The sequence below is a fragment of the Rhinoderma darwinii genome, chromosome 3 (assembly GCF_050947455.1).
Source record: "Rhinoderma darwinii isolate aRhiDar2 chromosome 3, aRhiDar2.hap1, whole genome shotgun sequence".
In the NCBI taxonomy this organism is placed as follows: Eukaryota; Metazoa; Chordata; class Amphibia; order Anura; family Rhinodermatidae; genus Rhinoderma; species Rhinoderma darwinii.
Genome location: NC_134689.1, coordinates 368,394,449 through 368,971,164, shown reverse-complemented (window position 1 = coordinate 368,971,164; position 576,716 = coordinate 368,394,449). Strand labels below are relative to the sequence as shown.

Genomic DNA, 576,716 nt, shown 5'->3' with positions numbered 1-576,716 from the left:
TACCTATGCTACCTCTGCGGATGCACATGCATAAAGGGCCAGTGCGCGCACATATTTAACATCACTAATTAGCCCATGATCACCCTGGACTTAAGTAGGGCACTGCCCTTTTGCTCATTGCCTGAGCATTGTTCGTATTCCTCTGTTAGTCTTGCAAATGGTCCCGTAAAGTTATCAGGTTCCCGTGCCCTGCTACCTGTATCCCATGTTGTAGTTGTTCCTGTGCCCGCTATAGTGTTGAAGTCGAGTTCTGCCATGTCTGCTGTGTTACACCACGTCTGGTGTCATCTGTCTCGTCTGCATTACCTGCAGTCAAGATCCCATCTGTGCCTAGCCGTTGCTACTTCCTAGACTATCACAGGTACCCTTGTGCTTGGACTATATGTATTAACTTGGTACACTGTAGTCTGGCCACCTGCAATCCCGCTACGGCGGTGCAGCCTAGTGGGTCCACACACCCACAGATAGTGACAGGAGGGCTGAGATATTAAACACATGCTTTTCCTCTGTGTTCACTGATGAGCTGCCAGTGCCAGATATCTATGGTGACCGTGATAAAGGCTCCCCACCCAATATTACCTGCTTAACACAGGAGGAAGTACAGCTGCGTCTGATCAAATTAAATATTGATAAATCCCCTGGCCAAGACTGCATACATCCACGAGTATTAAGGGAATTGAGCTCAGTAATGGACAGACCATTGTATCTCATCTTCTTAGACTCTCTTGTAACAGGATCAGTGCCACAGGACTGGAGAACGGATGATGTTGTACCAATATTTAAGGAGGGTAAGAATGTTGAACAAAGTAACTACCGTTCAGTAAGATTGACATCTGTGGTATGTAAAATATTTGATGGTATTCTAAGAGATGAACTACAAAAGTATATAGCAGAGAAAAGTCTAATTACTGATGACCAGCACGGATTCATGAAAAACCGGTCGTGCCTAACCAACATGCTCGGTTTCTATGAGGAGGTAAGTGCAAATCTGGATGTTGGTCATGTGGCTGATGTGGTTTATTTGGATTTTGCAAAAGCATTTGATACTGTTCCACAAAACAGTCTTGTTCTGAAGCTACAGACACAGGGACTGGGAGACCATATATGCAAGTGGGTAAAGAATTGGTTAAGGGACAGAAAACAAACAAAGAGTTGTTCTCAAAATGGGTTGAAGTTCGCAGCGGGGTACCACAAGGATCCGTGTTAGGCCCACTTCTTTTTAATCTCTTTATTAATGACCTTGCAGATGGGATTGATAGCAAGGTGTCAGTTTTTGCTGATGATACAAAACTTTGTAGGATACTTAAAACTGAGCTTGACTTTAAAATATTACAGAAAGATCTAGATAAGTTGGCAGCATGGGCAAAAACATGGCAGATGAAATATAATGATAAATGTAAAGTAATGTTCAGCTTAGAAAAAAGATGTCTTAGAGGGGATCTTATTAATATGTATAAGTATGTGTCGTCAATACAGAGAACTAGCAAATGATCTGTTCCTTCCAAGGACTCTACAAAGGACCAGGGGACACCCACTGTGTGTGGAATCAAGACGTTTCAGACATCAATATAGAAAAGGGTTCTTTACGGTTAGTGGTCCAGCTATGGAATGCCCTTCCCCAAGAGGTAGTGACGGCAGATACTATGTCAGCATTTAAAAAAAAAAGGCAGATGCTTATTTATTTCCGAATGGCATTGAGGGTTAGAGTTAATCAAGCAATGAATGATGGGTAATTTATTGAGAACGGTTGAACCCGTTGGGCCTGTGTCTTTTTTTCAACCTATGTAATGCCTCATGCACACGACCGTAGTGGTGTCCACCGGCCGTGACTTGCGGAGTGTCACTCGTGGCCGCCCAAAAATCACAGGCAGTGCACATGGCCACGTGCATTCATTTCTATGAGCCTGGACCGCAAAACACGGCCTTAATAAGACATGTCTGTTCTTTTTGTGGTCCAGGCTCCTGGGCAATGCTCGGACCGTGGAAACCACGGTCGTGTGCACGGGCCCATTGAAATGAATGGGGCCGCAATTCACCCATGTGCATGGGGCCTAACTATGTAATAAAGTAGCAGCAGAGTGGATGAGATTTGATCAAATCTCATCTCCACACGGAAACTGTACATAAATTGACCTGTGTTACGTTTTTTTAATCTGCAGCATGTAAATTTATGCTGTGGAATCGCTGCTCTTGTATTGTAAGATTTCCCCATTTGATTTGATTTTTTTCTTATTGCAAATGAATAAAAAAAGTGTATTAGCGGACGTAGTCATAGCAATGCGTATTCTGTTCTGAGGGCAGCCCGGCCTCTTGGGATGACGATTCATCCCATGTGACTACTGCAACCAATCAAAGGCTGCAGCGGTCACATTTACTACAGCGTCATCCCAAGAGGCTGGACTGAGCTCAGAACAGAATACGCATGGCTATGACTATGGCCAGGAGTATTAGCTTTTTTTTCCCGCAGTCTTTCCACAGCGGACATGCCACCTGACAAACTGCACTAAAATTTGGTGCGGTTTTTCAGGTGGAATTCCCTGCATTATCCAGGGCGGATACTCTGTGTAGTTTTACGCAGTGTATCCACCCTGTGTGTCCCTACCCTTATAATCAAGTTGCTCTCCCCACAAAAATTATCTCTAATAGCTCCTCCCCCATACATAACATTTGCAGCCAAGTTCCCCTCCCCCACATATCATTTATAATAAGCTCTTGCACTACAAAATAAACTATACAGAAATACCCCTCCACACAAAATAGATTTATAAATAACCCCCCCCCCCAAACTCCTATCGCATTTAGAGCAATGTCCCCTCCCCCACAAAATCGATTTATAAAGAATCTCCACACACAAAGCACTTATAACCAAGTCTCCCCTTCCCCACAAAACCTCCATCCTTGCATTTCGTCCTGACGGGGCGTTTTTTTACGCGGCCATTTGAAAAAAACCGGTGCGTAAAAAAAAAGCCTCTTAACCCCTTTAGGACGCAGCCTGTTTTGGCCTTGTGGCACAGCCGATTTTTTCAAATCTGACGTGTCACTATATGTGGTAATAACTCAGAATCGCTTGGATAGGTAAAAGCGTTTCGGAGATTGTTTTCTCGTGACATATTGTACTTTATGTTAGTGAAAAAATTTGGTCGATAAATTCAATATTTATTTGTGAAAAACTTCAAATTTGAGCAAAAATTTGCAAAAATTACCTTTTTGCTAAATTTAAATGTGTTTGCTTGTAAAACAGATAGTAATACCACACAAAATAGTTACTAGTTAACATCCCCCATATGTCTACTTTATGTTTGCATCATTTATTTTCACATACTTTTATTTTTCTAGGACGTTACAAGGCTTAGAACTTTAGCAGCAATTTCTGCTATTTTCAAGAAAATGTCAATAGGCCATTTTTTCAGGGACCAGTTCAGTTCTGAAGTGGTTTTGAGGGCCTTATATATTAGAAAAGTCCCCATAAATCACCCCATTTTTAAAACTGCACCCCTCAAAGTATTCAAAACCACATTCAGAAAGTATTTTAACCCTTTAGGCGTTTCACAGGAATTAAGGCAAAGTAGAGGTGAAATTTACAAATTTAATTTTTTTTGGCGCAATTCATTTGTAATAAAAAAAAAAATTGTAACACAGAAGGTTTTACCAGAGAAACGCAACTCCATATTTATTGCCCAGATTCTGCAGATTTTAGAAATACCCCACATGTGGCCCTAGTGTCCTAATGGACTGAAGCACCGGCCTCAGAAGCAAAGGAGCAGCTAGGGGATTTTGGGGCCTCCTTTTTTTAGGAATATATTTTAGGTACCATGTCAGGTTTGAGGAGGTCTTGTGGTACCTAAACAGTCGAAACCCTCCAAAAGTGAACCAATTTTGGAAACTACACCCCTCAAGGCATTTTTCTAGGGGTATAGTTAACATTTTGACCCCGGAGGGAAGGAGCGCCTTTTGGATTTTGGAGCGCAGGTTTTGCTGGATTGGTTTTTAGTGCCATGTCGGGTTTGCAACGCCCCGGAGGGACCAAAACAGTGGAAACCCCCCCCCCCAAAAGTGACCCCATTTTGGAAACTACACCCCTCAAGGAATTTTTCTAGGGGTATAGTGAGCATTTTGACCCCACAGGATCTTTTTTTAGAGCTAAGGTGACCAAAAAACAACGATTTTGGCACTTTCAATTCTTTATTTCTTACAGCGTTCACCGTGCACAATAAATTACGTTTTACTTTACCATATGTGTATAGTATTTTTTTTAAAGTTTTGCAGCGTTTGCACAATAAAATGACGTTTCTATAAAATAATTTATTTTCTGGGACACGCTATTCTGGGCCGTAACTTTTTTTATTTTTCCGTCAAAAAAGCTGTGGGAGGTCTTGTTTTTTGCGGGACGGGTTGTAGTTTTTATTGGTACTATTTTGGGGTAAATGCGACTTTTTGATCACTTTTTATTCTATATCTTGGGAGGGGTGGTGACCAAGAAATAGCGATGCTGACATAGTTTTCCGTTTATTTTGTTTGCGGCGTTCACCGTGCGGAAAAATTAACATTATAGTTTCATAGTTTGGGTCGTTACGAACACGGTGATACCAAATATGTGTACTTTTTTTTAACGGTTTCATTTTTTCCCTATAATAAATTACTTATTATAGGAAAACAAAAACTTATTTTTACACTTTTTCTAAAACCTTTTTATTAACTTTTTACACTTTCTTTTTTTGACCTGCAGCTCTGATAGCTGCTAGAATACATTACACTACCTAGGTAGTGTAACGTATTCCAACTGTCAGTGTGACGTCACCGTCACTCTGACAGTTGGTCTACAAGGATCAGCAGAGGCTGATCCTCATAGGCTGACATACATTGCAGACTTGGGGGCCGTTGTCTGGCCCCCGGGTGCCATCACAAGCATCAGAAGCCCCCACGATTGCATGGGGGCTGCTGATGCGCTACAAACCCGCTACATGCGGAGATCACAATCGAGCCCCGCATGTAACGGGTTAATTGCCGAAATCAGCGGCGATGAGTCACTGATCGGCAACACTGGAGTGTCAGCTGTCGGGGACAGCTGATCTCCAAGTTCCCGATGCACACTGTCGCCGACAGTGTGCCATCGGGAACGACACAGGCTTCCTGTCAGAGTGACAGGAAGTCACTATCAGGACCAGCCGAAGGTTGGTCCTGATGGGCTTCCGTCCATGGCAGACCCGGAAGCCATTGTTTGGCTTCCGTTTGCCATAGTAACTATCGGCAAACCCCGCGATTTCGTACCGGGGTCTGCCGATATGTTAGTAACCCCCAAAATTCGGCAGAACACAAATTAACATGGATTACACTGAAGCTGTTGCTCTTGCCAGACTCCGCAGGTCCGTGGAGGAGTCTTCACTGTGGCAGCAGCAGAGGAGAGAGGAGTTGCGGGAGGCGCTGACTCTGTGTGCAGGACAGGCTGTGCTGATTGGTGGAGCCGACAGAGGCCCCTGAGAGGAAGGAACATTTCTCCTTTCTGATGTGCGGCCCGTACGTAAACCCCCTTTCCCACCCCCTTTTTACTTAGTCTGGTGGGGAGCAAGGGAGGGGGTTGTATAAATGTATTATTTATTTTATTTTTTTTCCAATTCAAAGTTTTTTATTAGTTTTAATCCAAACACATACAAAAACATACATAGAAAATGTGTCCCCAAAACATAAGATGGCAAATAGGGCGCAGCCCAAACAAAAAGGGTAAACATCACAACCCACGAAGAGCCCCCATCACTACAGCCATCTGGGCATCATAATGGGAAGGAGTATGACGGAAAAGGAAATGGTGAGGAGAACTAAACAATGTGCAATAAGTCAAAGTCCTGTATAAACTGAGATGCAATGGCCAAAGCATGGGATCACCATCACAGGGAGCAAGAACCACTCAGAGTAGACACAAGGAAGAGAGGGAAAGAATAGCATAGGAGATAAACAAAGCAGGGAAGAGACCAGGGTGGGTTGTGGCGAGCCTGGGCTCCATCTCCGGATACTCATGAATACCTAAAAGTAAAAGGCCGCTATGCACCTAGTAAATACCTGAGCGAGCCGGGCAAACCAGCAATCTCCTTCACACTCGCACACAGTCCCTTCTCAGATGCAATCACATGAGAAGGGATGGGTGCTGGACCTCAAGCCACCACAGTGTGGTAGGTGGGAGAGGAGAGAAACTGAAGCCATGGGTCCCACGTATTTGTATACCGTTCAGAGGCAGCTGGGGACTGAGCCAAGAGGCGTTCCATACGCTGTCATCCAAGAGTGGAGGAGTTACTGCCTTCCACTTGCGGGGAATGATCGCTTTAGCAGCCTGAAGAAGATGCCTAATGAGAGAGCGCTTATAGATGGGTAGAGGCATAGGGAACATAAATAAAAGGATCGCCTCGGGGGAACTAGGGACCGAAACCCCCGAAACTTCCAATATGATTTTAAGAATTGTGTCCCATAAGCTTCGCAAGGAGGGGCAACTCCACCACATATGAGACATGGATCCGCCCGCAGCGCCAACACGTGTCAGGTACAGACGGGTACCATTTATGCAGCGCAGAAGGGACCCGGTACCACCTAGAAATAATTTTGTAGCTGGTTTCCTGAGCTTGTATGGCAATCAAGGCTTTCTGGGACAGCTGGAAAGATCGCCTCCACTGTGCATCAGTAAATGTCATGTTCAATTCAACCTCCCAAGCCTTGCAAAAGGATGGTAGGTGAGAAGATCGCTGGTCTAAGAGGAACCTATAGAGTCTGGAAATGGCATGTGCAGGGGGGCGGGTGGAAACACACAAACTTTCAAACTCAGTAAGGGGGCGATGAAGGTGAGCCTGGCGTTTAGTAGCATTATAGAAATGTTTTAATTGTGAGTATTGAAATATGTGGCGTGGTGAGGGAGTTTCAGCCGGGCAGATACTAGTTAATGGGAGCAAAGAAGAATCGGATAGGACCTGAGTGAAATACATAGGATTAGTGGAAGACCTGCCCAAGAAGGAGAGACGTGCCTCCCCAGCAGGAAATGCTGGATTGTCGGTAACCGGGGTCAATGGCTCCAGTGGGTCCACGAGCGAACTGCCTTTCCCGGAAGAGCGCAGTGCCATGAGAGTATGGAAAACAACAAAGGATTCGGGTCTCAGTCTGTTCCCAGGCAGGGTCCATGGCAAAGTAGACAGGGTACGGGCACATAGCCATTGGGCTAATTGAACCCAGAGTTTAGAATCAAAATTATGAAAGAAGTCGAGAACATGAGCATCAGTCGACGCCAGATAATAAAGACGACAGTCCGGCAGACCAACCCCACCCGCACCCCTGGAGCGTGTAATAATAGCCCTACTCAAGTGGGGGCGACCCACTGGCCAGATGAAGGATCCAAAACACTGTTGGATACGCAGCCAATAAGAAGAGGGGATGGAGATGGGGACCGTCTGCAGGAGATACAGCAACTTGGGAAGGAGAGACATTTTAATAATGTTAATACGGCCAAACCAGGAAAATTTATTTTTATCCCATGAGGCGAGATTAGTGCGGAATTTGCCTAATAGAGGGCCAAAGTTATTAGTGAAGAGTTGGGAGAGGTTAGAACTTATACGCACTCCCAAATACGTTATACCCGTAAAAGGCCAGGAAAAGGGGAAATTACTTTTGAGGAGTGAGAGTGTCGTGGGCGGAAGAGATACATTCAGGGCCTCGGACTTGGAGAAGTTGATCTTAAAGTTGGACCATGAGCCAAAACGGGACAGCTCGGACATCAACGATGGGAGGGATACATTTGGGTCCGTAAGATAGACCAAAAGGTCGTCAGCAAAGGCGGAGCACTTATACTCCATCCCACGTATGGTAATACCCTTAACATCCGAGCTGTTCCGGATGGAGGCCATGAGGTGCTCCATGACGAGGACGTACAACAATGGGGAGAGAGGACAGCACTGTCTGGTACCGTTATGAATAGTAAAGGGTGCAGAGAGGGAGCCGTTTATTTATATTTGGGCAGATGGGGAATGATAAAGGGCCATAATTTTGCCTATGAAGGAAGGACCAAGGCCTATTTGTTGGAGAGTCTGCAGAGTGGCAGGCCAGGAGATCCTATCGAATGCCTTCTTGGCATCCAGGGACAGGATCATGAGGGGGATATGATGGGACTGGGCATGATGGATAATATCTAGGGTTTTCAGGGTATTATCCCGAGCCTCCCGGCCAGGCACAAAACACACCTGATCCGGATGAATTAAATGGGGAAGGTGCGTATTTAGTCTGTTAGCGAGCAGTTTGGCGTATATTTTCAAATCTCCGTTGAGCAAAGAAATGGGGCGATAGCTGGAGCAGAGCTGCGGGTCCTTACCGGGTTTAGGGATAACTGTAATATGTGCCAAGGGGGAGCCCGTGGGGAACAAAACTGCAGGGGAGATAGAATTAAAGGCGTGGAGAAGAAGTGGCGCCAAACCGTCTGTCAATGTCTTATAGAATTTGGCAGTATATCCATCCGGACCTGGACTCTTCCCCCCCCCGGAGGATCCTTAATAACTGCAAGGAGCTCCGGTAAAGTAAAATCAGCGTCCATCTTCTCAGCCACCGCACTAGATAAAGGCGTGAAGGGAGAGGGGAGAGAGGCTTGCTCCTAGGGAGGAAGAGTCAGCAGTGGGTCGAAGGTTATAGAGATCAGGATAAAAGGTATGAAAACAATCCGCAATCTCAGGGGTCGTGTGGACTACTTGGTCAACAGGGGATTTAATGTGTAGTATATGGGATTGGGCCAACCGGGCCTTTAACGCCCTGGCCAACATGCGTCCGCTTTTGTTACCAAACTCATAGAACTTACTCCTACAAACTTGGAGGGCACGCTGCTGGGCCGAGTCTAACAGATGTCTAGCTTCTTGGCGGGCGCTCTGTAGCTCCCGCAGGAGTGGGATAGAAAGCGCACGTTTGTGGGCCAATTCAAGGGAGCTAATTTTTTGAAGAGCAAGCTTCAGGGAGTGGGCCTGTTCTCTTTTAAGCTGTGCGCCATGTTTAATGAGGACCCTGCGGAGCACACATTTGAGTGCCTCCCACTGCATCATGGGAGAAGTGGTATCACTGGCGTGGTCGGACACAAAATGATCAACCATTTGTAACAGCTCAGTACCACAAACCCCATCAAGAAGCAGGGACTCATTAAGTCTCCAGGACCAGGGACCTTTAGTGAGAAAGGGAAGGTGTAGGGTACAAAACACCGGGGCATGATAGGACCATAAAATATTACCTATGGACGTGGAAACTGCCCAGGGGAGGGCATGATGTTGGAGGAGGATGTAGTCCAAGCGACTGTAGGTGCCATGCGGATTAGAGTAGAAGCTAAAGTCTTTATCAGAGGGATGCTGAAGGCGCCAAGCATCGCATAACTGAAGCTGAAATAGTGCGCGTCTCACCCGTCTGATAGCGCCATAGGCGATACTGGAGCAACCAGTTGAATTATCTAGGGTCGGGTCCAAGGTGAGTTTAAAATCACTGCATAACACTACAGTCCCCCGTACAACTGGTATGGCAGTGTCTATGAGCTCAAGGAGGAAAGGGACCTGGCCAGTATTAGGGGCATAGGCATTGATCACCGTGAACTCACGTCCACCAATGTTCAAGACTGGGATGGCCTATCTAGCGTCTAAGAGCGAGGCCATGAATATATCTTTGTCAGGGGAGGAAGCCGAGCAGGTGCGTAGCAACTATCCCTTTTCATGGCAGACGGGCTCGTTAAAATATCTAGGGTTACGGATACCTGTGGCTCTTGCGGACTCCTACTCTCTTAATTTTCTGCCTATTCTTCAGACTCTTAGAGCTGACTTAGACAAATGGGAGACCAAGGACTTTTCGTGGTTGGGTAGGATAAGCGTGATAAAGATGAACATCCTCCCGCGTTTAATGTATATCTTTCAGACAGTCCCGTATGTTTTGCCCAGGGGGGTTTTTCTCCAGTTAAACAAAGCTCTGGCTCGCGAATAGCGAAAACTACCCTGTTCAAGAGTTAGCGGAGAGGGGGGTTAGGATTGCCTGACTGTTTGGCCTATTACTTTGCAGCGGTGAGTGCTAGGATCTTGGATTGGTTCCATCATGCGGACGCTAAATTGTGGGTGGGACTGGAAAATCTTCTGCCGCCGGTTCCCCTCACTGTCCTTCCATCTCTCCGGGGGAGGTACTTTAAGGGGAGGGAGAACACCATGCTCCCTTTGGTTGCGGGACAGGTGGTACTCACATATAAACGCTATCGAAATCTGGCTATAGGAATCCCTCCCGATGGCCCATTGGTGGCGATATCTCATAATGTGGACTTTCCGCCTGCAGCAGCTAACCTTCTTGGTCTTTTCGTCCAGGCCTTCGCCACTGACGTTTCGTCATGTTCTGACGGGTCAGGGTTTGAAGTCTTTTGAGGCACTTGTCCCGGAGCCAGAGAGATCATCGGTTGGGCGTTGGGATTTTTTACGGCTACAACATTTCTATACTGCTAACAGGGTGAGGCTGTCTTTGAACAGAGATCTAACACCGATAGAACAGCTATGTGTTACGGCTTCCCCTCCGGAGCGGACTATTTCCCTTATCTATAAGTGTTTGCAGGAGTTACATAATGAGGTTCCACCTTCCTATGTGAAAGGGTGGGAGAGAGAGCTCACGTCTCCTCCATCGTCGGCGGATTGGTCAAAAGCTTTTGCCTTGTGTCATAGTTTCTCCATCTCCTGCAAGGCCCAGGAAACAAACTATAAGATCTTGTCACGCTGGTATAGGGTCCCAGCATTGCTCCATTCCTTCTACCCGGCGGTATCAGATGAATGTTGGCGGAGCTGGAGGTACGATGCTGCACATTTGGTGGGAGTGCCCGGAGCTTCAGTCATTCTGGGCAACGGTGGTGGGCCTTATACAAAAAATGCGAGGTGTTGCTTCTTTCCATGCTCCCTGGAGCGATCAAAACATATTCGAAAACCCTGATCAGGTTTCTGTTGATTGCAGCCCGCACAGTTATTCCAAGGTTATGGAAAACTAGTAGCGTGCCAACCATAACTGAATGGTTCCAGGAGATTTTACTTCTGCAGAGAATGGAAGAGGCAACGCAGGCCCAGCGAGTATATCCGAGAGCGAGGAGATTGGTCTGGCAGGGGTTTTGTGAGCCGGACGAATATCTACTCTATGCGTAGGCCTTATAGGATATAGCAGAGGGGGGTATTGGCTTGATCCGCCTTGAGGTTGATAGTGGGAGTCTGGGTCCTCTGGTTCTGTCTGCTTGCCTAATCCTCTATCCGATGTGGAGCAAGCAATTGATGCTTTGTCACATGTTATGGTACCGTTGCCGCCTGCCGTGGTGCCCACTGTCCTGGTTGCTTTTTCAATATCGTTGGTAATGTATTGATATGTGTCTTCGATACCCAGGTATCCTGTCCATTGAATTAACTTCGCCTCTGCTGGTACAGAGGACTGTGTTACATTATCTAGATATGTCATATGCATAATACGGTCTGTTTATTTTTTCTATTCTCTTTGTGTGTTTTTTCTGACTCACTATGTAAGATGGATGCGCATATTTTCTGTATCGCTGTATATTTCTGGCTTGTTATGATTTCTTTGTTGAAAAAATACCCAAAAATAAAGAATGTTAAAAAAATAAATAATTATAAGTGTATTTTAAAACCTAAATACCAAAATTTGAAACCTAAGAAAAATGTAAAAGCGTTTGCTGAATAATAGATTATTCACCTAGGGTAAAGGTGTAATGTAGTAGATGTTTCCTTCAGTCCTATGTAATACCACAGATCACACACAGTGATAACTCTCTAAGTACAGATAATGTAGATGTTACATGCAGTCCCATGTAAGGCTCTATTCACACGAACAGGTCCGAGTGTCGGCCGATAAAAAAAGCCATTTTGGTCCGTTTCTCTTGGCCGTTTGCATCCGTTTTGCATCCGTTCAGGTTCCGAGCCGTGTTTCCATTTTTAACAGCGGATTTTAACCCGTTTTGCATCTGTTCTTTTTCCCTGTCCGTTTAAAAAACTGATTAATTTCATTTGTAAATTTTCTGCCACACACTTCCCTCTGTAGATAAAGCCACACCCTGCCCTCTGTAGATAATGCCACACACTGCCCTCTGTAGATAATGCCACAGCCCCCTGTAAGTAATTTCACACAGCCACCCTTGTAGGTAGTGCCACACAGATCCCCTTGTAGGTAGTGCCGTTTCAGAAGTCCCTGACGTCACTGTCCATATATGGACAGTGACGTCAGGGACTTCTCCTGGAGCCGATCACTGGCCATAGCGCCGGGGATTCCGCTTCAGGAGTAGGGGACCGCTACAGGAGAAGTCCCTGACGTCACTGTCCATATAGTGGCCGAAGCTGTGGCCTAGATTAGGGATTCCGCTCCTACAGGGAGCAACAAAATACCCTCCTCCTCCTCCTCCTCTTCACATGCACTTCGCACTGTGAGGAGGAGAAGAGAGCGAGCGGCAGAATGCACGGCCGTCACTCAGATCACATCTGAGTGACAGCCATGCTTTACACAGCCCCATAGACTTCTTACCGGGCTGTAAAAAAATAGGCTGTGTGAATAGCCCCATTTGGGGTCTATTGTTCCTACTGCAGCCATGTGACGGCCATTCAAAGAACGGCCACTACACGGCCGAGAATCCGTGTCGTGTGAATAGGGCCTAACACCACAGATAACACACAGTGATATCTCTGAGTATAGATAATGTAGTAGATGCACTTTCAGAAATATATACGCATACAGATACATATATAGGCACTTAGACACACATACACACACACAAAGGCACACATACTGGAACTTATACGCACACAAACACAGAGACACACAGCCAAATAGAGGCACAAACAACACAGACTGAGCACTCACATCTCCTTACTCACATGCTTCTTGCAGGTCAGGCTGTGGGCGGATCTAATTGTGCCTCGGACACCACATCCTTGCCAAATATATATATGATATTAAAATATACTGTCACATTTTTTTAAATCTGGCATCTGATAACTCAGAACAATTGATAATCTGTGTAGCGTCCATGGCCGCGGACCACCGGGTTTACTCAACACCAGCGGCCGCAGCCATGGATCGTAGCTCCTAGGAGACGCTAGCGTTCACTTCCGCTCCGGTCCGCTGTGTCATATAGGGTGCACGCGCAAGCTCGTGCCCGGTCTTAAAGGGCCAGCGCACGCACAAATGGAATCATCATCATCATTAACTGCCCATGATTCCCTGGACTATTAAAAAGGGCCCTGCCCTTCTGATCCCTGTTAGTTTGTCCGATGTCAGTCTTGCAAACGGTCCCTTGGTGTTATCCCGTTCCTGTTGCTACCCGTGCTCTGCAATCTGTATCCCGTATCGTGTGCTGTGTTCTTGTTCCTGAGCCTGTTAGTGCTGGAGTCGTATCCCAATGCACCTGCTGTCGTCTGCCATGTCCAGCGTCATCTGCCACGTCCAGTGTGATCCGCCACATCTGGCATAACCTGCTGCACCTGCTGTCATCCGCCACGTCTGGCGTAACCTGCTACATCCACCTCCATCCATGCCAAAGCCTCGGCCTCTGTCTGGACTATTCAGGTAACCTTGTGTGGGACTTTGTATTGCTGGGGTGCTCAGTTGTTTGGCCAGCTGCCTCCCCGATATGGCGGGCGGCCTAGTGGGTCCACATTCCCACAGACCGTGACAACCTAGCAGTTGTTTACAGCAAAGAATTGCAACATAATGTGGAGTTTTAGGGTACAGTCCCACATAGTGGCGTCTGCAAACCATGAGCGCATGCAGTGGGCGGGGTTTTCAAGCAGCTTGTTATTGGCTGCACGATTTTGCAGGTAAACAGCAGTTTTAGTCTTCTTTTACACATCGCATAAAAATTACACTGTGGAATCGGCCTAAAAATCGGTACCAGACTGCAGTCACCTTGGATCTCCTCTGAGTGGGATGTGTAATAGTTAAATAAAAACTGAGAACTTTTGTGGGTAAGTAGGGGCAGGCCACAGCTTTATTAAAATGGTGAAGAAACCTTGTCCGGTAATTCTTTATTGACATGTTATTGCTTATTTAGATGAATAATACCTAGCACGCCACGCCACTGCAGCCGCGGTGGGCATGTCTTTGTTGGTCTGACAGGTGACTTGCATTACAATATCCTTAAACTGAGCGGAACAAGGTCCTTCCCATAACGCCACCGGAGCCGGGTGTAGACTTACACCGAGTTCAGACCCCGACCGAACAGAATAAACAGCGCCTGCTCTGTGGCATCCTACAAACTAACAGAAAAATATCTAAGCCAATGTCGGTCAGGTGGACTGAGGAAACTGTGGCAGTATCTACAGAGGAAACTGTAGCAGTATCTACAGAGGACACTGTGGCAGTATCTAAGAAGGAGCTGCCCAATCTTGACATTCTTGTGTCTGCCAAACACTGCCAACTGAGCAGCCAGACTGCATTTAGCGACAATTAAACTGGAAAACTGGATTGTTAAAATAAGCACATGGAGTAAACTCGCAAATTTCTGGTAAGTTTAAACCTAGTGGTATTATTATAGTAATGTAGTATTGTTATAGTAATGTATTATTATTATTATTATTATTATTATTATTATAGTAATCTAGTGTTATAGTAGTTCAAATAACTAATTAATTAACAATAATTTTGTATTGTATCAAATTTGAATGTGATGAGGCCTGTCAACTTAATTTTTTTTTCTATGTGCGGCCCATTTACCTGGCTGAGTTTGAGACCCCTGTGCTGGAGTATGCAACTCCCTGAATCTAAGCCACTGAAATCGAGACAGAGAATCAGCGACATCATTAAACACACCCGGAACATGACATTTTCTGAAAGATAAATTGACAGATAAACATTTTAATACCATATGCCTGAGCAAGGTTAACACAGGAGGCAAACTAGACGTCAATTTGTTAATTGACATGACTGTACTCTCATTGTCTGACCAAAAAATAATGTTTGTCCTTCATCTCTGCACCCCTTAACTCCACTGCAACCACAATGGAAAACAATTCTAATAGTGTGAGATTCTTTGTTAGCCCTTGATCAATCCAATCTCATGGCCATCGAGCGGCTTACAATTTTTATTTTGGAAATTTGCTTCATACCCATGAGCACTAGCCGAATCCATGTACAATTGCAAGTCTGCATTTTCGAATTCTGGTTCCGGAAAGCAAGATAAACCGTCATAAGAGTACAGAAAAGACCTCCACATTCTCAGATCATATTTCAACGGCTTGGACAATCTAACAAAATTATGTGGCTTTTTACTCCGGCGGTCGCTATTACCAACCTGCGAGAAAATACTCTGACCATGGGAAATATACGACATGCAAAAGCTAACTGGCCCAATAAGGATTGCAGGTCTAGTAGTGTAATTTTTGAAGACTAAATCCCTTTCTGCACAGCCGTACGCAATCCATTTCATTTGTCAGCCGGTAGGCGGAGCACCATATTGCTCGTATTTATTTTGATTCCAAAAAAGGATAAACACAATACCGGGCCCTCCATTTTGTCTTCATCCAAAGATACGCCAAATAAGGTTATAAAAAATCGAAAACTATTTTTTGTGTATTGGCACTTCAATGACACATTCTGGCCAATGAATAGAAAATCATCTAAATAGTGTATGACCAATGCATTGCCCATCCGTCCGAACTACCCATTCTAAAAAACAACTGAACGTCTTAAAGTAGCAACAAGAGATGGAGCAACCCATCAGCAAACACATGTCGACGTAATATGGGCCATTCAATTGGCAACCCAATAGATGAAAACAGTCAGGGTGGACTGGAAGGAGGCGGAAAGCTGATTCATTATCCAATTTCACTAAGAGCAAAAGGGGACCAGCTTTCGTAACTAGTTAAACCGCCCTTTCAAAGGATATATATGACACAGCCGCCTCCTCCTTCAAAATACCGTAGTTGGAGGAAATGACAAGTGATGAATGAGTCTATATTTACCCGACTCTTTTTTTGGGTACAATGCCCAAAGGGGATATTCTAAGGTTTTGCAAGGGAGGTTCTGTGAAAGTGCCGGCCATGCGACCCAAACAAACCTCCTTATCCGGCTGACGGAGTGCCCCTTACTGTACTCAGCTTCCTGTCCCCACTTATTTAAAAGTGATAGGGCGACGCTAGTGGGGGGGGGGGTTAAACTACAAGGGGGGGTCTAAGCATATTTCTGACAGCAGAGGGCTCTGTGGGGTAGAATAATCCCCCCCCCATTGAGCCCTCAGTAGTTACTATGCTGCAGGGGGTCCTGAACATCTGACTGACTGCTGAGGGCTCTGTGGGGTGGGGGGTAATTTGCCCCCATAGAGACCTCAGCAGTCAGTTAGACGCCCAGACAGCCCTCCCTTGCAATACAGTAACTACTGAGGGTTCTATGGAGGGAATATTCTCCCTCACAGAGCCCTCTACTGTCAACAAGATGTTCAGACCCCACCCTTACAGTTTAATGCCCCCCCCCCCCCAATGTCAGCCGATCACTTTTAAATTATTGGGGGCAGGAGGCTGAGCGCATGATAATTCTTCCCTATAGAACCCTCAGCAGTCAGACGCTCAGACCCCCCTTGGAGTATAATTTCCCCTATAGTGCCCTCAGTAGTTACTGCAAGGGGGAAGGTGTGTCTTTCTGCTTCAACTGTAACTAAACTTTTGAAAAACTTCTGAGATGTCATAGTGACATGTCAGAAGTTTTGATCGGAGGGGGTCCGAGCACTGAGACCCCCACTGATCGCTGAAACGAAACCGCATAAGTGCTCGATTGAGTGCTGTGCTGCTTAGTTTCTGATCGGCCTTTCATGGAAAGCCGACCAGTTGGAGTACGGGCTCATAGACTTTCTATTGAGCCCATACACTGCTCTGAGAAAAGCCGATCAGAAACTAAGCAGCTCAATGCTCACCCGAGCACTTCTGCCATTTCGTTTTATCAATCGGTGGGGGTGTCAGCACTCCGATCCCCACCGACCAAAACTTCTGACATGTCACTATGACATCTCAGAAGTTTTTAAAAGATTAGTTACCCTTTAAAGGAAAGCTGTTATCATTTTTATTAGGAGTCCTTGTGTTAGCTTTTTCTGGCACACTAGACCTCCCAGATGCGCCAGAATTATTAATATCTATTAATATTTCTGGAGCATCTCTGGGTCCTGTGCGCCACATTAGAAATTAGAGTTCATTGACGTCTAGTTTCTATTGTGGCGCAGGGGAGGAGACAGAAGACTGCTGTGGGTGTGTATACGGTTTTATTTTTTTCATATTGCTAGTTTTTGTTTTGCAGGTTCCACTGGACCGTTTGGACCACGTCGAAGATTTGTTGGACTATGATGATTTAAACTTGTATTTATTTACTTAAAATAAAATGGTCAAAGAGGATTGTGTGGGGGAGTTTTTATTTCAATAAAAAAAATTTTTTATGCCCCTGTGTTTTTTTTCGTATTTTATTACCACCTTAGTAATGGCAGTTGTCTGTCTGACGATGTCCAGCACCAAGGCAGGGCTTAGCATTAGCCAGCAAAAAGGCTAACACTAACCCCCCATTATTACCCCGGTAACCACCGCCACCAGATGTACCGGGAAGAGCCCGGTACAATTCAGTACCCGACCATCTGTAGTGATGGTCGGGCACTGGTGTATTATCAGGCTGGGAAGGGACAAAAACAGTGGTCCTTCCCATCCTGGTAATGCTAGGCTGTGGGTGCTTTATTGTATCTGGCTGGCTGGGAAAAATGGGGGGGACGACACGTAATATTTTTTTTAAAAACAATAAATAAATTATTTAAAGAAAAGCACAAGGGGTCCCCCCATTTTAAATAACCAGCCAGATACGACACAGCAGCAGCAGGTTAGTATTAGCAGGGTGGGAAGGGATATAGTTTTTGTCCATTCCCAGCCTGATAATACGAGCCTTTGGCCGCCCCGGTGCTCGATCATCGCTACAGATCGTCAGGTTCTGGATCGTACCTGGCTCTTCCTGGTACACCTGGTGGCAATGGGTACTGGGGTATAATGGGGGGGTTTGTGTTAGTCTTTTCACCGGCTAATATTAAGCCCCGCCTTAGTAATGGAACAATGTCAATCAGACATTGGCCATTACTAAGGCGCTAATAAAGTATTAAAAAAACACAGAGACATAAGAAAACATTATAAGATAATCGAAGTAGTCCAACGAATCAAAAATGTAAAAAAATAAAAGTTAGCAGTATGAAATTTTTTTTTTTTTTTTACATAGCTTTAATTTTTTTGTTTCAATTTACATTTGTGAATGATCCAATAGAGGTTGACTACTTGGATTTCTTATGATTTTTTTTGCGGATGGGGAGGTGCCATTTCAATTTTCGCCTCAGGCAGCAGAAAAGCTAGAATCGGCCCTGCACGGACCTGATGGGTTCAGTTTCGGCGGGGTCCTGAGTTTCTCTGTCACACAGGATCCACCTGTAATCTATCACATCTAAGTTCCGCGGGACTGACGGATTCAGTGTAAATCGAACGATACAGCTGTTCCATATAGAGACTACAGAACAGCTGTATCTCAAAAAGTTAAAAGATTTTTTTAATAAAGACTAATTACAAAGTAACGCTAAACACACTTGGCCGTAGCCTTTAAGTTGTATTTATGATGTTGATGCACCTTTAATAAAATCACTTGCAGATTTTGGTTACAGGAAATCTAGAAGGTTCACAATGGAGCATCTCTAAGATGCTTCTGGATGATCTGACGAGAGGAGGCTCTATCAGAAGGAGCTGAGAAAAAGTTTGTGAGGTGAAGATTCCTTGGACGTCACACCTGAGACTAGGTTACTAGGTTACTTGTTTTGATATGTTTTGAATATGTTTTAGAAACTTTTATGACCTTTTGCATTTTTAGGTACTGTCACTTTAAAAAAATGTATGTACATTTTCAATGCACTGTTTTGAAGCCTATTCAGGAGTGGCTTTTTCTAGAAGTTTCCAGAAGGTGGGAGTAGCTTAGCTATAGTGGGCTCTGGCCTAGACAGACAGTCAGTCCGTTATCAGTTTAGTTAACCACAAAGTGGAGTTTCTCCTGGGTCCATCCATCTAGGATCCGGAGACGGGCTGACTAAAACATCATGCTATAGAGACGCTCATAAAAAAGAGAAGAGCCTTGAAAGAAGGAATTAAGCCATTATTTGGACATTGCACAACACCACTATATATGTTGGTGAGTCTCATCCTTTATACATTAACTCTGACTACCCATCAGATTCAGAAGTAGCACAGGCCAGGAGCCATTACAGATAATGTAGAGAATTGCAGAATTGGACAGATATTGTATTATCTCACTTACTATGGGGTCGGCTATGCAGGGCCGTATTTGGAGTTGGTGCTGCCCTAGGCACTTTTACTGCTGACGCCCCCGATAATGTTCAAATCTCATTCACTCTGCTGCTACAGTATTAGGTCTCATGCACACGACCGTAAAAACACCCGTTATTACGGGTCGTAATTACGACCCGTAATAACGGGCTCATAGACTTCTATTGGCCATGGGTACCTTCCCGTTTTCTTATGGGAAGGTGCCCGTGCCGTTGAAAAAGATAGAACATGTCCTATTTCAGGCCGTAATAACGGCCCGGCAGCCCATAGAAGTCTATGGAGCTCCCGTAATGACGGGTGGCTACGTGTGTGCAGCCGTCATTACGGGAGCGTTGCTAGGCGACGTCGGTAAATAGTTACTGTCCAGAGTGCTGAAAGAGTTAACTGATAGGCAGTAACTCTTTCAGCACCCTGGACAGTGAATTCCGATCAGAATATAGAGCAACCTGTAAAAAAAAAAAGACGTTCATACTTACCGAGAACTTCCTGCTTCCTCCAGTCCGGTCTCCCGGCCGTTGCCTTGGTGACGCGTCCCTCTCGACATCCGGCCCGACTTCCCTGGATGACGTTTCAGCCCATGTGACCATCTGTAGCCAATCACAGGCCAATCACAGGCTGCAGCGGTCACATGGACTGCCGCGTCATCCAGGGATGTCGGGCTGGATGTGAAGAGAGGGACGCGTCACCAAGACAACGGCCAAGTAAGTATGAATTACTTTAACTTTTATTACAGAAAGGGCTGTCCCTTCTCTCTATCCTGCACTGATAGAGAGAAGGGCTGCCGATTAGTGCAGTGTAATTTTGCAGCCAAAAACGTGCCCGTAAGTACGGGTGGAATACGGGTGACACCGGGCCCGTATTTACAGGCACGGGCCCGTAAATACTGGTGCAAACGGGTCGAATACGTGTGACACCGGACCCGTATTTACGCCAGTATTTACGGGTGGGAAAAAATACGGTCGTGTGCATTAGATTTTTCACAATAAAATCCATTGCGAAAAATCCACAGTGTTTAAGCAACGTGTGAACTGACCCTAAAAGAAATGCTCAGTCCTACCCTGTTAACATTCCCTCCCCTGCTCACCACATGAACACTGGGGCCCATTTCCCCTATTATTGATTAGGTCACAGTTTATTATTTAATTTAATCTTTTTTTTTATTTTTTTTATTACACCCCGTCTGTTACATCAGTACATTGTCCTACTTTTAAAAGTAGGCCAATGAACTGAGGTAACCTTGGATCACGTGATGTAAACTAACCAATCGACAGCTTAGAGCTGTCACTGCTTAGTTTACTGTCACAGACCCAGGAAGGTAAGTATAATAGTGGTTTTGATTTTTTTAGTTAGGAATGTTACAAATTTTTTTTTGTTTTTTTTACAGATTCGGTCATTGGACTACTTTGGATTCGAGGACTACTTCAATGACAGCGTTTTTATTTTCAATAAAATGGTTCACGAGGGTTGTGGGGGGGGGGTTTATTTCAATAACATATTTTTTCTGTGTTGGTGTCATTTCTAACTCCATTCCTACTGCCTTCGTAATGGCGGCTGTCTGATAGTCAGCGTTCATTACTAAGGCGGGGCTTAGTGTTAGCCGGTGAAGAGGCTAACTCTAACCCCTCCATTATTACCCCGGTACCCACTGCCACCAGGGGTGCTAGGAAGAGCTGGGTACAATCTAGCACCCGACCATCCGAAGTGATGATCGTGCACTGGGGCGGCCGCAGGTTGGTATTATTAAGCTGGGAAAGCCGAAAAACAATGGGCCTTCCCATCCTGGTAATGCTAGGCTGCAGCTGCTTTATTGTATTTAGCTGGTTATGAAAAATGGGGGGACCCCATGTTGTTTGTTTCAATAATTTATTTTGAAAAAAAAAACACGACATAGTGTCCCCCCCACTTTTCATAACCAGCCAGATACAATAAAGCAGCAGCAGGCTAATATTACCAGCGTGGGAAGGCCCATTGGTTTTGGGCGTCCCAGCCTAATAATACCAGCCTGCCTTCGCCCCAGTGCCCGACCATCACTTCAGATGGGCGGGTATATTTTAAGCCTGTGTTTTTTTAAGCCGTTGCAGCTAATGCAAAAGACGCAGGCAAAAAAGCACTTCAAATGAGTGCCGCAGGTTTTTTTCTGCCTCCTATTAATTTAAATTGGAGGTCATAGGTGGAAACCACTTGAAGAACATCAGCCCCCCAATCACAGTAAAATAACCATCAGCCCGCCACTCACAGTAAAATGACCATCAGCCCCCACTCACAGTAAAATGACCATCAGCCCGCTACTCACAGATGCCACCTGTAGATAGTGCCACACAGCCCCCTGTAGGTAGTGCCGCACACAGCCCCCTTGTAGGTAGTGCCACGTTGTCGAAACTGTTACCGGGGACTCCACTCCAGGAGAAGGCCCTGACTGTATATATGGACAGAGACATCAAGCGCTCCATCCAGGAGCGGAATCCCCGGCCACAGGGAGCTACTGTGGCGCTATGTACAGGAAGGTGGGTTGTATCTACAAGGGGGCTGCTAAAAATCTCCTCCTCACAAGCACTTTGTTCTGTGAGGAGGAGAGACAGTACGGTCGTGGCAGATGTTCAGAGGAGTGTCGTGACACCCCTGGATTGTTCTCACGGCACCCCAGGTTTCCATTGCATTAGACAGTACATGATTTATACATACCTGCACTGGACTTGGTGCAGCATCTTCCTGCTCTGCCGTCCGTTCCCCATAGTGCTACTTAGACTATGAGTCTAAGATACGCCCACTGTCCTCGGATTGGCCACAGCAGCTCTGGCCAATCCAATAACAGAGGGCGTTTCTTACAGTCTGAGGAGCGCTGGTGAAGCGCACCACCACCCCCTGCCCTGTGAGTGACCTGACCGCTACAGATGTATCCAATGCTGAAGTAGGGAACCATCAGCTCCATGCTCCAGCATTCAACTATGGAGTCCAGGGCCAGAGCAGCATAAGCTCTCGGGGGAAAGCCCTTGACGTCACTGTCCATATATGTGGGTACCTTATATGTGGGCACTGGCATTTAATATGTGGGCACTGTGGCACTATCTACATGGGCACTATGTGCACACTGGCACTTTATATTTGAGCACTGGCACTTTATATGTGGTCACTATGTGGGCACTGTGGTGGTATGTGGGCACTAGCACCATCTATGTGGGCATTATCTACAATGAGCACTGGCACTATCTACAGGGCATTGTGGCACTATGGTGCATTTTACTGTATGGGGCATCTGTGTGGGCATTACACTGTATGAAGGCAGCTATAGGGGTATTATGCTGTATGGGGGCATTATGCTGTTTGGGGACAGCTATGGGGCATTATACTTTATGGGGGCATCTGTGGTGGCTTTATACTGTAGGGGTGCATTTATGGGGCATTATACTCTATGGGGGCATTATACTGTGGGGAAGGCAGCTATTTGCCATTATACTGTGTGAGGGGAAGCTATTTGTCATTATACTGTGTGGGGTGGTAGCTATAGTGGCATTATACTGTGTGGGGGCAGCTATAGTGGCATTATACTATGTGGGGGTTCTATGGGGGCATTATACTGTGGGGAGGCACTATGGGAGCATGATACTGTGTGGGCTGAACCGGGTGTGTATGGGTGGGGATTGGGCGGGTGTATTATGCTTTATAGGGGCAGCTATGGGGGCAATATGCTGTATGGGGGCATCTGTGTGTGCATTATTCTGTATGGGGGCATCTGTGTTGGTTTTATACTGTAAGGATGCACTTACGCGGGCATTATACTGTATGGGTCATTATACTGTGCGGGGGCAGCTATTTGGCATTATACTATGTGGGGGTTCTATGGGGCATTATACTGTGGGGAGGCACTATGGGAGCATGATTCTGTGTGGGCTGAACTGGGTGTGTATAGGCGGGGATTGGGTGGGTTACAGGCGTGGCTTTAAAGGAAAAAAATGGCTGTGTCAGTTGTTCCTCTTTGCGATACTTGAAAGTTGGGAGGTATGCCTGTGAAACCATTCATCTCTGGGGAAGCAAGGGAGAGGAGAGTTTAAGGGAGCCTAGAAATGAAAAACTTGCCCATAGTGTTTATAAGTCTGCAATATTTACTGTATCTTTCTGAAATAGTCTTGTAAAAATCTTGTAGGGAACATGTGTGACCTGATTTCATTTTCAGATGACAGATGGCTGACTGGTGGAGGCATCACTAATGGACATGGCTCAATTAAGGGGTGTGACTTATCACCCCTAGACAAAGCATTGGGGAAGGGATGCTGCAGCACACAGTTGTCTTACAGCCAGAGACAGATGTGTGAAAAGGTATTTTTCACAGCTTTGCTTGCTTATAAAACCAGATAGTATGGAAGGAGAGGAGGATGTTACGGAATAAACAGGTTTTTCTATATTCAAAGTTCCAATCATTTGTAACCTCGTTATCCCTGATCGCAGACCTATCTTCCAGGCCCCATAGACAGCCTCTGTAACCAGGGGCGTAGCTAAAGGCTCATGGGCCCCGATGCAAGAATTCTTACTGGGCCCCCCCCGCCCGCAAACTTCTCATGGCCGACGGTCCGCAGCTTTCAGCTGCATCGCTGGGTCTCCTAAGTGACCCAACAATGCAGCACTAGCAGCCGGGGCGTCACTATGGCTGGGTTCACACACCCTATTTACGGCCGTAATTCGGGCGTTTTAGCATTGAATTACGTCCGAAAATGCGGCTCAAAAGCGTTGGCACACATCTGCCCATTCATTTGAATGGGTCTTACGATGTTCTGTGCCGACGGTCATTTTTTTTACGCGCCGTTGTCAAAAGGCGGCGCGTAAAAAAGACGCCTGCGTTAAAGAAGTGCCTGTCACTTCTTCAGACGTAAATGGAGCCGTTTTCCATGGACTCCATAGAAAAACAGCTCCAATTACGTCCGTAATGGACGCAGCGAAAAACGCCTGCACATGCCTTTACGTCTGAAATTACGGTGCTGTTTTCTCCTGAAAACAGCACCGTAATTTCAGCCGTAACAGACGCTGCCGTGTGAACATACCCTCAGGACTTAAAATGTCAGGGGAAATAGCCCCAATACATATGTGTCCGCCCAAAAAAAAGTGTGTGTATAAGCATAGCATATCTATAGCACTACGACCCTATAAACTATGGATAGGATTAGATACAGTGGCTCAGCAGACAGTATCACACATGATAGGATTAGATATAGGGCCCAGCAGACAGTATCACACATGATAGGATTAGATAAAGTGGCTCAGAAGGCAGTATCACACATGATAGGATTAGATACAGTGGCTGAGCAGACAGTATCACACATGATAGGATTAGATACACAGCTCAGCAGACAGTATCACACATGATAGGATTAGATACAGTGGCTCTGCAGACAGTACCACACATGATAGGATTAGATACAGTGGCTCAGAAGGCAGTATCACACATGATAGGATTAGATACAGTGGCTCAGCAGACAGTATCACACATGATAGGATTAGATACACAGCTCAGCAGACAGTATCACACATGATAGGATTAGATACAGTGGCTCAGCAGACAGTACCACACATGATAGGATTAGATACAGTGGCTCAGAAGGCAGTATCACACATGATAGGATTAGATACAGTGGCTCAGAAGGCAGTATCACACATGATAGGATTAGATACACAGCTCAGCAGACAGTATCACACATGATAGGATTAGATACAGTGGCTCAGCAGACAGTACCACACATGATAGGATTAGATACAGTGGCTCAGCAGACAGTATCACACATGATAGGATTAGATACACAGCTCAGCAGACAGTATCACACAAGATACGATTAGATACAGGGCCCAGCAGACAGTATCACACATGATTGGATTAGATACACAGCTCAGCTGACAGTATCACACATGATTGGATTAGATACAGGGCCCAGCTCGCTGACATTGCGGCTCCAGCGCTGGACCCAGGACAGGTAAGAATAATAATTTTGCTTCTTTATGTGTTACTGATTATTTTTGTGTGTTTGTGTTTTTTTACAGGTTCGGTTGTTGGACTTCGGATACGAGGACTTCTATGACGGCGTTTTTTTAAATTCTCAATCCCGGGAGTCGGTCCCCGCCAGTCAGGGCTAACCTTACCTTCCTCTTCGGCCACGGCGGGAGTTCTGTCGTCTCGATGCTGTGCGCGGCGCATAGCGCTGTGACGTCATGCGCTGCGCACAGCGCCTGACGTCAGGACCGCCGCTGCCATCCGGAACCAGGAAGGTAAGTAAAGTATGTTACTATAGTAACTTTTTATTGATGTGGTGCGGGGGGCCGTGGGCCCCCCTGGCTTCGGGGCCCGGTCGCAATTGCGACCGCTGCGACCCCTATAGCTACGCCAGTGTCTGTAACGTCTATGGCCCCGGACCTTCGTCCTGACTTACCCTCTGATGGCCACGGCCATGGACGAGCGAGTTCCCGGCGGCATCTCCCTCCAGGGAGATGCCGGCACTCACTTCCTGGTCCGGACACTGTCTCCCGCAGTTTTCCTTCAAAAAAAAACTGTCTATCCTAGACCTACAACTACCTCTTTGATAGGTGAACCAGGGGTGACCTGGGGTATGCCTAATGTGGATATCCACCAGGCAAGCCTCGCTAGCTATGCTATTTAAGGCCACGCTATCATAGCCCAGTCTATCTTTGGAACCTCCTCTATCACGCGGTCTAACGACAGTGTTAAAATCCCCTCCAAAGATGACCTGTCGTCTAGAAAAAAGGAAAGGCTTAATCCTCATAAAGAGACTTTTTCGGTCCCACTTTGTTTGGGGACCATAGATGTTAATTAGCCTTAATTCTTGTCCCTTCATGAGAACATCTAAAATCAGGCACCTCCCCATTTCTAATTCTATCATCCGTCTGCATTTTACCGGTGCGGTGAAAAGAACCGCTACACCGCTATATGGCTCAGCCGCAAGAGACCAGTAGGAGGGTCCACGTTGCCAATCCCTCCTGGCTTTTACGACATCTGCCAAAAGTGATAGTCTGGTCTCTTGCAAAAACAAAACGTCAGCTTCAACTCGGCTGAGAAAATCAAAGGCTGCAAATTTAGCTATATCTGACTTAATGCTGGTGACATTAATGGAAGCCAGCGTCAATGGTGCGGGTACCGCCATCCTGGATGATAAAATTAAACGGCTTTCTTCTTCCCTCCCCTGTCATGATCTGAAGAGGACCCTCCAGACCCTTTCTCTTTTGTTCTATTTTTGGAGGTAGTGGAGTCCATCTCCTCCTGGCGGACCTCCCCCCCTCACTCACACTCCCATCCTCGTCCCCTTGTCCCAGGTTGACCCCTGCCCCAGAGGCCTTTGTACCTCTCGGGGGAAGGGGCCCAGCACCCCCTGAGACCCCTACCTCACCCTCCTCCTCAATTTGCTTTTATTATTGTATCTGCAGATCACTATTTCGGAGTGGGGGTCATTCCAACAATTTGCAGCGTTCCGGATGAATACAGGGAACAGCTGATGACCACAACTCAAAGACATGGTGGCCACCATGTTCATGTCAGTGAATAGGTCTTGTGGTACCAAAACAGTAAAGACCCCCCATTTTGGAAACTATACCCCTCAAGGAATTTATCTATGGGTATAGTTAGCATTTTGAACTCACAGTTTTTTTGCTAAATTTATTTGAATTAGTATGTGAAGATTAAAATTTCTACTTTTTTTCACCCAAAAAGTAGATTTTACATTTTTACAAGGAATAAAAGTAGAAAAACACCCCAACATATGTAAAGCAATTTCTTCCGATTATGGCAATAACTCATATGTGGTAATAAACTGCTGTTTGGACCCACAGCAGTCCTCAGAAGAGAAGGAGCACCATTTGGATTTTGGATTTCTGATTTTGCTGGAATAGTTTTCAGTGCCGTGTCGCGTTTGCAATGCACTGGAGGGATGAAAACCGTGGAAACCCCCCAATAGTGACCCCATTTTGGAAACTACACCCCTGAAGGAATGTTTCTAGGGGTAAAGTTAGAATTTTGACCCCACAGTTGTTTTGCTGTATTCATTGGAATTAGGGTATGTGCATACGCTATCTTCCTTTTACGTCTGAAAAGACAGACTGTTTTCAGGAGAAAACAGCTGCGTCGTTTCAGACGTAAAAGCTCCTCCTCGCATTATGCGAGGCGTCCTTGACGCTCATAAATCTTGAGCTGCTCTTCATTGACTTCAATGAAGAACGGCTCAAATTACGTTGCAAAGAAGTGTCCTGCACTTCTTTGTCGAGGCAGTCAATTTACGCGTCGTCGTTTGACAGCTGTCAAACGACGATGTGTAAATGACAGGTTGTCGGCACAGTACGTCGGCAAACCCATTCAAATGAATGGGCAGATGTTTGCCGACGTATTGTAGCCCTATTTTCAGACGTAAAACGAGGCATAATACGCCTCGTTTACGTCTGAAAATAGGTCGTGTGAACCCAGCCTTAGTCTGTAGAGGTAAAAATCTACTTTTTTTTCTGTAAGAACTTAGACATTTTTAATTTTTACAAGGAATAAAGGAGAAAAAGCACCCCAACATTTGTAAAACAATTTCTCCTGATTACGTAAATACCCCATATGTGGTCATAAACTGCTGTTTGGACCCACACCGGGGCTTAGAAGGGAAGGAGCGCTATTTGGCTTTTGGAGCTCAAATTTAGCTGGAATAGTTTTTGGGTGTCATGTCGAATTTGCAAAGCCACTGAGAGACCGAAACAGTGGAAGCCCCCCAAAAGTAACCCCATTTGGGAAACTACACCACTTAAGGAATCTATCTAGGGGTATAGTGAGCATTTAGGACCCACACGTCTTTTGCAGAATTTATTAGAATTAGGCCGTGAAAATATTATTTCCACTAAAATGTCACAAAGGATAAAGGAGAAAATGCACCCCAACATTCGTAAAGCAATTTCTCCCAAGTACAGCTATACCCCACATGTGGTCATAAATGTTTTTTCATTAGAAAGTAATTAACCCTTTCCGAACTGATCCATGTTTTGCTTTTTCTTTTTAGTTTTTCCTCCCCGCTTTCCGAGAGCCACAACTTTTTTATTTTTCCGTCAATAGAGCGGTGTGAGGGCTTATTTTTTGCGGGACGAGCTGTACTTTTTATTGGTACCATTTTTTGGTACATAAGACTTTTTCAGCACTTTTTATTAAATTTTTTGGTAGAGCCAAGGTGACCAAAAAACAGATTTTGCCGTTTAAAATTCTTTCTTTTTCACGGCGTTCACCGTGCGAGTTCAATAATGGTATATTGTAATAGCTTGGACTTTTACGGACGCAGCGATACCAATTTTGTGTATTTTTTTTTTTTTTTTACATTACTTTAGAGAAAAAATGTGAAAAGGGTTTATTTTTGGACTTAAAATATTTATTTAATTTTTTCCACTAATAATAACTATTTACTTTTGTTTTTACATATTTTATTAGTCCCCCTAGGAGACTTGAACCAGCAATCGTTAGATCGCTGGTAGAATACACTGCAATACTAATGTATTGCAGTATATTGTCATTTTTACAGGCTCCTGTAACAGCGTGATCGCTGTTTCTGTCCGTTAGTCCCGGGTATCAGCTGTAATACACAGCTGACACCCACAGCTGACACGTGAGACGCTCCATATATCACCCCCCACACCACGACATGCTATTAAGTCATGCGCGAAGGGTTTAATGCGCAGTGGATGGTGCAGAGTGAAAATGTAAATTTTCCACTGATGTGCCATTTTAGTGCACTATATGTTGTGCACAGTTTGTGCCACTGAAGAAAAATACCTCATAAAATATTAACCGAGTTCTCCCGGGTATGGCGATGCCATATCGGTGGACGTAAACGGCTGTTTGGGCACGCTGTAGGGCTCAGAAGGGAGGGAGCGGCATTTGGCTTTTGGAGCGTAGCTTTAGCTTGGTAGTAGCTCTGGCGTTTTGCTGGTATTTCAGTTTATAATGTGGGGGCATATGTAGTCTGGGCAGAGTACATCAGGGCATAATAAGAGGGTATAATAATGGGGTAAATAAATAATAATCCGCAGATATGTGGCCAGTGTCGCACTTATAAATGGCACCGATCCTATCCGCTTTTGGAACGCTCACATTTTGCATCGCCATAATCTGGGAGCCGGAACTTTTTTTATTTTTTCACTACCGGAGCTGCGTGAGGGCTTATTTGTTGCGGAACAATCTGTAATTTTCATTGGTACCATTTTGGGGTACATGCGATTTTGTTGATCACTTTTTTTTCCATTTTTCAGCAAGCCAGGTGACCAAAAACCATCAATTCTGACAATGATTTTTACTTATTTTTTGGGCTATAAATGACCATTATATTTTATTCTGCGGGTCGGTACGATTACAGCGATACCATATGTAGATATTTTTTTTTATGTTTTGCAGCGTTTGCGCAATAAAATCACTTATTTCGAAAATATTTTTTTTTTGTTACCATATTCTGAAAGCCATAACTTTTTATTTTTCAGTCAAAAAAGCTGTGTAAGGGCTTGTTTTTTGCAGGACGGGTTGTAGTTTGTATCGGTACTATTTTGGCGTACATGCAACTTTTTGATCACTTTTTATTGTATATTTTTGGAGGGGTGGTGACCAAAAATAGTGATTCTGGCATTGTTTTTCGTTTACCGTGCGGGAAAAATAATATTATAGTTTTATAGTTGGGGTCGTTACGACGCGGTGATACCAAATATGTGTACTTTTTTTTTACGTGTTAATTTTTTTCCTATAATAAAAGACTTATTATAGGAAAAAAAAGCAGTTCTTGTTTTTGTCACTTATAACTTTTATTTTTACACTTTTTTGAAAACATTTTTATTCTTTTTTTAACTTTTTTCACTTGTCCCACTAGGGGACACTTAGACTTGCAGCTTTGATTGCTGCTAGAGTACATTACACTACCTATGTAGTGTAATGTATTCTATCTGTCATTGTGACGTAACAGTCACACTGACAGGAAGCCTACGACGACCAGCCTCCGGCTGGTCCTCATAGGCTTCTGTACATGGCAGCTTGGAAGCCATTGTCTGGCGTCTGGTTGCCATGAGTACCATTGCCAGTCCCCGTGATTTCACGTGGGGGCTGCCGATCGGCGCTAAACACCTTAAATGTGGCGTTCAAAATCGAACGCCGCAATTAAGGGGTTAACTGCCGAAATCAGCGGTGATAGGCCACTGATCGGCAACGGGGAATGCAGAGCACACACCCTGCACAGTTAACCGCCGCTGCGGTGTCGCGCCGCGCAGCGGTTAACTGTCAAAGCACAGACGTAACTGCACGTCAAGGTGCGCAAACTTACTGCACACATCGACGTGCAGTTACGTCAAGGTGCGGGAATGGGTTAAAGGAGTTCCCCAGAACGTTTATATTGATGGCCTATATTTAGGATAGGTCATTAAAGTCAGATCGATCGGGGGTGCAACCCCTGGTACCCCCACTGATCAACTGTATGAAGGGGCCGCAGCAGGGGCGTAGCTAAAGGCTCATGGGCCTGGGTGCAAGAATTCAGCTTGGGCCCCCTGCCCCTCCCCAACACCACCATCATTAGAACCCTGCGCGCGCCTATGCCCAGACGCCTTGCCCAACAGCCCCCATAATATAATGCCCCCACACAGTATAATGCTCCCATAGCTGCCCCCACACAGTATAATGCCCCATAACTGCCCCATACAGTATAATGCCCCACCATAACAGCCCCATACCGTATAATGCTCCCCATATCAGCCCCCACAGTATAATGCCCCACATAGCTGCCCCCATACAGTATAGTGCCCCCATATCAGCCCCTATACAGTATAATGCCCCCCATATCAGCTCCCCATACAGAACAATGCCCCTATTTCAGCTCCCCATACAGTATAATGCCCCCATATCAGCTCCTCATACAGTATAATGCTCCCCAAATGAGCTCCCCATACAGTATGATGCCCCCCATATGAGCTCCCCATACAGTATAATGCCCCTCCATATCAGCTCCCCATAGAGTATAATGCCCCCCATATCAGCTCCCCATACAGAATAATGCCCCCATATCAGTTCCCCATACAGTATAATGCCCCATATCAGCTCCCCATACAGTATAATGCCCCCCATATGAGATTCCCATACAGTATAATGCCCCCCCATATGAGCTCCCCATACAGAATAATGCCCCCATATGAGCTCCCCATACAGTATAGTGCCCTTCCATATCAGCTCCCCATACAATATAATGCCCCACATATCAGCTCACCATACAGTATAATGCCCCCATATGAGCTCCCCATACAGTATAATGCCCCCCATATCAGCCCCCATACAGTATAATGCCCCCATATCAGCCCCTATACAGTATAATGCTGCTGCATATCAGCTCCCATACAGTATAATGCCCCCCCATATGAGCTTCCCATACAGTATAATGCCCCCCATATGAGCTCCCCATACAGTATAATGCCCCCATATGAGCTCTCCATACAGTATAATGCCCTTCCATATGAGCTCCCCATACAGTATAATGCCCCATATCAGCTCCCCATACAGTATAATGCCCCCCATATGAGATTCCCATACAGTATAATGCCCCCCCATATGAGCTCCCCATACAGAATAATGCCCCCATATGAGCTCCCCATACAGTATAGTGCCCTTCCATATCAGCTCCCCATACAGTATAATGCCCCACATATCAGCTCACCATACAGTATAATGCCCCAATATGAGCTCCCCATACAGTATAATGCCCCCCATATCAGCTCCCCATACAGTATAATGCCCCCATATCAGCCCCTATACAGTATAATGCTGCTGCATATCAGCTCCCATACAGTATAATGCCCCCCCATATGAGCTTCCCATACAGTATAATGCCCCCCATATGAGCTCCCCATACAGTATAATGCCCCCATATGAGCTCTCCATACAGTATAATGCCCTTCCATATGAGCTCCCCATACAGTATAACGCCCCCATATGAGCTCTCCACACAGTATAATGCCCCTCCATATCAGCCCCCCTTACAGTATAATGCCCCTCCATATCAGCCCCCCCATACACTATAATGCCCCTCCATATCAGCTCCCATACAGTATAATGCCCGATATCAGCTCCAAATACAGTATAATGCCCCCCATGTGAGCTTCCCATACAGTATAATGCCCCCTATATGAGCTCCCCATACAGTATAATGCCCCCATATAAGCTCCCCATACAGAATAATGCCCCCATATCAGCTCCCCATACAGTATAATGCCCCATATCAGCTACCCATACAGTATAATGCCCCCATATGAGCTTCCCATACAGTATAATGCCCCCAATATGAGCTTCCCATTCAGTATAATGCCCCCATATGAGCTCCCCATACAGTATAATGCCCCCCCATACAGTATAATGCCCCTCCATATCAGCTCCCCATACAGTATAATGCCCCTCCATATCAGCTCCCCATACAGTATTATGCCCCTCCATATCAGCTCCCCATAAAGTATAATGCCCCCCATATCAGCCCCCATACATTATAATGCACCCCATATCAGCTCCCCATACAGTATAATGCCCCCCATATCAGCCCCCATACAGTATAATGCCCCCTTACCAGCACCCCCATACAGTATAATGCCCCCATATGAGCTCCCCATACAGTATAATGCCCCCATATCAGATCACCATACAGTATAATTCCCCTCCATATCAGCTACCCATACAGTATAATGCCCCCATATCAGCTTCCCATACAGTATAATGCACCTCCATATCAGCCCCTTATACAGTATAATGCCCCCCATATCAGCCTCCATACAGTATAATGTCCCCATATCAGCTCCCCATACAGTATAATGCCCCCCATATCAGCTCCCCATACAGTATAATGCCCCCATATGAGCTCCCCATACAGTATAATGCTCCCCATACAGTATAATGCCCCCAATATCAGCTCCCCATACAGTATAATGCCCCCCATATCAGCTCCCCATATCAGCTCCCCCTACAGTATAATTCCCCTCATAGCCCCCATACAGTATAATTCCCCCATATCAGCCCCCCATGCAGTATAATGTCACCACCTTATCAGCCCCCATGCCATATCAACCCCCCATACAGTATGATACCCCCTGCCATATCAGCCCCCCATTCAGTATAATGCCCCCCCCCCACCATATCAGCCCCCCTTTTAGTATAATCCCCAGCCCTATCAGCACCCCATACAGTATAATGCCCCCATATGTGCATAATAGAAAAATAACATAATTACTTACCTATCCCCGTTCCCACGCCGGGTGGAGGATCCTTCGTCTCCTCCGGTGTGTGCTGTAAGTGACTCGGCACAGATAGGCGCAATCATGTCGCTACATCGCGCCTGCCTGCGTCGAGCCGCTCAGGGCACAGTGAATGGTGGAGCAAGGAGTCAGCCATCAGCTCCTTGCTCCAGCATTGAATAGAACAGGGACCTCGGTGAGTGACTCGCGACCCGCCGGGGTTCTTTACGTGACCCACAGTTTGTAATGTATTGTGTTGTATTGTGCAGTTTGCGGTGGAGAGAGGAGGGGGGTTGTAATTTAATGCCCCCCCCCCTCTCCACCGCAAACACAGACAGCACAATACAACACAATACATTACAAGACAACACAAAACAATACATTACATTACAATACAGACCCTGCAGCTCACCTGGAGTCCTCCACACCGGCTCTTCCACGCTGGCTGAAACGCCTCTCACGTGACGTCACGGACACATGGTACACTAAGTGTACTATGTGACCGTAACCAGTAAGTGCAGGCTTCACAGCACAGAAAATGAATTTAATTAGCATGCTGGCAATGGGGGCCCCGTGGGCTTAGGGGCCCGGTCGCAACTGCGACCGCTGCCACCCCTATAGCTACGCCACAGGTAAGAAGGTACAATAGCACACGACTCTACTTAACCAGATCATGTATGCAAGTTTGTTTGTTTAGTCCACCTAGTTTACCTGTCACTTACCCTGTCTAACTGCCATGTATAAATGCAGTGACACTTTGACAATATGACACTTGCACGAGTGCTACAATTAAACTTATAGGGGAGTAGATGCGCAGATCTAGGCCAAATTAAGCTTGTTCAGCTATTAATTAAATAAACTAGACACATGAGGTGAAAAAGCTATGCAGGGATAAACAAACAAACTAGCAGGTCTGGATGATCATAAAAATTTATGACGATCAAACAGAGATAACATTACACCATATAGGGAGACAGGGAAGCAGAGTTATATACCATAAAATAAAACTTTCAGCTTTGGAAATGAAGGTTCAGCAAAGAGATAGTTAATGGCAGGATTGTAATTGATTATGTACCATAAAATAAAACTTTCAGTACATTTTAGTACCTTTTATTGGCCATTTCAAGTGGTAATTTCAGAATTTTCCTGTTTTCCTGTTATTAGAGAACAGTGCATTGTGGGAGTAGGGCCTATATTTACTATTAGGCACTTAAACTTATTTATTTTATAGATTAATGGCAGCTGCCAGACACTTCTCTAGAAATCCGGCAGCAGCTCAAAACTGGCCATGGAACGCAGTGAGGGGGGGGGGGTTGTGGTTAGCGGATGGATTGTCCCTATGCACTCATAGTCTGGCGTAAACGTCCCGAAAAACGGCTGGAAAATCGGAAGCAGGACGCCTACAAACATCTGCCCATTGAGTTCAATGGGAAATACGCCGTTCTGTTCCGATGGGGCGTTATTTTACGCCTCATTTTCAAAAACGGCGCATAAAAAGACGCCCCGTAAAAAGAAGTGAATGTCACTTCTTGAGCCATTTTTGGAGCCGTTTTTCATTGACTCAATAGAAAAACACAGCAAAAAAGGCTAGTTTGATTAAAAAACGTCTGAAAATCAGGAGCTGTTTTCCCTTGAAAACAGCTCCGTATTTTGTTAACCGTGTGAACATACCCTTAGACTCGATTAATAGAAGTTTTTCTTAGAAATATAACGTATCGCTAGGGCTCCTACAAGTGAGGCAAGAATGATGCAGCTGCAGTGCTCAGGGCTTAACCTGCCATGAGGCGAACTGAGCCTCTTGCCTTAGGTGGTGGCCTGCTGCCCCTCTGAGGGGGTGACGTCGGCGCCACTGAAATTAACAGCCGCCACCCCCTCCTACACTACAATAGGAGGCAGGGCTTCATAGGACTACAAAAATTGCGGACTTGGGGGCCTTCATCAGGCCCCAGGCTGCCATGCCAACCAACGGCACCCCCGATCTCGCTGCGTGGGGTGGTCAAGGGAGCGTTATAGCGGGTCGCCCCCCTGTTTTTAGTCATTTAATTGCCATGGTCGCTATTGACCACGGCATTTGGCGGGTTAAACGGGCGGGATCTCGCTCGAGTGTGATTCTGCTCGTTACCCGTAAGTGTCGGCCGTGAGCCTGCTCCATACTCCCCCACGCGACGTGCGACGTATATATATGGCGGATGTCGCGAAGGGGTTAAAATTGTGACCCCCAGGAGAGCATCTTCATTCTGTTTGCAGGAGGGACATAGGTTTTCCATGGAGGAACGTCCTTGATCTGCAGTGGAGTAACAGCTATTATGCGCAAGAGGTCATTGATATGCTGAAGATCCTCTTCATGGTCAGTTGTCCCAAACGAACGGGATAGAGCATCTGCCTTGACATTTTTGTTAGCTGGACACAATTAGAGTAGAAAATTATATCTGGCAAAGAAAATCGACCACCTGGCTTGACGTTGGGTCAGACGTTGTGATGACTGTAAGTAGGTGAGGTTCCTGTGGTTGGTTTAAATGACAACTGGGTGTGCAGAACCTTCCAACAGATGCCTCCACTCTTCTAGGGTAAATTAGATGGCCAGTAGCTCATGATCTACAATGGAATAGTTCCTTTCTGCTGCGGAGAAGAGTTTCGAGAAAAAGCCTCAGGAGACAACTTTGCCCTTTGAGTTTTTTAGGAAGAGAAGTGCTCCAGCACCTACGGAAGTGGCGTCAACCTCCAACGAGAACTGACGGGAGACATCTGGATCGTGTAGAACGGAGGCAGAAGTGAAGCACCTTTTAAGCTCTGTGAATGCAGACTCTGCTTCAGGGGTCCAAGTCTTTGCATTTGCTCTCTTTTTGGTGAGGGTAGAGATGGGAGCAGTAAGCGAAAAAAAAAAATAGGGATAGATTGTCGGCAGAAATTTGCAAAACCCAGAAACCTCTGTATAGCATGGAGACCTAGTAGATGAGACCAATCTAGAACAGACTTTACTTTTTCCGCATCCAACTTGAGTCGATAGACAGAAACAATATAGTCCAGGAAGGGCAAGGATTTCTTTTCGAAAATGCTTTTTTCCAAATTGGCGTAGAGGTTGTTCCCCTTTAACCGTGACAGGACTTGGCGAACATGCTTCAGGTGTGCCGTCAGATCAGATGACTAGATCAAGATGTCGTCCTCATAAACCACCACACAGACATACAACAGATCCCATAATGTATCGGACATGAACTCCTGGAACACAGCTGGAGCATTACATAATCCGAAGTGCATCACAAGATACTCATAGTGACCGTCTCTGGTGTTGAATGAGGTTTTCCACTGATCACCTTCACAAGTACGTATCAAGTTATAAGCCACTAAAGATCAGTTTAGTGAAAATCTTGACTCCCCGATTCTGTCGAAGAGCTCAGAGATCAGAGGTAAGGGGTACTTGTTTTTGACAGTGATTTTGTACAAACCACAATAGTCTGTACACGGCTGCAGTGTTCCACCGTTTTTCTCAACAAAGTAGAATCCGGCTCCTGCTGGAGAAGTTGACTTCCTAAAAAAAAAACCTCTCCTTAACATATTCCGACATGGCTTGGGTTTTGGGCAGAGAAAGAGGATATACCGTCCACGAGGTGAAGTTCTAGGACAATCGTAATGACAATGCCGAGGCAGGGTCTCAGCCTCTTTCTTTGCTGAATACATCTGTATAGCAGGCATACTGCGGAGGTAGACAATCTAAATGCGAACCACAAGGGAACATAGCACCCAAAGAATCATATGCAAAAAATAGAAAATCTTTATAATATACAATGATAAAATACAGAGTAAAAGGATGGACCATACAAGGAGAGTGGACCAGTAAGGTAAGATGTAAAAAACTTAGTGGCCTACAGAAACAGCCGACCATCAGTAGCTAAGGAGCACTCAAATAACCCACAACAATCAAAACATACCCAGTAAGCAATAGCAGTAATAACATGCCCACACATATGAAAATATATATATAGTAGTACTAGCTAAGGGTACAGCAATTATTATATCAACTAAATAGGTAGCATGAATACATTTTTTTAGATGAATAATGATGAAATGCCACGCCAGAGATACAAGCTGAAGAAACACAACAATGTGATCCAGGAATACAGCATAGCAGAAATTTAACACATACCCTGATACATGGTAGGGTGTGGGACAAGCAACACCCTATAGACCGGCTTTGTCAGGAGGCTAACTATGATTAAAACTCTATGGGTTTATATAGGAGTATAAGTGATGATTCTCACCTGAAATGAGTGCAAATCGGCACTCGGCACACATGTTGAGGAACACCCACATACCAGGAAGCGCCACACGTCAGAGTGATGGCATGACGCAACGTGATGATCTCAAACATGAGTCACCAGACTCACCATGGCAACACCAATGCCAAGCGGCACTCCTGGATGTGGGTCCCACATCCCTACTGCGGAGGTAAACAACAAAGCGACTGAGGTACTGCAGGTCAGACAGGAGGTACCAGAGCCAGACAGTTGTGTTGACACTAGGATCCCACTGAAGAATTTCTCTGGAATTCCAGTCAAGAATCGGGGTGTGTTTGCGAAGCCAGCATAGTACCAACAGGATCGGGTTAATAGCTTCAGGAAGAACATAGAAGGCTATCTGTTCCGAGTGTAGGACACCTACTTGAAACCCCAATGGTTCAGTGATGGAGTGAATTGTATCTTGCAATGGATGACCATTCACGGAAGCTGCCGCTAGCGGTTTCTCCGGAGGGATCCTGGGCAAGAGGAGACGGTCTACTAAGGCCTGGTGTATGAAATACCCGGCCGCTCCAGAATCCAGGTAAGCTGAGACTGAATGTGATGTTTCACCAGCCAATATAGACACTGTAATTAAGAGCCTAAGAGAGAATTTGAGAGAATGCCTCAGTTCACCTAGGGTAGTCTCTCCTATCAATTTTAGGTGCTGGAGTTTCCTAGCTTCAGAGGATAGTTACACACAAAATGACCTTTGCGCCTAGAGTACAGGCATAAATTAGCCGAGCGTCTGTGCTGCCACTCTTGGTTCTACAGTCTGACTCTGTCAACCTGCATAGGCTCTTCAGAGGCGTTAGTAGAAGAAGGTAGCAGAGGTCTTTGAAAATTGGGTGCCATTCTAGGAGTCTCTCTCTTCGAGGGCTTCTTGAGAGCGTTCCCGGAATCTCAGGTCAATGCGGGTAGACAACACAATCAGAGCATCCAGAGGGGAGATCACGACCTGCCAGTACATCTTTAATCCTACTGGCTAATACTTGCCACAAGGTTGTCACCAGGGCCTCATTATTCCAGGCAAGCTCCCCTGTGACAGTGCGGAATTGGATGACATATTCTCCAACAGTTGAACTTTCTTGAAGGAGGGACAGAATGAAAGCAGCGGCTGAGTACGTATGGCCGTCTGGCTCTTCAAAGACGGTGCGGAAGGTGTCCAAGAAGAGCTGCAAATTAGTGGACTCTGGTCCTTCACTTCCCCAGAGAGGATTCACCCACACCAAGACATTGTCAGACAACAGGGAGATGATGAACGCTAACTTCGTCTGGTCAGAAGGGAACAGGTGCAGGGGCGTAGTTAGGTGGGGGCAGGCGGAGCATGTGCCCTGGGCACAACTTAGAGGGGGGCGCCAGCGCCACCAACTCCTGCACTATAATTGTACCTGCGTCTATAGGACACAGGTACAATTAGAAGCAATGAATGGCCGGGTACGTTCCGTGCCCGGCCATTCAGCTCTTTTCTACGAGTGAAGCGGTATCGCGCTTCCATCGTTGATAGGCGCTGACTGACAGGGAAAGTCATTCTGCCCAGCCAATCAGCACCTTTCATAGATGCTTCATTCAACCCCAGGAGACCTGCGCAGAAGAGAGCAGGTCTCCATTGCTGCCGGCCGGCGTGGGATTGGGATTAAGGTGAGTTTGAATAGTTTGTTATTTTATTGTAATAAAAAACTGTGTGGCTTTATCTACAGGGGGGGGCTTTATCTACAAGGGGGGCTTTATCTACGGGGTGGCTTTATCTACAGGGGGGCTTTATCTACAGTGGGGGTTTTGTCTATGGGGGGGCTTTATCTACAGAGGGCTATATACTGGGGTGGGCTATCTATGGAGCACCATATACAGGAGTGGGCTATAACTACAGGGGGCTATATACAGGGGTGGGCTATCTATGGAGCACTATATACAGTGGTGGGCTATATCTACAGGGGGGCTATATACAGAGGTGGGCTATCTGTGGAGCAATATATATAGGGATGGACTATATGTGGAGCACTATATACAGGGGTGGACTATATATGGAGCACTATATACAGGGGTGGGCTATATCTACATGGGGGCTATATACAGGGGTGGACTATCTGTGGAGCACTATAGGGGGAGCTATTTGTGGGACACTATATACAGGGGTGGGCTATATGGGGGCAGTATCTACAGGGGGCTCTTTGGCAGGCGCTATCCATAGGGGGCATGTGTGTGTGTGTGTGTGTGTGTGTGTGTGTGTGTGTGTGTGTGTGTGTGTGAGACACAGTGTATGGTGCTATTATAATTAGAGGTGCAGTGTATGGCGCTATTATATTTAGAGGCGTAGTGTGTGGTATAATGAGAAATGTATCTTTATTTATAGGTGTAGAAATGTTGGAAAAGTGAGAAGCTGAAGACATCTGAGCGGCAAACTGCAGAAATGGTCTGTAACTGGGAGTCATCATAGAGGTCTGGACCGGATGGAGAAAAAGAACTAGAATCTGAGACGTCACCGGTGAGTCACTTAATGTAAATGTTTATCCTGCCTCTAATCAGTAATGAAGTCACTGTATGATCTGCAGCGAGATGATGGGTGGTTAAATTATGATATGATTTCTTTTTTGTGAAACAGCATCTACCAGCATATCCTTACCATTGTTCAGGCCATGCTGGGAGCTGTAGTTTTACGCCATTTTATGTTTTATTCTCTGGCCCATTAGAGAGGCACATTATGTAAATTGTGGTAAAGGTAATCTTCTTACCGGTAGATGTATTTTAAATTATCCACTCCTTTCTGGTCCTCTGTTATGTAACCAGCAACATGACTCTCCAACAGCCATAGGCATCTCATGTGTGGACAGGAAGTCGGTTTCTCTATTCATTACTATCACAAGCTCGATGTGAGTCGTAGGAATAAAAGGAGAAACTGACTTCCTGTCCACACATGAAATGCCTATGGAAGTTGGAGAGTCCTATTGCTGGTCACATGATACAGCTGAGTATCAGAAGGGAGTGGATAACTCATAAATACAGCCACCGGTAAGAAAATTGCCTTTACCACAATTTACATAATGTGCATTTCCAATGGGCCAGAGAATAAAAAAAATTCTGGGAGTTCACCTTTAACCCCTCTACATGGATCTGGTCTTCACTTCGGGGAGATTGCTAGGTCACTACCTCTTCAGATAGACCCGGCGGAGTAGCTGCTGGCCAAACAGTAGTTATGCAGACACAGGCAGATGGTACCTTGGTGGTAGCAGGACTCAGGATACAGTAATGTTACAGCATAACACAAGATTTTTGCTCAGGCACCAGGGCAAGCTTACTTATAAAGCTCTGGGTGTGCAGGCATAGGCTGGGGCCTAAGGAATGGCAAGAACACGCTCGCGCACTCTACAGGCACAAAACAGGGGAGGAGGCAGAGTGCACCGGCATCCCTGGAATGGGAGACGCCGGCGAGGATGAACAGCCCGCCAGGTGCCGATCTGCGGCCGCCGACGCTACAGAAAGTATTCACAAAATAGTCAAAATTTAAATCTGAGTGCATATGTATTTACCCCCTTTGCTCTGACACCAATAAATAAAGTCCGGTCACACCAAATAACTTCATAAGTCACATAATTAGTAGAATAAGGTCCCCCTGTGTGCAATCAAAGTGTCACATGACTCATACCTCCTAAACGTCCTGGATTCAGTGGGACAGTCCCGTATTCCGGGTGGTCCTCAGAACACAGATGCAGTTGAATCCAATGCCGAAGCAAGGAACCATCAGCTCCCTGCTCCAGCATTCACTGTACACTAGTAGAGGACTCCCCGCACACAGCACTACTTTAACCCCTTCCCTCTTTGGCCACTTTTGACCTTTAAGACAGAGCCTCATTTTTCAAATCTGGCATGTTTCACTTTATGTGGTAATAACTTCAGAATGCTTTTACCTATCCAAACGATTCTGAGATTGTTTTCTTACTAGCAAAATTTGCTCGATACATTCAGTATTTAATTATGCAATACACCAAAATTTAGCAAAAAAATTGCAAAAATTTGCATTTTTCTAAATTTAAATAAATGTATCTGCTTGTAAGACAGACAGTAATACCCTACAAAATTAGCTGGCATAGTTTTGTCATGTTGCATTTGCAAAGCCCCTGAGGTACCAAAACAGTGGAAACACCCCAAAACTGACCCCATTTGGGAAATTACACCCCTTAAGGAATCTATCTAGGGGTATAGTGCGCATTTAGACCCCACAGGTCTTTTGCAGAATTTATTAGAATTAGGCCGTGAAAATGAATATCAACATTTTTCCACAAAAATGTTGAATTTTTTCATTTTCACAAAGGATAAAGGAGAAAAAGCAACCCAACATTTGTAAAGCAATTTCTCCCAAGTACGGCAATACCCCACGTGGTCATATATGCTTTTTCAGTAGAAATTAATTAACCCTTTCAGGACTGATCCACTTTTTGCTTTTCCATTTTAGTTTTTCCCTCTCGGCTTTCCGAGAGCCATAACTTTTTTATTTTTCCATCGGTAGAGTGGTGTCAGTGCTTACTTTTTTGCGGTAGGAGTTGTAGTTTCTAGTGACACCATTTAAAGTAAGAAATAATGTACTGGGAAACTGAAATAAAATTCTTTGCAGGCTGAAATTGGGAAAAGCTGCGATTCCTCCATTATTTTTTGGGTTTCGTTTTTACGGCTTTCACCGTGCGGTAAAAACAACAACTTAAATTTTTTTCTGAGACTTAATAAGATTACGGTGATACCAAATTTATACCGTTTTTTTTTATATTTCACTACTTTTACAAAGTAAAAACGGTTTGTTAAAAAAACAAAACGTTTTGTTTCACCATATTCCGGGAGGCATCAGTTTTTTTATTTTTTGGTTGATTGAGCGGTGTGAGGGCTTATTTTTTGCGGGACGAGCTGTAGTTTTTATTGGTACCATTTTTTTTTACATACAGCTTTTTGATCACGTTTTATGATTTTTTTTTTAAAAGCTAAGGTGACCAAAAAACAGCGATTTTGGCATTTTAAATTCTTTATTTTTTAGGGCGTTCCCAGTGCGAGTTAAATAATGGTATATTGTAATAGTTCTGACTTTTACGGATGCAGCAATACCAATTTTGTTTTTTTATTTTTTACATTTATTCTGTCCTCATACACGTTAGCACGGTGTGTAATCTGACATGTAGCTAAACCCCCTGTCTTCTTAAGAAAAAGGCTGTGAAACTGTGAAATCTTTCTCTTTATTGCTGGTAGACAGGAAAGGGTGAAACTATAGGATGAAATAACAGCAGTATTCAGAATATATCAACTGTACAGTGCATAGGATACAAATAATCTGCTATACATACACAATATAACATGAGGTAATACTGCAAGCTGACAATGTGATATCTGATACAGCAAAACATACAGTGAACCACAGGATTATAACATATAGATATTGATCTTACCGACTATGCTTAGAACAGGCTGTTGGCACTGAACTTGAGGTAGAATTGGCATGATGAGGAAAATGGCTGCTACTCATACACAAACAGGAACAGGAAATAACCCACAATGCCTCAGGAGCTTTCCCATAATACATAGAGAACTACAATCTAGGAATACACAAAACCACCAGTAGATGGTGCTATAACCATACAATACAATATAGATGGGGTACAAGAATAGGCAATTGCAATATCTGTACTGGTAATCATACACAAAAAAGAGGTATTATTACGTAAATAACTGGACTAGCTGGCGAGGACAGAACACTCCCCGCTTGACGTCAGCCGACGTCACTATTGGGTTCGTTGGATGAAAACAGTAGAACGAGTTCCCCTACTGGTCTGAGGAACAATTTGGTCTCACTCTGCTTCCGTACTTTTACTTCGACCTTACGTATATTTCCGTCTTTACTCGGGAATGTCTTGGTAATAAGACCTAACGGCCACTCATTTCTTCGTGACTGGCAATCTTTCATTAGCACCACATCGCCAGGCTGGAGGTTAGGCTTGCTGATTTGCCACTTTCTCCTTGGTTGCAGAGTGGGAATGTATTTATTTTTCCACTTGTCCCAGAAAGTATTGGAGAGACTCTGTACTTGCCTCCATCGACTTCTGTAGAGGTCTTTAGCATTAAATTCTCCAGGTGGCGTGCAAATAGTGTCAGTCTTCTGAGTAAGCAGCGTGGCAGGGGTGAGAACAGTTGGGTCATCAGGATCACTGGAAATCGGAATCAACGGTCTGGCATTTATGATGGCCGATACTTCCGCCATAAAGGTGGTCAAGCTTTCGTGAGTCAGCTTTGTAGATCCTACTTGTAAGAAGATTGAGTCGAGGATTCTACGTGCGATGCCTATCATTCTCTCCCAAGCACCTCCCATGTGTGAAGAGTGTGGTAGGTTAAGGGTCCAAGTACATCCCTGTCCACTAAGGTATCTTTCTATGTTTTTAGCGTCCAAGTTAGAAGAGAGTTGTAGTTCCGTTGCTGCCCCAACAAAGTTTGTGCCTCTGTCAGAACGAATATGTTTGACAGGTCCTCTGATGGCAATGAAACGCCGGAGAGCATTTATGAAACATGAAGTATCCATAGATTCGATCACTTCTATGTGGAAAGCTCTGATGGACATACAAGTGAACATAACCGCCCAACGTTTCCCGTTCGCACGGCTTCCTCTGGTTTGCCGGACAACCACAGACCAAGGACCGAACACATCTAAGCCGACATTGGAGAAGGGTGGATCTGTGCTAAGTCGATCATATGGGAGATTCGCCATCTTTGGAGTCTGTGACATACCACGAAGTTTCCGACAAGTAACACATTTAAAGATGAATCTGCACACACATCTCTTTGCTCCAACTATCCACAGTCCGGCTGATCGTAAGGCTCCTTCTGTGAACAGACTACCCTGGTGCCTTGTTTGCTCATGGTGATGTTGCACCAGCAGAGTAGCTATATGATGCTGTCCGGGAACTATCAAGGGATGTTTCTCTGCAAAATCTACCTTGGCTTCCTTAAGGCGTCCTCCTATTCTTAAGAGCCCATTTTCATCGATGACTCGGTCAAGTTTCCTCAGAACACTGTCTTTGGGTACGGGTCTCTGACCGATTACACAGTCGATTTCCTTGGCATAGATATCGTGCTGTACAGCTCGGATGATTACATTTTTTGCCTGTTCCAGATCGAGAGCCGTGTAAACATGTTTACAACGATGCCAGCCTTTACAGTCCCTTTTATTTGCTGACGAGGTTGTCTTGTACGACCGAGCCATGTGAGTCAAGCAGGTGATTGCACGGACAAGTGATCTCCAAGTAGAGAATCTACTGAATCGATGAGATTTCAGGTGGCTGTCCAAAGTCTCCGTGTGCAACGCAGATACCAGAGGGCGTATCTCAACATCTGCATGTGGGTCCACTAGTTCAAACATGGCGCTTTCTGCTGTGCTGGGCATCGGTCTATACAAGAACGTAGGGCCTGTAAACCAGATTGTGTCTTTCAGACGGTTAGCGGCAACGGATCTGGTTGCTTGGTCTGCAGGATTGAGATGCGTAGGTACGTAATGCCATTGTTCTGGAGAGGTAGATCTTCTAATCCTTAGCACTCTGTTGCTTACGTAGACATAGAAGCGTCTAGTTAAGTTACAGATGTATCCTAGTACTATCTTGCTGTCAGTGTAAAACTCAGCGTCTTTAATCTCCATGTTCAATTCCGTAGTGATGAGTTCGGCTAACTCCACTGCTAACACCGCGGCGCAAAGTTCCAGGCGTGGTATTGTGTGTTCAAGAAGTGGCGCTAGTTTTGCTCTGCTCATGACGAACCCTACGTGGCATTGTCCGCTGGTATCTATCGTCTTTAAGTAAGCTACAGCAGCAATCGCTTTGACTGAAGCGTCGCAGAAAACACAAAGTCTTTGTGTCTCAACCTTGGTAGTTGGTACAGAAGCATACGGGCGTGGTATGTGAAGACCAGATAAGGCTGTGAGAGAATTTCTCCAAGCCGTCCACGTGGCTCTTTCCTTCATGGGAAGAGGAGCATCCCAGTTCGACACTTCCCTGGTGTAGTCTCTCAACATAGCTTTACCTTCGATGGTTACAGGAGCTGCAAATCCCAGTGGGTCGTATAAACTGCTTATGGCCGACAGTACTCCTCTGCGAGTGAAGGGTTTTTCTTCTCTGCTGGCCTGGAAGGTGAAGGTATCAGCTTTTAGGTCCCAGAGTAGGCCAAGGCTCCAATGCATGGGAGGGGAGTCGATGCCTAGATCTAAATCCTTTAAGTCACTTGAGTGGTCATGAGTAGGAAAGGCTTCCATCACTTTCTGGCTGTTAGAAGCGATCTTGTGTAACCTCAGGTTAGATAGAGCGAGCATTTTCTGGGCTCTCTTCAGAAGACAAATTGCGGTTTCATTTGTGGGCATTGATTTCAAACAGTCGTCCACATAGAAATCCTTTTCTACGAAGCGTCTGACATCCGTTCCGTACTTCGTTTCGACCTCTTGAGCCGCACGCCTCAGCCCATAGATGGCGACTGCAGGGGAAGGACTATTACCGAAGATGTGTACCTTCATTCGATACTCTGTAACATCTTTAGAGGGATCGTTATCCTTGTACCAAAGGAATCTCAAGAAATGTCTGTGTTCTTTTTTGGAACATCTGTTGGATATCAGCCGTGAATGCAACAGAGTTTTTGCGAAAGCGTAGAAGTACTCCCAAGAGCTTGTTGTTTAGATCCGGGCCTGACATCAGGACGTCATTCAACGAGACACCTTCATACTTGGCACTTGAGTCAAAAACTACTCTGATCTGACCTGGTTTCTTCGGGTAATACACTCCAAACAGGTGCAGGTACCAGCGCTCTTCAGAGTCTGGAAGTATAGGTGCTAACTCCGCATGGCCGTTCTGGAATATCTTTTCCATGAAGGTAAAGAAGTGGTCTCTCATCTCTGGTTTTCTTTGCAGGCTGTGTCTGAGAGAGACGAATCGTTTGTAAACCTGTTCTCTGTTGTTAGGTAAGCGTTGTCTTTGAGGCCTAAATGGTAGAGGTGCAACCCAGCTCTTCATTTAGTTCTGCACCATTCCCTGCTCCATTATGTCTAGGAACAGTCTATCTTCGAATGACATCGCCATACGATTGTCCTCCTTCGTCTGGCGGAAGACTGTGCACCCTAGGTGATCTTGGTTGCCATCCCAGATGTAGTCATCGTAGGCAGAACCTACAAGGGTACTTGATGATGAAGTGCTGTGTGGCAGTTCCTTTATGAAGAAATGATTTTCACATGGTCGGAGGAGAGATGGACGTCCATTTTCCAGTGTTCTGGTAAGCATGCTGTTGACAGTTGTCGGTTTGTGTACACCTCCCAAACAGACCTCTCCTACGACGACCCATCCTAGGTCGAGTCTCTGTGCATATGGAGCGTTGTGAGGGCCATTGATCTGTTGCCTAACCTTGTGGACTCGAAGAATATCTCTCCCGAGGAGCAAGACTATCTGAGCCTCTGGATCAAGTTTCGGGATCAAGTGTTCTATACGCTTCAGATGAGGTTGGTGCGCTGCTACTTCCGGCGTAGGTATCTCAGACCTGTTATCAGGAATTTGGTTACACTCCAGTATGGTTGGTAAGGGCAGACACACTTGGCCATTTATAGACTCGACTACATAGCCGCTTGCCCTCCTTCCAGCTGTCTCTACAGTACCGGCACAAGTTTTTAGAGAGTAGGGGGCTCCAGGGCCTCTGACGTTAAAGCTATCAAGGCAGACTTGGCTAACGACTTGTTGCTTTGATCGTCTAGAATAGCATATACTTTGATGGCTTTGTCCCGGTCGTCTGCTGGGTAAATCCTCACTAGGGAGATTTTTGAGCAGGACCTTCCTCCTATGAGGCCTCTACAAACCTCTGTGCATTTAGAAGTAACCGCTGGAGTGTCAGTACTTGTGTCCTTCAGCTCCCCGCTATGCTCTTGGTCTTGGGGCGAAGTCCACGATGATGCTCCAGGGTGTAGAGCTCTGTTATGTTCTGTACTGTCACATTCGATACACTTTGCACGAACCTCGCAATCTCTGGCAAAGTGTGATGTTGAAGAACAGCATTTGAAGCAGATGTTGTTTTCCTTAAGGAAGGCGTTGCGGTCCTCTAAAGAATTTTCCCTGAAGCCTCTGCACCTAAGTAGGGAATGTGGCTTCCTGTGTAAGGGACACTGTCTGCTCGGGTCTTTGGGGTTTTCTCCTTGACGGGAGCTGAACTCTTTATGGACTGAACCTGTGGAGGAAACGTTAATTTTGTGGACCTCCACCATTGCTCTACGAGATTTACTAACAGGGATTGTGGCACATGACAGCGTGAAATCAAAGCTAGGATCATTTCTAATTTTAGCTTGTTCAGAGACAAAATCTACAAACACATTAAATGGAGGAAATCGTACATTGTAAGTCTGTTTATATCTAGAACCATGCATAACCCATTTCTCTTGCAGGTTGTATGGGAGCTTCTGAACTATGGGGTTCACACCTCTTGCAGTGTCAAGGAATGTCAATCCTACCAGATCCCCTTCTGCCTTTGCTACACACAACTCCATTAACAGATCACTTAAAGGAACAGTGTCATCAGAAATTATTTTTTTATATGTTAAAGATGTTAGTGCTTTATTAAAAACTTTTATATTTATTTGTGTGTTTGTGTTTTACTTTTTCTTATTTTTACACTTCTTCTTCCCTATGGGGGCTGCCATTTTTTGTTCCATTTCTGTGTGTGTCGATTAACGACACATACAGACATGGAATACGGCAGCCACAGTCCCATAGGGACTGCGAACGGCTCCCGTCCCATTGACTGCAGTGTACGGCGTCTGTGTGGGAACTGCGCATGCGCCGCTCCCACACAGTCCTATTCGAAATTGGCGCCGTCCGGCGCCATTTTCCTGTGGACCGGAAGTCGCGGCCGGACAGTAATATTACTACTTCCGGTCGCGGCTTCCGGATTTCTGCACTTGCACCAGCGGCAGCAAACGGAGCGGACGGGCCGGAGGGAGCCGCGGCGGCAGGAGCAGGTAAGAGATTTCAATGTATGTTCGTGTTTGTGTGTGTTTACTACTGTATGTAAACCTACTACACTGTGGGTTAGCTCAAAAAATGGCGACACACAGTGTAGGAGGTTACACCGTTCAAACCCCTCGTTTATCCCGGCACTAGCCAGGATAAAGGAGGGGGGGATGCTGAGAGCTCACTAGAGCGAGGGCTGTTAACCCAATGTTGCAATGCTGCAATTTTGGGAACAGCTCCATCTAGTGACCAAAAATGGGTAGTATTATAAATTAGAAATAATTTATAATATTTCCTGGACTCGTGCAAAAAAAAAAAAAATATTTGAACAATGTTTAACCACCCACACACTAAATGTTTAATTTTTAAAAAAAAAACATGTTTTTCTGGCAACACATTCCCTTTAACTCCCTAAGCTTTGTATAGCCTTTGTTTGCTATTTTAGGAAAGTCCTCAATTCTCTTGAATAAGGCACTTTCTATGACTTCGGCCGAGCCATAGCACTCTTCAAGTCTCTCCCAGACCCTTTTAAGACCAACATCTGGATAATTGACATTGATATCTCTGATTCTTTTAGCGTGTTCGGCGGACTCACTTCCTAGCTACTTTACCAGGAGATCCAGTTCCTCACTACATGATAGATCTAAGTCTCTGGTGGCATATTGGAAGGAAGCTCGCCAAGCTCTGTAGTTTTCAGCGCGATCGCTGAACTTTACAAGTCCCTTGGTGACCAGCTCACGTCGAACAAGGAATCTGGCAAAGTCCATTGTGGCTTGATTAACGTTAGATCCGACTACTGGTGTGTGGTCAGAGTGCATGTGTGGTGTGCGACCATACCTGTTGGGAGTCTCTGGTTTAGTACAACCTGCATAGTACCGTTCTGAAGCGAAGGGCGTCTCTCTTAGCTTCAGCGGGTTTTTGATCTTCTGTTCTGAAGAGAAGTTGTTGTAGCCGGTTTCCCTTTGATGTGTATTGTCTTGTTTGCAGTAAGGAGACTGATAGTCAACTTTCTGGCGGTCTGAATAATCAGGGTGGCTTGGCTTGTTAATAAAACCCTTTGTGTTGAGTTGGAAGTCGGTATCGTATTCTGACTTGGAATGTTGATAGACGTATTGTAAGGTACGCTGTTCTGGATCTTGGTGTTCAAGTTCCGGCTGGAGAACGGCGCGACGATTCTCGATTTCTGGAAGTTCTACCGCTTCTAGAAATTCTGCTTCTGCTATGGCAGCCGCTGTCTCTTTCTCAACAGTGAGTTTCTCTAGAGTTGCTTCAAGGCGCGCTTTCTCTAGCTTTATCTGTATTTCCTGTTCTGCGAAGCTGGCTTTCGCTTTTGCCGCTTCAGCTTTTGCGCGGGCAATGGCGGCAACTTCTCTGATCGATGTCCTGTTAGAGCCACTTGTCAGGGACCTTGTCTTGACCGAAGATGCTCGACTTTGAGACATGATGCGACCGTTAGGACGTTGCTGCGATATCCGTATGCAGGCTCTGCGTGGATAATGGCGGGCACCCTATGGTCTGATCTTCTGAGCTTGTTCTCAGTAGTCGTTTCACTATTCTGTCCTCATACACGTTAGCACGGTGTGTAATCTGACATGTAGCTAAACCCCCTGTCTTCTTAAGAAAAAGGCTGTGAAACTGTGAAATCTTTCTCTTTATTGCTGGTAGACAGGAAAGGGTGAAACTATAGGAGGAAAGGGTGAAACTATAGGATGAAATAACAGCAGTATTCAGAATATATCAACTGTACAGTGCATAGGATACAAATAATCTGCTATACATACACAATATAACATGAGGTAATACTGCAAGCTGACAATGTGATATCTGATACAGCAAAACATACAGTGAACCACAGGATTATAACATATAGATATTGATCTTACCGAATATGCTTAGAACAGGCTGTTGGCACTGAACTTGAGGTAGAATTGGCATGATGAGGAAAATGGCTGCTACTCATACACAAACAGGAACAGGAAATAACCTACAATGCCTAAGGAGCTTTCCCATAATACATAGAGAACTACAATCTAGGAATACACAAAACCACCAGTAGATGGTGCTATAACCATACAATACAATATAGATGGGGTACAAGAATAGGCAATTGCAATATCTGTACTGGTAATCATACACAAAAAATAGGTATTATTACGTAAATAACTGGACTAGCTGGCGAGGACAGAACAACATTACTTTAGAGGAAACATGGGAAAGGGGGATTTTTTGGACTTTAAATATATTATATATTTTTTTAACTAATAATAACTTTTTTTACTTTGTTTTTTTTTACATATTTTATTAATCCCCCTAGGGGACTGGAACGAGTGATCATTAGATCGCTGGTACAATACACTGCAATACCAATGTATTGCAGTATAATGTAATTTTTACAGGCTCCTATAACAGCGCGATCACTGTTCCTGTCCGTTAGTCCCGGGTGTCAACTGTAATACACAGCTGACACCTGCAGAATATGGAGCGGGCCCAGCGCATGAGCCCGCTCCATATATAACCCCCGCGCACCACGACATGCTATTAAGTCGTGGTGCGCGAAGTCGTTAATGTGCAGCGCATGGTGCAAAGTGAAAATTAAAATTTTCCACTGATATGCCATTTTAATACAGAATATGTTGTGCCCAGTTTGTGCCACTGAAGACAAATACCTCATACAGTGTTGAGCGGGTTCTCCCGGATATAAAATGTCAAATATATGGATGTAAGCTGGTGTTTGGGCACGCTGCAGGGCTTAGAGGGGAGGGAGCGCCATTTAGCTTTTGGAGCGCAGATTTTGCTTTGTAATAGGTCTGTTTGGGGTTTTGCTGGTATTTCAGTTAATAATGTGGTGGTATATGTAATTTGGGCAGAGTACATCAGGGCATAATAAGGGTGTATAATCATGCGGTAAATAAATAATAATTCATAGATATGTGGCCGGTGTCGCACTGATAAATGGTGCCCGATCTTATCCGCTTTTGGACACTCTGCACAATTTCTGTCGCCATATTCTCAGAGCCAGAACTTTTTTATTTTTTCTCCACCGGAGGTGTGTGAAGGCTTATTTGTTGCGGAATGTTAAAGGGGGCAAATGGTTATCTGTATTATCTCCCTTTTCTCCGTTCCTAGTCCGTTACCTCTGTTTCCTATAAAGTCTGCTTACTTTGTATTGTTCACAATGTGCACACACTCCAGTCCTTCACACACCACAGGAGTAACATACAACCCTCGCAGATACTTAAATATATAAAAATACTTTACTCATAACATAGACGTGACAAACCAATATACACTACATCAAGATACAATACATTACATAGACAACACAACCACACAAAACTGCCTCTGTTCCTACCTTCCCTGAACACTTTGCACATGTGACTAGTAATGTGTATGTATATATAATATAAATCCAGGTCCCAACCTTATACGGTCTCCTGGTACTACAACTATAACCAAAGCCACATACAGCGCCTGACCATTAGTACATGTACATATAGAGACTAATGCATAAACAGCATATATATATATACTCATCTATAATCCACATAAGATTCCTAGAATATCTCTATGTACACATATAAAGTCTGCTGTAATATAATTATACTTCTATACATACACAGAAAGCACACATATAATATAACTTAGCTTGCTCCTGATGTTAAGTGCTGAGCGTCCAGGGCTGGCAGGAAAGAGCCAGAACCAAGAGCTTCCCATGACCTATATGTTCCTATCCCTGGGTTGAACCCACCCATTCCATTGACTCCGCCTTATGACCACCCATACACCTTCCAATGTGCATCTGTACAGTATAGGTAAATCTATTCCCAGTATGCTCAGCTGTCTCTACATCCAGTTTGGAATGGCTCCTTCCTGTACTGAGGTCCATTGTAATGCTAATAAGGCAGTAGATAAGAATCTATGACCAAATGGCTTCTGAGCATACTGCCACCTCAAAGGGTGAACACCACTGAATAATATCAGTATATACTATATCTATTTACCAGGTATATTTTATGTGGTCATAAGACAGAGTGTCTGGATGGGAACAATATTCTCCTGTAACATTCCCCCTGTTGTCGGTATACCGACACAATATGTTGGAAGTCTGGTCGTTTGTGTGTGGGGTGCTTACATTTCATTGCAAAAACAATTAAAGGTGAGAGCTTCTGTCAAACACTTTGGAGGAGGTAGAAAAAAAAACATCTGTGTAATTGGCACACAGCAGGAAAAACACCTAGGAAGTCCACAGTGGAAAAATAAAAATCACTTCTTCTCCCTTGGATGTGAGAAAGAAGATTGTCCACAAGAACATGTATCTTAGAGGCAGTCCATATGTTCTTGCAAGCACATAAGACATAGAATAAGTTTATTCATTTTGCATTTCTGGCCAATCTGTTGGTTCATCTTCTTGGGCATCATCAGTTCTGGTTGTTACCCCATCTTGGAGTCCATCAGAAATGGGTTGTTTGGGCAGATGTTAGGTCACTTTTACCGTCCAAGGCATTCATTGTTTCTTTGTGCATTTCTGTACCTGAAATGATATTAAGAGAACAGTATGCTCCTCGGAGGAGGTCTCCTCAATAGCTGCAGTTAGTACCAAACACAAGGTTCAAGACATTTCATCTCTGCATGTTGTCCATGCTTTCCTTCACCTGTCATTGTTGTCTCAGTTATCTGTCATTTACATGATTAGAATCCATCAGGAGATTTGATGCTCCCCCTGTGGACGGTATCTATAACAGACTACAACGCTTGGCACCCTCAGTAGTTACAGTATGAACAGAGGCTTGGGATCATGACTCCTCTGGAGTTCCCCCTTGGACCGGCTGCGACAAAGACCTGCGTCCGACCGGGCGGTCCTTGTTCCTTCAATGCGCCTCTGTGGTACACAGTGGGGCTATCCACTCCCTCACAGAATCCCCAATAGTGAGAGCTATGCTCCACGGCCTATTGGCTGCGCCGCAGACTTTGTAGGCTTGCGCCCAAATCACACCACACGCCTCCATGGGTCCTAGTGGAAGCTATCCGCTACATTTCTTTGGACCGGTTACACAATTGATCGGCAATTGTCGGCCTGACCAACCGCCTACGTACAGGTTTTACCTTAGTAAGAGACACAGGAGAATAAGCAATAGACCTTGGAAAAAGCGTATTAAGACCCAACACCACCATCTTCAAGACCGCAGCCTGTATCACATGCAGTTCTGCTGCTAGGTGTGTTCTGCATCATACTCTTGTCTTTTAGGTACATTATGCATCTGCCTTACCATTCTTCAATGATCTGGGGGTGTTATTAACATTTTAGCACTCCCAGCATGAACTGAACAGCCCAATTCTACAAGAACTTATTGTGCTTGGAGTTCTGTGCACTACAATAGTTTGAGAACCATCAACACCACTATTGCCATTAGATGCCAAGAGACAAACAAAATAATAAAAATACCTTGCATTTTAACAAGTAAACCAGTTAGGCCTATTTTAACTCACAAAGTTTATAAGCGCATTGCCACCTGTTGTATCTGGGAAATCAAGAGTCACATTGTCTGTGAAAGCTGCATGGCCTTACCCCCTGAGGGGCACACCTGTGAATAGAATGGCTTCTACAGTAAAAACGCCATAAAAGCCAAGGCAACTCTAGATATCTCTTGTGTAGACAACCCCCATCCACTGGGCAAACAACAGGACTGTAGTACATTTACATTCTGCTAAGAAAAACAATACAACAAAGAGGTTCTGTAACAGTAAACCAAATCCCCCCCCCCCCCCTTGTTGGTGATCATGTCTTATCACCACAAACTAAGAGTTATTTTGGTTTACATGAATAATATTAAATTGTGGGCATTATTATATGGGGTATCCCTGAAGATACCATATTAGGGCCAGATGTTTAGGGATCCCCAACCACAAGTCTTACTGTACCAGTATCCCAATATGCGCATCTGTTGTACCAGTGTCTTGTGCCAGCCCAAATTTATCTGTAGCCTGTGTGCTCAGATGTTCTCTCTGTGTCTGTGTTGGAGTACCTGCCCACCTAACATAATTAGATTTAATTGTGAAACCATTATTATCTAAGCTCACATGATTCTTGTGAACTCTTCGTGGACAGAATCGCTTTATGTGCCCAAATTGCAGGCAATGGAAGCATCGGACATTCCCCCACTTCCCAAATTTGGATGCATTAGAATACACAGGTATTTGGCTAGAAGCCGTATCCTGTAGCACATGGTCATCTTGTAGTTTGCTATTAGCTGCTACCTGTCTCCTGATATTTATGGACTTTCTATTCTTCAGCAAATCCTGCCTGAACTGCTCTATCACTAATGCTGCTTCAATGAGTGATGGCGTTTTAGCTGCGTCCAAACGAATTGCGATGTCAAGATATGGAAACTTTTTCACAAACATGCGTACCATTCCTTGTGGGACTCCCATACTAGGATCCTTAGTCACTTTCCTATACATAGCTTCAAACCTCCCACATAGAGACAAGGGCTCATCATGGATGGTTGGCCTGAAATTACTTAGGACTTCCGGGGTGACGTCTAAATGCCCTGTTACCAATTTCATGAGGATGGAAAGTCTGTCTTCCTCATCATGAAATAGGCCATTCCTGGGGGAAGTTTTCCCTATGACCTCATATCTTTGATGAAGATGTGTAGGCAACCATAGTTTAAACAGTTCCATGCGATATTCCTGAGGGACAGAAAATTTCTTACAATGTCCCTCAAAAATGTCACAGGAAGTGAAGGGATCTACGTTTGGATCATATCTAGGAATCAGTTTGTATATCTTCATCAGAAATTGCATCCTCTCCATGTTATGGAAAGATTGCAATTCTCCAGTACTACTGTGGCACATTTGTGAGTTGGAGGTGGCCTGAAAATTCTCCACGTCCCCCCCCAATCCACCAACTGTGTCACCAGCAATACTTGTGGCAGCATTACAAGCAGTCCCCTTTGGGTCAGACATTGTATAGTCTGCAGTAGCCATAGGTGCAGTCTCCTCAGTCCCCCTGTTTGCACTCAAAACACAAATTTGTTTTATGGGCAAATATTGTTGACGTGATAACTGACCTATGGTTTTTTGCAGATCACTGATAGTCTCATCCCTTTTACCTAGCTCGCTTTTCAGGTCAGCAATAGTCACATCAGTAGATGCTGCTTTTTTCTTATATTCAGTTATGTCCATATATAACTGTATAAAAACCTTGTCAACATCTGCATAATATTTCTCTCTTTCAGCTAGTTGATACTGTAGCCTGATTATTTGGCTGTCTTTCTCTACGGTTACCTCACTGTTTTCTTTTAGTTGTGTCTCTAAACTGCAAACCTGTTTAACCCGTTCTGTACAACAATAGCAATGTAAATTTCCAGAGATAACTGTCTCTGACCTATTGTGCTGGTCAACCTCCTCCAGCTTACAAATGCTGTTCTCAAAAACGCACACCAGCTTAGCAAGCATGTGAAGGCGTTTAGAGGTTTGGTTCAACACACTACGCTTGGCAATATGCAACTTATCATAGGAACCAGCCTGTTCTAACAGTGATTCCCATAAAATCTTAGTAGATTCATACGTGTTCAGTATTACAGGGTTAAACGTACTGCATTTACTTAACTTTTCAAAAGTTACATGTCCTGCTTTGACACTCATTGTTACCCTGCGATCCGTGCTACTCCTATGAGTGGTGTCTAGTGGTTGCTGCATGGGAAAGATCCTCTTTTGAACTTCTTTCCCCGACCAGCAAGATTCTACCAAAGGACTGAAAATACAAAACAAAGAAACACAAAAACCAAAAAAAAAAAAAAACAACAAAAAAAAACACAGGAAGTCACCAATATTCTAGGAACTCAACTTAAAGGCATGGTGTTGCCCGAAAAACATGTTTTTTTTTTTTTAATTAAACATTTAGTGTGTGGGTGATTAAAAATTGTTCAAATTTTTTTTATTTTTTTCACGAGTCAGGAAATATTATAAATTATTTCTAATTTATAATACTACCCATTTTTGGTCACTAGATGGAGCTATTTCCCAAAATTGCAGCATTGCAACATTGGGTTAAAAGCTCTCGCTCTAGTGAGCTCTCAGCATCCCCCCCTCCTTTATCCTGGCTAGTGCCGGGATAAACGAGGGGTTTGAACGGTGTAACCTCCTACACTGTGTGTCGCCATTTTTTGAGCTAACACACAGCGTAGTAGGTTTACATACAGTAGTAAACACGAACATACATTGAAATCTCTTACCTGCTCCTGCCGCCGCGGCTCCCTCCGGCCCGTCCGCTCCGTTTGCTGCCGCTGTTCCATGTGCACAAGTCCGGAAGCCGCGACCGGAAGTAGTAATATTACTGTCCGGCCGCGACTTCCGGTCCACAGGAAAATGGCGCCGGACGGCGCCAATTTCGAATAGGACTGTGTGGGAGCGGCGCATGCGCAGTTCCCACACAGACGCCGTACACGGCAGTCAATGGGACGGGAGCCGATCGCAGTCCCTATGGGACTGTGGCTGCCGTATTCCATGTCTGTGTGTGTCGTTAATCGACACACACAGTAATGGAAACAAAAATGGCAGCCCCCATAGAGAAGTAAATCAAGTAAAAACGTAAAAAGTACAACACAGCAACATACATTAATAAAATTTATTGATCTATCACACTAAAACACATAACATATTAAAAAAAAAGTTGGTCGTGACACTGTTCCTTTAACTAGATTCGCTGCAATTAATCGCTCACACTAGGCCTCAGAAGAAACTGTGCTACCTGTCCGAACCTCTCAGGGATAATAACCTAAGTTCACAGTATAACAAAGATTTCCACTTGATATCCTAATAAAGAGTAATTAAAACAGTCCACGTTCGGGCGCCATTGTTAAAGGGGGCAAATGGTTATCTGTATTATCTCCCTTTTCTCCGTTCCTAGTCCGTTACCTCTGTTTCCTATATAGTCCGCTTACTTTGTATTGTTCACAATGTGCACACACTCCAGTCCTTCACACACCACAGGAGTAACATACAACCCTCGCAGATACTTAAATATATAAAAATACTTTACTCATAACATAGACGTGACAAACCAATATACACTACATCAAGATACAATACATTACATAGACAACACAACCACACAAAACTGCCTCTGTTCCTACCTTCCCTGAACACTTTGCACATGTGACTAGTAATGTGTATGTATATATAATATAAATCCAGGTCCCAACCTTATACGGTCTCCTGGTACTACAACTATAACCAAAGCCACATACAGCGCCTGACCATTAGTACATGTACATATAGAGACTAATGCATAAACAGCATATATATATACTCATCTATAATCCACATAAGATTCCTAGAATATCTCTATGTACACATATAAAGTCTGCTGTAATATAATTATACTTATATACATACACAGAAAGCACACATATAATATAACTTAGCTTGCTCCTGATGTTAAGTGATGAGCGTCCAGGGCTGGCAGGAAAGAGCCAGAACCAAGAGCTTCCCATGACCTATATGTTCCTATCCCTGGGTTGAACCCACCCATTCCATTGACTCCGCCTTATGACCACCCATACACCTTCCAATGTGCATCTGTACAGTATAGGTAAATCTATTCCCAGTATGCTCAGCTGTCTCTACATCCAGTTTGGAATGGCTCCTTCCTGTACTGAGGTCCATTGTAATGCTAATAAGGCAGTAGATAAGAATCTATGACCAAATGGCTTCTGAGCATACTGCCACCTCAAAGGGTGAACACCACTGAATAATATCAGTATATCCTATATCTATTTACCAGGTATATTTTATGTGGTCATAAGACAGAGTGTCTGGATGGGAACAATATTCTCCTGTAACACGGAACAATCTGTAGTTTTCACTGGTACCATTTTAGGGTACATACGATTTTATTATCACTTTTTATTAAAAAAAATTTTGGCAAGTAAAGTGACAAAAAAGCATAAATTCTGACAATGTTTTTTTGTCCGTTTTATTTTTACCTTGTTCATGCTTTTTTTATTTTTCAGTCAAAAAAGCTTGTGTAAGGTCCCATGCACACGACCGTAAAAACTCCCGTAATTACGGGCCCATAGACTTCTATTGGCCACGGGTACCTCCCCGTATGCTTACAAGAAGGTGCCCGTGCAGTTGAAAAAGATAGAACATGTCCTATTTCTGGCCGTAATTATGGCACGGGCAGCCCATAGAAGTCTATAGGGCTCCCGTAATTACGGGTGACTACGTGTGTGCACCCGTAATTATGGGAGAGTTGCTAGGCGACGTCAGTAAATAGTCACTGTCCAGGGTGCTGAAAGAGTTAAACCATCGGCAGTAACTGTTTCAGCACCCTGGACAGTGGCTACCGATCACAATATAGATAAAGCTGCAAAAAAAAAAAAAAGACGTTCATACTTACCCAGAACTCCCTGCTTCTTCCTCCAGTCCGGCCTCCAGGGATGACGTTACAGCCCATGTGACCGCTGCAGCCAATCACAGGCCAATCACTGGCTGCAGCGGTCACATGAACTGCCGCGTCATCCAGGGAGGTCGGACTGGATGTCAAGAGAGGGACGCATCACCAAGACAACGGCCGGGTAAGTATGAATTTCTTTTACTTTTATTACGGAAAGGGCTGTGCCTTCTCTCTATCCTGCACTGATAGAGAGAAGGGCTGCCGATTACTGCAGTGCAATTTTGCAGCCAAAAACGTGCCCGTAAATACGGGTGGAATACGGGTGACACCGGACACGTATGTACGGTCACGGGTCCGTAAATACTGGTGCAATACGGGTCGAATACGTGTGACCAAGAACCCGTATTTACGCCAGTATTTACGAGTGGACAAAAATACGGTCGTGTGCATGGGGCCTAAGGGCTTGTTTTTTGCAGGATGGGTTGTAGTTTTTATTGGTACTATTTTATGGTACATGCAACTTTTTGATCACTTTTTATTCTATATTTTAGGAGGGGTGATTACCAAAAAAATAGTGATTCTGACATTGTTTTTCAATTACTTTTTTTGCGGTGTTCATCGTGCGGGAAAAATAATATTATAGTTTTATAGTTCAGATCGTTACGAACGCGGTGATACCAAATACTGTATGTGTAATTTTTTTTTTACTTTTTCATTTTTTTCCTATAATAAAATACTTATCATAGGAAAAACAGCAGTTTTTGTAACTTATAACTTGTTTTTACACTTTTATAAAACATTTTTATTACTTTTTTTTTATTTTTTACTTGAAGACCAGCAGCACTGATAGCTGCTATAATACATTACACTACCTAGGTAGTGTAATGTATTATAAACTGTCAGTGTGACGCTGAGAGTCACACTGACAGGACGCCTATGAGGATCGGCCTCCGGCTGGTACTCATAGGCTGCCGTGCATGGCAGACCCGGAAGCCGTTGTATGGCCTCCGGTTTTGCCATGCAACCGACTGCAGCACCCGCAATCGGTCCCCAGGAAATTTTGTTGTAGCAACAAACTTTCCAGTTTGTTATATTAACAAACTTTCCAGTTTGTTATATTAAAGGGAATGTGTTGCCAGAAAAACATGGTTTTTTTAAAAAAATTAAACATTTAGTGTGTGGGTGATTAAACACTGTTCAAATTTTTTTTATTTTTTTGCACGAGTCCAGGTAATATTATAAATTTTTTCTAATTTATAATACTACCCATTTTTGGTCACTAGATGGAGCTAGTTCCCAAAATTGCAGCATTGCAACATTGGGTTAAAAGCCCTCGCTTTAGTGAGCTCTCAGCATCCCCCCCTCCTTTATCCTGGCTAGTGCCGGGATAAACGAGGGGTTTGAAAGGTTTAACCTCCTACACTGTGTGTCGCCATTTTTTGAGGTAACCCACAGTGTAGTAGGTTTACATACAGTAGTAAACACACACAAACACTAACATACATTGAAATCTCTTACCTGCTCCTGCCGCCGCGGCTCCCTCCGGCCCGTCCGCTCCCTTTGCTGCCGCTGTTCCATGTGCACAAGTCCGGAAGCCGCGACCGGAAGTAGTAATATTACTGTCCGGCCGCGACTTCCGGTCCACAGGAAAATGGCGCCGGACGGCGCCAATTTCGAATAGGACTGTGTGGGAGCGGCGCATGCGCAGTTCCCACACAGACGCCGTACACGGCAGTCAATGGGACGGGAGCCGTTCGCAGTCCCTATGGGACTGTGGCTGCCGTATTCCATGTCTGTGTGTGTCGTTAATCGACACACACAGAAATGGAACAAAAAATGGCAGCCCCCATAGGGAAGAAAACGTGTAAAAATAAGAAACAGTAAAACACAAACACACAAATGAAAATAAACGTTTATATTAAGGCACTAACATCTTTAACATATAAAAAAATTATTTGTGATGACACTGTTCCTTTAACAAACTTTCCAGTTCGTTGCTACAACAAACTTTCCCTGTGATCACATGATCGGGACCTGAACCGATTCGGTCCCGATCATGTCTCCGGGATCAGAGGCAGGGGTTAACAGCACGATCCGGGTGTCAGCGCTACTCTGAGACACCTGGATCGCGCTTTTAACACCCACCGTGAATTTACATTGGTGCTGCACAGAGCCCAGCAAGCGCCGACGTGAATTTACTGTGGGCGGTCGGGAAGCGGTTAAGCGCCGCTGAATTAGTTTCAGCAAGCTAAAAAGTCAGCGCCGTGTGAACTACGGGTATGTTCACACACTAAACTAAAAACGGCTGAAAATACAGAGCCGTTTTCAAGGGAAAACAGACCCTGATTTTCAGCTGTTTTTTAAGTAACTTGCGTTTTTGCAGCGTTTTTTTTAGACTGTTTTTGGAGCTGTTTTTTAATGGAGTCAATTAAAAACGGCTCAAGAAGTCACATGCACTCCATTTTTATGAGGCATCTTTTTACAAGCCGTTTGTAAAAACTGCGCGTAAAAAAAACGTTCCGTGGGAACGGAACGCCCTTTTTCCCATTGAAATCAATGGGCAGATGTTTGGAGGCGTTCAGCCCCCGTATTTTTAGCCATCTTTAGGGGCGTTTACGGCCCGAAAAACGGTTGAAAATAAGCCGTATGAACATACCCTACTGATTCCCGTTGAAATCAATGGGAGGCAAAAGCGAAACGTTTTCAGTGCTGATTCAGATGCTGATTCAGCGTGCAAAATACGCTGTGTGAACACAGCCTTAAAAAGTAAAACAAAATATAAGGTAAACCCAGATTCAAGACACAGCTCAGCAAATTCAATACTAAAGTCCTGGCTTGAATATTGGTTTGAATGGAGCCATCCTGTATTTGGTGATTTGGATCCACACATGGTCTCCATGACAACCCTGCAACTGACAAAAATCACATCAGGAAGTTGGCAGTTTTACTACATGGGCTTTGGGTCTGTGTCTTGAAGCGATCATATCTCCGCACAGAAGTAAGTTATTAATGATCTTTTTCACGTTTTCAGTGTACATTAAGGGTATTTTGTCTTCTGGTGGACATCTCTTTACTATCAGGACAGGTTATTTGTAACATGACTTATGTAAGCCATAACACCTATAGAACAGATCCCTCTTTGGCTAGGGCTACATGACAAAATACAATCGCCCACAAAGCGACTTCAGTGCTTCGCTATAGAAACAAAGTCACGAGGTTCCTTTCAACTATGGCATAAAGTCCGCCATTGGTTGACATTTTTTTTACGGTTGCAAAGTCACTTGCGACTTTTTCTTCCATTGGGAAACATGAAGAGGGAATTGCTAAGCAAAATGCGCCAAAAAAGTGGAGTAAATAGCCTTACACCAAATTAATTATGTTTTAGACACTTTTTGCACCATCTTTGACAATTTAAAAAGTGTCTAGAAAAAGCAGTGTGGTTAAGAGGAGTTGTAAAAGAGGGCAAATTTCTAAACATCTAGCGCCATTTTCTGGTGCAAAATATTGGTTTAAAATACAGAGCCGCCAGGAGGTAACAAAAGAAAGAGAAAAGTGTCTTGCCAGTTGTGCCAAATTTATCATTCTCCATGCACTGTTCTGCCAAATTTGACGTAGTTTCTAATTGTCTAGTTGTATCCTGTCTAAAGTCCCTTTTACACCATCCGACACTCGGCCGGTGAAGCGAGTGCCGATCAACGAGACATCGTTGATCGGCGCTCGCTTGCTCCTGTCTCACGGAGCTATGGATAGGGACGAGCGGTCGTTATTCCGTTTACACAGGGAGATGTGCTGCCGACAACGATAATCTTTTACTTTTTTAAAACGATACGATCAGAAGATGATGGAGCGTTTGCTCATTTCTCTGCTGATCGTTTCCTTCTTTACACAGGGCAATTATGGACAACGAGCGTTATATGAGTGCTCGATAATTGCCCAGTGTGAAACCCCCTTAACATTACAACAGCAAGGTATATGTTCACACGCAAACTCAAAAACGTCTGAAAATACAGAGTTGTTTTCAAGGGAAAAGAGCTCCTGATTTTCAGACGTTTTTTAAGCCACTCATGATTTTCGCTGCGTTTTTCGCTGTGTTTTTTACAGCCGTTTTTGGAGCTGTTTTCTATAGAGTCTATGAAAAACGGCTCCAAAAACGTCCCAAGAAGTGACCAGCACTTTTTCACTGCCGTTTTTTTATGCGGCCATTTTTCAAAGCAACCGCGTAAAAAAACGGCACGTCGGAACAGAACGCAGTTTTGCCCATTAAAATTAATGGGCAGATCTTTGGAGGCATTCTGCTTCCGATTTTTCGGGCATTTACGGACCGAAAAACTGCCAAAAATAGGCCATTTGAACATACCATAAGGGTCCATTCAGACCTTGACACTGTGTTTTTGGATGCAGTTTTTAAAGCACCTCAACCGAAACGTCTCAATGGACCGTAAATCTGCCGCATTAAGTTTGGGATAACTCTATGACTTACAGGCGTCACTGCGGAACTCTAACCCTACACACCCAGGGAAAATAAATGTTCTGTGTTTACTTATAAACTATAGCCCTGGGTGGGTTAACCGCTTCATCACCAGGGTATTTTCATATTAATGGCCAAACACAGTGGAGATAAGGCCCTGTTCCCACTGCGTTTTTTTTAACACTGGTTTTGACGCAGAAGCCCTGTTGAAATCCGCACCAAAAAATGCCCCATATCACCCTCCATTGATTTCAATAGGAGGTAAAGGTAGAATTTTTCCCTAGCGTTTTTTGTCCGCTTCCCCAATCAACTGCTACATGTATATATACCCTTTACATGCTGGTGCGACGGCTATAAAACATTTTTTTGTTAGGTCACCTAAATATTATTTTTATTATGAAAAAGTTCTAAATTTAAAATGCAAACGAAAGCGTATTTTTTAAAATTTTTCTTTCAGTTTTACTTATAAATTGTATATAGTTGTAGTAAACAAAGTTTTATTGTAGGTTACCATTTCTGTTAACCTCTTGGCAACATCCACCGTGCGTGTACGGTGGATGTGCGCCCTCACAATATAGCGCTTTCTATTGAAGTGAATGGGAGAAGGCGGCTGCAATACCTGTGAATCGCCTTTACATCTGTGTCGACGATTCACAGTGAGCAAGTAGAAATGAAGAGTAAGCAGCTATTGATGATGTTTTTTTTTCGTTTTTTTTGTTTTTTTTAGGGACTGGATAACCCCTTTCCGACACCCGCCGTATATATACGGCGCTGCCGGGAAGGTGTTCCGGCAAAGCGCAGTACAGTTACGGCGCAGTGATGGTGCGGGCTCAGGAGCAGAGCCGGCACCATCACCGCGGGGTGACAGCTGTATTATACAGCTGGCACCCTCCTGTAACTGCCAGGACCGGAGCTATTCTCCGATCGGGCAGATTAACCCCCACGGATGCTGCGCTCAATTGACCGGCAACCCAGTGACGCAATCGCTGGGATGCTGTGGCAATCGGACGCCAGAAAATGGCGTCCGAGTCTGCCTTGTACGGGAGCCGATGAGGACCCGCCTGCGGCGTCTCCTCAGGCTTGCTGTCAGTGAATAACTGACAGCTCTAATACACTGCACTACGTATGTAGTGCAGTGTATTAGAGTAGCGATCGGGGCATCAGGCCCTCATGCCCCTAGTGGGACAAGTAAAAAAAGTTAAAAAAAGATACATAATTGGTATCGCCGTGTCCGTAACGACCCAAACTACAAAACTATTATGTAATTTATCCCGCACGGTGAAAGCCGTAAAAAAAAAACATGAAAAACAACGCCAGAATCTTTGTTTTTAGGTCACATCTCCTTCCAAAAAATGCTATAAAAAGTGATCAAAAAGTCACATTTACTCCAAAATGTACTAATAAAAAACGACAATCCGTCCCGCAAAAAATAATCCCTGACACCGCTTTGTGCACGCAAAAATAAAAAAGTTATGGGTCTTAGAATATGTCGACACAGAAAACAAATGATTTTATAAAAAAAGTGATTTTATTGTGCAAAAGCTGCAATACATAAAAAAAACTATATAAATTTGGTATCGCCGTAATCGTATCGACCCGCAGAATAAAGCTAACATGTAATTTAGGGCGCACTGTGGATGCCGAAAAAAAAACAACAAAAAACTATTCCAGAATTGCTTGTTTTTGGTAATTTCCTTTACCAAAAAATGAAATAAAAAGTGATCAAAAAGTCGTATGTGTTCTAAAATGATACCAATAAAATCTACAGTCCGTCTCGCAAAAAACAAGCCCGCACACCGCTCAATCAACTAAAAAATAAAAAAGTTATGGCACTAGTAATGCGGTGATGAAAAAACATCTCAACGCGCATGCCGGAGGGGAACATTCCTTCAGTTTCAGGGCCCTAGTATTTAGGGACTAGGAAAGGGAATGGACATAGCACATCCGCTGGAAGCGAGGGTGCCCGTATTATACCAGCGCAAAACTTTCCCAGCAATATTTCCCAAACTACGAAGGAGAAAAAGTCCCCAAAAGGTGCAGAGCGTTACAAAAGGGGTATAAGAAAGAAAACCGTTTATCAATGTGACACTGGCCTGTGCATAGCGAATTGTTTCACAGCGTAACACACATCTATGGATAATTGTATTATTTACCCCATTATTATACCCTCTTATTATGCCCTGATGTACTCCGCACAGATTATATATGCCCCCACATTATAAACGGAAATACCAGCAAAACCCCAAACAGATTTACTACCAAGCAAAATCCATGCTCAAAATGGCGGTCTTTCCCTTCTTAGCCCTACAGTGTGCCCAAACAGCAATTTATGGCCACAAGTAAGGCATTACCATACCCGGGAGAACCCGCTTAACAATTTATGGGGTAAGATTCTCTAGGGGCACAACATATTGTGCGGTGAATAGGCAGATCAGTGGAAAAATTGCAATTTTCACTTTGCACCATCCACTGCGTATTCATTTCTGAAAAACACCTGTGGAGTCTAAATTCTCACTACACCCCTTGATAAATGCCTTTAGGGTTGTAGTTTCTAAAACGGGGTCACTTTTGTTTGGTACAACAGTGGTTTTGCAAATGCAACATGGCGTCCGCAGACCATTCCAGCAAAATCTACGCTCCAAAAGATAAATACCGCTCCTTTTCTTCTGAATGTTCCCATATATGTAAACAGCCGATTATAACCACATATGGGGTATTACCGTACTCGGGAGAAATTACTTTACAAATGTTGGGGTGCTTTTTCTTCTCTATTCCTTGTAAAAAGGAAAAATGTTGATCTAAAACTACATCTTGTTGGGAAAAAAAAATATTTTTCATTTTCATGGCTTAATTCTAATTAATTCAGCAAAAAACCTTTGGGATCAAAATTTTGACTATACCCCTAGATGATTCGTCAGGGGGTGCAGTTTCCCAAATGGAGTCACTTTTGGGGTGTTTCCACTGTACTAGTACTACAGGGGCTCAACAAATGTGACATGGCGCCCAGAAACCAGTCCAAAATCCAAATGGTGCTAGTTCCATTCTGAGCCCTACAGTGTGTCCAAACAGATGTTTGTGACCACATATGGGGTATTATTTTACTCGGGAGAAGTTGCTTTACAAATGTTATGGTGCTTTTTCTCCTTCAGTCCTTGTGGAAATGAAAAAAAAATACCTAAACCAAAATTTTCTTTGAAAAAATGTAGATTTTCATTTTTACGGCCTATTTCCAATAAGTTCTGTAAAACACCTGTGGGGTCAGACTGCTCACTGTACCCCTAGATAATTTCCTCATGGGGTGTAGTTTCCAAAATGGGGTCACTTGTTAGGGGTTTCCACTGTTTTGTCCCCTCAGGGGCTTTGCAAATGCGACATGGCCTCCGCAAACCATTCCTGCTAAATTTGAGTTCCAAAAGCCAAATGGCGCTCTTTCCCTTCTCAGCCTCGCCGTGTGTCCAAACAACCGTTTATTACCACATGTGGGGTATTGTTTTACTTGGGAGAAATTTCTTTACAAATTTTATGGTGCTTTTTCTCCTTTAGTCCTTGTGGAAATTAAAAAAATTAGCTAAACCTACATTTTATTTGAAAAAATGTAGATTTTCACTTTCACAGCCTATTTCCAAAAATTTCTGCAAAAAACCTGTAGGGTCAAAATGCTCACTATACCCATAGATAATTTCTTCAACGGGTATAATTTCCAAAATGTGGTCACTTGTTGGGGGTTTCCACTGTTTTGTCCCCACAGGGGCTTTGTAATTGTGACATGGCCTCCGCAAACCATTCCTGCTAAATTTGAGCTCCAAGAGCCAAATGGCGCTCTTATTACCACATGTGGGGTATTGTTTTACCCGGGAGAAATTGCTCTATTTTGTGGTGCTTTTTCTACTTTAGTTCTTTTGGAAATGAAAAAAAATTAGCTAAATTATTATTATTTGAAAAAATGTAGATTTTCATTTTCATGGCCTAGTTCCAAAAATGTTTGCAAAAAAATTGGCGGGTCAAAATGCTTGCTACACCCCTAAATAAATTCCTTGAGGGGTGTAGTTTCCCAAATGGGGTCACTTTTGGGGGGTTTCCACTGTTTTAGTTCCACAAGACCTGTTCAAAGCTGACATGGTGCCTAAAATATATTCTAATAAAGAGGAGGCCCAAAATCCACCAGGTGCTCCTTTGCTTCTGAGGCCGGTGCTTCAGTCCAATAGCACACTAGAGCCACATGTGGGATATTTCCTAAAACTGCAGAACCTGGGCAATAAATATTGAGTTGCATTTCTTGGGTAAAACCTTCTGTGGTCCAAAAAAAAATGGATTCAAAATGAATTTCTGGAAAAAAATAATGAACTTTGTAAATGTCACCTCTACTTTGCCTTAATTCCTGCGCAATGTCTAAAGGGTTAAGAAACGTTCTAAATGCTGTTTTGAATACTTTGAGGGGTGCAGTTTTTAAAATGGGGTGACTTATTGGGGGTTTCTAATATCTAAGGACCTCAAAGCCACTTCACAACTGAACTGGCCCCTGTAAAAATAGCATTTTGAAATTGAAAATGTGAGAAATTGCTGCTAAAGTTCTAAGCCTTGTAAAATCCTAGAAAAATAAAATGATGTTCAAAAAACTATGCCAATCTAAAGTAGACATATGGGGATGTTAATTAGCAACAATTTTGTGTGGTATAACTGCCTGTCTTACAAGCAGATACATTTAAAATGCGAAAAATGCTAATTTTTGCAATTTTTTGCAAAATTTTGGTGTTTTTCACAATTAAATACTGAATGTATCGAGCAAATTTTGCCAGTAACATAAAGTCCAATGTGTCACGAGAAAACAATCTCATAATCGCTTGGATAGGTAAAAGCATTCCGGAGTTATTACCACATAAAGTGAAGCATGTCAGATTTGAAAAATGAGGCTCTGTCAGGAAGGTCAAAAGTGGCCAAAGAGGGAAGGGGTTAATTACAAAAAAACAGTATAAGGTCGGATTCACACGTGCGTGTGCGTTTTGCGCATGCAAAAAATGCGGTGTTTTGCGCGCGCAAAAGACACTTAACAGCTCCATGTGTCAGCCCCGTATGATGCGCGGCTGCGTGATTTTCGCATAGCCACCATCATTATGACACTCCGTTTGGATGTTTGTAAACAGAAAAGCACGTGGTGCTTTTCTGTTTTCATTCATAGTTTTACAGCTGTTGCGTGAATCACGCGCGTTCCACGGAAGTGCTTCCACGTGGTGCGCGTGATTTTCACTCACCCATTGACTTTTTAATAAAAAGTGATCAAAATGTTGTTTGTACCCCAAAATGGTACCAATAAAGAATACAACTCACCCCGCAAGAAAACAAACCCCAAGGCCGGGTTCCCACATAGCGTAAAATTCCACAGCATTTACAGTAGAAGCAAAGTGGATGAGATTCCGAAAATCTCATGCCCACGCTGCGGGGAAGAAACGCAGCGTAAACTTTAAGAAATTGATCTGCGGTGCAGAATTTAATTTCGCAGCATGTCAATTTATGCTGCGTTTTTGTTGATTGTCCACCACAATTTGGTGCGGTTTTTGGACGGAATGTACTACGAGTTCCAGGTCAGATACGCTTCGTGGTTTTTACGCAACGTATCCATCCTGTGGGAACCAGGCAAATGCACACGATACTTATTACATGCGGGAAAAACGCAACGTAATACAGTACCAGCATAAACAATGAGATTCCAGGAAATCTACATGCTGCGGTATTTTCCCGCACATAAATTGTCCTGCGGTGCGGATTTTAAAATTACGAATTCTATCTGCCTAGTGCAGAGGAAAATCGCACCAAAACATGCAGCATGAAAACACTGCAATTTACGGTACAGCAAAGCGAATGAGATTTAGCAAATCTTAGCCACATCAATTTAGGCTGTGTATTCTAAACGGAGATGTTGCATTTTTGGCCCATAGACTTTAATGTGGAGCAGGGGTCTCAAGCACGCGGCCCGCGGGCCGCATGCGGCCCCTGGGGCTGTCATCTGCGGCCCGCGGGACACAGAGCCGCTAGTATCGGCTCTGCTCCGAGACTCTGGAATTCCCTGACATCGCTGTTCACATATGAACAGCGATGTCTGGGGCTTCCCCAGAGCCGGAGTCCCGAGCAGAGCGCTGGTGTCGGCTCTGCTCGGGGACTCTGTGGAATTCCCTGACATCGCTGTCCACATATGGACAGTGTGTCAGGGTCTTCCCCAGAGCGGAGTCCCGGGCAGAGCGCTATTATCGGCTCTGCTCCGGGACTCTGGGGAAGCCTCTGACATCGCTGTCCATACATCGACAATGATGTCAGGGGCTTCCCCAGAGCAGGAGTCCCAGTGATGTCAGGAGCACAGCTGGAGTCCCAGGAAGAGCTTACTAGCGCTCTGCCTGGGACTCCAGCTCTGGGCAAGCCCCTGACATCACTGGGGCAGCCTCTACAGAGGGCACTGGGGCAGCCTCTACAGAGGGCACTGGGGCAGCCTCTACAGAGGGCACTGGGGCAGCCTCTACAGAGGGCACTGGGGCAACCTCTACAAGGGGAAATGGGGCAGCCTCTACAGAGGGCATTGTGGCAGCCTCTACAGAGGGCACTGGGGCAGCCTCTACAGAGGGCACTGGGGCAGCCTCTACAGAGGGCACTGGGGCAACCTCTACAGAGGGCACTGGGGCACCCTCTACAGAGGGCACTGGGGCAGCCTCTATAGAGGGCACTGGGGCAGCCTCTACAGAGGGCACTGGGGCAGCCTCTACAGAGGGCACTGGGCAGCCTCTACAGAGGGCACTGGGGCAGCCTCTACAGAGGGCACTGTGGCAGCCTCTACAGAGGGCACTGGGGCAGCCTCTACAGAGGGCACTGGGGCAGCCTCTACAGAGGGCACTGTGGCAGCCTCTACAGAGGGCACTGTGGCAGCCTCTACAGAGGGCACTATGGCGTTATCTACAAGTGGGTGTGTGACAGTATCTGAAGAGGACACTGGCATTATCTAGGGGTGTGTTGCATTATCTACAGAGGGCACTGTGGCCATATCTACAGAGGGCACTGTGGCCTTATCTACAGAGGGCACTGTGGCCTTATCTACAGAGGGCACTGTGGCCTTATCTACAGAGGGCACTGTGGCCTTATCTACAGAGGGCACTGTGGCCTTATCTACAGAGGGCACTGTGGCCTTATCTACAGAGGGCACTGTGGCCTTATCTACAGAGGGCACTGTGGCCTTATCTACAGAGGGCACTGTGGCCTTATCTACAGAGGGCACTGTGGCCTTATCTAGGGGTGTGTTGCATTATCCACAGAGGGCACTGCGGCAGCATCCACAGAGGGCACTGCGGCACTATCTAAAAAGGGGCTGCCCAATCTTGACATGTGTGCTAACTGAGCCGCCGGAATGCATTTAGCGACACTTAAACTGGAAAGCTGGATTGTTGAAATAAGCACGTGGAGAAATATCTCAAATTTTAAACCTAGCGGTATTATTATAGTAATGTAGTATTATTATTCTAGTAATATAGTGTTATAGTAGTTCAAATAACTAATTGATTAACAATAATTTTGTATTGTATCAAATTTGAAAGTAATGCGGCCCGTCAACTTCCCATTTTTTCTATATGCGGCCCACTTACCCGGCCGAGTTTGAGACCCCTGATGTGGAGCATAAATTCCACACTAAAATACCCAAGTTAAGTTTTATACAGCGTTTACACAGCGGAAACACAGTTGAAAACCGCTGAAAATCTGAAGGTGCACATATAGTTTGCTATAATCAATTCTTGACACTAAACTTGCAGGAAAAACCGCAGCGTTTCTGCAGCAATGTGCGCAGCAAAAATGCACTATTTGCTGAGGATTTCTGAGACAGATTTGCAACCATTTTTTTACAGAAAATCTGCAGTGTATCCGGTGTGTGGGAAGATACCCTAAGGCAACAGCTCCGTGTGTCAGCCCCGTATGATGCGCGGCTGCGTAATTTTCGCGCAGCCGCCATCATTATGACACTCCATTTGGATGTTTGTAAACAGAAAAGCACGTGGTGCTTTTCTGTTTTCATTCATCCTTTTCAGTGCTGTTGCGTGAATCACGCTTGTCCCACGGAAGTGCTTCCGTGTGACACGCGTGGTTTTCACGCACCCATTGACGTCAATGGGTGCGTGATGCGCGAACAGAGCACAAATATAGAACAGGTCGTGAGTTTTTCACAGCGGGCTCACGCTGCGTAAAAATCACGCACCTGTCTGCACGGCCCCATAGACTATATAACGTATAACGTATAACACGCTCGTGTAAATGAGCCCTAAGGGTCAGTTCTCACTGCGTTTTTTGGTGCTTATATTGACGTGGTGCGATTTTGACAGCTCTGAATCAGCGCCCTAAATCGTCCCGCATTGATTTTAACCAGTTAGTGACCGGCCCATAGTCTTTTTACGTCGGTCACTAACGGGCCTTATTCCGATGCCATAGACTTTTTACGTCGCGGCATCGGAATAAGTAAACAGAGCAGGGAACTGTCAAATCTCCCTGCTCTCAGCTGCCAGAGGCAGCTGAGGGCTGGGGGCGTCCCTGCTCTGCCGGGTGAGATTGATATAAGTATCGATCTCACCCGTTTAACCCCTCAGATGCGGTGCTCAATAGCGAGCACCGCATCTGAGTGGTTTTGGAGAGAGGGAGGGAGCTCCCTCTCTCTCCCACCGACACCCGGCGATAAGATCACCGAGTGTCTGTGTCTGCGATGGCAGCCGGGGGCCTAATAAAGGCCCCCAGGTCTGCCTGGAGCGACTGCCTGCTAGATCATGCCGCAGGCATGACCCAGCAGATGCCTGTCCGTTTTAAACGGACAGGCATAATACACTGCAATACAAAAGTATTGCAGTGTATTATAATAGCGATCGGAGGATTGCATAGTGAAGTCCCCTAGTGGGACTAGTAAAAAAGTAAAAAAAAAGTTTAATAAAGTTCATTAAAAAAAAATTTGAAAAAAAAATGAAAAACCCACTTTTTCCCCTTACAAATTGCTTTGGTATTAAAAAAACAAAATAAAGTTAAAAAGTTACACATATTTGGTATCGCCGCGTCCGTAACGACCTATAAAGCTATTGCATTACTTAACCCGCACGGTGAACGCCGTAAAAAATGTAATTAAAAACGACGGAAAAATTGCTGTTTTCTGTGAATCCTGACTTTAAAAAAAATGTGATTAAAAAGTGATCAAAAAGTCGCATCTACTCCAAAATGGTACCAATAAAAACTAAAGGTCTTCCCGCAAAAAAAACCCCTCATACAACTGCATCGGCGAAAAAATAAAAACGTTACGGCTCTTCAAATATGGAGACACAAAAACAAATAATTTTGAAAAAAAAGCGTTTTTACTGTGTAAAAGTAGTAAAACATACAAAAACGATACAAATTTGGTATCGTTGCAATCATAACAACCCGCTGAATAAACTTATTGTGTTATTTATACCACACGATTTAGGATGCAAAAATAAGAAGGTTATAGCTCTTGGAATGCGACGATAGAAAAACGTAAAAAATAGCCTGGTCATTAAGGTCTAAAATAGGCTGGTCATTAAGGGGTTAAAGAGAGGCAGATGCAGTGTTTTTCCTGGGCGGCATGCTTTTTCTTTGGAGTGGTTTCCACCTCTGACCATTAAGGGCAATGAGAGGCAGAAAAAAACCCCGCAATGCTCGTTAAAAGTAATTTTTGCCTCTTTTTTTATTTCTTTAAAGAGGCTCTGTCACCACATTATAAGTGCCCTATGTCCTACATAATGAGATCGACGCTATAATGTAGATGACAGCAGTGCTTTTTATTTACAAAAAACGATCTGTTTTCACCACTTTATCAGTGATTTTAGATTTATGCTAATGAGTTGCTTAATGCCCAAGTGGGCGTGTTTTTACTTTAGACCAAGTGGGCGTTGTGCAGAGGAGTGTATGACGCTGACCAATCAGTGACCAATCAGCGTCATGCACTCCTCTCCATTCATTTAGGCAACGCATAGGGATCCTTTTAGATCTCTATGTGCTGTCTTATACTAACACATTAACGATACTGAAGTGTTTAGACAGTGAATAGACATTCCACGGGATGTCTATTCACAATCTATGCACTTCGTTACTGTTTCTGTGGTAGTTACAGCAGAGGAAGCATAATCTCGCATGATTACGCTGTAAATGACAAGTTACAACGAGATTACGCTTCCTCTGCTGTAACTACCACAGACAGAGTAACGAAGTGCGGAGATTGTGAATAGACATCCCGTGGAATGTCTATTCACTGTCTAAACACTTCAGTATCGTTAATGTGTTACTATAAGGCCTGATTAAGACGAACGTGGCGTTTTTGTGCACGCAAAACACGCAGCGTTTTGCCTGCGCAAAAGCCACTTACCTGCTCCGTGAGGCAGCATCATATGATGCGCGGCTGCGTGCTTTTCGTGCAGCCGCCATCATTATGACACGCTATTTGGATGTTTGTAAACAGAAAAGCACGTGGTGCTTTTCTGTTTACATTCATCTTTTTGACAGCTGTTGCGCGAAATACGCCGAGATATTGAACGTGTCGCGCTTTTTACGCAGCGGACAAACGCTGCGCAAAAAGCAAGGACTGTCTGTACTTCCCCATAGACTTCTATTGGTCCATGCGTGCCGCGTGAAAACCACGCGCCCTGCACGGACGCAATTCACGTTCGTGTGAATCCGCCCTAAGGCTTGGTTCACACGAGCGTGTCCATTTTGCGCATGCAAAAAACGCTGCGTTTTGCGTGCGCAAAAGGCAGAGGCGTAGCTAGGTTCTCCAGCACCCGGGGCAAAGATTCAGTTTGGCGCCCCCCCCCCAACCTCTTTCCCGACATCTCCTTCCCCCTCGCCATGTTTGTTTTCTCTACCAATCGACGTGTCATTTCTTTTTATGTAACGCGAGCATAAAATTATTTGTACATTTCACAAGCAATATGGTTCTATACACAACACCAGAACCAAGCTCGGTACATATATACAGCCCCAGAACAAATACAGCTCAATTTAGTGCAACCCCTGCCGTATAGGTTTGTACGGCGTAAAACTACAGCTCCCAGCATAGCCCGAACAATGATAAGGATATGCTGGGAGATGCCGTTTCACAAAAAATAAATCCTATCATAATCATACCACCCATCATCTCGCTGCAGATCATACAGTGACTACATTACTGATTAGAGGCAGAATAAACATTTACATTAAGTGACTCACCGGTGACGTCTCAGATTCTAGTTATTTTTCTCCATCCGGTCCAGACCTCTATGACGACTTCTCCCGGTCACAGTCCATTTCTGCAGTTTGCCGCTCACATGTCTTCAGCTTCTCACTTTTCCAACATTTCTGCACCTATAAATAAATATAAAGTTATCATTATACCACACACTACGCCCCTAAATATAATAGCGATATACACTGCACCTCTAATTATAATAGCACCATACACCGTGTTCCACACACACACTGTGCCCCCTGTAGATAGTGCCTGCCATAGAGCCCCCTGTAGATAGTGCCTGCCATAGAGCCCCCTGTAGATAGTGCCTGCCATAGAGCCCCTGTAGATAGTGCCCCCATATAGACCACCCCTGTATATAGTGTCCCACAAATAACTCCCCCTATAGTGCTCTACAGATAGCCCACCCCTGTATATAGCCCCCTGTAGATATAGCCTACCCCTGTATATAGAGCTCTACAGATAGCCCAACCATGTATGTAGCCCCCCTGTAGATATAGCCCACCCCTGTATATAGTGCTCCACATATAGTCCACCCCTGTATATAGTGTTTCACAGATAGCCCCCCCCCCTTGTACATATAGTCCACCCCTGTATATAGTGCTCCACTAGATAGTCCACCCCTGTATATAGTGCTCCACAGATAGCCCACCCTTGTATATAGTATATACAGGGGTGGGCTATCTGTGGAGCACTATATACAGGGGTGGACTATATGTACAAGGGGGATATACAGGGGTGGGCTTTCTGTGGAGCACTATAGGGGGGAGCTATTTGTGGGATACTATATACAGGGGTGGGCTATATCTACAGAGGGACTATATACAGGGGTGGGCTATATCTACAGGGGGACCATATCTACAGGGCTGGGCTATATACAGGGCTGGGATATACACAGGGGGGCTATATCTACAGGGGTGGGCTATACACAGGGGGGCTATATACAGGGGGAATATATCTACAGGGGGCTATATCTACAGGGCTGGATTATATACAGGGCGACTATATCTACAGGGGGGCTATATACTGGGGTGGGCTATCTATGGGGCACCATATACAGGGGTGGGCTATATCTACAGGGGGCTATATACTATATAGCCCACCCCTGTATATGGTGCTCTATAGACAGCCCACTCCAGTATATAGCCCCCCTGTAGATATAGTCCCCCTGTATATAGCCCCCCTGTAGATATAGTCCCCCTGTATATAGCCCAGCAGATATAGTCCCCCTGTATATAGCCCAGCCCTGTAGATATAGTCCCCCTGTATATATAGTCCCCCTGTATATAGCCCCCTGTAGATATAGTCCCCCTGTATATAGCCCAGCAGATATAGTCCCCCTGTATATAGCCCAGCCCTGTAGATATAGTCCCCCTGTAGATAAACACCCCCCGTAGATAAAGTCCCCCCCTCCCCCCCCCCCCGCAGATACAGCCACACTTCTATTACAATTAAAAAAAACAAAAAAAAACATTTCAAACTCACCTTATTCCCGCTCCCACGCCGTCCGGCAGCCATGGAGACCTGCTCTCTTCTGCGCAGGTCTCCTGGGGGTTGAACGCGGCGTCTATGAAAGGCGCTGATTGGCTGGGCAGGATGACTTTCCCTGCCAGTCAGTCAGCGCCTTTCATCGATGGAAGCGTCACTGGTACAAAAGGTACCAGTCGCTTCATTCGTGGAGAGGCGCTGAATGGCCGGGCACGGAACGTGCCCGGTCATTCATTGCTTCTAATTGTACCTGTGTCCTTGCGACACAGGCACAATTATAGTGCAGGAGGAGGGGGCTCTGGCGCCCCCCTCTGAACTGCGCCCGGGGCACGTGCCCCGCTTGCCCCCCCCTAGCTACGCCCCTGCAAAAGGCACTTAACAGCTCCATGTATCAGCCCCATATGATGGACGGCTGCGTGATTTTCGCGCAGCCGCCATCATTATGACACTCCGTTTGGATGTTTGTAAACAGAAAAGCACGTGGTGCTTTTCTGTTTACATTCATAGTTTGACAGCTGTTGCGCGAGTCACGCTCGTCCCACGGAAGTGCTTCCATGTGGTGCGCGTGATTTTCACGCACCCATTGACTTCAATGGGTGCGTGATGTGCGAAATACGCCCAAAGAACGGACATGTCATTACTTTTTCGCAGCAGACTCACACTGCGTAAAAATCACGCAACTGTCTGCACGGCCCCATTGACTAATATAGGTCCGTGCGACACGCGTGAAAATCACTCGCGTTGCACGGACGTATATCTCGTTTGCCTGAATAAGCCCTAAGACAGCACATACTGATCTAAAAGGATCCCTATGCGCTGCCTCAATGAATGGAGAGGAGTGCATGACGGAGATTGGTCAGCGTCATACACTCCTCTGTACAACGCCCACTTGGTCTAAAGTAAAAACACGCCCACTTGGGCATTAAGTAACTCATTAGCATAAATCTAATAAAGTGGTGAAAACAGATAGTTTTTTTAAATAAAAAGCACTGCTGTCACCTACATTATAGCGCCGATCTCCTTATGTAGGAGATAGGGCACTTATAATGTCGTGACAGAGCCTCTTTAACAGGTTCCCGACCGCTGGCTGTATTTATACGGCCAGCGGTCAGGGTCTTTGAAGTCCGCCGTATAGACTAATTACGGCGGCACTTCAGAGACTGTGCCCGCGCGATCGCGTGCACACAGCTCTATGCCCTGGCTGTTGCTAACAGCCATGGGCACTGGGCAGAATGTCAGGGGCCAATCTTTTGGCCCCTAAACATGTGATCGCTGTGACAACCAATCACAGCGATCACATGCATTTGTATGTATAAAAAAGTGTGCCCACGCTGTTACCTACAGCTCTGGGCACAGGGCAGAGTATCAGGGACCAATCTGATGGTCCTTGAACATGTGGTCGCTGTGAAAACCTATCACAGCGACCACATTTGTTTTATTTTGACTTTTCTGGCAGCAAATCACCTGCCTCTTTTCTTCTCCTCAAACATTGTTTCAGTGTGAGGAGAAGAAGAGACTCGAGAGAATTGCTGCCAGAAGAATACAGTTACAGTTACAAAAAAATACACTATAAAACATTCTCTGTATACAGTGAAGGAAATAAGTATTTGATCCCTTGCTGATTTTGTAAGTTTGCCCACTGTCAAAGTCATGAACAATCTAGAATTTTTAGGCTAGGTTAATTTTACCAGTGAGAGATAGATTATATTTAAAAAAAAACAGAAAATCACATTGTCAAAATTATATATATTTATTTGCATTGTGCATAGAGAAATAAGTATTTGATCCCCTACCAACCATTAAGAGTTCAGCCTCCTCCAGACCAGTTACACGCTCCAAATCAACTTGGTGCCTGCATTAAAGACAGCTGTCTTAAATGGTCACCTGTATAAAAGACTCCTGTCCACAGACTCAATTAATCAGTCTGACTCTAACCTCTACAACATGGGCAAGACCAAAGAGCTTTCTAAGGATGTCAGGGACAAGATCATAGACCTGCACAAGGCTGGAATGGGCTACAAAACCATAAGTAAGACGCTGGGTGAGAAGGAGACAACTGTTGGTGCAATAGTAAGAAAATGGAAGCCATACAAAATGACTGTCAATCGACATCGATCTGGGGCTCCATGCAAAATCTCACCTCGTGGGGTATTCTTGATCCTGAGGAAGGTGAGAGCTCAGCCGAAAACTACACGGGGGGAACTTGTTAATGATCTCAAGGCAGCTGGGACCACAGTCACCAAGAAAACCATTAGTAACACATTACGCCGTAATGGATTAAAATCCTGCAGTGCCCGCAAGGTCCCCCTGCTCAAGAAGGCACGTGTACAGGCCCGTCTGAAGTTTGCAAATGAACATCTGGATGATTCTGAGAGTGATTGGGAGAAGGTGCTGTGGTCAGATGTGACTAAAATTGAGCTCTTTGGCATTAACTCAACTCGCCGTGTTTGGAGGAAGAGAAATGCTGCCTATGACCCAAAGAACACCGTCCCCACTGTCAAGCATGGAGGTGGAAACATTATGTTTTGGGGGTGTTTCTCTGCTAAGGGCACAGGACTACTTCACCGCATCAATGGGAGAATGGATGGAGCCATGTACCGTCAAATCCTGAGTGACAACCTCCTTCCCTCCACCAGGACATTAAAAATGGCTCGTGGCTGGGTCTTCCAGCACGACAATGACCCGAAACATACAGCCAATGCAACAAAGGAGTGGCTCAAAAAGAAGCACATTAAGCTCATGGAGTGGCCTAGCCAGTCTCCAGACCTTAATCGCATCGAAAACTTATGGAGGGAGCTGAAGATCCGAGTTGCCAAGTGACAACCTCAAAATCTTAATGATTTACAGATGATTTGCAAAGAGGAGTGGGCCAAAATTCCATCTAACATGTGTGCAAACCTCATCATCAACTACAAAAAACGTCTGACTGCTGTGCTTGCCAACAAGGGTTTTGCCACCGAGTATTAAGTCTTGTTTGTCAAAGGGATCAAATACTTATTTCTCTGTGCACAATGCAAATAAATATATATAATTTTGACTATGTGATTTTCTGTTTTTTTAAAATAAATAATCTATCTCTCACTGGTAAAATTAACCTAGCCTAAAAATTCTAGACTGTTCATGTCTTTGACAGTGGGCAAACTTACAAAATCAGCAAGGGATCAAATACTTATTTCCTTCACTGCAGATAGATTTCTATTTATCAATACAATGAATCTATCCATCTATCTTTTTTTCTATCTACCTTTCTTTCTTTTATTCTATTAGAATAGGCAGGTAGGGAGTATATAATTATATATATATATATCCACATATATATAATATATATAGCAATAACGGTTTATTTTTTTGTTAGCGGTAGTGTAAATATATATACCAGTTAGTTTGTGTGTTTTATAAAAAAAATAAAAAAATTGTTTATTTAGTGTTAGTGTTAGTGACGTTATGGCGAGGAAGTTGTTTAGCGCCGAGGAGGCATACGCCATGCTGTGGTCTGAGTCGGAGACCGCATCAGAGATGGCGTCAGAGATGGAACCTGTTTTGGGCAGTGACAATGATAGCGTCACTTCAGGTTCATCTTCAGGGGACGTTGTCCCTGATGCAGTTGAAACTGCAGAACATGAAAGCGCAGGGCCAAGTAGCGCTGTAGCACGGGACAGCCTGGTCCCTCCAGTCCAGGCTCTTGTATGGGCACCTGCCCCATCTTTTGGGCCTAGAATCCACGGATTTACTGCCACTCCTGGCATAACCGTGGACAATACAAATTTTGTCCAAATGGATTACTTCCATTTATTTATAACGGACGACATCCTAAATCAGATTGTCCACGAAACTAATTTATATGCCACTCAATATATAAGGCAGAAACCTTCATCCACCCATGCCAGAGTTTGGACGCCCACCAATTTGCAGGAATTAAAAAAAAAATTGGGGCTCACCCTAAATATGGGTATTGTCAAAAAGCCCTCCATTAGGTCTTACTGGTCAACAAGACCCGACCAAGCCACCCCAGTATATTCTGTAGTAATGCCCAGGTCTCGTTATGAGACAATAATGAGGTTCCTCCACTTCAACGACAATGCACAGGCCCCCCCCAAGTACCGATGCAAACCGGGATCGGTTGTTCAAAATTAGACCACTGATAAATTCCCTGAATAATTTATTTCTGCAACTCTACACCCCTGAGCAGAATGTAAGCGTGGACGAATCCCTCCTCAACTTCCATGGAAGACTTAGCTTTCGCCAATATCTACCTTCCAAAAGGGCAAGATATGGCGTTAAGCTTTATAAACTGTGAGAAAGCGGGTCAGGATATACCACCGCCTTCAGGATTTATGAAGGGCGGGACCGCTCAATAAATGTTCCTGGATGCCCCCCTGATCTTTCCACCAGCAGTAAGATCATGTGGGAGATAATGCAGCCTCTGCTTCACAAGGGGTACCACCTGTACTGTGATAATTTTTATTCGAGTGTGCCCCTGTTTAGGCATTTGCATGCTGCAAGGACTGGGGCATGTGGTACCATGCGCAAAAACCGAATTGGTTTTCCACAGCAATTAGTGGGGAAGCGCAAGGTAAAGGGGGACTCCTGTGCTTATGCATCTGAGGAATTGCTGGCGGTCAAGTTCAGGGATCGCAAAAACGTGTATGTGCTAAGCACGATTCATACTGCAGGAACAGTGGCAGTGAGGGAAAGAGGGGCAACATCGGACAAGCACAAACCAGTGAGCGTGTCCGAATATAACAAGTACATGGGGGGGGGGTGGATTTAAGCGACCAGGTTTTACAGCCCTATTTAGTGAAGCGAAAAACAAAAACCTGGTACAAAAAAGTGGCCATTTATTTGTTCCAGGTGGCCATCCACAATTCATTTGTGCTCTACAAAAAAAAACAGAGGCAGAGACACATACCAGGAGAAAATTATTGAAGGCCTCATTTTTGACGTTCAGGACACCAGAGAATGCCCCCAGTCTGAGGATGTCACGCGACTGACTGAAAGACACTTCATCAGTCGGATTCCCCCAACACCAACCAGAAGCAACCCCCAGAAAAAGTGCCGCGTCTGCAGAAAAGACGGGCACCGCAAAGATTCCCGATATTTCTGTCCATCATGTCCCTCGCAAACAGGCCTGTGCATTGAGCCATGTTTTAAAAAATACCACACTGTTCTGCATTATTAGATTTTAGTTAATTCGTTGAAAATATATTTGCCCTACAATACTTTTTAATTTTTCCCCTGATTTTACTCCAAGGGTGAGGGAGGGAATGGGTGGGGGGTGGATGTCATGTTTGCATGTTTTCTAAAGTTCATCTGCTGGAGAGCTCCATTTGCATAAACCTGCAATTTCTTATTTTAGAAAACCCAAAAAAATTGATTCCCATTATACCCCTAGATTAATATTTTGGGATTTCTGCTTCAAGAGCAGATATTTTGGAAGTGTTATAGAAAATCTGTTGAGTTTTGTAAAACCAGCTTTGAAAAAAAGCGATTTGTGAAATAAGCTTCTTCTATCGTCCGCCCTCCTACATCTCTATGTGATAATAAGGCCCACATATTTGGTATCCCCATGCACGGGAGAAGTGGCAGAATGTGACAGGAGATTAATTTTGTCCGTGGCCTATACTGTGTGTGAAAAATGCTGGCATAAACTGACGCATTTGTTAAAAAATTGCTAATTTTATTTTGATCCATCTTATTCAAGAAACTTTCAGAAGACAACTGGACTGTCTAAAAATATGATAACCCCCTTGAAGGAAACCTTGTGGGGTCTACTTGTGTGAGTGAAGTCATTCATGGGGTGTTTCTAATCTTTCAGCAGCATTACACCCCCCAGATAACAGTATGCTGCTATAAAATCAAGTGCAGAATTCCTGGACCGAAAAGGCCAAAAAGCCTCCTTTTATGCCAAGCCCTGGCACATGCCCGTGAATAAAGCACACATATTTGGTATCCCCATGCACGGGAGAAGTGGAAGAATGTGAAATGGGATGAATTTTGTCCGTGGTCCATTCTGTGTGTGAAAAAGCTAGCATAAACTGACACATTTGCTAAAAAAAAGCTAATTTTATTTTGTTCCATCTTATTCAAGAAACTTTCAGAAGAAAACTGGACTGTCTAAAAATATGATAAACCCCTTGAAGGAAACCTTGTGGGGTCTACTTGTGTGAATGAAGTCATTTATGGGGTGTTTCTAATGTTTCAGCAGCATTACGCCCCCCAAGAAAACAGTATGCGGCTATAAAATCAAATGCAAAATTCCTGGACCAAAAAGCCTCCTTTTATGCCAAGCCCTGGCACATGCCCGCACAGTGAATAAAGCACACATATTTGGTATCCCCATGCACGGGAGAAGTGGAAGAATGTGAAAGGAGATGAATTTTGTCCGTGGTCTATACCGTGTGTGAAAAATGCTAGCATAAACTGACGCATTTGCTAAAAAAAAACAGATTTTATTTTGTTCCATCTTACTCAAGAAACTTTCAGAAGACAACTGGACTGTCTAAAAATATGATAACCCCCTTGAAGGAAACCTTGTGGGGTCTACTTGTGTGAGTGAAGTCATTCATGGGGTGTTTCTAATCTTTCAGCATTATTACACCCCCCAGAAAACAGTATGCGGCTATAAAATCAAGTGCAGAATTCCTGGACCGAAAAGGCCAAAAAGCCTCCTTTTATGCCAAGCCCTGGCACATGCCCGTGAATAAAGCACACATATTTGGTATCCCCATGCACGGGAGAAGTGGAAGAATGTGAAATGGGATGAATTTTGTCCGTGGTCCATTCTGTGTGTGAAAAAGCTAGCATAAACTGACGCATTTGCTAAAAAAAAGCTAATTTTATTTTGTTCCATTTTATTCAAGAAACTTTCAGAAGAAAACTGGACTGTCTAAAAATATGATAAACCCCTTGAAGGAAACCTTGTGGGGTCTACTTGTGTGAATGAAGTCATTTATGGGGTGATCCAAATGTGTCAGCAGCATTACGCCCCCAAGAAAACAGTATGCGGCTATAAAATCAAATGCAAAATTCCTGGACCAAAAAGCCTCCTTTTATGCCAAGCCCTGGCACATGCCCGCACAGTGAATAAAGCACACATATTTGGTATCCCCATGCACGGGAGAAGTGGAAGAATGTGAAAGGAGATGAATTTTGTCCGTGGTCTATACCGTGTGTGAAAAATGCTAGCCTAAACTGACGCATTTGCTAAAAAAAGCTGATTTTATTTTGTTCCATCTTATTCAAGAAACTTTCAGAAGAAAACTGGACTTGCTAAAAATATGATAAACCCCTTGAAGGAAACCTTGTGGGGTCTACTTGTGTGAATTAAGTCATTTATGGGGTGATTCTAATCTTTCAGCAGCATTAGGCCCCCCAGAAAACAGTATGCGGCTATAAAATCAAGTGCAGAATTCCTGGGACGAAAAGGCCAAAAAGCCTCCTTTTATGCCAAGCCCTGGCACATGCCCGCACAGTGAATAAGGCACACATATTTGGTATCCCCATGCACGAGAGAAGTGGAAGAATGTGAAAGGAGAGGAATTTTGTCCGTGGTCTATACCGTGTGTGAAAAATGCTAGCCTAAACTGACGCATTTGCTAAAAAAGCGCTGATTTTATTTTGTTCCATGTTATTCAAGAAACTTTCAGAAGAAAACTGGACTTGCTAAAAATATGATAAACCCCTTGAAGGAAACCTTGTGGGGTCTACTTGTGTGCATGAAGTCATTTATGGGGTGTTTCTAATGTTTCAGCAGCATTACGCCCCCAAGAAAACAGTATACTGCTATAAAGTCAAGTGCAGAATTCCTGGACCGAAAAGGCCAAAAAGCCTCCTTTTATGCCAAGCCCTGGCACATGCCCGCACAGTGAATAAGGCACACATATTTGGTATCCCCATGCACAGGAGAAGTGGAAGAATGTGAAATGGGATGAATTTTGTCCGTGGTCCATTCTATGTGTGAAAAATGCTATCATAAACTGACGCATTTGCTAAAAAAAAAAGCTGATTTTATTTTGTTCCATCTTATTCAAGAAAGTTTCAGAAGAAAACTGGACTGTCTAAAAATATGATAAACCCCTTGAAGGAAACCTTGTGGGGTCTAATTGTGTGAATGAAGTCATTTATGGGGTGTTTCTAATGTTTCAGCAGCATTAGGCCCCCAAGAAAACAGTATGCGGCTATAAAATCAAATGCAAAATTCCTGGACCGAAAAGGCCAAAAAGCCTCCTTTTATGCCAAGCCCTGGCACATGCCCGCACAGTGAATATGGCACACATATTTGGTATCCCCATGCACGGGAGAAGTGGAAGAATGTGAAAGGAGATGAATTTTGGCCGTGGTCCATACTGTGTGTGAAAAATGCTAGCATAAACTGACGCAATTGCTAAATTCTGTCATTTTTTTTCCAATTTTGCCCACTTTAGAGAAAAAAATAAAAATGATATATACTGACAAATGCCACTAAAACAAAGCCCTATCTGTCCTTTAAAAAGAGTGTAAAATTCAAAGATGAACTGTATTCACCTGCAGAGTTATAGTCATCTAAAGAAGCGCATAGCAAAATTGTGAAATTTGCTCTGGTCATTTAGCTGTAAAGCAGCCTAGTCCTTAAACGGTTAACCAAAAACCCCACGTGTTGTGGTCGTATCAGGGTTCATAGGTAGACCAAGGCCAGTTTCAGACTAGCGTAACACGTTTTTTTAAAACCAGACTTAGTCATCTTTTATTATATAAAAGCAGAAAGGCTAGATTCACCCGGGCATTGCGCATCTCGGACGTGAAAAACTGAGGTGCATCCGTGCTCTGCACTGCGGGATGCGATATCACGCATCCCCCATAGATTAGAGTCTCTGGAGGGATGCGTGACAGAATAGGACATGTCCTATTTTCTCACAGACCTTTCACATGGTCCGCTGAAACAACGGCCGTGTGAACGACCAGATTGAATTATATAGGTCCGTATGACGGCCGTTGAAACAACAGCCGTCACACGGACATTTATCACATTCGTGTGAATAAGGCCTTAGTCTTATGAACTTTTCGACTATGTACACTTTTTGTAGCCAATTTTCATTTTTATTGCTCCAGTGCATTTAAAATTAAAAATGTATCCACCTTGTCTATCTTGTAAATTCCCTACCGATCCGTGTCTACAGGTCCTATGCAGGTCTTAGGGTCTCCATGGTAACTGACCATAAACAAACCCTTTTACGTGTAGTCTTATTCCGCAGTCATACTCCCTTTCATTTGTCCCATTTTTCTCGCTAACCTACTGAATGTATATTAGAGGATAGATGGAGTGAAGTATAACTGCATAATCAGACTACACGGGATCTATTTGTAGTATAAGGCTGGGTTCACACGACCATGTTACGTCCGTAATGGACGGAACGTAATTGGGCCGCAAGTCCCGGACTGAACACAGTGCAGGGAGCCGGGCTCCTAGCATCATAGTTATGTACGATGCTAGGAGTCCCTGCCTCGCTGCCCGACAGCTGTCCCGTACTGAAAACATGATTACAGTACGGGACAGTTGTCCTGCAGCAAGGCAGGGACTCCTAGCATCGTACATAACTATGATGCTAGGAGCCCGGCTCCCTGCAGTGTGTTCGGTCCGGGACTTCCGGCCGAAATACGTTCCGTCCATTACGGACGTAACATGGTCGTGTGAACCCAGCCTTAGGGTATGTGCACACACAAAATCAAAAATGTCTGAAAATACGGAGCTGTTTTCGAGGGACAACAGCTCCTGATTTTCAGATGTTTTTTTAAGCCACTCGCGTTTTTCGCTGCGTTTTTTACGGCCGCTTTTGGAGCTGACTTTCTATAAAGTCAATGAAAAACGGCTCTGAAAACGGCTCAAGAAGTGATGCACTTCATTTTCGCGGGCATCTTTTTACGTGCCATTTTTTGTAAATGAGGCGTAAAAAAAACGTGCTTCCGGTCTTTCGGCCATTTTTCGCCTGTTTACGGCCCGAAAAATGGCCGAAAATAAGCCATGTGAACATACCCTTAGGCATCATGCATAGGACCGTATTTTTGCGGCCACAATGTTTTCGCATTTTTGCATATAAATTGCAGACTCAATATTTTCTATGGCCACATGAAGATGACTGTGACTTACACGGATTAGTACGAAGGCCGCAAATCCAATCTACAAAAACTCAAGACCAGTGGTGAATCGTTGTGGATCCGTGAGTCCAGATGAAACACGGATTCACAACAAGGGTTTTTTGCGTTCTAACTGACCGCAACCAACACGTGATTTACAAGAACCGCAAAACCAATACGGTCATGTGCATGAGGCATTAGTATTTAGTCACATAGGAGCTGTAGACACAAAGTGGTAGGACATTTTTAATAGCCTATTTGCAAAGTTGCTTAAAGTGGACCTTCGCTTTAAAGAGTAACTATACTTTCATCAAACTTTTGATATATCATAGAGACATGCTGAAACGAGGGTGCAGAAGGTGCTCAGCTGAGCACATTGGACCTTTGGCTGTGATCAGCGCTCTGTCAGAATGTGTATGTTATTCGTCTTCAGTCTGACAGGGAGCACTGATCACAGCCAAAGATGCAATGTGCTCAGCTGAACGTTTCTACACCTTAGTTTCAGCAAAGATGGAGGTCTCAGCACCTGGGCACCCAATGATCCAAATTTTTGATATGTCTCTATGTAATTTTAAAAGTTTGATGAAAGTGTAGTGTAGTTACTCTTTAAAGAGGCTCTGTCACCAGATTCTCAAATCCCTATCTCCTAATACATGTGATCGGCGCTGCAATGTAGATAACAGTAAAGTTTTTTGTTTTTTTTTAAATGTTCATTTTTGGCCAAGTTATGAGCTATTTTATATATATGCAAATTAGGTTTGAAATGGACAAGTCAGCATCATACACTCCTCTACATTCATTTTACACAGCAGCGATGTGCAGCCACATAAACAGAGATTAACGTTAATCAAGTTTCCTGATAATGAATGCACATGATCATCCAGCCTGGACGTCATGTGTATTCAGAATCCTGACACTTCTGACTCTTTTCTTTGAGATTTCTAGCAAGGGAAACGAAATCTCGCGAGATTACGGAGGTAAACGAAATTTCGTTTCCCTTGCTGGAAATCTCACAGAAAAGATTCAGAAGTGTCCTGATAATGAATACACATGATCATCCAGCCTGGACGTCATGTGTATTCAGAATCCTGACACTTCTGAATCTTTTCTGTGAGATTTCCAGCAAGTGAAACGAAATCTCGTTTACCTCCGTAATCTCGCGAGATTTCGTTTCCCTTGATAGAAATCTCAAAGAAAAGATTCAGAAGTGTCAGGATTCTAAATACACATAACGTCCAGGCTGGATGATCATGTGTATTCATTATCAGGACACTTGATTAACGTTAATCTCTGTTTATGTGGCTGCACATCGCTGCTGTGTAAATGAATGTAGAGGAGTGTATGATGCTGACTGGTCACTGATTGGTCAGCATCATACACGTAAACACGCCCAGTTAAAAACACAATACACGCCCAGTTGGACATAACGGAAAATAAAACGCCCAGTTGTCCATTTCAAACCTCATTTGCATATATATGAAATAGCTCATAACTTGGCCAAAAATGAACTTTTTAATTTATTTTTTTTTAACTGTTATCTACATTGCAGCGCCGATCACATGCAATAGGAGATAGGGATTTGAGAATCTGGTGACAGAGCCTCTTTAAATATAACACATTTTGAAGCTGGCATGTACTCAGTAAAGTATCTGATGGCACTTACATAAAAAAGGAAACAAAAAAGGAACGGGTCACATTGTTGGCTAAATAAAAATAGAACTCAACATTTATGTCAAACAGTAAAAGCATGAAAAGTATAAAAGTAAAATGTATTAACCTGTTTGTCATAAGAACCCTACTCTCAATACATTAAAGGAAAACCGTCTAAAAATGAATTAAAAAAACAAAAAAAATAACTTGCACTGCTACTACAAATAATTAGTTTTGGTACAAAAAAAGTGGCCTGGTTGCCCATAACAGCCAATAATTTAGGTTGCTTTATGATTATAGGTAGAATTCTGATTATTGTAACTAACATTGTGACATCATCATGGAGCTTATAATTCCCTACTGTGTACATGCATGATGAAGTAACTAGCAGGAACTCAGCTGTGCCTATGATCCTCGGTATACGTTTTCTTCATGTAAGTACAGTGTTTCTTTTTTAGGCAAAGTTTTTTTTGGCGCTGACTTTGATGCGGAATCCGTATCGGAATCAGGGCTAAAAAAAACAGCCAAAATCGACCCCTTTGATTTCAATGGGAGGCAGAGACGTGTTTTTTTTCCCCCAGCAGCTTATAGCCTCTTGCGGGGAAAAAAAGCGGCATGTCGTGGTTTCCATCACTGACCTCCCATTAAGAGGCAGAAAACCCCACGCCGCTCGTTTCTGAGCATTTTTCACGTTGTTTTTACCTTCAATTGCCCAGGGCAAAAAACGCCACGAAATATGCTGCATAAAACGCAGGGAAAAAAGCGCAGGCAGGTCAAAGTCTGCCTCAAAATTCCTGAAGTCTGCCTGCAAAAAACTCTGTGTCAACAAGGCCTAAGAATGAAATATGATATGAACTGTAACAATGTATTGCCCTGTACCCATTAGTTGAACGCAAACCCTGCTGGGAATGTCCAGGAGACTCATAAAAAGGGGGAGGCCTCCTGGAAGAGTAGGCTCTTCTGGGGGCTATGCTATCAGTGCTGTGCAGGTAGAAGGGAAAAACATATACAAAAATAGGAAAAAAAGGTATCCGCACATACACTTATACTGTACAGCATTCATAGGCTTCTATTGTGCAGACTTATGCAAAATATTTCATTTTGACTGATGATTGACAGTATTGCGTCTGGGTAACTTTTTTCTTAGGATACTGCAAAGTGTATGCCACTATGTTTCATAATGGACATCAATGGACAACAAATCATAGGTATACGTTTGCATACATTTAAACAGTATGGGTGTATTCACTTGTGGTCATATCGCGGTTTTGCTTAAATTTTGATGTGCTGTCATCCCAACATGTGAATGTGCCCTATATGTTTGGATCCTACTGAAGAGACAAAAGATAAAATGTAAAGTGACTGCTGCAAGGGAAATGTATCACTACATACCGGCCGTTCAAACTAATAACTATCCATGTAATGAATGGAAGCGCCGGATTCAGCAGAGCCGGCCAGCTGCCACTATGACGTCCATGTATCCTAATATGCATATGCACAGGCAGTGGCATAATTACTGCTGTAGCAGCCGTAACGTGGCCTGAGGCTCCGCTAGCAGCCGCTATGGCTGCTACAGAACGACGCCACTGAAGGGGTTGTTCCTACTAAAGACATGCATCCCCTATCCACAGGATAGGGGATACATGTGTGATCGCTGGGACGCCCAGCGGTTAGGAGAACGAGGGACCGAAAGTCCCCTGAAATTCTCCATTACAAACCTCAGACTTCCGGGGGTTTGTCGGCAGCTCCATAGAAATTAATTGTGCACTGGTCGCGCTTGTGCGCATGCGTGACCAGCGCTCCTTTCATTTTTATTGAACTGCGCAGACCCCGGAAGTCCGAGGTTTCTCATGGAGAACTTCGGGGGACTTTCGGTCCCCTGTTCTCCTTATCGCTGCCAGCGATCACACATGTATCCCCTATCCTTGTTCTTGATAGAGGTAACCCAGATGACTTAGGGCGTAGTACAGACATGGGCAAACTACGGCCCGCGGGCCACATACGGCCCGTTAGGCTTTTTAATCCGGCCCGCCGAACTTGTCCAAGATATATCCGTCCTCAGCAGCTGCTAGTTCGCGCAGGAGGACGGATATATCCGTCCTGTGATCGCGCGGGTACTGACAGTTTACCCACGCGATCAGCGGCAGGAGCACGGCTGTTATACACAGCCTGGCTCCTGCTGCAACTGCCGGAATCGAAGCACGCGCCGATTCCGGCAGTTTAACCCATTAAATGCCGCTGTCAACAGTGACAGCGGCATTTAATGTGTTTGACAGAGGGGGGAACTCCCTCTGTCTCCCGATCGGCGCCCCCGCAAACAAATCGCGGGTCGCCGTCGGGTTTCCATGACAGCCGGGGGTCTAACAAAGACCCCCAGGTCTGTCTTCAGCATCTGCCTGTTAGGCGATGCCAGAGGCATGACCTAACAGGTTGCCTGTCAGTTTTACACTGACAGGCAATAATGCTTTGGTATACGAAGTATACCAAAGCATTATATATGCGATCGGCATATCGCATAGTGAAGTCCCCTGGTGGGACTAAAAAAAAAAAAGTAAAACCGTTAAATAAAGTTTGTGAAAAAAAAAAAAAAAAAAATTACAGTCAAAGTCAAATAAAACTACTTTTTTGCCCCAAAAAGTGGTTTTATTTAATAAAACGGTCAAAACAAATCACACATACACATATATGGTATCCCCGCGATCGTAACAACTTGACCAATAAAATGAACACATTAATTAAACCGCCGGATGAACGGCGTCCAAAGAAAACGCAAAAAACAACGGCAAAATTCTCTCTTTTCTCCCATTCCCCCCATAAAAAATAAAATAAAAGTTCATCTATAAGTCCTATGTACCCCAAAATAGTACTAATGAAAACTACACATTGTCCCGCAAAAATCAATCCCACGTACGGCCACATCGACGGAAAAATAAAAAAATTACGCCTCTTGGAACGCGGCGATGCAAAAACAAGTAATTTTTTTCTAAAAGGGTTTTTATTGTGCAAACGTAGGAAAAACATATAAAACCTTTACACATTTGGTATCCCTGTAATCGTGCCGACCCATAGAATAAAGTTAACATGTTATTTACGCTGCATAGTAAACGGCGTAAATTTATAACGTGAAAATTAATGCTGGAATAGCTGCTTATTTTCAATTCTCTCCTAAAATAAAGTTAATAAAAGTTAATCAATATGTTATAAGCATCTAAAAATGGTGCAATTACAAAATACAACTCGTCCCGCAAAAAACAAGCCCTTATACGGCTATGTCGACGGAATAAAAAAAGAGTTACGACTCTTGGAATGCGACCGTGGAAAAACAAAAAATAATCCTTGGTCATTAACGTGCAAAATGGCCCGGTCATTAAGGGGTTAATGTGGCGCGTATTTCTCTTTATTTCACTTTAATTTTCACTTCGTTTCACGTCACCATTAAGCCCTTCGGTTTTCAAAGAGTACAATATCAGGCGTCACTTTGCCACGAAGCATGCAAACTATGCTAGCAAGCAGTCAACACAAGAACGGGCGGCTACTGCTCAGAGGTTGGCAGCTAATTTACAGAGTCAACAGAACTTTTTTCTTGATAAATCACAGTGCGTATGTTATTTTAATCTATTTACTTTTCCTTCTCCCAGTATCTGCGAAATAGTATGTAAATGCCATATCTTGCATATTCCTTGAGACAAATTTATTAACTGATAAGGGCTATTTTTCACATTTGAAAGACAGTTAATAAATTGGGTTGTAGTGTTCTTACTGTGCTATGAGGTTTGCACACACTACATTTAATGCTTTAGTATATCCGGCCCAAACACTCCCTCCAAATGCTCCTGGCCCGGCCCCTCTGTCAAATTTTAGAACCCATTGTGGCCCGCGAGTCAAAAAGTTTGCCCACCCCTGGCGTAGTAGCTAGGGGTCCAGAGTTAGCAGTTGCACCTGGGCACTGTAGCCCAAAGACCCATTTGAAACATAGCATACAATTAATATACATGGAACATGGTAGGTGTGGGGGTGGGTCCTGTTACAAATTTTTGCACTTGTGTTGATGACATATGCCACAAAAAATTGACACAGTAAACAACACAGTACACGCATAATACACTCCAAAAAAAACACAAACATAAGAAAAAGAAAGCAAATCAAGGAATATATGAGATTCTCCCACACCAAGTAATTTAACGTTCACTCTTTTTTACAAAGATATAATAGAAAGCACACTCAAAATAGAGCCTTTAAAACACGTAAAGGCTGTATACATGTTTAAAGCTAATTTTCCTTTAATTAATCAATGTTTTATTTGATTTTAAACAACTTTTAAATTTTATTTAAAAAAAATTGACTTTTTGAGATACAGCTTCTATGTATTTTTTTATACATGTTAGCTGTATCCTGCCGTCAAAGCCGATTCTGTCAGGTCAGAAGGTTCATGAATTTAGGTGTAATCATTATGAGCTGGATCCTGCGTGACTTGACCAGCTTTCACGGGACCTGTGAGTGCAGCTGAGCTGTCGGAATGGGCTTTGACGGCAGGATACAGCGTCTATGTATACAGGATACATGGAAGCTGCATCTTAAAAAGTAAAAAAAAAAATGACACTGTCGGTGATGATTCAACAATTTTAGGCCGTATTCAGATGAACGTACGTAGAATATGTGTCCGTGTGACGGCCATTAAAACAACGGCCGTCACACGGACGCATGTATATCAATGAGACCGTTCACATGGTCGTTGTTTCAACAGACCGTGTGAAGGGTCCGTTGACACATAGAACACGTCCTATTTTCTTCAGTTTTCACGGATCTGTCCATAGACCTAAGTCTATGGGGATACGTGAAAACGGGACCGCCACAGGGCTACTCAGACGTGAAAAAATTAGATTTTTCATGTCCGATTTTCCCTACGTTCGTCTGAATAAGGCTTAAGAGTGTAGAGACACAGCCGTTTGACAAGGGGAAAGGCAACACCCAGTTGTCAATTTATATCCAGTAGGAATAACACATACCTCCCAAATGCCCCGGATTCAGAGGGACAGTTCCGGATTCCGGGCGGTGTCCTGCTGTCCCAGGCGGCCAGGGGTATATCTTGCTGTTAACTGTGTCTGCATCCTCAGGACGCAGATACAGTTGAACCCAGTGCTTAAGTAGGGAACCATCAGATCCCTGCTTCAGCATTAGTTCAGAGCGAAGGAGCAGAGGGAGCTCCTCCACTCGCCGAGGACTCCCTGGGCACAGCGTTACTTTAAGCACTGTGCCAGGGGAAGCCCTTGACGTCCCTGTCGGCAACGCTCTGGCAGGGGATTCCGCTCCAGGAGTAGCCCTTGACGTCAGTTTCCATGCATTGAAGTCCTAATGGCGCCATCTACAGTGGGGGGCACTATCTACATGGACACTGTGGTGCTATATATGAACACTATTCTAAAGGGGACACTGTGGCACAGTCTACATCGGCACTGTGGCACTATCAGGGCACTGGCACTTTATATATGGGCACTGGCACTATGGGCAGTTAAGGGGGCATTATAATGTATGGGGAAGCTGTGGGGGCATTATACTGTATGGTGGCAGCAATGGGGGCATTATACTGTATGGGGCAGCTATGGGGGAATTATACTGTATGGGGCATCTATGACAGCTAGGGGGCATTATACTGCATGGGGGCAGCTTTGGGGCCATTATGCTGTATGGGGGCAGCTTTGGGGGCATTATGCTGTATGGGGCCATTATGCTGTATGGGGGCAGCTATGGGGGGCATTATGCTGTATGGGGGCAGCTATGGGGGGCATTATGCTGTATGGGGCAGCTATGGAGGGCAATATGCTGTATGGGGCAGCTATTAGGGCATTATACTGTATGAGGGCATCTGTGAGCATCACACTGTATGGGGCATTATGCAGTTTGGGAGATTTTTTGGGGGCATTATACTTAATGGGGCAATCTGTGTGGGCATTATATTGTATGAGGACATCTGTGTGGGCAATATACTGCATGGGAGAACCTGTGTGGGCATTATAATGTATGGGGACATCTGTGTTGGCTTTATACTGTATGGGGCATCTATGGGGCATTATACTGTATGGTGGCAGCTATGGGGGCATTATACTGTATGGTGGCAGCTATGGGGATATTATACTGTGTGGGAGGCACTATGGGAGCATGATACTGTGTGGGCTGAACCAGGTGTGTATGGGCGGGGATTGGGTGGGATTAGAGGCTGGGCTTAAACGGAAAAAAAATTGCAGCGATGCACTACGAGCACCGCATCAGTTGTCCCTCTTTGTGATACTTGAAAGTTGGGAGGTATGATAACAGAGAAATAGCACATTGTAGGGTCCTAAGAAATTGTGCTCCAGAATTGTTATTTAATGGGTAATACAAGCATTTACTAAAACAGACATGTCAGGAGAGCTGATAGGTCCTCTTCAATTGTTATGTATTCTGCCAGTTACTGCGTCTGATCAGTACTGTATTCTCCTCTATAGTCTGCAGTGTAATAATACTATGCAGGGTGTCAGTATAGAACGGGTATCTGACCAATACATGGTCACTGTATGGCGGTATCATTGGTTATTTTGGTGCTTGTTTAGTGGCAGCATACGCCTGTCCCTGACCATGTGACTAGGTATTTCTATGTTTACTTTTATTTTCCTTCTTGTGTTGATGATGTCATTTACATATTGAAGTGAGTGGCGAGGGGTGTGACCAAAGTAACGCAATAGTCGCTGCTATTTTTCTGCATTATGTGGGTGACGGGGGCCATATTGTATGTGGGCTGGTGGGATTTGTATACAAGGGCAGATTTTTAGTTCTAGTTTGGCCTTGCCTGTGAGCATAATGATTTGACTGCTGAGAAGTGATCTCTACAGAACAGAGTGAAAATCTATTATGGGGTTTAGTGGCCAGAGTGAAAAAAAAATTATCATCATCAAAAATTCTTTAACAATATGTTTAATTAAAAACTTTATTTAAACAATAGGTCATTTTCTGATGAGACATTCCCTCTTAAGGGTTAAAATACTAGTGTAAAGAGTGTAGACATGTCATATAGTGTTATGAAGGGGAGTGGACTCACAGGTAAAATTTGATGACTATGGATAAAGCGTAAAACACTGCGGATTTTCCGCAACGGATTTCATTGTGGAAAATCCGCAGCGTATTACAGTAGCAGCAGAGTGGATGAGATAAAAAAAACAAACTAAGAAATCGTTCTTATATTGACCTGCGGTGCTGTTTTATCATTTCGCAGCCTGTTAATTCACGTTGCGGAATCGCTGCTCTTCTGTTGAGGGTTTTCCCCATCGAATTCAATGGGGAGGTAATAGCCACAACATATAGGCAAATTTGGTGATTTTTGTGGTGGAAATGCTGCAATTCCACTGCAAAAATCGTAAATCCAGAGAAAATAAGAAGCTTTTTTTCGGTTTAAATATAATAAAGAACTTCATACTTACCCCCGGGTGTTGTCATAGCGACGCGATTCTTTATTCTAAGTGCAGCTCGGCCTCCTGAGATGACGTTTCGTCTCATGTGTCTGCTGCAGCCAATCAAAGCCTGCAGCGTCATTTCAGGAGGCCTGGCTGTACCCAGAGCAGAGGGATGCTGGGTCGGACTGTCCCACCAGAGGATTCTCTGGTGTGATCAAACTTTGACACAATGATGGGCCCAAAAGGTCTAGCCGAGGACAAATCCATTTGTATATGACTATATGACTGTATGTGCAAAGATAACCAAGATTATGATACAAATCAAAGTGGACGTGCTCATTTTCTGTGTAGATGGAGAGTGGGCCCTCAGGAGATTTTTTTCTAGTGGGCCCAAGGCATTCCAGTCCAACGCTGGAGGGACACGTCGCTATGATAAAGGATAACGGGATAAGTATTAACTTTTTTTTCTACCAGTATTTTCGCAGCTGAGATTCCGCCCAAAAAACTGCACCACAATTTGGTGCGGTTTTTCTGGCGGTATTCTCTGCAGCTTCCATGACGTATATGCTGTGTGCTTATACGCATTGTATCCCGCTTGTGTGCACTTACCCTATAAGTTACATACATCTACCGTACAGGAGGGGACGCCTCGCAGCAATTCAGCAATATTGTGAGAGGCCAATGTGTGACACCTTCATAAATAGGGAAACCGCCACTTATCTTTGATCAGTCACATTATCTCACCCATCCAGTATGATAAAGGCACTAACATAACACTAAAATGTGGCTATTGGGCAAATCTTCATTTTAACAATGAACTTGCTTACCTTATAAACTGCATAGAAAAATGCAACTGAGCAAATAATTGTATCCTGTGATTTCACACATAAGATCATGGAGTCATGCGAAACATAAGAGCCGCTGTTTGTGCAGAGACCGGATATTGCAGGTGTAATACTACATATATGCAAGAGCACATGTCGTACGTAGTAAATTCTTGTTTTACCTCAGTTATAACTTTTCCTTATAAAGTCAATAGGGAAAAACACCACAGAAATAAAGACTCAAAAAGTGCAGCAGTTTCCAAGAAACTAAATCCGGACACAAATCTGTAATGTCACCATTTTTCTGTTTGAGATAGAATAAATCATTTCCTTTCCACACACATATAAAAGCTTGTTGCTTTATTAAAAGAAACACAAAAGCAGTCATTGGTTAGAACCGAGCCCACCCTTGTCGTTTACTCAGTGGTATAAACCAGTTGGCAGCATCTGATTGGACAGTTTGAATGATACCTTCCTCAGAGTTCCACTGCACCAGCCATCTCCATAGATATGCAGATGTAAGTTGAGCGGATAATAGACAGCGAGAGACACGAGGTCTGTGTAAGAGACGATGTTTATATATATAACTGACCGCAAATATGGCAGGTATACAGTTGCCAACATTTGAATTTTTTTTCCAGGGACACTTAGGGTGTGGTGTCTTTGGTGGGTGTGCGAACAAAATGTCTGCACTAGTTTGGCCGACAATTACTATGGTGGCCGCTATGTCTCTGGTTATCCGGTTGTTTACAGGCAGGTGATGTCTCACTTTATCACTAGGGCTAGGCAAACTGTGCTGACCACTACTGGTAGCGTAAGAACCAGCGTAGATAGTGCCACACTCAGTACCCCTTGTAGATGGTACCCCACACTGCCCCCAGAAGATATTGCCACACACTGCTCCCTGTAAATTGTATCAAAACACTGCTCTTTGTAGATAATGTCACAGTGCCGCCTGTAGATAGTGCCACAATGCCCCAGTGCCCCCTGTAGATAATACCACAATACCCCCTGTAGATGTCACCACACAGACCCCCTGTAGATGGCGCCACACAGACACCCTGTAGATGACACCACACAGACCCCATGTAGATGACGCCACACACCCCCTGTAGATGACGCCACACACATCCCCTGTAGATGACGCCGCACACACACCCTGTAGCCTGTAGATGACGCTGCATATACCCCCTGTAGATGGCACCGCACACACAGCTTATAGATGGTGCCGCGCACACCCCCTGTAGATGGCGCCGCGCATACCCCCTGTGGATGATGCCGCGCACACCCCCTGTGTATGATGATGCCGCGCCGCGCACAGCCCCTGTGGATGATGATGCCACGCACAGCCCCTGTGGATGATGATGCCGCGGACACACCCCAGCATTTTGGCTGTCTTTGGAGCATTGTGGCTGTCATGATTTGTTAATTTAGGAGAGCAAAGAATAAAAATAAATTTTACTCGGAAAGCCGAGAAAGAGTTGTACAGGCTCAATAGAAAGTCCGTACACAGCTCGCTAAGCTTTCCGAGAAAAGCTGATTAGAAACTAAGCGACAAAGCGCTCGCCCGAGTACTTCTTTCGCTTTGTACGTTTTAGCGATCGGTGGGGGTCTGAGTGCTCAGACCACCACTGATCAATAGTTCTGATATGCTACTGAAATGTGTAAAGTTTTTTTACACATTAAATGCTGATAAAATTCCTATAGAATGTATTATCATGAAGTAAATTAGGTGTGACAGAAATAGTTCATTCACTTTTGAGAATAAAATGATTTTGAGTTGGACTTCGCTGGTCAGATGCGGTTTGGTTGAGTTATTCTTTATTTAATAATTCCTTTGTCTAATGACAATGACATTTCCAAGCCCAGTATATTTTGTTTGTCAGTATGTTACACAATCTTTCTGGTTAGCAGCAGTGTTCATGAAACTCTTCCCTAAATTAAAGGGAATGTGTCGCGAATTAAAAAATTGAGTAAGTTACTTATTTGTATTATATTTTTTAAGGCTTTTTTGCTGTATTTTTTTTTCTTCCACAAGGAGGAAAGTATTAACAATACAATTTTAATGTGACATGTTTTCCTATGTTGGCCACCAGGGGGAGCACTTCCCAAAATTACAGCAAGGGGGATCAGGCAATGCAACCTGACTTACAGCTGCTGTAAATGTGGGAGGGAGACTCACCCGCTCTCTATTTTTGGCTACAAGCCAAGAAAAGGTGTCTTCAATTTGCTAAGCAGTGTCCAGCTTCCATTTTGGGAGTATTTTTGGCAGAAGCTACAGGACAGACCAAAAGGCCGCCCCAGTGCCCGACCATAACTACAGATGGTCGGATACTGGATCGTACCCGGCTCTTCCCGATATCCCTGGTGGCGGTGGGTACCGTAGTAATAATGGTGGGTTAGTGCCAGCTTTTTCCGCTGGTTAACACTAAGCCCCGCCTTAGTAATGGACGTCATCAAACAGACAACTGCCATTACTAAGTTGGTAATAAAGTATTAAAAAAAACACAGAGACATAAGACAATCATTTTTTATTGAAATAAAAATTCCCACACAACCCTCTTTCCACATCTTATTTTAAAGAAAAAAAAAAGATCATCGAAGTAGTCCAACTAATCTACGACGAAGTCCAAACGGTCAAGTGGAACCTGCAAAACAAAAAAAATAACAGTTAATAATATGCTGCTGTTTCTTCTTTCCTTGCTTCTACTGTGAATCGCCATGTAGTTACACGGCAGCTCACAGTAGGAGCAAGGAATGACGGAGCAGCAGTGCTCGCCGCTGATCCTTCAAAACAGCCGCCAATCAGCTGTTTTGAAGGAACAGAGGCGAGCACCATTGCTCCATAGAGTGCCCCCCCCCCACACGCACACTAAACCCCCCCCCCCACAAACTTGCAACCGCGCCACACGCAAAACCATGCACGCACACACCTTACATGCATGTTTGGGGTGTGTGTGTGTGTGAATGTGGGGGAGGTGCTCGACGGAGCAGTGGTGCTCGCGGCTGATCCTTCAAAACAGTTGATATGCGGCTGCAAAGGATCAGCGGCGTTGGTGTGCTGCTGATCCTGAATAGACGCCAATCAGCTGTTTTGAAGGAACTGTGGCAAGCACTGCTGCTCCGTCGAGCGCCCCCCCCATACACAAACCCCCCCCAAACATGCAACCGCACCAAACACAGACCCCAACACACACAAAATCCCCCCTCATGCACACACACACAAACTTCCCTGCACGCACATGCACACACATGCACGCACACACACCTTACCTAAATGTTTGGGGGGGGTTTGTGTGTGGGGGGGGGCACTCGACGGAGCAGAGGTACTCACCGCTGATCCTTCAAAACAGCTGATAGGCGACTGTGAAGGATCAGCGACGCTCGGGTGCCGCTGATCTTTCATTGTCGCCAATCAGCTTGTTTGAAGGAACAGCGGCGAGCACAAACAAATCCCCCAAAACATGAAACCGCGCCAGATCCCCACACACACACACACAAACCCTCCCCCCCCACACACACACACACACAAACACACACGAACAATCCCCACGCGCTCACACGTACACACCTTACCGGCAGCTGGTCTTCTCCAAAGTGGCGCCGTCTTTCCCCCTACAAGCCAGCTTCTCTGCTGGGTCGCTCTGAACTGAGCATGCGCATTACTGTGCGAGACGGCAGAAGCACAGTATGTAACAATCGGCTCCCGTTCGTTATGCCCTATAGCTGCCATATTTCATCTGTGTATGTGTCGTTAAGCGACAGGTCAGCGACATATCAGCCCCCAGTGAATTAAAAAAGTGTTAACCCCTTACAGTCGTGAACAATTATCAGATTTTAATTTTCATTTTTTCCTCCCCACATTCCAAAAGCCATAACTTTTTAATTTTTCCGTCGATATAGTCCTATGAGGGCTTGATTTATGTGGGACGAGTTGTAGTTTTTCGTTGCACCATTTATTGTGCCATATAATGTACTAGGAAACAGGAAAAAGATTATTTGTGGGGTAGAAAATGAAAAACACATGGATTCCTCCATTGTTTTTTGCGCTTCATTTTTATGGAATTCACCTTTCAATTAAAATATGTTAACTTTTTTCTGTGGGTCAATACGATTACGGCGATACTAAATATATATAGTTTTTTCTATGCTTTACTAGTTTTACAAGGAAAAAATTAAGCGTAAAACAAATAAAATTTATTTTGTGTTGCCAAATTCTGAGAGCCGTAACTTTTTTATTTTTCCGTCGATTAAGTGGTATGAGGGCTTATTTTTTGCGGGTCTAAGCTGTAGTTTTTAATGCTACAATCTTTGGAGTACATGTAAGATTTTGAACACTTTTCATTAAATTTTTTGTGGGAGATGAGGTGACCAAAAAATATAAATTCTGGCATTTACATTTTTTTGTTTTTTACGGCGTACATCGTACGGGTTAAGTAAGAATATTTTGTAATAGTTCAGACCTTTACGGATGCGGCGATACCAATTATGTTTATTTTTTTATTTTTTTTCCAATGCTTTAGTGGGTAAATGCGAAAAGTGTTTTTTTTTTAACTTATAATATTTTTTTTTTATTACATTAAAAAAAATACTTTTTTTTTTACTAATTTTACTTTTTTTTTTATTAGTCCCCGCTAGGGGACTTCAACTAGCGATCCACTATATACTATAGCCGTCCAAAATTTTGCATGCTCCCTTAGACTTCTATAGGTGAGTCCGTGCCGCAATTGCAGACAGGAATAGGATATGTTCTATATTTTGCTTTTTAGTTCTACGGCCCGGACACACATCCGTAAATATACGGAAAGGTGTCCGTGGCCAATAGAAATTTGTGGGTCACCAGATTATCCTTAATTATGGATTTGTAATTACAGATAGAAGCTTTGGTCATGTGCATGGGGCCTCATTTAGGGGTTTTGCTCAGAGCCAAATACATGCTACTTGTGGCTTCTTGAGGCTTCTGGTCAGGATGGGATGGTCTGTGCATCCTCTTGCATTGTAAGACTTGAGGTGGGATCTCTAGTTTGACTCCTCAGAAGGTATCCCAGAAAGGGTTTGATTGCCCCTTATGAAATAATTTTTGTTTTATCAGAAACTAGGCACAGTAACATCTCTTTACTGATCCAATACATCTATAGCATATACCAGGAACGTATTATCACACCTCTTTCTTTCTTTTTTCTAGGTGTCTATTTGAAAGTGAAGAGAAGCGAGATATGGAATTCTCCAGTCAGTGGCAATAGAGGAATCAGAGGATGGATAATTCATATTATTAATTACTGATAAATATCAGGCTAGTTTCTAGCTGTGGACTTTTAGAGGTGTGGTAATCCCTTCCTGGTATATAAGGATATATGTCTAGTAGTACATATATTGGCTATAGATATGTAAGGGCATTGTAAATGGGAAATTTTTGGCTGGCATGGAGGGTATTGTGGCTGGCATAGGGAGAATTGTGAGCATTGTGGCTGTCCTCGCGGAATTGTAATTAGCATTGAAGGCATTTTTGCTGTCATTAGATGGCATTGTGACTTAGTTGGAGATGTGGTATTAAAATGGGCATTGTGTTTGGGAAAGTGGTAGTTGTCATGAAATCATTTTGTTTGTCGTGGGGCATTATGGTTCTCTTAAGAGGCAATAAGAGAATTGTGGTTGTCATGGTTGTATTCCGAATTGCTAAGGGGGCATTAAGGATAATGTGGCTGGCATTGTGGGACGGCTAAGGGGGCATTAAGGATAATGTGGCTGGCATTGTGGGTCTTGTTGGTGTAATAGAGCTATTGTAGCTGGGATAAGGGACATTGTGGATGTCATGGGGGCATAGTGGCTCTTATGAGTGCATTGTTGCTTGAATGGGAGCCATTGTGGCTGGTATTTGGATAAGATATATAGTGGGTGTTCTGTGGGCATTGCTTCTTCCATTAGGGGCATTGTGCGTAGAATGGGGGCAATCTAGTTGGAATAGGGCTATTAATGGCATTGTGAAAGGCATGGAGGGCATTGTGCCATTTCTTCATTTTCGTTGGCAAAAGGGGAATTGAGAACATTGTGGCTGTAATGGAGATATTGTGGCTGGGCTCAGGGACAGTGTGGCAGACATGTGGGCATAATGGCTCCAGAGGAACACTGTGGCTGGCACGTGGGCATTGTTGCCATAGGAGGAATTGTGGTTGACATAGGGACTTTGTAGTTGTCATGGGAACATTGAGGTATGCAAAAAAGGCATGCAGGCCATTGTGGCTGATATGGAGTGCAATGTGGCGTTTGTGGTGGCATTGATGCTGGCATAGATAGAATTGAGGGCTTTCTGGTTGTTCGATAAATTTGTAATTGGCACTTAGGGCATTGTGGCTCGCATATGAGTAATTTGGGGATAGTGGCTGTCATGGGGGGGCATTGTGGATTTTAGGTAAGCATTGTGTCTGGTAAAGTGGACAATGAGGACATAGTGGTTGTCATGGGGCATTTTAGTTGTCCTGGTTCTATTGATGTTGGCTTAGGGAGCATTGAGGACAATATGGCTGGCATTGAGAGCATTAGATTATCATGGAGCATAGTGGCTGGGATAAGGGACATTGTGGACCTTGCAGATGTCATGGCTGCATTTTGACTGGGAAATGGGACATTGTTGATTTCATGGGGGCAATTTAGCTGGCATTTAGAGCACTGTGGCTGGCATGGAGGACAATTTACGATCATGGGGGCATTGGGGCTGGCATAAGAGGCATTGGCAGCACTGTGTCTGCGCTAAAGTACATTGTGGCTCGCATAGTGGCATTGTGGCTCCTGGCATAATGACTGTCATGGGGCATTGTAGATGTCATAGGGCTATTGAAGCCATTGTGGCTGTCATGGTTGTATTGCAGTTAACTTAGGCGGCATTGAGAGCAATGTGGTTTGGATAAGGGGCATTGTGAAAGGAATAAGGGACACTGGACTTTGTATCTGTCATGGGGACATTTTAGCTGCCATATGGGATATTGGTTAGAAGCATTATGGCTGTCACGTGGTATTGGATGTAATGGGGGCTTTGTGGTTGGTTGGCATTGTGGCTGGCAGGGAAGAAGTTGTGGCTAACATTGAGGATATTATGACTGGGATATGGGACATAGGGAGTGTCATGAGGATATTGTGGCTTGCAGGTGTCATTATGGCTGGCACGGGGACTTGTGTCTGTCATGTCTTGGTTAGCAAAGGGGAAAGTGAGTTCACTGTGGCTTTAATAAAGGCATAGTGGCTTGCAAAGGAGCATTGACATTTGGTGGTTTCTATTTTGGCCTTCGGGCTGGCATAAGGGGCATTGACAGCATTGTTGCATGGATAAAGTACATTGTGGTCGCATGATTGTTGATTTTCTGGTGGCTTTGTGGCTGTCATGGAGGGCATTTGACTGTCATAGTGGCATTGTATCCCTTATAAATTACATTGTGGGTTTCATGAGGGCATAGTTACTCTTATAGGAGCATTATTGCCAGCATTAGGCATTGTAAATGCCTTGGTGTCATTGAGCGCAATGTCATTGTCATTGGCGCATTGTGCCTTACATGGGAGCTTTGTGGCCGTCATCTGGTTAATTGTAGTTTGCATATAGATACTGAGGCCATTGTGTGTTGAATAAAGGACATTTGGGTGGTCATTGTAGCTTGGATAAGGGGTATCACCGGCATTGCTGCTGGGATAAAGTACACTGTAGCTGGCATGGGGACTTTGTGGCTGGCATAGTGGCCACTGACAGCGTTGTTGCTGCCATTAAGGCATTTTTGTGGAGATAACGTAGATTGCGTGTGTCATGGGATCAATGGGGGTGTCATGGGGTTTTAGTGACTTAGGAGACCATGTAAATGACATGGGGCATAATGTGGCTATTATAAGAACCTTGTGGCTGGCATGGCGCATTGTAGCTGGAATAAGGTACATTGTGGGTGTTGTGAGTGCATTGTGGCTAACCTGAATAGCATTGTGGCTTTTTTTAAGGTCTTGTAGCTGGCACGGCAGGCACTACGGTTGTCATGTGGGAAAATTTGGTTGGCTTAGCAGGTATTGAAGGCATGGTGATTTGCATAGGGGGCATTGATGACTTTGTGGTTGTCATGTGGGGGAAATGTGGCTGGCACTGAGGACTTTGTGGCTATCATTGGAGCCATTTAGATGTGGTGGGACAATGTAGCTGTCATAGGTGCATTTTGGCTGTCATTGGAAAATTGTGACTGTCGTGGCTTTTTGATTTAGGGTTTGCGTGGACGATGTTTCTTTTTTTACTATGAGTGGCACAGTATAGTTGATGTGTCTAATTTTCTTTGCCTCTCTAGTGATTTGGCCACAAGTTGCAAGTCAGCATCTAGCTATTTTCACTACTAGTGATATCACTTTGTGTCTTAACCTGCGCATGTGAGGTCTTTGTTGAATGTGTGATATTCTTCATGATGACTGATAATAGCTATATTGTGTCCTCTCTAGGTCACATTTAGGCCCATGTCATATATGAGTTGTAAATGGTCCACTGAATAGATTGTAGAATGGTTTTCTGTTTTATACAGATGTGGAGGAGAGTGCTATTTCTTCTAGACATCTGATCTTTGATGTGATTGGTGACTAATTTTGGGGTTGTCATCAGAGTTGATTATATCCTACTTATAGCTTCTAGTCAAGATGAGGGGGTTTGTGCATACTCTTGGATAGGAAGTCTTGAGGTTGGATCTCTAATTTGGCTCCTCAGAATGTATCACAGAAAGGCTTTAATTGGCCCTTAAAATATTTGGGGGTTTCATTAGAAACTAGGCACACTAAAATCTCTTTACTGTTTCCAATACATCTATAGCATATACCAGGAATGTATTATCACACCTCTTTCTTGATTTTTATTTCTAGGTGTCTATTTGAAAGTGAAGAGAAGCAAGATATGGAATCCTCCAGACAGCGGCAATAGAGGAATCAAATGACTGGTAATTAATTTTATTATTAATTACTGATAATTATGAGGTTAGTTTCTAGCTCTGGACTTTCAGAGGTGTGGTAATACCTTCCCGGTATATAAGGATATATATCTAGTAGTACATATATTGGCTATAGATATTTAAGGGCATTGTAAATGCCTTTGTGTTCTACACATGGGTGCACTGCATTTACATTCCATCATACACATTCATCACCATCTCCACTTCCCCAATGGGAAATTTTTGGCTGGTATGGAGGGTTTTGTGGCTGGCATAGGGAGAATTGAGGGCATAGGGTCTGTCCACGCAGAATTGTAATTAGCATTGAAGACATTGTTGCTGTAATACGATGCATTCCGTGATTGTTGTTGTCAGAGGACATTGTGGCTTTTATGGTAACATCGTGACTGGGAATTAGGGATAGTGTGGCTGTCATGAGGACATTGTGACTTTTTTGGAGGCATTGTGATATTTGTGTTGGGATTGTGACTGGTAAAGTGAACAATGAGGGCATTGTGACTTAGTTGGAGATGTGGTATTAAAATGGGCATTGTGTTTGGGAATGTGGTAGTTGTCATGAGAGCATTTTGTTTGTCTTGGGGCATTATTAAGAGGCAATAAGTGAATCGTGGTTGCCATGGTTGTATTCCGAATGGCTAAGAGGGCATGGAGAGTAATGTGCCTGTCATTGAGGGACTTGTGGCTGTAATAGAGATATTGTGGCTGGGATAAGGGACATTGTGGATGTCATGTGGCATAGTGGCTCGCATGAGTGCATTGTTGCATGAATGGGAGCCATTGTGGCTGGTATTTGGCTATTTGGAAAAGACATATAGCCGGTGTCATGTGGACATTGTAACTATCCTCGCGGAATTGTAATTAGCATTGAAGGCATTGTTGCTGTCATTAGATGGCATTGTGACTTAGTTGGAGATGTGGTATTAAAATGGGCATTATGTTTGGGAAAGTGGCAGTTGTCATGAAATCATTTTGTTTGTCTTGGGGCATTATGGTTCTCTTAAAGGGATCCTGTCATCAACATCTTACCTGTTAAACTCGCCTGACCCCGCAATGGCCGCAGCTGTCCAGAGTTCATTCCTGTTCTCTTCTTTCCTGAAGTCCTCCTCTGTCAGTAAATATAGTCGTTTAAACTTTTCCCGCCTTTTATGGTAATTATTTTTCCCTCTGGGATGCAGCTTCTTAACCACACCCACTGCCACCACCTGTCTGGCCCTGACTGGCTAAGGAGCTGTCAATCAAAAAGAAGTAGGTGGAGTCCACTCTGAGATGCTGGAGGAATGAAAACCTGACTCTTTTCAGATGAAGATTTGACTCTTTTCTGCTCATTTGCATACGGTGTGGGACCACTGAAAAATGGAATACTAAAGCTACAGAGCTTACTTAGAACATATTTATAGCTTAGATGACAATGATTTTTCACCCACTTTCACCAGATATTGCTGGCTTTATAGCTAAAATGCTGGTGACAGGTTCCCTTTAAGAGGCAATAAGTGAATTGTGGTTGTCATGGTTGTATTCCGAATGGCTAAGGGGGCATTAAGGATAATGTGGCTGGCATTGTGGGACGGCTAAGGGGGCATTAAGGATAATGTGGCTGGCATTGTGGGACTTGTGGCTGTAATAGAGCTATTGTAGCTGGGATAAGGGACATTGTGGATGTCATGGGGGCATAGTGGCTCTTATGAGTGCATTGTTGCTTGAATGGGAGCCATTGTAACTGGTATTTGGCTATTTGGATAAGATATATAGTGGGTGTTCTGTGGGCATTGCTTCTTGCATTAGGGGCATTGTGCGTAGAATGGGGGCAATCTAGTTGGAATAGGGCTATTAATGGCATTGTGAAAGGCATGGAGGGCATTGTGCCATTTCTTCATTTTCGTTGGCAAGAGGGGAATTGAGAACATTGTGGCTGTAATGGAGATATTGTGGCTGGGCTCAGGGACAGTGTGGCAGACATGTGGTTATAATGGCTCCAGAGGAACACTGTGGGTGGCACGTGGGCATTGCTGCCATAGGAGGAATTGTGGTTGACATAGGGACTTTGTAGTTGTCATGGGAACATTGAGGTATGCAAAAAAGGCATGCAGGCCATTGTGGCTGATATGGAGTGCAATGTGGCGTTTGTGGTGGCATTGATGCTGGCATAGATAGAATTGAGGGCTTTCTGGTTGTTCGATAAATTTGTAATTGGCACTTAGGGCATTGTGGCTCGCATATGAGTAATTTGGGGATAGTGGCTGTCATGGGGGGCATTGTGGATTTTAGTTAAGCATTGTGTCTGGTAAAGTGGACAATGAGGACATAGTGGTTGTCATGGGGCATTTTAGTTGTCCTGGTTCTATTGATGTTGGCTTAGGGAGCATTGAGGACAATATGGCTGGCATTGAGAGCATTAGATTATCATGGAGCATAGTGGCTGGGATAAGGGACATTGTGGACCTTGCAGATGTCATGGCTGCATTTTGACTGGGAAATGGGACATTGTTGATTTCATGGGGGCAATTTAGCTGGCATTTAGAGCACTGTGGCTGGCATGGAGGACAATTTACGATCATGGGGGCATTGGGGCTGGCATAAGAGGCATTGGCAGCACTGTGTCTGCGCTAAAGTACATTGTGGCTCGCATAGTGGCATTGTGGCTCCTGGCATAATGACTGTCATAGGGCTATTGAAGCCATTGTGGCTGTCATGGTTGTATTGCAGTTAACTTAGGCGGCATTGAGAGCAATGTGGTTTGGATAAGGGGCATTGTGAAAGGAATAAGGGACACTGGACTTTGTATCTGTCATGGGGACATTTTAGCTGCCATATGGGATATTGGTTAGAAGCATTATGGCTGTCACGTGGTATTGGATGTAATGGGGGCTTTGTGGTTGGTTGGCATTGTGGCTTGCAGGGAGGAAGTTGTGGCTAACATTGATGATATTATGACTGGGATATGGGACATAGCGAGTGTCATGAGGATATTGTGGCTTGCAGGTGTCATTATGGCTGGCACGGGGACTTGTGTCTGTCATGTCTTGGTTAGCAAAGGGGAAAGTGAGTTCATTGTGGCTTTAATAAAGGCATAGTGGCTTGCAAAGGAGCATTGACATTTGGTGGTTTCCATTTTGGCCTTCGGGCTGGCATAAGGGGCATTGACAGCATTGTTGCATGGATAAAGTATATTGTGGTCGCATGATTGTTGATTTTCTGGTGGCTTTGTGGCTGTCATGGAGGGCATTTGACTGTCATAGTGGCATTGTGTCCCTTATAAATGACATTGTGGGTTTCATGAGGGCATAGTCACTCTTATAGGAGCATTATTGCCAGCATTGGGCATTGTAAATGCCTTGGTGTCTTTGAGCGCAATGTCATTGTCATTGGAGCATTGTGCCTTACATGGGAGCTTTGTGGCTGTCATGTGGTTAATTGTAGTTTGCATATAGATACTGAGGCCATTGTGTGTTGAATAAAGGACATTTGGGTGGTCATTGTAGCTTGGATAAGGGGTATCACCGGCATTGCTGCTGGGATAAAGTACACTGTAGCTGGCATGGGGACTTTGTGGCTGGCATAGTGGCCACTGACAGCGTGGTTGCTGCCATTAAGGCATTTTTGTGGAGATAACGTAGATTGCGTGTGTCATGGGATCAATGGGGGTGTCATGGGGTTTTATTGACTTAGGAGACCATGTAAATGACATGGGGCATAATGTGGCTATTATAAGAACCTTGTGGCTGGCATGGCGCATTGTAGCTGGAATAAGGTACATTGTGGGTGTTGTGAGTGCATTGTGGCTAACCTGAAAAGCATTGTGGCTTTTTTTAAGGTCTTGTAGCTGGCACGGCAGGCACTACGGTTGTCATGTGGGAATTTTGGTTGGCTTAGCAGGTATTGAGGGCATGGTGATTTGCATAGGGGGCATTGATGACTTTGTGGTTGTCATGTGGGGGAAATGTGGCTGACACTGAGGACTTTGTGGCTGTCATTGGAGCCATTTAGATGTGGTGGGACAATGTAGCTGTCATAGGTGCATTTTGGCTGTCATTGGAAAATTGTGACTGTTGTGGCTTTTTGATTTAGGGTTTGCGTGGACGATGTTTCTTTTTTTACTATGAGTGGCACAGTATAGTTGATGTGTCTAATTTTCTTTGCCTCTCTAGTGATTTGGCCACAAGCTGCAAGTCAGCATCTAGCTATTTTCGCTACTAGTGATATCACTTTGTGTCTTAACCTGGCGCATGTGAGGTCTTTGTTGAATGTGTGATATTCTTCATGATGACTGATAATAGCTGTATTGTGTCCTCTCTAGGTCACATTTAGGCCCATGTCATATATGAGTTGTAAATGGTCCACTGAATAGATTGTAGAATGGTTTTCTGTTTTATACAAATGTGGAGGAGAGTGCTATTTCTTCTAGACATCTGATCTTTGATGTGATTGGTGACTAATTTTGGGGTTGTGATCAGAGTTGATTATATCCTACTTATAGCTTCTAGTCAAGATGGGGTGGTTTGTGCATACTCTTGTATAGGAAGACTTGAGGTTGGATCTCTAATTTGGCTCCTCAGAATGTATCACAGAAAGGGTTTAATTGGCCCTTAAAATATTTGTGGGTTTCATTAGAAACTAGGCACACTAAAATCTCTTTACTGTTTCCAATACATCTATAGCATATACCAGGAATGTATTATCACACCTCTTTCTTGATTTTTTTTCTTCTAGGTGTCTATTTGAAAGTGAAGAGAAGCAAGATATGGAATCCTCCAGACAGCGGCAATAGAGGAATCAAATGACTGGTAATTAATATTATTATTAATTACTGATAATTATCAGGCTAGTTTCTAGCTCTGGACTTTCAGAGGTGTGGTAATACCTTCCCGGTATATAAGGATATATGTCTAGTAGTACATATATGGGCTATAGATATTTAAGGGCATTGTAAATGCCTTTGTGTTCTACACATGGGTGCACTGCATTTACATTCCAACATACACATTCATCACCATCTCCACTTCCCCAATGGGAAATTTTTGGCTGGTATGGAGGGTATTGTGGCTGGCATAGGGAGAATTGAGGGCATAGGGTCTGTCCTCGCGGAATTGTAATTAGCATTGAAGACATTGTTGCTGTAGTACCATGCATTCCGTGATTGTTGTTGTCAGAGGACATTGTGGCTTTTATGGTAACATCGTGACTGGGAATTAGGGATAGTGTGGCTGTCATGAGGACATTGTGACTTTTTTGGAGGCATTGTGATATTTGTGTTGGGATTGTGACTGGTAAAGTGAACAATGAGGGCATTGTGACTTAGTTGGAGATGTGGTATTAAAATGGGCATTGTGCTTGGGAATGTGGTAGTTGTCATGAGAGCATTTTGTTTGTCTTGGGGCATTATTAAGAGGCAATAAGTGAATTGTGGTTGCCATGGTTGTATTCCGAATGGTTAAGAGGGCATGGAGAGTAATGTGGCTGTCATTGAGGGACTTGTGGCTGTAATAGAGATATTGTGGCTGGGATAAGGGACATTGTAGATGTCATGTGGCATAGTGGCTCTCATGAGTGCACTGTTGCATGAATGGGAGCCATTGTGGCTGGTATTTGGCTATTTGGATAAGACATATAGCCGGTGTCATGTGGACATTGTAACTGTTCTCGCGGAATTGTAATTAGCATTGAAGGCATTGTTGCTGTCATTTAGATGGCATTGTGACTTAGTTGGAGATGTGGTATTAAAATGGGCATTGTGTTTGGGAAAGTGGTAGTTGTCATGAAATCATTTTGTTTGTCTTGGGGCATTATGGTTCTCTTAAGAGGCAATAAGTGAATTGTGGTTGTCATGGTTGTATTCCGAATGGCTAAGGGGGCATTAAGGATAATGTGGCTGGCATTGTGGGACTTGTGGCTGTAATAGAGCTATTGTAGCTGGGATAAGGGACATTGTGGATGTCATGGGGGCATCGTGGCTCTTATGAGTGCATTGTTGCTTGAATGGGAGCCATTCTGGCTGGTATTTGGCTATTTGGATAAGATATATAGTGGGTGTTCTGTGGGCATTGCGTCTTGCATTAGGGGAATTGTGCGTAGAATGGGGGCAATCTAGTTGGAAAAGGACTATTAATGGCATTGTGAAAGGCATGGAGGGCATTGTGCCATTTCTTCATTTTCGTTGGCAAAAGGGGAATTGAGAACATTGTGACTGTAATGGAGATATTGTGGCTGGGCTCAGGGACAGTGTGGCAGACATGTGGGCATAATGGCTTCAGAGGAACACTGTGGCTGGCACGTGGGCATTTTTGCCATAGGAGGAATTGTGGTTGACAATGGGACTTTGTAGTTGTCATGGGAGCATTGAGGTATGCAAAAAAAGCATTCAGGCCATTGTGGCTGATATGGAGTGCAATGTGGCGTTTGTGGTGGCATTGATGCTGGCATAGATAGAATTGAGGGCTTTCTGGTTGTTCGATAAATTTGTAATTGGCACTTAGGGCATTGTGGCTCGCATATGAGTAATTTGGGGATAGTGGCTCTTTGTTTTTTTAGGTACCAGTTCAGATATGAAGTGGCTTTGAGCGCCTTATATATTAGAAACCCCATAAAACACCACATTTTAAAAACTAGACCCCATCAATGTATTCAAGACAGCATTTAGAACGTTTCTTAACCCTTTAGGCGCTTCACGGGAATAAAAGCAAAGTAGAGGTGAAATTTGCAAATTTCTTTTTTTTTAAATCCGAAAATTATTTTTATTCTATTTTTCTTTCTGTAAAATAGAAGGTTTTACCTGAGAAATGCAACCCAATATTAATTGCCCAGATTCTGCAGTTTTTAGAAATATCCCTCAAGTGGCCCTAGTGTGCCAATGGAGTGAAGCACAGGTCTCAGAAGCAGAGGAGCACCTAGACGATTTTGAGGCCTCCTTTTTATCAGGATATATTTTAGGTACAATGTCAGGTTTTTTGTTTTTTTTTTAAATCTTAGATTTTTATTGAAAGATTTTTATACATTACAACCAAACAAAAATACACATAAGTAACAGACACACAATACTGTTCGTATTAGAATGACACTCCATATAAGTAAAACACATCTCAAATTAGCCATTTAAGATCATAATTAAGTATAGTGTTTTGAATGAGTCCAAGAATTCCATCTCTTCACATTCCGACCATGAAGAACTAAATCAGAAACTAAATAAGTTTCATGATAACATTGGCTATTAACTCTTCTAATGACCTCCTGGATAGAGGGGGAAATCGGAGAATTCCAAGATTGTGCGATGGCCATTCTAGTGGCTATAAGAATATGATGAATAATTAATCTATCTAGCGGATCTATTTCCTCCAGATTGGTACAATGTCAGGTTTTAAAGAGAACCTTTCACCTGCCCATACATGTGCAGTGGAGTGCAGCATGTAATAGGCAGGGGTTCACAAACCCTGGGGCACTTTAAAAAAATTTCCTATCGTCCTCCGTCATTTACATATCGGTGCTGTTATATTTGCTACGGACAGTGTCAGGGCGGCTTGCGATGTCCTCGGAGACCCTTTATATTATATATGCATTCCTGCTGGGAAAGCTTTTAAGCCATATAGAGGTAAGGCTGAATCAAACCTCTATACCATATCATTAATCCAGCCCACTATGGAGGTAGTTAGGGCGCGATAGCAATGGGAGGGTGTTGATCGAGAAGCTCTGCCTTGCTATTGGATGTCTGATGATGGAGCCGCCGGAAGAGGCTGATTCAATAGACACAAAAAAAGCGCGTCCACGAGCACCCGCTGCCATTGCCATATGATTTATCACGCCGTCATGCTCACTATCTCCCTGGTGAGCCAGAAAACCTGGTGAAACGCGTAGGAGCTGTAGTCAGAATTTGACTGTAGTACAGGGACAGGTTCCAGATACAACGGGGTCGTTCTTTGTAGAATGGTTGCCCGGCACGTTGTCAACAGCTAGGAATATATTAGGCTATTGGGACAGGCAGAATTCCATTGTGAAACTCCACTGATCTTGAGCAATCCTGCTGTATCTAAATTGGAACGGAAATCAATATCTGGCAAATTGAATACTTAACTGTGTATATGCTATACGGTCTGATAGCAATAACTATATCATTGTTATTCCATTTTTACAAGAATTTAAAAATTAAAAAAGTTATATCTTAGAAGTATTCCTTCCTCTATATATATTTGCTTCAAAGTAGGAGGGTATTACGGGAACCAGCCCGTCGTTACATTTCTGGGAATATACAATTTATATTACAAATGGCCAAAACGGCTAGCTTCCTATCATGTGCACCCAGTACAGATAATTGGGTCTCAGAGGCCAAGGAGGTATTTTCAGATAAAGATTACAGTCAAAATTCACCCTCCATGAATGTAAAAGGTATTTTTAAGGAACTCACAAAGGCTTATAAGGACTATAGCTCTTCCTGGTGGGAGATCCAGTCCCTTGAAAATTACATCAGAAATAGTATTGTACCCAGGGGATTGCGTATTACCCTCTCACCTGCAGAAAGAACTAGAACTACCAAACTGATGAGCAGATGGGAACAAGAGGCTACTGCTAGCTCCTTAAGGTTTATGAATATCCTTCTACAGGAAGAAAGGACATCCTGGGAATCAAAAGTTCACAAACTTAATGAATTGAGAGAACAAGCTCCGAACTGATATACATTTTGATAAAAAGGAGGGGATTCTACAAGGAGTGGTAGAGCGCTTCCAGTATCAAATAAGAGAAAGAAAACACTCTCAATTTGTAAAAGACTCACAAGAGTTCAAAGAGAACTGAACGTATTCCTTCCCGAATAGTAAAAACAACCAGAGGGATACAGAAACTGAGCTCTCATCATCAGAAGCAGAGAGATCAGATCTAGAGAGAAAGATATATCACATGGAGATAGAGGCAGTAGGTCAAACAGAATTCCCAGAAACTACTCAAGGGGATACAATAGGAGAGGTGGGAGAGGTAGGAACTATCAGGATAATCAACATGATTTTTTATCCAGACCCCATCAGTGAACCAATATCTACTGCGAAACAGAAAGTAACATCATGTACTTATAAGACCAGTATTCCCAAAAATGATCATTAACTTGTCAAAATACGTGCTCAATGAATCAGAAATGTCTGTCCTTGAGAGGGGTCTGTCGTTTGTGCCGACGAGCAAATTTGATTCGTTCGCCTGGACAAAGGACATAGCCCTCTTTTCAAGAAAACTCCACTGGCACAAGTTCTTCAAAGAAAGAGATAAAAGAACATGTCAGGAATACAATTTAGAACTGGAGGGTCTGGCCACTGCTAGAGACTAGAGATGAGCGAACTTATCAAAAGTTCGGTTCGGCTAGTTCGCCGAATTTCACAAAAAAGTTCGGTTCGGACCGAACTAGTTCTGACCGAACCTGTCACGTCCGTGCGCCGAGCATGCTACTGTCCGGGGTGCTGATAGAGTTAATGGGCTGCACTAACTCTTTCAGCAACCTTGACAGTACATGCTCGGCGCGCGGAAAATACAATTTAAATGTAATAAAAAAATAAAAATTATACGTTCGTACTTACTTTCCTCCTGTCCGGCCTCCAGCGATGACGTTTCATCCCTTTCGCCGCTGCAGCCAATCACAGGCTGTAGTGGCGGTCACGCACGTCAGGATGACGCTTCATCCCACGTGACCGCCTCTGCAGCCAATCACAGGCTGCAGCGGCGACATGGATGAAACGTCATCGCTGGAGGCCGGACAGGAGGAAAGTAAGTATGAACGTATTATTATTTTTTTTTGGCATGTATGTATGTTGGTATGTATGTTGGCATGTATGTATGTATGTATGTATGTATGTATATCTGTGCATGTATGTTGGCATGCATGTATATATGTGCATGTTTGTATGTATATTTGCATGTATATATTTGCATGTCTGTATGTATGTATGTATGTTTGCATGTGTGTATGTTTGCATGTATGTATTTTTGCATGTATGTTGTCATGTATGTATGTATGTATGTTGTCATGTATGTATGTATATATGTGCATGTGTGTATGTATGTATGTATGTTTGCATGAATGTATGTATGTTTGCATGTATGTGTGTGTTTGCATGAATGTATGTTTGCATGTATGTATGCATGTTTGTATGTATATTTGCATGTGTGTATATATATATGTATGTATGTTGTCATGTATGTATGTATGTATGTTGTCATGCATGTATGTATGTATGTATGTATGTTGTCATGTATGTATGTATGTATGTATGTTGTCATGTATGTATATATGTGCATGTATGTTGGCATGTATGTATATATGTGCATGTGTGTATGTATGTATATTTGCATGTATATATTTGCATGTATGTATGTTGTCATGTATGTATGTATGTATATATGTGCATGTATGTTTGCATGTATGTTGACATGTATGTATACATGTGCATGTTTGTATGTATATATGTTTGCATGTGTGTATGTATGTTTGCATGTATGTATGTTTGCATGTATGTATGTTGTCATGTATGTTTGTATGTATGTTGTCATGCATGTATGTATGTATATATGTGCATGTATGTATGTTTGCATGTTTTTATTTTTGCATGTATGTTTGCATGTATGTTTATATATATGTGCATGTATGTAATTATGTTTGCATGTATTTATGTTTGCATGTATATTTGTGCATGCTTGTATATATGTATGTATGTATGTATCTTTGCATGTTTGTTTGTATGTATGTATGTTTTCATGTGTGTGTGTATGCATGTATGTATGATAGTTTGCATGTATATATGTGTGTATGTTTGCATGTATGTATATTTGCATGTATATATGTGCATGCTTGTATGTATGTTTGTATATATGTCTGTATGGCCATGTATGATACTGTCTGCTGGCGCCCTGTATCTAAGTCAACTTCACGGCAGGCTTCTATACATGGTATAACAGTCAGTATCACACATTAAACTGAATCTAAGCCTACGACATGTTTTATTTCATTTTTTTTTTTTACAGGTTTGGTGTTTGGACTACGTCGGTTTCGAGGACTACTTAGATGACGTTTTTTTTCTACAATAAAATGGTTAATGAGGGTTGTGTTGGGGGTGCTTTATTTCAATAAAATATTTTATCTATATCTTTGTCTTTTTATTTTCAAATTTTATTACTACCACTTTAGTAATGGCCGCTGTCTGAGTGACAACATCCATTACTAAGGCGAGGCTTAGTGTTAGCCGGTGCAGAGGCTAACACTAACCACCATTATTACCCCGGTACCCACCACCACCAGGGGTGCCGGGAAGAGCCAGGTACGATCCAGTACCCGACCATCTGTTGTGATGGTCGGGCCCTGGGGCGGCCGCAGGCTGGTATTATGAGGCTGGGAAGGGCCAAAAACAGTGGACCTTCCCACCCTTGTAATGCTAGGCTGCTGCTGCTGTGTTGTATCTGGCTGGTTATAAAAGTGGGGGGGACCCCACGTCATTTTTTTAAATTATTTATTTATTTTAAAAAAATTTTTTAAAAAGGGGGTTCCACCCAATTTATCATAACCAGCCACATACAACACAGTGTTATTAGCCTGGGAATGGACAAAACCAGTGGCCCTTCCCACCAATGTAATGCCAGACTGCTGCGGCCTTGTATATGGCTGGTTATTAAAAATGTGGGGGACCCGTCTATTGCTAAATTTGTTAAATTCAAAAAAAAAAACGACGTGGGGGTCCCCCCCATTTTTATAACCAGCCCGATACAACACAGCAGCAGCAGCCTAGCATTACAAGGGTGGGAAGGTCCACTGATTTTGGCCCTTCCCAGCCTCATAATACCAGCCTACGGCCGCCCCAGTACCCGACCATCACAACAGATGGTCGGGTACTGGATCGTACCAAGCTCTTCCCGGCACCCCTGGTGGTGGTGGGTACCGGGGTAATAATGGGTGGTTAGTGCTAGCCTCTGCACCGGCTAACACTAAGTACCGCCTTAATAATGGATGATGTCAATCAGCCAACTACCATTATCTAGGCACTAATAAAGTTTAAAAAAAAACACAAAGACAATTCTTTTTTATTGAAATAAGAAATCCCCAACAAAACCCTCGTTAACCATTTTATTAAAATTTGAAAAAACGTAGATCTACGCAGTAGTCCAATGAATCGAAGATGTAGTCCAATCGGTACATCAAAATCTGCAACAACATAAAAAAACAGTTATCAATGTGAACAATACCAATACTTCTACTCACCTACACACATATATACACGCACGCACACACGCACACACAAACAACCATACACAGACACACATATATACACAAACACACATATATACACAAACACAACAAGATATACACACACACACAGACAAACACACACACATATACACAAACTCACACATAAACAAACAAAAACACATATCCAAACACACACACACACAGTTAGACACACACATACATGAACACATATACACAAACACACCCATATATACACACACCCATATACACACATATACACAAACACACACACATACAAAAACACAAACATCTACACACAAACATATACACAAATACACCCATATATACACAAACATACACAAACACATATACACAAACACACCCATATATACACACACACACACACACACACACACACACATATATATACACAAACACACATATAAAATCAAAAACAGACAGTCACATACCCAAACACACATATAAACACAAACACACACATACACAAACACGGTTTCTTTTAAATGCTCCTGGGGAACCCGCTCGATCCACTATATAAGGCTGCGCTACAGTGCAGCATTTAAAAGAAACAGGATCCTGACCTGTCCATAGAGTTTAAGGCATAACAGAGTATTTCAGGAGATGAGCGTGCAGATTCAGTGCTGCTGTGAACTCTGCTCTTACCATTACGTAGCTCTCAGTCTGTTACCTCTCCTCCACTCCTGTCCTCAAGAACACCTTCACATGATTGGCAAGTCACCACGTAATGGTAAGAGCAGAGTTCACAGCAGCACAGAGTATTTCAGGAGATGAGCGTGCGGATCTTGTGCGGGGTGGTGACTTGCCAATCATGTGAAGGTGTTATTGAGGACAGGAGTGGAGGAGAGGTAACAGACTGAGCTACGTAATGGTAAGAGCAGAGTTCACAGCAGCACTGAATCTGCACGCTCCTCTCCTGAAATACTCTGTGCTGCTGTGAACTCTGTTCTTACCATTACGTAGCTCAGTCTGTTACATCTCCTCCACTCCTGTCCTCTATAACACGTTCACATGATTGGCAAGTCACCACCACGCACAAGATCCGCACGCTCATCTCCTGAAATACTCTGTGCTGCTGTGAACTCTGCTCTTACCATTACGTGGTGACTTGCCAATCATGTGAAGGTGTTCTTGAGGACAGGAGTGGAGGAGAGGTAACAGACTGAGAGCTACGTAATGGTAAGAGCAGAGTTCACAGCAGCACTGAATCTGCACGCTCATCTCCTGAAATACTCTGTGCTGCCTTAAACTCTGTGGACAGGTCAGGATCCTGTTTCTTTTAAATGCTGCACTGTAGCGTAGCCTTATATAGTGGATCGAGCGGGTTCCCTAGCAGCATTTAAAAGAAACAGGATCCTGACCTGTCCACAGAGTTTAAGGCAGCACAGAGTATTTCAAGAGATGAGCACGGGCAGCCGTTCGTTTTTCCGAGCCGTGCTCCCATTATGCACACGACCGTAAAAACACCCGTTATTGCGGGTCGTAATTACGACCCGCAATAACGGGCTCATAGACTTCTGTTACCCACGGGTACCTTTCCGTTTTCTCACGGGAAGGTGCCCGTGCCGTTAAAAAAATAGAACATGTTCTATTTTTCTATTTTACGGGCCGTGCTGCTATAATTATAATGACAGCACGGTTCGCAAAAGCGGCCGGCTGCCCGTGGCCGGCCGGCCGTGCTCGTAGTTACGAGTCGTAATTACGAGCACGGCCCGTAAAATAAAAAAATAGAACATGTTCTATCTTTTTAACGGCACGGGCACCTTCCCGTGAGAAAACGGGAAGGTACCCGTGGCTAACAGAAGTCTATGGGCCCGCTATTTCGGGTCGTAATTACGACCCGTGATAACGGGTGTTTTTATGGTCGTGTGCATGAGGCCCCGTAATGACGGGTGGCTACATGTGTGCACCCGTCATTACGGCAGCGTTGCTAGGCGACGTCAGTAAGGGTATGTGCACACACACTAATTACGTCCGTAATTGACGGACGTATTTCGGCCGCAAGTACCGGACCGAACACAGTGCAGGGAGCCGGGCTCCTAGCATCATATTTATGTACGATGCTAGGAGTCCCTGCCTCTCCGTGGAACTACTGTCCCGTACTGAAAACATGATTACAGTACGGGACAGTTGTCCTGCAGAGAGGCAGGGACTCCTAGCATCGTACATAACTATGATGCTAGGAGCCCGGCTCCCTGCACTGTGTTCGGTCCGGTACTTGCGGCCGAAATACGTCCGTCAATTACGGACGTAATTAGTGTGTGTGCACATACCCTAAATAGTCACTGTCCAGGGTGCTGAAAGAGTTAACTGATCGGCAGTAACTGTTTCAGTACCCTGGACAGTGACTACCGATCACAGTACCTGTAAAAAAAAAAGACGTTCATACTTACCGGGAACTCCCTGCTTCCTCCAGTCCGGTCTCCTGGCCGTTGCCTTGGTGACGCGTCCCTCTCGACATCCGGCCCGACATTCCTTGATGACGATGCAGCCCATGTGAGCGCTGCAGCCAATCACAGGCTGCCGCGGCCTCTGCAGCCAATCACAGGCTGCAGAGGCCTCTGCAGCCAATCACAGGCTGCCGCGTCAGAAAAGGCCGGACTGGAGGAAGAAGAGGGACTCGTCCGCAAGACAACGACCGGGTACGTATGAAATGCTTTTTATTTTATTTTTAATCAGCAGCCTCTTTTCTCTATCAGTGATTGATAGAGATAAGTGGCTGCCGATTTGTATAATGTTTTTGACCGGGTTCGGTCAAAACGGGTTCGGCCGAACCCGGTGAAGTTCGGATTCGCTGCGAACCGAACTTTTCCGGAAGTTCGGACCGAAACCGGGTTCGGTTGTCCCGGTTCGCTCATCTCTACTAGAGACCAATCAGATCTTATTGAAGACAATAGGGATAGAGCGAGAGGGCCCTTCACAAACCTCAAACCTACCAGCAAACAGATGCCACCAGTTTGCAACAATGCTAATATCGAAATTTAAAAAAAAAACTGGTTGAAAAAGATCTGAGGACACTGGAGAGCCACAAAATACAACCTACTAACCTGTCAAAAGATGACAGACATACTTTACAATCCCTATCCAACAATAGGGAATTTATAATAAAACCGTCTGACAAAGGGGGAAATGTGGTTCTCATGGACACAGAGAACTATTGAGATATGTGCAAAAAAGTATTAGATGATAAGACCATCGCTTGAGAGAAAATCCCACTGAAATATTTAAGAGAATTGAAAGTGATCCTAGATAGGGCTCTATCCAGGGGTCTGATCAATAAAGCGGAATTTAATTTCCTATGGCCAGAATCACCAAAAGTCGCAACCTTTTACACTACACCTAAAATTCACAAAGGGACAAGTCCGGTGAAAGGGAGGCCTATAGTCTCAGGCATAGACAGCCTGAACCAAAATCTAGGGGTGTACATTGACCAAATTCTACGCCCATTTGTTTTAGTCTCCCATCTTACATCAGAGACACAAGTGATCTCCTTCTGAAATTGGAAGGCATTACGATGGAACCAAATATGATATTTGCCTCAATAGACGTTGAAGCGCTTTATCCAGTTCAGGACCAGGGTATTTTGAGCCTTCAGGACCAGACACCGTTTAGCCCTTTTTAGCACGTGTTAGTTAAATGGCTATAACTTTTTTTATTTGTTGGACTAACTACGTGATTTTTGCAAATTTTTTTCCGTCAATTATTTTTAGACAATGCAGGTTTCTTTTTCTTATCATTTTTATACACATCCTTTTTGCGATTTTAGAATATTTATTCATAAAGTTTGAAAATAATAGTAAAAAAAAATAAGCTTTTTTACGTTTCAGCTAATTTTTTTTTTGGTAATAACATAGTTTTACCCTAAAATGGACCTTTTATTTGTGATAGTCATTATCTGCCGTAAATTTTTATATATTACATGTCTATATTAGGGTAATTGGGTCAGTTCTAGCGTTATGATTGGCGGGGGGGTCGGACGTTTTTTTTTGTCGTGGGTATTTTATGTGTATTTACTATAAAAAAAAAATTGCACTTTACTTTACTATTTTTTAATTACTATGGTCTGTCCCTCAAAGGTCAAAAAAGACATTTGGGGAACTTTATATATATTTTTTTCTTTCTTTTACACCATCTTTTCCACTGTACAGCAGCCCCAGTTACAGGGGAAATCAGCCCTCTCATAGTGACGATTGTTACTAATAGGGCTGTGCTGGGTCTAGTTAGACCCAGCAGCAGTCTGTCAGTAACGGCACCCGGCGATCAAGTGACCAGTCACATGAACACCGGGAGGAATAGAGACAGCGGCACGGCCGCTGCCTCTATTCCTATACACAGCGTTCATTGAGCGCTGTGTAAAAAAGATCGGAGAAGACAGAAGCAACGAAAGCTGCTGTAATGACGGGGGTAGGGAAACAGGCAAGTGAGCCCTAATCTACCCGCCACTCAGTCCCTGCCTACTTGCAACGACCCGCCCTAGGCGACGGGGTACAACTGGGCGACGGTCCCTACGCTCAGTAAGTGCACGACAGACAAACAGACAAGGGTACACAAAGCTAAGGGAAACGGGGCAGTTGCCCACGGCAACACCGTGAGCAACAATAGTGGTGAACGAGCCGAGTCAAACCAGGAGTGTACGAGGTACCAAACGCAGAGCAGGAGAGTAGTCAGTAAGCCAGGGTCAGTATGAAGCAGGGTCAAATAGTTAGAAGCTGCAGCAGGTCCAGGAAACCACACGAGAAGACTCACAAGCAAAGGAGGAACAGGAAAGGCAGGTATAAATAGACAGAGGGCGGGAGCTAGCTCCGTCTGGCCAGGCTTCGATAGGCTCTCCCACTCCTAAGCCTGCCATCCTGAGTGGTGGAAGATGGAGTCAGTCTCAGAGACATAGAAGCAGGTGCAGACTGATTACCTATGGGCGTATACACAGAAGTTGTGCCTGGCAGATCCTTTACAGCTGCTTCTATCTTCTCCTCAGGGTCCCCGGCAGTCACTGACAGCCGCAGACCCGACATTCAGCTGCCCGATCGCTCGGGCAGCAAGTTAAAACCCAAGCCGTAAAAAGTCTATGGCTCGGGTTTTAAGGACCCTGACCGCTGGCCGTAAGAACACAGCCAGCGGTCGGGAACCAGTTATAGTTCAATTCAACATCCTATATGACTTACAGCTACATCCCAATTCTTGAAAACAAGAGTTAACGATTTTATTTAGCATAACTCATTTGTCACTGAACTACTGGAGTTCAGTCTTACAAAATAATTCTTCCTGTTTGATGGCCATTACTATCACCAGCTCAGGGGTATAGCTATGTGGAGCCCTTGTGCCCCCTCCTATGCTAATTTACTCCTTACTCCTGGGCTGGTGGGAGGAAAATGTAGTCTTCTCAGACACTAACATCAAATGGCAGGAGTCTATAGGCCTCTGGCTTAGATTCATAGATGATGTATTCATCCTATGGACAGGGACGTAAACTAGTTTTGAACAGTTTGTGTCCGAACGGAACATAAACCAAATTGGTCTCCAATTCACATCAGCCAGTGATCAGGACAGCCTAGCATTTTTTGATGTGAAAGTGTCTAGAGGAATGGGTGGCAAGATTGAAACCAAGGTTTTCAGAAAGACCACTGCAACGAACAGTCTCCTGAGATGGGAGAGTGCCCACCCATATGCCCTGAAAAGAGGCATACCCATGGGGCAATACCTCTGCCTCAGGAGAAACCAACTTTGGCCATAGGGACATATAGATATCTACTATACATCTAAGGGTAGAGTAAATATCAGAATATATAAAACATAGGGGCTCTAAATACTGTCGAGACACACAAATACAAGATGCCTATACGTTTATATATGTCATTGTCTAGTAATGGTGGTATTTCAACATCGTAATGTGCAGTATAGCTATATGGTTTAAATTATATAGCAATATACCATCCATCTCCCATATGGTAAATATAGTGTCTAAATTTATCTTTCTCCTAGCTAAATGTCAGACTATGCGACCTTCTTTATGTCCTCGGAGACCCTTTATATTATATATGCATTCCTGCTGGGAATGCTTTTAAGCCATATAGAGGTAAGGCTGAATCAAACCTCTATACCATATCATTAATCCAGCTCACTATGGAGGTAGTTAGGATGCAATAGCAATGGGAGGGTGTTGATTGAGAAGCGCTCCCTTGCTATTGGATGTCTGATAATCGAGCCTCCGGAAGAGGCGGAGTCAATACCCACACAAAAAGAGCGTGTCCACGAGAGCTCGCTGCCATTGCCATATGATTTAGCACGCCGTCATGCTCACTATCTCCCTGATGAGCCAGCAAACCAGGTGAAACCCGTAGGAGCTGTAGTCAGAATTTGACTGTAGTATAGGAACAGGTTCCAGAGACAACGGGGTCATTCTTTTTAGAACGGTTTCCCGTCACGTTGTCAACAACTAGGAATATATTAGGCTATAAGGACAGGCAGAATTCCATTGTGAAACTCCACTGATCTTGAGCAATCCTGCTGTATCTAAATTGGAACGGAAATCAATACCTGGCAAATTGAATACTTAACCCTTTCAAGACCGAGCTCATTTTGGCCTTCAGGACCAGCCCCATTTTTTCAAATCTGACATGTGTTACTTTATGTGGTAATAACTCTGGAATGTTTTTGCCTATCCAAGCGATTCTGAGATTGTTTTCTCGTGACATATTGTACTTTATATTAGTGGAAAAATTTGGTCAATAAATTCATTGCTTATTTGTGAAAAACACCAAAATTTAGAGAAAATTTGCAAAAATTATGATTTTTCTAATTTTAAATGTATCTGCTTGTAAAACAGATAGTAATACCACACAAAATAGTTACTATTTCACATATTCCATATGGCTACTTTATATTTGCATAGTTTTTTAAACATTATTTTATTTTTCTAGGACGTTACAAGGCTTAGTACTTTACCAGCAATTTCTCACATTTTCAAGAAAATTTCAAAAGGCGATTTTTACAGGGACCAGTTCAGTTCTAAAGCGGCTTTGAGGGCCTTGTATACTAGATAGACCCCATAAATCACCCCATATTAAAAACTGCACCGCTCAAAGTATTCAAAACAGCATTCAGAAAGTTTCTTAACCCTTTAGGCGTTTCACAGAAATTAAAGCAATGTAGAGGGGAAATTGACAAATTGTATTTTTTTTGCTGCAATTCATTTGTAATACATTTTTTTCTGTAACACAGAAGGTTTTACCAGAGAAACGCAACACAATATTTATTGCCCAGATTCTGCGGTTTTTAGAAATATCCCACATGTGGCTCTAGTGCGGTAATGGACTGAAATACCGGACTCAGAAGCAAAGGAGCACCTAATGGATTTTGTGGCCTCCTTTTTTTAGAATATATTTTAGGTACCAAGTAGGGTTTGAAGAGGTCTTGTAGTGCCAAAATAGTGGAAATCCCCCAAAAGTGACACGATTTTGGAAACTGCACCCCTCAAGGACTTTATCTAGGGGTATTCTGCTATATTTATTGGAGTTTGCCTGTGAAAGTGAAAATCTACTTTTTTTCTGAAAAAAATATTTAAAAAAAAGATATTTGCAAAGAATAAAGAATAAAAAGCACCCCAAAACTTGTAAAGCTACTTCTCCCGATTACAGCAATACCCCATATGTGGTACTAAACTGCTGTTTGGACCCACGGCAGAGCTCAGAAGGGATAGAGCGCCATTTGGATTTTGAAGCGCAGATTTTGCTGGATTGGTTTTCAGTGCCATGTCGCGTTTGCAACGCCCTGGAGGGAGCAAAACGGTGGAAACCCCCCAAAAGTGACTCCATTTTGTAGACTACACCCCTCAAGGAATTTTTCTAGGGGTATAGTTAGCATTTTGACCCCACAGTTTTTTTGCTGAATTTAGTGGAATTAGGCCGTGAAAATTAAAATCTACTTTTTTCTGAAAAAACATAGAAATGTTTAATTTTTACAATGAATAAAGGAGAAAAACCACCCCAAAATTTGTAAAGCAATTTGTCCTGATTACAGCAATATGCCATATGTGGTATAAAAACTGCTGTTTGGACCCACGGCAAGACTCAGAAGGGAAGGAACAATATTTGGCTTTTGGAGCTCTATTTAGCTGGAATGGTTTTCGGGTGTCATGTCGCATTTGCAAAGCCCCTGAGGTACCAAAACAGTGGAAACCTCCCAAAAGTCCCTTTAGGGGACTGGAACGAGCGATCATTAGGTCGCTGGTACAATACACTGCAGTACTAATGTATTGCAGTATAATATCATTTTTACAGGCTCCTGTAACAGCACGATCGCTGTTCCTGTCCATTAGTCCCGGGTGTCAGCTGTAATACACAGTGGACACCTGCAGGATATGGCACGGGCGCAGCGCATGAGCCTACTCCATATATAACCCCCGGCACCACGACATGCTATTAAGTCGGGGTGCACGATGGCGTTAATGCGCAGCGGATGGTGCAAAGTGAAAATTTTAATTTTCCGCTGATATGCCATTTTAACGCACAATATGTTGTGCCCAGTTTGTGCCACTGAAGACAAATACCTCATACAATTTTGAGCGGGTTCTCCCGGATATAAAATATCATATATGTGGACGTAAGCTGGTGTTTGGGCACGCTGTGGGGCTCAGAAGGGAGGGAGCGCCATTTGGCTTTTAGAGCGCAGAGTTTGCTTGGTAACTGTTCTGTTTGGGGTTTTGCGGGTATTTCAGTTTATGATGTGGGGGTATGTGTAAATTGGGCAGAGTACATCAGGACATAATAAGAGGGTATAATAATTCGGTAAATAAATAATTCATAGATGTGTGGCCAATGTCGCACTGATAAATGGCACCCGATCTTATCAGCTTTTGGACACTGCACAATTTCTGTCGCTATATTCTGAGAGCCAGAACTTTTTTTATTTTTTCTTCACCGGAGCCGTGTGAGGACTTATTTGTTTGCGGGACAATCTGTAGTTTTCATTTGTACCATTTTAGGGTACATGTGATTTTTGTATCACTTTTTATTAGATTTTTCTTGGCAAGCAAAGTGACAAAAAAACAAATTCTGACAATTTTTTTTGTCTTTTTTTTTTTTTTTACACCTTTCACCGTGTGCTATAAATGACATTTTACTTTATTCTGCGGGTCGATACGATTACGGCGATACCAGATGTATATAGTTTTTTTTATGTTTTGTGGCATTTGCGCAATAAAATCACTTTTCGATAAAATTATTTCTTTTTTGTGTCACCATATTCTGAGAGCCATAACGTTTTTATTTTTCAGTCAAAAAAGCTGTGTAAGGGCTTGTTTTTTGCGGGACGGGTTGTAGTTTTTATTGGTACTATTTTAGGGTACATGCGACTTTTTGATCAGTGATTCTGACATTGTTTTTTAATTATTTTTTTTGCACTGTTCACCATGCGGGAAAAATAATATTATAGTTTTATAGTTTGGGTCGTTACGCACGCGGTAATTCCAAATATGTGTACTTTTTTTAACATTTTCATTTTCTCCCTATAATAAAAGACTTATAGGAAAAAAAAGCATTTTTTGTTTTTGTAACTTTTATAACTTGTTTTTACACTTTTATAAAACATTTTTATTACTTTATATTTTGCTTTTTACTTGTTTTACTTGAAGACCTGCAGCACTGATCGCTGCTATAATACATTACACTACCTAGGTAGTGTAACGTATTATAAACTGTCAGTGTGACGCTGAGAGTCACACTGACAGGAAGCTTATGAGGACCGGCCTCCGGCTGGTTCTCATAGGCTGCCGTGCATGGCAGACCCGGGGGCTGTTATATGGTTTCCGGTTCTGCCTTATAACCGACTGCAGCACCCGCAATCGGTCCCTGGGAAAGTTTGTTGTAGCAACAAACTTTCCAGTTTGTTGTAGCAACAAACTTTCCAGTTCGTTGCTACAACAAGCTTTCCCTGCGATCACATGACCGGGACCTGAACCAATTAGGTCCGGGACCAGAGGCAGGGGTTAACAGAGCGATCCGGGTGTCAGCGCTACTCTGAGACACCCGGATCGTGCTTTTAACACCCACCGTGAATTCACGTCGGTGCTGCACAGAGCCCAGAAAATGCCGACGTGAATATACAGTGGGCGGTCGGGAAGCGGTTAAAGAGGCTCTGTCACCACATTATAAGTTCCCTATCTCCTACATAAGTAGATGGGCGCTGTAATGTAGGTGACAGTAATGCTTTTTATTTTGATAAACGATCTATTTTAAACCACTTTATGAGCGATTTTTAGCTTTATGCTAATTAGTTTCTTAATGCCCAAGTGGGCTTGTTTTTACGTTAGACCAAGTGGGCGTTGTACAGAGGAGTGTATGACGCAGACCAATCAGCTTCATTGCACTTCTCTTCATTCATTTACACTGCACTAGCGATATAGTTATATCGTTATGTGCAGCTACATACACAAACACTAAAATTACTGTAGTGTCCTGATAATGAATATACATCACTACCAGCCTGGACGTGATGTTTATTCAGAATCCTGTCACTTCTGAATCTTTTCTGTGAGATTCCAGCAATGCAAGTGTAATCTCGTTTGAAATGACAGGTTACATTGCGAGATTACGCTTGCCTTGCTGGAATCTCACAGAAAAGATTCAGAAGTGTCAGGATTCTGAATACACATGACGTCCTGGCTCGAGGTAATGTATATTCATTATCAGGACACTACAGTAATGTTAGTGTTTGTGTATGTAGCTGCACATAACGATATAACTATATCGCTAGTGCAGTGTAAATGAATGGAGAGAAGTGCATGACGCTGATTGGTCAGCGTCATACACTCCTCTGTACAACACCCACTTGGTCTAACGTAAAAACACGCCCCACTTGGGCATTAAGAAACTCATTAGCATAAAGCTAAAAATCGCTCATAATGTGGTTTAAAATACAGGGTGGGCCATTTATATGGATACACCTAAATAAAATGGGAAAGGTTGGTGATATTAACTTCCTGTTTGTGGCACATTAATATATGGGAGGGGGGAAACTTTTCAAGCTGGGTGTTGACAATGGCGGCCATTTTGAAGTCAGCCATTTTGTATCCAACTTTAGTTTTTTCAATGGGAAGAGGGTCATGTGACACATCAAACTTATCGAGAATTTCACAAGAAAAACAATGGTGTGCTTGGTTTTAACGTTAATTTATTCTTTCATTAGTTATTTACAAGTTATTGGTGACATTATGGGTGTCAGGTCCGAGCATTCCTAGATGAACGGTTTGCTGGAAAGTGGATTGGTCGTCGTGGGCCAATTGAATGGCCCCCTAGGTCTCCCGATCTGACCCCCTTAGACTTTTATCTTTGGGGTCATCTGAAGGCAATTGTCTATGCTGTGAAGATACGAGATGTGCAGCAACTGAAACTACGGATACTGGAAGCCTGTGCTAGCATTTCTTCTGCGGTGTTGCTATCAGTGTGTGAAGAGTGGGAGAAGAGGGTTGCATTGACAATCCAACACAATGGGCAGCACTTTGAACACATTTTATAAGTGGTCAGAAACTTGTAAATAACTCATGAAAGAATAAAGTAACGTTAAAACCAAGCACACCATTGTTTTTCTTGTGAAATTCTCGATAAGTTTGATGTGTCACATGACCCTCTTCCCATTGAAAAAACTAAAGTTGGATACAAAATGGCCGACTTCAAAATGGCCGCCATGGTCAACACCCAGCTTGAAAAGTTTCCCCCCTCCCATATACTAATGTGCCACAAACAGGAAGTTAATATCACCAACCATTCCCATTTTATTTAGGTGTATCCATATAAATGGCCCACCCTGTAGATAGTTTTTTCTAAATAAAAAGCATTACTGTCACCTACATTATAGCGCCGATCTCCTTATGTAGGAGATAGGGCACTTATAATGTGGTGACAGAGCCTCTTTAACTGTGTATATGCTATAGAGTATGATAGCAATAACTATATCATCATTGTTATTGCATTTTAAAAGAATTTAAAAATTAAAAGTTATATATTATAATTATTTCTTCCTCTATATATATTTGTTCTCTCCCGGGACAACACACACAGACAAAGGGTATGTTCACACGAGGTCATTACGTCCGTAATGGGCGGACGTATTTCGTCCGCAAGTACCGGACCGAACACAGTGCAGGGAGCCGGGCTCCTAGCATCCTAGTTATGTACGACGCTAGGAGTCCCTGCCTCGCTGCCGGACAACTGTCTCGTACTGAAAACATGACTACAGTACGGACGTAATGACCTCGTGTGAACATACCCTCTGCAGAACCACCAATCTGTGTGTGTTCCTGCAGGAGGGAACACAACGCAAGCCACCCTGACACTGTCCGTAGTGGATTGGACAGTGTCAGAGCGAAGACATCATGTCCCCTTGCCATTTAGTTAGAAACGCCCCACTGACGGTTCAGGGGCTTATTTACATATCGGGCGCCAAATATAACGGCACCGATATGTAAATAACGGAGGAAGTTAGAAAAATTATTTCAAGTGAGACAGTGTTTGTGCAGCCCTGCCTAATACATGCTGCACATGTATGGGCAGGTGAAAGGTTCCCTTTAAGAGGTTTTGTGGTGCCAAAACAGTGGAAACCCCCCAAAAGTGACCCCATTTGGCAAACTACACCCCTCAAGGAATTTATTGAGGGGTGTAGTGAGTATTTAGACCATACAGTTTTTTTTCTGCATTTTGTGGAATTTGGCTGTGCAATTGAAATTCACATTTTTCCGATTTAAAAGATACAAATTTTTTAATTTTTACAAGGAATAAAGGAGAAAAAGCACCCCACCGTTTGAAAACCAATTTCTCCCGATCACGACAATACCCCATATGTGGTCAAACACTGCTGGTTGGACAAATGGCAGGAGCGCTATTTAGAATGTCGATTTTGCAGGATTGGTTTCTGGGCGCCATGTCGATTTACAGAGCTTCTGAGGTACCATTACAGGGAAAACCCCTTAAAAGTGACCCCATTTTGGAAACTAGACCTTTTGAGGAATTCATTGTAGTTTTCATGGGGTGCTGCGACTTTTAGATCAGTTTTTATTCTATTTCTTATGAGGCGTGGTAACTAAAAGACAGAAATTCTACTAGTTTTTTTTTTCCTTTTTTTTAATTTTTATTTTATGTTCACCGTGCGCTATAAATGACATATTGACGTTATTGTGCGGGGCGATACGATTATGGCGATACCATATGTTTATAGGTTTTTTAAGCATTTGCACAATAAAATAGTTTTTATAAAAAATCATTTACTTTGTGTTGCCATATTCTAAGAGCCGCAACTTTTTTATTTTTCCATCAAGAAATCAAGAAAGCCGTGTGACGGCCTGTTTTTTTGCGTAACGAACTGTAGTTTCGATCAGTACCATTTTTGGGTACACGCGCCTTTTTGATATCTTTATATTCCATTTTTTGGTGAAGTGACCAAAAAAATTGTGATTCTGGTATGGTTTATTATTATTTTCTTTTACGCCATTTACCGCGCGTGATAAATAATGAAATACTTTTGTAGTTCAGGCCGTTACGGACGTGGCGATACCAATTATGTATCGTTTATTTGTTATTTTTTTTAATAATAAAAGGACTGATAAGGGAAAAAGGGGGATTTTGACTTTTAAACTTTTATTTTTATAAAAAATTTTTGTCCCACTAGGCGACATGAATGCCTGAGGCCCTGATCGCAATTCAAATACACTGATGCGTACTACAAGATGCGTAGTGCAGTGTATTAGAGCTGTCAGCTACTCACTGACAGCAAGCATAGCACTAGGCTTCCATAGATGGCATATCCGGAGGCCATTGTTAGGCCTCCAGTTGCCGCCGCGACCATGTCGTGGGACGTCGATGGTGTTTTAACCTCTAAGAAGCCGCTATCGTTATTGAATGCGGCTTCTAAGGGGATAATCGGCAGGGACCCCCGTGATCGCTCCATGCACACTGAGCTGTGATAGCCTGCTGTCGAAAACAGCAGGTATCACTGCTCAAACACGCTCCGGGGAAAAATGGTACCGTGTTAACTCAGGTCAGTAATATTACTGAGCGCGAACTATGCGCTCAGCCCGACGTAATAGTACTGAGCTGAGCAGGAAGGGGTTAATCAGTTGTGGAAAATCTGCAGTGTTTATGCTACGTGTGTGGACTTACACTTAGGCTACATTCACACGACAGTGAAAAACGGCCGTGCGACGGACGTTTTCAGAACAATGAGGTTCTATTGGTGTTTTAACGACCCGTGAATGTTGGCCGTCAAAAAATAGCACATGTCCTATTTTGGGCCGTTTTTTTAGGAAACAATCCTTGTAACGGCCGGTAAAAACCGATCCTGGCCGAGGACTCCCCGGACACAGTGCTACTTTGAGGGCTGAGCCCAGGGAAGCCCTTGACATTACTGTCCATAAGGACAGTGAAGTCAGGGCTTTCAACAATGGAATCCCCGGTCAGAGCATCGAAAGATCTCTGGCCTGGGACTTTAGTCTTGTAGAAAGCACTCCTCCATGTAGATAGCACCCCCCTACATGAAGATAGCAAACCCCCCCCCCATCCCCCGTAGATAGAGCCACTGTTTTAATGGCATCTTTTTTTACCGGCCATGAAAAACAGATGGCAAACCGTTATTAAAAACATACAGACGGACTGGAAATGGATTAAAATTTATGGACACACGAATGCAAAATGGCCATGAAAAACTGACAATTGATCAGTTTTTAATGCTTATTTTATTTCACTGTCGTGTGAATGTAGCCTTAGTCAACAAGTTTCGTCAGGCAACCTTTGAAAAGGTTTTTTTTTCCTTTCTTTAAATAAAAATACGTATCAGTGTGTTTGGTGCAAATTACTAACACGTTTTTACTAATATTTTTACTTTTTGGAGATACAGCTGCTTTGTATCCTGTATACAGAGCAGCTGTATCATGCACTGAGATGTGAATCCCTCAAGTCAGCAGGACTGACGGGTTCAGTGACAGCGGGTCCTGGGTGTAAGGCCTCATTCACACGAGCGTGGCGTTTTGGCGCACGCAAAAACGCGGCGTTTTGCGAGCGCAAATGCAACTTAACAGCTCCGTCGGGCAGCAGCATATGATGCGTGGCTGCGTGGTTTTCGCGCAGCCGCCATCATTATGACACTCCATTTGAATGTTTGTAAACAGAAAAGCACGTGGTGCTTTTCTGCTTCATTCATCCTTTTGACAGCTGGTGCGTGAATCACGCTTGTCCCACGGAAGTGCCTCCGTGCGACATGCGTGGTTTTCACGCACCCATTGACTTCAATGGGTGCGTGATGCGCGAAAAACGCCCAAAGAACGGACATGTCGTGACTTTTTTTCAGCGGACTCACGCTGCGTAAAAATCACGGACATGTCTGCACGGCCCCATAGACTAATATAGGTCCGTGCAACGCGCGTGCAAATCACGCGCGTTGCACGGACGTAATTCACGTTCGTCTGAATAAAGCCTTATGGACACACAGGTACACAGCTCCAGTTAGGGTATGTTTACACATTCAGACCTTGACACTGTGTTTTTGGATGCAGTTTTTAAAAGCACCTCAACCGAAGCATCTCAATGGACCGTAAATCTGCCGCATTAAGTTTGGGATAATTCTATGATTTACAGGCGAACCCATGTCACTGTGGAACTCTAACTGTATGTTCACACACATAACCAAAGATGTCTGAAAATACGGAGCTGTTTTCAAGGGAAAACAGCTCCTGATTTTCAGGAGTTTTTTGAGCAACTCGCAATTTTCGCAGCATTTTTTACGGCCGTTTTTGGAGCTGTTTTTCTATACTCTATGAAAACCGGCTCAAAAAACGTCTCAATAAGTGACACACACTTTTTTCGGGCCGTTTTCAAAACGGCCGTGTAAAAAAACGACCGGTCGAAACAGAACGCCATCTTTCCCATTGAAATCAATGGGCAGATGTTTGGAGACGTTCTGCTTCAGATTTTTCGGCCGAAAATAGGCCGTGTGAACATACCCTTAGGGTCAGTTCACACGTTGCGTAAATACTGCGGTTTTTCCGCAACGGAATTAGTTGCGGAAAATCTGCAGCAAATACAGCAGCAGCAAAATGGATGAGATAAAACAAATTTCAGCCACACACTGCGTAAATACGGAGCGGAAAAAACGCTCAGAAATTGACTTGCGGTGCAGAGTTTTATTCTGGAGTATGTCAATTGTATTTGCATAAACGCTGCTTATTTGTTGCGGGTTTTCCCCATTGAATTTAATGGGGAAGTAAAACCCACAACAAATAGCAGCAGTTGCATTTTCTTGCGCCGGGTTCACAGCAATCCTGCAGCAAAAAACACAACTTAAAAAAAACCAAACTCATACTTATCCATAAGTCTGTATTTCTCCCTCCAGCACGGCCTCCTGGGATGATGTTTCTTCCCATTTGACCGCTGCAGCCAATCACAAGCTGTAGCGGCGGTCACATGGGATGATACATCATCCCAGGAGGTCGGCCTGTATGACGTCAGAGGGCCGGTCTCCTGGGTTAACGCTTCATCCCATGTGACCCTTGAAACTAATCACAGGCTGTAGCGGTCTCCTGGGATGAAACGTCAGACTGCAAGGACCCATTATCCACTTTACCTGCCCAGGACCTTAACCATCCTTCTTTGAATTAACACACCAACACCTTCTTTATGCAAATGTGGAAGTGGCCACAGCTTTATTATTATTTACAACCATCGGCATGAAGACATATATATATTTATTTATTTCCTCTCCTCCTGAAATGCCGATGCTCCCTGTCTCCATCAGGCATGTAGGGTGCTACCTCCGTCTTCATCTGCCGTACTTTCCGCCAGCTGTGACATCTACGAAAAAACCAGAACGCCAGAACAAGAATATAACCGTAGAAAAATTTTAAAAAACAAAACCAAAACCACCAGGGGAGGGAGGGCGGGTGTTTCTTCCACTGCAGCTTGAAGGTAAGAGGGCTTCCTGCTCCAAACCTCTGCCTTATATCTTCTTAACCACGCCCCTCTTACCCCTTGTTGACCAATCCTGATCCTGGGCATTATTTTAAACCGTTCCATCCTTTCTTAACCCCTTGCAGTCCCTGACACTCTCCCTAGGCGCTTCAGTGTCTACAAGACTGCAAGGACCCATTATCCACTTTACCTGCCCAGGACCTTAACCATCCTTCTTTGAATTAACACACCAACACCTTCTTTATGCAAATGTGGAAGTGGCCACAGCTTTATTATTATTTACAACCATCGGCATGAAGACATATATATATTTATTTATTTCCTCTCCTCCTGAAATGCCGATGCTCCCTGTCTCCATCAGGCATGTAGGGTGCTACCTCCGTCTTCATCTGCCGTACTTTCCGCCAAGAAGGGGGAACTGAGAAACCTACTCAGTCCCCCGACCACCCCCACCAAGCAACGCCAGCCCTCTCTCGGCACCATCCAAGAGATCCAATAAAAAGATATCGAGCCCGATATCATTCAGATGCACTCCATCCGGTGCCAGCAGATCTGCATTATCCCCCTCCAGGGATTGGTGTCGCAACCCGATCCCCCCTATAGAGCGAATGAACCGCGACACCCGCACATTAATTAACCTGCGCACTCTCTCCAAAGCTGCCATATTCCTCGCTCCTCGCCACACCGTGCGCGCCACTATTTCGGACCAAACTATCACGCAACGGGCGAACAGATCCCGAAAACGCGCCAAATCAGTTCGTATAATTGACAATAACTCAGCCATTTTCACTTGGCCGATATCATTTCCACCCGCATGGATGATTAGGACAACAGGTCCGTACGTGTGCCTTGTAACTGCCACTACTTCTGGCAGTAACTGCACCCACCGTAATCCCCGGACACCTCTCCAATGGACGTCGGCCTGTGCGAGGCCCAAATTCGGACCTAATGGCCTTCGACCCGCTCGAACCGCTGCCCAATGCACATACGAATGCCCCAAGATCCACACTTGGGGGCGCCGCAACCCTAACAAAGAAATTAAGCTACATTCCGGTCAAATGAAAATTACAGGCAGGGTTAACATAACACTCCATATAACAGGAAGGAAAAACAGGGGGGGTGGGGGGAAGGGGAGGGGGGGGAAGGGGAGGGGGCGACCTTTCTTATGAAAACTTCCAGCTTACACCATCTTTAAAACCAGATCAGGTCGCACATATGACTTATAGCTATTAGAGCGCCATCTACCCAGACTCATGATAGCCGCTGAATCCAAGCCCAAGGCATCCGCCTCAGTTGCCGCACCTATCCTAAATGAATGTGTACCAAACTCGCCCGGCGGCAAACCTAGATACTTCAAGCCGGCCTTAAAAATCGCCTCAAATTGAAAACGCGACATCGCGGATCCATCCTGATGGATCAAGAATTGCGTCCCGGGCACTCGGACCAACACGAATTCCTGGACCCATTTTACCGGGCAATACTGCCCCCCAATCCTCCCAATCGACAGCCAAGCCCCCTTTCCTACCACATCAGTCTTTGACCTCCGCACACAGACCCTGAGAGAATCTCCCAACGTTACTACATCCGATCCGAGAAGACCACCGCTCGCACTTACTCTGTGCGGAACCAGCTCACTAACCCGCAAAGCGGCAAAGAAAGCCAACGAAAACGCCGCGCCGAACAAGGACACTTCATATTCATCCCGACACACAAAACATAAAACGGCTAGAAGCCGACCCAAAAGTGAAAAAGATACTGGCCGCCTCGTGTCCCTTGAACACGCCTCTTTTTTCCACCCTTTTAAAGACTGCCGAACTACAAATTCTTTTGTAACATCTCTGCATCCCCACAATTTTAACATAAAGGCCACTCCTGCTAAAAACTTGCTCGCCGTGGCCGCACTACCCCCTTCCTGACGTATTTGTACCAAACTTGCTAACGTGACGTCCAGGTGACACCCCTCCTGTGATGGGAAGTCATTCCCCGCAATCTCCAACCACCGATCCCACGCTCTGCAATGACTCTTCCAAGTCGCCGGTACCACCGAACCCCTCAACAGTCTCATAAGTTGTCCTCGACCAGGGCCCATAAGTGAAGGGGGGGGGACACCCCTTCTGCCAAAGCTGCCGGGTGCAATTCCCGAAACCGGGACATCTGTGAACGAGACAAAGCATCAGCCATCACATTACTGACACCCGGAACATGTTTTGCACGAAACCACACATTCAAACGCAAACACTTCAAAACCAACCGTCTTAATAAAGCTAATACCGGCAACGAACTAGACGACAACCCGTTCACCGCATGCACCACCGCCATGTTGTCTGTCCAAAATACAATCCTCTTATTCACCATCACGCTACCCCATAACTCTATTGCAACTATAATAGGAAACAATTCCAATAGCGTTAAATTACGTAAGACTCCCAAATCACTCCAATGCAAGGGCCAAGGGGATCTACACCAACTTCGGCCCAAAATTGCTCCAAAACCATCACTTCCGGCTGCATCCGTAAATAATTCCAAATCTACATTAGACAACTCAGCGTCCTGACACACCGACCTCCCGTTAAACGAACTCAAAAAAGAATGCCAGACAAACAAATCCTTCCTCATACAAGAGGTTACCCTGATAAAATGATTTGGCTTCGAGATACCTCTAGTGGCTAAAGACAAACGCCTAGAAAAAACACGACCCATTGGAATTATACGACAAGCAAACACCAGCAATCCCATTAACGACTGTAACTGTTTTAACGTCACTTTTTTCGACCCCATGACCTGGTCAACCTGCGTCACTAGCCTTGCCAATTTATCATCTGGCAACCGAAAAATCATCCGCTCGCTATCTATTTCGATACCCAAAAATGACAAAACCGTTACAGGACCTTCCGTCTTATCCTCGGAAATAGGTACCCCGAAACGCGACATCACCTGTCGAAACACTCTCAGCAACGTGCTGCACAACCCAGAGCCCCCCGGGCCCACAAAAAGAAAATCATCCAGATAATGAATGACCGAGTCACAACCAGACTCCAAACGAACTACCCACTCTAAAAATGACGCAAACATCTCAAAGTAACTGCATGATATTGAACAACCCATAGGAAGGCACATATCCACGTAAAACCCTTTGTCTAAACAACAACCCAGCAGGTGAAAACACTCCGGATGAACCGGCAGCAAACGAAAGGCCGCTTCAATATCAGATTTGGCTAACAACGCCCCTTGTCCAGCCGCCTGTACCAACCTTACTGCAACATCAAAAGACGTATACGAAACCGCCGCCTCCACCCTAGAAATACCGTCATTAACAGAACCACCGCGAGGAAAAGAAAGGTGATGAATCAGCCTAAACTTTCCTCGTTCCTTCTTTGGAACTAAACCAAGGGGGGAAACTCGCAGATTCGTATACGGCGGCTCGCTGAATGGACCTGCCATTCTTCCTAATTCCACTTCTTTAGCTAATTTTAGCCGCGCAATGCCCACATTCTCATTGATCGACTTCAAATTGTCAGCCAATGACAATGTCGCAGAATATTCAAAAGGAATCTCAAAACCAAACGAAAAACCCATTAGTGAGCACCTCTGCTTCCCGCCTCCTGTGGTACCGCTCTAACCATGGGCCCATCTCGAGCACGTTCACCGGCGTTCTCCGCTGCGCCGGAAGGAGGTGCCTTGACCGGCTGCTTACCTCTCTGGAAACACCGGAGCGCCGAATGAGCGCCCCCACAGATGGAGCATTCATGTCGAAATTTGCACGTGGCAAAGAAACGACAGTGGCCCTCATTGTAGAGCCAACAGGCACCTGTGGGCCTAGCGGCCGCAACTCCAGGGGCGGGGCCCGGTGCTGCGGCCGCACTGGGAAAGGGGCGTTGTTGCCTACTCCCTTGCGCTAAAATAAGCTGCAACCACACGTCCGTTGCCTTCGTCGCCCAACTAATATCAGGCGACAAAGCCAAACGTCGCCGAAATTCTTCATCATATCGCCACCAGGCCGCACCACCGTGCAGCCTGTGGGCGCTGAAAATTGTGTCAAAATAGACAAACAACTCGGCCCCTTTCCCAGGATAGCGTTGGCAAATAACATGAGCCAGTGTAGCGTAACACTGTACCCAGTTGCCAAATGTTTTCGCTACTTTTGCTTTCCTATCCGAACCTCTCTCAAAGCCCCGCTCCTTGTCGACAGTCACCTGCTCCACCGAGACCAAGGACCAAATATCCACAAATTCATTCCTCCAAATCTTGTCCTTGACCTCAGCTGACAAATGAGTCCCGAGAGGAGCGACTCCACAAAACAATGAATCTCTAAACGTCAAACTAGCTAAAGCATTCTCTTTCTCAGACGGGGGCATAGCTCCCTCTGGTGGCACAGAGGGACACGACGTTCCCTCATTCACTTTCAACCCAGCCACCACGGCTTTTAAAACAGAAATCAAATCCGCACCCGCTGCATTAGGTTTATTAAGCCATGCGTCACCGCAGGCCGACTCACCGCTCCCAGAGGTCCCACCGACTCCAGAGGGTCCTTCAGCCACTTGCCGCGGCACTGGAACCACGGCCTGCACCTCCTCCACCGGCCCGGCGGGAGGTACAACCTGGGACAGCTGCTCCTGATCCACCGACAAGCGCTGCACCTCCCGGCGTCGACTGCGTCTCTGCGGCCGTGAGGATCTCCTCGACGACCTCCTCCATGATCCGGATGATGCGGACGTCGTCGCAGACGAGGAGGAGAAACCATCGCTGGAAGACGAGGAATACCGTCGACCACGCCTCTTCCCGTCACCTGACCTGCGACGTCCATGATGGCCGTGCCGGCGATGTCCACCAGCCCGGCGTTTCCTCCCTCGCCTGGAACGCTCCCTTCTTGGACCTGCAGGAGAGAAAGATGACAAGGCAGGAGAAGGGCAAATAGCATCCAAAACACCCTCACTCCTATCTTTCCTAGCACACTCCCCCCCTGCCCCTGATCCGTGCTGACAGGGGCCCGGGGGGGACCGGGGTGGAGAAGCGACAGGCACCGCAGAAGCCCCCGCCCCCTGGCTGGGCTGCTTGCTCACCGTCCGCCTCCCCGCACCCGCCGCCATCTTCTTTTTTCGTGCGCCGCCATCTTGTGTCCTGGCTGCACTGCGCCTGCCAGGACGTCCCGCCCCTGTTCCCCCCGCCGCCAATTCTGGCTGCGTAGAGAACAGCACGGGGAAAGATGGCGCCGACCCCGGCTGCACACAGGCCCCAGAAGCAAGTCCCAGCTCCTGTGAACATGCCGCATGGTAAGCGACCATGTCGGACCAGTCGCCTGAGTCCGCCATATTCACCCCACTGTCACGATAGTCGGCCGCTGCCTCCGCGCCCGCATCAGCAGCTCGAGGCGGGTTGTACCGTGCCCGTGCCGGTTTAACAGCCGCCCTCTTACCGCCATGGGGAAGGACGCCAGCGCGACGAGTGGACGGGGGGGAGGGGGGCACTATGTCGACCGACGAAGCACCCGTCGACATAGGCCTAGGGGACCTGCTGGGACCACCGCATGACTGTGCAGCAGTCACAGCACCCCTCATAGCAACAGGGCTAGGGCTTAGTCTAACCGGAGGGCGTGTAACGCGCTGCGGCCTACCTCGGGTAGCCGCTCCCGACTGTTCCATGCCCCGCTCAGCTCCTCGCCTCTCTCCTTCCTCCAACAGGGATTCCAGCCAGGCAGGCCCCTCTGCCGCTACCCGCTGTGCCACCTTCCGCAACAGTTCTTCTGCCATCTTCTTAACGACCACGCTCTGAATCTCCACAGCAGCAGCAAAGGTGTTTCTTCCACTGCAGCTTGAAGGTAAGAGGGCTTCCTGCTCCAAACCTCTGCCTTATATCTTCTTAACCACGCCCCTCTTACCCCTTGTTGACCAATCCTGATCCTGGGCATTATTTTAAACCGTTCCATCCTTTCTTAACCCCTTGCAGTCCCTGACACTCTCCCTAGGCGCTTCAGTGTCTACAATGACAGCAAGCCCGGCTAAGTGCTGCAGTTTTCCGTAGCAAACATTCCGGGGAAAAAACGGCACCACGGCTTGGTGCGCTTTTTTGCCCAGTATTCCCTGCGGCGCACAGGGCAGATACGCTGCATGCTTTTACACAGCATATCCACCCCGTGTGAACACGGCCTTACGATATCTGTATCAGAGCTGGATTTTCTAATGATTCCAGCACTTGTGTGTCCATCACATGACCATAGACAGAATTATATCCACTGGAAGTAAACAATAAATGTTCCTACTGGATAACAAGAAGCAGAGATTTTGAAAACTGTGAAGAATACAGAAAGTATACTGGAAAATTGTATAATTTAATACAAAAAAACAACATTATTTGCTGAAACCGGACAAATCCTTTAAGGAGATCTCAGAAGACAAGTGGGACACTCAGCCTTAGAGGGACCCCAAAAGACATGAGGGACCCCAAGAGACATGCAGTATTGGACCACAGAAGACAAGTAGGATCCACAGCATTATAGGAGTCCAAAAAGGCAACAAGACTGACAAGAACCTGCCAGACAGTAGAGGACTGCAGCTTGATGGTAACAAGACAAGAGGACAACAGTATGGAAGCGATAACAAACATATGATGAGCCAAGAAAATAGGAGGGGGACAGTCTGGAGGAGGGGGACTCAGAGATCATAGCGAAGCAGTCCATGGCGGCTCAGTGACCCATTTCTCATGTGTAAAACAGAGACGTGCCTGGAGCAATACATAAAGTTCCTCCCAGCTGACAAAAGTATATACAGGGAATATACCAGCGCCTGTATTCTCACACATGACGTATAGCTGATCTCAACTGAAACCAAAACGTCCTCCGCAGATGTTCCGCTATCCTCAGGGTTACACTCCCGCCTGCCAGACCTGCACGATTTCAGCGACTTCCGCTTCCGGTCAGAGTGGAACATGGCGTCGTACATGATACTGTTACCATGGGAACTACACTCTTCAGGCATATAAACATTCACACGAGGGTTACCCTCATGTTATATGACGACACGAGCTCGGATTATTCGTCACGTTACCGTATTTACAAGACCGACTCTGTAATGAAGTGCTGTGGCACAGTGCGCTGTATCGGAGGTAAATTTTTGCCGGGACACCAGAATATGCCGCTTGTGTCCCTGGCTCCAGACGAAGCGGATCAGCTGACTGCTCTAATGCGCATAACTAGTGGCGGGAATTCTGTGCAGACACGATCACACGATACAAGATCTGCTGCATGTGGGAATGTGAGGACACCAGAGCCGAGCTCGCCTGTGTACACACGTATAATACCACATATCACTGGCACCCTCAGGAAAACTCTGAGCTTCTTCCAAGGCAATATATTAGGCAGTGCCTCAGGAGCGGCTTAATAGCTATAAAGATATGGCAGGTCTGGGGGCCTTTGGAAGCCCCCCCAGCTGCCATGACAACTATCAGCACTCCGTGGGCCTTTCAGTCGAGATAGTAAACTGATTTCAGCCGGCCATTTGCGCAAACAGGTGTATTTTTATGCCCTAATTGCAGTCTATTGATCGCAATAGGGCATGATGATACGCCCCATGGATGGAACAAACACGGGCTGTGCCCATGCCGGCTGTAATATACAGCCGTCATCCTGCTTTAATGGCCAGCCGTTTAACTCCTTAGATGCCGTGAGCAATAGCTACCGCGTGATTTAAGGCCCCATGTACACGACCATGGCCGCCATCAGGGCAGTACTACTAGTACTGCCGTCGGCCCTGGCCACATGGCTTAAGAAAAGGGGCCCGCCGAGCTGTCATTGCCCCCCACCCCCAGACTGTCGGCCCCCCTCGCAATGCTCGCTGCCCCCCCTGCATACCTGTTGCTTCACGAACAGGATGGAGAAGATGCAGCATGAGAAGCAGAAGCTCCGTGTGGAGATCCCGCCCCCAGCTCCTCTACACAGCTGACCGGACCTGCAGGCTGTGAGTTTTTCTCCCCTCTCCATCCTGCTTCCCATTCCTCCTGACCCCACTTGTAGAATTTATTAAGTATGTTAAAATGTTTTTTTTGTTTTTTTTTCATTTTCCTAGCGTTTTTTGTGCCGCGATTTTTGCAATCGTGGCAAAAATGGCGCAGTTTTGCCTCGATTATATAAAAAATCACGGCAGAACCATGTGATTTGTGCCATGATTACGAAAATTGCATAAAAAAAGGTACAAAGCATGAAAAAATAGTGCTGTTAGGCTATATTCTCACCGTGCGGTCAAATCACGTTTTTGACGCGATTTTGCAAAAATTGTAGCAAAAAATGTTATTTGACCGCACTGTGTAACTAGACTAAGGCCTCGTTTACACGAGCGTGATATACGTCCGTGCGACGCGCGTGCTTTTCACGCGTGTCGTACGGACCTATGTAAGTCTATGGGTGCATGCAGACAGTCCGTGAGTTTTCTCAGCGTGAGTCCGCTGAGAAAAAATCACGACATGTTCTATATTTGTGCGCTGTTCGCGCATCACGCACCCATTGAAGTCAATGGGTGCGTGAAAATCACGCAGGTCAAACGGAAGCTCTTCCGTGCGAACAGCGTGATTCGCGCAACAGCTGTCAAACTCTGAATGTAAACAGAAAAGCACCACGTGCTTTTCTGTTTACAAACATCCAAACGGAGTGTCATAATGATTGCGGCTGCGGGAAAATCACGCAGCCGCCCATCTTACACTGATGACACACGGAGCTGTTAAGTGCCTTTTGCGCACGCAAAAACGCCGTGTTTTTTGCGTGCATAAAACGCACACGCTCGTGGGCCTAAGGCCTTATTGAGATAGCCGTGTTCGGTCCGTGATATACGAAGCGTGTATCGGCTGTATTTCCCAGGCTGACCACAATGCATGGAGTTGGACTCCTAGCATCATAGTTATCACTGCTGCTAGGAGTCCCTGCCTCTCCGCTGAAATACTGCCCCATACTGTAATGATGCTTTTAGTACGGGACCGGGGACAGTATTCCCACGGGAAGGGAGGGACTCCTGTTATTATAGATAACTGTGATGCTAGAAACCCGGCTCCCTGAACTGTGGTCGGTCCGGGAAATATGGCCGATACACAGTCCGTATATCACAGACCGAACATGGACGTCTGAATAAGGCCACTTACTTGTCTCCTATTTTTGGTGCAGATTGCGCACTGAAAATTCACTACAAATGACAATATAAGGGTATGTGCACACACACTAATTACGTCCGTAATTGACGGACGTATTTCGGCCGCAAGTCCCGGACCGAACACAGTGCAAGGAGCCGGGCTCCTAGCATCATACTTATGTACGACGCTAGGAGTCCCTGCCTTGCTGCAGGACAACTGTCCCGTAGTATAATCATGTTTACAGTACGGGACAGTTGTCCTGCAGCGAGGCAGGGACTTCTAGCATCGTACATAAGTATGATGCTAGGAGCCCGGCTCCTTGCACTGTGTTCGGTCCGGGACTTGCGGCCGAAATACGTCCGTCAATTACGGACGTAATTAGTGTGTGTGCACATACCCTAAGGCTATATTCAGACCAACGTGTGTGAAATTAGCCGTGAATAACGGCCGTTTGTCACGGCCAATTTGCACCCATGGGGGACCCATTTTCAAAGATCCCTCATAGACTTGAGTCAATTGAGGGATTCGTGAAAATGCACAAAAATAGGACACGTCCCATTTTTTTTACAGGCCCTTCACACGGTCCGTTAAAGCAACGACCGTGTGAATAACCCCATAGAAATACATGCAGCCATGTGACGGCCATTAAAAAAACATCCTTCACACGGATGATTAACACGTTAGTCTGAATAAGCCCTAACTCATGTGCATGGGGTTTGTTAAAACCCCATGCACGTGCAGCAGAAAAAAAATCTGCATGGAATTTAGGACGTGCTGCTTATTTATAACCCCTTAATGCAATATCATGTAACTGTACATGATAATGGTTAGGTATGTATGGGAAGCATAGAGTGGGCTCACGGGCTGAGCTCGCTCCATACGCAGCGGGTGACAACGGTGTTACGCAGCCGACACCTCACTGCAATGGGTGGAATCAAAGATAACTTTGATTCCACCCGTTTTACACCTTAAGGCCGGATTTACACGAGCGTGTGCCTTTTGCGCGCGCAAAAGGTACTTAACAGCTCCGTGTGTCATCACCATATGATGCGTGGCTGCGTGATTTTCGCGTAGCCGCCATCATTATGACACTCTGTTTGTATGTTTGTAAACAGAAAAGCACGTGGTGCTTTTCTGTTTTCATTCATACTTTTGACTGCTGTTGCGCGAATCACGCGTGTCACACGGAAGTGTTTCCGTGTGCTGTGCGTGATTTTCACGCACCAATTGACTTCAATGGGTGCGTGATGCTTGAACAAAGCACAAATAACGGACATGTTGTGAGTTTTACACAGTGGACACACGCTGCGTGAAACTTACGGACAGTCTGCACGGCCCCATAGACTAACACAGGTCCGTGCGAGGCGAGTGAAAATCACACGCGTAGCACGGACGTATATCACGTTCGTCTAAATAAGCCCTAAATGCCACAGTCAATCGCGACCGCGCCATTTAAAGTGTCATAATTAGGGGGCGCCTCCTGAAACAAGCCATCGTGCAGGGCTTCAAAGGAGACTGTCAGTATCACAATATACTGCAATACATTAGTATTGCAGTGTATCATGCAGTGGATGATCATTGCTGTGGATCACTGCGTCAAGTCTCTTAGGGGGGACTAATAAAAAAATGTTCCAAAAAAAAAAAAAAAAAAAAAGTAGCAAAGTATTAAAAGTTAAAAAATAAACCCTTTTCACACTTTTTCCCTAAGGGCATGACCACACGTGGCGGATTTCCTCCGCAACTGTCCGCATCAATGCCGCACAGAATCTGCGTTGCAGATTCTGCTGCGGATCTGCACAAAATGTGCAGTAAATTGATGCGGACTAGCTGCTGCGGACTGCGGGAAAAGTGCTTCCCTTCTCCCTATCAGTGCAGGATAGAGAGAAGGGACAGCACTTTCCCTAGTGAAAGTAAACGAATTTCATACTTACCGGCCGTTGTCTTGGTGACGCGTCCCTCTTTCGGCATCCAGCCCGACCTCCCTGGATGACGCGCCAGTCCATGTGACCGCTGCAGCCTGTGCTTGGCCTGTGATTGGCTGCAGCCGTCACTTAGACTGAAACGTCATCCTGGGAGGCCGGACTGGAGACAGAAGCAGGGAGTTCTCGGTAAGTATGAACTTATATTTTTTTACAGGTTGCTGTATATTGTGATCGGTAGTCACTATCCAGGGTGCAGAAACAGTTACTGCCGATCGCTTAACTCTTTCAGCACCCTGGACAGTGACTATTTACAGACGTCTCCTAGCAACGCTCCCGTCATTACGGGAGCCCCATTGACTTCCTCAGTCTGGCTGTAGACCTAGAAATACATAGGTCCAGCCAGAATGAAGAAATGTCAAGTTAATGTCAAGTTAAAAAAGCAAGACGCATCCGCAGCACACATAACATGTGCATGACAGCTGCGGACTTCATTGCGGAAATTAGAATCTCCATTGAAGTCAATGGAGAAATTCCGCCATGAGTCCGCCACTGCTCCGCAACAGACAGAGCATGCTGCGGACACCAAATTCCGCTCCGCAGCCTATGCTCCGCAGCGGAATGTTACGCATCGTCTAAACGAACACTTCTAAATAGAAGTGGAAGTCAATGCAGAAACGGCTCCGCTGCGGATTAACGCTGCGGAGTGTCCGCAGCGGAATTTAAGTGAAATTCCGCCACGTGTGAACCCAGCCTAAATCAATGTTAAAAAAAAACGAAAAGTTATCATAACTAGTATCGCCGCGTCCTTAAAACTCGGAACTATCACAATATAGCGTTGTTTAACCCGCTAGGTGAATGCATTAAAAAAAAAAAGTGAACAAAAAGTCGCATATACCCCAAAATTGTATCGGTGAAAACTACAGCTTGCCCTGCAAAATTTAAGCCCTCAGATCGCTAAATTGATGGAAATATGAAAAAGTTCTGGCTCTCAGAATATGGCGACACAAAACATTTTTTTAATTTTACAAATAGTTTTATTTGTTTTTTAAAGTGGTAAAACATAAAACAAAAAACATATAAATTTGGTATCGCCGTAATCATATCATCCTGTAGAATAAGGTGAATATGTAGTTTTGACCGCCTGATGGATGCCGTAAAAATAAACCCCCCCCCCCAAAAAAAAATTACAGAATCACTGTTTTTTGCCCATTTCACCCCACAAATATTTTTTTTAAGCTTCCCAGTCCATTATGCAGTACAATAAATGGTGCCATGAAAAACTACAACTTGTCCCGCAGAAAACAAGCCCTCATATGGCTATTCAGACGGAAAATGTAAAAAATTATAGCTTTTGGTAGGTGGGGAGGAAAAAACAAAAGTGAAAATCCGAAAAATGGCGGAGGAGGGAAGGGGTTAAAACCGCTACATGACTTATGTTGCAGAATTGTAAAGTATTTCATCCCTTACAATGTAAATGGTTAATTTGCTGTAAATCCCTAGAAAATTCTGTAATGCACACATTGAGGAATTTGGTGCACAAAATCCGCATCAAAATCGCAGGTAAAATCTGCAGCTAATAGTGCGTTTTTTGATAAGTTTATAGGTGCGGTTTTTACATTTTGAAGCGGAAATAGGTGCAAGTTTTATGCAGCAGATTTTTTATTATTTTTTTAACTAGTCAGAAACAATTCGCAAGCGGAAACGCAAGATAAATTGACATGTGTCATATTTTCAAATACGCACTGCAGGTAAATTTTTGTGCAGAAAATGCGACATATAGATGAGATTTCTTGATCTCATTTACTTTGCTGGTACTGTATTACACTGTGGATTTGCCGCAGGAAAATACCTGCGACAAATTTGCACGTAATAAGCATTGTGTGCATTTGGCATAACAGAGTTTTTTTTAAGGTTCACACATGTTGGATTTGATACGGATTCCGATGACATGCCGATGATTCTGCATGGATGCATATGAGGTTTCCGCAACCCAGTTCACATGCTGCGAAAATTTTTCCATATGTATTTTTGTCCGCACCATGAAAAGAAATCCACCACAGCAATAAGTAAAGCATGCTACTTATTTTGCATGGAAAAGCCGAGGAGTGTTTTGACGAGTTTTTGTCAAACCACTGTGCAAAAACCTACTGGAGCAGTTTTTGCAGGAGGAATTTCCTCCTGCAAAAAACTCAGTGTGAACACAGCCTTAGGGTATGTTCAGGCGTTTTTCAGGGCGTTTATGCCTCGAAAAATGCCTGAAAAAACGGAAGCTGAACGCCTACAAACATCTGCCCATTGAAATCAATGGGAAAAACAGCATTTAGTTCATAAAAAAGACGCTCCGTAAAAAGAAGTGCATGTCAGTTCTTGAGGCGTTTTTTGGAGCTGATTTTCCATTGAACACTATGAAAAACGCCTCAAAAGAAGCTCCAAATTTCATTTTCAGCTTCAAAAACGGCTGAAAATCAGAGGCTGTTTTCTCTGAAATCAGCTCCGTATTTTCAGACGTTTTTTGTTAAGCATGTGAACATACCCGAAAATGTAAATATTTTAAAAAAAATAATACACATATATGATATCGCAGCGATCGTAACGACACAATAATAAAGTTAACACATTATTAAACCACACGATGAATGGTGTAAAAAAAACTTGTAAAAAGGCAACGGCAAAATTGCACTTTTTTCCCAATACACCCAATAAAATTAATATGTACCCCAAAATGGTTCTATTAAAAAAAAAGACTCGTCCTGCAAAAAACTAGTAAGTAACTAGTAAAACTGTAAGGGTATGTTCACACGAGGGCGTCCGTAACGGCTGAAATTACGGGGATGTTTCAGCCTGAAAACATCCCCGTAATTTCAGCCGTAACGGCATGTGCAGGCGCTTGAACGCCGCGTCAATTACGGACGTATTTGGCGCTGCTATTGATTGAAGTCAATGAATAACGGCTCCAATTACGGCCAAAGAAGTGACAGGTCACTTCTTTGACACGGGCGTCTATTTACGCGCCGTCATTTGACAGCGGCGCGTAAATTACGCCTCGTGTGAACAGACAAACGTCTGCCCATTGCTTTCAATGGGCAGATGTTTGTCAGCGCTATTGAGGCGCTATTTTCGGACGTAATTCGGGGCAAAAACGCCCGAATTACGTCCGTAAATAGGCCGTGTGAACATACCCTAAGTTCTCATATAGCCACATTGACAAAAAAGTTATTCCTGTTTGAATGCGGCGGCATAAAAACTATTTATTTCCATGAAATTTGCTATTATTGTGGAAAAGTAGTAATACACAAAAAATATATATATACATATTTGGTACCGCCATAATCATACCGACCTATAGAATAAATGCAACATGATATTTATGCCGCACGGTGAACGCGTAAATTTAAAATACAAGCAAATATGGTGGGGTTGATGTTTTTTTTTTACATCCCCCCTCAAAAAAAGTTAATAAAAGTTGATCATTAAAGAGGCTCTGTCACCAGATTTTGCAACCCCTATCTGCTATTGCAGCAGATAGGCGCTGCAATGTAGATTACAGTAACGTTTTTATTTTTAAAAAACGAGCATTTTTGGCCAAGTTATGACCATTTTTGTAGTTATGCAAATTAGGCTTGCAAAAGTCCAAGTGGGTGTGTTTAAAAGTAAAAGTGGGCGTGTATTATGTGCGTACATCGGGGCGTTTTTAATACTTTTACTAGCTGGGCGCTCTGAAGAGAAGTATCATCCACTTCTCTTCAGAACGCCCAGCTTCTGCCAGATCACGCTGTGACGTCACTCACAGGTCCTGCATCGTGTCGGCCACATCGGCACCAGAGGCTTCAGTTGATTCTGCAGCAGCATCGGCGTTAGCAGGTAAGTCGAAGTAGCTACTTACCTGCAAACGCTGATGCTGCTGCAGAATCAACTGTAGCCTCTGGTGCCGACACGATGCAGGACCTGTGAGTGACGTCACAGATCTGCACTGCCAGAAGCTGGGCGTTCTGAAGAGAAGTGGATGATACTTCTCTTCAGAGCGCCCAGCTAGTAAAAGTATTAAAAACGCCCCGATGTACGCACCTAATACACGCCCACTTGGACTTTTACTTTTAAACACACCCACTTGGACTTTTGCAAGCCTCATTTGCATAACTACAAAAATGGTCATAACTTGGCCAAAAATGCTCGTTTTTTAAAAATAAAAACGTTACTGTAATCTACATTGCAGCGCCTATCTGCTGCAATAGCAGATAGGGGTTGCAAAATCTGGTGACAGAGCCTCTTTAAGACAGCTGTCTTTAATGCAGGCACCAAGTTGATTTGGAGCTTGTAACTGGTCTGGAGGAGGCTGAACTGTTAATGGTTGGTAGGGGATCAAATACTTATTTCTCTGTGCACAATGCAAATAAATATATATAATTTTGACTATGTGATTTTCTTTTTTTTTTTTTTATATAATCTATTTCTCACTGGTAAAATTAACCTAGCCTAAAAATTCTAGACTGTTCATGTCTTTGACACTGGGCAAATTTACAAAATCAGCAAGGGATCAAATACTTATTTCCTCCACTGTATGTGGATGTAAGCTGGTGTTTGGGCACGCTGCAGGGCTTAGAGGGGAGGGAGCGCCATTTAGCTTTTGGAGTGCAGATTTTGCTTGGTAATAGTTCTGTTTGGGGTTTTGCTGGTATTTCAGTTTATAATGTGGGGGTATATGTAATCTGGGCAGAGTACATCAGGGCATAATAAGGGGGTATAATCATGCGGTAAATAAATAATAATTCATAGATATGTGGCCGGTGTCGCACTGATCAATGGTGCCCGATCTTATCCGCTTTTGGACACTCTGCACAATTTCTGTCGCCATATTCTCAGAGCCAGAACTTTTTTATTTTTTCTCCACCGGAGGTGTGTGAAGGCTTATTTGTTGCGGAACAATCTGTAGTTTTCACTGGTACCATTTTAGGGTACATACGATTTTATTATCACTTTTTATTAAAAAAAATTTGGCAAGTAAAGTGACAAAAAAGCATAAATTCTGACAATGTTTTTTTGTCCGTTTTATTTTTACATTGTTCATAACTTTTTTATTTTTCAGTCAAAAAAGCTTGTGTAAGGCGACCGTAAAAAGTCCCGTAATTACGGGTGACTACGTGTGTGCACCCGTAATTATGGGAGAGTTGCTTGGCGACGTCAGTAAATAGTCACTGTCCTGGGTGCTGAAAGAGTTAAACGATCGGCAGTAACTATTTCAGCACCCTGGACAGTGGCTACCGATCACAATATAGACAAAGCTGCAAAAAAAAAAAAAAAAAGACGTTCATACTTATGCAGAACTCCCTGCGTCTTCCTCCAGTCCGGCCTCCTGGGATGACGTTACAGCCCATGTGACCGCTGCAGCCAATCACAGGCCAATCACTGGCTGCAGCGGTCACATGGACAGCCTCGTCATCCAGGCAGGTCTGACTGGATGTCAAGAGAGGGACGCATCACCAAGACAACGGCCGGGTAAGTATGAATTTCTTTTAATTTTATTACGGAAAGCGCTGTCCCTTCTCTTTATCCTGCACTGATAGAGAGAAGGGCTGCCGATTACTGCAGTGCAATTTTGCAGCCAAAAACGTTCCCGTAAATACGGGTGGAATACGGGTGACACCGGACCCGTATGTACGGGCACGGGTCCGTAAATACTGGTGCAATACGGGTCGAATACGTGTGACCAAGGACCCGTATTTACGCCAGTATTTACGGGTGGAAAAAAATACGGTCGTGTGCATGGGGCCTAAGGCCACGGGCAGCCGGCCGCTTTTCCGAGCCGTGCTCCCATTATGAAGTATAGCAGCACGGCCCGTAAAATAAAAAAATAGAACATGTTCTATTTTTTTAACGGCACGGGCACCTTCACATGAGAAAACGGGAAGGTACCCGTGGCTAACAAAAGTCTATGGGCCCGTTATTTCGGGTCGTAATTACGACCCGCAATAACGGGTGTTTTTACGGTCGTGTGCATGAGGCCTAAGGGCTTGTTTTTTGCAGGAGGGGTTGTAGTTTTTATTGGTACTATTTTATGGTACATGCGACTTTTTGATCACTTTTTATTCTATATTTTAGGAGGGGTGATTACCAAAAAAATAGTGATTCTGATATTGTTTTTCAATTACTTTTTTTGCGGTGTACATCGTGCGGGAAAAATAATATTATAGTTTTATAGTTCGGATCGTTACGAACGCGGTGATACCAAATACTGTATGTGTAATTTTTTTTTAACATATTCATTTTTTTCCTATAATAAAATACTTATCATAGAAAAAAAAGCAGTTTTTGTAACTTATAACATGTTTTTACACTTTTATAAAACATTTTTATTACTTTTTTTTTATTTTTTACTTGTTTTACTTGCAGACCAGCAGCACTGATATCAATGTTTGGAGGCGTTCAGCCCCCGTATTTTTAGCCATTTTTAAGAGCGTTTATGGCCCGAAAAACGGTTGAAAATAAGCCGTATGAACATACCCTACTGATTCCCGTTGAAATCAATGGGAGGCAAAAGCGAAGCGTTTTCAGTGCTGATTCAGCGTGCAAAATACGCTGTGTGAACACAGCCTTAAAAAGTAAAACAAAATATAAGGTAAACCCAGATTCAAGACACAGCTCAGCAAATTCAATACTAAAGTCCTGGCTTGAATATTGGTTTGAATGGAGCCATGGCCGGCCTTAGCTATGTCGCACAGGGCGCCGGCCACCATGCTGTAATGGGGCGCCAGTGTGTACGAGCAGAAGAGAGGAGAAATGTTCCTCCCTCTGCACTGCTGCGTGAAGTGAGCGCTGATTGGAGGAGCAGCAGCAGGTGCTTCTGTCTGCTCCACCAATCGGCACAGCCTGTACTGCAGTGTCACACACACTCAGCACCTCACCAGCTCCTTCCTGCTGTGCTGCTGCCCCAGTGAAGACTCCTCCACGGAGCTCCAGACTCAGGTAAGAAGAGCAGCAGCTTTAGCTTAATTTATGTTTATTTATGTGCTGTGTGAGGGAGGGGGAGAGAGGGGGCTTTTAGTGATGTGTAACAGGATGTTTTTTTTAAAAGATCGATTTTGTGGGGGAGGGGAGACTAGGTTAGAGGTACTTTGTGTGTATTTTTTACAGATCGATTTTGAAGGTGAGGGGACATTGCCCTAAATGCTATAGGAGTGTGGGGGGATTCTTTATAAATGTATTTTGTGGGGAGGGGGACTTCTGTATAGTTTATTTTGTGGTGTTGGAGCTTATTATGAATCATGGGGGAGGGGAACTTAGCGTTATGTATGGGGAGAAAGGATTCTTTAGGGTACGGCCACACGGAGCGGCCCTCACACTGTCGCAACGCGGCCAACAAACGCGCTGGCACTATGTAGGAGCGGCTGTCCAATACCTCGTTACGGGGTATTCCGGTTACATTCACATGCGCACTGCCGCTCCATTCATTCTCTATGGGAGCGCCGGAGATAGCCGAGTGCAGTGTTCTGCTTTTTCCGGCGCTCCCATAGAAAATGAATAGGAGGTAAGTTGTTGTAATTTGCAAAATCGTGCGGCCATAAAGGGTGTATTCATTCATGGCCGCACATTAACGCGGGTAAACCGTCCCTTTATCTGCAAAATCGTGCGGCCATGAATTAATACACCCTTTATGGCCGCACGATTTTGCAAATTACAACAGCTTACTCCCTGTTCATTCTCTATGGGAGCGCCGGAAAAAGCAGAACACTGCACTCGGCTATCTCCGGCGCTCCCATAGAGAATGAATGGAGCGGCAGTGCGCATGAGCGTGTAACCGGAATACGTGCGGCCATTAACAGGCTGTTTGACAGCCGCACTGAACATGGTGCCGGCGTGGTTGTTAGCTGCGCTGCAACCGTGTCAGGGCCACTCTGTGTGGCCTTACCCTTAGGCTGGATTTACACGAGCGTCTGCCTTTTGCGCACGCAAAAAACGCGGCGTTTTGCCTGCGCAAAATGCATTTGACAGCTCCGTGTGTCAGTACCGTATGATGCGCGGCTGTGCGCTTTTTGCGCAGCCGCCATCATTATGACACTCCATTTGGATGTTTGTAAACAGAAAAGCACGTGGTGCTTTTCTGTTTTCATTCATCCTTTTCACAGCTGTTGCGCGAATCACGCTGTTCGCATGGAAGTGCTTCCGTGTGGCATGCGTGGTTTTCACGCACCCATTGACTTCAATGGGTGCATGATGCGCAAAAAACGCTCAAAGAACGGACATGTCGTGACTTTTACGCAGCGGACTCACGCAGCGTAAAAATCACACACATGTCTGCACGGCCCCATAGACTAATATAGGTCCGTGCAACGCGCATGAAAATCACGCGCGTTGCACGGACGTAATTCCCGTTCGTCTGAATAAGCCATTAGTGATAATATTTGTGGGGGAGAGCAACTTGATTGTAAGGGTAGGAACACACAGGGCGGATACGTAAAACAACACAGTGTATACGTCCTGAGAACCGCAGGGAATTTCGCCTGAAAAACAGCACCAAATTTTGGTGTCGTTTTTTGGGCGGAAAGACTGCAGAAATAAATGTAAAAAAAAGATAATACTCCCAGCCGTAGTCCCTCTCTCTCTGAGCGTAGCCCCGCCTCCTGCGATGACGCTGTCGTCCATGTGACCGCTGCAGCCTTTGATTGGCTGCAGCTGTCACATGGGATGCATCGTCATCCCTGGAGGCCGGGCTACGCTCAGAACAGAATACGCATCGCTATGACTACGGCCGGGTGTACTACCCTTTTTTTTTCTCATTAGAGATTAACGATAAGCAAAGTTTTTATTATTGATCTTCCCCTTTGTTAACACTGACCAAATATCATTATAATTGGTCAGAAACTGGCGAATCATGATAATTGGCTAAACTAAATAGGCCTTTAATGGGGGTATATTCAGGCTTAGTGCCTAGGGCAGCGTGAGTTGTAAATACGGCCCTGCTAAAGACGCAGATACTATTGAACACTATAGCGGAGCAGGGAGGTATCTCCCGCTCTGCGATCTACTAGGCTGGTGGTTCCCAGCATGAGGTTCCCATGAGAACCCTCCAGGGGTGCCGCGACTCTCCTCTGGACAACTGCCACGGACGTGTTTTCTCTCCTCCTCCTCATAGCGCAAAGTGGATGTGAGGAGGAGGAGGAGATTTTTTTGCAGAGCCCCTGTAGATAGCACCCCCAAACCCCCCCCCCCGACTACATGGACAGAGACGTCAGGGGCTTCTCCTGGAGTGGAATCCCCGGTCACAGCGTCGGCAACGCTGAGGACAGGGATTCCGCTTCAGGAGTTAGTTGCCCCTGATGTCATTGTTCACATATGGACAGAGACATCAAGCACTCCGTCAAGGAGCGGAATCCCCAGCCACAGGGAGCTACAGTGGCGCTATCTACAGGAAGGGAGTGCTACCTACACAGGGTGTGTGTGGCACTACCTACAAGGGTGTGTGTGGCACTACAAGGGATCTGTGTGGCACTACTTACAAGAGGGCTGTGCGGCAAGGGGGGGATTTGTGGCACTACTTACAAGGGATGCACAATGCATTGAAACTTCGATACTGTGCATCCCCAAATGGTTCGAGCCACACAGCTAAGTATAGTAATACATGATGAATGAGAGCGGGGCTGCGGCTGTGTAATACAGCCATTGCCCCGCTCCTGAGTCCTGACAAGTGCGCGCCGCGAGGATGATGCGATGCGGCCAGCGCTGCACTAATGAGCGGCGGCACTGAAAACAGAACATGGCGGCCGCAATGCAAAACACCCCCATGTTCTGTCTTCGGTGTCTGCGCCGCCGCTCATTAGTGCAGCGCCAGCCGCATTACCTCATGCTGACCGCGCGCGCACTTGTCAGGAGCGGGGCAATGACTGTATTACACAGCCGCAGCCCCGCTCTATAACGGCGGAGATCAGAGAAACCGCTCATCTCCGCCGCTATTCTCCTGAATGCTGCGATCAAAGCTGACTGCAGCATTCAGGGGAAAGTGAGGAGGGGGGATGCCCCTGGATCGCGTCACAGGGAATTCCTGTGATGCGATCGAGGGCCATACCATATATGGGCAGACAGCCCAGGGTCCATTGAAGGACCCCAGGGCCGTCTTACCATATTTCCTGTTGTTAGGGCATACTTAGGTATGTCCTAACAACTGCCTGTGTACTATACATACACAGGCTAATGTACTGGCTTATATCTGATATATGCCAGTATATTAAAGTTTAAAAATAAAGTAAAAACATAAAGTAATGTTAAATTTTAAAAAATACACATACGCCTTTTTTACAATAAGCATTAAAATAAATCTCAATACATAAAATATACACATTCAGTATTGGCGCGGCCGTAATAACCTGCACAACAACTTTTTTGCGTCATTTATGATGTGTACGCTGTAAAAAATAAATTAAAAAAAACTTCTTTCACTTATTAATGTGGGGCACGAGGTGTGATGAATTTAACCTCCATGTGCCTCAAATTAATAGTAATTAACCCCATCATGTACCTTAGACATTAACCCATTATGACTGAGAAACATGATGGGGTTAATTACTATTAATGTGAGGCACATGGAGGTTAAATTCAGCATCACACCTCGCGCCTCACATCAGAAAATGGAAGAACTTTTTTTTATTACTGTTGGCAAAGTATCGTTTTGGTATCGAAATTGCAATACTACACGAAGTATCGGTATCGAAGTCCAAATTCAGGTATCGTGACATCCCTATTACCTACAAAGGGGCTGTGTTGCACGACCTACAGGGGGCTGTGTGGCACGAACTAAAAGAGGGCTGTGTGGCACGTCCTACAAGGGGGCTGTGCAGCAAGGGGGCTGTGTGGCACGACCTACAAGGGGGCTGTGTGGCACGACCTACAAGGGGGCTGTGTGGCACGACCTACAAGGGGGCTGTGTGGCACGGCCTACAAGGGGGCTATGTGGCACGACCTACAAGGGGGCTGTGTGGCACTACCTACAATGGGCTGTGTGGTACTAGGAAAAATGGGTTTGGATCCAGCACAGAAGATTTGATAAAATGGAAAGAAAATTTCCGAGTTTAATGGGCCAGTCCGTTTGGCAAGTTAAAATCAGGAATGAGGAGCACAGCGTAACATCCTGATAGTGTAAGGAAGAAAGTGATAGTGGTAAATGAAAAGCCTACGCGTTTCAGACGCTGCGAGCGTCCTTAATCATGGCTGAAGCCAAATTTTCTTTCCATTTTAGCAAATCTTCTGTGCTGGATCCAAACCCATTTTTCCTAGTCTCGTCTATCTACTGTGTGCCGACACGAGGATCCGTGCACGACCATCCCAAAAACCACATTTGCAACGAAGGTGAGCTGGAGGTGTGGTACTATCTACATCTGTGAGTGGCGGGCTGATGGTCATTTTACTGTGAGTGGGGGCTGATGGTAGTTTTACTGTGAGTGGGGGGCTGATGGTAGTTTTACTGTGAGTGGGGGCTGATGGTAGTTTTACTTTGAGTGGGGGGCTGATGGTAATTTTACTGTGAGTGGGGGGCTGATAGTCATTTTACTGTGAGTGGGGGGCTAATGGTCGTTTTACTGTGAGTGGGGGCTGATGGTAATTTTACTGTGAGTGGGGGGCTGATGGTAGTTTTACTGTGAGTGGGGGCTGATGGTCATTTTACTGTGAGTGGGGGCTGATGGTAGTTTTACTGTGAGTGGGGGGGGCTGAAAGTCATTTTACTATGAGTGGGGGGCTAATGGTCGTTTTACTGTGAGTGGACGGGCTGATTGTCATTTTAGGGTATGTTCACTCGGCAGCCTCCGTTACGGCTGAAATTCCGGAGCTGTTTTCAGGAGAAAACGGCTCCGGAATTTGAGACGTAATGGCATGTGCAGGCGCTTTTTGCTGCGTCCATTACGGACGTAATTGGAGCTGTTTTTCCATGGAGTCAAGGGAAAACGGCTCCAATTACGTCTCAAGAAGTGACAGGCTTTTCTTTGACGCAGGCGTCTCTTTTACGCGCCGTCTTTTGACAGCGGCGCGTAAAAAAAATGACCGTCGGCACAGAATATCGTAAGACCCATTCAAATGAATGGGCAGATGTTTGCCGACGTTTTTGAGCCGCATTTTCGGACGTAATTCGGGGCTAAAACGCCCGAATTACGTCCGTAAATAGTGTGTGTGAACCCAGCCTTACTGTGAGTGGAGAGGCTGATGGGCATTTTACTGTGAGTGGGGGGCTGATGGTCATTTTACTGTGAGTCCCCCACAGTTGGTTTCCACCTCTGAAGAAAATAGCTGTGGCACTCGTTTGGAGCTTTTTTTGCTGTATCTTTTGCCTTCGCTTCAACGGCTTAAAAAAAACGCTAACAAAACCCCATCAAATAACGCTGTCAATTCAAAATCAGATTTTTTTCTGCCTTACAAAAAACGCTGTGTGAACATACCCTAAGAATGTAGTGCTTATTTTTAGCTATTTTCTGTCTTTCTCGAAACAATTTTTGGTAGGGGGGCCCTGAGGATTTATTTTTTTCCAGGGGTGGCTCAAGTCCGAAAAGGTTGGGAAACTCTGTAGCAGGCTACAGAGGCGCCTGCAGCCTATGAGGCGCAGGGACAGGATCCCTGCGCAGTCGGCGTGATGACATCTCTGGATCAAGCCGGCCTACGCAAGGATCCTGTCAGGTGGAGGTGGGGGGCAGTATGGCACTGTCTACAGGGGGGAGGTGGGGGCTGTATGTCACTTTCTACAATGGGGAGGTGGGTGCTGTATGACACTGTCTACAAGGGGGCGGTGGGGGGCACTGTGTACAAGAGGGAGGTGGGGCTGTATGACACTACAAGGGGCAGGTGGGGGGCTGTATGGCACTACAAGGGGCAGATGGGGGCTGTATGACACTACAAGGGGCAGATGGCGGCTGTATGGCACTGTCTACAAGGAGGAGGTGGGGCATTATGGCACTGTCTACAGGGAGGCTGTACGGCACAATCTACAGGGGGCACTTTCTACTAGGGGGGCTGTGGGGGCATTATACTCTGTGGAGGCCATCATACTGTTTAGGGGCACTACAGGGGGCAATATAATGTGTGTGGCACTTAGGGGGCATAACACTGTGTGGGCACAATTAGAGGACAAAATACTGTGTCCTTGAAGGCGTTATAATATATTACATTATTAAATATTATTATTATACTGTGTGTGGGGCACTAAAGGGGAATTACACTGTGTGGGGCACTAAAGGGGCATTACACTGTGTGGGGGCACTATATAGGGCATTATACTCTGGGGAGGAATTATGCTTTTTTATGGGGCATTTTTTATAATGGCGTGGGGCGCCGAAAGATAATTTCGCACGGGGCGCCATCTACCCTAAGGCCGGCCCTAAATGGAGCCATCCTGTATTTGGTGATTTGGATCCACACATGGTCTCCATGACAACCCTGCAACTGACAAAAATCACAGCAGGAAGTTGGCAGTTTTACTACATGGGCTTTGGGCCTGTGTCTTCAAGCGATCATATCTCCGCACAGAAGTAAGTTATTAATGATCTTTTTCACGTTTTCAGTGTACATTAAGGGTATTTTGTCTTCTGGTGGACATCTCTTTACTATCAGGACAGGTTATTTGTAACATGACTTATGTAAGCCGTAACACCTATAGAACAGATCCCTCTTTGGCTAGGGCTACATGACAAAATACAATCGCCCACAAAGCGACTTCAGTGCTTCGCTATAGAAACAAAGTCAGGAGGTTCCTTGCAACTATGGCATAAAGTCCGCCATTGGTTGACATTTTTTTTACGGTTGCAAAGTCACTTGCGACTTTTTCTTCCATTGGGAAACATGAAGGGAGAATTGCTAAGCAAAATGCGCCAAAAAAGTGGAGTAAATAGCCTTACACCAAATTAATTATGTTTTAGACACTTTTTGCACCATCTTTGACAATTTAAAAAGTGTCTAGAAAAAGCAGTGTGGTTAAGAGGAGTTGTAAAAGAGGGCAAATTTCTAAACATCTAGCGCCATTTTCTGGTGCAAAATATTGGTTTAAAATACAGAGCCGCCAGGAGGTAACAAAAGAAAGGGAAAAGTGTCTTGCCAGTTGTGCCAAATGTATCATTCTCCATGCACTGTTCTGCCAAATTTGGCGCAGTTTCTAATTGTCTAGTTGTATCCTGTCTAAAGTCCCTTTTACACCATCCGACACTCGGCCGGTGAAGCCATTTGCTCATTTCTCTGCTGATCGCTTCCTTCTTTACACAGGGCAATTATGAACAACGAGCGTTATATGAGCGCTCGTCTGCACGATAATTGCCCAGTGTAAAACCCCCTTAACATTACAACAGCAAGGTATATGTTCACACGCAAACTCAAAAACGTCTGAAAATACAGAGTTGTTTTCAAGGGAAAAGAGCTCCTGATTTTCAGATGTTTTTTAAGCCACTCATGATTTTTGCTGCGTTTTTTCGCTGTGTTTTTTACAGCCGTTTTTGGAGCTGTTTCCTATAGAGTCTATGAAAGCGACCGCGTAAAAAAACGGCCCGTCGGAACAGAACGCAGTTTTGCCCATTAAAATGAATGGGCAGATCTTTGGAGGCATTCTGCTTTCGATTTTTCGGGCGTTTACGGACCGAAAAACTGCCAAAAATAAGCCATGTGAACATATCCTAAGGGTCCATTCAGACCTTGACACTGTGTTTTTGGATGCAGTTTGTAAAGCACCTCAACCGAAACGTCTCAATGGACCGTAAATCTGCCGCATTAAGTTTGGGATAACTCTATGATTTACAGGCGAACCCATGTCACTGCGGAACTCTAAGGGTATGTGCACACACACTAATTACGTCCGTAATTGACGGACGTATTTCGGCCGCAAGTCCCGGACTGAACACAGTGCAGGGAGCCGGGCTCCTAGCATCATACTTATGTACGATGCTAGGAGTCCCTGCCTCGCTGCCGGACAACCGTCCCGTACTGTAAACATGATTATACTACGGGACAGTTGTCCTGCAGCGAGGCAGGGACATAAGTATGATGCTAGGAGCCCGGCTCCCTGCACTGTGTTCGGTCCGGGACTTGCGGCCGAAATACGTCCGTCAATTACGGACGTAATTAGTGTGTGTGCACATACCCTAACCCTACACACCCAGGGAAAATAAATGTTCTGTGTTTACTTATAAACTATAGCCCTGGGTGGGTTAACCGCTTTATCACCAGGGTATTTTCATATTAATGACCAAACACAGTGGAGATAAGGCCCTGTTCCCACTGCGTTTTTTTACACTGGTTTTGACGCAAAAGCCCTGTTGAAATCCGCACCAAAAAATGCCCCATATCACCCTCCATTGATTTCAATAGGAAGTAAAGGTGGAATTTTTCCCTAGCGTTTTCTGTCCGCTTCCCCAATCAACTGCTACATGTATATATACCCTTTACATGCTGGTGCGACGGCTATAAAACATTTTTTTGTTAGGTCACCTAAATATTATTTTTATTATGAAAAAGTTCTAAATTTAAAATGCAAACTAAGGCTATGTTCACACGGGGTATTTTGGAGGAGGAATATCTGCCTCAAAATTCAGTTTGGAACTTTGAGGCAGATATTCCTCTCCCTGCACGCCGATTTTCGCGCTGTTTTTCGCCCGCGGCCATTGAGCGCCGCGGGCATAAAACAGCGCGAAATACGGTTTCTCTGCCTCCCATTGAAGTCAATGGGAGGTCCGAGGCGGAAGCGCCCGAAGATAGGGCATGTCGCTTCTTTTTCCTGCGAGGCAGTTTTACTGCTCGCGGGAAAAAGACGCCGACGCCTCCCATTGAGATCAATGGGAGGCGTTCTCGGCCCGTTTTTGCCGAGTTTTGCGACGCTGTTTCCGCGTAAAAAAACTCGGAAAAATACCCCGTGTGAACATAGCCCAAAGCGTCTTTTTTTCAATTTTTTCTTTCAGTTTTAATTATAAATTGCATATAGTTGTAGTAAACAAAGTTTTATTGTAGGTTACAATTTCTGTTAACCTCTTGGCAACATCCATCGTACGTGTATGGTGGATGTGCGCCCTCACAATATAGCGCGTTCTATTGAAGTGAATGGGAGAAGGCGGCTGCAATACCTGTGAATCGCCTTTACATCTGTGTCAACGATTCACAGTGAGCAAGTAGAAATGAAGAGTAAGCAGCTATTGATGATCGTTTTTTTGTTTTTTTTTGTTTTTTTTAGGGACTGGATAACCCCTTTAATTACAAAAAAACAGTATAAGGCCGGATTCACACGAGCGTGTGCGTTTTGCGCGCAAAAGGCACTTAACAGCTCCGTGTGTCAGCCCCGTATGATGCGCGGCTGCGTGATTTTCGAACAGCCGCCATCATTATGACACTCCGTTTGGATGTTTGTAAACAGAAAAGCACGTGGTGCTTTTCTGTTTTCATTCATAGGTTTACAGCTGTTGCGCGAATCACGCGCGTCCCACGGAAGTGCTTCCATGTGGTGCGCGTGATTTTCACGCACCCATTGACTTCAATGGGTGCGTGATGTGCAAAATACGCGCAAAGAACGGACATGTCGTGAGTTTTTCGAGGCGGACTCACGCTGCGTAAAAATCACGCAACTGTCTACACAGCCCGATAGACTAATATAGGTCCGTGCGACACACGTGAAAATCATGCGCGTCGCACGGACGTATATCCCGTTCGTCTGAATAAGCCCTTACTTTAAGAAATAAACCTTTTACCATTTTTCATGTAAAATAATAAAAAAAAAATATGTAATTGGTATTGCCGCATCCGTAAAAATCCAAACTATTAAAATATTACGGAATTTAACGCGCACTGTTATCACCGTAGGAAAAAAAAAATCACTATGTCAGGATTGCTGTTTTTTGGTTACCTTGCTCCTCAAAAAAATGTAATAAAAAGTGATCAAAATGTTGTTTGTACCCCAAAATGGTACCAATAAAGAATACAACTCACCCCGCAAGAAAACAAACCCCAAGGCCGGGTTCCCACATAGCGTAAAATTCCACAGCATTTACAGTAGAAGCAAAGTGGATGAGAAATCGGGGAAGAAACGCAGCGTAAACTTTAAGAAATTGATCTGCGGTGCAGAATTTAATTTCGCAGCATGTCAATTTATGCTGCGTTTTTGTTGATTGTCCACCACAATTTGGTGCGGTTTTTGGACGGAATGTACTACGAGTTCCAGGTCAGATACGCTTCATGGTTTTTACGCAACGTATCCATCCCGTGGGAACCAGGCAAATGCACACGATACTTATTACACGCGGGAAAAACGCAACGTAATACAGTACCAGCATAAACAATGAGATTCCAGGAAATCTACATGCTGCGGTATTTTCCCGCACATAAATTGTCCTGCGGTGCGGATTTTAAAATTACGAATTCTATCTGCCTAGTACAGAGGAAAATCGCACCAAAACATGCAGCATGAATACACTGCAATTTACGGTACAGCAAAGTGAATGAGATTTAGCAAATCTTACCCCCATCAATTTAGGCTGTGTATTCTAAACGGAGATGCTGCATTTTTGGCCCATAGACTTGAATGTGGAGCATAAATTCCACACTAAAATATGCAAGTTAAGTTTTATACAGCGTTTACACAGCGGAAACACAGTTGAAAACCGCTGAAAATCTGAAGGTGCACATATAGTTTGCTATAATCAATTCTTGACACTAAACTGCAGCGTTTCTGCAGCAATGTGCGCAGCAAAAATGCACTATTTGCTGAAGATTTCTGAGAAAGATTTGTAACCATTTTTTGACAGAAAATCTGCAGTGTATCCGGTGTGTGGGAAGATACCCTAAGGCCGGGTTTACACGAGCGTGTGTGTTTTGCGCACGCAAATAATGCGGCGTTTTGCGTGCGCAAATGGCACTTAACAGCTCCGTGTGTCAGCCCCGTATGATGCGCGACTGCGTGATTTTCGCGCACCCGCCTTCATTATGACACGCCGTTTGGATGTTTGTAAACGGAAAAGCACGTGGTGCTTTTCTGTTTTCATTCATCCTTTTCAGTGCTGTTGCGCGAATCATGCTTGTCCCACGGAAGTGCTTCCGGTGACATGCGTGGTTTTCACGCACCCATTGACTTCAATGGGTGCATGATGCGCGAACAGTGCACAAATATAGAGCAGGTCGTGAGTTTTTCGCAGCGGACTCACGCTGCGTAAAAATCATGCACCTGTCTGCACGGCCCCATAGACTATCATAAGTCTGTGCGACGCGCGTGAAAATGTCGCGCGCTGCACGAACGTATAACACGCTCGTGTAAATGAGCCCTAAGGGTCAGTTCACACTGCATTTTTTGGTGCTTATATTGACGTGGTGCGATTTTGACAGCTCTGAATCAGCGCCCTAAATCGCCCCGCATTGATTTTAAAGAGAGGCAGATGCAGTGTTTTTCCTGGGCGGCATGCTTTTTCTTTGGAGTGGTTTCCACCTCTGACCATTAGGGGGGATTCACACGAGCGTGTATTCGGTCCGTGCGGGCCGCGTGGTTTTCACGCGGCACGCATGGACCAATACAAGTCTATGGGGCAGTACAGACAGTCCGTGCTTTTTGCGCAGCGTTTGTCTGCTGCGCAAAAAGCGCGACAGGTTCAATAACTCTGCGTATTTCGCGCATCACGCACCCATTGAAGTCAATGGGTGCGTGAAAATCACGCGCACCACACGGAAGCACTTCCGTGGGACGAGCGTGATTCGCGCAACAGCAGTGAAAAGGATGAATGAAAACCGAAAAGCACCACGTGCTTTTCTGTTTCCGAACATCCAAACGGAGTGTCTTTGCGATGAGCGAAGCCGGACAAGCGTACCGAACTTCACCGGGTTCGGCCAAACTCGTTTTGGCCGATCCCGGCAAAAAAATTATCGGTACGCGACGTCAGGAGATAGTCACTGTCCATGGTGCTGAAAGAGTTAAACTGTTTCAGCACCATGGACAGTGACTTGCGATCCCAATATACATTAACCTGTAAAAAAAAACCGAAGTTCTAACTTACCGATTACTCCTGTCTCCTTCCTGCAGTCCGACCTCCCGGGATGACACTTCAGTTCAAGTGACAGCTCCAGCCAATCACAGGCCAAGCACAGGCTGCAGCCAATCACAGGCTGCAGCGGTCACTTGGACTGCTGCGTCATCCAGGGAGGTGGGGCCCGATGTCAAGAGAGGCGCGTCACCAAGGACGCGTCACCAAGGACGCGTCACCAAGGCAACGGCCGGGAAGTTCTCGGTAAGTAGGAACTTTATCTTTTTTTTTTACAGGTTTTTCGCTGTTGTGTTCGGCATTCACTGTCGAGGGTGCTGAAAGATTTAGCTCTTTCAGCACCTTGGACAGTGACGGGCGTTGACAAGCCTCATCTCTATGATGCCGGCTGCGCGAAAATCACGCAGCCGCGCATCAGACACGCATGACACACGCAGCTGTCAAATGGTTTTTGCGCTCGCAAAACGCTGCGTTGTTTGCGCGCGCAAAAACGCAACGTTCGTGTGAATCTGGCCTTAAGGGCAATGGGAGGCAGAAAAAAAAACCGCAATGCTCGTTAAAAGTTACTTTTGACTCTTCTTTTTTTTTTTTTTTAAAAGAGACCCTGTCACCACATTATAAGTGCCCTGTCTCCTACATAAAGAGATCGACGCTATAATGTAGATGACAGCAGTGCTTTTTATTTACAAAAAACGATCTGTTTTCACCACTTTATCAGTGATTTTAGATTTATGCTAATGAGTTGCTTAATGCCCAAGTGGGCGTGTTTTTACTTTAGACCAAGTGGGCGTTGTGCAGAGGAGTGTATGACGCTGACCAATCAGTGACCAATCAGCGTCATGCACTCCTCTCCATTCATTTAGGCAACGCATAGGGATCCTTTTAGGTTGTGCGGTCTTATACTAACACATTAACGATACTGAAGTGTTTAGGCAGTGAATAGACATTCCGCAGGATGTCTATTCACAATCTATGCATTTCGTTACTGTTTCTGTGGTAGTTACAGCAGAGGAAGTGTAATCTCGCGTGATTACGCCGTAAATGACAGGTTACAACGAGATTACGCTTCCTCTGCTGTAACTACTACAGACAGAGTAACGAAGTGCAGAAATTGTGAATAGACATCCCGTGGAATGTCTATTCACTGTCTAAACACTTCAGTATCGTTAATGTGTTACTATAAGGCCGGATTCTCACGAGCGTGTGCGTTTTGCGCACGCAAAAAACGTGGCGTTTTGCGTGCGCAAAATGCACTTAACAGCTCCATGTGTCAGCCCCATATGATGCGCGGCTGCGTGATTTTCGCGCAGCCGCCATCATTATGACACTCCGTTTGGATGTTTATAAACAGAAAAGCACGTGGTGCTTTTCTGTTTACATTCATAGTTTGACAACTGTTGCCCGAATCACGCTCGTCCCACGGATTTTCACGCGCCCATTAACTTCAATGGGTGAGTGATGCGCGAAATACGCCCAAAGAACGGACATGTCGTGACTTTTTCGCAGCGGACTCACGCTGCATAAAAATCACGCAGCTGTCTGTACGGCCCCATAGACTAATATAGGTCCGTGCGACGCGCGTGAAAATCACTCGCGTTACATGGACGTATATCCCGTTCGTCTGAATAAGCCCTAAGACAGCGCATACTGATCTAAAAGGATCCCTATGCGCTGCCTAAATGAATGGAGAGGAGTGCATGACGCTGATTAATGAATGGAGAGGAGTGCATGACGCTGATTGGTCACTGATTGGTCAGCGTCACACACTCCTCTGTACAACGCCCACTTGGTCTAAAGTAAAAGCACGCCCACTTGGACATTAAGAAACTCATTAGCATAAATCTAATAAAGTGGTGAAAACAGATAGTTTTTTTAACTAAAAAGCACTGCTGTCACCTACATTATAGCGCCGATCTCCTTATGTAGGAGATAGGGCACTTATAATGTCGTGACAGAGCCTCTTTAACCAAAAACCCCACGTGTTGTGGTCGTATCAGGGTTCATAGGTAGACCAAGGCCAGTTTCAGACTAGCGTAACACGTTTTTTAAAACCAGACTTAGTCATCTTTTATTATCTAAAAGCAGTAAGGCTAGATTCACCCGGGCATTGTGCATCTCGGACGTGAAAAACTGAGGTGCATCCGTGCTCTGCACTGCGGGATGCGATATCACGCATCCCCCATAGATTAGAGTCTCTGGATGGATGCGTGACACAATAGGACATGTCCTATTTTCTCACAGACCCTTCACATGGTCCGTTGAAACAACAGCTGTGTGAACGACCAGATTGAATTATATAGGTCCGTATGACGGCCGGTGATACATTCGTGTGAATAAGGCCTTAGTCTTATGAACTTTTCCACTATGTACACTTTTTGTAGCCAATTTTCATTTTTATTGCTCCAGTGCATTTAAAATTAAAAATGAAGCCACCTTGTAAATTCCCTACCGATCCGTGTCTACAGGTCCTATGCAGGTCTTAGGGTCTCCATGGTAACTGACACTAAACAAACCCTTTTACGTGTAGTCTTATTCCGCAGTCATACTCCCTTTCATTTGTCCCATTTTTCTCGCTAACCTACTGAATGTATATTAGGACCAATTAGAGGATAGATGGAGTGAAGTATAACTGCAGAATCAGACTGCACGGGATCTATTTGTAGTATAAGGCTGGGTTCACACGACCATGTTACGTCCGTAATGGACGGAACGTATTTGGGCCGCAAGTCCCGGACCGAACACAATGCAATTTTAAACGTTTGATGATAGTGTAGTGTAGTTACTCTTTAAATATAACACATTTTGAAGCTGGCATGTACTCAGTAAAGTATCTGATGGCACTGACATAAAAAAGGAAACAAAAAAGGAACGGGTCACATTGTTGGCTAAATAAAAATAGAACTCAACATTTATGTCAAACATACAGTAAAAGCATAAAAGTAAAATGTATTAACCTGTTTGTCATAAGAACCCTACTCTCAATACATTAAAGGAAAACCGTCTAAAAATTAATTAAAAAAGAAAAAAATAACTCGCACTGCTACTACAAATAATTAGTTTTGCTACAAAAAAAGTGGCCTGGTTGCCCATAACAACCAATAATTTAGGTTGCTTTATGATTATAGGTAGAATTCTGATTATTGTAACTAACATTGTGACATCATCATGGAGCTTATAATTCCCTACTGTGTACATGCCTGATGAAGTAACTAGCAGGAACTCCGCTGTGACTATGATCCTCGGTATACGTTTTCTTCATGTAAGTACAATGTTTCTTTTTTAGGCCCTGTTCACACAAAGTTTTTTTGGCGCTGACTTTGATGCGGAATCCGTATCGGAATCAGTGCTAAAAAAAAACAGCCAAAATCGACCCCTTTGATTTCAATCGGAGGCAGAGACGTGTTTTTTTCCCCCAAGCAGCTTATAGCCTCTTGCGGGGAAAAAAAGTGGCAAGTCGTGGTTTCCGCCACTGACCTCCCATTAAGAGGCAGAAAAACCCCACGCCGCTCGCTTCTGAGCATTTTTCACGTTGTTTTTACCTTCAATTGCCCATGGCAAAAAACGCCACGAAATATGCTGCATAAAACGCAGGGAAATAAGCGCAGGCAGGTCACAGTCTGCCTCAAAATTCCTGAAGTCTGCCTGCAAAAAACTCTGTGTCAACAAGGCCTAAGAATGAAATATGATATGAACTGTAACAATGTATTGTCCTGTACCCATTAGTTGAACGCAAACTCTGCTGGGAATGTCCAGGAGACTCTTATAAAAAGGGGGAGGCCTCCTGGAAGAGTAGGCTCTTCTGGGGGCTATGCTGTCAGTGCTGTGCAGGTAGAAGGGAAAAACATATACAAAAATAGGAAAAAAAGGTATCTGCACATACACTTATACTGTACAGCATTCATAATCTTCTATTGTGCAGACTTATGCAAAATATTTCCTTTTGACTGATGATTGACAGTATTGCGTCTGGATAACTTTTTTCTTAGGATACTGCAAAGTGTATGCCACTATGTTTCATAATGGACATCAATGGACAACAAATCATAGGTATACGTTTGCATACATTTAAACAGTATGGGTGTATTCACACGTGGTCATATTGTGGTTTTGCTTAAATTTTGATGTGCTGTCATCCTAACATGTGAATGTTCCCTATATGTTTGGATCCTACTGAAGAGACAAAAGATAAAATGTAAAGTCACTGTTGCAAGGGAAATGTATCACTACATACCGGCCGTTCAAACGAATAACTATCCATGTAATGAATGGAAGCGCCGGATTCAGCAGAGCCGGCCAGCTGCCACTATGACGTCCATGTGTCCTAATATGCATATGCACAGGCAATGGCATAATTACCGCTGTAGCAGCCGTAACGGGCACGCATTCCCCCGCTATGGCTGCTACAGCACGACGCCACTGAAGGGGTTGTTCCTACTAAAGACATGCATCCCTTATCCACAGGATAGGGGATACATGTGGGTTCGCTGGGACGCCCAGCGATAAGGAGAACGAGGCAAAGTCCCCCGAAATTCTCCATGACAAACCTCGGACTTCCGGGGGTTTGTCGGCAGCTCCATAGAAATTAATTGTGCACTGGTCGCGCTTGTGCGCATGCGTGACCAGCGCTCCTTTCATTTTTATTGAACTCCGCGGACCCCGGAAGTCCGAGGTTTCTCATGGAGACCTTCGGGGGACTTTCGGTCCCCTGTTCTCCTTATCGCTGCCAGCGATCACACATGTATCCCCTATCCTTGTTCTTGATAGAGGTAACCCAGATGACTTAGGGCGTAATAGCTAGGGGTGCAGAGTTAGCAGTTGCACCCGGGCACTGTAGCCCAAAGACCCATTTGAAACATAGCATACAATTAATATACATGGAACATGGTAGGTGTGGGGGGGTCCTGTTACAAATTTTTGCACTTCTGTTGATGACATATTCCACAAAAAATGTACACAGTAAACAACACAGTACAAGCATAATACACTCCCAAAAAAACACAAACATAAGAAAAAGAAAGCAAACCAAGGAATATGAAATTCTCCCACACCAAGTAATTTAACGTTCACTCTTTTTTACAAAAATATAATAAAAAGCACACTCAAAATAGAGCCTTTAAAACACGTAAAGGCTATGTACATGTTTAAAGCTAATTTTCCTTTAATTAATCAATGTTTTATTTGATTTTAAACAACTTTTAAATTTTATTTTAAAAAAAAATTGACTTTTTGAGATACAGCTTCTATGTATTTTTTATACATGTTAGCCGTATCCTGCCGTCAAAGCCGATTCGGTCAGGTCAGAAGGTTCATGAATTTAGGTGTAATCATTATGAGCTGGATCCTGCGTGACTTGACCAGCTTTCACGGGACCTGTGAGTGCAGCTGAGCTGTCGGAATGGGCTTTGACGGCAGGATAAAGCGTCTATGTTTACAGGATACATGGAAGCTGCATCTCAAAAAGTAAAAAAATAAATAATACTGTCGGTGATGATTCAACAATTTTAGGCCGTATTCAGATGAACGTACGTAGAATACGTGTCCGTGTGACGGCCATTAAAACAACGGCCGTCACACGGACGCATGTATTTCAATGAGACCGTTCACATGGTCGTTGTTTCAACAGACTGTGTGAAGGGTCCGTTGACACATAGAACATGTCCTATTTTCTTCCGTTTTCACGGATCTGTCCATAGACCTAAGTCTATGGGGATACGTGAAAACGGGATCTCCACGGGGCTACTCAGACGTGAAAAAATTTGATTTTTCATGTCCGATTTTCCCTACGTTCGCCTGAATAAGGCTTAAGAGTGTGTAGAGACACAGCCGTTTGACAAGAGGAAAGGCAACACCCAGTTGTCAATTTATATCCAGTAGGAATAACACATACCTCCCAAATGCCCCGGATTCAGAGGGACAGTTCTGGATTCCGGGCGGTGTCCTGCTGTCCCGGGCGGCCAGCGGTATATCTTGCTGTTAACTGTGTCTGCATCCTCAGGACGCAGATACAGTTGAACCCAGTGCTTAAGTAGGGAACCATAACCATCAGATCCATGCTTCAGCATTAGTTCAGAGCGAAGGAGCAGAGGGAGCTACTTTAAGCACTGTGCCAGGGGAAGCCCTTGACGTCCCTGTCCATTTACGGACAGTGACACCAGGGGCTACTCCTGGAGCAGAATCCCCTGACAGAGCGTCGGCAACGCTCTGGCAGGGGATTCCGCTCCAGAAATAGCCCTTGACGTCAGTTTCCATGCATTGAAGTCCCAATGGCGCCATCTACAGTGGGGGGCACTATCTACATGGACACTGTGGTGCTATATATGGGCACTATTCTAAAGGGGACACTGTGGCACGGTCTACATGGGCACTGTGGCACTATCAGGGCACTTTATATGTGGGCACTGGCACTATGGGCAGTTAAGGGGGCATTATAATGTATGGGGAAGCTGTGGGGGCATTATACTGTATTGTGGCAGCAATGGAGGCATTATACTGTATGGGACAGCTATGGGGGAATTATACTGTATGGTGCCAGGTATGGAGGAATTATACTGTATGTGGCATCTATAGCAGCTAGGGGGCATTATACTGCATGGGGGCAGCTTTGGGGGCATTATGCTGTAAGGGGGCAGCTTTGGGGGCATTATGCTGTATGGGGCCATTATGCTGTATGGGGCAGCTATGGGGGGCATTATGCTCTATGGAGCAGCTATGGGGCAGATTATGCTGTATGGGAGATTTTTGGGGGCATTATACTTAATGGGGCAATCTGTGTGGGCATTATATTGTATGAGGGCATCTGTGTGGGCAATATACTGCATGGGAGAACCTGTGTGGGCATTATAATGTATGAGGGCATCTGTGGGCATCCCACCGTATGGGGCATTATGCAGTATGGGAGATTTTTTGGGGCATTATACTTAATGGGGCAATCTGTGTGGGCATTATATTGTATGAGGGCATCTGTGTGGGCAATATACTGCATGGGAGAACCTGTGTGGGCATTATAATGTATTGAGGCATCTGTGTTGGCTTTATACTGTATGGGGCATCTATGGGGCATTATACTGTATGGTGGCAGCTATGGGGGCATTATACTGTATGGTGGCAGCTATGGGGATATTATACTGTGTGGGAGGCACTATGGGAGCATGATACTGTGTGGGCTGAACCAGGTGTGTATGGGCGGGGATTGGGTGGGATTAGAGGCTGGGCTTAAACAGAAAAAAAATTGCCGCGATGCACTACGAGCACCGCATCAGTTGTCCCTCTTTGTGATACTTGAAAGTTGGGAGGTATGATAACAGAGAAATAGCACATTGTAGGTTCCTAAGAAATTGTGCGCCAGAATTGTTATTTAATGGGTAATACAAGCATTTACTAAAACAGACATGTCAGGAGAGCTGATAGGTCCTCTTCAATTGTTATGTATTCTGCCAGTTACTGTGTCTGATCAGTACTGTATTCTCCTCTATAGTCTGCAGTGTAATAATACTATGCAGGGTGTCAGTATAGAACGGGTATCTGACCAATACATGGTCACTGTATGGCGGTATCATTGGTTATTTTGGTGCTTGTTTAGTGGCAGCATACGCCTGTCCCTGACCATGTGACTAGGTATTTCTATGTTTACTTTTATTTTCCTTCTTGTGTTGATGATGTCATTTACATATTGAAGTGAGTGCCGAGGGGTGTGACCAAAGTAACGCAATAGTCGCTGCTATTTCTCTGCATTATGTGGGTGACGGGGGCCATATTGTATGTGGGCTGGTGGGATTTGTATACAGGGGCAGCTTTTTAGTTCTAGTTTGGCCTTGCCTGTGAGCATAATGATTTGACTGCTGAAAAGTGATCTCTACAGAACAGGGTTTATTTAAATAGGTCATTTTCTGAGACTGCAAGGACCCATTATCCACTTTACCTGCCCAGGACCTTAACCATCCTTCTTTGAATCAACACACCAACACCTTCTTTATGGAAATGTGGAAGTGGCCACAGCTTTATTCTTATTTACAAACATCGGCATGAAGACATATATATATATTTATTTCTCTCTCCTCCTGAAATGCCGATGCTCCCTGTCTCCATCAGGCATGTAGGGTGCTACCTCCGTCTTCATCTGCCGTACTTTCCGCCAAGAAGGGGGAACTGAGAAACCTACTCAGTCCCCCGACCACCCCCACCAAGCAACGCCAACCATCTCTCGGCACCATCCAAGAGATCCAATAAAAAGATATCGAGCCCGATATCATTCAGATGCACTCCATCCGACGCCAGCAAATCTGCATTATCCCCCTCCAGGGATTGGTGTCGCAACCCGATCCCCCCTATAGAGCGAATGAACCGCGACACCCGCACATTAATTAGCCTGCGCACTCTCTCCAACGCTGCCATGTTCCTCGCTCCTCGCCACACCGTGCGCGCCACTATCTCGGACCAAACTACCACGCAACGGGCGAACAGGTCCTGAAAACGCGCCAAATCAGTCCGTATAAATGACAATAACTCGGCCATTTTTACTTGGCCGATATCATTTCCACCAGCATGTATGATCAGGACAACAGGTCCGTACGTGTGCCTTGTAACTGCCACTACTTCTGGCAGTAACTGCACCCACCGTAATCCCCGGACACCTCTCCAATGGACGTCGGCCTGTGAGAGGCCCAAATTTGGACCTAACGGCCTCCGTCCCGCTCGAACCGCTGCCCAATGCACATACGAATGCCCCAAGATCCACACTTGGGGGCGCCGCGACCCTAACAAAGAAATTAAGCTACATTCCGGTCAAATGAAGATACAGGCAGGATTAACATAACACTCCATATAACAAGGAAGGAAAACAGGGGTGGGGGGAGGGGGAGGGGGGGAAGGGGGCGACATTTTTACTATGAAAACTTCCAGCTTACACACTCTTTAAAACCAAATCTGGTCGCACATATGACTTATAGCTATTAGAACGCCATCTGCCCAGACTCATGATAGCCGCCGAATCCAAGCCCAAGGCATCCGCCTCAGTTGCCACCCCTATCCTAAACGAATGTGTACCAAACTCGCCCGGTGGCAAACCCAGGTACTTCAAACCGGCCTTAAAAATCGCCTCAAATTGAAAACGCGACATTGCGGATCCATCCTGATGGATCAAGAATTGAGCCCCGGGCACTCGGACCAACACGAATTCCTGGACCCATTTTACCGGGCAATACTGCCCCCCAATCCTCCCAATCGACAGCCAAGCCCCCCCTCCCTACCATGTCAGTCTTTGACCTCCGCACACAGACCCTGAGAGAATCTCCCAACGTCACTACATCCGATCCGAGAAGACCACCGCTTGCACCCACGCTGTGCGGAACCAGCTCACTAACCCGTAATGCGGCAAAGAAAGCCAAAGAAAACGCCGCGCCGAACAAGGACACTTCATATTCATCCCGACACACAAAACATAAAACGGCTAGAAGCCGACCCAAAAGCGAAAAAGATACTGGCCGCCTCGTGTCCCTGGAACACGCCTCTTTTTTCCACCCTTTTAAAGACTGCCGAACTACAAATTCTTTTGTAACATCTCTGCATCCCCACAATTTCAACATAAAGGCCACCCCTGCTAAAAACTTGCTCGCCGTGGCCGCACTACCCCCTTCCTGACGTATTTGTACCAAACTTGCTAACGTGACGTCCAGGTGACACCCATCCTGTGATGGGAAGTTATTCCCCGCAATCTCCAACCACCGATCCCACGCTCTGCAATGACTCTTCCAAGTCGCCGGTACCACCGAACCCCTCAACAGCCTCATAAGTTGTCCTCGACCAGGGCCCATAAGTGAAGGGGGGGGACACCCCTTCTGCCAAAGCTGCCGGGTGCAATTCCCGAAACCGGGACATCTGTGAACGAGACAAAGCATCAGCCATCACATTATGGACTCCCGGAACATGTTTTGCACGAAACCACACATTCAAACGCAAACACTTCAAAACCAACCGTCTTAATAAAGCTAATACCGGCAATGAACTAGACGACAATCCGTTCACCGCATGCACCACCGCCATGTTGTCTGTCCAAAATACAATCCTCTTATTCACCATCACGTTACCCCACAACTCTATTGCAACTATAATAGGAAACAATTCCAGTAGTGTCAAATTACGTAAAACTCCCAAATCACTCCAATGCAAGGGCCAAGGGGGTCTACACCAACTTCGGCCCAAAATTGCTCCAAAACCATCACTTCCGGCTGCATCCGTAAACAATTCCAAGTCTACATTAGACAACTCCGCGTCCTGACACACCGACCTCCCATTAAACGAACTCAAAAACGAATGCCAGACAAACAAATCCTTCTTCATCCAAGAGGTTACCCGGATAAAATGATTTGGCTTCGAGATACCCCTAGTGGCTAAAGACAAACGCCTAGAGAAACACGACCCATTGGAATTATACGACAAGCAAACACCAGCAATCCCATTAACGACTAACTGTTTCAACGTCACTTTTTTCGACCCCATGACCTGGGTCAACTTGCGTCACTAGCCTTGCCAATTTATCATCGGGCAAGCGAAAAATCATCCGCTCGCTATCTATTTCGATACCCAAAAATGACAAAACAGTTAAAGGACCTTCCGTCTTATCTTCGGAAATAGGTACACCGAAACGCGACATCACCTGTCGAAACACTCTCAGCAACGTGCTGCACAACCCAGAGCCCCCCGGGCCTACAAAAAGAAAATAATCCAGATAATGAATGACCGAGTCACAACCTGACTCCAAACGAACTACCCATTCTAAAAATGATGCAAACATCTCAAAGTAACTGCATGATATTGAACAACCCATGGGAAGGCACATATCAACATAAAACCCTTTATCTAAACAACAACCCAGCAGGTGAAAACACTCCGGATGAACCGGCAGCAAACGAAAGGCCGCTTCAATATCAGATTTAGCTAACAACGCCCCCTGTCCAGCCGCCTGTACCAGCCTTACTGCAACGTCGAAAGACGTATACGAAACCGCCGCCTCCGCCCTAGAAATACCGTCGTTAACAGAACCACCACGAGGAAAGGAAAGGTGATGAATCAGCCTAAACTTTCCTCGTTCCTTCTTTGGAACTAAACAAGGGGGGAAACTCGCAGATTCGTATACGGCGGCTCGCTGAATGGACCTGCCATTCTCCCTAATTCCACTTCTTTCGCCAATTTTAGCCGCGCAATGCCCACATTCTCATTGATCGACTTCAAATTGTCAGCCAATGACAATGTCGCAGAATATTCAAAAGGAATCTCAAAACCAAACGAAAACCCGCTAGTGAGCACCTCTGCTTCCCGCCTCCTGTGGTACCGCTCTAACCATGGGCCCATCTCGAGAACGTTCACCGGCGTTCTCCGCTGCGCCGGAAGGAGGTGCCTTAACCGGCTGCTTACCTCTCCGGAAACACCGAAGCGCCGCATGAGCGCCCCCACAGATGGAGCATTCATGTCGGAATTTGCACGTGGCAAAGAAACGACAGTGGCCCTCGTTGTAGAGCCAACAGGCACCCGTGGGCCTAGCGGCCGCAACTCCAGGGGCGGGGCCCGGCGCTGCGGCCGCACTGGGAAAGGGGCGTTGTTGCCTGCTCCCTTGCGCTAAGATAAGCTGCAACCACACGTCCGTTGCCTTCGTCGCCCAACTAATATCAGGCGACAAAGCCAAACGACGCCGAAATTCTTCATCATATCGCCACCAGGCCGCACCACCGTGCAGCCTGTGGGCGCTGAAAATTGTGTCAAAATAGACAAACAACTCGGCCCCTTTCCCAGGATAGCGTTGGCAAATAACATGAGCCAGTGTAGCGTAACACTGTACCCAGTTGCCAAATGTTTTCGCGACTTTCGCTTTCCTATCTGAACCTCTCTCAAAACCCCGCTCCTTGTCGACAGTCACCTGCTCCACCGAGACCAAGGACCAAATATCCACAAATTCATTCCTCCAAATCTTGTCCTTGATCTCAGCTGACAAATGAGTCCCGAGAGGAGCGACTCCACAAAACAATGAATCTCTAAACGTCAAACTAGCTAAAGCATTCTCTCTCAGACGGGGGCATAGCTCCCTCTGGTGGCACCGAGGGACACGACGTTCCCTCATTCACTTTTAACCCAGCCACCACGGCTTTTAAAACAGAAATCAAATCCGCACCCGATGCATTAGATTTATTAAGCCATGCGTCACCGCAGGCCGACTCACCGCTCCCAGAGGTCCCACCGACTCCAGAGGGTCCTTCAGCCACTTGCCGCGGCACTGGAACCACGGCCTGCACCTCCTCCACCGGCCCGGCGGGAGGGACAACCTGGAACAGCTGCTCCTGATCCACCGACAAGCGCTGCACCTCCCGGCGTCGACTGCGTCTCTGCGGCCGTGATGATCTCCGCGACGACCTCCTCCACGATCCTGACGATGCAGACGTCGTCGCCGACGAGGAGAATCCATCGCTGGAAGACGAGGAATACCGCCGACCACGCCTCTTCACGTCACCCGATCTGCGACGTCTATGATGGCCGTGCCGGCGATGTCCTCCAGCCCGGCGTTTCCTCCCTCGCCTGGAACGCTCCCTTCTTGGACCTGCAGGAGAAAAAGATGACAAGGCAGGAGAAGGGCAAATAGAGTCCAAAACACCCTCGACCCTATCTTTCCTAGCACACTCCCCCCCTGGCCTTGACCCATGCTGACAGGGGCCCGGGGGGGACCGGGGTGGAGAAGCGACAGGCACCGCAGAAGCCCCCGCCCCCTGGCTGGGCTGCTTGCTCACCGCCCGCTTCCCCGAACCCGCCGCCATCTTCTTTTTATGTGAGCCGCCATCTTGTTTCCTGGCCGCACTGCGCCTGCCAGGACGTCCCGCCCCTGTTCTCCCCGCCGCCAATTCTGGCTGCGCAGAGAACAGCACGGGGAAAGATGGCGCCGACCCCGGCTGCACACAGGCACCGGAAGCAAGTCCCAGCTCCTGTGAACATGCCGCATGGTAAGCAACCATGTCGGACCAATCACCTGTGTCCGCCATATTCACCCCACTGTCACGAAAATCGACCGCTGCCTCCGCGCCCGCATCAGCAGCTCGAGGCGGGTTGTACCGAGCCCGTGCCGGTTTAACAGCCGCCCTCTTACCGCCATGGGGAAGGACGCCAGCGCGACGAGTGGGCGGGGGGGAGGGGGGCACTATGTCGACCGACGAAGCACCCGTCGACATAGGCCTTGGGGAACTGCTGGGACCACCGCATGACTGTGCAGCAGTCACAGCACCCCTCATAGCAACAGGGCTAGGGCTCAGTCGAACCGGAGGGCGTGTAACGCGCTGCGGCCTACCTCGAGTAGCCGCTCCCGACTGTTCCGTGCCGCGCTCTGCTCCTCGCTTCTCTCCTTCCTCCAACAGGGATTCCAGCCAGGCAGGTCCCTCCGACGCTACCCGCTGTGCCACCTTCCGCAACAGTTCTTCTGCCATCTTCTTGAAAGAACACGCTCTGAATCTCCACAGCAGCAGCAAAGGTGTTTCTTCCACTGCAGCTTGAGGTAAGAGGGGTTTCTGCTCCAAACCCCTGCCTTATATCTTCTTAACCACGCCCCTCTTACTCCTTGTTAACCAATCCTGGTCCTGGGCATTATTTTAAACCGTTCCATCCTTTCTTAACCCCTTGCAGTCCCTGACACTCTCCCTAGGCGCTTCAGTGTCTGCAAGGAGACATTCCCTCTTAAGGGTTAAAATACTAGTGTAAAGAGGAGTGTAGACATGTCATATAGTATTATGAAGGGGAGTGGACTCACATGTGAAATTTGATGACTATGGGTAGGGACACACAGCGTAAAACACTGCTGATTTTCCGCAACGGATTTCATTGTGGAAAATCTGCAGCGTATTACAGTAGCAGCAGAGTGGATGAGATTTAAAAAAAACAAACAAAGAAATCGTTCTTATATTGACCTGCGGTGCTGTTTTATCATTTTGCCGCCTGTTAATTCATGTTGCGGAATTGCTGCTCTTCTGTTGCGGGTTTTCCCCAGCGAATTCAATGGGGAGGTAATAGCCACAACATATAGGCAAATTTGGTGATTTTTGTGGTGGAAATTCTGCAATTCCACTGCAAAAATCGTAAATCCAGAGAAAATAAGAAGCTTTTTTTCGGTTTAAATATAATAAAGAACTTCATACTTACCCCCGGGTGTTGTCATAGCGACGCGATTCTTTATTCTAAGTGCAGCTCGGCCTCCTGAGATGACGTTTCGTCTCATGTGACTGCTGCAGCCAATCAAAGCCTGCAGTGTCATTTCAGGAGGACTGGCTGTACCCAGAGCAGAGGGATGCTGGGTCGGACTGTCCCACCAGAGGATTCTCTGGTGTGAGCAAACTTTGACACAATGATGGGCCCAAAAGGTCTAGCCGAGGACAACCCCATTTGTATATGACTATATATGACTGTATGTGCAAAGATAACCAAGATTATGATACAAATCAAAGTGGACGTGCTCATTTTCTGTGTAGATGGAGAGTGGGCCCTCAGGAGATTTTTTTCTAGTGGGCCCAAGGCATTCCAGTCCGACGCTGGAGGGACACGTCGCTATGACAAAGGATAACGGGATAAGTATTAACTTTTTTTTCTACCAGTATTTCCGCAGCGGAGATTCCGCCCAAAAAACTGCACCACAATTTGGTGCGGTTTTTCTGGCGGTATTCTCTGCAGCTTCCATGACGTATATGCTGTGTGCTTATACGCATTGTATCCCGCTTGTGTGCACTTACCCTATAAGTTACATACATCTACCGTTCAGGAGGGGACGCCTCGCAGCAATTCAGCAATAATGTGAGAGGCCAATGTGTGACACCTCCATAAATAGGGAAACCGCCACTTATCTTTGATCAGTCACATTATCTCACCCATCCAGTATGATAAAGGCACTAACATAACACTAAAATGTGGCTATTGGGCAAATCTTCATTTTAACAATGAACTTGCTTACCTTATAAACTGCATAGAAAAATGCAACTGAGCAAATAATTGTATCCTGTGATTTCACACATAAGATCATGGAGTCATGCGAAACATAAGAGCCGCTGTTTGTGCAGAGACCGGATATTGCAGGTGTAATACTACATATATGCAAGAGCACATGTTGTACGTAGTAAATTCTTGTTTTACCTCAGTTATAACTTTTCCTTATAAAGTCAATAGGGAAAAACACCACAGAAATAAAGACTCAAAAAGTGCAGCAGTTTCCAAGAAACTAAATCCGGACACAAATCTGTAATGTCACCATTTTTCTGTTTGAGATAGAATAAATCATTTCCTTTCCACACACATATAAAAGCTTGTTGCTTTATTAAAAGAAACACAAAAGCAGTCATTGGTTAGAACCGAGCCCACCCTTGTCGTTTACTCAGTGGTATAAACCAGTTGGCAGCATCTGATTGGACAGTTTGAATGATACCTTCCTCAGAGTTCCACTGCACCAGCCATCTCCATAGAAATGCAGATGTAAGTTGAGCGGATAATAGACAGCGAGAGACACGAGGTCTGTGTAAGAGACGATGTTTATATATAACTGACCGCAAATATGGCAGGTACACAGTTGCCAACATTTGAATTTTTTTTCCAGGGACATTTAGGGTGTGGTGTCTTTGGTGGGTGTGCGAACAAAATGTCTGCACTAGTTTGGCCGACAATTACTATGGTGGCCGCTATGTCTCTGGTTATCCGGTTGTTTACAGGCAGGTGATGTCTCACTTTATCACTAGGGCTAGGCAAACTGTGCTGACCACTACTGGTAGCGTAAGAACCAGCGTAGATAGTGCCACACTCAGTACCCCTTGTAGATGGTGCCCCACACTGCCCCCAGAAGATATTGCCACACACTGCTCCCTGTAAATTGTACGAAAACACTGCTCTTTGTAGATGTTACGTCCATGGCCGGGGATCGCCGTTCTAACTCACCCCCTGATGATCCCGGCCATGGACACCTCTCTGCTCGGCGTCCTCCTCCCTCTGGCAGGCGCCGGCACTGTCTTCCGGGTCCTCGCGCCTTCCCCCGCAGGGCGCGCGCGCCCGCGCATGCACGGCCTTAAAGGGCCAGTACGCCTCCAGCTGCCAGTAATCAGCTATTAGCCCAAATGGCTGCTGGACTATAAAAATGAGCTCTGCCCACTGGTTCCTTGCCTGAGCGTTGTTGTATACCCTAGTCTGTCTTGCTAAAGGTCTCCCAGTGTTTTCCAGTTCCCAGTGTTGCCCGTTCCTGCTGCCTGTACCCTGTATCCCGTACTATCGTTACCTGCTGTAAAAGCCAAGTCGTGTCTTCCGCTGCATCCGCGGCGTCACCTGCTGTGAAAGCCAAGTCGTGCCTTCCCGCTGCATCCGCGGCGTCACCTGCTGTGAAAGCCAAGTCGTGATCCTGCCACTGTCTACTATTGCGTCAGGTACCCGTTTTGAACTATAGGCATTGTTTTGTACCTAGTTGGCCAGCTGCTACCCCGCTACGCGGTTCGGCCCAGTGGGTCCACACCCCGCGTCGTGACAGTACGCTCAGGCCCTGGACCCCGCTGGCCAAAGTCAAGAGTCTGTCATCCTCCCAAGCCATGCAGGCAGACCTACAGGATCTGCAAGCGCGACAGGATCAACTCATTGTGGCAGTAGACTCCATGGCGCAGCATCTTGGTGCACTAGTTTCTTCCGTCATCGCTCCTAGTGAGTCTCCTCCGATCAACCCTCCAGCTACACCTCCTGGCAGCTCCAGTTCGGACTCTCGGTTCTCGCTGCCATTGCCACCACGGTTTCATGGAGATGCAAGTTCGTGCAGGGGGTTCCTGAACCAATGCCAAATCCATTTCACTCTGCACGCCCAAGCATTTCCTTCGGACGGAGCCAGGATCGCCTTTATTGTATCCCTACTCGCCAGCAAGGCCCTGGCGTGGGCGAACCCAATCTGGGAACGACAGGGACCCGTGACCAGAGACTTCCTGGGGTTTGTGCGGTTGTTCCGTTCCGTATTTGAGGAGCCTGGACGAGCCTCATCGGCTGCTACTGTTATTTTTAACCTGCGACAGGAGGACGTCTCCGTGGGCGAATACACCATCCAGTTCCGGACTCTGGCAGGAGAATTGTCTTGGAATAATGAGGCCTTGGTAGCATCCTTCTGGCATGGCCTATCGCCTGAGATCAAAGACGAACTGGCTGCTCGAGATCTCCCAGCTGCCCTGGATGATCTGATTCAGCTGGCTAGCCGCGTGGACATAAGGCTCAGAGAGAGATCCCAAGAGATTCTTCAGGAGAGACGGCTTTCTAGACTGGCGCCCAACTTCCAGCAACCCCTCTTGCCCTGTTCTTCTGCTGCGTCCGAGGTCCCGATGCAGGTGGATCGGCTTAAACTGTCTGATCAGGAGAAACAGCGCAGGCGCACCTCTGGACTCTGTCTGTATTGCGGCCTCGCTGGCCATGTCGTGCGTCTGTGTCCCCAGAGGCCTAAGAAACCCCAATGTCTGGGATTGGTTGGAGAGAAAACCCTGGGCGCTACTGCACTTGATAGAGAATTCTCGTCCAAGCTGTTCATTCCTGTAACCATTGTCGCTGGCGGGAGACCTCATCCAGTCTCTGCCTACCTGGACTCTGGCTCCGCAGCCTATTTCATCTGTCGAGACCTTGTGGACCTCCTTCAGTTTCCAACTGTTTTGCTGGAGAGACCATTGATCGTTGCCTCGGTAGATGGACTGCCTTTGCCTGACCCAGTATTGTCTGTGACCAAGCCGTTGAGACTCCAGGTGGGAGCTCTTCATTCCGAGCACATCTCTCTGTATGTCCTGTCCAAGGCCGTCAACCCCGTGCTGCTGGGCTTGCCTTGGCTCCGTCTTCACGCCCCAGTCCTGAATTGGAACTCTGGAGAGGTTCTTCAGTGGGGCCCCAAGTGTCTAGACCGCTGTCTGGGTCATGTCCTTCCATCCCAGCCTTCTTCACCTCAGTCATTGTCTGGGCTACCTCCTTGTTACTCTCAGTTCGCTGATGTCTTCGACAAAAAGGAGGCAGAGATATTGCCACCACATCGAGAATACGACTTTCCTATCGACTTGATTCCTGACTCTTCTCCTCCTCGCGGTAGAGTATACCCTCTTTCCTTGCCAGAGACCCAGTCTATGTCGGCCTACATTAAAGAGAATCTAGAGAGGGGCTTCATACGAAAGTCTTCATCCCCGGCCGGAGCCGGGTTTTTCTTTGTCAAAAAGAAGGATGGATCCCTTCGACCCTGTATTGACTACCGGGGTCTCAATCAGATCACGGTGAAGAACAGGTACCCCTTGCCGTTGATTTCTGAGCTCTTTGATCGTATACGGGGGGCGAAAATTTTTTCCAAGCTTGACCTGCGGGGGGCCTACAATCTAATCCGGATCCGTCAGGGAGACTAGTGGAAGACTGCCTTTAACACACGTGATGGACACTACGAATATTTGGTCATGCCCTTCGGCCTGTGTAACGCTTTTAAGAATTTGTGAATGGCATATTTCGTGACCTCCTCTATGTCTGTGTTGTGGTGTACCTCGATGATATCTTGATATTTTCCCCAGATCTTGTGACTCATCAGGGCCATGTCCGCCAGGTGTTGCTTAGATTAAGAGAGAATCATCTCTACGCCAAGTTGGAGAAGTGTGTGTTCCAAGAAAAGTCTCTTCCCTTCCTGGGCTACATTGTCTCTGATCAGGGTCTCAAGATGGATCCTGAGAAGGTCAAGGCTGTCCTGGAGTGGCCACGTCCCCAAGGCTTAAGGGCCATACAACGCTTCCTGGGATTCGCCAACTTCTACAGACTATTCATCCCCAACTTCTCTTCTCTGACAGCTCCCATCTCCACCCTTACTAAAAAGGGTATGAATGCCAAAGTATGGACTCCAGAGGCGGAGATCGCATTTGAAACCTTAAAGAAAGCCTTCACGTCTGCCTCCATTCTGCACCATCTTGATGTGTCTCTGCAGTTTTCGTTAGAGGTGGACGCCTCCTCTATTGGTGCCGGGGCTCTATTGTACCAGAGGGGTTCGAAAGGCAAGACGGTGGTATGTGGTTACTACTCCAAGCTGTTTTCTTCTGCAGAGCGCAACTACTCGATTGGGGACCGGGAGTTACTGGCCATCAAGATGGCTCTGCAGGAATGGAGACACCTACTGGAAGGCGCAGCTCATCCTATCCTGGTCTTCACGGACCGCAAGAACTTGACCTATCTACAGACGGCTCAACGACTGAATCCTCGTCAAGCCAGATGGTCATTGTTTTTTGCACGGTTCCAGTTCGAACTCCACTACCGACCTGCCGACAAGAATGTGAGGGCCGATGCCTTGTCTAGGTCTTTTGAAACAGAGGACACTGTGGAGCCCACAGAATATTATCGATCCCTCCTGCATCTACCCTGTCAACCCTCTGCAGGTTAGAGGCATTCCCCCAGGAAAAACTTTCGTACGGCTGGCAGACAGAGGAAGAATCCTTCGCTGGGGTCACTGTTCCAAGCTGGCAGGACATGCGGGTGCCCGTAAGACCCGAGACCTGATTGCCCGTCAGTTCTGGTGGCCCGCGCTGCCCAAAGACGTCATAGACTTTGTCTCCTCCTGTACGGTGTGTGCAGCCAACAAGGGTTCCCACTCCAGACCAGCCGGTCTGCTCCAACCACTGCCGGTGCCCGAGGCCCCCTCGCGGCATATTGCTATGGATTTTGTTACGGATCTGCCTCCCTCTGCAGGATGCAGTGTGATCTGGGTGGTGGTGGATCGTTTTTCAAAGATAGCTCATTTTGTTCCCCTGACTGGCCTGCCTTCTGCCGCTCGACTGGCTGACCTCTTCATGCAACACATCTTCCGTCTGCTTGGATTACCTCTGCATATTGTCTCGGATCGAGGGGTCCAGTTCACCTCTAAGTTCTGGAGAGCACTCTGTGGCCTACTCGGGGTAAAGTTGGACTTCTCCTCAGCTTATCACCCTCAGTCCAATGGGCAAGTTGAGAGGATTAATCAAATTATGGAGAACTACCTACGGCACTTTGTTTCCAGAAGACATGATGACTGGGTGCAGCTGCTTCCGTGGGCGGAGTTCTCTTATAATAACCATACCAGTGAGTCCACCACTTCCAGTCCGTTCTTTATAGTCTATGGCCAACATCCTCGAATACCCCTGCCCGGCTCTACTATGTCTCAGGTGCCTGCAGCCGATTCTACCTTCAGGAACTTTTTGCAAATATGGCAGCAGACACGGTCTTCTATTCTGCTGGCGGTGGACCGCATGAAGAGAAAGGCAGACACTAGAAGACGAGAACCTCCCCAGTTTCTTCCAGGTACAAAGGTCTGGCTGTCTTCCAGGAATATCCGGCTGAGGGTGCCATCTTGCAAGTTTGCCCCCAGGTTCCTTGGACCCTTCGAGATTCTGCTGCAGATCAATCCTGTGTCGTACAAGCTTCGACTGCCTCCTACCCTCAAGATCCCTAATTCCTTCCACGTCTCCTTGCTAAAACCCGTGGTTCTAAACCGCTACTCCAGGACTCCTAGTTCCGCAGTGGCTCCTGACAGTTCATCCGGAACTTTTGAAGTGAGGGAGATCCTGGCCACCAAGAAAGTAGGAGGCAGGACATTTTACTTCGTGGATTGGAGGGGATTTGGTCCAGAGGAGAGGTCTTGGGAGCCAGAGGAGAATATCGATGCCCCGGTCCTCGTGAAGAAATTTCTTTCCCGCTCTGGTCCCAAGAGGAGGGGGCGTAAGAGGGGGGATACTGTTACGTCCATGGCCGGGGATCGCCGTTCTAACTCACCCCCTGACGATCCCGGCCATGGACACCTCTCTGCTCGGCGTCCTCCTCCCTCTGGCAGGAGCCGGTACTGTCTTCCGGGTCCTCGCGCCGTTCCCCGCAGGGCGCGCGCGCCCACGCGTGCACGGCCTTAAAGGGCCAGTACGCGTCCAGCTGCCAGTAATCAGCTATTAGCCCAAATGGCTGCTGGACTATAAAAATGAGCTCTGCCCACTGGTTCCTTGCCTGAGCGTTGTTGTATACCCTAGTCTGTCTTGCTAAAGGTCTCCCAGTGTTTTCCAGTTCCCAGTGTTGCCCGTTCCTGCTGCCTGTATCCCGTACTATCGTTACCTGCTGTAAAATCCAAGTCGTGTCTTCTGCCGCATCCGCGGCGTCACCTGCTGTGAAAGCCAAGTCGTGCCTTCCCGCTGCATCCGCGGCGTCACCTGCTGTGAAAGCCAAGTCGTGCCTTCCCGCTGCATCCGCGGCGTCACCAGCTGTGAAAGCCAAGTCGTGATCCTGCCACTGTCTACTATTGCGTCAGGTACCCGTTTTGAACTATAGACATTGTTTTGTACCTAGTTGGCCAGCTGCTACCCCGCTACGCGGTTCGGCCCAGTGGGTCCACAACCCGCGTCGTGACAGTAGATAATTTCACAGTGCCGCCTGTAGATAGTGCCCCAGTGCCCCCTGTAGATAATACCACAATACCCTCTGTAGATAGTGCCACACAGCCCCCCTGTAGATGGCGCCACACAGACCCCATGTAGATGACGCCACACACCCCCTGTAGATGACGCCACACACATCCCCTGTAGATGACGCCGCACACACACCCTGTAGCCTGTACATGACGCTGCATATACCCCCTGTAGATGGCGCCTCACACACCCCCTGTGGATGATGCCGCGCACACCCCCTGTTTATGATGATGCCGCGCACAGCCCCTGTGGATGATGATGCCACGCACAGCCCCTGTGGATAATGCCGCGGACACACCCCAGCATTTTGGCTGTCATTGGAGCATTGTGGCTGTAATGATTTGTTAATTTAGGAGAGCAAAGAATAAAAATAAATTTTACTCGGAAAGCCCAGAAAGAGTTGTACAGGCTCAATAGAAAGTCCGTACACAGCTCGCTAAGCTTTCCGAGAAAAGCTGATCAGAAACTAAGCGACAAAGCCCGCCCGAGTTCTTCTTTCGCTTTGTACGTTTTAGCGATCGGTGGGGGTCTGAGTGCTCAGACCACCACTGATCAATAGTTCTGATATGCTACTGAAATGTGTAAAGTTTTTTTACACATTAAATGCTGATAAAATTCCTATAGAATGTATTATCATGAAGTAAAGTAGGTGTGATAGAAATAGTTCATTCACTTTTGAGAATAAAATGATTTTGAGTTGGACTAAGCTGGTCAGATGCGGTTTGGTTGAGTTATTCTTGATTTAAAGAGGCTCTGTCACCAGATTTTGCAACCCCTATCTGCTATTGCAGCAGATAGGCGCTGCAATGTAGATTACAGTAACGTTTTTATTTTTAAAAAACGAGCATTTTTGGCCAAGTTATGACCATTTTTGTAGTTATGCAAATGAGGCTTGCAAAAGTCCAAGTGGGTGTGTTTAAAAGTAAAAGTCCAAGTGGGCGTGTATTATGTGCGTACATCGGGGCGTTTTTAATACTTTTACTAGCTGGGCGCTCTGATGAGAAGTATCATCCACTTCTCTTCAGAACGCCCAGCTTCTGCCTGATCACTGCTGTGACGTCACTCACAGGTCCTGCATCGTGTCAGACGAGCGAGGACACATTGTCACCTGAGGCTACAGTTGATTCTGCAGCAGCATCAGCGTTTGCAGGTAAGTAGCTACATCGACTTACCTGCTAACGCCGAGGCTGCTGCAGAATCAACTGAAGCCTCTGGTGCCGATGTGTCCGACACGATGCAGGACCAGTGAGTGACGTCACAGATCTGCACTGCCAGAAGCTGGGCGTTCTGAAGAGAAGTGGATGATACTTCTCATCAGAGCGCCCAGCTAGTAAAAGTATTAAAAACGCCCCGATGTACGCACATAATACACGCCCAGTTGGACTTTTACTTTTAAACACACCCACTTGGACTTTTGCAAGCCTCATTTGCATAACTACAAAAATGGTCATAACTTGGCCAAAAATGCTCGTTTTTTAAAAATAAAAACGTTACTGTAATCTACATTGCAGCGCCTATCTGCTGCAATAGCAGATAGGGGTTGCAAAATCTGGTGACAGAGCCTCTTTAATAATTCCTTTGTCGAATGACAATGACATTTCCAAGCCCAGTATATTTTGTTTGTCAGTATGTTACACAATCTTTCTGGTTATCAGCAGTGTTCATGAAACTTCCCTAAATTAAAGGGAATGTGTCGCGAATTAAAAAATTTAGTAAGTTACTTATTTGTATTATATTTTTTAAGGCTTTTTTGCTGTATTTTTTTTTCTTCCACAAGGTGGAAAGTATTAAAAATACAATTTTAATGTGACATGTTTTCCTATGTTGGCCACCAGGGGGAGCACTTCCCAAAATTACAGCAAGGGGGATCAGGCAATGCAACCTGACTTACAGCTGCTGTAAATGTGGGAGGGAGACTCACCCGCTCTCTATTTTTGGCTACAAGCCAAGAAAAGGTGTCTTCAATTTGCTAAGCAGTGTCCAGCTCCCATTTTGGGAGTATTTTTGGCAGAAGCTACAGGACAGACCAAGAGGCCGCCCCAGTGCCCGACCATAACTACAGATGGTCGGATACTGGATCGTACCCGGCTCTTCCCGATATCCCTGGTGGCGGTGGGTACCGTAGTAATAATGGTGGGTTAGTGCCAGCTTTTTCTACTGGTTAACACTAAGCCCTGCCTTAGTAATGGACGTCATCAAACAGACAACTGCCATTACTAAGGTGGTAATAAAGTATTAAAAAAAACAGAGACATAAGAAAATCATTTTTTATTGAAAGAAAAATTCCCACGCAACCCTCTTTCGACATCTTATTTAAAAGAAAAAAAAGAAGATCATCGAAGTAGTCCAACGAATCTACGACGAAGTCCAAACGGTCAAGTGGAACCTGCAAAACAAAAAAATAACAGTTAATAATATGCTGCAGTTTCTTCTTTCCTTGCTTCTACTGTGAATCGCCATGTAGTTACACGGCAGCTCACAGTAGGAGCAAGGAATGACGGAGCAGCAGTGCTCGCCGCTGATCCTTCAAAACAGCCGCCAATCAGCTGTTTTGAAGGAACAGAGGCGAGCACCATTGCTCCATAGAGTGCCCCCCCACACGCACACTAAACCCCCCCCCCCCACAAACTTGCAACCGCGCCACACGCAAAACCATGCACACACACACCTTACCTGCATGTTTGGGGTGTGTGTGAATGTGGGGGAGGTGCTCGACGGAGCAGCGGTGCTCGCGGCTGATCCTTCAAAACAGTTGATATGCGGCTGCGAAGGATCAGCGGCGTTCGTGTGCAGCTGATCCTGAATAGACGCCAATCAGCTGTTTTGAAGGAACTGTGGCAAGCACTGCTGCTCCGTCGAGCGCCCCCCCCCATACACAAACCCCCCCAAACATGCAACCGCACCAAACACAGACCCCAACACACACAAAATCCCCCCCCCCATGCACACACACACAAACTTCCCTGCACGCACATGCACACACATGCACGCGCACACACACCTTACCTAAATGTTTGGGGGGGTTTGTGTGTGGAGGGGGGCACTCGACGGAGCAGAGGTACTCGCCGCTGATCCTTCAAAACAGCTGATAGGCGACTGTGAAGGATCAGCGACGCTCGGGTGCCGCTGATCCTTCATAGTCGCCAATCAGCTTGTTTGAAGGAACAGCGGCGAGCACAAACAAATCCCCCAAAACATGAAACCGCGCCAGATCCCCACACACACACACAAACCTCCCCCCCCCCACACACACACACGAACAATCCCCACGCGCTCACACGTACACACGTTACCGGCAGCTGGTCTTCTCCAAAGTGGCGCCGTCTTTCCCCCTACAAGCCAGCTTCTCTGCTGGGTCGCTCTGAACTGAGCATGCGCATTACAATGCGAGACGGCAGAAGCACAGTATGTAACAATCGGCTCCCGTTCGTTATGCCCTATAGCTGCCATATTTCATCTGTGTATGTGTCGTTAAGCGACAGGTCAGCGACATATCAGCCCCCAGTGAATTAAAAAAGTGTTAACCCCTTACAGTCGTGAACAATTATCAGATTTTAATTTTCATTTTTTCCTCCCCACTTTCCAAAAGCCATAACTTTTTAATTTTTCCGTCGATATAGTCCTATGAGGGCTTGATTTTTGTGGGACGAGTTGTAGTTTTTCGTTGCACCATTTATTGTGCCATATAATGTACTAGGAAACAGGAAAAAGATTATTTGTGGGGTAGAAAATGAAAAACACATGGATTCCTCCATTGTTTTTTGCGCTTCATTTTTATGGAATTCACCTTTCAATTAAAATATGTTAACTTTTTTCTGTGTGTCAATACGATTACGGCGATACTAAATATATATAGTTTTTTCTATGCTTTACTACTTTTACAAGGAAAAAATTAAGCGTAAAAAAAATAAAAATTATTTTGTATTGCCAAATTCTGAGAGCCATAACTTTTTTATTTTTCCGTCTATTAAGTGGTATGAGGGCTTATTTTTTGCGGGTCTAAGCTGTAGTTTTTAATGCTACAATCTTTGGAGTACATGTAAGATTTTGTACACTTTTCATTACATTTTTTGTGGGAGATGAGGTGACCAAAAAATATCAATTCTGGCATTTACATTTTTTGTTTTTTACGGCGTACATCGTACGGGTTAAATAAGAATATATTGTAATAGTTCAGACCTTTACGGATGCGGCGATACCAATTATTTTTATTTTTTTTTCCAATGCTTTAGTGGGTAAATGCGAAAAGTGTTTTTTTTTTTTACTTATAATATTTTTTTTTTATTACATTAAAAAAAATACTTTATTTTACTAATTTTTTTTTTATTAGTCCCCTCTAGGGGACTTCAACTAGCGATCCACTATAAGCTATAGCCGTCCAAAATTTTGCATGCTCCGTTAGACTTCTATGGGTGAGTCCGTGCCGCAATTGCAGACAGGAATAGGATATGTTCTATATTTTGCTTTTTAGTTCTACGGCCCGGACACACATCCGTAAATATACTTAAAGGTGTCCGTGGCCAATAGAAATTTGTGGGTCACCAGATTATCCTTAATTATGGATTTGTAATTACAGATAGAAACTTTGGTCATATGCAAGGGGCCTCATTTAGGGGTTTTGCTCAGAGCCAAATACATGCTACTTGTGGCTTCTTGAGGCTTCTGGTCAGGATGGGGTGGTCTGTGCATCCTCTTGCATTGTAAGACTTGAGGTGGGATCTCTAGTTTGACTCCTCAGAAGGTATCCCAGAAAGGGTTTGATTGCCCCTTATGAAATAATTTTTGTTTTATCAGAAACTAGGCACAGTAACATCTCTTTACTGATCCAATACATCTATAGCATATACCAGGAACGTATTATCACATCTCTTTCTTTCTTTTTTCTAGGTGTCTATTTGAAAGTGAAGATAAGCGAGATATGGAATTCTCCAGTCAGCGGCAATAGGGGAATCAAATGACTGGTAATTAATATTATTATTAATTACTGATAAATATCAGGCTAGTTTCTAGCTCTGGACTTTTAGAGGTGTGGTAATCCCTTCCTGGTATATAAGGATATATGTCTAGTAGTACATATATTGGCTATAGATATGTAAGGGCATTGTAAATGCCTTTGTGTTCTACACATGGTTGGGCTGCATTTGACTTTCCAACATACACATTCATCACCATCTCCACTTCCCCAATGGGAAATTTTTGGCTGGCATGGAGGGTATTGTGGCTGGCATAGGGAGAATTGAGGGCATAGGGTCTGTCCTCGCGGAATTGTAATTAGCATTGCAGACATTGTTGCTGTAATACGATGCATTCCGTGATTGTTGTTGTCAGAGGACATTGTGGCTTTTATGGTAACATCGTGACTGGGAATTAGGGATAGTGTGGCTGTCATGAGGACATTGTGACTTTTTTGGAGGCATTGTGATATTTGTGTTGGGATTGTGACTGGTAAAGTGAACAATGAGAGCATTGTGACTTAGTTGGAGATGTGGTATTAAAATGGGCATTGTGTTTGGGAATGTGGTAGTTGTCATGAGAGCATTTTGTTTGTCTTGGGGCATTATTAAGAGGCAATAAGTGAATTGTGGTTGCCATGGTTGTATTCCGAATGGCTAAGAGGGCATGGAGAGTAATGTGGCTGTCTTTGAGGGACTTGTGGCTGTAATAGAGATATTGTGGCTGGGATAAGGGACATTGTGGATGTCATGTGGCATAGTGGCTCTCATGAGTGCATTGTTGCATGAATGGGAGCCATTGTGGCTGGTATTTGGCTATTTGGAAAAGACATATAGCCGGTGTCATGTGGACATTGTAACTGTCCTCGCGGAATTGTAATTAGCATTGAAGGTATTGTTGCTGTCATTAGATGGCATTGTGACTTAGTTGGAGATGTGGTATTAAAATGGGCATTATGTTTGGGAAAGTGGTAGTTGTCATGAAATCATTTTGTTTGTCTTGGGGCATTATGGTTCTCTTAAGAGGCAATAAGTGAATTGTGGTTGTCTTGGTTGTATTCCGAATGGCTAAGGGGGCATTAAGGATAATGTGGCTGGCATTGTGGGACTTGTGGCTGTAATAGAGCTATTGTAGCTGGGATAAGGGACATTGTAGATGTCATGGGGGGCATAGTGGCTCTTATGAGTGCATTGTTGCTTGAATGGGAGCCATTGTGGCTGGTATTTGGCTATTTGGATAAGATATATAGTGGGTGTTCTGTGGGCATTGCTTCTTGCATTAGGGGCATTGTGCGTAGAATGGGGGCAATCTAGTTGGAATAGGGCTATTAATGGCATTGTGAAAGGCATGGAGGGCATTGTGCCATTTCTTCATTTTCGTTGGCAAAAGGGGAATTGAGAACATTGTGGCTGTAATGGAGATATTGTGCCTGGGCTCAGGGACAGTGTGGCAGACATGTGGGCATAATGGCTCCAGAGGAACACTGTGGCTGGCACGTGGGCATTGCTGCCATAGGAGGAATTGTGGTTGACATAGGGACTTTGTAGTTGTCATGGGAGCATTGAGGTATGCAAAAAAGGCATTCAGGCCATTGTGGCTGATATGGAGTGCAATGTGGCGTTTGTGGTGGCATTGATGCTGACATAGATAGAATTGAGGGATTTCTGGTTGTTCGATAAATTTGTAATTGGCACTTAGGGCATTGTGGCTAGCATATGAGTAATTTGGGGATAGTGGCTGTCATGGGGGGGCATTGTGGATTTTAGGTAAGCATTGTATCTGGTAAAGTAGACAATGAGGACATAGTGGTTGTCATGGGGCATTTTAGTTGTCCTGGTTCTATTGATGTTGGCTTAGGGAGCATTGAGGACAATATGGCTGGCATTGAGAGCATTAGATTATCATTGAGCATAGTGGCTGGGATAAGGGATATTGTGGACCTTTCAGATGTCATGGCTGCATTTTGACTGGGAAATGGGACATTGTTGATTTCATGGGGGCAATTTAGCTGGCATTTAGAGCACAGTGGCTGGCATGGAGGACAATTTACGATCGTGGGGGCATTGGGGCTGGCATAAGAGGCATTGGCAGCACTGTGTCTGCGCTAAAGTACATTGTGGCTCGCATAGTGGCATTGTGGCTCCTGGCATAATGACTGTCATGGGGCATTGTAGTTGTCATAGGGCTATTGAAGCCATTGTGGCTGTCATGGTTGTATTGCAGTTAACTTAGGCGGCATTGAGAGCAATGTGGTTTGGATAAGGGGCATTGTGAAAGGAATAAGGGACACTGGACTTTGTATCTGTCATGGGGACATTTTAGCTGCCATATGGGATATTGGTTAGAAGCATTATGGCTGTCACGTGGTATTGGATGTAATGGGGGCTTTGTGGTTGGTTGGCATTGTGGCTGGCAGGGAGGAAGTTTTGGCTAACATTGAGGATATTATGACTGGGATATGGGACATAGCGAGTGTCATGAGGATATTGTGGCTTGCAGGTATCATTATGGCTGGCACGGGGACTTGTGTCTGTCATGTCTTGGTTAGCAAAGGGGAAAGTGTGTTCATTTTGGCTTTAATAAAGGCATAGTTGCTTGCAAAGGAGCATTGACATTTGGTGGTTTCCATTTTGGCCTTCAGGCTGGCATAAGGGGCATTGACTGCATTGTTGCATGGATAAAGTACATTGTGGTCGCATGATTGTTGATTTTCTGGTGGCTTTGTGGCTGTCATGGAGGGCATTTGACTGTCATAGTGGCATTGTGTCCCTTATAAATTACATTGTGGGTTTCATGAGGGCATAGTCACTCTTATAGGAGCATTATTGCCAGCATTGGGCATTGTAAATGCCTTGGTGTCATTGAGCGCAATGTCATTGTCATTGGCGCAGTGTGCCTTACATGGGAGCTTTGTGGCTGTCATGTGGTTAATTGTAGTTTGCATATAGATACTGAGGCCAGTGTGTTGAATAAAGGACATTTGCGTGGTCATTGTAGCTTGGATAAGGGGTATCACCGGCATTGCTGCTAGGATAAAGTACACAGTAGCTGGCATGGGGACTTTGTGGCTGGCATAGTGGCCACTGACAGCGTGGTTGCTGCCATTAAGGCATTTTTGTGGAGATAACGTAGATTGCGTGTGTCATGGGATCAATGGGGGTGTCATGGGGTTTTAGTGACTTAGGAGACCATGTAAATGACATGGGGCATAATGTGGCTATTATAAGAACCTTGTGGCTGGCATGGCGCATTGTAGCTGGAATAAGGTACATTGTGGGTGTTGTGAGTGCATTGTGGCTAACCTGAAAAGCATTGTGGCTTTTTTTAAGGTCTTGTAGCTGGCACGGCAGGCACTACGGTTGTCATGTGGGAATTTTGGTTGGCTTAGCAGGTATTGAAGGCATGGTGATTTGCATAGGGGGCATTGATGACTTTGTGGTTGTCATGTGCGGGAAATGTGGCTGGCACTGAGGAATTTGTGGCTGTCATTGGAGCCATTTAGATGTGGTGGGACAATGTAGCTGTCGTAGGTGCATTTTGTCTGTCATTGGAAAATTGTGACTGTCGTGACTTTTTGATTTAGGGTTTGCGTGGACGATGTTTCTTTTTTTACTATGAGTGGCACAGTATAGTTGATGTGTCTAATTTTCTTTGCCTCTCTAGTGATTTGGCCACAAGTTGCAAGTTAGCATCTAGCTATTTTCGCTACTGGTGATATCACTTTGTGTCTTAACCTGGCGCATGTGAGGTTTTTGTTGAATGTATGATATTCTTCATGATGACTGATAATAGCTATATTGTGTCCTCTCTAGGTCACATTTAGGCCCATGTCATATATGAGTTGTAAATGGTCCACTGAATAGATTGTAGAATGGTTTTCTGTTTTATACAGATGTGGAGGAGAGTGCTATTTCTTCTAGACATCTGATCTTTGATGTGATTGGTGATTAATTTTGGGATTGTGATCAGAGTTGATTATATCCTACTTATAGCTTCTAGTCAAGATGGGGTGGTTTGTGCATACTCTTGGATAGGAAGACTTGAGGTTGGATCTCTAATTTGGCTCCTCAGAATGTATCACAGAAAGGGTTTAATTGGCCCTTAAAATATTTGGGGGTTTCATTAGAAACTAGGCACACTAAAATCTCTTTACTGTTTCCAATACATCTATAGCATATACCAGGAATGTATTATCACACCTCTTTCTTGATTTTTTTTTTCTAGGTGTCTATTTGAAAGTGAAGAGAAGCAAGATATGGAATCCTCCAGACAGCGGCAATAGGGGAATCAAATGACTGGTAATTAATATTATTATTAATTACTGATAATTATCAGGCTAGTTTCTAGCTCTGGACTTTCAGAGGTGTGGTAATACCTTCCCGGTATATAAGGATATATGTCTAGTAGTACATATATTGGCTATAGATATTTAAGGGCATTGTAAATGCCTTTGTGTTCTACACATGGGTGCACTGCATTTACATTCCAACATACACATTCATCACCAGCTCCACTTCCCCAATGGGAAATTTTTGCCTGGTATGGAGGGTATTGTGGCTGGCATAGGGAGAATTGAGGGCATAGGGTCTGTCCTCGCGGAATTGTAATTAGCATTGAAGACATTGTTGCTGTAATACGATGCATTCCGTGATTGTTGTTGTCAGAGGACATTGTGGCTTTTATGGTAACATCGTGACTGGGAATTAGGGATAGTGTGGCTGTCATGAGGACATTGTGACTTTTTTGGAGGCATTGTGATATTTGTGTTGGGATTGTGACTGGTAAAGTGAACAATGAGGGCATTGTGACTTAGTTGGAGATGTGGTATTAAAATGGGCATTGTGTTTGGGAATGTGGTAGTTGTCATGAGAGCATTTTGTTTGTCTTGGGGCATTATTAAGAGGCAATAAGTGAATTGTGGTTGCCATGGTTGTATTCCGAATGGCTAAGAGGGCATGGAGAGTAATGTGGCTGGGATAAGGGACATTGTGGATGTCATGTGGCATAGTGGCTCTCATGAGTGCATTGTTGCATGAATGGGAGCCATTGTGGCTGGTATTTGGCTATTTGGAAAAGACATATAGCCGGTGTCATGTGGACATTGTAACTGTCCTCACGGAATTGTAATTAGCATTGAAGGTATTGTTGCTGTCATTAGATGGCATTGTGACTTAGTTGGAGATGTGGTATTAAAATGGGCATTATGTTTGGGAAAGTGGTAGTTGTCATGAAATCATTTTGTTTGTCTTGGGGCATTATGGTTCTCTTAAGAGGCAATAAGTGAATTGTGGTTGTCATGGTTGTATTCCGAATGGCTAAGGGGGCATTAAGGATAATGTGGCTGGCATTGTGGGACGGCTAAGGGGGCATTAAGGATAATGTGGCTGGCATTGTGGGACTTGTGGCTGTAATAGAGCTATTGTAGCTGGGATAAGGGACATTGTGGATGTCATGGGGGCATAGTGGCTCTTATGAGTGCATTGTTGCTTGAATGGGAGCCATTGTGGCTGGTATTTGGCTATTTGGATAAGATATATAGTGGGTGTTCTGTGGGCATTGCTTCTTGCATTAGGGGCATTGTGCGTAGAATGGGGGCAATCTAGTTGGAATAGGGCTATTAATTTCATTGTGAAAGGCATGAAGGGCATTGTGCCATTTCTTCATTTTCGTTGGCAAAAGGGGAATTGAGAACATTGTGGCTGTAATGGAGATATTGTGGCTGGGCTCAGGGACAGTGTGGCAGACATGTGGGCATAATGGCTCCAGAGGAACACTGTGGCTGGCACTTGGGCATTGCTGCCATAGGAGGAATTGTGGTTGACATAAGGACTTTGTAGTTGTCATGGGAACATTGAGGTATGCAAAAAAGGCATTCAGGCCATTGTGGCTGATATGGAGTGCAATGTGGCGTTTGTGGTGGCATTGATACTGGCATAGATAGAATTGAGGACTTTCTGGTTGTTCGATAAATTTGTAATTGGCACTTAGGGCATTGTGGCTCGCATATGAGTAATTTGGGGATAGTGGCTGTCATGGGGGGGCATTGTGGATTTTAGGTAAGCATTGTGTCTGGTAAAGTGGACAATGAGGACATAGTGGTTGTCATGGGGCATTTTAGTTGTCCTGGTTCTATTGATGTTGGCTTAGGGAGCATTGAGGACAATATGGCTGGCATTGAGAGCATTAGATTATCATGGAGCATAGTGGCTGGGATAAGGGACATTGTGGACCTTGCAGATGTCATGGCTGCATTTTGACTGGGAAATGGGACATTGTTGATTTCATGGGGGCAATTTAGCTGGCATTTAGAGCACAGTGGCTGGCATGGAGGACAATTTACGATCATGGGGGCATTGGGGCTGGCATAAGAGGCATTGGCAGCACTGTATCTGCGCTAAAGTACATTGTGGCTCGCATAGTGGCATTGTGGCTCCTGGCATAATGACTGTCATGGGGCATTGTAGTTGTCATAGGGCTATTGAAGCCATTGTGGCTGTCATGGTTGTATTTCAGTTAACTTAGGCGGCATTGAGAGCAATGTGGTTTGGATAAGGGGCATTGTGAAAGGAATAAGGGACACTGGACTTTGTATCTGTCATGGGGACATTTTAGCTGCCATATGGGATATTGGTTAGAAGCATTATGGCTGTCACCTGGTATTGGATGTAATGGGGGCTTTGTGGTTGGCTGGCAGGGAGGAAGTTGTGGCTAACATTGAGGATATTATGACTGGGATATGGGACATAGCGAGTGTCATGAGGATATTGTGGCTTTCAGGTGTCATTATGGCTGGCACGGGGACTTGTGTCTGTCATGTCTTGGTTAGCAAAGGGGAAAGTGAGTTCATTGTGGCTTTAATAAAGGCATAGTGGCTTGCAAAGGAGCATTGACATTTGGTGCTTTCCATTTTGGCCTTCAGGCTGGCATAAGGGGCATTGACAGCATTGTTGCATGGATAAAGTACATTGTGGTCGCATGATTGTTGATTTTCTGGTGGCTTTGTGGCTGTCATGGAGGGCATTTGACTGTCATAGTGGCATTGTGTCCCTTATAAATGACATTGTGGGTTTCATGAGGGCATAGTCACTCTTATAGGAGCATTATTGCCAGCATTGGGCATTGTAAATACCTTGGTGTCATTGAGCGCAATGTCATTGTCATTGGCGCATTGTGCCTTACATGGGAGCTTTGTGGCTGTCATGTGGTTAATTGTAGTTTGCATATAGATACTGAGGCCATTGTGTGTTGAATAAAGGACATTTGGGTGGTCATTGTAGCTTGGATAAGGGGTATCACCGGAATTGCTGCTGGGATAAAGTACACTGTAGCTGGCATGGGGACTTTGTGGCTGGCATAGTGGCCACTGCCAGCGTGGTTTCTGCCATTAAGGCATTTTTGTGGAGATAACTTAGATTGCGTGTGTCATGGGATCAATGGGGGTGTCATGGGGTTTTAGTGACTTAGGAGACCATGTAAATGACATGGGGCATAATGTGGCTATTATAAGAACCTTGTGGCTGGCATGGCGCATTGTAACTGGAATAAGGTACATTGTGGGTGTTGTGAGTGCATTGTGGCTAACCTGAAAAGCATTGTGGCTTTTTTTAAGGTCTTGTAGCTGGCACGGCAGGCACTACGGTTGTCATGTGGGAATTTTGGTTGGCTTAGCAGGTATTGAAGGCATGGTGATTTGCATAGGGGGCATTGATGACTTTGTGGTTGTCATGTGCGGGAAATGTGGCTGGCACTGAGGAATTTGTAGCTGTCATTGGAGCCATTTAGATGTGGTGGGACAATGTAGCTGTCGTAGGTGCATTTTGTCTGTCATTGGAAAATTGTGACTGTCGTGGCTTTTTGATTTAGGGTTTGCGTGGACGATGTTTCTTTTTTTACTATGAGTGGCACAGTATAGTTGATGTGTCTAATTTTCTTTGCCTCTCTAGTGATTTGGCCACAAGTTGCAAGTCAGCATCTAGCTATTTTCGCTACTGGTGATATCACTTTGTGTCTTAACCTGGCGCATGTGAGGTTTTTGTTGAATGTGTGATATTCTTCATGATGACTGATAATAGCTATATTGTGTCCTCTCTAGGTCACATTTAGGCCCATGTCATATATGAGTTGTAAATGGTCCACTGAATAGATTGTAGAATGGTTTTCTGTTTTATACAGATGTGGAGGAGAGTGCTATTTCTTCTAGACATCTGATCTTTGATGTGATTGGTGACTAATTTTGGGATTGTGATCAGAGTTGATTATATCCTACTTATAGCTTCTAGTCAAGATGGGGTGGTTTGTGCATACTCTTGGATAGGAAGACTTGAGGTTGGATCTCTAATTTGGCTCCTCAGAATGTATCACAGAAAGGGTTTAATTGGCCCTTAAAATATTTGGGGGTTTCATTAGAAACTAGGCACACTAAAATCTCTTTACTGTTTCCAATACATCTATAGCATATACCAGGTATGTATTATCACACCTCTTTCTTGATTTTTTTTTTTCTAGGTGTCTATTTGAAAGTGAAGAGAAGCAAGATATGGAATCCTCCAGACAGCGGCAATAGAGGAATCAAATGACTGGTAATTAATATTATTATTAATTACTGATAATTATCAGGCTAGTTTCTAGCTCTGGACTTTCAGAGGTGTGGTAATACCTTCCCGGTATATAAGGATATATGTCTAGTAGTACATATATTGGCTATAGATATTTAAGGGCATTGTAAATGCCTTTGTGTTCTACACATGGGTGCACTGCATTTACATTCCAACATACACATTCATCACCATCTCCACTTCCCCAATGGGAAATTTTTGGCTGGTATGGAGGGTATTGTGGCTGGCATAGGGAGAATTGAGGGCATAGGGTCTGTCCTCGCGGAATTGTAATTAGCATTGAAGACATTGTTGCTGTAATACGATGCATTCCGTGATTGTTGTTGTCAGAGGACATTGTGGCTTTTATGGTAACATCGTGACTGGGAATTAGGGATAGTGTGGCTGTCATGAGGACATTGTGACTTTTTTGGAGGCATTGTGATATTTGTGTTGGGATTGTGACTGGTAAAGTGAACAATGAGGGCATTGTGACTTAGTTGGAGATGTGGTATTAAAATGGGCATTGTGTTTGGGAATGTGGTAGTTGTCATGAGAGCATTTTGTTTGTCTTGGGGCATTATTAAGAGGCAATAAATGAATTGTGGTTGCCATGGTTGTATTCCGAATGGCTAAGAGGGCATGGAGAGTAATGTGGCTGTCATTGAGGGACTTGTGGCTGTAATAGAGATATTGTGGCTGGGATAAGGGACATTGTGGATGTCATGTGGCATAGTGGCTCTCATGAGTGCATTGTTGCATGAATGGGAGCCATTGTGGCTGGTATTTGGCTATTTGGAAAAGACATATAGCCGGTGTCATGTGGACATTGTAACTGTCCTCACGGAATTGTAATTAGCATTGAAGGTATTGTTGCTGTCATTAGATGGCATTGTGACTTAGTTGGAGATGTGGTATTAAAATGGGCATTGTGTTTGGGAAAGTGGTAGTTGTCATGAAATCATTTTGTTTGTCTTGGGGCATTATGGTTCTCTTAAGAGGCAATAAGTGAATTGTGGTTGTCATGGTTGTATTCCGAATGGCTAAGGGGGCATTAAGGATAATGTGGCTGGCATTGTGGGACGGCTAAGGGGGCATTAAGGATAATGTGGCTGGCATTGTGGGACTTGTGGCTGTAATAGAGCTATTGTAGCTGGGATAAGGGACATTGTGGATGTCATGGGGGCATAGTGGCTCTTATGAGTGCATTGTTGCTTGAATGGGAGCCATTGTGGCTGGTATTTGGCTATTTGGATAAGATATATAGTGGGTGTTCTGTGGGCATTGCTTCTTGCATTAGGGGCATTGTGCGTAGAATGGGGGCAATCTAGTTGGAATAGGGCTATTAATTTCATTGTGAAAGGCATGGAGGGCATTGTGCCATTTCTTCATTTTCGTTGGCAAAAGGGGAATTGAGAACATTGTGGCTGTAATGGAGATATTGTGGCTGGGCTCAGGGACAGTGTGGCAGACATGTGGGCATAATGGCTCCAGAGGAACACTGTGGCTGGCACTTGGGCATTGCTGCCATAGGAGGAATTGTGGTTGACATAGGGACTTTGTAGTTGTCATGGGAACATTGAGGTATGCAAAAAAGGCATTCAGGCCATTGTGGCTGATATGGAGTGCAATGTGGCGTTTGTGGTGGCATTGATGCTGGCATAGATAGAATTGAGGACTTTCTGGTTGTTCGATAAATTTGTAATTGGCACTTAGGGCATTGTGGCTCGCATATGAGTAATTTGGGGATAGTGGCTGTCATGGGGGGGCATTGTGGATTTTAGGTAAGCATTGTGTCTGGTAAAGTGGACAATGAGGACATAGTGGTTGTCATGGGGCATTTTAGTTGTCCTGGTTCTATTGATGTTGGCTTAGGGAGCATTGAGGACAATATGGCTGGCATTGAGAGCATTAGATTATCATGGAGCATAGTGGCTGGGATAAGGGACATTGTGGACCTTGCAGATGTCATGGCTGCATTTTGACTGGGAAATGGGACATTGTTGATTTCATGGGGGCAATTTAGCTGGCATTTAGAGCACAGTGGCTGGCATGGAGGACAATTTACGATCATGGGGGCATTGGGGCTGGCATAAGAGGCATTGGCAGCACTGTATCTGCGCTAAAGTGCATTGTGGCTCGCATAGTGGCATTGTGGCTCCTGGCATAATGACTGTCATGGGGCATTGTAGTTGTCATAGGGCTATTGAAGCCATTGTGGCTGTCATGGTTGTATTGCAGTTAACTTAGGCGGCATTGAGAGCAATGTGGTTTGGATAAGGGGCATTGTGAAAGGAATAAGGGACACTGGACTTTGTATCTGTCATGGGGACATTTTAGCTGCCATATGGGATATTGGTTAGAAGCATTATGGCTGTCACCTGGTATTGGATGTAATGGGGGCTTTGTGGTTGGCTGGCAGGGAGGAAGTTGTGGCTAACATTGAGGATATTATGACTGGGATATGGGACATAGCGAGTGTCATGAGGATATTGTGGCTTTCAGGTGTCATTATGGCTGGCACGGGGACTTGTGTCTGTCATGTCTTGGTTAGCAAAGGGGAAAGTGAGTTCATTGTGGCTTTAATAAAGGCATAGTGGCTTGCAAAGGAGCATTGACATTTGGTGCTTTCCATTTTGGCCTTCAGGCTGGCATAAGGGGCATTGACAGCATTGTTGCATGGATAAAGTACATTGTGGTCGCATGATTGTTGATTTTCTGGTGGCTTTGTGGCTGTCATGGAGGGCATTTGACTGTCATAGTGGCATTGTGTCCCTTATAAATGACATTGTGGGTTTCATGAGGGCATAGTCACTCTTATAGGAGCATTATTGCCAGCATTGGGCATTGTAAATACCTTGGTGTCATTGAGCGCAATGTCATTGTCATTGGCGCATTGTGCCTTACATGGGAGCTTTGTGGCTGTCATGTGGTTAATTGTAGTTTGCATATAGATACTGAGGCCATTGTGTGTTGAATAAAGGACATTTGGGTGGTCATTGTAGCTTGGATAAGGGGTATCACCGGAATTGCTGCTGGGATAAAGTACACTGTAGCTGGCATGGGGACTTTGTGGCTGGCATAGTGGCCACTGCCAGCGTGGTTTCTGCCATTAAGGCATTTTTGTGGAGATAACGTAGATTGCGTGTGTCATGGGATCAATGGGGGTGTCATGGGGTTTTAGTGACTTAGGAGACCATGTAAATGACATGGGGCATAATGTGGCTATTATAAGAACCTTGTGGCTGGCATGGCGCATTGTAGCTGGAATAAGGTACATTGTGGGTGTTGTGAGTGCATTGTGGCTAACCTGAAAAGCATTGTGGCTTTTTTTAAGGTCTTGTAGCTGGCACGGCAGGCACTACGGTTGTCATGTGGGAATTTTGGTTGGCTTATCAGGTATTGAAGGCATGGTGATTTGCATAGGGGGCATTGATGACTTTGTGGTTGTCATGTGCGGGAAATGTGGCTGGCACTGAGGAATTTGTGGCTGTCATTGGAGCCATTTAGATGTGGTGGGACAATGTAGCTGTCGTAGGTGCATTTTGTCTGTCATTGGAAAATTGTGACTGTCGTGGCTTTTTGATTTAGGGTTTGCGTGGACGATGTTTCTTTTTTTACTAGGAGTGGCACAGTATAGTTGATGTGTCTAATTTTCTTTGCCTCTCTAGTGATTTGGCCACAAGTTGCAAGTCAGCATCTAGCTATTTTCGCTACTGGTGATATCACTTTGTGTCTTAACCTGGCGCATGTGAGGTTTTTGTTGAATGTGTGATATTCTTCATGATGACTGATAATAGCTATATTGTGTCCTCTCTAGGTCACATTTAGGCCCATGTCATATATGAGTTGTAAATGGTCCACTGAATAGATTGTAGAATGGTTTTCTGTTTTATACAGATGTGGAGGAGAGTGCTATTTCTTCTAGACATCTGATCTTTGATGTGATTGGTGATTAATTTTGGGGTTGTGATCAGAGTTGATTATATCCTACTTATAGCTTCTAGTCAAGATGGGGTGGTTTGTGCATACTCTTGGATAGGAAGACTTGAGGTTGGATCTCTAATTTGGCTCCTCAGAATGTATCACAGAAAGGGTTTAATTGGCCCTTAAAATATTTGGGGGTTTCATTAGAAACTAGGCACACTAAAATCTCTTTACTGTTTCCAATACATCTATAGCATATACCAGGAATGTATTATCACACCTCTTTCTTGATTTTTTTTTTCTAGGTGTCTATTTGAAAGTGAAGAGAAGCAAGATATGGAATCCTCCAGACAGCGGCAATAGGGGAATCAGATGACTGGTAATTAATATTATTATTAATTACTGATAATTATCAGGCTAGTTTCTAGCTCTGGACTTTCAGAGGTGTGGTAATACCTTCCCGGTATATAAGGATATATGTCTAGTAGTACATATATTGGCTATAGATATTTAAGGGCATTGTAAATGCCTTTGTGTTCTACACATGGGTGCACTGCATTTACATTCCAACATACACATTCATCACCATCTCCACTTCCCCAATGGGAAATTTTTGGCTGGTATGGAGGGTATTGTGGCTGGCATAGGGAGAATTGAGGGCATAGGGTCTGTCCTCGCGGAATTGTAATTAGCATTGAAGACATTGTTGCTGTAATACGATGCATTCCGTGATTGTTGTTGTCAGAGGACATTGTGGCTTTTATGGTAACATCGTGACTGGGAATTAGGGATAGTGTGGCTGTCATGAGGACATTGTGACTTTTTTGGAGGCATTGTGATATTTGTGTTGGGATTGTGACTGGTAAAGTGAACAATGAGGGCATTGTGACTTAGTTGGAGATGTGGTATTAAAATGGGCATTGTGTTTGGGAATGTGGTAGTTGTCATGAGAGCATTTTGTTTGTCTTGGGGCATTATTAAGAGGCAATAAATGAATTGTGGTTGCCATGGTTGTATTCCGAATGGCTAAGAGGGCATGGAGAGTAATGTGGCTGTCATTGAGGGACTTGTGGCTGTAATAGAGATATTGTGGCTGGGATAAGGGACATTGTGGATGTCATGTGGCATAGTGGCTCTCATGAGTGCATTGTTGCATGAATGGGAGCCATTGTGGCTGGTATTTGGCTATTTGGAAAAGACATATAGCCGGTGTCATGTGGACATTGTAACTGTCCTCACGGAATTGTAATTAGCATTGAAGGTATTGTTGCTGTCATTAGATGGCATTGTGACTTAGTTGGAGATGTGGTATTAAAATGGGCATTATGTTTGGGAAAGTGGTAGTTGTCATGAAATCATTTTGTTTGTCTTGGGGCATTATGGTTCTCTTAAGAGGCAATAAGTGAATTGTGGTTGTCATGGTTGTATTCCGAATGGCTAAGGGGGCATTAAGGATAATGTGGCTGGCATTGTGGGACGGCTAAGGGGGCATTAAGGATAATGTGGCTGGCATTGTGGGACTTGTGGCTGTAATAGAGCTATTGTAGCTGGGATAAGGGACATTGTGGATGTCATGGGGGCATAGTGGCTCTTATGAGTGCATTGTTGCTTGAATGGGAGCCATTGTGGCTGGTATTTGGCTATTTGGATAAGATATATAGTGGGTGTTCTGTGGGCATTGCTTCTTGCATTAGGGGCATTGTGCGTAGAATGGGGGCAATCTAGTTGGAATAGGGCTATTAATTTCATTGTGAAAGGCATGGAGGTCATTGTGCCATTTCTTCATTTTCGTTGGCAAAAGGGGAATTGAGAACATTGTGGCTGTAATGGAGATATTGTGGCTGGGCTCAGGGACAGTGTGGCAGACATGTGGGCATAATGGCTCCAGAGGAACACTGTGGCTGGCACTTGGGCATTGCTGCCATAGGAGGAATTGTGGTTGACATAGGGACTTTGTAGTTGTCATGGGAACATTGAGGTATGCAAAAAAGGCATTCAGGCCATTGTGGCTGATATGGAGTGCAATGTGGCGTTTGTGGTGGCATTGATGCTGGCATAGATAGAATTGAGGACTTTCTGGTTGTTCGATAAATTTGTAATTGGCACTTAGGGCATTGTGGCTCGCATATGAGTAATTTGGGGATAGTGGCTGTCATGGGGGGGCATTGTGGATTTTAGGTAAGCATTGTGTCTGGTAAAGTGGACAATGAGGACATAGTGGTTGTCATGGGGCATTTTAGTTGTCCTGGTTCTATTGATGTTGGCTTAGGGAGCATTGAGGACAATATGGCTGGCATTGAGAGCATTAGATTATCATGGAGCATAGTGGCTGGGATAAGGGACATTGTGGACCTTGCAGATGTCATGGCTGCATTTTGACTGGGAAATGGGACATTGTTGATTTCATGGGGGCAATTTAGCTGGCATTTAGAGCACAGTGGCTGGCATGGAGGACAATTTACGATCATGGGGGCATTGGGGCTGGCATAAGAGGCATTGGCAGCACTGTATCTGCGCTAAAGTGCATTGTGGCTCGCATAGTGGCATTGTGGCTCCTGGCATAATGACTGTCATGGGGCATTGTAGTTGTCATAGGGCTATTGAAGCCATTGTGGCTGTCATGGTTGTATTGCAGTTAACTTAGGCGGCATTGAGAGCAATGTGGTTTGGATAAGGGGCATTGTGAAAGGAATAAGGGACACTGGACTTTGTATCTGTCATGGGGACATTTTAGCTGCCATATGGGATATTGGTTAGAAGCATTATGGCTGTCACCTGGTATTGGATGTAATGGGGGCTTTGTGGTTGGCTGGCAGGGAGGAAGTTGTGGCTAACATTGAGGATATTATGACTGGGATATGGGACATAGCGAGTGTCATGAGGATATTGTGGCTTGCAGGTGTCATTATGGCTGGCACGGGGACTTGTGTCTGTCATGTCTTGGTTAGCAAAGGGGAAAGTGAGTTCATTGTGGCTTTAATAAAGGCATAGTGGCTTGCAAAGGAGCATTGACATTTGGTGCTTTCCATTTTGGCCTTCAGGCTGGCATAAGGGGCATTGACAGCATTGTTGCATGGATAAAGTACATTGTGGTCGCATGATTGTTGATTTTCTGGTGGCTTTGTGGCTGTCATGGAGGGCATTTGACTGTCATAGTGGCATTGTGTCCCTTATAAATGACATTGTGGGTTTCATGAGGGCATAGTCACTCTTATAGGAGCATTATTGCCAGCATTGGGCATTGTAAATACCTTGGTGTCATTGAGCGCAATGTCATTGTCATTGGCGCATTGTGCCTTACATGGGAGCTTTGTGGCTGTCATGTGGTTAATTGTAGTTTGCATATAGATACTGAGGCCATTGTGTGTTGAATAAAGGACATTTGGGTGGTCATTGTAGCTTGGATAAGGGGTATCACCGGAATTGCTGCTGGGATAAAGTACACTGTAGCTGGCATGGGGACTTTGTGGCTGGCATAGTGGCCACTGCCAGCGTGGTTTCTGCCATTAAGGCATTTTTGTGGAGATAACGTAGATTGCGTGTGTCATGGGATCAATGGGGGTGTCATGGGGTTTTAGTGACTTAGGAGACCATGTAAATGACATGGGGCATAATGTGGCTATTATAAGAACCTTGTGGCTGGCATGGCGCATTGTAGCTGGAATAAGGTACATTGTGGGTGTTGTGAGTGCATTGTGGCTAACCTGAAAAGCATTGTGGCTTTTTTTAAGGTCTTGTAGCTGGCACGGCAGGCACTACGGTTGTCATGTGGGAATTTTGGTTGGCTTAGCAGGTATTGAAGGCATGGTGATTTGCATAGGGGGCATTGATGACTTTGTGGTTGTCATGTGCGGGAAATGTGGCTGGCACTGAGGAATTTGTGGCTGTCATTGGAGCCATTTAGATGTGGTGGGACAATGTAGCTGTCGTAGGTGCATTTTGTCTGTCATTGGAAAATTGTGACTGTCGTGGCTTTTTGATTTAGGGTTTGCGTGGACGATGTTTCTTTTTTTACTATGAGTGGCACAGTATAGTTGATGTGTCTAATTTTCTTTGCCTCTCTAGTCATTTGGCCACAAGTTGCAAGTCAGCATCTAGCTATTTTCGCTACTGGTGATATCACTTTGTGTCTTAACCTGGCGCATGTGAGGTTTTTGTTGAATGTGTGATATTCTTCATGATGACTGATAATAGCTATATTGTGTCCTCTCTAGGTCACATTTAGGCCCATGTCATATATGAGTTGTAAATGGTCCACTGAATAGATTGTAGAATGGTTTTCTGTTTTATACAGATGTGGAGGAGAGTGCTATTTCTTCTAGACATCTGATCTTTGATGTGATTGGTGACTAATTTTGGGATTGTGATCAGAGTTGATTATATCCTACTTATAGCTTCTAGTCAAGATGGGGTGGTTTGTGCATACTCTTGGATAGGAAGACTTGAGGTTGGATCTCTAATTTGGCTCCTCAGAATGTATCACAGAAAGGGTTTAATTGGCCCTTAAAATATTTGGGGGTTTCATTAGAAACTAGGCACACTAAAATCTCTTTACTGTTTCCAATACATCTATAGCATATACCTGGAATGTATTATCACACCTCTTTCTTGATTTTTTTTTTCTAGGTGTCTATTTGAAAGTGAAGAGAAGCAAGATATGGAATCCTCCAGACAGAGGCAATAGGGGAATCAAATGACTGGTAATTAATATTATTATTAATTACTGATAATTATCAGGCTAGTTTCTAGCTCTGGACTTTCAGAGGTGTGGTAATACCTTCCCGGTATATAAGGATATATGTCTAGTAGTACATATATTGGCTATAGATATTTAAGGGCATTGTAAATGCCTTTGTGTTCTACACATGGGTGCACTGCATTTACATTCCAACATACACATTCATCACCATCTCCACTTCCCCAATGGGAAATTTTTGGCTGGTATGGAGGGTATTGTGGCTGGCATAGGGAGAATTGAGGGCATAGGGTCTGTCCTCGCGGAATTGTAATTAGCATTGAAGACATTGTTGCTGTAATACGATGCATTCCGTGATTGTTGTTGTCAGAGGACATTGTGGCTTTTATGGTAACATCGTGACTGGGAATTAGGGATAGTGTGGCTGTCATGAGGACATTGTGACTTTTTTGGAGGCATTGTGATATTTGTGTTGGGATTGTGACTGGTAAAGTGAACAATGAGGGCATTGTGACTTAGTTGGAGATGTGGTATTAAAATGGGCATTGTGTTTGGGAATGTGGTAGTTGTCATGAGAGCATTTTGTTTGTCTTGGGGCATTATTAAGAGGCAATAAATGAATTGTGGTTGCCATGGTTGTATTCCGAATGGCTAAGAGGGCATGGAGAGTAATGTGGCTGTCATTGAGGGACTTGTGGCTGTAATAGAGATATTGTGGCTGGGATAAGGGACATTGTGGATGTCATGTGGCATAGTGGCTCTCATGAGTGCATTGTTGCATGAATGGGAGCCATTGTGGCTGGTATTTGGCTATTTGGAAAAGACATATAGCCGGTGTCATGTGGACATTGTAACTGTCCTCACGGAATTGTAATTAGCATTGAAGGTATTGTTGCTGTCATTAGATGGCATTGTGACTTAGTTGGAGATGTGGTATTAAAATGGGCATTATGTTTGGGAAAGTGGTAGTTGTCATGAAATCATTTTGTTTGTCTTGGGGCATTATGGTTCTCTTAAGAGGCAATAAGTGAATTGTGGTTGTCATGGTTGTATTCCGAATGGCTAAGGGGGCATTAAGGATAATGTGGCTGGCATTGTGGGACGGCTAAGGGGGCATTAAGGATAATGTGGCTGGCATTGTGGGACTTGTGGCTGTAATAGAGCTATTGTAGCTGGGATAAGGGACATTGGGGATGTCATGGGGCATAGTGGCTCTTATGAGTGCATTGTTTCTTGAATGGGAGCCATTGTGGCTGGTATTTGGCTATTTGGATAAGATATATAGTGGGTGTTCTGTGGGCATTGCTTCTTGCATTAGGGGCATTGTGCGTAGAATGGGGGCAATCTAGTTGGAATAGGGCTATTAATTTCATTGTGAAAGGCATGGAGGGCATTGTGCCATTTCTTCATTTTCGTTGGCAAAAGGGGAATTGAGAACATTGTGGCTGTAATGGAGATATTGTGGCTGGGCTCAGGGACAGTGTGGCAGACATGTGGGCATAATGGCTCCAGAGGAACACTGTGGCTGGCACTTGGGCATTGCTGCCATAGGAGGAATTGTGGTTGACATAGGGACTTTGTAGTTGTCATGGGAACATTGAGGTATGCAAAAAAGGCATTCAGGCCATTGTGGCTGATATGGAGTGCAATGTGGCGTTTGTGGTGGCATTGATGCTGGCATAGATAGAATTGAGGACTTTCTGGTTGTTCGATAAATTTGTAATTGGCACTTAGGGCATTGTGGCTCGCATATGAGTAATTTGGGGATAGTGGCTGTCATGGGGGGGCATTGTGGATTTTAGGTAAGCATTGTGTCTGGTAAAGTGGACAATGAGGACATAGTGGTTGTCATGGGGCATTTTAGTTGTCCTGGTTCTATTGATGTTGGCTTAGGGAGCATTGAGGACAATATGGCTGGCATTGAGAGCATTAGATTATCATGGAGCATAGTGGCTGGGATAAGGGACATTGTGGACCTTGCAGATGTCATGGCTGCATTTTGACTGGGAAATGGGACATTGTTGATTTCATGGGGGCAATTTAGCTGGCATTTAGAGCACAGTGGCTGGCATGGAGGACAATTTACGATCATGGGGGCATTGGGGCTGGCATAAGAGGCATTGGCAGCACTGTATCTGCGCTAAAGTGCATTGTGGCTCGCATAGTGGCATTGTGGCTCCTGGCATAATGACTGTCATGGGGCATTGTAGTTGTCATAGGGCTATTGAAGCCATTGTGGCTGTCATGGTTGTATTGCAGTTAACTTAGGCGGCATTGAGAGCAATGTGGTTTGGATAAGGGGCATTGTGAAAGGAATAAGGGACACTGGACTTTGTATCTGTCATGGGGACATTTTAGCTGCCATATGGGATATTGGTTAGAAGCATTATGGCTGTCACCTGGTATTGGATGTAATGGGGGCTTTGTGGTTGGCTGGCAGGGAGGAAGTTGTGGCTAACATTGAGGATATTATGACTGGGATATGGGACATAGCGAGTGTCATGAGGATATTGTGGCTTTCAGGTGTCATTATGGCTGGCACGGGGACTTGTGTCTGTCATGTCTTGGTTAGCAAAGGGGAAAGTGAGTTCATTGTGGCTTTAATAAAGGCATAGTGGCTTGCAAAGGAGCATTGACATTTGGTGCTTTCCATTTTGGCCTTCAGGCTGGCATAAGGGGCATTGACAGCATTGTTGCATGGATAAAGTACATTGTGGTCGCATGATTGTTGATTTTCTGGTGGCTTTGTGGCTGTCATGGAGGGCATTTGACTGTCATAGTGGCATTGTGTCCCTTATAAATGACATTGTGGGTTTCATGAGGGCATAGTCACTCTTATAGGAGCATTATTGCCAGCATTGGGCATTGTAAATACCTTGGTGTCATTGAGCGCAATGTCATTGTCATTGGCGCATTGTGCCTTACATGGGAGCTTTGTGGCTGTCATGTGGTTAATTGTAGTTTGCATATAGATACTGAGGCCATTGTGTGTTGAATAAAGGACATTTGGGTGGTCATTGTAGCTTGGATAAGGGGTATCACCGGCATTGCTGCTGGGATAAAGTACACTGTAGCTGGCATGGGGACTTTGTGGCTGGCATAGTGGCCACTGACATCGTGGTTGCTGCCATTAAGGCATTTTTGTGGAGATAACGTAGATTGCGTGTGTCATGGGATCAATGGGGGTGTCATGGGGTTTTATTGACTTAGGCATGGGCATAATGTGGCTATTATAAGAACCTTGTGGCTGGCATGGCGCATTGTAGCTGGAATAAGGTACATTGTGGGTGTTGTGAGTGCATTGTGGCTAACCTGAAAAGCATTGTGGCTTTTTTTAAGGTCTTGTAGCTGGCACGGCAGGCACTACGGTTGTCATGTGGGAATTTTGGTTGGCTTAGCAGGTATTGAAGGCATGGTGATTTGCATAGGGGGCATTGATGACTTTGTGGTTGTCATGTGCGGGAAATGTGGCTGGCACTGAGGACTTTGTGGCTGTCATTGGAGCCATTTAGATGTGGTGGGACAATGTAGCTGTCGTAGGTGCATTTTGTCTGTCATTGGAAAATTGTGACTGTCGTGGCTTTTTGATTTAGGGTTTGCGTGGACGATGTTTCTTTTTTTACTATGAGTGGCACAGTATAGTTGATGTGTCTAATTTTCTTTGCCTCTCTAGTGATTTGGCCACAAGTTGCAAGTCAGCATCTAGCTATTTTCGCTACTGGTGATATCACTTTGTGTCTTAACCTGGCGCATGTGAGGTTTTTGTTGAATGTGTGATATTCTTCATGATGACTGATAATAGCTATATTGTGTACTCTCTAGGTCACATTTAGGCCCATGTCATATATGAGTTGTAAATGGTCCACTGAATAGATTGTAGAATGGTTTTCTGTTTTATACAGATGTGGAGGAGAGTGCTATTTCTTCTAGACATCTGATCTTTGATGTGATTGGTGACTAATTTTGGGATTGTGATCAGAGTTGATTATATCCTACTTATAGCTTCTAGTCAAGATGGGGTGGTTTGTGCATACTCTTGGATAGGAAGACTTGAGGTTGGATCTCTAATTTGGCTCCTCAGAATGTATCACAGAAAGGGTTTAATTGGCCCTTAAAATATTTGGGGGTTTCATTAGAAACTAGGCACACTAAAATCTCTTTACTGTTTCCAATACATCTATAGCATATACCAGGAATGTATTATCACACCTCTTTCTTGATTTTTTTTTTCTAGGTGTCTATTTGAAAGTGAAGAGAAGCAAGATATGGAATCCTCCAGACAGCGGCAATAGGGGAATCAAATGACTGGTAATTAATATTATTATTAATTACTGATAATTATCAGGCTAGTTTCTAGCTCTGGACTTTCAGAGGTGTGGTAATACCTTCCCGGTATATAAGGATATATGTCTAGTAGTACATATATTGGCTATAGATATTTAAGGGCATTGTAAATGCCTTTGTGTTCTACACATGGGTGCACTGCATTTACATTCCAACATACACATTCATCACCATCTCCACTTCCCCAATGGGAAATTTTTGGCTGGTATGGAGGGTATTGTGGCTGGCATAGGGAGAATTGAGGGCATAGGGTCTGTCCTCGCGGAATTGTAATAAGCATTGAAGACATTGTTGCTGTAATACGATGCATTCCGTGATTGTTGTTGTCAGAGGACATTGTGGCTTTTATGGTAACATCGTGACTGGGAATTAGGGATAGTGTGGCTGTCATGAGGACATTGTGACTTTTTTGGAGGCATTGTGATATTTGTGTTGGGATTGTGACTGGTAAAGTGAACAATGAGGGCATTGTGACTTAGTTGGAGATGTGGTATTAAAATGGGCATTGTGTTTGGGAATGTGGTAGTTGTCATGAGAGCATTTTGTTTGTCTTGGGGCATTATTAAGAGGCAATAAATGAATTGTGGTTGCCATGGTTGTATTCCGAATGGCTAAGAGGGCATGGAGAGTAATGTGGCTGTCATTGAGGGACTTGTGGCTGTAATAGAGATATTGTGGCTGGGATAAGGGACATTGTGGATGTCATGTGGCATAGTGGCTCTCATGAGTGCATTGTTGCATGAATGGGAGCCATTGTGGCTGGTATTTGGCTATTTGGAAAAGACATATAGCCGGTGTCATGTGGACATTGTAACTGTCCTCACGGAATTGTAATTAGCATTGAAGGTATTGTTGCTGTCATTAGATGGCATTGTGACTTAGTTGGAGATGTGGTATTAAAATGGGCATTATGTTTGGGAAAGTGGTAGTTGTCATGAAATCATTTTGTTTGTCTTGGGGCATTATGGTTCTCTTAAGAGGCAATAAGTGAATTGTGGTTGTCATGGTTGTATTCCGAATGGCTAAGGGGGCATTAAGGATAATGTGGCTGGCATTGTGGGACGGCTAAGGGGCATTAAGGATAATGTGGCTGGCATTGTGGGACTTGTGGCTGTAATAGAGCTATTGTAGCTGGGATAAGGGACATTGTGGATGTCATGGGGGCATAGTGGCTCTTATGAGTGCATTGTTGCTTGAATGGGAGCCATTGTGGCTGGTATTTGGCTATTTGGATAAGATATATAGTGGGTGTTCTGTGGGCATTGCTTCTTGCATTAGGGGCATTGTGCGTAGAATGGGGGCAATCTAGTTGGAATAGGGCTATTAATTTCATTGTGAAAGGCATGGAGGGCATTGTGCCATTTCTTCATTTTCGTTGGCAAAAGGGGAATTGAGAACATTGTGGCTGTAATGGAGATATTGTGGCTGGGCTCAGGGACAGTGTGGCAGACATGTGGGCATAATGGCTCCAGAGGAACACTGTGGCTGGCACTTGGGCATTGCTGCCATAGGAGGAATTGTGGTTGACATAGGGACTTTGTAGTTGTCATGGGAACATTGAGGTATGCAAAAAAGGCATTCAGGCCATTGTGGCTGATATGGAGTGCAATGTGGCGTTTGTGGTGGCATTGATGCTGGCATAGATAGAATTGAGGACTTTCTGGTTGTTCGATAAATTTGTAATTGGCACTTAGGGCATTGTGGCTCGCATATGAGTAATTTGGGGATAGTGGCTGTCATGGGGGGGCATTGTGGATTTTAGGTAAGCATTGTGTCTGGTAAAGTGGACAATGAGGACATAGTGGTTGTCATGGGGCATTTTAGTTGTCCTGGTTCTATTGATGTTGGCTTAGGGAGCATTGAGGACAATATGGCTGGCATTGAGAGCATTAGATTATCATGGAGCATAGTGGCTGGGATAAGGGACATTGTGGACCTTGCAGATGTCATGGCTGCATTTTGACTGGGAAATGGGACATTGTTGATTTCATGGGGGCAATTTAGCTGGCATTTAGAGCACAGTGGTTGGCATGGAGGACAATTTACGATCATGGGGGCATTGGGGCTGGCATAAGAGGCATTGGCAGCACTGTATCTGCGCTAAAGTACATTGTGGCTCGCATAGTGGCATTGTGGCTCCTGGCATAATGACTGTCATGGGGCATTGTAGTTGTCATAGGGCTATTGAAGCCATTGTGGCTGTCATGGTTGTATTGCAGTTAACTTAGGCGGCATTGAGAGCAATGTGGTTTGGATAAGGGGCATTGTGAAAGGAATAAGGGACACTGGACTTTGTATCTGTCATGGGGACATTTTAGCTGCCATATGGGATATTGGTTAGAAGCATTATGGCTGTCACGTGGTATTGGATGTAATGGGGGCTTTGTGGTTGGCTGGCAGGGAGGAAGTTGTGGCTAACATTGAGGATATTATGACTGGGATATGGGACATAGCGAGTGTCATGAGGATATTGTGGCTTTCAGGTGTCATTATGGCTGGCACGGGGACTTGTGTCTGTCATGTCTTGGTTAGCAAAGGGGAAAGTGAGTTCATTGTGGCTTTAATAAAGGCATAGTGGCTTGCAAAGGAGCATTGACATTTGGTGCTTTCCATTTTGGCCTTCAGGCTGGCATAAGGGGCATTGACAGCATTGTTGCATGGATAAAGTACATTGTGGTCGCATGATTGTTGATTTTCTGGTGGCTTTGTGGCTGTCATGGAGGGCATTTGACTGTCATAGTGGCATTGTGTCCCTTATAAATGACATTGTGGGTTTCATGAGGGCATAGTCACTCTTATAGGAGCATTATTGCCAGCATTGGGCATTGTAAATACCTTGGTGTCATTGAGCGCAATGTCATTGTCATTGGCGCATTGTGCCTTACATGGGAGCTTTGTGGCTGTCATGTGGTTAATTGTAGTTTGCATATAGATACTGAGGCCATTGTGTGTTGAATAAAGGACATTTGGGTGGTCATTGTAGCTTGGATAAGGGGTATCACCGGAATTGCTGCTGGGATAAAGTACACTGTAGCTGGCATGGGGACTTTGTGGCTGGCATAGTGGCCACTGCCAGCGTGGTTTCTGCCATTAAGGCATTTTTGTGGAGATAACGTAGATTGCGTGTGTCATGGGATCAATGGGGGTGTCATGGGGTTTTAGTGACTTAGGAGACCATGTAAATGACATGGGGCATAATGTGGCTATTATAAGAACCTTGTGGCTGGCATGGCGCATTGTAGCTGGAATAAGGTACATTGTGGGTGTTGTGAGTGCATTGTGGCTAACCTGAAAAGCATTGTGGCTTTTTTTAAGGTCTTGTAGCTGGCACGGCAGGCACTACGGTTGTCATGTGGGAATTTTGGTTGGCTTAGCAGGTATTGAAGGCATGGTGATTTGCATAGGGGGCATTGATGACTTTGTGGTTGTCATGTGCGGGAAATGTGGCTGGCACTGAGGAATTTGTGGCTGTCATTGGAGCCATTTAGATGTGGTGGGACAATGTAGCTGTCGTAGGTGCATTTTGTCTGTCATTGGAAAATTGTGACTGTCGTGGCTTTTTGATTTAGCGTTTGCGTGGACGATGTTTCTTTTTTTACTATGAGTGGCACAGTATAGTTGATGTGTCTAATTTTCTTTGCCTCTCTAGTGATTTGGCCACAAGTTGCAAGTCAGCATCTAGCTATTTTCGCTACTAGTTATATCACTTTGTGTCTTAACCTGGCGCATGTGAGGTCTTTGTTGAATGTGTGATATTCTTCATGATGACTGATAATAGCTATATTGTGTCCTCTCTAGGTCACATTTAGGCCCATGTCATATATGAGTTGTAAATGGTCCACTGAATAGATTGTAGAATGGTTTTCTGTTTTATACAGATGTGGAGGAGAGTGCTATTTCTTCTAGACATCTGATCTTTGATGTGATTGGTGACTAATTTTGGGATTGTGATCAGAGTTGATTATATCCTACTTATAGCTTCTAGTCAAGATGGGGTGGTTTGTGCATACTCTTGGATAGGAAGACTTGAGGTTGGATCTCTAATTTGGCTCCTCAGAATGTATCACAGAAAGGGTTTAATTGGCCCTTAAAATATTTGGGGGTTTCATTAGAAACTAGGCACACTAAAATCTCTTTACTGTTTCCAATACATCTATAGCATATATCAGGAATGTATTATCACACCTCTTTCTTGTTTTTTTTTTTCTAGGTGTCTATTTGAAAGTGAAGAGAAGCAAGATATGGAATCCTCCAGACAGCGGCAATAGGGGAATCAAATGACTGGTAATTAATATTATTATTAATTACTGATAATTATCAGGCTAGTTTCTAGCTCTGGACTTTCAGAGGTGTGGTAATACCTTCCCGGTATATAAGGATATATGTCTAGTAGTACATATATTGGCTATAGATATTTAAGGGCATTGTAAATGCCTTTGTGTTCTACACATGGGTGCACTGCATTTACATTCCAACATACACATTCATCACCATCTCCACTTCCCCAATGGGAAATTTTTGGCTGGTATGGAGGGTATTGTGGCTGGCATAGGGAGAATTGAGGGCATAGGGTCTGTCCTCGCGGAATTGTAATTAGCATTGAAGACATTGTTGCTGTAATACGATGCATTCCGTGATTGTTGTTGTCAGAGGACATTGTGGCTTTTATGGTAACATCGTGACTGGGAATTAGGGATAGTGTGGCTGTCATGAGGACATTGTGTCTTTTTTGGAGGCATTGTGATATTTGTGTTGGGATTGTGACTGGTAAAGTGAACAATGAGGGCATTGTGACTTAGTTGGAGATGTGGTATTAAAATGGGCATTGTGTTTGGGAATGTGGTAGTTGTCATGAGAGCATTTTGTTTGTCTTGGGGCATTATTAAGAGGCAATAAATGAATTGTGGTTGCCATGGTTGTATTCCGAATGGCTAAGAGGGCATGGAGAGTAATGTGGCTGTCATTGAGGGACTTGTGGCTGTAATAGAGATATTGTGGCTGGGATAAGGGACATTGTGGATGTCATGTGGCATAGTGGCTCTCATGAGTGCATTGTTGCATGAATGGGAGCCATTGTGGCTGGTATTTGGCTATTTGGAAAAGACATATAGCCGGTGTCATGTGGACATTGTAACTGTCCTCACGGAATTGTAATTAGCATTGAAGGTATTGTTGCTGTCATTAGATGGCATTGTGACTTAGTTGGAGATGTGGTATTAAAATGGGCATTATGTTTGGGAAAGTGGTAGTTGTCATGAAATCATTTTGTTTGTCTTGGGGCATTATGGTTCTCTTAAGAGGCAATAAGTGAATTGTGGTTGTCATGGTTGTATTCCGAATGGCTAAGGGGGCATTAAGGATAATGTGGCTGGCATTGTGGGACGGCTAAGGGGCATTAAGGATAATGTGGCTGGCATTGTGGGACTTGTGGCTGTAATAGAGCTATTGTAGCTGGGATAAGGGACATTGTGGATGTCATGGGGGCATAGTGGCTCTTATGAGTGCATTGTTGCTTGAATGGGAGCCATTGTGGCTGGTATTTGGCTATTTGGATAAGATATATAGTGGGTGTTCTGTGGGCATTGCTTCTTGCATTAGGGGCATTGTGCGTAGAATGGGGGCAATCTAGTTGGAATAGGGCTATTAATTTCATTGTGAAAGGCATGGAGGGCATTGTGCCATTTCTTCATTTTCGTTGGCAAAAGGGGAATTGAGAACATTGTGGCTGTAATGGAGATATTGTGGCTGGGCTCAGGGACAGTGTGGCAGACATGTGGGCATAATGGCTCCAGAGGAACACTGTGGCTGGCACTTGGGCATTGCTGCCATAGGAGGAATTGTGATTGACATAGGGACTTTGTAGTTGTCATGGGAACATTGAGGTATGCAAAAAAGGCATTCAGGCCATTGTGGCTGATATGGAGTGCAATGTGGCGTTTGTGGTGGCATTGATGCTGGCATAGATAGAATTGAGGACTTTCTGGTTGTTCGATAAATTTGTAATTGGCACTTAGGGCATTGTGGCTCGCATATGAGTAATTTGGGGATAGTGGCTGTCATGGGGGGGCATTGTGGATTTTAGGTAAGCATTGTGTCTGGTAAAGTGGACAATGAGGACATAGTGGTTGTCACGGGGCATTTTAGTTGTCCTGGTTCTATTGATGTTGGCTTAGGGAGCATTGAGGACAATATGGCTGGCATTGAGAGCATTAGATTATCATGGAGCATAGTGGCTGGGATAAGGGACATTGTGGACCTTGCAGATGTCATGGCTGCATTTTGACTGGGAAATGGGACATTGTTGATTTCATGGGGGCAATTTAGCTGGCATTTAGAGCACAGTGGTTGGCATGGAGGACAATTTACGATCATGGGGGCATTGGGGCTGGCATAAGAGGCATTGGCAGCACTGTATCTGCGCTAAAGTACATTGTGGCTCGCATGGTGGCATTGTGGCTCCTGGCATAATGACTGTCATGGGGCATTGTAGTTGTCATAGGGCTATTGAAGCCATTGTGGCTGTCATGGTTGTATTGCAGTTAACTTAGGCGGCATTTAGAGCAATGTGGTTTGGATAAGGGGCATTGTGAAAGGAATAAGGGACACTGGACTTTGTATCTGTCATGGGGACATTTTAGCTGCCATATGGGATATTGGTTAGAAGCATTATGGCTGTCACGTGGTATTGGATGTAATGGGGGCTTTGTGGTTGGTTGGCATTGTGGCTTGCAGGGAGGAAGTTGTGGCTAACATTGAGGATATTATGACTGGGATATGGGACATAGCGAGTGTCATGAGGATATTGTGGCTTTCAGGTGTCATTATGGCTGGCACGGGGACTTGTGTCTGTCATGTCTTGGTTAGCAAAGGGGAAAGTGAGTTCATTGTGGCTTTAATAAAGGCATAGTGGCTTGCAAAGGAGCATTGACATTTGGTGCTTTCCATTTTGGCCTTCAGGCTGGCATAAGGGGCATTGACAGCATTGTTGCATGGATAAAGTACATTGTGGTCGCATGATTGTTGATTTTCTGGTGGCTTTGTGGCTGTCATGGAGGGCATTTGACTGTCATAGTGGCATTGTGTCCCTTATAAATGACATTGTGGGTTTCATGAGGGCATAGTCACTCTTATAGGAGCATTATTGCCAGCATTGGGCATTGTAAATACCTTGGTGTCATTGAGCGCAATGTCATTGTCATTGGCGCATTGTGCCTTACATGGGAGCTTTGTGGCTGTCATGTGGTTAATTGTAGTTTGCATATAGATACTGAGGCCATTGTGTGTTGAATAAAGGACATTTGGGTGGTCATTGTAGCTTGGATAAGGGGTATCACCGGAATTGCTGCTGGGATAAAGTACACTGTAGCTGGCATGGGGACTTTGTGGCTGGCATAGTGGCCACTGCCAGCGTGGTTTCTGCCATTAAGGCATTTTTGTGGAGATAACGTAGATTGCGTGTGTCATGGGATCAATGGGGGTGTCATGGGGTTTTAGTGACTTAGGAGACCATGTAAACGACATGGGGCATAATGTGGCTATTATAAGAACCTTGTGGCTGGCATGGCGCATTGTAGCTGGAATAAGGTACATTGTGGGTGTTGTGAGTGCATTGTGGCTAACCTGAAAAGCATTGTGGCTTTTTTTAAGGTCTTGTAGCTGGCACGGCAGGCACTACGGTTGTCATGTGGGAATTTTGGTTGGCTTAGTAGGTATTGAAGGCATGGTGATTTGCATAGGGGGCATTGATGACTTTGTGGTTGTCATGTGCGGGAAATGTGGCTGGCACTGAGGAATTTGTGGCTGTCATTGGAGCCATTTAGATGTGGTGGGACAATGTAGCTGTCGTAGGTGCATTTTGTCTGTCATTGGAAAATTGTGACTGTCGTGGCTTTTTGATTTAGCGTTTGCGTGGACGATGTTTCTTTTTTTACTATGAGTGGCACAGTATAGTTGATGTGTCTAATTTTCTTTGCCTCTCTAGTGATTTGGCCACAAGTTGCAAGTCAGCATCTAGCTATTTTCGCTACTAGTTATATCACTTTGTGTCTTAACCTGGCGCATGTGAGGTCTTTGTTGAATGTGTGATATTCTTCATGATGACTGATAATAGCTATATTGTGTCCTCTCTAGGTCACATTTAGGCCCATGTCATATATGAGTTGTAAATGGTCCACTGAATAGATTGTAGAATGGTTTTCTGTTTTATACAGATGTGGAGGAGAGTGCTATTTCTTCTAGACATCTGATCTTTGATGTGATTGGTGACTAATTTTGGGATTGTGATCAGAGTTGATTATATCCTACTTATAGCTTCTAGTCAAGATGGGGTGGTTTGTGCATACTCTTGGATAGGAAGACTTGAGGTTGGATCTCTAATTTGGCTCCTCAGAATGTATCACAGAAAGGGTTTAATTGGCCCTTAAAATATTTGGGGGTTTCATTAGAAACTAGGCACACTAAAATCTCTTTACTGTTTCCAATACATCTATAGCATATATCAGGAATGTATTATCACACCTCTTTCTTGTTTTTTTTTTTCTAGGTGTCTATTTGAAAGTGAAGAGAAGCAAGATATGGAATCCTCCAGACAGCGGCAATAGGGGAATCAAATGACTGGTAATTAATATTATTATTAATTACTGATAATTATCAGGCTAGTTTCTAGCTCTGGACTTTCAGAGGTGTGGTAATACCTTCCCGGTATATAAGGATATATGTCTAGTAGTACATATATTGGCTATAGATATTTAAGGGCATTGTAAATGCCTTTGTGTTCTACACATGGGTGCACTGCATTTACATTCCAACATACACATTCATCACCATCTCCACTTCCCCAATGGGAAATTTTTGGCTGGTATGGAGGGTATTGTGGCTGGCATAGGGAGAATTGAGGGCATAGGGTCTGTCCTCGCGGAATTGTAATTAGCATTGAAGACATTGTTGCTGTAATACGATGCATTCCGTGATTGTTGTTGTCAGAGGACATTGTGGCTTTTATGGTAACATCGTGACTGGGAATTAGGGATAGTGTGGCTGTCATGAGGACATTGTGTCTTTTTTGGAGGCATTGTGATATTTGTGTTGGGATTGTGACTGGTAAAGTGAACAATGAGGGCATTGTGACTTAGTTGGAGATGTGGTATTAAAATGGGCATTGTGTTTGGGAATGTGGTAGTTGTCATGAGAGCATTTTGTTTGTCTTGGGGCATTATTAAGAGGCAATAAATGAATTGTGGTTGCCATGGTTGTATTCCGAATGGCTAAGAGGGCATGGAGAGTAATGTGGCTGTCATTGAGGGACTTGTGGCTGTAATAGAGATATTGTGGCTGGGATAAGGGACATTGTGGATGTCATGTGGCATAGTGGCTCTCATGAGTGCATTGTTGCATGAATGGGAGCCATTGTGGCTGGTATTTGGCTATTTGGAAAAGACATATAGCCGGTGTCATGTGGACATTGTAACTGTCCTCACGGAATTGTAATTAGCATTGAAGGTATTGTTGCTGTCATTAGATGGCATTGTGACTTAGTTGGAGATGTGGTATTAAAATGGGCATTATGTTTGGGAAAGTGGTAGTTGTCATGAAATCATTTTGTTTGTCTTGGGGCATTATGGTTCTCTTAAGAGGCAATAAGTGAATTGTGGTTGTCATGGTTGTATTCCGAATGGCTAAGGGGGCATTAAGGATAATGTGGCTGGCATTGTGGGACGGCTAAGGGGCATTAAGGATAATGTGGCTGGCATTGTGGGACTTGTGGCTGTAATAGAGCTATTGTAGCTGGGATAAGGGACATTGTGGATGTCATGGGGGCATAGTGGCTCTTATGAGTGCATTGTTGCTTGAATGGGAGCCATTGTGGCTGGTATTTGGCTATTTGGATAAGATATATAGTGGGTGTTCTGTGGGCATTGCTTCTTGCATTAGGGGCATTGTGCGTAGAATGGGGGCAATCTAGTTGGAATAGGGCTATTAATTTCATTGTGAAAGGCATGGAGGGCATTGTGCCATTTCTTCATTTTCGTTGGCAAAAGGGGAATTGAGAACATTGTGGCTGTAATGGAGATATTGTGGCTGGGCTCAGGGACAGTGTGGCAGACATGTGGGCATAATGGCTCCAGAGGAACACTGTGGCTGGCACTTGGGCATTGCTGCCATAGGAGGAATTGTGATTGACATAGGGACTTTGTAGTTGTCATGGGAACATTGAGGTATGCAAAAAAGGCATTCAGGCCATTGTGGCTGATATGGAGTGCAATGTGGCGTTTGTGGTGGCATTGATGCTGGCATAGATAGAATTGAGGACTTTCTGGTTGTTCGATAAATTTGTAATTGGCACTTAGGGCATTGTGGCTCGCATATGAGTAATTTGGGGATAGTGGCTGTCATGGGGGGGCATTGTGGATTTTAGGTAAGCATTGTGTCTGGTAAAGTGGACAATGAGGACATAGTGGTTGTCACGGGGCATTTTAGTTGTCCTGGTTCTATTGATGTTGGCTTAGGGAGCATTGAGGACAATATGGCTGGCATTGAGAGCATTAGATTATCATGGAGCATAGTGGCTGGGATAAGGGACATTGTGGACCTTGCAGATGTCATGGCTGCATTTTGACTGGGAAATGGGACATTGTTGATTTCATGGGGGCAATTTAGCTGGCATTTAGAGCACAGTGGTTGGCATGGAGGACAATTTACGATCATGGGGGCATTGGGGCTGGCATAAGAGGCATTGGCAGCACTGTATCTGCGCTAAAGTACATTGTGGCTCGCATGGTGGCATTGTGGCTCCTGGCATAATGACTGTCATGGGGCATTGTAGTTGTCATAGGGCTATTGAAGCCATTGTGGCTGTCATGGTTGTATTGCAGTTAACTTAGGCGGCATTTAGAGCAATGTGGTTTGGATAAGGGGCATTGTGAAAGGAATAAGGGACACTGGACTTTGTATCTGTCATGGGGACATTTTAGCTGCCATATGGGATATTGGTTAGAAGCATTATGGCTGTCACCTGGTATTGGATGTAATGGGGGCTTTGTGGTTGGCTGGCAGGGAGGAAGTTGTGGCTAACATTGAGGATATTATGACTGGGATATGGGACATAGCGAGTGTCATGAGGATATTGTGGCTTTCAGGTGTCATTATGGCTGGCACGGGGACTTGTGTCTGTCATGTCTTGGTTAGCAAAGGGGAAAGTGAGTTCATTGTGGCTTTAATAAAGGCATAGTGGCTTGCAAAGGAGCATTGACATTTGGTGCTTTCCATTTTGGCCTTCAGGCTGGCATAAGGGGCATTGACAGCATTGTTGCATGGATAAAGTACATTGTGGTCGCATGATTGTTGATTTTCTGGTGGCTTTGTGGCTGTCATGGAGGGCATTTGACTGTCATAGTGGCATTGTGTCCCTTATAAATGACATTGTGGGTTTCATGAGGGCATAGTCACTCTTATAGGAGCATTATTGCCAGCATTGGGCATTGTAAATACCTTGGTGTCATTGAGCGCAATGTCATTGTCATTGGCGCATTGTGCCTTACATGGGAGCTTTGTGGCTGTCATGTGGTTAATTGTAGTTTGCATATAGATACTGAGGCCATTGTGTGTTGAATAAAGGACATTTGGGTGGTCATTGTAGCTTGGATAAGGGGTATCACCGGAATTGCTGCTGGGATAAAGTACACTGTAGCTGGCATGGGGACTTTGTGGCTGGCATAGTGGCCACTGCCAGCGTGGTTTCTGCCATTAAGGCATTTTTGTGGAGATAACGTAGATTGCGTGTGTCATGGGATCAATGGGGGTGTCATGGGGTTTTAGTGACTTAGGAGACCATGTAAACGACATGGGGCATAATGTGGCTATTATAAGAACCTTGTGGCTGGCATGGCGCATTGTAGCTGGAATAAGGTACATTGTGGGTGTTGTGAGTGCATTGTGGCTAACCTGAAAAGCATTGTGGCTTTTTTTAAGGTCTTGTAGCTGGCACGGCAGGCACTACGGTTGTCATGTGGGAATTTTGGTTGGCTTAGTAGGTATTGAAGGCATGGTGATTTGCATAGGGGGCATTGATGACTTTGTGGTTGTCATGTGCGGGAAATGTGGCTGGCACTGAGGAATTTGTGGCTGTCATTGGAGCCATTTAGATGTGGTGGGACAATGTAGCTGTCGTAGGTGCATTTTGTCTGTCATTGGAAAATTGTGACTGTCGTGGCTTTTTGATTTAGGGTTTGCGTGGACGATGTTTCTTTTTTTACTATGAGTGGCACAGTATAGTTGATGTGTCTAATTTTCTTTGCCTCTCTAGTGATTTGGCCACAAGTTGCAAGTCAGCATCTAGCTATTTTCGCTACTGGTGATATCACTTTGTGTCTTAACCTGGTGCATGTGAGGTCTTTGTTGAATGTGTGATATTCTTCATGATGACTGATAATAGCTATATTGTGTCCTCTCTAGGTCACATTTAGTCCCATGTCATATATGAGTTGTAAATGGTCCACTGAATAGATTGTAGAATGGTTTTCTGTTTTATACAGATGTGGAGGAGAGTGCTATTTCTTCTAGACATCTGATCTTTGATGTGATTGGTGAATAATTTTGGGATTGTGATCAGAGTTGATTATATCCTACTTATAGCTTCTAGTCAAGATGGGGTGGTTTGTGCATACTCTTGGATAGGAAGACTTGAGGTTGGATCTCTAATTTGGCTCCTCAGAATGTATCACAGAAAGGGTTTAATTGGCCCTTAAAATATTTGGGGGTTTCATTAGAAACTAGGCACACTAAAATCTCTTTACTGTTTCCAATACATCTATAGCATATACCAGGAATGTATTATCACACCTCTTTCTTGATTTTTTTTTTCTAGGTGTCTATTTGAAAGTGAAGAGAAGCAAGATATGGAATCCTCCAGACAGCGGCAATAGGGGAATCAAATGACTGGTAATTAATATTATTATTAATTACTGATAATTATCAGGCTAGTTTCTAGCTCTGGACTTTCAGAGGTGTGGTAATACCTTCCCGGTATATAAGGATATATGTCTAGTAGTACATATATTGGCTATAGATATTTAAGGGCATTGTAAATGCCTTTGTGTTCTACACATGGGTGCACTGCATTTACATTCCAACATACACATTCATCACCATCTCCACTTCCCCAATGGGAAATTTTTGGCTGGTATGGAGGGTATTGTGGCTGGCATAGGGAGAATTGAGGGCATAGGGTCTGTCCTCGCGGAATTGTAATTAGCATTGAAGACATTGTTGCTGTAATACGATGCATTCCGTGATTGTTGTTGTCAGAGGACATTGTGGCTTTTATGGTAACATCGTGACTGGGAATTAGGGATAGTGTGGCTGTCATGAGGACATTGTGACTTTTTTGGAGGCATTGTGATATTTGTGTTGGGATTGTGACTGGTAAAGTGAACAATGAGGGCATTGTGACTTAGTTGGAGATGTGGTATTAAAATGGGCATTGTGTTTGGGAAAGTGGTAGTTGTCATGAAATCATTTTGTTTGTCTTGGGGCATTATGGTTCTCTTAAGAGGCAATAAGTGAATTGTGGTTGTCATGGTTGTATTCCGAATGGCTAAGGGGGCATTAAGGATAATGTGGCTGGCATTGTGGGACGGCTAAGGGGCATTAAGGATAATGTGGCTGGCATTGTGGGACTTGTGGCTGTAATAGAGCTATTGTAGCTGGGATAAGGGACATTGTGGATGTCATGGGGGCATAGTGGCTCTTATGAGTGCATTGTTGCTTGAATGGGAGCCATTGTGGCTGGTATTTGGCTATTTGGATAAGATATATAGTGGGTGTTCTGTGGGCATTGCTTCTTGCATTAGGGGCATTGTGCGTAGAATGGGGGCAATCTAGTTGGAATAGGGCTATTAATTTCATTGTGAAAGGCATGGAGGGCATTGTGCCATTTCTTCATTTTCGTTGGCAAAAGGGGAATTGAGAACATTGTGGCTGTAATGGAGATATTGTGGCTGGGCTCAGGGACAGTGTGGCAGACATGTGGGCATAATGGCTCCAGAGGAACACTGTGGCTGGCACTTGGGCATTGCTGCCATAGGAGGAATTGTGATTGACATAGGGACTTTGTAGTTGTCATGGGAACATTGAGGTATGCAAAAAAGGCATTCAGGCCATTGTGGCTGATATGGAGTGCAATGTGGCGTTTGTGGTGGCATTGATGCTGGCATAGATAGAATTGAGGACTTTCTGGTTGTTCGATAAATTTGTAATTGGCACTTAGGGCATTGTGGCTCGCATATGAGTAATTTGGGGATAGTGGCTGTCATGGGGGGGCATTGTGGATTTTAGGTAAGCATTGTGTCTGGTAAAGTGGACAATGAGGACATAGTGGTTGTCACGGGGCATTTTAGTTGTCCTGGTTCTATTGATGTTGGCTTAGGGAGCATTGAGGACAATATGGCTGGCATTGAGAGCATTAGATTATCATGGAGCATAGTGGCTGGGATAAGGGACATTGTGGACCTTGCAGATGTCATGGCTGCATTTTGACTGGGAAATGGGACATTGTTGATTTCATGGGGGCAATTTAGCTGGCATTTAGAGCACAGTGGTTGGCATGGAGGACAATTTACGATCATGGGGGCATTGGGGCTGGCATAAGAGGCATTGGCAGCACTGTATCTGCGCTAAAGTACATTGTGGCTCGCATGGTGGCATTGTGGCTCCTGGCATAATGACTGTCATGGGGCATTGTAGTTGTCATAGGGCTATTGAAGCCATTGTGGCTGTCATGGTTGTATTGCAGTTAACTTAGGCGGCATTTAGAGCAATGTGGTTTGGATAAGGGGCATTGTGAAAGGAATAAGGGACACTGGACTTTGTATCTGTCATGGGGACATTTTAGCTGCCATATGGGATATTGGTTAGAAGCATTATGGCTGTCACCTGGTATTGGATGTAATGGGGGCTTTGTGGTTGGCTGGCAGGGAGGAAGTTGTGGCTAACATTGAGGATATTATGACTGGGATATGGGACATAGCGAGTGTCATGAGGATATTGTGGCTTTCAGGTGTCATTATGGCTGGCACGGGGACTTGTGTCTGTCATGTCTTGGTTAGCAAAGGGGAAAGTGAGTTCATTGTGGCTTTAATAAAGGCATAGTGGCTTGCAAAGGAGCATTGACATTTGGTGCTTTCCATTTTGGCCTTCAGGCTGGCATAAGGGGCATTGACAGCATTGTTGCATGGATAAAGTACATTGTGGTCGCATGATTGTTGATTTTCTGGTGGCTTTGTGGCTGTCATGGAGGGCATTTGACTGTCATAGTGGCATTGTGTCCCTTATAAATGACATTGTGGGTTTCATGAGGGCATAGTCACTCTTATAGGAGCATTATTGCCAGCATTGGGCATTGTAAATACCTTGGTGTCATTGAGCGCAATGTCATTGTCATTGGCGCATTGTGCCTTACATGGGAGCTTTGTGGCTGTCATGTGGTTAATTGTAGTTTGCATATAGATACTGAGGCCATTGTGTGTTGAATAAAGGACATTTGGGTGGTCATTGTAGCTTGGATAAGGGGTATCACCGGAATTGCTGCTGGGATAAAGTACACTGTAGCTGGCATGGGGACTTTGTGGCTGGCATAGTGGCCACTGCCAGCGTGGTTTCTGCCATTAAGGCATTTTTGTGGAGATAACGTAGATTGCGTGTGTCATGGGATCAATGGGGGTGTCATGGGGTTTTAGTGACTTAGGAGACCATGTAAACGACATGGGGCATAATGTGGCTATTATAAGAACCTTGTGGCTGGCATGGCGCATTGTAGCTGGAATAAGGTACATTGTGGGTGTTGTGAGTGCATTGTGGCTAACCTGAAAAGCATTGTGGCTTTTTTTAAGGTCTTGTAGCTGGCACGGCAGGCACTACGGTTGTCATGTGGGAATTTTGGTTGGCTTAGTAGGTATTGAAGGCATGGTGATTTGCATAGGGGGCATTGATGACTTTGTGGTTGTCATGTGCGGGAAATGTGGCTGGCACTGAGGAATTTGTGGCTGTCATTGGAGCCATTTAGATGTGGTGGGACAATGTAGCTGTCGTAGGTGCATTTTGTCTGTCATTGGAAAATTGTGACTGTCGTGGCTTTTTGATTTAGGGTTTGCGTGGACGATGTTTCTTTTTTTACTATGAGTGGCACAGTATAGTTGATGTGTCTAATTTTCTTTGCCTCTCTAGTGATTTGGCCACAAGTTGCAAGTCAGCATCTAGCTATTTTCGCTACTGGTGATATCACTTTGTGTCTTAACCTGGTGCATGTGAGGTCTTTGTTGAATGTGTGATATTCTTCATGATGACTGATAATAGCTATATTGTGTCCTCTCTAGGTCACATTTAGTCCCATGTCATATATGAGTTGTAAATGGTCCACTGAATAGATTGTAGAATGGTTTTCTGTTTTATACAGATGTGGAGGAGAGTGCTATTTCTTCTAGACATCTGATCTTTGATGTGATTGGTGAATAATTTTGGGATTGTGATCAGAGTTGATTATATCCTACTTATAGCTTCTAGTCAAGATGGGGTGGTTTGTGCATACTCTTGGATAGGAAGACTTGAGGTTGGATCTCTAATTTGGCTCCTCAGAATGTATCACAGAAAGGGTTTAATTGGCCCTTAAAATATTTGGGGGTTTCATTAGAAACTAGGCACACTAAAATCTCTTTACTGTTTCCAATACATCTATAGCATATACCAGGAATGTATTATCACACCTCTTTCTTGATTTTTTTTTTCTAGGTGTCTATTTGAAAGTGAAGAGAAGCAAGATATGGAATCCTCCAGACAGCGGCAATAGGGGAATCAAATGACTGGTAATTAATATTATTATTAATTACTGATAATTATCAGGCTAGTTTCTAGCTCTGGACTTTCAGAGGTGTGGTAATACCTTCCCGGTATATAAGGATATATGTCTAGTAGTACATATATTGGCTATAGATATTTAAGGGCATTGTAAATGCCTTTGTGTTCTACACATGGGTGCACTGCATTTACATTCCAACATACACATTCATCACCATCTCCACTTCCCCAATGGGAAATTTTTGGCTGGTATGGAGGGTATTGTGGCTGGCATAGGGAGAATTGAGGGCATAGGGTCTGTCCTCGCGGAATTGTAATTAGCATTGAAGACATTGTTGCTGTAATACGATGCATTCCGTGATTGTTGTTGTCAGAGGACATTGTGGCTTTTATGGTAACATCGTGACTGGGAATTAGGGATAGTGTGGCTGTCATGAGGACATTGTGACTTTTTTGGAGGCATTGTGATATTTGTGTTGGGATTGTGACTGGTAAAGTGAACAATGAGGGCATTGTGACTTAGTTGGAGATGTGGTATTAAAATGGGCATTGTGTTTGGGAATGTGGTAGTTGTCATGAGAGCATTTTGTTTGTCTTGGGGCATTATTAAGAGGCAATAAATGAATTGTGGTTGCCATGGTTGTATTCCGAATGGCTAAGAGGGCATGGAGAGTAATGTGGCTGTCATTGAGGGACTTGTGGCTGTAATAGAGATATTGTGGCTGGGATAAGGGACATTGTGGATGGCATGTGGCATAGTGGCTCTCATGAGTGCATTGTTGTATGAATGGGAGCCATTGTGGCTGGTATTTGGCTATTTGGAAAAGACATATAGCCGGTGTCATGTGGACATTGTAACTGTCCTCACGGAATTGTAATTAGCATTGAAGGTATTGTTGCTGTCATTAGATGGCATTGTGACTTAGTTGGAGATGTGGTATTAAAATGGGCATTATGTTTGGGAAAGTGGTAGTTGTCATGAAATCATTTTGTTTGTCTTGGGGCATTATGGTTCTCTTAAGAGGCAATAAGTGAATTGTGGTTGTCATGGTTGTATTCCGAATGGCTAAGGGGGCATTAAGGATAATGTGGCTGGCATTGTGGGACGGCTAAGGGGGCATTAAGGATAATGTGGCTGGCATTGTGGGACTTGTGGCTGTAATAGAGCTATTGTAGCTGGGATAAGGGACATTGTGGATGTCATGGGGGCATAGTGGCTCTTATGAGTGCATTGTTGCTTGAATGGGAGCCATTGTGGCTGGTATTTGGCTATTTGGATAAGATATATAGTGGGTGTTCTGTGGGCATTGCTTCTTGCATTAGGGGCATTGTGCGTAGAATGGGGGCAATCTAGTTGGAATAGTGCTATTAATTTCATTGTGAAAGGCATGGAGGGCATTGTGCCATTTCTTCATTTTTGTTGGCAAAAGGGGAATTGAGAACATTGTGGCTGTAATGGAGATATTGTGGCTGGGCTCAGGGACAGTGTGGCAGACATGTGGGCATAATGGCTCCAGAGGAACACTGTGGCTGGCACTTGGGCATTGCTGCCATAGGAGGAATTGTGGTTGACATAGGGACTTTGTAGTTGTCATGGGAACATTGAGGTATGCAAAAAAGGCATGCAGGCCATTGTGGCTGATATGGAGTGCAATGTGGCGTTTGTGGTGGCATTGATGCTGGCATAGATAGAATTGAGGACTTTCTGGTTGTTCGATAAATTTGTAATTGGCACTTAGGGCATTGTGGCTCGCATATGAGTAATTTGGGGATAGTGGCTGTCATTGGGGGGGCATTGTGGATTTTAGGTAAGCATTGTGTCTGGTAAAGTGGACAATGAGGACATAGTGGTTGTCATGGGGCATTTTAGTTGTCCTGGTTCTATTGATGTTGGCTTAGGGAGCATTGAGGACAATATGGCTGGCATTGAGAGCATTAGATTATCATGGAGCATAGTGGCTGGGATAAGGGACATTGTGGACCTTGCAGATGTCATGGCTGCATTTTGACTGGGAAATGGGACATTGTTGATTTCATGGGGGCAATTTAGCTGGCATTTAGAGCACAGTGGTTGGCATGGAGGACAATTTACGATCATGGGGGCATTGGGGCTGGCATAAGAGGCATTGGCAGCACTGTATCTGCGCTAAAGTACATTGTGGCTCGCATAGTGGCATTGTGGCTCCTGGCATAATGACTGTCATGGGGCATTGTAGTTGTCATAGGGCTATTGAAGCCATTGTGGCTGTCATGGTTGTATTGCAGTTAACTTAGGCGGCATTGAGAGCAATGTGGTTTGGATAAGGGGCATTGTGAAAGGATTAAGGGACACTGGACTTTGTATCTGTCATGGGGACATTTTAGCTGCCATATGGGATATTGGTTAGAAGCATTATGGCTGTCACCTGGTATTGGATGTAATGGGGGCTTTGTGGTTGGCTGGCAGGGAGGAAGTTGTGGCTAACATTGAGGATATTATGACTGGGATATGGGACATAGCGAGTGTCATGAGGATATTGTGGCTTTCAGGTGTCATTATGGCTGGCACGGGGACTTGTGTCTGTCATGTCTTGGTTAGCAAAGGGGAAAGTGAGTTCATTGTGGCTTTAATAAAGGCATAGTGGCTTGCAAAGGAGCATTGACATTTGGTGCTTTCCATTTTGGCCTTCAGGCTGGCATAAGGGGCATTGACAGCATTGTTGCATGGATAAAGTACATTGTGGTCGCATGATTGTTGATTTTCTGGTGGCTTTGTGGCTGTCATGGAGGGCATTTGACTGTCATAGTGGCATTGTGTCCCTTATAAATGACATTGTGGGTTTCATGAGGGCATAGTCACTCTTATAGGAGCATTATTGCCAGCATTGGGCATTGTAAATACCTTGGTGTCATTGAGCGCAATGTCATTGTCATTGGCGCATTGTGCCTTACATGGGAGCTTTGTGGCTGTCATGTGGTTAATTGTAGTTTGCATATAGATACTGAGGCCATTGTGTGTTGAATAAAGGACATTTGGGTGGTCATTGTAGCTTGGATAAGGGGTATCACCGGAATTGCTGCTGGGATAAAGTACACTGTAGCTGGCATGGGGACTTTGTGGCTGGCATAGTGGCCACTGCCAGCGTGGTTTCTGCCATTAAGGCATTTTTGTGGAGATAACGTAGATTGCGTGTGTCATGTGATCAATGGGGGTGTCATGGGGTTTTAGTGACTTAGGAGACCATGTAAACGACATGGGGCATAATGTGGCTATTATAAGAACCTTGTGGATGGCATGGCGCATTGTAGCTGGAATAAGGTACATTGTGGGTGTTGTGAGTGCATTGTGGCTAACCTGAAAAGCATTGTGGCTTTTTTTAAGGTCTTGTAGCTGGCACGGCAGGCACTACGGTTGTCATGTGGGAATTTTGGTTGGCTTAGCAGGTATTGAAGGCATGGTGATTTGCATAGGGGGCATTGATGACTTTGTGGTTGTCATGTGCGGGAAATGTGGCTGGCACTGAGGAATTTGTGGCTGTCATTGGAGCCATTTAGATGTGGTGGGACAATGTAGCTGTCGTAGGTGCATTTTGTCTGTCATTGGAAAATTGTGACTGTCGTGGCTTTTTGATTTAGGGTTTGCGTGGACGATGTTTCTTTTTTTACTATGAGTGGCACAGTATAGTTGATGTGTCTAATTTTCTTTGCCTCTCTAGTGATTTGGCCACAAGTTGCAAGTCAGCATCTAGCTATTTTCGCTACTGGTGATATCACTTTGTGTCTTAACCTGGCGCATGTGAGGTTTTTGTTGAATGTGTGATATTCTTCATGATGACTGATAATAGCTATATTGTGTCCTCTCTAGGTCACATTTAGGCCCATGTCATATATGAGTTGTAAATGGTCCACTGAATAGATTGTAGAATGGTTTTCTGTTTTATACAGATGTGGAGGAGAGTGCTATTTCTTCTAGACATCTGATCTTTGATGTGATTGGTGACTAATTTTGGGATTGTGATCAGAGTTGATTATATCCTACTTATAGCTTCTAGTCAAGATGGGGTGGTTTGTGCATACTCTTGGATAGGAAGACTTGAGGTTGGATCTCTAATTTGGCTCCTCAGAATGTATCACAGAAAGGGTTTAATTGGCCCTTAAAATATTTGGGGGTTTCATTAGAAACTAGGCACACTAAAATCTCTTTACTGTTTCCAATACATCTATAGCATATACCAGGAATGTATTATCACACCTCTTTCTTGATTTTTTTTTTCTAGGTGTCTATTTGAAAGTGAAGAGAAGCAAGATATGGAATCCTCTAGACAGCGGCAATAGGGGAATCAAATGACTGGTAATTAATATTATTATTAATTACTGATAATTATCAGGCTAGTTTCTAGCTCTGGACTTTCAGAGGTGTGGTAATACCTTCCCGGTATATAAGGATATATGTCTAGTAGTACATATATTGGCTATAGATATTTAAGGGCATTGTAAATGCCTTTGTGTTCTACACATGGGTGCACTGCATTTACATTCCAACATACACATTCATCACCATCTCCACTTCCCCAATGGGAAATTTTTGGCTGGTATGGAGGGTATTGTGGCTGGCATAGGGAGAATTGAGGGCATAGGGTCTGTCCTCGCGGAATTGTAATTAGCATTGAAGACATTGTTGCTGTAATACGATGCATTCCGTGATTGTTGTTGTCAGAGGACATTGTGGCTTTTATGGTAACATCGTGACTGGGAATTAGGGATAGTGTGGCTGTCATGAGGACATTGTGACTTTTTTGGAGGCATTGTGATATTTGTGTTGGGATTGTGACTGGTAAAGTGAACAATGAGGGCATTGTGACTTAGTTGGAGATGTGGTATTAAAATGGGCATTGTGTTTGGGAATGTGGTAGTTGTCATGAGAGCATTTTGTTTGTCTTGGGGCATTATTAAGAGGCAATAAATGAATTGTGGTTGCCATGGTTGTATTCCGAATGGCTAAGAGGGCATGGAGAGTAATGTGGCTGTCATTGAGGGACTTGTGGCTGTAATAGAGATATTGTGGCTGGGATAAGGGACATTGTGGATGTCATGTGGCATAGTGGCTCTCATGAGTGCATTGTTGCATGAATGGGAGCCATTGTGGCTGGTATTTGGCTATTTGGAAAAGACATATAGCCGGTGTCATGTGGACATTGTAACTGTCCTCACGGAATTGTAAATATCATTGAAGGTATTGTTGCTGTCATTAGATGGCATTGTGACTTAGTTGGAGATGTGGTATTAAAATGGGCATTATGTTTGGGAAAGTGGTAGTTGTCATGAAATCATTTTGTTTGTCTTGGGGCATTATGGTTCTCTTAAGAGGCAATAAGTGAATCGTGGTTGTCATGGTTGTATTCCGAATGGCTAAGGGGGCATTAAGGATAATGTGGCTGGCATTGTGGGACGGCTAAGGGGGCATTAAGGATAATGTGGCTGGCATTGTGGGACTTGTGGCTGTAATAGAGATATTGTAGCTGGGATAAGGGACATTGTGGATGTCATGGGGGCATAGTGGCTCTTATGAGTGCATTGTTGCTTGAATGGGAGCCATTGTGGCTGGTATTTGGCTATTTGGATAAGATATATAGTGGGTGTTCTGTGGGCATTGCTTCTTGCATTAGGGACATTGTGCGTAGAATGGGGGCAATCTAGTTGGAATAGGGCTATTAATTTCATTGTGAAAGGCATGGAGGGCATTGTGCCATTTCTTCATTTTCGTTGGCAAAAGGGGAATTGAGAACATTGTGGCTGTAATGGAGATATTGTGGCTGGGCTCAGGGACAGTGTGGCAGACATGTGGGCATAATGGCTCCAGAGGAACACTGTGGCTGGCACTTGGGCATTGCTGCCATAGGAGGAATTGTGGTTGACATAGGGACTTTGTAGTTGTCATGGGAACATTGAGGTATGCAAAAAAGGCATTCAGGCCATTGTGGCTGATATGGAGTGCAATGTGGCGTTTGTGGTGGCATTGATGCTGGCATAGATAGAATTGAGGACTTTCTGGTTGTTCGATAAATTTGTAATTGGCACTTAGGGCATTGTGGCTCGCATATGAGTAATTTGGGGATAGTGGCTGTCATGGGGGGGCATTGTGGATTTTAGGTAAGCATTGTGTCTGGTAAAGTGGACAATGAGGACATAGTGGTTGTCATGGGGCATTTTAGTTGTCCTGGTTCTATTGATGTTGGCTTAGGGAGCATTGAGGACAATATGGCTGGCATTGAGAGCATTAGATTATCATGGAGCATAGTGGCTGGGATAAGGGACATTGTGGACCTTGCAGATGTCATGGCTGCATTTTGACTGGGAAATGGGACATTGTTGATTTCATGGGGGCAATTTAGCTGGCATTTAGAGCACAGTGGTTGGCATGGAGGACAATTTACGATCATGGGGGCATTGGGGCTGGCATAAGAGGCATTGGCAGCACTGTATCTGCGCTAAAGTACATTGTGGCTCGCATAGTGGCATTGTGGCTCCTGGCATAATGACTGTCATGGGGCATTGTAGTTGTCATAGGGCTATTGAAGCCATTGTGGCTGTCATGGTTGTATTGCAGTTAACTTAGGCGGCATTGAGAGCAATGTGGTTTGGATAAGGGGCATTGTGAAAGGAATAAGGGACACTGGACTTTGTATCTGTCATGGGGACATTTTAGCTGCCATATGGGATATTGGTTAGAAGCATTATGGCTGTCACCTGGTATTGGATGTAATGGGGGCTTTGTGGTTGGCTGGCAGGGAGGAAGTTGTGGCTAACATTGAGGATATTATGACTGGGATATGGGACATAGCGAGTGTCATGAGGATATTGTGGCTTTCAGGTGTCATTATGGCTGGCACGGGGACTTGTGTCTGTCATGTCTTGGTTAGCAAAGGGGAAAGTGAGTTCATTGTGGCTTTAATAAAGGCATAGTGGCTTGCAAAGGAGCATTGACATTTGGTGCTTTCCATTTTGGCCTTCAGGCTGGCATAAGGGGCATTGACAGCATTGTTGCATGGATAAAGTACATTGTGGTCGCATGATTGTTGATTTTCTGGTGGCTTTGTGGCTGTCATGGAGGGCATTTGACTGTCATAGTGGCATTGTGTCCCTTATAAATGACATTGTGGGTTTCATGAGGGCATAGTCACTCTTATAGGAGCATTATTGCCAGCATTGGGCATTGTAAATACCTTGGTGTCATTGAGCGCAATGTCATTGTCATTGGCGCATTGTGCCTTACATGGGAGCTTTGTGGCTGTCATGTGGTTAATTGTAGTTTGCATATAGATACTGAGGCCATTGTGTGTTGAATAAAGGACATTTGGGTGGTCATTGTAGCTTGGATAAGGGGTATCACCGGAATTGCTGCTGGGATAAAGTACACTGTAGCTGGCATGGGGACTTTGTGGCTGGCATAGTGGCCACTGCCAGCGTGGTTTCTGCCATTAAGGCATTTTTGTGGAGATAACGTAGATTGCGTGTGTCATGTGATCAATGGGGGTGTCATGGGGTTTTAGTGACTTAGGAGACCATGTAAACGACATGGGGCATAATGTGGCTATTATAAGAACCTTGTGGATGGCATGGCGCATTGTAGCTGGAATAAGGTACATTGTGGGTGTTGTGAGTGCATTGTGGCTAACCTGAAAAGCATTGTGGCTTTTTTTAAGGTCTTGTAGCTGGCACGGCAGGCACTACGGTTGTCATGTGGGAATTTTGGTTGGCTTAGCAGGTATTGAAGGCATGGTGATTTGCATAGGGGGCATTGATGACTTTGTGGTTGTCATGTGCGGGAAATGTGGCTGGCACTGAGGAATTTGTGGCTGTCATTGGAGCCATTTAGATGTGGTGGGACAATGTAGCTGTCGTAGGTGCATTTTGTCTGTCATTGGAAAATTGTGACTGTCGTGGCTTTTTGATTTAGGGTTTGCGTGGACGATGTTTCTTTTTTTACTATGAGTGGCACAGTATAGTTGATGTGTCTAATTTTCTTTGCCTCTCTAGTGATTTGGCCACAAGTTGCAAGTCAGCATCTAGCTATTTTCGCTACTGGTGATATCACTTTGTGTCTTAACCTGGCGCATGTGAGGTCTTTGTTGAATGTGTGATATTCTTCATGATGACTGATAATAGCTATATTGTGTCCTCTCTAGGTCACATTTAGGCCCATGTCATATATGAGTTGTAAATGGTCCACTGAATAGATTGTAGAATGGTTTTCTGTTTTATACAGATGTGGAGGAGAGTGCTATTTCTTCTAGACATCTGATCTTTGATGTGATTGGTGACTAATTTTGGGGTTGTGATCAGAGTTGATTATATCCTACTTATAGCTTCTAGTCAAGATGGGGTGGTTTGTGCATACTCTTGGATAGGAAGACTTGAGGTTGGATCTCTAATTTGGCTCCTCAGAATGTATCACAGAAAGGGTTTAATTGGCCCTTAAAATATTTGGGGGTTTCATTAGAAACTAGGCACACTAAAATCTCTTTACTGTTTCCAATACATCTATAGCATATACCAGGAATGTATTATCACACCTCTTTCTTGATTTTTTTTTTTCTAGGTGTCTATTTGAAAGTGAAGAGAAGCAAGATATGGAATCCTCCAGACAGCGGCAATAGAGGAATCAAATGACTGGTAATTAATATTATTATTAATTACTGATAATTATCAGGCTAGTTTCTAGCTCTGGACTTTCAGAGGTGTGGTAATACCTTCCCGGTATATAAGGATATATGTCTAGTAGTACATATATTGGCTATAGATATTTAAGGGCATTGTAAATGCCTTTGTGTTCTACACATGGGTGCACTGCATTTACATTCCAACATACACATTCATCACCATCTCCACTTCCCCAATGGGAAATTTTTGGCTGGTATGGAGGGTATTGTGGCTGGCATAGGGAGAATTGAGGGCATAGGGTCTGTCCTCGCGGAATTGTAATTAGCATTGAAGACATTGTTGCTGTAATACGATGCATTCCGTGATTGTTGTTGTCAGAGGACATTGTGGCTTTTATGGTAACATCGTGACTGGGAATTAGGGATAGTGTGGCTGTCATGAGGACATTGTGACTTTTTTGGAGGCATTGTGATATTTGTGTTGGGATTGTGACTGGTAAAGTGAACAATGAGGGCATTGTGACTTAGTTGGAGATGTGGTATTAAAATGGGCATTGTGTTTGGGAATGTGGTAGTTGTCATGAGAGCATTTTGTTTGTCTTGGGGCATTATTAAGAGGCAATAAATGAATTGTGGTTGCCATGGTTGTATTCCGAATGGCTAAGAGGGCATGGAGAGTAATGTGGCTGTCATTGAGGGACTTGTGGCTGTAATAGAGATATTGTGGCTGGGATAAGGGACATTGTGGATGTCATGTGGCATAGTGGCTCTCATGAGTGCATTGTTGCATGAATGGGAGCCATTGTGGCTGGTATTTGGCTATTTGGAAAAGACATATAGCCGGTGTCATGTGGACATTGTAACTGTCCTCACGGAATTGTAAATAGCATTGAAGGTATTGTTGCTGTCATTAGATGGCATTGTGACTTAGTTGGAGATGTGGTATTAAAATGGGCATTATGTTTGGGAAAGTGGTAGTTGTCATGAAATCATTTTGTTTGTCTTGGGGCATTATGGTTCTCTTAAGAGGCAATAAGTGAATCGTGGTTGTCATGGTTGTATTCCGAATGGCTAAGGGGGCATTAAGGATAATGTGGCTGGCATTGTGGGACGGCTAAGGGGGCATTAAGGATAATGTGGCTGGCATTGTGGGACTTGTGGCTGTAATAGAGATATTGTAGCTGGGATAAGGGACATTGTGGATGTCATGGGGGCATAGTGGCTCTTATGAGTGCATTGTTGCTTGAATGGGAGCCATTGTGGCTGGTATTTGGCTATTTGGATAAGATATATAGTGGGTGTTCTGTGGGCATTGCTTCTTGCATTAGGGACATTGTGCGTAGAATGGGGGCAATCTAGTTGGAATAGGGCTATTAATTTCATTGTGAAAGGCATGGAGGGCATTGTGCCATTTCTTCATTTTCGTTGGCAAAAGGGGAATTGAGAACATTGTGGCTGTAATGGAGATATTGTGGCTGGGCTCAGGGACAGTGTGGCAGACATGTGGGCATAATGGCTCCAGAGGAACACTGTGGCTGGCACTTGGGCATTGCTGCCATAGGAGGAATTGTGGTTGACATAGGGACTTTGTAGTTGTCATGGGAACATTGAGGTATGCAAAAAAGGCATTCAGGCCATTGTGGCTGATATGGAGTGCAATGTGGCGTTTGTGGTGGCATTGATGCTGGCATAGATAGAATTGAGGACTTTCTGGTTGTTCGATAAATTTGTAATTGGCACTTAGGGCATTGTGGCTCGCATATGAGTAATTTGGGGATAGTGGCTGTCATGGGGGGGCATTGTGGATTTTAGGTAAGCATTGTGTCTGGTAAAGTGGACAATGAGGACATAGTGGTTGTCATGGGGCATTTTAGTTGTCCTGGTTCTATTGATGTTGGCTTAGGGAGCATTGAGGACAATATGGCTGGCATTGAGAGCATTAGATTATCATGGAGCATAGTGGCTGGGATAAGGGACATTGTGGACCTTGCAGATGTCATGGCTGCATTTTGACTGGGAAATGGGACATTGTTGATTTCATGGGGGCAATTTAGCTGGCATTTAGAGCACAGTGGTTGGCATGGAGGACAATTTACGATCATGGGGGCATTGGGGCTGGCATAAGAGGCATTGGCAGCACTGTATCTGCGCTAAAGTACATTGTGGCTCGCATAGTGGCATTGTGGCTCCTGGCATAATGACTGTCATGGGGCATTGTAGTTGTCATAGGGCTATTGAAGCCATTGTGGCTGTCATGGTTGTATTGCAGTTAACTTAGGCGGCATTGAGAGCAATGTGGTTTGGATAAGGGGCATTGTGAAAGGAATAAGGGACACTGGACTTTGTATCTGTCATGGGGACATTTTAGCTGCCATATGGGATATTGGTTAGAAGCATTATGGCTGTCACCTGGTATTGGATGTAATGGGGGCTTTGTGGTTGGCTGGCAGGGAGGAAGTTGTGGCTAACATTGAGGATATTATGACTGGGATATGGGACATAGCGAGTGTCATGAGGATATTGTGGCTTTCAGGTGTCATTATGGCTGGCACGGGGACTTGTGTCTGTCATGTCTTGGTTAGCAAAGGGGAAAGTGAGTTCATTGTGGCTTTAATAAAGGCATAGTGGCTTGCAAAGGAGCATTGACATTTGGTGCTTTCCATTTTGGCCTTCAGGCTGGCATAAGGGGCATTGACAGCATTGTTGCATGGATAAAGTACATTGTGGTCGCATGATTGTTGATTTTCTGGTGGCTTTGTGGCTGTCATGGAGGGCATTTGACTGTCATAGTGGCATTGTGTCCCTTATAAATGACATTGTGGGTTTCATGAGGGCATAGTCACTCTTATAGGAGCATTATTGCCAGCATTGGGCATTGTAAATACCTTGGTGTCATTGAGCGCAATGTCATTGTCATTGGCGCATTGTGCCTTACATGGGAGCTTTGTGGCTGTCATGTGGTTAATTGTAGTTTGCATATAGATACTGAGGCCATTGTGTGTTGAATAAAGGACATTTGGGTGGTCATTGTAGCTTGGATAAGGGGTATCACCGGAATTGCTGCTGGGATAAAGTACACTGTAGCTGGCATGGGGACTTTGTGGCTGGCATAGTGGCCACTGCCAGCGTGGTTTCTGCCATTAAGGCATTTTTGTGGAGATAACGTAGATTGCGTGTGTCATGTGATCAATGGGGGTGTCATGGGGTTTTAGTGACTTAGGAGACCATGTAAACGACATGGGGCATAATGTGGCTATTATAAGAACCTTGTGGATGGCATGGCGCATTGTAGCTGGAATAAGGTACATTGTGGGTGTTGTGAGTGCATTGTGGCTAACCTGAAAAGCATTGTGGCTTTTTTTAAGGTCTTGTAGCTGGCACGGCAGGCACTACGGTTGTCATGTGGGAATTTTGGTTGGCTTAGCAGGTATTGAAGGCATGGTGATTTGCATAGGGGGCATTGATGACTTTGTGGTTGTCATGTGCGGGAAATGTGGCTGGCACTGAGGAATTTGTGGCTGTCATTGGAGCCATTTAGATGTGGTGGGACAATGTAGCTGTCGTAGGTGCATTTTGTCTGTCATTGGAAAATTGTGACTGTCGTGGCTTTTTGATTTAGGGTTTGCGTGGACGATGTTTCTTTTTTTACTATGAGTGGCACAGTATAGTTGATGTGTCTAATTTTCTTTGCCTCTCTAGTGATTTGGCCACAAGTTGCAAGTCAGCATCTAGCTATTTTCGCTACTGGTGATATCACTTTGTGTCTTAACCTGGCGCATGTGAGGTCTTTGTTGAATGTGTGATATTCTTCATGATGACTGATAATAGCTATATTGTGTCCTCTCTAGGTCACATTTAGGCCCATGTCATATATGAGTTGTAAATGGTCCACTGAATAGATTGTAGAATGGTTTTCTGTTTTATACAGATGTGGAGGAGAGTGCTATTTCTTCTAGACATCTGATCTTTGATGTGATTGGTGACTAATTTTGGGATTGTGATCAGAGTTGATTATATCCTACTTATAGCTTCTAGTCAAGATGGGGTGGTTTGTGCATACTCTTGGATAGGAAGACTTGAGGTTGGATCTCTAATTTGGCTCCTCAGAATGTATCACAGAAAGGGTTTAATTGGCCCTTAAAATATTTGGGGGTTTCATTAGAAACTAGGCACACTAAAATCTCTTTACTGTTTCCAATACATCTATAGCATATACCAGGAATGTATTATCACACCTCTTTCTTGATTTTTTTTTTTCTAGGTGTCTATTTGAAAGTGAAGAGAAGCAAGATATGGAATCCTCCAGACAGCGGCAATAGAGGAATCAAATGACTGGTAATTAATATTATTATTAATTACTGATAATTATCAGGCTAGTTTCTAGCTCTGGACTTTCAGAGGTGTGGTAATACCTTCCCGGTATATAAGGATATATGTCTAGTAGTACATATATTGGCTATAGATATTTAAGGGCATTGTAAATGCCTTTGTGTTCTACACATGGGTGCACTGCATTTACATTCCAACATACACATTCATCACCATCTCCACTTCCCCAATGGGAAATTTTTGGCTGGTATGGAGGGTATTGTGGCTGGCATAGGGAGAATTGAGGGCATAGGGTCTGTCCTCGCGGAATTGTAATTAGCATTGAAGACATTGTTGCTGTAATACGATGCATTCCGTGATTGTTGTTGTCAGAGGACATTGTGGCTTTTATGGTAACATCGTGACTGGGAATTAGGGATAGTGTGGCTGTCATGAGGACATTGTGACTTTTTTGGAGGCATTGTGATATTTGTGTTGGGATTGTGACTGGTAAAGTGAACAATGAGGGCATTGTGACTTAGTTGGAGATGTGGTATTAAAATGGGCATTGTGTTTGGGAATGTGGTAGTTGTCATGAGAGCATTTTGTTTGTCTTGGGGCATTATTAAGAGGCAATAAATGAATTGTGGTTGCCATGGTTGTATTCCGAATGGCTAAGAGGGCATGGAGAGTAATGTGGCTGTCATTGAGGGACTTGTGGCTGTAATAGAGATATTGTGGCTGGGATAAGGGACATTGTGGATGTCATGTGGCATAGTGGCTCTCATGAGTGCATTGTTGCATGAATGGGAGCCATTGTGGCTGGTATTTGGCTATTTGGAAAAGACATATAGCCGGTGTCATGTGGACATTGTAACTGTCCTCACGGAATTGTAAATAGCATTGAAGGTATTGTTGCTGTCATTAGATGGCATTGTGACTTAGTTGGAGATGTGGTATTAAAATGGGCATTATGTTTGGGAAAGTGGTAGTTGTCATGAAATCATTTTGTTTGTCTTGGGGCATTATGGTTCTCTTAAGAGGCAATAAGTGAATCGTGGTTGTCATGGTTGTATTCCGAATGGCTAAGGGGGCATTAAGGATAATGTGGCTGGCATTGTGGGACGGCTAAGGGGGCATTAAGGATAATGTGGCTGGCATTGTGGGACTTGTGGCTGTAATAGAGATATTGTAGCTGGGATAAGGGACATTGTGGATGTCATGGGGGCATAGTGGCTCTTATGAGTGCATTGTTGCTTGAATGGGAGCCATTGTGGCTGGTATTTGGCTATTTGGATAAGATATATAGTGGGTGTTCTGTGGGCATTGCTTCTTGCATTAGGGACATTGTGCGTAGAATGGGGGCAATCTAGTTGGAATAGGGCTATTAATTTCATTGTGAAAGGCATGGAGGGCATTGTGCCATTTCTTCATTTTCGTTGGCAAAAGGGGAATTGAGAACATTGTGGCTGTAATGGAGATATTGTGGCTGGGCTCAGGGACAGTGTGGCAGACATGTGGGCATAATGGCTCCAGAGGAACACTGTGGCTGGCACTTGGGCATTGCTGCCATAGGAGGAATTGTGGTTGACATAGGGACTTTGTAGTTGTCATGGGAACATTGAGGTATGCAAAAAAGGCATTCAGGCCATTGTGGCTGATATGGAGTGCAATGTGGCGTTTGTGGTGGCATTGATGCTGGCATAGATAGAATTGAGGACTTTCTGGTTGTTCGATAAATTTGTAATTGGCACTTAGGGCATTGTGGCTCGCATATGAGTAATTTGGGGATAGTGGCTGTCATGGGGGGGCATTGTGGATTTTAGGTAAGCATTGTGTCTGGTAAAGTGGACAATGAGGACATAGTGGTTGTCATGGGGCATTTTAGTTGTCCTGGTTCTATTGATGTTGGCTTAGGGAGCATTGAGGACAATATGGCTGGCATTGAGAGCATTAGATTATCATGGAGCATAGTGGCTGGGATAAGGGACATTGTGGACCTTGCAGATGTCATGGCTGCATTTTGACTGGGAAATGGGACATTGTTGATTTCATGGGGGCAATTTAGCTGGCATTTAGAGCACAGTGGTTGGCATGGAGGACAATTTACGATCATGGGGGCATTGGGGCTGGCATAAGAGGCATTGGCAGCACTGTATCTGCGCTAAAGTACATTGTGGCTCGCATAGTGGCATTGTGGCTCCTGGCATAATGACTGTCATGGGGCATTGTAGTTGTCATAGGGCTATTGAAGCCATTGTGGCTGTCATGGTTGTATTGCAGTTAACTTAGGCGGCATTGAGAGCAATGTGGTTTGGATAAGGGGCATTGTGAAAGGAATAAGGGACACTGGACTTTGTATCTGTCATGGGGACATTTTAGCTGCCATATGGGATATTGGTTAGAAGCATTATGGCTGTCACCTGGTATTGGATGTAATGGGGGCTTTGTGGTTGGCTGGCAGGGAGGAAGTTGTGGCTAACATTGAGGATATTATGACTGGGATATGGGACATAGCGAGTGTCATGAGGATATTGTGGCTTTCAGGTGTCATTATGGCTGGCACGGGGACTTGTGTCTGTCATGTCTTGGTTAGCAAAGGGGAAAGTGAGTTCATTGTGGCTTTAATAAAGGCATAGTGGCTTGCAAAGGAGCATTGACATTTGGTGCTTTCCATTTTGGCCTTCAGGCTGGCATAAGGGGCATTGACAGCATTGTTGCATGGATAAAGTACATTGTGGTCGCATGATTGTTGATTTTCTGGTGGCTTTGTGGCTGTCATGGAGGGCATTTGACTGTCATAGTGGCATTGTGTCCCTTATAAATGACATTGTGGGTTTCATGAGGGCATAGTCACTCTTATAGGAGCATTATTGCCAGCATTGGGCATTGTAAATACCTTGGTGTCATTGAGCGCAATGTCATTGTCATTGGCGCATTGTGCCTTACATGGGAGCTTTGTGGCTGTCATGTGGTTAATTGTAGTTTGCATATAGATACTGAGGCCATTGTGTGTTGAATAAAGGACATTTGGGTGGTCATTGTAGCTTGGATAAGGGGTATCACCGGAATTGCTGCTGGGATAAAGTACACTGTAGCTGGCATGGGGACTTTGTGGCTGGCATAGTGGCCACTGCCAGCGTGGTTTCTGCCATTAAGGCATTTTTGTGGAGATAACGTAGATTGCGTGTGTCATGTGATCAATGGGGGTGTCATGGGGTTTTAGTGACTTAGGAGACCATGTAAATGACATGGGGCATAATGTGGCTATTATAAGAACCTTGTGGCTGGCATGGCGCATTGTAGCTGGAATAAGGTACATTGTGGGTGTTGTGAGTGCATTGTGGCTAACCTGAAAAGCATTGTGGCTTTTTTTAAGGTCTTGTAGCTGGCACGGCAGGCACTACGGTTGTCATGTGGGAATTTTGGTTGGCTTAGCAGGTATTGAAGGCATGGTGATTTGCATAGGGGGCATTGATGACTTTGTGGTTGTCATGTGCGGGAAATGTGGCTGGCACTGAGGAATTTGTGGCTGTCATTGGAGCCATTTAGATGTGGTGGGACAATGTAGCTGTCGTAGGTGCATTTTGTCTGTCATTGGAAAATTGTGACTGTCGTGGCTTTTTGATTTAGGGTTTGCGTGGACGATGTTTCTTTTTTTACTATGAGTGGCACAGTATAGTTGATGTGTCTAATTTTCTTTGCCTCTCTAGTGATTTGGCCACAAGTTGCAAGTCAGCATCTAGCTATTTTCGCTACTGGTGATATCACTTTGTGTCTTAACCTGGCGCATGTGAGGTCTTTGTTGAATGTGTGATATTCTTCATGATGACTGATAATAGCTATATTGTGTCCTCTCTAGGTCACATTTAGGCCCATGTCATATATGAGTTGTAAATGGTCCACTGAATAGATTGTAGAATGGTTTTCTGTTTTATACAGATGTGGAGGAGAGTGCTATTTCTTCTAGACATCTGATCTTTGATGTGATTGGTGACTAATTTTGGGATTGTGATCAGAGTTGATTATATCCTACTTATAGCTTCTAGTCAAGATGGGGTGGTTTGTGCATACTCTTGGATAGGAAGACTTGAGGTTGGATCTCTAATTTGGCTCCTCAGAATGTATCACAGAAAGGGTTTAATTGGCCCTTAAAATATTTGGGGGTTTCATTAGAAACTAGGCACACTAAAATCTCTTTACTGTTTCCAATACATCTATAGCATATACCAGGAATGTATTATCACACCTCTTTCTTGATTTTTTTTTTTCTAGGTGTCTATTTGAAAGTGAAGAGAAGCAAGATATGGAATCCTCCAGACAGCGGCAATAGAGGAATCAAATGACTGGTAATTAATATTATTATTAATTACTGATAATTATCAGGCTAGTTTCTAGCTCTGGACTTTCAGAGGTGTGGTAATACCTTCCCGGTATATAAGGATATATGTCTAGTAGTACATATATTGGCTATAGATATTTAAGGGCATTGTAAATGCCTTTGTGTTCTACACATGGGTGCACTGCATTTACATTCCAACATACACATTCATCACCATCTCCACTTCCCCAATGGGAAATTTTTGGCTGGTATGGAGGGTATTGTGGCTGGCATAGGGAGAATTGAGGGCATAGGGTCTGTCCTCGCGGAATTGTAATTAGCATTGAAGACATTGTTGCTGTAATACGATGCATTCCGTGATTGTTGTTGTCAGAGGACATTGTGGCTTTTATGGTAACATCGTGACTGGGAATTAGGGATAGTGTGGCTGTCATGAGGACATTGTGACTTTTTTGGAGGCATTGTGATATTTGTGTTGGGATTGTGACTGGTAAAGTGAACAATGAGGGCATTGTGACTTAGTTGGAGATGTGGTATTAAAATGGGCATTGTGTTTGGGAATGTGGTAGTTGTCATGAGAGCATTTTGTTTGTCTTGGGGCATTATTAAGAGGCAATAAATGAATTGTGGTTGCCATGGTTGTATTCCGAATGGCTAAGAGGGCATGGAGAGTAATGTGGCTGTCATTGAGGGACTTGTGGCTGTAATAGAGATATTGTGGCTGGGATAAGGGACATTGTGGATGTCATGTGGCATAGTGGCTCTCATGAGTGCATTGTTGCATGAATGGGAGCCATTGTGGCTGGTATTTGGCTATTTGGAAAAGACATATAGCCGGTGTCATGTGGACATTGTAACTGTCCTCGCAGAATTGCAATTAGCATTGAAGGCATTGTTGCTGTCATTAGATGGCATTGTGACTTAGTTGGAGATGTGGTATTAAAATGGGCATTATGTTTGGGAAAGTGGTAGTTGTCATGAAATCATTTTGTTTGTCTTGGGGCATTATGGTTCTCTTAAGAGGCAATAAGTGAATTGTGGTTGTCATGGTTGTATTCCGAATGGCTAAGGGGGCATTAAGGATAATGTGGTTGGCATTGTGGGACGGCTAATGGGACATTAAGGATAATGTGGCTGGCATTGTGGGACTTGTGGCTGTAATAGAGCTATTGTAGCTGGGATAAGGGACATTGTGGATGTCATGGGGGCATAGTGGCTCTTATGAGTGCATTGTTGCTTGAATGGGAGCCATTGTGGCTGGTATTTGGCTATTTGGATAAGATATATAGTGGGTGTTCTGTGGGCATTGCTTCTTGCATTAGGGGCATTGTGCGTAGAATGGGGGCAATCTAGTTGGAATAGGGCTATTAATGGCATTGTGAAAGGCATGGAGGGCATTGTGCCATTTCTTCATTTTCGTTGGCAAAAGGGAAATTGAGAACATTGTAGCTGTAATTGAGATATTGTGGCTGGGCTCAGGGACAGTGTGGCAGACATGTGGGCATAATGGCTCCAGAGGAACACTGTGGCTGGCACTTGGGCATTGCTGCCATAGGAGGAATTGTGGTTGACATAGGGACTTTGTAGTTGTCATGGGAACATTGAGGTATGCAAAAAAGGCATGCAGGCCATTGTGGCTGATATGGAGTGCAATGTGGCGTTTGTGGTGGCATTGATGCTGGCATAGATAGAATTGAGGGCTTTCTGGTTGTTCGATAAATTTGTAATTGGCACTTAGGGCATTGTGGCTCGCATATGAGTAATTTGGGGATAGTGGCTGTCATGGGGGGCATTGTGGATTTTAGGTAAGCATTGTGTCTGGTAAAGTGGACAATGAGGACATAGTGGTTGTCATGGGGCATTTTAGTTGTCCTGGTTCTATTGATGTTGGCTTAGGGAGCATTGAGGACAATATGGCTGGCATTGAGAGCATTAGATTATCATGGAGCATAGTGGCTGGGATAAGAGACATTGTGGACCTTGCAGATGTCATGGCTGCATTTTGACTGGGAAATGGGACATTGTTGATTTCATGGGGGCAATTTAGCTGGCATTTAGAGCACAGTGGCTGGCATGGAGGACAATTTACGATCATGGGGGCATTGGGGCTGGCATAAGAGGCATTGGCAGCACTGTGTCTGCGCTAAAGTACATTGTGGCTCGCATAGTGGCATTGTGGCTCCTGGCATAATGACTGTCATGGGGCATTGTAGTTGTCATAGGGCTATTGAAGCCATTGTGGCTGTCATGGTTGTATTGCAGTTAACTTAGGCGGCATTGAGAGCAATGTGGTTTGGATAAGGGGCATTGTGAAAGGAATAAGGGACACTGGACTTTGTATCTGTCATGGGGACATTTTAGCTGCCATATGGGATATTGGTTAGAAGCATTATGGCTGTCACGTCGTATTGGATGTAATGGGGGCTTTGTGGTTGGCTGGCAGGGAGGAAGTTGTGGCTAACATTGAGGATATTATGACTGGGATATGGGACATAGCGAGTGTCATGAGGATATTGTGGCTTGCAGGTGTCATTATGGCTGGCACGGGGACTTGTGTCTGTCATGTCTTGGTTAGCAAAGGGGAAAGTGAGTTCATTGTGGCTTTAATAAAGGCATAGTGGCTTGCAAAGGAGCATTGACATTTGGTGGTTTCCATTTTGGCCTTCGGGCTGGCATAAGGGGCATTGACAGCATTGTTGCATGGATAAAGTACATTGTGGTCGCATGATTGTTGATTTTCTGGTGGCTTTGTGGCTGTCATGGAGGGCATTTGACTGTCATAGTGGCATTGTGTCCCTTATAAATGACATTGTGGGTTTCATGAGGGCATAGTCACTCTTATAGGAGCATTATTGCCAGCATTGGGCATTGTAAATACCTTGGTGTCATTGAGCGCAATGTCATTGTCATTGGCGCATTGTGCCTTACATGGGAGCTTTGTGGCTGTCATGTGGTTAATTGTAGTTTGCATATAGATACTGAGGCCATTGTGTGTTGAATAAAGGACATTTGGGTGGTCATTGTAGCTTGGATAAGGGGTATCACCGGCATTGCTGCTGGGATAAAGTACACTGTAGCTGGCATGGGGACTTTGTGGCTGGCATAGTGGCCACTGCCAGCGTGGTTTCTGCCATTAAGGCATTTTTGTGGAGATAACGTAGATTGCGTGTGTCATGGGATCAATGGGGGTGTCATGGGGTTTTAGTGACTTAGGAAACCATGTAAATGACATGGGGCATAATGTGGCTATTATAAGAACCTTGTGGCTGGCATGGCGCATTGTAGCTGGAATAAGGTACATTGTGGGTGTTGTGAGTGCATTGTGGCTAACCTGAAAAGCATTGTGGCTTTTTTTAAGGTCTTGTAGCTGGCACGGCAGGCACTACGGTTGTCATGTGGGAATTTTGGTTGGCTTAGCAGGTATTGAAGGCATGGTGATTTGCATAGGGGGCATTGATGACTTTGTGGTTGTCATGTGCGGGAAATGTGGCTGGCACTGAGGAATTTGTGGCTGTCATTGGAGCCATTTAGATGTGGTGGGACAATGTAGCTGTCGTAGGTGCATTTTGTCTGTCATTGGAAAATTGTGACTGTCGTGGCTTTTTGATTTAGGGTTTGCGTGGACGATGTTTCTTTTTTTACTATGAGTGGCACAGTATAGTTGATGTGTCTAATTTTCTTTGCCTCTCTAGTGATTTGGCCACAAGTTGCAAGTCAGCATCTAGCTATTTTCGCTACTGGTGATATCACTTTGTGTCTTAACCTGGCGCATGTGAGGTTTTTGTTGAATGTGTGATATTCTTCATGATGACTGATAATAGCTATATTGTGTCCTCTCTAGGTCACATTTAGGCCCATGTCATATATGAGTTGTAAATGGTCCACTGAATAGATTGTAGAATGGTTTTCTGTTTTATACAGATGTGGAGGAGAGTGCTATTTCTTCTAGACATCTGATCTTTGATGTGATTGGTGACTAATTTTGGGGTTGTGATCAGAGTTGATTATATCCTACTTATAGCTTCTAGTCAAGATGGGGTGGTTTGTGCATACTCTTGGATAGGAAGACTTGAGGTTGGATCTCTAATTTGGCTCCTCAGAATGTATCACAGAAAGGGTTTAATTGGCCCTTAAAATATTTGGGGGTTTCATTAGAAACTAGGCACACTAAAATCTCTTTACTGTTTCCAATTCATCTATAGCATATACCAGAAATGTATTATCACACCTCTTTCTTGATTTTTTTTTTCTAGGTGTCTATTTGAAAGTGAAGAGAAGCAAGATATGGAATCCTCCAGACAGCGGCAATAGGGGAATCAAATGACTGGTAATTAATATTATTATTAATTACTGATAATTATCAGGCTAGTTTCTAGCTCTGGACTTTCAGAGGTGTGGTAATACCTTCCCGGTATATAAGGATATATGTCTAGTAGTACATATATTGGCTATAGATATTTAAGGGCATTGTAAATGCCTTTGTGTTCTACACATGGGTGCACTGCATTTACATTCCAACATACACATTCATCACCATCTCCACTTCCCCAATGGGAAATTTTTGGCTGGTATGGAGGGTATTGTGGCTGGCATAGGGAGAATTGAGGGCATAGGGTCTGTCCTCGCGGAATTGTAATTAGCATTGAAGACATTGTTGCTGTAATACGATGCATTCCGTGATTGTTGTTGTCAGAGGACATTGTGGCTTTTATGGTAACATCGTGACTGGGAATTAGGGATAGTGTGGCTGTCATGAGGACATTGTGACTTTTTTGGAGGCATTGTGATATTTGTGTTGGGATTGTGACTGGTAAAGTGAACAATGAGGGCATTGTGACTTAGTTGGAGATGTGGTATTAAAATGGGCATTGTGTTTGGGAATGTGGTAGTTGTCATGAGAGCATTTTGTTTGTCTTGGGGCATTATTAAGAGGCAATAAATGAATTGTGGTTGCCATGGTTGTATTCCGAATGGCTAAGAGGGCATGGAGAGTAATGTGGCTGTCATTGAGGGACTTGTGGCTGTAATAGAGATATTGTGGCTGGGATAAGGGACATTGTGGATGTCATGTGGCATAGTGGCTCTCATGAGTGCATTGTTGCATGAATGGGAGCCATTGTGGCTGGTATTTGGCTATTTGGAAAAGACATATAGCCGGTGTCATGTGGACATTGTAACTGTCCTCACGGAATTGTAATTAGCATTGAAGGTATTGTTGCTGTCATTAGATGGCATTGTGACTTAGTTGGAGATGTGGTATTAAAATGGGCATTATGTTTGGGAAAGTGGTAGTTGTCATGAAATCATTTTGTTTGTCTTGGGGCATTATGGTTCTCTTAAGAGGCAATAAGTGAATTGTGGTTGTCATGGTTGTATTCCGAATAGCTAAGGGGGCATTAAGGATAATGTGGCTGGCATTGTGGGACGGCTAAGGGGGCATTAAGGATAATGTGGCTGGCATTGTGGGACTTGTGGCTGTAATAGAGCTATTGTAGCTGGGATAAGGGACATTGTGGATGTCATGGGGGCATAGTGGCTCTTATGAGTGCATTGTTGCTTGAATGGGAGCCATTGTGGCTGGTATTTGGCTATTTGGATAAGATATATAGTGGGTGTTCTGTGGGCATTGCTTCTTGCATTAGGGGCATTGTGCATAGAATGGGGGCAATCTAGTTGGAATAGGGCTATTAATTTCATTGTGAAAGGCATGGAGGGCATTGTGCCATTTCTTCATTTTCGTTGGCAAAAGGGGAATTGAGAACATTGTGGCTGTAATGGAGATATTGTGGCTGGGCTCAGGGACAGTGTGGCAGACATGTGGGCATAATGGCTCCAGAGGAACACTGTGGCTGGCACTTGGGCATTGCTGCCATAGGAGGAATTGTGGTTGACATAGGGACTTTGTAGTTGTCATGGGAACATTGAGGTATGCAAAAAAGGCATTCAGGCCATTGTGGCTGATATGGAGTGCAATGTGGCGTTTGTGGTGGCATTGATGCTGGCATAGATAGAATTGAGGACTTTCTGGTTGTTCGATAAATTTGTAATTGGCACTTAGGGCATTGTGGCTCGCATATGAGTAATTTGGGGATAGTGGCTGTCATGGGGGGGCATTGTGGATTTTAGGTAAGCATTGTGTCTGGTAAAGTGGACAATGAGGACATAGTGGTTGTCATGGGGCATTTTAGTTGTCCTGGTTCTATTGATGTTGGCTTAGGGAGCATTGAGGACAATATGGCTGGCATTGAGAGCATTAGATTATCATGGAGCATAGTGGCTGGGATAAGGGACATTGTGGACCTTGCAGATGTCATGGCTGCATTTTGACTGGGAAATGGGACATTGTTGATTTCATGGGGGCAATTTAGCTGGCATTTAGAGCACAGTGGTTGGCATGGAGGACAATTTACGATCATGGGGGCATTGGGGCTGGCATAAGAGGCATTGCAGCACTGTATCTGCGCTAAAGTACATTGTGGCTCGCATAGTGGCATTGTGGCTCCTGGCATAATGACTGTCATGGGGCATTGTAGTTGTCATAGGGCTATTGAAGCCATTTTGGCTGTCATGGTTGTATTGCAGTTAACTTAGGCGGCATTGAGAGCAATGTGGTTTGGATAAGGGGCATTGTGAAAGGAATAAGGGACACTGGACTTTGTATCTGTCATGGGGACATTTTAGCTGCCATATGGGATATTGGTTAGAAGCATTATGGCTGTCACCTGGTATTGGATGTAATGGGGGCTTTGTGGTTGGCTGGCAGGGAGGAAGTTGTGGCTAACATTGAGGATATTATGACTGGGATATGGGACATAGCGAGTGTCATGAGGATATTGTGGCTTTCAGGTGTCATTATGGCTGGCACGGGGACTTGTGTCTGTCATGTCTTGGTTAGCAAAGGGGAAAGTGAGTTCATTGTGGCTTTAATAAAGGCATAGTGGCTTGCAAAGGAGCATTGACATTTGGTGCTTTCCATTTTGGCCTTCAGGCTGGCATAAGGGGCATTGACAGCATTGTTGCATGGATAAAGTACATTGTGGTCGCATGATTGTTGATTTTCTGGTGGCTTTGTGGCTGTCATGGAGGGCATTTGACTGTCATAGTGGCATTGTGTCCCTTATAAATGACATTGTGGGTTTCATGAGGTCATAGTCACTCTTATAGGAGCATTATTGCCAGCATTGGGCATTGTAAATACCTTGGTGTCATTGAGCGCAATGTCATTGTCATTGGCGCATTGTGCCTTACATGGGAGCTTTGTGGCTGTCATGTGGTTAATTGTAGTTTGCATATAGATACTGAGGCCATTGTGTGTTGAATAAAGGACATTTGGGTGGTCATTGTAGCTTGGATAAGGGGTATCACCGGAATTGCTGCTGGGATAAAGTACACTGTAGCTGGCATGGGGACTTTGTGGCTGGCATAGTGGCCACTGCCAGCGTGGTTTCTGCCATTAAGGCATTTTTGTGGAGATAACGTAGATTGCGTGTGTCATGGGATCAATGGGGGTGTCATGGGGTTTTAGTGACTTAGGAGACCATGTAAATGACATGGGGCATAATGTGGCTATTATAAGAACCTTGTGGCTGGCATGGCGCATTGTAGCTGGAATAAGGTACATTGTGGGTGTTGTGAGTGCATTGTGGCTAACCTGAAAAGCATTGTGGCTTTTTTTAAGGTCTTGTAGCTGGCACGGCAGGCACTACGGTTGTCATGTGGGAATTTTGGTTGGCTTAGCAGGTATTGAAGGCATGGTGATTTGCATAGGGGGCATTGATGACTTTGTGGTTGTCATGTGCGGGAAATGTGGCTGGCACTGAGGAATTTGTGGCTGTCATTGGAGCCATTTAGATGTGGTGGGACAATGTAGCTGTCGTAGGTGCATTTTGTCTGTCATTGGAAAATTGTGACTGTCGTCGCTTTTTGATTTAGGGTTTGCGTGGACGATGTTTCTTTTTTTACTATGAGTGGCACAGTATAGTTGATGTGTCTAATTTTCTTTGCCTCTCTAGTGATTTGGCCACAAGTTGCAAGTCAGCATCTAGCTATTTTCGCTACTGGTGATATCACTTTGTGTCTTAACCTGGCGCATGTGAGGTTTTTGTTGAATGTGTGATATTCTTCATGATGACTGATAATAGCTATATTGTGTCCTCTCTAGGTCACATTTAGGCCCATGTCATATATGAGTTGTAAATGGTCCACTGAATAGATTGTAGAATGGTTTTCTGTTTTATACAGATGTGGAGGAGAGTGCTATTTCTTCTAGACATCTGATCTTTGATGTGATTGGTGACTAATTTTGGGATTGTGATCAGAGTTGATTATATCCTACTTATAGCTTCTAGTCAAGATGGGGTGGTTTGTGCATACTCTTGGATAGGAAGACTTGAGGTTGGATCTCTAATTTGGCTCCTCAGAATGTATCACAGAAAGGGTTTAATTGGCCCTTAAAATATTTGGGGGTTTCATTAGAAACTAGGCACACTAAAATCTCTTTACTGTTTCCAATACATCTATAGCATATACCAGGAATGTATTATCACACCTCTTTCTTGATTTTTTTTTTCTAGGTGTCTATTTGAAAGTGAAGAGAAGCAAGATATGGAATCCTCCAGACAGCGGCAATAGAGGAATCAAATGACTGGTAATTAATATTATTATTAATTACTGATAATTATCAGGCTAGTTTCTAGCTCTGGACTTTCAGAGGTGTGGTAATACCTTCCCGGTATATAAGGATATATGTCTAGTAGTACATATATTGGCTATAGATATTTAAGGGCATTGTAAATGCCTTTGTGTTCTACACATGGGTGCACTGCATTTACATTCCAACATACACATTCATCACCATCTCCACTTCCCCAATGGGAAATTTTTGGCTGGTATGGAGGGTATTGTGGCTGGCATAGGGAGAATTGAGGGCATAGGGTCTGTCCTCGCGGAATTGTAATTAGCATTGAAGACATTGTTGCTGTAATACGATGCATTCCGTGATTGTTGTTGTCAGAGGACATTGTGGCTTTTATGGTAACATCGTGACTGGGAATTAGGGATAGTGTGGCTGTCATGAGGACATTGTGACTTTTTTGGAGGCATTGTGATATTTGTGTTGGGATTGTGACTGGTAAAGTGAACAATGAGGGCATTGTGACTTAGTTGGAGATGTGGTATTAAAATGGGCATTGTGTTTGGGAATGTGGTAGTTGTCATGAGAGCATTTTGTTTGTCTTGGGGCATTATTAAGAGGCAATAAATGAATTGTGGTTTCCATGGTTGTATTCCGAATGGCTAAGAGGGCATGGAGAGTAATGTGGCTGTCATTGAGGGACTTGTGGCTGGGATAAGGGACATTGTGGATGTCATGTGGCATAGTGGCTCTCATGAGTGCATTGTTGCATGAATGGGAGCCATTGTGGCTGGTATTTGGCTATTTGGAAAAGACATATAGCCGGTGTCATGTGGACATTGTAACTGTCCTCGCAGAATTGCAATTAGCATTGAAGGCATTGTTGCTGTCATTAGATGGCATTGTGACTTAGTTGGAGATGTGGTATTAAAATGGGCATTATGTTTGGGAAAGTGGTAGTTGTCATGAAATCATTTTGTTTGTCTTGGGGCATTATGGTTCTCTTAAGAGGCAGTAAGTGAATTGTGGTTGTCATGGTTGTATTCCGAATGGCTAAGGGGGCATTAAGGATAATGTGGCTGGCATTGTGGGACGGCTAATGGGACATTAAGGATAATGTGGCTGGCATTGTGGGACTTGTGGCTGTAATAGAGCTATTGTAGCTGGGATAAGGGACATTGTGGATGTCATGGGGGCATAGTGGCTCTTATGAGTGCATTGTTGCTTGAATGGGAGCCATTGTGGCTGGTATTTGGCTATTTGGATAAGATATATAGTGGGTGTTCTGTGGGCATTGCTTCTTGCATTAGGGGCATTGTGCGTAGAATGGGGCAATCTAGTTGGAATAGGGCTATTAATGGCATTGTGAAAGGCATGGAGGGCATTGTGCCATTTCTTCATTTTCGTTGGCAAAAGGGAAATTGAGAACATTGTAGCTGTAATTGAGATATTGTGGCTGGGCTCAGGGACAGTGTGGCAGACATGTGGGCATAATGGCTCCAGAGGAACACTGTGGCTGGCACTTGGGCATTGCTGCCATAGGAGGAATTGTGGTTGACATAGGGACTTTGTAGTTGTCATGGGAACATTGAGGTATGCAAAAAAGGCATGCAGGCCATTGTGGCTGATATGGAGTGCAATGTGGCGTTTGTGGTGGCATTGATGCTGGCATAGATAGAATTGAGGGCTTTCTGGTTGTTCGATAAATTTGTAATTGGCACTTAGGGCATTGTGGCTCGCATATGAGTAATTTGGGGATAGTGGCTGTCATGGGGGGGCATTGTGGATTTTAGGTAAGCATTGTGTCTTGTAAAGTGGACAATGAGGACATAGTGGTTGTCATGGGGCATTTTAGTTGTCCTGGTTCTATTGATGTTGGCTTAGGGAGCATTGAGGACAATATGGCTGGCATTGAGAGCATTAGATTATCATGGAGCATAGTGGCTGGGATAAGAGACATTGTGGACCTTGCAGATGTCATGGCTGCATTTTGACTGGGAAATGGGACATTGTTGATTTCATGGGGGCAATTTAGCTGGCATTTAGAGCACAGTGGCTGGCATGGAGGACAATTTACGATCATGGGGGCATTGGGGCTGGCATAAGAGGCATTGGCAGCACTGTGTCTGCGCTAAAGTACATTGTGGCTCGCATAGTGGCATTGTGGCTCCTGGCATAATGACTGTCATGGGGCATTGTAGTTGTCATAGGGCTATTGAAGCCATTGTGGCTGTCATGGTTGTATTGCAGTTAACTTAGGCGGCATTGAGAGCAATGTGGTTTGGATAAGGGGCATTGTGAAAGGAATAAGGGACACTGGACTTTGTATCTGTCATGGGGACATTTTAGCTGCCATATGGGATATTGGTTAGAAGCATTATGGCTGTCACGTCGTATTGGATGTAATGGGGGCTTTGTGGTTGGCTGGCAGGGAGGAAGTTGTGGCTAACATTGAGGATATTATGACTGGGATATGGGACATAGCGAGTGTCATGAGGATATTGTGGCTTGCAGGTGTCATTATGGCTGGCACGGGGACTTGTGTCTGTGATGTCTTGGTTAGCAAAGGGGAAAGTGAGTTCATTGTGGCTTTAATAAAGGCATAGTGGCTTGCAAAGGAGCATTGATATTTAGTGCTTTCCATTTTGGCCTTCAGGCTGGCATAAGGGGCATTGACAGCATTGTTGCATGGATAAAGTACATTGTGGTCGCATGATTGTTGATTTTCTGGTGGCTTTGTGGCTGTCATGGAGGGCATTTGACTGTCATAGTGGCATTGTGTCCCTTATAAATGACATTGTGGGTTTCATGAGGGCATAGTCACTCTTATAGGAGCATTATTGCCAGCATTGGGCATTGTAAATACCTTGGTGTCATTGAGCGCAATGTCATTGTCATTGGCGCATTGTGCCTTACATGGGAGCTTTGTGGCTGTCATGTGGTTAATTGTAGTTTGCATATAGATACTGAGGCCATTGTGTGTTGAATAAAGGACATTTGGGTGGTCATTGTAGCTTGGATAAGGGGTATCACCGGAATTGCTGCTGGGATAAAGTACACTGTAGCTGGCATGGGGACTTTGTGGCTGGCATAGTGGCCACTGCCAGCGTGGTTTCTGCCATTAAGGCATTTTTGTGGAGATAACGTAGATTGCGTGTGTCATGGGATCAATGGGGGTGTCATGGGGTTTTAGTGACTTAGGAGACCATGTAAATGACATGGGGCATAATGTGGCTATTATAAGAACCTTGTGGCTGGCATGGCGCATTGTAGCTGGAATAAGGTACATTGTGGGTGTTGTGAGTGCATTGTGGCTAACCTGAAAAGCATTGTGGCTTTTTTTAAGGTCTTGTAGCTGGCACGTCAGGCACTACGGTTGTCATGTGGGAATTTTTGTTGGCTTAGCAGGTATTGAAGGCATGGTGATTTGCATAGGGGGCATTGATGACTTTGTGGTTGTCATGTGCGGGAAATGTGGCTGGCACTGAGGAATTTGTGGCTGTCATTGGAGCCATTTAGATGTGGTGGGACAATGTAGCTGTCGTAGGTGCATTTTGTCTGTCATTGGAAAATTGTGACTGTCGTGGCTTTTTGATTTAGGGTTTGCGTGGACGATGTTTCTTTTTTTACTATGAGTGGCACAGTATAGTTGATGTGTCTAATTTTCTTTGCCTCTCTAGTGATTTGGCCACAAGTTGCAAGTCAGCATCTAGCTATTTTCGCTACTGGTGATATCACTTTGTGTCTTAACCTGGCGCATGTGAGGTCTTTGTTGAATGTGTGATATTCTTCATGATGACTGATAATAGCTATATTGTGTCCTCTCTAGGTCACATTTAGGCCCATGTCATATATGAGTTGTAAATGGTCCACTGAATAGATTGTAGAATGGTTTTCTGTTTTATACAGATGTGGAGGAGAGTGCTATTTCTTCTAGACATCTGATCTTTGATGTGATTGGTGACTAATTTTGGGATTGTGATCAGAGTTGATTATATCCTACTTATAGCTTCTAGTCAAGATGGGGTGGTTTGTGCATACTCTTGGATAGGAAGACTTGAGGTTGGATCTCTAATTTGGCTCCTCAGAATGTATCACAGAAAGGGTTTAATTGGCCCTTAAAATATTTGGGGGTTTCATTAGAAACTAGGCACACTAAAATCTCTTTACTGTTTCCAATACATCTATAGCATATACCAGGAATGTATTATCACACCTCTTTCTTGATTTTTTTTTCTAGGTGTCTATTTGAAAGTGAAGAGAAGCAAGATATGGAATCCTCCAGACAGCGGCAATAGGGGAATCAAATGACTGGTAATTAATATTATTATTAATTACTGATAATTATCAGGCTAGTTTCTAGCTCTGGACTTTCAGAGGTGTGGTAATACCTTCCCGGTATATAAGGATATATGTCTAGTAGTACATATATTGGCTATAGATATTTAAGGGCATTGTAAATGCCTTTGTGTTCTACACATGGGTGCACTGCATTTACATTCCAACATACACATTCATCACCATCTCCACTTCCCCAATGGGAAATTTTTGGCTGGTATGGAGGGTATTGTGGCTGGCATAGGGAGAATTGAGGGCATAGGGTCTGTCCTCGCGGAATTGTAATTAGCATTGAAGACATTGTTGCTGTAATACGATGCATTCCGTGATTGTTGTTGTCAGAGGACATTGTGGCTTTTATGGTAACATCGTGACTGGGAATTAGGGATAGTGTGGCTGTCATGAGGACATTGTGACTTTTTTGGAGGCATTGTGATATTTGTGTTGGGATTGTGACTGGTAAAGTGAACAATGAGGGCATTGTGACTTAGTTGGAGATGTGGTATTAAAATGGGCATTGTGTTTGGGAATGTGGTAGTTGTCATGAAATCATTTTGTTTGTCTTGGGGCATTATGGTTCTCTTAAGAGGCAATAAGTGAATTGTGGTTGTCATGGTTGTATTCCGAATGGCTAAGGGGGCATTAAGGATAATGTGGCTGGCATTGTGGGACGGCTAAGGGGGCATTAAGGATAATGTGGCTGGCATTGTGGGGCTTGTGGCTGTAATAGAGCTATTGTAGCTGGGATAAGGGACATTGTGGATGTCATGGGGGCATAGTGGCTCTTATGAGTGCATTGTTGCTTGAATGGGAGCCATTGTGGCTGGTATTTGGCTATTTGGATAAGATATATAGTGGGTGTTCTGTGGGCATTGCTTCTTGCATTAGGGGCATTGTGCGTAGAATGGGGGCAATCTAGTTGGAATAGGGCTATTAATTTCATTGTGAAAGGCATGGAGGGCATTGTGCCATTTCTTCATTTTCGTTGGCAAAAGGGGAATTGAGAACATTGTGGCTGTAATGGAGATATTGTGGCTGGGCTCAGGGACAGTGTGGCAGACATGTGGGCATAATGGCTCCAGAGGAACACTGTGGCTGGCACTTGGGCATTCCTGCCATAGGAGGAATTGTGGTTGACATAGGGACTTTGTAGTTGTCATGGGAACATTGAGGTATGCAAAAAAGGCATTCAGGCCATTGTGGCTGATATGGAGTGCAATGTGGCGTTTGTGGTGGCATTGATGCTGGCATAGATAGAATTGAGGACTTTCTGGTTCTTCGATAAATTTGTAATTGGCACTTAGGGCATTGTGGCTCGCATATGAGTAATTTGGGGATAGTGGCTGTCATGGGGGGGCATTGTGGATTTTAGGTAAGCATTGTGTCTGGTAAAGTGGACAATGAGGACATAGTGGTTGTCATGGGGCATTTTAGTTGTCCTGGTTCTATTGATGTTGGCTTAGGGAGCATTGAGGACAATATGGCTGGCATTGAGAGCATTAGATTATCATGGAGCATAGTGGCTGGGATAAGGGACATTGTGGACCTTGCAGATGTCATGGCTGCATTTTGACTGGGAAATGGGACATTGTTGATTTCATGGGGGCAATTTAGCTGGCATTTAGAGCACAGTGGCTGGCATGGAGGACAATTTACGATCATGGGGGCATTGGGGCTGGCATAAGAGGCATTGGCAGCACTGTATCTGCGCTAAAGTACATTGTGGCTCGCATAGTGGCATTGTGGCTCCTGGCATAATGACTGTCATGGGGCATTGTAGTTGTCATAGGGCTGCTATTGAAGCCATTGTGGCTGTCATGGTTGTATTGCAGTTAACTTAGGCGGCATTGAGAGCAATGTGGTTTGGATAAGGGGCATTGTGAAAGGAATAAGGGACACTGGACTTTGTATCTGTCATGGGGACATTTTAGCTGCCATATGGGATATTGGTTAGAAGCATTATGGCTGTCACCTGGTATTGGATGTAATGGGGCTTTGTGGTTGGCTGGCAGGGAGGAAGTTGTGGCTAATATTGAGGATATTATGACTGGGATATGAGACATAGCGAGTGTCATGAGGATATTGTGGCTTTCAGGTGTCATTATGGCTGGCACGGGGACTTGTGTCTGTCATGTCTTGGTTAGCAAAGGGGAAAGTGAGTTCATTGTGGCTTTAATAAAGGCATAGTGGCTTGCAAAGGAGCATTGACATTTGGTGCTTTCCATTTTGGCCTTCAGGCTGGCATAAGGGGCATTGACAGCATTGTTGCATGGATAAAGTACATTGTGGTCGCATGATTGTTGATTTTCTGGTGGCTTTGTGGCTGTCATGGAGGGCATTTGACTGTCATAGTGGCATTGTGTCCCTTATAAATGACATTGTGGGTTTCATGAGGGCATAGTCAGTCTTATAGGAGCATTATTGCCAGCATTGGGCATTGTAAATGCCTTGGTGTCATTGGCGCATTGTGCCTTACATGGGAGCTTTGTGGCTGTCATGTGGTTAATTGTAGTTGGCATATAGATACTGAGGCCATTGTGTGTTGAATAAAGGACATTTGGGTGGTCATTGTAGCTTGGATAAGGGGTATCACCAGCATTGCTGCTGGGATAAAGTACACTGTAGCTGGCATGGGGACTTTGTGGCTGGCATAGTGGCCACTGACAGCGTGGTTGCTGCCATTAAGGCATTTTTGTGGAGATAACGTAGATTGCGTGTGTCATGGGATCAATGGGGGTGTCATGGGGTTTTAGTGACTTAGGAGACCATGTAAATGACATGGGGCATAATGTGGCTATTATAAGAACCTTGTGGCTGGCATGGCGCATTGTAGCTGGAATAAGGTACATTGTGGGTGTTGTGAGTGCATTGTGGCTAACCTGAAAAGCATTGTGGCTTTTTTTAAGGTCTTGTAGCTGGCACGGCAGGCACTACGGTTGTCATGTGGGAATTTTGGTTGGCTTAGCAGGTATTGAAGGCATGGTGATTTGCATAGGGGGCATTGATGACTTTGTGGCTGTCATTGGTGCCATTTAGATGTGGTGGGACAATGTAGCTGTCATAGGTGCATTTTGGCTGTCATTGGAAAATTGTGACTGTCGTGGCTTTTTGATTTAGGGTTTGCGTGGACGATGTTTCTTTTTTTACTATGAGTGGCACAGTATAGTTGATGTGTCTAATTTTCTTTGCCTCTCTAGTGATTTGGCCACAAGTTGCAAGTCAGCATCTAGCTATTTTCGCTACTAGTTATATCACTTTGTGTCTTAACCTGGCGCATGTGAGGTCTTTGTTGAATGTGTGATATTCTTCATGATGACTGATAATAGCTATATTGTGTCCTCTCTAGGTCACATTTAGGCCCATGTCATATATGAGTTGTAAATGGTCCACTGAATAGATTGTAGAATGGTTTTCTGTTTTATACAGATGTGGAGGAGAGTGCTATTTCTTCTAGACATCTGATCTTTGATGTGATTGGTGACTAATTTTGGGGTTGTGATCAGAGTTGATTATATCCTACTTATAGCTTCTAGTCAAGATGGGGTGGTTTGTGCATACTCTTGGATAGGAAGACTTGAGGTTGGATCTCTAATTTGGATCCTCAGAATGTATCACAGAAAGGGTTTAATTGGCCCTTAAAATATTTGGGGGTTTCATTAGAAACTAGGCACACTAAAATCTCTTTACTGTTTCCAATACATCTATAGCATATACCAGGAATGTATTATCACACCTCTTTCTTGATTTTTTTTTCTAGGTTTCTATTTGAAAGTGAAGAGAAGCAAGATATGGAATCCTCCAGGCAGCGGCAATAGAGGAATCAAATGACTGGTAATTAATATTATTATTAATTACTGATAATTATCAGGCTAGTTTCTAGCTCTGGACTTTCAGAAGTGTGGTAATACCTTCCCGGTATATAAGGATATATGTCTAGTAGTACATATATTGGCTATAGATATTTAAGGGCATTGTAAATGCCTTTGTGTTCTACACATGGGTGCACTACATTTACATTCCAACATACACATTCATCACCATCTCCACTTCCCCAATGGGAAATTTTTGGCTGGTATGGAGGGTATTGTGGCTGGCATAGGGAGAATTGAGGGCATAGGGTCTGTCATCGCGGAATTGTAATTAGCATTGAAGACATTGTTGCTGTAATACGATGCATTCCGTGATTGTTGTTGTCAGAGGACATTGTGGCTTTTATGGTAACATTGTGACTAGGAATTAGGGATAGTGTGGCTGTCATGAGGACATTGTGACTTTTTTGGAGGCATTGTGATATTTGTGTTGGGATTGTGACTGGTAAAGTAAACAATGAGGGCATTGTGACTTAGTTGGAGATGTGGTATTAAAATGGGCATTGTGTTTGGGAATGTGGTAGTTGTCATGAGAGCATTTTGTTTGTCTTGGGGCATTATTAAGAGGCAATAAGTGAATTGTGGTTGCCATGGTTGTATTCCGAATGGCTAAGAGGGCATGGAGAGTAATGTGGCTGTCATTGAGGGACTTGTGGCTGTAATAGAGATATTGTGGCTGGCATAAGGGACATTGTGGATGTCATGTGGCATAGTGGCTCCATGAGTGCATTGTTGCATGAATGGGAGCCATTTTGGCTGGTATTTGGCTGTTTGGAAAAGACATATAGCCGGTGTCATGTGGACATTGTAACTGTCCTCGCGGAATTGCAATTAGCATTGAAGGCATTGTTGCTGTCATTAGATGGCATTGTGACTTAGTTGGAGATGTGGTATTAAAATGGGCATTATGTTTGGGAAAGTGGTAGTTGTCATAAAATCATTTTGTTTGTCTTGGGGCATTATGGTTCTCTTAAGAGGCAGTAAGTGAATTGTGGTTGTCATGGTTGTATTCCGAATGGCTAAGGGGGCATTAAGGATAATGTGGCTGGCATTGTGGGACACCTAAGGGGACATTAAGGATAATGTGGCTGGCATTGTGGGACTTGTGGCTGTAATAGAGCTATTGTAGCTGGGATAAGGGACATTGTGGATGTCATGGGGGCATAGTGGCTCTTATGAGTGCATTGTTGCTTGAATGGGAGCCATTGTGGCTGGTATTTGGCTATTTGGATAAGATATATAGTGGGTGTTCTGTGGGCATTGCTTCTTGCATTAGGGGCATTGTGCGTAGAATGGGGGCAATCTAGTTGGAATAGGGCTATTAATGGCATTGTGAAAGGCATGGAGGGCATTGTGCCATTTCTTCATTTTCGTTGGCAAAAGGGAAATTGAGAACATTGTAGCTGTAATTGAGATATTGTGGCTGGGCTCAGGGACAGTGTGGCAGACATGTGGGCATAATGGCTCCAGAGGAACACTGTGGCTGGCACTTGGGCATTGCTGCCATAGGAGGAATTGTGGTTGACATAGGGACTTTGTAGTTGTCATGGGAACATTGAGGTATGCAAAAAAGGCATGCATGCCATTGTGGCTGATATGGAGTGCAATGTGGCGTTTGTGGTGGCATTGATGCTGGCATAGATAGAATTGAGGGCTTTCTGGTTGTTCGATAAATTTGTAATTGGCACTTAGGGCATTGTGGCTCGCATATGAGTAATTTGGGGATAGTGGCTGTCATGGGGGGCATTGTGGATTTTAGGTAAGCATTATGTCTGGTAAAGTGGACAATGAGGACATAGTGGTTGTCATGGGGCATTTTAGTTGTCCTAGTTCTATTGATGTTGGCTTAGGGAGCATTGAGGACAATATGGCTGGCATTGAGAGCATTAGATTATCATGGAGCATAGTGGCTGGGATAAGGGACATTGTGGACCTTGCAGATGTCATGGCTGCATTTTGACTGGGAAATGGGACATTGTTGATTTCATGGGGGCAATTTAGCTGGCATTTAGAGCACAGTGGCTGGCATGGAGGACAATTTACGATCATGGGGGCATTGGGGCTGGCATAAGAGGCATTGGCAGCACTGTGTCTGCGCTAAAGTACATTGTGGCTCGCATAGTGGCATTGTGGCTCCTGGCATAATGACTGTCATGGGGCATTGTAGTTGTCATAGGGCTATTGAAGCCATTGTGGCTGTCATGGTTGTATTGCAGTTAACTTAGGCGGCATTGAGAGCAATGTGGTTTGGATAAGGGGCATTGTGAAAGGAATAAGGGACACTGGACTTTGTATCTGTCATGGGGACATTTTAGCTGCCATATGGGATATTGGTTAGAAGCATTATGGCTGTCACGTGGTATTGGATGTAATGGGGGCTTTGTGGTTGGCTTGCAGGGAGGAAGTTGTGGCTAACATTGAGGATATTATGACTGGGATATGGGACATAGCGAGTGTCATGAGGATATTGTGGCTTGCAGGTGTAATTATGGCTGGCACGGGGACTTGTGTCTGTCATGTCTTGGTTAGCAAAGGGGAAAGTGAGTTCATTGTGGCTTTAATAAAGGCATAGTGGCTTGCAAAGGAGCATTGACATTTGGTGCTTTCCATTTTGGCCTTCAGGCTGGCATAAGGGGCATTGACAGCATTGTTGCATGGATAAAGTACATTGTGGTCGCATGATTGTTGATTTTCTGGTGGCTTTGTGGCTGTCATGGAAGGCATTTGACTGTCATAGTGGCATTGTGTCCCTTATAAATGACATTGTGGGTTTCATGAGGGCATAGTCACTCTTATAGAAGCATTATTGCCAGCATTGGGCATTGTAAATACCTTGGTGTCATTGAGCGCAATGTCATTGTCATTGGGGCATTGTGCCTTACATGGGAGCTTTGTGGCTGTCATGTGGTTAATTGTAGTTTGCATATAGATACTGAGGCCATTGTGTGTTGAATAAAGGACATTTGGGTGGTCATTGTAGCTTGGATAAGGGGTATCACCGGCATTGCTGCTGGGATAAAGTACACTGTAGCTGGCATGGGGACTTTGTGGCTGGCATAGTGGCCACTGCCAGCGCGGTTTCTGCCATTAAGGCATTTTTGTGGAGATAACGTAGATTGCGTGTGTCATGGGATCAATGGGGGTGTCATGGGGTTTTAGTGACTTAGGAGACTATGTAAATGACATGGGGCATAATGTGGCTATTATAAGAACCTTGTGGCTGGCATGGCGCATTGTAGCTGGAATAAGGTACATTGTGGGTGTTGTGAGTGCATTGTGGCTAACCTGAAAAGCATTGTGGCTTTTTTTAAGGTCTTGTAGCTGGCACGGCAGGCACTACGGTTGTCATGTGGGAATTTTGGTTGGCTTAGCAGGTATTGAAGGCATGGTGATTTGCATAGGGGGCATTGATGACTTTGTGGCTGTCATTGGTGCCATTTAGATGTGGTGGGACAATGTAGCTGTCATAGGTGCATTTTGGCTGTCATTGGAAAATTGTGACTGTCGTGGCTTTTTGATTTAGGGTTTGCGTGGACGATGTTTCTTTTTTTACTATGAGTGGCACAGTATAGTTTATGTGTCTAATTTTCTTTGCCTCCTCAAGTGATTTGGCCACAAGTTGCAAGTCAGCATCTAGCTATTTTCGCTACTAGTGATATCACTTTGTGTCTTAACCTGGCGCATGTGAGGTCTTTGTTGAATGTGTGATATTCTTCATGATGACTGATAATAGCTATATTGTGTCCTCTCTAGGTCACATTTAGGCCCATGTCATATATGAGTTGTAAATGGTCCACTGAATAAATTGTAGAATGGTTTTCTGTTTTATACAGATGTGGAGGAGAGTGCTATTTCTTCTAGACATCTGATCTTTGATGTGATTGGTGACTAATTTTGGGGTTGTGATCAGAGTTGATTATATCCTACTTATAGCTTCTAGTCAAGATGGGGTGGTTTGTGCATACTCTTGGATAGGAAGACTTGAGGTTGGATCTCTAATTTGGCTCCTCAGAATGTATCACAGAAAGGGTTTAATTGGCCCTTAAAATATTTGGGGGTTTCATTAGAAACTAGGCACACTAAAATCTCTTTACTGTTTCCAATACATCTATAGCATATACCAGGAATGTATTATCACACCTCTTTCTTGATTTTTTTTACTAGGTGTCTATTTGAAAGTGAAGAGAAGCAAGATATGGAATCCTCCAGATAGTGGCAATAGAGGAATCAGATGACTGGTAATTAATATTATTATTAATTACTGATAATTATCAGGCTAGTTTCTAGCTCTGGACTTTCAGAGGTGTGGTAATACCTTCCCGGTATATAAGGATATATGTCTAGTAGTACATATATTGGCTATAGATATTTAAGGGCATTGTAAATGCCTTTGTGTTCTACACATGGGTGCACTGCATTTACATTACAACATACACATTCATCACCATCTCCACTTCCCCAATGGGAAATTTTTGGCTGGTATGGAGGGTATTGTGGCTGGCATAGGGAGAATTGAGGGCATAGGGACTGTCCTCGCGGAATTGTAATTAGCATTGAAGACATTGTTGCTGTAATACGATGCATTCCGTGATTGTTGTTGTCAGAGGACATTGTGGCTTTTATGGTAACATCGTGACTGGGAATTAGGGATAGTGTGGCTGTCATGAGGACATTGTGACTTTTTTGGAGGCATTGTGATATTTGTGTTGGGATTGTGACTGGTAAAGTGAACAATGAGGGCATTGTGACTTAGTTGGAGATGTGGTATTAAAATGGGCATTGTGTTTGGGAATGTGGTAGTTGTCATGAGAGCATTTTGTTTGTCTTGGGGCATTATTAAGAGGCAATAAGTGAATTGTGGTTGCCATGGTTGTATTCCGAATGGCTAAGAGGGCATGGAGAGTAATGTGGCTGTCATTGAGGGACTTGTGGCTGTAATAGAGATATTGTGGCTGGGATAAGGGACATTGTGGATGTCATGTGGCATAGTGGCTCTCATGAGTGCATTGTTACATGAATGCGAGCCATTTTGGCTGGTATATGGCTATTTGGATAAGACATATAGCCGCTGTTATGTGGACATTGTAACTGTCCTCGCGGAATTGTAATTAGCATTGAAGGCATTGTTGCTGTCATTAGATGGCATTGTGACTTAGTTGGAGATGTGGTATTAAAATGGGCATTCTGTTTGGGAAAGTGGTAGTTGTCATGAAATAATTTTGTTTGTCTTGGGGCATTATTGTTCTCTTAAGAGGCAATAAGTGAATTGTGGTTGTCATGGTTGTATTCCGAATGGCTAAGGGGGCATTAAGGATAATGTGGCTGGCATTGTGGGACGGCTAAGGGGGCATTAAGGATAATGTGGCTGGCATTGTGGGACTTGTGGCTGTAATAGAGCTATTGTAGCTGGGATAAGGGACATTGTGGATGTCATGGGGGCATAGTGGCTCTTATGAGTGCATTGTTGCTTGAATGGGAGCCATTGTGGCTGGTATTTGGCTATTTGGATAAGATATATAGTGGGTGTTCTGTGGGCATTGCTTCTTGCATTAGGGGCATTGTGCGTAGAATGGGGGCAATCTAGTTGGAATAGGGCTATTAATGGCATTGTGAAAGGCATGGAGGGCATTGTGCCATTTCTTCATTTTCGTTGGCAAAAGGGGAATTGAGAACATTGTGGCTGTAATGGAGATATTGTGCCTGGGCTCAGGGACAGTGTGGCAGACATGTGGGCATAATGACTCCAGAGGACTACTGTGGCTGGCACGTGGGCATTGCTGCCATAGGAGGAATTGTGGTTGACATAGGGACTTTGTAGTTGTCATGGGAGCATTGAGGTATGCAAAAAAGGCATTCAGGCCATTGTGGCTGATATGGAGTGCAATGTGGCGTTTGTGGTGGCATTGATGCTGACATAGATAGAATTGAGGGATTTCTGGTTGTTCGATAAATTTGTAATTGGCACTTAGGGCATTGTGGCTCGCATATGAGTAATTTGGGGATAGTGGCTGTCATGGGGGGGCATTGTGGATTTTAGGTAAGCATTGTGTCTGGTAAAGTAGACAATGAGGACATAGTGGTTGTCATGGGGCATTTTAGTTGTCCTGGTTCTATTGATGTTGGCTTAGGGAGCATTGAGGACAATATGGCTGACATTGAGAGCATTAGATTATCATTGAGCATAGTGGCTGGGATAAGGGATATTGTGGACCTTGCAGATGTCATGGCTGCATTTTGACTGGGAAATGGGACATTGTTGATTTCATGGGGGCAATTTAGCTGGCATTTAGAGCACAGTGGCTGGCATGGAGGACAATTTACGATCGTGGGGGCATTGGGGCTGGCATAAGAGGCATTGGCAGCACTGTGTCTGCGCTAAAGTACATTGTGGCTCGCATAGTGGCATTGTGGCTCCTGGCATAATGACTGTCATGGGGCATTGTAGTTGTCATAGGGCTATTGAAGCCATTGTGGCTGTCATGGTTGTATTGCAGTTAACTTAGGCGGCATTGAGAGCAATGTGGTTTGGATAAGGGGCATTGTGAAAGGAATAAGGGACACTGGACTTTGTATCTGTCATGGGGACATTTTAGCTGCCATATGGGATATTGGTTAGAAGCATTATGGCTGTCACGTGGTATTGGATGTAATGGGGGCTTTGTGGTTGGCTGGCAGGGAGGAAGTTGTGGCTAACATTGAGGATATTATGACTGGGATATGGGACATAGCGAGTGTCATGAGGATATTGTGGCTTGCAGGTGTCATTATGGCTGGCACGGGGACTTGTGTCTGTCATGTCTTGGTTAGCAAAGGGGAAAGTGAGTTCATTGTGGCTTTAATAAAGGCATAGTGGCTTGCAAAGGAGCATTGACATTTGGTGGTTTCCATTTTGGCCTTCGGGCTGGCATAAGGGGCATTGACTGCATTGTTGCATGGATAAAGTACATTGTGGTCGCATGATTGTTGATTTTCTGGTGGCTTGTGGCTGTCATGGAGGGCATTTGACTGTCATAGTGGCATTGTGTCCCTTATAAATGACATTGTGGGTTTCATGAGGGCATAGTCAGTCTTATAGGAGCATTATTGCCAGCATTGGGCATTGTAAATGCCTTGGTGTCATTGGCGCATTGTGCCTTACATGGGAGCTTTGTAGCTGTCATGTGGTTAATTGTAGTTTGCATATAGATACTGAGGCCATTGTGTGTTGAATAAAGGACATTTGGGTGGTCATTGTAGCTTGGATAAGGGGTATCACCGGCATTGCTGCTGGGATAAAGTACACTGTAGCTGGCATGGGGACTTTGTGGCTGGCATAGTGGCCACTGACAGCGTGGTTGCTGCCATTAAGGCATTTTTGTGGAGATAACGTAGATTGCGTGTGTCATGGGATCAATGGGGGTGTCATGGGGTTTTAGTGACTTAGGAGACCATGTAAATGACATGGGGCATAATGTGGCTATTATAAGAACCTTGTGGCTGGCATGGCGCATTGTAGCTGGAATAAGGTACATTGTGGGTGTTGTGAGTGCATTGTGGCTAACCTGAAAAGCATTGTGGCTTTTTTTAAGGTCTTGTAGCTGGCACGGCAGGCACTACGGTTGTCATGTGGGAATTTTGGTTGGCTTAGCAGGTATTGAAGGCATGGTGATTTGCATAGGGGGCATTGATGACTTTGTGGCTGTCATTGGTGCCATTTAGATGTGGTGGGACAATGTAGCTGTCATAGGTGCATTTTGGCTGTCATTGGAAAATTGTGACTGTCGTGACTTTTTGATTTAGGGTTTGCGTGGACGATGTTTCTTTTTTTACTATGAGTGGCACAGTATAGTTGATGTGTCTAATTTTCTTTGCCTCTCTAGTGATTTGGCCACAAGTTGCAAGTCAGCATCTAGCTATTTTCGCTACTAGTTATATCACTTTGTGTCTTAACCTGGCGCATGTGAGGTCTTTGTTGAATGTGTGATATTCTTCATGATGACTGATAATAGCTATATTGTGTCCTCTCTAGGTCACATTTAGGCCCATGTCATATATGAGTTGTAAATGGTCCACTGAATAGATTGTAGAATGGTTTTCTGTTTTATACAGATGTGGAGGAGAGTGCTATTTCTTCTAGACATCTGATCTTTGATGTGATTGGTGACTAATTTTGGGATTGTGATCAGAGTTGATTATATCCTACTTATAGCTTCTAGTCAAGATGGGGTGGTTTGTGCATACTCTTGGATAGGAAGACTTGAGGTTGGATCTCTAATTTGGCTCCTCAGAATGTATCACAGAAAGGGTTTAATTGGCCCTTAAAATATTTGGGGGTTTCATTAGAAACTAGGCACACTAAAATCTCTTTACTGTTTCCAATACATCTATAGCATATACCAGGAATGTATTATCACACCTCTTTCTTGATTTTTTTTTTCTAGGTGTCTATTTGAAAGTGAAGAGAAGCAAGATATGGAATCCTCCAGACAGCGGCAATAGGGGAATCAAATGACTGGTAATTAATATTATTATTAATTACTGATAATTATCAGGCTAGTTTCTAGCTCTGGACTTTCAGAGGTGTGGTAATACCTTCCCGGTATATAAGGATATATGTCTAGTAGTACATATATTGGCTATAGATATTTAAGGGCATTGTAAATGCCTTTGTGTTCTACACATGGGTGCACTGCATTTACATTCCAACATACACATTCATCACCATCTCCACTTCCCCAATGGGAAATTTTTGGCTGGTATGGAGGGTATTGTGGCTGGCATAGGGAGAATTGAGGGCATAGGGTCTGTCCTCGCGGAATTGTAATTAGCATTGAAGACATTGTTGCTGTAATACGATGCATTCCGTGATTGTTGTTGTCAGAGGACATTGTGGCTTTTATGGTAACATCGTGACTGGGAATTAGGGATAGTGTGGCTGTCATGAGGACATTGTGACTTTTTTGGAGGCATTGTGATATTTGTGTTGGGATTGTGACTGGTAAAGTGAACAATGAGGGCATTGTGACTTAGTTGGAGATGTGGTATTAAAATGGGCATTGTGTTTGGGAATGTGGTAGTTGTCATGAGAGCATTTTGTTTGTCTTGGGGCATTATTAAGAGGCAATAAATGAATTGTGGTTTCCATGGTTGTATTCCGAATGGCTAAGAGGGCATGGAGAGTAATGTGGCTGTCATTGAGGGACTTGTGGCTGGGATAAGGGACATTGTGGATGTCATGTGGCATAGTGGCTCTCATGAGTGCATTGTTGCATGAATGGGAGCCATTGTGGCTGGTATTTGGCTATTTGGAAAAGACATATAGCCGGTGTCATGTGGACATTGTAACTGTCCTCGCAGAATTGCAATTAGCATTGAAGGCATTGTTGCTGTCATTAGATGGCATTGTGACTTAGTTGGAGATGTGGTATTAAAATGGGCATTATGTTTGGGAAAGTGGTAGTTGTCATGAAATCATTTTGTTTGTCTTGGGGCATTATGGTTCTCTTAAGAGGCAGTAAGTGAATTGTGGTTGTCATGGTTGTATTCCGAATGGCTAAGGGGGCATTAAGGATAATGTGGCTGGCATTGTGGGACGGCTAATGGGACATTAAGGATAATGTGGCTGGCATTGTGGGACTTGTGGCTGTAATAGAGCTATTGTAGCTGGGATAAGGGACATTGTGGATGTCATGGGGGCATAGTGGCTCTTATGAGTGCATTGTTGCTTGAATGGGAGCCATTGTGGCTGGTATTTGGCTATTTGGATAAGATATATAGTGGGTGTTCTGTGGGCATTGCTTCTTGCATTAGGGGCATTGTGCGTAGAATGGGGCAATCTAGTTGGAATAGGGCTATTAATGGCATTGTGAAAGGCATGGAGGGCATTGTGCCATTTCTTCATTTTCGTTGGCAAAAGGGAAATTGAGAACATTGTAGCTGTAATTGAGATATTGTGGCTGGGCTCAGGGACAGTGTGGCAGACATGTGGGCATAATGGCTCCAGAGGAACACTGTGGCTGGCACTTGGGCATTGCTGCCATAGGAGGAATTGTGGTTGACATAGGGACTTTGTAGTTGTCATGGGAACATTGAGGTATGCAAAAAAGGCATGCAGGCCATTGTGGCTGATATGGAGTGCAATGTGGCGTTTGTGGTGGCATTGATGCTGGCATAGATAGAATTGAGGGCTTTCTGGTTGTTCGATAAATTTGTAATTGGCACTTAGGGCATTGTGGCTCGCATATGAGTAATTTGGGGATAGTGGCTGTCATGGGGGGGCATTGTGGATTTTAGGTAAGCATTGTGTCTTGTAAAGTGGACAATGAGGACATAGTGGTTGTCATGGGGCATTTTAGTTGTCCTGGTTCTATTGATGTTGGCTTAGGGAGCATTGAGGACAATATGGCTGGCATTGAGAGCATTAGATTATCATGGAGCATAGTGGCTGGGATAAGAGACATTGTGGACCTTGCAGATGTCATGGCTGCATTTTGACTGGGAAATGGGACATTGTTGATTTCATGGGGGCAATTTAGCTGGCATTTAGAGCACAGTGGCTGGCATGGAGGACAATTTACGATCATGGGGGCATTGGGGCTGGCATAAGAGGCATTGGCAGCACTGTGTCTGCGCTAAAGTACATTGTGGCTCGCATAGTGGCATTGTGGCTCCTGGCATAATGACTGTCATGGGGCATTGTAGTTGTCATAGGGCTATTGAAGCCATTGTGGCTGTCATGGTTGTATTGCAGTTAACTTAGGCGGCATTGAGAGCAATGTGGTTTGGATAAGGGGCATTGTGAAAGGAATAAGGGACACTGGACTTTGTATCTGTCATGGGGACATTTTAGCTGCCATATGGGATATTGGTTAGAAGCATTATGGCTGTCACGTCGTATTGGATGTAATGGGGGCTTTGTGGTTGGCTGGCAGGGAGGAAGTTGTGGCTAACATTGAGGATATTATGACTGGGATATGGGACATAGCGAGTGTCATGAGGATATTGTGGCTTGCAGGTGTCATTATGGCTGGCACGGGGACTTGTGTCTGTGATGTCTTGGTTAGCAAAGGGGAAAGTGAGTTCATTGTGGCTTTAATAAAGGCATAGTGGCTTGCAAAGGAGCATTGATATTTAGTGCTTTCCATTTTGGCCTTCAGGCTGGCATAAGGGGCATTGACAGCATTGTTGCATGGATAAAGTACATTGTGGTCGCATGATTGTTGATTTTCTGGTGGCTTTGTGGCTGTCATGGAGGGCATTTGACTGTCATAGTGGCATTGTGTCCCTTATAAATGACATTGTGGGTTTCATGAGGGCATAGTCACTCTTATAGGAGCATTATTGCCAGCATTGGGCATTGTAAATACCTTGGTGTCATTGAGCGCAATGTCATTGTCATTGGCGCATTGTGCCTTACATGGGAGCTTTGTGGCTGTCATGTGGTTAATTGTAGTTTGCATATAGATACTGAGGCCATTGTGTGTTGAATAAAGGACATTTGGGTGGTCATTGTAGCTTGGATAAGGGGTATCACCGGAATTGCTGCTGGGATAAAGTACACTGTAGCTGGCATGGGGACTTTGTGGCTGGCATAGTGGCCACTGCCAGCGTGGTTTCTGCCATTAAGGCATTTTTGTGGAGATAACGTAGATTGCGTGTGTCATGGGATCAATGGGGGTGTCATGGGGTTTTAGTGACTTAGGAGACCATGTAAATGACATGGGGCATAATGTGGCTATTATAAGAACCTTGTGGCTGGCATGGCGCATTGTAGCTGGAATAAGGTACATTGTGGGTGTTGTGAGTGCATTGTGGCTAACCTGAAAAGCATTGTGGCTTTTTTTAAGGTCTTGTAGCTGGCACGTCAGGCACTACGGTTGTCATGTGGGAATTTTTGTTGGCTTAGCAGGTATTGAAGGCATGGTGATTTGCATAGGGGGCATTGATGACTTTGTGGTTGTCATGTGCGGGAAATGTGGCTGGCACTGAGGAATTTGTGGCTGTCATTGGAGCCATTTAGATGTGGTGGGACAATGTAGCTGTCGTAGGTGCATTTTGTCTGTCATTGGAAAATTGTGACTGTCGTGGCTTTTTGATTTAGGGTTTGCGTGGACGATGTTTCTTTTTTTACTATGAGTGGCACAGTATAGTTGATGTGTCTAATTTTCTTTGCCTCTCTAGTGATTTGGCCACAAGTTGCAAGTCAGCATCTAGCTATTTTCGCTACTGGTGATATCACTTTGTGTCTTAACCTGGCGCATGTGAGGTCTTTGTTGAATGTGTGATATTCTTCATGATGACTGATAATAGCTATATTGTGTCCTCTCTAGGTCACATTTAGGCCCATGTCATATATGAGTTGTAAATGGTCCACTGAATAGATTGTAGAATGGTTTTCTGTTTTATACAGATGTGGAGGAGAGTGCTATTTCTTCTAGACATCTGATCTTTGATGTGATTGGTGACTAATTTTGGGATTGTGATCAGAGTTGATTATATCCTACTTATAGCTTCTAGTCAAGATGGGGTGGTTTGTGCATACTCTTGGATAGGAAGACTTGAGGTTGGATCTCTAATTTGGCTCCTCAGAATGTATCACAGAAAGGGTTTAATTGGCCCTTAAAATATTTGGGGGTTTCATTAGAAACTAGGCACACTAAAATCTCTTTACTGTTTCCAATACATCTATAGCATATACCAGGAATGTATTATCACACCTCTTTCTTGATTTTTTTTTCTAGGTGTCTATTTGAAAGTGAAGAGAAGCAAGATATGGAATCCTCCAGACAGCGGCAATAGGGGAATCAAATGACTGGTAATTAATATTATTATTAATTACTGATAATTATCAGGCTAGTTTCTAGCTCTGGACTTTCAGAGGTGTGGTAATACCTTCCCGGTATATAAGGATATATGTCTAGTAGTACATATATTGGCTATAGATATTTAAGGGCATTGTAAATGCCTTTGTGTTCTACACATGGGTGCACTGCATTTACATTCCAACATACACATTCATCACCATCTCCACTTCCCCAATGGGAAATTTTTGGCTGGTATGGAGGGTATTGTGGCTGGCATAGGGAGAATTGAGGGCATAGGGTCTGTCCTCGCGGAATTGTAATTAGCATTGAAGACATTGTTGCTGTAATACGATGCATTCCGTGATTGTTGTTGTCAGAGGACATTGTGGCTTTTATGGTAACATCGTGACTGGGAATTAGGGATAGTGTGGCTGTCATGAGGACATTGTGACTTTTTTGGAGGCATTGTGATATTTGTGTTGGGATTGTGACTGGTAAAGTGAACAATGAGGGCATTGTGACTTAGTTGGAGATGTGGTATTAAAATGGGCATTGTGTTTGGGAATGTGGTAGTTGTCATGAAATCATTTTGTTTGTCTTGGGGCATTATGGTTCTCTTAAGAGGCAATAAGTGAATTGTGGTTGTCATGGTTGTATTCCGAATGGCTAAGGGGGCATTAAGGATAATGTGGCTGGCATTGTGGGACGGCTAAGGGGGCATTAAGGATAATGTGGCTGGCATTGTGGGGCTTGTGGCTGTAATAGAGCTATTGTAGCTGGGATAAGGGACATTGTGGATGTCATGGGGGCATAGTGGCTCTTATGAGTGCATTGTTGCTTGAATGGGAGCCATTGTGGCTGGTATTTGGCTATTTGGATAAGATATATAGTGGGTGTTCTGTGGGCATTGCTTCTTGCATTAGGGGCATTGTGCGTAGAATGGGGGCAATCTAGTTGGAATAGGGCTATTAATTTCATTGTGAAAGGCATGGAGGGCATTGTGCCATTTCTTCATTTTCGTTGGCAAAAGGGGAATTGAGAACATTGTGGCTGTAATGGAGATATTGTGGCTGGGCTCAGGGACAGTGTGGCAGACATGTGGGCATAATGGCTCCAGAGGAACACTGTGGCTGGCACTTGGGCATTCCTGCCATAGGAGGAATTGTGGTTGACATAGGGACTTTGTAGTTGTCATGGGAACATTGAGGTATGCAAAAAAGGCATTCAGGCCATTGTGGCTGATATGGAGTGCAATGTGGCGTTTGTGGTGGCATTGATGCTGGCATAGATAGAATTGAGGACTTTCTGGTTCTTCGATAAATTTGTAATTGGCACTTAGGGCATTGTGGCTCGCATATGAGTAATTTGGGGATAGTGGCTGTCATGGGGGGGCATTGTGGATTTTAGGTAAGCATTGTGTCTGGTAAAGTGGACAATGAGGACATAGTGGTTGTCATGGGGCATTTTAGTTGTCCTGGTTCTATTGATGTTGGCTTAGGGAGCATTGAGGACAATATGGCTGGCATTGAGAGCATTAGATTATCATGGAGCATAGTGGCTGGGATAAGGGACATTGTGGACCTTGCAGATGTCATGGCTGCATTTTGACTGGGAAATGGGACATTGTTGATTTCATGGGGGCAATTTAGCTGGCATTTAGAGCACAGTGGCTGGCATGGAGGACAATTTACGATCATGGGGGCATTGGGGCTGGCATAAGAGGCATTGGCAGCACTGTATCTGCGCTAAAGTACATTGTGGCTCGCATAGTGGCATTGTGGCTCCTGGCATAATGACTGTCATGGGGCATTGTAGTTGTCATAGGGCTGCTATTGAAGCCATTGTGGCTGTCATGGTTGTATTGCAGTTAACTTAGGCGGCATTGAGAGCAATGTGGTTTGGATAAGGGGCATTGTGAAAGGAATAAGGGACACTGGACTTTGTATCTGTCATGGGGACATTTTAGCTGCCATATGGGATATTGGTTAGAAGCATTATGGCTGTCACCTGGTATTGGATGTAATGGGGCTTTGTGGTTGGCTGGCAGGGAGGAAGTTGTGGCTAATATTGAGGATATTATGACTGGGATATGAGACATAGCGAGTGTCATGAGGATATTGTGGCTTTCAGGTGTCATTATGGCTGGCACGGGGACTTGTGTCTGTCATGTCTTGGTTAGCAAAGGGGAAAGTGAGTTCATTGTGGCTTTAATAAAGGCATAGTGGCTTGCAAAGGAGCATTGACATTTGGTGCTTTCCATTTTGGCCTTCAGGCTGGCATAAGGGGCATTGACAGCATTGTTGCATGGATAAAGTACATTGTGGTCGCATGATTGTTGATTTTCTGGTGGCTTTGTGGCTGTCATGGAGGGCATTTGACTGTCATAGTGGCATTGTGTCCCTTATAAATGACATTGTGGGTTTCATGAGGGCATAGTCAGTCTTATAGGAGCATTATTGCCAGCATTGGGCATTGTAAATGCCTTGGTGTCATTGGCGCATTGTGCCTTACATGGGAGCTTTGTGGCTGTCATGTGGTTAATTGTAGTTGGCATATAGATACTGAGGCCATTGTGTGTTGAATAAAGGACATTTGGGTGGTCATTGTAGCTTGGATAAGGGGTATCACCAGCATTGCTGCTGGGATAAAGTACACTGTAGCTGGCATGGGGACTTTGTGGCTGGCATAGTGGCCACTGACAGCGTGGTTGCTGCCATTAAGGCATTTTTGTGGAGATAACGTAGATTGCGTGTGTCATGGGATCAATGGGGGTGTCATGGGGTTTTAGTGACTTAGGAGACCATGTAAATGACATGGGGCATAATGTGGCTATTATAAGAACCTTGTGGCTGGCATGGCGCATTGTAGCTGGAATAAGGTACATTGTGGGTGTTGTGAGTGCATTGTGGCTAACCTGAAAAGCATTGTGGCTTTTTTTAAGGTCTTGTAGCTGGCACGGCAGGCACTACGGTTGTCATGTGGGAATTTTGGTTGGCTTAGCAGGTATTGAAGGCATGGTGATTTGCATAGGGGGCATTGATGACTTTGTGGCTGTCATTGGTGCCATTTAGATGTGGTGGGACAATGTAGCTGTCATAGGTGCATTTTGGCTGTCATTGGAAAATTGTGACTGTCGTGGCTTTTTGATTTAGGGTTTGCGTGGACGATGTTTCTTTTTTTACTATGAGTGGCACAGTATAGTTGATGTGTCTAATTTTCTTTGCCTCTCTAGTGATTTGGCCACAAGTTGCAAGTCAGCATCTAGCTATTTTCGCTACTAGTTATATCACTTTGTGTCTTAACCTGGCGCATGTGAGGTCTTTGTTGAATGTGTGATATTCTTCATGATGACTGATAATAGCTATATTGTGTCCTCTCTAGGTCACATTTAGGCCCATGTCATATATGAGTTGTAAATGGTCCACTGAATAGATTGTAGAATGGTTTTCTGTTTTATACAGATGTGGAGGAGAGTGCTATTTCTTCTAGACATCTGATCTTTGATGTGATTGGTGACTAATTTTGGGGTTGTGATCAGAGTTGATTATATCCTACTTATAGCTTCTAGTCAAGATGGGGTGGTTTGTGCATACTCTTGGATAGGAAGACTTGAGGTTGGATCTCTAATTTGGATCCTCAGAATGTATCACAGAAAGGGTTTAATTGGCCCTTAAAATATTTGGGGGTTTCATTAGAAACTAGGCACACTAAAATCTCTTTACTGTTTCCAATACATCTATAGCATATACCAGGAATGTATTATCACACCTCTTTCTTGATTTTTTTTTCTAGGTTTCTATTTGAAAGTGAAGAGAAGCAAGATATGGAATCCTCCAGGCAGCGGCAATAGAGGAATCAAATGACTGGTAATTAATATTATTATTAATTACTGATAATTATCAGGCTAGTTTCTAGCTCTGGACTTTCAGAAGTGTGGTAATACCTTCCCGGTATATAAGGATATATGTCTAGTAGTACATATATTGGCTATAGATATTTAAGGGCATTGTAAATGCCTTTGTGTTCTACACATGGGTGCACTACATTTACATTCCAACATACACATTCATCACCATCTCCACTTCCCCAATGGGAAATTTTTGGCTGGTATGGAGGGTATTGTGGCTGGCATAGGGAGAATTGAGGGCATAGGGTCTGTCATCGCGGAATTGTAATTAGCATTGAAGACATTGTTGCTGTAATACGATGCATTCCGTGATTGTTGTTGTCAGAGGACATTGTGGCTTTTATGGTAACATTGTGACTAGGAATTAGGGATAGTGTGGCTGTCATGAGGACATTGTGACTTTTTTGGAGGCATTGTGATATTTGTGTTGGGATTGTGACTGGTAAAGTAAACAATGAGGGCATTGTGACTTAGTTGGAGATGTGGTATTAAAATGGGCATTGTGTTTGGGAATGTGGTAGTTGTCATGAGAGCATTTTGTTTGTCTTGGGGCATTATTAAGAGGCAATAAGTGAATTGTGGTTGCCATGGTTGTATTCCGAATGGCTAAGAGGGCATGGAGAGTAATGTGGCTGTCATTGAGGGACTTGTGGCTGTAATAGAGATATTGTGGCTGGCATAAGGGACATTGTGGATGTCATGTGGCATAGTGGCTCCATGAGTGCATTGTTGCATGAATGGGAGCCATTTTGGCTGGTATTTGGCTGTTTGGAAAAGACATATAGCCGGTGTCATGTGGACATTGTAACTGTCCTCGCGGAATTGCAATTAGCATTGAAGGCATTGTTGCTGTCATTAGATGGCATTGTGACTTAGTTGGAGATGTGGTATTAAAATGGGCATTATGTTTGGGAAAGTGGTAGTTGTCATAAAATCATTTTGTTTGTCTTGGGGCATTATGGTTCTCTTAAGAGGCAGTAAGTGAATTGTGGTTGTCATGGTTGTATTCCGAATGGCTAAGGGGGCATTAAGGATAATGTGGCTGGCATTGTGGGACACCTAAGGGGACATTAAGGATAATGTGGCTGGCATTGTGGGACTTGTGGCTGTAATAGAGCTATTGTAGCTGGGATAAGGGACATTGTGGATGTCATGGGGGCATAGTGGCTCTTATGAGTGCATTGTTGCTTGAATGGGAGCCATTGTGGCTGGTATTTGGCTATTTGGATAAGATATATAGTGGGTGTTCTGTGGGCATTGCTTCTTGCATTAGGGGCATTGTGCGTAGAATGGGGGCAATCTAGTTGGAATAGGGCTATTAATGGCATTGTGAAAGGCATGGAGGGCATTGTGCCATTTCTTCATTTTCGTTGGCAAAAGGGAAATTGAGAACATTGTAGCTGTAATTGAGATATTGTGGCTGGGCTCAGGGACAGTGTGGCAGACATGTGGGCATAATGGCTCCAGAGGAACACTGTGGCTGGCACTTGGGCATTGCTGCCATAGGAGGAATTGTGGTTGACATAGGGACTTTGTAGTTGTCATGGGAACATTGAGGTATGCAAAAAAGGCATGCATGCCATTGTGGCTGATATGGAGTGCAATGTGGCGTTTGTGGTGGCATTGATGCTGGCATAGATAGAATTGAGGGCTTTCTGGTTGTTCGATAAATTTGTAATTGGCACTTAGGGCATTGTGGCTCGCATATGAGTAATTTGGGGATAGTGGCTGTCATGGGGGGCATTGTGGATTTTAGGTAAGCATTATGTCTGGTAAAGTGGACAATGAGGACATAGTGGTTGTCATGGGGCATTTTAGTTGTCCTAGTTCTATTGATGTTGGCTTAGGGAGCATTGAGGACAATATGGCTGGCATTGAGAGCATTAGATTATCATGGAGCATAGTGGCTGGGATAAGGGACATTGTGGACCTTGCAGATGTCATGGCTGCATTTTGACTGGGAAATGGGACATTGTTGATTTCATGGGGGCAATTTAGCTGGCATTTAGAGCACAGTGGCTGGCATGGAGGACAATTTACGATCATGGGGGCATTGGGGCTGGCATAAGAGGCATTGGCAGCACTGTGTCTGCGCTAAAGTACATTGTGGCTCGCATAGTGGCATTGTGGCTCCTGGCATAATGACTGTCATGGGGCATTGTAGTTGTCATAGGGCTATTGAAGCCATTGTGGCTGTCATGGTTGTATTGCAGTTAACTTAGGCGGCATTGAGAGCAATGTGGTTTGGATAAGGGGCATTGTGAAAGGAATAAGGGACACTGGACTTTGTATCTGTCATGGGGACATTTTAGCTGCCATATGGGATATTGGTTAGAAGCATTATGGCTGTCACGTGGTATTGGATGTAATGGGGGCTTTGTGGTTGGCTTGCAGGGAGGAAGTTGTGGCTAACATTGAGGATATTATGACTGGGATATGGGACATAGCGAGTGTCATGAGGATATTGTGGCTTGCAGGTGTAATTATGGCTGGCACGGGGACTTGTGTCTGTCATGTCTTGGTTAGCAAAGGGGAAAGTGAGTTCATTGTGGCTTTAATAAAGGCATAGTGGCTTGCAAAGGAGCATTGACATTTGGTGCTTTCCATTTTGGCCTTCAGGCTGGCATAAGGGGCATTGACAGCATTGTTGCATGGATAAAGTACATTGTGGTCGCATGATTGTTGATTTTCTGGTGGCTTTGTGGCTGTCATGGAAGGCATTTGACTGTCATAGTGGCATTGTGTCCCTTATAAATGACATTGTGGGTTTCATGAGGGCATAGTCACTCTTATAGAAGCATTATTGCCAGCATTGGGCATTGTAAATACCTTGGTGTCATTGAGCGCAATGTCATTGTCATTGGGGCATTGTGCCTTACATGGGAGCTTTGTGGCTGTCATGTGGTTAATTGTAGTTTGCATATAGATACTGAGGCCATTGTGTGTTGAATAAAGGACATTTGGGTGGTCATTGTAGCTTGGATAAGGGGTATCACCGGCATTGCTGCTGGGATAAAGTACACTGTAGCTGGCATGGGGACTTTGTGGCTGGCATAGTGGCCACTGCCAGCGTGGTTTCTGCCATTAAGGCATTTTTGTGGAGATAACGTAGATTGCGTGTGTCATGGGATCAATGGGGGTGTCATGGGGTTTTAGTGACTTAGGAGACTATGTAAATGACATGGGGCATAATGTGGCTATTATAAGAACCTTGTGGCTGGCATGGCGCATTGTAGCTGGAATAAGGTACATTGTGGGTGTTGTGAGTGCATTGTGGCTAACCTGAAAAGCATTGTGGCTTTTTTTAAGGTCTTGTAGCTGGCACGGCAGGCACTACGGTTGTCATGTGGGAATTTTGGTTGGCTTAGCAGGTATTGAAGGCATGGTGATTTGCATAGGGGGCATTGATGACTTTGTGGCTGTCATTGGTGCCATTTAGATGTGGTGGGACAATGTAGCTGTCATAGGTGCATTTTGGCTGTCATTGGAAAATTGTGACTGTCGTGGCTTTTTGATTTAGGGTTTGCGTGGACGATGTTTCTTTTTTTACTATGAGTGGCACAGTATAGTTTATGTGTCTAATTTTCTTTGCCTCCTCAAGTGATTTGGCCACAAGTTGCAAGTCAGCATCTAGCTATTTTCGCTACTAGTGATATCACTTTGTGTCTTAACCTGGCGCATGTGAGGTCTTTGTTGAATGTGTGATATTCTTCATGATGACTGATAATAGCTATATTGTGTCCTCTCTAGGTCACATTTAGGCCCATGTCATATATGAGTTGTAAATGGTCCACTGAATAAATTGTAGAATGGTTTTCTGTTTTATACAGATGTGGAGGAGAGTGCTATTTCTTCTAGACATCTGATCTTTGATGTGATTGGTGACTAATTTTGGGGTTGTGATCAGAGTTGATTATATCCTACTTATAGCTTCTAGTCAAGATGGGGTGGTTTGTGCATACTCTTGGATAGGAAGACTTGAGGTTGGATCTCTAATTTGGCTCCTCAGAATGTATCACAGAAAGGGTTTAATTGGCCCTTAAAATATTTGGGGGTTTCATTAGAAACTAGGCACACTAAAATCTCTTTACTGTTTCCAATACATCTATAGCATATACCAGGAATGTATTATCACACCTCTTTCTTGATTTTTTTTACTAGGTGTCTATTTGAAAGTGAAGAGAAGCAAGATATGGAATCCTCCAGATAGTGGCAATAGAGGAATCAGATGACTGGTAATTAATATTATTATTAATTACTGATAATTATCAGGCTAGTTTCTAGCTCTGGACTTTCAGAGGTGTGGTAATACCTTCCCGGTATATAAGGATATATGTCTAGTAGTACATATATTGGCTATAGATATTTAAGGGCATTGTAAATGCCTTTGTGTTCTACACATGGGTGCACTGCATTTACATTACAACATACACATTCATCACCATCTCCACTTCCCCAATGGGAAATTTTTGGCTGGTATGGAGGGTATTGTGGCTGGCATAGGGAGAATTGAGGGCATAGGGACTGTCCTCGCGGAATTGTAATTAGCATTGAAGACATTGTTGCTGTAATACGATGCATTCCGTGATTGTTGTTGTCAGAGGACATTGTGGCTTTTATGGTAACATCGTGACTGGGAATTAGGGATAGTGTGGCTGTCATGAGGACATTGTGACTTTTTTGGAGGCATTGTGATATTTGTGTTGGGATTGTGACTGGTAAAGTGAACAATGAGGGCATTGTGACTTAGTTGGAGATGTGGTATTAAAATGGGCATTGTGTTTGGGAATGTGGTAGTTGTCATGAGAGCATTTTGTTTGTCTTGGGGCATTATTAAGAGGCAATAAGTGAATTGTGGTTGCCATGGTTGTATTCCGAATGGCTAAGAGGGCATGGAGAGTAATGTGGCTGTCATTGAGGGACTTGTGGCTGTAATAGAGATATTGTGGCTGGGATAAGGGACATTGTGGATGTCATGTGGCATAGTGGCTCTCATGAGTGCATTGTTACATGAATGCGAGCCATTTTGGCTGGTATATGGCTATTTGGATAAGACATATAGCCGCTGTTATGTGGACATTGTAACTGTCCTCGCGGAATTGTAATTAGCATTGAAGGCATTGTTGCTGTCATTAGATGGCATTGTGACTTAGTTGGAGATGTGGTATTAAAATGGGCATTCTGTTTGGGAAAGTGGTAGTTGTCATGAAATAATTTTGTTTGTCTTGGGGCATTATTGTTCTCTTAAGAGGCAATAAGTGAATTGTGGTTGTCATGGTTGTATTCCGAATGGCTAAGGGGGCATTAAGGATAATGTGGCTGGCATTGTGGGACGGCTAAGGGGGCATTAAGGATAATGTGGCTGGCATTGTGGGACTTGTGGCTGTAATAGAGCTATTGTAGCTGGGATAAGGGACATTGTGGATGTCATGGGGGCATAGTGGCTCTTATGAGTGCATTGTTGCTTGAATGGGAGCCATTGTGGCTGGTATTTGGCTATTTGGATAAGATATATAGTGGGTGTTCTGTGGGCATTGCTTCTTGCATTAGGGGCATTGTGCGTAGAATGGGGGCAATCTAGTTGGAATAGGGCTATTAATGGCATTGTGAAAGGCATGGAGGGCATTGTGCCATTTCTTCATTTTCGTTGGCAAAAGGGGAATTGAGAACATTGTGGCTGTAATGGAGATATTGTGCCTGGGCTCAGGGACAGTGTGGCAGACATGTGGGCATAATGACTCCAGAGGACTACTGTGGCTGGCACGTGGGCATTGCTGCCATAGGAGGAATTGTGGTTGACATAGGGACTTTGTAGTTGTCATGGGAGCATTGAGGTATGCAAAAAAGGCATTCAGGCCATTGTGGCTGATATGGAGTGCAATGTGGCGTTTGTGGTGGCATTGATGCTGACATAGATAGAATTGAGGGATTTCTGGTTGTTCGATAAATTTGTAATTGGCACTTAGGGCATTGTGGCTCGCATATGAGTAATTTGGGGATAGTGGCTGTCATGGGGGGGCATTGTGGATTTTAGGTAAGCATTGTGTCTGGTAAAGTAGACAATGAGGACATAGTGGTTGTCATGGGGCATTTTAGTTGTCCTGGTTCTATTGATGTTGGCTTAGGGAGCATTGAGGACAATATGGCTGACATTGAGAGCATTAGATTATCATTGAGCATAGTGGCTGGGATAAGGGATATTGTGGACCTTGCAGATGTCATGGCTGCATTTTGACTGGGAAATGGGACATTGTTGATTTCATGGGGGCAATTTAGCTGGCATTTAGAGCACAGTGGCTGGCATGGAGGACAATTTACGATCGTGGGGGCATTGGGGCTGGCATAAGAGGCATTGGCAGCACTGTGTCTGCGCTAAAGTACATTGTGGCTCGCATAGTGGCATTGTGGCTCCTGGCATAATGACTGTCATGGGGCATTGTAGTTGTCATAGGGCTATTGAAGCCATTGTGGCTGTCATGGTTGTATTGCAGTTAACTTAGGCGGCATTGAGAGCAATGTGGTTTGGATAAGGGGCATTGTGAAAGGAATAAGGGACACTGGACTTTGTATCTGTCATGGGGACATTTTAGCTGCCATATGGGATATTGGTTAGAAGCATTATGGCTGTCACGTGGTATTGGATGTAATGGGGGCTTTGTGGTTGGCTGGCAGGGAGGAAGTTGTGGCTAACATTGAGGATATTATGACTGGGATATGGGACATAGCGAGTGTCATGAGGATATTGTGGCTTGCAGGTGTCATTATGGCTGGCACGGGGACTTGTGTCTGTCATGTCTTGGTTAGCAAAGGGGAAAGTGAGTTCATTGTGGCTTTAATAAAGGCATAGTGGCTTGCAAAGGAGCATTGACATTTGGTGGTTTCCATTTTGGCCTTCGGGCTGGCATAAGGGGCATTGACTGCATTGTTGCATGGATAAAGTACATTGTGGTCGCATGATTGTTGATTTTCTGGTGGCTTGTGGCTGTCATGGAGGGCATTTGACTGTCATAGTGGCATTGTGTCCCTTATAAATGACATTGTGGGTTTCATGAGGGCATAGTCAGTCTTATAGGAGCATTATTGCCAGCATTGGGCATTGTAAATGCCTTGGTGTCATTGGCGCATTGTGCCTTACATGGGAGCTTTGTAGCTGTCATGTGGTTAATTGTAGTTTGCATATAGATACTGAGGCCATTGTGTGTTGAATAAAGGACATTTGGGTGGTCATTGTAGCTTGGATAAGGGGTATCACCGGCATTGCTGCTGGGATAAAGTACACTGTAGCTGGCATGGGGACTTTGTGGCTGGCATAGTGGCCACTGACAGCGTGGTTGCTGCCATTAAGGCATTTTTGTGGAGATAACGTAGATTGCGTGTGTCATGGGATCAATGGGGGTGTCATGGGGTTTTAGTGACTTAGGAGACCATGTAAATGACATGGGGCATAATGTGGCTATTATAAGAACCTTGTGGCTGGCATGGCGCATTGTAGCTGGAATAAGGTACATTGTGGGTGTTGTGAGTGCATTGTGGCTAACCTGAAAAGCATTGTGGCTTTTTTTAAGGTCTTGTAGCTGGCACGGCAGGCACTACGGTTGTCATGTGGGAATTTTGGTTGGCTTAGCAGGTATTGAAGGCATGGTGATTTGCATAGGGGGCATTGATGACTTTGTGGCTGTCATTGGTGCCATTTAGATGTGGTGGGACAATGTAGCTGTCATAGGTGCATTTTGGCTGTCATTGGAAAATTGTGACTGTCGTGACTTTTTGATTTAGGGTTTGCGTGGACGATGTTTCTTTTTTTACTATGAGTGGCACAGTATAGTTGATGTGTCTAATTTTCTTTGCCTCTCTAGTGATTTGGCCACAAGTTGCAAGTCAGCATCTAGCTATTTTCGCTACTAGTTATATCACTTTGTGTCTTAACCTGGCGCATGTGAGGTCTTTGTTGAATGTGTGATATTCTTCATGATGACTGATAATAGCTATATTGTGTCCTCTCTAGGTCACATTTAGGCCCATGTCATATATGAGTTGTAAATGGTCCACTGAATAGATTGTAGAATGGTTTTCTGTTTTATACAGATGTGGAGGAGAGTGCTATTTCTTCTAGACATCTGATCTTTGATGTGATTGGTGACTAATTTTGGGATTGTGATCAGAGTTGATTATATCCTACTTATAGCTTCTAGTCAAGATGGGGTGGTTTGTGCATACTCTTGGATAGGAAGACTTGAGGTTGGATCTCTAATTTGGCTCCTCAGAATGTATCACAGAAAGGGTTTAATTGGCCCTTAAAATATTTGGGGGTTTCATTAGAAACTAGGCACACTAAAATCTCTTTACTGTTTCCAATACATCTATAGCATATACCAGGAATGTATTATCACACCTCTTTCTTGATTTTTTTTTTCTAGGTGTCTATTTGAAAGTGAAGAGAAGCAAGATATGGAATCCTCCAGACAGCGGCAATAGGGGAATCAAATGACTGGTAATTAATATTATTATTAATTACTGATAATTATCAGGCTAGTTTCTAGCTCTGGACTTTCAGAGGTGTGGTAATACCTTCCCGGTATATAAGGATATATGTCTAGTAGTACATATATTGGCTATAGATATTTAAGGGCATTGTAAATGCCTTTGTGTTCTACACATGGGTGCACTGCATTTACATTCCAACATACACATTCATCACCATCTCCACTTCCCCAATGGGAAATTTTTGGCTGGTATGGAGGGTATTGTGGCTGGCATAGGGAGAATTGAGGGCATAGGGTCTGTCCTCGCGGAATTGTAATTAGCATTGAAGACATTGTTGCTGTAATACGATGCATTCCGTGATTGTTGTTGTCAGAGGACATTGTGGCTTTTATGGTAACATCGTGACTGGGAATTAGGGATAGTGTGGCTGTCATGAGGACATTGTGACTTTTTTGGAGGCATTGTGATATTTGTGTTGGGATTGTGACTGGTAAAGTGAACAATGAGGGCATTGTGACTTAGTTGGAGATGTGGTATTAAAATGGGCATTGTGTTTGGGAATGTGGTAGTTGTCATGAGAGCATTTTGTTTGTCTTGGGGCATTATTAAGAGGCAATAAATGAATTGTGGTTTCCATGGTTGTATTCCGAATGGCTAAGAGGGCATGGAGAGTAATGTGGCTGTCATTGAGGGACTTGTGGCTGGGATAAGGGACATTGTGGATGTCATGTGGCATAGTGGCTCTCATGAGTGCATTGTTGCATGAATGGGAGCCATTGTGGCTGGTATTTGGCTATTTGGAAAAGACATATAGCCGGTGTCATGTGGACATTGTAACTGTCCTCGCAGAATTGCAATTAGCATTGAAGGCATTGTTGCTGTCATTAGATGGCATTGTGACTTAGTTGGAGATGTGGTATTAAAATGGGCATTATGTTTGGGAAAGTGGTAGTTGTCATGAAATCATTTTGTTTGTCTTGGGGCATTATGGTTCTCTTAAGAGGCAGTAAGTGAATTGTGGTTGTCATGGTTGTATTCCGAATGGCTAAGGGGGCATTAAGGATAATGTGGCTGGCATTGTGGGACGGCTAATGGGACATTAAGGATAATGTGGCTGGCATTGTGGGACTTGTGGCTGTAATAGAGCTATTGTAGCTGGGATAAGGGACATTGTGGATGTCATGGGGGCATAGTGGCTCTTATGAGTGCATTGTTGCTTGAATGGGAGCCATTGTGGCTGGTATTTGGCTATTTGGATAAGATATATAGTGGGTGTTCTGTGGGCATTGCTTCTTGCATTAGGGGCATTGTGCGTAGAATGGGGCAATCTAGTTGGAATAGGGCTATTAATGGCATTGTGAAAGGCATGGAGGGCATTGTGCCATTTCTTCATTTTCGTTGGCAAAAGGGAAATTGAGAACATTGTAGCTGTAATTGAGATATTGTGGCTGGGCTCAGGGACAGTGTGGCAGACATGTGGGCATAATGGCTCCAGAGGAACACTGTGGCTGGCACTTGGGCATTGCTGCCATAGGAGGAATTGTGGTTGACATAGGGACTTTGTAGTTGTCATGGGAACATTGAGGTATGCAAAAAAGGCATGCAGGCCATTGTGGCTGATATGGAGTGCAATGTGGCGTTTGTGGTGGCATTGATGCTGGCATAGATAGAATTGAGGGCTTTCTGGTTGTTCGATAAATTTGTAATTGGCACTTAGGGCATTGTGGCTCGCATATGAGTAATTTGGGGATAGTGGCTGTCATGGGGGGGCATTGTGGATTTTAGGTAAGCATTGTGTCTTGTAAAGTGGACAATGAGGACATAGTGGTTGTCATGGGGCATTTTAGTTGTCCTGGTTCTATTGATGTTGGCTTAGGGAGCATTGAGGACAATATGGCTGGCATTGAGAGCATTAGATTATCATGGAGCATAGTGGCTGGGATAAGAGACATTGTGGACCTTGCAGATGTCATGGCTGCATTTTGACTGGGAAATGGGACATTGTTGATTTCATGGGGGCAATTTAGCTGGCATTTAGAGCACAGTGGCTGGCATGGAGGACAATTTACGATCATGGGGGCATTGGGGCTGGCATAAGAGGCATTGGCAGCACTGTGTCTGCGCTAAAGTACATTGTGGCTCGCATAGTGGCATTGTGGCTCCTGGCATAATGACTGTCATGGGGCATTGTAGTTGTCATAGGGCTATTGAAGCCATTGTGGCTGTCATGGTTGTATTGCAGTTAACTTAGGCGGCATTGAGAGCAATGTGGTTTGGATAAGGGGCATTGTGAAAGGAATAAGGGACACTGGACTTTGTATCTGTCATGGGGACATTTTAGCTGCCATATGGGATATTGGTTAGAAGCATTATGGCTGTCACGTCGTATTGGATGTAATGGGGGCTTTGTGGTTGGCTGGCAGGGAGGAAGTTGTGGCTAACATTGAGGATATTATGACTGGGATATGGGACATAGCGAGTGTCATGAGGATATTGTGGCTTGCAGGTGTCATTATGGCTGGCACGGGGACTTGTGTCTGTGATGTCTTGGTTAGCAAAGGGGAAAGTGAGTTCATTGTGGCTTTAATAAAGGCATAGTGGCTTGCAAAGGAGCATTGATATTTAGTGCTTTCCATTTTGGCCTTCAGGCTGGCATAAGGGGCATTGACAGCATTGTTGCATGGATAAAGTACATTGTGGTCGCATGATTGTTGATTTTCTGGTGGCTTTGTGGCTGTCATGGAGGGCATTTGACTGTCATAGTGGCATTGTGTCCCTTATAAATGACATTGTGGGTTTCATGAGGGCATAGTCACTCTTATAGGAGCATTATTGCCAGCATTGGGCATTGTAAATACCTTGGTGTCATTGAGCGCAATGTCATTGTCATTGGCGCATTGTGCCTTACATGGGAGCTTTGTGGCTGTCATGTGGTTAATTGTAGTTTGCATATAGATACTGAGGCCATTGTGTGTTGAATAAAGGACATTTGGGTGGTCATTGTAGCTTGGATAAGGGGTATCACCGGAATTGCTGCTGGGATAAAGTACACTGTAGCTGGCATGGGGACTTTGTGGCTGGCATAGTGGCCACTGCCAGCGTGGTTTCTGCCATTAAGGCATTTTTGTGGAGATAACGTAGATTGCGTGTGTCATGGGATCAATGGGGGTGTCATGGGGTTTTAGTGACTTAGGAGACCATGTAAATGACATGGGGCATAATGTGGCTATTATAAGAACCTTGTGGCTGGCATGGCGCATTGTAGCTGGAATAAGGTACATTGTGGGTGTTGTGAGTGCATTGTGGCTAACCTGAAAAGCATTGTGGCTTTTTTTAAGGTCTTGTAGCTGGCACGTCAGGCACTACGGTTGTCATGTGGGAATTTTTGTTGGCTTAGCAGGTATTGAAGGCATGGTGATTTGCATAGGGGGCATTGATGACTTTGTGGTTGTCATGTGCGGGAAATGTGGCTGGCACTGAGGAATTTGTGGCTGTCATTGGAGCCATTTAGATGTGGTGGGACAATGTAGCTGTCGTAGGTGCATTTTGTCTGTCATTGGAAAATTGTGACTGTCGTGGCTTTTTGATTTAGGGTTTGCGTGGACGATGTTTCTTTTTTTACTATGAGTGGCACAGTATAGTTGATGTGTCTAATTTTCTTTGCCTCTCTAGTGATTTGGCCACAAGTTGCAAGTCAGCATCTAGCTATTTTCGCTACTGGTGATATCACTTTGTGTCTTAACCTGGCGCATGTGAGGTCTTTGTTGAATGTGTGATATTCTTCATGATGACTGATAATAGCTATATTGTGTCCTCTCTAGGTCACATTTAGGCCCATGTCATATATGAGTTGTAAATGGTCCACTGAATAGATTGTAGAATGGTTTTCTGTTTTATACAGATGTGGAGGAGAGTGCTATTTCTTCTAGACATCTGATCTTTGATGTGATTGGTGACTAATTTTGGGATTGTGATCAGAGTTGATTATATCCTACTTATAGCTTCTAGTCAAGATGGGGTGGTTTGTGCATACTCTTGGATAGGAAGACTTGAGGTTGGATCTCTAATTTGGCTCCTCAGAATGTATCACAGAAAGGGTTTAATTGGCCCTTAAAATATTTGGGGGTTTCATTAGAAACTAGGCACACTAAAATCTCTTTACTGTTTCCAATACATCTATAGCATATACCAGGAATGTATTATCACACCTCTTTCTTGATTTTTTTTTCTAGGTGTCTATTTGAAAGTGAAGAGAAGCAAGATATGGAATCCTCCAGACAGCGGCAATAGGGGAATCAAATGACTGGTAATTAATATTATTATTAATTACTGATAATTATCAGGCTAGTTTCTAGCTCTGGACTTTCAGAGGTGTGGTAATACCTTCCCGGTATATAAGGATATATGTCTAGTAGTACATATATTGGCTATAGATATTTAAGGGCATTGTAAATGCCTTTGTGTTCTACACATGGGTGCACTGCATTTACATTCCAACATACACATTCATCACCATCTCCACTTCCCCAATGGGAAATTTTTGGCTGGTATGGAGGGTATTGTGGCTGGCATAGGGAGAATTGAGGGCATAGGGTCTGTCCTCGCGGAATTGTAATTAGCATTGAAGACATTGTTGCTGTAATACGATGCATTCCGTGATTGTTGTTGTCAGAGGACATTGTGGCTTTTATGGTAACATCGTGACTGGGAATTAGGGATAGTGTGGCTGTCATGAGGACATTGTGACTTTTTTGGAGGCATTGTGATATTTGTGTTGGGATTGTGACTGGTAAAGTGAACAATGAGGGCATTGTGACTTAGTTGGAGATGTGGTATTAAAATGGGCATTGTGTTTGGGAATGTGGTAGTTGTCATGAAATCATTTTGTTTGTCTTGGGGCATTATGGTTCTCTTAAGAGGCAATAAGTGAATTGTGGTTGTCATGGTTGTATTCCGAATGGCTAAGGGGGCATTAAGGATAATGTGGCTGGCATTGTGGGACGGCTAAGGGGGCATTAAGGATAATGTGGCTGGCATTGTGGGGCTTGTGGCTGTAATAGAGCTATTGTAGCTGGGATAAGGGACATTGTGGATGTCATGGGGGCATAGTGGCTCTTATGAGTGCATTGTTGCTTGAATGGGAGCCATTGTGGCTGGTATTTGGCTATTTGGATAAGATATATAGTGGGTGTTCTGTGGGCATTGCTTCTTGCATTAGGGGCATTGTGCGTAGAATGGGGGCAATCTAGTTGGAATAGGGCTATTAATTTCATTGTGAAAGGCATGGAGGGCATTGTGCCATTTCTTCATTTTCGTTGGCAAAAGGGGAATTGAGAACATTGTGGCTGTAATGGAGATATTGTGGCTGGGCTCAGGGACAGTGTGGCAGACATGTGGGCATAATGGCTCCAGAGGAACACTGTGGCTGGCACTTGGGCATTCCTGCCATAGGAGGAATTGTGGTTGACATAGGGACTTTGTAGTTGTCATGGGAACATTGAGGTATGCAAAAAAGGCATTCAGGCCATTGTGGCTGATATGGAGTGCAATGTGGCGTTTGTGGTGGCATTGATGCTGGCATAGATAGAATTGAGGACTTTCTGGTTCTTCGATAAATTTGTAATTGGCACTTAGGGCATTGTGGCTCGCATATGAGTAATTTGGGGATAGTGGCTGTCATGGGGGGGCATTGTGGATTTTAGGTAAGCATTGTGTCTGGTAAAGTGGACAATGAGGACATAGTGGTTGTCATGGGGCATTTTAGTTGTCCTGGTTCTATTGATGTTGGCTTAGGGAGCATTGAGGACAATATGGCTGGCATTGAGAGCATTAGATTATCATGGAGCATAGTGGCTGGGATAAGGGACATTGTGGACCTTGCAGATGTCATGGCTGCATTTTGACTGGGAAATGGGACATTGTTGATTTCATGGGGGCAATTTAGCTGGCATTTAGAGCACAGTGGCTGGCATGGAGGACAATTTACGATCATGGGGGCATTGGGGCTGGCATAAGAGGCATTGGCAGCACTGTATCTGCGCTAAAGTACATTGTGGCTCGCATAGTGGCATTGTGGCTCCTGGCATAATGACTGTCATGGGGCATTGTAGTTGTCATAGGGCTGCTATTGAAGCCATTGTGGCTGTCATGGTTGTATTGCAGTTAACTTAGGCGGCATTGAGAGCAATGTGGTTTGGATAAGGGGCATTGTGAAAGGAATAAGGGACACTGGACTTTGTATCTGTCATGGGGACATTTTAGCTGCCATATGGGATATTGGTTAGAAGCATTATGGCTGTCACCTGGTATTGGATGTAATGGGGCTTTGTGGTTGGCTGGCAGGGAGGAAGTTGTGGCTAATATTGAGGATATTATGACTGGGATATGAGACATAGCGAGTGTCATGAGGATATTGTGGCTTTCAGGTGTCATTATGGCTGGCACGGGGACTTGTGTCTGTCATGTCTTGGTTAGCAAAGGGGAAAGTGAGTTCATTGTGGCTTTAATAAAGGCATAGTGGCTTGCAAAGGAGCATTGACATTTGGTGCTTTCCATTTTGGCCTTCAGGCTGGCATAAGGGGCATTGACAGCATTGTTGCATGGATAAAGTACATTGTGGTCGCATGATTGTTGATTTTCTGGTGGCTTTGTGGCTGTCATGGAGGGCATTTGACTGTCATAGTGGCATTGTGTCCCTTATAAATGACATTGTGGGTTTCATGAGGGCATAGTCAGTCTTATAGGAGCATTATTGCCAGCATTGGGCATTGTAAATGCCTTGGTGTCATTGGCGCATTGTGCCTTACATGGGAGCTTTGTGGCTGTCATGTGGTTAATTGTAGTTGGCATATAGATACTGAGGCCATTGTGTGTTGAATAAAGGACATTTGGGTGGTCATTGTAGCTTGGATAAGGGGTATCACCAGCATTGCTGCTGGGATAAAGTACACTGTAGCTGGCATGGGGACTTTGTGGCTGGCATAGTGGCCACTGACAGCGTGGTTGCTGCCATTAAGGCATTTTTGTGGAGATAACGTAGATTGCGTGTGTCATGGGATCAATGGGGGTGTCATGGGGTTTTAGTGACTTAGGAGACCATGTAAATGACATGGGGCATAATGTGGCTATTATAAGAACCTTGTGGCTGGCATGGCGCATTGTAGCTGGAATAAGGTACATTGTGGGTGTTGTGAGTGCATTGTGGCTAACCTGAAAAGCATTGTGGCTTTTTTTAAGGTCTTGTAGCTGGCACGGCAGGCACTACGGTTGTCATGTGGGAATTTTGGTTGGCTTAGCAGGTATTGAAGGCATGGTGATTTGCATAGGGGGCATTGATGACTTTGTGGCTGTCATTGGTGCCATTTAGATGTGGTGGGACAATGTAGCTGTCATAGGTGCATTTTGGCTGTCATTGGAAAATTGTGACTGTCGTGGCTTTTTGATTTAGGGTTTGCGTGGACGATGTTTCTTTTTTTACTATGAGTGGCACAGTATAGTTGATGTGTCTAATTTTCTTTGCCTCTCTAGTGATTTGGCCACAAGTTGCAAGTCAGCATCTAGCTATTTTCGCTACTAGTTATATCACTTTGTGTCTTAACCTGGCGCATGTGAGGTCTTTGTTGAATGTGTGATATTCTTCATGATGACTGATAATAGCTATATTGTGTCCTCTCTAGGTCACATTTAGGCCCATGTCATATATGAGTTGTAAATGGTCCACTGAATAGATTGTAGAATGGTTTTCTGTTTTATACAGATGTGGAGGAGAGTGCTATTTCTTCTAGACATCTGATCTTTGATGTGATTGGTGACTAATTTTGGGGTTGTGATCAGAGTTGATTATATCCTACTTATAGCTTCTAGTCAAGATGGGGTGGTTTGTGCATACTCTTGGATAGGAAGACTTGAGGTTGGATCTCTAATTTGGATCCTCAGAATGTATCACAGAAAGGGTTTAATTGGCCCTTAAAATATTTGGGGGTTTCATTAGAAACTAGGCACACTAAAATCTCTTTACTGTTTCCAATACATCTATAGCATATACCAGGAATGTATTATCACACCTCTTTCTTGATTTTTTTTTCTAGGTTTCTATTTGAAAGTGAAGAGAAGCAAGATATGGAATCCTCCAGGCAGCGGCAATAGAGGAATCAAATGACTGGTAATTAATATTATTATTAATTACTGATAATTATCAGGCTAGTTTCTAGCTCTGGACTTTCAGAAGTGTGGTAATACCTTCCCGGTATATAAGGATATATGTCTAGTAGTACATATATTGGCTATAGATATTTAAGGGCATTGTAAATGCCTTTGTGTTCTACACATGGGTGCACTACATTTACATTCCAACATACACATTCATCACCATCTCCACTTCCCCAATGGGAAATTTTTGGCTGGTATGGAGGGTATTGTGGCTGGCATAGGGAGAATTGAGGGCATAGGGTCTGTCATCGCGGAATTGTAATTAGCATTGAAGACATTGTTGCTGTAATACGATGCATTCCGTGATTGTTGTTGTCAGAGGACATTGTGGCTTTTATGGTAACATTGTGACTAGGAATTAGGGATAGTGTGGCTGTCATGAGGACATTGTGACTTTTTTGGAGGCATTGTGATATTTGTGTTGGGATTGTGACTGGTAAAGTAAACAATGAGGGCATTGTGACTTAGTTGGAGATGTGGTATTAAAATGGGCATTGTGTTTGGGAATGTGGTAGTTGTCATGAGAGCATTTTGTTTGTCTTGGGGCATTATTAAGAGGCAATAAGTGAATTGTGGTTGCCATGGTTGTATTCCGAATGGCTAAGAGGGCATGGAGAGTAATGTGGCTGTCATTGAGGGACTTGTGGCTGTAATAGAGATATTGTGGCTGGCATAAGGGACATTGTGGATGTCATGTGGCATAGTGGCTCCATGAGTGCATTGTTGCATGAATGGGAGCCATTTTGGCTGGTATTTGGCTGTTTGGAAAAGACATATAGCCGGTGTCATGTGGACATTGTAACTGTCCTCGCGGAATTGCAATTAGCATTGAAGGCATTGTTGCTGTCATTAGATGGCATTGTGACTTAGTTGGAGATGTGGTATTAAAATGGGCATTATGTTTGGGAAAGTGGTAGTTGTCATAAAATCATTTTGTTTGTCTTGGGGCATTATGGTTCTCTTAAGAGGCAGTAAGTGAATTGTGGTTGTCATGGTTGTATTCCGAATGGCTAAGGGGGCATTAAGGATAATGTGGCTGGCATTGTGGGACACCTAAGGGGACATTAAGGATAATGTGGCTGGCATTGTGGGACTTGTGGCTGTAATAGAGCTATTGTAGCTGGGATAAGGGACATTGTGGATGTCATGGGGGCATAGTGGCTCTTATGAGTGCATTGTTGCTTGAATGGGAGCCATTGTGGCTGGTATTTGGCTATTTGGATAAGATATATAGTGGGTGTTCTGTGGGCATTGCTTCTTGCATTAGGGGCATTGTGCGTAGAATGGGGGCAATCTAGTTGGAATAGGGCTATTAATGGCATTGTGAAAGGCATGGAGGGCATTGTGCCATTTCTTCATTTTCGTTGGCAAAAGGGAAATTGAGAACATTGTAGCTGTAATTGAGATATTGTGGCTGGGCTCAGGGACAGTGTGGCAGACATGTGGGCATAATGGCTCCAGAGGAACACTGTGGCTGGCACTTGGGCATTGCTGCCATAGGAGGAATTGTGGTTGACATAGGGACTTTGTAGTTGTCATGGGAACATTGAGGTATGCAAAAAAGGCATGCATGCCATTGTGGCTGATATGGAGTGCAATGTGGCGTTTGTGGTGGCATTGATGCTGGCATAGATAGAATTGAGGGCTTTCTGGTTGTTCGATAAATTTGTAATTGGCACTTAGGGCATTGTGGCTCGCATATGAGTAATTTGGGGATAGTGGCTGTCATGGGGGGCATTGTGGATTTTAGGTAAGCATTATGTCTGGTAAAGTGGACAATGAGGACATAGTGGTTGTCATGGGGCATTTTAGTTGTCCTAGTTCTATTGATGTTGGCTTAGGGAGCATTGAGGACAATATGGCTGGCATTGAGAGCATTAGATTATCATGGAGCATAGTGGCTGGGATAAGGGACATTGTGGACCTTGCAGATGTCATGGCTGCATTTTGACTGGGAAATGGGACATTGTTGATTTCATGGGGGCAATTTAGCTGGCATTTAGAGCACAGTGGCTGGCATGGAGGACAATTTACGATCATGGGGGCATTGGGGCTGGCATAAGAGGCATTGGCAGCACTGTGTCTGCGCTAAAGTACATTGTGGCTCGCATAGTGGCATTGTGGCTCCTGGCATAATGACTGTCATGGGGCATTGTAGTTGTCATAGGGCTATTGAAGCCATTGTGGCTGTCATGGTTGTATTGCAGTTAACTTAGGCGGCATTGAGAGCAATGTGGTTTGGATAAGGGGCATTGTGAAAGGAATAAGGGACACTGGACTTTGTATCTGTCATGGGGACATTTTAGCTGCCATATGGGATATTGGTTAGAAGCATTATGGCTGTCACGTGGTATTGGATGTAATGGGGGCTTTGTGGTTGGCTTGCAGGGAGGAAGTTGTGGCTAACATTGAGGATATTATGACTGGGATATGGGACATAGCGAGTGTCATGAGGATATTGTGGCTTGCAGGTGTAATTATGGCTGGCACGGGGACTTGTGTCTGTCATGTCTTGGTTAGCAAAGGGGAAAGTGAGTTCATTGTGGCTTTAATAAAGGCATAGTGGCTTGCAAAGGAGCATTGACATTTGGTGCTTTCCATTTTGGCCTTCAGGCTGGCATAAGGGGCATTGACAGCATTGTTGCATGGATAAAGTACATTGTGGTCGCATGATTGTTGATTTTCTGGTGGCTTTGTGGCTGTCATGGAAGGCATTTGACTGTCATAGTGGCATTGTGTCCCTTATAAATGACATTGTGGGTTTCATGAGGGCATAGTCACTCTTATAGAAGCATTATTGCCAGCATTGGGCATTGTAAATACCTTGGTGTCATTGAGCGCAATGTCATTGTCATTGGGGCATTGTGCCTTACATGGGAGCTTTGTGGCTGTCATGTGGTTAATTGTAGTTTGCATATAGATACTGAGGCCATTGTGTGTTGAATAAAGGACATTTGGGTGGTCATTGTAGCTTGGATAAGGGGTATCACCGGCATTGCTGCTGGGATAAAGTACACTGTAGCTGGCATGGGGACTTTGTGGCTGGCATAGTGGCCACTGCCAGCGTGGTTTCTGCCATTAAGGCATTTTTGTGGAGATAACGTAGATTGCGTGTGTCATGGGATCAATGGGGGTGTCATGGGGTTTTAGTGACTTAGGAGACTATGTAAATGACATGGGGCATAATGTGGCTATTATAAGAACCTTGTGGCTGGCATGGCGCATTGTAGCTGGAATAAGGTACATTGTGGGTGTTGTGAGTGCATTGTGGCTAACCTGAAAAGCATTGTGGCTTTTTTTAAGGTCTTGTAGCTGGCACGGCAGGCACTACGGTTGTCATGTGGGAATTTTGGTTGGCTTAGCAGGTATTGAAGGCATGGTGATTTGCATAGGGGGCATTGATGACTTTGTGGCTGTCATTGGTGCCATTTAGATGTGGTGGGACAATGTAGCTGTCATAGGTGCATTTTGGCTGTCATTGGAAAATTGTGACTGTCGTGGCTTTTTGATTTAGGGTTTGCGTGGACGATGTTTCTTTTTTTACTATGAGTGGCACAGTATAGTTTATGTGTCTAATTTTCTTTGCCTCCTCAAGTGATTTGGCCACAAGTTGCAAGTCAGCATCTAGCTATTTTCGCTACTAGTGATATCACTTTGTGTCTTAACCTGGCGCATGTGAGGTCTTTGTTGAATGTGTGATATTCTTCATGATGACTGATAATAGCTATATTGTGTCCTCTCTAGGTCACATTTAGGCCCATGTCATATATGAGTTGTAAATGGTCCACTGAATAAATTGTAGAATGGTTTTCTGTTTTATACAGATGTGGAGGAGAGTGCTATTTCTTCTAGACATCTGATCTTTGATGTGATTGGTGACTAATTTTGGGGTTGTGATCAGAGTTGATTATATCCTACTTATAGCTTCTAGTCAAGATGGGGTGGTTTGTGCATACTCTTGGATAGGAAGACTTGAGGTTGGATCTCTAATTTGGCTCCTCAGAATGTATCACAGAAAGGGTTTAATTGGCCCTTAAAATATTTGGGGGTTTCATTAGAAACTAGGCACACTAAAATCTCTTTACTGTTTCCAATACATCTATAGCATATACCAGGAATGTATTATCACACCTCTTTCTTGATTTTTTTTACTAGGTGTCTATTTGAAAGTGAAGAGAAGCAAGATATGGAATCCTCCAGATAGTGGCAATAGAGGAATCAGATGACTGGTAATTAATATTATTATTAATTACTGATAATTATCAGGCTAGTTTCTAGCTCTGGACTTTCAGAGGTGTGGTAATACCTTCCCGGTATATAAGGATATATGTCTAGTAGTACATATATTGGCTATAGATATTTAAGGGCATTGTAAATGCCTTTGTGTTCTACACATGGGTGCACTGCATTTACATTACAACATACACATTCATCACCATCTCCACTTCCCCAATGGGAAATTTTTGGCTGGTATGGAGGGTATTGTGGCTGGCATAGGGAGAATTGAGGGCATAGGGACTGTCCTCGCGGAATTGTAATTAGCATTGAAGACATTGTTGCTGTAATACGATGCATTCCGTGATTGTTGTTGTCAGAGGACATTGTGGCTTTTATGGTAACATCGTGACTGGGAATTAGGGATAGTGTGGCTGTCATGAGGACATTGTGACTTTTTTGGAGGCATTGTGATATTTGTGTTGGGATTGTGACTGGTAAAGTGAACAATGAGGGCATTGTGACTTAGTTGGAGATGTGGTATTAAAATGGGCATTGTGTTTGGGAATGTGGTAGTTGTCATGAGAGCATTTTGTTTGTCTTGGGGCATTATTAAGAGGCAATAAGTGAATTGTGGTTGCCATGGTTGTATTCCGAATGGCTAAGAGGGCATGGAGAGTAATGTGGCTGTCATTGAGGGACTTGTGGCTGTAATAGAGATATTGTGGCTGGGATAAGGGACATTGTGGATGTCATGTGGCATAGTGGCTCTCATGAGTGCATTGTTGCATGAATGGGAGCCATTTTGGCTGGTATTTGGCTGTTTGGAAAAGACATATAGCCGGTGTCATGTGGACATTGTAACTGTCCTCGCGGAATTGCAATTAGCATTGAAGGCATTGTTGCTGTCATTAGATGGCATTGTGACTTAGTTGGAGATGTGGTATTAAAATGGGCATTATGTTTGGGAAAGTGGTAGTTGTCATGAAATAATTTTGTTTGTCTTGGGGCATTATTGTTCTCTTAAGAGGCAATAAGTGAATTGTGGTTGTCATGGTTGTATTCCGAATGGCTAAGGGGGCATTAAGGATAATGTGGCTGGCATTGTGGGACGGCTAAGGGGGCATTAAGGATAATGTGGCTGGCATTGTGGGACTTGTGGCTGTAATAGAGCTATTGTAGCTGGGATAAGGGACATTGTGGATGTCATGGGGGCATAGTGGCTCTTATGAGTGCATTGTTGCTTGAATGGGAGCCATTGTGGCTGGTATTTGGCTATTTGGATAAGATATATAGTGGGTGTTCTGTGGGCATTGCTTCTTGCATTAGGGGCATTGTGCGTAGAATGGGGGCAATCTAGTTGGAATAGGGCTATTAATGGCATTGTGAAAGGCATGGAGGGCATTGTGCCATTTCTTCATTTTCGTTGGCAAAAGGGGAATTGAGAACATTGTGGCTGTAATGGAGATATTGTGCCTGGGCTCAGGGACAGTGTGGCAGACATGTGGGCATAATGACTCCAGAGGACTACTGTGGCTGGCACGTGGGCATTGCTGCCATAGGAGGAATTGTGGTTGACATAGGGACTTTGTAGTTGTCATGGGAGCATTGAGGTATGCAAAAAAGGCATTCAGGCCATTGTGGCTGATATGGAGTGCAATGTGGCGTTTGTGGTGGCATTGATGCTGGCATAGATAGAATTGAGGGCTTTCTGGTTGTTCGATAAATTTGTAATTGGCACTTAGGGCATTGTGGCTCGCATATGAGTAATTTGGGGATAGTGGCTGTCATGGGGGGGCATTGTGGATTTTAGGTAAGCATTGTGTCTTGTAAAGTGGACAATGAGGACATAGTGGTTGTCATGGGGCATTTTAGTTGTCCTGGTTCTATTGATGTTGGCTTAGGGAGCATTGAGGACAATATGGCTGGCATTGAGAGCATTAGATTATCATGGAGCATAGTGGCTGGGATAAGAGACATTGTGGACCTTGCAGATGTCATGGCTGCATTTTGACTGGGAAATGGGACATTGTTGATTTCATGGGGGCAATTTAGCTGGCATTTAGAGCACAGTGGCTGGCATGGAGGACAATTTACGATCATGGGGGCATTGGGGCTGGCATAAGAGGCATTGGCAGCACTGTGTCTGCGCTAAAGTACATTGTGGCTCGCATAGTGGCATTGTGGCTCCTGGCATAATGACTGTCATGGGGCATTGTAGTTGTCATAGGGCTATTGAAGCCATTGTGGCTGTCATGGTTGTATTGCAGTTAACTTAGGCGGCATTGAGAGCAATGTGGTTTGGATAAGGGGCATTGTGAAAGGAATAAGGGACACTGGACTTTGTATCTGTCATGGGGACATTTTAGCTGCCATATGGGATATTGGTTAGAAGCATTATGGCTGTCACGTCGTATTGGATGTAATGGGGGCTTTGTGGTTGGCTGGCAGGGAGGAAGTTGTGGCTAACATTGAGGATATTATGACTGGGATATGGGACATAGCGAGTGTCATGAGGATATTGTGGCTTGCAGGTGTCATTATGGCTGGCACGGGGACTTGTGTCTGTGATGTCTTGGTTAGCAAAGGGGAAAGTGAGTTCATTGTGGCTTTAATAAAGGCATAGTGGCTTGCAAAGGAGCATTGATATTTAGTGCTTTCCATTTTGGCCTTCAGGCTGGCATAAGGGGCATTGACAGCATTGTTGCATGGATAAAGTACATTGTGGTCGCATGATTGTTGATTTTCTGGTGGCTTTGTGGCTGTCATGGAGGGCATTTGACTGTCATAGTGGCATTGTGTCCCTTATAAATGACATTGTGGGTTTCATGAGGGCATAGTCACTCTTATAGGAGCATTATTGCCAGCATTGGGCATTGTAAATACCTTGGTGTCATTGAGCGCAATGTCATTGTCATTGGCGCATTGTGCCTTACATGGGAGCTTTGTGGCTGTCATGTGGTTAATTGTAGTTTGCATATAGATACTGAGGCCATTGTGTGTTGAATAAAGGACATTTGGGTGGTCATTGTAGCTTGGATAAGGGGTATCACCGGAATTGCTGCTGGGATAAAGTACACTGTAGCTGGCATGGGGACTTTGTGGCTGGCATAGTGGCCACTGCCAGCGTGGTTTCTGCCATTAAGGCATTTTTGTGGAGATAACGTAGATTGCGTGTGTCATGGGATCAATGGGGGTGTCATGGGGTTTTAGTGACTTAGGAGACCATGTAAATGACATGGGGCATAATGTGGCTATTATAAGAACCTTGTGGCTGGCATGGCGCATTGTAGCTGGAATAAGGTACATTGTGGGTGTTGTGAGTGCATTGTGGCTAACCTGAAAAGCATTGTGGCTTTTTTTAAGGTCTTGTAGCTGGCACGGCAGGCACTACGGTTGTCATGTGGGAATTTTTGTTGGCTTAGCAGGTATTGAAGGCATGGTGATTTGCATAGGGGGCATTGATGACTTTGTGGTTGTCATGTGCGGGAAATGTGGCTGGCACTGAGGAATTTGTGGCTGTCATTGGAGCCATTTAGATGTGGTGGGACAATGTAGCTGTCGTAGGTGCATTTTGTCTGTCATTGGAAAATTGTGACTGTCGTGGCTTTTTGATTTAGGGTTTGCGTGGACGATGTTTCTTTTTTTACTATGAGTGGCACAGTATAGTTGATGTGTCTAATTTTCTTTGCCTCTCTAGTGATTTGGCCACAAGTTGCAAGTCAGCATCTAGCTATTTTCGCTACTGGTGATATCACTTTGTGTCTTAACCTGGCGCATGTGAGGTCTTTGTTGAATGTGTGATATTCTTCATGATGACTGATAATAGCTATATTGTGTCCTCTCTAGGTCACATTTAGGCCCATGTCATATATGAGTTGTAAATGGTCCACTGAATAGATTGTAGAATGGTTTTCTGTTTTATACAGATGTGGAGGAGAGTGCTATTTCTTCTAGACATCTGATCTTTGATGTGATTGGTGACTAATTTTGGGATTGTGATCAGAGTTGATTATATCCTACTTATAGCTTCTAGTCAAGATGGGGTGGTTTGTGCATACTCTTGGATAGGAAGACTTGAGGTTGGATCTCTAATTTGGCTCCTCAGAATGTATCACAGAAAGGGTTTAATTGGCCCTTAAAATATTTGGGGGTTTCATTAGAAACTAGGCACACTAAAATCTCTTTACTGTTTCCAATACATCTATAGCATATACCAGGAATGTATTATCACACCTCTTTCTTGATTTTTTTTTTCTAGGTGTCTATTTGAAAGTGAAGAGAAGCAAGATATGGAATCCTCCAGACAGCGGCAATAGGGGAATCAAATGACTGGTAATTAATATTATTATTAATTACTGATAATTATCAGGCTAGTTTCTAGCTCTGGACTTTCAGAGGTGTGGTAATACCTTCCCGGTATATAAGGATATATGTCTAGTAGTACATATATTGGCTATAGATATTTAAGGGCATTGTAAATGCCTTTGTGTTCTACACATGGGTGCACTGCATTTACATTCCAACATACACATTCATCACCATCTCCACTTCCCCAATGGGAAATTTTTGGCTGGTATGGAGGGTATTGTGGCTGGCATAGGGAGAATTGAGGGCATAGGGTCTGTCCTCGCGGAATTGTAATTAGCATTGAAGACATTGTTGCTGTAATACGATGCATTCCGTGATTGTTGTTGTCAGAGGACATTGTGGCTTTTATGGTAACATCGTGACTGGGAATTAGGGATAGTGTGGCTGTCATGAGGACATTGTGACTTTTTTGGAGGCATTGTGATATTTGTGTTGGGATTGTGACTGGTAAAGTGAACAATGAGGGCATTGTGACTTAGTTGGAGATGTGGTATTAAAATGGGCATTGTGTTTGGGAATGTGGTAGTTGTCATGAGAGCATTTTGTTTGTCTTGGGGCATTATTAAGAGGCAATAAATGAATTGTGGTTGCCATGGTTGTATTCCGAATGGCTAAGAGGGCATGGAGAGTAATGTGGCTGTCATTGAGGGACTTGTGGCTGTAATAGAGATATTGTGGCTGGGATAAGGGACATTGTGGATGTCATGTGGCATAGTGGCTCTCATGAGTGCATTGTTGCATGAATGGGAGCCATTGTGGCTGGTATTTGGCTATTTGGAAAAGACTTATAGCCGGTGTCATGTGGACATTGTAACTGTCCTCACGGAATTGTAATTAGCATTGAAGGTATTGTTGCTGTCATTAGATGGCATTGTGACTTAGTTGGAGATGTGGTATTAAAATGGGCATTATGTTTGGGAAAGTGGTAGTTGTCATGAAATCATTTTGTTTGTCTTGGGGCATTATGGTTCTCTTAAGAGGCAATAAGTGAATTGTGGTTGTCATGGTTGTATTCCGAATGGCTAAGGGGGCATTAAGGATAATGTGGCTGGCATTGTGGGACGGCTAAGGGGGCATTAAGGATAATGTGGCTGGCATTGTGGGGCTTGTGGCTGTAATAGAGCTATTGTAGCTGGGATAAGGGACATTGTGGATGTCATGGGGGCATAGTGGCTCTTATGAGTGCATTGTTGCTTGAATGGGAGCCATTGTGGCTGGTATTTGGCTATTTGGATAAGATATATAGTGGGTGTTCTGTGGGCATTGCTTCTTGCATTAGGGGCATTGTGCGTAGAATGGGGGCAATCTAGTTGGAATAGGGCTATTAATTTCATTGTGAAAGGCATGGAGGGCATTGTGCCATTTCTTCATTTTCGTTGGCAAAAGGGGAATTGAGAACATTGTGGCTGTAATGGAGATATTGTGGCTGGGCTCAGGGACAGTGTGGCAGACATGTGGGCATAATGGCTCCAGAGGAACACTGTGGCTGGCACTTGGGCATTGCTGCCATAGGAGGAATTGTGGTTGACATAGGGACTTTGTAGTTGTCATGGGAACATTGAGGTATGCAAAAAAGGCATTCAGGCCATTGTGGCTGATATGGAGTGCAATGTGGCGTTTGTGGTGGCATTGATGCTGGCATAGATAGAATTGAGGACTTTCTGGTTCTTCGATAAATTTGTAATTGGCACTTAGGGCATTGTGGCTCGCATATGAGTAATTTGGGGATAGTGGCTGTCATGGGGGGGCATTGTGGATTTTAGGTAAGCATTGTGTCTGGTAAAGTGGACAATGAGGACATAGTGGTTGTCATGGGGCATTTTAGTTGTCCTGGTTCTATTGATGTTGGCTTAGGGAGCATTGAGGACAATATGGCTGGCATTGAGAGCATTAGATTATCATGGAGCATAGTGGCTGGGATAAGGGACATTGTGGACCTTGCAGATGTCATGGCTGCATTTTGACTGGGAAATGGGACATTGTTGATTTCATGGGGGCAATTTAGCTGGCATTTAGAGCACAGTGGCTGGCATGGAGGACAATTTACGATCATGGGGGCATTGGGGCTGGCATAAGAGGCATTGGCAGCACTGTGTCTGCGCTAAAGTACATTGTGGCTCGCATAGTGGCATTGTGGCTCCTGGCATAATGACTGTCATGGGGCATTGTAGTTGTCATAGGGCTATTGAAGCCATTGTGGCTGTCATGGTTGTATTGCAGTTAACTTAGGCGGCATTGAGAGCAATGTGGTTTGGATAAGGGGCATTGTGAAAGGAATAAGGGACACTGGACTTTGTATCTGTCATGGGGACATTTTAGCTGCCATATGGGATATTGGTTAGAAGCATTATGGCTGTCACGTGGTATTGGATGTAATGGGGGCTTTGTGGTTGGCTTGCAGGGAGGAAGTTGTGGCTAACATTGAGGATATTATGACTGGGATATGGGACATAGCGAGTGTCATGAGGATATTGTGGCTTGCAGGTGTAATTATGGCTGGCACGGGGACTTGTGTCTGTCATGTCTTGGTTAGCAAAGGGGAAAGTGAGTTCATTGTGGCTTTAATAAAGGCATAGTGGCTTGCAAAGGAGCATTGACATTTGGTGCTTTCCATTTTGGCCTTCAGGCTGGCATAAGGGGCATTGACAGCATTGTTGCATGGATAAAGTACATTGTGGTCGCATGATTGTTGATTTTCTGGTGGCTTTGTGGCTGTCATGGAAGGCATTTGACTGTCATAGTGGCATTGTGTCCCTTATAAATGACATTGTGGGTTTCATGAGGGCATAGTCACTCTTATAGAAGCATTATTGCCAGCATTGGGCATTGTAAATACCTTGGTGTCATTGAGCGCAATGTCATTGTCATTGGGGCATTGTGCCTTACATGGGAGCTTTGTGGCTGTCATGTGGTTAATTGTAGTTTGCATATAGATACTGAGGCCATTGTGTGTTGAATAAAGGACATTTGGGTGGTCATTGTAGCTTGGATAAGGGGTATCACCGGCATTGCTGCTGGGATAAAGTACACTGTAGCTGGCATGGGGACTTTGTGGCTGGCATAGTGGCCACTGCCAGCGTGGTTTCTGCCATTAAGGCATTTTTGTGGAGATAACGTAGATTGCGTGTGTCATGGGATCAATGGGGGTGTCATGGGGTTTTAGTGACTTAGGAGACTATGTAAATGACATGGGGCATAATGTGGCTATTATAAGAACCTTGTGGCTGGCATGGCGCATTGTAGCTGGAATAAGGTACATTGTGGGTGTTGTGAGTGCATTGTGGCTAACCTGAAAAGCATTGTGGCTTTTTTTAAGGTCTTGTAGCTGGCACGGCAGGCACTACGGTTGTCATGTGGGAATTTTGGTTGGCTTAGCAGGTATTGAAGGCATGGTGATTTGCATAGGGGGCATTGATGACTTTGTGGCTGTCATTGGTGCCATTTAGATGTGGTGGGACAATGTAGCTGTCATAGGTGCATTTTGGCTGTCATTGGAAAATTGTGACTGTCGTGGCTTTTTGATTTAGGGTTTGCGTGGACGATGTTTCTTTTTTTACTATGAGTGGCACAGTATAGTTTATGTGTCTAATTTTCTTTGCCTCCTCAAGTGATTTGGCCACAAGTTGCAAGTCAGCATCTAGCTATTTTCGCTACTAGTGATATCACTTTGTGTCTTAACCTGGCGCATGTGAGGTCTTTGTTGAATGTGTGATATTCTTCATGATGACTGATAATAGCTATATTGTGTCCTCTCTAGGTCACATTTAGGCCCATGTCATATATGAGTTGTAAATGGTCCACTGAATAAATTGTAGAATGGTTTTCTGTTTTATACAGATGTGGAGGAGAGTGCTATTTCTTCTAGACATCTGATCTTTGATGTGATTGGTGACTAATTTTGGGGTTGTGATCAGAGTTGATTATATCCTACTTATAGCTTCTAGTCAAGATGGGGTGGTTTGTGCATACTCTTGGATAGGAAGACTTGAGGTTGGATCTCTAATTTGGCTCCTCAGAATGTATCACAGAAAGGGTTTAATTGGCCCTTAAAATATTTGGGGGTTTCATTAGAAACTAGGCACACTAAAATCTCTTTACTGTTTCCAATACATCTATAGCATATACCAGGAATGTATTATCACACCTCTTTCTTGATTTTTTTTACTAGGTGTCTATTTGAAAGTGAAGAGAAGCAAGATATGGAATCCTCCAGATAGTGGCAATAGAGGAATCAGATGACTGGTAATTAATATTATTATTAATTACTGATAATTATCAGGCTAGTTTCTAGCTCTGGACTTTCAGAGGTGTGGTAATACCTTCCCGGTATATAAGGATATATGTCTAGTAGTACATATATTGGCTATAGATATTTAAGGGCATTGTAAATGCCTTTGTGTTCTACACATGGGTGCACTGCATTTACATTACAACATACACATTCATCACCATCTCCACTTCCCCAATGGGAAATTTTTGGCTGGTATGGAGGGTATTGTGGCTGGCATAGGGAGAATTGAGGGCATAGGGACTGTCCTCGCGGAATTGTAATTAGCATTGAAGACATTGTTGCTGTAATACGATGCATTCCGTGATTGTTGTTGTCAGAGGACATTGTGGCTTTTATGGTAACATCGTGACTGGGAATTAGGGATAGTGTGGCTGTCATGAGGACATTGTGACTTTTTTGGAGGCATTGTGATATTTGTGTTGGGATTGTGACTGGTAAAGTGAACAATGAGGGCATTGTGACTTAGTTGGAGATGTGGTATTAAAATGGGCATTGTGTTTGGGAATGTGGTAGTTGTCATGAGAGCATTTTGTTTGTCTTGGGGCATTATTAAGAGGCAATAAATGAATTGTGGTTGCCATGGTTGTATTCCGAATGGCTAAGAGGGCATGGAGAGTAATGTGGCTGTCATTGAGGGACTTGTGGCTGTAATAGAGATATTGTGGCTGGGATAAGGGACATTGTGGATGTCATGTGGCATAGTGGCTCTCATGAGTGCATTGTTACATGAATGCGAGCCATTTTGGCTGGTATATGGCTATTTGGATAAGACATATAGCCGCTGTTATGTGGACATTGTAACTGTCCTCGCGGAATTGTAATTAGCATTGAAGGCATTGTTGCTGTCATTAGATGGCATTGTGACTTAGTTGGAGATGTGGTATTAAAATGGGCATTCTGTTTGGGAAAGTGGTAGTTGTCATGAAATAATTTTGTTTGTCTTGGGGCATTATTGTTCTCTTAAGAGGCAATAAGTGAATTGTGGTTGTCATGGTTGTATTCCGAATGGCTAAGGGGGCATTAAGGATAATGTGGCTGGCATTGTGGGACGGCTAAGGGGGCATTAAGGATAATGTGGCTGGCATTGTGGGACTTGTGGCTGTAATAGAGCTATTGTAGCTGGGATAAGGGACATTGTGGATGTCATGGGGGCATAGTGGCTCTTATGAGTGCATTGTTGCTTGAATGGGAGCCATTGTGGCTGGTATTTGGCTATTTGGATAAGATATATAGTGGGTGTTCTGTGGGCATTGCTTCTTGCATTAGGGGCATTGTGCGTAGAATGGGGGCAATCTAGTTGGAATAGGGCTATTAATGGCATTGTGAAAGGCATGGAGGGCATTGTGCCATTTCTTCATTTTCGTTGGCAAAAGGGGAATTGAGAACATTGTGGCTGTAATGGAGATATTGTGCCTGGGCTCAGGGACAGTGTGGCAGACATGTGGGCATAATGGCTCCAGAGGACTACTGTGGCTGGCACGTGGGCATTGCTGTCATAGGAGGAATTGTGGTTGACATAGGGACTTTGTAGTTGTCATGGGAGCATTGAGGTATGCAAAAAAGGCATTCAGGCCATTGTGGCTGATATGGAGTGCAATGTGGCGTTTGTGGTGGCATTGATGCTGGCATAGATAGAATTGAGGGATTTCTGGTTGTTCGATAAATTTGTAATTGGCACTTAGGGCATTGTGGCTCGCATATGAGTAATTTGGGGATAGTGGCTGTCATGGGGGGGCATTGTGGATTTTAGGTAAGCATTGTGTCTGGTAAAGTAGACAATGAGGACATAGTGGTTGTCATGGGGCATTTTAGTTGTCCTGGTTCTATTGATGTTGGCTTAGGGAGCATTGAGGACAATATGGCTGACATTGAGAGCATTAGATTATCATTGAGCATAGTGGCTGGGATAAGGGATATTGTGGACCTTGCAGATGTCATGGCTGCATTTTGACTGGGAAATGGGACATTGTTGATTTCATGGGGGCAATTTAGCTGGCATTTAGAGCACAGTGGCTGGCATGGAGGACAATTTACGATCGTGGGGGCATTGGGGCTGGCATAAGAGGCATTGGCAGCACTGTGTCTGCGCTAAAGTACATTGTGGCTCGCATAGTGGCATTGTGGCTCCTGGCATAATGACTGTCATGGGGCATTGTAGTTGTCATAGGGCTATTGAAGCCATTGTGGCTGTCATGGTTGTATTGCAGTTAACTTAGGCGGCATTGAGAGCAATGTGGTTTGGATAAGGGGCATTGTGAAAGGAATAAGGGACACTGGACTTTGTATCTGTCATGGGGACATTTTAGCTGCCATATGGGATATTGGTTAGAAGCATTATGGCTGTCACGTGGTATTGGATGTAATGGGGGCTTTGTGGTTGGCTGGCAGGGAGGAAGTTGTGGCTAACATTGAGGATATTATGACTGGGATATGGGACATAGCGAGTGTCATGAGGATATTGTGGCTTGCAGGTGTCATTATGGCTGGCACGGGGACTTGTGTCTGTCATGTCTTGGTTAGCAAAGGGGAAAGTGAGTTCATTGTGGCTTTAATAAAGGCATAGTGGCTTGCAAAGGAGCATTGACATTTGGTGGTTTCCATTTTGGCCTTCGGGCTGGCATAAGGGGCATTGACTGCATTGTTGCATGGATAAAGTACATTGTGGTCGCATGATTGTTGATTTTCTGGTGGCTTGTGGCTGTCATGGAGGGCATTTGACTGTCATAGTGGCATTGTGTCCCTTATAAATGACATTGTGGGTTTCATGAGGGCATAGTCAGTCTTATAGGAGCATTATTGCCAGCATTGGGCATTGTAAATGCCTTGGTGTCATTGGCGCATTGTGCCTTACATGGGAGCTTTGTAGCTGTCATGTGGTTAATTGTAGTTTGCATATAGATACTGAGGCCATTGTGTGTTGAATAAAGGACATTTGGGTGGTCATTGTAGCTTGGATAAGGGGTATCACCGGCATTGCTGCTGGGATAAAGTACACTGTAGCTGGCATGGGGACTTTGTGGCTGGCATAGTGGCCACTGACAGCGTGGTTGCTGCCATTAAGGCATTTTTGTGGAGATAACGTAGATTGCGTGTGTCATGGGATCAATGGGGGTGTCATGGGGTTTTAGTGACTTAGGAGACCATGTAAATGACATGGGGCATAATGTGGCTATTATAAGAACCTTGTGGCTGGCATGGCGCATTGTAGCTGGAATAAGGTACATTGTGGGTGTTGTGAGTGCATTGTGGCTAACCTGAAAAGCATTGTGGCTTTTTTTAAGGTCTTGTAGCTGGCACGGCAGGCACTACGGTTGTCATGTGGGAATTTTGGTTGGCTTAGCAGGTATTGAAGGCATGGTGATTTGCATAGGGGGCATTGATGACTTTGTGGCTGTCATTGGTGCCATTTAGATGTGGTGGGACAATGTAGCTGTCATAGGTGCATTTTGGCTGTCATTGGAAAATTGTGACTGTCGTGGCTTTTTGATTTAGGGTTTGCGTGGACGATGTTTCTTTTTTTACTATGAGTGGCACAGTATAGTTGATGTGTCTAATTTTCTTTGCCTCTCTAGTGATTTGGCCACAAGTTGCAAGTCAGCATCTAGCTATTTTCGCTACTAGTTATATCACTTTGTGTCTTAACCTGGCGCATGTGAGGTCTTTGTTGAATGTGTGATATTCTTCATGATGACTGATAATAGCTATATTGTGTCCTCTCTAGGTCACATTTAGGCCCATGTCATATATGAGTTGTAAATGGTCCACTGAATAGATTGTAGAATGGTTTTCTGTTTTATACAGATGTGGAGGAGAGTGCTATTTCTTCTAGACATCTGATCTTTGATGTGATTGGTGACTAATTTTGGGGTTGTGATCAGAGTTGATTATATCCTACTTATAGCTTCTAGTCAAGATGGGGTGGTTTGTGCATACTCTTGGATAGGAAGACTTGAGGTTGGATCTCTAATTTGGATCCTCAGAATGTATCACAGAAAGGGTTTAATTGGCCCTTAAAATATTTGGGGGTTTCATTAGAAACTAGGCACACTAAAATCTCTTTACTGTTTCCAATACATCTATAGCATATACCAGGAATGTATTATCACACCTCTTTCTTGATTTTTTTTTCTAGGTTTCTATTTGAAAGTGAAGAGAAGCAAGATATGGAATCCTCCAGGCAGCGGCAATAGAGGAATCAAATGACTGGTAATTAATATTATTATTAATTACTGATAATTATCAGGCTAGTTTCTAGCTCTGGACTTTCAGAAGTGTGGTAATACCTTCCCGGTATATAAGGATATATGTCTAGTAGTACATATATTGGCTATAGATATTTAAGGGCATTGTAAATGCCTTTGTGTTCTACACATGGGTGCACTACATTTACATTCCAACATACACATTCATCACCATCTCCACTTCCCCAATGGGAAATTTTTGGCTGGTATGGAGGGTATTGTGGCTGGCATAGGGAGAATTGAGGGCATAGGGTCTGTCATCGCGGAATTGTAATTAGCATTGAAGACATTGTTGCTGTAATACGATGCATTCCGTGATTGTTGTTGTCAGAGGACATTGTGGCTTTTATGGTAACATTGTGACTAGGAATTAGGGATAGTGTGGCTGTCATGAGGACATTGTGACTTTTTTGGAGGCATTGTGATATTTGTGTTGGGATTGTGACTGGTAAAGTAAACAATGAGGGCATTGTGACTTAGTTGGAGATGTGGTATTAAAATGGGCATTGTGTTTGGGAATGTGGTAGTTGTCATGAGAGCATTTTGTTTGTCTTGGGGCATTATTAAGAGGCAATAAGTGAATTGTGGTTGCCATGGTTGTATTCCGAATGGCTAAGAGGGCATGGAGAGTAATGTGGCTGTCATTGAGGGACTTGTGGCTGTAATAGAGATATTGTGGCTGGGATAAGGGACATTGTGGATGTCATGTGGCATAGTGGCTCTCATGAGTGCATTGTTGCATGAATGGGAGCCATTTTGGCTGGTATTTGGCTGTTTGGAAAAGACATATAGCCGGTGTCATGTGGACATTGTAACTGTCCTCGCGGAATTGCAATTAGCATTGAAGGCATTGTTGCTGTCATTAGATGGCATTGTGACTTAGTTGGAGATGTGGTATTAAAATGGGCATTATGTTTGGGAAAGTGGTAGTTGTCATAAAATCATTTTGTTTGTCTTGGGGCATTATGGTTCTCTTAAGAGGCAGTAAGTGAATTGTGGTTGTCATGGTTGTATTCCGAATGGCTAAGGGGGCATTAAGGATAATGTGGCTGGCATTGTGGGACACCTAAGGGGACATTAAGGATAATGTGGCTGGCATTGTGGGACTTGTGGCTGTAATAGAGCTATTGTAGCTGGGATAAGGGACATTGTGGATGTCATGGGGGCATAGTGGCTCTTATGAGTGCATTGTTGCTTGAATGGGAGCCATTGTGGCTGGTATTTGGCTATTTGGATAAGATATATAGTGGGTGTTCTGTGGGCATTGCTTCTTGCATTAGGGGCATTGTGCGTAGAATGGGGGCAATCTAGTTGGAATAGGGCTATTAATGGCATTGTGAAAGGCATGGAGGGCATTGTGCCATTTCTTCATTTTCGTTGGCAAAAGGGAAATTGAGAACATTGTAGCTGTAATTGAGATATTGTGGCTGGGCTCAGGGACAGTGTGGCAGACATGTGGGCATAATGGCTCCAGAGGAACACTGTGGCTGGCACTTGGGCATTGCTGCCATAGGAGGAATTGTGGTTGACATAGGGACTTTGTAGTTGTCATGGGAACATTGAGGTATGCAAAAAAGGCATTCAGGCCATTGTGGCTGATATGGAGTGCAATGTGGCGTTTGTGGTGGCATTGATGCTGGCATAGATAGAATTGAGGGCTTTCTGGTTGTTCGATAAATTTGTAATTGGCACTTAGGGCATTGTGGCTCGCATATGAGTAATTTGGGGATAGTGGCTGTCATGGGGGGCATTGTGGATTTTAGGTAAGCATTATGTCTGGTAAAGTGGACAATGAGGACATAGTGGTTGTCATGGGGCATTTTAGTTGTCCTAGTTCTATTGATGTTGGCTTAGGGAGCATTGAGGACAATATGGCTGGCATTGAGAGCATTAGATTATCATGGAGCATAGTGGCTGGGATAAGGGACATTGTGGACCTTGCAGATGTCATGGCTGCATTTTGACTGGGAAATGGGACATTGTTGATTTCATGGGGGCAATTTAGCTGGCATTTAGAGCACAGTGGCTGGCATGGAGGACAATTTACGATCATGGGGGCATTGGGGCTGGCATAAGAGGCATTGGCAGCACTGTGTCTGCGCTAAAGTACATTGTGGCTCGCATAGTGGCATTGTGGCTCCTGGCATAATGACTGTCATGGGGCATTGTAGTTGTCATAGGGCTATTGAAGCCATTGTGGCTGTCATGGTTGTATTGCAGTTAACTTAGGCGGCATTGAGAGCAATGTGGTTTGGATAAGGGGCATTGTGAAAGGAATAAGGGACACTGGACTTTGTATCTGTCATGGGGACATTTTAGCTGCCATATGGGATATTGGTTAGAAGCATTATGGCTGTCACGTGGTATTGGATGTAATGGGGGCTTTGTGGTTGGCTGGCAGGGAGGAAGTTGTGGCTAACATTGAGGATATTATGACTGGGATATGGGACATAGCGAGTGTCATGAGGATATTGTGGCTTGCAGGTGTCATTATGGCTGGCACGGGGACTTGTGTCTGTCATGTCTTGGTTAGCAAAGGGGAAAGTGAGTTCATTGTGGCTTTAATAAAGGCATAGTGGCTTGCAAAGGAGCATTGACATTTGGTGGTTTCCATTTTGGCCTTCGGGCTGGCATAAGGGGCATTGACTGCATTGTTGCATGGATAAAGTACATTGTGGTCGCATGATTGTTGATTTTCTGGTGGCTTGTGGCTGTCATGGAGGGCATTTGACTGTCATAGTGGCATTGTGTCCCTTATAAATGACATTGTGGGTTTCATGAGGGCATAGTCAGTCTTATAGGAGCATTATTGCCAGCATTGGGCATTGTAAATGCCTTGGTGTCATTGGCGCATTGTGCCTTACATGGGAGCTTTGTAGCTGTCATGTGGTTAATTGTAGTTTGCATATAGATACTGAGGCCATTGTGTGTTGAATAAAGGACATTTGGGTGGTCATTGTAGCTTGGATAAGGGGTATCACCGGCATTGCTGCTGGGATAAAGTACACTGTAGCTGGCATGGGGACTTTGTGGCTGGCATAGTGGCCACTGACAGCGTGGTTGCTGCCATTAAGGCATTTTTGTGGAGATAACGTAGATTGCGTGTGTCATGGGATCAATGGGGGTGTCATGGGGTTTTAGTGACTTAGGAGACCATGTAAATGACATGGGGCATAATGTGGCTATTATAAGAACCTTGTGGCTGGCATGGCGCATTGTAGCTGGAATAAGGTACATTGTGGGTGTTGTGAGTGCATTGTGGCTAACCTGAAAAGCATTGTGGCTTTTTTTAAGGTCTTGTAGCTGGCACGGCAGGCACTACGGTTGTCATGTGGGAATTTTGGTTGGCTTAGCAGGTATTGAAGGCATGGTGATTTGCATAGGGGGCATTGATGACTTTGTGGCTGTCATTGGTGCCATTTAGATGTGGTGGGACAATGTAGCTGTCATAGGTGCATTTTGGCTGTCATTGGAAAATTGTGACTGTCGTGGCTTTTTGATTTAGGGTTTGCGTGGACGATGTTTCTTTTTTTACTATGAGTGGCACAGTATAGTTGATGTGTCTAATTTTCTTTGCCTCTCTAGTGATTTGGCCACAAGTTGCAAGTCAGCATCTAGCTATTTTCGCTACTAGTTATATCACTTTGTGTCTTAACCTGGCGCATGTGAGGTCTTTGTTGAATGTGTGATATTCTTCATGATGACTGATAATAGCTATATTGTGTCCTCTCTAGGTCACATTTAGGCCCATGTCATATATGAGTTGTAAATGGTCCACTGAATAGATTGTAGAATGGTTTTCTGTTTTATACAGATGTGGAGGAGAGTGCTATTTCTTCTAGACATCTGATCTTTGATGTGATTGGTGACTAATTTTGGGGTTGTGATCAGAGTTGATTATATCCTACTTATAGCTTCTAGTCAAGATGGGGTGGTTTGTGCATACTCTTGGATAGGAAGACTTGAGGTTGGATCTCTAATTTGGATCCTCAGAATGTATCACAGAAAGGGTTTAATTGGCCCTTAAAATATTTGGGGGTTTCATTAGAAACTAGGCACACTAAAATCTCTTTACTGTTTCCAATACATCTATAGCATATACCAGGAATGTATTATCACACCTCTTTCTTGATTTTTTTTTCTAGGTTTCTATTTGAAAGTGAAGAGAAGCAAGATATGGAATCCTCCAGGCAGCGGCAATAGAGGAATCAAATGACTGGTAATTAATATTATTATTAATTACTGATAATTATCAGGCTAGTTTCTAGCTCTGGACTTTCAGAAGTGTGGTAATACCTTCCCGGTATATAAGGATATATGTCTAGTAGTACATATATTGGCTATAGATATTTAAGGGCATTGTAAATGCCTTTGTGTTCTACACATGGGTGCACTACATTTACATTCCAACATACACATTCATCACCATCTCCACTTCCCCAATGGGAAATTTTTGGCTGGTATGGAGGGTATTGTGGCTGGCATAGGGAGAATTGAGGGCATAGGGTCTGTCATCGCGGAATTGTAATTAGCATTGAAGACATTGTTGCTGTAATACGATGCATTCCGTGATTGTTGTTGTCAGAGGACATTGTGGCTTTTATGGTAACATTGTGACTAGGAATTAGGGATAGTGTGGCTGTCATGAGGACATTGTGACTTTTTTGGAGGCATTGTGATATTTGTGTTGGGATTGTGACTGGTAAAGTAAACAATGAGGGCATTGTGACTTAGTTGGAGATGTGGTATTAAAATGGGCATTGTGTTTGGGAATGTGGTAGTTGTCATGAGAGCATTTTGTTTGTCTTGGGGCATTATTAAGAGGCAATAAGTGAATTGTGGTTGCCATGGTTGTATTCCGAATGGCTAAGAGGGCATGGAGAGTAATGTGGCTGTCATTGAGGGACTTGTGGCTGTAATAGAGATATTGTGGCTGGGATAAGGGACATTGTGGATGTCATGTGGCATAGTGGCTCTCATGAGTGCATTGTTGCATGAATGGGAGCCATTTTGGCTGGTATTTGGCTGTTTGGAAAAGACATATAGCCGGTGTCATGTGGACATTGTAACTGTCCTCGCGGAATTGCAATTAGCATTGAAGGCATTGTTGCTGTCATTAGATGGCATTGTGACTTAGTTGGAGATGTGGTATTAAAATGGGCATTATGTTTGGGAAAGTGGTAGTTGTCATAAAATCATTTTGTTTGTCTTGGGGCATTATGGTTCTCTTAAGAGGCAGTAAGTGAATTGTGGTTGTCATGGTTGTATTCCGAATGGCTAAGGGGGCATTAAGGATAATGTGGCTGGCATTGTGGGACACCTAAGGGGACATTAAGGATAATGTGGCTGGCATTGTGGGACTTGTGGCTGTAATAGAGCTATTGTAGCTGGGATAAGGGACATTGTGGATGTCATGGGGGCATAGTGGCTCTTATGAGTGCATTGTTGCTTGAATGGGAGCCATTGTGGCTGGTATTTGGCTATTTGGATAAGATATATAGTGGGTGTTCTGTGGGCATTGCTTCTTGCATTAGGGGCATTGTGCGTAGAATGGGGGCAATCTAGTTGGAATAGGGCTATTAATGGCATTGTGAAAGGCATGGAGGGCATTGTGCCATTTCTTCATTTTCGTTGGCAAAAGGGAAATTGAGAACATTGTAGCTGTAATTGAGATATTGTGGCTGGGCTCAGGGACAGTGTGGCAGACATGTGGGCATAATGGCTCCAGAGGAACACTGTGGCTGGCACTTGGGCATTGCTGCCATAGGAGGAATTGTGGTTGACATAGGGACTTTGTAGTTGTCATGGGAACATTGAGGTATGCAAAAAAGGCATTCAGGCCATTGTGGCTGATATGGAGTGCAATGTGGCGTTTGTGGTGGCATTGATGCTGGCATAGATAGAATTGAGGGCTTTCTGGTTGTTCGATAAATTTGTAATTGGCACTTAGGGCATTGTGGCTCGCATATGAGTAATTTGGGGATAGTGGCTGTCATGGGGGGCATTGTGGATTTTAGGTAAGCATTATGTCTGGTAAAGTGGACAATGAGGACATAGTGGTTGTCATGGGGCATTTTAGTTGTCCTAGTTCTATTGATGTTGGCTTAGGGAGCATTGAGGACAATATGGCTGGCATTGAGAGCATTAGATTATCATGGAGCATAGTGGCTGGGATAAGGGACATTGTGGACCTTGCAGATGTCATGGCTGCATTTTGACTGGGAAATGGGACATTGTTGATTTCATGGGGGCAATTTAGCTGGCATTTAGAGCACAGTGGCTGGCATGGAGGACAATTTACGATCATGGGGGCATTGGGGCTGGCATAAGAGGCATTGGCAGCACTGTGTCTGCGCTAAAGTACATTGTGGCTCGCATAGTGGCATTGTGGCTCCTGGCATAATGACTGTCATGGGGCATTGTAGTTGTCATAGGGCTATTGAAGCCATTGTGGCTGTCATGGTTGTATTGCAGTTAACTTAGGCGGCATTGAGAGCAATGTGGTTTGGATAAGGGGCATTGTGAAAGGAATAAGGGACACTGGACTTTGTATCTGTCATGGGGACATTTTAGCTGCCATATGGGATATTGGTTAGAAGCATTATGGCTGTCACGTGGTATTGGATGTAATGGGGGCTTTGTGGTTGGCTTGCAGGGAGGAAGTTGTGGCTAACATTGAGGATATTATGACTGGGATATGGGACATAGCGAGTGTCATGAGGATATTGTGGCTTGCAGGTGTAATTATGGCTGGCACGGGGACTTGTGTCTGTCATGTCTTGGTTAGCAAAGGGGAAAGTGAGTTCATTGTGGCTTTAATAAAGGCATAGTGGCTTGCAAAGGAGCATTGACATTTGGTGCTTTCCATTTTGGCCTTCAGGCTGGCATAAGGGGCATTGACAGCATTGTTGCATGGATAAAGTACATTGTGGTCGCATGATTGTTGATTTTCTGGTGGCTTTGTGGCTGTCATGGAAGGCATTTGACTGTCATAGTGGCATTGTGTCCCTTATAAATGACATTGTGGGTTTCATGAGGGCATAGTCACTCTTATAGAAGCATTATTGCCAGCATTGGGCATTGTAAATACCTTGGTGTCATTGAGCGCAATGTCATTGTCATTGGCGCATTGTGCCTTACATGGGAGCTTTGTGGCTGTCATGTGGTTAATTGTAGTTTGCATATAGATACTGAGGCCATTGTGTGTTGAATAAAGGACATTTGGGTGGTCATTGTAGCTTGGATAAGGGGTATCACCGGCATTGCTGCTGGGATAAAGTACACTGTAGCTGGCATGGGGACTTTGTGGCTGGCATAGTGGCCACTGCCAGCGTGGTTTCTGCCATTAAGGCATTTTTGTGGAGATAACGTAGATTGCGTGTGTCATGGGATCAATGGGGGTGTCATGGGGTTTTAGTGACTTAGGAGACTATGTAAATGACATGGGGCATAATGTGGCTATTATAAGAACCTTGTGGCTGGCATGGCGCATTGTAGCTGGAATAAGGTACATTGTGGGTGTTGTGAGTGCATTGTGGCTAACCTGAAAAGCATTGTGGCTTTTTTTAAGGTCTTGTAGCTGGCACGGCAGGCACTACGGTTGTCATGTGGGAATTTTGGTTGGCTTAGCAGGTATTGAAGGCATGGTGATTTGCATAGGGGGCATTGATGACTTTGTGGCTGTCATTGGTGCCATTTAGATGTGGTGGGACAATGTAGCTGTCATAGGTGCATTTTGGCTGTCATTGGAAAATTGTGACTGTCGTGGCTTTTTGATTTAGGGTTTGCGTGGACGATGTTTCTTTTTTTACTATGAGTGGCACAGTATAGTTTATGTGTCTAATTTTCTTTGCCTCCTCAAGTGATTTGGCCACAAGTTGCAAGTCAGCATCTAGCTATTTTCGCTACTAGTGATATCACTTTGTGTCTTAACCTGGCGCATGTGAGGTCTTTGTTGAATGTGTGATATTCTTCATGATGACTGATAATAGCTATATTGTGTCCTCTCTAGGTCACATTTAGGCCCATGTCATATATGAGTTGTAAATGGTCCACTGAATAAATTGTAGAATGGTTTTCTGTTTTATACAGATGTGGAGGAGAGTGCTATTTCTTCTAGACATCTGATCTTTGATGTGATTGGTGACTAATTTTGGGGTTGTGATCAGAGTTGATTATATCCTACTTATAGCTTCTAGTCAAGATGGGGTGGTTTGTGCATACTCTTGGATAGGAAGACTTGAGGTTGGATCTCTAATTTGGCTCCTCAGAATGTATCACAGAAAGGGTTTAATTGGCCCTTAAAATATTTGGGGGTTTCATTAGAAACTAGGCACACTAAAATCTCTTTACTGTTTCCAATACATCTATAGCATATACCAGGAATGTATTATCACACCTCTTTCTTGATTTTTTTTTCTAGGTGTCTATTTGAAAGTGAAGAGAAGCAAGATATGGAATCCTCCAGATAGTGGCAATAGAGGAATCAGATGACTGGTAATTAATATTATTATTAATTACTGATAATTATCAGGCTAGTTTCTAGCTCTGGACTTTCAGAGGTGTGGTAATACCTTCCCGGTATATAAGGATATATGTCTAGTAGTACATATATTGGCTATAGATATTTAAGGGCATTGTAAATGCCTTTGTGTTCTACACATGGGTGCACTGCATTTACATTACAACATACACATTCATCACCATCTCCACTTCCCCAATGGGAAATTTTTGGCTGGTATGGAGGGTATTGTGGCTGGCATAGGGAGAATTGAGGGCATAGGGTCTGTCCTCGCGGAATTGTAATTAGCATTGAAGACATTGTTGCTGTAATACGATGCATTCCGTGATTGTTGTTGTCAGAGGACATTGTGGCTTTTATGGTAACATCGTGACTGGGAATTAGGGATAGTGTGGCTGTCATGAGGACATTGTGACTTTTTTGGAGGCATTGTGATATTTGTGTTGGGATTGTGACTGGTAAAGTGAACAATGAGGGCATTGTGACTTAGTTGGAGATGTGGTATTAAAATGGGCATTGTGTTTGGGAATGTGGTAGTTGTCATGAGAGCATTTTGTTTGTCTTGGGGCATTATTAAGAGGCAATAAGTGAATTGTGGTTGCCATGGTTGTATTCCGAATGGCTAAGAGGGCATGGAGAGTAATGTGGCTGTCATTGAGGGACTTGTGGCTGTAATAGAGATATTGTGGCTGGGATAAGGGACATTGTGGATGTCATGTGGCATAGTGGCTCTCATGAGTGCATTGTTACATGAATGCGAGCCATTTTGGCTGGTATATGGCTATTTGGATAAGACATATAGCCGCTGTTATGTGGACATTGTAACTGTCCTCGCGGAATTGTAATTAGCATTGAAGGCATTGTTGCTGTCATTAGATGGCATTGTGACTTAGTTGGAGATGTGGTATTAAAATGGGCATTCTGTTTGGGAAAGTGGTAGTTGTCATGAAATAATTTTGTTTGTCTTGGGGCATTATTGTTCTCTTAAGAGGCAATAAGTGAATTGTGGTTGTCATGGTTGTATTCCGAATGGCTAAGGGGGCATTAAGGATAATGTGGCTGGCATTGTGGGACGGCTAAGGGGGCATTAAGGATAATGTGGCTGGCATTGTGGGACTTGTGGCTGTAATAGAGCTATTGTAGCTGGGATAAGGGACATTGTGGATGTCATGGGGGCATAGTGGCTCTTATGAGTGCATTGTTGCTTGAATGGGAGCCATTGTGGCTGGTATTTGGTTATTTGGATAAGATATATAGTGGGTGTTCTGTGGGCATTGCTTCTTGCATTAGGGGCATTGTGCGTAGAATGGGGGCAATCTAGTTGGAATAGGGCTATTAATGGCATTGCGAAAGGCATGGAGGGCATTGTGCCATTTCTTCATTTTCGTTGGCAAAAGGGGAATTGAGAACATTGTGGCTGTAATGGAGATATTGTGCCTGGGCTCAGGGACAGTGTGGCAGACATGTGGGCATAATGGCTCCAGAGGACTACTGTGGCTGGCACGTGGGCATTGCTGCCATAGGAGGAATTGTGGTTGACATAGGGACTTTGTAGTTGTCATGGGAGCATTGAGGTATGCAAAAAAGGCATTCAGGCCATTGTGGCTGATATGGAGTGCAATGTGGCGTTTGTGGTGGCATTGATGCTGACATAGATAGAATTGAGGGATTTCTGGTTGTTCGATAAATTTGTAATTGGCACTTAGGGCATTGTGGCTCGCATATGAGTAATTTGGGGATAGTGGCTGTCATGGGGGGGCATTGTGGATTTTAGGTAAGCATTGTGTCTGGTAAAGTAGACAATGAGGACATAGTGGTTGTCATGGGGCATTTTAGTTGTCCTGGTTCTATTGATGTTGGCTTAGGGAGCATTGAGGACAATATGGCTGGCATTGAGAGCATTAGATTATCATTGAGCATAGTGGCTGGGATAAGGGATATTGTGGACCTTGCAGATGTCATGGCTGCATTTTGACTGGGAAATGGGACATTGTTGATTTCATGGGGGCAATTTAGCTGGCATTTAGAGCACAGTGGCTGGCATGGAGGACAATTTACGATCGTGGGGGCATTGGGGCTGGCATAAGAGGCATTGGCAGCACTGTGTCTGCGCTAAAGTACATTGTGGCTCGCATAGTGGCATTGTGGCTCCTGGCATAATGACTGTCATGGGGCATTGTAGTTGTCATAGGGCTATTGAAGCCATTGTGGCTGTCATGGTTGTATTGCAGTTAACTTAGGCGGCATTGAGAGCAATGTGGTTTGGATAAGGGGCATTGTGAAAGGAATAAGGGACACTGGACTTTGTATCTGTCATGGGGACATTTTAGCTGCCATATGGGATATTGGTTAGAAGCATTATGGCTGTCACGTGGTATTGGATGTAATGGGGGCTTTGTGGTTGGCTGGCAGGGAGGAAGTTGTGGCTAACATTGAGGATATTATGACTGGGATATGGGACATAGCGAGTGTCATGAGGATATTGTGGCTTGCAGGTGTCATTATGGCTGGCACGGGGACTTGTGTCTGTCATGTCTTGGTTAGCAAAGGGGAAAGTGAGTTCATTGTGGCTTTAATAAAGGCATAGTGGCTTGCAAAGGAGCATTGACATTTGGTGGTTTCCATTTTGGCCTTCGGGCTGGCATAAGGGGCATTGACTGCATTGTTGCATGGATAAAGTACATTGTGGTCGCATGATTGTTGATTTTCTGGTGGCTTTGTGGCTGTCATGGAGGGCATTTGACTGTCATAGTGGCATTGTGTCCCTTATAAATGACATTGTGGGTTTCATGAGGGCATAGTCAGTCTTATAGGAGCATTATTGCCAGCATTGGGCATTGTAAATGCCCTGGTGTCATTGGCGCATTGTGCCTTACATGGGAGCTTTGTGGCTGTCATGTGGTTAATTGTAGTTTGCATATAGATACTGAGGCCATTGTGTGTTGAATAAAGGACATTTGGGTGGTCATTGTAGCTTGGATAAGGGGTATCACCGGAATTGCTGCTGGGATAAAGTACACTGTAGCTGGCATGGGGACTTTGTGGCTGGCATAGTGGCCACTGACAGCGTGGTTGCTGCCATTAAGGCATTTTTGTGGAGATAACGTAGATTGCGTGTGTCATGGGATCAATGGGGGTGTCATGGGGTTTTAGTGACTTAGGAGACCATGTAAATGACATGGGGCATAATGTGGCTATTATAAGAACCTTGTGGCTGGCATGGCGCATTGTAGCTGGAATAAGGTACATTGTGGGTGTTGTGAGTGCATTGTGGCTAACCTGAAAAGCATTGTGGCATTTTTTAAGGTCTTGTAGCTGGCACGGCAGGCACTACGGTTGTCATGTGGGAATTTTGGTTGGCTTAGCAGGTATTGAAGGCATGGTGATTTGCATAGGGGGCATTGATGACTTTGTGGCTGTCATTGGTGCCATTTAGATGTGGTGGGACAATGTAGCTGTCATAGGTGCATTTTGGCTGTCATTGGAAAATTGTGACTGTCGTGGCTTTTTGATTTAGGGTTTGCGTGGACGATGTTTCTTTTTTTACTATGAGTGGCACAGTATAGTTGATGTGTCTAATTTTCTTTGCCTCCTCAAGTGATTTGGCCACAAGTTGCAAGTCAGCATCTAGCTATTTTCGCTACTAGTGATATCACTTTGTGTCTTAACCTGGCGCATGTGAGGTCTTTGTTGAATGTGTGATATTCTTCATGATGACTGATAATAGCTATATTGTGTCCTCTCTAGGTCACATTTAGGCCCATGTCATATATGAGTTGTAAATGGTCCACTGAATAGATTGTAGAATGGTTTTCTGTTTTATACAGATGTGGAGGAGAGTGCTATTTCTTCTAGACATCTGATCTTTGATGTGATTGGTGCCTAATTTTGGGATTGTGATCAGAGTTGATTATATCCTACTTATAGCTTCTAGTCAAGATGGGGTGGTTTGTGCATACTCTTGGATAGGAAGACTTGAGGTTGGATCTCTAATTTGGCTCCTCAGAATGTATCACAGAAAGGGTTTAATTGGCCCTTAAAATATTTGGGGGTTTCATTAGAAACTAGGCACACTAAAATCTCTTTACTGTTTCCAATACATCTATAGCATATACCAGGAATGTATTATCACACCTCTTTCTTGATTTTTTTTTCTAGGTGTCTATTTGAAAGTGAAGAGAAGCAAGATATAGAATCCTCCAGACAGCAGCAATAGAGGAATCAAATGACTGGTAATTAATATTATTATTAATTACTGATAATTATCAGGCTAGTTTCTAGCTCTGGACTTTCAGAGGTGTGGTAATACCTTCCCGGTATATAAGGATATATGTCTAGAAGTACATATATTGGCTATAGATATTTAAGGGCATTGTAAATGCCTTTGTGTTCTACACATGGGTGCACTGCATTTACATTCCAACATACACATTCATCACCATCTCCACTTCCCCAATGGGAAATTTTTGGCTGGTATGGAGGGTATTGTGGCTGGCATAGGGAGAATTGAGGGCATAGGGTCTGTCCTCGCGGAATTGTAATTAGCATTGAAGACATTGTTGCTGTAATACGATGCATTCCGTGATTGTTGTTGTCAGAGGACATTGTGGCTTTTATGGTAACATCGTGACTGGGAATTAGGGATAGTGTGGCTGTCATGAGGACATTGTGACTTTTTTGGAGGCATTGTGATATTTGTGTTGGGATTGTGACTGGTAAAGTGAACAATGAGGGCATTGTGACTTAGTTGGAGATGTGGTATTAAAATGGGCATTGTGTTTGGGAATGTGGTAGTTGTCATGAGAGCATTTTGTTTGTCTTGGGGCATTATTAAGAGGCAATAAGTGAATTGTGGTTGCCATGGTTGTATTCCGAATGGCTAAGAGGGCATGGAGAGTAATGTGGCTGTCATTGAGGGACTTGTGGCTGTAATAGAGATATTGTGGCTGGGATAAGGGACATTGTGGATGTCATGTGGCATAGTGGCTCTCATGAGTGCATTGTTACATGAATGCGAGCCATTTTGGCTGGTATATGGCTATTTGGATAAGACATATAGCCGCTGTTATGTGGACATTGTAACTGTCCTCGCGGAATTGTAATTAGCATTGAAGGCATTGTTGCTGTCATTAGATGGCATTGTGACTTAGTTGGAGATGTGGTATTAAAATGGGCATTCTGTTTGGGAAAGTGGTAGTTGTCATGAAATAATTTTGTTTGTCTTGGGGCATTATTGTTCTCTTAAGAGGCAATAAGTGAATTGTGGTTGTCATGGTTGTATTCCGAATGGCTAAGGGGGCATTAAGGATAATGTGGCTGGCATTGTGGGACGGCTAAGGGGGCATTAAGGATAATGTGGCTGGCATTGTGGGACTTGTGGCTGTAATAGAGCTATTGTAGCTGGGATAAGGGACATTGTGGATGTCATGGGGGCATAGTGGCTCTTATGAGTGCATTGTTGCTTGAATGGGAGCCATTGTGGCTGGTATTTGGTTATTTGGATAAGATATATAGTGGGTGTTCTGTGGGCATTGCTTCTTGCATTAGGGGCATTGTGCGTAGAATGGGGGCAATCTAGTTGGAATAGGGCTATTAATGGCATTGCGAAAGGCATGGAGGGCATTGTGCCATTTCTTCATTTTCGTTGGCAAAAGGGGAATTGAGAACATTGTGGCTGTAATGGAGATATTGTGCCTGGGCTCAGGGACAGTGTGGCAGACATGTGGGCATAATGGCTCCAGAGGACTACTGTGGCTGGCACGTGGGCATTGCTGCCATAGGAGGAATTGTGGTTGACATAGGGACTTTGTAGTTGTCATGGGAGCATTGAGGTATGCAAAAAAGGCATTCAGGCCATTGTGGCTGATATGGAGTGCAATGTGGCGTTTGTGGTGGCATTGATGCTGACATAGATAGAATTGAGGGATTTCTGGTTGTTCGATAAATTTGTAATTGGCACTTAGGGCATTGTGGCTCGCATATGAGTAATTTGGGGATAGTGGCTGTCATGGGGGGGCATTGTGGATTTTAGGTAAGCATTGTGTCTGGTAAAGTAGACAATGAGGACATAGTGGTTGTCATGGGGCATTTTAGTTGTCCTGGTTCTATTGATGTTGGCTTAGGGAGCATTGAGGACAATATGGCTGGCATTGAGAGCATTAGATTATCATTGAGCATAGTGGCTGGGATAAGGGATATTGTGGACCTTGCAGATGTCATGGCTGCATTTTGACTGGGAAATGGGACATTGTTGATTTCATGGGGGCAATTTAGCTGGCATTTAGAGCACAGTGGCTGGCATGGAGGACAATTTACGATCGTGGGGGCATTGGGGCTGGCATAAGAGGCATTGGCAGCACTGTGTCTGCGCTAAAGTACATTGTGGCTCGCATAGTGGCATTGTGGCTCCTGGCATAATGACTGTCATGGGGCATTGTAGTTGTCATAGGGCTATTGAAGCCATTGTGGCTGTCATGGTTGTATTGCAGTTAACTTAGGCGGCATTGAGAGCAATGTGGTTTGGATAAGGGGCATTGTGAAAGGAATAAGGGACACTGGACTTTGTATCTGTCATGGGGACATTTTAGCTGCCATATGGGATATTGGTTAGAAGCATTATGGCTGTCACGTGGTATTGGATGTAATGGGGGCTTTGTGGTTGGCTGGCAGGGAGGAAGTTGTGGCTAACATTGAGGATATTATGACTGGGATATGGGACATAGCGAGTGTCATGAGGATATTGTGGCTTGCAGGTGTCATTATGGCTGGCACGGGGACTTGTGTCTGTCATGTCTTGGTTAGCAAAGGGGAAAGTGAGTTCATTGTGGCTTTAATAAAGGCATAGTGGCTTGCAAAGGAGCATTGACATTTGGTGGTTTCCATTTTGGCCTTCGGGCTGGCATAAGGGGCATTGACTGCATTGTTGCATGGATAAAGTACATTGTGGTCGCATGATTGTTGATTTTCTGGTGGCTTTGTGGCTGTCATGGAGGGCATTTGACTGTCATAGTGGCATTGTGTCCCTTATAAATGACATTGTGGGTTTCATGAGGGCATAGTCAGTCTTATAGGAGCATTATTGCCAGCATTGGGCATTGTAAATGCCCTGGTGTCATTGGCGCATTGTGCCTTACATGGGAGCTTTGTGGCTGTCATGTGGTTAATTGTAGTTTGCATATAGATACTGAGGCCATTGTGTGTTGAATAAAGGACATTTGGGTGGTCATTGTAGCTTGGATAAGGGGTATCACCGGAATTGCTGCTGGGATAAAGTACACTGTAGCTGGCATGGGGACTTTGTGGCTGGCATAGTGGCCACTGACAGCGTGGTTGCTGCCATTAAGGCATTTTTGTGGAGATAACGTAGATTGCGTGTGTCATGGGATCAATGGGGGTGTCATGGGGTTTTAGTGACTTAGGAGACCATGTAAATGACATGGGGCATAATGTGGCTATTATAAGAACCTTGTGGCTGGCATGGCGCATTGTAGCTGGAATAAGGTACATTGTGGGTGTTGTGAGTGCATTGTGGCTAACCTGAAAAGCATTGTGGCATTTTTTAAGGTCTTGTAGCTGGCACGGCAGGCACTACGGTTGTCATGTGGGAATTTTGGTTGGCTTAGCAGGTATTGAAGGCATGGTGATTTGCATAGGGGGCATTGATGACTTTGTGGCTGTCATTGGTGCCATTTAGATGTGGTGGGACAATGTAGCTGTCATAGGTGCATTTTGGCTGTCATTGGAAAATTGTGACTGTCGTGGCTTTTTGATTTAGGGTTTGCGTGGACGATGTTTCTTTTTTTACTATGAGTGGCACAGTATAGTTGATGTGTCTAATTTTCTTTGCCTCCTCAAGTGATTTGGCCACAAGTTGCAAGTCAGCATCTAGCTATTTTCGCTACTAGTGATATCACTTTGTGTCTTAACCTGGCGCATGTGAGGTCTTTGTTGAATGTGTGATATTCTTCATGATGACTGATAATAGCTATATTGTGTCCTCTCTAGGTCACATTTAGGCCCATGTCATATATGAGTTGTAAATGGTCCACTGAATAGATTGTAGAATGGTTTTCTGTTTTATACAGATGTGGAGGAGAGTGCTATTTCTTCTAGACATCTGATCTTTGATGTGATTGGTGCCTAATTTTGGGATTGTGATCAGAGTTGATTATATCCTACTTATAGCTTCTAGTCAAGATGGGGTGGTTTGTGCATACTCTTGGATAGGAAGACTTGAGGTTGGATCTCTAATTTGGCTCCTCAGAATGTATCACAGAAAGGGTTTAATTGGCCCTTAAAATATTTGGGGGTTTCATTAGAAACTAGGCACACTAAAATCTCTTTACTGTTTCCAATACATCTATAGCATATACCAGGAATGTATTATCACACCTCTTTCTTGATTTTTTTTTCTAGGTGTCTATTTGAAAGTGAAGAGAAGCAAGATATAGAATCCTCCAGACAGCAGCAATAGAGGAATCAAATGACTGGTAATTAATATTATTATTAATTACTGATAATTATCAGGCTAGTTTCTAGCTCTGGACTTTCAGAGGTGTGGTAATACCTTCCCGGTATATAAGGATATATGTCTAGAAGTACATATATTGGCTATAGATATTTAAGGGCATTGTAAATGCCTTTGTGTTCTACACATGGGTGCACTGCATTTACATTCCAACATACACATTCATCACCATCTCCACTTCCCCAATGGGAAATTTTTGGCTGGTATGGAGGGTATTGTGGCTGGCATAGGGAGAATTGAGGGCATAGGGTCTGTCCTCGCGGAATTGTAATTAGCATTGAAGACATTGTTGCTGTAATACGATGCATTCCGTGATTGTTGTTGTCAGAGGACATTGTGGCTTTTATGGTAACATCGTGACTGGGAATTAGGGATAGTGTGGCTGTCATGAGGACATTGTGACTTTTTTGGAGGCATTGTGATATTTGTGTTGGGATTGTGACTGGTAAAGTGAACAATGAGGGCATTGTGACTTAGTTGGAGATGTGGTATTAAAATGGGCATTGTGTTTGGGAATGTGGTAGTTGTCATGAGAGCATTTTGTTTGTCTTGGGGCATTATTAAGAGGCAATAAGTGAATTGTGGTTGCCATGGTTGTATTCCGAATGGCTAAGAGGGCATGGAGAGTAATGTGGCTGTCATTGAGGGACTTGTGGCTGTAATAGAGATATTGTGGCTGGGATAAGGGACATTGTGGATGTCATGTGGCATAGTGGCTCTCATGAGTGCATTGTTACATGAATGCGAGCCATTTTGGCTGGTATATGGCTATTTGGATAAGACATATAGCCGCTGTTATGTGGACATTGTAACTGTCCTCGCGGAATTGTAATTAGCATTGAAGGCATTGTTGCTGTCATTAGATGGCATTGTGACTTAGTTGGAGATGTGGTATTAAAATGGGCATTCTGTTTGGGAAAGTGGTAGTTGTCATGAAATAATTTTGTTTGTCTTGGGGCATTATTGTTCTCTTAAGAGGCAATAAGTGAATTGTGGTTGTCATGGTTGTATTCCGAATGGCTAAGGGGGCATTAAGGATAATGTGGCTGGCATTGTGGGACGGCTAAGGGGGCATTAAGGATAATGTGGCTGGCATTGTGGGACTTGTGGCTGTAATAGAGCTATTGTAGCTGGGATAAGGGACATTGTGGATGTCATGGGGGCATAGTGGCTCTTATGAGTGCATTGTTGCTTGAATGGGAGCCATTGTGGCTGGTATTTGGTTATTTGGATAAGATATATAGTGGGTGTTCTGTGGGCATTGCTTCTTGCATTAGGGGCATTGTGCGTAGAATGGGGGCAATCTAGTTGGAATAGGGCTATTAATGGCATTGCGAAAGGCATGGAGGGCATTGTGCCATTTCTTCATTTTCGTTGGCAAAAGGGGAATTGAGAACATTGTGGCTGTAATGGAGATATTGTGCCTGGGCTCAGGGACAGTGTGGCAGACATGTGGGCATAATGGCTCCAGAGGACTACTGTGGCTGGCACGTGGGCATTGCTGCCATAGGAGGAATTGTGGTTGACATAGGGACTTTGTAGTTGTCATGGGAGCATTGAGGTATGCAAAAAAGGCATTCAGGCCATTGTGGCTGATATGGAGTGCAATGTGGCGTTTGTGGTGGCATTGATGCTGACATAGATAGAATTGAGGGATTTCTGGTTGTTCGATAAATTTGTAATTGGCACTTAGGGCATTGTGGCTCGCATATGAGTAATTTGGGGATAGTGGCTGTCATGGGGGGGCATTGTGGATTTTAGGTAAGCATTGTGTCTGGTAAAGTAGACAATGAGGACATAGTGGTTGTCATGGTGCATTTTAGTTGTCCTGGTTCTATTGATGTTGGCTTAGGGAGCATTGAGGACAATATGGCTGGCATTGAGAGCATTAGATTATCATTGAGCATAGTGGCTGGGATAAGGGATATTGTGGACCTTGCAGATGTCATGGCTGCATTTTGACTGGGAAATGGGACATTGTTGATTTCATGGGGGCAATTTAGCTGGCATTTAGAGCACAGTGGCTGGCATGGAGGACAATTTACGATCGTGGGGGCATTGGGGCTGGCATAAGAGGCATTGGCAGCACTGTGTCTGCGCTAAAGTACATTGTGGCTCGCATAGTGGCATTGTGGCTCCTGGCATAATGACTGTCATGGGGCATTGTAGTTGTCATAGGGCTATTGAAGCCATTGTGGCTGTCATGGTTGTATTGCAGTTAACTTAGGCGGCATTGAGAGCAATGTGGTTTGGATAAGGGGCATTGTGAAAGGAATAAGGGACACTGGACTTTGTATCTGTCATGGGGACATTTTAGCTGCCATATGGGATATTGGTTAGAAGCATTATGGCTGTCACGTGGTATTGGATGTAATGGGGGCTTTGTGGTTGGCTGGCAGGGAGGAAGTTGTGGCTAACATTGAGGATATTATGACTGGGATATGGGACATAGCGAGTGTCATGAGGATATTGTGGCTTGCAGGTGTCATTATGGCTGGCACGGGGACTTGTGTCTGTCATGTCTTGGTTAGCAAAGGGGAAAGTGAGTTCATTGTGGCTTTAATAAAGGCATAGTGGCTTGCAAAGGAGCATTGACATTTGGTGGTTTCCATTTTGGCCTTCGGGCTGGCATAAGGGGCATTGACTGCATTGTTGCATGGATAAAGTACATTGTGGTCGCATGATTGTTGATTTTCTGGTGGCTTTGTGGCTGTCATGGAGGGCATTTGACTGTCATAGTGGCATTGTGTCCCTTATAAATGACATTGTGGGTTTCATGAGGGCATAGTCAGTCTTATAGGAGCATTATTGCCAGCATTGGGCATTGTAAATGCCTTGGTGTCATTGGCGCATTGTGCCTTACATGGGAGCTTTTTGGCTGTCATGTGGTTAATTGTAGTTTGCATATAGATACTGAGGCCATTGTGTGTTGAATAAAGGACATTTGGGTGGTCATTGTAGCTTGGATAAGGGGTATCACCGGCATTGCTGCTGGGATAAAGTACACTGTAGCTGGCATGGGGACTTTGTGGCTGGCATAGTGGCCACTGCCAGCGTGGTTTCTGCCATTAAGGCATTTTTGTGGAGATAACGTAGATTGCGTGTGTCATGGGATCAATGGGGGTGTCATGGGGTTTTAGTGACTTAGGAAACCATGTAAATGACATGGGGCATAATGTGGCTATTATAAGAACCTTGTGGCTGGCATGGCGCATTGTAGCTGGAATAAGGTACATTGTGGGTGTTGTGAGTGCATTGTGGCTAACCTGAAAAGCATTGTGGCTTTTTTTAAGGTCTTGTAGCTGGCACGGCAGGCACTACGGTTGTCATGTGGGAATTTTGGTTGGCTTAGCAGGTATTGAAGGCATGGTGATTTGCATATGGGGCATTGATGACTTTGTGGTTGTCATGTGCGGGAAATGTGGCTGGCACTGAGGAATTTGTGGCTGTCATTGGAGCCATTTAGATGTGGTGGGACAATGTAGCTGTCATAGGTGCATTTTGTCTGTCATTGGAAAATTGTGACTGTCGTGGCTTTTTGATTTAGGGTTTGCGTGGACGATGTTTCTTTTTTTACTATGAGTGGCACAGTATAGTTGATGTGTCTAATTTTCTTTGCCTCTCTAGTGATTTGGCCACAAGTTGCAAGTCAGCATCTAGCTATTTTCGCTACTGGTGATATCACTTTGTGTCTTAACCTGGCGCATGTGAGGTTTTTGTTGAATGTGTGATATTCTTCATGATGACTGATAATAGCTATATTGTGTCCTCTCTAGGTCACATTTAGGCCCATGTCATATATGAGTTGTAAATGGTCCACTGAATAGATTGTAGAATGGTTTTCTGTTTTATACAGATGTGGAGGAGAGTGCTATTTCTTCTAGACATCTGATCTTTGATGTGATTGGTGACTAATTTTGGGATTGTGATCAGAGTTGATTATATCCTACTTATAGCTTCTAGTCAAGATGGGGTGGTTTGTGCATACTCTTGGATAGGAAGACTTGAGGTTGGATCTCTAATTTGGCTCCTCAGAATGTATCACAGAAAGGGTTTAATTGGCCCTTAAAATATTTGGGGGTTTCATTAGAAACTAGGCACACTAAAATCTCTTTACTGTTTCCAATACATCTATAGCATATACCAGGAATGTATTATCACACCTCTTTCTTGATTTTTTTTTTCTAGGTGTCTATTTGAAAGTGAAGAGAAGCAAGATATGGAATCCTCCAGACAGCGGCAATAGGGGAATCAAATGACTGGTAATTAATATTATTATTAATTACTGATAATTATCAGGCTAGTTTCTAGCTCTGGACTTTCAGAGGTGTGGTAATACCTTCCCGGTATATAAGGATATATGTCTAGTAGTACATATATTGGCTATAGATATTTAAGGGCATTGTAAATGCCTTTGTGTTCTACACATGGGTGCACTGCATTTACATTCCAACATACACATTCATCACCATCTCCACTTCCCCAATGGGAAATTTTTGGCTGGTATGGAGGGTATTGTGGCTGGCATAGGGAGAATTGAGGGCATAGGGTCTGTCCTCGCGGAATTGTAATTAGCATTGAAGACATTGTTGCTGTAATACGATGCATTCCGTGATTGTTGTTGTCAGAGGACATTGTGGCTTTTATGGTAACATCGTGACTGGGAATTAGGGATAGTGTGGCTGTCATGAGGACATTGTGACTTTTTTGGAGGCATTGTGATATTTGTGTTGGGATTGTGACTGGTAAAGTGAACAATGAGGGCATTGTGACTTAGTTGGAGATGTGGTATTAAAATGGGCATTGTGTTTGGGAATGTGGTAGTTGTCATGAGAGCATTTTGTTTGTCTTGGGGCATTATTAAGAGGCAATAAATGAATTGTGGTTGCCATGGTTGTATTCCGAATGGCTAAGAGGGCATGGAGAGTAATGTGGCTGTCATTGAGGGACTTGTGGCTGTAATAGAGATATTGTGGCTGGGATAAGGGACATTGTGGATGTCATGTGGCATAGTGGCTCTCATGAGTGCATTGTTACATGAATGCGAGCCATTTTGGCTGGTATTTGGCTATTTGGATAAGACATATAGCCGGTGTTATGTGGACATTGTAACTGTCCTCGCAGAATTGTAATTAGCATTGAAGGCATTGTTGCTGTCATTAGATGGCATTGTGACTTAGTTGGAGATGTGGTATTAAAATGGGCATTCTGTTTGGGAAAGTGGTAGTTGTCATGAAATAATTTTGTTTGTCTTGGGGCATTATGGTTCTCTTAAGAGGCAATAAGTGAATTGTGGTTGTCATGGTTGTATTCCGAATGGCTAAGGGGGCATTAAGGATAATGTGGCTGGCATTGTGGGACGGCTAAGGGGGCATTAAGGATAATGTGGCTGGCATTGTGGGACTTGTGGCTGTAATAGAGCTATTGTAGCTGGGATAAGGGACATTGTGGATGTCATGGGGGCATAGTGGCTCTTATGAGTGCATTGTTGCTTGAATGGGAGCCATTGTGGCTGGTATTTGGCTATTTGGATAAGATATATAGTGGGTGTTCTGTGGGCATTGCTTCTTGCATTAGGGGCATTGTGCGTAGAATGGGGGCAATCTAGTTGGAATAGGGCTATTAATGGCATTGTGAAAGGCATGGAGGGCATTGTGCCATTTCTTCATTTTCGTTGGCAAAAGGGGAATTGAGAACATTGTGGCTGTAATGGAGATATTGTGCCTGGGCTCAGGGACAGTGTGGCAGACATGTGGGCATAATGGCTCCAGAGGACTACTGTGGCTGGCACGTGGGCATTGCTGCCATAGGAGGAATTGTGGTTGACATAGGGACTTTGTAGTTGTCATGGGAGCATTGAGGTATGCAAAAAAGGCATTCAGGCCATTGTGGCTGATATGGAGTGCAATGTGGCGTTTGTGGTGGCATTGATGCTGACATAGATAGAATTGAGGGATTTCTGGTTGTTCGATAAATTTGTAATTGGCACTTAGGGCATTGTGGCTCGCATATGAGTAATTTGGGGATAGTGGCTGTCATGGGGGGGCATTGTGGATTTTAGGTAAGCATTGTGTCTGGTAAAGTAGACAATGAGGACATAGTGGTTGTCATGGGGCATTTTAGTTGTCCTGGTTCTATTGATGTTGGCTTAGGGAGCATTGAGGACAATATGGCTGGCATTGAGAGCATTAGATTATCATTGAGCATAGTTGCTGGGATAAGGGATATTGTGGACCTTGCAGATGTCATGGCTGCATTTTGACTGGGAAATGGGACATTGTTGATTTCATGGGGGCAATTTAGCTGGCATTTAGAGCACAGTGGCTGGCATGGAGGACAATTTACGATCGTGGGGGCATTGGGGCTGGCATAAGAGGCATTGGCAGCACTGTGTCTGCGCTAAAGTACATTGTGGCTCGCATAGTGGCATTGTGGCTCCTGGCATAATGACTGTCATGGGGCATTGTAGTTGTCATAGAGCTATTGAAGCCATTGTGGCTGTCATGGTTGTATTGCAGTTAACTTAGGCGGCATTGAGAGCAATGTGGTTTGGATAAGGGGCATTGTGAAAGGAATAAGGGACACTGGACTTTGTATCTGTCATGGGGACATTTTAGCTGCCATATGGGATATTGGTTAGAAGCATTATGGCTGTCACGTGGTATTGGATGTAATGGGGGCTTTGTGGTTGGCTGGCAGGGAGGAAGTTGTGGCTAACATTGAGGATATTATGACTGGGATATGGGACATAGCGAGTGTCATGAGGATATTGTGGCTTGCAGGTGTCATTATGGCTGGCACGGGGACTTGTGTCTGTCATGTCTTGGTTAGCAAAGGGGAAAGTGAGTTTATTGTGGCTTTAATAAAGGCATAGTGGCTTGCAAAGGAGCATTGACATTTGGTGGTTTCCATTTTGGCCTTCGGGCTGGCATAAGGGGCATTGACTGCATTGTTGCATGGATAAAGTACATTGTGGTCGCATGATTGTTGATTTTCTGTTGGCTTTGTGGCTGTCATGGAGGGCATTTGACTGTCATAGTGGCATTGTGTCCCTTATAAATGACATTGTGGGTTTCATGAGGGCATAGTCAGTCTTATAGGAGCATTATTGCCAGCATTGGGCATTGTAAATGCCTTGGTGTCATTGGCGCATTGTGCCTTACATGGGAGCTTTTTGGCTGTCATGTGGTTAATTGTAGTTTGCATATAGATACTGAGGCCATTGTGTGTTGAATAAAGGACATTTGGGTGGTCATTGTAGCTTGGATAAGGGGTATCACCGGCATTGCTGCTGGGATAAAGTACACTGTAGCTGGCATGGGGACTTTGTGGCTGGCATAGTGGCCACTGCCAGCGTGGTTTCTGCCATTAAGGCATTTTTGTGGAGATAACGTAGATTGCGTGTGTCATGGGATCAATGGGGGTGTCATGGGGTTTTAGTGACTTAGGAAACCATGTAAATGACATGGGGCATAATGTGGCTATTATAAGAACCTTGTGGCTGGCATGGCGCATTGTAGCTGGAATAAGGTACATTGTGGGTGTTGTGAGTGCATTGTGGCTAACCTGAAAAGCATTGTGGCTTTTTTTAAGGTCTTGTAGCTGGCACGGCAGGCACTACGGTTGTCATGTGGGAATTTTGGTTGGCTTAGCAGGTATTGAAGGCATGGTGATTTGCATATGGGGCATTGATGACTTTGTGGTTGTCATGTGCGGGAAATGTGGCTGGCACTGAGGAATTTGTGGCTGTCATTGGAGCCATTTAGATGTGGTGGGACAATGTAGCTGTCATAGGTGCATTTTGTCTGTCATTGGAAAATTGTGACTGTCGTGGCTTTTTGATTTAGGGTTTGCGTGGACGATGTTTCTTTTTTTACTATGAGTGGCACAGTATAGTTGATGTGTCTAATTTTCTTTGCCTCTCTAGTGATTTGGCCACAAGTTGCAAGTCAGCATCTAGCTATTTTCGCTACTGGTGATATCACTTTGTGTCTTAACCTGGCGCATGTGAGGTTTTTGTTGAATGTGTGATATTCTTCATGATGACTGATAATAGCTATATTGTGTCCTCTCTAGGTCACATTTAGGCCCATGTCATATATGAGTTGTAAATGGTCCACTGAATAGATTGTAGAATGGTTTTCTGTTTTATACAGATGTGGAGGAGAGTGCTATTTCTTCTAGACATCTGATCTTTGATGTGATTGGTGACTAATTTTGGGATTGTGATCAGAGTTGATTATATCCTACTTATAGCTTCTAGTCAAGATGGGGTGGTTTGTGCATACTCTTGGATAGGAAGACTTGAGGTTGGATCTCTAATTTGGCTCCTCAGAATGTATCACAGAAAGGGTTTAATTGGCCCTTAAAATATTTGGGGGTTTCATTAGAAACTAGGCACACTAAAATCTCTTTACTGTTTCCAATACATCTATAGCATATACCAGGAATGTATTATCACACCTCTTTCTTGATTTTTTTTTTCTAGGTGTCTATTTGAAAGTGAAGAGAAGCAAGATATGGAATCCTCCAGACAGCGGCAATAGGGGAATCAAATGACTGGTAATTAATATTATTATTAATTACTGATAATTATCAGGCTAGTTTCTAGCTCTGGACTTTCAGAGGTGTGGTAATACCTTCCCGGTATATAAGGATATATGTCTAGTAGTACATATATTGGCTATAGATATTTAAGGGCATTGTAAATGCCTTTGTGTTCTACACATGGGTGCACTGCATTTACATTCCAACATACACATTCATCACCATCTCCACTTCCCCAATGGGAAATTTTTGGCTGGTATGGAGGGTATTGTGGCTGGCATAGGGAGAATTGAGGGCATAGGGTCTGTCCTCGCGGAATTGTAATTAGCATTGAAGACATTGTTGCTGTAATACGATGCATTCCGTGATTGTTGTTGTCAGAGGACATTGTGGCTTTTATGGTAACATCGTGACTGGGAATTAGGGATAGTGTGGCTGTCATGAGGACATTGTGACTTTTTTGGAGGCATTGTGATATTTGTGTTGGGATTGTGACTGGTAAAGTGAACAATGAGGGCATTGTGACTTAGTTGGAGATGTGGTATTAAAATGGGCATTGTGTTTGGGAATGTGGTAGTTGTCATGAGAGCATTTTGTTTGTCTTGGGGCATTATTAAGAGGCAATAAATGAATTGTGGTTGCCATGGTTGTATTCCGAATGGCTAAGAGGGCATGGAGAGTAATGTGGCTGTCATTGAGGGACTTGTGGCTGTAATAGAGATATTGTGGCTGGGATAAGGGACATTGTGGATGTCATGTGGCATAGTGGCTCTCATGAGTGCATTGTTGCATGAATGGGAGCCATTGTGGCTGGTATTTGGCTATTTGGAAAAGACATATAGCCGGTGTCATGTGGACATTGTAACTGTCCTCACGGAATTGTAATTAGCATTGAAGGTATTGTTGCTGTCATTAGATGGCATTGTGACTTAGTTGGAGATGTGGTATTAAAATGGGCATTATGTTTGGGAAAGTGGTAGTTGTCATGAAATCATTTTGTTTGTCTTGGGGCATTATGGTTCTCTTAAGAGGCAATAAGTGAATTGTGGTTGTCATGGTTGTATTCCGAATGGCTAAGGGGGCATTAAGGATAATGTGGCTGGCATTGTGGGACGGCTAAGGGGCATTAAGGATAATGTGGCTGGCATTGTGGGACTTGTGGCTGTAATAGAGCTATTGTAGCTGGGATAAGGGACATTGTGGATGTCATGGGGGCATAGTGGCTCTTATGAGTGCATTGTTGCTTGAATGGGAGCCATTGTGGCTGGTATTTGGCTATTTGGATAAGATATATAGTGGGTGTTCTGTGGGCATTGCTTCTTGCATTAGGGGCATTGTGCGTAGAATGGGGGCAATCTAGTTGGAATAGGGCTATTAATTTCATTGTGAAAGGCATGGAGGGCATTGTGCCATTTCTTCATTTTCGTTGGCAAAAGGGGAATTGAGAACATTGTGGCTGTAATGGAGATATTGTGGCTGGGCTCAGGGACAGTGTGGCAGACATGTGGGCATAATGGCTCCAGAGGAACACTGTGGCTGGCACTTGGGCATTGCTGCCATAGGAGGAATTGTGGTTGACATAGGGACTTTGTAGTTGTCATGGGAACATTGAGGTATGCAAAAAAGGCATGCAGGCCATTGTGGCTGATATGGAGTGCAATGTGGCGTTTGTGGTGGCATTGATGCTGGCATAGATAGAATTGAGGGCTTTCTGGTTGTTCGATAAATTTGTAATTGGCACTTAGGGCATTGTGGCTCGCATATGAGTAATTTGGGGATAGTGGCTGTCATGGGGGGGCATTGTGGATTTTAGGTAAGCATTGTGTCTGGTAAAGTGGACAATGAGGACATAGTGGTTGTCATGGGGCATTTTAGTTGTCCTGGTTCTATTGATGTTGGCTTAGGGAGCATTGAGGACAATATGGCTGGCATTGAGAGCATTAGATTATCATGGAGCATAGTGGCTGGGATAAGAGACATTGTGGACCTTGCAGATGTCATGGCTGCATTTTGACTGGGAAATGGGACATTGTTGATTTCATGGGGGCAATTTAGCTGGCATTTAGAGCACAGTGGCTGGCATGGAGGACAATTTACGATCATGGGGCATTGGGGCTGGCATAAGAGGCATTGGCAGCACTGTGTCTGCGCTAAAGTACATTGTGGCTCGCATAGTGGCATTGTGGCTCCTGGCATAATGACTGCCATGGGGCATTGTAGTTGTCATAGGGCTGGCTATTGAAGCCATTGTGGCTGTCATGGTTGTATTGCAGTTAACTTAGGCGGCATTGAGAGCAATGTGGTTTGGATAAGGGGCATTGTGAAAGGAATAAGGGACACTGGACTTTGTATCTGTCATGGGGACATTTTAGCTGCCATATGGGATATTGGTTAGAAGCATTATGGCTGTCACCTGGTATTGGATGTAATGGGGGCTTTGTGGTTGGCTGGCAGGGAGGAAGTTGTGGCTAACATTGAGGATATTATGACTGGGATATGGGACATAGCGAGTGTCATGAGGATATTGTGGCTTGCAGGTGTCATTATGGCTGGCACGGGGACTTGTGTCTGTCATGTCTTGGTTAGCAAAGGGGAAAGTGAGTTCATTGTGGCTTTAATAAAGGCATAGTGGCTTGCAAAGGAGCATTGACATTTGGTGGTTTCCATTTTGGCCTTCGGGCTGGCATAAGGGGCATTGACAGCATTGTTGCATGGATAAAGTACATTGTGGTCGCATGATTGTTGATTTTCTGGTGGCTTTGTGGCTGTCATGGAGGGCATTTGACTGTCATAGTGGCATTGTGTCCCTTATAAATGACATTGTGGGTTTCATGAGGGCATAGTCACTCTTATAGGAGCATTATTGCCAGCATTGGGCATTGTAAATACCTTGGTGTCATTGAGCGCAATGTCATTGTCATTGGCGCATTGTGCCTTACATGGGAGCTTTGTGGCTGTCATGTGGTTAATTGTAGTTTGCATATAGATACTGAGGCCATTGTGTGTTGAATAAAGGACATTTGGGTGGTCATTGTAGCTTGGATAAGGGGTATCACCGGCATTGCTGCTGGGATAAAGTACACTGTAGCTGGCATGGGGACTTTGTGGCTGGCATAGTGGCCACTGCCAGCGTGGTTTCTGCCATTAAGGCATTTTTGTGGAGACAACGTAGATTGCGTGTGTCATGGGATCAATGGGGGTGTCATGGGGTTTTAGTGACTTAGGAAACCATGTAAATGACATGGGGCATAATGTGGCTATTATAAGAACCTTGTGGCTGGCATGGCGCATTGTAGCTGGAATAAGGTACATTGTGGGTGTTGTGAGTGCATTGTGGCTAACCTGAAAAGCATTGTGGCTTTTTTTAAGGTCTTGTAGCTGGCACGGCAGGCACTACGGTTGTCATGTGGGAATTTTGGTTGGCTTAGCAGGTATTGAAGGCATGGTGATTTGCATAGGGGGCATTGATGACTTTGTGGTTGTCATGTGCGGGAAATGTGGCTGGCACTGAGGAATTTGTGGCTGTCATTGGAGCCATTTAGATGTGGTGGGACAATGTAGCTGTCGTAGGTGCATTTTGTCTGTCATTGGAAAATTGTGACTGTCGTGGCTTTTTGATTTAGGGTTTGCGTGGACGATGTTTCTTTTTTTACTATGAGTGGCACAGTATAGTTGATGTGTCTAATTTTCTTTGCCTCTCTAGTGATTTGGCCACAAGTTGCAAGTCAGCATCTAGCTATTTTCGCTACTGGTGATATCACTTTGTGTCTTAACCTGGCGCATGTGAGGTTTTTGTTGAATGTGTGATATTCTTCATGATGACTGATAATAGCTATATTGTGTCCTCTCTAGGTCACAATTAGGCCCATGTCATATATGAGTTGTAAATGGTCCACTGAATAGATTGTAGAATGGTTTTCTGTTTTATACAGATGTGGAGGAGAGTGCTATTTCTTCTAGACATCTGATCTTTGATGTGATTGGTGACTAATTTTGGGGTTGTGATCAGAGTTGATTATATCCTACTTATAGCTTCTAGTCAAGATGGGGTGGTTTGTGCATACTCTTGGATAGGAAGACTTGAGGTTGGATCTCTAATTTGGCTCCTCAGAATGTATCACAGAAAGGGTTTAATTGGCCCTTAAAATATTTGGGGGTTTCATTAGAAACTAGGCACACTAAAATCTCTTTACTGTTTCCAATACATCTATAGCATATACCAGGAATGTATTATCACACCTCTTTCTTGATTTTTTTTTTCTAGGTGTCTATTTGAAAGTGAAGAGAAGCAAGATATGGAATCCTCCAGACAGCGGCAATAGGGGAATCAAATGACTGGTAATTAATATTATTATTAATTACTGATAATTATCAGGCTAGTTTCTAGCTCTGGACTTTCAGAGGTGTGGTAATACCTTCCCGGTATATAAGGATATATGTCTAGTAGTACATATATTGGCTATAGATATTTAAGGGCATTGTAAATGCCTTTGTTTTCTACACATGGGTGCACTGCATTTACATTCCAACATACACATTCATCACCATCTCCACTTCCCCAATGGGAAATTTTTGGCTGGTATGGAGGGTATTGTGGCTGGCATAGGGAGAATTGAGGGCATAGGGTCTGTCCTCGCGGAATTGTAATTAGCATTTAAGACATTGTTGCTGTAATACAATGCATTCCGTGATTGTTGTTGTCAGAGGACATTGTGGCTTTTATGGTAACATCGTGACTGGGAATTAGGGATAGTGTGGCTGTCATGAGGACATTGTGACTTTTTTGGAGGCATTGTGATATTTGTGTTGGGATTGTGACTGGTAAAGTGAACAATGAGGGCATTGTGACTTAGTTGGAGATGTGGTATTAAAATGGGCATTGTGTTTGGGAATGTGGTAGTTGTCATGAGAGCATTTTGTTTGTCTTGGGGCATTATTAAGAGGCAATAAATGAATTGTGGTTGCCATGGTTGTATTCCGAATGGCTAAGAGGGCATGGAGAGTAATGTGGCTGTCATTGAGGGACTTGTGGCTGTAATAGAGATATTGTGGCTGGGATAAGGGACATTGTGGATGTCATGTGGCATAGTGGCTCTCATGAGTGCATTGTTGCATGAATGGGAGCCATTGTGGCTGGTATTTGGCTATTTGGAAAAGACATATAGCCGGTGTCATGTGGACATTGTAACTGTCCTCGCAGAATTGCAATTAGCATTGAAGGCATTGTTGCTGTCATTAGATGGCATTGTGACTTAGTTGGAGATGTGGTATTAAAATGGGCATTATGTTTGGGAAAGTGGTAGTTGTCATGAAATCATTTTGTTTGTCTTGGGGCATTATGGTTCTCTTAAGAGGCAATAAGTGAATTGTGGTTGTCATGGTTGTATTCCGAATGGCTAAGGGGGCATTAAGGATAATGTGGCTGGCATTGTGGGACGGCTAAGGGGGCATTAAGGATAATGTGGCTGGCATTGTGGGACTTGTGGCTGTAATAGAGCTATTGTAGCTGGGATAAGGGACATTGTGGATGTCATGGGGGCATAGTGGCTCTTATGAGTGCATTGTTGCTTGAATGGGAGCCATTGTGGCTGGTATTTGGCTATTTGGATAAGATATATAGTGGGTGTTCTGTGGGCATTGCTTCTTGCATTAGGGGCATTGTGCGTAGAATGGGGGCAATCTAGTTGGAATAGGGCTATTAATGGCATTGTGAAAGGCATGGAGGGCATTGTGCCATTTCTTCATTTTCGTTGGCAAAAGGGAAATTGAGAACATTGTAGCTGTAATTGAGATATTGTGGCTGGGCTCAGGGACAGTGTGGCAGACATGTGGGCATAATGGCTCCAGAGGAACACTGTGGCTGGCACTTGGGCATTGCTGCCATAGGAGGAATTGTGGTTGACATAGGGACTTTGTAGTTGTCATGGGAACATTGAGGTATGCAAAAAAGGCATGCAGGCCATTGTGGCTGATATGGAGTGCAATGTGGCGTTTGTGGTGGCATTGATGCTGGCATAGATAGAATTGAGGGCTTTCTGGTTGTTCGATAAATTTGTAATTGCCACTTAGGGCATTGTGGCTCGCATATGAGTAATTTGGGGATAGTGGCTGTCATGGGGGGGCATTGTGGATTTTAGGTAAGCATTGTGTCTGGTAAAGTGGACAATGAGGACATAGTGGTTGTCATGGGGCATTTTAGTTGTCCTGGTTCTATTGATGTTGGCTTAGGGAGCATTGAGGACAATATGGCTTGCATTGAGAGCATTAGATTATCATGGAGCATAGTGGCTGGGATAAGAGACATTGTGGACCTTGCAGATGTCATGGCTGCATTTTGACTGGGAAATGGGACATTGTTGATTTCATGGGGGCAATTTAGCTGGCATTTAGAGCACAGTGGCTGGCATGGAGGACAATTTACGATCATGGGGGCATTGGGGCTGGCATAAGAGGCATTGGCAGCACTGTGTCTGCGCTAAAGTACATTGTGGCTCGCATAGTGGCATTGTGGCTCCTGGCATAATGACTGTCATGGGGCATTGTAGTTGTCATAGGGCTATTGAAGCCATTGTGGCTGTCATGGTTGTATTGCAGTTAACTTAGGCGGCATTGAGAGCAATGTGGTTTGGATAAGGGGCATTGTGAAAGGAATAAGGGACACTGGACTTTGTATCTGTCATGGGGACATTTTAGCTGCCATATGGGATATTGGTTAGAAGCATTATGGCTGTCACGTGGTATTGGATGTAATGGGGGCTTTGTGGTTGGCTGGCAGGGAGGAAGTTGTGGCTAACATTGAGGATATTATGACTGGGATATGGGACATAGCGAGTGTCATGAGGATATTGTGGCTTGCAGGTGTCATTATGGCTGGCACGGGGACTTGTGTCTGTCATGTCTTGGTTAGCAAAGGGGAAAGTGAGTTCATTGTGGCTTTAATAAAGGCATAGTGGCTTGCAAAGGAGCATTGACATTTGGTGGTTTCCATTTTGGCCTTCGGGCTGGCATAAGGGGCATTGACAGCATTGTTGCATGGATAAAGTACATTGTGGTCGCATGATTGTTGATTTTCTGGTGGCTTTGTGGCTGTCATGGAGGGCATTTGACTGTCATAGTGGCATTGTGTCCCTTATAAATGACATTGTGGGTTTCATGAGGGCATAGTCACTCTTATAGGAGCATTATTGCCAGCATTGGGCATTGTAAATACCTTGGTGTCATTGAGCGCAATGTCATTGTCATTGGCGCATTGTGCCTTACATGGGAGCTTTGTGGCTGTCATGTGGTTAATTGTAGTTTGCATATAGATACTGAGGCCATTGTGTGTTGAATAAAGGACATTTGGGTGGTCATTGTAGCTTGGATAAGGGGTATCACCGGCATTGCTGCTGGGATAAAGTACACTGTAGCTGGCATGGGGACTTTGTGGCTGGCATAGTGGCCACTGCCAGCGTGGTTTCTGCCATTAAGGCATTTTTGTGGAGATAACGTAGATTGCGTGTGTCATGGGATCAATGGGGGTGTCATGGGGTTTTAGTGACTTAGGAAACCATGTAAATGACATGGGGCATAATGTGGCTATTATAAGAACCTTGTGGCTGGCATGGCGCATTGTAGCTGGAATAAGGTACATTGTGGGTGTTGTGAGTGCATTGTGGCTAACCTGAAAAGCATTGTGGCTTTTTTTAAGGTCTTGTAGCTGGCACGGCAGGCACTACGGTTGTCATGTGGGAATTTTGGTTGGCTTAGCAGGTATTGAAGGCATGGTGATTTGCATAGGGGGCATTGATGACTTTGTGGTTGTCATGTGCGGGAAATGTGGCTGGCACTGAGGAATTTGTGGCTGTCATTGGAGCCATTTAGATGTGGTGGGACAATGTAGCTGTCGTAGGTGCATTTTGTCTGTCATTGGAAAATTGTGACTGTCGTGGCTTTTTGATTTAGGGTTTGCGTGGACGATGTTTCTTTTTTTACTATGAGTGGCACAGTATAGTTGATGTGTCTAATTTTCTTTGCCTCTCTAGTGATTTGGCCACAAGTTGCAAGTCAGCATCTAGCTATTTTCGCTACTGGTGATATCACTTTGTGTCTTAACCTGGCGCATGTGAGGTTTTTGTTGAATGTGTGATATTCTTCATGATGACTGATAATAGCTATATTGTGTCCTCTCTAGGTCACATTTAGGCCCATGTCATATATGAGTTGTAAATGGTCCACTGAATAGATTGTAGAATGGTTTTCTGTTTTATACAGATGTGGAGGAGAGTGCTATTTCTTCTAGACATCTGATCTTTGATGTGATTGGTGACTAATTTTGGGGTTGTGATCAGAGTTGATTATATCCTACTTATAGCTTCTAGTCAAGATGGGGTGGTTTGTGCATACTCTTGGATAGGAAGACTTGAGGTTGGATCTCTAATTTGGCTCCTCAGAATGTATCACAGAAAGGGTTTAATTGGCCCTTAAAATATTTGGAGGTTTCATTAGAAACTAGGCACACTAAAATCTCTTTACTGTTTCCAATACATCTATAGCATATACCAGGAATGTATTATCACACCTCTTTCTTGATTTTTTTTTTCTAGGTGTCTATTTGAAAGTGAAGAGAAGCAAGATATGGAATCCTCCAGACAGCGGCAATAGGGGAATCAAATGACTGGTAATTAATATTATTATTAATTACTGATAATTATCAGGCTAGTTTCTAGCTCTGGACTTTCAGAGGTGTGGTAATACCTTCCCGGTATATAAGGATATATGTCTAGTAGTACATATATTGGCTATAGATATTTAAGGGCATTGTAAATGCCTTTGTGTTCTACACATGGGTGCACTGCATTTACATTCCAACATACACATTCATCACCATCTCCACTTCCACAATGGGAAATTTTTGGCTGGTATGGAGGGTATTGTGGCTGGCATAGGGAGAATTGAGGGCATAGGGTCTGTCCTCGCGGAATTGTAATTAGCATTGAAGACATTGTTGCTGTAATACGATGCATTCCGTGATTGTTGTTGTCAGAGGACATTGTGGCTTTTATGGTAACATCGTGACTGGGAATTAGGGATAGTGTGGCTGTCATGAGGACATTGTGACTTTTTTGGAGGCATTGTGATATTTGTGTTGGGATTGTGACTGGTAAAGTGAACAATGAGGGCATTGTGACTTAGTTGGAGATGTGGTATTAAAATGGGCATTGTGTTTGGGAATGTGGTAGTTGTCATGAGAGCATTTTGTTTGTCTTGGGGCATTATTAAGAGGCAATAAATGAATTGTGGTTGCCATGGTTGTATTCCGAATGGCTAAGAGGGCATGGAGAGTAATGTGGCTGTCATTGAGGGACTTGTGGCTGTAATAGAGATATTGTGGCTGGGATAAGGGACATTGTGGATGTCATGTGGCATAGTGGCTCTCATGAGTGCATTGTTGCATGAATGGGAGCCATTGTGGCTGGTATTTGGCTATTTGGAAAAGACATATAGCCGGTGTCATGTGGACATTGTAACTGTCCTCACGGAATTGTAATTAGCATTGAAGGTATTGTTGCTGTCATTAGATGGCATTGTGACTTAGTTGGAGATGTGGTATTAAAATGGGCATTATGTTTGGGAAAGTGGTAGTTGTCATGAAATCATTTTGTTTGTCTTGGGGCATTATGGTTCTCTTAAGAGGCAATAAGTGAATTGTGGTTGTCATGGTTGTATTCCGAATGGCTAAGGGGGCATTAAGGATAATGTGGCTGGCATTGTGGGACGGCTAAGGGGGCATTAAGGATAATGTGGCTGGCATTGTGGGACTTGTGGCTGTAATAGAGCTATTGTAGCTGGGATAAGGGACATTGTGGATGTCATGGGGGCATAGTGGCTCTTATGAGTGCATTGTTGCTTGAATGGGAGCCATTGTGGCTGGTATTTGGCTATTTGGATAAGATATATAGTGGGTGTTCTGTGGGCATTGCTTCTTGCATTAGGGGCATTGTGCGTAGAATGGGGGCAATCTAGTTGGAATAGGGCTATTAATTTCATTGTGAAAGGCATGGAGGGCATTGTGCCATTTCTTCATTTTTGTTGGCAAAAGGGGAATTGAGAACATTGTGGCTGTAATGGAGATATTGTGGCTGGGCTCAGGGACAGTGTGGCAGACATGTGGGCATAATGGCTCCAGAGGAACACTGTGGCTGGCACTTGGGCATTGCTGCCATAGGAGGAATTGTGGTTGACATAGGGACTTTGAAGTTGTCATGGGAACATTGAGGTATGCAAAAAAGGCATTCAGGCCATTGTGGCTGATATGGAGTGCAATGTGGCGTTTGTGGTGGCATTGATGCTGGCATAGATAGAATTGAGGACTTTCTGGTTGTTCGATAAATTTGTAATTGGCACTTAGGGCATTGTGGCTCGCATATGAGTAATTTGGGGATAGTGGCTGTCATGGGGGGGCATTGTGGATTTTAGGTAAGCATTGTGTCTGGTAAAGTGGACAATGAGGACATAGTGGTTGTCATGGGGCATTTTAGTTGTCCTGGTTCTATTGATGTTGGCTTAGGGAGCATTGAGGACAATATGGCTGGCATTGAGAGCATTAGATTATCATGGAGCATAGTGGCTGGGATAAGGGACATTGTGGACCTTGCAGATGTCATGGCTGCATTTTGACTGGGAAATGGGACATTGTTGATTTCATGGGGGCAATTTAGCTGGCATTTAGAGCACAGTGGTTGGCATGGAGGACAATTTACGATCATGGGGGCATTGGGGCTGGCATAAGAGGCATTGGCAGCACTGTATCTGCGCTAAAGTACATTGTGGCTCGCATAGTGGCATTGTGGCTCCTGGCATAATGACTGTCATGGGGCATTGTAGTTGTCATAGGGCTATTGAAGCCATTGTGGCTGTCATGGTTGTATTGCAGTTAACTTAGGCGGCATTGAGAGCAATGTGGTTTGGATAAGGGGCATTGTGAAAGGAATAAGGGACACTGGACTTTGTATCTGTCATGGGGACATTTTAGCTGCCATATGGGATATTGGTTAGAAGCATTATGGCTGTCACCTGGTATTGGATGTAATGGGGGCTTTGTGGTTGGCTGGCAGGGAGGAAGTTGTGGCTAACATTGAGGATATTATGACTGGGATATGGGACATAGCGAGTGTCATGAGGATATTGTGGCTTTCAGGTGTCATTATGGCTGGCACGGGGACTTGTGTCTGTCATGTCTTGGTTAGCAAAGGGGAAAGTGAGTTCATTGTGGCTTTAATAAAGGCATAGTGGCTTGCAAAGGAGCATTGACATTTGGTGCTTTCCATTTTGGCCTTCAGGCTGGCATAAGGGGCATTGACAGCATTGTTGCATGGATAAAGTACATTGTGGTCGCATGATTGTTGATTTTCTGGTGGCTTTGTGGCTGTCATGGAGGGCATTTGACTGTCATAGTGGCATTGTGTCCCTTATAAATGACATTGTGGGTTTCATGAGGGCATAGTCACTCTTATAGGAGCATTATTGCCAGCATTGGGCATTGTAAATACCTTGGTGTCATTGAGCGCAATGTCATTGTCATTGGCGCATTGTGCCTTACATGGGAGCTTTGTGGCTGTCATGTGGTTAATTGTAGTTTGCATATAGATACTGAGGCCATTGTGTGTTGAATAAAGGACATTTGGGTGGTCATTGTAGCTTGGATAAGGGGTATCACCGGAATTGCTGCTGGGATAAAGTACACTGTAGCTGGCATGGGGACTTTGTGGCTGGCATAGTGGCCACTGCCAGCGTGGTTTCTGCCATTAAGGCATTTTTGTGGAGATAACGTAGATTGCGTGTGTCATGGGATCAATGGGGGTGTCATGGGGTTTTAGTGACTTAGGAGACCATGTAAACGACATGGGGCATAATGTGGCTATTATAAGAACCTTGTGGCTGGCATGGCGCATTGTAGCTGGAATAAGGTACATTGTGGGTGTTATGAGTGCATTGTGGCTAACCTGAAAAGCATTGTGGCTTTTTTTAAGGTCTTGTAGCTGGCACGGCAGGCACTACGGTTGTCATGTGGGAATTTTGGTTGGCTTAGCAGGTATTGAAGGCATGGTGATTTTCATAGGGGGCATTGATGACTTTGTGGTTGTCATGTGCGGGAAATGTGGCTGGCACTGAGGAATTTGCGGCTGTCATTGGAGCCATTTAGATGTGGTGGGACAATGTAGCTGTCGTAGGTGCATTTTGTCTGTCATTGGAAAATTGTGACTGTCGTGGCTTTTTGATTTAGGGTTTGCGTGGACGATGTTTCTTTTTTTACTATGAGTGGCACAGTATAGTTGATGTGTCTAATTTTCTTTGCCTCTCTAGTGATTTGGCCACAAGTTGCAAGTCAGCATCTAGCTATTTTCGCTACTGGTGATATCACTTTGTGTCTTAACCTGGCGCATGTGAGGTTTTTGTTGAATGTGTGATATTCTTCATGATGACTGATAATAGCTATATTGTGTCCTCTCTAGGTCACATTTAGGCCCATGTCATATATGAGTTGTAAATGGTCCACTGAATAGATTGTAGAATGGTTTTCTGTTTTATACAGATGTGGAGGAGAGTGCTATTTCTTCTAGACATCTGATCTTTGATGTGATTGGTGACTAATTTTGGGATTGTGATCAGAGTTGATTATATCCTACTTATAGCTTCTAGTCAAGATGGGGTGGTTTGTGCATACTCTTGGATAGGAAGACTTGAGGTTGGATCTCTAATTTGGCTCCTCAGAATGTATCACAGAAAGGGTTTAATTGGCCCTTAAAATATTTGGGGGTTTCATTAGAAACTAGGCACACTAAAATCTCTTTACTGTTTCCAATACATCTATAGCATATACCAGGAATGTATTATCACACCTCTTTCTTGATTTTTTTTTTCTAGGTGTCTATTTGAAAGTGAAGAGAAGCAAGATATGGAATCCTCCAGACAGCGGCAATAGGGGAATCAAATGACTGGTAATTAATATTATTATTAATTACTGATAATTATCAGGCTAGTTTCTAGCTCTGGACTTTCAGAGGTGTGGTAATACCTTCCCGGTATATAAGGATATATGTCTAGTAGTACATATATTGGCTATAGATATTTAAGGGCATTGTAAATGCCTTTGTGTTCTACACATGGGTGCACTGCATTTACATTCCAACATACACATTCATCACCATCTCCACTTCCCCAATGGGAAATTTTTGGCTGGTATGGAGGGTATTGTGGCTGGCATAGGGAGAATTGAGGGCATAGGGTCTGTCCTCGCGGAATTGTAATTAGCATTGAAGACATTGTTGCTGTAATACGATGCATTCCGTGATTGTTGTTGTCAGAGGACATTGTGGCTTTTATGGTAACATCGTGACTGGGAATTAGGGATAGTGTGGCTGTCATGAGGACATTGTGACTTTTTTGGAGGCATTGTGATATTTGTGTTGGGATTGTGACTGGTAAAGTGAACAATGAGGGCATTGTGACTTAGTTGGAGATGTGGTATTAAAATGGGCATTGTGTTTGGGAATGTGGTAGTTGTCATGAGAGCATTTTGTTTGTCTTGGGGCATTATTAAGAGGCAATAAATGAATTGTGGTTGCCATGGTTGTATTCCGAATGGCTAAGAGGGCATGGAGAGTAATGTGGCTGTCATTGAGGGACTTGTGGCTGTAATAGAGATATTGTGGCTGGGATAAGGGACATTGTGGATGTCATGTGGCATAGTGGCTCTCATGAGTGCATTGTTGCATGAATGGGAGCCATTGTGGCTGGTATTTGGCTATTTGGAAAAGACATATAGCCGGTGTCATGTGGACATTGTAACTGTCCTCACGGAATTGTAATTAGCATTGAAGGTATTGTTGCTGTCATTAGATGGCATTGTGACTTAGTTGGAGATGTGGTATTAAAATGGGCATTATGTTTGGGAAAGTGGTAGTTGTCATGAAATCATTTTGTTTGTCTTGGGGCATTATGGTTCTCTTAAGAGGCAATAAGTGAATTGTGGTTGTCATGGTTGTATTCCGAATGGCTAAGGGGGCATTAAGGATAATGTGGCTGGCATTGTGGGACGGCTAAGGGGCATTAAGGATAATGTGGCTGGCATTGTGGGACTTGTGGCTGTAATAGAGCTATTGTAGCTGGGATAAGGGACATTGTGGATGTCATGGGGGCATAGTGGCTCTTATGAGTGCATTGTTGCTTGAATGGGAGCCATTGTGGCTGGTATTTGGCTATTTGGATAAGATATATAGTGGGTGTTCTGTGGGCATTGCTTCTTGCATTAGGGGCATTGTGCGTAGAATGGGGGCAATCTAGTTGGAATAGGGCTATTAATTTCATTGTGAAAGGCATGGAGGGCATTGTGCCATTTCTTCATTTTCGTTGGCAAAAGGGGAATTGAGAACATTGTGGCTGTAATGGAGATATTGTGGCTGGGCTCAGGGACAGTGTGGCAGACATGTGGGCATAATGGCTCCAGAGGAACACTGTGGCTGGCACTTGGGCATTGCTGCCATAGGAGGAATTGTGGTTGACATAGGGACTTTGTAGTTGTCATGGGAACATTGAGGTATGCAAAAAAGGCATTCAGGCCATTGTGGCTGATATGGAGTGCAATGTGGCGTTTGTGGTGGCATTGATGCTGGCATAGATAGAATTGAGGACTTTCTGGTTGTTCGATAAATTTGTAATTGGCACTTAGGGCATTGTGGCTCGCATATGAGTAATTTGGGGATAGTGGCTGTCATGGGGGGGCATTGTGGATTTTAGGTAAGCATTGTGTCTGGTAAAGTGGACAATGAGGACATAGTGGTTGTCATGGGGCATTTTAGTTGTCCTGGTTCTATTAATGTTGGCTTAGGGAGCATTGAGGACAATATGGCTGGCATTGAGAGCATTAGATTATCATGGAGCATAGTGGCTGGGATAAGAGACATTGTGGACCTTGCAGATGTCATGGCTGCATTTTGACTGGGAAATGGGACATTGTTGATTTCATGGGGGCAATTTAGCTGGCATTTAGAGCACAGTGGCTGGCATGGAGGACAATTTACGATCATGGGGGCATTGGGGCTGGCATAAGAGGCATTGGCAGCACTGTGTCTGCGCTAAAGTACATTGTGGCTCGCATAGTGGCATTGTGGCTCCTGGCATAATGACTGTCATGGGGCATTGTAGTTGTCATAGGGCTATTGAAGCCATTGTGGCTGTCATGGTTGTATTGCAGTTAACTTAGGCGGCATTGAGAGCAATGTGGTTTGGATAAGGGGCATTGTGAAAGGAATAAGGGACACTGGACTTTGTATCTGTCATGGGGACATTTTAGCTGCCATATGGGATATTGGTTAGAAGCATTATGGCTGTCACGTGGTATTGGATGTAATGGGGGCTTTGTGGTTGGCTGGCAGGGAGGAAGTTGTGGCTAACATTGAGGATATTATGACTGGGATATGGGACATAGCGAGTGTCATGAGGATATTGTGGCTTGCAGGTGTCATTATGGCTGGCACGGGGACTTGTGTCTGTCATGTCTTGGTTAGCAAAGGGGAAAGTGAGTTCATTGTGGCTTTAATAAAGGCATAGTGGCTTGCAAAGGAGCATTGACATTTGGTGGTTTCCATTTTGGCCTTCGGGCTGGCATAAGGGGCATTGACAGCATTGTTGCATGGATAAAGTACATTGTGGTCGCATGATTGTTGATTTTCTGGTGGCTTTGTGGCTGTCATGGAGGGCATTTGACTGTCATAGTGGCATTGTGTCCCTTATAAATGACATTGTGGGTTTCATGAGGGCATAGTCACTCTTATAGGAGCATTATTGCCAGCATTGGGCATTGTAAATACCTTGGTGTCATTGAGCGCAATGTCATTGTCATTGGCGCATTGTGCCTTACATGGGGGCTTTGTGGCTGTCATGTGGTTAATTGTAGTTTGCATATAGATACTGAGGCCATTGTGTGTTGAATAAAGGACATTTGGGTGGTCATTGTAGCTTGGATAAGGGGTATCACCGGCATTGCTGCTGGGATAAAGTACACTGTAGCTGGCATGGGGACTTTGTGGCTGGCATAGTGGCCACTGCCAGCGTGGTTTCTGCCATTAAGGCATTTTTGTGGAGATAACGTAGATTGCGTGTGTCATGGGATCAATGGGGGTGTCATGGGTTTTTAGTGACTTAGGAAACCATGTAAATGACATGGGGCATAATGTGGCTATTATAAGAACCTTGTGGCTGGCATGGCGCATTGTAGCTGGAATAAGGTACATTGTGGGTGTTGTGAGTGCATTGTGGCTAACCTGAAAAGCATTGTGGCTTTTTTTAAGGTCTTGTAGCTGGCACGGCAGGCACTACGGTTGTCATGTGGGAATTTTGGTTGGCTTAGCAGGTATTGAAGGCATGGTGATTTGCATAGGGGGCATTGATGACTTTGTGGTTGTCATGTGCGGGAAATGTGGCTGGCACTGAGGAATTTGTGGCTGTCATTGGAGCCATTTAGATGTGGTGGGACAATGTAGCTGTCGTAGGTGCATTTTGTCTGTCATTGGAAAATTGTGACTGTCGTGGCTTTTTGATTTAGGGTTTGCGTGGACGATGTTTCTTTTTTTACTATGAGTGGCACAGTATAGTTGATGTGTCTAATTTTCTTTGCCTCTCTAGTGATTTGGCCACAAGTTGCAAGTCAGCATCTAGCTATTTTCGCTACTGGTGATATCACTTTGTGTCTTAACCTGGCGCATGTGAGGTTTTTGTTGAATGTGTGATATTCTTCATGATGACTGATAATAGCTATATTGTGTCCTCTCTAGGTCACATTTAGGCCCATGTCATATATGAGTTGTAAATGGTCCACTGAATAGATTGTAGAATGGTTTTCTGTTTTATACAGATGTGGAGGAGAGTGCTATTTCTTCTAGACATCTGATCTTTGATGTGATTGGTGACTAATTTTGGGGTTGTGATCAGAGTTGATTATATCCTACTTATAGCTTCTAGTCAAGATGGGGTGGTTTGTGCATACTCTTGGATAGGAAGACTTGAGGTTGGATCTCTAATTTGGCTCCTCAGAATGTATCACAGAAAGGGTTTAATTGGCCCTTAAAATATTTGGGGGTTTCATTAGAAACTAGGCACACTAAAATCTCTTTACTGCTTCCAATACATCTATAGCATATACCAGGAATGTATTATCACACCTCTTTCTTGATTTTTTTTTTCTAGGTGTCTATTTGAAAGTAAAGAGAAGCAAGATATGGAATCCTCCAGACAGCGGCAATAGGGGAATCAAATGACTGGTAATTAATATTATTATTAATTACTGATAATTATCAGGCTAGTTTCTAGCTCTGGACTTTCAGAGGTGTGGTAATACCTTCCCGGTATATAAGGATATATGTCTAGTAGTACATATATTGGCTATAGATATTTAAGGGCATTGTAAATGCCTTTGTGTTCTACACATGGGTGCACTGCATTTACATTACAACATACACATTCATCACCATCTCCACTTCCCCAATGGGAAATTTTTGGCTGGTATGGAGGGTATTGTGGCTGGCATAGGGAGAATTGAGGGCATAGCGTCTGTCCTCGCGGAATTGTAATTAGCATTGAAGACATTGTTGCTGTAATACGATGCATTCCGTGATTGTTGTTGTCAGAGGACATTGTGGCTTTTATGGTAACATCGTGACTGGGAATTAGGGATAGTGTGGCTGTCATGAGGACATTGTGACTTTTTTGGAGGCATTGTGATATTTGTGTTGGGATTGTGACTGGTAAAGTGAACAATGAGGGCATTGTGACTTAGTTGGAGATGTGGTATTAAAATGGGCATTGTGTTTGGGAATGTGGTAGTTGTCATGAGAGCATTTTGTTTGTCTTGGGGCATTATTAAGAGGCAATAAGTGAATTGTGGTTGCCATGGTTGTATTCCGAATGGCTAAGAGGGCATGGAGAGTAATGTGGCTGGGATAAGGGACATTGTGGATGTCATGTGGCATAGTGGCTCTCATGAGTGCATTGTTACACGAATGCGAGCCATTTTGGCTGGTATATGGCTATTTGGATAAGACATATAGCCGCTGTTATGTGGACATTGTAACTGTCCTCGCGGAATTGTAATTAGCATTGAAGGCATTGTTGCTGTCATTAGATGGCATTGTGACTTAGTTGGAGATGTGGTATTAAAATGGGCATTGTGTTTGGGAAAGTGGTAGTTGTCATAAAATCATTTTGTTTGTCTTGGGGCATTATGGTTCTCTTAAGAGGCAGTAAGTGAATTGTGGTTGTCATGGTTGTATTCCGAATGGCTAAGGGGGCATTAAGGATAATGTGGCTGGCATTGTGGGACACCTAAGGGGACATTAAGGATAATGTGGCTGGCATTGTGGGACTTGTGGCTGTAATAGAGCTATTGTAGCTGGGATAAGGGACATTGTGGATGTCATGGGGGCATAGTGGCTCTTATGAGTGCATTGTTGCTTGAATGGGAGCCATTGTGGCTGGTATTTGGCTATTTGGATAAGATATATAGTGGGTGTTCTGTGGGCATTGCTTCTTGCATTAGGGGCATTGTGCGTAGAATGGGGGCAATCTAGTTGGAATAGGGCTATTAATGGCATTGTGAAAGGCATGGAGGGCATTGTGCCATTTCTTCATTTTCGTTGGCAAAAGGGAAATTGAGAACATTGTAGCTGTAATTGAGATATTGTGGCTGGGCTCAGGGACAGTGTGGCAGACATGTGGGCATAATGGCTCCAGAGGAACACTGTGGCTGGCACTTGGGCATTGCTGCCATAGGAGGAATTGTGGTTGACATAGGGACTTTGTAGTTATCATGGGAACATTGAGGTATGCAAAAAAGGCATGCATGCCATTGTGGCTGATATGGAGTGCAATGTGGCGTTTGTGGTGGCATTGATGCTGGCATAGATAGAATTGAGGGCTTTCTGGTTGTTCGATAAATTTGTAATTGGCACTTAGGGCATTGTGGCTCGCATATGAGTAATTTGGGGATAGTGGCTGTCATGGGGGGCATTGTGGATTTTAGGTAAGCATTATGTCTGGTAAAGTGGACAATGAGGACATAGTGGTTGTCATGGGGCATTTTAGTTGTCCTAGTTCTATTGATGTTGGCTTAGGGAGCATTGAGGACAATATGGCTGGCATTGAGAGCATTAGATTATCATGGAGCATAGTGGCTGGGATAAGGGACATTGTGGACCTTGCAGATGTCATGGCTGCATTTTGACTGGGAAATGGGACATTGTTGATTTCATGGGGGCAATTTAGCTGGCATTTAGAGCACAGTGGCTGGCATGGAGGACAATTTACGATCATGGGGGCATTGGGGCTGGCATAAGAGGCATTGGCAGCACTGTGTCTGCGCTAAAGTACATTGTGGCTCGCATAGTGGCATTGTGGCTCCTGGCATAATGACTGTCATGGGGCATTGTAGTTGTCATAGGGCTATTGAAGCCATTGTGGCTGTCATGGTTGTATTGCAGTTAACTTAGGCGGCATTGAGAGCAATGTGGTTTGGATAAGGGGCATTGTGAAAGGAATAAGGGACACTGGACTTTGTATCTGTCATGGGGACATTTTAGCTGCCATATGGGATATTGGTTAGAAGCATTATGGCTGTCACGTGGTATTGGATGTAATGGGGGCTTTGTGGTTGGCTTGCAGGGAGGAAGTTGTGGCTAACATTGAGGATATTATGACTGGGATATGGGACATAGCGAGTGTCATGAGGATATTGTGGCTTGCAGGTGTAATTATGGCTGGCACGGGGACTTGTGTCTGTCATGTCTTGGTTAGCAAAGGGGAAAGTGAGTTCATTGTGGCTTTAATAAAGGCATAGTGGCTTGCAAAGGAGCATTGACATTTGGTGCTTTCCATTTTGGCCTTCAGGCTGGCATAAGGGGCATTGACAGCATTGTTGCATGGATAAAGTACATTGTGGTCGCATGATTGTTGATTTTCTGGTGGCTTTGTGGCTGTCATGGAAGGCATTTGACTGTCATAGTGGCATTGTGTCCCTTATAAATGACATTGTGGGTTTCTTGAGGGCATAGTCACTCTTATAGGAGCATTATTGCCAGCATTGGGCATTGTAAATACCTTGGTGTCATTGAGCGCAATGTCATTGTCATTGGCGCATTGTGCCTTACATGGGAGCTTTGTGGCTGTCATGTGGTTAATTGTAGTTTGCATATAGATACTGAGGCCATTGTGTGTTGAATAAAGGACATTTGGGTGGTCATTGTAGCTTGGATAAGGGGTATCACCGGCATTGCTGCTGGGATAAAGTACACTGTAGCTGGCATGGGGACTTTGTGGCTGGCATAGTGGCCACTGCCAGCGTGGTTTCTGCCATTAAGGCATTTTTGTGGAGATAACGTAGATTGCGTGTGTCATGGGATCAATGGGGGTGTCATGGGGTTTTAGTGACTTAGGAGACCATGTAAATGACATGGGGCATAATGTGGCTATTATAAGAACCTTATGGCTGGCATGGCGCATTGTAGCTGGAATAAGGTACATTGTGGGTGTTGTGAGTGCATTGTGGCTAACCTGAAAAGCATTGTGGCTTTTTTTAAGGTCTTGTAGCTGGCACGGCAGGCACTACGGTTGTCATGTGGGAATTTTGGTTGGCTTAGCAGGTATTGAAGGCATGGTGATTTGCATAGGGGGCATTGATGACTTTGTGGCTGTCATTGGTGCCATTTAGATGTGGTGGGACAATGTAGCTGTCATAGGTGCATTTTGGCTGTCATTGGAAAATTGTGACTGTCGTGGCTTTTTGATTTAGGGTTTGCGTGGACGATGTTTCTTTTTTTACTATGAGTGGCACAGTATAGTTGATGTGTCTAATTTTCTTTGCCTCTCTAGTGATTTGGCCACAAGTTGCAAGTCAGCATCTAGCTATTTTCGCTACTAGTGATATCACTTTGTGTCTTAACCTGGCGCATGTGAGGTCTTTGTTGAATGTGTGATATTCTTCATGATGACTGATAATAGCTATATTGTGTCCTCTCTAGGTCACATTTAGGCCCATGTCATATATGAGTTGTAAATGGTCCACTGAATAGATTGTAGAATGGTTTTCTGTTTTATACAGATGTGGAGGAGAGTGCTATTTCTTCTAGACATCTGATCTTTGATGTGATTGGTGACTAATTTTGGGGTTGTGATCAGAGTTGATTATATCCTACTTATAGCTTCTAGTCAAGATGGGGTGGTTTGTGCATACTCTTGGATAGGAAGACTTGAGGTTGGATCTCTAATTTGGATCCTCAGAATGTATCACAGAAAGGGTTTAATTGGCCCTTAAAATATTTGGGGGTTTCATTAGAAACTAGGCACACTAAAATCTCTTTACTGTTTCCAATACATCTATAGCATATACCAGGAATGTATTATCACACCTCTTTCTTGATTTTTTTTTCTAGGTTTCTATTTGAAAGTGAAGAGAAGCAAGATATGGAATCCTCCAGGCAGCGGCAATAGAGGAATCAAATGACTGGTAATTAATATTATTATTAATTACTGATAATTATCAGGCTAGTTTCTAGCTCTGGACTTTCAGAAGTGTGGTAATACCTTCCCGGTATATAAGGATATATGTCTAGTAGTACATATATTGGCTATAGATATTTAAGGGCATTGTAAATGCCTTTGTGTTCTACACATGGGTGCACTGCATTTACATTCCAACATACACATTCATCACCATCTCCACTTCCCCAATGGGAAATTTTTGGCTGGTATGGAGGGTATTGTGGCTGGCATAGGGAGAATTGAGGGCATAGGGTCTGTCATCGCGGAATTGTAATTAGCATTGAAGACATTGTTGCTGTAATACGATGCATTCCGTGATTGTTGTTGTCAGAGGACATTGTGGCTTTTATGGTAACATTGTGACTAGGAATTAGGGATAGTGTGGCTGTCATGAGGACATTGTGACTTTTTTGGAGGCATTGTGATATTTGTGTTGGGATTGTGACTGGTAAAGTAAACAATGAGGGCATTGTGACTTAGTTGGAGATGTGGTATTAAAATGGGCATTGTGTTTGGGAATGTGGTAGTTGTCATGAGAGCATTTTGTTTGTCTTGGGGCATTATTAAGAGGCAATAAGTGAATTGTGGTTGCCATGGTTGTATTCCGAATGGCTAAGAGGGCATGGAGAGTAATGTGGCTGTCATTGAGGGACTTGTGGCTGTAATAGAGATATTGTGGCTGGGATAAGGGACATTGTGGATGTCATGTGGCATAGTGGCTCTCATGAGTGCATTGTTGCATGAATGGGAGCCATTTTGGCTGGTATTTGGCTATTTGGAAAAGACATATAGCCGGTGTCATGTGGACATTGTAACTGTCCTCGCGGAATTGCAATTAGCATTGAAGGCATTGTTGCTGTCATTAGATGGCATTGTGACTTAGTTGGAGATGTGGTATTAAAATGGGCATTATGTTTGGGAAAGTGGTAGTTGTCATAAAATCATTTTGTTTGTCTTGGGGCATTATGGTTCTCTTAAGAGGCAGTAAGTGAATTGTGGTTGTCATGGTTGTATTCCGAATGGCTAAGGGGGCATTAAGGATAATGTGGCTGGCATTGTGGGACACCTAAGGGGACATTAAGGATAATGTGGCTGGCATTGTGGGACTTGTGGCTGTAATAGAGCTATTGTAGCTGGGATAAGGGACATTGTGGATGTCATGGGGGCATAGTGGCTCTTATGAGTGCATTGTTGCTTGAATGGGAGCCATTGTGGCTGGTATTTGGCTATTTGGATAAGATATATAGTGGGTGTTCTGTGGGCATTGCTTCTTGCATTAGGGGTATTGTGCGTAGAATGGGGGCAATCTAGTTGGAATAGGGCTATTAATGGCATTGTGAAAGGCATGGAGGGCATTGTGCCATTTCTTCATTTTCGTTGGCAAAAGGGAAATTGAGAACATTGTAGCTGTAATTGAGATATTGTGGCTGGGCTCAGGGACAGTGTGGCAGACATGTGGGCATAATGGCTCCAGAGGAACACTGTGGCTGGCACTTGGGCATTGCTGCCATAGGAGGAATTGTGGTTGACATAGGGACTTTGTAGTTGTCATGGGAACATTGAGGTATGCAAAAAAGGCATGCATGCCATTGTGGCTGATATGGAGTGCAATGTGGCGTTTGTGGTGGCATTGATGCTGGCATAGATAGAATTGAGGGCTTTCTGGTTGTTCGATAAATTTGTAATTGGCACTTAGGGCATTGTGGCTCGCATATGAGTAATTTGGGGATAGTGGCTGTCATGGGGGGGCATTGTGGATTTTAGGTAAGCATTATGTCTGGTAAAGTGGACAATGAGGACATAGTGGTTGTCATGCGGCATTTTAGTTGTCCTAGTTCTATTGATGTTGGCTTAGGGAGCATTGAGGACAATATGGCTGGCATTGAGAGCATTAGATTATCATGGAGCATAGTGGCTGGGATAAGGGACATTGTGGACCTTGCAGATGTCATGGCTGCATTTTGACTGGGAAATGGGACATTGTTGATTTCATGGGGGCAATTTAGCTGCCATTTAGAGCACAGTGGCTGGCATGGAGGACAATTTACGATCATGGGGGCATTGGGGCTGGCATAAGAGGCATTGGCAGCACTGTGTCTGCGCTAAAGTACATTGTGGCTCGCATAGTGGCATTGTGGCTCCTGGCATAATGACTGTCATGGGGCATTGTAGTTGTCATAGGGCTATTGAAGCCATTGTGGCTGTCATGGTTGTATTGCAGTTAACTTAGGCGGCATTGAGAGCAATGTGGTTTGGATAAGGGGCATTGTGAAAGGAATAAGGGACACTGGACTTTGTATCTGTCATGGGGACATTTTAGCTGCCATATGGGATATTGGTTAGAAGCATTATGGCTGTCACGTGGTATTGGATGTAATGGGGGCTTTGTGGTTGGCTGGCAGGGAGGAAGTTGTGGCTAACATTGAGGATATTATGACTGGGATATGGGACATAGCGAGTGTCATGAGGATATTGTGGCTTGCAGGTGTAATTATGGCTGGCACGGGGACTTGTGTCTGTCATGTCTTGGTTAGCAAAGGAGAAAGTGAGTTCATTGTGGCTTTAATAAAGGCATAGTGGCTTGCAAAGGAGCATTGACATTTGGTGCTTTCCATTTTGGCCTTCAGGCTGGCATAAGGGGCATTGACAGCAATGTTGCATGGATAAAGTACATTGTGGTCGCATGATTGTTGATTTTCTGGTGGCTTTGTGGCTGTCATGGAAGGCATTTGACTGTCATAGTGGCATTGTGTCCCTTATAAATGACATTGTGGGTTTCATGAGGGCATAGTCACTCTTATAGGAGCATTATTGCCAGCATTGGGCATTGTAAATACCTTGGTGTCATTGAGCGCAATGTCATTGTCATTGGCGCATTGTGCCTTACATGGGAGCTTTGTGGCTGTCATGTGGTTAATTGTAGTTTGCATATAGATACTGAGGCCATTGTGTGTTGAATAAAGGACATTTGGGTGGTCATTGTAGCTTGGATAAGGGGTATCACCGGCATTGCTGCTGGGATAAAGTACACTGTAGCTGGCATGGGGACTTTGTGGCTGGCATAGTGGCCACTGCCAGCGTGGTTTCTGCCATTAAGGCATTTTTGTGGAGATAACGTAGATTGCGTGTGTCATGGGATCAATGGGGGTGTCATGGGGTTTTAGTGACTTAGGAGACCATGTAAATGACATGGGGCATAATGTGGCTATTATAAGAACCTTGTGGCTGGCATGGCGCATTGTAGCTGGAATAAGGTACATTGTGGGTGTTGTGAGTGCATTGTGGCTAACCTGAAAAGCATTGTGGCTTTTTTTAAGGTCTTGTAGCTGGCACGGCAGGCACTACGGTTGTCATGTGGGAATTTTGGTTGGCTTAGCAGGTATTGAAGGCATGGTGATTTGCATAGGGGGCATTGATGACTTTGTGGCTGTCATTGGTGCCATTTAGATGTGGTGGGACAATGTAGCTGTCATAGGTGCATTTTGGCTGTCATTGGAAAATTGTGACTGTCGTGGCTTTTTGATTTAGGGTTTGCGTGGACGATGTTTCTTTTTTTACTATGAGTGGCACAGTATAGTTGATGTGTCTAATTTTCTTTGCCTCTCTAGTGATTTGGCCACAAGTTGCAAGTCAGCATCTAGCTATTTTCGCTACTAGTTATATCACTTTGTGTCTTAACCTGGCGCATGTGAGGTCTTTGTTGAATGTGTGATATTCTTCATGATGACTGATAATAGCTATATTGTGTCCTCTCTAGGTCACATTTAGGCCCATGTCATATATGAGTTGTAAATGGTCCACTGAATAGATTGTAGAATGGTTTTCTGTTTTATACAGATGTGGAGTAGAGTGCTATTTCTTCTAGACATCTGATCTTTGATGTGATTGGTGACTAATTTTGGGGTTGTGATCAGAGTTGATTATATCCTACTTATAGCTTCTAGTCAAGATGGGGTGGTTTGTGCATACTCTTGGATAGGAAGACTTGAGGTTGGATCTCTAATTTGGCTCCTCAGAATGTATCACAGAAAGGGTTTAATTGGCCCTTAAAATATTTGGGGGTTTCATTAGAAACTAGGCACACTAAAATCTCTTTACTGTTTCCAATACATCTATAGCATATACCAGGAATGTATTATCACACCTCTTTCTTGATTTTTTTTTCTAGGTTTCTATTTGAAAGTGAAGAGAAGCAAGATATGGAATCCTCCAGGCAGCGGCAATAGAGGAATCAAATGACTGGTAATTAATATTATTATTAATTACTGATAATTATCAGGCTATTTTCTAGCTCTGGACTTTCAGAGGTGTGGTAATACCTTCCCGGTATATAAGGATATATGTCTAGTAGTACATATATTGGCTATAGATATTTAAGGGCATTGTAAATGCCTTTGTGTTCTACACATGGGTGCACTGCATTTACATTACAACATACACATTCATCACCATCTCCACTTCCCCAATGGGAAATTTTTGGCTGGTATGGAGGGTATTGTGGCTGGCATAGGGAGAATTGAGGGCATAGGGTCTGTCCTCGCGGAATTGTAATTAGCATTGAAGACATTGTTGCTGTAATACGATGCATTCCGTGATTGTTGTTGTCAGAGGACATTGTGGCTTTTATGGTAACATCGTGACTGGGAATTAGGGATAGTGTGGCTGTCATGAGGACATTGTGACTTTTTTGGAGGCATTGTGATATTTGTGTTGGGATTGTGACTGGTAAAGTGAACAATGAGGGCATTGTGACTTAGTTGGAGATGTGGTATTAAAATGGGCATTGTGTTTGGGAATGTGGTAGTTGTCATGAGAGCATTTTGTTTGTCTTGGGGCATTATTAAGAGGCAATAAGTGAATTGTGGTTGCCATGGTTGTATTCCGAATGGCTAAGAGGGCATGGAGAGTAATGTGGCTGGGATAATGGACATTGTGGATGTCATGTGGCATAGTGGCTCTGATGAGTGCATTGTTACATGAATGCGAGCCATTTTGGCTGGTATTTGGCTATTTGGATAAGACATATAGCCGGTGTTATGTGGACATTGTAACTGTCCTCGCAGAATTGTAATTAGCATTGAAGGCATTGTTGCTGTCATTAGATGGCATTGTGACTTAGTTGGAGATGTGGTATTAAAATGGGCATTCTGTTTGGGAAAGTGGTAGTTGTCATGAAATAATTTTGTTTGTCTTGGGGCATTATGGTTCTCTTAAGAGGCAATAAGTGAATTGTGGTTGTCATGGTTGTATTCCGAATGGCTAAGGGGGCATTAAGGATAATGTGGCTGGCATTGTGGGACGGCTAAGGGGGCATTAAGGATAATGTGGCTGGCATTGTGGGACTTGTGGCTGTAATAGAGCTATTGTAGCTGGGATAAGGGACATTGTGGATGTCATGGGGGCATAGTGGCTCTTATGAGTGCATTGTTGCTTGAATGGGAGCCATTGTGGCTGGTATTTGGCTATTTGGATAAGATATATAGTGGGTGTTCTGTGGGCATTGCTTCTTGCATTAGGGGCATTGTGCGTAGAATGGGGGCAATGTAGTTGGAATAGGGCTATTAATGGCATTGTGAAAGGCATGGAGGGCATTGTGCCATTTCTTCATTTTCGTTGGCAAAAGGGGAATTGAGAACATTGTGGCTGTAATGGAGATATTGTGCCTGGGCTCAGGGACAGTGTGGCAGACATGTGGGCATAATGGCTCCAGAGGACTACTGTGGCTGGCACGTGGGCATTGCTGCCATAGGAGGAATTGTGGTTGACATAGGGACTTTGTAGTTGTCATGGGAGCATTGAGGTATGCAAAAAAGGCATTCAGGCCATTGTGGCTGATATGGAGTGCAATGTGGCGTTTGTGGTGGCATTGATGCTGACATAGATAGAATTGAGGGATTTCTGGTTGTTCGATAAATTTCTAATTGGCACTTAGGGCATTGTGGCTCGCATATGAGTAATTTGGGGATAGTGGCTGTCATGGGGGGGAATTGTGGATTTTAGGTAAGCATTGTGTCTGGTAAAGTAGACAATGAGGACATAGTGGTTGTCATGGGGCATTTTAGTTGTCCTGGTTCTATTGATGTTGGCTTAGGGAGCATTGAGGACAATATGGCTGGCATTGAGAGCATTAGATTATCATTGAGCATAGTGGCTGGGGGGGGCGTGGCTTGGCTGTCGATCCTAATGGCTGCGTGAGTACTGAGCTCCGGCACCATCTCCACTTTACAAGCGTCGCAAGCCTCATAAACAGACCCGCCACTTACCGACAGCAGCAGCACGGGACACAGCATCATCCAGGATGCCGAGGAGAAAAAGACCGGTGACGAGACCAGCTCGGCTCACCGACTTCTACCCCTCCCGCCTTGTGGAGGAAAGACAAGATGGCGGAGAGGCACGCTCGCAGAGAGGATCTCTTACCTCAGAGCCTGCAGCTCTGTCACCCACAAAACCTTCCCTAGAAGGACGTGAACACAGGAGAAGTGCCTCGGTACCGGGACTGAGTCCAGCATCTATAAAATCACTGGAGGAGACCGCGGCACGCAGTAGGAGATTTACAGCAGAAACACGTGGGAGTCTGCAGGCACCTACAGCCCCAGGCACTGCATCCTCCTCGCAGACATCTCTAGGTTCAAAGAGCCCAGAGCGGCAGAGACAACGCAGGACCTCAAGAGATGAAACCAGCGATCAGGTAGGGGTTGTAGACCAGTATGAACCCCCTGTTGTGGAATTGGGAGTGGAAATGTGTGGTCTGCCCTCATCAGACACCCCTGTCACTGAAATGGCTATGAAAGTAATGCTACAAGCTCTGAGTACCTCACTTCAGGCTGGTTTTGCTAAAATGCTTCACCCCTTATCTGTAGCAGTGCAAGATGTGGAACAAAGAGTACATCATACGGAGACTAAGTTAAGCGAGTTTGTTACCTCACACAACGAATTAATTGATGCCCACTATGAGCTAGAAGACGAAGTCTTGCAGATGAAGGCAAAAATGGCAGATCTAGAAGACAGATCCCGTAGAAACAACATAAAATTAAGAGGGATCCCAGAAGATGTTGGCTCTAAAGACCTTCTCATATTTGTTCAAGATTTTATTAAAGCCATGTTACCAGAGTGCTCGCCAAGAGATGTGATCATAGACCGTGTACACAGACTCCCGAAGCCTAGCAACCTGACGGATGAGTCTCCGCGTGATGTGATAGCACGCATCCACTTCTATCACATAAAGGAGCAGTGGATGTTGTCTCTCAAAAATAAAGATGCGATCCCATCCCCATACAAAAAGATAGCCGTTTTTGCAGACCTATCAGCGACCACACTGCAGCTCAGAAGACAACTGACTCCAATTACAAGTGCTCTGCGAGACAAGCAGATTTTATACCGTTGGGGCTTTCCGGTCCGACTGTTGATTCATCGTAATGGCTCCCTCCACATAATCCGTAATCTACATGAAGGAGTGGCCATATTGAAAACATGGAACATTCAGGTTATTTTTCAAGACCAACCTCCTACTCGCCCTCCTGCAAGAATGAAAGACGACTGGCGGCAAACTATGCATCGCAAGCAAAGGAAACGCTGAAGGGACACTTCTTCACTTTATGTCTTATTATATATATCCACGTTGGATATGATAGAAAGAAGTTCGACGACTGACCTTTATGGAGGCCTAACTACATAGGTGCGGTAGTGGCTATTGGGATTTGACTTCAAGCTGACTGAGTTTTTCTTCCCCCCCAAAGAGCGGAACAGCAAGATCTGTCCCGATGTTCTACAGTTTTTTCTGTCTATTATGTATGTTCTGTGTTTTTATTATTTTTATTTCAGCAGCAAGTATGACAAGACTACAAATCAGCAGACAGGCTTATATAATATTATTTACTATACTGAGGGGATAGGTAGAGATATAGAGGAATCTGAAGTAGGAAAACTGTCATCTGATATTTTACATATTACAAAATGGCTTTGAAGTTAGCGTCTATGAATGTTAATGGCCTCAATAGCCCTCATAAAAGGGCCCATATGTGGAGAGAATCACAATCGCTAGCCTGTGATGTTTTCTGTATACAGGAGACGCACCTTCTGGCTAAAGATGCGACTCGAATACATCATCAGGCTTTTCCACATATATTTCAGTCACACTTTGATAGTAAGTCAAGAGGGGTATTGATTGCAGTGAGAAACACGGTGTCGTTCCAAATGATCCACAACCACATTGATACACAAGGAAGATTTATTATCCTATCTTGCATAATTAATAATGTTACGTATACCCTGGTGAATGTATATGCACCCAATAGACATCAAAGTCGCTTCTTCCATAAAATATTTAGGCTTATAAACAAATTCAGACAGGGGAAAATAATTATGTGCGGAGACTTTAATTCTATAATAGACACCTCCTTAGATAGATCGAACCCAATAAGACAGTCAAAGTCACAGCTGGGAGACCTGCTTTGGCAACATGAACTTTATGATGTATGGAGGGCACAACACAGCACAGAAAGAGACTACTCTTATTATTCCTCAGTCCACAATAGCTACTCCCGCATTGATCTATTTGTCATAGAGAAAGAATTGCTCTTCAATGCAAAGAGCACAAATATTGAGGTCATAAAATGGTCAGACCATGCAGCAATCACTTTGACATTGGCAGATAAAAACACGAGTACTCCAACATACATTTGGAGGTGTAACCCCTTTCTATTATCCCATTCAGATCATAAGCAAGTAGTGACAAAGGAACTCAGAGAGTACTTCCATAACAATGATACCCCACAAATTAACGACTTCACTCTATGGAATGCTCATAAAGCATTCATTAGAGGAACTCTAATCCGACTAGGCCATAAAGTAAAGAAACAAAGGATGGAAGCCATTTCCTCTATCACATCCGAAATTCATAAATTGGAATCACTTAAAGGGGTTGTCCCAAGTTGAAATTTTTTTTTTTATACATTCTAAGCAGGAAATGAATTTTAAAACATTTGGTGTTAAAAAAAATTTAAAATTCATTTCCTAAGTGCCTTTTTTTTACACTTGATAACTCAGCAAGTGCTGGTTATCTTTTCTAAAAAGGGGCGTGAGCGGCTCGATGTCAATCAAGCCGCTCCGCTCTGCAGTGTGCGCGCTCCCGATGTTGCTAGATACTGTAGTTCTAGCAACATCGGGAGAATGTTCGTCTCAAGCGGGCATGGTAAGCCCGATTGAGACGAACTTACCGTGAATGTACTGTACACTACACTACACTACACTCACCCCGTTTCGGCAAGCCACTTTTCCCTCCCCCACCCTGTCACTACATTTTTGTACCCGCTGCATCGGTGCTGCATCAGCACCCGGCGAACAACTAAAAATATATAAAATAAAATAATAATCACCTAAGACGTTCTAACGGCGCTCTGAACGGTCCCGTCACTTGCCATCTTCCTTCTTCTTGGCGCCGCTCGCATTCATAGTAACAATGCGTTGTGGCGCAGATGACGTAATCATATCAGGCCCACGTGATTACTTCATCTGCGCCCACCGCTCTGTTATTGTGAATGGGAGAAGAAAAGTGACGGGACCGTTCAGCTCTTCGTGGGAACGTCTTAGGTGAGTTTATTTTTGTATGTATGTTGTTATGTATGTTGGTATGTATGTATGTATGTATGTGTGTATGTATGTATATGTTTTCTTGTATGTATGTTGTCATGTTTGTATGTGTATATGTGCATGTATGTGTATATGTGCATGTATGTTTTCATGTATGTATGTTTGCATGTATGTATGTTTGCTTGTATGTATGTTTGCTTGTATGTATGTTTGCTTGTATGTATGTTTGCTTGTATGTATGTTTGCTTGTATGTATGTTTGCTTGTATGTATGTTTGCATATTTGTATGTGTATATGTGCATGTATGTGTATATGTGCATGTATTTTTGCTTGTATGTATGTTTGCTTGTATGTATGTATGTATGCTTGCTTGTATGTATGTATGTATGCTTGCTTGTATGTATGTATGTATGTTTGTATGTTTGCTTGTATGTATGTTTGCTTGTATGTATGTATGTTTGCTTGTATGTATGTTTGCTTGTATGTATGTTTGCTTGTATGTATGTTTGCTTGTATGTATGTTTGCTTGTAGGTATGTATGTTTGCTTGTATGTATGTATGTATGTTTGCATGTATGTATGTTTGCTTGTATGTATGTTTGCTTGTATGTATGTTTGCTTGTATGTATGTTTTCATGTATGTATGTTTGCATGTATGTATGTTTGCTTGTATGTATGTTTGCTTGTATGTATGTTTGCTTGTATGTATGTTTGCATATTTGTATGTGTATATGTGCATGTATGTGTATATGTGCATGTATTTTTGCTTGTATGTATGTTTGCTTGTATGTATGTATGTATGCTTGCTTGTATGTATGTATGTATGTATGTATGCTTGCTTGTATGTATGTATGTATGTTTGTATGTTTGCTTGTATGTATGTTTGCTTGTATGTATGTTTGCTTGTATGTATGTTTGCTTGTATGTATGTTTGCTTGTAGGTATGTATGTTTGCTTGTATGTATGTATGTATGTTTGCATGTATGTATGTTTGCATGTATGTATGTTTGCTTGTATGTATGTTTGCTTGTATGTATGTTTGCTTGTATGTATGTTTGCATGTATGTATGTTTGCATATACGTATGTTTGCTTGTATGTATGTTTGCTTGTATGTATGTATGTATGTATGTTTGCATGTTTGTATGTGTATATGTGCATGTATGTGTATATGTGCATGTATGTTTGCTTGTATGTATGTTTGCTTGTATGTATGTATGTATGTATGTATGTATGTATGTTTGCTTGCTTGTATGTATGTATGTTTGCATGTATGTATGTTTGCTTGTATGTTTGCTTGTATGTATATTTGCTTGTATGTATGTATGTATGTATGTGCATGTATGTGTATATGTGCATGTATGTTTGCATGTATGTATGTTTTCATGTATGTATGTTTTCATGTATGTATGTTTGCATGTATGTATGTTTTCTTGTATGTATGTTTTCTTGTATGTATGTTGTCATGTTTGTGTTTTCATGTATGTGTTTTCATGTATGTATGTTGTCATGTTTGTATGTGTATATGTGCATGTATGTTTGCATGTATGTATGTTTTCATGTATGTATGTTTGCATGTATGTATGTATGTTGTCATGTTTGTATGTGTGTATGTTTTCATGTATGTGTTTTCATGTAGGTATGTTTGCATGTATGTATGTTTGTATGTATGTTTTCATGTATGTATGTTGTCATGTTTGTATGTGTATACGTGCATGTATGTTTGCATGTATGTATGTATGTTTGTTTGTATATATGTCTGTATGGCCATGTATGATACTGTCTGCTGGCACCCTGTATCTAAGCCAACTTTGCCGCAGGCTTCTATACATGGTATAACAGTCAGTATCACACATGAAAGTGAAAGTAAGCCTACGACATGTTTTATTTCATTTTTTTTTTTATATTTTTGATTTTTTACAGGTTTGGTGTTTGGACTACGTCGGTTTCGAGGACTACTTAGATGACGCTTTTTTTTTCATCAATAAAATGGTTAATGAGGGTTGTGTTGGGGGTGCTTTATTTCAATAAAATATTTTATCTATATCTTTGTCTTTTCTTTTCAAGTTTTATTACTATCACTTTAGTAATGGCCGCTGTCTGAGTGACAAGGTCCATTACTAAGGGGAGGCTTAGTGTTAGCCGGTACAGAGGCTAACACTAAACACCATTATTACCCCGGTACCCACCACCACCAGGGGTGCCGGGAAGAGCTGGGTACGATCCAGTACCCGACCATCTGTTGTGATGGTCGGGTACTGGGGCGGCCGCAGGCTGGTATTATGAGGCTGGGAAGGGCCAAAAACAGTGGACCTTCCCACCCTTGTAATGCTAGGCTGCTGCTGCTGTGTTGTATCTGGCTGGTTATAAAAATGGGGGGGACCCCACGTCATTTTTTTTTATTATTTATTTATTATTTTTATTAAAAAGACATGGGGTTCCACCCAATTTATCATAACCAGCCACATACAACACAGTGTTATTAGCCTGGGAATGTACTAAACCAGTGGCCCCTCCCACCCGTGTAATGCCAGACTGCTGCGGCCTTGTATATGGCTGGTTATTAAAAATGTGGGGGACCCAACGTCTATTGTTAAATTTTACAAAAAAACGACGTGGGGGTCCCCCCCATTTTTATAACCAGCCCGATACAACACAGCAGCAGCAGCCTAGCATTACAAGGGTGGGAAGGTCCACTGTTTTTGGCCCTTCCCAGCCTCATAATACCAGCCTACGGCCGCCCCAGTACCCGACCATCACAACAGATGGTCGGGTACTGGATCGTACCAAGCTCTTCCCGGCACCCCTGGTGGTGGTGGGTACCGGGGTAATAATGGGTGGTTAGTGCTAGCCTCTGCACTGGCTAACACTAAGTACCGCCTTAATAATGGACGCTGTCAATCAGCCAACTGTCATTATCTAGGCACTAATAAAGTTTGAAAAAAAACACAAAGACAATTTTTTTTTATTGAAATAAGAAATCCCCAACAAAACCCTCGTTAACCATTTTATTAAAATGTGAAAAAACGTAGATCTACGCAGTAGTCCAACGAATCGAAAGACGTAGTCCAATCGGTACATCAAAATCTGCAACAACATTAAAAAAAAGTTAGCAATGTGAACAATACCGATACTTATACTCACCTACACACACACAAACAACCACACACAAACATATACACAAACACATATAAACACACACCCATATATTACACAAACACACACATACACATATACACACACACATATACACACACACATATACACACACATACACACACACATATACACACACACATATATACAAAAACACACACACATATACACAAACACACACGTATACAAAAACACACACAAACATATACACACAAACCTATACACATATGCACAAACACACCCATATATACACAAACACACACACACATATACACACACACATATGCATACATATGCACAAACACACCCATATATACACAAACACACACATATACACACACATATACATATACAAAAACACACAAACATATACACACAAACATATGCACAAACACACCCACATACACAAACACACACACACATAAACACACACACAAACATATACACAAACACATATACACACAAACATATACACAAACACATGTACACAAACAAACCCACATATACACAAACATATACATATATACACAAACACACCCATATATACACACACACACATATACACAAACACACCCATATATACACAAACACACACACATAAACACACCAAAAAAGCACACACACATATACACACAAACATATACACACAAACATATGTACACAAACACACCCATATATACACAAACACATACACAAACCCACACATATACAAAAACACACACACACACAAACATATACACAAACACACCCATATATACACACACACAAATATACACAAACACAAAAATATACACAAACATATACACACAAATACACCCATATATACACTCACACATAAACACACACACATATACACAAACACACCCATATATACACAAACACAGACACACACACACACACACACTTACCTTTAGCGGAGCGCAGACTTCTCGCGACGGGTGCCTTCCACTTCATCTCCTTGCATCTCCTGCGCATGCGCCGAGATGCGCGTTCATGAGTAAATGACATCCTCTGCTCCGGACGCAGAGGATGTCATTACGCATGCGCGGCCACCGCTAAAGGTAAATAGCGGTGGCCGGGAACCTAGGCAACGAGCAGGATACAAAGAGGGACCGACCGCAACTTCAATCAACGATATCAAGAAAACGACATCGCTGGACGACGGACAGGTAATTAGAATTCTTCTTATTTTTACATGGGGGAGCTAACTAGCACCATTTATCAACTTGGGACAACCCCTTTAACAAAACCAAACCGACTCCACAACAAGCGAAAAGCCTTATTACCCTAAGACAACAACTTAGATATAACTTACTTTCTGAATATGAAAAGAACCTACAAAAAACAAAAGCTAGGTATTATTCACAGAATAATAAAGCAGGTAAACTGTTAGCATCTAGGCTTAAATCACAATATCAGAAGTCTAGGATTCCATTCTTGATAGATCCCCAGACAAAAGCGAAACGCATACACCCCACGGATATAGCAAACCAATTCAAAGAATATTACTCGTCCCTATATAATTTGAAAAATGATCCTTTTTCACCTCACCCGTCCGAAGAAGATATCCAGTCCTTTCTCCGTGATATACACCTACCACAGCTTTCTGAGAGTCAGATACAATCCCTAAACTCCCCAATAGAGGATAAGGAAATATTAGCAGCAATACAATCAATGCCAATGGGAAAGTCTCCGGGCCCAGATGGCCTCACCAACATGTACTTCAAAACAATGAAGGAAATATTACTTCCATTTATGGGTAGATTCTTCCAGTCAGCTATGGACTCAGGATCTTTGCCTGCAGAAAACCAAACGGCGTTAATCGTCACCATCCCAAAGCCAGGGAAATCCATGGATACGCCCCAAAATTTCCGCCCTATATCTCTACTGAACGTAGATGTAAAAATATATGCCAAGATTCTGGCTCTGAGGCTTTCCCCCATATTGTCATTACTCATAGGGGAAGACCAGGTTGGGTTCATAAAGGGGAGACAGGGATCAGATAACACGCGTAGAGTCCTGGGATTACTACATGTCATCGAACAAACCCACACACCTGCAGTCATGTTAGCACTTGATTCGGAAAAGGCATTCGACCGCATTCACTGGGAATATGCCTTTGCCACATTAGAAAAAAAAAAGGGATTTAAAGAAGGAATCCTTGCGGCTATTAGGGCACTATATTCAAGTCCCTCGGCAAAGGTGTTCACCAATGGAGTCCTCTCGGACAGCTTTCTCATATCAAACGGCACAAGACAGGGATGTCCTCTTTCCCCCCTGGTGTTTATTTTATCAATGGAACCTCTGGCACAACTACTTAGAACACATCCTGATATCCATGGAATACGGGTGGGGAATAGAACCCACACGATTTCTCTTTACGCAGATGACATTATTCTTTCGTTATCCTCCCCGGAAGATTCTTTGGAAGCAGTTATGGAATGTATCCATAATTTTGGTCGAATCTCCCTATATAAACTTAACACACAGAAATCCCAGATACTTCCACTGAACATCTCAACCTCAACAATACATTTCCTCCAAACTAAGCACCCGTTTGACTGGCAGGAGCGTTTTATTAAATACCTAGGTATTTCTTTGACACCATCCCACAAATCCTTATACCAAGCCAATTATGAACCCCTCCTACAAAGTTTGCAAGTAGAAATGACCAGACTACACAAAGTAGAAGTCTCATGGATAGGTAGAATTGCAGCTTTCAAAATGCTACTATTACCCAAGCTTTTATACCTGTTCAGAACGGTTCCAATTATGATTCCAAAGAGTTTTTTCAAATGTATTCAGAAAGCCATGTTAGGTTATATATGGGCATATAATAAACCTCGTATCTCATCACATACTCTAATCAGAGAGAGAGGAATAGGAGGTTTGGGGATCCCGGACATTTACAACTACTACGCATCCACACTGATAGCTCTGCTGAGCCCAAGTTGGAAGGAAGACCTCATGACCCATTGGGTTCAGATAGAGACGTCATACGTTTACCCCTCCAATCTGAAAGCGCTTTTGTTTCTGGAGTTTTGGAATATTAATATACCCCCCAATATTTCTCCTCTAACTAAAGCGGCGTTAGCTTGTTGGTCCTATGTGCATAAAAACGCGGGTGACCGCTGTCCTCTTCCAAAGGTACATATCCCTATTGACATTCTAGAACTAGCTATTCCTGACCTAAATTTGATAAATTGGAAGATAGGAGGATTATCTAATATTTCACAGTTATATGGCAGACTGGGTTTTGGTTCCTTTGAATATTTAAAAAATACTTTTTGTCTTCCACAATCTTACTTCTTTAAATACCTACAGATCAGACATTTTCTAGCTACGATTCGGGAGATACATCCAATATGCAACCCTACACTGTTTGTTGTGATGAACAAATCTGCTAAGTTGCTAAAAGGGGTACTAAACACACTGAAAGTGAACACAGAATTTTGCAAAACTCGTAACATGCGAGCATGGGAAAGATCTTTAGATATAACCTTCAGCGAATCAGAATGGAAAAAAGCGTATAAATTAACTCATAGTACCTTACAGTGTAGCTCACAGGTGGAAGCCGTTATTAAGACTAACTTGCAATGGTACTACACCCCTGACAAGTTACACATAATGTTCCCGAATGTACTAGATAAATGTTGGAGAGGATGTGATAACAAAGGTACGCTTTTACATATACTATGGGACTGCCCTAGAATAACTAACTATTGGCAAGGAGTATTTAAACTGATGGAATCATTGATTGATAGTAGGATTACGCAATCCCCTCACCTAGCTTTACTATTTCTCCGAATGGATATTGTGCCTGCAAAATTTAGAGGGCTAATTTGCAGAATCTTAGCCATGGCTAAATTGGTAGTAACCAGATATTGGAAAAATGCAGAATCACCAAGCCTAGAAGAACTAATAACTTTAATAAATACCTCTTATGCATTTGAAAAGATCATAGCATATGGGAATTTTTCGTATCCTAAGTTCACTGAAGTCTGGCAGTGCTGGTCGGAAAATCCCTCATGTATTAAAGTATAATTCCAACGAATAAAAAGTAATTACAAATTATATCTTTGGCAATAAATATATTTATTAGTAAAGCAAGTCTGTGACAAAAGATTTAAACTGTTGTACTGCTGTATTTCTGTTCTGTAATGTTTCTTCTGTAATGTTCTTGTCAAGTTGTATTTTTGATACAAATACTTGTTTTCGTTTACCTCTGAAAAACAATAAAAAATGATTAAACCGAGCATAGTGGCTGGGATAAGGGATATTGTGGACCTTGCAGATGTCATGGCTGCATTTTGACTGGGAAATGGGACATTGTTGATTTCATGGGGGCAATTTAGCTGGCATTTAGAGCACAGTGGCTGGCATGGAGGACAATTTACGATCGTGGGGGCATTGGGGCTGGCATAAGAGGCATTGGCAGCACTGTGTCTGCGCTAAAGTACATTGTGGCTCGCATAGTGGCATTGTGGCTCCTGGCATAATGACTGTCATGGGGCATTGTAGTTGTCATAGGGCTATTGAAGCCATTGTGGCTGTCATGGTTGTATTGCAGTTAACTTAGGCGGCATTGAGAGCAATGTGGTTTGGATAAGGGGCATTGTGAAAGGAATAAGGGACACTGGACTTTGTATCTGTCATGGGGACATTTTAGCTGCCATATGGGATATTGGTTAGAAGCATTATGGCTGTCACGTGGTATTGGATGTAATGGGGGCTTTGTGGTTGGCTGGCAGGGAGGAAGTTGTGGCTAACATTGAGGATATTATGACTGGGATATGGGACATAGCGAGTGTCATGAGGATATTGTGGCTTGCAGGTGTCATTATGGCTGGCACGGGGACTTGTGTCTGTCATGTCTTGGTTAGCAAAGGGGAAAGTGAGTTCATTGTGGCTTTAATAAAGGCATAGTGGCTTGCAAAGGAGCATTGACATTTGGTGGTTTCCATTTTGGCCTTCGGGCTGGCATAAGGGGCATTGACTGCATTGTTGCATGGATAAAGTACATTGTGGTCGCATGATTGTTGATTTTCTGGTGGCTTTGTGGCTGTCATGGAGGGCATTTGACTGTCATAGTGGCATTGTGTCCCTTATAAATGACATTGTGGGTTTCATGAGGGCATAGTCAGTCTTATAGGAGCATTATTGCCAGCATTGGGCATTGTAAATGCCCTGGTGTCATTGGCGCATTGTGCCTTACATGGGAGCTTTGTGGCTGTCATGTGGTTAATTGTAGTTTGCATATAGATACTGAGGCCATTGTGTGTTGAATAAAGGACATTTGGGTGGTCATTGTAGCTTGGATAAGGGGTATCACCGGCATTGCTGCTGGGATAAAGTACACTGTAGCTGGCATGGGGACTTTGTGGCTGGCATAGTGGCCACTGACAGCGTGGTTGCTGCCATTAAGGCATTTTTGTGGAGATAACGTAGATTGCGTGTGTCATGGGATCAATGGGGGTGTCATGGGGTTTTAGTGACTTAGGAGACCATGTAAATGACATGGGGCATAATGTGGCTATTATAAGAACCTTGTGGCTGGCATGGCGCATTGTAGCTGGAATAAGGTACATTGTGGGTGTTGTGAGTGCATTGTGGCTAACCTGAAAAGCATTGTGGCTTTTTTTAAGGTCTTGTAGCTGGCACGGCAGGCACTACGGTTGTCATGTGGGAATTTTGGTTGGCTTAGCAGGTATTGAAGGCATGGTGATTTGCATAGGGGGCATTGATGACTTTGTGGCTGTCATTGGTGCCATTTAGATGTGGTGGGACAATGTAGCTGTCATAGGTGCATTTTGGCTGTCATTGGAAAATTGTGACTGTCGTGGCTTTTTGATTTAGGGTTTGCGTGGACGATGTTTCTTTTTTTACTATGAGTGGCACAGTATAGTTGATGTGTCTAATTTTCTTTGCCTCCTCAAGTGATTTGGCCACAAGTTGCAAGTCAGCATCTAGCTATTTTCGCTACTAGTGATATCACTTTGTGTCTTAACCTGGCGCATGTGAGGTCTTTGTTGAATGTGTGATATTCTTCATGATGACTGATAATAGCTATATTGTGTCCTCTCTAGGTCACATTTAGGCCCATGTCATATATGAGTTGTAAATGGTCCACTGAATAGATTGTAGAATGGTTTTCTGTTTTATACAGATGTGGAGGAGAGTGCTATTTCTTCTAGACATCTGATCTTTGATGTGATTGGTGACTAATTTTGGGATTGTGATCAGAGTTGATTATATCCTACTTATAGCTTCTAGTCAAGATGGGGTGGTTTGTGCATACTCTTGGATAGGAAGACTTGAGGTTGGATCTCTAATTTGGCTCCTCAGAATGTATCACAGAAAGGGTTTAATTGGCCCTTAAAATATTTGGGGGTTTCATTAGAAACTAGGCACACTAAAATCTCTTTACTGTTTCCAATACATCTATAGCATATACCAGGAATGTATTATCACACCTCTTTCTTGATTTTTTTTTCTAGGTGTCTATTTGAAAGTGAAGAGAAGCAAGATATGGAATCCTCCAGACAGTGGCAATAGAGGAATCAAATGACTGGTAATTAATATTATTATTAATTACTGATAATTATCAGGCTAGTTTCTAGCTCTGGACTTTCAGAGGTGTGGTAATACCTTCCCGGTATATAAGGATATATGTCTAGTAGTACATATATTGGCTATAGATATTTAAGGGCATTGTAAATGCCTTTGTGTTCTACACATGGGTGCACTGCATTTACATTACAACATACACATTCATCACCATCTCCACTTCCCCAATGGGAAATTTTTGGCTGGTATGGAGGGTATTGTGGCTGGCATAGGGAGAATTGAGGGCATAGGGTCTGTCCTCGCGGAATTGTAATTAGCATTGAAGACATTGTTGCTGTAATACGATGCATTCCGTGATTGTTGTTGTCAGAGGACATTGTGGCTTTTATGGTAACATCGTGACTGGGAATTAGGGATAGTGTGGCTGTCATGAGGACATTGTGACTTTTTTGGAGGCATTGTGATATTTGTGTTGGGATTGTGACTGGTAAAGTGAACAATGAGGGCATTGTGACTTAGTTGGAGATGTGGTATTAAAATGGGCATTGTGTTTGGGAATGTGGTAGTTGTCATGAGAGCATTTTGTTTGTCTTGGGGCATTATTAAGAGGCAATAAGTGAATTGTGGTTGCCATGGTTGTATTCCGAATGGCTAAGAGGGCATGGAGAGTAATGTGGCTGGGATAAGGGACATTGTGGATGTCATGTGGCATAGTGGCTCTCATGAGTGCATTGTTACATGAATGCGAGCCATTTTGGCTGGTATTTGGCTATTTGGATAAGACATATAGCCGGTGTTATGTGGACATTGTAACTGTCCTCGCAGAATTGTAATTAGCATTGAAGGCATTGTTGCTGTCATTAGATGGCATTGTGACTTAGTTGGAGATGTGGTATTAAAATGGGCATTCTGTTTGGGAAAGTGGTAGTTGTCATGAAATAATTTTGTTTGTCTTGGGGCATTATGGTTCTCTTAAGAGGCAATAAGTGAATTGTGGTTGTCATGGTTGTATTCCAAATGGCTAAGGGGGCATTAAGGATAATGTGGCTGGCATTGTGGGACGGCTAAGGGGGCATTAAGGATAATGTGGCTGGCATTGTGGGACTTGTGGCTGTAATAGAGCTATTGTAGCTGGGATAAGGGACATTGTGGATGTCATGGGGGCATAGTGGCTCTTATGAGTGCATTGTTGCTTGAATGGGAGCCATTGTGGCTGGTATTTGGCTATTTGGATAAGATATATAGTGGGTGTTCCGTGGGCATTGCTTTTTGCATTAGGGGCATTGTGCGTAGAATGGGGGCAATGTAGTTGGAATAGGGCTATTAATGGCATTGTGAAAGGCATGGAGGGCATTGTGCCATTTCTTCATTTTCGTTGGCAAAAGGGGAATTGAGAACAATGTGGCTGTAATGGAGATATTGTGCCTGGGCTCAGGGACAGTGTGGCAGACATGTGGGCATAATGGCTCCAGAGGACTACTGTGGCTGGCACGTGGGCATTGCTGCCATAGGAGGAATTGTGGTTGACATAGGGACTTTGTAGTTGTCATGGGAGCATTGAGGTATGCAAAAAAGGCATTCAGGCCATTGTGGCTGATATGGAGTGCAATGTGGCGTTTGTGGTGGCATTGATGCTGACATAGATAGAATTGAGGGATTTCTGGTTGTTCGATAAATTTGTAATTGGCACTTAGGGCATTGTGGCTCGCATATGAGTAATTTGGGGATAGTGGCTGTCATGGGGGGGAATTGTGGATTTTAGGTAAGCATTGTGTCTGGTAAAGTAGACAATGAGGACATAGTGGTTGTCATGGGGCATTTTAGTTGTCCTGGTTCTATTGATGTTGGCTTAGGGAGCATTGAGGACAATATGGCTGGCATTGAGAGCATTAGATTATCATTGAGCATAGTGGCTGGGGGGGGCGTGGCTTGGCTGTCGATCCTAATGGCTGCGTGAGTACTGAGCTCCGGCACCATCTCCACTTTACAAGCGTCGCAAGCCTCATAAACAGACCCGCCACTTACCGACAGCAGCAGCACGGGACACAGCAGCATCCAGGATGCCGAGGAGAAAAAGACCGGTGACGAGACCAGCTCGGCTCACCGACTTCTACCCCTCCCGCCTTGTGGAGGAAAGACAAGATGGCGGAGAGGCACGCTCGCAGAGAGGATCTCTTACCTCAGAGCCTGCAGCTCTGTCACCCACAAAACCTTCCCTAGAAGGACGTGAACACAGGAGAAGTGCCTCGGTACCGGGACTGAGTCCAGCATCTATAAAATCACTGGAGGAGACCGCGGCACGCAGTAGGAGATTTACAGCAGAAACACGTGGGAGTCTGCAGGCACCTACAGCCCCAGGCACTGCATCCTCCTCGCAGACATCTCTAGGTTCAAAGAGCCCAGAGCGGCAGAGACAACGCAGGACTTCAAGAGATGAAACCAGCGATCAGGTAGGGGTTGTAGACCAGTATGAACCCCCTGTTGTGGAATTGGGAGTGGAAATGTGTGATCTGCCCTCATCAGACACCCCTGTCACTGAAATGGCTATGAAAGTAATGCTACAAGCTCTGAGTACCTCACTTCAGGCTGGTTTTGCTAAAATGCTTCACCCCTTATCTGTAGCAGTGCAAGATGTGGAACAAAGAGTACATCATACGGAGACTAAGTTAAGCGAGTTTGTTACCTCACACAACGAATTAATTGATGCCCACTATGAGCTAGAAGACGAAGTCTTGCAGATGAAGGCAAAAATGGCAGATCTAGAAGACAGATCCCGTAGAAACAACATAAAATTAAGAGGGATCCCAGAAGATGTTGGCTCTAAAGACCTTCTCATATTTGTTCAAGATTTTATTAAAGCCATGTTACCAGAGTGCTCGCCAAGAGATGTGATCATAGACCGTGTACACAGACTCCCGAAGCCTAGCAACCTGACGGATGAGTCTCCGCGTGATGTGATAGCACGCATCCACTTCTATCACATAAAGGAGCAGTGGATGTTGTCTCTCAAAAATAAAGATGCGATCCCATCCCCATACAAAAAGATAGCCGTTTTTGCAGACCTATCAGCGACCACACTGCAGCTCAGAAGACAACTGACTCCAATTACAAGTGCTCTGCGAGACAAGCAGATTTTATACCGTTGGGGCTTTCCGGTCCGACTGTTGATTCATCGTAATGGCTCCCTCCACATAATCCGTAATCTACATGAAGGAGTGGCCATATTGAAAACATGGAACATTCAGGTTATTTTTCAAGACCAACCTCCTACTCGCCCTCCTGCAAGAATGAAAGACGACTGGCGGCAAACTATGCATCGCAAGCAAAGGAAACGCTGAAGGGACACTTCTTCACTTTATGTCTTATTATATATATCCACGTTGGATATGATAGAAAGAAGTTCGACGACTGACCTTTATGGAGGCCTAACTACATAGGTGCGGTAGTGGCTATTGGGATTTGACTTCAAGCTGACTGAGTTTTTCTTCCCCCCCAAAGAGCGGAACAGCAAGATCTGTCCTGATGTTCTACAGTTTTTTCTGTCTATTATGTATGTTCTGTGTTTTTATTATTTTTATTTCAGCAGCAAGTATGACAAGACTACAAATCAGCAGACAGGCTTATATAATATTATTTACTATACTGAGGGGATAGGTAGAGATATAGAGGAATCTGAAGTAGGAAAACTGTCATCTGATATTTTACATATTACAAAATGGCTTTGAAGTTAGCGTCTATGAATGTTAATGGCCTCAATAGCCCTCATAAAAGGGCCCATATGTGGAGAGAATCACAATCGCTAGCCTGTGATGTTTTCTGTATACAGGAGACGCACCTTCTGGCTAAAGATGCGACTCGAATACATCATCAGGCTTTTCCACATATATTTCAGTCACACTTTGATAGTAAGTCAAGAGGGGTATTGATTGCAGTGAGAAACACGGTGTCGTTCCAAATGATCCACAACCACATTGATACACAAGGAAGATTTATTATCCTATCTTGCATAATTAATAATGTTACGTATACCCTGGTGAATGTATATGCACCCAATAGACATCAAAGTCGCTTCTTCCATAAAATATTTAGGCTTATAAACAAATTCAGACAGGGGAAAATAATTATGTGCGGAGACTTTAATTCTATAATAGACACCTCCTTAGATAGATCGAACCCAATAAGACAGTCAAAGTCACAGCTGGGAGACCTGCTTTGGCAACATGAACTTTATGATGTATGGAGGGCACAACACAGCACAGAAAGAGACTACTCTTATTATTCCTCAGTCCACAATAGCTACTCCCGCATTGATCTATTTGTCATAGAGAAAGAATTGCTCTTCAATGCAAAGAGCACAAATATTGAGGTCATAAAATGGTCAGACCATGCAGCAATCACTTTGACATTGGCAGATAAAAACACGAGTACTCCAACATACATTTGGAGGTGTAACCCCTTTCTATTATCCCATTCAGATCATAAGCAAGTAGTGACAAAGGAACTCAGAGAGTACTTCCATAACAATGATACCCCACAAATTAACGACTTCACTCTATGGAATGCTCATAAAGCATTCATTAGAGGAACTCTAATCCGACTAGGCCATAAAGTAAAGAAACAAAGGATGGAAGCCATTTCCTCTATCACATCCGAAATTCATAAATTGGAATCACTTAACAAAACCAAACCGACTCCACAACAAGCGAAAAGCCTTATTACCCTAAGACAACAACTTAGATATAACTTACTTTCTGAATATGAAAAGAACCTACAAAAAACAAAAGCTAGGTATTATTCACAGAATAATAAAGCAGGTAAACTGTTAGCATCTAGGCTTAAATCACAATATCAGAAGTCTAGGATTCCATTCTTGATAGATCCCCAGACAAAAGCGAAACGCATACACCCCACGGATATAGCAAACCAATTCAAAGAATATTACTCGTCCCTATATAATTTGAAAAATGATCCTTTTTCACCTCACCCGTCCGAAGAAGATATCCAGTCCTTTCTCCGTGATATACACCTACCACAGCTTTCTGAGAGTCAGATACAATCCCTAAACTCCCCAATAGAGGATAAGGAAATATTAGCAGCAATACAATCAATGCCAATGGGAAAGTCTCCGGGCCCAGATGGCCTCACCAACATGTACTTCAAAACAATGAAGGAAATATTACTTCCATTTATGGGTAGATTCTTCCAGTCAGCTATGGACTCAGGATCTTTGCCTGCAGAAAACCAAACGGCGTTAATCGTCACCATCCCAAAGCCAGGGAAATCCATGGATACGCCCCAAAATTTCCGCCCTATATCTCTACTGAACGTAGATGTAAAAATATATGCCAAGATTCTGGCTCTGAGGCTTTCCCCCATATTGTCATTACTCATAGGGGAAGACCAGGTTGGGTTCATAAAGGGGAGACAGGGATCAGATAACACGCGTAGAGTCCTGGGATTACTACATGTCATCGAACAAACCCACACACCTGCAGTCATGTTAGCACTTGATGCGGAAAAGGCATTCGACCGCATTCACTGGGAATATGCCTTTGCCACATTAGAAAAAAAAAAGGGATTTAAAGAAGGAATCCTTGCGGCTATTAGGGCACTATATTCAAGTCCCTCGGCAAAGGTGTTCACCAATGGAGTCCTCTCGGACAGCTTTCTCATATCAAATGGCACAAGACAGGGATGTCCTCTTTCCCCCCTGGTGTTTATTTTATCAATGGAACCTCTGGCACAACTACTTAGAACACATCCTGATATCCATGGAATACGGGTGGGGAATAGAACCCACACGATTTCTCTTTACGCAGATGACATTATTCTTTCGTTATCCTCCCCGGAAGATTCTTTGGAAGCAGTTATGGAATGTATCCATAATTTTGGTCGAATCTCCCTATATAAACTTAACACACAGAAATCCCAGATACTTCCACTGAACATCTCAACCTCAACAATACATTTCCTCCAAACTAAGCACCCGTTTGACTGGCAGGAGCGTTTTATTAAATACCTAGGTATTTCTTTGACACCATCCCACAAATCCTTATACCAAGCCAATTATGAACCCCTCCTACAAAGTTTGCAAGTAGAAATGACCAGACTACACAAAGTAGAAGTCTCATGGATAGGTAGAATTGCAGCTTTCAAAATGCTACTATTACCCAAGCTTTTATACCTGTTCAGAACGGTTCCAATTATGATTCCAAAGAGTTTTTTCAAATGTATTCAGAAAGCCATGTTAGGTTATATATGGGCATATAATAAACCTCGTATCTCATCACATACTCTAATCAGAGAGAGAGGAATAGGAGGTTTGGGGATCCCGGACATTTACAACTACTACGCATCCACACTGATAGCTCTGCTGAGCCCAAGTTGGAAGGAAGACCTCATGACCCATTGGGTTCAGATAGAGACGTCATACGTTTACCCCTCCAATCTGAAAGCGCTTTTGTTTCTGGAGTTTTGGAATATTAATATACCCCCCAATATTTCTCCTCTAACTAAAGCGGCGTTAGCTTGTTGGTCCTATATGCATAAAAACGCGGGTGACCGCTGTCCTCTTCCAAAGGTACATATCCCTATTGACATTCTAGAACTAGCTATTCCTGACCTAAATTTGATAAATTGGAAGATAGGAGGATTATCTAATATTTCACAGTTATATGGCAGACTGGGTTTTGGTTCCTTTGAATATTTAAAAAATACTTTTTGTCTTCCACAATCTTACTTCTTTAAATACCTACAGATCAGACATTTTCTAGCTACGATTCGGGAGATACATCCAATATGCAACCCTACACTGTTTGTTGTGATGAACAAATCTGCTAAGTTGCTAAAAGGGGTACTAAACACACTGAAAGTGAACACAGAATTTTGCAAAACTCGTAACATGCGAGCATGGGAAAGATCTTTAGATATAACCTTCAGCGAATCAGAATGGAAAAAAGCGTATAAATTAACTCATAGTACCTTACAGTGTAGCTCACAGGTGGAAGCCGTTATTAAGACTAACTTGCAATGGTACTACACCCCTGACAAGTTACACATAATGTTCCCGAATGTACTAGATAAATGTTGGAGAGGATGTGATAACAAAGGTACGCTTTTACATATACTATGGGACTGCCCTAGAATAACTAACTATTGGCAAGGAGTATTTAAACTGATGGAATCATTGATTGATAGTAGGATTACGCAATCCCCTCACCTAGCTTTACTATTTCTCCGAATGGATATTGTGCCTGCAAAATTTAGAGGGCTAATTTGCAGAATCTTAGCCATGGCTAAATTGGTAGTAACCAGATATTGGAAAAATGCAGAATCACCAAGCCTAGAAGAACTAATAACTTTAATAAATACCTCTTATGCATTTGAAAAGATCATAGCATATGGGAATTTTTCGTATCCTAAGTTCACTGAAGTCTGGCAGTGCTGGTCGGAAAATCCCTCATGTATTAAAGTATAATTCCAACGAATAAAAAGTAATTACAAATTATATCTTTGGCAATAAATATATTTATTAGTAAAGCAAGTCTGTGACAAAAGATTTAAACTGTTGTACTGCTGTATTTCTGTTCTGTAATGTTTCTTCTGTAATGTTCTTGTCAAGTTGTATTTTTGATACAAATACTTGTTTTCGTTTACCTCTGAAAAACAATAAAAAATGATTAAACCGAGCATAGTGGCTGGGATAAGGGATATTGTGGACCTTGCAGATGTCATGGCTGCATTTTGACTGGGAAATGGGACATTGTTGATTTCATGGGGGCAATTTAGCTGGCATTTAGAGCACAGTGGCTGGCATGGAGGACAATTTACGATCGTGGGGGCATTGGGGCTGGCATAAGAGGCATTGGCAGCACTGTGTCTGCGCTAAAGTACATTGTGGCTCGCATAGTGGCATTGTGGCTCCTGGCATAATGACTGTCATGGGGCATTGTAATTGTCATAGGGCTATTGAAGCCATTGTGGCTGTCATGGTTGTATTGCAGTTAACTTAGGCGGCATTGAGAGCAATGTGGTTTGGATAAGGGGCATTGTGAAAGGAATAAGGGACACTGGACTTTGTATCTGTCATGGGGACATTTTAGCTGCCATATGGGATATTGGTTAGAAGCATTATGGCTGTCACGTGGTATTGGATGTAATGGGGGCTTTGTGGTTGGCTGGCAGGGAGGAAGTTGTGGCTAACATTGAGGATATTATGACTGGGATATGGGACATAGCAAGTGTCATGAGGATATTGTGGCTTGCAGGTGTCATTATGGCTGGCACGGGGACTTGTGTCTGTCATGTCTTGGTTAGCAAAGGGGAAAGTGAGTTCATTGTGGCTTTAATAAAGGCATAGTGGCTTGCAAAGGAGCATTGACATTTGGTGGTTTCCATTTTGGCCTTCGGGCTGGCATAAGGGGCATTGACTGCATTGTTGCATGGATAAAGTACATTGTGGTCGCATGATTGTTGATTTTCTGGTGGCTTTGTGGCTGTCATGGAGGGCATTTGACTGTCATAGTGGCATTGTGTCCCTTATAAATGACATTGTGGGTTTCATGAGGGCATAGTCAGTCTTATAGGAGCATTATTGCCAGCATTGGGCATTGTAAATGCCCTGGTGTCATTGGCGCATTGTGCCTTACATGGGAGCTTTGTGGCTGTCATGTGGTTAATTGTAGTTTGCATATAGATACTGAGGCCATTGTGTGTTGAATAAAGGACATTTGGGTGGTCATTGTAGCTTGGATAAGGGGTATCACCGGCATTGCTGCTGGGATAAAGTACACTGTAGCTGGCATGGGGACTTTGTGGCTGGCATAGTGGCCACTGACAGCGTGGTTGCTGCCATTAAGGCATTTTTGTGGAGATAACGTAGATTGCGTGTGTCATGGGATCAATGGGGGTGTCATGGGGTTTTAGTGACTTAGGAGACCATGTAAATGACATGGGGCATAATGTGGCTATTATAAGAACCTTGTGGCTGGCATGGCGCATTGTAGCTGGAATAAGGTACATTGTGGGTGTTGTGAGTGCATTGTGGCTAACCTGAAAAGCATTGTGGCTTTTTTTAAGGTCTTGTAGCTGGCACGGCAGGCACTACGGTTGTCATGTGGGAATTTTGGTTGGCTTAGCAGGTATTGAAGGCATGGTGATTTGCATAGGGGGCATTGATGACTTTGTGGCTGTCATTGGTGCCATTTAGATGTGGTGGGACAATGTAGCTGTCATAGGTGCATTTTGGCTGTCATTGGAAAATTGTGACTGTCGTGGCTTTTTGATTTAGGGTTTGCGTGGACGATGTTTCTTTTTTTACTATGAGTGGCACAGTATAGTTGATGTGTCTAATTTTCTTTGCCTCCTCAAGTGATTTGGCCACAAGTTGCAAGTCAGCATCTAGCTATTTTCGCTACTAGTGATATCACTTTGTGTCTTAACCTGGCGCATGTGAGGTCTTTGTTGAATGTGTGATATTCTTCATGATGACTGATAATAGCTATATTGTGTCCTCTCTAGGTCACATTTAGGCCCATGTCATATATGAGTTGTAAATGGTCCACTGAATAGATTGTAGAATGGTTTTCTGTTTTATACAGATGTGGAGGAGAGTGCTATTTCTTCTAGACATCTGATCTTTGATGTGATTGGTGCCTAATTTTGGGATTGTGATCAGAGTTGATTATATCCTACTTATAGCTTCTAGTCAAGATGGGGTGGTTTGTGCATACTCTTGGATAGGAAGACTTGAGGTTGGATCTCTAATTTGGCTCCTCAGAATGTATCACAGAAAGGGTTTAATTGGCCCTTAAAATATTTGGGGGTTTCATTAGAAACTAGGCACACTAAAATCTCTTTACTGTTTCCAATACATCTATAGCATATACCAGGAATGTATTATCACACCTCTTTCTTGATTTTTTTTTCTAGGTGTCTATTTGAAAGTGAAGAGAAGCAAGATATGGAATCCTCCAGACAGTGGCAATAGAGGAATCAGATGACTGGTAATTAATATTATTATTAATTACTGATAATTATCAGGCTAGTTTCTAGCTCTGGACTTTCAGAGGTGTGGTAATACCTTCCCGGTATATAAGGATATATGTCTAGTAGTACATATATTGGCTATAGATATTTAACTGCATTGTAAATGCCTTTGTGTTCTACACATGGGTGCACTGCATTTACATTCCAACATACACATTCATCACCATCTCCACTTCCCCAATGGGAAATTTTTGGCTGGTATGGAGGGTATTGTGGCTGGCATAGGGAGAATTGAGGGCATAGGGTCTGTCCTCGCGGAATTGTAATTAGCATTGAAGACATTGTTGCTGTAATACGATGCATTCCGTGATTGTTGTTGTCAGAGGACATTGTGGCTTTTATGGTAACATCGTGACTGGGAATTAGGGATAGTGTGGCTGTCATGAGGACATTGTGACTTTTTTGGAGGCATTGTGATATTTGTGTTGGGATTGTGACTGGTAAAGTGAACAATGAGGGCATTGTGACTTAGTTGGAGATGTGGTATTAAAATGGGCATTGTGTTTGGGAATGTGGTAGTTGTCATGAGAGCATTTTGTTTGTCTTGGGGCATTATTAAGAGGCAATAAGTGAATTGTGGTTGCCATGGTTGTATTCCGAATGGCTAAGAGGGCATGGAGAGTAATGTGGCTGTCATTAAGGGAATTGTGGCTGTAATAGAGATATTGTGGCTGGGTTAAGGGACATTGTGGATGTCATGTGGCATAGTGGCTCTCATGAGTGCATTGTTGCATGAATGGGAGCCATTGTGGCTGGTATTTGGCTATTTGGAAAAGACATATAGCCGGTGTCATGTGGACATTGTAACTGTCCTCGCGGAATTGTAATTAGCATTGAAGGCATTGTTGCTGTCATTAGATGGCATTGTGACTTAGTTGGAGATGTGGTATTAAAATGGGCATTATGTTTGGGAAAGTGGTAGTTGTCATGAAATCATTTTGTTTGTCTTGGGGCATTATGGTTCTCTTAAGAGGCAATAAGTGAATTGTGGTTGTCATGGTTGTATTCCGAATGGCTAAGGGGGCATTAAGGATAATGTGGCTGGCATTGTGGGACGGCTAAGGGGACATTAAGGATAATGTGGCTGGCATTGTGGGACTTGTGGCTGTAATACAGCTATTGTAGCTGGGATAAGGGACATTGTGGATGTCATGGGGGCATAGTGGCTCTTATGAGTGCATTGTTGCTTGAATGGGAGCCATTGTGGCTGGTATTTGGCTATTTGGATAAGATATATAGTGGGTGTTCTGTGGGCATTGCTTCTTGCATTAGGGGCATTGTGCGTAGAATGGGGGCAATTTAGTTGGAATAGGGCTATTAATGGCATTGTGAAAGGCATGGAGGGCATTGTGCCATTTCTTCATTTTCGTTGGCAAAAGGGGAATTGAGAACATTGTGGCTGTAATGGAGATATTGTGGCTGGGCTCAGGGACAGTGTGGCAGACATGTGGGCATAATGGCTCCAGAGGAACCCTGTGGCTGGCACGTGGGCATTGCTGCCATAGGAGGAACTGTAGTTGACATAGGGACTTTGTCGTTGTCATGGGAACATTGAGGTATGCAAAAAAGGCATGCAGGCCATTGTGGCTGATATGGAGTGCAATGTGGCATTTGTGGTGGCATTGATGCTGGCATAGATAGAATTGAGGGCTTTCTGGTTGTTAGATAAATTTGTAACTTCCACTTAGGGCATTGTGGCTCGCATATGAGTAATTTGGGGATAGTGGCTGTCATGGGGGGGCATTGTGGATTTTAGGTAAGCATTGTGTCTGGTAAAGTGGACAATGAGGACATAGTGGTTGTCATGGGGCATTTTAGTTGTCCTGGTTCTATTGATGTTGGCTTAGGGAGCATTGAGGACAATATGGCTGGCATTGAGAGCATTAGATTATCATGGAGCATAGTGGCTGGGATAAGGGACATTATGGACCTTGCAGATGTCATGGCTGCATTTTGACTGGGAAATGGGACATTGTTGATTTCATGGGGGCTATTTAGCTGGCATTTAGAGCACTGTGGCTGGCATGGAGGACAATTTACGATCATGGGGGCATTGGGGCTGGCATAAGAGGCATTGGCAGCACTGTGTCTGCGCTAAAGTTCATTGTGGCTCGCATAGTGGCATTGTGGCGCCTGGCATAATGACTGTCATGGGGCATTGTAGTTGTCATAGGGCTATTGAAGCCATTGTGGCTGTCATTGTTGTATTGCAGTTAACTTAGGCGGCATTGAGAGCAATGTGGTTTAGATAAGGGGCATTGTGAAAGGAATAAGGGACACTGGACTTTGTATCCGTCATGGGGACATTTTAGCTGCCATATGGGATATTGGTTAGAAGCATTATGGCTGTCACGTGGTATTGGATGTAATGGGGGCTTTGTGGTTGGCTGGCAGGGAGGAAGTTGTGGCTAACATTGAGGATATTATGACTGGGATATGGGACATAGCGAGTGTCATGAGGATATTGTGGCTTGCAGGTGTCATTATGGCTGGCACGGGGACTTGTGTCTGTCATGTCTTGGTTAGCAAAGGGGAAAGTGAGTTCATTGTGGCTTTAATAAAGGCATAGTGGCTTGCAAAGGAGCATTGACATTTGGTGGTTTCCATTTTGGCCTTCGGGCTGGCATAAGGGGCATTGACTGCATTGTTGCATGGATAAAGTACATTGTGGTCGCATGATTGTTGATTTTCTGGTGGCTTTGTGGCTGTCATGGAGGGCATTTGACTGTCATAGTGGCATTGTGTCCCTTATAAATGACATTGTGGGTTTCATGAGGGCATAGTCAGTCTTATAGGAGCATTATTGCCAGCATTGGGCATTGTAAATGCCCTGGTGTCATTGGCGCATTGTGCCTTACATGGGAGCTTTGTGGCTGTCATGTGGTTAATTGTAGTTTGCATATAGATACTGAGGCCATTGTGTGTTGAATAAAGGACATTTGGGTGGTCATTGTAGCTTGGATAAGGGGTATCACCGGCATTGCTGCTGGGATAAAGTACACTGTAGCTGGCATGGGGACTTTGTGGCTGGCATAGTGGCCACTGACAGCGTGGTTGCTGCCATTAAGGCATTTTTGTGGAGATAACGTAGATTGCGTGTGTCATGGGATCAATGGGGGTGTCATGGGGTTTTAGTGACTTAGGAGACCATGTAAATGACATGGGGCATAATGTGGCTATTATAAGAACCTTGTGGCTGGCATGGCGCATTGTAGCTGGAATAAGGTACATTGTGGGTGTTGTGAGTGCATTGTGGCTAACCTGAAAAGCATTGTGGCTTTTTTTAAGGTCTTGTAGCTGGCACGGCAGGCACTACGGTTGTCATGTGGGAATTTTGGTTGGCTTAGCAGGTATTGAAGGCATGGTGATTTGCATAGGGGGCATTGATGACTTTGTGGCTGTCATTGGTGCCATTTAGATGTGGTGGGACAATGTAGCTGTCATAGGTGCATTTTGGCTGTCATTGGAAAATTGTGACTGTCGTGGCTTTTTGATTTAGGGTTTGCGTGGACGATGTTTCTTTTTTTACTATGAGTGGCACAGTATAGTTGATGTGTCTAATTTTCTTTGCCTCCTCAAGTGATTTGGCCACAAGTTGCAAGTCAGCATCTAGCTATTTTCGCTACTAGTGATATCACTTTGTGTCTTAACCTGGCGCATGTGAGGTCTTTGTTGAATGTGTGATATTCTTCATGATGACTGATAATAGCTATATTGTGTCCTCTCTAGGTCACATTTAGGCCCATGTCATATATGAGTTGTAAATGGTCCACTGAATAGATTGTAGAATGGTTTTCTGTTTTATACAGATGTGGAGGAGAGTGCTATTTCTTCTAGACATCTGATCTTTGATGTGATTGGTGCCTAATTTTGGGATTGTGATCAGAGTTGATTATATCCTACTTATAGCTTCTAGTCAAGATGGGGTGGTTTGTGCATACTCTTGGATAGGAAGACTTGAGGTTGGATCTCTAATTTGGCTCCTCAGAATGTATCACAGAAAGGGTTTAATTGGCCCTTAAAATATTTGGGGGTTTCATTAGAAACTAGGCACACTAAAATCTCTTTACTGTTTCCAATACATCTATAGCATATACCAGGAATGTATTATCACACCTCTTTCTTGATTTTTTTTTCTAGGTGTCTATTTGAAAGTGAAGAGAAGCAAGATATAGAATCCTCCAGACAGCAGCAATAGAGGAATCAAATGACTGGTAATTAATATTATTATTAATTACTGATAATTATCAGGCTAGTTTCTAGCTCTGGACTTTCAGAGGTGTGGTAATACCTTCCCGGTATATAAGGATATATGTCTAGAAGTACATATATTGGCTATAGATATTTAAGGGCATTGTAAATGCCTTTGTGTTCTACACATGGGTGCACTGCATTTACATTACAACATACACATTCATCACCATCTCCACTTCCCCAATGGGAAATTTTTGGCTGGTATGGAGGGTATTGTGGCTGGCATAGAGAGAATTGAGGGCATAGGGTCTGTCCTCGCGGAATTGTAATTAGCATTGAAGACATTGTTGCTGTAATACGATGCATTCCGTGATTGTTGTTGTCAGAGGACATTGTGGCTTTTATGGTAACATCGTGACTGGGAATTAGGGATAGTGTGGCTGTCATGAGGACATTGTGACTTTTTTGGAGGCATTGTGATATTTGTGTTGGGATTGTGACTGGTAAAGTGAACAATGAGGGCATTGTGACTTAGTTGGAGATGTGGTATTAAAATGGGCATTGTGTTTGGGAATGTGGTAGTTGTCATGAGAGCATTTTGTTTGTCTTGGGGCATTATTAAGAGGCAATAAGTGAATTGTGGTTGCCATGGTTGTATTCCGAATGGCTAAGAGGGCATGGAGAGTAATGTGGCTGGGATAAGGGACATTGTGGATGTCATGTGGCATAGTGGCTCTCATGAGTGCATTGTTACATGAATGCGAGCCATTTTGGCTGGTATTTGGCTATTTGGATAAGACATATAGCCGGTGTTATGTGGACATTGTAACTGTCCTCGCAGAATTGTAATTAGCATTGAAGGCATTGTTGCTGTCATTAGATGGCATTGTGACTTAGTTGGAGATGTGGTATTAAAATGGGCATTCTGTTTGGGAAAGTGGTAGTTGTCATGAAATAATTTTGTTTGTCTTGGGGCATTATGGTTCTCTTAAGAGGCAATAAGTGAATTGTGGTTGTCATGGTTGTATTCCGAATGGCTAAGGGGGCATTAAGGATAATGTGGCTGGCATTGTGGGACGGCTAAGGGGGCATTAAGGATAATGTGGCTGGCATTGTGGGACTTGTGGCTGTAATAGAGCTATTGTAGCTGGGATAAGGGACATTGTGGATGTCATGGGGGCATAGTGGCTCTTATGAGTGCATTGTTGCTTGAATGGGAGCCATTGTGGCTGGTATTTGGCTATTTGGATAAGATATATAGTGGGTGTTCCGTGGGCATTGCTTCTTGCATTAGGGGCATTGTGCGTAGAATGGGGGCAATCTAGTTGGAATAGGGCTATTAATGGCATTGTGAAAGGCATGGAGGGCATTGTGCCATTTCTTCATTTTCGTTGGCAAAAGGGGAATTGAGAACATTGTGGCTGTAATGGAGATATTGTGCCTGGGCTCAGGGACAGTGTGGCAGACATGTGGGCATAATGGCTCCAGAGGACTACTGTGGCTGGCACGTGGGCATTGCTGCCATAGGAGGAATTGTGGTTGACATAGGGACTTTGTAGTTGTCATGGGAGCATTGAGGTATGCAAAAAAGGCATTCAGGCCATTGTGGCTGATATGGAGTGCAATGTGGCGTTTGTGGTGGCATTGATGCTGACATAGATAGAATTGAGGGATTTCTGGTTGTTCGATAAATTTGTAATTGGCACTTAGGGCATTGTGGCTCGCATATGAGTAATTTGGGGATAGTGGCTGTCATGGGGGGGCATTGTGGATTTTAGGTAAGCATTGTGTCTGGTAAAGTAGACAATGAGGACATAGTGGTTGTCATGGGGCATTTTAGTTGTCCTGGTTCTATTGATGTTGGCTTAGGGAGCATTGAGGACAATATGGCTGGCATTGAGAGCATTAGATTATCATTGAGCATAGTGGCTGGGATAAGGGATATTGTGGACCTTGCAGATGTCATGGCTGCATTTTGACTGGGAAATGGGACATTGTTGATTTCATGGGGGCAATTTAGCTGGCATTTAGAGCACAGTGGCTGGCATGGAGGACAATTTACGATCGTGGGGGCATTGGGGCTGGCATAAGAGGCATTGGCAGCACTGTGTCTGCGCTAAAGTACATTGTGGCTCGCATAGTGGCATTGTGGCTCCTGGCATAATGACTGTCATGGGGCATTGTAGTTGTCATAGGGCTATTGAAGCCATTGTGGCTGTCATGGTTGTATTGCAGTTAACTTAGGCGGCATTGAGAGCAATGTGGTTTGGATAAGGGGCATTGTGAAAGGAATAAGGGACACTGGACTTTGTATCTGTCATGGGGACATTTTAGCTGCCATATGGGATATTGGTTAGAAGCATTATGGCTGTCACGTGGTATTGGATGTAATGGGGGCTTTGTGGTTGGCTGGCAGGGAGGAAGTTGTGGCTAACATTGAGGATATTATGACTGGGATATGGGACATAGCGAGTGTCATGAGGATATTGTGGCTTGCAGGTGTCATTATGGCTGGCACGGGGACTTGTGTCTGTCATGTCTTGGTTAGCAAAGGGGAAAGTGAGTTTATTGTGGCTTTAATAAAGGCATAGTGGCTTGCAAAGGAGCATTGACATTTGGTGGTTTCCATTTTGGCCTTCGGGCTGGCATAAGGGGCATTGACTGCATTGTTGCATGGATAAAGTACATTGTGGTCGCATGATTGTTGATTTTCTGTTGGCTTTGTGGCTATCATGGAGGGCATTTGACTGTCATAGTGGCATTGTGTCCCTTATAAATGACATTGTGGGTTTCATGAGGGCATAGTCAGTCTTATAGGAGCATTATTGCCAGCATTGGGCATTGTAAATGCCTTGGTGTCATTGGCGCATTGTGCCTTACATGGGAGCTTTGTGGCTGTCATGTGGTTAATTGTAGTTTGCATATAGATACTGAGGCCATTGTGTGTTGAATAAAAGACATTTGGGTGGTCATTGTAGCTTGGATAAGGGGTATCACCGGCATTGCTGCTGGGATAAAGTACACTGTAGCTGGCATGGGGACTTTGTGGCTGGCATAGTGGCCACTGACACGTGGTTGCTGCCATTAAGGCATTTTTGTGGGGATAACGTAGATTGCGTGTGTCATGGGATCAATGGGGGTGTCATGGGGTTTTAGTGACTTAGGAGACCATGTAAATGACATGGGGCATAATGTGGCTATTATAAGAACCTTGTGGCTGGCATGGCGCATTGTAGCTGGAATAAGGTACATTGTGGGTGTTGTGAGCGCATTGTGGCTAACCTGAAAAGCATTGTGGCTTTTTTTAAGGTCTTGTAGCTGGCACGGCAGGCACTACGGTTGTCATGTGGGAATTTTGGTTGGCTTAGCAGGTATTGAAGGCATGGTGATTTGCATAGGGGGCATTGATGACTTTGTGGCTGTCATTGGTGCCATTTAGATGTGGTGGGACAATGTAGCTGTCATAGGTGCATTTTGGCTGTCATTGGAAAATTGTGACTGTCGTGGCTTTTTGATTTAGGGTTTGCGTGGACGATGTTTCTTTTTTTACTATGAGTGGCACAGTATAGTTGATGTGTCTAATTTTCTTTGCCTCCTCAAGTGATTTGGCCACAAGTTGCAAGTCAGCATCTAGCTATTTTCGCTACTAGTGATATCACTTTGTGTCTTAACCTGGCGCATGTGAGGTCTTTGTTGAATGTGTGATATTCTTCATGATGACTGATAATAGCTATATTGTGTCCTCTCTAGGTCACATTTAGGCCCATGTCATATATGAGTTGTAAATGGTCCACTGAATAGATTGTAGAATGGTTTTCTGTTTTATACAGATGTGGAGGAGAGTGCTATTTCTTCTAGACATCTGATCTTTGATGTGATTGGTGCCTAATTTTGGGATTGTGATCAGAGTTGATTATATCCTACTTATAGCTTCTAGTCAAGATGGGGTGGTTTGTGCATACTCTTGGATAGGAAGACTTGAGGTTGGATCTCTAATTTGGCTCCTCAGAATGTATCACAGAAAGGGTTTAATTGGCCCTTAAAATATTTGGGGGTTTCATTAGAAACTAGGCACACTAAAATCTCTTTACTGTTTCCAATACATCTATAGCATATACCAGGAATGTATTATCACACCTCTTTCTTGATTTTTTTTTCTAGGTGTCTATTTGAAAGTGAAGAGAAGCAAGATATGGAATCCTCCAGACAGTGGCAATAGAGGAATCAGATGACTGGTAATTAATATTATTATTAATTACTGATAATTATCAGGCTAGTTTCTAGCTCTGGACTTTCAGAGGTGTGGTAATACCTTCCCGGTATATAAGGATATATGTCTAGTAGTACATATATTGGCTATAGATATTTAACTGCATTGTAAATGCCTTTGTGTTCTACACATGGGTGCACTGCATTTACATTCCAACATACACATTCATCACCATCTCCACTTCCCCAATGGGAAATTTTTGGCTGGTATGGAGGGTATTGTGGCTGGCATAGGGAGAATTGAGGGCATAGGGTCTGTCCTCGCGGAATTGTAATTAGCATTGAAGACATTGTTGCTGTAATACGATGCATTCCGTGATTGTTGTTGTCAGAGGACATTGTGGCTTTTATGGTAACATCGTGACTGGGAATTAGGGATAGTGTGGCTGTCATGAGGACATTGTGACTTTTTTGGAGGCATTGTGATATTTGTGTTGGGATTGTGACTGGTAAAGTGAACAATGAGGGCATTGTGACTTAGTTGGAGATGTGGTATTAAAATGGGCATTGTGTTTGGGAATGTGGTAGTTGTCATGAGAGCATTTTGTTTGTCTTGGGGCATTATTAAGAGGCAATAAGTGAATTGTGGTTGCCATGGTTGTATTCCGAATGGCTAAGAGGGCATGGAGAGTAATGTGGCTGTCATTAAGGGAATTGTGGCTGTAATAGAGATATTGTGGCTGGGTTAAGGGACATTGTGGATGTCATGTGGCATAGTGGCTCTCATGAGTGCATTGTTGCATGAATGGGAGCCATTGTGGCTGGTATTTGGCTATTTGGAAAAGACATATAGCCGGTGTCATGTGGACATTGTAACTGTCCTCGCGGAATTGTAATTAGCATTGAAGGCATTGTTGCTGTCATTAGATGGCATTGTGACTTAGTTGGAGATGTGGTATTAAAATGGGCATTATGTTTGGGAAAGTGGTAGTTGTCATGAAATCATTTTGTTTGTCTTGGGGCATTATGGTTCTCTTAAGAGGCAATAAGTGAATTGTGGTTGTCATGGTTGTATTCCGAATGGCTAAGGGGGCATTAAGGATAATGTGGCTGGCATTGTGGGACGGCTAAGGGGACATTAAGGATAATGTGGCTGGCATTGTGGGACTTGTGGCTGTAATACAGCTATTGTAGCTGGGATAAGGGACATTGTGGATGTCATGGGGGCATAGTGGCTCTTATGAGTGCATTGTTGCTTGAATGGGAGCCATTGTGGCTGGTATTTGGCTATTTGGATAAGATATATAGTGGGTGTTCTGTGGGCATTGCTTCTTGCATTAGGGGCATTGTGCGTAGAATGGGGGCAATTTAGTTGGAATAGGGCTATTAATGGCATTGTGAAAGGCATGGAGGGCATTGTGCCATTTCTTCATTTTCGTTGGCAAAAGGGGAATTGAGAACATTGTGGCTGTAATGGAGATATTGTGGCTGGGCTCAGGGACAGTGTGGCAGACATGTGGGCATAATGGCTCCAGAGGAACCCTGTGGCTGGCACGTGGGCATTGCTGCCATAGGAGGAACTGTAGTTGACATAGGGACTTTGTCGTTGTCATGGGAACATTGAGGTATGCAAAAAAGGCATGCAGGCCATTGTGGCTGATATGGAGTGCAATGTGGCATTTGTGGTGGCATTGATGCTGGCATAGATAGAATTGAGGGCTTTCTGGTTGTTAGATAAATTTGTAACTTCCACTTAGGGCATTGTGGCTCGCATATGAGTAATTTGGGGATAGTGGCTGTCATGGGGGGGCATTGTGGATTTTAGGTAAGCATTGTGTCTGGTAAAGTGGACAATGAGGACATAGTGGTTGTCATGGGGCATTTTAGTTGTCCTGGTTCTATTGATGTTGGCTTAGGGAGCATTGAGGACAATATGGCTGGCATTGAGAGCATTAGATTATCATGGAGCATAGTGGCTGGGATAAGGGACATTATGGACCTTGCAGATGTCATGGCTGCATTTTGACTGGGAAATGGGACATTGTTGATTTCATGGGGGCTATTTAGCTGGCATTTAGAGCACTGTGGCTGGCATGGAGGACAATTTACGATCATGGGGGCATTGGGGCTGGCATAAGAGGCATTGGCAGCACTGTGTCTGCGCTAAAGTTCATTGTGGCTCGCATAGTGGCATTGTGGCGCCTGGCATAATGACTGTCATGGGGCATTGTAGTTGTCATAGGGCTATTGAAGCCATTGTGGCTGTCATTGTTGTATTGCAGTTAACTTAGGCGGCATTGAGAGCAATGTGGTTTAGATAAGGGGCATTGTGAAAGGAATAAGGGACACTGGACTTTGTATCTGTCATGGGGACATTTTAGCTGCCATATGGGATATTGGTTAGAAGCATTATGGCTGTCACGTGGTATTGGATGTAATGGGGGCTTTGTGGTTGGCTGGCAGGGAGGAAGTTGTGGCTAACATTGAGGATATTATGACTGGGATATGGGACATAGCGAGTGTCATGAGGATATTGTGGCTTGCAGGTGTCATTATGGCTGGCACGGGGACTTGTGTCTGTCATGTCTTGGTTAGCAAAGGGGAAAGTGAGTTCATTGTGGCTTTAATAAAGGCATAGTGGCTTGCAAAGGAGCATTGACATTTGGTGGTTTCCATTTTGGCCTTCGGGCTGGCATAAGGGGCATTGACTGCATTGTTGCATGGATAAAGTACATTGTGGTCGCATGATTGTTGATTTTCTGGTGGCTTTGTGGCTGTCATGGAGGGCATTTGACTGTCATAGTGGCATTGTGTCCCTTATAAATGACATTGTGGGTTTCATGAGGGCATAGTCAGTCTTATAGGAGCATTATTGCCAGCATTGGGCATTGTAAATGCCCTGGTGTCATTGGCGCATTGTGCCTTACATGGGAGCTTTGTGGCTGTCATGTGGTTAATTGTAGTTTGCATATAGATACTGAGGCCATTGTGTGTTGAATAAAGGACATTTGGGTGGTCATTGTAGCTTGGATAAGGGGTATCACCGGCATTGCTGCTGGGATAAAGTACACTGTAGCTGGCATGGGGACTTTGTGGCTGGCATAGTGGCCACTGACAGCGTGGTTGCTGCCATTAAGGCATTTTTGTGGAGATAACGTAGATTGCGTGTGTCATGGGATCAATGGGGGTGTCATGGGGTTTTAGTGACTTAGGAGACCATGTAAATGACATGGGGCATAATGTGGCTATTATAAGAACCTTGTGGCTGGCATGGCGCATTGTAGCTGGAATAAGGTACATTGTGGGTGTTGTGAGTGCATTGTGGCTAACCTGAAAAGCATTGTGGCTTTTTTTAAGGTCTTGTAGCTGGCACGGCAGGCACTACGGTTGTCATGTGGGAATTTTGGTTGGCTTAGCAGGTATTGAAGGCATGGTGATTTGCATAGGGGGCATTGATGACTTTGTGGCTGTCATTGGTGCCATTTAGATGTGGTGGGACAATGTAGCTGTCATAGGTGCATTTTGGCTGTCATTGGAAAATTGTGACTGTCGTGGCTTTTTGATTTAGGGTTTGCGTGGACGATGTTTCTTTTTTTACTATGAGTGGCACAGTATAGTTGATGTGTCTAATTTTCTTTGCCTCCTCAAGTGATTTGGCCACAAGTTGCAAGTCAGCATCTAGCTATTTTCGCTACTAGTGATATCACTTTGTGTCTTAACCTGGCGCATGTGAGGTCTTTGTTGAATGTGTGATATTCTTCATGATGACTGATAATAGCTATATTGTGTCCTCTCTAGGTCACATTTAGGCCCATGTCATATATGAGTTGTAAATGGTCCACTGAATAGATTGTAGAATGGTTTTCTGTTTTATACAGATGTGGAGGAGAGTGCTATTTCTTCTAGACATCTGATCTTTGATGTGATTGGTGCCTAATTTTGGGATTGTGATCAGAGTTGATTATATCCTACTTATAGCTTCTAGTCAAGATGGGGTGGTTTGTGCATACTCTTGGATAGGAAGACTTGAGGTTGGATCTCTAATTTGGCTCCTCAGAATGTATCACAGAAAGGGTTTAATTGGCCCTTAAAATATTTGGGGGTTTCATTAGAAACTAGGCACACTAAAATCTCTTTACTGTTTCCAATACATCTATAGCATATACCAGGAATGTATTATCACACCTCTTTCTTGATTTTTTTTTCTAGGTGTCTATTTGAAAGTGAAGAGAAGCAAGATATAGAATCCTCCAGACAGCAGCAATAGAGGAATCAAATGACTGGTAATTAATATTATTATTAATTACTGATAATTATCAGGCTAGTTTCTAGCTCTGGACTTTCAGAGGTGTGGTAATACCTTCCCGGTATATAAGGATATATGTCTAGAAGTACATATATTGGCTATAGATATTTAAGGGCATTGTAAATGCCTTTGTGTTCTACACATGGGTGCACTGCATTTACATTACAACATACACATTCATCACCATCTCCACTTCCCCAATGGGAAATTTTTGGCTGGTATGGAGGGTATTGTGGCTGGCATAGAGAGAATTGAGGGCATAGGGTCTGTCCTCGCGGAATTGTAATTAGCATTGAAGACATTGTTGCTGTAATACGATGCATTCCGTGATTGTTGTTGTCAGAGGACATTGTGGCTTTTATGGTAACATCGTGACTGGGAATTAGGGATAGTGTGGCTGTCATGAGGACATTGTGACTTTTTTGGAGGCATTGTGATATTTGTGTTGGGATTGTGACTGGTAAAGTGAACAATGAGGGCATTGTGACTTAGTTGGAGATGTGGTATTAAAATGGGCATTGTGTTTGGGAATGTGGTAGTTGTCATGAGAGCATTTTGTTTGTCTTGGGGCATTATTAAGAGGCAATAAGTGAATTGTGGTTGCCATGGTTGTATTCCGAATGGCTAAGAGGGCATGGAGAGTAATGTGGCTGGGATAAGGGACATTGTGGATGTCATGTGGCATAGTGGCTCTCATGAGTGCATTGTTACATGAATGCGAGCCATTTTGGCTGGTATTTGGCTATTTGGATAAGACATATAGCCGGTGTTATGTGGACATTGTAACTGTCCTCGCAGAATTGTAATTAGCATTGAAGGCATTGTTGCTGTCATTAGATGGCATTGTGACTTAGTTGGAGATGTGGTATTAAAATGGGCATTCTGTTTGGGAAAGTGGTAGTTGTCATGAAATAATTTTGTTTGTCTTGGGGCATTATGGTTCTCTTAAGAGGCAATAAGTGAATTGTGGTTGTCATGGTTGTATTCCGAATGGCTAAGGGGGCATTAAGGATAATGTGGCTGGCATTGTGGGACGGCTAAGGGGGCATTAAGGATAATGTGGCTGGCATTGTGGGACTTGTGGCTGTAATAGAGCTATTGTAGCTGGGATAAGGGACATTGTGGATGTCATGGGGGCATAGTGGCTCTTATGAGTGCATTGTTGCTTGAATGGGAGCCATTGTGGCTGGTATTTGGCTATTTGGATAAGATATATAGTGGGTGTTCCGTGGGCATTGCTTCTTGCATTAGGGGCATTGTGCGTAGAATGGGGGCAATCTAGTTGGAATAGGGCTATTAATGGCATTGTGAAAGGCATGGAGGGCATTGTGCCATTTCTTCATTTTCGTTGGCAAAAGGGGAATTGAGAACATTGTGGCTGTAATGGAGATATTGTGCCTGGGCTCAGGGACAGTGTGGCAGACATGTGGGCATAATGGCTCCAGAGGACTACTGTGGCTGGCACGTGGGCATTGCTGCCATAGGAGGAATTGTGGTTGACATAGGGACTTTGTAGTTGTCATGGGAGCATTGAGGTATGCAAAAAAGGCATTCAGGCCATTGTGGCTGATATGGAGTGCAATGTGGCGTTTGTGGTGGCATTGATGCTGACATAGATAGAATTGAGGGATTTCTGGTTGTTCGATAAATTTGTAATTGGCACTTAGGGCATTGTGGCTCGCATATGAGTAATTTGGGGATAGTGGCTGTCATGGGGGGGGCATTGTGGATTTTAGGTAAGCATTGTGTCTGGTAAAGTAGACAATGAGGACATAGTGGTTGTCATGGGGCATTTTAGTTGTCCTGGTTCTATTGATGTTGGCTTAGGGAGCATTGAGGACAATATGGCTGGCATTGAGAGCATTAGATTATCATTGAGCATAGTGGCTGGGATAAGGGATATTGTGGACCTTGCAGATGTCATGGCTGCATTTTGACTGGGAAATGGGACATTGTTGATTTCATGGGGGCAATTTAGCTGGCATTTAGAGCACAGTGGCTGGCATGGAGGACAATTTACGATCATGGGGGCATTGGGGCTGGCATAAGAGGCATTGGCAGCACTGTGTCTGCGCTAAAGTACATTGTGGCTTGCATAGTGGCATTGTGGCTCCTGGCATAATGACTGTCATGGGGCATTGTAGTTGTCATAGGGCTATTGAAGCCATTGTGGCTGTCATGGTTGTATTGCAGTTAACTTAGGCGGCATTGAGAGCAATGTGGTTTGGATAAGGGGCATTGTGAAAGGAATAAGGGACACTGGACTTTGTATCTGTCATGGGGACATTTTAGCTGCCATATGGGATATTGGTTAGAAGCATTATGGCTGTCACGTGGTATTGGATGTAATGGGGGCTTTGTGGTTGGCTGGCAGGGAGGAAGTTGTGGCTAACATTGAGGATATTATGACTGGGATATGGGACATAGCGAGTGTCATGAGGATATTGTGGCTTGCAGGTGTCATTATGGCTGGCACGGGGACTTGTGTCTGTCATGTCTTGGTTAGCAAAGGGGAAAGTGAGTTTATTGTGGCTTTAATAAAGGCATAGTGGCTTGCAAAGGAGCATTGACATTTGGTGGTTTCCATTTTGGCCTTCGGGCTGGCATAAGGGGCATTGACTGCATTGTTGCATGGATAAAGTACATTGTGGTCGCATGATTGTTGATTTTCTGTTGGCTTTGTGGCTATCATGGAGGGCATTTGACTGTCATAGTGGCATTGTGTCCCTTATAAATGACATTGTGGGTTTCATGAGGGCATAGTCAGTCTTATAGGAGCATTATTGCCAGCATTGGGCATTGTAAATGCCTTGGTGTCATTGGCGCATTGTGCCTTACATGGGAGCTTTGTGGCTGTCATGTGGTTAATTGTAGTTTGCATATAGATACTGAGGCCATTGTGTGTTGAATAAAAGACATTTGGGTGGTCATTGTAGCTTGGATAAGGGGTATCACCGGCATTGCTGCTGGGATAAAGTACACTGTAGCTGGCATGGGGACTTTGTGGCTGGCATAGTGGCCACTGACACGTGGTTGCTGCCATTAAGGCATTTTTGTGGGGATAACGTAGATTGCGTGTGTCATGGGATCAATGGGGGTGTCATGGGGTTTTAGTGACTTAGGAGACCATGTAAATGACATGGGGCATAATGTGGCTATTATAAGAACCTTGTGGCTGGCATGGCGCATTGTAGCTGGAATAAGGTACATTGTGGGTGTTGTGAGCGCATTGTGGCTAACCTGAAAAGCATTGTGGCTTTTTTTAAGGTCTTGTAGCTGGCACGGCAGGCACTACGGTTGTCATGTGGGAATTTTGGTTGGCTTAGCAGGTATTGAAGGCATGGTGATTTGCATAGGGGGCATTGATGACTTTGTGGCTGTCATTGGTGCCATTTAGATGTGGTGGGACAATGTAGCTGTCATAGGTGCATTTTGGATGTCATTGGAAAATTGTGACTGTCGTGGCTTTTTGATTTAGGGTTTGCGTGGACGATGTTTCTTTTTTTACTATGAGTGGCACAGTATAGTTGATGTGTCTAATTTTCTTTGCCTCCTCAAGTGATTTGGCCACAAGTTGCAAGTCAGCATCTAGCTATTTTCGCTACTAGTGATATCACTTTGTGTCTTAACCTGGCGCATGTGAGGTCTTTGTTGAATGTGTGATATTCTTCATGATGACTGATAATAGCTATATTGTGTCCTCTCTAGGTCACATTTAGGCCCATGTCATATATGAGTTGTAAATGGTCCACTGAATAGATTGTAGAATGGTTTTCTGTTTTATACAGATGTGGAGGAGAGTGCTATTTCTTCTAGACATCTGATCTTTGATGTGATTGGTGCCTAATTTTGGGATTGTGATCAGAGTTGATTATATCCTACTTATAGCTTCTAGTCAAGATGGGGTGGTTTGTGCATACTCTTGGATAGGAAGACTTGAGGTTGGATCTCTAATTTGGCTCCTCAGAATGTATCACAGAAAGGGTTTAATTGGCCCTTAAAATATTTGGGGGTTTCATTAGAAACTAGGCACACTAAAATCTCTTTACTGTTTCCAATACATCTATAGCATATACCAGGAATGTATTATCACACCTCTTTCTTGATTTTTTTTTCTAGGTGTCTATTTGAAAGTGAAGAGAAGCAAGATATAGAATCCTCCAGACAGCAGCAATAGAGGAATCAAATGACTGGTAATTAATATTATTATTAATTACTGATAATTATCAGGCTAGTTTCTAGCTCTGGACTTTCAGAGGTGTGGTAATACCTTCCCGGTATATAAGGATATATGTCTAGAAGTACATATATTGGCTATAGATATTTAAGGGCATTGTAAATGCCTTTGTGTTCTACACATGGGTGCACTGCATACACATTCATCACCATCTCCACTTCCCCAATGGGAAATTTTTGGCTGGTATGGAGGGTATTGTGGCTGGCATAGGGAGAATTGAGGGCATAGGGTCTGTCCTCGCGGAATTGTAATTAGCATTGAAGACATTATTGCTGTAATACGATGCATTCCGTGATTGTTGTTGTCAGAGGACATTGTGGCTTTTATGGTAACATCGTGACTGGGAATTAGGGATAGTGTGGCTGTCATGAGGACATTGTGACTTTTTTGGAGGCATTGTGATATTTGTGTTGGGATTGTGACTGGTAAAGTGAACAATGAGGGCATTGTAACTTAGTTGGAGATGTGGTATTAAAATGGGCATTGTGTTTGGGAATGTGGTAGTTGTCATGAGAGCATTTTGTTTGTCTTGGGGCATTATTAAGAGGCAATAAGTGAATTGTGGTTGCCATGGTTGTATTCCGAATGGCTAAGAGGGCATGGAGAGTAATGTGGCTGTCATTGAGGGACTTGTGGCTGTAATAGAGATATTGTGGCTGGGTTAAGGGACATTGTGGATGTCATGTGGCATAGTGGCTCTCATGAGTGCATTGTTGCATGAATGGGAGCCATTGTGGCTGGTATTTGGCTATTTGGAAAAGACATATAGCCGGTGTCATGTGGACATTGTAACTGTCCTCGCGGAATTGTAATTAGCATTGAAGGCATTGTTGCTGTCATTAGATGGCATTGTGACTTAGTTGGAGATGTGGTATTAAAATGGGCATTATGTTTGGGAAAGTGGTAGTTGTCATGAAATCATTTTGTTTGTCTTGGGGCATTATGGTTCTCTTAAGAGGCAATAAGTGAATTGTGGTTGTCATGGTTGTATTCCGAATGGCTAAGGGGGCATTAAGGATAATGTGGCTGGCATTGTGGGACGGCTAAGGGGACATTAAGGATAATGTGGCTGGCATTGTGGGACTTGTGGCTGTAATACAGCTATTGTAGCTGGGATAAGGGACATTGTGGATGTCATGGGGGCATAGTGGCTCTTATGAGTGCATTGTTGCTTGAATGGGAGCCATTGTGGCTGGTATTTGGCTATTTGGATAAGATATATAGTGGGTGTTCTGTGGGCATTGCTTCTTGCATTAGGGGCATTGTGCGTAGAATGGGGGCAATTTAGTTGGAATAGGGCTATTAATGGCATTGTGAAAGGCATGGAGGGCATTGTGCCATTTCTTCATTTTCGTTGGCAAAAGGGGAATTGAGAACATTGTGGCTGTAATGGAGATATTGTGGCTGGGCTCAGGGACAGTGTGGCAGACATGTGGGCATAATGGCTCCAGAGGAACCCTGTGGCTGGCACGTGGGCATTGCTGCCATAGGAGGAACTGTAGTTGACATAGGGACTTTGTCGTTGTCATGGGAACATTGAGGTATGCAAAAAAGGCATGCAGGCCATTGTGGCTGATATGGAGTGCAATGTGGCATTTGTGGTGGCATTGATGCTGGCATAGATAGAATTGAGGGCTTTCTGGTTGTTAGATTAATTTGTAACTGCCACTTAGGGCATTGTGGCTCGCATATGAGTAATTTGGGGATAGTGGCTGTCATGGGGGGGCATTGTGGATTTTAGGTAAGCATTGTGTCTGGTAAAGTGGACAATGAGGACATAGTGGTTGTCATGGGGCATTTTAGTTGTCCTGGTTCTATTGATGTTGGCTTAGGGAGCATTGAGGACAATATGGCTGGCATTGAGAGCATTAGATTATCATGGAGCATAGTGGCTGGGATAAGGGACATTGTGGACCTTGCAGATGTCATGGCTGCATTTTGACTGGGAAATGGGACATTGTTGATTTCATGGGGGCTATTTAGCTGGCATTTAGAGCACTGTGGCTGGCATGGAGGACAATTTACGATCATGGGGGCATTGGGGCTGGCATAAGAGGCATTGGCAGCACTGTGTCTGCGCTAAAGTTCATTGTGGCTCGCATAGTGGCGCCTGGCATAATGACTGTCATGGGGCATTGTAGTTGTCATAGGGCTATTGAAGCCATTGTGGCTGTCATTGTTGTATTGCAGTTAACTTAGGCGGCATTGAGAGCAATGTGGTTTAGATAAGGGGCATTGTGAAAGGAATAAGGGACACTGGACTTTGTATCTGTCATGGGGACATTTTAGCTGCCATATGGGATATTGGTTAGAAGCATTATGGCTGTCACGTGGTATTGGATGTAATGGGGGCTTTGTGGTTGGTTGGCATTGTGGCTGGTAGGGAGGAAGTTGTGGCTAACATTGAGGATATTATGACTGGGATATGGGACATAGCGAGTGTCATGAGGATATTGTGGCTTGCACGGGGACTTGTGTCTGTCATGTCTTGGTTATCAAAGGGGAAAGTGAGTTCATTGTGGCTTTAATAAAGGCATAGTGGCTTGCAAAGGAGCATTGACATTTGGTGGTTTCCATTTTGGCCTTCGGGCTGGCATAAGGGCCATTGACAGCATTGTTGCATGGATAAAGTACATTGTGGTCGCATGATTGTTGATTTTCTGGTGGCTTTGTGGCTGTCATGGAGGGCATTTGACTGTCATAGTGGCATTGTGTCCCTTATAAATGACATTGTGGGTTTCATGAGGGCATAGTCACTCTTATAGGAGCATTATTGCCAGCATTGGGCATTGTAAATGCCTTGGTGTCATAGAGCGCAATGTCATTGTCATTGGCGCATTGTGCCTTACATGGGAGCTTTGTGGCTGTCATGTGGTTAATTGTAGTTTGCATATAGATACTGGGGTCATTGTGTGTTGAATAAAGGACATTTGGGTGGTCATTGTAGCTTGGATAAGGGGTATCATTGGCATTGCTGCTGGGATAAAGTACACTGTAGCTTGCATGGGGACTTTGTGGCTGGCATAGTGGCCACTGACAGCGTGGTTGCTGCCATTAAGGCATGTTTGTGGAGATAACGTAGATTTCGTGTGTCATGGGATCAATGGGGGTGTCATGGGGTTTTAGTGACTTAGGAGACCATGTAAATGACATGGGGCATAATGTGGCTATTATAAGGACCTTGTGGCTGGCATGGCGCATTGTAGCTGGAATAAGGTACATTGTGGGTGTTGTGAGTGCATTGTGGCTAACCTGAAAAGCATTGTGGCTTTTTGTAAGGTCTTGTAGCTGGCACGGCAGGCACTACGGTTGTCATGTTGGAATTTTGGTTGGCTTAGCAGGTATTGAAGGCATGGTGATTTGCATAGGGGGCATTGATGACTTTGTGGTTGTCGTGTGCGGGAAATGTGGCTGGCACTGAGGACTTTGTGGCTGTCATTGGATCCATTTAGATGTGGTGGGACAATGTAGCTGTCATAGGTGCATTTTGGCTGTCATTGGAAAATTGTGACTGTCGTGGCTTTTTGATTTAGGGTTTGCGTGGACGATGTTTATTTTTTTACTATAAGTGGCACAGTATAGTTGATGTGTCTAATTTTCTTTGCCTCTCTAGTGATTTGGCCACAAGTTGCAAGTCAGCATCTAGCTATTTTCGCTACTAGCGATATCACTTTGTGTCTTAACCTGGCGCATGTGAGGTCTTTGTTGAATGTGTGATATTCTTCATGATGACTGATAATAGCTATATTGTGTCCTCTCTAGGTGACATTTAGGCCCATGTGATATATGAGTTGTAAATGGTCCACTGAATAGATTGTAGAATGGTTTTCTGTTTTATACAGATGTGGAGGAGAGTTCTATTTCTTCTAGACATCTGATCTTTGATGTGATTGGTGACTAATTTTGGGGTTGTGATCAGAGTTGATTATATCCTACTTATAGCTTCTAGTCAAGATGGGGTGGTTTGTGCATACTCTTGGATAGGAAGACTTGAGGTTGGATCTCTAATTTGGCTCCTCAGAATGTATCACAGAAAGGGTTTAATTGGCCCTTAAAATATTTGGGGTTTTCATTAGAAACTAGGCACACTAAAATCTCTTTACTGTTTCCAATACATCTATAGCATATACCTGGAATGTATTATCACACCTCTTTCTTGATTTTTTTTTCTAGGTGTCTATTTAAAAGTGAAGAGAAGCAAGATATGGAATCCTCCAGACAGCAGCAATAGAGGAATCAAATGACTGGTAATTAATATTATTATTAATTACTGATAATTATCAGGCTAGTTTCTAGATCTGGACTTTCAGAGGTGTGGTAATACCTTCCCGGTATATAAGGATATATGTCTAGTAGTACATATATTGGCTATAGATATTTAAGGGCATTGTAAATGCCTTTGTGTTCTACACATGGGTGCACTGCATTTACATTCCAACATACACATTCATCACCATCTCCACTTCCCCAATGGGAAATTTTTGGCTGGTATGGAGGGTATTGTGGCTGGCATAGGGAGAATTGAGGGCATAGGGTCTGTCCTCGCGGAATTGTAATTAGCATTGAAGACATTGTTGCTGTAATACGATGCATTCCGTGATTGTTGTTGTCAGAGGACATTGTGGCTTTTATGGTAACATCGTGACTGGGAATTAGGGATAGTGTGGCTGTCATGAGGACATTGTGACTTTTTTGGAGGCATTGTGATATTTGTGTTGGGATTGTGACTGGTAAAGTGAACAATGAGGGCATTGTGACTTAGTTGGAGATGTGGTATTAAAATGGGCATTGTGTTTGGGAATGTGGTAGTTGTCATGAGAGCATTTTGTTTGTCTTGGGGCATTATTAAGAGGCAATAAGTGAATTGTGGTTGCCATGGTTGTATTCCGAATGGCTAAGAGGGCATGGAGAGTAATGTGGCTGGGATAAGGGACATTGTGGATGTCATGTGGCATAGTGGCTCTCATGAGTGCATTGTTACATGAATGCGAGCCATTTTGGCTGGTATTTGGCTATTTGGATAAGACATATAGCCGGTGTTATGTGGACATTGTAACTGTCCTCGCAGAATTGTAATTAGCATTGAAGGCATTGTTGCTGTCATTAGATGGCATTGTGACTTAGTTGGAGATGTGGTATTAAAATGGGCATTCTGTTTGGGAAAGTGGTAGTTGTCATGAAATAATTTTGTTTGTCTTGGGGCATTATGGTTCTCTTAAGAGGCAATAAGTGAATTGTGGTTGTATTCCGAATGGCTAAGGGGGCATTAAGGATAATGTGGCTGGCATTGTGGGACGGCTAAGGGGGCATTAAGGATAATGTGGCTGGCATTGTGGGACTTGTGGCTGTAATAGAGCTATTGTAGCTGGGATAAGGGACATTGTGGATGTCATGGGGGCATAGTGGCTCTTATGAGTGCATTGTTGCTTGAATGGGAGCCATTGTGGCTGGTATTTGGCTATTTGGATAAGATATATAGTGGGTGTTCTGTGGGCATTGCTTCTTGCATTAGGGGCATTGTGCGTAGAATGGGGGCAATCTAGTTGGAATAGGGCTATTAATGGCATTGTGAAAGGCATGGAGGGCATTGTGCCATTTCTTCATTTTCGTTGGCAAAAGGGGAATTGAGAACATTGTGGCTGTAATGGAGATATTGTGCCTGGGCTCAGGGACAGTGTGGCAGACATGTGGGCATAATGGCTCCAGAGGACTACTGTGGCTGGCACGTGGGCATTGCTGCCATAGGAGGAATTGTGGTTGACATAGGGACTTTGTAGTTGTCATGGGAGCATTGAGGTATGCAAAAAAGGCATTCAGGCCATTGTGGCTGATATGGAGTGCAATGTGGCGTTTGTGGTGGCATTGATACTGACATAGATAGAATTGAGGGATTTCTGGTTGTTCGATAAATTTGTAATTGGCACTTAGGGCATTGTGGCTCGCATATGAGTAATTTGGGGATAGTGGCTGTCATGGGGGGGGGGGGCATTGTGGATTTTAGGTAAGCATTGTGTCTGGTAAAGTAGACAATGAGGACATAGTGGTTGTCATGGGGCATTTTAGTTGTCCTGGTTCTATTGATGTTGGCTTAGGGAGCATTGAGGACAATATGGCTGCCATTGAGAGCATTAGATTATCATTGAGCATAGTGGCTGGGATAAGGGATATTGTGGACCTTGCAGATGTCATGGCTGCATTTTGACTGGGAAATGGGACATTGTTGATTTCATGGGGGCAATTTAGCTGGCATTTAGAGCACAGTGGCTGGCATGGAGGACAATTTACGATCGTGGGGGCATTGGGGCTGGCATAAGAGGCATTGGCAGCACTGTGTCTGCGCTAAAGTACATTGTGGCTCGCATAGTGGCATTGTGGCTCCTGGCATTATGACTGTCATGGGGCATTGTAGTTGTCATAGGGCTATTGAAGCCATTGTGGCTGTCATGGTTGTATTGCAGTTAACTTAGGCGGCATTGAGAGCAATGTGGTTTGGATAAGGGGCATTGTGAAAGGAATAAGGGACACTGGACTTTGTATCTGTCATGGGGACATTTTAGCTGCCATATGGGATATTGGTTAGAAGCATTATGGCTGTCACGTGGTATTGGATGTAATGGGGGCTTTGTGGTTGGCTGGCAGGGAGGAAGTTGTGGCTAACATTGAGGATATTATGACTGGGATATGGGACATAGCGAGTGTCATGAGGATATTGTGGCTTGCAGGTGTCATTATGGCTGGCACGGGGACTTGTGTCTGTCATGTCTTGGTTAGCAAAGGGGAAAGTGAGTTCATTGTGGCTTTAATAAAGGCATAGTGGCTTGCAAAGGAGCATTGACATTTGGTGGTTTCCATTTTGGCCTTCGGGCTGGCATAAGGGGCATTGACTGCATTGTTGCATGGATAAAGTACATTGTGGTCGCATGATTGTTGATTTTCTGGTGGCTTTGTGGCTGTCATGGAGGGCATTTGACTGTCATAGTGGCATTGTGTCCCTTATAAATGACATTGTGGGTTTCATGAGGGCATAGTCAGTCTTATAGGAGCATTATTGCCAGCATTGGGCATTGTAAATGCCTTGGTGTCATTGGCGCATTGTGCCTTACATGGGAGCTTTGTGGCTGTCATGTGGTTAATTGTAGTTTGCATATAGATACTGAGGCCATTGTGTGTTGAATAAAGGACATTTGGGTGGTCATTGTAGCTTGGATAAGGGGTATCACCGGCATTGCTGCTGGGATAAAGTACACTGTAGCTGGCATGGGGACTTTGTGGCTGGCATAGTGGCCACTGACTGCGTGGTTGCTGCCATTAAGGCATTTTTGTGGGGATAACGTAGATTGCGTGTGTCATGGGATTAATGGGGGTGTCATGGGGTTTTAGTGACTTAGGAGACTATGTAAATGACATGGGGCATAATGTGGCTATTATAAGAACCTTGTGGCTGGCATGGCGCATTGTAGCTGGAATAAGGTACATTGTGGGTGTTGTGAGTGCATTGTGGCTAACCTGAAAAGCATTGTGGCTTTTTTTAAGGTCTTGTAGCTGGCACGGCAGGCACTACGGTTGTCATGTGGGAATTTTGGTTGGCTTAGCAGGTATTGAAGGCATGGTGATTTGCATAGGGGGCATTGATGACTTTGTGGTTGTCATGTGCAGGAAATTTGGCTGGCACTGAGGACTTTGTGGCTGTCATTAGAGCCATTTAGATGTGGTGGGACAATGTAGCTGTCATAGGTGCATTTTGGCTGTCATTGGAAAATTGTGAATGTCGTGGCTTTTTGATTTAGGGTTTGCGTGGACGACGTTTCTTTTTTTACTATGAGTGGCACAGTATAGTTGATGTGTCTAATTTTCTTTGCCTTTCTAGTGATTTGGCCACAAGTTGCAAGTCAGCATCTAGCTATTTTCGCTACTAGTGATATCACTTTGTGTCTTAACCTGGCGCATGTGAGGTCTTTGTTGAATGTGTGATATTCTTCATGATGACTGATAATAGCTATATTGTGTCCCCTCTAGGTCACATTTAGGCCCATGTCATATATGAGTTGTAAATGGTCCACTGAATAGATTGTAGAATGGTTTTCTGTTTTATACAGATGTGGAGGAGAGTGCTATTTCTTCTAGACATCTGATCTTTGATGTGATTGGTGACTAATTTTGGGGTTGTGATCAGAGTTGATTATATCCTACTTATAGCTTCTAGTCAAGATGGGGTGGTTTGTGCATACTCTTGGATAGGAAGACTTGAGGTTGGATCTCTAATTTGGCTCCTCAGAATGTATCACAGAAAGGGTTTAATTGGCCCTTAAAATATTTGGGGTTTTCATTAGAAACTAGGCACACTAAAATCTCTTTACTGTTTCCAATACATCTATAGCATATACCTGGAATGTATTATCACACCTCTTTCTTGATTTTTTTTTCTAGGTGTCTATTTAAAAATGAAGAGAAGCAAGATATGGAATCCTCCAGACAGCGTCAATAGACGAATCAGATGACTTGTAATTAATATTATTATTAATTACGGATAATTATCAGGCTAGTTTCTAGCTCTGGACTTTCAGAGGTGTGGTAATACCTTCCCGGTATATAAGGATATATGTCTAGTAGTACATATATTGGCTATAGATATTTAAGGGCATTGTAAATGCCTTTGTGTTCTACACATGGGTGCACTGCATTTACATTCCAACATACACATTCATCACCATCTCCACTTCCCCAATGGGAAATTTTTGGCTGGTATGGAGGGTATTGTGGCTGGCATAGGGAGAATTGAGGGCATAGGGTCTGTCCTCGCGGAATTGTAATTAGCATTGAAGACATTGTTGCTGTAATAAGATGCATTCCGTGATTGTTGTTGTCAGAGGACATTGTGGCTTTTATGGTAACATCGTGACTGGGAATTAGGGATAGTGTGGCTGTCATGAGGACATTGTGACTTTTTTGGAGGCATTGTGATATTTGTGTTGGGATTGTGACTGGTAAAGTGAATAATGAGGGCATTGTGACTTAGTTGGAGATGTGGTATTAAAATGGGCATTGTGTTTGTGAATGTGGTAGTTGTCATGAGAGCATTTTGTTTGTCTTGGGGCATTATTAAGAGGCAATAAGTGAATTGTGGTTGCCATGGTTGTATTCCGAATGGCTAAGAGGGCATGGAGAGTAATGTGGCTGTCATTGAGGGACTTGTGGCTGTAATAGAGATATTGTGGCTGAGATAAGGGACATTGTGGATGTCATGTAGCATAGTGGCTCTCATGAGTGCTTTGATGCATGAATGGGAGCCATTGTGGCTGGTATTGGCTATTTGGAAAAGACATATAGCCGGTGTCATGTGGACATTGTAACTGTCCTCGCGGAATTGTAATTAGCATTGAAGGTATTGTTGCTGTCATTAGATGGCATTGTGACTTAGTTGGAGATGTGGTATTAAAATGGGCATTATGTTTGGGAAAGTGGTAGTTGTCATGAAATAATTTTGTTTGTCTTGGGGCATTATGGTTCTCTTAAGAGGCAATAAGTGAATTGTGGTTGTCATGGTTGTATTCCGAATGGCTAAGGGGGCATTAAGGATAATGTGGCTGGCATTGTGGGACGGCTAAGGGGGCATTAAGGATAATGTGGCTGGCATTGTGGGACTTGTGGCTGTAATAGAGCTATTGTAGCTGGGATAAGGGACATTGTGGATGTCATGGGGGCATAGTGGCTCTTATGAGTGCATTGTTGCTTGAATGGGAGCCATTGTGGCTGGTATTTGGCTATTTGGATAAGATATATAGTGGGTGTTCTGTGGGCATTGCTTCTTGCATTAGGGGCATTGTGCGTAGAATGGGGGCAATCTAGTTGGAATAGGGCTATTAATGGCATTGTGAAAGGCATGGAGGGCATTGTGCCATTTCTTCATTTTCGTTGGCAAAAGGGAAATTGAGAACATTGTAGCTGTAATTGAGATATTGTGGCTGGGCTCAGGGACAGTGTGGCAGACATGTGGGCATAATGGCTCCAGAGGAACACTGTGGCTGGCACTTGGGCATTGCTGCCATAGGAGGATTTGTGGTTGACATAGGGACTTTGTAGTTGTCATGGGAACATTGAGGTATGCAAAAAAGACATGCAGGCCATTGTGGCTGATATGGAGTGCAATGTGGCGTTTGTGGTGGCATTGATGCTGGCATAGATGGAATTGAGGGCTTTCTGGTTGTTCGATAAATTTGTAATTGGCACTTAGGGCATTGTGGCTCGCATATGAGTAATTTGGGGATAGTGGCTGTCATGGGGGGCATTGTGGATTTTAGGTACGCCATGTGTCTGGTAAAGTGGACATTGAGGACATAGTGGTTGTCATGGGGCATTTTAGTTGTCCTGGTTCTATTGATGTTGGCTTAGGGAGCATTGAGGACAATATGGCTGGCATTGAGAGCATTAGATTATCATGGAGCATAGTGGCTGGGATAAGGGACATTGTGGACCTTGCAGATGTCATGGCTGCATTTTGACTGGGAAATGGGACATTGTTGATTTCATGGGGGCAATTTAGTTGGCATTTAGAGCACAGTGGCTGGCATGGAGGAAAATTTACGATCATGGGGGCATTGGGGCTGGCATAAGAGGCATTGGCAGCACTGTGTCTGCGCTAAAGTACATTGTGGCTCACATAGTGGCATTGTGGCTCCTGGCATAATGACTGTCATGGGGCATTGTAGTTGTCATAGGGCTATTGAAGCCATTGTGGCTGTCATGGTTGTATTGCAGTTAACTTAGGCGGCATTGAGAGCAATGTGGTTTGGATAAGGGGCATTGTGAAAGGAATAAGGGACACTGGACTTTGTATCTGTCATGGGGACATTTTAGCTGCCATATGGGATATTGGTTAGAAGCATTATGGCTGTCACGTGGTATTGGATGTAATGGGGGCTTTGTGGTTGGCTGGCAGGGAGGAAGTTGTGGCTAACATTGAGGATATTATGACTGGGATATGGGACATAGCGAGTGTCATGAGGATATTGTGGCTTGCAGGTGTCATTATGGCTGGCACGGGGACTTGTGTCTGTCATGTCTTGGTTAGCAAAGGGGAAAGTGAGTTCATTGTGGCTTTAATAAAGGCATAGTGGCTTGCAAAGGAGCATTGACATTTGGTGCTTTCCATTTTGGCCTTCAGGCTGGCATAAGGGGCATTGACAGCATTGTTGCATGGATAAAGTACATTGTGGTCGCATGATTGTTGATTTTCTGGTGGCTTTGTGGCTGTCATGGAGGGCATTTGACTGTCATAGTGGCATTGTGTCCCTTATAAATGACATTGTGGGTTTCATGAGGGCATAGTCACTCTTATAGGAGCATTATTGCCAGCATTGGGCATTGTAAATACCTTGGTGTCATTGAGCGCAATGTCATTGTCATTGGCGCATTGTGCCTTACATGGGAGCTTTGTGGCTGTCATGTGGTTAATTGTAGTTTGCATATAGATACTGAGGCCATTGTGTGTTGAATAAAGGACATTTGGGTGGTCATTGTAGCTTGGATAAGGGGTATCACCGGCATTGCTGCTGGGATAAAGTACACTGTAGCTGGCATGGGGACTTTGTGGCTGGCATAGTGGCCACTGCCAGCATGGTTTCTGCCATTAAGGCATTTTTGTGGAGATAACGTAGATTGCGTGTGTCATGGGATCAATGGGGGTGTCATGGGGTTTTAGTGACTTAGGAGACCATGTAAATGACATGGGGCATAATGTGGCTATTATAAGAACCTTGTGGCTGGCATGGCGCATTGTAGCTGGAATAAGGTACATTGTGGGTGTTGTGAGTGCATTGTGGCTAACCTGAAAAGCATTGTGGCTTTTTTTAAGGTCTTGTAGCTGGCACGGCAGGCACTACGGTTTTCATGTGGGAATTTTGGTTGGCTTAGCAGGTATTGAAGGCATGGTGATTTGCATAGGGGGCATTGATGACTTTGTGGCTGTCATTGGTGCCATTTAGATGTGGTGGGACAATGTAACTGTCATAGGTGCATTTTGGCTGTCATTGGAAAATTGTGACTGTCGTGGCTTTTTGATTTAGGGTTTGCGTGGACGATGTTTCTTTTTTTACTATGAGTGGCACAGTATAGTTGATGTGTCTAATTTTCTTTGCCTCTCTAGTGATTTGGCCACAAGTTGCAAGTCAGCATCTAGCTATTTTCGCTACTACTGATATCACTTTGTGTCTTAACCTGGCGCATGTGAGGTCTTTGTTGAATGTGTGATATTCTTCATGATGACTGATAATGGCTATATTGTGTCCTCTCTAGGTGACATTTAGGCCCATGTCATATATGAGTTGTAAATGGTCCACTGAATAGATTGTAGAATGGTTTTCTGTTTTATACAGATGTGGAGGAGAGTTCTATTTCTTCTAGACATCTGATCTTTGATGTGATTGGTGACTAATTTTGGGGTTGTGATCAGAGTTGATTATATCCTACTTATAGCTTCTAGTCAAGATGGGGTGGTTTGTGCATACTCTTGGATAGGAAGACTTGAGGTTGGATCTCTAATTTGGCTCCTCAGAATGTATCACAGAAAGGGTTTAATTGGCCCTTAAAATATTTGGGGTTTTCATTAGAAACTAGGCACACTAAAATCTCTTTACTGTTTCCAATACATCTATAGCATATACCTGGAATGTATTATCACACCTCTTTCTTGATTTTTTTTTCTAGGTGTCTATTTAAAAGTGAAGAGAAGCAAGATATGGAATCCTCCAGACAGCAGCAATAGAGGAATCAAATGACTGGTAATTAATATTATTATTAATTACTGATAATTATCAGGCTAGTTTCTAGATCTGGACTTTCAGAGGTGTGGTAATACCTTCCCGGTATATAAGGATATATGTCTAGTAGTACATATATTGGCTATAGATATTTAAGGGCATTGTAAATGCCTTTGTGTTCTACACATGGGTGCACTGCATTTACATTACAACATACACATTCATCACCATCTCCACTTCCCCAATGGGAAATTTTTGGCTGGTATGGAGGGTATTGTGGCTGGCATAGGGAGAATTGAGGGCATAGGGTCTGTCCTCGCGGAATTGTAATTAGCATTGAAGACATTGTTGCTGTAATACGATGCATTCCGTGATTGTTGTTGTCAGAGGACATTGTGGCTTTTATGGTAACATCGTGACTGGGAATTAGGGATAGTGTGGCTGTCATGAGGACATTGTGACTTTTTTGGAGGCATTGTGATATTTGTGTTGGGATTGTGACTGGTAAAGTGAACAATGAGGGCATTGTGACTTAGTTGGAGATGTGGTATTAAAATGGGCATTGTGTTTGGGAATGTGGTAGTTGTCATGAGAGCATTTTGTTTGTCTTGGGGCATTATTAAGAGGCAATAAGTGAATTGTGGTTGCCATGGTTGTATTCCGAATGGCTAAGAGGGCATGGAGAGTAATGTGGCTGGGATAAGGGACATTGTGGATGTCATGTGGCATAGTGGCTCTCATGAGTGCATTGTTACATGAATGTGAGCCATTTTGGCTGGTATTTGGCTATTTGGATAAGACATATAGCCGGTGTTATGTGGACATTGTAACTGTCCTCGCAGAATTGTAATTAGCATTGAAGGCATTGTTGCTGTCATTAGATGGCATTGTGACTTAGTTGGAGATGTGGTATTAAAATGGGCATTATGTTTGGGAAAGTGGTAGTTGTCATGAAATAATTTTGTTTGTCTTGGGGCATTATGGTTCTCTTAAGAGGCAATAAGTGAATTGTGGTTGTCATGGTTGTATTCCGAAGGGCTAAGGGGGCATTAAGGATAATGTGGCTGGCATTGTGGGACGGCTAAGGGGGCATTAAGGATAATGTGGCTGGCATTGTGGGACTTGTGGCTGTAATAGAGCTATTGTAGCTGGGATAAGGGACATTGTGGATGTCATGGGGGCATAGTGGCTCTTATGAGTGCATTGTTGCTTGAATGGGAGCCATTGTGGCTGGTATTTGGCTATTTGGATAAGATATATAGTGGGTGTTCTGTGGGCATTGCTTCTTGCATTAGGGGCATTGTGCGTAGAATGGGGGCAATCTAGTTGGAATAGGGCTATTAATGGCATTGTGAAAGGCATGGAGGGCATTGTGCCATTTCTTCATTTTCGTTGGCAAAAGGGGAATTGAGAACATTGTGGCTGTAATGGAGATATTGTGCCTGGGCTCAGGGACAGTGTGGCAGACATGTGGGCATAATGGCTCCAGAGGACTACTGTGGCTGGCACGTGGGCATTGCTGCCATAGGAGGAATTGTGGTTGACATAGGGACTTTGTAGTTGTCATGGGAGCATTGAGGTATGCAAAAAAGGCATTCAGGCCATTGTGGCTGATATGGAGTGCAATGTGGCGTTTGTGGTGGCATTGATGCTGACATAGATAGAATTGAGGGATTTCTGGTTGTTCGATAAATTTGTAATTGGCACTTAGGGCATTGTGGCTCGCATATGAGTAATTTGGGGATAGTGGCTGTCATGGGGGGGGCATTGTGGATTTTAGGTAAGCATTGTGTCTGGTAAAGTAGACAATGAGGACATAGTGGTTGTCATGGGGCATTTTAGTTGTCCTGGTTCTATTGATGTTGGCTTAGGGAGCATTGAGGACAATATGGCTGGCATTGAGAGCATTAGATTATCATTGAGCATAGTGGCTGGGATAAGGGATATTGTGGACCTTGCAGATGTCATGGCTGCATTTTGACTGGGAAATGGGACATTGTTGATTTCATGGGGGCAATTTAGCTGGCATTTAGAGCACAGTGGCTGGCATGGAGGACAATTTACGATCGTGGGGGCATTGGGGCTGGCATAAGAGGCATTGGCAGCACTGTGTCTGCGCTAAAGTACATTGTGGCTCGCATAGTGGCATTGTGGCTCCTGGCATTATGACTGTCATGGGGCATTGTAGTTGTCATAGGGCTATTGAAGCCATTGTGGCTGTCATGGTTGTATTGCAGTTAACTTAGGCGGCATTGAGAGCAATGTGGTTTGGATAAGGGGCATTGTGAAAGGAATAAGGGACACTGGACTTTGTATCTGTCATGGGGACATTTTAGCTGCCATATGGGATATTGGTTAGAAGCATTATGGCTGTCACGTGGTATTGGATGTAATGGGGGCTTTGTGGTTGGCTGGCAGGGAGGAAGTTGTGGCTAACATTGAGGATATTATGACTGGGATATGGGACATAGCGAGTGTCATGAGGATATTGTGGCTTGCAGGTGTCATTATGGCTGGCACGGGGACTTGTGTCTGTCATGTCTTGGTTAGCAAAGGGGAAAGTGAGTTCATTGTGGCTTTAATAAAGGCATAGTGGCTTGCAAAGGAGCATTGACATTTGGTGGTTTCCATTTTGGCCTTCGGGCTGGCATAAGGGGCATTGACTGCATTGTTGCATGGATAAAGTACATTGTGGTCGCATGATTGTTGATTTTCTGGTGGCTTTGTGGCTGTCATGGAGGGCATTTGACTGTCATAGTGGCATTGTGTCCCTTATAAATGACATTGTGGGTTTCATGAGGACATAGTCAGTCTTATAGGAGCATTATTGCCAGCATTGGGCATTGTAAATGCCTTGGTGTCATTGAGCGCAATTTCATTGTCATTGGCGCATTGTGCCTTACATGGGAGCTTTGTGGCTGTCATGTGGTTAATTGTAGTTTGCATATAGATACTGAGGCCATTGTGTGTTGAATAAAGGACATTTGGGTGGTCATTGTAGCTTGGATAAGGGGTATCACCGGCATTGCTGCTGGGATAAAGTACACTGTAGCTGGCATGGGGACTTTGTGGCTGGCATAGTGGCCACTGCCAGCATGGTTTCTGCCATTAAGGCATTTTTGTGGAGATAACGTAGATTGCGTGTGTCATGGGATCAATGGGGGTGTCATGGGGTTTTAGTGACTTAGGAGACCATGTAAATGACATGGGGCATAATGTGGCTATTATAAGAACCTTGTGGCTGGCATGGCGCATTGTAGCTGGAATAAGGTACATTGTGGGTGTTGTGAGTGCATTGTGGCTAACCTGAAAAGCATTGTGGCTTTTTTTAAGGTCTTGTAGCTGGCACGGCAGGCACTACGGTTTTCATGTGGGAATTTTGGTTGGCTTAGCAGGTATTGAAGGCATGGTGATTTGCATAGGGGGCATTGATGACTTTGTGGTTGTCATGTGGGGGAAATGTGGCTGGCACTGAGGACTTTGTGGCTGTCATTGGTGCCATTTAGATGTGGTGGGACAATGTAGCTGTCATAGGTGCATTTTGGCTGTCATTGTAAAATTGTGACTGTCGTGGCTTTTTGATTTAGGGTTTGCGTGGACGATGTTTCTTTTTTTACTATGAGTGGCACAGTATAGTTGATGTGTCTAATTTTCTTTGCCTCTCTAGTGATTTGGCCACAAGTTGCAAGTCAGCATCTAGCTATTTTCGCTACTAGTGATATCACTTTGTGTCTTAACCTGGCGCATGTGAGGTCTTTGTTGAATGTGTGATATTCTTCATGATGACTGATAATAGCTATATTGTGTCCTCTCTAGGTCACATTTAGGCCCATGTCATATATGAGTTGTAAATGGTCCACTGAATAGATTGTAGAATGGTTTTCTGTTTTATACAGATGTGGAGGAGAGTGCTATTTCTTCTAGACATCTGATCTTTGATGTGATTGGTGACTAATTTTGGGGTTGTGATCAGAGTTGATTTTATCCTACTTATAGCTTCTAGTCAAGATGGGGTGGTTTGTGCATACTCTTGGATAGGAAGACTTGAGGTTGGATCTCTAATTTGGATCCTCAGAATGTATCACAGGAAGGGTTTAATTGGCCCTTAAAATATTTGGGGGTTTCATTAGAAACTAGGCACACTAAAATCTCTTTACTGTTTCCAATACATCTATAGCATATACCAGGAATGTATTATCACACCTCTTTCTTGATTTTTTTTTTTCTAGGTTTCTATTTGAAAGTGAAGAGAAGCAAGATATGGAATCCTCCAGGCAGCGGCAATAGAGGAATCAAATGACTGGTAATTAATATAATTATTAATTACTGATAATTATCAGGCTAGTTTCTAGCTCTGGACTTTCAGAGGTGTGGTAATACCTTCCCGGTATATAAGGATATATGTCTAGTAGTACATATATTGGCTATAGATATTTAAGGGCATTGTAAATGCCTTTGTATTCTACACATGGGTGCACTGCATTTACATTCCAACATACACATTCATCACCATCTCCACTTCCCCAATGGGAAGTTTTTGGCTGGTATGGAGGGTATTGTGGCTGGCATAGGGAGAATTGAGGGCATAGGGTCTGTCCTCGCGGAATTGTAATTAGCATTGAAGACATTGTTGCTGTAATACGATGCATTCCGTGATTGTTGTTGTCAGAGGACATTGTGGCTTTTATGGTAACATCGTGACTGGGAATTAGGGATAGTGTGGCTGTCATGAGGACATTGTGACTTTTTTGGAGGCATTGTGATATTTGTGTTGGGATTGTGACTGGTAAAGTAAACAATGAGGGCATTGTGACTTAGTTGGAGATGTGGTATTAAAATGGGCATTGTGTTTGGGAATGTGGTAGTTGTCATGAGAGCATTTTGTTTGTCTTGGGGCATTATTAAGAGGCAATAAGTGAATTGTGGTTGCCATGGTTGTATTCCGAATGGCTAAGAGGGCATAGAGAGTAATGTGGCTGTCATTGAGGGACTTGTGGCTGTAATAGAGATATTGTGGCTGGGATAAGGGACATTGTGGATGTCATGTGGCATAGTGGCTCTCATAAGTGCATTGTTGCATGAATGGGAGCCATTTTGGCTGGTATTTGGCTATTTGGAAAAGACATATAGCCGGTGTCATGTGGACATCGTAACTGTCCTCGCGGAATTGCAATTAGCATTGAAGGCATTGTTGCTGTCATTAGATGGCATTGTGACTTAGTTGGAGATGTGGTATTAAAATGGGCATTATGTTTGGGAAAGTGGTAGTTGTCATGAAATCATTTTGTTTGTCTTGGGGCATTATGGTTCTCTTAAGAGGCAGTAAGTGAATTGTGGTTGTCATGGTTGTATTCCGAATGGCTAAGGGGGCATTAAGGATAATGTGGCTGGCATTGTGGGACGGCTAAGGGGACATTAAGGATAATGTGGCTGGCATTGTGGGACTTGTGGCTGTAATAGAGCTATTGTAGCTGGGATAAGGGACATTGTGGATGTCATGGGGGCATAGTGGCTCTTATGAGTGCATTGTTGCTTGAATGGGAGCCATTGTGGCTGGTATTTGGCTATTTGGATAAGATATATAGTGGGTGTTCTGTGGGCATTGCTTCTTGCATTAGGGGCATTGTGCGTAGAATGGGGGCAATCTAGTTGGAATAGGGCTATTAATGGCATTGTGAAAGGCATGGAGGGCATTGTGCCATTTCTTCATTTTCGTTGGCAAAAGGGAAATTGAGAACTTTGTAGCTGTAATTGAGATATTGTGGCTGGGCTCAGGGACAGTGTGGCAGACATGTGGGCATAATGGCTCCAGAGGAACACTGTGGCTGGCACTTGGGCATTGCTGCCATAGGAGGAATTGTGGTTGACATAGGGACTTTGTAGTTGTCATGGGAACATTGAGGTATGCAAAAAAGGCATGCAGGCCATTGTGGCTGATATGGAGTGCAATGTGGCGTTTGTGGTGGCATTGATGCTGGCATAGATAGAATTGAGGGCTTTCTGGTTGTTCGATAAATTTGTAATTGGCACTTAGGGCATTGTGGTTCGCATATGAGTAATTTGGGGATAGTGGCTGTCATGGGGGGGCATTGTGGATTTTAGGTAAGCATTGTGTCTGGTAAAGTGGACAATGAGGACATAGTGGTTGTCATGGGGCATTTTAGTTGTCCTGGTTCTATTGATGTTGGCTTAGGGAGCATTGAGGACAATATGGCTGGCATTGAGATCATTAGATTATCATGGAGCATAGTGGCTGGGATAAGGGACATTGTGGACCTTGCAGATGTCATGGCTGCATTTTGACTGGGAAATGGGACATTGTTGATTTCATGGGGGCAATTTAGCTGGCATTTAGAGCACAGTGGCTGGCATGGAGGACAATTTACGATCATGGGGGCATTGGGGCTGGCATAAGAGGCATTGGCAGCACTGTGTCTGCGCTAAAGTACATTGTGGCTTGCATAGTGGCATTGTGGCTCCTGGCATAATGACTGTCATGGGGCATTGTAGTTGTCATAGGGCTATTGAAGCCATTGTGGCTGTCATGGTTGTATTGCAGTTAACTTAGGCGGCATTGAGAGCAATGTGGTTTGGATAAGGGGCATTGTGAAAGGAATAAGGGACACTGGACTTTGTATCTGTCATGGGGACATTTTAGCTGCCATATGGGATATTGGTTAGAAGCATTATGGCTGTCACGTGGTATTGGATGTAATGGGGGCTTTGTGGTTGGCTGGCAGGGAGGAAGTTGTGGCTAACATTGAGGATATTATGACTGGGATATGGGACATAGCGAGTGTCATGAGGATATTGTGGCTTGCAGGTGTAATTATGGCTGGCACGGGGACTTGTGTCTGTCATGTCTTGGTTAGCAAAGGGGAAAGTGAGTTCATTGTGGCTTTAATAAAGTCATAGTGGCTTGCAAAGGAGCATTGACATTTGGTGCTTTCCATTTTGGCCTTCAGGCTGGCATAAGGGGCATTGACAGCATTGTTGCATGGATAAAGTACATTGTGGTCGCATGATTGTTGATTTTCTGGTGGCTTTGTGGCTGTCATGGAGGGCATTTGACTGTCATAGTGGCATTGTGTCCCTTATAAATGACATTGTGGGTTTCATGAGGGCATAGTCACTCTTATAGGAGCATTATTGCCAGCATTGGGCATTGTAAATACCTTGGTGTCATTGAGCGCAATGTCATTGTCATTGGCGCATTGTGCCTTACACGGGAGCTTTGTGGCTGTCATGTGGTTAATTGTAGTTTGCATATAGATACTGAGGCCATTGTGTGTTGAATAAAGGACATTTGGGTGGTCATTGTAGCTTGGATAAGGGGTATCACCGGCATTGCTGCTGGGATAAAGTACACTGTAGCTGGCATGGGGACTTTGTGGCTGGCATAGTGGCCACTGCCAGCATGGTTTCTGCCATTAAGGCATTTTTGTGGAGATAACGTAGATTGCGTGTGTCATGGGATCAATGGGGGTGTCATGGGGTTTTAGTGACTTAGGAGACCATGTAAATGACATGGGGCATAATGTGGCTATTATAAGAACCTTGTGGCTGGCATGGCGCATTGTAGCTGGAATAAGGTACATTGTGGGTGTTGTGAGTGCATTGTGGCTAACCTGAAAAGCATTGTGGCTTTTTTTAAGGTCTTGTAGCTGGCACGGCAGGCACTACGGTTGTCATGTGGGAATTTTGGTTGGCTTAGCAGGTATTGAAGGCATGGTGATTTGCATAGGGGGCATTGATGACTTTGTGGCTGTCATTGGTGCCATTTAAATGTGGTGGGACAATGTAGCTGTCATAGGTGCATTTTGGCTGTAATTGTAAAATTGTGACTGTCGTGGCTTTTTGATTTAGGGTTTGCGTGGACGATGTTTCTTTTTTTACTATGAGTGGCACAGTATAGTTGATGTGTCAAATTTTCTTTGCCTCTAGTGATTTGGCCACAAGTTGCAAGTCAGCATCTAGCTATTTTCGCTACTAGTGATATCACTTTGTGTCTTAACCTGGCGCATGTGAGGTCTTTGTTGAATGTGTGATATTCTTCATGATGACTGATAATAGCTATATTGTGTCCTCTCTAGGTCACATTTAGGCCCATGTCATATATGAGTTGTAAATGGTCCACTGAATAGATTGTAGAATGGTTTTCTGTTTTATACAGATGTGGAGGAGAGTGCTATTTCTTCTAGACATCTGATCTTTGATGTGATTGGTGACTAATTTTGGGGTTGTGATCAGAGTTGATTATATCCTACTTATAGCTTCTAGTCAAGATGGGGTGGTTTGTGCATACTCTTGGATAGGAAGACTTGAGGTTGGATCTCTAATTTGGATCCTCAGAATGTATCACAGGAAGGGTTTAATTGGCCCTTAAAATATTTGGGGGTTTCATTAGAAACTAGGCACACTAAAATCTCTTTACTGTTTCCAATACATCTATAGCATATACCAGGAATGTATTATCACACCTCTTTCTTGATTATTTTTTTTCTAGGTTTCTATTTGAAAGTGAAGAGAAGCAAGATATGGAATCCTCCAGATAGTGGCAATAGGGGAATCAGATGACTGGTAATTAATATTATTATTAATTACTGATAATTATCAGGCTAGTTTCTAGCTCTGGACTTTCAGAGGTGTGGTAATACCTTCCCGGTATATAAGGATATATGTCTAGTAGTACATATATTGGCTATAGATATTTAAGGGCATTGTTACATAGTTACATAGTTACATAGTTAGTACGGCTGAAAAAAGACACATGTCCATCAAGTTCAACCAAGGGAAGGGAAAAGGGAAGGAAAAATTTCTACACATAGGAGCTAATATTTTTTTGTTCTAGGAAATTATCTAACCCTTTTTTAAAGCCATCTACTGTCCCTGCTGTGACCAGCTCCTGCGGTAGGCTATTCCATAAATTCACAGTTCTCACTGTAAAGAAGCCTTGTCGCCTCTGCAGCTTGAACCTTTTTTTCTCCAGACGGAGGGAGTGCCCCCTTGTTTTTTGAGGGGGTTTTACAAGGAACAGGATTTCACCATATTTTTTGTATGTGCCATTAATATATTTATATAAGTTAATCATGTCCCCCCTTAGTCTTCTTTTTTCAAGGCTAAATAGGTTTAATTCTTTCAATCTTTCCTCATAACTTAAATTCTCCATGCCCCTTATTAGCTTCGTTGCTCTTCTTTGTATTTTTTCCAACTCCAGGGCATCCTTTCTATGAACTGGAGCCCAGAACTGAACTGCATATTCTAGATGAGGCCTCACTAATGCTTTGTAAAGTGGCATTATTACATCCCTGTCCCGCGAGTCCATGCCTCTTTTAATACACGACAATATCCTGCTGGCCTTTGAAGCAGCTGATTGACACTGCATGCTGTTATTGAGTTTATGATTTACAAGTACACCCAGATCCTTCTCAACAAGTGAATCCGCCAGTGTAGCGCCCCCTAGGACATATGATGCATGCAGGTTGTTGGTACCAAGATGCATAACTTTACATTTATCTACATTAAACTTCATTGTAAATGCCTTTGTATTCTACACATGGGTGCACTGCATTTACATTCCAACATACACATTCATCACCATCTCCACTTCCCCAATGGGAAATTTTTGGCTGGTATGGAGGGTATTGTGGCTGGCATAGGGAGAATTGAGGGCATAGGGTCTGTCCTCGCGGAATTGTAATTAGCATTGAAGACATTGTTGCTGTAATACGATGCATTCCGTGATTGTTGTTGTCAGAGGACATTGTGGCTTTTATGGTAACATCGTGACTGGGAATTAGGGATAGTGTGGCTGTCATGAGGACATTGTGACTTTTTTGGAGGCATTATGATATTTGTGTTGGGATTGTGACTGGTAAAGTAAACAATGAGGGCATTGTGACTTAGTTGGAGATGTGGTATTAAAATGGGCATTGTGTTTGGGAATGTGGTAGTTGTCATGAGAGCATTTTGTTTGTCTTGGGGCATTATTAAGAGGCAATAAGTGAATTGTGGTTGCCATGGTTGTATTCCGAATGGCTAAGAGGGCATGGAGAGTAATGTGGCTGTCATTGAGGGACTTGTGGCTGTAATAGAGATATTGTGGCTGGGATAAGGGACATTGTGGATGTCATGTGGCATAGTGGCTCTCATAAGTGCATTGTTGCATGAATGGGAGCCATTTTGGCTGGTATTTGGCTATTTGGAAAAGACATATAGCCGGTGTCATGTGGACATTGTAACTGTCCTCGCGGAATTGCAATTAGCATTGAAGGCATTGTTGCTGTCATTAGATGGCATTGTGACTTAGTTGGAGATGTGGTATTAAAATGGGCATTGTGTTTGGGAAAGTGGTAGTTGTCATGAAATCATTTTGTTTGTCTTGGGCCATTATGGTTCTCTTAAGAGGCAGTAAGTGAATTGTGGTTGTCATGGTTGTATTCCGAATGGCTAAGGGGGCATTAAGGATAATGTGGCTGGCATTGTGGGACGGCTAAGGGGACATTAAGGATAATGTGGCTGGCATTGTGGGACTTGTGGCTGTAATAGAGCTATTGTAGCTGGGATAAGGGACATTGTGGATGTCATGGGGGCATAGTGGCTCTTATGAGTGCATTGTTGCTTGAATGGGAGCCATTGTGGCTGGTATTTGGCTATTTGGATAAGATATATAGTGGGTGTTCTGTGGGCATTGCTTCTTGCATTAGGGGCATTGTGCGTAGAATGGGGGCAATCTAGTTGGAATAGGGCTATTAATGGCATTGTGAAAGGCATGGAGGGCATTGTGCCATTTCTTCATTTTCGTTGGCAAAAGGGAAATTGAGAACATTGTAGCTGTAATTGAGATATTGTGGCTGGGCTCAGGGACAGTGTGGCAGACATGTGGGCATAATGGCTCCAGAGGAACACTGTGGCTGGCACTTGGGCATTGCTGCCATAGGAGGAATTGTGGTTGACATAGGGACTTTGTAGTTGTCATGGGAACATTGAGGTATGCAAAAAAGGCATGCAGGCCATTGTGGCTGATATGGAGTGCAATGTGGCGTTTGTGGTGGCATTGATGCTGGCATAGATAGAATTGAGGGCTTTCTGGTTGTTCGATAAATTTGTAATTGGCACTTAGGGCATTGTGGTTCGCATATGAGTAATTTGGGGATAGTGGCTGTCATGGGGGGGGGCATTGTGGATTTTAGGTAAGCATTGTGTCTGGTAAAGTGGACAATGAGGACATAGTGGTTGTCATGGGGCATTTTAGTTGTCCTGGTTCTATTGATGTTGGCTTAGCGAGCATTGAGGACAATATGGCTGGCATTGAGAGCATTAGATTATCATGGAGCATAGTGGCTGGGATAAGGGACATTGTGGACCTTGCAGATGTCATGGCTGCATTTTGACTGGGAAATGGGACATTGTTGATTTCATGGGGGCAATTTAGCTGGCATTTAGAGCACAGTGGCTGGCATGGAGGACAATTTACGATCATGGGGGCATTGGGGCTGGCATAAGAGGCATTGGCAGCACTGTGTCTGCGCTAAAGTACATTGTGGCTCGCATAGTGGCATTGTGGCTCCTGGCATAATGACTGTCATGGGCATTGTAGTTGTCATAGGGCTATTGAAGCCATTGTGGCTGTCATGGTTGTATTGCAGTTAACTTAGGTGGCATTGAGAGCAATGTGGTTTGGATAAGGGGCATTGTGAAAGGAATAAGGGACACTGGACTTTGTATCTGTCATGGGGACATTTTAGCTGCCATATGGGATATTGGTTAGAAGCATTATGGCTGTCACGTGGTATTGGATGTAATGGGGGCTTTGTGGTTGGTTGGCATTGTGGCTGGCAGGGAGGAAGTTGTGGCTAACATTGAGGATATTATGACTGGGATATGGGACATAGCGAGTGTCATGAGGATATTGTAGCTTGCAGGTGTCATTATGGCTGGCACGGCGACTTGTGTCTGTCATGTCTTGGTTAGCAAAGGGGAAAGTGAGTTCATTGTGGCTTTAATAAAGGCATAGTGGCTTGCAAAGGAGCATTGACATTTGGTGGTTTCCATTTTGGCCTTCGGGCTGGCATAAGGGGCATTGACAGCATTGTTGCATGATTGTGGTCGCATGATTGTTGATTTTCTGGTGGCTTTGTGGCTGTCATGGAGGGTATTTGACTGTCATAGTGTTATTGTGTCCCTTATAAATGACATTGTGGGTTTCATGAGGGCATATTCACTCTAATAGGAGCATTATTGCCAGCATTGGGCATTGTAAATGCCTTGGTGTCATTGAGCGCAATGTCATTGTCATTGGCGCATTGTGCCTTACATGGGAGCTTTGTGGCTGTCATGTGGTTAATTGTAGTTTGCATATAGATACTGAGGCCATTGTGTGTTGAATAAAGGACATTTGGGTGGTCATTGTAGCTTGGATAAGGGGTATCACCGGCATTGCTGCTGGGATAAAGTACAGTGTAGCTGGCATGGGGACTTTGTGGCTGGCATAGTGGCCACTGACAGCGTGGTTGCTGCCATTAAGGCATTTTTGTGGAGATAACGTAGATTGCGTGTGTCATGGGATCAATGGGGGTGTCATGGGGTTTTAGTGACTTAGGAGACCATGTAAATGACATGGGGCATAATGTGGCTATTATAAGAACCTTGTGGCTCGCATGGCGCATTGTAGCTGGAATAAGGTACATTGTGGGTGTTGTGAGTGCATTGTGGCTAACCTGAAAAGCATTGTGGCTTTTTTTAAAGTCTTGTAGCTGGCACGGCAGGCACTACGGTTGTCATGTGTGAATTTTGGTTGGCTTAGCAGGTATTGAAGGCATGGTGATTTGCATAGGGGGCATTGATGACTTTGTGGTTGTCATGTGGGGGAAATGTGGCTGGCACTGAGGACTTTGTGGCTGTCATTGGAGCCATTTAGATGTGGTGGGACAATGTAGCTGTCGTAGGTGCATTTTGTCTGTCATTGGAAAATTGTGACTGTCGTAGCTTCTAGTCAAGATGGGGTGGTTTGTGCATACTCTTGGATAGGAAGACTTGAGGTTGGATCTCTAATTTGGCTCCTCAGAATGTATCACAGAAAGGGTTTAATTGGCCCTTAAAATATTTGGGGGTTTCATTAGAAACTAGGCACACTAAAATCTCTTTACTGTTTCCAATACATCTATAGCATATACCAGGAATGTATTATCACACCTCTTTCTTGATTTTTTTTTCTAGGTGTCTATTTGAAAGTGAAGAGAAGCAAGATATGGAATCCTCCAGACAGCGGCAATAGAGGAATCAAATGACTGGTAATTAATATTATTATTAATTACTGATAATTATCAGGCTAGTTTCTAGCTCTGGACTTTCAGAGGTGTGGTAATACCTTCCCGGTATATAAGGATATATGTCTAGTAGTACATATATTGGCTATAGATATTTAAGGGCATTGTAAATGCCTTTGTGTTCTACACATGGGTGCACTGCATTTACAGTCCAACATACACATTCATCACCATCTCCACTTCCCCAATGGGAAATTTTTGGCTGGTATGGAGGGTATTGTGGCTGGCATAGGGAGAATTGAGGGCATAGGGTCTGTCCTCGCGGAATTGTAATTAGCATTGAAGACATTGTTGCTGTAATACGATGCATTCCGTGATTGTTGTTGTCAGAGGACATTGTGGCTTTTATGGTAACATCGTGACTGGGAATTAGGGATAGTGTGGCTGTCATGAGGACATTGTGACTTTTTTGGAGGCATTGTGATATTTGTGTTGGGATTGTGACTGGTAAAGTGAACAATGAGGGCATTGTGACTTAGTTGGAGATGTGGTATTAAAATGGGCATTGTGTTTGGGAATGTGGTAGTTGTCATGAGAGCATTTTGTTTGTCTTGGGGCATTATTAAGAGGCAATAAGTGAATTGTGGTTGCCATGGTTGTATTCCGAATGGCTAAGAGGGCATGGAGAGTAATGTGGCTGTCATTGAGGGACTTGTGGCTGTAATAGAGATATTGTGGCTGGGATAAGGGACATTGTGGATGTGATGTGGCATAGTGGCTCTCATGAGTGCATTGTTGCATGAATGGGAGCCATTGTGGCTGGTATTTGGCTATTTGGAAAAGACATATAGCCGGTGTCATGTGGACATTGTAACTGTCCTCGCGGAATTGTAATTAGCATTGAAGGCATTGTTGCTGTCATTAGATGGCATTGTGACTTAGTTGGAGATGTGGTATTAAAATGGGCATTATGTTTGGGAAAGTGGTAGTTGTCATGAAATCATTTTGTATGTCTTGGGGCATTATGGTTCTCTTAAGAGGCAATAAGTGAATTGTGGTTGTCATGATTGTATTCCGAATGGCTAAGGGGGCATTAAGGATAATGTGGCTGGCATTTTGCGACGGCTAAGGGGGAATTAAGGATAATGTGGCTGGCATTGTGGGACTTGTGGCTGTAATAGAGCTATTGTAGCTGGGATAAGGGACATTGTGGATGTCATGGGGGCATAGTGGCTCTTATGAGTGCATTGTTGCTTGAATGGGAGCTGGAAGGTCCATGAGGGCTTGGTAGCGGTTGGGGGAGAGCATCAGAGGGGTGCAGATTTTACCTTCCGTGGCCGGGGCTTGGCCACATGACTTTGGCCCCCTCAAGATCTTATCCTGTGTCCCAGATGTTTTTTTAGGCTGTACCCTCTCTTCCTCACCAACACTTTCATATTGGGAGGATTGAGAGTCCTCAGCCACTTGCTCCCTCTGGATCCTCCTGCCCTCCTCATCCAGTTCAGCGTCCCCAAGGGCATCCGTCTCCAGGGCAGGCTCCGGGTTCAGGCCAGAGGTCCCCCCCAGTTACCTGGGCTTCCCTCAGCTCCCTCTCCTTTTGCCTCTTCTCCAGCCTTCGATGGTAGGAAGGCTGGAGCCCTTTCCTTGATGTCTTCACTTGCCCTTTTGCCCCGCCATCTCTGCATGCCTCCTCACCCACAGGAGCCACCCCACTCTCTTCTCCTGCAGGCTTGGCGACAGCATTGACCAGGGAGTGAGGACACCTACTGAATGGGTGACCTAAGTCACCACACAGGTGACACCTAATCTGGTCACACGATGCAGCTAGATGACCTACCCCCCCACAGTGAGCGCATTTCTGCACTGTGCAGGCCGCGCTTAAGTGTGAGGGGTCGCCACACCGGTGACACAGCCTCGGCTGTCCCTGGTAGAAGACCAGGATGCGATCCCTCCCAAGGAAAGCAGAGGATGGAATGTGGGACACAGTTTGCCCCAGACGCTTAAGTTTCACCATAAACGTCCAGGCCCCCGACCAGATGCCAAACTCATCCAGATTTTTCCTGGGCATCTCCGCTACCTCCCCAAACCGATTTAACCAGGTCATGATGTCAACACAAGAAAGTGACTCATTACGGGAGAGAACGGTCACCTTCTTGAGACCACTCTGGTGGGATATTGCTTGTGCAGCAAAATCCCGCCAGCCGGGCTCGTCCTTCACCAGCTCATAATTCTCGCAGAAGACCTCCCGGCCTCCTGGTTGAACAAAGCTGATGTCAAACTCAGCTGAGCCATGAGGGTGTATCAGGGCAAAGATGTCACGTGCCCTGAAGCCCATCCCCAGCAACAGCTCCACCACCGTTTTTCTGGGGGGACAGATCTCATTGCCGCGCCACCGGAGACGGACCACATTCCTCCTGACCACAGCCTGCCCACTGATCCCCTCTTTTCTCTCGGAAGGCCTCCAACCCGTACCTATCTATCCAGAAAGATAGGTCTCTCTGCACACCCCCTACAGTTAGGGATTGCTTCCCCTCTCTTAAGGCCTGCAGGAGGCGCTGTTGCAAGTGACCTTCCCCAGGGCCAGAGGATGAGGATGGGTGGGCTGGTGGTCCTCCCCCCACTACCCCAGCATAAGTCCTGCTTGGGGCACTGGGAAGAGGAGCACCAGGCCCCCCCACATCACTGGCTGATACATTCACCCGCGATCCTACCATTCTCTTGGCCAAGCCAGGTTCTTTATTTTTTTGCTTTTCTGTTACCTTTCCTGCCTTGACCCCAACCCCCACCTCTGCATCATCAGGTGCAGCTATGGAGGGGCCGCCAGCTGACATAAGCGGCACCTCCACGCGACCCTCCGTGTCATCGGTGTCCATATCGCTTGCCAGGGCAGGAAAAGACACTCCTTTATCTGCAGAAACATTTTTTTTCATATCTTTATTTTTACTTTCGCAGAGGCTCTAACTCCACCCTTATCCGAGGCATCGGGTTCCTGCAGACCTATCACGCTGGCCGGTCCCGGTGTGACAGGACCGGCCACGTTACAGGCACCCGACCCACGGGACCGCACTGCAGCCGACTTCCAGTCCGTCCCCTCCTCCGATGCACGGCTCACACTGCCCACCGGTCTCCGGGGCTCGCCGTCAGCCAGGTCTGGGACCACGCCCCCTGCTGAGCCATGAGGGTGTATCAGGGCAAAGATGTCACGTGCCCTGAAGCCCATCCCCAGGACCGGCCACGTTACAGGCACCCGACCCACGGGACCGCACTGCAGCCGACTTCCAGTCCGTCCCCTCCTCCGATGCACGGCTCACACTGCCCACCGGTCTCCGGGGCTCGCCGTCAGCCAGGTCTGGGACCACGCCCCCTGCTGCGCTCTGGCTGCCAGTGCCGCCAACTTCACTGTGAGTGGTGTCCGGCGCCATTTTGCCCGTCCTCGCTTCAATCTTCCCGCTTTCCCGCCCCGACTCCACTGCAGAAGCCGGGGCTGGGGGGTTTGTGGGACCTGCACTCTGGGCCAGAATCTCTTCTGACCCGGAGTGCAGGGGAGACCCATGAACATATACGAGCCTCACCTCTTGTTTTAGCCGTCTCTCCTCCCTCTGCTTCTGTCTCAACTTCTTCCTTCTCTGCTGCTGCACTTCGTGCTTCCTCCTCCGGGGGCAGATCCGGGCCGTAGCTAAAGTTCTCCAGAGACACGGGGGAGTCCTGATCCCGGATCTGTGTTAGTATCCCGGGGGGATGCTCTCCCTCCGACCCGGAACTGGACTCTGGCAAGCGTGCCATGTTGGGAGAGATCTCCTCCCTCACCGTGAGCTCCCCTGACTCGCGCGGTGCCTCAGAGTCCGACTCACTGTCAGGGACCGGCGTGTCAGTGGTTTCTCCCACGGTGACCTCCATGCTGGTCTCAGCTGCCTCTTCCTGCTGCTTCCTCCCTCCCTGGCTTGCGTCAGCTATCGCCTGGAATCTGTCTTCATTTTTTAGCTTTTCGGCGAAGACTCCCCCTCCGGCCATTATCGTTCCCCTCCGCTCCTCCACCTCCTTCACTTCCCTTAGCAGGGCACGGACCTGTGCAGCGAACTTTGCCCGCCTGCTGCCTGATGACTTGGCTGCCCTCTGCTGGGCCACGGTCAGGTCACCGCGGATTCGCTGCAGTGACCTCCCCAGATCTTTGTACTCCTCCATGTGGGCCACCAGGCGGGAGCCAAACGTGGCGGCGTCTTCACCTGGCCTCAGTGACCCCCACTCGGACGGGTCCCTGCAGCCTTGTTGATCCATTCCCAGTTGTCCTTCTCCTCCTCTCCTCACGGCATGCTGCGATGCCCCAACCCTGGGAGAGGACGAGGCCACGCTGTTACTGCCTCGAGATGTCCTTCTCTCCCCCAGGGCTGGCTCCACTTTCCCAGCTGGCTGGGATGTCCCTCCACCCCCCCACCGGCCTTCTCCAGAGGGTGGAGGACCGGGACTCCATCTCCAGATGGAGCCCCGCCTCGGGGCACTCTGCTAGCCCAGGCAGGTGTAATAAACATGGGCAGGTGAAAAGGCAGAGTCCCCGGGATGGTATATGCTCCAAGCACAGTGCACCACACCCAAAACACTCCTCTCTCCTCAGAGATCAAGCTCGTTCTGGCACCTGTCTCAGCCTGAATCCACCGCTACTGTCTACATTGCCTCAGGTACCCTTTCAGAACTATAGACATTGCATTATACCTGTTTGGCCAGCTGCTATCTCGCTACACGGTACGGCCCAGTGGGCCCACACCCCGCGCCATGACAGCCTCATGCACACGACCGTGCATTTGTGGCCGTACACTATCCACAATTTCGGATAGTATAAAACACATGTTAGCCCAGGGGCGTAGCTAGGGGGGCAGGCGGGGCATGTGCCCAAGGCGCAACTAGGTGGTAGGGAAGGGGGGGGCACCGCAGAGCAGATGATCGCTGCTGATAGGCGCCCTGTATGTCGGACACCTGCAGCAGCGATCAGCTTTAGGAAGAGCCAGAGGTTCATGCAGCGGCGTTCTGACTGGGGTCTGTGACAGCCAGGGAGTGGACCAGTCCAGTCCAGTCCAGTCACCTAACCTGTCACCTGACCTCATGTGACATGAGGTCAGATGAGTCAGGTCAGGTGACTGGACTGGTCCACTCCTGGGCTGTCACCGACCCTAGTCAGAAGGAACTCCGCCGCTGCCTGCGCCGCATGACCTCCTCGGCTCCTCCGGTAAGTCACGTCAGGCAGAGCAGGGAGTGGTAGCGATAGGCTACCGCTTGGCGCTCTGTTTACAGTGTGACGCCAAGTAGAAGGGGGGAGTGTGGCGCTATTTAAAAGAGGGGAATGTGGTGCTATTTACAAGGGGGGAGTGTGGCGCTATTTACAAGGGGCAGCAGGCTGTGTGTGGCACTGTCTACAAGGTGTGGAGTGTGCCACTATCTACAAGGGCTTAAGCGGACTGTGTGTGGCTCTATCTACAAGGGGGGCTGTGTGGCACTATATACAAGGGGGGGCTGTGTGGGGGGCTGTGTGTGGGGCTGTGTGTGGCGCTATCAACAAGGGGGGGCTGTGTAATGCTGTTTACAAGGGGGGCTGTGTGGCGCTATTTACAAGGGGGGACTGTGTGCCGCTGTTTACAAGGGGGGGCTGTGTGGCGCTGTTTACAAAGGGGGCATTGTGGCGCTATTTACAAGGGGGCAGTGTGGCGCTATTTACAGGGGGGCTGTGTGGCACTATATACAAGGGGGGGCTGTGTGTGGGGCTGTGTGTGGCGCTATCAACAAGGGGGGGCTGTGTAATACTGTTTACAAGGGGGGCTGTGTGGCGCTGTTTACAAGGGGGGACTGTGTGGCGCTGTTTACAAGAGGGGGGCTGTGTGCCGCTATTTACAAGGGGGCAGTGTGGCGCTATTTACAGGGGGGCTGTGTGGCAATATTTACAAGGGGGGCTGTGTGGCGCTGTATACAAGGGGGGCTGTGTGGCACTATCTAAAAGGGGGGCTGTATGTGGCGGTATCTACAACAGGGGGCTGTGTGGCACTATCTACAAGGGGGCCGTGTTGAGCTATCTACAAGGGGGGGCTGTGTATGGTGCTATCTACAACATGGGGATGTGTGGCGCTATCTACAAGAGAGGAGCTAGGTGTGGCACTATCTACAACAGGGGGGCGGTATGGCATTAACTACAAGGGGGTTGTGTAGCTGTGTGTGGCGTTATCTACAGGGGGCTGTGTGTGGCCTCTTTAATTTATTGTCTTTTAATTTATTTTTAGGTTAACTACGTTATATAACTATATCGCTTGTAAAATGTAAAAATCTTTTAGCTTTTATGCTTGAGTTACATTAAAAAAATAGTGGAAAAAAATTACACCTCATTGATTGGTAGAGTAAGCAAACATGGCAAGGGGGAAGGAGATGTCGGGAAATAAGTTGGGGGGGTCACCAATCTGAATCTTTGCCCCGGGTGCAGGAGAATCTAGCTACACCTCTATGTTAGCCTATGAACCAATGTATACGACCGTTTCCACAGTCTGTGTATTGCTAGAGCCCGGCCTGCCAAAAAAATAGGACATGCCATTATATGGTCCACATTTGCAGTCCGTGCCGTAATCGCGGACCATGCACATATCTACGGCCGTGTGCATAAGGCCTAAGGCTAAGGCCACATGGAGCGGCACTGACACAGGCACCAACCGCATCAGCAACACGTGCATTTTTGCGTGTAAAATGCCCTTTACTTGCAAAATCATGCAGCCATATAGGGTGTATTAATTAATGGCTGCACAATTTTGCAAGTAAAGGGCTGGTAACCCGAAACAACGCGCAGTCATTACCAGGCGAATTGACAGCAGCACCGAACACGGTGCTGAAGCGGTTGTTGGCTGCATCGCAGGTCAGTGCCGCTGCTCGTGGCTTTACCATAAGGCTAGTTCTAAACAACTATTATTAGATGTAACCTGAACATTTTATCCTTAATTTGGCAACTATTGAATTGTAAGGCTGGGTTCACACGACCTATTTTCAGGCGTAAACGAGGCGTATTATGCCTCGATTTACGCCTGAAAATAGGGCTACAATACGTCGGCAAACATCTGCCCATTCATTTGAATGGGTTTGCCGACGTACTGTGCAGACGACCTGTAATGTACGCGTCGTCGTTTGACAGCTGTCAAACGACGACGCGTAAGTTGACTGCCTCGGCAGGGCACGTCTTTGCAACGTAATTTGACCCATTCTTCATTTAAGTCAATGAAGTGCAGCTCAAGATTTACGAGCGTCACAGACGCCTCGCATAATACGAGGAGGAGCTTTTACGTCTGAAACGAGGCAGCTGTTTCTCCTGAAAACAGTCTGTCTTTTCAGACGTAAAAGCCTCTCATCGTGTGCACATACCCTAAGGGGGTATGTTCACACGCAAAATAAGAAACAGCTCAAATTGACGGAGCTGTTTTCAAAGGAAAACAGCCTTTGATTTTCAGCCATTTTGTAGCCGAAAAGTTTTGAGGCGTTTTTTGGAGCCATTTTTGGAGCTGTTTTTCCATTAACACAATGAAAAACAGCTCTAAAATGGCTCAAGAAGTGACATGCTTCTTCTTTTTACGGGGTGCCTTTTTACGCGCCGTTTTTTAAAACAGCGGCGTAAAAAAACACCCCGTTTGAACTAAACGTTTTTTAATTCAATGGGAGCACGGACTGTAACAAGCAAAAAATAGGACAGGCCCTATCGTTTGTAGAGCCTTTCTACGGCACAGACACCTTCTCATAAATATGTGTCCGTCGGCCATAGAAATGAATGGGTCCGTAATTACAGACTAAATCTACGGTCGAGTGAATTGGGCCTAACTAGAACAGAACACTGCTTGGTAAAAAAGAAAAGGTGCAAAAATAGTCTTTTATTGTACAATATTTGTCGTTATAACAAAAACAAAAAATCAAAGGCATCCACATTGTGTTTTGTCTGAGGATAGTAATGGTGTGCTTTGAGAACAGTCCTATAAGCAGGGGCGTAACCATAGGGGGTTCAGAGGTTGCGGTCTCACCCTGGCCCTTGAGCCTAAGAAGGCCAAATGGTCCCTTTGCCCCATATGAAGAGATCAGTACTATAAGGCACTTTTACAGTTTTGTCATTGGATGCCCAGAAGCTTATGCCTCTGCCTAATAGTTTACATAATGTCCATCAGATCCCTGCATTTCTATGTGTTTGGAACCACATGTCACATTTAGTGTGAGGTTTGATATGATGTCACTACAGTTCCCGGACTGACACTGTGTGCACGTCACTTTTTACAAAAGCAACTGGATCTTTGAATAGTTCATGAGGTAATGCAATTTAATAGCAATGATCCAGAAATTAAGACTTGTTTTTCTTTATAGAATCCTCCTTCTCCTTTGAGTCTTTCTCTTCTACCTGGAAGGCCATGTTACTATATATATGGGTGCCATTCTTCTCCTTTTTGTTCTTCTCATCTTCCTGGACGGTGATGTCACAATAGTCATGAGCATCAATCTGCTCTTTGTTGTCCTTGTATTCCTGTTCTTTCTCCTGATACTGCAGTAACACGGCTTTGTTCACATCAGGACCTGCATATAAATGATTGCAAACATCAGCACATATGACAAAACCAGGAATATTTTCCTTTATTAGGGCTAGTTCACACTGAGTATACTGATGCTGTTTTTGATACAGAAACCGCATCTGGGGGGCGCATGCGCGCAGCTGAACATGGTGGACGCGTTCTAACCAGGCTCCGCACCTCGTGAAGGCAATCCAGCATATATATCGCTAACAGCAGACATCGAGACCCATAAAAGAAAGGAGAGGTACCTTAGAGGTTCGGGCATCCACCTATGGCCAGAGGGAGTGGAAGAAGGGGTAAGCAAACCCAGGCTCAGAGGTCCGTGGCAGATATGCTGATGGCGGCGCCGAACATGGCGGAGCAAGTCCTGCTGCAGCAGCAGCAGGGGACACAGATAGAATCCAGTTCGGCGGTGTTATCACAGGATTATCCTGTGCTCCTGCGGGAAAATAGCAGCACATCACTATTGCAGGCACAGGAGGATTTACAAGGAGAGGGCCCGATCCCAGACCTGGGACTGCCGCAATTAGCGCCCGTTCACGTCTCACAGCACTCGCCCATGCAGCCGGCCATTACTTCCGGGTTGACAGAGGACGCCATCTTTTCCTGCATATCAAGAGCCATGCAAGCTCAGATGGGGGAAATAAGCTCCAAGATAGCCGCGGTACATCAAGATTTACACAAAGTGGGGGCGCATATGCAGGCTATTGAGACCAAAATGACCTCAGTCACTGCAAGAGTTAACCAGAATACTAGATTTATGGAGGATCTGCAGGAGCAATTGGAGGAAGCGAACACCAGAATTGAGGACCTGGAAAATCGTTCTCGACGCTATAACTTCAGGATCAGAGGGGTCCCGGAATCTCAGACGGAGGTACCGGGGGTGGTTCGCCTGCTACTCACTACATTGATACCTGATATATCGGAATCACATATGGAAATTGACCGGGCCCATAGAGCTTTGACGGCCATGAGGAGGGATGGACTTCCCAGAGATATTATAGTGAAACTCCACTATTATTCGATTAAGGAGAAGGTGATGGAAAGAGCTAGGAAGCTTCCGGTGATCACCATTTATAATACAGCGGTTCAGATATATGCTGATTTGGCTCCCCAAACCATTCAAAAAAGGCGGATGCTTCGCCCTATTCTGCAGACCCTCAAACACCATGCGATTCCATACCGGTGGGCATTCCCATTTCGTCTCCTCTTCATGCGCAATAATAGGCAATATGGCTTCTCTACGCTACAGGAGGGAGAGGACCTGCTGAGGGACTTACATATTCTACCACCCCAGGATAAAGCTAGCTCCTCCCGACTCCCCATACGGGATCCCCCGTTGTCACCAATATGGCGTACCCAAGGAGGCCGTCCAGAGTTTCCTCGGGAACAGAGGGTGGAATCTCGTCGGCAACAATTGAATCCGACATGACGGAAAGGAGGTCGATTATAGAAGCAGATTGTTTCTTTTTCTTTCTCTTTCTTTATTCTTCATATCGGCCGGAGATGTCTTCAAGCAGCACGGATGCTGAATTTCAGCCGGATACCGCCATTTGCAGTTCTCAGCGGACTGGGAGCCGGGGATCCATACGTTGGGGGGGATGTGGGGATTTCTTTTGCTGCTCTGGACTCCCACTTATAGTAATGGAAATTTGTTTATAAGCTGACCCGAAAAAAGGCGAGGAAGGGTCTGGATGGGTCAAGTTCGCAGTGAGTTGGTACTATGGCTATAGATATGTTTGTTTTTTCTTTTTAAAAAAAAAAAAAAAAAAAAATATGAAAGTTTGCTTTACCTTATATTTAACATGGGAATGCCTATTATGCTCAGGGTTGATATGGGTTAAGGGGTTGAATGTCTGGATATATATTTTCGGAAATGCTGTGCCTTCACGACGGTCTGCTGTCCCCCTGTTAGCAGTCTTTTCTTGACTGCCTAGTCGGTAGACTATGTTCGGTACTATTGATACCTTGTGTATGTCTTATTTTTGTTCTGTCTTTTACCCCCTTCCCTTTCCTTTCTTTCCTATTTCTGACCTTTGTCTCTATGGCGGGATCCTAATACGCACATGGTTCTACCTCCTGCTCTATGATGGCGGCCATGGAATCTGCTAAAACCTTTAGCTTACTCACACATAATGTGCAGGGCCTTAATTCCCCGATCAAGCGTCGAAAAGCTTTCTTGTATTATAAATCCTCTCATGTTGATATACTATTTTTACAGGAAACGCATTTTTCTACCTCCTCTGCTCCATCGTACTTTCATAAACACTACTCACAAAAATTTTTGGCTAGTGCCTCTACTAAGCACAGGGGAGTGGGCATATGGTTGTCTCGGTCGGTCCCGTTTACACCTCACAACACGATCTCTGACCCGGATGGCAGGTACATCCTGGTCTCGGGTCTGTTACATGAATCTCCAATAACCTTTATTAACTACTATGCCCCGAACTCCAATCAATCGGCGTTCTTCCAGGGTATGTGGCGCAAGATCCATTCATCGATAGAGGGCCCGATAATCATGGGTGGGGATTCTAATATCGCCTTGGACGCGTCCATGGATAAATCCCACGCATTCAGGGTGCGACTTATACCTCCTACGTCAACCAGCATACAAGTAGCACGTTTCTTCCATTCGGTGGACGTCATAGATGTCTGGCGGGATTTTAACCCCACAGCGAGGGATTATACTTATTTCTCCTCAGCCCATAATATCCACACCCGTATTGATCATGTTATGATGTCAACTAGCTTACTCCCTAAGGTCACGGATGCTAGGATTTTAGCTACACCCTGGTCTGATCATGACCCGATTGTGGTTCGGTTGTCAGATTTATGTGGGAGACCGCCTATCTCCTCTTGGAGATTGAATGAGTCATTACTATCGGATCAGGAGATAGTTAAAGAAATCCAAAGGGAATTGGACACATATTTCCTACTTAATAAGGCACTAGACACCTCAATTATGTCCAATTGGGCGGCTCACAAAGCAGTGATTAGGGGGAAATTCATCCAGATAGCCTCGCGTAATAAGAAACGGTTGAAGGAGGTTCTGGCGTTAAAGGAGAGGAAGTTTGCGGATCTGTCTAAGAAATTTAAAACAGACCCCTCAGCAGTTATTAAAGCAAAATTAGCAGAAGCTAGAACAGAATTAAATTTATGTCTGACAAGTTGGGCGGAAAAAAGTCTGCGTTGGTCACAACATAAGTTTTTTACACAAGGGGATAAACCGGGAACATTACTCTCTAGACGCCTCACGCCCCGATTTAACACCTCAACACCACCGAAACTGCGATTGGCGGATGGATCTTTATCACAGAATCCCACAAAAGTTGTAAAGGCCTTTCAGGATTTTTATTCAGCGTTGTACTCAGCTCCACCTCAGTTTGATAAAAATAAGGCTAGGGTCTTGTTGGAAAAAACATTCCCTACTAAACTTTCCCAAGGGGATAGAGAAACACTGGATGCTGAATTTAGATTGGAGGAGGTATTGGATGTTATTAAAAATCTGAAGGCTCACAAAGCCCCGGGGCCAGATGGGTTTTCCTCAGGTTATTACAAACACTTTAGGGAGGTCCTGGCCCCGCACATGGTTGAATTGTTCAATGCTTATCGGGAGGGTAACAATTTGCCCCCTTTTTCGAATCTAGCCTATATACATCTTATCCCCAAGCCTCATAAGGATCATACAGATCAGGCTAACTATCGCCCGATATCCCTTCTTGATGTGGATCTTAAGATTATGACAAAAATTCTGGCGGTTAGATTGAATTCATTCCTAGCCACATATATACATAAGGATCAGGCGGGATTTATACCCCTCCGCCAGGCGGAAGACCAGACGAGACGGGCTGTGGACATTATCTCAGCTGTTCGTTCGGGGTGGGATGGTACTTCCGGACGTCAAAGTATGTTATTAAGCCTTGACCTTCAGAAAGCCTTTGACTCGCTATCCTGGGACTATTTGTTTTATGTCCTTGAGAGAATGGGCTTCGGTACGGGTTTTTTGTCTATTCTTAAGATCTTATATTGTCTTCCTACAGCAAAAATAAATTCTAGGGGATTTATGTCGGGAGCTTTTCCAATATGCAGAGGAACGCGACAGGGGTGCCCGCTATCGCCTTCCCTGTTTGCGCTGGCTATTGAGCCATTGGCCAACCTCATACGAGATTCTCCCGACATTAGGGGGGTGAAGGTGGGAGGAGTAGAACACAAATGTGCCTTGTTTGCGGATGACATACTGCTTTTCATATCGACACCTCTCACATCATTGCCGAATCTCTTTCATATTCTTGATCAGTTTGGCAAGCTGTCTGGGCTTAAGGTCAATCACTCCAAGTCGGTGGCAATGAATCTTACATTGCCAATAGGGGTAGTGAAGCTCCTAAAAATTAACTTTGATTTTCATTGGGATGCACGTAGATTGACGTATTTAGGTATTAAATTGACGCCCACCATAGAGTCCCTCTACGAGGACAATTTCCCTCCACTTTTTCAACAAATAGCTACGGATCTCACTAGATGGTCCCCTCTTAATCTTTCATGGTTTGGCCGCATTGCCTCCATCAAAATGACGATATTGCCCAGATTGCTATATTATTTTCGCACGCTCCCTATTGTGGTCCCTCAGAAGGCGCTTAGACAAATCCAAGGGCTCATCATGGGGTTTATTTGGGGTTCTAAAAGACCGAGAATACAGAGACAAACTTTATTCACCCCTAAAACGGCGGGGGGTCTGGGGGTTCCCAATATCCAACAATACTATCACGCAGCACGTCTGGCGCAATTTACAGATATGTATGCGAGACCATACTGTCCCCAGTGGACGCAAATTGAGACGGCCGCATGTACCAGTTTCCCGCTGGAAACGCTACTGTGGATGGAGTCCTCGGACAGGCCTCCGGTTCTCTCCCCTGTGCTTTCTCAGATGTTACAGCTGTGGGACTCGCTTAGAAAGAGATTCCATATTAAATCACTCCATAATCCGCTCATGACCATCACGGGTAATTCTGCCTTTCCTCCGGGTCTGCGTAGAATGGAATTCCGGTGGTGGCTCAATAAGGGGTTTTACAGGATTAAGGACTTTTTTGTAGGGGGGGACATCAGAACTCTGGATTACTTTAAGGACTCACACTCGATGCCCCCATCGGAGCATTTTAGATATATCCAGATACACCACTTCTTGTTGAACTGGAAATCCAGGAGGGGGGACATCAGCACATTGACCACTTTTGAACGGCTGTGTTGGCTTTCTGGCTTACGACATAAAATTTCCACGATATATTCCGATCTGGTTACTCCGGAAGGTAAACTCCCTTACATGACCCGATGGGAACACGATTTAGGTACGGGAGTGGAATTGGAGCAGTGGCGGGAGATGGCATGTACGACCTCAAAACTATCTATCAATACATCCTTGGTGGAAGCGGGTTATAAAGTATTAATGAGATGGTATATGGTCCCTACTCGTATAGCTCGCTTTAACCCATTGGTGGATAAGCACTGCTTTAGACAATGTGGTGCGGAGGGTACACTAATGCATATTCTATGGGAGTGTCCAGTGGTTGCCACATTTTGGAACCAGGTATACCAGCTTATTAACACAGTGATCCAAGTCAAACCCCCCAGGGATGTGATTACGGCTCTGCTATGCGGTCCTATTCCCGAGGTTCGGGCCCCCGCATGTAAATTTCTCCGATATGTGTTTCTGGCAGCTAAAATAACTATTGCTAGGGCCTGGCGAACATCCACGTTGTCTATGGATATGTTGATCGCTAAGATCTCATGGATAATGGTTAATGACCGCCTAACACATCTGCTGGCGGGTACATTAGACAAATTTGATGCCATTTGGGACCCATGGAGGAACCACACATTTTCGTGAATACATAGAGATGGTTAGGAGACCCTTCTACCCTACACCTTTCCTTCCCCCCCTCCTTATCCTTCTTTTGTTTATTGTGTGTGTTTTGTTTTTCTCTCTTATATTTTTTCCTTAGAGGCCATGTTAAGGTACTCTATAAAGCAATGTGATGTCAAGATTGGTTACCTATGTTAGTAATGAAGACATTTATATACTATATATTTGGCAGGAGTGTTGACATCATGAATGATATATAATGTGAGATTTATTGGAGACCATGTTGGTCTAATACTTTGTTTAATTGTATTATTGATATGCAAAAGTTGAGACTCTGCGAGTCTGTGTTATTATTATATTACAAAAAACTGTTTAATAAAAAACTATTGAAAACAGAAACCGCATCTGAAACCGCTGAAATCGCCTCCCATTGATTTCAATGGGAGGTGGAGGCGGTTTTTTTCGTCACGAGCGGTAAAAAAAGCTTTATTGAAAAAGAAGCGACATGCCTTTTCTTTGTGCGTTTCCGTCTCTGACCTCCCATTGACATCAATGGGAGGCAGAGATCGCGTTTTTCGCTGTGGTTTTTGCATCGCGAAAAACGCAGTGAAATACGCAGCAAATGTTCTGCTGGCAGGTCAAAATCTGATTTTTCCGCCTGCAAAATAACTCAATGTGAACATGGCCTAAAACATGTTCTGTTCAAGTCACCTAGAAAGTAAACCTCTTGAATATGACGGGGCTACTGACTATGAGGGTATGTTCACACGAGGGCGTCCGTAACGGCTGAAATTACGGGGATGTTTCAGCCTGAAAACATCCCCGTAATTTCAGCCGTAACGGCATGTGCAGGCGCTTGAACGCCGCGTCAATTACGGACGTAATTGGCGCTGCTATTCATTGGAGTCAAAGAGTAACGGCTCCAATTACGGCCAAAGAAGTGACAGGTCACTTCTTTGATGCGGGCGTCTATTTAAATTACGCCTCGTGTGAACAGACAAACGTCTGCCCATTGCTTTCAATGGGCAGATGTTTGTCAGCGCTATTGAGCCGCTATTTTCGGACGTAATTCGGGGCAAAAACGCCCGAATTACGTCCGTAAATAGGCCGTGTGAACATACCCTAAAAGGGGCTTCCCATTTTTTTGTAAAAAAAAGCTTGATCAGTATATAATAAAAAGTTTCTACAACTTTATAATATACTTTGTGTTTAGATTGTTTAAAAATGTTCAAGATCTCTGCGTGCTTTTAACATGCTTTTTTACATCCAAAGGCAACTCTTCTTGATTTGAAGAACATGCATGCTGCAGAATTTTTATACTGTGAATGCAAGTTTTTAAAATAATCATATCAGGAGAGCTGAGAGGTCCTCATTAACGGGTAACTAAACATTCACCAAACAGCTCAGCCGCTTCGTTTTTTGTTCGGCTTTTTCTGGAAAGTCGATGTACAGGAGCACAGGCTCATTGACTTTCTATTGAGACCATACTGTGATACATTGATTTGTTCATTTAAACTCTTTTATTAGTCCCCCTAGGGGACTTGAACCAGCGATCGTTGGATTGCTTACATGATATACTGCAACACTAATCTATTGCAGTCAACTATGAAGCCCTTCAGGGAAGTACAAAGATGGCAGACCAGGGGTCTTTCATTAGGCCATGACAACATTACATCAGAGGGGGCTGCCCACTTATTCTAACGCTTTAGATGTGGCGATTGTCCGCAGCATCTAAGGGGTTAAACGCAGGGGCGTAGCTAAAGGCTCATGGGCCCCGATGCAAAAGTTCTTATTGCATGTTATTTAATTGGGAAAGTGGATTCTAACTCTGCCCCACACCACCAGTAAAGTGACGCACCATCACATGACTATGACGTCTGATGGGCAATTTTGCAAGTAGGTGTATTACAAAATTTTGCATATTTACACTTTTTTGCAGGTTTCAAGGGTTTTTAGAAAATGACCATATCACAGACAACTCCTTTAAAATATATGAACTGGAGAGAAAGGTAGTAGGCACAGCTGGCATTAGGAGTATGCAAACTGTGTACCACTAGCCATGATGGCTTTGGCGCAAGGAGTTTGACTCCCAAATCCCACACTCGGCGTTGAAACTTATGGATGCAGCTACGTTCTCTAGTTTGGTGTTTAGGCAGTGTTATTTGAGCACGTTATACAATGTTATTTGGAGACTGTATGGTCGTGGTAATAAAGCACTGTATGGTATGGGTATTTGTGCACTGTATGAGTGCATTAATTGGGCACTATATGGTACACCATAAGCTGGTGTCAATCGAAGGTATTGCACAGGCACCATTCAATCTAAGAATTGGCCTTGGTAGTAGTACAAGCTAAGCTTTGGTGCGTCATTTGTTAGTGCTCACAACTGTCATAATAGAATAATAAATTGTAACAGGTGCTCTGGTCACAGGTTCTTGGATACCGGGGTCTTAGCATAGGGGGACACCTGGTCCACTGCAATGGATCCCAGGCCTCACTCCCTGACGTGGTAGGTAAACAGCAGTATTGATAGTCCACCACAGGAAAACCCTTGCGACCCCTTTCATATAGGCATGATGTTTACCGACACGATGAATATGGCAAATAAAGTCTTTACTGTAGGTTAAATCTAGGAGAGGCAGAATTATTGAGTGTTGCAAATGCAATAACACAGTCTCTTAATAAAGGCAACTATGTACAGTGGTTGGCGGTGATGATGACTTTTCCCCTATTCAATTGTGTCCACCCAGGAGGCCTGTTCTCAGTAGCTCCCACCTAGCATTCTGACTATAGCAGGCCTCCGTGGCCACTTCTCTGCTTGACAATTGACAGCTCCTGTCCTGTATGGCATACGACAGCTTTTACCTTGTCTGACAAACTGGCTCTTTACAGCCTTCGATGGCTACTGCCCCCCTGGCAATCTGACACTGCACACACCTTTTAGTCGGTAAGTCCCAGGTGGCTGTCTATTGCAGTAATTCCACCACTATTGTCAGGAGAACAGGCCTTAGTTGAGTTTAGGCTTTCAAGAGGGGAGGACAAGTCTTTACTGCTCACCTGTGAAACCGCCCAACCACTTGGCGCCAATACCCTGCCCCTTTTATACTTTCTTGTGAGGCTCCACCCCTCTCTTACCCAAGACACCCTACTACGTGGTCACTCTTGCGTTTCTCTTAGGTTCCAGTACTAGAGGAGTACATACCTCCATCAAAATGGGGTCCGGGAATATCACTGCCTAGGGTCCAACATACCTAAAGTGCAGCATGTCCCCTAGCAGCATAGACAGACGGCTGGTAGGGGGTTCCACCTAATTCTGCCATTGGCAAGAAGCCCATTGTTTTTGGTATACCGTAATTCCCTCTGGATTAATATATATATATATATATACCAGTAGAAAAAACGGCAGCACTCAAATTCAGTATATAGGTTCCAGAAATGAAGGGTGCCAGCTGATAGTCCCGATCCAAAGACCATACGTATATCCAAAAAGAAAATTCAGCAGCACTCCAATGATCAAAGTGAAAAAAAAGTGAAATTTATTGAGCTGAATTTTCTTTTTGGATATATATATATATATATATATATATATATATATTGCATACAGTATATAGGAAATTTGATTGGTTGAATTTTTTGAACTTGGATAACTGCTTACAACTTACCGAAGTAGCTGAGGGCAACAGGAAGGAAGATGAGGCCGTGTATCAGTCCCAGCAGAGTTATGGTTAGATTAAGGCGGAAGAAGAAGATTTGAATGAGCTGCGCTTTGGCAAACGCTAAAACAATGATTCCTGGGAGGTTTGTCATTGCTACTCCAGCAAATACCTGTATTCAAAACAAGGAAATGGAGTCAGAGACTGGGGGGCCGGAAGGGTCAATTGGTGATTATTTGTCAGTTGGTACCTTCTAAATTAAAATTAGTGAAATGTGTCTATAATAACTATGTCTATACTTTTTATATGAGTCGGCAGGGGGCACAATGTATGCCAGTGATCTCATATGTAAATTTAAAAAATATTGTAAATTTTTTAAACATTTTGCCCTAGTAACTTTTTGTGTTATTGACAATCTTCCACTTCACAACATCTTCCTTACCTGGGGGCCCCATTAATGAAAATGTGCTCTTCTAGCTGACGTGCACCAAATCATAAAAACGTTTACCCCATTAGAATCGCCTATTTTGGATCTCTAGGACTAAGAATCTTTTTTCCTCTTTTTTTATTGTCGCATTTCGAGAGCCATCGATTTACCTCTATGAAGGATACATATAGAATATTGATTTATTTTTATTAGCTTTTTTTTTGAGAAATGGAGAAAAATACCAATTCCGCCATTTGTTTGCGGTGTAAATTTGCGCCATTCACCATGCGGCATACATAACATGGAAACTTTATTCAATGGGCTGTGTGATGACGACGATACCAAATATGTATAGTTTTTTTTTTTTTGTGCGTTACTACTTTTACACACACAGTTTTTATGTCATCGCATTCTATGAGCTCATAACTTTTTAATTTTTCCCTCAATGTAGCCGTACATATGTGGGATTGTTTTTTGTGGGTCAAGTCATATTTTTTATTAGAACCATTTTGGGGTACATATAAATTATGAAATAACTTTTATTCATTTTTTGGGTGGGAAAATTGAAAAAATGTATTCCGCCATTTTTTTTCATATTCTTTTTACGACGTTCACTGTGTGGTAACATAATTTCATAAATTTCATATTTTATACTTTGCATGGCCTAATAGACTTATAGACATGGCAGGCTGGGGACCTTTGTTAGGCTCTCAGTTGCCATGACAACCATCGGAACCCCGCGAGTCCCCTCCCTCTGTTTAAGGGCGGATTTACACGAGCGTGTGCGTTTTGCGCACGCAAAAAACACAGCATTTTGCGCAAAAGGCACTTAACAGCTCCGTGTGTCACCCTCGTATGATGCGTGGCTGCGTGATTTTCGCACAGCCGCCATCATTATGACACTCCGTTTGGATGTTTGTAAACAGAAAAGCATTCATTCTTTCACTGCTGTTGCGCGAATAACGCGTGTCGCACGGAAGTGCTTCCGTGTGGCGCGCGTGATTTTCACACACCCATTGACTTCAATAGGTGTGTGATGCGTGAAAAACGCCGAAATATAGGACCTGTCGTGAGTTTTACGCAGCGGACTCACGCTGCGCAAAAATCATGGACAGTCTGCACTGCCCCATAGACTTTCATAGGTCCGTGCCACACGCGTGAAAAACACGCGGGTGGCACGGACGTATTACACGCTTGTGTAAATCCGCCCTAACTCCATAGATGCGGTCGCTAGTAGACGAGGGTCCTGAATGGGGATATTTGGAATTGGGCTTTCTAAACTGGATAACCCCTTTAAGACATTTAGTTTGTTGCAAGAACTAAATATCTTTGAACTGTGGTGTCTCCCTCTTGTTCCCATTCCATCTCTTATACTCACAGCGCTGCCCATGTAGATAGTAGCATCTCTTGCCCGAGCTACTTTAGTGAGTTTGTTGCTCATGGCGAAGGACCGTGTGAGATGAGAGACAAATTCCACTGAGATCCCAATGGCCTGTAGGGAAAATGAAAGGAGTTGAATGAGATGGAGAGTAGATAATCTGGCTATTATAGTAGTGAGGGAGTAAAGTTAACAATAAACACAATGCGTACTTAAGACGGGATGGGGGGGTCCTATTCGCCACACATCTGGGGAAATCATAAGGAAACCGAACAGCGGTAGACAAACAATAAAATGCTTTATGCCTGCAGGCACCACTGGGGGAGCTCCTTACATTTGGATTTATACAGATAGTATTGAGTTTAATGGGAGCTGTATGAATATAAAGGCAGTGAGCACCCCCTAGTGTTAGGTGCAGGCAGAAATAATTATATCATTTAGTTCTATTGCTGTGTAAAGGGAAGCAGGTTGTTTGGAGTTCTAAACCAGAAAAATAGTATCCAAAGATATACTATTAAATTAATCCGTACTGAATTTTACAATATATGTACACTTTAACCCTTTACATCACCGCATATAATACAGTTAATCTCTTCACTATCTTAAACCAACAATGTTGGGTATTAACCTGTAATCTACCCTAGACCACTAAGGTTTTTTCTGTAACGACCCTAAAGCACCTTGGATATTACCATTAACGCCTTCACCACCATTGACCAAAATTATAAAGCATAAACACCTAAACCACTATATACCACTAGGGATATTACCAGGAATACTATCAACAACCCCTAAACCAAGCTATGTAAAAATGTGTGGCGGAGAAAGTTAGCAGACTGAGTTATTATTAGTAGGAGGCATTTTACCATCTCTGCCATGGGCACTAACAAATTTGGAAATTCCCCTTTAAAAATTCTGCATTTGGGCAATACAGTGCAATAAGTAGTAGTTACTCACCGTCACAAGGTTGATGAGAGAGACGGCATTATAATCAATGCCCCATAGAGTCATGACGCCAACTGTGTCTATGATGATCATAACGATGGTAAGTAAGTTAATTAAGCCAGAGCGCAGGTCCATGCCCAGAAGGATGCAACACACAGCGAAGGTTGGTAACAGACAGATGGCTAAAGTGAAAAGCCCCTCTTGTACAATGGTCAAATACTGTTCATAGAAGACATATGTAATCCTGTGTAAAGAAGTGTTTCATATGGTAAGGCTGTGTTCACATCAGCGTTGCTTTCCGTTGAGGGGTTCCGTCAGAGCTTTCCATTGGGGGAGACCCTCAACGGAAAGGCAAATGGAAACCTTAGCTTCCGTTTTCATCATCAGTGATCTCAAATGGTACAAAGTATCCGTCTCCATTGAGATCAATAGTGATGCAAACGAAAGCTAAGGTTTCCGTTTGCCTTTCCATTGAGGGGTTCCCCCTATGGAACCCCTGAACGGAAAGCAACGCTAATCTGAATGATAAGAATGATGCAGCTTTTGGATTATCTCACTTGAAATGTCCTAAGCCAAATAACACTAGCCCACATAAAAATAGCATAATTACATAAATTGCTGAATCTATGGTCTTTTTTTCATTTTAACGTCCGTTTATACAGAACCCTTCTTTTTCACTGCACAGCATTCCCGACTACCAGCTGTGCAGGAGGTTGCGCACAGCTCCATTCAAGTCAATAGGGCTATGGTGCAGTTCCCTGCACAGTCAGTGGAGGGGAGCATCACTGTGCAGGGAAAAGAATTAAAGGGTTTGTCTCAATATTAAAAGTTATCTCATACCATAGGATAGGTGATAACATGCTGATCGGTGGGGATACGACCGCTGGGACCCCCACCAATCACAAGAACGGGGGTGTCGTTCCCCTGAATGAACTGAGCGTCAGGCCGCGCATGCGCACTGCCATTCCATTCACTGTCTATGGAACTGCGGAAGATAGCCGAGTACAGTGCTCCTCTATCTCCTGCAGTGCCACAGATTGTGACCTGCCGCTCCATTTATTCAGAGCAATGGGACCTTCGTTCTCATGATCGTTGGGGGTCCCAGTGGTCGGCACCCCCACCGATCAGCATGTTATCACCTCTCCTGTGGTTAGGAGATAACTTTTAATCTTGAGACAACCCCAATTAAACTAGTCATTCTGAGGATCGTGGGGGTCCCGGCAGTCGGTACCCCACGATCAGAGATTGATGGCATATTCTGGCATTATTTGTAACAATGGGAAATCCTCATTAAAATACTGAAGTGGTCATAGAAAGGGCTAATTGCTATACTTTACACTGCCTCTCCATACTACACTGGACTGTTTTAAGCCACTCCCCCTGATGAACCAGGAAGCATGAGAAGATTGCACAAGATGTCATTCTGCATGAAGGTACATAATAATGAAGACAAGGGGGAAAATGTGCAGGAACCTAGAAGATTGTGACTTGGGGAAGGCAATGTTTAGCAAATGTCTGAAGGATTTACTGGAAACCCTTAAGAAGTAACAGAATACAAAGTACCTGGTTATAGTGTATTTTTGAGAATATTATAAGGAAAAGGTACAAGACTCACGTGTAAGGAAAGACGTTGAAATCAGGGTCTGTGCCTGGCACCTTTCTTAATGATTTCGTTATATCAGCTGCCAGCTCTCGGGCATATTTCAGGGCACCTGTATACTCCTGTGAGTTCTTTAAGGGTGTGTGATATGCCATAAAACGAGTTGCTGCACAAAATACCAAAGCAATGTAAGTTTTTGATTAGCAATATGGTGCCAGACATATGAAGGGTCAGTTCATACGTACAACACAGACAATGTTTCTTACCTACAATTTGTCCTTCATCATTAAACTTAACAGCATTATCATAAGCACCCAGGCCCCTGCAAAAAAATAAAATAAAAATCATATTATATTATAAGGAACATTTCTGTCAAGCTGTACATAGGAAAAAGCCTGTGTGAAGGATTTGTCTGACACAGCTTCTGTGTCGACGCCCGTGGTTAATCAGCCTGCATCTGTTCCTAGGTCTGCTAGAGTGACTCGTTCTGCTACCACTCAGGCTGGTAGGCTGAGGAGTGGGAGAGCCTATCGCAGCCTGGCCAGATGGTTCTAGCTCCCACCCTTGGTCTACTTATACCTTCATTTGCTACTTGTCCTTTGCCTGTGATTCTCTTGTTTCCTGGCTCTGCTGTTCCTGCTGTTACCATCGACCTCTGCTTCATATTGACCCTGGCTTGACTGACTATTCTCCTGCTCTGCATTTGTTACCACGTACACTCCTGGTTTGACTCGGCTCGTCCACTACTCTGTTGCTCACGGTGTTGCCATGGGCAACTGCCCCACTTCCCTTTGCTTTTGTGTACCCTTGTCTTGTTTGTCTGTCGTGCACTTATTGAGCGTAGGGACCGTCGCCCAGTTGTACGCCGTCACCTAGGACAGGCTGTGCAAGTAGGCAGGGACTGAGTGGCGGGTAGATTAGGGCTCACCAGTCTGTCTCCCTTTCCTGTCATTACAGCCTGTTTCTATTGAATAGTCTTGGACAGCGAATCTTGACCCAATATTTGCAAGAATAGGAAAAATCCCTGGAGAAAAAAATTCTGATTCCTGAATTCTAATTCATGCAGATATCTCTAAGCCAGCATGGTGGCTCAGTGGTTAGCACTATAGCTGGGCAGCAATGCGGTTCTTTGTTCAATATGGACCAAGGGCAACATCTGCATGGAGTTTGTATGTTCTACTCGTGTTTGTGTTTATTTCCTCCAGGTACTTCGGTTTCTCCCCACACTTCAAAAACATACTGAGTTTAAAGGCTTTGAAAAGCAATTTGTTTTTTTTCTTAATAAAACGGTCAATCAGTGTGATTGGTGCAAATTTCGAAATTAGTTTTTATTAAAAATTTGTTTTACTTATTTAGATACAGCTGTTCTGTATTCTCTATACAGAGCAGCTGTATCTTTCGCTAAATCCTTGCTGACGGGTTTAGTGCCAGCGACTTCTGAGTGTCTCTGCAGGCATGATCCACCTGTAATCTAAGTTCATAACTTAGATGTGATAGATTACAGGTGGATCCTGTGTGTCAGATATACGCAGGACCCGCTGTCACTGAACCCGTCAGATCCGTGGGACTGACGGATTCAGATCATAGTGAACGGATACAGCTCTTCTGTTCAGAGAATACAAAACAGCTGTATCTCAAAAAGTAAAACAATTTTTTAATAAAAAAACTTTTTAGAAAGCTGCACCCATCACACTGACTAACCTTTTTATTAAAAAATAATAATAATAATTGCCCTTCAAAGGGGTACATAGCCTTTAATTAGTGTCCTATAAAATTGGCCCTAGTGTGACTGAGATAGGGAATTCTGAATGTGAGCCCCGATGAGGAGAGGGACTGATGTGAGTAATGCCCCTTTAACAACCAGTGCCCCAAGGGTAAAAATTAACTCACCCTTTTGGACACTTTAGATTTGGATAGTCTCCTAGGAAATTAGGCAAAAAACGGTTAAATTCTGCCACTGTTGGTCTCAGAGGTCCAGATGAAGTTCTCATACATTTCCTTATGCATGCGGGTTCGGCTGTTATTAAAATAATCATCGTCAGTCAAAACCAGCACATTCAGCAAGTGTCAATTGTTAAACTGAGAAATGCTAATATACCATATCCGAGTGATTCCTATTATATTGTAAGACATACGTTACCTTAAGGGTATGTTCACACGGCAAAATTTCAGACGTATACGAGGCGTATTATGCCTCGTTTTACGTCTGAAAATAGGGCTACAATACGTCGGCAAACATCTGCCCATTCATTTGAATGGGTTTGCCGACGTACTGTGCAGACGACCTGTTATTTACGCATCGTCGTTTGACAGCTGTCCAACGACGACGCGTAAAAATACAGCCTCGTCAAAAGAAGTGCAGGACACTTCTTTGGACGTTTTTGGAGCTGTTTTCTCATAGACTCCAATGAAAACAGCTCCAAAAACGGACGTAAAAAACGCAGCGAAAACGGCGTGAAAACGCAGCGAAAAATGCGAGTTGGTAAAAAAACGTCTGAAAAGCAGGGTCTGTTTTCCCTTGAAAACAGCTCTGGATTTTCAGACGTTTTTGTTGACTACGTGTGAACATACCCTAAAGGTGTTTTACCATGCTAGACATGGCATATCCACAGGATATGCCATAAATATCTGATAGGTGGGAGTCACTTTTCTGGTCGGCCAGATCTATGTGAAGAATGAATGGTGAGGTAGCAGACTATGGCGAGATGGCCACGCCTGGCAGAATGGCGATCAGGGGCAGGGGAGTAACTTGAAGCCTGAGCCACAATGCAAAATCTGTAATAGTACCTCCACCTACCATGTGCAATTTATAATGCTGGTGTCTTATATGGCAGAGAGGCCATTGGGCATATGCTGTGACTATGCTATATATGTCTAGACATACTTGCCAACGGGAGAGCGGGTAAATCTCCCTGGTGCCCTGCTTTACCACAAATTACTCACCTCTCCCTATTCCTGCTGTCCTCTTTACTCCAAGGCGCCGCACCAGTACTTTGTCTGTAGTGGCTCCCAGGAGTGAAGAGGAATGAAAGAACGGGGAGAGGTGAGTATCTGTATGTCTGGTCTGCTGTCTGTATTTAGGGGGTCTGGGATCTGTATTAAGGGGGTCTGGGATCTGTATTTAGGAGGTCTGGTCTGAGGTCTGTACTTAGGAAGTCTGGTCTGGTGGTCTGTATTTATTTTAGACGGTCTATTTTTGTTTAGGGGGTTTGAGGTCTGCTTTTTCATTTTGGGGTGTGATGAAGTCATATGAAATATTTGTGATTCAAACGCTGTAGTTTGAACAGGATGGGGCATAAGGAAAAATTTTGCTGTGCACAACACTTCGTCCAACTCCCTGATGCCACTTTTCAGAAGTTGGCAAGTATGGTCTAAAATATAAAAAACCCTTTAAATTCATACTGTGTAGAATCATTGCAGTTGTAATACTAATACAGAACTGATAAAATGCAGAAATGTGAACCTTTGGAACCACTTTAATTTAGGGGGATTTTCCACCGAATAGGTTTTATTGCAAATCAATTACAGATGCCTTAAAACTGGGATTAATGGAGGTCTGATTTTTGGGACCCGCAGCAATCCTGAAAACCCAAAAGGGTTTTTACAAAACCTCATTCACGCATGTATGTAAAAATTTGTGGCATGCCTATTTGTTGTAGTGGATTTCCCTCCTTTGTGGCAAATTCTCAGTAAAGTCCACAGCAGAAAGATTCCACTATGTCTGGAGTCAATGAATTCTCGACATATGTTGCAAAGCTCATAACGTTTCGGAAAAATTCTGTCCACACAATAAAGCTTCACTGTTATAAAATTCAAGGCACTAAGGCCTTATTCACACGAACGTGTGCGTTTTTTGCACGTTGCAGTTCCGTGTGTCATCGGTGTTTGCTGCGTGGCTGCGTGATTTTCACGCATATGCCATCCCTATGACACGCGGTTTTGATGTTTAGAAAAAGAAATGAAGGAAGTGCTTTTATTTTTTCCTTCATTTCTTTATCTACTGTTGCGCGAATCACGCGCAGCACACGGAAGTGCTTCCGTGTGCCGTGCGCCATTTTCACGCACCCATTTACTTCAATGGGTGCGTGATGCGCGAAAAACGGCCAAGTATAGGACATGTCGTGAGTTTTACGGCGCCATTCACTAACATAGGTCCGTGCGACGCGTGTGATTTTCACCCGCGTATCACGGACGTTAAACACGCTCGTATGAATAAGGCCTAAGTGTGTGGCTCTCCAGCTGTGGGGAAACTACAGCTCCCAACATACCCTGACAGCCACAGACTAACATGCTGGGAGTTGTAAATCACTGCACTAAATACTACAGTATGTACAGTTATTACAAAAAATATATATAATCCCAATAGGATTACTCGCATTTGGATTGTGGAGCGGCCCATGATCATGCCTTAGCTAATACTCACTGTTAGTCGAGGAGCAGAATGTATCATTACGGAAATATAATCTGCAGCAATCCGACCCGGGGTTCAGCCAGTCCACAAAATCATCAACCCAGGAAGATGATGGAACCGCCAAGTAAGATCTAGAAAGCGATAGCGGGACAACAGAATAATTATATTGCAACAAAATAGGAAAACAAAAGTACCAGAACAACAACAGGATTTATTTAAATTTCTTTATATAACTCCAACATATTCTGTGGCGCTGTGCAGAAATTATAATCACACACATCAGTCCTTATCCGTGGTTAGGCTCACAATATAATTTTCTTGTCTTAAACACCCTAGGAACAATTTCATAGATGATCAGAGAAGACCCGGCCACAGACATTTATGGTGTCGGCTGTTTTTATAACTTCCATCTTGACCTTCTCTCTCCTCCCTTTCTCATTTCGATTGACACAATGGGTTTCCTGATATATCCTCTGGGGCCCCCACCGCTCATAATGTTTTTCAAACCGCCTACAAATGTGCCATAAATGTCTATGGTCGGAATACCTCTTAACACCGTGGTGACCACCAATACGCCCTTTCACGGCGGTCACTAAGGGCTAGGCCGTCGCCTTTCACAGTCTAAGTCCTGCACAGGTGTCCCATGCAGGCTGCTGCTGGGGGTCGGCTGTCTGATGACAGCCGAGCTCCTGCTCCGACGGTAGCGATCGAAGTTTAGTTAGATCACTGCCGTTTAAGCTGGTAAATGCCACAGTCAATAACGACCGCAGCATTTAACTGGTTTACAGAGGGAGGGAGCTCCCTCTGTCACCCATCGGCAGACAGCAAATGGAATTGCGGGCCTCCGATGGGGTGTTATGGCAGCCGGGGGCATGAGAAAAGCCCCCAGGTCTGCCCTGTGCATATGCCTATTAGAACGTGCCAGAGGCATGGCCTAATAGATTGGCTGTCAGTCCTACACAGACAGGCAATAATGCTCTGGTATACTAAGTATACCAAAGCATTATAGCAGCGATATGAAGATCGCACAGTAAAGTCCCCTAGTGGGACTAGTGAAATAAATAATAAATGTGAAATAAAAATTACAGTAAAATGTATTTTTTACCATAAAAAGTGGTTTTATTTAGTAAAAGTGTAAAAAAATAAATAAAAGTACACACATATGGTATTGCCGCGACCGTAATGAGCCCAAACAATAAATCTGATATGTAATTTAAACCGCGAGGTGAACACCGTAAAACAAACCGCAAAAAACAATGGCGAAATTGCTATTTTCTTCCATTGCCCCCAAATAAGTCATAATAAAAGTTCATCAATAAGTCCTATGTACCCCAAAACAGTACCAATCAAAACTACATCTCGTCCTGCAAAAAAACAAGCTTACATTTCACTACATTGATGTAAAAATAAAAAAATTACGACTCTTGGACAGCGACAATGCAAAAACAAATAATTTTAGTTCAAAAGTGCTTTTATTGTGAAAAAGTCATAAAACATAAAAAAAAACCTCTACATATGTAGTATCATCATAATCGTACCGACCAATAGAATAAAGGTAACATGTTAGTTATGCCGCACAGTGAACGGCGTGAATTTAAAACGCATAGAACAATAGTAGAATTTCAGGGTTTATTTCTATTCCCCCCCAAAAAAGTTAATAAAAAATATGTGCCCCAAAATGGTGCCATTAAAAAGTACAACTAATCCCGCAAAAAAGAAGTCCTCATAAAGCTAGGATCGACATAAAAATAAAAAAGTTATAGCCCTTTGAATGCGACTATGGAAAAAGTAAAAAAAAAATTGGTTGGTTATTAGGGTCTAAAATAGGCCGGTCACTCTCCCTTGGTTAAACTTGATGGACATGTGTCTTTTTTCAACCGTACTAACTATGTAACTAAGGGTTTAAATTGGTCATGTTAGGGTATGTGCACACACACTAATTACGTCCGTAATTGACGGACGTATTTCGGCCGCAAGTCCCGGACCGAACACAGTGCAGGGAGCCGGGCTCCTAGCATCATACTTATGTACGATGCTAGGAGTCCCTGCCTCTCTGCAGGACAACTGTCCCGTACTGTAATCATGTTTTGAGTACGGGACAGCAGTTCCACGGAGTAGCAGGGACTCCTAGCATCGTACATAAGTATGATGCTAGGAGCCCGGCTCCCTGCAGTGTGTTCGGTCCGGTACTTGCGGCCGAAATACGTCCGTCCATTACGGACGTAATTAGTGTGTGTGCACATACCCTTAGGGTAAATGAGCACCTGCCGTTTTAATATGTGCATGGTTGTAATGCTACTGGGGCTGCAATACCCAAGTTCGCCACCGGGTGTCATTGCTTTCCTCGATTGAAAGAGGCTGGACACACACGCACTCACGCACGCACGCACGCACGCACACACCGGACCAAAATACACCACATGTGTTTCCAGCACCATAGACATACAGATAATATAGCCGATATGACTGATAAAAAGCTTTGGTACTTAAGATCTTGGCATTTATAGTAATGCAATGTTTATTATAAAAATCTGATCCATCTGTAGATAGATAGACAGATAGATATTAGGGTATGTGCACACACACTAATTACGTCCGTAATTGACGGACGTATTTCGGCCGCAAGTCCCGGACCGAACACAGTGCAGGGAGCCGGGCTCCTAGCATCATAGTTATGTACGATGCTAGGAGTCCCTGCCTCTCCGTGGAACTACTGTCCCATGCTGAAAACATGATTACAGTACAGGACAGTTGTCCTGCAGCGAGGCAGGGACTCCTAGCATCGTACATAAGTATGATGCTAGGAGCCCGGCTCCCTGCAGTGTGTTCGGTCCGGGACTTGCGGCCGAAATACGTCCGTCAATTACGGACGTAATTAGTGTGTGTGCACATACCCTTAGAGTATAGATAGACAGATAGATATTAGAGTATAGATAGACAGATTGATATTAGAGTATAGATAGACAGATAGATATTAGAGTATAGATAGATAGACATAGATATTAGAGATAGATAGATAGATAGATAGATAGATAGATAGATAGATAGATAGATAGATAGATAGATAGATAGATAGATAGATAGATAGATAGATAGATAGATAGATAGATAGATAGATAGATAGATAGATAGATAGACAGATATTAGAGTATAGACAGACAGACAGACGGATAGAGAGAGATAGATATGAGATAGATAGATATGAGATGGATAGACTGGTGTGCATGGTGCGTATCATAGAGTAGTGCCTTCTTGAGAATTTCTTCAAGTTCCAGGAACAATAATTCTGAGAATCAATATAATATTTCTTAAAGTACAATAAGGTCCAAAGACTATCCTCTGTATTATTCACAATTCAGCAGCATGACTAGATTAGATGAGCCAGTGTGAACAGAGGTAACTGGGTTGAGATACGTGGTGACTCAGTGTGAACAGTAGATAGCACAGTGGTGCAGGAAGAACACAGATAAGGAGGAAATAGTTAAGACCCATTCACACATAGCAGTTACCGCTACAAACCGAATGGATTGAGGGTTTGTAAACATAATTGTCCGGTGTAAATGCCCAAACCATAAGGCTTGGGTTTCACTTGCGACATTTGGTTACCTACGAGTTGTCCCATGTTGGATTTTTTTGTGATTGTCACAAGATCACTCACAATTTTCATGGGAAGACCCTGAAGTCACAGCACAAGTCACTGTTATTCGGCAAATGAGATGTTTTTCCCCATACATCAAATATATTTAAAAATGTAACAATAATCAACCTGACTGATCATTATCGTGATAGATTGGCTTCAGTGCATCTTAGCTAAGGGGGATGTCGTGAGATTTCAGCTCTGAGGCCTCATCCACACGGCCGTGCCTGTAATCATGGCCCACAATTGTTGGCAAGGCCTGGCCCCCGACGGCCGCATTTTCGAGCTCCTTATATAGGCTCGCCAATTACGACTTATCTTTTATAGCACTGGCATCCTCATATTGGGTAGATTGACCTTTTGGGTTCCTTTACGCTCGAGGGTTCGTGTGCAACTGCGACAGGTACCAGCTAAAGATGAAGGATACTAGGAGGAGATGGACCCCTAGTTTCCTTGTGAGATTTCAACAGTAAGGTTTATATTTTCCTCCTCATTTATGTCTAGGTTCAATGTCACACCTATTTACCTTTCAGGATAATCAGTAGCATACTGTATCTTCTGAGTCATTGAGTTGTTATTACACCCAGCACTGGAGCAGATACCATTTATTCCATCTAATGAGGAAAAGTTATATCCAGCTGTTGTCACAAAGTACGTAGGGACACCGACCTCAAAGTACATGTTCAGACTATTCAAATAGCTAAGTACATAGGAATCCTGTGGAGAGAAGTCACAGAAAAATAAGATGCATAGAGGAAAATAGCATAAGCATTCCAATAACTTCAAAGGGCTGCAAAGGACTCCGCAGAATACGAGAGCTTTTTATGGAAGCCTGTGTTCTGGTCAAGCCAAAGCATCCCTAAGTACCCCATTAACAGAATACAGACTGCCCACCCGTTGCAGCCGCAGCCAGTTTTAACTTTCCTGACAGCCACATTTTTTTAATCTGACATGTGTCACTTTATGGAGTAATAACCTTGGAATGCTTTTACTTATCCAAGCGATTCTGAGATTGTTTTCATGTGACATATTGTACTTTATGTTACTGGTAAGCTTTGGTCGATACATTCAGTGATTATTTGTAATAAGAAACACAAAAATGAATCGCAAATTAGAATTATTTTTTTTTACAAAAACTAAAGCAATGTAAAGGTGAAATGTTATAATTTTACTTTTTTAGCACATATTCAATTTTAATCCTTTTTTTCTGTAACACAGTAAGTGCTAAGAGAGAAATGCAACTCAATGTTTATTACCCTGATTCTGTAGTTTGTAAAAATATCCCATATGTGGCCATCGTGTGCTCAGGCCTCAGAAATGAAGAAGCACCTTCTGGATTTTGTGGCCTCCATTTGATTATGATGTTTTCCAGGCACCACTATATGTTTGGAGAAGCCCCCCCAAGGAATTAATCTATTTGTGCAGTGATTTCGTCCCCACAGGTGTTTGATAGATTTTTCTATAATTGGACCATGAAAATTATATTTTTTCCAATAAGATGTAGATTTTGCAAAAAAAAAAAATCATTTCCACAAGGACTGAAGTAGAAAAAGCATTCAACATTTGTAAAGTAATTAATTTCTCCCGAGAACGGCAATACCCCATACGTGCTTATAAACTGCCGTTTGAACACATCATGGCTCAGAAGTGAAGGAGCGTCATTTGGCTTTTGGAGCGCAGATTTTGCTGGAATGGTTTTGCGAACACCATGTCGCATTTGCGAAGCCCCTGAGGGACCAAAACAGTGAAAACCCCCTCAGAATTGACCCTATTTTGGGAACAACACCCCTTACACCCCTTAAGGCATTTATCAAGGAGTGTAGTGAGCATTTTGACCCCACACGAGTTTTCCAGTTAATAGGCAGCAGATAATGCACAGTGAAAATTGCAATTTTTCCACAGATATGCCATTTCTGTGCACATTACTTTATGTTGTGCCCAGGCAACGCCACTGGGGACACATTTCATACATTGTTAATATATGTGGACATAAACTGCTATTTCGTCACACCGCAGGGCTTAGAAAGGAGGGAGCGCCATTTGGCTTTTAGAGCGCAGATTTTGCTTGGTAATAGTTTTGTTTGGGGTTTGACTGGTATTTCAGTTTATAATATGAAGGCATATGTAAGTTTGGCAGAGTATATTAGCATATTAGGGCATAATAAGGTGGTATAGTAATGCGGTACATAAATAATAAAATTATCCATAGATGTTTGGTACGCAATCCTTTATGCACAGACCTGTGTCGCACTGATAAATGGTTTTCTTTCTTATCCCTTTTGGAACAAACTCTGCACCTGCTTCCATTGGTTATGTTTGAGCCCTACACTTTCTGCTTCCCAAATATTAGGGCATTGATAACCACCTCTTGAAACACAAGAAATGTTCCCTCTGACCTGCACAAAGGCATAATTTTTCATCACCGCCTTATGGGAGCCATACATTTTTAAATTTTTTTATTATTATTTTTTTTATAGCTGTAGCCGTATAAGAACGTTTTTTGCTGGACTAATTGTGGTTTTTATTGGTATCATTTTAGGGTAGATGTGAATATTTTATCACTTTTTATAAAACTTTTTGGAGACAATGTGATCAAAAAACAGCAGATCTTACATTAGTTTCTTTTCTTTTCAATACGGCGTTGACCTTGCTGTACCCATACCATCCTAACTTTATTCTGTGGGTAAGTGTGATTATGGCAATACCAAATTCAAATAGTTTTTTTTTTAGGTTTACAACTTTTACACAATAAAATCATGTTTATTTGCCACTATATTCTGAGAGCTATATCTTTTTTGATTTTTCATGGACGGAGATGTATGAGCGTTTGTTTTTTGCGGTACGAGCTCTAGTTTTTATTGCTATATTTTTGGAGTACATGTGATTTTTGGATCACTTTTTATTCCATATTTTGGAAGGCTAGGTGATCAAAAACTGCAATTCAGGCATTGCTTTTAATTTTTTTTATGGTTTTCATCACTCGGGATAAATAACGTAATATTTTTTATACTCCAGGTCTGTTTATTAAATTTTTTCATCGTTTTTTCTAATGATAAAGGACTGGATAAGAGAAAAAATGCAACTTTTACTTTTCTTACTTGAAACTTACAAATTGTTTATTTTTCTAAAACATTTATTTTTTGTACTTTTTTTTTTTAAAGTCAGGGCCTTCTGTACATGGCAAACCTGGAGTACCCCTGTGATCGTGTTGCAGTGGGGGAGGGATGGGCTACAAAGCACTTAGATGCCATGGTCGCTAGTGACCACGGCATCTAAGGGGCTAATTAGCCAAGATCAGAGCTAGCTTTGATCCTGGCCGTTATAGTGTCAGCTGTAATATATAGCTGACACTCTCAGCCATCAGCTTGCTCTAACTGTACGGAAAAATGTGTGAATCCCTTGCCAACCATGATGTATAGTTACATCAAATGTCAGCAAGGGTTAAGCTATAGTGGTGCAGAGGTAGCAGTCGCACCCAGGCGTTGGTACCTGAGAAGGCACCTCTGCTGCATTAGAAGACACCAGTTTTATAAATGGCACATGGTAAGTGTGGGCCCTGTTACAGATTTTGCACTAGGGTCCATGAACTTCATATTATGACTCTGTATGGGACATTATATACGGTAATTACTGATATCCTAATATGATATTTAAAGTCATTCCATTGCCTTGACAAAGCTTTTTCTAGCTTTTGGGTGGAGAATTTTTTCTCTCCCACATCATTGAAGTCCCATAGGTCAGGCCTCATCTCTAGACATTGTATAATGGACTGCACCTTGTACCTTCCAGTAACTCTGCAGTGGGGGAGCCGATTTGTAGCTAGACTTTGACCCAATGTAATAAAACCTGCAGGTAATAGAAACAGCCCTGACAAAGCGAGTAGTATTTTAGGAGAGGAATGTATGTTTTACTTTCAAATAAATAAAATAAGGCGGCACTTAGGCTCTGCTCACATCTGCATTGGAGGCTCCGTTAGGAACCTCCGCCGCAGATTTGGTCATATTTGACAAGAAGAATAGCACAGAATGCAGAACTTATCTTCCTGTCAAAACAACGGACAGCACAACTGAACCCGACGGACCCCATTAGAAATACGTCATTCATAATGCTAGTGAGAACTTAACCTTAAAGGGAGAGACATGTCAAAATATAGTAGTAGTAATATATATATATATTTACTGCCACCCGATGCTAGATCTCTTGAATCAGCCACTTCCCTTTTCAGGCAAAGTCAATTTATCTTTGACATGCGCCATTTTCTCACCAGTGAACCACAAATTGTGCCCTCCTCCCAATGGCACCCTAGGCAGCTGCCTAGTCCTTATTCCAGTCCTGCTTGTAGAGACACTGCAGCTCGATGTTCCAGCATCAGTTCTGTGTGCTGTGCAGAGACTTCAAAAATCTCAGTAGAGCGTGAGCTCTGTCTCCTTAGTCCCCTATTCAGTAAATGTCACCTAGTCGTGCTTCCTAGACCTTGTGTAAGAGTAGTCTTAAATTATAATTTGTGCCACCCCATTACCCAACAGCCACCATTTTTACTATGGGGATAATACGTTTTTTTTGGGTTGTTATAAAGTTGGTGTTAACAGGTGGCAAATGACCTCAAACTGTTGTCATCGATTTTGTTTTGTGTTTAGCATCAATTTGGTTTGTTATAATTTCTGCAGATTTTTTTTATATTTACCAGAGGTACAGATAACTCCTGATTTAGGCCCACACGAGAATACATCATGAAATATATCCCACAGCAGAAGAGGAAGATGAATAAAACCATCTGTGAAGAGAGGACACAGCAGTCAGTAAGGATATAATGTCTTCAGATAAATAATAGTAAAATAGATAAGTGTGCGTGCGTGTGTGTGCCAATTATGGCAATACCATATATGTAGAGCACGGCTAATATGGACCCAGAGTTCTGTCCAAATGCTGGAAGGGTTTAGTACGTCATAAACTTTCTTGCTATCATTGTACACACACGACATATCATCAATAAGGTCTAATGGATTATTTGTGAATCAACTCATAAGAAATAGACCTTAGTGGCAAAGTAAACTTTAAATGGGGTTGTCTTCTGCTGGACTTTTGAGGTGGATTATTGTATCAGAGCCTGGACCCAATGGATGAACTCTGGGGGGCCTGTTTGACCCTATATGAAGTGCATGTAGAGATAGACATAGTAATGGATCTGAGGTGTGAGCAGTGGATTATACAATATGGTATATGAGATACGCGCAGTACATTACAAAGTGTAGGCCAAGAGGTTTATCCAGTGAATTACATTACATGGTATAGGAAGTAGCTGCAGTAGTTGCCCAATGTCATTTATGAGATGTGTGCATTGGATTACACAGAGACGGCATTACTTACTACTAGTACTCGGCTGAATGGATTCAGAATAATGGGGCAGTAGACCTTCTTCATGAAGGAGACTAGCAGCCCCTTAGATTTCTTCTTGGGTTTTTCAGTCTTGCCCTTGACACAGCAACAGATATCAAATCGATTTCCCTAGTGAAACAATACAGTGGATATAATAATAAATCAGATAGTAAGAGATGATGTACAATGTGATCTACAGGAAAACCATAACCCCACCCTCCCTTGATAAAATATTCACCCTGTAGCCACAGATTTCTCATATTACCTCTTGTCGCTTAGCATCCAAAGACACAAGGGCCACAAACATAGAGATCTGCAGGATGAAATCTAACAGGATGGAAAGGGCTGCATTCAGGGCGAACGTCCGAACAGCAGGCATATGTGTTAGGGCACCTGTACCAAATAAGATAGTTTAAGTTACAGATGTGTCCTTCCTTACCTTTTCTCCTATCTCAACATATCTTGGGATGTGTGGTGCGAGATGACCAACGTTTAAAAAAAGCAGGATTTCGCAAAACATTGTCACATGATGTGTATGCTATGTGTGGCCATCCAGAGGTTTTAAAGTGAATTGCAGCCTGTCAAGGCTTTTGTTAGCATGTCGCGATATAATATTTAATTTGTTTTGTGAGAAATTGGATTACTTGACCAAATTCAAGTTAAGGTAAAGGTGGACACATCTGTTTGACATGGCGCGCACCATTCTAATAAGGAAAAGCATGCCTGTATTGATACCGACTCCCTAGGAGACACATCAGCACTTAAAAAGGGACTGATTGCTTCATTAAATGTATTACCCAGAAAAAAGCAAAGCGACTCCGAAAGGCTGCAAAGCAGCATACTGGGGGCCACACCACCAAGAACTCTTCCAATCTGCTCTTCTCTTCGTTCTCCTTCTCGACGTTCATCTCTCTGAAACAAGAGCAACATTTATTTTACTGTAATAAGAACATACTGTGTTCAATATGGAGAGTTGTCACCAACCTCAAAAATACATAATTATCCTGGTGATACTCCATATGCTAAATTAACGTAAGGTATCTGCATATAGTTGTGCTAATATATGTTTATACACAGGCAAATAAATAGGAGGTTGGGTCCCTGGTGTCCTTTCTATACTGGGACAGGCAATTGTCCTCCACAGCTCCTTTATTCCCTTGTAGGTGAGGCATGACCCTTGGGAAGTTTATCTGGTCCCTGTTTGCTAACATTACGATGCATGTTGACATCTCCGATAGGGAAAGAAATGAAGTCAACATGAGCTGGAGCACCTCTTCTCATGGGCCCCATAATGGCTGCAGGGGTTGCCAGCATGGTACTTATATTCCTGGCTTCATCTTTGTGGTAAACTCATATATGCCAAGAAGACTATATCATTCAGTAACAATGAGGTTCTCAAATAATTTATTGTACCTGAAGTTCCAGGATAAAGATAAAGATGTTATCAGCTCCCACTGCTAGAACCAAGAAAGGCACAACTTCCACAATGATGAGCGAGGATGGTACCCCAATGTAACAGAAGAAACCCATGGATGAGAGAACAGATCCCAGTACAACCAGAATTCCACCCAGACCGAGGGTCACTTTAGAGTCCACCTGAAAAAAAACAATTTAATTACAATAGTCATAAACGGTGAGGCTTAAACAAATAAGAACATGAGTTTATTTGACGGGACTTTTCCATTTTTATATTAGCTGACAGTTCTTCTTCATGGATTTTGCTTGCTGGGGCTTGTTTAATGACAGGTCTGATTCAAACAACTCCTTCTCCTTTGCCTCACTAGAGGTGGTAGATATCCTACTTGGGCTTTGGAGGATCACCCACCACCAGTTCGGTGTCGAAACGCGTCACCCTATTAACCTTATTAAAGCTGGAATTACGAATGACCTACTGGATGACGTCTTTTATTTATGATGAAGTAACGCTATTTGGCTTCCACTTTTTTCCCTGGATTTATTGATATCAGTGGGCACTATGCAATTCTGCAATGGAAATGGGCAATTACACTGTTGTTCCACCTTGATGACAGCTAGGGCAGTCCCAGCAGTAGGCCGTCCGCAGTCTCTATAATCACTGCCATAGTGATAAATAATTGTCAGAAAAAAAATCTTTCAGCCAACATATAAAATAGTCAATACCACTGAATTAACATGCTCCAACCTGCAGATTTTTCCCCTGACATCATACCTCAGGAGAGGATCTGCCAAGGACCCTAAGACATCTGATGACATTATCTGATGCCGTATATGAATATACGGGCAGCATGATAGTAAAAAACATGAGGCGTCTCACCAGCACTCTCCGGCAGCTGCTGTACTCTCCGAGGGCGAGGGCAATGTATAGAAAGATTACCAGGTAACTGATGGCAAAGATTGGAATGTCTTCTGTGGTAGTGCGACTGATCTCATCCTCCAGAGATCTCTGTTGACAAGAAATTGTCATTAGAAATTATAGTACAAAAAGGAGAAAAATGTAACAAAGACTGAGGTGACATTAATAAGAAGTTTTTGAAGGTGAAACGATAAGAAACTGATAGGAAAATGTAAAGTGGGAGAGTGCTGAAAATGAAGAACAATTACATTCATTGATGAAAATTCCTATACTTGGTCAAGTTCGTATTCTTATCCATAAGGAAGGGTTAATGCTGGCGATATATATATATATACAAATAAATAAAAAATAATAATAAAATATATATTTATATATATATATATATACACATACATACATGATGGCGAGTAAAAGATTATCCGCACTCCGCTTATATTAAAACTTCTGTTGGCCCTACTGTCTTATTAGCGCTTTCCATACGAGGTCGCAGTCACCCCAGTCCCTGCTGTGCAGGTTTGAACGTGTTACGTCCATTTATTTGTGGCTGCGGTGCGAGGAACACTGGCTGCCCCACTTGTGATTTGCATGAAAGAAGAGCAGCGTGCAGTGATTTGATTTTTGTGCCTGGTGCTGATATTTATCGAAGACATTGTGCACAGTATGGAGAAAGTGTTTTGTCGCAAAGAAGTGTGTATGAATGGATAGAGAAGTTCAAGAAAGGTCGGACAAGTGTTAGCCATGAAGAAGGAGCCGGGCGCACGTCCACGACTGATGTCAACATTGAGCATACACGTAAACTGATTCTATTGTATAGACGAGTATCAGTGGATTATGTGGCAAATGAATCACGTCTGTGAAGAGGTGAAGACAGCGGTGCATTTGTGGCTCGCATCTCAGCCTAAAACATTTTTTAACTGGTTGCCGACACCGGACGAGAATGCTCGTCCTGAGAGGCGGGTACTTTGCGCATTAGGACGAGCATTCTCATCCTGTGTGACAGCCGTGTCCGCGCACAATCAGGAGCAGGACAACGGTTGTAATACACAGCTGCAGCCCTTCTCTAATGGCGGAGAGAAGAGAAACCTCTTCTCTCCGCCGTTAACCCCTTGAATGACGTGATCAAAGCTGATCGCGGCATTCAAAGTAAATAAGAGAAGGGGGGACTATCCTTTGATCGCGTCACAGAAAATCCCTGTGACCCAACAAAGCCCATAACTTGCATGGCCAGACAGCCCAGGGTCCATTGAGGCTGTCTGACCATATTTCCTGTTAATAGGGCATACTAAGGTATGCCCTAACAACTGCCTGTGCCTGTACTATGCCGGTACATTACAGTTAAAAAATAAAAATGAAAAATCCCTCGATGGGATTAAAAAAAAAAGTAAAATGTAAAAAAAAATCTATAATGTTAAATAAAAAAAATTGTAAAAAAAATACACAATTAATTAAACTTTTTAAAATATAAGTAACAAAACATGAAATAATATAGATATATTTGGTATTGCCACGACTGTAACAACCTGTACAACAAATGTATAATATTATTTATGATCAGTGTATGGTGTAAAAAAAAAAAATATTAAGACTGCAGCGGAACTGCTTTTTTTCTGCATTTTTGCCAAATTAAAAATGTATATAAATGAAACGATAATGTATTTGTACCAAAAATAGTACCTACATAAAGTACAACTTGTCCCACAAAAAACAAAGTCTCAACTACGTCGTACAAAAAAATAAAAGAGTTATGAGCGTCGAGATGCAAAGAGCGAAATATAAAAAAAATGTTCTGTCCTCAAGGCCAAAATTGGCCATGTCCATGTGGGAATTTGAAAGCTTGTTGACAGATGGACAAAGTGTATTGAAAACCAGGGAGATTTTGTTGAAAAATTATGTATTTGTCTTTTCTGAAAGTTGATTAAAATAAATTCTACTAGCAGAGTGTGGATAATTTTTGACTCGCCCTCGTATATACCGTATATGTATATCTTATTATTGAATTGATGAAATATTGAAATATTACTAATCGCAGAATTATTTTTTTTTAGGAAAGTATATGCAAATATGGCAAGACCTAGTAGAGCAGAGAAGGAAACAAGCTAATGAATAGAAATGTACATTCAGAATAGGTAGGAGGATACACAAATCGGAAGACACTTACTTCTGCCATGTACGCAAAGGTAAAGTTACTTTTTGGATTGTTCTTATATTCTTTCAAAATTTCCAGGAATTTCTCCTCCCAAAGCATCACATAGTCGAACTTGGGGTCAGAACGAGCGACATTGTTCAGAGAGATAGTCAAAATCAAAGCTTCCGATTCCGAAAAACCATTGTCTATGAGAACACAGGATAAAAGATTGTTAGAGATATAGGGATTAGCCATACTGAAAAGAGAGAAGAGGTACAGTGACACCCAAAAATTCTGAACTGTTTTTTACAGACCCCTGAATAGTAAACTATCTTAGGATCCTGTATCTCTTTTTGCAGTAAACATTACGCCACATGGTGTCATACAGTAGTGTGAACGCGATTTCCAAAACTAATAATACCCTTCGGGTATGTTCACACGCAAACTCAAAAACGTCGGAAAATACAGAGCTATTTTCAAGGGAAAACAGCTTCTGACTTTCAGAAGTTTTTTAAGCCACTAGCGTTTTTCGCTGCGTTTTTTACGGCCGTTTTTGGAGCTGTTTTCAATACAGTCTATGAATAACGGCTCCAAAAATGTACCAAGAAGTGACCTGCACATCTTTTTCGCGGCCGTTTTTTTACGCGGCCATTTTTCAAAATGGCCACGCAAAAAAAACGGCCTGTCAGAACAGAACGTTGTTTTTCCCATTGCAATCAATGGGCAGATGTTTGTAGGCATTCTGCTTCCGATTTTTTTGCTGTTTTTCTGCCGTTTACGGCCCAAAAATGTCTGTAAATAGCCCGTGTGAACATACCCTGTAAACACCCGAAAAACTGCCGAAAAATAGGAAGCAGAACACCTCCAAACATCTGCCCATTGATTGCAATGGGAAAAGCGGCGTTCTGTTCCGATGGGCCGTTTTTTTAACGTGGCCGTTTTGAAAAACGGTCGCGTAAAAAACGGCCGGGAAAAAGAAGTGCAGGTCACTTCTTGGGACGTTTTTGGAGCAGTTTTTCATTGGCTATAGAGAACAGCTCCAAAAACGGCCGTAAAAAACGCAGTGAACCACGCAGCGAAAATTGCGAGTGGCTCAAAAAAGTCTGAAAATCAGGAGCGGTTTTCCCTTGAAAACAGCTCCGTATTTTCAGACGTTTTTAGTCTAGCGTGTGAACATACCTTGAGGGTATGTTCACACGGGCTATTTTCAGACGTTTTTGAGTTTGCGTGTGGACATACCTTAAGGTTGTTTGACCTAAAATATATCAGTTTTAGAGACCTTCAAAAACAATACTTCTAAGACCATGAGGGTATGTTCACACGCTTACTAAAAACATCTGAAAATACAGAGCTGTTTAAAGGGAAAACAGCTCCTGATTTTCAGCCATTTTTTAAGCAAAGTCAAATTTTTCGCAGTGTTTTTTACAGTTGTTTTTGGAGCTGTTTTTCTATAGAGTCAATGAAAAACGCCCCGTGGGAACAGAACGCCGTTTTTCCCATTGAAATCAATGGGAAAATGTTTGGAGGCGTTCTGCTTCAGATTTTTCAGCCATTTTTCGAAAAACAAAAAACGTCCGAAAATAAGCCGTGTGAACATACCATTAAAGAGGCTGTCACCACATTATAAGTGCCCTATATTGTACATGATGTGATCGGCGCTGTAATGTAGATTACAGCAGTGTTTTTAATTTAGAAAAACGATCATTTTTGACGGAGTTATGACCTATTTTAGATTTATGCTAATGACTTTCTTAATGGACAACTGGGCGTGTTTTACTTTTTCACCAAGTGGGCGTTGTGGAGAGAAGTGTATGACGCTGACCAATCAGTGACCAATCAGCGTCATACAATTCTCTCCATTCATTTCCACAGCACATAGTGATCTTACTAGTGAGGGCCCATTCAAATGTTGCTATGGGTCCCAGCAATTTTCTAGTTATGCCCTAATGTCAGTTTATCAAATGAATGACCGACCATGTAATATAAAAGAGAGGCCGGGTTTGTAGCTCTCCGTTCTGGCTCACAAAAGGAAGTCCTGAGCTGGGTTCCCCTCAATGACGTTCAGATGTCCTTATAGGGCATTTGGAAATGGATTGTCAAGTTAAAAAACTGCTCGAAAAAGAATAATTTCTAGCTTTAATTTTTAAAATAAAATAAATAACCTGAATGGTTGCAACTGGGAATTGTTCAACTTTTTGCATTCCCCAATTAAATATAAAAGAGGTCCCAATTACAATATAGGCAATGAGAACTTATTACCTTTATAACCTCCGACGGCAAGGAAAGGGAAGACCGGCGCACCATAATCTGCCATGCAGCTCAGTTCCAGGTCTGTAATGTCCTTAAATGACAATGGAGAGCTGCAATAAAAAAAAATATTATTTGGATTAATTGAGTTTCTCTGCAGAGTGCCACCCCAACCCGGAACTAGCAGAATTGCCTGCACATTTGTGAAAGGGGTTGGGGTGGTGGAAAATAGGAAATATGCATTATAAGTAAGAATTCTAGGAACTGGTAGGGAAGAGGAGGTTAAGGTGACAATTAAATGAGTGATTGTCCATCCAATTCAAGGACCGAAGATGTTTTTATTGGGGAGAGGGGGGGTGCATCCTGAAAACCCTTGGGCACAAAGAAGCTTGTCCTGCACCAGTTCTAGACACTTGTCGGGACATATACAAAATGATATTCCCCACAATACTAGCAATTTTCCCAGTAGTACATACTTTTTGGTATTCCAGATAAATCCAGCAATTGAATGGTCACAAGCATGCTGGATTTATATTTTTTATATTATGTATTGGATTACTACAATTCTTTTCAGATATCTATGTTTGGCATTGCAGCTCGAGACTTACTTGACGCAGTACAGGAAATGATCCCTCCACCCCACACTGCCTGTTTCTCCAGACACGGTCTGCTTCACCTCTAGGTTGAACCTCGTTTTGTTGTTCTGGAAGTATTGCATCAGGCCATTCACAGCACAGTCTGTTGCTGAGGGATTTTTGGGATTCAAGGGTGCATAACAAACATCCTTCAAGGTGATATTCTTCTTATGCTTCTCTGACCACACCTGGTGGGGACAAAAAATGATCAAACATGACTGTTATGATGTAGAAGAGTGTTTCAGTATTAAGTTTCTCCACTTCTCAGGACACGTCACAAAAGTTTTTTATTAAGTAACCAACAGATATGAAATATGCAATATTCCACTTCATATTATGTTAGGTTGGCCCAGCGTTAGGACAGTTGCCTTGCAGAACCTGAATAAAAATGTGGTGGTGGCTAAACAGTAGATTGCGATCTACCGGCAGTTTCAATATAGGATCAGTAAGGGTATGTTCACACGGCCTATTTTCGGCCGTTTTTCAGGCCGTAAACGGCCGAAAAATGGCAGAAAAATCGGAAGCAGAACGTCTCCAAACATGTGCCCATTGATTTCAATGGGAAAACGGCATTCTGTTTTTACGCGCAAAAAAACAGCCGCGAAAAAGAAGTGCAGGTCACTTCTTGGGACGTTTTTGGAGCCATTTTTCATTGACACTAGCAAAAAAAGCTCCAAAAACAGGCGTAAAAAACGCTGCGAAAATGGCGAGTGACTTAAAAAATGTCTGAAACCCTACATCTTGTTGCTGGGCCACCAGGAAGTTCTCCGGCAGAAATGGCAAAAACTTCATCCTCATAGGTTTGCGTTGCAGTGTGCATTTCACAACCATTTTCTAGTGAATTACTCATTTGCGAATCATATAACACTTTTGAGTCTCAATTAGTCCTGTTAGCTGATGTGGGTCACACATACCCTCTGATAGCTAATATACACTATAACCTAAGCAGAAGGGTGGCACAGCAAGCATTGTTGCAGACAAGTGGCTACTATCGCTATTATAGGAGTGCAGGGGCATCTGAAAAAAGGACATGCAAATGTGATCAGCTGGATAGATCGGCAGATATCACACGGGGAAGCTGTGGGGGGCAACATATTTCAAATAAATGAGCGATTATCTAATATATGGTTGTGAGGTTTGTACCAGAGTGCGACCTGCGGTGCTTCACTAAGCGCCGTAGCTCCTTCATTTTAGGCATTGATAGGGGTCCCACTAGTTGGACCCTAATGTTTAGATATTGATTCGTATGCCATCAATAATTATGGTGGAAAAAACAAGTTAACCAACATTTAAAATAGTTAAAAAAATATAAAAACTGTCGCAGCTATTGCCAAATTTTACCGTAGGCATGCATATCATTCACTCAGCTCCTTCTGCTCTATATCATGCTGCCTGCAGATCAGACGGCAATTTTAAAATGACAGGTTCCCTTTAACTAATATTCGGTATACAGTCCGCAATGTAAAATCAAGCAGATTTGTAACATACAACCTTTATACCTGAACATTGTATAGTTGTGTATGTCTGACTGGCTGTAATCACTATATGTTGTAAGCAATGTGCCGTTTACGACCTTCATCAACAATGTTTTTCTATGTTTTATTATTGCTAAAGTTATTAGATATGTGGGCAGATTGACACAAATTCGGTAGAATCTGCTGAAATTATCGTCAGTATTTACTAAAAGGACTAAATCTGCCAACACCTTATAAGTGTTGTCCCACAAAAATAATTTATCACCTATCCTGATAAATGTGTGATCGTTGCAGGTCTTACCGCCAGGACCCCCAGCAATCATGAGAACGAGGATCCTGTGTGGAATGGAGTGGTGGAATATGCGTGCGCACTACAACTCCATTTATTCTCTGTGGGACTGAAGGTGATAGCCGAGCAATGTACTCCGCTATTTCCATTAGTTTAATTGGGAATGAATGGAGCTGTAGTGAGCAAACCTATTTACTGCTCCTTTCAAAAGGAGGACACAGTACCCTCGTTCTAGTGATTGCCAGGGGTCCCAGCGGTCGGACCTGAAGCATTTACTCATTTATCACCTATCCTATGAATATTCAAGAGATATTTAAGAGATAGCGTTCAACAGAATGCACACTTGGCCGAGCTTGAATGTTTATTTTAATGGGGAGAGGGGAATAAGCTGCTGTCAGACACCTATGGCAGTGGCTTATCTCCAGCAGTAACAAAGGATTGGGCACCTTAAAATCCAACCTGCTCGAATACACATAAGATCATCGCCCAATCCCATCGATAGCAGCAGGTTTGGCCGACTTTTCAGTCATGTGTATACCCAACTTAAAACTGGACATACACATAAGATAATTGTTGGACAAAATTGCCAATTTTGGCTAATTCGGCTGACCATCATTGGAAAATTATATGCGAACGATTGTTTGCAATGGTATGTGGCAGGCTATTGTCTGCCAAAAATGTGATTGGTAAGGTTGCATTTTTCCGGCCATGGTCAGCTGAAAATCTGTGTATGGTTTGATTGGCCTAATTCGGACAATCATTTTTTTGACATGTTAAAAGTTTAAAAATAATTATGACTCAATATGTATTTGCTCATCTGCTACAAGTACCGGCAACCACTTGCCGCCAGAAGAGCCTGACAGAAGGAGAGGGCTCGGATCCATTAAAGCTGCTGGGCAGGGTAAGGATTTATTTCTTCCCCTGCAGTAAGAACACTTTTGTGCTGTTACAATCACATCCCTATGATGTGATTGTAGCGGCGTTATAGTTTGCTCACTGCGGGGGAAGGAATTAACTTCTGTCTGTGATGGTCACTTTACTGGGGGTGCTGATGGTCATTTTACTGGAGGCACTGATGGTTACTTTACTGGCGGGCTAATGGTCACTTTACTGGTGGGACTGATGGTCACTCTACTGGGGTGGGGCTGATGGTCACTTTACTAGGGGGGGCTGATGGTCACTTGACTGGAGAGGGCTGATGGTCACTTGACTGGAGAGGGCTGATGGTCACTTGACTGGAGAGGGCTGATGGTCACTTTACTGGAGGGGGCTGATGGTCACTTTACTGGGGGGGACTTATGGTCATTATACTGTGAATGGAGGCTGATGGTAATTATACTGTGAGTGGGGGGCTGATGGTCATTTTACTGGAGGGGGCTGATGGTCACTTTACTGGTGCGACTGATGGTCACTTTACTGGTGCGACTGATGGTCAGTTTACTGGGGTGGGGCTGATGGTCACTTTACTAGGGGGGGCTGATGATCAGTTTACTGGAGGGGGCTGATGGTCACTTTACTGGAGGAGGCTGATGGTCACTTTGCTGTGTGGGACTTATGGTCATTATACTGTGAATGGGGGCTGATGGTAATTATACTGTGAGTGGGGGAACTGATGGTAATTTTACTGTGAGTGGGGGGCTGATGGTCATTATACTGTGAGGGGACTGATGGTAATTTTACTGTTAGTGGGGGGCTGATGGTCATTTCACTGTGAGTAGGGACTGATGGTCATTTCACTGTGAGTAGGGGACTGATGGTAATTTCACTGTGAGTAGGGGACTGATGGTCATTTTATTGTGAGTGGGGTGCTAAAGGTCATTTTACTGTGACTGGGGGCTGATGGCCATTTTACTGTGAGTAGGGTACTGATGGCCATTTTACTGTGATTGGGGCTGATAGTCATTATACTGTGAGGGGGCTGATGGTCATTTTACTGTGAGTAGGGGACTGATGGTCATTTTACTGTGAGGGGGGCTAATGGTCATACTGTGAGGGGGCAGATTGTGATTTTACTGTGAGGGGGGGCTAATGGTCATACTGTGAGGGGGGGGCTAATGGTCATACTGTGAGGGGGCAGATGGTCATTTTACTGTGAGGGGGTGATGGTCATTATACTGTCAGGAGGGCTGATGGTCATTATACTGTGAGTCGGGGCTGATGGTCATTTTACTGTGAGTGGAAGGCTGATGGTCTTTTTACTGTGAGTGGGGGGGCTGATGGTCATTTTACTGTGAGTGGGGGGCTGATGGTCATTATACTGTGAGGGGACTGATGGTAATTTTACTGTTAGTGGGGGGCTGATGGTCATTTCACTGTGAGTAGGGACTGATGGTTATTTCACTGTGAGTGGGGGGCTGATGGTCATTTTATTGTGAGTGGGGTGCTAAAGGTCATTTTACTGTGACTGGGGGCTGATGGCCATTTTACTGTGTGTAGGGTACTGATGGCCATTTTACTGTGAGGGGGGCTGATAGTCATTATACTGTGAGGGGGCTGATGGTCATTTTACTGTGAGTAGGGGACTGATGGTCATTTTACTGTGAGGGGGGGCTAATGGTCATACTGTGAGGGGGCAGATGGTCATTTTACTGTGAGGGGGTGATGGTCATTATACTGTCAGGAGGGCTGATGGTCATTATACTGTGAGTCGGGGCTGATGGTCATTTTACTGTGAGTGGAAGGCTGATGGTCATTTTACTGTGAGTGGGGAGCTGATGGTCATTTTACTGTGAGGGGGACTGACAGTCATTATACTGTGAGTGGGGGGCTGATGGTCATTTTACTGTGTGTGGAGGCTGAAGGTCATTTTACTGTGAGTGGGGGGCTGATGGTCATTTTACTGTGAGTGGGGGGCTCATGGTCATTTTACTGTGAGTGGGGGGCTGATGGTAATTTTACTGTGTGTGGGGGCTGAAGGTCATTTTACTGTGAGTGGGGGGCTGATGGTCATTTTACTATTAGTAGGAGACTGATGGTCATTTTACTGTGTGTGGGGGCTGAAGGTCATTTTACTGTGAGTGGGGGGCTGATGGTCATTTTACTGTGAGTGGGGGGCTGATGGTCATTTTACTGTGAGTGGGGAGCTGATGGTCATTTTACTGTGTGTGGAGGCTGAAGGTCATTTTACTGTGAGTGGGGGGCTGATGGTCATTTTACTCTGAGTGGGGGGCTGATGGTCATTTTACTGTGAGTGGGGGGCTGATGGTCATTTAACTGTGTGTGGGGGCTGAAGGTAATTTTACTGTGAGTGGGGGGCTGATGGTCATTTTACTATTAGTAGGGGACTGATGGTCTTTTTCCTGTGAGGGGGGGCTGATGGTCATTATACTGCGAGGGGGGCTGATGGTGATTTTACTGTGAGGGGGCTGATGGTCAATATACTGTAAGTGGGGGACTGATGGTCATTTTACTGCGAGTGGGGGATGATTGTCTTCAAGTGTTTTTTTCCTGACACTACTGTATACTAGTACCGCCAGAAGGCCTGATGAAACAACATATACTACTATGTATTCACTGCTTCTGATCTAATCAATTAAGGAATCTTATTCGATAAAACTGAATGAAAGACTATTAGGCCAGTAAGTAATAACCTATGTATTGTAATAGGATTCAAATTACACATCAGCATTCAAAGATGTCTTACTAGCTATACATATCCCATGTTTAAAATGCTTCCCCCAATGAGCTATTTGTAATGAAGTTGGAAAGCTGTCAAGGAAAAAATACCCCAAGGCCATAAAGCATTAACAAAATCAAATAATTTTGGTCTACATTCAAGATAAGGTTATGACATTAATCTCCATGAGGCACTGACCATAATAGCACACTTACCTCAATGCTTTGCAGCTTGATCTGCAGGTCCAGAAGTTCCAGTAGGATATCCGTGGAGAGAATTCCACTAAAATTCAGTTTTCCAAAGAACAGGGAGTTGTAAGAGTATTGAGGACGATTGTGAGCTGTGACGATTAGCTGGTTAGTTCTGAAAAATGGCCCAAAATTTGCATCATGGTAGTCCTTTTCCTGTCTCGCTCTACTGTTTGGTGCCGACCACAATTCAACAGGATCTGTAGTCAACTTAATTAACGCCATGCCCGCTGAGAGAACAACAACTATAACTAGAGAGATGCCAATGACCGTTTTAGGATAAGTAGCCATACGAGTGCCCCACCATTGAAATGCTTTCTCCAATGAGTGATTAGTTATATAACTCACGTTCTCTGAGCAGCTCAGGTCAGAACGTTGGACACGTGGTGACTCTTTGCTGTTTTTCTTGTCTTTCTTGCACTTATTTGCTGCACATCTTATACCCAAAAACACAAAAAATAAAAACAACAAAGTAGCAAAAACGACAATACTTATTATCAAGTACCCATCCATAGTACCTATCTTAAAAGGTCCTGGAAGTGGCACTGGTTGAGGGATTTTTGGGCATGCTTCTTTACAGTCCTGGCAAGTGCAGGCACTGCCTGCATCTCCCCCTGGTCCGACACTACAACTCCACACTGTGCTATTATGTGGCACAATAGCATCACCAACCTCAGTGCCATTGTCTATAAGTCTGAAATCAATAACAAGTGGTGCCAACCCATTACTGATGTCTCCTTGGAAGTCGAGCCAGCGTTGAGTGTTGCAAAATTCTGCTCCATATTTTCCACACATTGCAGAAATAGCAAACCCACCGGTGGAGGGCAAGCGAACATTCTTGCAGGAGTCAAAGGATTCCTCAGCAAAGCTGCGCTGATAAAAACACTGATACTCCAGTATAGCTTTTCTAATCACGCCACTGTCGTTGTAGGGCATTGTGCGGACGACATTTATAAAAGTGCTCTGATTCGGGCTGCAGGTGTTCTGGCAATGAATATTGGCAAAGTTTTCAGCACATGATGGGCATCGACTTAAGATGACCTTCGATAGTGCAAAGCTTTTCTGGAGGCTTTGTAGTTGTATGAAGGAACAGCAGGTAGATGTATCGTTGTCTCCATTGTAAAGCATTGGGCAAACGTCTTTCAGAAGCTCGAGATATGGCCCACTTATTTTCCTGGCTATTGTGTTTGATTCACAAGGAACGTTTGTATTAAGCAAGCCATTGGTCACCTCAGGATTAAAACCACACTCACCGTACATAGAACAATACCCCTCCTGCTTTATGGTGGTGACCCCAATAACCTAACAAGAGAAAAAGAAGGGAGCGGGCATGAAATATGGCAATATTCTACAATGTAATAATAGTAACAATACAATAACAAAACCGTATCAAAACCTAGTAGGATAGTACATTAAATATTAGCACAGCAGACAGGCTCAAAAAAACAAGTGAACTTTGTATATCGATAGAGTTCAAAACAGAACAAAAACACAGGAAAAAAATACTGTTTGCTAAAGATAAAGGTGAATATACAAAAAAAAAAAAAAAAAAAGCAAGCCAAATAAAGGATGAAGTCATGTAAATAGGAATCAGGGCTACCTAAACATATAACCGAGTGAATGATGCCTGGCTTCCAAAATTGTATTAAACCTATAAGGCTTTATTACTGAGAAGTCGCCATCTTTACCCAAGGCTTCTCGGGAACTATGGATGGTATAGGACGCTAGAATTGTGTAATATACAGCTCATATATGACCCTGTACGCAAATAAATATCAACATCAAACTATAGAGTGACTGTAGACTTTGATATTGATATTTGAGTCTATTCAGCACCAACAATAGCTCAAAAACCAAAATTAGTCTATTGGCACTCTTAAGTACATGACTGGCAAAAACCAAGCCTGCCAGGTTGTCACTTTCAGGCCACTGTATAGAGCACACATACCGCTAGAACTTCCACCGACAGATAGTATTTATGTACGTTCTGAAGTCCCATGTACCAAAAATACTGCCCGTTTCAAATGGATACCAACCTGAGGAGGGAGCACGGCCCCCAGTATCAATACTGTGAGAATCCCGGGCAGCATCTTTTCCCCTTCAGAATAGCCCAGGGGATGGGTGTCAGGAAGGCCGGATGATATCTGTGCCAGGAGCTGTGATGTTTAACTATACAAGCAAAACGTACAATGTAATATTGATCTGACTTATACTAGTTAAGGATTCTACACAGGAGCCAATTGGGAGTGACAGATGTGATAAATTCTGCTTCTTATTAACTAGGAGAGGAGGGGGTGAGGGGCACGGCTCAGTCTACAACATGCACTCACACAATGAGAGAGTGTCACTAAATAAATAAAGGCCAATTATCACTGCTGGACACTTCATCCTAATATATTAATACAAAAATGTACATTTAATAGCTCCTTATTTCCTCTGAATTTATTTTCTTTTATAGTCCATTCAATCAGAGTGTATTGGAGGTAAAATCTACATTTCAATCATACGGTGTACACAAAAAGTTGGCCAACTTTTAAAATATTGTGCTTCCCTTGTTTTGATTGATTTTTAGTTTCATGATGTTTTCTTCTTCATTCATGTCAAAAGCCAGGCCCCTGTTTCTTTTTTTTGGCTGGGCTTGTTAAGCAGGGCCCTGGTGCCTGGGAAGAAGAGGCGTCCGAAAAGAAGAGGAGTCGCCTAGAGACTGAAGTGGAGGAAAAGGGCCTGGGAACAGTAAGGGTATGTTCACACGGCACTAAAAAACAACAACGTGTAAACGCATAAAAAACGCTAGCGTTTTTGCAAAGCGCCTTTTAAAGTACATAGGTTTTTTATGCATTTTTCGCTGCGTTTTTGACACGTTTTTGGAACATTTTTGGGCGTGTAATTAGGACTCCCATTGACTATGGGAAGTATAGCACGTTTTTGGTGCATGTTCAGCGTGTTGTACCCTCCAAGAGTTGACCTGACGCTTCTTTTTTTACATGGCGCGTTTCTTATACACATGAGCGTAAAAAAAACTGCGTCGTGTGTACTACAATGCGTTTTCCCATTAAAGCTGAAAGCAAGCATTTTTTATGCATTTTTCAGTGCGTAAAACACAGCAAAAACACGGCAAATACACACCATGTGAACAAGACCTAAGTACATAGGAGTCTGAATTTTATTTGGTGGGGTCTGGTCTGGGGTGTAAATTCAGTTAGGGGCCTTGGGTCTGAATTTTGTGGTCAGGTTGGGATTCTGATTTAATTTAGGGTTCTGGTCTGGGGTGTGAATTAATGTAGGGGTCTGAATGGGGATATAAATTTACTTAGGGTTCTGGTCGGGGGTCTGAATTAATGTAGGTGTCTGATTGGGTTTGTAAATGAATTTAGGGGTCTAAATTAGTTTAGGAATCTGGTTGGGTGTCTGAAATAATTTAAGGATCTGGTCAGGGGTATGAATTAATTTTGTATCTGGTGTCTACGCAGGTGACATTTTTGCAACATTTGAGGAGGAGGTGAAGGAGACTTAATCAAGTCGTGCCGTGGAAGATCGAAGAGTCTGCAGGAGCCAGAAGCATCAGCCCGTACTGCAACTTGGCGAGTGACTCTGCTCTGTAAAAGCAGCTTCAATACAATGCTTTCATTTAAAAACATACTGCCAGTTTTTAGGAGACACTTTCATCAAGCAGTGGTAGGGCATGCCCACACGTGGCGGATTTCCTCCGCAACTGTCCGCATCAATGCCGCACAGAATCTGCGTTGCAGTTTCTGCGGCGGATCTGCCCAAAATGTGCAGTAAATTGATGCGGACTAGCTGCTGCGGACTGCGGTAAAAGTGCTTCCCTTCTCTCTATCAGTGCAGGATAGAGAGAAGGGACAGCACTTTCCCTAGTGAAAGTAAAAGAATTTCATACTTACCGGCCGTTGTCTTGGTGACGCGTCCCTCTTTCGGCATCCAGCCCGACCTCCCTGGATGACGCGGCAGTCCATGTGACCGCTGCAGCCATCACTTAGACTGAAACGTCATCCTGGGAAGCCGGACTGGAGACAGAAGCAGGGAGTTCTCGGTAAGTATGAACTTCTATTCTTTTTACAGGTTGCTGTATATTGGGATCGGTAGTCACTGTCCAGGGTGCAGAAACAGTTACTGCCGATCGCTTAACTCTTTCAGCACCCTGGACAGTGACTATTTACTGACGTCTCCTAGCAACGCTCCCGTAATTACGGGAGCCCCATTGACTTCCTCAGTCTGGCTGTAGACCTAGAAATACATAGGTCCAGCCAGAATGAAGAAATGTCATGTCAAAAAAGCAAGACGCATCCGCAGCACACATAACATGTGCATGACAGCTGCGGACTTCATTGCGGAAATTAGAATCTCCATTGAAGTCAATGGAGAAATTCCGCCATGAGTCCGCAACCAGTCCGCCACAACTCCGCAACATCCATTGCATGCTGCGGACAACAAATTCCGCACCGCAGCCTATGCTCCGCAGCGGAATTTTCCGCTTTGTCTAAACGAACCCTACTAAATAGAAGTGGAAGTCAATGGAGAAACGGCTCCGCTGCGGATTAACGCTGTGGAGTGTCCGCAGCGGAATTCCAGAGCAATTCCGCCACATGTGGCTTTGCCCGTACAGGAAAATTTCTGCATCTTTCAAGAAAACCATAATTTTTATGCAGGACAATGCCCCATCGCATGCATTGAAGTACTCCACTGTATGGCTAGCCAGTAAAGGGTTAAAGATGAAAGAATAATGACATGGCCCCCTTCCTCACCGGACCTAAACCTTATTGAGAACTTGTGGGCCCTTCTTAAATGGCAGATTTATGGTGATAGAGAACAGGACACCCCTCTGATCAGTGTCTGGGGGGCTGTGGTTGCTGCTGCACAAAAAGTTGATCATCTACAGATTAACCCCTTAATGACCAGCCTATTTTAGACCTTAATGACCAGGCTATTTTTTACGTTTTTCCATCGTCGCATTCCAAGAGCTATAACTTTTTTATTTTTGCGTCGACATAGCTGTATAAGGTCTTGTTTTTTGCGGGACAAGTTGTATTTTTTAATAGCACCATTTTGAGGTACATATTGTTTATTGATTAACTTTTATTAACTTTTTTTGGGGGGGGATAGAAAAAAATCGTACATTTCGCCACTCTTTTTTGCGTCCTAAATGTACACCGTTTGCCGTGTGGTATAAATAACACAATAAGTTTATTCAGCGGGTTGTTACGATTGCAACGATACCAAGTTTGTATAGTTTTTGTATGTTTTACTACTTTTATACAGTAAAAACACTTTTTTTTCAAAATTATTTGTTTTTGTGTCTCCATATTTGAAGAGCCGTAAAGTTTTTATTTTTTCGCCGATGCGGTTGTATGAGGGCTTTTTTTTTTGCTGGAAGACTTGTAGTTTTTATTTGTACCATTTTGGAGTAGATGCGAATTTTTGATCACTTTTTAATCACATTTCTTTAAAGTCAGGATTCACAGAAAACAGCAAATTTTCCGTTGTTTTTTATTTCATTTTTTACAGCGTTCACCGTGCGGGTTAAGTAATGTAATAGCTTTATAGTCGGGGTCGTTACGGACGCGGCGATACCAAATATGTCTACATTTTTAACTTTATTTTGTTTTTTTAATAGTAAAGCAGTTTGTAAGGGGAAAAGGTGGGTTTTTCCTTTTTTTTCCACTTTTTTTTTCATTAACTTTATTAAACTTTTTTTTAAACTTTTTTACTAGTCCCACTAGGGGACTTCACTATGCGATCCTCCAATCGCTATTATAATACACTGCAATACTTTTGTATTGCAGTGTATTACTGCCTGTCCGTTTAAAATGGACAGGCATCTGCTAGGTCATGCCTGCGGCATGATCTAGCAGGCATTCATTACAGGCAGATCTGGGGGCCTTTATTAGGCCCCCGGCTGCCATGGGAGACACAGACACTCGGCGATCTTATCGCCGGGTGTCGGTGGGAGAGAGAGGGAGCTCCCTCCCTCTCCCCAAAACCACTCAGATGCTGTGCTCACTATTAAGCACCGCATCTGAGGGGTTAAACGGGTGAGATCGATACTAATATCGATCTCACCCGGCAGAGCAGGGACGCCCCCAGCCCTCGGCTGCCTCTGTTTACTTATTCCGATGCCGCGACGTAAAAAGTCTATGGCATCGGAATAAGGCCCGTTAGTGACCGACGTAAAAAGACTATGGGTCGGTCACTAACGGGTTAAGAAACTGGCAGGGGTAACAGAGAGGTTGGATCCAGCGCTGTAGTTGAAGTAAAATGGAAACTGTTTCCAAGTTTAATAGTCTTAGTTTAAAAGATCCAATGATGTGGAGTCCTGGTGTGCAAAAATAGGGGAATATTGGTCCTGAAGTTGAGCCTACGCGTTTCGGACGACTCTAGCGTCCTTAGTCATGGCTGTATTAACTTTATTAAACTTTTTTTTAAACTTTTTTACTAGTCCCACTAGGGGACATCACTATGCGATCCTCCAATCGCTATTATAATACACTGCAATACTTTTGTATTGCAGTGTATTACTGCCTGTCCAATCAGTGTCATACACTTCTCATTGTTCCAGCCCATTGTTACAGTGTGATTGCGCAGTGAAAGAAGCTGGGCTGGAACAATGAGAAGTGTATGATGCTGATTGGTCACTGATTGGTCAGCGTCATACACTTCTCTGTACAATACCCAGTTGGTGAAAAGTAAAAACACACCCAGTTGTCTATTAAGAAACTAATTAGCATAAATCTAATATTGCTCACAACTTGCTCAAAAATTATCGTTTTTCAAAATAAAAGCCACTGCTGTTATCTACATTGCAGCGCCGATCAGATTATGTAGGTGATAGGGCTCTTATAATCTGGTGACAGAGCCTCTTTAAGTCCTAAATTGTGTAAAGGTCACAATTGTATGTTCTACCACCACATCCTCCAGAGTCAGTATGCCCAGTTCCGCCCATGTAGGAGGATTGGAGAGCCTGCGTATGTGTTGCAGAAGTGGATTATACCATAGAGGCGTCCTGGGAGACCAGGACACCCCGTCGGTGCAAAAAAGCAGGTGAGACCTCTGCCACACCCTCAAGGTAGTGTGCATTGGAATTGTAAGCCGATGACCCTGTGGGGGTGCTTGTCAGAATTAAGAATTGACTAGGGCCTTATAAGATCCCAACAGTGTTGCTTCAAGATCTGTAGATGGGTTAAGATGTCTATGGGTAAACCATCACTAGACATATACCAGTTGACTGGCCCGGTCTGTAGGGAGTTGGAGTGTACCAAGGGCATTTCGAGGGGTTCCAACTGCCCAGATAAAGGATCCGATATCCTTATCTACTTTCAAGTAAAATGGAGGAGGCAACCACACAGGGGAGTTATGAAAGAGGTACAGCAATCTCGGGAGAGATTTTATTTTAAATAGATTAATGCGACCTGTCACCGACTGCACACTAATAGTTGCCCAATAATTATGCACACATAGATATTCTCCTATGAAAGCCAAAACATCACTTTTACTTGATTAAATATTCATGTTTGTGGTTTATTAACATTTTGGATTGACCGATAGCACTGTAGTTGTTCAATAATAAAATTAATCCTCAAAAATACAACTTGCCTAATAATTGTGCCTCAGGATTTAGTATGGGGTGTTCTAAAAACTCCTGCAGGCTTAATATATGTCACGGGCAATGGGTTTGTGGACCCACTAGGCCGCTCCGCCGTAGCGGGTAGGCAGCTGACCAGGTCACAGTCTATGTGAAAGTAGATAGCAGACAGTAATGTTTAGGTACCTGTAATAGTCCGGACGGTGACTGTTGCCTCAGCACGGATGGAGACAGGTGCGGAAAGTGGCGCCAGACGTGGCGGGCAGTATCCGATGAGCCGATGGTACTTGACGTGGCAGATGGCACTTGACGTGGCAGATGGCACTTGACGTGGCAGATGGCACCTGGCGTGGCAGATGGCACTTGGCGTGGCAGATGACACTTGGCGTGGCAGATGGCACTTGATGTGGCAGATGGCACTTGACGTGGCAGATGGCACTTGACGTGGCAGATGACACTTGAACACAGGTAGGCACAGGAACAATGCGGAATACAGGAAGGGTAACAGGGCACGGGTAACAGCAGGAACGGGAGACACTAAGGGACCATTTGCGAGACAGACAGGGAAAGACTAACAACGCTCAGGCAAGGATCAGAAGGGCTGGGGCATTCTTATAGAGCAGGGAATCACGTGGGTTAATGTGCGCGCACTGGCCCTTTAAGAGCGGGCGTGAGCGTGCGCGCGCACCCTACGGGACCCGGACGGAGCGGAAGCGAGCACTGGCATCTCCTAGGAGGGGGACGGAGGCCAGCGCTCACAGATCCATGGCTGCGGGCATCGGGAGGTGAGTGAACCCGACGGCCCGCGGCCATGGGCGCTACAGTATCTCCCCTCTTACGCCCCCTCTTCTTGGGGCCAGAGTGAGAGAGGAACTTTTTAATAAGAGCAGGAGCACTGTGGTTCTCTTCTGGCTCCCAGGACCTCTCCTCAGGACCAAACCCTCTCCAGTCCACTAGATAGAAAGTCCTTCCTCCTACCCTCTTGCGGTCCAGGATCTCCTTTACCTCGAATACATCGGAAGGGCCGCTGGAAGCAACTGTGGAACTAGAGGTATTGCTGTAGCGGTTCAGGACCACTGGTTTCAGGAGGGACACATGGAAGGAGTTAGGGATTCTGAGGGTAGGGGGCAGCCGCAGCTTATAGGAAACAGGGTTAATTTGTTGCAGGATCTCGAAGGGACCAAGGAACCTGGGAGCAAACTTGTATGAAGGCACCCTCAAGCGAATGTTTCGAGAGGACAGCCAGACTTTAGTCCCAGGAAGATACTGAGGCGGCTCTCTTCTTTTGGTATCTGCCTTACGCTTCATGCGTTAGACCGCCTGCAATATAGAGGACCGGGTCTGTTGCCAGATTTGCAGGAAGTCCCCATATGCAGAGTCAGCAGCGGGTACCTGAGATGAAGTCGACACTAGAAGAGGAACTCTGGGATGTTGACTGTACACGATGTGAAACGGAGTGGAGGTGGTGGACTCACTTGTGTGGTTGTTATATGAAAACTCCGCCCATGGTAGAAGCTGTACCCAGTTATCATGCTGTGAAGAAATGAAGTGGCGGAGGTAATTTTCCATGATCTGGTTGATCCTCTCAACTTGCCCATTGGACTGGGGGTGATAGGCAGAGGAAAAGTCCAAACTCACATCCAGGAGTTTACAGAGGGCTCTCCAGAACTTGGAGGTAAACTGAACCCCCCGGTCGGACACAATGTGAAGAGGCAAGCCAAGCAAACGGAAGATGTGCTGAATGAAGAAGCTTGCTAGTCGAGGAGCAGAGGGTAGGCCGGTTAGCGGGATAAAATGTGCCATCTTAGAGAACCGGTCCACCACCACCCAGATGGTGTTGCATCCTGCTGAGAGAGGAAGGTCCGTGACGAAGTCCATAGCGATGTGCTGCCAGGGGGCACTGGGTACAGGCAGGGGTTGAAGCAGGCCGGCAGGCTTGCTGTGAGCCACCTTGTTAGAGGCACACACCGTGCAAGCAGAGACAAAGTCCAGAACATCTTTAGGTAGCGTGGGCCACCAGAAGTGACGAGCGACCAGGTCTTGGGTTTTACGGACACCAGCGTGCCCAGCCAGTTTAGAACTGTGTCCCCAGCGGAGAATTCTTTTTCTGTCAGGCAACCGAACAAAAGTTCTCCCTGGAGGAATATCTCTAAGCTGCAGAGGATTGGCAGTGACAACGCAGGATGAGTCTATGATCGTCTGAAGGGACTCCACCGTGTCTTCCGTTTAGAATGATCTGGACACTCACGTTCTTGTCCGCGGGACGGTAGTGGAGCAGAAATTGGAAACGGGTGAAGAACAGTGACCACCTGGCTTGACGAGGGTTCAGTCTTTGAGCGGACTGAAGGTAAGTGAGATTCTTGTGGTCGGTGAAGATCAGGATGGGGTGAGCAGCGCCCTCCAGAAGATGTCTCCACTCCTCCAGGGCCAACTTGATAGCCAGTAGCTCCCGATCTCCAATGGAATAATTGCGCTCAGCAGAGGAAAATAGTCTTGAGTAGTAGCCACACACTACTGCCTTTCCTTTGGAGCTCCTCTGGAACAGAAGTGCGCCTGCACCAACAGAGGAAGCGTCCACCTCCAGTGAGAACTGCCGAGATATGTCAGGGTGATGGAGGATCGAAGCTGAAGTGAAGGCCTTCTTGAGGCTAATGAATGCGGACTCTGCCTCCGGAGTCCACACCTTGGCGTTCACACCCTTCTTGGTAAGGGTAGAGATGGGGGCCGTCAGAGAAGAAAAGTTCGGAATGAACTGCCGGTAGAAATTGGCGAAACCAAGGAACCGCTGTATGGCCCTTAGGACTTGAGGACGTGGCCATTCCAGGACAGACTTTAACTTCTCAGGGTCCATCTTAAGGCCTTGATCCGAGATGACATAGCCCAGGAAGGGCAGAGACCTCTTTTCAAAGGTGAATTTCTCTAACTTGGCATACAAGCGATTCTCTCTTAGTCGCAGAAGAACTTGACGAACGTGCCTCCGATGGGTCATCAGATCTGGGGAGAAGATTAGAATATCATCGAGATAAACTACAACACATGTATAGAGGAGATCTCGGAAGATGTCATTAACGAACTCCTGAAATACTGCAGGAGCGTTACACAGTCCGAAGGGCATCACTCGGTATTCGTAGTGCCCATCGCGGGTGTTAAATGCCGTCTTCCATTCGTCACCCCGGCGAATTCGGATTAGATTATAGGCCCCTCGCAGATCTAGCTTGGAAAAATTTTTGGCTCCTCGTATGCGATCAAACAGCTCGGAAATGAGTGGCAATGGGTACTTGTTCTTGACCGTGATCTGATTGAGACCACGGTAATCAATGCAGGGTCGGAGAGATCCATCTTTCTTTTTAACGAAGAAGAATCCTGCCCCGGCCGGGGAGGAAGATTTTTCGAATAAAACCCCTCTCCAAGTTCTCCTTGATATAGGCTGACATCGATAAAGTCTCTGGCAAGGAGAGAGGATATACTCGTCCACGGGGAATAGAAGCATTGGGAACCAGTTCAATGGGACAGTCATAATTCCGATGTGGAAGCAAAGTCTCAGCCTCTCGTTTGCAGAAGACATCCGCAAAACTGGCATACTGAGGAGGTAGATTGGAGACTGACTGCGGCAGAGGGGGCACAACAGGACGAACTTGTGACAGGCAATGGCTATGGCATCTGGAACCCCATTGAAGAACTTCTCCAGAACTCCAGTCGAGTGTCGGGGCGTGTAGACGGAGCCATGGCAGACCCAGCAGGATAGGATTGATAGCCTTGGGTAGTACCAGGAAGGAGATCTGTTCTGAGTGAAGAGCTCCGACCCGTAATGTCACCGGCTCAGTGATGAGCATGATTGGATCAGGCAGCGGTAGACCATTCACAGAGGCAACTGCCAGGGGTCTCTCCAGACGGACTGTGGGTAGTTGAAACCGATCCACTAGATCTTGGTGGATAAAATTAGCAGCCGCTCCAGAGTCAAGATAGGCGGAGGAAGGATGTGATGCCTGTCCGGTGACGATGGCCACAGGTATCGATAATTTGGAAGAGGTTTTAACGTTTGGAGACGTTCCACCTAGAGTTGCCTCTCCAACCAACCCTAGGTACTGGAGTTTCCCGGTTTCTGTGGGCATTGACGCACAAAATTACCCTTGAGGCCGCAATACATGCAAAGTCCAGAGGAGCGTCTGCGCTGCTTCTCCTGTTCAGATAACCGGACTCTGTCTACCTGCATGGGTTCCTCAGGTAGCGCACTAGGAGTGAACAATTGTGGTCTCTGGGCAGGGGGTGCTGGTCTGTGGACCCGACTCTCCTGACGAACCTCTTGAGAGCGCTCCCGGATTCTCATATCAACCCGGGTGGCTAACAGGATGAGGGCATCCAAGGTAGAAGGAAGGTCGCGGGCTGCCAGTTCGTCCTTGATGTGAGAGGACAGTCCCTGCCAGAAGGTCGCCACCAGTGCCTCATTGTTCCATGCCAGCTCGGCTGCTAGGGTACGGAAGGAGATTGCATACTCCCCTACTGTGGAGCCTTCTTGCTTGAGGGTCAACAGAGTGGCTGCGGCAGAGGATGTTCGACCCGGCTCCTCGAACACGGCACGAAAGGACTGCAGGAACAAGGCTAGGTCCGCGGATACAGGTCCTTGTTGCTCCAAGATAGGGTTTGCCCATGCGAGGGCCTTGCCAGCGAGGAGGGAGATATGAACGCTACTTTAGCCTCCTCGGAGGGGAAGAGATGAGGCCGTAGCCTAAAGTGCACCGTGCATTGATTAAGAAATCCTCGGCATGCTCTGGGCTCACCGTCATAGCGAGGAGGAAAAGGCAGAGGAACTGAGGATCAGGAACAAACAGGGGGAGCAACAGGCAGTGGCACGGCAACAGCTTCTGGAGGAAGAACCGGGGGTGGAACAGTGAGTAGATCCAGGCGGACCAGAATAGAATTCACCGCCTCAAGGAGTTGATCCTGACGAGTGCGTAGGTCATGCATCTCCGTCTGAATTTTCTGTACTGGGGTCTTGGGCTGGCCAGTGGGTTCCATGGCCTGAGCGTACTGTCACGGGCAATGGGTTTGTGGACCCACTAGGCCGCTCCGCCGTAGCGGGGAGGCAGCTGACCAGGTCACAGTCTATGTGAAAGTAGATAGCAGACAGTAATGTTTAGGTACCTGTAATAGTCCGGACGGTGACTGTTGCCTCAGCACGGATGGAGACAGGTGCGGAAAGTGGCACCAGACGTGGCGGGCAGTATCCGATGAGCCGATGGTACTTGACGTGGCAGATGGCACTTGACGTGGCAGATGACACTTGACGTGGCAGATGGCACTTGACGTGGCAGATGGCATTTGACGTGGCAGATGGCACCTGACATGGCAGATGGCACTTGGCGTGGCAGATGGCACTTGACGTGGCAGATGACACTTGACGTGGCAGATGGCACTTGACGTGGCAGATGGCACTTGACGTGGCAGATGACACTTGAACACGGGTAGGCACAGGAACAATGCGGAATACAGGAACGGTAACAGGGCACGGGTAACAGCAGGAACGGGAGACACTAAGGGACCATTTGCGAGACAGACAGGGAAAGACTAACAACACTCAGGCAAGGATCAGAAGGGTTGGGGCATTCTTATAGAGCAGGGAAACACGTGGGTTAATAATCATTGATTCCATGTGCGCGCGCTGGCCCTTTAAGAGCGTGCGCGAGCGTGCGCGCGCACCCTACGGGACCCGGCCGGACGGAGCGGAAGCTCACAGATCCATGGCTGCGGGCGTCGGGAGGTGAGTGAACCCGACGGCCCGCGGCCATGGGCGCTACAATATATAGGTGTCCCAATACTTTTGTCCATATAGTGTATTTTGTATAAAAATGATGGAGCAGGTCAAGGTAGTTTGGCCTTAAAATATGACATTGCTCCATGTTTTAGCTAAGAAAAACCTTGGTGTTTGACCCCAATAACTGATGCCATCAGATTATCTCATGGTGCAGAGCTCGGGAGCTGATAAGAGCAAATTCAAGGACTTCAGCAACTAAAGGAGCCAAGGTAATTCCTAGATCCTCTGCTATACACACAACTTATAACAAGGAATTAATTTAAGAAATACATAATGGAGCAGTTGGGTTCCTTATTTCCACTCAGCACCCTGTGATGGTACGTGTTTCTGTACAATGTGTTTCTATGTTGTCTGTGTAGAAGATACAAGAGACTGTTGCAGTGATTTCTAAGAATGACTAGTCAGGGTCTAGTGTTTGTCTTAGGGGCAAATTCTACAAATAATTAGTCAGCTGGTGATATTAGAGCCCTTTCCCGATATACTGTGCTGTTCACTAGACCACAATAGCAAACTAGATATAGGGGAATAGAAAAACATAAGAGATAAGAAAAATAGCAAGAAGAAAGGGAGGGAAAGAGAGAAAGGGAAGGGAAACAAAGAGACAGAGAAGGAGAGAGCTCTTGTGAAATAGGTAGTGAGACAGAGAAAAAAACAGAGAGGGGAAGTGTGTGCTAGAGAAAGGAAAAAAAAAAGGAGGGTAACAAAGAAAGAAAGAAAAAGAGAAAGAAATTGGAGAAGAAATATTGAGTAGAAGAGAATAAGGTCATAACCGGATTATGGGCCGTCCTATAGGTATCAGTAAAATGGTGCCCATACCCTGCTGTCTGCTCATATGGTACCTCCATGTGCCACCAATATTATTTTGTGTGAAACTAAGGTGTGGCATGCTGCATCACATGCCGTACAGAGGTGCCATACCATGGCAGAAGGAATGTCTACAGGTCAAATATACAGACCCGTAGGGACTCCATGTGCCACCTTACAGGGTTAGTGCACACAGTAATGTCGTGTGCTTGGACCTTAAAAGAGAAAAGGAGAGAATAAGCTTCACTCACGTAATAGATGTGATTATAATTTATTACAAACTTTTTTTTACTGTAGTGAATAGTGATTAAGATCAGTGACTATTATTATTTTAGACAGAATTTATGCAGACACAATCACATCAGGAATTGAAAATGACTGTTCACACTTCCTAGTATTGAAAGGGCGTTTCTGACTTTTGGAAAATCCCTGTGTAAGCTACATATGGCTATCAATAAAAAAAAGTCACATATTTACCTTGAAATCTTCCACCGTCGCTCTCACACAGCCTTTTTGTACTTTGCCACAGAAATTACATGTCATTCATTGGCAGTAGTGGCGATGTGGTGTCCATATTGACATCACCTCTCTGGCCAGTGATTTACTACCACTATTATGGTAAAGTACAGCATATCGTCACTACGGCCAAGTAGACAAAGAATGGCGTAGGCAGCAAGAAGCCGTCTGTGTGGGAGCTGTGTAGGATTTGAAAGGTGAATAAGTGACTACTTTTTATTTTTTGGAATATACAGCTAATAAAAATCTGAAAACCCCTGTAGTCCCCAAGAACTAATCTATTTTTGTAATTGTGTCATGTCCATAAGGGTTCTCTATGGACATAATACACTTGACACTTTGTTCTGCTCCATATAGACATTTTCCTCATCCAGAGAAGCTTTATGGGGATAATAATAATGTTATAATGAGATGTTTCGAAGAGTTCCACTATATTGTAGGAAATTTGCAGCAAACAAGACTTTAGTGCAGAGACCAAACAAATCATATTTCTTTTTTCGTTTTCTAACCTACACAGGAAAAATAAAAGCTGGAATTGGATTAGCTGCCGAGAACAACTGCTTCACCTTTTGTCTGCACTAATATATTGTCTTATATAATCAAATACACGGCTTACCCAGTAATTATAATACAACCAGTAAAAATCAGTGTTCCTCAATGTGTTCGCTTAGGTAGAATTTGTAAAAGATTTACGATTTAAATTTTAAATTAAAATTAAAAAATGAAAAAAAATAGTACATACCGTATATATCGGCGTACAAGACGACTTTTTACACCCTTAAAAAAATGTCAAAAGTGTGGGGTCGTCTTATATGCCGGATATTGTCTACATTAGGGATGCACGTTGCAGCCGCACAGCTCAGTATAGTAACACATGAATGTATGGGAGCGCGAGCGCGGCTGTGTAATTCAGCCACAGCCCCGCTCCTGAGTCATGATAAGTTCGCGGGGTCAGGATGATGCAATGCGGCCAGCGCTGCACTAATGAGCGGCGGCACTGGAGACAGAACATGGCGGGCGCGCTACAAAACACCCCCATGTTCTGTCTTCAGTGCCTGAACTGCCGCTAATTAGTGCAGCGCCGGCTGCATCACCTCATGCTGACCGCGCGCGCACTTCCTGTCAGGAGCGGGGCAATGGCTGTATTACACAGCCGCAGCCCCGCTCTATAACGGCGGAGATCAGAGAAACCGCTCATCTCCGCCGTTATTCCCCTGAATGCTGCGATCACAGCTGACTGCAGCATTCAGGGGAAAGTGAGAAGGGGGGATGCCCCTGGATCGCGTCACAGGGAATTCCTGTGACGCGATCGAGGGCCATACCATATATGGGCAGACAGCCCAGGGTCTATTGACGGACCCCAGGGCTGTCTTACCATATTTCATGTTGTTAGGACATACCGAAGTATGTCCTAACAACTGCCTGTGTATTATCCGTCCACAGGTTAATGTACTGGCACACATCTGATATATGTCAGTACATTAAAGTTTAAAAATAAAGTAAAAACAAAGTATTGTTAAATTTAAAAAAAAATACACCTTCACCTTTTTTACAATAAACATTAAAATAAGTCTCAATACATAAAATACACACATTCAGTAATGGCGCGGACAACAATGTTTTTGCATCATTTATGATGTGTACGCTGTAAAAAAATGAAATAAACACGGCCTTCATTCACTTATTAATGTGAGGCGCGAGGTGCGATGAATTTACCCTCCATGTTCCTCACATTAATAGTAATTAACCCCATCATGTACCTCGCACATTAACCCAATATGACTGAGAAACATGATGGGATTAATTACTATTAATGTGAGGCGCGTTCAAAATTCATCACACGTCGCGCCTCACATCAGAAAACTGAAGAATTTTTTTTTATTACTGTTGGCAAAAGTATCGAAATTGGTATCGAAATCGCAATACTAAACGAAGTATCGGTATCGAAGTCCAAATTCTGGTATCGTGACATCCCTAGTCTACATATTGTCTACACACAGGTTGTGTGTTACCTTGTGAGCCTGCAGTCCGGTACACAGGCTCCCGGGATGCACGGAATCCGCCACGGATCTGAGGGAAGCCGGTATTAGCCGCCAGGGAACATCTCTGTAAGATCCTCTGGCCCGCCCTTTCCTCTCATTCCCTGCCTCTCAGATCTCGCGCGATGAAGCAGCCTATCTGCGCATGCGCGAGTTCAAAGAGACAGAGAGTCCTGGGTCCTGCCGCCGATGGCCATAGTGAAGCGCTCCTGCACGAAATGGTGAGTATATCTTAAATTCTATATTTTAAGGGTAAAAGTTGGGGGTCGTCTTATACGCCCAGTCGTCTTATACGCCGACATATACGGTAATTATGGTGCGAGAATCGAACTCATTACATATATACAGCACTAGAACCAAGCTCAGTACATATATACAACAGCAGAACCAAGCTCAGCACATAAATAAAGTACCAGAACGAAGCTCGGTGTAATGTCCGCGGCCGCAGACCGCAGACTCCTCTCATCCTGCTGACACCTTCCTTCCCGGAGATGCCAGCACATGCGGCCGTCCTGGCCTGCAGTGACCACTAGAATGCACGCGCGAGCTCAGTCCCGGCCTTAAAGGGCCAGCGCGCACACATGTTTAGAATTGTCTAATCACCCTGGACTATAAGCACACATTGCCTTAGCGTTGTTGTGTTTACCCATGTTAGTCTTATAAATGGTCCCTTAGTGTTTTCCAGTTCCCAGTGTTCCCGTTCCTGTTACCTGTATCCTTCATCCCGTGATACCTTGTTCCTGTACCTTAGAGAGTTGGAGTCGTGTTGTGCCACAGATCATGTCTGTTGTGTTACACCACGCCTGGTGTCTGCTGCCAAGGTCCCATCTGAGCCTAACCATCGCTACTGTCTGAACTACCACAGGTACCCTTACTCGGTACCCTTACTCGTACTATAGACTTTTCTTGGTACACTGTGTGGCCATCTGCTATCCCGCTATGGTGGTACGGCCCAGTACGTCCACATACCCATGGATCGTGACACTCAGTACATAAATACAGCACAAGAAGCAAGCTTACTATATAAATACAGCACAGGAATCAAGCTCAGTCCCTAAATACAGCACCAAAACCAAGCTCTGTATATAAATACAGCAACACAACCAAGCTCAGTACATATATACAGCACCAGAACAAAGCTCGGTACATGTACACAGCACCAGAACCAAACTCAGTACATATGTACAGCCCCAAAACAAAGCTCAGTACATATATGCAGCACCAGAGCAAAGTTCAGTACATATATACAGCACCAGTACAAAGTGGAGTAAATACATATAGCACCAGTACCAAGCTCAGTACAAAAATACAGAACCAAGCTCAGTAGATAACTACAGCATAAGAACCAAGCTCAGTACCTAAATACAGCACCAGAACCAAGCCCAGTACACAGTAGCGTCACTAGCGGGGGCAGAGGTGGTGGTGGCCCCCGGGCCCACTGAGATGGTGGAGCCCAGGCCCGATCACCCAGCGGTGGTATGTTCCGGATTCAACTGTATCCGCATCCTCAGGATGAAGGTACAGTTTAATTCAATGCTGGAGCTCCTTGCATCAGCATTCAATGTGTAATTCCAGCTCCAGCTGTGAGTGGCTCGACGCAGATAGGCATGATTCAGTGACTTCATCGCGCCTATCAGCGCAGAGCCACACACTGCATAGAGCGAAGGAGCAGAGGGATCTCCGCCATTCGTCGTGGGAACGGGGATAGGTAAATATTTATTTCATTATTTTTTATTAGGCACTATACAGTGCGGTGGCACCTAAGGGAGCATTATACTGGGTATGGGGGCCACAATAGGGATTTTTACTCTATTTGGGCAACTTTGGGAGCATTATACTGTATGGGGCAGCTATTGGGGCATTATACTGTATGAGGGCAGCTATGAGGCATTATACTGTAGGTAGGCAGCTATGGGGCATTATACTGTGTGGGGGTGGCTATTGGGGCATTATACTGTGTGGGATTCACTATGAGGGCATTATACTGTATGTAAGCATCTATGGGCATTATACTGTGTAGGGGCAGCTATGGGGACATTATACTGTATGTGGGCAGCTATGAGCGTTATAGTGTATGTGGGCAGCTATGGGGCATTATACTGTGTGAGAGGCACTATATGGGCATTATACTGTGTGGGGACAGCTATGGGGGCATTATACAGTGTGGGACAGCTATAGGGGCATTATACTGTGTGGGGACAGCTGTAGGGGCAATTATACTTTTTGGGGCCAGCTATAGGGGCATTATACAGTGTGGGGCAGCTATAAGGGTATTGTACTGTGTGGGGGCCACTAAGGGGTCATTATACTATGTGGGGGCAACCATCAAAGCATTATTCTGTGTGTGGGCAACCATAGGGGCATAATCCTGTGGGGGGCAGCTATAGGGGCATTATACTGTGTGGAGCACACTAAGGGGTCATTTAATGTGTGGGGGCCACCAAGGGGTCATTATACTGTCTAGGGGCCACTAAGTGGTCATTATGCTATGTGGGGAGCACTAAGGGATCATTATACTATGTGGGGGCAGTTATGGAAGCATTATTCTGTGTGGGGGCAAGCATAGGGGCATTATCCTGTGTAAGGGGCATCTATAGGGGCATTATACTGTGTGAAGCACACTAAGGGGTCATTATACTGTGTGGGGGCCCACTGGGTTAGGGTCCACTCAGATGTGTTTCGCCTCCCCCTGTGCTATACTAGTAGCTACGCCTCTGTCAGTACATAAATAAAGCACCAGAACATAACTCAGTACATATATATAATACCAGGACCAAGCTCAGTACATATATACAGAACCAAGCTAAGTGCATATATACAGTACCATTACCTAGCTCGGTACATAAATACAGCACCAGAACAAAGCTCAGTACATCAATGCAGCACCAGAACCTGAGCTCAGTACATAAATACAGAACTAGAATAAAGCTCAGTACATAAATACAGCACCAGAACCTGAGCTCAGTACATAAATACAGAACCAGAACAAAGCTCAGTATATATATATACAGCGCCAGAACCAAGTTCAGTACATATATACAGAACAAGAACCAAGATCAGTACATAAATACAGTACCAGAACCGAGCTCAGTACATAACCGCAGAACCAAAATCAAGCTCAGTAGATAACTACAGCACAACAACCAAGCTCATACAGTGCAAGAACAAAGCTCAGTACATATATACAGAACGAGAACCAAGATCAGTACATAAATACTGTACCAGAACCGAGCTTAGTAAATTACCACAGACCCAAAATCAAGCCCAGTAGATAGCTACAGCACAACAACCAAGCTCAGTACATAAATTCCCTGTACAAGAACGAAGCTCAGTAACTAAATACAACAACAGAACCAAGCTCAGTACATAAATACAGCAACAGAACTAAGCTCAGCACATACAGACAGCACCAGAACAAAGCTCAGTGCATAAATACACTGACAGAAGCAAAGGCAGTACAAATATAGAATACAAGCACAAATAAAGCTCAGCTCAGAGATCATTTGCAAATTCAAGTTAGACCGTGCCATATAAGTTTATAACATGTGAAACTACAGCTCCCAGTATGGCCTAAATAAGGGTAAGGGTATACTGAGAGTTGCTGTTGCACAAAAAAGAATGGTACCACATATCCTCTCGCTTCAGATCATACTGTGACTACAGTTCTGATCAGTCAGAGGGAGAATAAACATTTACATTCAAACGCTATGCCCCCTATAGAAAGTGCCAAATGCTGTGTCACCTGTAGGGAGTGCCACACTACCTCTGTAAATATTGCTACACTGTGCCCCCTGTAGATAATGCCACAAAGTACCCCCTGTTGATAGTGCCACACAGTGATCCCTGCAGGGCCGGCTTTAGAGGGGGAGAAACTGGGCAATTGCTCAGGGCCCCCATCCACCCAGGGCCCCCTGCCTAGTGGCGCCACTACCACAATAGCAGCCATAGCGGCTGCTACGGGGCCTGCAGTATGAGGGAGCCGCCCGGCACTTAACATTTACGGCACGTGGGCCCCTCATGCATGGTGACGTGGCTAGCCTGGGGGGGGGGGCTGTGTGGCACTACCCACAAAGCGGGCAGTGTGGCACTTATCTACAAGGGGAGCTGTGTGGCACTATCTATATTGGGGAGGCTCTGTGGCACTTTCTACAAAGGGGGCTTTGTGGCAATATCTACAGGGGGGCTGTGTGGCTTTGTCTACACAGGGGACTGTGGCAATCTCTACAAGGGGTCTGTGTGGCACCATCTACAAGAGGGGGCCAGTGTTGGACTATCTACAAGCGGGGGTGTGGCACGATCTACAGTGGGGTGCTATGTGGCACTGTCTACAACGGGGGCTGTGTGGCAATATCTACAAGGGGGCTGTGTGGCACTATCTACAAGAGGGGGCTGTGTGGCACTATCTACAAGAGGGGGTGTGGCACTATGTGCAAGGGGGACTGTGTGCACTATCTACAAGGGGGGCTGTGTGGCAATATCTACAGGGGGCTGAGTGTGGCACTATCTACAGGGGGCTTTGTGTGGCACTATCTACAGGGGGCTGTGTGTGGTGTTATCTACAGGGTACGCTGTGGCGCTATCTACAGGGGACACTGGCACTATCTACATTGGCACTGTGGCACCATCTACAGGGGGCACAAAGGGGGCATAATTACTGTGAGGGGGCACAAAGGGGGCACGGTAACTAATGGGGCACTTTTATTGTGTCGAGCACTAAGGAATCATTATTACCATCTGGGGCATTGTGGATTACTACCTTGTTTGAATGATGGGGTATAGGTGGTGAGGGTGCTGGAAAAGCGAGAAACCAACATGTCTGTGTTTTTTAAATTCTGCAGAGACAAGTCGTGGCTGGAATAAGTTGTCATAGAGGCCTAGGCCAGATGGAGAAAAAAGGGAATGTGAACGACTCAAATCAGAGAAACATCACCTGTGAGTCACTAGATATAAATGTGATGACTTATATAGTCTGCAGAGCTCCTGTGTAACTGGCATCTACAACTATATGGTCACTATATGGTGGCAATATTGGTCTTTGTATGGTTTTCTTATTCTAGTAATGTGGGTATTATTCAGTGACTATGTGCTTATGATGTGGCGGTATTGTTTGGACCTTATATTGGGTTATTATTGGTAATATTGGTCTTATAATAGTGAGTTGTGTTTAGTAACAGTATTCATGTAATATTTAATCTGGTGTAGTGGTATGATTTACTAACTATATATATATATATATATATATATATATATATATATATATATATATATGTACATAATGTTTGTATGTGAGAGGGGAGACATATGCTTTGGGGCTTCGAACACTCCTGGACGCGATAGAAATCAGCGATGCAGTTCATCACTTCGCCTTCTGAATTAACTGCATTATCGATTATATAATTTGTTAAGGATCTGCCAGGCACAGCGTCTGTATCCACGCCCATTCTAATCAGTCTGCACCTGCTTCTATGTCTGTGAGACTGACTCCATCTTCCACCACTCAGGATGGCAGGCTTAGGAGTGGGAGAGCCTATCACAGCCTGGCCAGACGGAGCTAGCTCCCGCTCTCTGTCTATTTATACCTGCCTTTCCTGTTCCTCCTTGCTTGTGATTCTTGTTTTGTTTCCTGGCCCTGCTGCAGCTTCTTTAACCATTTGACCCTGCTTCATATCGACCCTGGCTTACTGACTACTCTCCTGCTCTGCGTTTGGTACCTCGTACACTCCTGGTTTGACTCGGCTTGTTCACTACTCTCCTGCTCTGCGTTTGGTACCTCGTACACTCCTGGTTTGACTCGGCTCGTTCACCACTCTTGTTGCTCACGGTGTTGCCGTGGGCAACTGCCCCTTTTCCCTTGCTTCTGTGTACCCTTGTTTGTTTGTCTGTCGGGCACTTGATGAGTGTAGGGACCGTCGCCCAGTTGTACCCCGTCGCCTAGGGCGGGTTGTTGCAAGTAGGCAGGGACTGAGTGGCGGGTAGATTAGGGCTCACTTGTCTGTTTCCTTACCCCCATCATTACATAATCACAAGCCCATATACCTACTCTACCCTGGTCCCTCACACTACTATGGACCCCTTTGAGACCCTGGTTCAGCAAATGCAGGGTCTCTCCCTACAGGTCCAGGCTCTGGCTCAGAGGGTCAACCAGCCTGATGCTACCATGGTAGTGCCCCTCAACTCACCTCTTGAACCCCACCTCAAGTTGCCTGACCGGTTCTCAGGGGACCGGAAGACTTTTCTCTCCTTTCGGGAGAGTTGCAGGCTCCATTTTCGTTTAAAGCCCCACTCCTCAGGTTCTGAGAGCCAGCGGGTGGGTATAATTATGTCCCGGCTCCAGGAAGGGCCCCAAGAATGGGCCTTCTCCTTGGCTCCTGACGCCCCTGAACTTTCCTCCGTTGATCTTTTCTTTTCTGCTCTCGGACTCATTTATGACGAGACTGACCGGACTGCCTTTGCCGAGAGTCAGCTGGTGACCTTACGTCACGGTAAGAGACCTGTTGAGGAGTATTGCTCTGACTTTAGGAAGTGGTGCGTAGCGTCTCGGTGGAATGACCCTGCCTTAAGGTGCCAGTTTAGGTTGTGTCTGTCGAACGCCCTGAAAGACCTGCTAGTTAGCTATCCCTCTTCTGACTCCCTAGACCAGGTTATGGCATTAGCGGTACGACTTGACCGACGTCTCAGGGAACGACAACGTGAACGTTTTTGTGCTTTCTCCTCTGACTCCCCCATGATGCCTCCCGAGGTTCCGTTGCTTCGTCCTTCCACGGAAGACTCGGAGGTAACTATGCAACTCGGGGCCTCCGTGTCCCCCCAACAACGTAGAGAGTTCCGCAGGAAGAATGGTCTCTGCTTCTATTGTGGGGATGACAAGCATCAAGTGAACACCTGTCCTAGGCGTAAGAATAAGCAGCCGGAAAACTTCCGCGCCTAAGTGATCATCGGGGAGGTCACTTGGGCGCACAGGTATTTCCAGTAAATATGAAACGTAATAAAATCTTGCTTCCCTTTCAGGTCTCTTTTGGTGGTAGGTCTGCTACCGGCAGTGCCTTCGTGGATTCAGGGTCGTCTGCTAATATCGTGTCTGTGGAATTTGCTATGTCTCTAGCTATGCCTTTGATTGATTTGCCTAAACCTGTCCCGGTAGTGGGTATCGACTCCACTCCTCTTGCTAATGGTTATTTTACACAGCATACCCCTGTTTTTGAACTCCTTGTTGGCTCCATGCATTTGGAGCAGTTCTCTGCACTGTTGATGCAGGGATTATCGTCAGATTTGGTTTTAGGCCTTCCCTGGTTGCAGTTGCATAATCCCACGTTTGACTGGAATACTGGGGATCTTACCAAATGGGGTAATGAATGCTTGACGTCATGTTTTTCTGTTAATTCTATTTCTCCCCCTGAGGAGGTGAACACGCTGCCTGAGTTTGTTCATGACTTCGCTGATGTTTTCTCTAAGGAGGCCTCCGAAGTGTTACCTCCTCATAGAGAATACGATTGCGCTATCGATTTGGTACCAGGAGCTAAGCTCCCTAAGGGTAGGATATTTAATCTCTCTTGTCCCGAACGTGAAGCCATGAGAGAGTATATCCAGGAATGCCTGGCCAAGGGTTACATTCGCCCGTCTACGTCTCCGGTAGGTGCTGGCTTCTTCTTCGTAGGGAAGAAGGATGGTGGTCTTAGGCCATGCATTGACTAACGTAACTTGAAATAAGGTCACTGTAAGGAACCAGTATCCCCTTCCTTTGATTCCTGATCTCTTTAATCAGGTTCAGGGGGCCCAATGGTTCTCTAAGTTTGATCTACGGGGGGCGTATAACCTTATCTGCATCAAAGAGGGGGATGAGTGGAAGACTATGTTTAACACGCCCGAAGGTCATTTCGAATACCTCGTCATGCCCTTTGGGTTGTGTAATGCTCCCGCGGTCTTCCAGAATTTCATAAATGAGATTTTAAGAGATTACCTGGGGGTATTTCTTGTAGTGTACCTTGATGACATACTTGTGTTTTCCAAGGACTGGTCCTCCCACATTGAGCATGTCAGGAAGGTGCTCCAGGTCCTTTGGGAAAACAAACTGTTTGCGAAGACCGAAAAATGTGTGTTTGGGGTGCAGGAGATACCATTTTTGGGTCAAATCCTCACTCCTCATGAATTCCGCATGGACCCCGCCAAGGTCCAGGCTGTGGCGGAATGGGTCCAACCTGCCTCCCTGAAGGCGTTACAGTGCTTCTTGGGGTTCGCTAATTATTACAGGAGATTTATTGCTAACTTCTCGGTCATCGCTAAGCCTCTTACGGACCTCACTCGCAAGGGTGCTGGTATCCTCCGCTGGCCTCCTGAGGCTGTCCAGGCTTTTGAGGTCCTTAAGAAGTGCTTTATCTCGGCCCCGGTGTTGGTTCAGCCCAACCAAATGGAGCCATTTATCGTGGAGGTTGACGCGTCCGAGGTGGGAGTGGGGGCTATCTTGTCCCAGGGTACCAGGTCCCTCACCCATCTCCGTCCCTGTGCCTACTTCTCCAGGAAGTTTTCGCCCACTGAGAGTAACTATGATATTGGCAACCGCGAACTCTTAGCCATTAAATGGGCATTTGAAGAGTGGCACCACTTCCTGGAGGGGGCTAGGCACCAGGTAACGGTCCTTACCGACCACAAGAATCTGGTTTTCCTAGAATCTGCCCGGAGGCTAAACCCGAGACAAGCTCGATGGGCGTTGTTTTTTACTAGATTCAACTTTGTGGTCACCTATAGGGCTGGGTCTAAAAATATTAAGGCTGATGCACAGTCGCGTAGCTTCATGGCCAGCCCTCCTTCGGAGGAAGATCCTGCTTGTATTTTGCCTCCAGGTATAATCGTTTCCTCTATTGATTCTGATTTAGTCTCTGAAATTGCTGCTGATCAAGGTTCAGCTCCCAGGAACCTTCCTGAGAACAAGCTGTTTGTTCCCCTGCAATTCCGGCTAAGGCTACGTAGGGAAAATCATGACTCCGCACCATCTGGTCATCCAGGCATCCTGGGTACCAAGCACATCATTGCCAGAAACTATTGGTGGCCTGGGTTGCCTAAAGACGTTAAGGCCTACGTCGCCGCTTGTGAGGTTTGTGCTAGGTCCAAGACTCCCAGGTCCCGACCAGCATGCTTACTACGTTCTTTGCCCATTCCCCAGAGACCTTGGACCCATATCTCCATGGATTTTATCACCGATTTGCCTCCATCTCAAGGCAAGTCGTGGTGTGGGTTGTAGTAGACCGCTTCAGTAAGATGTGCCACTTTGTGCCCCTCAAAAAACTACCCAATGCTAAGACGTTAGCTACCTTGTTTGTCAAACACATCCTGCGTCTCCATGGGGTCCCTGTCAATATTGTTTCTGACAGAGGGGTACAATTTGTTTCTTTGTTTTGGAGAGCCTTCTGTAAAAAGTTGGAGATTGATCTGTCCTTCTCCTCTGCCTTCCATCCTGAAACTAATGGCCAAACCGAGAGGACTAATCAGTCTCTAGAACAATATTTAAGGTGTTTTATCTCTGACTGTCAATATGGTTGGGTCTCATTCATTCCCCTCGCCGAATTTTCCCTTAATAACCGGGTCAGTAACTCGTCAGGGGTCTCCCCCTTTTTCTGTAATTTTGGGTTTAATCCACGGTTCTTCTCCGTTTCACCTGGTAGTTCCAACAATCCTGAGGTAGAGGTCATTCATCGAGAACTGTGCATAGTCTGGGCCCAGGTTCAGAAGAACCTAGAGGCGTCCCAGAGCATACAAAAAACTCAGGCAGATAGAAAACGTTCTGCTAACCCCTTGTTTATGGTCGGGGATCTGGTGTGGCTATCGTCTAAGAACTTGCGCCTTAAAGTCCCGTCCAAGAAGTTTGCTCCCCGGTTTATAGGGCCATACAAGGTCATTGAAGTCCTCAATCCTGTCTCCTTCCGACTGGAGTTGCCCCCATCTTTTCGAGTACACGACGTGTTTCATGCCTCCCTCCTTAAACGCTGCTCCCCGTCCTCACCCCTGAGGGGGTAGAATTTGAGGTGGCCAAGATTGTGGACAGCAAGATGGTCCAAGGCTCCCTCCAGTACCTGGTCCATTGGAGAGGATACGGGCCTGAGGAGAGGACTTGGGTACCCGCCCGGGATGTTCACGCTGGGGTATTGGTCAGGAGGTTCCACCTTTGTTTCCCAAATAAACCAGGTCCATATAGAAAGGGTCCGGTAGCCCCTCATAAAAGGGGGGGTACTGTTAAGGATCTTCCAGGCACAGCGTCTGTATCCACGCCCATAGGTAATCAGTCTGCACCTGCTTCTATGTCTGTGAGACTGACTCCATCTTCCACCACACAGGATGGCAGGCTTAGGAGTGGGAGAGCCTATCACAGCCTGGCCAGACGGAGCTAGCTCCCGCCCTCTGTCTATTTATACCTGCCTTTCCTATTCCTTCTTGCTTGTGATTCTTGTTTTGTTTCCTGGCCCTGCTGCAGCTTCTTTAACCATTTGACCCTGCTTCATATCGACTCTGGCTTACTGACTACTCTCCTGCTCTGCGTTTGGTACCTCGTACACTCCTGGTTTGACTCGGCTTGTTCACTACTCTCCTGCTCTGCGTTTGGTACCTCGAACACTCCTTGCTTGACTCGGCTCGTTCACCACTCTTGTTGCTCACGGTGTTGCCGTGGGCAACTGCCCCTTTTCCCTTGCTTCTGTGTACCCTTGTCTGTTTGTCTGTCGGGCACTTATTGAGCGTAGGGACCGTCGCCCAGTTGTACCCCGTCGCCTAGGGCGGGTCGTTGCAAGTAGGCAGGGACTGAGTGGCGGGTAGATTAGGGCTCACTTGTCTGTTTCCTTACCCCCATCATTACATAATTCAGCATTTGTGGCCTCACTTTTAACTCTGCCAGGTCCACACTTTATCTAAAACCGGTCCTGGCCCCCTGTAGATAGTGCCACACAGTGCCCCATTTAGATAGTGCCACACAGAGCTCCCTGTATATAGTGCCACACAGTGCCCCTTGTAGATAGTGCCACACAGTGCCCCTAAACAGCCAAAAACATACTCACATGTCCCTGTTCTCGCGCTGTCTGACCAAGCCTGCTCCAGAGGAATGACGCAGACAGCCAAATGACGTAATTACGCCACCTACATCACAAATTAATAGCCAAATGGTAGGGCTGGGAACTGATGATACCCTTGCATCCGCCAGCGCTAAGTGAGGCTGATCAATTGTATTTACGTCCTAAGGACGTGGATACAATTAAGTGCAGGGGAAACTGGGTAGGAATCCTGTTTATCGATTCTGCAGCCTGCACCCCCCCTGCCCTCCATCGTAATTGTGCCCGGGGCTCATGAAACAGCTTGCCCCCTTACCTAAACCCCTGGCCCTGGCCATTCTTGAATCCTTATTTGATTTCTATTTGGAATTGATGGGTGGAGACATTTTATATTTCCTTAAAGGGTAACTAAACGTTCAACAAACTTCTGACATGTCATAGTGACATGTCAGAAGTTTTGATTGGTGGGGGTCCGTAAACTGACACCCCCACCAATCGCTATAACGAATCGGCAGAAGTGCCTGTGCGAGCACTCAGCCGCTTCATTTCTGTTCGGCTTTTTCCGGAAAGCCGATGTATTGAAGTACGGGCTCATAGACTTTCTACACTGCTGCTGCTTCCTTTAAAGTTAAAAATGGACAATTGATCTCAAACAAGTGCATCTCTTGGCAGGCTTACGATTAGCTATGCTCTTTACAGTCTGTACGCTGTTCCTCCAAGTAGAAATACTCTGTCACCCAGATTTATCGGCTTTTGCTCAGCTTATGTAACTTTGGCAGGGCTAGTTTCTTTCGTATATCGTAGGAAGTTCTGGAGAGCTGACATTTTGGAGTTTTTTTCTATAGTCATGTTCTGTCTTTCATACGTTGGTTTATCCTCTGATTAAGACTTTTTGAGATGATGTTCTTAAGGTGTATCGCAAGTTTTCAGGTCGGTAAGTTGCTAATGCTCTTTCGTTTGCCTCACTAGTGTAGGTTAGAAAGGGCTTATTGTGGCACTTTCTCACTGTGGCTAGAATGGAGACATTGGAGGTTGTCAACAATTTCCTCACTTGGTAAATGGCTTATGGAACTTTATAATATAAAGCGCATGAAGGAATTGGTGGTGGATGAACATGACCGTTCTGAGGGGTTTCTTGTGTTATGGTTTCCCTGGGTACTGTTTAGAATCTCTCAGGATTTTCCACGGTTGTTGACTGATTTGGGACGAATCAAGTCGGTCTATATGTGGGCTCGTATACAATAGCGGATCATCATAGGTGCATTTTGGGCGGCCGCCCAGACCCCGAGACTCCCTCGGGGGCACATAGCCACCCAAAGTACATTGCAGTTTGCAGCAAAAAACATGACAGAACGGCATTGTGTATGTCCCGCAAAAGAACCTGCAGACATAATGCCACATTCATTTATGTTTGCAGTTCTTGTTACTATTTAGAGACCTGCAGGTCACATGACTGCAGATCCTAGTACAGCAGAAAAACTTAATAGAGAAGCCTGAGCTGCTATATAAGTATAAGGGGGATAGATTACTTAAGGGGTCTGATGTCTGTATTTAGGGGGTCTGATCTGGGGTCTGTATTAGTTTAAGGGGTCTGAAGTCTGTATTTAGGGGGTCTGGTCTGGGGTCCATTAGTTTAGGGGTCTGTATTTATGGGTCTGGGGGTCTGTATTTAGGAGTCTGTATTAGTTTAGGGAGTCAGGTTTGGGGTCATTATAAGTTTAGTCCAAGGTCTGTATTTAGGGGGTCTGGTCTAGGGCCTGAATTTATTTAGGGTGCTTGTTCTAGGGTCTATTTGTTTAGAGGGGGTCTGGTCTGGAAACTGCAAAAGTTTAGAAGGTCTGCGGTCTGCATGTATTCTAGGTCTGGGGTCCGAATTTATTAGTCAAAGGGGTCGTCCGTGCACATGGATAGGTTATCAGTATGAAAACCTGGTCAGATCCCAAATAACCCCTTTAATGTATGGGGTATTGGTGTCTGAATGTTTGTGTTTCTATAGAGGCTGGAAATGGCTGCAGAAGCGAGGGGCAAAGATTTATCATCAGGAGAAGTCGCCCTAATGGTCTGTATCAGATGGAGAAGAAAATAAAAGAGAACGACTCCTATCAGAGAAGACATCACTTGTTAATTATAATGCCTCCCACAGTATAATGCACTATATAGTGACCCCACAAAGTATAATGCCCTTTTAGTACTCCCATACAGTATAATAATATTAAATAATATATTATAACCCCTTAACGGACACAGTATTTTGTCCTCCAATTGTGCCCACACCGTATTATGCCCCCTAAGTGCCACACACAGTATATTGCCCCCTGTAGTACCGCTACACAGTATAATGTCTGCTTAGTGGCCCTCACACAGTATAATGCCCCCCTCCCCTGTCTGCCACACACATCCCCCCCCCTTGTAGATAGTGCCATAATCCCCCACTTCCTCCTCGTAGATCGTGCCATACAGCCCCCACCTCTCTTTTGTAGACTGTGCACCCAAACAAAAAAACTAAATTGTACTCACCTAGGCGCCGTTCCCACGATGAATTGAGCTGCTCCACGACGGGATCCTTGCGTAGCCCGGCATGATCATGTAGCCTAGTACAGAGTTTCCAAACCCTTTCGGAATCGAGGCACCACTGGAAAACTAAAAATTGTTTTGAGAAAGACAGAATACGGCTAAAAACAAGCACTCCACTCTTATGGTATGTTCACACGGCGTTCTGTGTAAGGCAAAAAAAATCTGCCTCAAATTTTTGAATTGACAGCGTTGTTTGACCTTTTTTTTTAAGCCGGTGAAGCTAATGCAAAAGACGAAGGCAAAAAAACACCAAACGAGCACCGTTTGGAGAGTAATTTCAATTTCAATTGGACGTCAGAGGTGGAAACCACATGAAGACTATCAGCCCCCCACTCACAGTAAAATGACCACCAGCCCCCCACTCACAATAAAATGACCAACAGCTCCCTACTAACAGTACAATGACCATCAGCCCCCACTCACAGTAAAATAACCATCAGCCCCCACTCACAGATTCCCCCTGTAGATAGTTCCACACAGCCCCTTGTAGTTAGTGTCACACAGCCCCTTGTAAGTAGTGCCACAGCCTCTTGTAGGTAGTGCGACACAGCCCCTTGTAGGTAGTGCCACACAGCCCCTTGTAGGTAGTGCCACACAGCCCCCTTGTAGATAGTGCCACACAGCCCCCTTGTAGATAGTGCCACACAGCCCCCTTCTAGATATTGCCACAGAGCCCCCTGGTAGGTAGTGCCAGACAGCCCCCTGGTAGGTAGTGCTACATAGCCCCCTGGTAGGTAGTGCCACACACCCCCTGTGGTCAGTGACGTCACTGGCTTCTCCTGGAGTGGAATCCCCGGTCACAGAGTCGGCAATTTATGGACAGAGACATCAAGCGCTCCTTCCAAGAGCAGAATCCCCGGTCACACAAGGATTCCGCTACTTCAGTGAGCTACAGTGGCGCTAGTAGATAGAAGAGTAGGAAGATACCTCCCTGATCTGCTATAGTGGCATCGCTACCGCTGTAGCAGCGAATGCTAGCGGCGTCGCCACCATGGGGGGGCCCGGCGCGGCTGCTATAGCGGTAGCGAAGCCACTGAACGAAGAAGCGCCCGTGCGGAAGACTACTGCTGAGCCGCTGGGCCCGGGCACTTCTGAAACAAGCAGGTGAAGGGAGCCAGCGCAGCTCCCCCTTCCACCTGCTGGAGTGATGCGCCCTGTGCAATGGCACAGTTCGCACACCACACCACCATTTGTCAATGTTCGCACAGAAAGGTTGTGTTCACTATAGACACGGCAGAGCAGCGGTGGGGAAGGGGGGCCCAAGTTTGGGGAACAGCCCAGGGCCTATGGTCTACTTAATCTGCCACTGCCCGTATGTTAGTTTTTTTGGGTTTTTCCCTTTTCCCCTTCCTTTTCTATGCTTTAACTTTTCTTAAGCAGCACTTTTCTTATGCTATGTTAATCCCACTTTTTTCTGATTTTATCTGTATTTTTTTTTCTCTCTTGCTTTTCTGTACTTTTGAAGAGTCTACATAATCAAGACTACACCGCGTTCCAAATTATTATGCAAATGTTATTTTTCGCTGATTTTCCTAAATAGTCGATGCAAATGAGAGTCAGTATAATCTTCAAGCCATCAACCGTTCGAGTATAATGCAAATTTTATTGAACAAATCTCCTAATGATAACAGATTTTTTTGTAGAAGTAAAAAAACTCAAAATGCACTGTTTCAAATTATTATGCACGACAGGGATCAAAACATTTTAACGGTTGTAAAGAGAACTAAAATGGTAATTAGTTGAATTTTCAGCATCAGGAGGTCATATTTACAGAAATCAAAAGCTCTTTCAATCAAAAAAAACTTAACAGGCCAAGTAACATGTTAACATAGGACCCCTTCTTTGATATCACCTTCACAATTCTTGCGTCCATTGAATTTGTGAGTATTTGGACAGTTTCTGCTTGAATATCTTTGCAGGATGTCAGAATAACCTCCCAGAGCTTCTGTTTTGATGTGAACTGCCTCCCACCCTCATAGATATTTTGCTTGAGGATGCTCCAAAGGTTCTCAATAGGGTTGAGGTCAGGGAACATGGGGGCCACACCATGAGTTTCTCTCCTTTTATGCTCAAAGCAGCCAATGACACAGAGGTATTCTTTGCAGCATGAGATGGTGCATTGTCATGCATGAAGATAATTTTGCGAAGGAAGGCACTGTTCTTCTTTTTGTACCACGGAAGAAAGTGGTCAGTCATAAACGCTACGTACTTTGCAGAGGTCATTTTCACACCGTCAGGGACCCTAAAGGGGCCTACCAGCTCTCTCCCCATGATTCCAGCCCAAAACATGACTCCGCCACCTCCTTGCTAACGTCGCAGCCTTGTTGGGACATGGTGGCCATTCACCAACCATCCACTACTCCATCCATCTGGACCATCCAGGGTTGCACGGCACTCATCAGTAAACAACACGGTTCGAAAATTAGTCTTCATGTATTTTTGAGCCCACTGCAACCGTTTCTGCTTGTGAGCATTGTTTAGGGGTGGCCGAATAATAGCTTTATGCACACTTGCAAACCTCTGGAGGATCCTACACCTTGAGGTTCGCGGGACTCCAGAGGCACCAAATACCTGTTTGCTGCTTTGCAATGGCATTTTAGCAGCTGCTCTCTTAATCCTATTAATTTGTCTGGCAGAAACCTTCCTCATTATGCCTTTATCTGAATGAACCCGTCTGCTCTGAATCAGCCACAAATCTTTTCACAGTACGATGATCACGCTTAAGTTTTCTTGAAATATCCAATGTTTTCATACCTTGTCCAAGGTATTGCACTATTTCACGCTTTTCGGCAGCAGAGAGATCCTTTTTCTTTCCCATATTGCTTGAAATCTGTGGTCTGCTTAATAATGTGGAACGTCCTTCTTAAGTCGTTTTCCTTTGATTGGGCACACCTGGCAAACTAATTATCACAGGTGTCTGAGATTGATTACAATGATCCAAAGAGCCCTAAGACACAATACCATCCATGAGTTTAATTGAAAAACTAATAATTAAATGTTTATGGCCCTTAAATCCAATGTGCATAATAATTTGGAACACGGTGTATTTGTAGAGTTGTTTCATTTTTTTTTTTAATTTTAAATGCATTGCACTGAAATGCAATACCTCCTCTGGAGTTTACACTTATAATGTTCATATTTTTTTTTAGATTTAATGGTGTTTGATTTATTGGTGTGTGCTTTAGGGTGAATTCACACAGCGCGGTTTTGGCACATTTTTTGCCGCGCGGCTGAAAACCGTACCTAAAAAAAGTGTCAGTTTTAACCGCACATGCATTTTTCGGTACAGTTTTCGCCACGTGACAAACTGCTTCAAAACCGCACTGTGAGTCAAACCTGGCTGTGGTCAATTTGTTAAATCTGATGATTAATTACAATTGGTCAAGGGAGCAATTGCTTAGTCCACATGTTTAAAATATTTTAAGTGGTTATGCAGGTCAAATTTGTCTACTATTAAGTGTTGTTTATACATCAGAAAACATTTAAAATGTTCTTGAGTTATGTTAAGACATGGCACATTAGTTGTAAAAAAATGTCTGCAGATTAAATCTGTCTTATACATCTGAATGGAGTTAGGTAGACACTGTAGCATTTAGAGCTCAATTTAGTGCAACCCCTCCCGTATAGGTTTGTACGGCGTTAAACTACAGCTCCCAGCATGGCCCGAACAATAGTAAGGATATGCTGGGAGATTCTGTTTCACAAAAAAAATCATACCACCCATCATCTCACTGCAGATCATACAGTTTATGAATACAAAGACTCTAGAAGGTTACGTAACGGGTTAGGTGCTACTGTAAGGTATTTGATGCACCTCCAATATGTAAAATGGGCAAGCTTCATAAATACTGAGCAAACTTTATTAGAACCAAAAAGCCAGAAAGCCACAAAATTAATGAAAAAGTATAAATAGTTTATTGGACATACAACACAAAAATTGCAATAAAATACAAGGAGATCTAAAAAAGAAGAACAGTGTGGGATATGACATCAGTGGATTAAGGGTATCCTGCAATACTACTCTGACTTAGCATGATTGTATATAACACATGTACATATTAATGTCATTAGTTCCTAAGTGATATAAAGGACATCTGTAAAACAGTCCTTCAGGGTTGCACTCGGGTGTGATGGTATACAAGGTGCATAAAGTGCATCATACACTCGGTGAAGACAAATTACCCGGGGTCATAGGGTTATGAGCCCTGTACTGCCCGGATAAAAAAATGGGTAAAGGAGGAACCGTCTTAGAGAGCTACAACCAGCCAGAAGGAAGAGATAGAGTAGAAATGTATATGTGGGTCCACAGGGATCCACTAAGGATATAGTTGCTTTGTAAGGTAGGCTTACCCATAGAAGTCAAAGTGTGTGTTCCCACACTGCAGCCTGCAGTGATAACGCCCCGACGCGCGTTTCGCCAAACTCAATTGCACGCATTATCCCCTGAGGAAGCCAGTTTGGCGAAACGCGCGTCGGGGCGTTATCACTGCAGGCTGCAGTGTGGGAACACACACTTTGACTTCTATGGGTAAGCCTACCTTACAAAGCAACTATATCCTTAGTGGATCCCTGTGGACCCACATATACATTTCTACTCTATCTCTTCCTTCTGGCTGGTTGTAGCTCTCTAAGACGGTTCCTCCTTTACCCATTTTTTTATCCGGGCAGTACAGGGCTCATAACCCTATGACCCCGGGTAATTTGTCTTCACCGAGTGTATGATGCACTTTATGCACCTTGTATACCATCACACCCGAGTGCAACCCTGAAGGACTGTTTTACAGATGTCCTTTATATCACTTAGGAACTAATGACATTAATATGTACATGTGTTATATACAATCATGCTAAGTCAGAGTAGTATTGCAGGATACCCTTAATCCACTGATGTCATATCCCACACTGTTCTTCTTTTTTAGATCTCCTTGTATTTTATTGCAATTTTTGTGTTGTATGTCCAATAAACTATTTATACTTTTTCATTAATTTTGTGGCTTTCTGGCTTTTTGGTTCTAATAAAGTTTGCTCTGCAGATCATACAGTGACTACAGTACTGATTAGAGGCAGAATAAATATTTGCATTAAGTGATTCACCGGTGACGTCTCAGATTCTAGTTCTTTTCTTCTCCCTCCGGTCCAGACCTCTATGATGGATTTCTCCCGGCCACGACCCATTTCTGCAGTTTTCCACTCAGATGTCTTCAGCTTCTCACTTTTAAAACATTTCTGCACCTATAAACGAAGGTAAAATTCTCAACACCTCTAAATATAATAAAGCGCCACACTGTAAAGGATCTGCCAGACACAGCTTCTGTGTCGACGCCCGTGGTTAATCAGTCTGCATCTGCTCCTAGGTCTGATAGAGTGACTCGATCTGCTACCACTCAGGCTGGTAGGCTGAGGAGTGGGAGAACCTATCACAGCCTGGCCAGACGGTTCTAGCTCCCACCCTCGGTCTATTTATACCTTCATTTGCTGCTCTTTCTTTGCCTGTGATTCTCTCTTGTTTCTTGGCTCTGCTGTTCCTGCTATTACTATTGACCTCTGCTGCATATTGACCCTGGCTTAAATGACTACGCTCCTGCTCTGTGTTTGGTACCTCGTACACTCCTGGTTTGACTCGGCTCGTTCACTACTCTTGGTGCTCACGGTGTTGCCGTGGGCAACTGCCCCATTTCCCTTAGCTTCTGTGTACCCTTGTCTGTTTGTCTGTCGTGCACATATTGAGCGTAGGGACCGTCACCCAGTTATACGCCATCGCCTAGGATGGGCCGTGCAAGTAGGCAGAGACTGAGTGGCGGGTAGATTAGGGCTCACCTGTCTGTCTCCCTACCCCGACATTACATAATAACAGGCCCATATACCTTTTCTACCATAGTTCCTACACAACTATGGACCCCCTTGAGACCCTGGCTCAGCAAATGCAGGGTCTCTCCCTACAGGTCCAAGCCCTGGCTCAGAGGTGCAACCAGCGTGATGCTAACCAGGTAGTGCCCTCCACCTCACCTCTTGAACCCCACCTCAAGTTGCCTGACCGGTTCTCAGGGGACCGGAAGACTTTTTTCTCCTTTCGGGAGAGTTGTAGGCTCTATTTCCGTCTAAGGCCCCACTCCTCAGGTTCTGAGAGCCAGCGAGTGGGTATAATTATGTCCCGGCTCCAGGACAGCCCCTTAGAATGGGCCTTCTCCTTGGCTCCTGACGCCCCTGAACTTTCCTCTGTTGACCTTTTTTTTTCTGCTCTCGGGCTCATCTATGACGAGACTGACAAGACTGCCTTTGCCGAGAGTCAGCTGGTGACCTTACGTCAGGGTAAGAGACCCATTGAGGAGTACTGTTCTGACTTTAGGAAGTGGTGTGTAGCTTCTCTGTGGAATGACCCTGCCTTGAGGTGCCAGTTTAGATTGGGTCTGTCGAACGCCCTGAAAGAACTATTAGTTAGCTATCCCTCTTCTGACTCTCTAGATCAGGTTATGGCTTTAGTGGTACGTCTTGACCGACGTCTCAGGGAACGACGACTTGAACGTTTTTGTGCCTTCTCCTCTGGCTCCCCCATGATGGCTCCCGAGGTTCCGTTGCTTTGTTCTTCCACGGAAAACTCGGATGAACGAATGCAACTCGGGGCCTCCGTGTCTCCCCAACAATGTAGAGAGCTCCGCAGGAAGAATGGTCTCTGCTTCTACTGTGGGGATGACAAGCATCAAGTGAACAACTGTCCTAGGCGTAAGAATAAGCAGCCGGAAAACTTCCGCGCCTAAGTGACCATCGGGGAGGTCGCTTGGGCGCACAGGTATTTCCCGTAAATATGAAACCTAATAAGATCTTGCTTCCCTTTCAGGTCTCTTTTGAGGGTAGGTCTGCCACCGGCAGTGCCTTCGTGGATTCAGGGTCTTCTGCTAATATTATGTCTGTGGAATTTGCTATGTCTCTAGCTATGCCATTGATTGATTTGCCTAAACCTGTCCTGGTAGTGGGTATCGACTCCACTCCACTTGCTAATGGTTATTTTATGCAGCATAGCCCTGTTTTTGAACTCATTGTTGGCTCCATTCATTTGGAGCAGTGCTCTGTACTGGTGATGCAGGGATTATCGTCCGATTTGGTTTTAGGCCTTCCCTGGTTGCAGATGCATAATCCCACGTTTAACTGGAATACTGGGGATTTACTAAACGGGGTAATGAATGCATGACGTCCTGTTTTTCTGTTACTTTTATTTCTCTCCCTGAGGAGGTGAACACTCTACCTGAGTTTATTCAGGACTTCGCTGATATTTTTTCTAAAAAGGCCTCCGAAGTGTTAGCTCCTCATAGAGAATACAATTGCGCAATCAATTTGGTACCAGGAGCTAAGCTCCCTAAGGGTAGGATTTTTAATCTCTCTTGTCCCGAACGTGAGGCCATGAGAGAATATATCCAGGAGCCTGGCCAGGGTTCACATTCGCCCCTCTACTTCTCCGGTAGGTGCTGGCTTCTTCTTCGTAGGGAAGAAGGATGGTGGTTTAGGCCGTGCATCGATTACCGAAACTTGAATAAGGTCACTGTAAGGAACCAGTATCCCCTTCCTTTGATTCCTGATCTCTTCAATCAGGTTCAGGGGGCCCAATGGTTCTCTAAGTTTGATCTTCGGGAGGCTTATAACCTTATCCGAATCAGAGAAGGGGATGAGTGGAAGACTGCGTTTAACATGCCCGAAGGTCATTTCGAATACCTTGTCATGCCCTTTGGGTTGTGTAATGCTCCCGCGGACTTCCAGAATTTCATAAATGAGATTTTAAGAGACTACCTGGGTGTATTTCTTGTAGTGTACCTTGATGACATACTTGTGTTTTCCAAGGACTGGTCCTCCCACATTGAGCCTGTCAGGAAGGTGCTCCAGGTCCTTCGGGAAAACAAACTCTTTGCTAAATCCGAAAAATGTGTGTTTGGTGTGCAGGAGATACCATTTTTGGATCAAATCCTCACTCCTAATGAATTCCGCATGGACCCTGCCAAGGTTCAGGCTACGGCTGAATGGGTCCAACCTGCCTCCCTGAAGGCGTTACAGTGCTTCCTGGGGTTTGCTAATTATTACAGGAGATTTATTGCTAACTTCTCGGTCATCGCTAAGCCTCTTACGGATCTTACTCGCAAAGGTGCTGATCTCCTCCACTGGCCTCCGGAGGCGGTCCAGGCTTTTGAGATCCTTAAGAAGTGCTTTATCTCTGCCCCAGTGCTGATTCAGCCTAACCAAATGGAGCCATTCATTGTGGAGGTTGACGCCTCTGAGGTGGGAGTGGGTGCTGTCTTGTCCCAGGGTACCAGGTCCCTCACCCATCTTCGTCCCTGTGCCTACTTCTCCAGGAAGTTCTCGCCCACTGAGAGTAACTATGACGTGGGCAACCGCAAACTCTTAGCCATAAAATGGGCATTTGAAGAGTGGCGCCACTTCTTGGAGGGGGCTAGGCACCAGGTAACGGTCCTTACCGACCACAAGAATATGATTTTCCTAGAATCTGCCCGGAGGGTAAACCCGAGACAAGCTCGACGGGCGTTGTTTTTTTACTAGATTCAACTTTGTGGTCACCTATAGGGCTGGGTCTAAAAATATTAAAGCTGATGCACTGTCGCGTAGCTTCATGGCCAGCCCTCCTTCGGAGGAAGATCCTGCTTGTGTTTTGCCCCCAGGTATAATCATATCCTCTGTTGATTCTGACTTAGTCTCCGAAATTGCAGCTGATCAAGGTTCAGCTCCCGGGAACCTTCCTGAGAGCAAGCTGTTTGTTCCCCTGCAATTCCGGCTAAGGGTACTCAGGGAAAATCATGACTCTGCACTATCTGGCCATCCAGGCATCCTGGGTACCAAGCACCTCATTGCTAGAAACTATTGGTGGCCTGGGTTGCCTAAAGGCGTTAAGGCCTACGTCGCCGCTTGTGAAATTTTTGCTAGGTCCAAGACTCCCAGGTCCCGACCAGCGGGCTTACTATGTTCTTTGCCCATTCCCCAGAGACCTTGGACCCATATCTCCATGGATTTTATCACCGATCTGCCTCCATCTCAAGGCAAGTCGGTGGTGTGGGTTGTAGTAGACCGCTTCAGTAAGATGTGCCACTTTGTGCCCCTCAAGAAACTACCCAATGCCAAGACGTTAGCTACCTTGTTTGTCAAACACATCTTGCGTCTCCATGGGGTTCCTGTCAATATTGTTTCTGACAGAGGGGTACAATTTGTTTCATTGTTTTGGAGAGCTTTCTGAAAAAAGTTGGGGATTGATCTGTCCTTCTCCTCGGCCTTCCATCCTGAAACTAATGGCCAAACTGAAAGGACTAATCAGTCTCTAGAACAATATTTAAGGTGTTTTATCTCTGACTGTCAATATGATTGGGTCTCCTTCATTCCCCTCGCCGAATTTTCCATTAATAACCAGGTCAGTAACTCGTCAGGGGTCTCCCCCTTTTTCTGTAATTTTGGGTTTAATCCACTGTTCTCCTCTGTTTTACCTGGTGGTTCCAACAATCCCGAGGTAGATGTCGTTCATCGGGAACTGTGCACAGTCTGGGCCCTGGTTCAGAAGAACCTAGAGGCGTCCCAGAGCATACAAAAGACTCAGGCAGATAGAAGACGTTGTGCTAACCCCTTGTTTGTGGTCGGGGATCTGGTGTGGCTGTCTTCAAAAAACTTGCGCCTTAAAGTTCCATCCAAAAAATTTGCTCCCCGGTATATAGGGCCGTACAAGGTCATTGAGGTCCTTAACCCTGTCTCCTTCCGGTTGGAGTTACCCCCGTCTTTTCAAATACACAACGTGTTTCATGCCTCCCTCCTGAAATGCTGCTCCAAGTCCTTGGCTACCTCGAGGAAACCTCCAGTCCCTGTCCTCACCCCTGAAGGGGTAGAATTCGAGGTGGCCAAGATTGTGGACAGCACAATGGTCCAAGGCTCCCTCCAGTACCTGGTCCATTGGAGAGGATACGGGCCTGAGGAGAGGACTTGGGTACCCGCCCGGGATGTTCACGCTGAGGTATTGCTCAGGAGGTTCCATCTTCGGTTTCCCAATAAGCCAGGTTCACCTAGGAAGGGTCCAGTGGCCCCTCATAAAAGGGGGGTACTGTAAAGGATCTGCCAGACACCGCTTCTGTGTTGACGCCCGTGGTTAATCAGTCTGCATCTGCTCCTAGGTCTGATAGAGTGACTCGATCTGCTACCACTCAGGCTGGTAGGCTGAGGAGTGGGAGAACCTATCACAGCCTGGCCAGACGGTTCTAGCTCCCGCCCTCGGTCTATTTATACCTTCATTTGCTGCTCTTCCTTTGCCTGTGATTCTCTCTTGTTTCCTGGCTCTACTGTTCCTGTTATTACTATTGACCTCTGCTGCATATTGACCCTGGCTTTACTGACTATGCTTCTGCTCTGCGTTTGGTACCTCGTACACTCCTGGTTTGACTCGGCTCGTTCACTACTCTTGTTGCTCACGGTGTTGCCGTGGGCAACTGCCCCATTTCCCTTAGCTTCTGTGTACCCTTGTCTGTTTGTCTGTCGTGCACATATTGAGCGTAGGGACCGTCGCCCAGTTGTACGCCGTCGCCTAGGTCGGGCCGTGCAAGTAGGCAGGGACTGAGTGGCGGGTAGATTAGGGCTCACCTGTCTGTCTCCCTACCCCGACATTACACATACACTGCACCTCTAACGATAATAGTGCCATACACTGCGTCCCTGATTACAATATTTCCATACACTGTGTCACACACACACACACACACACACACCGTATCCCCTGTAGATAGTGCCCCCATAGCCCCCTGTAGATATTGACCCCCATAGAGCCTCTGTAGATAGTGCCCTACATAGAAGCCCCTGTAGATAGTGCCACACATACAGCCCTCTGTAGATAGTGCCCACATATGGACTCCAGAGCTGCAAGGCAATAGTGCTAACCACTGAGCCACTGTGCTGCCCTAGATATAGCTTCCCCTATAGATAGTGCTCCACATATAGCCCACCCCTGTATATAGTGCCCCACATATAGCCCACCCCTATAGATAGTGCCCTACAAATAGCTCCCCTATAAATAGTGCTTTACATATAGCACACACCTGTATATAGTGTCCCACATATAGCTCCCCCTGTATATAGTGCCCCACATCCCCACATATAAACCCCCACTTAGCTAGTGCCCCACATCCCCACATATAGACCCCCCTGTAGATAGTGCCCCACATCCCCACATATAGACCCCCCTGTAGATAGTGCCCCACATCCCCACATTTAGACCCCCCTGTATATAGGGGCCCACATCACCACATATAGACCCCCCTGTATATAGGGGCCCACATCACCACATATAGACCCCCCTGTGTATAGTGGCCCACATCCCCACATATAGACCCCCCTCTGTATATAGTGGCCCACATCCCCACATATAGAGCCCTCTGTATATAGTGCCCCCGCTGTAGACATCATCGCGCCGCTAGCGTCATTGAAAGGCCCTGATTGGTGGGGCAAGTCATTTTGCCCCGCCAATCAGCGTCATTATTAGCCGCTGAATGGTCTGGCACAGAATGTGACCGGCTATCCAGCGCTGATGTAATGACGGGGGTAGGGAAACGGACAAGTGAGCCCTAATCTACCCGCCACTCTGTCCCTGCCTACTTGCAACGACCCGCCCTAGGCGACGGGGTACAACTGGGCGGCGGTCCCTACGCTCAGTAAGTGCAAGAGACAAACAGACAAGGGAACACAAAGCAAAGGGAAATGGGGCAGTTGCCCACGGTAACACCGTGAGCAACAAGAGTGGTGAACGAGCCGAGTCAAACCAGGAGTGCACGAGGTACCAAACGCAGAGCAGGAGAGTAGTCAGAAAGCCAGGGTCAGTATGGAGCAGGATCAAATAGTCAGAAGCTGTAGCTGGGCCAGGAAACCACACGAGAAGAATCACAAGCAAAGGAGGAACAGGAAAGGCAGGTATAAATAGACAGAGGGCGGGAGCTAGCTCCGTCTGGCCAGGCTGCGATAGGCTCTCCCACTCCTAAGCCTGCCATCCTAAGTGGTGGAAGCTGGAGTCAGTCTCAGAGACATAGACTCAGGTGCAGACTGATTACCTATGGGCGTATACACAGAAGTTGTGCCTGGCAGATCCTTTACAGCTGATGCATGTATTTGTACCTGCGTGCTATAGACACACGTACAATTTCTGCAAGAGGAGGTGACTGTCGCTAGCACCAGAGCCCCCTCCGGTGCATGCACGCCTCCGGGCATGAGAGGGCCTGTGTCGCCCTGCCCATACATGTTAGAGGATCAGCGCCACGGGCCCCGTAGTAGCTTCGCTACCACTCTAGCAGCCATAACGGCTGCTAATGGCGCCACCGGGCATATGGGGGGGGCGGCTGGAGGCACGGGCCCCCTCAAGCCACGTGCCCCGTAGCAGCCGCTACGGCTGCTACCGCGGTAGTTACGCCACTGGGTGTGGGATTATGTTCTGATGGAGTGTTGGGTGTCAGCAGTTTGTAAAAATCGCACACACATGCTGCAGAAACAGCCCCGATAACATTTGTATGGAATGTATTTTCACAGAAATTTCAACAACAAATCTACAATGTGTGTGTCTCACGAGCAAAGATGTTTGTTAGATATCTCCCCCTGTGAAAATAGCTAGGGGGACCTGGCCGGGCATGTGCCCAAGGTGCCGAGGGGATCGACGACAAGACAGTCTGCCTACATGGCTGGGGCAGTGAACTGATACTTTGGACTGCTTTAACCCCTTGAGTACCCAGCTCATTTTGGCCTTGAGGACCAGACCCATTTTTTCAAATCTGACATGTCACTTTATGTGGTAATAACTCCGGAATGCTTTTACCTATCCAATTGATTCTGAGATTGTTTTCTGAAATTGCAAAAATTTGGTCGATAAATTCATTGCTTATTTGTGAAAAACACCAACATTTAGCGAAAATATGAAGAAATTATGATTTTTCCAATTTTTAATGCATCTGCTTGTAAAACAGATAGTAATACCACACAAAATAGTTACCAATTAACATCTCCCATATGTCTACTTTATGTTTGCATCGTTTTTTGAACATCCTTTTATTTTTCTAGGACGTTACAAGGCTTAGAACTTTAGCAGCAATTTCTCATATTTTTAAGAAAATTTCAAAAAGCGATTTTTTCAGGGACGAGTTCTGAAGTGGTTTTGAGTGCCCTATATATTAGAAACCCCCATAAAACACCCCATTTTGAAAACTGCACCCCTCAAAGTATCCAAAACAGCATTCAGAAAGTGTTTCAACCCTTTAGGCGTTTTACAGGAATTGAAGGAAAGTAGAGCTGAAATTTTCAAATTTCATTTTTTTTTACAAAATTCATATGTAATACATTTTCTTCTGTACCACAGAAGGTTTTACCTGAGAAACGCAACTCAATATTTATTGCCCAGATTCTGCAGTTTTTAGAAATATCCCACATGTGGCCCTAGTGCGCTAATGGACTGAAACACAGGCCTCAGAAGCAAAGGAGCACCTCTTGGATTTTGGGGCCTCCTTTTTTTAGAATATATTTTAGGCACCATGTCAGGTTTGAAGAGGTCTTGTGGTGCCAAAACAGTGGAAACCCCCAAAAGTGACCCCCATTTTTTAAACTACACCCCTCAGGGAATTTATCTAGGGGTATAGTTAGCATTTTGACCCCACAGGTATTTTGCTATATTTTCTGGAGTTAGTCTGTGAAAATGAAAATCTACTTTTTTTCTGGAAAAACGTAAATATTTCTAATTTTTGCAAGAAATAAAGGAGAGAAAGCACCCCAACATTTGTAAAGCAATTTCTCGCGATTACTGAAATACCCCATATGTGGTGATAAACTGCTGTTTGGACCCACAGCAGGGCTCAGAAGGGAAGGACCCCCATTTGGATTTTGGAGCTCTGATTTTACTGGAATGGTTTTCAGTGCCGTGTCATGTTTGCAACGGCCTGGAGGGACCTAAACAGTGGAATCCCCCCAAAAGTGACCCCATTTTGGAAACTATACCCCTCAAGGAATTTTTCTAGTGGTATAGTTATCATTTTGACCCCACAGGTTTTTTGCTGAATTTATTGGAATTAGTCTGTGAAGATGAAAAGAGACTTTTTTTTGGAAAAAACACTGAATTTTCTAATTTTTATAAGGAATAAAGGAGAAAAATCACCTCAACATTTGTAAAGCAATTTCTCCTGATTACGGAAATACCCCATATGTGGTAATAAACTGCTGTTTGGACCCACGGCAGGGCTCAGAAGGGACGGAGCACCATTTGGATTTTGCAGCTCAGATTTTGCTGAATTGGTTTCTGGGGGCCATGTCGCATTTGCAGAGTCCCTGAAGTACCAGTACAGTAGAAATTCCCCAGATGTGATCCCAATTTGGAGACTATACCCCTGAAAGAATTAAATTAGAGGTGTAGTGAGCATTTTGAGCCCTCAGGTGTTTTATAGATTTTATTAGAATTGGTCCGTGAAAATGAAAACATTTTTTTTTTCCAATAACCTGTAGATTTAGCTCAGAATTTTTCATTTCCACAAGGAATACAGGAGAAAAGACACCCCAAAATGTGTTACACAATTTCTCCTGATTACGGAAATACCCCATATGTGGTTGTAAACGGCTATTTGGACATACGGCAAGGGTCTAAACGGAAAAAGTGCAATTTCGTTTTTGGAGTGGAGATTTTACAAAATTTGTTTTTGACGCCATGTTGCATTGCGCTGAGGTACGAGTACAGTGAAAACTCCAGAGAAGTGACCCCATTTAGGAAACTACACCCCTCAAGGAATTCATCTAGAAGTGTAGTGAGCATTTTGACCCCCAAAGGTTTTGCATAAATTAGTGCACAGTGGATGTTGCAGATTGAAAATTGACATTTTCCACAGATATGCTATTTCAGTGCCCAATGCGTTGGGCCCAGCTTGTACCACTGGAGACATACGCCCCATAAATTGTTAAGCGGTTCTCCAGAGTACGGTAATACCCCATATGTGGTCATAAACCGCTGTTTGGGCACACTGCCAGGCCCAGAAGGAGCGCCATTTGGCTTTTGGAGCGCAGATTTTGCTTGGTAGTAGTTTTGTTTAGTGTTATAATGTGGGGGCATATGTAATCTGTGCGGAGTACATACATTTTTTGCGTGACACACTGTCGTTTTTATTGGTACCATGTTTGGCTACGCGCGACTTTTTGATCACTTTTTATTCCATTTTTTTGGAAACAACGTGACCAAAAAAGGAAATTCTGCCATTGTTTTTTATAGTATTTTTTTTACGGTGTTCACCGTGCGGGATAAATAATATGATATTTTTTTAGGTCAGGCCGATACGAACGCGGCGATACCTATTATGTCTAGTTTTTGTCTTTTTTTTCATTTTTTTTCTAATTATAAAGGGCTTGATCAGGGAAACAAGGCGATTATTGTTTTTATTACGGTAAACTTGTATTTATTTATTTATCTAAAACTTTTTTTTTACTTTTTTTTCACTTTTTATTTTACACATACTAGGGGACTGGAAGATCTGATCTTCTGATCCCCCTGCACAATACACTGCACTACTTCTGTATGTACTGATGTAGTGCAGTGTATTGTAACTGTCACTTTACAACTGACAGTTGAGCCTATTACGTCCTGCCTTGGGCAGGACCTAATAGGCTCCCGTACCTGGCAACCAGGAAGCCGTTGCTAGGCTTCCTGGTTGCCATTGCAACCATCAGAACCCCGCGATTTTTCGCGGGGGGGGGCAATGGGGTGCAGAGGGAGCCCCCTCCCTCTGTATCAATCACTTAAATGCCGCTGTCGCTATTGACAGCGGCATTTAAGGGGTTAAACTACAGCGATCGGAGAGGACAGTGATCGCTGTAGTTGCAGTGGGATGTCGGCTGTATATTACAGCCGACATCCGATGAAGATGGAGCGAGCACAGCTCCTGTGGCCGCTTCATCCTCAGGGCGTTACTATACGCCCATTTTCGGGAAGGGGTTAATAAAAATAGTGTTTTGTTTTTTTACACCGCTTTCTCTGATCTCCTCACGTATCTCACAGAAGTGAGGAGATCAGAGAAAGTGACAGGAGCTTTCTCCTGCAGACGACGTCACAGACGGCTGTGATTGGTCAGTCTTCAGAGACTGACCAATCACAGCAATCGCCGGCATTGGGGACTGCTAATTGGTCCCCAGGCCGGTAGCAGAGACGGTTAGCTGTCAATGACAGCTGCCGCCGCTGTTCTGTCACTATGTGATTTCACATAGTGACAGTTTATTCCTGCGCCGTAATAGTACGTCGAAGGTACGCTGGAATAAGTGGCCAGCGACGTACTATTACGTCGAAGGTACGCAAGGGGTTAAGGAAATCTTAAATACACTTCGTTTCCGACTTTCTGGTCCTTCTCGCTATGCTGGTGGCACGTTGGCACCAGCTAGTTATGATTTTCTATGAGAAAATGACAAAGATTGCATAAATACATGTAGATTTGATGTTCTGATCTCTAGAAGCACTCCATAGCTGGCCATATACAGTGCAGTTATTTGCCCCATCATTGCATTGAGTATTAATAACGCTCCGAGTATGTCTGGCCTAACAGATGTATTAGGATATTAGAGCAAGTTTTGCAGTTTGTCAAATAAGTCTGTATTCATATGCATTGCTAAAGTTATAGGTTCAAGGGGTAAAAGCCACTGACACCTTTTATTGACTTCATTGGTGATTGTCTGTACCATCGAGTAAAAAAACTGATTCTGATATGGATCATTCTGTTTTCATACTGTTACTCAGCAATAATCCCTGTGGGTCTGTGGTGTGTCAGTGTGAGGAGTGGTTACTCTGAATCTTACCATTCTGCAGGTTGTGATTGGACAACATGAGAGATGACGCTGGGTAATACTGGGTGACGTTGTGTGGGGTGACTCTTATCAGCTCCTGGAATTCTGTTATTGCTGATTTGGAAGATATGTGAATTTCCTTCTAATGAGTCTGTTAATACACAAACACTCGCTGCCTATCTGCTTATAGAGCAGATCGTTATTAACATCGCTCCGGAATCCAATGTCTGATATTAGATGCATTATTTAAAGGGACATGTGCAAAGTGCAGCTGAGTTTGTCATTCTTATGTAGTTGAGAATTGCAGGAAATGTTCCTTATAAATTGGGTAATCTGGATAGGATGAAAGAGGCGTAAATTGAAGCTTTTGAGCTCCAATGCAAAATCTGGAACAGGGCCCCTCACATATCATGTGCCATTTATAATATTGGTGTCTTCTTATGATTCACCAGGGCCCAGGTGTTACTGCTATATCTGCACGCCCTATACCTACACCCATGAGTACAGTGTGAAAACCGAATCTAGCCCAATTATAATATGAAGAATTATTTTTTTTCCTAAGGACTCCACATTCCTCTTTGCTTCATTATCCTATAGTCAAAGTTCAGAACTCAATCCAAATAAGAATCTGTAGCACCATTTGAAAATGGAAGTCCACAAGTGTCGCCCAACCAGCCAGAACAACCTGGAAAAAATCTGGCAGGAAGCATGGGCAAAAAGCTTGTAGAAAGGTACCCGTACAGACATAAAGTTATTATTACAGTAAAAAGTGGTTCTAACAAATACTAATCTAAAGGGATAAATATTTATGTAAGCAGCATTTTTTTTCTTTGTTTTATTAAATCCCCTACCCGAAATTTGACGTACATGTGCAGTACGTCATAGTCAGGTGGGAAGGAGTATGGAGTGGGCTCAGGAGCTGAGATGCCCCATATAGAGTAGGTGTCACCTGTATATTACAGCTGACATCTCGCTCTAAAAGCCGAGATCATAGATAACTTCGAGCCCAGGCTTTTAACCAATTAGGTGCTTTGGTTAATAGCAACAGCGGCTTCTAACCTTTTAGACAAAGGGGAAGCCCCATCGCCCCCCCCCCCCCCAATGTATTGTGCAAGCGTTCTAACATTCCTTTAGTCCCCTAGTACTTTAATAAAGTTTTCAACAGTATATGAAAAAATATATATATAGTTCCTAAAGAAACCCTTTTTCCATTTTTTTCTGTAAAGTAATGTAAACGAAAATATAAACATGAGTGATAATGCGATATAACGATTTGATCTATTACAATATAACGTGATTTTAGCCGCACGGTATAAAAATAAAACGCCAGAATTTATGTATTTTGGTAACCTCACCTCCCAAAAAATAAAGGTGTTTAAAAAGTCCTATGTGCCCCAAAATGGTACCAATAAAAACTACAACTCACCCCGCAAAAAAAAAAAAGTCCTTAAACATCTCCATCGACAAAAAAAAGTAATGGGTCTCAGTATATAGCGAAAAAAAAAATATATATATTTTTAACAAATTGTTTACATTTTGTAAAAGTAGCAAAATATAAGAAAAACGACATAAGGCCCTGTTCACATGGAGATTTTTGCAGGCAGATTTTGCCCTGCCTGAGCTTTTTTGCAAAAGTTTTTGTGGCGTTTTTCGCATGCAGCCATTAGCTAATGCAAGGACCGCAGGCAAAAAACGCAGCGAAAAATGCTCAGAAACTAGCGCTGTGGGTTTTTTCTGCCTCCCATTGACTTCAATGGGAGGTCAGAGGGGGGACTGTGGCAAAGAAGGACATGCCGCTTTTTTTTCCAGCAAGCGACCAAAAGCCGCTCTGGAAAAAAAACGCCTCTGCATTTCAATGAAATTAATGGGGGGCGATTCTGGACTTTTTTTGCGTTGATTCCAATGTGGTTTCCTCATCAAAATCAGCGCCCAAAAACAGGTCCTTAATGTGATAATTGTATGACCCTGCAGAATAAAGATTACATGTTCTTCTTACCCGATGGTGAACACCGTAAAAACACAAAATACAATGGAGGACTTGCTGTTTTTTTTCCATTCCACTCCACAAAAAAGTTTTTTTTTAAGTTTCCAAGTACATTATATGGTACATTAAATGGTGCCATTAAAAATTACAGTTATGGCTCCTGGAAGGCAGAGAAGAAAAAACAAAAATTAAAAATATAAAAATAGCTGTAGCGGGAAGTGGTTAAATAAAAATCTGATGAAATATAATTAATTATGAGTGAAAACTTACTTTAAAGGTAAGTCCACACGTAGCGTAAATACTGTGGATTTTCCGCAACGGATTTCATTGCGGAAAATCTACAGCGTATTATAGTAGCAGCAAAGTATGAGATTTTAGCAAATCTCTTCCAGACTCTGCTTAAAAAAAACAGCCAAAAAAACTTTCATAAATTGACTTGTGTTGCAGTTTCTTAATCCGCAGCATGTCAATTTATGCTATAATTTGTTGCGTTTTTGCAGACGGAATTCCCTGCAGGGTCAAGGGCGGATGCACTGTGTACCTTATGTATCCGCCCTGTGTGAACATACCCTAAGAATACTGGTTAAGGCTGGGTTCACACATTATGCCTCGTTTTACGCCTGAAAATAGGGCTACAATACGTCGACAAACATCTGCCCATTCATTTGAATGCGTTTGCCGACGTACTGTGCAGACGACCTGTCATTTACGCGTCGTCGTTTGACAGCTGTCAAACGACGACGCGTAAATGGACTGCCTCGGCAAAGAAGTGCAGGACACTTCTTTGCCACGTAATTTGAGCTGTTCTTCATTGAACTCAATGAAGCACGGCTCAAGATTTACGAGCGTCACAGACGCCTCGCATAATGCGAGGAGGAGCATTTACGTGTGAAACGAGGCAGCTGTTAACAGTCTGTCTTTTCACACGTAAATGCCTCTCATCGTGTGCACATACCCTTACCACAATCTGTCTACGGGTATGTTCACACGGCCTATTTTCGGACGTTTTTCGGGCCGTAAACGGCCTGAAAAACGGCTGAAAGATCGGAAGCAGAAAGCCTCAAAACATCTGCCCATTGATTTTGGGAAATACTGCGTTATGTTCCGACTGGGCATTTTTTACGTGGCCGTTTTTAAAAACAGTCGCGTTAAAAAACGGCCGCGAAAAAGAAGTGCATGTCACTTCTTGAGCTGTTTTTGGAGCCGTTTTTCATTGACTCTATAGAAAAACAGCTCTAAAAACGTCCGTAAAACACACCACGAAAAACGCGAGATGTATAAAAAAACTGCTGAAATTCAGGAGCTGTTTTCCCTTGAAAACAGCTCCGTATTTTCAAACGTTTTTGATTTTGTGTGTGCACATACCCTAAGACTATATTCAGATGAACGTGTGTGAAATCGGCCGCAAAAAACTCGTGCAGGACCCGTTTTCACAGATTCCTTATAGATTTTCATCTATTAAGGGATCTGTGAAAACAGACAAAAATGTAACATTTCCTATTTTTTCACGGGCCCTTCACACAGTCCGTTAAAACAACGGCCCTGTGAATAGCCCCATTGAAATACAAGCAGTCGTCTGACAGACGTAAAAAAAAACGGCCAACACACAGCAATTAACACGTTAATATCAATAAGCCCTTAGTGTCATTTGTATATCGGAAAATGCTGTGTAAAAATATAAACATGACAAAAATCTCAAGGGTGGAAATCCTAAATCACAACAAAATCTTTTCCTAGTAACCATAACATATGTACACAAATATGTACAATATACTAAAACTCCAAGTCTATTCCAAAGCCCATTATATAAACACCAAGAGTAGTATTTATGTATTTCTAATTTTTTTATCAGGTACAAGAAGTTTTTGTAAAATGTCTAAAAGTTTTATGCTTTGGACAATTCCATTTTGTTAGAATGTTCCCCGATGATAAGCTGATCACAGGGTCTCCCACTGCGAAGAACTCTAGCGATCAACTGTAATCTTTGGGCGAACCGTGCAGCAAGTGTTCATAGTCACTGCAGAGCCACCAGAGGGGAAATTAAGTATTACACAGGTTCCATAAAAATCAATGGGCTTTCCGTGTAATGCACAGATATGCTGGGTCCTCCAGAGCAAAAGACACTCTATGTAGCTGCTTTCTGCTATGGCATTCTGTATGGCCAGCTGTGGAGCGCTTCTAGGAGATCAGAAGATCCTGCCTGAATGGAGGACTCCAAACTATTAAGGCTACATTCACACGAGTGTGACAGATTTACGCGCGTAAAAAACGCGCAGAAATCTGTTAGTCTGCGTTATGCATCAGTGTACTTTGCGAGCGGCATGTGGCACTCGCAAGCACTTTTTTTTTTTTTTATGTAATTGATGCGTAAATGTGTAATTTTGCTGTCCGTGGTTTTCACCCACCCATTGACTTCAATGGGCGGCTAAGTGCGTGAATATAGGACATGCAGTGAGTTTCACACAGCGGACACTCGCTGCGTGAAAACTCACGTGTTTGTGAATAGCCCCATTGAAATCAATGGGGTCGTGTGATGTGAATTGTTTCAACACACAGCACACGGAAGAGATTCATGCTCGTGTGAATGAGCCCTAACTCAGAATTCACTGTAAGGTCCTGTTCACACGGCGGATTTTACGGGGCGGGTCCCGCTGCGGAACTATTCCTGCCGTCGGCAGGAAGATTCTTTCCTCCCATTGACTTCAATAGGAAGTTTGAGTGGAATCTGCCCAAAGATCGAGCAGGATGCTTCTATGTCCCGCTAGCTGAAAAAATGTGCACCAACACCGACATTGAAAACTGATGTCACCCAGAACAACCACTGATGGTACAGGGAGCTGCAACGCAGGAAAAACTCTGCGTTTCTTGCGGACGCAAAACACACACGTTCATGTAAATCTAGCCTTAATGAGAGCATTAGGTGGCTGCAAACACACATACACACACATACAAACACGCCTTTAAAATGGCCCTAAAAATTGGATGTCAGTGAATGGAAACATTCTTGAATACAAACAAAGGCTAAAATACTGTTCTGTTCCTGTCCAGCAGATACAGGTAGGCAGCTCATTAGGTAATCATTAAGACATCTCTTGTAATGAGTCAGGTATATTATTTAGTTGCATAACTTTTTCCTTAAAACTAGAAAACCTTTTTAAACTCCTTCATGATGGGTGTAAAACGTAATCAAAGGGCCTTATATGAAAACTTTGAATTGGGTCCCACTCCACTATGAGCACAAGAATAATAAACACAGTCATGTCAAAGCATATACTGTAGATAATACACTCTGTAACATCACAGCATAGGAATTATGTGCACAGTGATATCACAGAAGAAGGATAATGTGCACAGTAGTGTCACAGAACAGGGATAATGCACACAGTGATGTTATATTATGGAGATAATTCACACAGTGATGACATTGTAGTGTGATGATGTGCACAGTGATGTCACTATACGGAAATGATGCACACAGTGATGTCACAGCATAGAGATAAAACACACTGATGTCACAGTAGTGTGATAATACACACAGTGTTGTCACAGCATAGAGATAAAACACACATTGATGGCACAGTAGTGTGAGAATTCACACAGTTATGTCACAATAGTGTGATAATACACACAGTGATGTCATAGTACTGTGATAATGCACACAGTGATGTCAAAGTACACGATGTCATAGTACTGTGATAATGCACACAGTGATGTCAAAGTACACGGATAAACTACTCAGTGAGGCTTCATAACAGGATTTGCATTAAGTAATGTTAAAGCGCAAGAATAATTCACAGAATAATGTCACCGTACAGCTATAATGGTGACAATGGCACACAAATATAACACACACAAAAAGTGATGCCACAAAGGGATAAAGCACACAGCAAGTAGCCATGGAGCACCATAGAAAGACTTGGAATGGGGCTTCCATTCTGTTTTCACGGCTCCTTTCCAGCACCCATAGTCATAACTGCATCTTACCTTTGTGTGGGGGTGGCCCTCCTGAGTTTCTGGGCCACATAGCCACTGCTATGCCTGCAACCATGGTAGTTAAAATCGTGACTCCAAGCATTGGTGAGTTTAGAAGGACTCAATTCTATAAATATGCAATTAGAGCCTAAACAAACAGTAACATGACATGATTGTTGCCTTTTGATCCCCCTACACACACTTGTATATAACTAATGTGAATGCAAAAAATATCAACTTAATAATTAAACCTCAATGCAGGAATAAAAAAGGATATATTGCTATTAAATAATACAAAGCTATTTTCCTGGCTCACAGCACTGGTCTCAAGGTCAGAAACCTGATAACTGCATAGTAATAATTGTAACCGAATGTAGATATACACAGTAATTACTCGGAAGATAAAGAATAATTGGTTACAATTTACTATAATCTTCAAGGACACTGTACTGGGCTGATGCATCATATTGAGTCACGTATGGCTCAGTGCAAACGCAAATCAATGAACATGTAATTCTGACCGTCGGGGATCTCTTCCGATACGCATCGCCTCTCCATTTGCCCGGAGGGGCGCTCGTCGGCATGTTCGGACCTGTAACCAAGGCAACGACCCAACTCCCTGCTCTGCGCTGTGCGTGGACCAAGCCCCCGGTCTCAAGGGGATGACGGTAGAGGCTGGAGACCTTCTAGGGGAACCCTTCCTAAAATTCCTAGCTAGATTCTCAGCCCTAGTGGTGAGTTTCCTGGCATTTTCCTGTTTGACCCAGCTTTTTCTGGACCCTGTTTGATACAATAATTCATGTACCAACCTCTATCCTGACCCTGAATTTGCTCCTGACATTCGTTGCCTACCTGTTACTGACCCAGGTACATATGACCACAACATTGAATATACCTTGTTATCTACAGCCCAACCATATATCTGGACTATCTTGAGAACCGCAATCAGGGAAAAACTCTCCTCTATAGGGTAATAACAATCTCTATATATGTATATACATATATATGTATATGCATATATATATGTATATATATATATATAAATGAATTTTTATTGTCTGTTCTTTATGCACGGCCAAACGACTGGACCAATCTGCACCAATATTTGGCACATAAGTAAATCAAGGTCTTAGACCGGGTTTCAGCTCTCTAGGACCTACCGTCCTCGACATATTCACAAAAGAAAATATGGCACCACTGGCTTCCACATCAAGGACCTTCCTCCATATCACATCAGATAACCTGTATTAGCCAATAGAAGCTTGCAGGTCCTTCATTCTTAGCTTCACTCACATAAACACAATTTTAGACTGGGTTTCCATAATATGAAAGCCATTTTTGTTTTACACCGGGCTTCCATGACAACCCAGCTATTTTTCTTTATTCGACGTGTTACTCGCCATAAATGGACTGTACCTATACTGGATTTGAGCATTCTCATAAGTTGAAACCCCTCCATACCAGTCATGCCTCCAAAAAGGAAACCTGCACATGGCCGAAAGACTCCTGCGGCAAGCCCTCAACAGACCCAAGCCCGTCTCCAGGCTGACCAGATACATCACAGCCAACAGCGAGCTGCTGAAACTCCCCAGCAGACTGGGGCATATCAAGAGGAAACAAAGGTTTTTAACCACATACACAAACAACAAACATATAGACCCGTGCAAAGCCGGGTAACTCTGCTAGTAACAGATAAAAGTGTAATACATTGTGTATAATTAAATGTAAAAAAAAAAGTTGATAAATTAACAAACCTTTGAATATATTATACTGATATGAGAATAACTTCTGTCGAAAATATGTTGAATCTGTGATGGGTATAGTTTAAGAAATTAATAAAGGATCATTAAATCAAAAAATAAACATCTGCACACCAGGTCAGCTAGTGCCAACTTAATAATGGTCCTGTCAATCTTTTGTTCTGACTGCTATCAAACTTCCCTTGCGCCAAAGCGCAGCTCTATTTCTGACAAGTTCCTCAGTATCTCTCATGCCTGTTCCTGCCATGCTATGATACGCTGCATCACCACCAGTGGCGCAACTACCGCCGTAGCAGCCGTAGCGACTGCTACGGGGCCCGCGGAATGAGGGGGCCCGTGTAGGATTTTTTTTTTACTAGCTGGACTCAGAGCCTCTTTAAAGGACCAGTCACCAGATTATAATCTCCTACATAATCTGATCGGTGCTGTAATGTAGATAAAAGCAGTGTTTTTTACTTTGGCAAACTATCATTTTTGAGCAAGTTATGAACAATTTTAGATTTATACTAATTAGTTTCTTAATGCCCAACTGGGCGTCTTTTAACTTTTGACCAAGTGGGCATTGTAAAGAGGAGTGTATGACACTGACCAATCAGCGTCATACACTTCTCTCCATTCATGTCCATTTGTATTCACAGCACAGCGTGATCTCGCGAGATCACGCTGTGCTGCCACATACACCCACATTAACTTTACTGAAGTGTCTTGAGAGTGAATAGACATTGCCTCCAGGCAGGATGTAATTTAGTCTATTCAAAATCCTGACACTTCGGTAAAGTTTCTGTGGGACTTAATCACACAGCACAGAGTGATCTCGCGAGATCAAGTTGTGCTGTTATTCACAGCGTGATTATAAGTGCCCTAGGAGATAGTGCACTTATAATCTGGTGACAGAGCCTCTTTAATGGGCATAACACTGCAAGATTTAAAGCCCAGTCCCCTCTACTGTCTTTATACGGTAGGTGGAGGTAAACAGGTTAAAAATGGGTTGCTACTCTCGGGCCAGTGCTGTCTGCTTGCCCCCTAGGCTAAAATTTGACACCCAGCCCTTGCACACCTGGGTCCCCTGCCAGCATAGTCAAAACTTGGGTGACAGCTCAGGAGTGGTGATCAGGGGCGTAACTAGGAAAGACTGGGCCCCATAGCAAACTTTTGACTGGGGCCCCCCCTCCCCTGGGCGTCACACAACCCCCCCCTTGTATATAGTGCCTTTTTTACAGCCCCCCCTGTAGATAACGCCATACAGTCCCCCCTGTAGATAACGCCATACAGTCCCCCCTGTAGATAACGCCATACAGCGCCCCCCTGTAGATAACGCCATACAGCCCACCCTGTAGATAACGCCATACAGCCCCCCTGTAGACTGTATGGCGTTATCTACAGGGGGACTGTATGGCGTTATCTACAGGGGGGACTGTATGGCGTTATCTACAGGGGGGACTGTATGGCGTTATCTACAGAGGGGGACTGTGGCGTTATCTACAGGGGGGACTGTGTGGCGTTATCTACAGAGGGGACTGTGTGGCGTTATCTACAGGGGGGCTGTGTGGCGTTATCTACAGGGGGGGCTGTGTGGCATTATCTACAGGGGGGGCTGTGTGGCGTTATCTACAGGGGGGACTGTGTGGCGTTATCTACAGGGGGGGCTGTGAGGCGTTATCTACAGGGGGGGCTGTGTGGCGTTATCTACAGGGGGGACTGTATGGCGTTATCTACAGGGGGACTGTATGGCGTTATCTACAGAGGGGGCTATCAGCCATACAGCGCCCCCCCCTGCAGCGAACGCCATACAGCCCCCCCCTGCAGCGAACGCCATACAGCGCCCTCCCCCCTGCAGGGAACGCCATACAGCGCCCCCCCCTGCAGGGAGCGCCATACAGCGCCCCCCCCTGCAGGGAACGCCATACAGCGCCAGCCCCTGCAGGGAACACCATACAGCGCCCCCCCCCCTGCAGGGAACACCCTACAGCGCCCACCCCTGTAGGGAACGCCATACAGCGCCCCCCCTGTAGGGAACGCCATACAGCGCCCCCCCTGTAGGGAACGCCATACAGCGCCCCCCCTGTAGGGAACGCCATACAGCGCCCCCCCTGTAGGGAATGCCATACAGCCCCCCCCCCCCAAAAAAAAAATGCGACCTATAGTGTGTCCTACAAATAACATGCATCCCCTATCCACAGGACAGGGGATACATGTGTGATCGCTGGCATTGATAGGGAGAGCGGGGGACTGAAATTCCCCTGAAGTTCTCAATGACTAACCTCTGACTTCCGGCGTCTGTGTCGGCAGCTCAATAAAAATGAAAGGAGCGCTGGTCACGCATGCGCACAAGCGCGACCGGCGCTCCATTCATTTCTACGGAGCTGCCGACACAGACCCTGGAAGTACGAGGTTTGTGATGGAGAACTTCAGGGGACTTTCAGTCCCCCGTTCTCCCTATCGCTGCGAGCGATCACACATGTATCGGGGATACATGTCTTTTGTTTAATGGCAGAGCGGGGAGATACCTCCCTGCTCTGCCGTAGTGTTCAGTGGCGTCCCGCTGTAGCAGCCATAGCGGCTGCTAGCGGAGCCTGCGGCCATGGTGGGGGCCCGTGCCGGCTGGTTTTCGGACGGAATTAATAGCGCAGTCGACTGCGCTAATGGTGATGCAAACGGAAGCTGTGCTATCACTTTCACTTTCCGTTGCGGGGTTCACCCGACAGAAACCTCAGAAGGAACCCCGGAGCGGAAGCGAACAGTGATGTGAACAGGCCCTAACACAAAAGTTTTGTATTTTTTTAAGCTGGTTCACAAAAAAAAATAATTCCAAATTCTACTGGACCAACTGCCTATTTAGAGAGCGGCAGCAGCTCCAGGAGCGACATCATAAGGGACACACTAGGCGGATATGCTGAGTAAAACTACACAGCTTATCCGCCCCGGTAGCCGCAGGGAATTCCGCCAGCAAAACCGCACCAAATAGTGGCGCAGGTTTCGTGAGGCATGTCCGCTGCGGGAATCCTGCAGGGAAAAAAAAGTTTAGACTTACCCCGGCCGTAGTTTAAGTGACGCATCTCTCTCTTCTGAACGTAGCCCCGCCTCCTGGGATGACGCTGTAGACCATGTGACCGCTGCAGCAGTCACATGGGATGAAACGTCATGACAGGAGGCGGGGCTACGCTAAGAATAGAGGATCGCGTCACCAGGACTACGGCCGGGGCAAGTCTAAACTTTTTTATAAATTTAAAAAAGTGCCTTTTTTTTTTTTCTCATTTGTGATTTTTGCGGCAGAACCGCAGCATTTCTGCAACAGAGGAGCAGCGATTCCACAGAATACATTGACATGCGACTTAAAAAGCCAAAAAGTCACACTGCAGGTCCATTTGTTCAAATCTCATCCCCTCTGCTGCGACTGTAATACGCTGCGGATTTTCCACAATAAAATGTGTTGCATAAAATCCGCAGTGTTCATGCCTAGTGTGTTCCTACCCTAAGGCCGGATTTACACAAGCGTGTGCTTTTTGCGCGCGCAAAAACGTGGCGTTTTGCGCTTGCAAAAGGTCCATAACAGCTCCGTGTGTCAGCAGTGTATGATGCATGGCTGCGTGATTTTCGCGCAGCCGCCATCATTATGACACTCTGTTTGTATGTTTGTAGCACGTGGTGCTTTTCTGTTTTCATTCATAGTTTATACGGCTGCGGAAGTGCTGGGAGTGATTTTCACGCACCCATTGACTTCAATGGGTGCGTGATGCGCGAACAATGCACAAATATCGGACATGTCGTGAGTTTTACGCAGCGGACACACGGACACACGCTGCGTGAAAATCACTGACAGTCTGCACGGCCCCATAGAGTAACATAGGTCCGTGCAAGGCGCGTGAAAATCACACACGTTTCACGGACGTATTACACGTTCGTCTGAATAAGCCCTAACAATAAGGCCCAGTTCAGCGTTTTTGGGCCTTGATATTGACTCGGACACTGCGTCAGAATCAGCACCAAAAAACTTCCAAAACCGCCTCCCATTGATTTAATCTGAAATCAATGGGAGCCAGTCGCGGAAAAAAGAAAAAGCAGCACGTCCTTTCTTGCCGCGGTTCCGCCTCTGACCTCCCATCTAAATCAATGGGAGGCAGAAAATGCATTTTTCGCTGCGTTTTCTGTCTGCTGTCCTCAATCGCCGCAGGCAAAAAACGCGGCAAGATAGTGTGGGCAGGTCAAAATCTGCCTCAAAATTCGGTGCGCGGTTCCAGGCGGTCGCCGGTGCGCATGCGCGGGAGTTTGCAGGTGCGCGTGATCGGTCGCACGGGCGGCGGTGTTTGACGGCCCCCATGCTACCCAGGGCCGCCATCAGGGGGGGTATTAGGGGTACTGATGTGAGAAGCCCGGCCAAACCTTTTGGTGAAAAAAACGGGCCCCATTGCAGGGGCCTGTTTTTTTTCTACCAAAGGCAAGTCGCGGCAGTTTGCCGGGCCCCCCTTTCAATTAGGTTTGGCCGGGCCTCTCACATCAGTACCCATAATACCCCCCCTGATGGCGGCCCTGGGTACCATGATATAGTACTGGACGGAGTACCGTTAACAGGCGGTGCCACGGTAGGGGGGCCCAGAAAATGTAGCTGTAGGGGGCCCTGAAATTCCTGATGGCGGCCCTGGCGGTGACACAACTTGACTTTCACTGTAGATGGCACAGTAGATGCAGCAGAAGACACGACTTGACTTTCGCTGTAGATGGCACAGAGGCACGGTAGCACGGGATATAGGGTACAGGCAGCAGGAACGGGTAACACTGGGAACTGGAAAACACTGGGAGACCATTTGCAAGACAAACTTAGGTATACAACAACGCTCAGGCAAGGATCAAGTGGGCAGAGCCCTTTTTATAGTCCAGCAGCATTCTGGGCTAATTACTGATTAATGACAACGGGATGCGTACTGGCCCCTTAAGGCCATGCACGCACGGGCGCGCGCGCCCTGCTGGAAGCAGTCCCGGAACCCAGAAGTGAGTGCCGGCATCTTCCTGGAGGGAAATGCCACCGAGAACACAGATGTCCATGGCCGGGGCCGTCAGAGGGTAAGTCTGAACGATGGCCCTCGGCCATAGACGTTACAGCAGGTACTAATAAAGATGGCTGCCCCCACAAAAATAAAAAAATGGTAATAAATAAAGTTACGTTAGGGAACACATTAAAATTATTTTAAAAAAATAGGCCTATAACTTAAAACACATCAAATAAAAAAACAATACTTTCGTAACACCTTTCCTTTAAGGCCTAATTCACAAGACCGTGTCCTTTTTGTCCTTGTGCTATCCGCAATTTTATGGAATAGCACACTGACCCATTCATTTATGTAGCCCCATGCACACAACCGTGATGTTCATGGATCCGCACGGGGGCCGCAAAAACTCAGGACATGTCATTTTACTGGCTGTATTTGCGCATCATGTGACCTACTCAGGGGGTTCCATCCTCCTTTTTTTGTTGATCCGTGAATACTAATGACACACGGATGTACCACTGAAGGTTTTATTTGTGAAAAATTTTCCACAAACACAGACAACAGATCCGTGGTGGTTTTGCGGACAGCAAAATCACCACGGGTTGTGTCCATTAGGCATAAGCAGTCAGACACCCCCCCCCCCTTGCAGTATAAAAACTTCTGAGGTTTCTATGGGGGGTGGGGGATTATACTGCAAGGGGGGTCTGAGAGTCTGACTATAATGGTCACGAATAGAGCCCTAAGAAGTCAGTTGCTCTTACCCCTCCCCCTTGCAGTATAATAACGACTAAAGGCTCTATGGGGGGAATATACTGAAAGGCGGGTCTGAGCAACTGACTGACCTCTGAGGGCTTTTGGGAAGAATTATACTGCGGGAGGTCTGACTGACTGCTGAGGGCTCTAAAGGGGGGAGTTAGCCCCATAGAGCCCTTTGCAGTCAATGAGATGTTCAGACACCCCACCTTGCAGTACTGTATAATAATACATTTCCCCCAATCCCTAGCATCGGCTGATCACTTTTTTATGTTAAATAGGGGCAGGACCAGGAGGCTCAGCATAGTGAGCCACGCTCAGTCTTTTTTACACAGCTCTGCCGCTTACCTCACAGCTCAGCCCAGCCCTCGATGTCTTCTCTGGAGCTCCTGCTCCTCTCTGGTGGTGCGAGCAGTGTCATGGGGAGGGGTATGTGCTAGCAGGTGTGCCTGTCTGCTAGATAAGGCAGGAGGCACGCCTCTTAAAGGCATAGCGGGAACACCGCAGCAAATTAGAAAATTTAAATAAAATATGGCGAATGGCCCTAAAAGTATGCTGGGGGACCGGCCCCAGGGCACATGTGTTCCTGAATGTTTTCTAGAAAATAGAAGGCAGACTTTCACCCTCATTGGATTTATGATTACCAGATTACTGTTGGTCGCATTTTTCCTTTGTCCAAAAAGTCCCTTCGAAAATATCTACAACAGAATCTTGCTAAAGTATTCATCTGGCCTTCCACTTCTCCTGCCAAAGTCTGGATTTTCTTTGTTGAAAAGAAGTACCATTGGCTTTGGCCATGCATTGACTACTGAGAGCTCAATAATATTACCATAAATAATCACTATCCCCTTCCACCAATCCCTTAGCTTCTTCCAAGACGAAGGCCCACCAGGGTTTTCTCTAAATATAGACCTGAGGGGTGCTTATAACATTCTCCACATTCAAGAAGGTGATGAGTGGAAGACCGCCTTTCTCACGCACTATGGACATTTTGGACAGCCCCTTCATTCTCAGGATCGGTGGATCTTAGTGAAATGCCATGTCCTTATGAGATGGGAAACACATTTTAACTCTATGAATGTGACTCTTATGAAGAGTAATGGTGCTTTCCTAGGACCACAAAAACCCCCTCAACCCTTTTCCCAAATGATTATTATCTTATCCCATTTATCCACATTTTTTTTTTTATCAATACAATTTTTATTACATTTTTTCGAAACATGACAAACATTGAGGGCCTCAACAGGAGGCGCACATAGAATAATACAAAACAATAACATGCAGGCTGCGCACAGTTTAGGTTTGTAGGCACTCAAGGAGTAAAGGTATAGAGTGAGATATATACACAAATTACTGACATAATGCATTGTATTTTAATTATGGCAATAGTTATGTAAGAGCTACCGGTACACATCTAAACAGTCAATATCCAAAAATAAGATAGGAATTAGGGCTGGGCGATTTTACAAAAAAAATAAAATCTAGATTTTCGATTTGAATCTCGATTTTCTTATTTTTCTTTTTTTTTTCTAATCGCAATAGATAATTTAATAAATTATTAAATTATTTTATTTATAAATAATTTTTTAGCATATATTGCTATAATAATTGTACGTAACTTCACAATTTTTAACCCCTGCAAATACTTTTTTTATCAGAAATACAATTGGTAAAATGTATTCTAATTGATTATAACCTCTGTGTTCCCCGGCAGGGAACAGGTTAACAGAATCTATAATCAATGATGCGCTATGTGCACTAACATTTCTCTCTGCTCTTCACCACCTCAGCCTGTCTCCAACACTGCAGGTGAGGGCAGTCTAAATTGCAGCAGGGCCAGGCAGATAGCACCGAGCGGGCACTCTGGGAAGAGATTACATTATAGTGTCTGAAGTCTGAGCAGGACCCTGTACAGAACCAGCCCCACCATGGGGTGTTAAATAAATTACATTGATTCACACGACCGTGATTGGACCAGGAAAAACGGTCCGTCTGTCAGACGGATTTCCCGGCCCGACAGCGGTACATGTGAACGGGACTCCTGGCATCAGTCATTTAGGCTGCAGTCACACGACAGTGAAAAAAATGGCCATTAAAAACTGATTAATTGTCAGTTTTTCATGTCCATTTTGCATCAGTGTGTCTCCAAATGGATTTCCTTTGTCAGGGTTTTTTTGTCCCAATCCCCTGAAAACACCACAGTGCCCATGTACTGGAGATAGTGCCGAAATGTCCATGTAGATAGTGACACAGTGCCCACATAGTGCCACAGTGCCCACATAGTGACACAGTGCTCACATATAGTGCCAAGTTGCCCACATAAAGTGACATAGTGCCTACATATAGTGACACAGTGCCAACATATAGTAACATAGTGCCACCCCCCCGTATAGTGCGACACACCCTTGCAGATCACACCCCCACCCCCCATGTAGATCGCACACCCACCCTCCTTGTAGATCGCACCACCACCCCACTTGTGGATCGCAGAACCACCCCCACTTGTAGATCGCAGCACCCCACCCTTGTAGATCATACCCCCACTTGTAGATCGCAGCAACAACCCCTTTCTTGTAGATCTCCCCCCCCCCCCCCCATCCTTCTTGTAGATAACACCAATGTAGCTGCCAATAGGAGCTGAATTCCCGGGCTGAGGTTGCCGACACTCTGACCGGGGATTCAGCTCCTAGTGGGAGCTACACTGGCGCTATCTACAAGAAGGATGGGGGGTGCTGTGATCTACAAGGGGGGGAGGGTTGGGGTGCAATCATCAAGGGGGGGGGTGGTACGATCTACAAGGTGGGGGTGTGATCTACAAGGCGGGTTGATGGTGCGATCTGCAAGGGAGGGTGGTGGTGCGATCTGCAAGGGGGGGTGCTATCTGCAGCGGGGTGGTGGCGCTATCCACAAGGGAGGGTAGTATCTACAGGGCGGTGTGGCTATATACTAAGAGTCTCTGCTTCCCCACGGAACTGCTGTTCCGTGCTGTATCATTTTGTTCAGTACAGAACAGGAGTTCCATAGGGAAGTGGGGACAGAACAGGGCGCAGCTTGGCAGACCAGGCAGATGAGGTGGAGCGGGGCGGAGCTTCCTCCTGCAGCAGGGCGCGACGGCACCACTAAAGAATTGATTGAACGATTCTGTTAAAAAACAGAATCATCTGAGACCTTGAGGGCGAATTAATGTAATTAATTTGATTAAGCACCCAGCCCTAATAGGGATGTTAAGATATATATTTTTAGGGGTGTAAGGAAGTTACGGGGGCACTGGTAGCAAGGCCACTCTGATGATACACAATCCAAATATTTTGACGAACAAAAAAACTTGCCTTGTTACCCATAGCAACCAGTCAGAGCTTAGCATAGATTTCCTAAAGGGTTTATTCAAGATTAGAAAAGAGGATTTGCTTTCTTTCTTCCACAAACACATCCACACTTGTCCATGAGCTGTGTCTGGTATTACAGCTCAGCCCCATTCACTTCAGTTGGGTTGAGCTGCAATACCAGACACAGCCCATGAGCAAGAGTGGCGCTGTTTCTGTAAAAAAAATCAGACACATTTTTGGAATCCTACCCTTTAAGCTGGTCTACACAACTGATAACTAGAACAGGGGACCCTGCCGTCGCCTACAGATGAGGGTGAGTTGAATGGAGCAGTGGACGACACGGCTCCAGATATCTCCATGGAAGGTACGGAAACAGCCAAGTGACCCCCCACCTATCTAACATTTATCACATTTTGCATGGATAGGTAATAAATGTTAATGGAAAAATATGCCTTTAATCCCTGTCAGATACTTTTATCTGTATATATTTATCTTAGTAATCAATATATGCACTCCAAATAGCATTAGTACTGCGGGCTAGGTATGGTTCAAAGACCGACCCCCCATATATAATCAAATAGGCAGCTCCATTAAATGTATCAAAACACAGAGAAGGAGAAGAGCTTATAGCCAGGAATATATATAAAAAGTAGAAATTTTATTAACATATATAGACAGACAGTTTTGTAAAAAACAATGTATATATATATAATACAATACAAGGACAAGACCCTAGTAAAAAGGTTTAGGGAGCAATTATCAGCATTACTAGTGTACAAACTGGGTTAGCTATACTATCACAGATCACATCCTGTCATGTGTTCAAAATATAAGATTCCTATATGGAAAGTGAAAAAGTTGTACAAACTCTATATTGAGTCTAGAACAATGAAAGAGGATTCAAACCATCTTAGGCAGGTGTAAATACAGAGGTAAGTAGACAGTAGCTCACCCATAATAAAATGTAGTTGCAGTCCGATAAGTGCTCCAGCACAAAAGCCCCAACGCGCGTTTCGCTGTTAAATTGCTTCCTCAGGGGGAGATGTGTGTATGTGTCCTATGTCCTACTACCCTTTTATAGTGTGTGCCTCTACAGAAAAAAGCCGATGATTATCGTCGCATGCCCAGAGACACGGCCGGACTGCCCCACTTCCATCTCCAAATGCTGGAGCGCACATCCGGATTCCCGACGCGTAGCGGGAGTTCCGGGCATGCGCAGTGCACCAACAGAGACGGAGCGGGGACAGCGTCGCAACAACGGCCGGGCCTGGGCATGCGCACACATCGTATTGATGGACTTATGAGTCTGTAAGTAGAGTGATGTCTGTTTCAGTGTAATGCATTATGTGTGTGTGCGGGGACATTTGTCAAACTACCATACCATCGTGGTATCGACAAAATACATTGTGGCATCAGAGGGGGCAATGTGAAGAAACTTCTGTCGCAAAGGGAATGTAAATGGATCGTGATGATTGGATCCATGAAACCTCATGGCCTGAATGAAAACTTGAGCTTCGCTCCATTTTTATAATCTCTGTCATTTATATATCACTTTTTAATTTTGTTTTTGTACTTTCTATTTGTTTGTTTTTTATCTAGGTTTCTAAATAGTGTGCCTATATTCTTGCTGCCCGAAGGTGTTTTGAGTGACGCTTCTACCCCTCTCTCCACTAATTAAACACCAGAAAAACAAGAACTTTGATCTACTGTATTATATATTATGGTTTTATAATATAGATTTTATCTATGTGTAGTGTTCTCTATAGTAAATGCTAGAACGGTTCTCTGACTACATATATGTTGAGAACTTGGGGAATTGATGGCTATACGTTCCTTTTCCTCTTTTTTGCCTTGCAAAATAGGTCATTTTGGTTATCTTTATATGGCTGTTACTATCTAATGAATATATTGAGTTCTACATGATGTTTTTATGTATGCTTGTAATTACATTATATATCGATTTATGTTTCTACCTCCACATATATTATGTATCACTATTTTCATCTGTTTCCTTTTGTATTTATTACGTCAGCACTGTTTATAAATTGATACATTTATACAATAAATGTATTGATACAATATATAATTGTCACTTTTGGTATCAATAGCCTGTGCTATTGTCTTACTCTGCACTTCTTATATTATTTCTTTTTTGTCTTTTTATCTCTCATCCTTTTTTCTTATTTTCTTATATTGTGTTCAGTCCGTGAGCACTTCGGATAAAATATTCTTTGTTCCAGTTTTTCTATTCATTATTATATTATTTTTACTTAGTTTTTCTCTATATATGTACACACGATATACACTTTTATCACAGTACGGCTTGGTTCGTGCTTTTTTCTAATCAGAGTTTTCAACTACACCGTCACAGTGTTTCATAATCTGCTCTGTTTACAAATCATCTTTTTCATTGATGGTATGGTAGTTTGACAAATGTCCCCGCACACACACATAATGCATTACACTGAAACAGACATCACTCTACTTACAGACTCATAAGTCCATCAATACGATGTGTGCGCATGCCCATGCCCGGCCGTTGTTGCGACGCTGTCCCCGCTCCGTCTCTGTTGGTGCACTGCGCATGCCCGGAACTCCCGCTACGCGTCGGGAATCCGGATGTGCGCTCCAGCATTTGGAGACGGTAGTGGGGCAGTCCTCGCTTCCGGCCGTGTCTCTGGGCATGCGCCGATAATCATCGGCTTTTTTCTGTAGAGGCACACACTATAAAAGGGTAGTAGGACATAGGACACATACACACATCTCCCCCTGAGGAAGCAATTTAACAGCGAAACGCGCCTTGGGGCTTTTGTGCTGGAGCACTTATCGGACTGCAACTACATTTTATTATGGGTGAGCTACTGTCTACTTACCTCTGTATTTACACCTGCCTAAGATGGTTTGAATCCTCTTTCATTGTTCTAGACTCAATATAGAGTTTGTACAACTTTTTCACTTTCCATATAGGAATCTTATATTTTGAACACATGACAGGATGTGGTCTGTGTTAGTATAGCTAACCCAGTTTGTACACTAGTAATGCTGATAATTGCTCCCTAAACCTTTTTACTAGGGTCTTGTCCTTGTATTGTATTATATATATATACATTGTTTTTTACAAAACTGTCTGTCTATATATGTTAATACAATTTCTACTTTTTATATATATTCCTGGCTATAAGCTCTTCTCCTTCTCTGTGTTTTGATATATTTATCTTAGCAGCCCCTCACTCAAAGGTTACCATAACTCCCATTTACTTCAGGAGAGAAGTAACTGTGTATGTGTGTGCTTCAGCACCCATTATTTCTTCTTGTTCTCATTTACTTGTCATGTATTTAAAATTACTAGTAAACTTTTCCCTATATATACAATTTAGTTGGGTGTGAATAAGATGTTGACTGCCCAGCTGCAAATTTTTGGTGTGTTCCCACACATCTGCGCACTTATAATTTAGCGAATCTGTCTGATAAATAGAAATAAATACACCATGGTGTAGTCAAATTGTGTGTCCTTGGCCGCCTAAAAGGTGTTTACCAGGCCTTGAGCATATTACAATAATCGCAGAAATCTGGAGGGAATACAGAAGAAAACGCTTACAAAAATACTTGTATTAAAAATTCTGTAATCTCCGGTCGTATGTACAAAAAACAACCAAGATGACATGTCATCCTTAGTGATGTTATTATCTCAGCCACAAGACAGCATCGTCCAAAGGCTCTAGTGCTGTACAGGTCAATATGGCAAACACTCCACTGCAGCCGTAATGGGTACATCGGGGACATTGGCGGGATTTATATAGTGTTTTCCTATTGAATTTCTGCCATTATTTTAATATGCCCTAAGTAAACACCTTTAACACACCTTTCTCTGTCTTAGGGCTCATGCACTAGACCGTATTATAGCTCCATTTTGTATAGCGCCATAATAGAGATCCCGTAGAGGAACATGGGGCTTCTACTGAACCTCTGTATGCCTCCAATTTTCTGATTCTGTCTGACAAAAATTGTGGTATGCTCCATTGGTTGCTGTATGTAGGTGTTCTCCCCTACGTATGTATGGCTCATTACTAGGAAGCCATGAAGCCCCCCGCTCACCTCTGCCCAGGCTCTGTGTACGCAGCTCTGTTGTTAGACTAAGGCTTTGTTCATATCTGTGTCAGGGCTCCATTCTGACATTCCGTTGGAGCTTTCCGTCAGAACGGGACCCTGACTGAAACAAACGGAAAGCATAGGTTTCCATTTGCATCACCATTGACTTCAATGGTGACGGATCCGGTGCAAATGGTTACATTTGTCTCCATTGTGCAAGGGTCCCGTCGTTATGACGGATGTAATACTGTAGTCGACTACGCTATTCATTCCGTCAAAACAACGGAACCCTTGCACAACGGAGGCAAACGGAAACCACAACCGGAGGCAAACGGTGACGGAGCCGTCACCATTGTTTCAGTCAGGGTTCCGTTCTGATGGGAAGCTCAGACGAAACGCCAGAACGGAGCCCTGATGCAGATGTGAACGAAGCCTAATCCTCTTAGGTCAGTATAAGCACTTGTCCCGCATGGTATATAATACTATAGATATGAATATACAATTTCATTATCAGCTTTCACTTGTTTAATTGCATAAGGTACTTTTCATTCTGTACTGCTACTAAATTAGTTTTATTATATATAATAAAGATAAAACTGTTACTATAGAAAATCACAAAGATAATAAACAGTTGTTACAATACATTGCAATGTACAATAAAAAATAGTCACCTGCACACATGTAAATAAGGTATTTCCCAATTAAAAAGACATTAGTGTCAGGTTGATGGAGCTAAAGAGAAACTCCAGTCATTACATAATTTTACATTGGTGTAATACAGCACCTATATGATACACAAAGCTGCAGGAAAAAAATGCCTAAATCAATTTTTTTACTTTCAAAAGAACACATAATGCATCATTTTGACCTACTCTTTTCTAAATCTTTGCAACGTGGAGCTGAGCTGAATTTTGACTATGTCCACCAGATAACTAACTATGGGGTAGGGTAAAATAAATATCATACAAAATATCATATTAGACAAAGTAGTCACAAACTGCTACAATGTAGATACTATGCTGTAACTGTATGCAGGGAACATAAAGCTATTGTACAGTAAAAGCTTATATAGGCAACCAGTAGATCTGGATCTACTGCTAGATCTCTGACAGGTCCTAAATAGATCACTTGTGCCTTGGTTTAAGAATGAGGACTCTTTAGTGTTGGACTTAGGCCCCATGCACACGACCGTATATGTCATCCATAATTACGAACAGTAATTACCGACCCATTCATTTCTATTGGCCATGGACACCTTTCAGTATTTTTACTGATGGGTATCCGTGCTGAAACAATTATAGAACCTGTCCAGTGGCGTAACTACCGCAGTAGCAGCCGTAGCGGCTGCTATGGGGCCCGCGGCTTGAGGCCAGCCGACACGCCCCCTATATGCCCGGTGGCGCCGCTAGCAGACGTTATGACTGCTACAGTGGTAGCGACGCTACTAGGGGGCCCACACCGCCGAGCCTCCAACATGTATGGGCTGGGTGACACATGCCCTCTCATGCCCTGGGGCGTCACTAGTACCGGAGGGGGCCCGTTGCTAGCGACAGTCACCACCTCTTGCAGTAATTGTATCTGTGTCTATTGCTCGCAGGTATAAATACATGCATCAGCGTTGGATAGCCGGGTACGTTCTGTGCCCGACCATTCAGCGCCTTACAATGATGCTGATTGGCGGGGCAAAATGACTTGCCCCGCCAATCAGCGCCTTTCAACTACGCTAGCGGTGCGATGACGTCATCACTCCGTTCCGTGCATGAAAGGCACTGATTGATGGGGCAAGTCATTCTGCCCTGCCAATCAGCACCTTTGAACGACGCACCGCTTGCGTCGTTCAGCCCCAGCAGACCTGCTCAGAAGAGAGCAGATCTGCATTGCCACCGGACATCGTGGGAATGGGATCAGGGTGAGTATGTAATTGTTTATTTTTTTCTACTAAAACTGAGTGGTGTTATCTACAGTGGGGGCACAATATACAGGGGGGTCTATATGTGGGGATGTGGGCCACTATATACAAGGGTCTATATGTGGCGATGTGGGCCACTATATACAGGGGGGGTCTATATGTGGGGATGTGGGCCACTATATACAGGGGGGTTTATATGTGGGGATGTGGGCTACTATATACAGGAGGGCCCATATGTGGGGCTATATGTGGGGATGTGGGGCACTATCTACAGGGGGTCTATATGTGGGGCACTATATACAGGGGGTTTTATATGTGGGGCACTATATACAGGGGGAGCTATGTGTGGGATACTATAAACAGGGGTGGGCTATATGTAGAGCTCTATCTATAAGGGAGCTATTTGTAGGGCACTATCTATAGGGGTGGGCTCTATGTGGGACACTATAAACAGGGGTGGGTTACCTGTGGGGCACTAGCCACAGGGGGCTATATGTAGGGCATGGTCTACAGGGGTGGGCTATATGTGGGACACTATATACAGGGGGAGCTATAAGTGAAGTACCATCTACAGATGTGGGCTATACGTGGAGCACTATAGGGGAAGCTATATGTAGGGCAGCACGGTGGCTCAGTGGTTAGCACTATTGCCTTGCAGCTCTGGAGTCCATATGTGGGCACTATCTATAGTGGGCTGTATGTGGGGCACTATCTACAGGGGGTTCTATGTAGGGCACTATCTACAGAGGCTCTATGGGGGTCACTATCTACAGGGGGCTATGGGGGCACTATCTACAGGTGGCACGGTGTGTGTGGGACATAGTATATGGTACTATTATAATCAGGGACGCAGTGTATGGCGCTATTATAGTTAGTGGTGCAGTGTATAGTATTTTATTATATTTAGAGGTGTTGAGAATTTTATCTTTGTTTATAGGTGATGTAATGTTTTAAAAGTGAGAAGCTGAAGACATCTGAGCGGAAAACTGCAGAAATAGGTTGTGGCCGAGAGAAATCCATCAAAGAGGTCTGTACCGGAGGGAGAAGAAAAGAACTAGAATCTGAGAAGTCACCGGTGAGTCACTTAATGTAAATATTTATTCTGCCCCTAATCAGTACTGTAGTCACTGTATAATCTGCAGCGAGATGATGGGTGGTATGATTTTTTTTTGTGTGAAACAGCATCTCCAAGCATATCCTTACCATTGTTCGGGCAATGCTGGGAGCTGTAGTTTTACGCCGTACAAACCTATATGGCAGGGGTTGCACTAAATTGAGCTGTATTTGTTCTGATGTTGTATATAAGTACTGAGCTTGGTTCTAGGGCTGTATATATGTACTGATCTTTGTTCTGATGCTGTATTTAAGTACTGAGCTTTGTTCTGGTGCTGTATATATGTATGAGATTTGTTCTGCGGATGTATATATGTACTGAGCTTAGTTCTGGTGCTGTATTTATGTACTGAGCTTGGTTCTGGGGCTGTATTTATGTACTGATCTTTTTCTTCTGGTATTGTATATATGTACTGAGCTTGGTTCTAGTGCTGTTTTTATGTACTGAGGTTTGTTCTGGTGCTGTATATATGTATGAGCTCTGTTCTGGTGCTATAATTATGTACTGATCTTTCTTCTGGAGCTGTATATATGTACTAAGCTTGGTTCTGGTGCTGTATTTATGTACTGGTCTTGGTTCTGGTGCTGTATTTATGTACTGAGCTTTGTTCTGGTGCAGTATATATGTACTGAGCTTGGTTCTGATGCTGTATATATGTCATAGCTTGGTTTTAGTGCTGTATTTATTTACTGCGCTTTGTTGTGGTGCTGTATATATGTACTGAGCTTGGTTCTGGTGCTGTATATTTGTATGAGCTTGGTTCTGGAGCTGTAATTATATAGGATATATTTCTAAAAACAAAATTGCAGGGCAGATTGAATTGTTCTCAATTCATTGTATATTTCATGGGAACCTGTCTAGTAGTTTTAACCCCTTAAACCGCCACCATGCGGTAATACATGACCTGACAATATTTCCAAATGTATGTTTTTTTCAGATGCAGCAAAATCTTTCAAATCCACTTTTAAAACGGCACACACTATATGCGAATTACTCATTAAATGGTCATGGGGCGGTGCCGTATCCTGAAGAGTCACATAGTCCTGCCTCCAAACCCACCTTTCCATGTTTGATTGACATCCCTCTGGCTGGTATAATTTTCTCGGATGCGCCATATACAAGGGGGGGCTATGTGGCACTATACACAAGGGGGGCTCTGTGGCACTATACACAAGGGGGAGCTGTGTGGCACTATACACATGGGGGAGCTGTGTGGCACTATATACAAGGGGCTGTGTGGCACTACTAAGGGGAGCTCTGTGGCATTATTTACAAAGGGGAGGGCTGTGGCTCTATCTACAGGGAAATGTGTGTGGCGCAATCTACAGAGGACTTTGTGTAGAACTATCTACTAAGGGGGCTGTGCGGCACTATCTACTAAGTGGGGCTGTGTGGCACTATATAAAAGGGAGGGGGGCTGTGTGGCACTATATGCAGTGGGAGCTGTATAGCGCTATATACAGGGGGGCTTTATGGTGAAATCTACATAGGGCTGTATGGCACTATCTACAAGGGGGTGGTGGGGGCGCTATCTACAAGTGGAGTGTGACACTGTCGGGGCTGTATAGCATTGTCTACAGGGGGCTGTATGGCACATTCTACAGGGGGCACTATCTATAAGAGCGGCTACTTGTGGCACCTGGGGGGGGGCCCTGTCAAGAGTTTGCTATGTGGCCCAGTATTTACTAGTTACGCCCCTGACCCTATCCTATACTTGTCCGTAATTACAGCACGGTCTCTCCTATAGAAGCCTATGGGTGCTTCCGTAAATACGGACGGCTACGGATGTGCATCCGTAAACCGTCCATATTTATGGAAGCGTTGCTATGCAACATGTTGGTGACATCATTTGCAGCCTCCCTCTTTTTTTACGGATCTGTATATATGGATCAAATACGGATGCAATACGGACCGTATTTTAAAATACGGTCGTGTATATGGGGCCTAAGGAGGCATCATGACTGTGTCGGGACACTATTATTTTGTGCAATACAATACAACATTTTGTTATCAAAAAGGGGGCACTATTACTTTGTCTGGGCACTGGGTGTGTATGGGCAGGAATTGGGTGGGGTTCAAGACATGGCTTAACATTAAAACATTTGGAAATACATTTTTACCTACATTTTTTGGAAAATTAAAAAAAAGTAATAAACATACAAGTTTAGTTTCAAAAGGTATTTACTGGGTTACAAATATACAGTACATGAAATACAAAAAGACACAAATAAAATCCAATGACCCCACGCAGAGGGCAAGATAACATATTCATATAAATAGAAAAAGAAACAATATAACATAAAAAAAATAGTTATAAAAGAAAGGGGAAAACACAAAAATATTACAAACAGGTAAATTCTCACGGCAATAAAGAAAATCGTAATAGCACGATGATACCGCACAAAGAAGCAAAAGGTCACATAACCGTATAATATCATATATCAATATAAAGATAAAAGGAGAAACGTAGCAAACATACAAGTTTAAAAAAATTCCCATGAGTTGTTCCTAGAGATGAGCGAACCAATTCTGCATGAATTTCCCAAAAGTTTCAGATTTACCATAAACCGTAAGTTTTTTTGTTTGTGGTGCACAAATTGGCAAAATGGCAGCCACTGGCGAGCGCTGGTCGCATTTTACAGATTATAGAAAAAAATAGGGGAGAAGAGGACATTTAAAAAAAAAAAAACATACTCACCACCACTCCTTGTCTCCTGCGGCGACTCGTCCATGCAGGCCTCCTGAGATTACGTAGTTTTGTCCCATGTGATCGCTGCAGCCAAGCACAGGAGGCCGGCAGCTGTTGAATCCTATCACTACATTATACAAGTATGGTGTATGTGAGTATTACCATACATAAAATTCAACATTGTCATTTGTGGGTTTTTTTTATTATTGTTTATTGTTTTAGTATTAGGATAAAGTTCTGCTTGTATCTTTTCAGTCAGTCTTAGTAAATCTATATTGAGGTCACTGCACTTACTGATCAATGTCATCACCAGTTGAAAGCTGATAGTGCGGAGAAGTTAACAGCAACTTAGAATGATGATTATATAACATTCAATGTTTGTAAATAATTACAATGGAAAGTTTTTGCTGGAGTGTCCCTTGAATGATCACAACCACCCTGTTTTGTATAGAAATCAGGGTCACAGCCCTGCTTCTCTGATACCAAAATATATTTTAGGCTACGCGCACATCACGTTATGGCCCTACACAGCGGGTACCCTCAGATGCACATGTTACACGTGTTCAAAGGGTTCCATTGGCCGGATGGAGGCCAAAAGTGTGTCCATTTGGCCTCCCCTTGGCTAGTATACTTTTTTTTTTTGAGGATGGAATTCAAGAGATACTGCAAAAAAGTCACCGGCGCAGCGAGATTGCGGGAGCCGGTGTATTCCTATGGCAGCTGGCAGCCTTGTGAACGCTCCCAACCCTGCTATAGGAAGATTGCTATTGAGACCTGCCTGTGGCAGGTCTCAATAGCAATGCGCTAGTTTTGCCATATACTGCGATATTGCGGTCTATGGCATAAGCGATCTAATGATTGCAGGTTCCACCCCCCTAGAGGGGCTAAAAAATAATAGTAAAAAAAGTTTTAAAAAAATATATAAAAACTAAAATCACATATAAAAAATAAATAAACAAAAATTAAAACATAAACATATTAGATATCTCCGCATCTGAAAATGCCAGAACTATAAAAATATAAAACTATTTTTCTAATACGGTGAACCGTAGCAGGAAAAAAGGTAAGAATGGCCGAATCGCAGTTTTTTTGCCACTTCAACCCCCCCAAAAAAAAAATTATAAAAAGTGATTGAAATGCCAGACATTCCTCAAAATGATATTAATAAAAAAAGACATATTTCCATGTACAAAAATATGCCTTACACAGCTAAAGAAGTTACTGGGGTCACAATATGGCGATGCAAAAAAAAGTTTGTTTCTTTCAAACGTTTAATTTTTTTTTAAAGGTGCTAAAACATAAGAAAGACTAATACATTTGGTATCACCGTGATCGTACTGACCCGCAGAATAAAGGTAATGTGTCATTTTCACTGTACAGTGAACACCGTAAAAACTAAACTCATAAGAAAATGGAAGAACTGCTGTTTTTTTCCAATTCCACCCCATTCTGATTTTTTTTCCAGCTTCCCCGTACATCACATATAATATTAAATAGTACCATCAGACATGTATACCATTAAATTCTATGGTGACAAATACCACTGTTTAGGTAACTGTCACAGTCTATGTTTAACGTATACGTCGGGAGCTTTTCCAAAATGTAAAGTGCATATAGCCTTATAAGGATACGACTGGCCTTAATGGTCCTGTGCCGTATACCCACTGAATCCATTGATTGGCTGCAGCGATCTGGGTATACGGGCACATCATCGCTGCAGCGGCAGGGAGGACCATTGCAGCGGCGCTGGAATGCCAGTGGATCTGTGGGGTGGATAATGCCTCTTTTTTTTGCATACCCTCCTCCCTTGGATACTTTTTTGATTAACTCGGAAAACCCCTTAATGTGCTGCTAATGACATACATGCTGTGCCGGCCTTAGGGGTGTGCAACCTGTGCGGCTTAACACTTCTCCTGAGTAAATAGCGCGCCATTAGCAATGGGTATTTGGGGCAGAAGCCCCAGATTTTTTGCCCAATACCCCGGGCCACTGCCACAATCAATTCTATTACATACAATGTAATACTATGGTGGAGCAGGAATCTATCAGCTCCCTGCTGTACTGTTCTCTAGGCTGCAGCCTATAAGATGGCGGGTCAGGATCCCTGCACAGGCCGGCGTGATGATGTCACTGCATTACGCCGACCTACGCAAGGATCCCGTCTCGGCTTTCATGGGCTGCAGGCCAAACGTAACTGAGGAGGCCAGCAGAGCAGCTCCGTTTGTCACGGAAATGGGGCTAGGTAAGCACAAGTTATTTTTTTGGGGGGGTGATTACCTACAAGGGACATTTTGGCACTCTCTACAAGCGGGGTGTGTGGCACTAACTAGAGGGGGCACCGTGTGGCACTATCTACAGGGTGGCACTATCTAAAAGGGGGTGTGTAGCACTATCTACAAGGGGAGTGGGCATGTGGCAATATTTACAGGGTGGGGTGTGTGACTATCTGCAGGTTGCACTGTGGCACTGTTTACAAGGGGAGGGTGTGTGTGGCACTATCTGCAGGGGGCACTAAGGCATTATAGCAAGGGGAGGTGGTGGGTGTGGCAATATCTACAAGGGGTGTGGCACTATCTACAGAGGGCATGGTGTGGCACAATCTACAGGGGGGGTGTAACATTATCTACAGAGGGCACTGTGCGGCACTATCTACAGGGGGTGTGTGGCACTTTCTACAGGGGGCACTGTGGTACTATCTACAGGGTCACTATGTACAAAGGGGGTATGACACAATCTACAGAGTGCACTGTGTGGCAATATCTACAGGGGGCTTTAGCTACGCCACTGGTGAAAGGTATGTAATATGGAAGGGGGCACCAAAATAATCCTGCACAGGGCGTCCTCAAGCTTAAAGCTGGCCCTGCTTAAATCATCACAACGGGCAGTCACCCATATTGCATTATAATTCCTTGCTCAACACGGAGATGCTACAAGAGGGAAATGTGCACAGGTGCATGCTGATGTGTTTTGCTATTGTACACAATAACAGTGCCCCTAAACTGTGATAATGCCCCCTTACTGCCCCCTCATAGTAATAATGCTCCCTTAGTACCTCTCACATATTAAGGCTGCCCCCTCACAGTAAATATGCCCCTTAGTGCCCCACAGACAGTAAGTATGCCTTGAGGTGCCCCCACAAAGTAAAGATGTTCCCTTAATGCTACCATATAACAATGATGGCCCCTTAGTGCCCCCTCACAATAATAATGCCCATTAGCACCCCTTTTACAGTAAAGATGACCCCTTAATGCCCCCACATAGTAAGGTTGCCCCCTTAGCCCGCTCACAAAGTAATGATGCCCCTTAGTGTCTACCTCACAGTAATGATGTCCACAGTGCCCCCTTCACAGTAGTGATGCCCCCCTTAGTGCCCATACACAGTAGGTATGCCGCCTTAGTGCCCCACACACACAATATTGATGTCACTTTATTGCCTCCACACATATATAATAAAAGTAATATTCACCTAGCCCTGTTCCCACAATGCTCACTCTTCAGGCTTCTTTCAGCCCGTGCAATTGGTAGCTCGGCAAAGTCACGCGCAAAGACATCACTGCATTGCACCGCCTGTGCCGAAGTCAGGGATCAGTGAGTGAATGGTGGAGTATAGCGTGCATGGCTGCAGACCGCCGTTCCTATTCAAGCCTCGGCGGCTGCGGCCATGGGTCTGTGAGTGCTGGCCGGCATCTCTTTCTTAGGAGACGCCAGCACCCACTTCTGCTCCGCTCGGCACTGTCCCATAGGGTGCGTATGCACGCTCGTGCCTGGCCTTAAAAGGCCTGCGCGTGCACATTAATTATATTTTAAATTAGCCCCAATCACTCTGGACTATTTAAGGGGCCCTGCCCCTTCACTACCAGCCTGAGCGTTGTTAGGAATTCCCATGTTAGTATTTGCAAATGGTCCCTCAGTGTTATCCTATTCCCAGTGTTCCTTGCCCTGCTACCTATATCCTGTATCCCGTGCCGTGCTTTGTTCCTGAGCCTGTCTAGTGTTGGAGTCGTGTCCTGCTGCACCTGCTGTCATCCGCCACGTCTGGCGCAACCTGCTGCACCTGCTGTCATCTGCCACGTCTGGCCCAACCTGCTGCACCCACCTCCAACTGTGCTAAAGCCTCTGCCACTGTCTGGACTATTCAGGTACCCTTGTGCTGGACTTTGTACTGATTGGGTGCTCTGTTGTTTGGCCAGCTGTCTCCCCGCTATGGCGGTGCGGCTCTGTGGGTACACATACCCACAGACCGTGACATGGAGCAGGGAGCCCCACCATTGTTACTATTGTATTTAATTTTATCTGCATTCTGATAATGGGGCAGTACATGAGGGGGCCCCCCAGTACACGGGCGCCGTTGCAGCTGCGTGGTCTGCCTCCATTGGAGGTATACTATTGGCTGTGAGATAAGGGTTGTTGTCCTCTGGAGCAGGTTTCAAGAATCTCTCTGTACTTTGCTTCATTTATCTTTCCCTCGACTCTGACTAGTCTCCTAGATCCTGCAGTGGAAAAACATCCCCTCAGCATGATTATGCCACCACCGGGCTTCACTGTAGGAATTATTTACAACTAGCCCAAAGGCAACTAATACTCTTTATGCTCCCTATCTATAAAATGTAACTTTTATTATATTTATTATTATGTCAATAATTAAAAACAATCCCATTTTAATAACACTGATCTACCGACTATCACTATGTCAATATTGTTTGTTTCCTCTAGCTAATATAAAGTATATAGGTATGTCACATTGGAAATCCTGCTCATTCATTTATGCAGGAAAATGCTGTACAAAATAAACAGCTTTACCACTGCTAATGTTCCAATGTCATCGCAGCTAGTCTGCAGATTCTAGCAGCGCTTATTCACTTTTTTAGTTATTTAGATGCTGATGATCGCAAATTAAAACTCAAAAGCCTCTCCGACATTCGGCATCTTCAACAGTTGGAGGCTAATGGCACAATGTATATACTCCCATATCTTTTATAAACTCCCATATGATGTGCAAAGTCAGAGTGCAAAGTGATCCACTCATTGACCGTACATGCTACTAGTCCATTTGTTTTGCGTTTGCGCTCATGAATAACAATTCAAGGAGTTGTACAAAGTCTCTCCATAGTCTTTCCACGAGTGACATAATTAAATACTGTATATTAGTTAGTGGAAACGAACAATATCGACATAGTGATAGCTGGTAGATCAGTGCTTATAAAGAGCGTTCTTTTTGATGTATTGACATTATAATAATAAATGTAATAAAAGTTAAATTTTATAGATAGGGAGCGTAAATGGTATTAGTTGCCTTTGGGCAAATTGTAAATAGTTCAAAGTTATTTACATTGCATGTATCTTAGGGCCCCCTTGTAGATAGTGCCACACAGCCCCCTGTAGGTAGTGCCACATAGCCCCCTGTACATAGTGCCACACAGAACCCTGAAAGGTAGTGCCACACAGCCCCCTGGTAGGCAGTGCCACACAGCCCCCTGGTAGGGAGTGCCACACAGCCCCCTGGTAAGTAGTGCCACACAGCCCCCTGGTAGGTAGTGCCACACAGCCCCCTTGTAGGTAGCACCACACAGCCCCCTTGTAGGTAGTGCCAGACAGCCCACAGCCCCCTTGTAGGTAGTGCCACACAGCCCCCTTGTAGGTAGTGCCACATAGCCCCCTTGTAGATAGCACCACTTATTTTGCGTTTGCGCTAATGAATAACAATTCAAGGAGTTGTACAAAGTCTCTCCATAGTCTTTCCACGAGTGACATAATTAAATACTGTATATTAGTTAGTGGAAACGAACAATATTGACATAGTGATAGCTGGTAGATCAGTGCTTTTAAAGAGAATGTGTCGCTAGAAATTTTTTTATTTTTTTTAGTTAAACAGTTAGTGTATAGGTGATTAAACATTGTTCTAATTTTTTTAATTTTTTCACGAGTCAGGAAATATTATAAATTAGATTCTAATTTATAATATTTCCCAGCGCTGGTCACTAGATGGAGCAATTCCCAAAATTGCAGCATTGCATGTGGTAAAGCAACCACATTGCTTTATGCTGCAAAATTTGAGAAAACTCACTCGCTCTAGTGAGCTCTCAGAATCCCCCCTCCTTTATCCTGGCTAGTGTCGGGAGAAACGAGGGGATTGAACGGTCAAACCTCCTACACTGTGTGTCGCCATTTTTTGAGCTAACACACAGTGTAGTAGGTTAACATACAGTAGTAAACACACAGTAAAACACGTACATACACAGACCTAACTTACCTGCTCCTGCCGCCGCCGCTCCCTCCGGTCCGTCCGCTCCGTCTGCTACCTCCGCTCCAAGTGCACAAGTCCGGAAGCCGCGACCGGAAGTAGTAATCTTACTGTCCGGCCGCGACTTCCGGTCCACAAGAAAATGGCGCCGGACGTCGCACAGTTCTATTTGGACTGTGTGGGAGCGGCGCATGCGCCGTTCCCACACAGACGGCGTACAGCATAGTGGATGGAACGGGCCCCGTTTGCATTCACTATGGGACTGTATGTGCCGTATTCCATGTCTGTATGTGTCGTTAATCGACACATACAGAGATGGTAAAAAAAATGGCAGCCCCCATGGACAAGAAAAAGTGAAAAAATAAAAAAAAGTAAAATACAAAGACAGAAATAAAAAAAAAAATGTTTAATAAAACACTAAAAGCAAATTGGTCTAAAAAAATTTTTTTCCATGACACTGGTCCTTTAAAGAGTGTTCTTTTTGATGTATTGACATTATAATAATAAATGTAATAAAAGTTAAATTTTATAGATAGGGAGCGTAAATGGTATTAGTTGCCTTTGGGCAAATTGTAAATAGTTCAAAGTTATTTACATTGCATGTATCTTAGGGCCCCCTTGTAGATAGTGCCACACAGCCCCTTGTAGATAGTGCCACACAGCCCCCTGTAGGTAGTGCCACATAGCCCCCTGTACATAGTGCCACACAGAACCCTGACAGGTAGTGCCACACAGCCCCCTGGTAGGGAGTGCCACACAACCCCCTGGTAGGGAGTGCCACACAGCCCCCTGGTAGGGAGTACCACACAGCCCCCTGGTAGGGAGTGCCACACAACCTCCTAGTAGGTAGTGCCACACAGCCCCCTGGTAGGTAGTGCCACACAGCCCCCTTGTAGGTAGCACCACACAGCCCCCTTGTAGGTAGTGCCACACAGCCCACAGCCCCCTTGTAGGTAGTGCCACACAGCCCCCTTGTAGGTAGTGCCACATAGCCCCCTTGTAGATAGCAACCACCCCCCTTCCTGTAGATAGCACCACTGTAGCTCCCTGAAGGAGCGGAATCCCCGTGTGGCCAGGGATTCCGCTCCTGGAGTTCTCCCCTTGATTTCTCTGTCCATATATGAACAGTGACATCAGGGGAAACTCCTGAAGCGGAATCACCATCCACAGCGTTTTCGACACTGTGACCAGGGATTGCACTCCAGGAGAAGCTCCTGTTGTCTGTGTCCATTTATGGACAATGATGCCATTGGCTTCTCCTGGCGTGGAATCCCCGGTCACAGCGTCTGCAACGCTGTGGGCGGGGATTCCGCTTCAGGAGTTTCCCCTGATGTCACTGTCCATATATGGACAGAGAAATCAAGCGGAGCGCTCCAGGAGCGGAATCCCCGGCCACATGGGGATTCCACTCCTTCAGGGAGCTACAGTGGCGCTAGTAGATAGCAGAGCAAGGAGATACCTCCCTGCTCTGCTATAGTGCCGTCGCTACTGCTGTAGCAGCCGCAGCGGTGGCTATCAGCGCCACCGCCCATGGGGGGAGTCCGACGCGGGCGCCCTCATGCCTGATGTCGCTACTAGCAGCCGCTTTGGTTGTGAAGATGCGCGGAGTAAAGAAGTGCCCGGGCGGAAAGGCAACTGCTGAGTCTCCAGGCCCGGGCGCTTCTGAAACAAGCAGGGGAAGGGAGCGAGCACAGCGCCCCCTTCCATTAGCTGGAGTGATGCACCCTGAGTACACATAAAGCTGCATGAGCCGGTCACCAGTCAGTGTCCGTGTATGACAGACATGAAGTGCATTAGGGTACAAGGATTGTGGGGGATGTCGTTGAATGAGGGGGTCGAGTTCTCATGACTAATGTAAAACTAGGGGGGCAGGGAAATGAGTCAGATTAGGGAATGTTAGAGGCCTGTCTAAAAAGATGTGTTTTCAGGGCAGACTTAAAACTGTGAATGTTGGGTAGAGACGTTGGTGAGGCGGTTGGTCAGAAAGATGAGCCTGGCTGCTGCATTGGGGATAGATTGGAGAGGGGAGAGTTTAGTGAGGGGAAGAGCGATTAGTAATGAGTTACAGGAGTCAAGAAGACGAGAGTGAATCAGAGCAACAATGAGAGTTTTTTCCACAGTAAGAAACGAACGGATTCTGGAAATGTTTTTGAGGTGCAGGTGACAGGAGCGTGAAAGTGATTGAATGTGTGAAGTAAAGGAAAGATCGGAGTAAAAAAACAAAAACAAAACAGCGTGTATGCTGCCCAGGAGATGTGGTAGTGTCACACACTGAGATGGAGATATCAGGTTTAGGTAGGTTAGATGGTGGGAACACAAGGTGCTCAGTTTTAAAAAGATTCAGCTTCAGATAGGGAGAGGACATGATGTTAGAGACAGTGGACAGACAATCACTGGTGTTTTGTATTAGAGCGTGGGTGATGTCATGGGACGAGGCATATAATTGGGTGTCATCAGCGTACAGATGGTACTCGAAGCCAAATCTGCTGGTGGTTTGCCCAATAGGCGTTGTGTAGAGAGGAAAGAGAAGCGGACCTAGGACTGATCCCTGAGGAACCCCGATAGCAAGGGGAAGAGGCAGTGGCGGATTAAGTAGACCATGGGCCCTGGGCTGTTACCCATAGTTGGGCCCCCCTTCTCCACCGCCACCCTGTAACTATTGTTAACACTTCCTTTTTGTCCAGACATTAACAAATGGGTGTTACTACTCCCCTTGTCAAAAGGCTGTGTCCCCACATACTGACAGTCTCCAACCATCGCTGACAGTATCGCACCATGTAGGGACACATTCTCCTGACAAGGGGAATAGTAACACTTATTTGTCTATCAGTCCTGGACTGCACAAAGACTTTGTGAAATACAAGGATTTCCTATAATAAACATGTCAGTAGAGATGACAGATTGTCTATAAATCTAGTGACTCACAGGTGACGACGTAGTTTTTTTCCTCTTCTCCATCCAGTCCAGACTTCATGACGACTTTTCCCGGCCATGACCCATTTCTGCAGAATTTGCCACTCAGATGTCTTTGGCTCCTCACTTTTCCAACATTTCCACACCTATAAAAAAAAAGATAATATTATCATGGTGCCACACACTGTGCCCCTAAATATAATAGCACCAAACACTGCGCCCCTGAATAAAATAGTACAAACACTGTGCCCCTAAATATTATAGCACCATAGACTGCGCCCCTGAATATAATTGTGTCAAACACTGTAGATAGCACCACACACAGCCCCCTGTAAATAGCGCTACACAGTCCTCCCCCTCTGTAAATAGCGTCACATAGCCCTCCCCCTCTTGTATATAGTGCTACACAGCAATCCCCCTTAGATATAGTGATACACAGAGCTCCCTTCTATATAGTGCTATACAACAATCCCCCCTCGTATATAGTGCTACACAGCGTCTCCCCCCTTGGACCTGCAGCTCTTGTAATTGCTCAGTATAATGTCCCCCGTAGCTGCCCCCACAGTATATTGCCACCCATAGCTGCCGCCACAGTATAATGCCCTTCATAGCTGCCTCTACACAGTATAATGCCCCCATAGCTGCGACACAGTATAATGCCCCCATAGCCGCGACACAGTATAATGACTCCATAGCTGCGACACAGTATAATGCCTCCATTGCTGTGACACAGTATAATGCCTCCATAGCTTTGACACAGTATAATGCCTCCATAGCTGTGACACAGTATATTGCCCCCATAGCTGCGACACAGTATAATGACTCCATAGCTGCGACACAGTATAATGCCTCCATAGCTGCTACACAGTATAATGCCTCCATAGCTGCTACACAGTATAATGCCTCCATAGCTGCTAGACAGTATAATGCCTCCATAGCTGCGACACAGTAGTGGAACCAGCAAATGACACACTGAACAAGCGGTCAGAGAGATAGGAGGAAAACCAAGAAACCAAGAGAGAGTCGTGTCTTTAAGGCCAATAGAGTGGAGCATATTGAGTAGTAGTTGGTGGTCTACGGTGTCAGAGGCTGCAGAGAGATCCAGAAGAATCAGGAGAGAGTATATGCCATTAGATTTAGCCGTCAGGAGATAATTTGAGACTTTATTAAGGGCAGTTTCTGTGGAGTGTGGAAACCAGATTGTAAGGGGTCAAGAAGAGATATAGCGGATTAGGGGAGAGTAGACCAAGCGTTCCAGGAGTTTACTTATTTATTTCTGCTATTTATATAGCGCCAACATACACTGTACAGAGGTCCTCACTTACTGTCCCCATTAGGGCTCGCAATCTAAATTCCCTATCGGTATGTTTTTGGGGTTTAGAGAAGAAGGGGAGATTATAGACAGGTCGGTAGTTAGCAGCACAGGATCGCATCTCAGGGAATTCCTGTGATGCGATTGGGGCTCATACGGGCAGAATGCCCAGGGTCCTTTGAAGGGATGTCTGACCATATTCCCTGTTGTTATGACGCACTAATCTATTCCCTTACAATTGCCTATGTACTATTAGTGCCGACCTGTGTACTGCTAATGTACTGGCATACACTGTAGATACACCAATCAGGCATAATATTATAAACCACTGACCGGTGGAGTGAAAAACATTGATTATCTGGTTACAATGGCGCCTGTCAAGTGGTGATAGATATTAGGCAGCAAGTGAACAAGTTCTTGAAGTTGATGTGTTGTTATCTGGAAAAATAGGCAAATGTAACGATATAAACAGCTTTGACAAAGGTCCAAATTGTTATGTGTAGATGCTGGCCCGTGTCCACCACCGAAAGTGTCTACAATGGGCTCATGAGCATCAAAACTGGACCATTGAATGGAAGAAGGTGGTCTGATGAATCATGTTTTTTTTTACATCATGTGGACGGCCAGATGCGTGTGAGTCGCTTACCTGGGGAAGAGTTTGTAATATAAATCATATACAGTAGTGTTCAAAAAAATAGCCCTTCCAACATCATTAACCTGGTAAATCAATGTTTTTGGTAAAAGTGATATTTCTACATAGCAAATAATTTACTTGTATGTGTAGTAGAGTAGTAGAAAAAACCAGAGCCAACCATTAGGACATTCATGCCGCTCATTCTGAGGAATTGAATCATTAAGTGAAAGGGGCTTGTTCAAAATAAAGCAGCAAGGAGTTAAATTGGTGAAGTCGTTCATTCTGTGGAATAAAAGGAGTAAATTTTGGCCCTTATATAAGGTAGGAGGGTGGCAAATGCTGCACATCTTGGTAAGGGTATGTGCACACGACCTCTTTTCAGATGTAATGGAGGTGTTTTACGCCTCGAATTACGCCTGAAAAGACGGCTCCAATACGTCGGCAAACATCTGCCCATTGCTTGCAATGGGTCTTACGATGTTCTGTGCAGACGAGCTGTCATTTTACGCGTCGCTGTCAAAATACGGCGCGTAAAATGACGGCTCGTCAAAAGAAGTGCAGGACACTTCTTGGGACGTTTTTGGAGCCGTTTTCTCATAGACTCTATTGAAAACAGCTCCAAAAACGGCCGCGAAAACGCCGTGAAAAATGCTGCGAAAAACGCGAGTTGCTCAAAAAACTTCTGAAAATCAGGAGCTGTTTTCCCTTGAAAACAGTTCCGTATTTTCAGACATATTTTGTTAATTGTGTGAACACACCCTTATAGTGCATCTCCTGCTGAAATACTGGGGAAATGGGTCGTTCCAGACATTGTTCTGATGAAAAGCGTACGTTGATTAAAAAGTTGATTGGAGAGGGAAAAACATATAGAGAAGTACAGCAAATTATAGGCTGCCCAGCTAAAATGACCTCAAATGCCTTGATGTGGCAACCAAAACCTGAAAGACGCAGAAGGAAACGGGGAATTACTGTTCGAATGGATCGAAGAATAGCCTAAATGGCAAAGGCTCAGCCAATGATCACCTCCAGAAAGATCAAAGAAGATGTGAAGTTACCAGTGAGAACTGAGCGTATGTGCACACGATAACTGCATTTACGTCTGAAATTACGGAGCTGTTTTCAGGAGAAAACAGCTCCGTAATTTCAGACGTAATTGCATGTACTCGCGTTTTGCGAGGCGTCAATTACGGCCGTAATTTGGAGCTGTTCTTCATTGGAATCAATGAAAAACGGCTCAAATTACGTCTCAAGAAGTGTCCTGTACTTCTTTTGACGAGCCGTCTTTTTTACGCGTCGTCGTTTGACAGCGACGCGTAAATGACAGGTCGTCGGCACAGTACGTCGGCAAACCCATTGAAATGAATGGGCAGATGTTTGCCGACGTATTGGAGCCGTATTTTCAGGCGTAAATCGAGGCATAATACGCCTCGTTTACGCCTGAAAATAGGTCGTGTGAACCCAGCCTGATAGTCAGAAGACGATTAAGTGAAGCCAAGTTACCAGCAAGTACTCCCCGCAAGGTTCCGTTGTTGAAAAAAAGACATGCACTGAATAGGTTAAAATATGCCAAGGAACACATTGACTGGCCCAAAGAGAAATGGCGCAACATTTTGTGGACTGATGAAAGCAAAATTGTTCTTTTTGGGTCTAGTGGCCGCAGACAATATGTACAACGACCCTCGAGCACTGAATTCAAGCCCCAGTACATGGGGAAGACAATAAAGCATGGTGCTGCAAAAATCATAATATGGGGATGTTTCTCATACCAAGGTGTTGGGCCAATTTATCGCATACAAGGGTCATGGATCAGTTTGATTATATCAAAATACTTGAGGAGATCATGTTGCCCTATGCCGAAGAAGAAATGCCCTTGAAATGGGTGTTTCAACACGACAATGACCCAAAACACCGCAGTAAGCGAATAACATCTTGGTTACAGACAAACAGGATTGAGGTAATGGAGTGGCAGCCCAATCCCCGGACCTCAATCCCATAGAGAACTTGTGGGGTGACATAAATAATGTGGTTTATGAGGCAAAACCCCAAAATGCAGAAGGACTGTGGAATGTCGTCCAATCTTCCTGGACTGGAAAACCTGTTCAGAGGTGCCAGAAATTCTTCAACTCCATGCAACACAGATGTCAAGCAGCTCTCAGAAACAACGGTTATGCAACCAAATATTAGTTCAGTAAGTAAAATCTGAAACATTTTTTCAGATTATTTTACATTTTTGAGTTTTTAAAGAAAAATACTGACACTGCTACAGCCTAAGGCCTCATGCACACGGCCTTGCCCGTAATCACGGCCTGCGATTGCGGGTACCGACGGCCGCGGTCGCAATCTTCTGGAGTACAAAAAGAAGGAAGACAACAGCAGGGTGCCCCTAGTGGTCATATACAACCCACAAATGAACAATTTGAGTACAATTTCTGCTGATCTTCAACCTGTATTTAACAAAGACAATAAACTGAAGGAAATATTCCCGGATTTACCTCTCCTTGCATACAAACAGCCACCAAACCTAAGGAATCTCCTGGTCAGAAGTGCCCACTCATCACCATCAGAGACTGGCACCTTTCCTTGCAACAGTAGAAAATGCAAGACCTGTACCAACATCTTGTCATCAAACACCATCCACATCCCAAACACGCAGCAGGACTATAAAATCACTGGCACGTTCTCCTGTACATCCTCCAATGTAGTGTACATGATCCTGTGTACAAGGTGCATCAATAAAGGAATCTACATTGGGGAAACAATACAAAAACTACAAACCAGGATGAATCTTCACAGACCTACAATAAAACAGGAGGTGGATACACCCGTGGGAAAACACTTCTCTGGACCTGATCACAGTTTGGCAGATCTAAAGGTCCTAATACTGAAGAGTCATTTTAAGAACAACAAAGAGAGAAAAATTTGGGAATTCAAGATGATAAGGTTCTAGTCATTGACACAAGGCCTCAATGTAACACCTGGATTTATGAGCCACTACATGGACACACGTCACATCCCGCATCAGACTGACTCCAGATCCCTTATCTCCTAAGTCATCACCCCTATAACCTCAGTTTTATGGGCCCGGTTTATCCTAATGATGTATCACCTCATGTACTAATTGTCTTTGTGTAACATCTAAATGTTGTGCTTTTTTCTAAGTCATTAATTTCTAAACTTGCCTGAAGAAAGGGCCTGTGTGCTCTGAAAGCCGCATATAGAACTTTTATGGTTAGCCAATAAAAGTATCATACCTACTATGCTTTTTTGTTTTTTGACACAAAGTATTTAACATTACATATTGTTTCTGGCTAACACGGTACTACACTATTTTTTTTACTGTACTTCGTGGTAATAACTTCAGAATGCTTTTACCTATACAAGCGATTCTGAGGGCAGATACAGACGGACGTTGCGTTTTTGCTCGCGCAAACAACGCTGCGTTTTGCGCGCGCAAAAACCATTTGACAGCTGCGTGTGTCATCCGTGTCTGATGCGCGGCTGCGTGATTTTCGCGCAGCCGCCATCATAGAGATGAGGCTAGTCGACTGCCGTCACTGTCCGAGGTGCTGAAAGAGCTAACTCTTTCAGCACCCTCGACAGTGAATTGCGAACACATCCTATCGAAAAACCTGTTGAAAAAAAATAAAAAGTTCGTACTTACCGAGAACTTCCCGGCCGTTGCCTTGGTGACGCGTCCTTGGTGACGCGTCCTTGGTGACGCACCTCTCGACATCGGGCCCCACCTCCCTGGATGACGCGCCAGTCCATGTGACCGCTGCAGCCTGTGCTTGGCCTGTGATTGGCTGGAGCTGTCACTTGGACTGAATTGTCATGCCGGGAGGTCAGACTGGAGGAAGAAGCCGGGAGTTAGCGGTAAGTCAGAACTTCGTTTTTTTTCTACAGGTTCATGTATATTGGGATCGGAAGTCACTGTCCATGGTGCTGAAACAGTTTAACTCTTTCAGCACCATGGACAGTGACTATCTCCTGACGTCGCGTACGGATAATTTTTTTGCCGGGTTCGGCCAAAACTAGTTCGGCCGAACCCGGTGAAGTTCGGTTCGCTTGTCCGGCTTCGCTCATCGCAAAGACACTCCGTTTGGATGGTCGGAAACAGAAAAGCACGTGGTGCTTTTCTGTTTACATTCATCCTTTTGACAGCTGGTGCGCTGTTTCAGTCGGTTCGCACGGAAGTGCTTCCGTGCAACCTGCGTGGTTTTCACGCACCCATTGACTTCAATGGGTGCGTGATGCGCGAAATACGCAGAGTTATTGAACCTGTCGCGCTTTTTGCTCAGCAGACAAACGCTGCGTAAAAAGCACGGACTGTCTGTACTGCCCCATAGACTTGTATTGGTCCATGAAAGCCGCGTGAAAAGCACGCGGCCCGCACGGACCGAATACACGCTCGTGTGAATCCCCCCTGAGATTGTTTTCTCGTCACACATTGGACTTTATGATACTAGCAAAATTAGCGCAATACATTCAGTATTTAATTGTGAAAAACACCAAAATTTAGCAAAAAATTTATAAAATTAGCATTTTTCTAAATTTAGATGTATCTGCTTGCAAGACAGGCAGTTATACCACACAAAATAGTCGCTAATTAACATCCCTCATATGTCTACTTTAGATTGACATCGTTTTTTTGAACATCCTTTTATTTTTCTAGGACGTTACAAGGCTTAGAACTTTAGCAGCAATTTCTCACATTTTCAAGAAAATGTCAAAAAGCTATATTTGCAGGGACCAGTTCAGTTGTAAAGTGTCTTTTAGGGCCTTATATATTAGAAACACCAAAAAAGTCACCCCATTGTAAACACTTCACCCCTCAAAGTATTCAAAACAGCATTTAGAAAGTTTCTTAACTCTTTAGACGTTTCACAGGAATTAAACCAAAGTAGAGGTGACATTTACAAATTTCATTTTTTGTTGTTGCAGAAATACATTTTGAATCCATTTTTTTGTAACACAAAGTTTTGCCAGAGAAACACAATTCAATATTTATTGCCCATGTTCTGCAGTTTTAGGATATGTCCCACATGTGGCTCTAGTGTGCTACTGGAATGAAACACCGGCCTCAGAAACAAAGGAGCACCTAGAGGATTTTGGGGCCTCCATGAAAATGGAAATCTATATACTTTCAAAGAAAATGTAGGTTTAGCTCATTTTTTCTAATTTCTACAAGGACTAACCGAGAAAAAGCACCCTAACATTTGTAAAGCAATTTCTCCCGAGTAAAACAATACCCCACATGTGGTCATAAACGGCTGTTTGGACACGGCAGGGCTTAGAAGGGAAAGAGCGTCATTTGGCTTTTGGAGCTAAAATTTAGCAGGAATGGTTTGCGGAGGCCAGGTCGCATTTGCAAAGCCCCTGAGGGGACAAAACAGTGAAAACGCACAAAAAGTGATTCCATTTAGGAAACTTCACCCATTGAGGAATTCATGTAAGGGCTTATTTACATGAACGTGATATACGTCCGTGCAACGCGCGTGATTTTCACGCGCCTCGCACAGACGTATGTTAGTCTATGGGGCCGTGCAGACAGTCCGTAATTGTCACGCAGCGTATGTCCGCTGCGTGAAACGCACGACATGTCCTATATTTGTGCGTTATTCGCGCATCATGCACCCATTGAAGTCAATGGGTGCGTGAAAATCACGCCCACCACACGGAAGCACTTCCATGTGACGCGCGTGATTCGCGCAACAGCAGTCAAAACTATGATTGAAAACAGAAAAGCACCACGTGCTTTTCTGTTTACAAACATACAAACAGAGTGTCATAATGATGGCGAAAATCACGCAGCCACACATCATACGAGGGTGACACACAGAGCTGTTAAGTGCCTTTTGCACGCGCAAAACGCTGATCTCGCGAGATTATGCTTTGCTCTGCTGTAACTACCACAGAAACATTACGGAAGTATCGGGATTGTGAATAGCCATCCCATCCTGGCTGGAAGGAATGTCTATTCACTGTCTAAACACTTCAGTAACGTTAATATGTCGGTATAAGACAGCACATAGTGAACAACGCAGTGTCACTATGCGCTGACTGAATGGGGAGAAGTATATGACACTAATTGGTCATTGATTGGTCAACGTCATACACTCCTCTGTACAACTCCCTCTTGGTCTAAAGTAAAAACACGCCCAGTTTCGGCATTAAGAAAGTCATTAGCATAAAACTAAAATCGCTCCTAACGTGGTATAAATAAATTGTTTTTTAAAATAAAAATCACTGCAGTAATCTACATTACAGCACCGATCTCATTGTGTAGAAGATAGGCCACTTATAATGTGGTGACAGATTCTCTTTAATAAGACGTAGCTTTAACTCAAAATTTTTCATTTTCTCAAAAAATAAAGGAATATAAGAAGCCCAACATTTGTAAAGCAATTTCTCCCGAGTACGACAATACCCCATATGTGGTCATGAACTAATTTTTGGGCACACGGCAGGGCTCAGAAGGGAAGGAGCGCCATTTCGCTTTTGGAGTACAGATTTTGCTGGATTGGTTTCAGTTCGCTATGTAGCATTTGCAAAACCCCCGTGCTTTTCTGTTTACAAACATACAAACAGAGTGTCATAATGATGGCGGCTGTGCGCAAATCAAGCAGCCACGCATCATACGCTGCTGACACACGGAGCTGTTATGTACCTTTTGCGCACGCAAAACGCAGCGTTTGATTCCGACCTCACCCGTCAAATATGCAAATGTTGGTGCAGATTCGTTGCATAATTGCCCTAAATCTGCACCTACATTTGCAGCGGAAAAATTCCGCCACGTCTGAACCTGCCCTTAGGCCTCCAGTTGCCATTGCAGCCACCAACACCACGGCGATTTCATTGCTGGGGTGTCGATGAGCTGCAACCACCTTAAATGCAGCGATCGCTTTTGACGGCTGCATTTAAGGTGTTAATGGCGGGGATCGAAACTAACTTCGGTCCCCGCCATTACAGCAGGATGTCAGCTATAAGATACCAAACATGCATTGATCTTAATGAGAGGTGGAGCCGTTCTTTTTCCGCGAACGGTAAAAACCGTTCATGGGAAAAAGAAGCGAGGTGCCCTATCTTCGGGCGTTTACTTGTCTGACCTCCCATTGACATCAATGGGAGGCAGAGAAAGAGTTTTCTGCTGCGTTTTTTGTCCGCGGCACTCAATGGCCGCGGCCGAAAAACACCACGAAAACGTGGCAAACGGCGTAGAAGCAGGTCAAAATCTGCCTCAAAATTCAGACTGAATTTTTGCCTGCAAAAAAAACTCAGTGTGATCAGGGCCTTATAATGATTTTGCGTTTTTATTTGCTTATTCAAACTCACTGCTATTTTTTTTAAAGAGGCTCTGTCACCACATTATAAGTGGCCTATATTGTACATGATAGTTATGACCTATATTAGCTTTATGCTAATGAGTTTCTCAATGGACAACTGGGCGTGTTTTACTGTATGACCAAGTGGGCATTGTACAGAGGAGTGTATGACGCTGACCAATCAGTGACCAATCCGCGTCATACACTTCTCTCCATTCATTTACACTGCAGATCGCGATATAGCTTTATCACTATGTGCAGTCACATAAACACACTATAACGCTGCTCATGTGTCATGACAATGAATATACATTACCTCCAGCCAGGACGTGATGTGTATTCATTCTCCTGACCACTTCTGTCGCATCTCTGTGAGTTACAGCATAGCAGGCGTAGTCTCGCGAGATTACGCTGTAAACTGTCATTCACAGCGAGATCTTGCTGTGCTGTAAATCACAGAGACGCTACAGAAGTGGTCAGGAGAATGAATACACATCACGTCCTGGCTGGAGGTAATGTATATTCATTGTCATGACACATGAGTAGCGTTATAGTGTGTTTATGTGACTGCACATAGCGATATAGCTATATCGCTATCTGCAGTGTAAATGAATGGAGAAGAGAGTATGACCCTGATTGGTCAGCGTCATACACTCCTCTGTACAATGCCCACTTGGCCATATAGTAAAACACGCCCAGTTGTCCATTGAGAAACTCATTAGCATAAAGATAATATAGTCATAACTCCGTCAAAAATGATTGTTTTTCTAAATAAAAAACACTCCTTTAATCTACATTACAGCGCCGATCACATCATGTACAATATAGGCCACTTATAATGTGATAACAGAGCCTCTTTAAAGGGAAGGTGTCACGAAAAAAATAAAAATCATATGTTATTGCTTTTAGTATGTCATTAAAATACATTTTATTTATTTGTGTTTTTGTGTTGTACTTTTTTCTTTTTTCTTTCTTCTTCATTTTTTTTTTCATCTCTGTATGTGTTGATTAACGACACATACAGAGATGGAATACGGCACATACATCCCCATAGAGAATGCGAACGGGAGCTGTTCCATTCACTATAGCGTACGCCGTCTGTGTGGGAACAGCGCATGCGCCGCTCCCACACAGTCCAAAAGGAAGGTCTTCGGCAGAGCGACATCCAGCGCCATTTTCATGTGGACCGGAAGCCGCAGCCGGACAGCAAGATGACAACTTCCGGTCGCGGCTTCCGGCCATATGTTCAGACGCAAGGACTAGGAGCGGAGGCAGCGGCAGCGGCGGCGGCAGGAGCAGGTAAGTTATGTTTGTGTATGTGATGTGTGTGTATGTTTGTATTATACTGTCTGATTACCACTGTATCTAATCCTCCTACACTGTGCATTTGCTCAAACAATGGCGGCACACAGTGTAGGAGGTTTGAACATTCAACCCCCTCCTTTTTCCTGGCACTAGCCAGGATAAAGGAGGGGGGATTGTTTGAGGACACTAGAGCGAGTGTGTCTTCTCCAATTTTGCAGCATAAAGCAATGAGGTTGCTTTACCACATGCCAATGCTGCAATTTTGGGAATTGCTCCCTCTAGTGACCAGCACATGGAAATGTTATAAATTAGAATCTAATTTATAATATTTCCTGACTTGTGAAAAAAATTTAAAAATGAGAACAATGTGTAATCATTTATATACTAACTGTTTAACCAAATGAAAAAAAAATATTTTTCTACCGACACATTCCCTTTAACACTACTGTATATGTTTCTGTCACTGCCATAGACTTTGAATAGAATGGCAAGGCGCTTGCTCGGGCGACACTTTATTCAAGTCCTTCTGGCAAACAGTCTTGCGGCTTGGGGGAACGGGCAACACAAGATGCCGATTCTGTCAATCGGTGGGGTCCCAGTGGTCAGACCCCAACCAATCTAAAAGTTAGCACCTATCCAGTGAATAGGTGATATCTTGGTCTAACTGGAATACACCTTTAAAAGGGACCAGGAATAAATATTACTATTTCGTTTTACAGCTTTTATTGTGGGTAATAATCCTGCAGGTGCTCTGTATAACCAAGAAACTTTAATCTAATCACGATCAATTCTTACATTTTATCTGAAGCCTTGACATCTAGTCTGTGTGGGATAGAATGATTATATCAGCATACATTCTTGGAAAGGCCTCTTTCACGCACGCCATTTACAGTGTTTT

General features: G+C 44.2%; 1 protein-coding gene and 3 long non-coding RNA genes across 13 annotated transcripts; 3 read left to right on the top strand and 1 right to left on the bottom strand.

The window, feature by feature from the left end:
• Window positions 1–105,336: 105,336 nt before the first annotated feature.
• On the top strand, window positions 105,337–190,991 carry LOC142748268 (uncharacterized). Its single transcript, XR_012882211.1, has 3 exons — window positions 105,337–105,405; window positions 110,125–110,198; window positions 190,930–190,991. It is a non-coding gene; the product is annotated as an uncharacterized LOC142748268 (long non-coding RNA).
• Window positions 190,992–195,224: 4,233 nt separating this feature from the next.
• Window positions 195,225–242,372, top strand: LOC142748267 (uncharacterized). Its single transcript, XR_012882210.1, has 5 exons — window positions 195,225–195,293; window positions 199,501–199,574; window positions 203,822–203,895; window positions 237,980–238,053; window positions 242,302–242,372. It is a non-coding gene; the product is annotated as an uncharacterized LOC142748267 (long non-coding RNA).
• A 4,255-nt stretch (window positions 242,373–246,627) lies between these two features.
• LOC142749986 (uncharacterized) lies at window positions 246,628–485,914 on the top strand. Of its 10 annotated transcripts, none has more exons than XR_012882538.1 (32): window positions 246,628–246,697; window positions 250,944–251,017; window positions 255,264–255,337; window positions 263,418–263,491; window positions 267,694–267,767; window positions 280,104–280,177; window positions 284,380–284,453; window positions 296,790–296,863; window positions 301,066–301,139; window positions 305,387–305,460; window positions 309,665–309,738; window positions 313,920–313,993; window positions 318,174–318,247; window positions 361,085–361,158; window positions 365,362–365,435; window positions 380,432–380,505; window positions 390,432–390,505; window positions 394,689–394,762; window positions 398,904–398,977; window positions 403,161–403,234; window positions 407,377–407,450; window positions 411,668–411,741; window positions 415,922–415,995; window positions 420,197–420,270; window positions 424,479–424,552; window positions 428,756–428,829; window positions 433,468–433,541; window positions 468,677–468,788; window positions 473,743–473,874; window positions 476,666–476,860; window positions 484,940–485,071; window positions 485,803–485,914. It is a non-coding gene; the product is annotated as an uncharacterized LOC142749986 (long non-coding RNA). The 10 variants fall into 10 exon arrangements; XR_012882537.1 differs by lacking the exon at window positions 309,665–309,738 and adding an exon at window positions 259,563–259,636; XR_012882536.1 differs by lacking the exon at window positions 309,665–309,738.
• Window positions 441,378–484,494, bottom strand: NPC1L1 (NPC1 like intracellular cholesterol transporter 1). The gene is made up of 20 exons (XM_075858660.1): window positions 484,369–484,494; window positions 482,300–483,634; window positions 476,678–476,892; window positions 476,082–476,182; window positions 473,856–474,028; window positions 471,659–471,787; window positions 470,779–470,961; window positions 470,163–470,277; window positions 469,631–469,758; window positions 469,357–469,494; window positions 468,674–468,763; window positions 464,516–464,706; window positions 460,365–460,483; window positions 457,832–457,958; window positions 456,208–456,263; window positions 455,957–456,107; window positions 454,354–454,585; window positions 453,397–453,510; window positions 451,601–451,763; window positions 441,378–442,085 (listed from the first exon to the last, which is right to left on the bottom strand). Exons 1-20 carry the CDS (start codon window positions 484,420–484,422, stop codon window positions 441,856–441,858), a joined length of 4,044 nt encoding a protein of 1,347 aa, XP_075714775.1. The 5' UTR covers window positions 484,423–484,494; the 3' UTR covers window positions 441,378–441,855.
• Window positions 485,915–576,716: the final 90,802 nt, after the last annotated feature.

Bases quoted from the DNA above. Each gene is read 5' to 3' on its own strand.
- NPC1L1 (XM_075858660.1), bottom strand. From the start codon at position 484,422: ATGCTGCCCGGGATTCTCACAGTATTGATACTGGGGGCCGTGCTCCCT. The intron at 470,278-470,778 runs GTACAATAAATT...CTCTTGTTTCAG, and splicing joins TCTTTATCCTGGAACTTCAG to AGAGATGAACGTCGAGAAGG. The intron at 468,764-469,356 runs GTAAGTAATGCC...CTCTCTTCACAG, and splicing joins CATTCAGCCGAGTACTAGTA to ATGGTTTTATTCATCTTCCT.